The sequence below is a fragment of the Paroedura picta genome, chromosome 12 (assembly GCF_049243985.1).
Source record: "Paroedura picta isolate Pp20150507F chromosome 12, Ppicta_v3.0, whole genome shotgun sequence".
NCBI lineage: Eukaryota > Metazoa > Chordata > Lepidosauria > Squamata > Gekkonidae > Paroedura > Paroedura picta.
The window spans coordinates 1,048,035-1,584,916 of NC_135380.1; the positions used below are offsets into that span (position 1 = coordinate 1,048,035).

Consider the following 536,882-nt stretch of genomic DNA (forward strand, 5'->3'; position numbering starts at 1 on the left):
GGCACCAAGGAGGGGGGAGGCCTTCCTCCCCAGAGTGACTTGTCCTACATCTGTGCTTTTGAGTGCTTTTTGGGATCCTGGGAAGTTTGACTGCTTATTGATGTTTCTGTTTGTTTATCTGTTTGTTACTGCTGATTCTAGTAGTTATTTAGATGGTAATTGCTGTTTTTGACTATTGGTGCTGAATTCTCTGCTGTGTTGATTTTTTAAATTTTATCAATGTAAGTATTTGTTGTATTCATTGTTATTACTGTCAGCTGCCTTGTAAACTGTTGCAATCAACTGTCAGGGGATGAATATTACAAATGAAACCAGTAATAAGTAGCATAAGAAAGGAGTGAGACCTGCTAGCACATCCCACAGAAATGAAGGAAAGGCGGTTAAGAACTGAAGAAAGATGCAGAGAAACTGGAGCATGTCCAGAGGAGGGCAAAAAAGATGGTGAGGGGTTTGCAGACCAAGTTGTATGAGGAAAGGCTGAGGGAGCTTGTTCTGTTTAGCCTGGAGAGGAGACGACTAAGAGGTGATAGGATAACCGTCTTCATTTCTTGAAGGGCTGTCATAGAGAAGACGGAGCTGAGTTTTCTGTCCCCCCCCCCCCCCCCAGGGTTGGACCAGAACCAATTGGATGAAATTAATTCAAAAGAATTGGCTGCACATCCAGAAGAACCTCCTGACCAGTTGGGACTTACTGCATCACTGAGCCCTTTAAGGAACAAAGGGGAGCAAACTCTTCTAGGCAGTAGGATTCGGGGGGGGGGGGCTTCAGCGGCAGGGTGCGAGGAGGGCTGGCAGCCATGTGGGACCCCTTTGCTTCATGCAAATGCTGAAGGGTCAGCTGCCACAGGGGGCCTGCTTAGGGGTATTCCCGGACTCCCAAGATGGGGAGATGCTTTATCTGCAAACAATTAGTTTTTTTTTTTTAGTGAAAAGGCAGCAGCAGCTGCTTAAATGCATTGACTTGTTGGAAGCCATCAAGATTTGGATACAAATGCAATTGAGTGGTATCACTTAGGTGTCTCAGCCCATCTGCGCCGAGCGGCTATTGATTCGAGCTGATATGCATTGATTCCAAGAAAACTGCTCTGCTTTGAAAATGAACTTCCAGTAATTTCAGCAGGGAAAAAAAAATGCAGCGTTTTGCCTTCTCTTGTTTTGTTAAACGTGTCTGGTGTGTTTGAAATACAAAAGCAAACCCAAACAAAACAGCTCAGTGGGAATTAAAATGCATTGATTCTCAGGGTGGGGAGAATAGCCTCAGCTAAGAGCTCTTGCAAATTCCCACAGAAGTTGCCCACAGCCTCCCCCCCCCAACATGAAAGCACTGGGCATTTCACCTGCATGCTTTCCTTGCACACTGGCCCATGGGCAGGAGCCATGACTTGGTGGCAGAGCCTCTGCTTAGCGCGCAGAAAGCCCCAGGTTCAGATCCTGGCAATTCCAGTTAAAAGGATCAGGCCAGAGTGATGGGAAAGCCGGAGACCCTGGAGAGCCATTGTCAGCCTCGGCAGGCAGCACTGACCTCCACAGACCAGGAGCCTGAGCCAAAGGTGGCTTCCTGGGTTCACGTCCTGAAACTACCCATCATTCCACAAAGGTACTTTCAGAGGAGAGCTCTGTAAATTTGCAGAAGAACACCTGGGGTCAAGACCAGGAACACCTGAGAGGCCAACATGATTTTCCAGGTGTAAATGTTTAAATTAACACTTATTTCTGATGAAGGGAGCTCTGACCATCAAAGGCTTCCACCCCTGCAATCTTGTTGGTCCCTCAGGGGCCCCAGACTAGCACCTCATGGCCCCACATTTGCCAAGAGAACAAGAGGAAAGCTGCTCTCCTGCTGTGGCTCAGGTTCCTGATTAAGAGTGGCTGTTCCCATGGAAGGGAGTGTTGGGCGTGTTTCATTCCAGGTTCTTGGAAGGCCTCCACTGGTTTTGGGGCTTCCGTGGTTTCAGCCGCCTGAGATTCCAGAAAACAGTGTGGCCAGCAGCCTCCAGAAGGTCATCACAGGGCCTTGCTTCCGCCACCCTTGTTGCTCGCCTGTGATCCCTGAACCTGTTTCCAGACACGTGGCCCTTTTGGCGTCCTTTGTTTCCCTTCCCTGCTGCTTGTGCTGTTACTCCCCCCCCAGACCCCCCTCAGGGTGGACGCGCCCTCGCCCTCCCCAGCAGTCCTTGAAATCTCTCTTCTCCGGGGTCAAGTCCCTGGTGCCTGTTCACAGAGTAATTGTGAAATTATTATGGCTGGTGATTTTAATTTAAATTGGATGGAGAAATGTTGTACCACGGCTGACTCATTTGCTATGGATTTTCACTTAACCAAATTGATTAGTCAACCAACTAGACTTTACTTGAAAGTTGTAATCATTCATTATTAGATCTAATTTTCATGTCTCTCCCAGACTATGTTGAGGAATTAAACTGGAAAAAAGCCCTCTTATGAAGTCACACCACAGGGAATCAGGGGAGAGGCTGCAGAAGCTGAAGATCCCTTTTCTCCAAACGCTGCCTCTTTTGTGGCAGCGTGTGTGTGTGGGGGGGGGGGGGTCAAACACCTTCCATCCATTCCAGGGGGGCATTTTGGCACAAACTATTGATTTGCATACTGCATAGAATCATAGAATCATAGAGTTGGAAGGGGCCACACAGGCCATCTAGTCCAACCCCCTGCTCAATGCAGGATCAGCCCTAAGCATCCTAAAGCATCCAAGAAAAGTGTGTATCCAACCTTTGCTTGAAGACTGCCAGTGAAACACTGGACTTCCACAGTACAGCATTGAAGCATATTAATTGCAAATTCGAGTCTCATTTAAACAATAAATACATACTTGAAAATGTGTGGCACATGTCAGCCTTGTACACAGAATTTGTGGTTTACTAGTTCTGCAAGTTGTCCTTCATAAAAACCTTTACGGAACACATTCTAAGTGAATAACAGTTTGTCATTCAAAGCATTTCACTCATTCCAAAAGAGCTGTTTCTCCAGTTCTCTCCAAAATTCCTCAGATGAAGCAAGTCCCCGGCAGCCTCCCCGCCTCTTCTTTTCCCCAGGTAAAAAGTAGCCCATGGGGTGTAGCACCAGCAGCAGCACCAGCACCATTCCTGCTTTGTGCCCTGCATGGGACAGAGTGTGTGTGTGTGTGTGTGGGGGGGAGGTCAAGGCTAATGTCCGGTGGTGGCAGCAGCAGAAGGCAAAGGGCCTCCCCCTCCCCCTCCCCCTCCCCCTCCCCCTCCCCTTCCGCTTCTGAAGGTGCTCTTTGTCGCCTCTTTTCCTTCTTGCACTACTTAGCCCTACCCTGGACATTCCTTTAATGTGATTTAAATGTAGCCCTCATCCATTTATCTCAATTTGGGAAGAAACTAGGTTTGCACTTGAATTAATCCTCCGGCTTCCATCACTTGTCTCTGGGGCCAGGTCCCTTGCGAGAGCCAGGCTAGCCTAGCCGGTCAGAGCATTTTGAAAGCGCCGCTGCAAACCTCAGAGGTTGCCTGCCATAGCAGAGGTTGGGAAGAGCAGTCTAGACAGACAATTAAAAGAGTCTGCACATGCAAATGGCCTTGTCTGCAGCAAAGCTTAGCTGGCTCCTTTGCCAAGAAGCATCATGAAGTAAAAAACAACAATAAAAATTACTGGATCGGTTTTCTGCCTCTCGCTTTAACACTAAAGGGCACCAAACAGCCACGCCGAACTCCATCTCCCGTCTCCTGCCTCCTGTGGCACCTTCTCCTTTATCCTCAGCCCTGCCACGTTCTCCTGGACAGAGAAGGGTTTCAAGTGCCCATGACTTCCAAACAGTCAACTCTGTGCGTGTGTGTGTGTGCGTGCGTGCTTGGGATCCATTCCTTCCTTTGGAAAAACTCTGTAAGACCCGAGGGTGTGAATTAAGAGCAGCCATCAAAACAAGCACAGGTGTGGCTGGTTTCTTGCTCTGCCCACCCACACCTGGCAGCCCTCCCAGGCCTGTGACTCTGCCTCCCCCAAGGAGATTCTAGCCTCTTCTGGCCGCTCTTCCCAGTGCAGAGCCCCGGCTAGAATGTCAGACTTGAGGGCCTTGCTGAGTGACTGGGTGTCAATCATTCTCCATCAAGCCAACCTACCTCAATGGGTTGTTGTGAGGAGAAAATGGTGGAGGTGAAAATGGTGAATGCCACTCTGAGCCCTCAGAAATGCCAGGACATGACAGATCTGCAGTGTGCATAACTGAGAAGAATAGAAAGGGTGTCCTGAAGGGGGCACTGGCGGAGATGTATATTTAGCATACCTAGGATAGGAACTCCCTGAAGATTTTCAAATTTTCTCCTTAGTGTCCTGGTTGGCTCAGCAGGAGACTTCTTGCTTTTTATGCACACTTCCTCCCTGCTTGCCTCCAGAACAGCAGTTGAACAGAAGAATGACTGCGGCTAGCTGGACAATTAGGTCTCTCCTCTCCTCTTTCTATAGTTGTTTCTATTCATGAATAAAAACTATTTTATTCTTTAAGCAGCCCGGTGCCCGCTCTCTCTGCATATTCAAACTCTGCCAACAAGAAAAAGAATGGAAAACAATTTGATCGACAGGCAGCCAAAGTGCTCTAAAGGTTCAGCAAAACCGGCCTGCCTGTCCTTTCAACTCGTTGCTTGTGGGCCTTTCTGGGGTGCCCTGTCATCTTCCAGGCACAACACTTGTCTCAAAGACCCTTCTCTGCATGCTTTAATATCCTTCCAATAAATCCAGCCAGCCAGAACCCCTCAGTTCCCGAGGAGAGCAGAACATTCGTAATAACAACATGGGAAGAGAGATGTCCTGTGGATCAATTTGTAATTTTTCCCTTCTGTTTTTTGTATGGTGATGGCAGGTGCATCGATGATGAGAGCTTTAAATCCCCAGAACGTTGTCCCTGCAGTGTGCTTTCACGGATTGATTTTTAAAATTTGTTGCATGGCTACCCACTGACAAAAAGCAGAAACATAATGCTCCATGGCCAAGAATTCAGGGACGCCGGCCCAGCCCAAAGACGTGTGTTTCTCGCTGGGGCCTCCTTCCGTGTTGGGAAGGGGATGCTGACACCCCCCCCCCACTAAGTCTGTCACTCCAAAGTCCTCCACCCATTTCCGGCCCTGCCTGTCCTCTCCGCGTCATCCGTTTTCCCCACACTGGTAGAGCCTGTGGCTCCCTGCCAGAAGGAGTCCTTGACCTGCTGAAGGTACCAGCACTGGCAGGGGCTTATGGGAACTGTAGTCCATGAACATCTGGAGAGTGACCGTTAGGCTACCCCTGAATGAAGGGAAGGCTGAACTTTAAATGATGGCCCCTCTAGGTAAAGCTAGCCTGTTGTAATTGAGTGCGGGGAAAGGGGTCTGCATGGCATTTTCACCTTTTCTTTGCTGCCTTGCTCAGCTTGAGTGCTTGCACTTGTGTCATATTTTTGTTCAGTTATTAAGCTCCCTTATGTTTTGGACGTGTCCGTAGCTGAGGAGCCCTAACAGGGAGGTGCAGTGGGCCAGCCCCGGAGCACAGCAAGCAGGCGGGAGAGAGTCACGTGACTCTGTTCAGCAGGAGAGACTTTCAAGGGCGAATGGCCCGGCCTGAGGGGAAGGTGTGGCGGGACCTGGCTGAGACCTGAGACAGCCTGCAAGGTGTTCCAGCCTCCTGGGGACGAGCCCGAAGGAGCAGGGATGCCTCTGGGAGTCCCTCTTGGGACTCCTTGAAGTTTCAGGTTGCCCAGCTGTTCCCCTGCCCTTTGCTCTTCCCAAAATATGCCCGTTAACTTGATGAATTTGTGGGAGGGCTTCCGAGGCTGGATACCTAAATCCTCCCAGAAGCCTCCAGAGGTTCACCAAAATGGAAGGAAAATTTTCCATTGCGACAAACTCAGTGGAAACAAACGAAACTTAAAACCATCACCCATTAATCTCTCTCTCTAGCATCTACAAAAATGGTCTTTTCTCCAGCTGACTAAGGAGAGCCGCCGTTTGATGTCGGGATCAGACACCAAAAGAGGCGCCTGCCCGTTGGCTCCCCCAACATGGGCTTTGGTCTGCCCGTTCACCTTTGATGGGCAGGCGACATAATGCATTCCCCCTTTTTGCTATAGATGCATTCTGAGAAGAGCCAGAGATCCCAACAGGTCTTGAGAGAAGAGAGGCAGAGGGTCTTCTGCCCTCAAGGCTCCTTCCACACCGCCTGGAAGCAACAGGGAACCAGGGCAGGCAGCCGGCTCTCCCACAGCCCTCCCGTTCCCCCCCCCCCCCCCGAGACCTCATCCTTTACGAGGAGGACAGCAGACCCGGGGAACTTCATCCCACCTTCCTGTTCCCACTTGCAATAACGTCCCCAAATGCATTGTAGGACTTGGGACAGAACTCCTGGTCAGGAAAAGAGGCCAGGGTGTGGGAAGGGACCATAAAGAGACCGTCATTTAAATACAGCAAAGTCCAGGACTAACCCAGCAATCTCCGACAGGGTCCCTGTGAAGAGGAAGAGCTGTTTTTTTTTTTTTTTTAATATTCCGCTTTTCACTACCAAAAGGAGTCCCAAAGTGGCTTCCAGTCCAATTGCCTTCCCTGCTTCTCCGCTCAAGAGACACCCTCTGAGGCAGGCGAGGCTGGGAGAGCTCTGAAAGCTGCTCTGTGAGAACAGCGTCTGACAGGGCTGTGACTAGCCTGAGGTCCCCCAGCTGGCTGCAGGTGGAGGAAGAGAGGGGAATCAAACCCGGCCGGCCAGATCGGACTCCACCCTCTTTAACCAGGCCCTCTTCATGGGGAGTGCCTTGGGGCCCACTAATATACTTCTGGAGCCCACCAAGCGGGTGTGGCCAGGAGGTTCTTTTCCCCAGTAAGGACAGGTGTGCTGACCCAAGGACTAAACAAGCTGGGTGGCTGCAACCGAGGGGGGGATGAGGCTCCGCAGTCTACCTGCAAAGGTGTGGAAGCAGCCCGTGCAAGGGGAGCGTCAGGCCACCTGTAGACAAGCTCACCCCCCTCCCTGGTCAAGGGACCTCACCTGCCCCGAGAGCGAGAGAGGCGAGTTTTGTTCAGGATTTGTCCAGGAACACCTGCGGCTGCCTTCTACAGAATCAGGTCCTGAGTCCACCAAAGGCACATTGCCTACGCAGACTGGCAGCCGCTCTCCAGGGTCTTGGGCCGAGGCCTTTCACATCACCTTCTCCTGGGTCCTTTGAACCCGAAATGTCGGGGACTGAGCCCGGGACCTTCCACGTGCCGAGATGTCCTGCCACTGAGCCACAGAATGAAGAGCCATCGGCTGGCAAATCCCACCCCCCCAAAAAAAACTCCATCAATCCCTCATATCTTCAGGTTTTGCTGTCTTCTGTTTTCAGTGAGTAGTCAGAAGAGACGGGGATGGGGTGGCTCCAAAGTGAGGGGAAGGCTCCTGCATCTGCAAGGCAGTCAGATCTCTGCCACATTTCCTTTTGGTGGTTCACCCTCCAAGCCTTTGCTCAGGACGAAGGGTTGTTTTTTTTGACTTGCAGTTTCCCTCCCAGCTCTGACAGCCCTCAGCTGCCCTCACGGTGTGCCTCGCGGCTGGACCGGACAGGGGTCCGCAAGGCCCAGAGGCAGCAGCGATGGCAGCCCCTTCCCCCTCCTCCTTCTGCGCCAGGCGCCCCTGGGCGGTCCATCCTGGCTCTCCCTCCCGCCTTCCCTGTGCTAACAGGCAGGGCTCAAGCAGAGTCACACGCCGCTTGGGCTGGAGCGCCAGAAGCTGCATTAGGAATGCAAGGTGGCGGGAAGGCAAAATTATTAAGCTCGCAGATAGCAATGGTGGCGCCTTTGTGAGCCATGGAGATGGGAAATTATGCTGGCGCATTGCCTTGCAAATCACCCCCTGGCTGGGAGGGGAAGGGCCTTTTATTCGGCCTGTCCTCCTGCTCCCTGGGTTGGTTGGTATGCAGAGGCATGGCTGGTGGGCAGAAAGAGAAGCCAGCAATTTTCAACCCTGATTGGCAGGCTGTCCGGCACCAATAAAGATATTTGTTGGGTCCCCCCCCCCTTCTTTTATAGAAGTGCTCATGGACTGAAATCTCGATCTTGCATTTTCCATTACAGAAGAAAATGAAACTTGGAATGCTTCTCCCCATTAAGGCCCCTTCGCCTCCACATAAACGGGAGTGCTCGAGAGCAACTTGAAGGCAGAAATGCCGAGGCAGGCGGCAAGACCCGAATGGAGGCCCAGCGGGAGCCCCTCCACACTCTGCCTGAGAGGTGGGGGCTGTTCCTCAGCAGCACGAGTCAACTCGCACCGCACAGCAGAGGGTGGCCCTTGGGCCCTTTTCAGGCTGCCGGCCGGCCAGCCAGCCAGCCAGCCACCCGCTGGGGCCCAACTAATCCTGCTCCCAGTCCTTCCGACCCCCAGAGAAGGAGGGTCCGGGGAAGAGGACAGCCAGCCTCCTGGCAGAGGCCACGTAGACCAGAGGCGGAGCACAATTGGGGTGCCAACTCCTGGTTGGGGAATGCCTGGAGATGAGCTCATGGGCCTGCCAGCCTCCAGGGGCCCTGATGAAGAGTGCTGGAGAGCAGGGCCCAGGGCCTCCTCCCATGCAGCCTGCCTCCAACCCAAGGGCCTGAGGATACGCAATCGCTGGAGACTGTTAGGGCAGACTGGAAGCCCTGCTTTGGATAGTCTTCTTCATGGAGATTGAGAAATGTAAAGCTGCTGGGGAAGAATTTTCCCTTTGGAAATGCGTATTGTACGGGAACTCCTTCCGGCTTAACTTTGGGGTTCAAGAAGAGTCACATCACTGGTAGCCCCTGCGTGAGCTTCTTTCCCCTTTCCTGGAATCACAGCTGCTCTCCAGATGCCAGAGCTTGAATCGTGGGCTCAGTAAGGCGGCCAATGCCTCAGTTCTTCACTAACCACACTCAACTGGATTGGACTGGACTGGACTGGACTCAGCCGCTCACCACCGGAACTTATATGCCATGGAGGGTTCCTGCCCAAACCTGTGATTGGCCCGGTGCCAGTCCCCCCCCCCCCCCGTTCATACTGAGTAGACCAAGTGATCCATTGGCAGGACTGATCCTGCACTCCGGCCCATACAATTACGAGTTCCCGAGTCTGAATCGTGGTCTCCGCTCTGCAGTTCCGCCGTGCTGCATCCACAAGGGCAGAGATCTTTCCACTGGAGAAAGCAGATGCCTTGGAGGGTGGGGCCAGTGACGTTTGACCCTGCTGAGGTCTCACCCCTTCCTAACGCCCCCCCCCAAAGAGGGTGGTTCCTGCTCTTGCTACCCACTCAAGCCTCTCTCCCCAAGGCAGCTGAGGGGCAACCATGCCCATGGGGCGTTCACTGGGGGAGCCCCTGAAGCTGCCACTTGGCACGGAGGTGTGCTTGGCCTGCCCAGACCCCCAGTGACCCCTGGGACCCTTTGCCGCCAGGGCCCCCTGAGGGGTGCAGGCAGCCTGCCCACCTGCCAACGACGTTCTTGCAGTCAAGCAAAGGTAGGCCGGTGGGCAGGCTGGCTTTATCCTTCAGGCTGGCCTTGATGCATTATTCTTTTCACATCTATATATTTTGAGACGTGTCCTTCCCCCCTCCCCTGCTGAATGGGAAGACTCGTGAGGTAATGCACTGGAGATGTGAACTTTAGCAGAATGGCTGCATAATGCTGACAATAACGCTTATCCAGTTGCTCAAATGTCTTAACAGCCCAGCTAATGCCATCAGAAGAGCGCCTGTCTCTTAAGTGCACTTCATCACATGGGCCTGACCGACTGGCCAGCCCTCTGCGGAGACACAACCAGTCCAACAGGCAGGCTCCCCATTCTCCGGCCAGAGGGCCGCAGGGGCGGTGCGAGGCCAGAGCCTGCCTGACCGCCCAGGCAATCAGCTCCCAAGTCCAAGCGGTCCCTGGTTCTGCAGGGGCGGGGGACTGAGAAGGCGAGGGGTACTCAGAGTGAGGAGAAGGGGGGCAAAAGATGAATGGACAGGCACTGTAAACGCCGTCTCAGAGGGCAGCATTTTGGTCTGCAGGAGAAGCGCCGGATTCTGCAGGAGAAGCACCACACTGCGTCTGGTGAACCGCAGAGCATCCTGTGAGGTGATGATGTCACGGTTGTGACCTTGTGGCATTGTGGGATGCCACAACGGCCTGCCTGCGTTTCCTCTGCTGCCCTGTCACGTGGCAGCACTGAAGTGAGCGGGAGGCTGTGGGGCTGCCTGCCCCAATGGACAGCACAAAGGAGGTGATCGGAAGCAAGGCCAGAGCAGGGACTCATGCAGAGATGCAACAGGGGTGGGTTGGTGCCCTGAAATTACAGGAGCAGTTCTTTCGCAGAACACCACTCAGAACGGCTGGCTTATCTCCCAACACTTTTCTGCCTTGGTGAAATGAAGCCAAGGCCCCCGGGGCCCAATTCTGACCCCCTTTAGGCCAATGGAGCCCAGGTGCGGGGGAAGAGCCTCCTTGAAGCCTCCCCCGCCCCCATATTGGTCTGGCCTGATCTCCCCGAGTTCTTTTTTTCTGTCCTCCTGATAAAACGTGAAATTAAGAGACAGCTTGTCGCTTTGTGAGCAGAGATTCTTTTCCAATATGGGAGAGTTCCAAATTAAACCTTATCTCTTGCTCGCCGCAAATTGAATCATGGGTGTGAAGATCAGATGCAGGGACAAACATAACCCAGTTTGTCAGGGCAACTTTGAAGGACTAACTTTTGTGGCATGTCGTGTCCAAAGATGTCTCTGGGGAATGGAGCAAAGGGAAAGGCGTCCTTCTGCGGCTCCCCCTCCCCACACCTCAAAGCAGCCCCCTCTCACCGCCAAAGGAGGACTCTTTGCAAGGAAGTGGGCTCTGCAATGTCCGGTGGCCTCTCTTTTGTTGGCTGGCTTATTTTAATTCTGATTGGCCACTTTGGGTCCACTTGGAGACACCTGTGCCATGTTGTTTACCGTTCAGAAGAACCGGCTGGTCACTGCATGAGACAGGATGCTGGACCAGTGGCCTTCTGATGTTCTTACCAGGGGAAAGCCTAAGATGCTCTGCTCTGTTGGAGGGCCTCCAGAGAGTTTGGCTGGCCACTGCTGAGAGACAAGATGCTGGACTAGATGGACCAGTGGTCTGATGCTACGGGGTGAAGAATACAGAGCATCAGGGCCTCAGACTTAAGAGGATAAGAGAAGCCATGTGGGATCAGGCCAATGGCCCATCCAGCCTGACATTCTGTGTCACAGAGTGGCCCCAAACCAGGGGCCATCCGGAGGTCCGCCAGTGAAGCCCTCCCACTGTTGTTCCCCAAGCACCACATATGCGGGGCAGAGTGTAGACCCAGCCAGAGTATTCCATCTATAAATTGTGGCTAACAGCCATTGATCAGCCTTTGCTCCAGATGTTTCTCCAATACCCACTGGAAGTGGTCTGTGCTTGTTTCTACCACCACATCCTGCAGCACCAAATTCCACGTGTTCATTCCTCTTTCGGCGAAGATGAAGACGGACGTCCTTTCCTCTGTTTTCAGCCTCCTGCTCATTCATTTCATGGAGTGTCTGCGAGTTCTTGTATTGGGAGAAGGGGGAAAGGACTTCTTTCTCTACCTTCTCTGTCCCAGGCAGAATTCTGTAAAGCTCTCTCCTGTTACCCTTCAGATGTCATTTCTCCAAGCCAAAGAGCCCCCTCCTCTTTCCCTTTTCTTCTCGGGGAAGGTTTCTGTCCCCTTACTTATTTCAGTTGCCCCTTTCTGCCCCTTTTCCAAGGCGACCGAGTCTGCGTTGATCAGTACTGTACACAGGATCCCAAAAAGTTTATATCGGGGCCTTATGATGCTGGCATTTGCCTTTCTTCTTGCTGTTCTGCAGAGTACTTTAGCCAGGTTTGCAGAGCATAGTGACCCCCTGCGGAAGAGTGCTTGCTGCAGCTGGCAGAGCACCGGGGCTGGTCTCCTTGGGCCCAGGATTTTTGGTTTTTGAAAAATCCAGTCACTGCAAAGCAGCCCAAGTCTCTGCCCCCCTTCCCCTCCCCTTCTTTCTGTCCCCCTTGTCTGGGTCATGTGACCATGGCCATTCAATAGGGAGGTCTTGCTCTTCTCATTAAGACCAGTCTGGCTTCTCATCCGGGCTCTCGCCTGTCAGAGACCCTCTGCTCTCCTGGAGGAATTCTGCTTGACTTACTTGAGGCTGGCGGCAACACCTATTTATAGACAGCTGGCCCAGAGTGATCGGCCTGAATTAAAATGCTAAAGGAAGGGGACGAGATGGTCTGTAACGAAGAAAGCATTCCGACAGTGACAGGCGACGCCTTTCCTTTCCTCCGGTGACAAAATTAGGAGAGACCTCCTTCAAGCCATGAGCTGGCTGGCGGAGCAAAATCTCAGCCCCCCTCCGCTGACGTGAGCAGCCTGCTCTGGATCGTGCAGCTGTTGGCCTCGGCTGAGACGCAGGGAGGCCTTGCTGGAACCGTCTGTGCAGGGGGTGGGCTTCCTCCCATCCTGGTCTTGAAGGCAAGGGGAGACCACCGGTCCCACAGGCAGCTTTGGCATCTACACAGATGAGGCCTCCGCCTGGATAGTTCCAAAACAATTCAGTCATGACTTGCAGTAGGCGTGGAAACCAGGAGATGCTCCCAGGGCCTAACTACGCATTGCGCTTTCCCCACCGCCCCCCTGGGCGCTGCTGGTGATCTGGCTTGCCTAGCAAACCCCATTCTCCCCCAACCTCACTTTCTGGGCACACGAGGACCCCCTCAGAGCACAGCAGTGCGGCTTCAGGAGAGGGGATCTGAGCATCTCCCTCCCACCTTTCTGGCCTGAAACGCTGCCCAGGGAGCCAGCATGCACCCCTCTGCCAAAGCTGCAGGGACCAAGGCTTGCCACGCAGAAGGTCCCAGGTTCAATCCCTGTTCAATCCCTCCAAGTCTGAAATCCTGGCCCCGTTGTGTTGCTTACTTAGACATCTCAGGCTGGAGCCCCAGAGAGGAAGGGGCAGACTTTGAGGCCACAAACACACATTTGGCCACGGCCCCCTTTCCACCCCCACTGGCCAGGGGCAAAGGAACTGAACGCAAAGGCCTCAGGAGGCCCAGCTGGCCTCTGGCAACCGGCTCCCCTCCCCTCCCCTCCCCTCCCTGCAGCGTTTCCCTTTGCACCCCCTCCCCCAGTTTTGAGCCAGGAACGATTTTAATGCCAGCCTTCATGGTTTGATGGAGGATTTTACACTAATGCAAGGCATTACCTAGTTCATTTGGCTAGAAGAGGGTATAATTTGCACGGTCAAAGTCCTTGCTATTTGAGCTAAAGGTTCCATTATGCGGCCCCACCCAGCCAGCTTTTCTGAGCCAGGAGACATCAGTAGCACTTCCTCATTAATGGGTGTCTTGGGGGGCTTTTTCAAAGGGTCCTTAGTGGTGGGAGAGGACACAGAGCCCAGAGAGGTTTGGGCGTCTCAGTGGCTTCCAGAGAGAAAGCCAGCTGGGGCCATCCCCACCCCCAGCAACTTTCCCCAAGTTTGCTGGACACATCAGCTTCCCTCAGTAGCAGCACTGGAAAAGGGAGAAATGGGACCGGCTACGAAGGACAGAACAGGAGGGTCTCAAGGTCGAGAGGAGGAGCCTTGCTCCCAAGTCACTGGCAATAAAAGGCTATTGCGAGATATTTTTTAAAAAGGGCTGCCTTCTTAGCTTCCCAGGTGGGGCACCTCCAGACAGCAGAGCCATCCCTGGAGGAAATGGGCCCTTGGGAGGGTGGGGGCTAGAAGAGGGGCAGGATCGGGGCTGCCACCCCAGGATTGGTTATGCCTGGAGATCTGGGAGGGGGAGCTTGGGGCGGGGGGGGGGCACCTCTGCCCTTCCCATTCCCCCTTTATTCCTGGAGGGACAGAGGCCCTCGGAAACCCCAGAGGAACCATGGCTGCCAACTCCAGCTGCGGACTGACACGCCCGGGCTACGCAAGAGGCTCTGGCCCCACACACAGCACCGGGCCCGTCCAGCAGAATCCGGCCCCTGTCGGCCCCCGCCGGCTGCACGGCCCGAGCTGGGACTCCGGAGGAGGCATTTGGAGCCCTTCCAGATGCTTCGGCAAACAAGCCTGCCGCCGCTCCAAACAGCTGGTGTGTCTAATCCTTCTTCCAAGCACAGTATCAAAATATGTAATTATGAGTTCTGCAGAGCGGGAGAAGGCGAGCAGGCCGCTCGGCTTGTTTATGGCTCCACGTTGCGCACGATGCCCACTCAGGCCCTGCCTGCCAAGCTGAGGACACGAAGAGGATCCATGCGCAGAAGCCTCAGGGGTCCTGATGATGCTTTCCCCCTCATCAGGTTGAGCCATTATGCCCCTCCCCAGATTCCACATCATTAAGCCGCAAGAAGGAAGACCTCTCCCGCCCCTGGCCAGGGCTCTTCCAGGGACCCTTCTGAGGCGCCCCCTGTTGGCGGGCCGTGGGCCTGGGGGAGGAGCCTGGGGCTGTCTGGGGCTGCCGGTGCTCGCTCACCCCCTTGCTTTGGCTGTGGCCCAGGAGGGAAAACAGCAGCCGAGTCAGCAGGGCCGGCCCGGCCCACAATTTTCTGCACAGGCCTCTTTCAGGAGCCCCCATCCAGGGAAGCTCGGAGGGGGCGGTGGAGGGGGGGGGAGTCTGTGCAGGCCCCTTCAGCAGCAGCAGGCAGCGGTGGCAGCAACAGAGGACGTGCTGACAAGTGGTGTGTGTTTTCCATGCCCATTAACTCCCTTGCTCAATAAAAAATGCACCGTTCCTGCAGCTCCGTCCTGTCAGAGCCTCATGCGGCACTTAAGCTGCCTTGGAGACAAGGCGAAGACGCTCTCCCACCCGACAGCAACAGCCTTGCTGGGAAATGGGGGAGGGGTGGGGGGGCTGCGTGATCCATGAGGTTTCCTGGTCTCCCTGTCTCCTTGGGCTGTAGGCTCCCTTCCAACTCAATGAATGGGTGGGTGGGTGGGTGGGAAGGGAGGCATGAGGTGGTGGGCAGAGTTGGGGAGTGGGCTGCTGGATACCTTCTGCCCTGACCCCCCCCCCGAACCTGGAACCAGCCCTGCCCACCAGTACCTGTTGAGTTTCCCCAGTGAAGCCAACAGGAACTGCACCAGGCTGTTTCTAGCTGGGAGGATGGCACTGAAGCCCCTCTCCCCAGGTGCTGTACCCACCCAAACTCCCAGACCATGACCCTCACCTTACCCGTGGGGGTGGGAGGATCCATGACACGTACAGTGTATAGCTAACCCCCCCCCCCAAACACACATTGTTAAGCTGGTTGTGTGACTGCCCTGTGTCAGGACGGTGGGGCAGAAGCTCTTTCCCTCCTTGTCTGAGTGAATCTTGGCCTCCAGCTGTGCCAGGTTTGCTTTCCCCCTTCCTGTCAGTGCTGTCTGCCTCTGCCTCTTTGTGCCAAGCATTTGCCGGTTAAGATGCTTATTTGCAGTGCACAGAAATCCCTGATTCTTCCTGAATGCCTCTGAATGAACAGTCCGCTCACCTCTCTGCTGTGTGGCACATTGCAGTATGCCCCCACCCCCCGAATGGCACCAGTCACTGGGATTCTGGTCCTGTTTCCCCCACAAGTGCTCCCACTGCCCCCCTGGAGGGTGCCAGGCCCGGCTGGATCAAAGCTTTGCCATGCCTTTTTTTTTGGGGGGGGGAGTACCCTTAAGCCTCTCCCAGCACTGCAGTCTTGCCCATCTTTCTTGGGGCATCCAAAGGCCAGCCCCACTCCCTCTGGCTTGGCCGTCTGCAGCTTGCCTGGGGTGCCCAATGTGGGTTCTGCAACAGAGAAACGCAGTTGCCTCTTTCCTGCCTGAAACTGGGCAGGGAGGAGCCCTCGAGGGAGGGGCAGAATCCCTGGAAATGTCATCCATCTTGGATAGAAAACAAAGGCATCATGGCCAGAAATGCTTCCCACTTGAGGCCAAGGAACAAACAGAAGTAACAAAACACGTGTGTGTGTGTGTGTGTGTGTGTGTGTGTGAAACTATAAACAGAAACAGGAAATGAAGCAAAACAAAAGTGAGAAGTAAGACAAATTGCTCCCGCCTCTGTTCAGGGGTGCCATCTCCAGCTCAGGAAATTCCTGGTGATTTCCCCAGGAGCCTCCTTCTCCTGGATGGGCTGGGTGCTGCCTCCCCTTGGCTGCTCACTGCCCTTCTGCCTCTGGGCTGGCCTCCCCCCCCCCCCCCCCGTGGGGAGGGAATGTCCCTCTGGCTAAAACGGCCCATAGAACCCTGAGGGGAAGAAGAGCTGGTCTTTTGTACTCTTTGCTATCTGAAGGAGACCCCCAAAGGCTTATGAACACCTTCCCTTCCCCTCCCCACAAGAGGCACAATCTGTCTGCAGGTGGGGAAGGAGTGGGACTTAAGGGGTTGAAATGGGCGGTTGAAGATTTTCCTAGCCTGGAGGAAATACTCCCCCCACTTGATCAATGGCATCCCACTCAGCCTCTGCTCAAGGGCCAGGACATTTTTCTCCAGGCCTTTTGGAGACCCTAAAGCAAAGACAGGGGAGTTTCTTTCTTTCTTTCTTTCTTTCTTTCTTTCTTTCTTTCTTTCTTTCTTTCTTTCTTTCTTTCTTTCTTTCTTTCTTTCTTTCTTTCTTTCTTTCTTTCTTTCTCTCTCTCTCCCCCCCCCCAAAAAAAACACCCCACAATCCATGTTAGAAACGTTCCCCTCCGTGGCGCATAGGGTTCTCCCCTGTTCCATGTAGTATTTATTATGTCTAGTTAACGATCATTAGAGCCGTTGTTAGCTGGGCTGAGTGACAAGGCAGTGGATTAATATTAGGAGGCCCCGTCAGAAGTGGTGAAAAGGCAGGATTGATTTGGGAGGGAGTCGAGTTGGAGCAGCATTCAAAGCCTTTGGGCGCTACCCTGGAGTAAATCAATCCTCTACATTAGCAAGTCCCTCTGGGAACCCTCCGCATCAGAGTTGATTATAACGGCCGCCGTGCGCCAGAGGCTGCGCACGTGACCTTCTTGCCCCCTCCCCATTCCCTTCCACTGGTTCAGTGCCTGATGCCTGCAGCTGTGGAAAAGGCACTCTCCATGCTCCTTCGATCCGGAGCCCCTTGTCTTTCCTTCTCCGGATGGGAGGCAGGACTCTCCTTGGGGTAGGTTGAGGGCACCGTTCCCTGGAAACTGTGAAAGAATCCTGATGCTTGTTGCACAAGAGAGGTGTTCTGGCATAGCACCACAGGCATCTTGCACAGGTCTTCTCCATGGGGATTGGAAAAGGGATGGGTGACTTGCACAGGTTGCAGGACAGAGGCCCAGATCCTGGCCCTGGGAGATGCTAGGCGGGGATTTTAGTTGGGCAGCCTCTCCACTCAGCCCTGGTCAGTAGAGGGAATGACAGGCAGCTTCTCAGCAGTAATAGGCCAGAACAAGTCATGTGATACCCTCTGGCCCCTCTGAGCTGCCAGGTCAGGCTTGCTGGTTTGGATTCTAGTGGCAAAGGATTTCTTGTGCTCCGCCCTGTTGCTGCATCCACTTCTGCTTTGACACAATGTGATGTGTGGGGCAGGGATGCTGTATGAGTGGTTGTGTTTCTCCCCAGTCCTCAGGCCTGGGCCATCAACACCTGGAAAGCCTCTCCAAAATTCCCCAAAGAACAGTCCCTTGCCCCTGGCCACGTGAGTCCTGGCGGGCAAAAACTGGGGACCCACTGAACACCACTTCTGCTCTGCTTGGGCTCACCTCCGGTTTGAGGGGATTGCTACATTCTGAACCAGTTCAGAGCCCCCTCTTTATTCTGGGCACAAGAGAGACCCAGGGGTAGGGGAGGAGGATGAACTGCAAGACAAACAGGAGCGCTGCAAGAGGGCCCCCTGAGGAGCTGACCGAAGGTGCTCTTTTCCTGGCCCCTTCCTTTTAAGCTCCAGATTCACTTTTAAGAGCTGATTCTGTTTGGTGTTCAAATCTTCATTGTTCGGAATAAAAATGACGAACCATCTCGAGCTCTGCGATGGCCAAGGAACCAGAATGCAACGACTGTCTTGGGATTTTGTAGTGGGAGGTCAACCAGCCTCCAGCGTGTCCTGGCCTTTCAGCCTCCGGCCAGGTGAGCTGGAAAGGCGCCAAGGAGCCAGTCTGCTTGCTGAGCACGAGGGCTTGGGAGGGATGGTGGGCGCTGGAGGACGCTGCTTGCCTCCATCTGGCGACTCCCCAGGCCTCTCTTTCCTCCCCAGACGCTGCACTGGGGTTTGTTTTTCATGTTTCCGTTTTATGCCTCCAGAAACCCCCTTCTCCACTCGCAGGCTCTGAGGGCCTTTTCTGCCTCTAAGGTTGAAAGGGGAGGGGAGGAGCTCCGCCTCTGCCGCTGCTCAAGCCTCGGCTTCCCTGCCACGCGGCATCAGTGGACTCTCTCTGCCGCTGCCTTCCACATGGCTGAGCAAACACAGACCGTTGTGCGGGTGAAGCCCCTTGACAGACGTCCCCAATCCCCATCCCTCTCCAGCGTGCCGGAGCTCGCATTGGATGTCTCCTACTAAGAGCTGCAATTTGGGAAAGGGCAGCTTGTCATGTTCTTTTCCTCTCCGGGTGCAAATCGGGCCCCGGGGGCTTGCATTGCCTGCCTGCGCCTCGGAACATTGCAATAGTTCCTCCCGGTAGCTGCAGACGGGATATGTAAAGTATGGCCTCCCTCCTCACGGGGAAGGAGAAGAAGCCATAACAGACGGCTGCTCAGAGGGCAGGAGGCAGCAGGCCCAGCCCCCCCCCCCAAGCCATGGCTCTGCTGGATTCCCCAGCACATACAAGGGGGCAAGCCTTCTGCTACCGCCCTTGGGCCTGGCCTGGAGCCCAGCAGGGCTTGGACTGCCTCTCCCAGCCCACCTTCCATGCCACCGTGCAGGGGGGGGCAGGAACTTAGGCGCTAAGCAGGGCCAGCACTGGTTAGTCCTGGGGGGAGGGGGGCTACCAGGGGAGTGGCAGACCACTGATGAACCTTTCCTGATTTGAAAGCCCCGTGGGTCAGCGTAAGCCGGCCCTGAGCTGATGGCTCTTTCAACGGCCACTTGCATTTTCAAAGCTTTTTGAACATCTGAAACGGTTTAATGTCTTCCACCTTAGGGACTCTGAATGGGGTGGAAAGGCAGCACAGAACTCTTTTAAGTAAGGAAAGAAATGAATAAATAAATAATTCCGGCCTGGGCACTTTCTAGCCCTCTGCTTTGCAATGGCCTCCTCCCAGCGAGGGCTTAGGGTGCTTATGGCAACAAACATTAGTGAGAAACATTAAAACAAGTTTCTAAAAACAACAATTAAACAGACAACAGACACAGAGGAAGGAGGGTCAGAAAAAGCAGAGGTGTCTGGTGGGAGACATGGATAGAGAGGGGGTTCCAGTATTTGGGTGGCACAACCAGGAAGGCCCGTTCTCAAGATGTTGTCTCGTGTGGCAGGGGCCCTGGACGAAGGTCTCCCAAAGGCAACCTCACTGGTTGAGCAGGTTCCCCGAGGACTAGCTGCTCCCTGAGGTGTGTTGGTGCCAAGCCATATAGGACTTGAAAGGTCAATCTCAGCACCTTGGACAGGCCCCAGAAGCTAAGTGGACTCAGAGCACCGCCTTTATTTTTCCAACTCTTGCTCTGTAATTTGAATGTAAAACTGATGTTCCTTGGACATCGACGTAAAGATATCTCTCTGGCTGGATGGCAGGTTGGAAGACATGGCTCTCCGATATCCTTTAGGCCCTGGGGTCAGGCGAGAAAGGCAAGTAGGGGTGCTCGATCCCTGCCAGCCCCATTCACCAGCGCTGGCCAGTTTCCCTTGAAGATGCTGCTGTCTCCCAGACTGCCTTAGGGCCAGGAAATTGTGCAGGATGAGGAGGGGAAATCCAAAGCCCAGCCGATGTCCTCCTTGCGCAGTGCAGAGAGCGGAAGCACGGCTTCTTCCCCCTACGTCTTGGAGCAGGAGAAACAAGCTCTCTGTGGTCTCTGCTTGCAGCTACTTTACTGGGGTGTGGATCAGAAAGGGATTGCCCTCCTCCACCAGCCATGGAGTTGGCTGCTGGCCAACCAGCAGTGCAAAATAGTTCATCAGCTGCCAGAGCGGCTTGATGCAATCCAGACATCTCCCTGATCAGCTCACAGTCGGATCGTGAGTTGTTAGACATGGTAAATCCAACCGCTGAGCAGGCTGGCTGAGCAGGACTTTCTCCCCCTAGAAATAATGGCCAGGCCGTATACTTTGCTGCTATTTCTGGATTTTGTAGCACTCGTCCCTTCCTCCACAGCAGCGTGGAAGTTGCAATTTCTAGACCCTTGCCTTCTTCCAGAATGATCCTTTCCAGGAAAGGGACAACAAAGGTGAGCAGGAAATGGCTACCCCCATTGTGTGGTTATAGGATGGCGGTGGAGGGAAAGGCCAGTGCAAAGTGTTGTTGCTAGTGTGTGTGAGCATGGAGGGGCACTGGGCTTTATCCATCCAGGAGGCAGTTTTCCTCCTCCTTCAATTAATGTGTGGAGCTGTTAATGTTTAGCAAGAGAGTGCAGGCGAGATTAGCAGGCAAGAAGAAAGAGACTCCCATTGTTGACTGTAGCTTTGAGCTATTCCCAAGTTTCTCTGGGGTGTGTTTAAAGGAACACACCCAGCTAAGCTTGGGGGAAAACAAATGGCCAGAAGGCAGAGGCTGCCCAGATAAAACAGTGATGTTTTCTAATAAAGATATTTAGCAGCAAAATATTTATTTCTAGTCTCTCATCTGCAGCAAGAGCTTCCAGGCCCAGCCAATTAGTCTCCCTGGAGCCTCAGATGACTCTGGATTAAACCTGGAGGGTGGACAAGAAAGAGGAAGCCGGGGAGGGGGGAGGGGGAGGGGGAGGGAGGCTGGGCATTGCCCCCCCCATTTCCATTTCCAGATGGGAAGACAGAAACACAGGGCTCCAGCAGACCACTGTGTGGAAACAAAGGAGAAGGACTGATGGACTGATCCTGGCTGCGGTCATCTGTGATGGCCAGCAGACAGCCCTGCCAGGCTGGCCCCCATTCCAGATATCAGAAGGGGTCTGGTGCAGCCAGCCTGGGGCCAGGGTAGCGGTGCCCAGACAGTGGGGAGAAGCAGGCACAGGAAGAGAGGGCTCCTCACGACAGCGGGCCTGGCCTTGACCAAGGCGACAGACAGCCTGCGGGATCACATCAAGGGGCTTCTCTGCAGTGTTTCTGCTTTACATCCAAGGGGGCAGAGCAAGCAAATAGGGAAGGCATTGGGGCTGTGGGAAACTGCACAGGGACAGAGATATGATTCAGGGATTTTTAAGTTCAGAACATTCAGTACAAAATCCAGAAATAAAAATGAGAACCCTTGGCTGCCTCATGCACTGGAGAACAAAAGACCACATCATTTGGACCTCTGAAATCTAGGGTCAAATTCCACGGAGGAGAATTTCAGACTTGCCCCCAGCCAGTCAGCTGACCAGCTGCTGGGGTTGCCAAGCTCCAGGTGGGACGACCACGACTGGGTCGAGGCTTCCAAGTCAGCTGGGATGAGAAAAACAACAGCTGAAAACTGCACCAGCTGAATTGGGTTTTCTGTAAACCTCCTCAGCAGCCAGAGCCTGTATTGGATATATAACATGGAGTATGTGTCAAAGACACCCCAAACAAATTGCATTCTGGTATTACATATTTAGGTAGCCTAAAGAAAACTTTCTATGAAAAGCTACAAAAGCAGGGTTTCACTCCAGGTGGGGTCTGGGAATTATGGCCGCCACAAAGATCAGTTCTCCTGCTTCTTTGAAAAGTGATCTCTTATAGCTTGCTGAGGTCACTTCCTCCCCAAGGTCTACCCCCCCTCCCCCAACCTCCATGCATTTTCCAACCTCGAGTTGGCAACCTTCTGCAGTTCGGGAGAGCTCTTCTGGATCTGGACTTGGGGGACTTTCAGAGAACTGGTGGCTGGTCCAGCCTAGTGGACGGAGTCCAGCCACGTTGCCAAGGAGAGGCCGTTTGGTCGGCTTTTCACACCTCAGGCCCTGCCACAGAAGGATGGGAGCCTCTGCCTGGCTCCCTGGTGGTCATTCACCCCCTTCTAGCTCTAGTTTCTGGTCTGCCTTTCTCACCCGGACTCAAGGCGGATTAAGCCTAGAAAGTCCCTTCCATCAGTCAAGGACCCCGGTGTGAGGACTTTGGAAGTCAGAGGGGCAGCAGAGGGATTCACAGGACTTCATCCATCCAAGGCTTCTCCCCAGAATGAAACTTTGCCGGCTGTAAAGGTACCCCTGGCCCCAGACTTCAAGTCCATTAAGGCAGTCCAGAAATGGCATAAATACTATCCTGCTCACAATAATCCCTGATTATTTATCCAAGCAGGTTTGTGAAACCATTTCCTGCAGGGCAGCCCTCGTGTACAGTGCAAGCGGACCGGCTGCCACCCGTTTGGTCCCTCCCGTGATCTCACTCCCCCCTTCCGTCTGTCTCCAAGACATGCCCCCTTCCTGCAGGCCCCCATCCTGGCACTTCGGCAGGGCTACCCACAAACCCTCAGCATTGGCTGGGCTGCCCCCCAAGCTCCCTTTCCTGGATTCCCCACGGAGGAGACTCCCCTGAACTCTCGGAGGGAAGCGGCAGGGATCAAGCCGAGGCCACCGAAAGCCAAGCTGCGGCTGAACAAGGAGCCTCTCTGCTCAGCCCTTTCCCCCCCTGCGGCCACTCCGATGAGCCCGGTGCTCTTGGGGCTGTTGCTTTGGGCCCCCTCCGTTGGCATTCTGCTCAGGCTCTGGCTTCTCGTCCGGTCCACACGCGTCCAAGGAGGGAGACGGGCTCCATGGGGGCCGAGGCACTGATGGCGCAGCAGGGGGCCGCAGCCTCGCTTCTCTCCACCCCGGCTCTGTGGGAACCGCCGGCGTCAGGGATGCAAAGCAGCTGCCCGCCCAGGCCGGGCAAAGTCACTCGACAACGGGGCCGATGGCAGCTGGGGAGTCCGCTCCTGCTGAACAGTTTGCTCGGCTTCTTGACCAAGGTTGTGCCAGGTGTTCTGTGGGGTTGCCACGCTCCAGCCGGGAGACTGCCCAGAATTGCCGTGGATTTCCAGCCTACACAGATGAGTTCCCTTGGCTAAAATAGCTCTCCTGGAGGATGGGTTCTGTGTTCTCATTCCCCACTGAACTCCCTCCCCAGGCTCCAGCCCCTGGTTGGCAGGCCTGTGGAGTTAGAAATCCTATCCTTGGGAGAGGTGTGCTTTGGCTTCAGGGGGAAACATTCCCATTTTGTCACACCCTGCGAGAATCATTGTCCTGGCCTTGCCTTCTTGTGCCTGCCCGTCTGTGCTGCTGGGGGATGACTGCCAATGCGACCCCGGGCAGACTTGGACCCTTCTAAGGTAACGGAAATCCAGGAGACGTGGGAAGAGTCTGCCTTTTCTTGAGAGCACCCTGGGGGCCATCGTGACCCATTCGGGGCAAGGATCTGCCTCTGGGAGAAGCGGTCTGTGAGCCCCCCTTTGGGCTGCCTCCTTTGCCTTAGGGGTGTCCTCAGGATAGCGACTCGTGGAGGCCTGGCTCTGAGCCTTCCTCTTCTGGACACAAGGTCAAAGGAAGGTTTTGTCAGCTGGAAGAGGGAAGCGCGGCCCGAGTTTTAATTCAAAAAGAAAGAAAATGTCTCTCCTCTCTCAGGAGTTGCAGCACCGGGCTAGAACCTGAGCCACTTCTTCTGACTCTTATTCCAATCAACTGAAATATTTACTTGATTTCTAAAAATAAGCCACGGCATCCCCCACCCCCGCCACTGGCACTGCATGTATAAATACACATCCTTTTCGGATCAATCCCATCCCTTTTGCGTTGTCTCTTCTCTTGGCTGTCACTTGATTACCATTTTTATCTTCCGCACTGAAATTCCTTCCTCCCCCCCCTCTCACTAATGCTCTTCACTTTCAAATGCTAATAATCTCCAGCAGTAAAAAGCTTAGAAGTGGTTCTAGATTGTTTGATCTTTGGCCTGTGATCTACTTTCATCTTTTTGGCTTTCAAATGTAGCTTTAGATTTACTTTAACCTATTAACATGCTTGGTATTCAGACGCGTGAGCTCTGCGCTGGGCTGGCCTCAAACAGGCGCCCGGAATAATGAGGCCTGCAGAGGGGCAGCTCTCCTCCTCGTGGGTCTCAAGCAACAAGAGCGCTTGGGGTGGAGAAGGTGTCCGGGTACATGCTGGCCACCTCATGCCTTTCCTCATGACCCAAGCGCACACGCTTTTGAGGTCTCCATGGACAACGACGCTGCCTTGCCCTGAATCAGGCCCTCGGCACCTCAGGGTCAGGCTGGTGGGTGGTCTGCTCTGGCTGGCAGTGGCTCTCTGGGGGCTCAGGCCAAGGAAGGTCTTTCCCATCCCCTCCTGCCTGGCCCTTTGAGCAGGAGATGCTGCCGAGGATTGAACCGGTGACCTTCTGCTTGCCTCTCCTCCAAGTCTCCAACAGGAACAGCATATGGAGTGATAGCAGTGTGTGTGTGTGTGTGTGTGTGTGTGCGTGTGTGAGTGTGTGTGTGTGAAGGATGGGGTTGGTACAGTGAAGCCTGGTGGGGGCTGGGGGAGGGTTTGGGTTTTAAGATTTTACTTTGTTTTTATTGTCTTTTAATCTATTGTTGTGAGTTGCTGTGAGTTGCTGGCAGGTTTAGTAGCAGCAGCATGCAAAGGTAACTATGAACCAACCCACCAGCCAACAGAAGTGGGTTCTCCCTCTTTGACCCCAGCCCCCCCCCCCCCCCCTAGAACAAGGGGCACTCGTGAAGCTTCCTTGTTCTGAACCAGACCTTCGGTCCATCACGGCCAGTATGGCCTACTCAGATTGGCAGCTGCTCTCCAGGGTCTTTCCCATCCCCTCCTGCTTTGCCCTTTTTAAAATGGAGATGCTGCCGGGGATTGAGCCTGGGGCCTTCCAAGCAGAAGCGCCACCACTGACCCTCGTCCCCTCTTCATCAAGCTGTGTGTGTGTGTGTGTGTGTGTGTCATCATGGCCATTCACTTAAATTGCCCTAAGAGGGGCTTAGACCTATTCCTGGGGGTCAGATCCAGCAGTGTGTCTGAACCATGAGGGCAAAACAGAAACTCTATCCAGAAGCTGCAGGGGGGAAAGCCCTGTCAGGAGTGGGGTAGGGAGAGCAGGGGGGTTGGGCTGTCTCCATGACCGGCTGTTGGCTTTCTGCAGGATCCGGCTGTCTGATGCCGGAAGCAGGAGGCTAGACTGGACAGCCCGTTGGCATGGTGCAGGCACAAAACCATCCCAATTTGCAAGCAGCAACAGCTTTCAGAGTGGACCGAATACACTTCTGGAGCCACGGGCGGGAGAGGGAACTTTGTCTGGGGCAGGGAAGCTTTGTATTTGTGGTGCTTGGGGGGGGCAAGAGTGGGAGGGCTCCTGGAGGACCTCCTGAGGGCCCCTGGGTTTTGGCCCCTGTGTGGCACAGAGTGTTGGTCTGGCCCAACCCGGCTTCTTATGTTTTCTGACAACCTCATTCTTCATCTTGCCCGGCTGTTGTGAAGTTGGGTCAGCTGAGACTGGAGGCAACGGAAGGCAGAGCTGAGCCTGGAAGGTTCTGGGGCTCCGAGCGGATGAGGTCAGCCTTCTTTGGTGTGTTTTTAAAGAAAACATCTGCCGGGCCACTCTCGCATTGATCCGTGTGCATGTCTGCAATAGGGCCAGAGCGGCGAGGAGAGGCTTATCGCTGCATGTCTGCGGGAGGGAAAGCAGGTGGAGGGTCTTTGCGCGGCAGCCTCCGAAAGAGCAAATGTAAATTGCATGCAGAAAGCAATCCCCCGCTTGCAGGACGGCCCTTCCTGGGGGCTCACTTTAAGTTAAACCTCTCCTCCTCCGCCTCCTCCTCCTCCTCCTGGGGACTGACATTTTCCCGGGTCCAGGCAACAGCTGTGCCTCGCTGAGCCGCAGGAACGGTTTCGGGATAGGTCAGCAGCTTACAGGCTGAGCCGGGCAGAGGCTCCTCCGCAGAGGGGCTGGAGCTCCTCAAAGCCTCTGCAAACAAGAGGGGCCCACAGCTCCAGCACTCAGGCATGGCGAGGTGGGAAGGGGCAGAGGGACCCATGGACCCACATGCACATCGACTAGGGAAGCCCCCTGCCCAGGCCTGTGCCTCTGGACTCATGGCCACTGCCTCAGCCAAACCGGGCCTCAGGTGGAAGGGGGGAGGGAGGGAGGGAAAAGAAGCTGTTTTGGAGACTCAGGGCCATGTGTGGCCCAGCCCCCACCTCCCACTCCCTGACAGCCATTGCCCCGAGGTTCCCTCAGAGTCTCGGTCCTCCGTCTCTCCCGAGGCTGCCAGACCAGAGTGAACCATGGCTCTGTCTGAATTGGGGGCAGGCATTCCGTCACACGTCAGGGCCCTGTTTGGACACGGAAGTGCATTTTGTGGTCACGCTACGCTGTGAGCCCTCCTGGCTGCCTCCTCACTAATGCCCATGGGCAAACCGGAGGAAGCTGCTTTCACTTTTGGGCAGAAAACAAGTTCTTTAATATTTAAACTCAGACAGGCAGGAGACAAGCTGCTTTTTTGTTTATTATTTATTCTTTTAATTAAACACCAATTAGAAAGGAAGAGTGAGAAAAGGCATTGAGACGCCTGTTCACAGAGAGAGAGAGAGAGAGGGAGAGACTCTCTCTGCCATGCAGGGCTCCAATGAGGTTCTGGCAGCCTAATTGGGTACTTAAGAGATCCTCTAAGAGTCCTGCTCAAACAATATAGATTTCCCAGATTGATAGCCGCACCTTGATTGCTCACAAGGAGGAGAATTGATACTACATCTTCTTTATTTGTTTGGAATTTATTCAAGATCCCTTCTCTTCTCCCACACGAAGTCAAAGCAGCAAAGGGAATGTCCTGTGTGGCTTTGTGATGGCAGCGCAGGCGCATCACGTGAGGCCAGCTGCTCTGAGCATGTGCAGACTACCTTTCTCTTCTCTCTGGGTAGTTGCGGCCGCCTCTCCGCCTTTCTCTCCTGGGCCAGTTCTGCACACATAGGATAATGTACTTTCAGTGTGGTCTTGCATCTGGATTTTCCTGTGCGGAACAGGAAAATCTACTTCGAAAGTGCATTATCTGTTGTGTGCAGAATACAGCCTGGAGGGCCAGGGAGGCTGTTGGGCTCCTGAGCCTTTTCCTGCATCCTGTCGGCATCCTTTCTGGGCTCAGAAGGCGCAAAGCAAAGCAGGCGCGGAGGGAGGCCTTGTGCAGGAGGCGGCTCTAAAGCAGCAATGCGCTCCGGGGAAGGTGGCGGCTGGGCTTCCTTGCACCTTCGCTGGTGCTTCCTTGCCACTTGGGTGGCAGTGGCCACCCCCGGGTCGCTTGTTTCCTCCTGCCAAAGACAGCCGCAGCCCTCGCACACACTACAAGGACGGAGTGGCTCTTCCCACGGCAGCAGCTCAGGCCGCGGGGCAGCTCGCTCGCTTGTGGAGGGCTGACGACATCCCTCACGGGAAGCAGCTGCAAGCATGAGTTGCCATCTGGGATTGGTGCCATCAGCCCCCCAGCAGTCACCCATGGGGAATGGGGGGGGGGTAGGGGTGCTAGATCAGGCTGGGAAACCTCTGGAGACTCAGAGAGGGAGCTTGGGAGGACCTCAGGGGGGGGGGGGTAGAGTCAGTGCTCTGGGGGCCACCCTCCAAAGCATCCATTTCCTGCGGGGGAACCGATCTCTGGAGATGAGCTCTAATTCCGGGGGATCTCTGGGTCCCTCCTGGAGGCTGGCATCCCTGTCCGGGAGGATCCAGTCAAAAGTTAGCCTCTGCCTTTGGCAAGCCATTCTTGCCGAAGGAGCCCCTGTCTGCTGTACGGGGAGAACTACTTGGCTGGTAGAACTTTGCAGCTCTGCCCTGGATGGCCCAGGCTCCCCCAATCTCGAGCAGGGTCAGCCCCGGCAAGGACTCCGAGGAGACGCCGCCAGCCAACGGCCCCTCAATGACTCTGGCCTGGAGAGCCTGGATGCGTCCCTGTAAGTCTGCTGCAGCTTGGTGGCTCCCCCCCCCCCAACACACACTGTGCAGCGCAGCAGAAAATGGAACTCTAATAACTGGGCAACCTCTGCTTTTTCAGGGAGAATTTACTGAAATAAAGCATAGAAATATATTTAGTACATAATTTTAAAAAGCTGAAAAAATACAGGACAATTTCACAGCACATGTACAGAGAGGAATTCATAATTAGCTGTTAATGTTTAGAAAACTTAAGGAGCATCAACATATAGTACAATTTCACAGAGCATAGACAGAGTACAATTCATCATTAGTTGTTTATATTGAGACAACTGAAAATGCATGGGTATCTATTACAGATGCAGGCTCAGTTTCTTCCTCCATCTTTTGCCTTGGTGTGGTCCCCTTTTCTCTCCAAGGACAATCCACCAGGACTCCCCCCCCCAATAGCCTTGTGCAGCCGCTGGAAGCAGAGAGGTTCTCTCTGCTCCCCCTCCCTCCATACTGGTGTGGTCTTGCAAGGTAAACGCAGAAGTTCATGCAGAGGTTTGTGCCAGCTCAGAAAATGGGTGGGTTATAGATGTTCACGGTGTAGCTTTATGGGCATGCTTTCTTATGGAACCAGAAATGACCAAGATTAGATTGAATTAATATGTACCTTTTTAATATAAAGATTTCCAGCACCAGCATTTCATTAAAATGCAAATCTCAGCTGGGATTTATAATTAGTGCAGAATCTGTGCAGAGCCAACAAATTATCAGCAAAGTCAACCTCTGGGCACACGGCGGCACAGCCTGGCGTATGACTGGCAGCGTTCCTGGCTGGCCACGCTGGTTGGGGGGCAACCTCCCTTGCACCATTGGGGCAGCATCCCATGCCTCAGTCCCTGTTCTGCAGGGCAGAAAATGCAGACCTTGCTTGTGCATGTTTGCACACATGCATACAAGAGGGATGCCAACAGCCAGGTGAGGCCTGGAGATCCCCAGAGTTCCTGCGCATCTCCAGAGTGCAGAGATCAGCCCCCCTGGGGAGCATGGCTGCTGGGAGGTGGGGTGCTATGGCACTGCACCCCACTGAGGTGGTCCCTGTCCTCCCGAGGAGTCCCCAGCACTACATGGGCTTGCCAACTCCAGTTTGGGGCATTTTCTGGGAGGGTGTGGCTGAGGGAAGGAAGGGGCTTCAGCAACGTATAGTGTCCCGGAGTTGACCCTCCAGAACAGCCCTTCCCTCCAGGGGAGCAAATCTCCGTCATAGCGAGACCAGCTGCAATTCTGGGATGTCTCCAGGCCCCCTCTGAACGCCAAAGTAAGGATGGGGAACTGGGGCAGGACGGGGCAGAGGAGCCCTGACGGCTGCTGCAGCTCAGACAGGGAGGGGTGGGGGAGGGGACCGAGCAGCAGCTTCCTGAGTGGGCACCTGAGACCCCAGTGGAGCTAATCGGGGGGGGGGGGCAGAAGCCAGGAGAAAATGGGGCTGGGAAGGGCCCCAAGGTGCTCTCCTCTGGCAAGCCACTTGAAACGTAGACCCCCAAGGAGGGGCTGGGTCCACTTGGACACTGAGCCACAGCTCCCCACTGAAACGCCCCCCCCCCAAAGCAGTCCTTTTCTCTAGGCAAACTGATTCAAATAGTTTGGAGATCAGCTGTACTTCTGGGAGCTTCCCAGGACCTGCCTGGCAGTTGGCAAGCCTATGCACAGTGGAGAGGCAAATCCAGCTAAGAAAGCCAACATCAAACTGGGGAGGGACGCAGCCCCCTTCAGAGTCTTGGCACTTCTGCTATTCCGGGTGGCCCTCCTGAGTGCTGCTGTGAGCCTTGGAAGGGAGGAAATAGAAGTCTGGCATTTCTCCTGCCCCCCCCCGCCCCGCCCCGCCCCGCTTTCCAGGGGCTGCTGCTGTTGCTTAGTGGGACCATCCAGCGCTGAAGACCACCATGGCCCGAACTGGGCTGAGACTTCAGTGTATAGAATACCCCTCCCCCCCGCACCCACAAGCAGTGGGGGCCAGTCCATGGGTGAGGGAGGCAGGCTCCTGCCAGCTGCGTTCCCATCCTGCTCAGCAGCACTGCCCAGGCTACGAGCGAGTCAACAAGCCGTCTGTCCACAGACCACTGGTGTGTCTCCAAAGAGCCACTGGAAGGCACCTGGGCTGGCCAAAGAGGGATGAGCCAGGAGTTCGAGGCTGGTTTTCCTCTAGGGAGAAAGAAGGAGGAGGAGGAGGAGCCCTGATATTCCTGCTTGGTCAGAGTAGCTCTACTACTCTGAGCTCAAGGCCACCAGCTTGATGCGTGGGGGGGAGCAGGGAATCAAACTCAGCTGGTCAGAATAGAAGCTGCTGCTCTTCCCTGCTACACAAGGCTGAGGGATCAGGAGATGACTTCCAGCTGTGGGCTTGTGCTGCAAGAAAAAGATTTTAAAAACAGGTTTTTTCACCTCTCCTGTTTGCAAGGCATTGCTGGGGGGGGGGGCACACCGCTCCCACCCTCCTTTCTGCAGTGCAGGGGTCAGGTACAATCTCGGCTGAACAGGTGTGCTGAGGAATCCTCGTTATCCCCACCCTCTGCACACCTGCTAAAGAGGTTGCAGGAAGGGTCTGCTGTGTTCTTGGAATGAAAAAATGGCATGCCTGGGCAGGGACCAGCTGGGGGGTCAGGTCGAGTTAAAAGTCTGTGAGCTCTGGGCCGGTTTAAACTCCACCTGAAGTTTGCTCATGGACTGAGGCACGGATCCAGAGCCCAAAGCTTGCCAGCACAAGAGGGGCATCCCACAAAATGACTGACGTGACCCACATTAGCCAGAATAAACATAATTTGGGGAGTTTCAGCCTGAAGCTAATTGGAGAGGTGGGGAGCCCTCCTCTCTTAGGAAGGTGGAAGCGGTGCACAGGTGCTGGGCAAGGCAGGGCAATGGGGCAAGATGTGCCCCCCCTGCCCCTTGACTGTGGCCAGCTCCCCCCCCCCCGCCTGCCACCCTGCAGCAGCCAATTATTCTTCCCAGCGACTTGAGTGCTGCTCTTTTGCACGCCGCTTCCCGCAAGGTGCCAGGCCCCTCCAAGAGCCTCATTAACCTTGTGGTTGAAGGAGGAGGGGGTTTGTTTGTTTGTTTGACTCTGGTTGAAGATTACTGTAAAATTTTAATTAAGTTATGGAAATGAGTTCCCCACTTAAGGATGATAATAAGGTGTCTGGCAGTTGCCTGGCTTATGTGTGTGCGCACATGCATGTCAGGGCCTGCCCCTCTCGTGGCCCTTGGGTGAGGCACCCCCCCTCCCCCACCGCACTGCAGGGTGCGCACCGCAAAGCCAGCTCGGCCGCAACTTGGACTAGCAAGTTGCTCGGACTGGCGGGGGGGGGGCAACATGCCCTCAGGTCACCAGGAGTTTCCTCAAGGGGGGGCATCTCGGCAGGCAGGTGGATGGGTGGGCCAGGTCTGCACCCAGCGATTGCTTAGCTTGGCCTTCCACTGCAGCAGACAGCTCAGCTCAGCTCAGCTCAGTTCAGCTCAGCTCACGTGCTTGAGACCTCCCTCTGGCGCTTGCGGATGGAGATTATTTGCTGGCTTTCTTCTGGTGGGGGGCAGCCTGCGGTCCCCTCAACAGCATAAACTGGTGGGATACAGTGGAGGGGCGGGGAGGCTGTCCCCTTTTGCTTTGGGTCCCTGTGATGGAGAAAGTGGGGTATAAAGGCCGTGAGTAGCTGTATTTATTGGCCCAGGACCTGGAGACTGCCTCCAGCAGAAATGGCTTTTAACAAAGTCTGCCTTCCCATCTCCTACTCACTGATTCCATCCCTGGAGGGACACCCAGCAGTTGTTCTGCACAAGCCACATTTGTCCATGTCCCGAGAGAGCGTTCCCCTGGCAGTCAGAGGAAAGGAACGGCCGAGGTGGGGCTTGGGGATTTCCCTGGGGGCATCTTGTGGGGTGCCGCTGGACTTGGCGGATTTGGTGACAAGATTTGGGGCCTGGCCACGCCTGGAGGCGCCTGCCACTTAGAAGGCATATGGGTGGGGGAGGAGCCTCCCTGCCTGGATCTCTGCAGAAGTGGCCTGAGGTTTCTCCAAAGAGCACGGCTGCCCTCTGGTGTTGAACCCCGAGAAAGTGCTCTCCACCCCACCTTTGTGCGTTCCAGCGGTTCCCTCCCAGCTTGCGGAAATCATTCTAAGGGAGCCCAGACTTGGGAGCTCTGCATCCTTTATTGCCAGGAACGGCACACGGTGACCTAGTGGTGCCTTGCCCCATGTGCTTCACCACCCCAGGTCCCCCCTGCTTAGTAAGGAGTAGCCGGGGCACCTGGAGTGGGCACCGTCCGTCTCTCAGAAGCAAGGGGCTGGGTGTGGCTGAGGAGTGCCTTGTGCAGTCCAGTCTAGTGGCAGATGAACTCTCTGGGCCAGAGGAGGCTGGTCTCAGCAGGCCAGCTCACCTCTCCCCTCCCCCAGGCCAAGCTCCAGGGGGCTTGCTGGGTCCCTCCGGTACACTGTGGCTTTAAAAGAAAAAAAGGGCAAGGAGTTATTTTATTCCTGCACAAAACTATCCTCTTTAAATACCCTTTTTATTACATTATCTGCATAGTAATACTAATAATAGATCTTGCTGACAGTTCTAATGACGCTGGAGAATATAAGGTTTCCAATAAAGTTAATTGTTGCCTTTAATATTCTCCTACATTTATACATGGTAAATCTTTAAAGGAAAAAAACACTCATTTCTCTGCTATTAAAGATTCAGGAGCAGCCCTGTGACACTGAGGGTCCTGCAGGAAGGGAGCAGCTGTGCCAGGCCAGGCCACCCCACACGGGCAGAGACGCCAGCGGCTTCCGCACAGCCTGGGCTAAGGAGCATCCTGCAGAGGGGAAGGAAAGAGAGAAGACTTGGGCATCTGGTAGGACTGGATCTTTTCTATGGTTATTTAAAAAAAAATAAATTCATATTTCTTTAACTGATGTGAGAAATGTTAATATTTGGAGAATGACCAGCCAAAATTTTCCTCTGCACAAGTCCTCTGCTTGTGTGTGGGATCTACATAAAAGCATTAATAACAAAACTGGCACTTGGTGGCAGCTCTGGGGATGGCAAACAACCGAGTCAGGACAGGGAACAGGGAATCGTCCTTTACTCAGTGAGCAATTAAGAAGTAGATTCCTTGCTGGGGGACGGGTGCATGGCCACTAGAAGAGGCAGCTTTCAACCGGGGTCAGTGGAGGAGAGGCCCGTTCATGGCTGGGGGGCAATAATGACGAGAAAGAACCTCCATATTCAGAGGCAAATAAACCTCTGAACACCGTTGCTAGGAGACGACGTCAGGGGAATGCCTTGGCCTTCATGCCTTGGTTTTGGTCCAGACCACTGGCCTGATCCCGCAGGGCCCCTCTCATCTCATTGTGCTAGGGTTTAGGGATGTGAGTTCCTTTTTCCACACACCCCCCCCCCCCCCGAATGGGAGATGGAATTGCAGATTGGTGCTGTCGTTTGCTTTAACTAAAGTTTAATCAAATTAAGATTTTGTATTATTCATTCTATTATGTACTGGAGTGCATTTTAATCCGCCGTGAGCCATCCTTAGCCTAGAGCAGGGGTAGTCAAACTGCGGCCCTCCAGATGTTCATGGACTACAATTCCCATGAGCCCCCCTGGCAGGGGGCTCATGGGAATTGTAGTCCATGAACATCTGGAGGGCCGCAGTTTGACTACCCCTGGGCTAGAGGGAAGGGCAGCATATGCATACAAAGGTCAGTAAGTAACTAAAGAAAACTGAGCCAAAAATATGCCTGAACAATACCTGATAAGTGTTCTTAGATATATTTGGCTCCCCCGGGCATATCCAGGATTTTGGGGGATATAAAAAGTATTCAGGATTCGCGGGGAATTTCAGGAGCCAGCATGTGCATGCTTCCGGGACTGCTCCCCGGGGGATGGGTGTCAGGTTGCCAGGCTGCTCTAGGCAGGTGGCTGTCCTTGCCATGTGGTTGGCCACGAGGAGAGATGGCTTTCAAAAGGGATTAGGTAGCCTCCTGCCCGAAACAGCTCCAGTCACATATGATGCTGCCATATGTCTCTCGGAGTCTCACCACCTGCGCTCCAGAAGCTCTTAAATGTCCCCATGACTTGTCCTGAATCTGTGGTTTGTCATTTTCATGGGCTGCCTGCCACCAAGTGCCAGTTTTGTGGTATTCTAATGTTAATTCTTTTATGTAGATCCCACTTTTATGTAGATCCCACTTTTATGTAGATCCCAGTCCGAACAGGACTGGCACAGAGAAAAACTTTGGTTAGTCATTCTCCGAGTATTAACATTTCTCATACCAAGTAAACTGGTGCCTGAGGATCAGATGTTATTCCTGAAGATCCCCAGCCCCACACCTGGGGGTTGGTAACCCATCTAGCTGCACACGGAGGTGGAGCGGGGAATCAAACCTGGCCCTTGCTGTTAGAGTCCTTGCAAAAGGAGAACTTGGGGTCTTCCGTGGTGGACACACCCCAGTGGGCTTTGTAGCGCCTTCCATCTTGGTTGCTCAAGGCCCTGATGAAGGGCGTGGAAGTCAGGCTACTCCTTATTAGAGGAGCAGATTCTGAACCAGCCAATGGAAGGCCATCCTGTTGCTGTTATGCCTCCCCCCCCCTAGAGTTAATTTGCTCTGGAAGCCCTTGATTGGCTGTGCCTGGATTCATAATGGGGACTCAGATAATTAAGCGTGCTTTATGCAGACAGACTGTTTTCCCTGGTGTAATTGCTGATTCCCTATAAATAATGCAGGGGGACTATTACACCCTGGACAGGATGCGCCTCTTTGTAATTTGCTTAACGGAAACCAGCCCCTCCATCACTTGTGCTGATTTTCCTTAAGGTAGGTTGTGCCACAGCTCTTTAGGGGCTGGCAAACCAGTAAAGATTATTGTGAAGAATTTAATTAAACTGTTTGGCTTGTTTGTGGTTGTGGGCGAGGCCATTCCCGAGCCAATCAGGAGCCTGTGCTTGGCCGGAGGGAGGCATTGAGATGGGGGGAAGGGGCCGCTTGGAAGGCCTGAGCTGTGATTAATATTGTGAATAATAATTAGCCCAGCCACGTTGCGTGCTTTGTGCAGGGCTTGACACCTTGGAAGTGGTCCCGGCGCTCTCTAGAGCTATGCATAGTCATCTGGGTGGCTGTCACCAAACATCTATCTTGGTTTCTGACGCACAGGAGATACACTCTCAGCACAGAATTATGTAATAGCGAAGAGTGGAGAGCCTAGGCAGATGCCACAGGAGGTGGCCTCCAAAAAGCCTAAAATTTTCATATATTGGTTGGAGCCATAATTTACAGATCCCATTCAACCACCCAGCTACACTTTATAATGAGTTTAGATGTTTTATATAATTGTCACAATTCTGACCACTGAGGAAGACCCAGTAGGGTGGAAACGCATTTGGTCTTATGTGCTGTTAGTTCTGTATAGTTTTTATGTAGTTTTTATTCTGTTTTAAATGTGCACTATAATAAATAATTAACATTTTTACACTATTTTATTGTACAGCTCAACTTCTGAGTTCCTACCTGTAAAGGTTGGGTTGTGTTCCTTTTTTGGTTTTGGCTTTGCATTCCATGGGAGGTGAACCTTCTCTGGATGTCCTGCTTTATAGGGGAGGTTTTTTAGTGAAGGAGGGTGAGGGGGGGATCAATTAATTAATTAATTAAAACATTTACTAGCTGCCTTTCCCCTTTGCAGAACTCAAGGTGGCTTACAATAGAAAGAAAGCATTATAAAACCAAGCAACAAAACAAGTATTAGGAACCTCATAAAGCCCACAGTTCAAAAACTCCAATGAGGACAACCAAGAGTAAACCTAAGTGTGCCAAAATACCTGCCTAGATAAAAGTGCCTTCAAGTGCTGGCTGAAACTGGACAACGGGGGGGCCAGGCACAGGGAAGCCCCCCCCCCCCACTGAATGAAAGAAGGATGGGTGGGAGGGATGCCAACTCTGTGCCGGGGACTTCCTGGAGGCTGGGGCTGGAGGCTGGGGAGGGTGGAGTGTGAAGGAACAGGAGGAGGTGTTGCCATCCAGCCCCCTTCCCTGAGCCAGTGTGGCATCGTCATGTCTGTACGTTGCTTTGGGACTCCTTTGGTAGTGAAAAGGAGGGTATTAAAAAAACGTTTCTTCTCCTCCTCCTCCTCCTCCTCCCCCCCCCCCCCCAAAGCAGCCATTTCCTCCAGGGCCTCTGTCCTTTGGAGACTGGCGGTGGCTCGTTCTGCTGACCCTCGCTCACTCCATTAAGTGCCCAGGGGGTGTGGCGGGCCTTGTTTTACTGCTGGAGAAGCAAGTGGACGTAGCTTCAGGAAAGCCCTCCCTTCCAGCAGAGTCTAGCCTGCCAGCTGGCCTTGGCCCTGACCCAGCTGATCCGGCCCCCTGGATCTGCACCAGGGAAACCAGGCTACTGTAACATGTGATCTGAATGTCCACCCTTGAAGTCTGTTTGGAGACGGCACTTGGCGGAAGTGCCACAGCCCAGCTGTTCTGCTTGTTCTCATGGGGAAGGGGCATCTCACACCTGCCCTGCAGTCGCTCCAGGGTCTGCGCATCAAGTACCACCCTTAGTTTAAAATAGGGGCTGCCACATGCAGAGCCCAGCATGGCCTTGGACCCTCCTGTCTGCAGGACTGCCTCTCCTCGCATCCTTCACCACGACAGCTTCACTCAGGGCCACCCTTCACATGGGCAAAACCAACAGCTCTCCGGACATGAGCATTTTCTGTCGTGCCCCCCACCCCTTCTGAAGCGGCCTGCCTGGGGAGGGCGGGAAGGTTCTGGTATGTCCGTCTTCCCACAGAATCTGGAAAACAGAAATGCTCAGGAGGGCATTGGGTCAAGGCAATGGGGCTTCGTTATAACAGAACGGTTCAGGAAGGTGCTTCATCGAGGGAACTGGAATGCAGAGGATTCTGTTGCACTTAGTATGCGTTATCTGTTTGCTGTATCTGTTCTCCTGCTCTCACCGCATTGTCTTCTGCTTACATAACACCATTTTCTGCACTGTTTAACATGTCGTGTCTAATACTTTTTGCTTGGTCTTGAATTTCTGTGACCCTCTGCCAACTTCATTGCATATTAGATGTCACATCCTGTTGATTGCACTGACTTACGCTAATCCGCCCCAAGTCACGAAGTAGTGTAAAGCCACGACTGCAGGTCCTCTCCTCTGCTGCCCACAGGGACCGTTCCCTGCCGTCCTCCAAGGGACAACCGTTCAGTTCCTCCAAGAGAGCCCTCCTGTCCCCCCTCCCCCTCCCCTTCTCCAGGCTGCTCATTCCCAGGCCCCTCAGCCTGTCCTCACAGCGCTTGGTCCCCTGGAGGCCCCGGATCATCCTTGTTGCTTAGACCCCCATTTCCCAGTCCTCAGAATCACCTATTAGCTTTTTAATTATCCCAACATAACATTTAAAGCTTGATAAAGAGGAACAGAGACAATTCTATTTTTCTCTGTACCAAGACACGGCTCTCGTGTTACAGCTCCTGCCAAATTCCTTTCCCCCGGGGGCTGCATTCCCAGCAGATGCTCCTGTCTTTAAGCATTTTGTTCCACCTGAGCAGGGCAGGACATCAATTCAAGTGGCAGGCCAATGGAAACATGGGGGACAACTTTCAGTATCAGGGTGACGTTGCTTCCAGAATAACCCATAATGACCCTCTAGGAATTTCCAGAAACTCTATGGTAAAGCCAGTTCAGAAACTCTATGGTGAAGCAATTCCTAGAGGTGTTACATCACTTTTGAGCTTTCCCTGGATGTGGCACCATGCCATTGGCTTGACAGACATTTTTAAGCTTTTTCTGCTGCCACTGCTTCAGGCGGGGATGAAGAACAGGGGCTGGGGATGGGGAAATTACCTGTGCCAACCTGGGAATCAGCAATCTGAATTTCATTTGACAAACCACTTCTTAGAACTGCATAATTTAAGTTTGGTGGGGGTGAATTCAAGACATTTCCCGGAATATTAAATCCCTGTTTCCCTGCTAGGAGTTTACGGAGCATGTCTCTAAACCTGCAATCAATTGGTTTAATTTGCAATATTAGTCCATATTAAGGCTTCCAAACCCAACATCTCTCTCAGCCATTTCTTAGGGGATTGTCGCTTGCCCTGGTGCCAGGACCCACCCGCAGACTTGCCTCTGGTTTTGCCACCAAATTCCAGGGGCAGCAGAGAGTGAGATCCGTCGTCCGAGAGGATTAATGGGAGTGGCTATTTGGCACGACTTTCTTCTCTTCCATCTAGTTGGTTCCTCCCCCCCCCCTTTTAACATTATTTATATTTTTAATGTGCACATAATATAAATAAAGCACCAGTATAAAAATGTCAGGGAAAGTTCAAGCCTATTCATTATCCATTTCACACAGATTAAAATTTCGCTCTCGCTTCCTGGTTGTGACTCCAGTCGCCTTCCTGGTAATGAGCTTTGATAGAGGAGGAAGCGGATGCTAATTCGCCCGGGCCTCTCTCGTGCCGGGCGTGGCTTTCGCTATATAAAGCGCCAGGGTCGCATTCTGAGGGAATCGTCTTTTTACCAAAGGTGCCATAATAATAATGAAGAAGCAATTTGTTTCAGCAAACTGCCTACAGTAATGAAGCTTAATTATAACCGTGTTATTAATACTGCTGCTTAAGGTAATTCGCTTCTGAGCAGGGTGCAGAGCGGTAAACTATAATTTAAACAAGAATCGAGGCCTAATTTAAATCATCTGATCTACTACGGAGAAAAGCAAACAGAATGACTGTAATCTCATGTGGTGCGCGGCTCTTCCCTTTGGAACAGCTGTCCGGGAAAGGGAGCCAGGGGTGCTGGGACAGGGCTCGTCTTTCCCATGATGGCTTCCTGCTCATTGAGTCAAGTGGAACGGGTTCGCTGAGGTGGGGCGGGGGGGGGGGTCATTTGCAAAAGGGGCTGCATTGGACAAGTTATGAAATTAATCCATGTACAGCATTTCTACCTCACTTTTTGAAACATGGCTTTCCAGGCTGGTGTTTTGGCTGGTTTAAATGGAAAATCTCACATCTCTTCAAGAAAATGAGTTCTGGAGCAGATGCCAGGCCATTCCAGTGGAGAGACCAGCGGATATGATCCGGCAGATATGATTCTTCTGAGATCTGACGAGATCAGGCCACGCCATGCCACCCATGTACGGGCAATGACAGAATTGTGGAGGTGGATTAGTTGCAACTAAATGAATTCTACCCCAGTGAAACTCCTCCCCTTCTCAGCCCTCCCACTCAGGCTCCACCCCCAAAATCTCCAGCTGTTTCCCGGTCCTTAGCTGATAATCCAAGTTTAGCTGGAGACCCTGGGAACTGAACCAGGCCCTTCGGTACACCAAGCAGATGCTCTTCCACTGAGCCACGGCCCATCCCTTCGTGGCATTCTGGAGATCACCTGTAGCATGAAGACCACTCGCCATTCTGAGAGATCTCCTGGATCCACCTGGAAGTTGGCAACTCTGTCTGTAGGGCCCCTTGTCTATCTCCTGGACCAGTTGGTCTGAGTCAGCATCTGCGCTCATTGGGGAAGACGGGGAAATGTCAGCCTCTGCTTGAAACTATAAATGCCTAAAAATGTTCAAGCATTTCATGGAACACCGGAGTCTCTGAAGAGGCCAGGAGGGATGTGCGGATGGTGCCCCCCTAGCCAGGAGTCCATAGGAGTCACACCGGCCCCTGGCTCCCAGGGGTGAGGCCTTTCTGCAGCTGGGCAGAGCCCTGTCCGACCCCTGCTTGAGCCCACCGTTCCTGCCTGGGTGCCACACAAGACTGGGGGGGCGAGGGTTTAATTAAGGGCAGCCTCATGGTGGGCTTCCAGGCTCTCCCATGGCATATTCACAGTGAATGGGAAGGCAGACCTGAGAAAAGGGAATACAGGTTTTACATATGTCACTTAAAAATTGCTGTGGGCATTAGGACTTGCAGCTGCAAAGCATCTTCCCTGGGCCTGTTAGAGAGTAAATTGATTCAACCTGCCGCTCCCCCCCCTCCCCCCCCCCCCCCCCCGCAGCTCCCAATGTTGGATGTGGAACGGCATCAGGAGAGCAAAAGGGACAAAGCTATTACAGTAATTAAGTTACTGCACATCAAAGCAGGGCCTCTAAGCAGGTGCCTGCTGTGGCGAGGAACATTTTTTGTCTAAAAATCCAGGGATCCAAAACACGCATTCCAGTCTGCTGGAAAAAGCCAGTTCCACCTCTTCCTTCTTCTGGTGCTCTTCTGGGAAGGCTGAGACTGAGAAACCCTCTCCTGGTTTCTCTCTGCAAAGAACCTATTTTGGAGCCCCTCCCCAGATGCCTGGAATGTCACCCGAGGATGCACCTGGGAGTGGGGGGGGGGAGTCTTCTTACTTCCCCTGCCAGGTCAAAAAGCCAAGGTGGGTAGAAGGAGCCGTAGGGAGCCCTGGCAGACCTCTGTGCAGGAGGCCATCGAATTTGAAGCGATGCCCCACAGGCCGTGCAAGACAAGGGCTAGCGCCACTGACCTACCTGCTCCCCGGTGGCTTCCACCCAGGAGGAGCTGAGGGCTGGCGCAGCTGCTGGACAGACCTTCTGCATGGCCAGTTTCCGCCCTCCAAGCAGCTGGGCGGGATCCGGGCCCCAGAGCTGAGGCAGGGGGCAGGGACTGGCCTTTGCCAGTGAGGCCGATCTGCACAGCCCCTGCAGTGCTGGCCCCCTGGCTTGAACCTGGGCTGTGGCGATGCCAACAAGGGACATGAGATCACTCAGTAGCATCTGTGGTTGCCAACAGCCTGAAGAGAGCATGTCCTGTCTCTTTAACAGTGGCTGAACAACGGCCCAGGAAAACAGGGAGGACTTTCCCCCCTCTGCTGGCTGTTGGTCACTCTGGCACCACATGCCAGGCTGTGCTTTTGGCCCTCAGTTGCCCAACCCTTGCAGTTCACTGTGAGAAGGGAGGCAGATGGCAGCAACTCCGTTCCTAAGAAGGAATTTGGGTGCTCTGCAGCCGTAAACAAAAGGGAGACTGCAGAAGCATTAAAGAAAGAAGGGAAGTGTGTGTGTGTGTGTGTGTGTGTGTTTTAATTGGGCTTTTCTATTAGTTAATCAGGAAGCCATCTCATGACAAGGAGGCCGAGGCCTCTGGCCTTATCTGCCGGCCACCATCCATCACGAGCTGACCGGCGCCTGCAAAGTGGTATTTATGAGCTTCCAACTGGCAAGGAAACCGTCCGCTCCGAGGAAGGTGAGGCCCAAACTATTGACCAAGGGGGAAGGCCTGTCAGAGATGATGGATGGCCGGGAGCCGCCAGGACCAGCTGTTTGCCGGGGCCAGCGGGCTGCAGACAAATGTTGCCTCTGTGTCAGCAAACGCAGACTCTCCTGTGTCGAGAGGACGGAGACAAGGCCTGTCTGCCTAGACTGGGGGGGGGGAGGCCCGGGGCAGAATGGCTTTCCTCCTGGGCTCAGGGGAGAGATGGGCCACAGCCCTCAAGCAAGGGATGCCAGGTGGCACCTGGGGACCCCCCGGAATCGTAGCTCATCCCCCCTGGAGAAAACGGGAGCTGTGGGGGGTAGACTCTGTGGCCTTGGACCCCACTCCTCAGGCCCCACCCCCAAATCTCCTGGGGTTTCCCAGCCGGTGGCTGTGGGGTGGGGTGGGGGCAGCTACCCTGCCTCAAACATAGGAATTTGCCCAGGGAAGCAACGGGGGCCCTCATGCAGAACAGGAAGGGAGCATTACTGAGGGCATGGGGCTGAGCACCTATGGTTGCCAACTCTGACCTGGGAAAGAACTGGAGAATGACCCATTGCCGGTGGAGGGGGGAGGAATCTGGGGAGGAATTTCACCAGTGGGTCTGTGGTGGACCATCCCGCTTGCCATGTGACCAGCTGCCGTCCTCCCCAGGGGAACTGATCTCTTCTGCCGGGAGATCTCCAAGCCTCACCCAGCTTCTGAACCACCGTTTTCAAGCAACTCACTTGACTTCACAGGTTGCCACCATTGGGTAGAGAATTCCTGGAGATTGTTGGGGTGGAACATGAAGGAGCTGGAGTTTGAGGAAAGGAAAAGTCCTCCCTCCAAAGCAGCTGTTTTCTCCAGGGCAGCTGTTCCGTGAAGTTTATTTACCAGTTATGATTCCAGGAGAGCTCCAGGCCCCCATTGGAAGTTGGCAACTGTGGCTGCTCTACTGCAGGCAGTGGCCCCCAGTCCGCCCCCCCTGTCAGTGTGCCCGTGGGCCCCCAGGCCTGCAGACGCGGCGGCCGGAGGATGGATGCCCCTGCCTCCCAGAAGGTCACGGGAAGCCGCCAGGGCCTTTTGTTCTCTCCCTGGAAGCCGGAAACGGGCCCACAAAGCTGCTCTGGGCACTTTGAAATGGCCTCTCTTGAAAGGGACCACAGAGCAGCGCTAATTGGAGGCCTGATTAAGAATTCCATCCTTGCTTGTCTGCCCTGCTTGCCGCAGGGGAAACGGGTCAGGGGTCAGGGGAGGACGCTGCAATTACCAGGCCCTGGGAGCGAAGCGCCCTTCCAAATCGGCCAGAGTTGCTTTTGTCCTGTGGGGCGGGGGAGAGGCCCAGGGTCCAATGAATGGGAAGCATTTGCAAGCAGAATCCAATGAGCTGCCCTCCCTGGGCCAGGCAGGAAAGGCACGCAAGCAAGCAGGGCATTTGGGGGCCCTGGCTGAGCAATGAGGGCCAGAGGGAAGATTAAGCCCACACAGGTCGGGGGAGGGTCCAGGAGGGGGCCGGGGCTGGATGCCCCCCCCTTTTCCGCTGGCTCCGTTCCTTCTTCTCAGGCTGTTCTCAACCCAATAATGGTTCCTCGGCAAATGTTTTGAGAGGTCAGAGAAGCCTTCAGCTCTGGTGGTTTTAATTAACCGCCACAAAAGCTACTTGGTGGCGGAATCTATTGAACTACCAGGGCCTTTGGATGGACGCAGCCCTTTGTGGGGTTAAGTGGTAATTAGTTCTAATTAGGAGCTGAATTAATGTCTGAAATGGGGGCGGCTACCAAGAGTGGCCAACAGGAGCCAGGGGAGCGGCAAAGGGGGAAAACGGTTCCCGGGCTTTTTGCCATGTGGCTCATTCCAGGAGCCCCTCTCCAGTACCAGCACCTTGGGAGACCTGTTGAGCCGGGGGGCCGGGTGTCTTGCTCCTGCAAGCAAGGCTGGAGGCCGGTTCAGGCTGGGCCCTCGGGAATGGGGCTCCCAGGAGGCCAAAGCAGACACCACCCTCTGGGTGGGGAAGAAGAAGAGCCGCCAGCTGCTGGAGGCAAAATGTTTCTAGTTGCTCCCCTTAGTACTACTGGAGCCAAAGGTCCTTTGGATACTTTCAAGCTGGATACTTGGTGTGCCCAGTGGGGAACTAGAAGCATTTTGGAGCCACTGCGGAAGAGAGATGCTCTTGAAATTGAGTTGTCAACCAGTCCTCGTTGGGGCCATGGTTTCTCAGAATAAAGCAGATCGTTTGTTGTGTTGTGTCCAGTTTGTCAGCTTCTTTGCTCTTGTTAGCCTCCAGGTGGGACCTGGGGACCCCCATAATTGCAGCTTCCTAGTTACGGGGAGTTTCCCCTCTTGTCTCCTGCGGGAGGTTGGGGGTGGGAGGGAGGAGAGAGGGAGGATTTTGGGCCTGGATCTGAAGGATCAGCCCAGGAAGAGGCACAGCAATTCTATTGAGCTCAGTCTGCGTTTGTTTCAGCTTGTTTCTTTGTTTTTCTATTAGGGCCGCTATTCCATTCGTTCCTGGGGGTCTCTAGAAGAAAGAGGCTGCTGCCTCCAACCAGCTTCCCCCCCCCCTCTGTCAAGGGATCTACCCTATAGAGACCCAGCTTTAAGTCCTGTAGCTCCTTGGAGACCCACAAGATTTTGGGAGCCAAAGTTTTCAAGAATCAAAGATCCCTTCAGCAGATGTCTGATGGTTGGAGCTTTGATTCTTGAACTCCCCTAGCTTGAAAACCTTGTGGGTCTCTCAGGGGCTCCTGGACTTGAATGTGGCTCCTTTACTGCAGACCACATGGCAGAAATGATTTCCCATAGAGGGAAAAAGGGCCCCAATTTCATAGGCAAGTTATATTCTCAGTTGCTGAGCAGGTAGATGGAGTTGGCAATGTGTCAGAAGTGGTCAACTTTGCCATGTATTCCTTCATTTATCTACCTGCCATGCCCTCTTTTATGCCCCCTTCCCTTTGAGATGCATCAAGCCTGTTGTACCCAGCCAGTTGACACTCTTTGATCTGGCCTGGGACCGGCCTCCATTTGTCCTGGTAAGTGTTACTGGTGGACAGCTGGGGGTGGTGCAGGCTGGGCTTGGTGTCCTTCTCTGTCTCTCTCGCTCTCTCTCCTTTTGTTTTGCTTCCCAACAAGTTCTGTCTTTCATCTTGCAGAGCCTGTTTCCTGCCAAAAACTGGAACTAAGTGGAGCGGGCGTGGGGTAACTGATATAAGAAGAGTTGGTTCTTATATGCCGCTTTTCTCTACCAGAAGGGGTCTCAAAGCAGCTTACATTCGCCTTTCCTCTCCCAGAGTTGCAATGTTGCTATTGTTCTTTAGTCTTGGCAATGTATTGATCAGGTCTACTTGCTTTCCTTTCAATAAATCGATCTTTGCACCAAGTCAAGGTCTGTTATTGTCGCAATTGGTAGAAACCTCACGCAGTGCTGATGTGAGTGAGTTATTTTTCTTCTCCTGAATCGCTATGTGTGTGTGTGTGTGTGGGGGGGGGGCAAGGGGTCTTAAAAAAACAAGGTGACCCTCTTGCGTTTTATTCTTGGTGCATGCAACAAAGTCTAATTCTGGATATAAGCTTTTATCTGCATGCACAGAGTTAAACTTTGTTTGTCTTAAAGGTGCCCCCGGACTCAAATGTTGTTCTAAACTCCAGGGTGCTACTAATATGAATGAAATATTATAAAGGCTGGATACGCACTTTTCTTGGATGCTTTAGGATGCTTTGGGCTGATCCTGCGTTGAGCAGGGGGTTGGACTAGATGGCCTGTATGGCCCCTTCCAACTCTATGATTCTATGATTCTATGAAATGGCTTACTGGAAGGAATTATTGTAAAATACACCACCGAAGCAGTTGACACCAGTGCTGGATGCAAGAGTACAATCATATTTGAAATCGAAATCTATGACAACAGTAAAGTACAGTGAATGATAAGGGATACATAAACAGGCAGTAAACAGGCAAATAATGTAAACGGGAGGGCAGAATTTGGAGTATGGTGGGGGGGGGATTTCCATTATTCTCCTGCCAAAGCTGCCTTTTCCTCTGGGGAACTGGTCTCTGTATTCCTGAGATAATCCGGAAGTATGTAAGAGGTGCTGACCCGCCTGGAGGTTGGCAACCCAGATGATGAAAGCAAGGATCGGTTTCACGGTGCCTTCCTTTGGTTGCATAGTTCATTCCCACCTGGTTTCCCCCCTCCTGCATTTCCCCCTTCTGCTTTCTGAGAGGATGTCCTTTGTTTTTTCCCCTTCTGCTTTTCTACTCTTCAGTGTAGACCCAGCAGAGTTGCACACCCATGTAGGGATGGGGGCCTTGAGTTGCGGCTGCCCAGTGGACAAAAGGTTTTCTCTTTTTAAGAGGCACCTTCCAGGCACTTACAACGGTTTGTAGTGCCCTGTGGAAGGCAAAAGAGCAGGCTGGGGGAGACACAGCAAAAGTCACTATTTCTGACTGAAAGTCGAAGGGCCAGGCTGGCTCTCCCTTGGTGCTGCACGTGTGGCTTCCCCTCCCGCCAGACCCCTGGACATTCCTGCACAGCTCTCTGTCTGGGGTCACCCGCCTCCCACCCCACCTAAGACAGTACAGCAATAATAATAATAATAATAAAAAAACCCAGAGTAATGAGCCACCAGTGGCCGACTTCTCCCCACGCCATTCAAAATCAATAGAGGGGGTCACCTAATTGGATGCTACACACCGAGAGGCCATTACAATGAGAAACTCGATCAAAGCACTGCAGACAGGCTGTGAAATCATAAATCACATTTGGAGCCCAGCTAGCCTTTCTCTCCATCTGAATGCTGCAGGGACTCTCCTCTGTGTGGCCGAATAGCCATCCTCATGAGAAGCCCCCAGGACTGCTGAGAGAGCACCCGGAGGGATGCCTGGCCCAAGGCTCTGTGTTCCGCTGGAGGCCTCCTCAAGAGCCCTGGGGTCACGAAGGGCCCATGGGACCCCCAGGCTGCCTCTCTCCCACAACTGAGCCTCCTTCTCATTGTGTCCTGCTGGGGAAGAGGAATTCAGGTGTGCCAGGTGTGGTTTTGGATCGTCCAGCTGCTGACCCAGTGCAAGGAACTGCAAGCCCCCAGGGAGGCTGGTGGGAAATGTTTCTGAGCGGGGTGCGACATTTAAAAGGCATCCTGTTCAACACCGCTTCCCCCTGAAACATTGTGGTGTTGCTGTTATGAGTTTGCTGCCTGCCATTCTGGGTTGGCTCTGCCTCTGGTGGGCGCCATTTTATGGTTTCAGCCTGTGCCAGACTTTCAAAGGTTCTCACAGGCTCAAAAGGGTTGGGAAGCCGAGGGTTAGGATCTTGATGGTCTCCAGTATTCCAAAATGTTGTCTATACCTGTATGTATGGACTGGTGATTCCCGTCCCGTGGCATCTGAAGATGTGTGCAGGCACCTGAAAGCTTGTCCCCTGAAGAACACTTGCTGGTCTCAAAGGTGCCCCTGGGCTCCAGAGAACTTTTGGAGGTGGCTCACAAAACCTATGACAAGGAGAGTGGCAAAGGGCGTGTGGGAGTTTCCTTGGGCCTGGATTCTGTGCTCTGCTTTTCATCCCTAATACTTGTAAAGCATCTGTTGCTGTTTAATAAGAAAGCCCCGATCCATGTCTGGCAGTGGCTTTGAGACCAACAGCCCTTTCCTGAGCATCTGCTTCCAGGGCCCAAAGCTTGGATTAGTTTCTGGGAGGCTGAGGCTCGAATGCCCAGTGGGTGACCCTGGGCCACTCACTCTCAGCCTCACCTACCTCGCAGGGCTGTTGTGAAGATAAAATGGGGGAATGACGTGAGTCTCCTTTGGGGAGAAGGTGGGCCGTAAATAAATAAAACATGCGTGAGCTTTTGGTACAGCTCACATTCTGGATACTGGTACAGCCACACATCCTGGATCTGAGGATCCTTTGACTAGGGAAAGAAGATGGATTCACCAGGCTGCTAAAATGCTTTTGTGGTAGACGGAGCCTTCCAAACAAGCCTTCCCAGGAAGTCAGGAGGGATCAGAAGGAATCAGAATACACCTGCTTGCATGCTCATTAATTGAATACATTGGCTTTCTTTCGCAGGACTGATGGTGTCCTTGATCCTAAAATAGCTAAATGGCAGAGTCTTAGATGAAAGGATGAGCAATTCTGGAAGTACAACATTAAAGGAGAGCTTTCAGGGTTAGACTTTCATTATGGAATTTGAGGGTTTTTCAATGTCTTGTGGAAATTACTCCTCATTTCCCCACCCGACCATTAGGGCAGGTGACAATGATAAACTGGTACACCACACTTTTGGAATATACTTTGCCATCTTATTCATTACCATCCTACTGTTTTTATTCACCTTGAGAGAGGACATTGTCCGTGATGGGAAAGACCTCCCCTGTGGCCCTGGGGACCCAGTCTGGGCAGGCAACACTGACCATGATGGAGTTTCATCCGTTTCATCCGTCTAAATCATTGACAGCAATGAGTTCAGAAATAGAAGAATGGAATCCCCAGGACTTAACAGGGATATTGGTTTCTTATTTCACTACATATGCTAACCTCATTCAGCCCTTACATCCGTATTATCACCAATCCCCCAGAAGGGTCATATGTCCTCTTTTCTTTTCTTTTTTGGAATAAGAGATTAGAACAGTAGATTGTAATGTAACATGACTAGTAGAATGTAATGCCATTTTATATAGTAGATATTTCTTGGTTCTGGGAACAGGGGAGATAACTCTATACAGCCAACTGTCCTACTTCAAAGAAGAAGATGCTGCAAGGTTACATCCATGTTTGAAGGGAAGTGGCTGGAGAATCACCCCCGTTGCTCAGGGGAAGAGTGTCTGCTTGGCACAATGAAGGGCCCAGGTCCAATCCTTGGCCCCTCCAGCTGCAAGGACCAGGCAGCAGGTGATGAGAAAGACCTCCCCCCGAGGCCCTGGGGACCCAGTCTGGGCAGGCAACACTGAACATGATGGACCAAGGATCTGACGCAGTAGAAGGCAGATTCATGTGTGAATGCAGTCCAATATTCACTTGTAAGGCCTGGGGTGGGCGTGTTTGTGTCCATCAAGTTATTTTTATAGAGTCTTGGCTTTACAGTCCCAGTCTTGGTGACCCTGGCTCTGGAGACATTAAGAAGAAGAAGAAGAAGAAGGAGAGTTGGTTTTTATGCTTACCATCACCTTCCCTTCCTCCCCCCACAACAAATGCCCTATGAGGGCGGTAAGGCTGAGGGAGCTGTGAGAGATCTGTGAGTGGCCTAATGTCACCCAGCTGGCTGCATCTGAAGTGGGGAATCACACCTGGCTCACCAGATTAGAAGTCGGCGCTTTTAACCACTACAAGGGCCCGTGAAGTTGAGTCCTGGCAGGTGACCGGAACCATCTCCCCCCTTCTGGCCTTCCTGTTTCCTCAGCTGCTCCCCCCTTGATAGCATAAATGCTGAAAGGTTGAATCCAGCAATACGATGGCACTCCGCACCAAAATCAATGCCTCCTTCCTTCCGGAAACCTTCTCAGCCTCTTGCTTTAATCGACAGAAGTGTGATGTTTTATCAATCAAGTCTGTTTAAGAGTCTGTTTCGTTTGGGGATCAAAACTTTCAGATTCTGTGTTTTTTCCTTTTCCACCCCATACTGAAATACGACGTCCTTGAATTGGGGAGAACCTTGTGCATTAAACACACTTGAAACATAAAAACAACATGTGCGCATTGCAGAGCTGTGTCCCCGGGGAGGTCCTGTGAAATCCCAGTGTTTGTGGAACAGCAAAGGGAAGAGGCCTCCCTTGAAGGAGATCATCTGAGGGGCAGGGACGTGGCTGGGGAGAGAGGGAGGGGACAAAGGTGCTAGTGGGGCGGTGTGTGTGGAGGCAGCCGGAGCTGAGGCACCGAGGGTGGGGCAGGGCTTTGCTCAGGGGGACAAAGGAAGAGGCCTCCTGCTGAATCACACCTTTGGCCCATCAAGGCTGGCCTTGTCTGCTCAGACCGGCAGCCACTCACCAGGGTCTCAGGCAGAGATAGACCTTTCCGCTGGAGATGCTGGCGATGGAACCGGGGACCTTTTTCCAGGGAGCCTCAGCCCCTCCCAGGAAAGGAGCAAGGCCACCTGGGCCATGCAGACTTTGGACACACCTCTCTGGCCGTGAAGAACCTCTAATGCTACCCTTTGAGAGTCTGCCCATCGTCCACCTAGCCCAGGATCACCCACAGGGGTTTGTAGTGGCTCTCTGGAATCCCTGCAGGAGCCAAGGGTAGTTCTTCATCAGCGGCCCCTTGGCTCCAGCCTGGGGCCTTCATCACACCCTTACTGTCTGCAGCTGCTTTTCCAGAGCAGCCACTCCTCTGGGCAATGTTAGTCATGGGCCTCACCTGAGGGTGTGATGGCTGAAGCCCAGCTTTACCTGCAGCTGCAACCAATGGGTCTCCTGGAGGAAAAAATTATCTTTTTTTTTTCTTTTTGTAAGAGATGTCTTTTAAAATTCCCCCCCCAGTAGCTGCTACCTTCAGATGACCCTCTTCTGGAAAGAGAAGTTGCTGCGCTGAGCCACAACTGAGGCCTGAGATGCTTAAGCTGATGGCTCTGAAGTGCAGACAGGAAATCTCCTGGCTCTGTGCTCATGCTGACAGCTCAGTTTTTCTTTTTAAATGCCTATTGCTTTCAAGAGATTTGTAATTAGCCCTCCCTGCAGTGGCCAAACACCCCCCCTCTTGCATCTCCCCTGACCTTGGCTCTTTGGACTTGGCTTGCATCAAGCGCTTTGCTCCAGAGGGAGGGGCTCAGGTTGGGAAAGGGGCAATCTCTGATGTCTCCCCTGAGCAAGTCTTGCCATGACTGCCCCAGACAACTGGCAACAGGCGGCCGGGGAACTGGCGTGGTTGGGGTGCTAACAAGAGCCTTTGGCCGTGAGCCCAGCTGGAGCATGCCCTTCTGTACTAGGTTGGGCCGGGCCGGGCCGGGCCAGGCCAGGCCAGGCCACGGAGGAGCCTCCAGCACCCCTGATCCTCGGCCACAGGGTGTCGTCCAGCTGGGACTGGTGGGGAAAGAGGGAAAACGGGACCCCGTGGACTGTGTGCTGGTGAAATGCACCGGCTCCTCTAGGCGAGAAGAAGAGCCTGGAGATTGGAGGGGAGGCCTGCGGATTTGGGGAGGGGAAGGCCCACAGTGGGGTGTCCCGCCACAATGTCCACTGCCCAAAGCAACCGCTTTCTCCAGGAGAACTGATCTCTGGAATTTGGAGAGCAGCAGAGGCCAGGCCACCACCCAAAGGCCTGAAATGGCTCCTGGCCCTGGGTCAGCATTTGGACCCCACAGTCTTATTCCCTTGGAAGGAAAACAATTTGCTCCTGGCCAGCCTTGAACTTAAGACTTCCTGAAAGATGTAAATTGCCCCTCATTGGGCAGCACAAAAAAATGACGCATTTAAAAAAAGTCTGCTGGTTCCTATCACATTTTCTCTGTGCTGCTGGGAAGAACGTCCTCTCTCTCTCTCTCTCTCTCTCTCTCCCCCTCCCTCCCTCCCCCCCTTCTATTTCCGAGGCTTGCAGAGACTGGATGGGTAATGAAACACTTCCAGACCTCCACATTCATGACAAGTGGCACATTGGAAGCCTGGACGAGAGGCTCTGGAGTGAGCGTTGCCAGGGGCATACGTGCCAGCCACAAAACGGGGTCCTGATCAGCCCCAGCCCCGGCCCCGGGAAGAAGAGCCCCTCGGCAGTCCTCATTGCCCCCTTCCCCCCCCCCACAGGCCACTGAGCCACAGATGAGACCCACCCCGTTCTGGCCTCCAGCGTCTCCCACCAGCTCCCCAGACCGTGGCTGTCCCCAGCGCTTGGCTGCCCTTCCTGCCTGCTTCCCCACCTTCCCCCTTGTCTGATTAGAGCCTCGCTGCTCCTTTTCACCACTCCGAAAGAGGCCGGGCATTTGTTCTCTGACCTCTGCGCATGCCCCCCCCCCTTGGCGTGCGAGGGGCTCTCAAAGCGGCCGGCCCCTTTCATGGCACCAGGAGCCCGTCTGATTTGCTGCCTCTGAGTATTGTTGCTGCCTCCAGTTTAAAAAGCTCCACAATTTTCAACCTTCAATCCTTTTAAAAAGAGAGGGATTCAAATGAGTAGCCGTGTTGGTCTGAAGTAGCACAATAAAATCAGAGTCCAGCAGGGGCACCTTTAAGACCAACAAAGATTTATTCAGGGCAGGAGCTTTTGAGTGCAGGCACTCTTCTGGACTCTCCTTTTAAAAAGAGTTCATTAAAAACCAAGAATGAAACACTTTCCCCCAATCCCTTTATATAGAGTTAATATTAATAGCAGCAAACGGTGGTGTTTTGTTTTTGCGTCTTTGCTTTATCACCCCCAATCCCGGAGGCCGGGGGGGGGGGGCGGCATGGCTTCTGTGGGCCATGCACCGACTAGCAACATACAATGTCCAGTTGATGTGATTAAGTTATGACACACCATAAAAGAGAGACCCTGACAATCTGGTTGATCTCCAAGGTGCTGCTGAACTCGAACCCACCTCTGTCCCAAATCATGTGTCACGGTGATGCGTCCTTCAGCTGTGCCAAACGGTATCTGTCCCTCGGCCATGTGCCAGCCTCTTGCCAGGGAGGCAGCAAACGGAGAGGGAGGGAGGGACATTCCCTGCAGCCCTCCCCCCCTCATGTGTGAACTCCCTGGAAAAGTCTCACTGAATTCTGGGGGACAGGGAGGGCTGGATGGTGGTCTTCCTCAGGACCCTGGAGGGCAAGGCTAGGTTAGGACTAAGCTATTTGCTGGGGGCAGCAGGCAAGCTCCTCCCCTCACCCTGGGCAACTCGAGCAGCAAGGAGGCAAACTGGGGGGTGGCAGTGATATGGATGGCAGAGTGCTAGAAACACCATAGAGGTTGAGGGGATTCCTAGAATGGTACCTGGGAGTGAAGTCATATCCATCAACTCCCTACCCAGAAGTGATATCATGTCCTCCATGCCACTCTAGGAATTACTTCCATCTCTATAGACCAGACTTTCTCAACTTTTTTACCATTGAGAATCCCCTGAAACCTTCTTCAGGCTTCGAGAAACCCCAGAAGTGGCCAATCGTCCAGAATATGGCTGGAATATGGCAGAGCTGTGGCCACGCCCACCTGGGCCCCTCCCCTTCCCACCCCCTCTGGGCCCATCAGTGGGAAAATATTTAGAGCCTCCCCCAGAGGTAATATCATGTCTCTTCTCCCCAAATGCCCCAGGGCAGCCGTGGAACACAGAAAGGGTTTCAGCCAGTGTGGCCAGAGCAACCCGGGGCAGCAGCCTGGCCCTTAAACTTACTGGACCGCTGCCTTGCAGAGCCACCAGCAGCCTGGCAGGAACCACCCGCTCAGTCCCAGGCCAGGATGGCTGTGAGGAGGAGGAGGAGGACAAGCCCAGCTGTCCCTTCAGCAGCAGAGCCCCGATTGGCCCCTGTCCAGGGAGAGGCGCCTCTTCCTTCCTTTGGCCCTGCTCCTTAGCCTAGGCCTGTTTGCATTTGGTAAGTTAGAAGCTGCAGAGCTGCAGCCGACGGGGACGGAGAGCTGTACAGTTTGGCGGCAGAATCCCTGCGCCCGGAAGGCCACTTGGTCCCGCATCCCTGGCAAGTCGCAGGCAGCCGGTAGTTGCTCGGTTCTCCTTCCCTCCCCCCTTGTTACGCATCAAAGCGGCTCTCTTCCCGACTGCTGTGCGCGACCCAGTTTTGTATCCAAAGCACCTACTGTTGTGTGAAAGCTCGTAACGCTGCTATAATCCCAGATGATCAAAGAGTCTCCCCTCTCCACCTGCAGGTACGATAATATATATATAAAAATTCTGAACAAGGTAAGATAAGAAGAGGTGCTTTGGGGTGAGAAGTGGTATATTGAATTCCTCTTTCAAGCAAGGCAGAATCTATTGGCTTGATCCGTTTCCTTTGTCGTCCTCCCGTTTTCTTAAGATGGAGAATTGCCTGCTTCTCCTCTCCCCTCCCCTCCCCTCTTTGGCACCCCATTTCCCTGGAAGAACCTTGCCTGTGCCATGAAGCCATGACACACAGAAGCCTGGAGAAAGCCACATGGATGCAAAAGGTGCCCAGTTCCCCCCTCCCCCTAGTAGGGACGTGAGAGCAAAGGGACTGTGGCTCTCCAGGGGGTCTGGCAGGGTCTGTTGTTCCTCAGTATGAAGAAGAAACAGGCAATTTTATTCTGAGGGAGGAAGACAATGAGGGCGAGGGAGGCTTTCCCTCTGGAAATTGTCCTTGGCAGAAGCCGGAACGAGAGCAGACCTTCCCCAGGTTTTTTGTACTATGACCGACAAGTTCAAATTTACTTAGGATGGCGACCCATCCGCATGTGGCACAAGGTTTTCGGGTGCTCTCAGCAGACCCTACGACCAGCAAGTGACAGCTTGTCCCTGGAATTACACTCCGTGGGTCTTCAAGGCTCCCCTGGACTCAAACTGTGTTCTGTTGCTTCGGACCAACCTGGCCACCCGTATGAGTCTAGGCCAGGGGTAGTCAAACTGCGGCCCTCCAGATGTCCATGGACTGAAATTCCCAGAAGCCCCTGCCAGCGAATGCTGGCAGGAGCTTCTGGGAATTGTAGTTCATGGACATCTGGAGGGCCGCAGTTTGACTACCCCTGGTCTAGGCAAACCATGACCTGGTGACCCACTAAGTTCAGCTTCCCAGTTCTGCAGGGGCTGACCAGGAGTTTTTAAGAAAGCAACAAAGGATGCAGATGTCTCCGCCATGACTCCTAAGCACGGGCCTTCTGCCACAGGCAGTCCTCGCCCAGGGAGGCGACATCCCAGCCCCCATCACTCCGACCAGTCCCAGGAACCCACTTCAGAAACCCTCGGGACACGTTTGACCTCATCACCATGGACATGCAGGGAAGAAAAAGGACTAACTAAAGTGTGACCATTTAATTTCAGTTTAAAGCTCATTGTTATTGAAAGTTTTTAATTAGTGTTGTTATGGCTACATGTTGTACTCTGCCCTGAGCCAGTTCACTGGGAGGGCTGGATATAAATTAAATAAACAATAGGAATAATAATAAGGGACTGCTTCCAGGGTCAGATCTTGGTCCCCAAATACAAAGGAGAGCAACCGATAGGGAGAGCAGCTGTTAGGCTTGATACCTGCTTGCAGAAGATTTGGGATGCCCTTTTGGATCCTGAACTGCAGGCTGGGAAAGACGGACCTCCAGGGCTCAGCCTGGGGCAGGTGAGTGTCCCTCCTGCACCTGTTGCTCTCAGGTGTCCTCTGTTTGCTCCCAGCCAGGGCTCCTGTCAAGCAGCTCCCAACAGCTGGACAGGTTTGCGGCTGGAGCCCAATGACCCCTCCCCTGGCAAAAGAGCTCAGCCCTGCCACAAATGACCGCAGCCCTGGGCCAACCTCATGCCTGGATTCAGTGGAGCCTGGAGATTTCCTGGAATGACAACCAATTTTCTATCAACAGAGATCCATTTCCTGCCTACTTTGGAAGGTAGACTATGGAGCATTGCCTGTTGCCCTCCGCAAAATCCCCAGGAATTTTCCACCCTGAAATTGGCAAGCTTATCCACAGGGCGTTTTGCGGAGCGGTGCAAACAAGTGGAGGGACCTTTCCTTTCCCCTCCGTAACATGGATTTGCTTCCACCTTAAAAAGCTCTGGTGTTACATTATCACATTATGCAAACCAAATATCACGAAAAAGGCAGGTAGTTAACAAACAGACTCCCAGATTAGGCCTTGCCTCTGGGACCTGCCTAATCAGCTTGTCTGCTTATCTGCTTCTGATCAGGGCAACATATCTTTATAATTCTGTAGAGTGAAGCAACTTCCAGTCCCACTGGAGCCCAGAGCAGTTCGGTTACATCTCTCTCCCTCTCCCTCCCTCCCTCTCCCTCTCCTAACCCTTATCTGAAGCCACCAAGACAAATAGGTGTTAATTGCAGGGGGGATGGCAGGAGAGCACTTAGGGGAAGAACAACTCCCCTGTGAGGCTGGGGAGACCCAATTTGGCGCCAGGACAGAGTCCAGGGGCCTTTTTATGGAGGGAAGGATCCATTGCCCAGCTGATGGCCTGTTTTTAAGCCGGCTCCACGGGGAGCCTTGATAGATGCAGATGTTGGGAGCAGCTGTGACTGACTGACAGGATCTCATTGGTGCTGCTGGGGAAGGTGAGGCCACCTGGTTGGTCAATGGATCCAGAATCTTTCTAAAGCCCCCGGGCAGGGGGTTGTGCCAAAGCCCCTTCTTCCAAACCTGTCATGGTTGGGCTGCTCTGCCCTCTGCCACACTTTGGGGGTAATGGAGACGAAGCCCCAGAAAGACCGGCTTCTTCGTGGCACTACCTGTCCGGGGGGGGGGGAGGGGGGATGCTACATAGAATCATAGAATCATAGAGTTGGAAGGGGCCATACAGGCCATCTAGTCCAACCCCCTGCTCAACGCAGGATTAGCCCTAAGCATCCTAAAGCATCCAAGAAAAGTGTGTATCCAACCTTTGCTTGAAGACTGCCAGTGAGGGGGAGCTTACCACCTCCTTAGGCAGCCTATTCCACTGCTGAACGACTCTGACTGAGAAAAACTTTTTCCTGATATCTAGCCTATATCGTTGTACTTGAAGTTTAAAGCCATTACTACGTGTCCTTTCCTCTGCAGCCAACGGAAGCAGCTTCCTGCCCTCCTCCAAGTGACAACCTTTCAAATACTTAAAGAGGGCTATCATGTCCCCTCTCAACCTCCTTTTCTCCAGGCTGAACATTCCCAAGTCCCTCAACCTATCTTCATAGGGCTTGGTCCCTTGGCCCCAGATCATGGCTGCAGCCTGGCTGCAGCCTGGCGCCTGGGATATCCCCGGGAGCCACTGGCCCATGCCCTCTGGTGCCAGGGCATTTTATGACCCCCAGTGTGAGAGTGGATACTGGACCAGATGGACCCTCACTGGTCTGACCAGCAGGGCTCCCCTGATGTTCTTATGAAGGCCTCTGTGCCATGTTGTAAGCCCTCCAGAAGAACTAGTTGGCCCTTGTATGAGACAGGAAGCTGAACTAGATGAACACTCACTGGTCCTACCCAGCAGGGCTCTTGTTATGTCCATTCATTCCACTTATGCTTCCCTGGGTTAGTTTCTGTGGCAAGGTGTGTCCATAGTAGTGAGCTGCCGTGCACCACTGATGCAACCTCGGCATGCCTGCCATTTCATGTGTGGTGAAAACAGGCACCTCCCCTCCCTCTGTGCATCTGGCTGCCGGTGGGGGTGGGGGTGGGCCCAATGTGGGCCACAAGGGGTGCTCCTGGCTGTGCCTTCCTGCTGTGCACCCAGAACATGCGGATGGGGAGATGCTCCCCTTGACTCTGGAGAGGCAATTAGGCCAGATCTGGGCCTGGTAATTGCGGCCTGATAAGATCCTTTCTGCTGATAGTGCCAAACAGATAAGGGGCTGGGAACCGATCAGCGCTCAGCACCTCTCCAGCGGGAGTCCGGGGAAAGCAAAGAGAGACACGGGGAGCTGCAGAGGTTGTCCAAGCGAAGAAGCAAGAGACAAGCCTCTTCTGCGAGGCCGGGAGGCAGCTACACTCCCCATTAAAGGACTCTGGGAACTTAAAGGAGTCTGGGTCTTAGGGGAGAGTGTTAGAAAAGCTAAAGCTCAGTAGGAGCTGAGGCTAGAGAGAAATGCTAAAAACAACAAGAAAGAGTTCTTTAGTTATATTTAAAGACAGACAAAGGATAGTGACATGGTGGGACCATTGCGGGGACAAGAAAATGATAGTGTGACAGGTGATGAAGGGAGGGCTGAACTGCTCAATTCCTACTTCACAGTCTCCTCTTGTGAGGCGAAACGTGCTCAACATGTTAAAATCATTTCACAAGATGAGGGATGGGAGTTGTGCCCTAGGGTCATTGAAGGGGTAGTCCATAAGCACCTAGTTTCTTTAAATTAGACCAAATCCTCTGGGCCGGATGAATTGCATCCAAGGGCACTAAAAGAACTAGTAATTTCTGAGCCTCTGTCCATTATTTTTGACAAATCTTGGAGAACAGGTGAAGTGCTAGAAGAGATGGGCAAATGCTGTTCCCATCTTCAAGAAGGGGAAAAGGAGGATCCAGGTAACTACCAACCGGTCAGATTGATGTCTATAGCTGGCAAAATTTAGAACGAATCATCAGTCAGTCAGTCCTTGAGCAGCTAGAGCGGATGGCTGTAATTATTAAGAGTCAGCATGCCTTTCTCAAGAACAAGTCATGTCAGACTAAACTTATCTCTTTTTTTTCAGAAAGTTACTACCTTGCTAGATAAGGAGAATTTCAGTAAGGCTTTTGATAAGGTTCCACATTAAATTCTTATTGATAGGTTGGTAAAATGCGGTATGGATCCTATTACTGTTAGGTGGATTGAGAACTGGTTGACAGATCACACAGGCCGGGCTAGATTCTGGAGATTTTTGGTGAAGGGATCATTTGGGCATGAAATTGGGGTCACTGGGGGGAGGCAGGTAGTTGTGAGTGTCCTGCAATGTGCAGGGGGTTGGACTACATGACCTTGGAGGACCTTCCGACTCTATGATTCTAAGTGAACATTCAAATGGGATGCTTCACAACTGTCCGGAGAACATTTCCAAAATGCAAAGGCCTCTGTTCTCAGGCAGATCATTAAAGAGGCCGGCCCCTGAAGGGCAACTTCTGTTTGCCTGTGGGCAAGAACCCAGATGGGTGCTGGGTAGTGCCCGGGGGAAGGGACTCTGCATGCTGGGCTTGCTTGGGTGGGGAGCGGGAGCCCAGTGCAAGAGCGGCCTGGTGTGGGGCTGAGGGTGTGGCCTGGAGCTTTGCTTTCTGAGGTGACCCCCCCCTGCCAAATCCCAGCTTTCCAGTGCTTCGGACTGACTCTCCCTGAGCCAAGGGGAAGCCACAGACCGGCTCAAGAGGGCTTACAAAAGGACTCCCCCAGGCTGAAATCAAATGGTGTGGGTGATTCTCTCCGCATTGCAGCCAGGAGATTCTCCGGGTGTCTGGCTGCCAGGCAAGAGATGCCGGGCGGTGGTTGGCCATTGCCCGCCCCACATCACAACCCCTCGTGTTCCTCGGAGGTCGCCCTTCCGAGTGCTGGCTGGGGCTGGCCCTACTTACGGCAGCTTCCCGGATGTGTTGGGACCGGGCCGGCCTGGGCTGGCCCCCGAGTGCTGAGAGTGCCCCAGTCCAGCTGCCTCAGGCCCTGAGCTTCTGCACAGGGCCTGGCCGTCAACACCCGCTCATGGCTTAATTACATCACCGGTCCCATTAAATGAAGCCGTTAAGAAAGCAGGATTTAATGAATACGGTGGGAAAATAAATAAATGGAAGTTGGAGTGCAGCTCTCATCCTTTCGGAAAGCGGCAGAACGGGGAGCCCGGCTCCTCTCTGCAGAGGGGCGGGAGAGGAGGGCAGAAGGCGCCATAGCAACAGATTGGCATGGAATTAAAGGAGAGCAGCCCAGCGGCACTTACGGGGAAGGGGAGAGCTGCGCTTGCCAGGGGCGAGGCGGGAGAGGACGCTGCTCCCTGTGGTCACCCTCAGAAAAGCTGCCAATTCCTGGAAAATGATCAGAGCAAACCCGGCCCTGACAGGCGGTTGCCGTGGAAAGCACCACTCGGCACCTCTGCAAGCCCTCCTCCAGTCGGGGCACCCGAATCACAGCCAGCCACGATGGAAGGAGCCTCAGGAAGCAGAGCGGCCAGCATGGGGATCTGAGACGTTGTCGCTTAATTGCGGCTTTCCCTCTCGCACAGGGCAAATGTGAACAGGCCAGCTGGTCTTCTCCTTGGTTGGTTTGGTTGGGTTGGCAGAGTTTGAAGATGCAGAGAGGGCGGAGCACCAGGAGGCTCAAAGAATAAAATAGTTCCTATTCAGAAGAGAGACAACGATGTATAGAATGCGAGAGACAGAGGCCTAATGATCCGGCTAGCCTTTGCCTGCAGTCTTTCTTCTGCTGTTCAACAGCTGTTCTGGAGGCAAGCAGGAAGGAAGGGTGGTCAAACAAGCAGGCGGTCTCTTGCTGAGCCAATCAGGACCCTGGGGGAGATTGTGTGAAAATCATGGGGAAATTCCTACCCTACCTATGCTGAATCTCTCTCTCTCCTGCAGGGCACTCTGCAGATTCTGCTCAGCCATGTATGCTGAAGAACTTGCATATTCCCACTGTTTGCCAAGTGCTGAACAACCCCACATACAAGACCCCCTTGTGCTGGGTCAAGCCACTCGTCTGTCCAGCTCAGCCCTCCCTACGCAGATGGACAGTCTGCAAACACCTTGAACTCGAGCTGCCCTGGCAGAGGACCCCATGGAGGGCCAGTGGACTGAGTGCAGGCAAAAGATGTATTGACTATTTGCAGAACTTGTCTCTTTGCCCTCACCGTGGCCACCAAGGTGGCTGACAATTGAAGCCATACACGATGAAATCACATTGGTGGCAGGGAAGGAGCTTTCATGAGTCCCTGCTCACTTCTGCAGGTAGATCCAGCGGGGCGGCTGTGTGAGTCTGCCTGTAGAAGGAGAAAAGAGGCCTGAAAGACTCATGACTTATATTTATATATTATATTTATATAATATATTTATGTTTCGTGGCCGGGGAGGAGCTTTTGGGAGTCAGTGCTCTAAAGAAGTGAGCAGGGAGTCATGAAAGCTCATCTCCTGCCACCAATGCTGGTAGTCTTTAAGGTGCTCCTGGATTCTGCCTCTTTTTCACAACTGATAGAAGAAGAAGAAGACATTTAAACTTGGAGCATGTTGGAAGGATCCTTGCAAGACCAAGAGAAGGTCTTGCAATGACTGTTGGGGTGAGAGGTGTTTGGCTCCCTTTCCCAGTGCATCGACTCCTTGCTAAATATCCTTGACTTGTGCCCTGCCCTGCAAAGGAAGAGGGTATAGGGTTGGGTGTAGGATGTTTCTCCACAGTCAGAGCCTACGAGGCTGCAGAGGTTCAGCAGACTGCCTGGGAAGAAGTGCTGGGGGCGGGGGTAGGGCAAAGCACTGGCATCATCTTGGTGCCCAGGGAAGGGAAGGGTTCTTCTCTCCTTCTTCTAAAATTATGCTTTCTCTAACTGCTGTTTCAGGAGGCAGAAGTTCCCAAGCATTTCTTCTGATTGTGGGTTTAATTGATGAGAAGGTTGACTGAAGTTTAATGTTGAGAACAGCCATTCTGTCTGGAAGAACAGCTGAGCAATGGGACATGCTGTCAAAAACAGCTGTGAAATTTCAGCACACCAAGCATTAAAAGGCTGGGTATAAATACCGAATAAAATCATACTCCCTTCCCTCTTCTACAGGCAGAGTTGTGGTCTAGTCATTCAGAATCATGCATTAGCTTGTGACACTGTATCAAGTAGATATTTTATTATTAATGGATGTTTTAAATAATTTGATGGGATTGTGGATAAATGTGACTCCGTTGTACAGTGCAGGATTTCTTTGACAAGGGTTTGTATCTGTGCAATATTTTCTCTTATTTGCCACCAGCAAGTCGCCCGGCAGAATGAGCCAGCCTTCGGTGTGAAAAATAGTACCGGAGTCCAGGAAACAATGCCAAAGGAGTGCAGCTCCCAACCGGAGCTGTTCTTTCACTGAATGTTAATGATCCTGGCTCACTGTTCCATGACAAACTCATTCATTCCGATGCTCCATTTCTGTGAATAATCTTTCATTGTGAAAAACACGTGTGTGTCACTGCGGAAGGAGAAAAACATAGATAAGGTGATGTATTTTTGTCGTGCCAGCATCGAAAAGAAATTGGTCATTGCCAAACCAGGAGATGGCGGTGGAAGGAGGACCGGCTGCTGAGTGCCATTCCTGACGCTTTCTCAGGTGTCGGTTTCGGGCATTTGAAGCCCCGGAATACTCCCTGGCCAGGGACTCTTTGTGCTACCTGAGCGGTTTTGCAGCATTCAGGAAAAATAAAGGTGTTTTTTTTTAAGAAAAGGATTTTGCTGCTACTTCCTCTTATGGATGAGGGGCAGCCACCATCAAAGAAAACACCAGAGAATTGTGAAAACAGCTATTAAATCCTATTTGGTGCATTCAGGAGAAGACTTTGATTGTGGGAGAGCAGCAACAATGAGCCTCATCTGTCAAGGCAGGGAGACCGATAGGTTTTAATATCTCCAGTCATCCACCGCAAAGAGCTGTGTGGCCCAATATTATAGGGTTGGCTAACAGAACTGTGGCAGTCATTCCAGAAACAGGGGGTTGGCCCTGCAGCCATGCACTCAAGCAGGAGGGGAAGGGCTAAAACAGCCCACCAGTTTGAAGAAAGGTGTACAGTCGGTGGGGTGTGGAGTGGAGACCGAGGAGAGAGACCAGAGGGGTCCTCCATCCAGAGACCAAGTCTAAGAGGGAGACTGTTTCCCTTTTATTTACCAGAACACTACTCTTTGGGACCTGATGTTTCCTAGCCTCATCTGTGTAGGCATCTTTTGAATAAAATTCATATAAACTCCTTTGCTTGAAAGGCACATTTGAGGCTGTGTGCCCCCTTGCCCCATTTGCCTGGCTGCCTGGTTGAGTGGCACGTGTCTCCTTTCTGGGGGGCTTCAAGACCGAGGGGGGCTTCAGGGGAACTGACCGCTCCTGACTTTGACTTCCCCAAAGCCTCGGAAGGAGTTGGGGGCAGAACGGGAAGGGGCCTCGTGGCGTCCGGAGCTCTGCTGGGAGACTGTGGCACTGCCATGCTTATTTAAGGAAGGAGTAGGCAGGTAGGAGAGTCCGTGCAGGAAAATATCTGCACACATTGTTTTGCCAACTTAGATTTAAGTGCTCCCCCAACTAGTGAATTTATTAGGGGTGTTTGCAAATTAAAAAAGTGACTATAGATCAAGGCAAGTGGGATAATAGAATATGCCAGCAGGATAAAATATGTCAACAGGTTCAGGTGGGAAGCCATGTCGGTCTGGAGCAGCCGGACACTGTTTGACTGCAGGGGCACTTTGGAGACCCACAGAGTCTGACTGCAGGTAGCAGCCTCTGTGCTTGTGTGCATCTTCCTTTAGATACGTTAAATCAGGAGTCAGCCGCCTCACCCTCTCCATGGTAACGTCTGTTTCAGTGCATCTGAGGATGTGTGCAGCCACACAAAAGCTTATTCCTTGGATGAAATGAATGGAAGGGCTGCTGGACTCTGAATCTGTCACTGCCTCGGAGCTGGTGGAGCACGACAGGCTTGCCAGGCCAAACTGGGCAACCAACACCAGGGAAGAAGCTGCATCATTCCTGGGAGCACCCGGAAGGGCCACTGGATCAAGATGGCTACCTGAGAACTGGGAGATGAGCTGCCATGCTGAGTGGGCAAGACTGACTTGGTAGACCAAAGGGCAGATTCAATAGAAGGCAGCTTCATGTGTGATCCTGGGGAGGAGCTTTGAATGCAGAAAGTGCCCGGTTCAGTCCCTGGCATCTCCATATAAGACATGACCTGAAAGGTCCCAGGTGGCCCTTATTGGAATCACCAGAGACCCCATGATATCACCGTAGAGTTTCTAGTGATTCCTAGAGCAACCTATGCGGCCAACTGAAAAGAGCAAGAAGCGGCACCGGCCAGTTCTCAGGGAGTCAAAGAAGACTGGCCAGCTCAGGACCTGCAACAAACCACAGGCACGGACAGCCTCAGCAGCAGCCTGGGCCGGTCCAGAGCGGCGTGTCTGTGGGCAGGATGTTCCAGCTGCATTATGTAAAAGCTGGCGGCTCTGAGCGTGCCGTCAATCATGTGGCTCCCTAAGCCACAGACCTTGAATTCTGTTCCAGGAAAACAAGACGCATGTCCTGTTCCCCACTGCCCCCCACTGCCGTCTCTCCCTCCCTCCCTCCCTCCCTCCCTCCCTCCCTCCCTCCCTCCCTCCCTCCAGGGCTGAGAGAGGGTGTGTTTGTGCGCTGGGCTTTTCTGTGGAGGAAGCCTCGCTTCCAGCCCCGCCTGGGAGGCCCAGACAGCGCAGCCCACCCACTCTACCCTTCCTTTATTACATAATACTTTTCTTCGAATGTATCCCTATAATAAGCCGGAGTTGCAGCCAGCAAACCGCAGTGACCGATGCGTGGGGCTGATTGCCGGCGTGGAGCTGCTAAAAAGGGGTCGTGCTCTTCTAAGTGCTCGTCAGAGTGAGGGATGACAAGCGGAGACAATGAGACCGTCCCTGGCGCTTGGCCACCGCTGCCGGAGGAGCTGTTGCTGGGAGCCCCCTTTCCGGCAGTGCTGCTTCCTCCCTGCCCCTTAGATTTCCCCCGGGTGGACCTCTGGAGGCTTCAGGCCAGACTGGGGGGAGTGGTGGGAATCAAGAGGGTTGCTTCTCGTGTTCCTCTGCAAAGCTGAAGAAATATACTCGGCAAATATTCTCTGGGGATGACAGGAGTAACCTCAGCAGCACATCACCAGATGCCCTACAAGTTGAGAGTCAATTAATTCAGGTTAGCCTGAATTGGAGCAACACAAAACTGCCCACGCACACCTGAAGCTGCCCTCTATGGAAGCAGCCCACCCCTATCCCCTGCTGATGGCCAGGGACACCGGCCCCTCCATGCCCCCCCCCCGGCTTCCTTTATTCCGCGTATAGCTGAAAATGTGCCTTTGCTGGAGTCCCTCAGACAGACGAGCATGAACTAGTCACAGCCCAAAGATGGGGTGGCCAATGGCAAAATGGAGGCTGAGCAGTCCTGGTGACGGAGCCTGCTTCTGCACCCACCGCAGGGCAGATCTACACCCCCCCCCGTGGACCCCCAGCACAGACACCCTTGCGATGCCGTTTCTCCCTTCCTCCTGCCTTTGCACCGCAGTCTCCGCTCACATCCAGAAACACCCTTTCCCTCCTGATCCCAGGGCAGGGAGTTGTTTTTAAACCTGCTGCAGTCGCTCAGCACGTGGGGATACAGAGTCCGAGATGTGACATTTTCTGTAAAAAGTACCTGCAATGAAACAAGATTTTGGGGAGCTGCATTTCTGAGTCACCCAAATGTGTACTGGAGCCTGTAAACATGGATAGCTTTCTAAAGTCCCAGTCCAGGTGGATTTGGGCATTGGCTCTGTTTCAGGTTTTCGCTCGGGCTGATTTGATTGTTTGTCATTTCTTTTTCAGGAGAAAAAAAAGTCTTTTTCAGGAGATGCTGAAATATTTCTCAATCTCTCTCCCCCCCCTTCTCTTTGGCACCTTCTCACTGCCATTGTTTCTGCAACTCTCTCCTGCTGAGCTCCCCTCTTTGCCTTCCGCTTGGGAGGAATCAAATTGTGAATCCCAATTAGGGAGAAGGGAATGTTATAACACTGGGCAGGCAATAGAAGGAGGAGGAGGAGGAGGAGGAGGAGGAGGAGGAGAGCTGGTTCTTAGATGCCGCTTTTCTCTACCCGAAGGAGGCTCAAAGCAGCTTACAGTCGCCTTCCCTTTCCTCTCCCCACAACAGACACCCTGTGAGGTGGGTGAGGCCCAAGGTCACCCAGCTGGCTGCCTGTGGGGAAGTGCAGAATCAAACCCAGCATGCCAGATTCGAAGTCCGCACTCCTAACCACGACACCAAGCTGGCTGCGCACTACAACCACTTGCAGTGTCATTCTGGGGGGTGGGAATTCTCCAGGACATTTTCCAGGCATTTCCCAACCTAGAGCTTGCAACCCTTTCCTAGAATCTTCTAAAAGAGGGAAAAGGGAAAGGAAGACCTGGCTTACCAGACGGGTCAGCCTTCCCCTGCTAGTGATTCTCCAGAGAGGCACTGCTGCTTCCTGCTGACTCCGCCTTCTGCAGGTGGCCTCAGTTGAACCGACCTGGCCCCTGGCAGCCAGAGATGGGGGGTGCCTTCCTGCTTGGGGGCTGAGGGAGGCTCCGGAGCCTTCACTGAGCCACAGGCGACACCTTTGTGTGTCTCTGGATGCCTTCGTAAAACCTTGTGCAATTTCCAAGAGACCTGTGAATGCACTTCAAGCCTCACAAAATGAGGGGCAGTGACAGCCTGCAGCTGGGAACCTGAGCTCCAGCCCAGCAGATCTTCTCGGGCTTCCGGGCCTGAGGGACTCCGCTGCTGCTGCTGCTGCTGCTGAGCAAAGGAACGGCCTGAGAGCCAGTGGCTGGGCGGGGTGTCTGGGATCATTTCAGGGGGTTCATTTCAGCTCTTTCATGTGACCCCAAGAACTGAAAGCGAACCCAACCGAACTGGCAAACCCCCTCCAACAGCCCCAACATATATACAACACAGAAAAACCAAACTTCCCGCATTGCGAGCTATTGGTCAGTTTCCCTTTAATCTGACTGGATCCGGCAGTCGGGATCTAGCTGCCCATTGGCTGATTCCAATGCAGGAATACGATCCTGCCTCGGACCTCAAGCTCAGTCCGGCACCACCGTACGTGGCAGCTCCCTGAGCAGACGGGATGGGGAGCCACGGACAGGCCTCTCGCCCAAGCCCTCCGCAGCTCATGGCCGTCACTCCGCTCCAGACCCTGAAGGAAACAGCTGCTGCAGGAGGCGGCAGAGAGGGCATCATGCCCCACGGAGGGAGGCCTCTCCCCTCCCCTCCCCTCCCCAGTCCTCGCCCCCTGATGCCTCTGCCCCTGAGCGCCAGGAATTCCCCAGACTAACTGGCAACCCCAGGAGGAAGGCAGCAGTCAGAGGGGCCGGCCGTCCTGCTCGTCCACAGGAAGCACACGCCTGGCTGTTTTGGCACTGGTCTTTTAAGGGGGCCACTTGGGGGGGCTTATTTCACCGAATGGGCTTGCCAATGCCCAAGTGGCGGCTGGAGATTACACCTGATCTTCAGGTGACCAAGATAATCTCATCTGGAGAAGATGACCACTGGGAAACTGGACTCTGTGGCTTTATTCCCCACTGAAGTCCCGCCCTCCTCTAGCCCCACCCACTGAATCTTCCGGCGGTTCCCAACCCGGAGGCAGCAACCCTATGAAAAGCCTATTAGGAGCCAATAAATCAAAAGCCCCCCATAGATGTCTCCTTCCCTTCCCTCCAGGCCCCTGGCGATGCTTCTTTCAGCCAAGCCGACCTCTTGCTGGCTTCCCAGAATCAACAGGGCAGGTTCTGTTGCTGCTGACACATTTGCCTGAGAATGTGGAGTGATTATGCACATTCCGTGCTGTCTGGACATCCCTGACACCCATCATGGTACAGCCCTGAGTCCAGTGTGAGTTTTCTAAGAGATAAGAAGCAAGAAGGTCAAAGAAATGCAGACAAACCCAGAACTGTGCATAGAGCCATAAAAGGCATTCGAAAACTTTGTCTTACCCAGAAGTCTCAGGGTCTCAGCCCCCCCCCCCCCGCTGCCTCCTTTACAGAAATCAGCTTTGTTTGGCATTGAAGGTCTTATTCTGGTGACACTTGTGATGGGGGGGGACAGGGGGGGGACGGGGACGGGCACCATTTCCCCTCCGTCTCAGGGTGACGTGAAAGCCAGATTTTTATGCAGTGTTGTGAGTGCCTTTTGCTAGCACAATAGCAGGTTCTTTCACAATGTCATGTGTCTATTCAAAACAACCCGCGTGTCACTCACAGGCCCACACACGCTTGTGCAGCGCCTTGTTCTCCGTAGCGATAAGGCATGTTTGAGTTCCCTCCCCCCCACCTCCTTTTTATTGCAGAAATAATTCTGCTCCTTTTGAAGTGCCTGGCTTTCCTGATTTCTTTCCCCTCTTTCTTCTCCCCAAACAATGGGGCCTGTCCCCCTCTTTGATTTGTTACGTGATCTCATGTCGGAAGACAGGGGGGGAATGGGGAGGGGGAGGAGACCGGGCCTCTGGGGCTCGGGGGGGGGGGCAGAACCACCACGGTGGGCTGCAGCCCCTCAGCCACACCTTTCCGGAGCAGTCAGGGGGAAGAGCAGGCTGGGGTGGCCAACCTCCAGGGGAGCCTGGAAATCTCATCTTTTTATAGCCGATCTCTAGATGACAGAAACAGAACTCCCCTCCCCCCAGTCTCCAGGTCCAGAGCTGGGATCCTTGGGCCCAGGGCGCCTTGTTCACAGGGGCTGGAATTCCTTCTTGACCTTGGGCGGCAGGACTGAGCTGGGCAGTTTGCTTTTTCCCTTTGCTTTGGCAGGGGTGTGGCGTGGAAGCAATGAATCACAGGTGGGGGCCTGGAGATCTCACAGAATTACAACTTGTCTCCACACTGACACAATCAGCTTCTATGCTTGGCCTGGAAAGTGGTAGATTTGTCCTCTTGGCATCCTCTTGGCATCAGCTTGTCCTGCCAATTATGATACTTCTAAATTTAAACAAGCAATTGAATTTGCAAGCTTGTCAAACTGCAGGTGTGGCCTTGAGATCTCCTGGAATTACCACTGATTTCCAGGTTATAGGGGTCACTCTGCCAAGAGGAGAGGGTGGGTTTGGGGGTAACCTGGATGGTATAACTAGGGTTCCAACTACTCAGAGGAGTGTAGAGACCTCCCATGACTGCAATTGGTCTTCAGACGGCAGAGATCAATTCTCCTGGAGAAAATGCCTGCCTTGAAGAATGTACGCTGTGGTGTTATACTCTGTTCTCAAGCCCCAGGGATACCCCCAGATTCTCGGGAATTTTCCAGCACAGAGTTGGCAACCCAATGGACTTGTGGGTTTCCCCATACATTCAGCTACCCAGATGTGGCCCCTGTAAAGGATTGGCACAGGTGGAGCGCCAACAGCTGGCCAGGTCTAATGCCCGTCCAATCACCGTATTATAAGGACTGTCTTGCTGGCAGAGGGGTCTGGAAGAAGAGAGCCCTGGAATCTGCCACTGTACATGCACTCCAATCTCTGAGCAGAGTCTGGTTCTTATGTAGTAAATAGCAATGAACCAAATCAACCACCACTTTATTTTCTATTAAAGGGGCACATGCTTGAAGAATTGCATGTACTTCTGATGCTGGCATGAGCACAGAACACACGGGCCAAGAGTAAGCAGATGCTAATAAGTTACACAGAGAATTGACAGTTTGGGCTCCTTGGACTTTCAAATGAGTTAAAATATGCCAGTCTCTCTCCCTTTTGTCTTTTTATTTGGGGATGGGGGGAGTACAGTTTGACACAAAGACTCTGGCATGGAGGGATGCAGATCGATGTGTCCGACCGGGGAATCGTAAACGTTCTCCAAAGGAACATGCTTTTAACTGGGAAAAGAGTCACGTAGCTTTCTAAAGGAACGTTTCCAGGACACAGGCAGCTGGCTAGTGAGGAGGGATTCTCTAGCAATGCCCATCTTGGCAATCGGTTTTCTGTGTGTATCTATTAAGATGACTTGGCTTGGGTGAAGAGCCAGCTTCCCGTCAGTCTGTCTGTCTGTCTCTCTCTTATTGGCAAGAATCCAGATCAGATTATAGGGCAGTAAACCAAGGTGAGAAGAAGGAACAGGCAGGAAATCAAGGCTCAATATTTAACTTTGTGGTTCCTCCGTAACCCAGTGAATCATGGAGCACGTTGGGTGGGTGGGTGGGGGGAAATCTCTCTTTTTGTTCCTTTAAATAAAGCACTTCAGAGTGACACATTTATTGCAGGCAAAGAATTACTCAAACAAAAGATACTGTCAGCTATTTATTTTAAAAGCTTTAAAAAATCCATACCCTCTTTAGCCCTTTTCCATACTCCCTCTGAGACTTCAAAATAAGAAAGTCTTTTGTTCCGTTGAGCATTGTTCCCGTGGTTTGTGGGGACTTTTGCCTCGTCTGACCTGGAGGTGGGGCCTCTTTCTTGAAGAGCTCCAGGTCAGGACTTTACCCACAGAACATCTGCCTGACCTCCGTCTCTTCAAGGAAGCCCAGCTATCTCCCGGGGTGCAAGACGGCCGGCTGCCTTCTGGCATTGTTAGAAGCAGCTCTGCCTATCGGACTGCAAACCGCTCAGCCGTGGAGCTGCCTGGTTTGTCCTTTCTCCAGCAAACGGAGGAATATTCAGAATGGCCGCTTGCAAGGAGGGAGTGACGTCAGGCCTCCCTGGCGGGGTGGCGGGGCCCTTTGGGGCATCCAGAGTGGTTGGTGGTTCAGGCCTTTCTTGCAACAAAGGAATCAAATCAAGAGCCAGCAGGCTGTTCCCAGTTCTTTTGCGTCTCCAGGAGCAGAGCTCCAGGCAAAATACTCCTCTCTGAACACAAAAGGAATTAAACTGATGCCGCCCGGCAGGAACCATTGATCTGGCCTTGTTGCCTTCCCAGCAGCCTACGGGTACCAGCTCTGGGGTGGGAAGCATCCGAGCTTTTGGGGGTGGAACCTGGGGAGGGTGGGGTTTGGGGAGGGGAGGGGAGGAACCTTAGCCAGGCAGCCCTCCCTCCAAAGCAACCATTTCCTCCAGGGCAGGGGGAGTCAAACCACAGTTCGACTACCCCTGCTGCAGGGGAACTGATCTAGGTCATCTGAAGGTCAGCTGCCATAGTGGGTGAGGTCCAGGTGTCACCTGGAGGTGGGAAACCCCCATCAGCTGCTGTGGAGAGCTTCATGTATTTGGGGGTGTCTCCACACTGGGTGAGGTTTTTAAACCTTGTTAAAGGCATTAAAGGGGCTAAAAGCTGTCCAGTCACGAGAGAGCCCCTCACAGCTCAGCCTGCCTTCAGGAAGGGGGCAGGGGTGCCATCCCATGTGCCTGCGAGGGCATGGAGCTTTTCCAAGGTGGCACGGCTTCATTTCTTTGCAGCTCTGTGTCACCCAGGTGCCTCAAAAATAAAAATAATTAGAAAGCCATGCAAACAGAACTGGTGGGCAGAGAATCCTGAGGGTTATGTGAGAAGAACACATGAGGGGGGGGGGACCAACATACATCAAGCATGAAAGGGAAGCCACCCCTAAAAACAGAGAGAAAACAGACACACACAGCCCTGGATCACCCCAAATCACCTCCGTAATGACACTACTGCAGAAAATCCCCCCCACCCCCCCACCTGCATGGAAGCCGCTCTGATGCAAAGGACATCAGCAGGCCTAGAAATAGGCACGGACAACGGAGTGGAGCGGGCAGGGGGGATATTTCCTGCTTATTTTTGGTGCGAATGTTTCCAAAGCCCAGGTGCTGCTAAGCCGATATGTGGGTCACTCCTGCCCGGCTGTTCCTGGCCTGTTTGCTTCACCTCCTTAGGTGGCTGACCTGCCTGGCCAGGAAAAGCTGACTCACCCAGCCAAAGGACCGGACTCTGGAGAAGGAGGAGAGGGATGGAGAAGAAGACTGCTCTCCCTCCCACCCGGATTGCCTGTGTGGGCAGAGCCTTGACTGCAAACCTCGTGGAGGGGGGGGGGCAGCTCCCACGAGGCCAGGCAGATGACGCTGTTCCTTGGGGTAGTCAGTGGCTGCCAGCTAAGTCGGGTTTTCGTTTTGGTGTCAAGTCACAAGCCACTTATGGCAACCTCATTCTGAGGCAAGAGGGATTCAGAGCTGTTTTGCCATGGCCAAGCCTAAGTTTGATGCTGAGGACCAGGCCCTTGAGTTGCCTTTTTAAAGTACAAATCTTAGTTCATTTCTTCCTGTTGGTTTTAAGATACAACAGGAAAAATATCTGAAACAACTCTCTCTCTCTCTCTCTCTCTCTCTGTCTCTCTCTCTCTCTCGTACACCAGATGGGAGTAGCTCTAGACATTTTTCAGACATGAAGAAATACTTTAATTAGTACCAGCTAATAAAGTCCTTGGCTAATTAAGGGAACATTTGTCCTGCTTGTGTTTTTTTTTAGTCTTCTTTGCAAGAATTAAAAGGAAAATAATTACACCAAAGGCTTCAAGAGTTACTTAGTGTTGAGATTTTTAAGATACCCAGTATCAAGCACTGATGACAGAGATAAGGGAGGGGGACAAAACAAGTCTAATCTATTTTTTTGAAGTTCCCCCTCCGTTTTCCTATAGGAACAGACTGAGAACACTGTTCCCGTACTCTGGCGGGGGGGGGGGAGGAGCACGCACAAGGTCTGTCCCTGCGGGGAGCCCAGGAGGGGCCCTTGGGGGTTTCACTGCTGTCGACAGGTGATCCCGGCCAGACCCTGCTTGTTGCCTGGGTTCAGCTGCAAACTGAGCAGGCAGGGATCAGCTTTCAATTCCAGCTCCGGGACTTGTCACTCAGCCTCAAATCAGCATTTAAAATCTATCCCAGCCAAATGGCTCACCTTTGACAGCTGCTCTGGGTGACAGCTTCTCTGGAGCGCATGCGGCAGGACACTCAACAGCTTCTTGTTCCAGCTGCCAGCAGATCTGGTATCAAGATGATTCGTCTGTCTTCCCTCAACCTGCCTCAGCTATATGGCTCCAGCAGGATGTGCAAAGTTTTTTTTTATATATATATAAAGATGTTTCAGAGTAATTTTGGTATGGAGCTGGGGACTGGATGTAGCAGCTCAGATGTGTTCAAAAGCTTCCCTGTTTGTGACATTGTTAGAAGTCAGTTACCAGAGAAGTGCATCAGGATTTGATCCGAATATGCCCATTCATAAGTGTGTATAGATATACATCTGACAGGGCAGTTATCCATTCAGGACAGTTAGCTGGTCTTCCCACCCAACAGGATCCTCTTGGATTGCACTTCTGTCTGCGGAGCCTCCACCTTCTCCCAGTCCTTGCACCACCTCTCTGGCTTGGGGAGGCCTTCTTGATCCTCTGGAAGCCTGGAAGCTGAGTGGTCTGAGGTTATGTCATTTCTAGGCAGGCAGATGCAAGGGCCGAGCCCCCACCCTTCACTTCCTCACTCTCTGCCCTTCCCCCCGATATCTGCCACCCTCCCCCCGATATCTGGAGCTGGCAACCCTACCTGAGTGTGCTCAGTGTATAAGTGAACATTTTTATTGGTGTGTTGGCCGGGGGTACTTTGTTCTTCCTCCCTGAGTTTCAAGCAGGGGTCCCTTGTGAGCATTACCTGGGAAGTGGTTGCCAATCTCCAGACTCCAGAGATAAGTCCCCTTGGAGGAAATGGCTGCTTTGGAGGGTGGGCTTTGTGTTCCACTGAGGCCCACCCCGGTTCCACCACTCCTGTCTCCTGGAGCTTTCAAGCTCAGAGCTGGCCACCCTCCTGAAAAGGCGTGGGGGAGGGAGCTACACTTGGACATTTGCAGAGCTAGCTGTGTGGGTCTGGGGTAGAGCAGGTAGATTCAGGTCTTGACATCTGACACGCTGAACATTTTGTTGAGCTCTGAGGCACTGCCAGGCTCGACTCTAACTTGGAAGCCAGCGAAGATGCCTTTTGGATTGATGTCTTCATGCACACTGCTTCCCATCGTCAAGAAGTTTTTAAAAATGACACTAAACTGGATCTGGGCTGCAGAAGCTAAAAAGACAAGCTAGTTCTCTACAGAGCAAAGAAGATGTCAGCGAGGCCAAGCCCAGGTGAGCCCCGGAGCCAGGATGGAGAAGGCCAGATCACCCACCGGTTGTCGAGGCTCCCCCAGGAAAGGCTCCGGAGGGCGGCAAGTTGGCCATAAAGAGTCTTTTTATTATCACCCTTTCATTTTTATATACCCATCAAGCTTTCATATTTAATCTCCTACATCACAAGAGCCAATCATTTTTAACATTTGACATTGATGAAGTGGCTGCTGCTATTATTCTGACATCCTATAAAACATTACGCTCATTTGCAAGAGAGAAAAGGCCCCGAATCGATACTCTGCCCCATTTTCCACCTTGGCAGTAAATCATGGTGCCTAACAAATTGTTTTAAATACAAGCACCTTCAGAACCAATAAAGTTCCTAACTAATCCATGTCCATTGTCAGACCTGTCAGCCAGGTTTCTTGGCTTTTTAATCGCCTACCTCCCCCTGGATCCCCCCCGGGGGATTCTCAGTTTCTGGGACAGAACACTGGATCCCAGTGGATTCAAGGATCTTGGTTTCCCTACCACACCGGTCACTGTTTTTTCTAAAATTAAAATGTACTTTGGCTGCTCTTGGCAGGAAATGCTGAGGGTACGTCACAACCGTCCAGAGCTGCAAAGAAATGGGCAGTATAGAAATCTAAATAAATAAATAAACATCAAAAAATTGTCATGAACTCCCATAACTAGGAACCATGAAATCATTATATAAACACGAAGAAAAGCCAAAGATCATCATGACAAATAAAAACAGCAGTAAAACCATAAAAGCAGCATGTCAAAACAAGGGAGAAAAACCTGAGAAACAAGCTCCAGAAAACACCCTCAAATTAGGATGGTTCGTTTCTATTTGTGGTGTACCTGGTTTGTGAGCCAAAAACTGTCATGGGACTTTTGGGCACCAAACAAGCTGGTTGAGTTTCATGAGGTTTGTGATGGAGTAGAATGACTCCCAGGGTGCGAGAGACACCAAACTTGCACGAGATCTCCAGCTGACTCGCCTCTAGTTGGCTTGCCTCCAAGTCTGGGGACAAGATTTTGGAGGCTGACTTACCCCCCCCCCCCAGAAGGTGCCCCCAGGTAAGTGGAAATGACAGGAGCTGATTCAGCAGTATATAGAATGACCCCTGTGCAAGCTAGAGACCTCAGATTCACTGGGGACCTCCCTCTGATGCTCCTCTACAGGCCCTACAAGTTATGTGCAGATCGGACTTAGGTGCAGGTTATGACAGGACAGAGATAGAGATCACCCGGAAGTCCTGCTTTGGAAGGTGGCCCTTCTTGTGGCCCTTCCTTGCAGACCCAGGGAATTGCTGATGGCCGCTGTGGGATGGGAGGTGAATTCCCTCCAGGCCAGGCTGGATTCTGAAGATTTTTGGTAGGGGAGGGATCACTTGTGCATCAAACTGGGGTCATTGTGGGTAGGCAGGCAGTTGTGAGGGTGGCCACTTGGCATCAGGCAGGAAACGGAGGGTGGGGTAGGAGCGCTGTCATGACGAGGGTGTGGCGTCATTCTCTGGGCCTGCCACAGAGTTTCTGGCAAATGCCAGTCCATTGCCTTGGCAGTGTGACTTCACCTCTAGGTTCACCTCAGCAATGATGGTGTGCAGACACTGCCACAGTGAATTTTGGCTAATCCCCCCCCCCCGCATACCAAGTGGCGGCAGGGATGTGGCAGGTGAGGATACCAGGCCTGCCACAAGGGGGAGGGGGGAGGGACTTCTTAGAAGCCACTTCCTCTTTTGAAACAGGAAACAACATCACAGCCCTCTAGGCATTTCAAAACCTCTATGGCAACCTCCCATCTATATAAACTCAAAATAGCGGGAAGCAGAAGAGAAATGCAAGCAATAATAAGAGCACAGCCTCACCTGCAAAGAAGCTCCAGGTGTTCTCGCTACATCTTCACCTGATCAGGGCCTGCTTTTTCCGAGAAAGAGCCCAGGGGCGGGCGGGGGGCCGGGGGGGGGCCTCTGCATCTCTCACCTGGTGCTTGGAAGCCTCCACATTCCTTTGGCTGTCCTGAGGCTCCAGGCACTGATCACTGTGAGTCCTTGGCAGAACCTGTGTAAAACAAGCCGATATCAGCAATACAAAGCGGTGCGTTGTGTTGAACAAGACGTGATGCATCACGGCACTCGGTGGTGCATACGTTTAAGGTGGCGTTTTGAGACGCCGCTGCCGGGAAGCGGCTTCCAAATAACAGCCGTTTACCTGCAGCGATTGATTTATAGGGATCCAGCGTGTGGGCCCACAGATGACAATCTAAATCACATCGCCTTTTTATTTATAAGGAATTAAATGATTGTGTTTTGACAAGATTGATCCGTCGGAGGGAGAGGCTGCTTCTTCCCGCGGCTCCCCTCCCAGGTTCCTCCGACTGCCTGAAGACGGCAGGTCCTGTCTCCTGTTAAAAAGGTGGGCCTGACTCCAGCCACAGAGGGGAGGAGACCAGGAGGCCCCGGGGGGGGGGAGGGGGGGTCTTCTCCACACAGCATCTCCCAAGGGGGCTGCTTTGAGCACTGGGATGGCAGCACCCTCCTGGAGGGCGAGAGTCTCTCGCCCACCTCTCTTCCTTTTGAAAAATGCTACCGAAAGCCTGTTCAGAGTTAGAGGGAAGAAAATTAAAAACGTTTCATATCAATCAGTTCCAGTCTGCTATGCAGTGAGATTTTATTATTGTCAACAGTAATACCAGAAAAAGATGAATATCATTCAATCCAAATAACAAATAATTTAACGAAGAGACGGCGCCTACGGGAAAGCTACACCCACGAGGGATCCTCCTCTCAAATGGAATCAGGCGGAGGGCAAATCCAATTGATTTGTGCGCCGTAATAAACCTGGAGACCCAGAGCCAGGTGGGGAGGCTCCGCTGCCCCAGCCGGGCCTCTGCTCTGCCGCCCCTTCCAGAGAGACACGGGAACCCAGGAGAGCTGCAGGCCTTCCTCCAACAGTTGCCAGGACCTCGGCTCCAGTCTGGGGGCTGGGGGAAACTCCTGGGGATTTGGGATGGAGCCTGGTGGGGAGGGCAGGGATCTCAGCATGCTCTGGATGTTGCACCGGCTGAGCACTACCAGGAGGGGCACCACACTGCAGCTGGGCTGGCCAGAAGGCCCAAAGTGCCCCAGGACGGAATCGCTCCTGCTGTGGGTTGGCGGTCTGGACCGGGGAAGAGAGACTGGGGAAGATGGTTTAAAAGCTGCAGTGAAACATGAGATGTTTCCCCTCCCTCCCTCCCTCCCTCCCATCTCTCAAGCATTTAGCTTCCGGCCTATTTCATACTTGAACTCAGGAGGGCTAGTCAGCAAAAGCAGTGGCTTTTCAACCTGTGGTGCATTTGCAGGACCCCCCCCCCCTTGACTATGAGCCAGCAGTCTGCAAGGCGACCTCCAGTTCTCAGGTGCTTTGGCATTTGAGCCTCCTCAGAAGCAGACGGGAGCCCCCCTGCAAAGTGCCACCAAAAGGAGAGGCTTGGGGAGCCGAGATGCTCAGATTCCCTTCAGATATTGTGTAGGGCAGAAGCCAACTAAGACTCCAGCCTGCCAGGGAAGCAGGGAGGGCGGGAGAGAGCGAGAGAGCCGTCCATGGAACTCCTGAACCCAGTCCTTTCCCCAAACTTGCCTCAGTCTTTTCATTCCAGGAGCTTTGAGGGAGGGGCAAGGGTGAAGGGCAGCCGGTGTGGGTTGATACTGAACACTGGAGAGAAAACAGCCCACCTGATACCCCCGGCTTGGCCCTCTGCTTCCAGCCACCCGAGAGACATTCATGCTCCATTCCGCCCTGGCAGGGAAGGCCCCCCGTGTGGGTGTCCGTGAGAGATCTGTCCTGAAAGAAGCCCATCTGCTCACCTCTGCCCACAACCAAGGACCAGGCTTCGGGCTGACTGTTCAAAGAGAAGCGGACGTCAGCAGCTTCAACTTCTCACTTTAAGCCTGAAAAACTGTTCCCGCAATTTTACCGGAGAGATGTGAGGAGGAAAGCCTGGATTTTGAAATGGGGCTCTTTTCATCAAAAGTTCACTCCCCAATCAATCCCAGGCTAATCTTCCTCTCCTGCATGTGGCGTCACCCAAAGCGCTCTTCCTTGGGAGCCTCTCTCTGGCAGTTGCCCTGATAATCTCTGCAGACCGCGGAGACACAAATCACCTTGTTTTCTGCCGATCCCGCCAGACGGCCGGCCCTTCCCTCCCTTCTCCTCAGCTGACAGGGCCAAGCCCGCAAATCGTCCCTGAAAGCTTATCTGCAGCCAAAATGTGCCCTTCCCTCACCCTGCTGTGCAGAGCTGTGCTCCGGATGCCAACTAAATTTATAGTTATCGAAAGATTTTTGCAAAGCTGGTTCAGTATCAATTTCTCTCACCTGACCTGTGCTTCTCAGGATGAGTAAGTCAAGACAATACATTATATCAACCAGTGGTAAGTTGCCAAACCAGGAAGGGATGGAGGGGGGGTCTCCCTCGCTGTTGGCATGGGGGGACAGCGTGAGGATTCTTCTTCACACGCACAACATGCAGGCGGGGTCTTCTAGGGACTAGCCTGGAAGCTGGAGCCTCAGCCGCAGAGGAAGAAGGAAAACGTGGGGCTGATGCCATAATCCAGACCTCCAGCCAAGAGTGGGGCCAGAACAAGCAAGTACCGAGTTTTATATGGCCAGGAAGATCTTTATGGCAGCTGTTGTGTAGTTTGCCCAATAAAATAGCTATGGAATAAGGAGAACATCCATGAACTCCTTTGCATTCTGCTGAATGCTGTTTCTTCTGGAAACACTCGTTAAAAAGAGGCAAAGGGGTTATCTGCTGCTGAGGGAGATTTCCTGGCCTCCTTGAGCCAGTTTGGTGGAGTGGTTAGGAGTGCGGGCATCTAATCTGGCGAGCCGGGTTCGATTCTGCACTCCCCCCCCCATGCAGCCAGCTGGGTGACCTTGGGCTTGCCACGGCACTGATAAAACTGTTCTGACCGGGCAGTGATATCAGTGCTCTCTCAGCCTCACCCACCCCACAGGGTGTCTGTTGTGGGGAGAGGAATGGGAAGGTGACTGTAAGCCGCTTTGAGCCTCCTTCGGGTAGAGAAAAGCAGCATATAAGAACCAACTCTTCTTCTTCTTCTCCAGTAATATCAGGGCTCTGTCAGCCTCCCCTCCCTCACAGGGTGTCTGTTGTGGGGAGAGGAAAGGGAAGGCGACTGTAAGCCGCTTTGAGCCTCCTACTGGTAGAGAAAAGCAGCATCTAAGAACCAACTCTTCTTCTTTAGATTATTTGTTATTATTATTATTTTATTTATTAGTTTGATTTCTAGGCCACCATTCCTAGCCATCTAGTGAGTGGCAGCTAACAACATCCATTAAGATACAATACAGAAAATTTAATAACACATTTATACCCCTACAGTTAGCCTGACTTCAAATATCCCAGGAAGCTGGGGGCAGTTCTGGGGCTTCCCGCAAAGTAATTCTGCTCCTCTCTCCTTACAGTGCTGAACAGTCACCTCCTGGCTTTTTCAACTGGAGACAGCCGGGATTGAACCTGGCACCTCCTGCATGCCAAACACAGAGTGAGCGCTTGGAGAGCTTGCACCCGGGATGCTTATCCCCTGGAAATGGGGTTGGGCTTTAAGGCGCTACCAGACTCAAGCCTACTTTTTGTGCTGCGGACCACTGTGGCTAACCACCTGATGCACCCCCCTCCCTCCCTACAGGGTCTCCTGGATCCAGTGCATTGGCAGAGGCAGCACCCGGGTGTCGTTCCTGCCGCGATGCATTAGACGCGCAGGCTGGGTGGCATGGCTCGGCAGATGCATCGCAAATCAATTAGCCCCCGCTCTGTTCTCCAGGAGTGATTTCCAGTTTGTTGAGGAAATGCATATTAATGATTGGATTTGGGAGCAGAGCAGGGGCACAGCCCCGCCCCCCTCTTGGCTTTTGTCTCTGCTTAGGTGATTTAGTGAATGTACAATGTGGAAAGCCCCCCCCCCCCATACACACACTTTAGCTTGCCCTTCTGAGAAATCCTGCTGTTCTCCTCACCTGCAGGCCTGGTGGTGGGATCATGGGGGGGGGGGCAGTGGGGGGAGGGCAGCTAGTTAGGGTCCGGGTGGGCTCTGAATACAAGATGCTCCTGCAGAACTCTGCAATGGCCTCTTAGGAACAACTGGAGAGTAATCATGATCACTCTCCCCTGGTCACTTGTGGTGGATTTATTAGGTAACATGACTATATATGGTCATGTCGACCTACCCACCCCCTCCCCAAATGGCCAACGATGGGCCTGGAGGGGGTGGGAAGGGGAGGGGCCCTTTTCTCTGGGAGCAGCTATAATGTGCAGGCAATTGATCCAGAAATGTACTGAGTTCACAGCTTTCTTTTACAGTGGGGTGTCACAAAGACTAATGATCTGATAGATCATTACCAGAATAGATGGCAAACTTAGAACTGAAAATGTTTATGGAAAGAAATCTCATCTGACTGTTCTGCAGGAAACGGGATTCTGGCAGTGTTATTCTCAAGTGTGTGTGTGTGTGTGAGAGGGACAATGAGAACCTGTGCTGAGGGACACCTCTTCTTCGGTGGTGCTCTCCTGCCCCCAGGTGAAGCTGTGCTTTCTGCATCTCAGGCCTTGTGGAGAAGCCTCTCGCAGGGAAGATTGTCCCAGGCAGGCCCAGCTGTCAGGTCCTCAAGAAAGGAGGGGAGTAAAGTGAAAATTACCTGAGAGAGTGAAATTAACAAAGCCTAAATGAAATTAACATGCTCTCTGACAAGCTGACAACCCAACAAGCTGATTAACGCATCCCAGTAGTAATTAACACATAGCAGAAGCTCACAGCTACCTAAAACCAGCTAAGTAACTTGGGGGGGCACCTTAAAAAGCAGCGGCATGGAGGGAAGAAGGCAGAGCACATTGAGGTGGTGATCAATTAAGTGTGTAAGCCGTGGTGTGCACACCGAGAACCAGAGTGGAATGGAATTAATTTAGCGCCTCTTTTTCTCCTTACAACCACTGGCAAATTCATGCCACCCAAGCTGCATAGCTGGCAAGGGAACCAGATTCTTGGCCTGCTGGTTGGTTAAGTGGGCAATGGTAGATGGAAATGGCACCTTGAACACTGAACATTGATACCTCACATTTCACGTTCACACAGGAATGTGCACACTGTCCAACTCTTCTGCAGGCAAACCCTGCTATCTGCCATGGGAATCTCCCAATGATCCCTTGTATCTTGAATGGCCTGATTAATTCCAGTTACTGTGAGCCCTCGAGGTGTCTCTTTCCCCACCCAGCTAAGAAAATCCAGGCAAGGAATTCACTCCCAGCTTCATCGTGGAGTTGTGGCAAGCACACAGTTAAAAGGAGGGCCATCACAGTGAGAACTGATCTTGTTAACAGCTTCCAGAGCCCTTGCAAAAATTATGCAGTGGGAGGATATGTTGCCTAAAGCGCCTCCTCCCAAACCAATCTTGGTGCAAATCTGGTCAACCCCATTCTCAGCTGAATACCGTTGAAGCCCTGGGCTCAGTTCCTGCTCTGTCCATCACTGGCAGTCCTCACTTGGAAAACGGTGGGCACTTCTGAGTGACCCAGTCCCAGACAGATGCTGAGAAGATGAGAATGAGAAGAGTCTCTGGTGGAACCAGATATAATCCCACGCCCCCCCCCCCCCACATTTGGTGGCTTCTTTCCCTACTTAGGTCATACAGAAAACACCTTTGTAATTGGCTGCTGCTCAGGGCTTAGAAAATGAGGCCCCAAGTGCTGGAACAGCAGCAGCAGTGAGTTGTCTGATGTTCTTATAGGCAGGGGTAATCAACCTGTGGTCCTCCAGATGTTCATGGACTACAATTCCCATGAGCCCCTGCCAGCAAGTGCTGCTTATAGGGAAAGGGAAGAGAACCCACTGGCTGGCTGGCTTTCAAAGAGAGTAGTGCGCTTGCTCGCCAGCTCTGGCTCCTTAGCCACGACCCTTTTGCATATCCATATGTGTGAGCTTCCAGCTTGCCTGCCTAGAGGCAAGGCTCAGGATTGTTCCAACAGCACGTCAGCACCATGGACAGGGGCAATCAGCCTCCCTTCCTCAGCCTCATTCTGAAGAACATGGAATGTTTACTGGGCAGGAAGATTACCCTTGTGCAGTGGGGGCAGTGGGTCTTGACCTGGCCCCTTTTGCAATGGGCAGTGCATCATTTGTATGTGTAGCCTCATGGGGGCCTCCATCTCCTGCTGCTGCCAGGGGTTGATTCAGATGAGGTGCGATTTGGCCATAGAAAGTTTCCTGTCCCTTGGCATCCATTCTCTGTCTAGCAGGTAGAATTTTGGAATTGACATCAACGGCTCATGGAAACATGCTGTCAACTGAACATGGAAACTTGCTTTCAGAAAGGATGGCACAAACAAGAAAAAAAAACCATGCAGTTCAATAAATCCTGTAAGTTTCCCAAAAAATTGTTTCCATTGTCATAATATCCTTATCCATTGTTGTTCCTCTATATATTTATGAAACAGCCTAGAGGGTGGGATGTGTCCAAGTTGGAATAGGGCCAATCAGGGTGCAGCCAGCTTTGCCCTGGTTGGCCCTGCCCCTGCAGCTCCCGCCCGCCAACCCTGGACTCCAGCCTCTTTGCTCTCAGACGCCTCAGTGCCTGGAGCCAGCAGCAGGTAAGGGGAGAGGCCCGTGGTGGAGGGCCTCCTCACGAGGGCCTCTTGGCCTGCTACGCGGGGCCTAGATCAGGACGGGAGATTCTTGTCATTTCCAAACTTCATTGGGCAGCCTCCAACATTTCCCTAGCTCCTCTCTGAGACTAATGGAGACGAAGAGGGAAGAGAGCGCAGATGAAAACTCTCCTTCTCTCTGAGAGAGGATCTGAGCTCATGTGTGGGAGCTCCCTGTGAATGTGCTGCCAGCTCTTTTGGCAGGGCTCCAGGGCCGTCAACAGTGGCTGGGCAGGCTGAATTTCTCTCTGTCGGGCAGCTGTCAGAAACACAGCCCAGGACCTTGGGCAGAGAGAAAAGCTCAGAACACTCAACCTGTTTCTCTCTTTTCCTAAGTCTCAAGCTGCTGCTTTATCATTCTGTGGCATAATTGGCAAACATTATTAAATTAAGTTTCGGCAGACAAAAAGGGGAAGATTTAGATGACAACTTACCATTTCATCAAGAATCCAAGAATGAGTTGAGCAGGTAGGAAGCACAAGAGGCTCCACCACGAAGGAAGGCAGCTGAGAACAGAGAGAGAGAGGAGGGAACATTTTATGACTTACATTTGCCAAGGAGATCCTTTAATAACGTTGTTCATCTTCTCTGTCAAATACGTCATATTAATGTACTGAAGGAGGACAGGGAGGAGATGAATTAAGGCTTAAATATGCTAAAATGACTTAAAGAATATTTAAATACAATGCAATTTATTCTTATGGATTCGCTTTCAATGCAAAGTTCACTCTGATTTTCCACATGAAGGCTCAGCATTTGCCAGGCGGTTTGCAGCTGTGTCCAAATTGTCCTCAGCTCACAGGGCATGCGACCCCAGTCTGTGGAGACCCCCTTCCCACCAAGCAAGGAAATGCAGGGGTGCAGCCCCAGTGCCTCAGAGCCTCTCTCTCCTACCCCCATCAGCAGGAGGGATGGTGCACTGACTCATAAGCTGATAGTGCTCAGCTGGGTACGTCGGTGTCTCCTGCACAGTGGAAATGAGTTTGGGTTTTATACAAATGTGATCCGCATCTCTAACAAGATGCCCAAATTCCGTGCCATGCACTGGGGGAAGGCGATGGAATGCTGCTGCATTTGGGGATGCATGCTGGGCAATCTGCAGCACCTGCTGAAGCAGCCTGACAAACATGCAGGGCACGTTTCTTGCCCAATGCTGAAGAATGCAGGGCTGAACAACCCAACAGACTGGGGACTGTGTCTGTGTCGTGGTTAAGAAGGGCAGCCCCTAATCTGGAGATCCAGGGTTGATCCCCCACTGCTGTTCCAGGGGCAGCCAGCTGGGTCACCTTGGGCTGGCCCCAGTTCTCTTGGAGCGGTTCTCTCAGCCCCACCTACCTTGCAGGGTATCTGTTGTGGGAGAGAAAGGGAAAGGGGTTTGTAGGCAGTGAAAAGCAGGGTATCAAAATCCAGTGCTGCTGCTGCTGCTGCTGCATCAGTTGCAGCTGGCTACATTGCTATGGGGGACTTTGTCTGAAGAAAGGAACCTCAGAATAGAGGCATGTCTCACCTGACTCACCTTTCCCATGCTGGGGAGGAAGCCTACGGTGAGGCTGATGGAATGGAAGAGCATTTCGGCAGCATCACCTTTAGGCAGGAACCAGCCAGTTACCAGGAGTGGACTTCCAGATCTGTCCTCTGTGATTCTTGCTGTTTTTCAGGGGTCCTTCTGGGGGCCCAAAGCATTAGCCCAGGACTTCTCAGATTCAAGGCCTATTTTTGCCCTGGACTGCAAGTTCCCCAGAGTGATGCATTCAGCAGGGCAAGGAGAGAAGGGCATATTTTGAGTGAGAGTTTCCTGCATTCTGCAAGGGGTTGGACTAGATGACCCCAGAGGTACCTTCCAACTCCAAGATTCGATGATTCTAAGATGGGACTCCTACTGTTGCCACTTCAGGATCTCTGCCTTCCACACACAGCTAGCACAGCGTTGTTGTTGTGACTGGTGGGAAGTATCAGACTGGTGAGGAAGTGGCTGTCCGTGTTGATCCAGGGCGCCTTTTCCACAACCCTGTTATTCTGCTGCCGGGAGCACCTTGGATCCCCGCACACTGCCCCCCCTCCCAGAATGGCAGGAGCCGAGGATTCCGTTGCCTAAGTGACCAAAGGCTTCCATCCATCTTTCCTTTGGCATCTGGAAATCTTTCCAGACCGAGCAGCCATGGATTGTCGTTAATAAGGACTGTTATTTAAATTGACAGCAGAAATATGTCCAGGATCTAAAGGTCTCTGGGCACATGTGTGCCTAATTAACATATGCCCAATTAACACATTCTGCAAAGTACAAGAGTTCCTAAAAAGCCAAACCCACCGAGTGCTCTGCACAGAGGCTGGGGGCAAACCAGCAGTTGTGCAAAGCAAACAATGGGATTATTTGATTGATTTGAATCCTTTTTACGCCGCCTTTCCACCCAGTCAGGGTCCCTGTGGTAGCAAACATGGAAATATCTGAACTATTAAGAACGGTAGAAATGACAAAACCGTTCAGCAAGAGCCCACAGGCACACGGAGCAGCCGTGATCAGGACTGCGTGGAAGAGGCTTCCTTCAAGAGGAGCATCCACGGATGGGGGATCGTCCCCGTGCACCAGAGCTCCTTGCTATCCCGGCGCGGCAACTAAGGGCCCAGCTGCTCCCTCCGTGCTCAGCGGTGGGGCAGGTGGTCTGTGGTGGGGAGGCTTCCTGAGGCAGTCACGGTGGGCCAGGAGGCAAGGCCAGGGTCCATGCAGGGATGCAGGAGTCTGTTCCCCCAGCACCCTCTCAGGCCTCTTGGCTATTGCTCGCCCCGCATGTTTGCCACCGTCTGGGTCACTTGGAGGGTTTGGGCAGAATGGGACAGGCTCAGTGTTGACTCTCCCTTCTGCAGGCAGGCAGGCAGGCAGGCCCAGCCTCCTCCAGCTGAACTGATGGCCTGGCTCAGAGGAGACCAGGAGGACCCAGCCCCTTGGCCCTTGAGCAATCCACCAGGACACAGGCTCTCTTCTAGGGATGGGCATTTGGGTTAGGTAAGACTCAGGTCGTTTTCAGACTTATTCAAGCTGAACCACACATCCTATCAGTTTTAATCAGCCAAATCAGAGAAGCCGGAATCTATTCAAGTTTGATTCAGCTGATTGGAGATTAGGCTGGAGAGCTGATCTCTCACGCCACCATTCCCTGGCAGTGCTGGCCAGCTCTGTGCTGCTCAGGAGGAGGCCGGGGAAAGGAAGGGCGTGCCAAACAGCTGAGCCTCCAGCACAGCTGTTTGGCAGGCTCTTGAAATTTCCCCTGCTCCCCTTCCCTGGCAGCACAGAGCTGATCTCTTCAGTAAGAAAGGGCTGACTTCACGTGGGAAACAGGGGGGGGGGAGTTGCACAGAACTACCTGTGTGGGAAATGAGGTGTAGGAAAGGATTTCTGATTTGCAGGACAAGGCAAAAGGTTAAAATTGCCTAGTCCCCTGTGTAAACTGGTCCCCTGACTTAAGGGCTACCGGTTTTTCAGAGATACTGAGCCAGACTAACCTGACATGGGCATGCCCTGCATGAGCACTCTTCTCTTGTTGGCTCCAGGGAAAGACATCAGGTGGTGAGCTCCCCCTCACTGGCAGACTCCAAGGAGCGGCTGGACAAACACTTGAGCACAGTTTGAGTCCAGGGGCAACTTTAAGACCAACACAGTTTCATCCAAGGTATGAGCTGCCCACTTTGGCAGGTGCTGGTCAGCAGGGATGATTTCAGCACATCCTGCCTTGCGCCTGCAACAGATGGCCTCCGCGGCCCCTTCCAGCCCTTTGCTTCCGTTCAGCATTCACGGCAAAGGAAAGTTGCCCTCAAACTCCATAACACTCACTGTTGATTTCAAAAGAGGGAATTTTAGAAGACTGAAAGGACCAGTCAAAGACAATTGAGGGAGCAAAATTCCCGGCGGGCGCTTGGAATCCATTTTAAGCCTCACTAACGGAGGCCCACATAGAATGCAGGCCTTGTGCATTGCCAGAGTGACCCATCAGCTCTAAAAGAAGTCGGCATTCTTAGTGACCCAAGTAAAGGGTGACAAGCCCTGTAAAAGAAATGGAAGGTTTTCCTAAATGAGGTGAACAAAAAGGGCCACAGGTTTTGGAAAAGCAGGTCTAAGATGCAATAAGGTGAGGAAGAAGGGAATTGAGGCGAGGACTCCTGCAAACATCAAGGCAGCGTTTCCTCAGATCTGTCAGGAGCAGAGCAGGACATGGGGGGCCATAGGGGTTTTGGATGATGAAGGAACGACAAGATCGCCTAAGGAAGAGGGAGAAATGGCAGACAGGCTGCCTAAATCTTGGCAGTTGTTTTCTCTGAGAAACACGTGGGCCATGTAACTACAGCAGAGCCCCTGTTTGGGTCAGGGTGTCTGAAGAACTGGGTGAAATAGCGGGGGTGAGAGATGAAGCTGAAAGCAAATAGGTCTTAAGGGACTCCCGGATGCAGAAGAAAGAGGAGGTTTGGTTTATATTTGAAAATATACTTTGTTGTGTGTTGCCTTGTATGGATGAAGGAACAGTTGTTGTTGAGGAATAAAAGCTGATTAGAATTAGAAGGACATGCCATGAGATTTGGGTGGCATGATATGAAAACGATAACATGGGTTTTAAAAATCATTACATTAGACATGCGATTCTGAGGATATGGAATAAGTAGAAACCCAGATTATGTCCAAAAACACCGTTGTGGCTCCCATGTCATTTTAAAGACATGAAAAGTTAATTAAAGATACATGGTTGACTTATAGAGACATACTGAACTTATCTCAAGGGGAGTGTAAAATGAAATCAAGAGAAGATTTAATAAAAGAAGGATATAATTATCAATGAAAAGATTTAAAACAGATTAAAATGTATGCTTTTGAAGAAATTAAGACTGTATTTGAGAGGGAATTATGTACAAATGATGAAAATGTTATAACCAAAATGTCTAAACTTTTCTTGAAATAGGAAACAGAAGAGGGACTGGTGAAAGAATGTATGGGGGAAAGGGTGAAAATACAAACAGACCAATGGGGAAAATGTAATTGAAGGGTCTTAAACTTACATTAAACTCTAATCTTAGAGAAAATTTCTATAAAATGATGTTTCATTGGTATATGATTCCAGATAAATTAGGTAAAATGTATGAGAAAATTTAAAAAACTGTTGGAAATGTGAAGAACATGAAGGGACATTTTATAATATGTGGTGGACTTCTAATAAAGCTAAATTTTATGGATACAAATACATTTGTTAATGCAGAGGATTTTAAAGATTAATTTGCAGATGAAACTGTAAGCCTTCCTTTTTGGGGTTGATGGGCAGACCGCTTGAAACTAACCAGGGAATTTTGCTTTTATAGATGGTAACTTCACCGAGATGAGTCCATCCTGAGATCTGGAAAATATTGAGAAAACCCGCAGGAGAGGACTGGTTGTTGAAGATGCTGGAAAGGGCTGAGATGGCTAAATCTTCTTTGATTAGAGAAAACATAATGATCAAATTTATTCCTAAATGGAAAACCCTTTTTGACTTTTTACATATAAAGTAAAAAAATGAACTGATGATTTGTGGTTCTGAGGACTAAGAAGGATTTTTTTTTTGTAGAGAATAAGAAAGATTTTTTGTATTAATTTTGTAGAAATTATAGTTAATTTTGTTACAATTTGGGTTAAATTGGTAATTATATAGTTTCATTCCAGAGAGACTCAAAAATTATATCGATATCTTTGTCTTTCTGTTTTGTTTCTTTTCTTTTCTTCTCTTTTTTCCTTTTCTGAACTTTGATCTTTTTGTTTACATTTTTTAATAAAAATATCTTCAAGAACAGAAAAAATCATTAATGCTCAGCATGGTCAGTGGCAAAAGGAAACATGCCACCAAAGGATCCACTGGCTCAACACGATCAAAGCCAGTACAGGGATGACTATGAACCAACTAAAAGAGGCAGTCAGAGACAGGGGCACATGGCAAAGACTTTCCTATAGAATCACCGAGGGTCGGACATGACTGAACGGATGACATCATCATCTTTAAGAAGAAAGAAAATTAAGAGGCCTGTAGGCTCATATGGCACACAACTGAGAGTTTTATTTATTTGTTTGTTTATTCGTTTATTTATTTTTCAATTTGTATACTGCTGCTCCTCCAATGGTCTCATGGTGGTTCACAAGAATAAAACATTCAAATATAATAAAACCCTATAAAATCCTCCCTAACAACAAAGGCAGGAAGTGGTCAGATACCCTTCGAATTACACCTGATCCTATCCCTCCTCGTTCAGCTGGAGGCCTTAAATAACTCAAATATAAAATTGTCAGTTTACTAGACAGTACAGTAACTGATGATCTGAGCAATTATAGGCCAGTTAGCTTAACATTTTTTCCAGTTATTAAGCACTTTGAAGAACAAGACCTGCGGAAGAAAAATCAGCATGGTCTCTGCAAAAAGTAGTCCTGCCTCATAAAATGTTTGGATTTCTTTCAGACAGTGAACAAGCATATGGAACTCAGTGATCTTATATGTTAGGTCTTCCCAAACACTTTGGACAATGTACCTCACCAAAGACTGCTCAGCAAGTTTAGCAGTCGTAAATATAGGATGGCAGGATTAATAGAGGATTTGTCCAGCAGGTGCTGCTAACTCTAGAAACTCCATATTCAGAGGCCCAGCTTCCAAAACTCAGAGCTAGGAAGCAACATCAGAGGAAGAACATGGCCTATATGCCCTGTTTGTTGGCCCTCCAGCACACCTGCTTGACTTCTGGGTCAAACAGGATGGCATGTAAGGACCCAGGTGGCTGGTTCTGAGAGCCACCACACGGATCAGCAGCTGAAATCCTGCCTCTTTCCCAGAACTTTGGAGCTATTCCTATGGACCATAGGAATTCCTATGGATCCATCTAATCTTGGCCTTTTTGACACTTACAAAGTGCTGTTTCTCTTGCAATAGACAGACCAGTAATTGCCCAACAAGCAAGCAGGGAAAAGACAGAGAAAGGATCCCAGGTTTTCCATCTTCAATCTTCAGACCAGCAGATTGGAGACAAGGAGCCTCCTTCCCTCTCTGCTGCTCGGGGCCCCCTACTCTTTCTCCTCACTCCTAATAGGTTCTATAGAGAACCCAGCTGTCCTTCATCAGTGTGAGTCAGCAAAGATTTCCTTTGAGTTTTTCTTTTCGGAGACAACTTGGAGACAAAAGAGAGGGCAGGGGCCGAAGATGAGGCACCGCAGCTTTTGTTTGTTCCTCTATTTATTTATTTATTTCTCTGCCAGAGTCCCGGTCGATTTGGAGATCGTTTCTCCTTCTCCACCTAAGTGCTTTACCTAAGACAAACCTCAAAAATAGAGAGCAAGTCATCCAACTCCTAAAGGAAAGGAGCAACAGAAAAATATAACCCAGTCACGAAGCCCGGTCAATGCAAGGAACACTCTGCCGACAAATTGAACTTTCCCTGCCTTGCAGTGGTCTTTGAAAGCATTCAATTATCTGCCTGCACCCATATAAAAATGTTGGAATTGCTTCCTAAGGCCTTTAAAAGGGTCCGCTTGTGAAAAGGCATGCAGGCCTGCCGGCACCAGGAGTGGGAGGGAAACAATAGCTCTGGTGGGATTTCCCTTTGGAAATAAAAGGTGTGGGGGGGGGGAGGAGAAGGATTCAGTGCAAGAACAGCTCCTTTGCAGGGTGCAATCCCTGGCATCCTGCCCCACTGAGGCCCCTGTCCTCTGCAGGCTCTACCCCCAAATCTCCAGCCATTTCCCCAGACAGAGTTGGCACCCCTCCTGGTTGGAGGGGTGCTGTGCTGACATTGAATGGATGCAACTCAGACTGGGGCCCAGAGGAAGGCCTCGGAAGAAGCGAAGGCAGCCTCTCTCTGTATGTCCGCCATTTGTTCTGCATGAGACTCATGGAGGGAGGGGACTCTCACTGAGCTCACAATTTTCAGCTCTTGCTCGTTTTCATAGTCCCAATTCACACTCCTGCCTGGTTAGCTTCATTGGCCTCCATGGATCCCACGTAGCTTGGTCCGATCCGCCTGGCATCAGCGGGCTCACTCTGGGGTCCCTGATTGGCTGCAAGGACCCAGGAAAGAGGAAGAAGCCCCAGGCAGAACACGATGCTCCAGCTCCACTGGCCCCTGGGTGGAAGACGGGGACCAGCCGGGGGATCATTCTCTCCTTTGGGAGTGGAGGGGAGGCGAGGGAGGGAGGGAGGGAGGGAGGATTTCTGCTTCCCTACAAGCCCCTCTCCCTGAAAACTCGATTTCCTTCCCAGCATCCTTCAAAGGGCCCAGAGGCATTGGGATTTCGATTCAAAGCAAGACAATGAAATGTCAAGATGGCCGCTCTCTCTCTCCTTCTCGCCGTCAGAAAACGCTCCTCTTCTCTGGCGAGCTTCTCCTCGCCGCCAGCTCAGCTCGGAAGAGAGGCTTTGCAGTTGTCCAGATAATGCTCAGAGGGCAAACTGGTTTCCCAAGAGCACAATTCTCCATCCATGAACCCGCAGGTCCTGCACAGCCGCTTCCCCAGAGCTGGCTATCACCATGCACACGCATTATTGTCCTGTGCTCAAAAATGAAATCAAGGAGGGGGGAAATTCCTTGGCGCTGTTTTGTTGGTGGTCCCTGGCTCCAAAGATATCCGCCTGACCTTGACCAGTTTGGCCCTGGTGGAATGAGCTGCCCCCTGGACAAGGCCCTGACAGAGCCATGACCTTTCCGCAGGGCCTGCCCGGCCAGGGCAGTGGTTGCAAGGACCTGCCACTGATCCCCATCGTTCCTCCCCACACTCTTCATGGCCCCTGCCGTGGAGGGACTGGCCACATCCCTCAGGCAGAACAGGAAATCACGGCAAGTGCATGGGACGGGGGTTAGGTCAATTAGTATTTAGTTATTAGGGAGGAAGGGATATTTTTAATGATATACATTTTAAATGTATATGAATGAATAAAATATGCATGTACTTTAACAAGTTGTGAACCGCCTTGAGCCCCAATGAGGGAAAGGCAGTCAAGAAATCCAACAACAACAACAGCAACAACAACAATGGTGGGATGCCCTGGACCCCCACGTATTTTCCTTCTTGTGTCCCTGTCGAGTGGAGGGAAAGGGCGCTGAGCTGCCGAGATATGCTTGTGCCTTGTCCCATTTATTTCAGTTCTCCTTTGCCAAACAGAAGTTCCTTGGGAGTTGTTCCCACTGATCATTATCTAAGCAGGCACCGATAGTCCCTATATATTCAAGTTTTTTTTTTTTTTGCAGAATCTTCCAGGAAAACAACATCTGTATGCTGCTGTCCTTGATGGTTTTGTTCTCCATCCCTTTCTGAATAATCCTTAAGACAGATGTTGCCTAAACTTACTACCCCAGAGGTGCCTTTCCTTTCAGACAAACTGTTGCAGCTGAGTCCAACAGGAGAAGCTGCCCTGCAGGTCTTTGGGGCCAAGACCATGAGGGGCGTTGCAGGTGAGAACCAGAGATTTGAAATGAAGTCAGTTGTGGACCAGAAAACAACGGAGGGTCTGTGGATGTTCCACGCAGAGCTCAACAGGAACTGGGATGTGGAGCTCTGTCCCACTGGCAGATCCCGTGTCGTGTTGCAGCAGAACCTTGCAGCCGCCTTGGGGGGCCCCAGCCTGCCCGTGGAGGAGCCAGTCTTCCGGGGCCCAGAGAGAGAGGTTGTGATCGCCAGCTGCACCAGCCAGACTCACACCTCTGGTCACTGTTATGGCTGGGGGAACACAAACATCTCTTACACATGGAGGGGGAGAAAGGTGTGTTGCGCGTTCTCTGGGGGCGTGTGTGTGCACAGTGGCTGCCATTTGCATCTGTGGGTGTTTGCGATGGATTTTGCCTCTGTCCGTCTTTTCCGGTTTTCTTGGTAAACATTTGCCTCCAATGTCTTTGCAAACCTTCGCGCTGCAGAGAGGAGGAAGGCCCGTCCATTTGGGCAGGCGCCGCTAAAGATTTTCTATAAAATGCCTGCATTTCCAGGACAGAATAATGGATTTCATGGCAGGAAAAAAATGTCAGGACAGAAAAGTGCAGTGGAGGGAAATGCATTGTGTGCGGCAATGATTGATAAGCACACAAAACGGGCCACCGCCTGTCTGTAAGGGGCCAAGCACACAACAAAAGTTGTTGTTTGAATGGGGCACTAATGTGTGGATTCATTTGAAAATCTGAGCTGCATTTGTACATTATTTATCAGGACTGTGGTTTAGTGCGCCTTACTGCCAAATGCTAAGGGGGCCGGGGAATCAGGGACAGGAGCCGTCTCCCTGTTGTTTGAGGGCAGCAAATCCTTCCCTTTGGGGGACAGCTGAGCTGGCAGGGGGGGGGCTCCACCTTTATCCTGCTAGGAGGGTCTCCAAAGGATGGGCCAGTTGGAAGCAGGGGTGGGGGAGCATTTGGGACCCAGGGCTGGAAAAGTAGGAAGACTAGACGGGAGCAGGTCTGCTGATGGCAGAGTGATGCCGATTTCTTTTTAAAAAAGAAAAAAGAGAATGTGTGTGCAAAAGCGACGTGCTTCTGTTTACGATGATAATAGTGTGTTTCTCTTGCACATACAGTAATCTTGGCTGGGTTCCTTTTGATTTTCTGGGATGTTTTGCCCAAGCAGGCCTTTTGAGTTTGTTTCGAAATATTGCCTTCAATAACATTTGATGGCAACTATTTTTGAGCCAGCGATGGCTTTGGACACGTTTGAGGGAGAATATTTGTTTATTATTTCTTAACATTATTTGTCTCCCATGTCTCGAAAATGAATTATTTAAAGCTGCGTGCATCCAATTAAAACATACTATAAAAATCAATAAAACAAATTAAACTAACCCAGCAACAGAAGAAAGATAAAAGCGGAAGATAATTACAGCTAGTAAGTCACAATATGGCAGTTGAAGTCCAGCCCCAGATTAACCCACTCAAGACCTTACAAAAACACCCGTTAGCTGCTGAATCCTTGCCTGGTCCTAAGTGTCACGAAGGAAGGCTCTGGGCAGGCCGCCCAAGACAGATGTTCTGCCACTGCCGGGGCCCCGCTGTGGCTCCCTCTCAGGGAAGGGCTTCCACACCTGGGGGAGGGGCTCCTCACCGAAAATCCCCCAGACCAGTGAAGGCTTTGCAGGTCAACACACTGCCGCTTTGCATTGCCCTGCTAGCACATGAGGAACGAAGACAGACCACCTAACAGGAAAACAGCCTGGCCGTGGCAGTGTGGCCCCTATCAATGTTCCTGCTGCAGCAGTTCCGGAGCTGTCATTACAGCAATCTGTCCTTGACAGACTTTAGCAAGGTCATTTGCTAAACTACACCACACTGGCATTGAAACGCCTCAGAATCCAAAAACACACAGATCTAAAAGCAACCTAAAGCTGGGTTCGGGGTTGGGTTTAACCCCGTTTTGGGTTTTAAAAACACCCAAACCAGACCAGACTGTGCCTGGTCTGGATTCTGCTTTTCAAGCAAACCTCTTCCCTCCTTCAGGGACATCTCCCCCCCCCCCCAACAGATGGTGAATAGGAGAATGCTCCCTGTGGATCCTGATGGAATCTCATCCCAGATCCCCAGGTCCCCTTGGAAAGCTCTGGGGAGTCATTCGGGAAGGGCAGAGCAATGAGCCAGAAGCCCCTGATTCCACCCTCGCAATATTCGCCCGCTTTGAGCTCCTCTTGCAAAGAGTTTCTGGGCCATGAAGTAGCAAGAGGCAGGGCTCATCTTACCTGGCATTCCTCCCAGACCTTAAGCTTCCTCCTCCCAAATGGAAAGCAGAATCTTTCCTGGCAGCACCATCAAACTCGCCATGAAGAAGGGGGGGGGGATGTCAACACTTATTTTGTGGCCTATCCGGATAGCAGCAAAGAGCAGGAGTCAGGCTGACTTACAGCAGAAATGCAAAGTGTTGATGCTAAACCAATCGACGGAGGCCATTTCCCGCAGAGCGCCTGTGATCGGAGCACGGAATAACAGGCACTGAGCTGTTAATAAAGAGAGGCAAGGGCATCCTTCATCCTCTGACACAGAGGGAGAGCCGGCCGGATTCGCAGCAGTGCTCCATCACCCCCCCCCCCCCAGCAGGAATTTTTATGCAGAGCCAGGCCAGGGGCAGTGTCTTTTTGGGGGGTGGGGGTGGGAGGGGGGTCCTTGGCTAAAAGAAAGAGACTCGCATTTCCAAAGGTGCAAGCCCTGAAGTGACGAGGGGGGTGGGTGGGATTCTTGCTTATTGTGTGCAAATGTTACAGACGTTCTCCCGATATAGTTTCATTATTCCCAACTGATTGATGATCTGTAGGGGGAGCTGGCTGCACGGTCGCCCCCTCCCAACCTGTCATCATGGTGCTCTGCTTGGTAGTCATCAATCATCCATCTTTTAAATAAAAAGTGAGGCAATTCAGCCACTCAGGCAGTGATTGGAAGGGAACACAACACAGCAGCCGCAGCCGTAGCCGAGACGCCACAGCCCCTCCAAGACAGGACTCGGATTCCACTGCACAGCGCCAGGAGAGCCCAGGCTGGCCCGGCCAGCAGTCCTCCTGCAAGCACTGTGGCACCTCTGCCTCGGAAACTCGTCTCCATCGACCAGACCAGAACCGGTCCATTGTCAGTTCTTCCCAAGGCCTTGAAGGACCACCAGAGTGGGGCTCTTGCATCTCTTTCCCCTTGGAGGTGGAGGCAGTTTCCACTTGCAAGCCGGGCATCACACTGGATCAAGAAATGGACCCCGAACATATGTCCCTCCAGGGAGGCCCAGAGTTGCTAGAGCGCCCCTTCCTGATAGGGGAAGTTAACATCCCCTTCCTCTGGGGGTCCCTTCCGAGTCACCTGCTTCCTGGCAAGCCACTCTGCACCTCCTCCTGCAATGAGGCATTGTCCATCCCCTCGGTCTATCTGGGGGACCTCTTTGAGCTCAGAAAGGCAGCATGGACCCTCTTCAGCGGAGGAGCCCTGATGTTTCCCTTAATGAATGCATCGAGCTGCATTTGCATGCCTGTCTCAGTCCTCCCCTGCGTGGGGCTCTGGGCATTTTTGGCTATACAGCGAGTGAAATTTCCCCCACCTTCTTCCTCCAAAATGACTGTCATCGTCATGGCCTCGTAAGGTCGGTGGGCTGTAATGGAAATCGAAAACCAAGCTGCATATCCACTGTATGCTTCTGAATGCCACATCTTTCCAGCCCTGGCGACCAGCAAGAGACCCAGACGGGCCTTTTTGCTCTTGCCGGCCGGTTGCCTGTCTGGGGCATCTTCCTCCGGAATTGCAAAGGAGGCATCAAGGAGCCCGGCTGGGAAAGTGACACCTGAGATTGCGAGTGGCTGTGATATTTGCCGCCTGCTGCCCTCCCGGCCGGCTGCTGTGTTTGCTGAGCCTTCCCCTCTCTCCTCGTGGCTGTTCCAACATTCTGTTTGGAGCCTTGGCAGTGCTCTCCGGGTCACGACCCGCTCTGCTTTTAGTGTCTGCCTCGGGTTTATGAATCATCTGTTTACAGCCTTGGAAGGCCTCTCTCCCTCTCCCTCTCCCTCTCTCTCTGGGTAGCTCGCTGGCAGGAGAGGAATGAGAAAGATGCTGCCATATGCCGGCCAGTGATCTGTGGCAGGCACAGGATGAGCATACGGAACACATGCATCTGAGCAAGCCCACAGCAGACGAGAGAAGTGGGGCAACCCCAGAGAGCACATAATGTCCTCTGGCAAGAGACAGTGGCCACAGTCCTTAGGAGCACGTGCAGCGGATCAGAGCAGAGGTCCACCCAGCCAAACATTCGGTCCCTGCTCTGGCTGAGACAGGCCTGATGTCCCCGAGCTTTTTTCACAAGCGGGGCATGAAACTCCCGGCCACTCCCGCCCGCGCCTGACTCTGATTCCGAATGTGGCGCCCTTGCCCATCCTTGGACTGAGGCTTGCCCCTGCCAGGCCCCCATGTGAGAGAGCACTGGCTGCCTCTCAGACGGCCACAGTTGAAGGCGCGGCATGTCAGCTTGGGAGCAGGGCCTGGAGGGATCACCGCCTGCTTTTATATCAGCAAGTACATAAAGAAGTCGCGGTGCCCATTTGCTTCAGGGGACGGATATGTTTTCTGCCCGTAAATCCCCCTCCCCCCAACTGGAATGAAGCCCTCTTGGACAGCAGGGGGATCTCCCTCCCAAATGGCAGGGGAGAGGCTGGACGCTGCAGGGAAGCAGCACAAAAAAGGATCTGCCCAGAGACATTTGCAGGGCCGCTTTGAGTCTTCCGTGGGAGGCAAGCTTTGCTCGAGTGCTCAGGGCACCACCGGGAAGTCTTCGTGAAATGGTTCTTTGGAGCAAGCACACCGGGGCTGCTGGGCGTTTCTGTCTGGAGAAGCTGATCCGTGTCCTTTTATTCTCTTCCGTGGAGACGGTCGAGCTGAGCCCGGGTGGACGGCAGAAGGGAATCCTGGGCTGACTTCACGCTCCGTGTGGCCTTGTGGGGGGTGGTTTGATCCCTTCTCTCCGTCAGGTTGCTGACTGTGGTTGAATCCCTAGCAGGTGTGGCTGTTGAGTTAAACTCATGTGTCGAACATGTCATTTGGACTCATAGTAAACATGTTCGCAAACATGCATCTCATGTGGGAAAGCAGGCAAGATGGGGGGGGGGGGCGACTCCTCCAACCCCCTTTCTCAGTGGCAAAGGAGGGGCAGCCCCTTGGGAAGGATGGATGTGCCCTCAGTCCCAGGTTGCGCCAAACATGAGCCAATCTCCTTGTCCATCTGTGGATTACAAAGGGCAAGTCAATATAATCTCAAGGTGGGACAGCCAAGAGTCTGGACTGCGGAAATCATCTGGAATGAGCCAGATCTCTGTAGTGGAGCTGAAACGGAACATAATTATTCATGTGATGTGACCAGGAGAGCCCCAGACTGTCCGGCAGCCAGGCAAGAGATGTTTGGAGGTGGTTTGCCATGTCTCATCATAACCCCCCTGGTGTTCCTTCAAGGTCACCCTTTCAGGGGCCAGCCAGGGCCTGCCCTGCCCTGCCCATTTTATTTTAGTTGGGTAGCAAAGGGCACAAAAATCTCGCTGACACAAATGGAGGATTCCTAACTGATGGGTTCTACTTTGGAGACAATACGAGGCATTCTGGAGCTCCATAGTCCACCAAGATATCCCCCAGTATCTTGGGATCCCTTGGTGAACTGGACTGATGGGCCCCACATCATGTGCCCTGTAGACATTTCCAGATGGGCTGGTAGGGGAGGCAGTTTGGTGACCTTCTAAGCTGGTATGGCACCATTTCTGCTCCATGGCTCTGGACTCTTTTTTTTGGGGGGGAGGCCAAGACTGCTCATTCATTTGAGCCCCCTCCCTTTATTCTTGCTGCATCCTGAGCCATCTTGGAAGTGCTGCTTGATCCTCCTCCTTCTAGCGACTTTGACCAGGGTGGCTCTGCTCTTCTGCATCTCTCTGGAACTTTCCTAGGCTGGCTTTGCAGAAGTGCCGAGGGAGACTCATTTTCTTCGGAACTGGTCCAAAGAAGTGTGAGACCAGGAGGAGGCAAATTACCGTGTGTGTGTGTGTGTGTGTGTGTAGTAAATTCCCCCCAAAGTCTCTGGTTTCTCTCAGCCCGTTGTAGGGGATCAACAGTCGTGAAGATGGTTTTGGGTGATGTCACCTCATTCGCTGATTCATAGGTCAAGAAGCTTTCCAATGGGCCAAAAGCAGCCACTTGAAGCACAATTAAAAGCCGGGCAGGCTATTGTCAAAGATCCCCCAAACACTCTCCCCCAAGGCGCCGTGAGGGGGGCGGCAGCGTCTGAAGAGCGGGAGGCGAGAGAGAGGCCTTTGAACGTTCCCTCTCTCCACTCGGCCTCCGCGATCATTAACTCGGTGGACTCCAGATTCCTAAAGGTCACCACACAATGCACATTGTTGCCGCCTTTAATGGATTTTCCCCAGATGTGATTATCTTTTGACTCAAGGCTCTGCAGCTGATAATACTAAGGTAGACAGAGCAAACCCCCATTGGCCTCCTCATGTCGAGCTCAGGGGCTTGAGAAAACCCAGCCGTCAGTCACAAGGATTTTGGCAGCTTAGTGAAGTTCATATTTTTGCGTCTGCAGCTGACTCTCAGTGCCGGGCCTGGTTGGAGACCTAGGTGGCTGAGCTCAGAGACCTTCCCTCGGGTCCACCACTGACACGGTCAGGAAAGGGTCTGGGGTCCTTGTGCCAAGAGCAGCTGCCTCTCCCTCTTCACACAGGGATCCTCGAAGGAGAGGACCTGCCGGTTTCAGTGGCCCATCCCTTGGAATCCCCTGGCCACCTGCTGCCTGCCTGACCCGGGGCCTGGAGGACAGCTCCTGACAGAAAGTGGCATTCTTCCCTGCTCAGCAACCACGGTGGGCCATTCTAGCAAGGATGGGAAGAAAAAAATGTCATTCCAGATTTGCCTGAATCTCCATTTTTCTTTTGGTGTTGGATGCCAAGGGAGAGCGTGAAAACCCTTGCTCCCCTTTTCTTCCAAGTGGAGCCTGGCCATTTTGCGGAAGGGCTGCTTCAAGTCATTGTCCATTGTCTGCTGACCAAAGGGAAGGCCGCAGCAGGAAATACAGGCTGACCCAGAGGAGCCTGTTGGCCGTGTGCCCAGCTGCAAACCAGAACCCGGGACTCTGCGGGGAGCTAATGGCTGTTAGTATCTTCAAAGGAAGTGCGAAGAGGCCAGCTATGTAATTACCATGTATGCGTAATGCTAACTGGCCCTTGAGACTCCCCTGCCTCTGAGAGGACTGGGGACTTTTCACCTTCGTCATGCAGTCAGGGGACCCGTCTCTAAAATGTGTGCCACAATTCAAGAAACAAACATTCCTTAATGAGCAGGTTTAACAAAGAATGTGGCTGTTAGCAGCAAAGGATCCGACGTGAAGGCGCCTTCTAATTTTCCACCTGTGGAGAGGAGGCGCCTGGAAGCAGAGCAGCCACAGTCCATTGCAGCATCTTTCCAGCATCAGAAGGACACGAGAAGAGCCCTGCTGGGCCAGCCCAATACCTTGGTCCAGCAGATGATTGAAATGCTTCAGAATTAAATCCTGATGCAGCTTTGGGCTATATCCACAGAGGCATCACATCGAAATCACAAGATGCCACAGTCCCACTGAATACCACCATGGTCAGACCCCACCTGGAAGTCCCCTGTGGCAGTCCTGGAGGCCTCACTTCAAAAAGGAGGTGGACAAAATGCAGAGGGGGCAGAGGAGAGCGAGGAGGAGGGACCAAGCCCTGTGAGGGAAGGTGGAGGGACCTGGGAATGTTCAGCCTGGGGAAGAGGATCCTCTCTCTTGAAGTACTTGAAAGGTTGTCACTTGGTGGCTCCTGTTGGCAGCAGAGGACCGGACTCGTAATCATGGGTTTAAGCTATAGGATGGAAATGGACCAGCTGGACATTAGGATTTTGTTTTACAGTGAGAGTAGTTAGGAGTGAAATGGGCTGCCTGGGGAGGCTGTGACTTCAAGCAACTGCTGGACGAAGAATGCTTGTCAGGGATTCTCTGGATGGACCCTGCACTGAGCAAGGAGTTGGCTAGGCGACCCATCTGGCTCCTTCCAGCTCTAGGATTCTCTGGCACTGCATTTTTGCACATGATCTGGTGAAGCTACAGGACAATGTCTGAGCCCAGAGGCACCTTCCAGACCAATGAAGCTCTATTTGCCCTTGGGAGGGAGGCGGGCACCCAGCGACCATTCCCCAGTTGGTTTTCACCCTGCCCCTGGCAATGCCCCTCTGGCTATGACTCTCCTCGGGACTCCTGGCCCCCATGTCTGCCGGTCAACTTTGAACCAGGATTCTGTGACCATCCTGGGAGAGTCGGCACAAGCCACTCTCTTGCTGTCTGCCAATTATTTTTAGTCCACCTCTCTGCAAATAGCTGCAGGAAAGCGGCATTAATTTCTGGGTGAGGGTGACGGTATTTCTGTCGAGCCAGGGTTTGGAACACGGAGTTCATCAAATGAGTACGTTAATAAAATGAACATCTGTGAACATCTGTTACATATGGGAATTGTAGCCAGAAAAGAGGGAGCGAGAGAAATTGAGATTCATGAATTCACGTCTTAATCCATCAATGACCATTACAGATGTCCTGTGATCTCTATCTAAGTAGCAACTGGAGGTGGCCACAGAAATGGAGGGCTGAGCGCCAGGTGTGAGAGGGATGGGGAGACTGCAGACCCTGGTGTGGATTTAATTAAGTAAATGCCTAATGAGGTTAAACTTGGCCAGATTCAACAGGCAACGGGAGAAGCAGAAACATCTCTCCATCCTATATGGGAATAGTTTTTAATCGCCATCATTGTGACTGAGTCATTGTTTATGGGTTTTAATGGGGAATTTTAATGGTTTTAATGTACTGATTTGTATTGAAACATTGTGAACGGCTGCGTGCCAGCTTCCGAGGGTGGCGGTCATACAAATCAAATAATAATAATAATAATAATAATAATAATAATAATAATAATAATAATAATAATAATAATAATAATAATAATAATAATAATAATGGGGAAACAAGGGGCACTAACTAGAATGAGTTGAAAAACAAGCAGGATGCAGGGAAGCTGAGCGTCAGAGATCGGCCTTTCCCCTCCAGCCCCTCCCCCGCGCACCTTGGCCCAAAAAGACATAGTAGAAAAGAGGCGGAGGGAGCCGTGCATGCGGGCCGTGTTGCTCGGCGCTGTCCAGATGATGCGCCCGCGTGGTGCATGCATACTCATGAGGATTGCTGCTCCGGATGGCGTGGCGAGGAATGGATTAAGCGTGTTCATTTCTCCCTGCCCGCTTTGACTGGCAGCTTGGGGAAGGAAGAGCCCAATTTGCCCACTCCCAGGGGCCTGGAGACGGACTCATTACAGGCCGCCTGCCAGTAGCCAGCCGTTCTGCTTTGTGAGCTGTGAAACGAATGTTTATCCACCACTCAGCTAGACTCAGTGCCGTTTACGGAGCAGAGGGTATTAAATGGGAGGGACGGAGAAACCAGGGTCCCCGTGAGCCTTGGCAACCAAGCCGGAGCCTGGCGGCCGCTTTGCTCCTCCAAGTCGAGTTGACAGGGAGCACGCTGGGATGCGTCGAGGGTGGAGGAGCGGGACCATGCAGTCAGGCGGCCTGTGGAGCCGGCAGAGCTGAGGGACCCATGCTCTGGCAAAGCCTGCCCCCATGTCAGGGACTGGCCCTGATCCAGCCAGGGGGTCCCTGCAATGCATCCGGCACCATGCAGGCCACCTGTCTCATCTCACTCATGGCCACGTGCCCCCCCCCCCGCCCGGCAGTGGCATGCAGGGAACTGTCCTGCTACGCTCGAGGGCTGATCCGCCCTTGTGGGGGCTCGGCTGGCAGCCCGCAAAGGGAGGGTCTGCCCTTGTGCTTGGGGAGCTTTTGAGGAGACCCCAAGCCCTCTTTCTCCCCACTGGAGACCCAAAGTGGCTCCCAACATCCCCCTCCTCTCTTGTCCTGGATCCTCACAACAATCCTGTGAGGTGGGTTAGGTGGAGAGCGGGTGATTGGCCCTAGGTCTCCTGCAAACTCTCCTCGCTTGAGTCTCCAGCTCTTGCTTGAGGATGGCTGGCCTCCGGTTGGGCCCTGGGCCTTGTATATTTCCTGGAAGCAGGATCAATGGTTTTCTCTTAGCCTAACCTGCCTCACAGGGCTGTTGTGAGGAAATCAGAAGAGGGCAGAACCACAGACATCACTCGGATGCTTTGAGGAAGGGTGAGATAAAATGATAGCTATGGAGAAAGGAACGTGTGAAGGATTGGTCTCTCTTCCCACACCCGGTTCCTCTTTCTCCTGCAAAGCTAGCCCTGATCCGCAAACTTCCTCTCCAGCCGGCCCCTCCTGCTGCCCCTTCCCAAACCCTGCTTTGTCCAGCTAAAATGTCTAGGCATGTGGAGAGTCACACCAGGCAGCCTCTTCAACATCTGGCACATTGGTGGCCTTCAGTGACATTTCTGCCGCCTCTGCTGCAGCATTCTGGATTTCCATTTGTGACACTGATGACTTCTTTGTCGCATTTTTAGTCATCCCATAATATGCGTTGTCTGGGATCTCCTGTCAATAGTAATGTATCCCAATAACTGGCTGTCTGTGGGTATCTGAAGGAGCCGTGTGCAATGCGCATGCCCTTTGGGCACAAGTGCATAGCCAAGAGAGGGGAAGCCAGCGTGGCTGTCTCTCAGCCTTGCCTGCCTCTTGCTCACAGCCCCCTACCCTCATGCCCTCTCCCGCTAAGATCGCAGGCCATGGAAGGGACGGACTGGGCTCCATTTCTGTTTTCTGCCCCCCCCAAAACGCCGCCCTCCCTCCCTCCCTCCCTCCCTCCCTCCCTCCCTCCCTCCCTCCCAGAGGCCCAGATCTTCCTGCAGATACAACCTCCCTTTGCAACAAAGGTTGTGGAAGCAGCTGGGGAACGGGGGGGGGGGGGCTGCTGCTGGCCTCCCCACGATGCCATGCGTCTGTGCGCTTGCAGTGCTGAGTAAACTGTATGTCTTCATAATTTGATTGTGCCTTAATCCCAGAGGCCCCTTGTGGCGCTATTGAACACCGATGGAGTTATTTCAAAACATAAATAATATTATCAAAGAGGGTCCATCGGGTAAACAGAGTCAATGTATAAATTGTCGCGGCACACTATCGATTGTTCTTTGCTGACTAATGAATTATTCTGTTTAGAAGCCTACAGAAATGGTGCTCCGTGGGTCCAAGGCAAGGGGCCTTTGGAAGAATTCCCCCCTGGACTCCTTCTCTTGCTGGAGGGCTGGCCACGGGGACCAGGGTGCATTCTCCCTTGGAACCGCACCAGTGGCAACTGCAAACGGAACAGGTGAATCCGTGGCTGGGGGCAGCCTGTGTGTGTCTGTGCGGGTGTGGGTGTGCGGTGGGGGGGGGGGAGGTTGGTACACAGAATAAGATTTATGAAAGATGGCAGCTTGTCTTGGGGAATTTGCAGAACGTTTTCCTAACCTTTGATCCTCCGAGATTTGTCATTTCCTCTTCATTTTTCATTGCCAAAGCCTTTGATTTTCCTGTTTCCATTTTTGCAAAAAGGCTGCCTCAGCATCCTGCGCATAGATATGCCCCCCCCCCTCATAGCAATGAGATTGTTGAGGAAGCTGCTGGGCTGACTGAGAGCCTGCAAAGGGTTAATGGGATCAGCTCCCTGGCTGCTGACCAGCCAACCCCAACTGATGGGGGTCGCCTCCACCCGACTCCAGTTCTCCAGGGCTGATGGGGGTCAGCAGGAGCAGAGGGAAGCCGGCCGCTGACCCTGCCACAGACTGGAGCCTTTAAGACTGGGGAGAAAGGAGGAGGGAAGAGTCCAGTGTGTGCGCATGGGTGAGCTCACACAACCATGATAAACTGAAAGGCAGTCACAGGGGGATGGGGAGTCCTTTCCCTTTGGCCAGGCATCTCCTTCAGTCTCTGTGGCCCAGAGAGGGTCCTTGGGCAGCCACCTTTTGACTCTCCCACCACTCAGGGTGGCTGGGGCCTTTCCCCATCATGGTTCCCATTCTATGCAATGGGCTCCCTGAAGAGTTGAGAGAGGTTTGCCAGGGCTCTGCTGTTCAGTTTGTTTCTTTGCTTCATTCATACCCCTCCATTCTCCCCAGGAGGGACCCCAAGTGCTCTGCATCCTTCTTTTGTCCATTTTATGCTCCCAACAGCCTTGTGAGGTAGGTTAGACTGATCGTTCATAACTGACCCAAGGTGACCTTCCATGGCAGAAATGGGGATTCAAACCCAGGTCTCCCAGATCCTGGTCCAGAATTCTGATTAATCACACCTGAATGGTTGCGGTTTGAGAGGCATCTATTAAGGGTGGGGAGAAGAAAGAAGCACTGTTTAGGGGCTGTTATTTTATTTTTTGGTTTTAGTCGGGAATATTATTGTAAGCCACCTTGAACTACAAGGAAAAGGGTTAATAAACAAGTAAATTATTATTGTTGTTTTTGTTGTTCTTTCCATTTCTAAACTGCCCTTCCTAAGCCTGGCCTTTTACCTAGGCTCAGACACCCCTCACCCCTTCCTTGCAAAGTAGCATAAAAACCTTTGTGTTCCTTTGCTTTTTTAGGGTCAGGTGGGCTCCGTGGCCTTGAGAAGAGCACAGATCTAGATTATAGTGTGCTTGGTGGGATTGCGGGAACGGAAACCCCAGAAACTAGGTTTTTTGTTTTTGGATGAAGTCTGACATTCTCCCAAGGTCGCCCAGCCAACATGAACATCTCTGAAACCCATAAAAAACAGAGGTGCATCTCTGCTGGATCTGGCCAAGGGACCATCTAACTCACATCCTGCTTCACTTAGAGCAGGTATGGCCAAAGTGTGGCTCTCCAGATGCCCATGGACTATGATTCCCATGAGCCCCTGACCACACCTGACAGAGTCATCCAGAATACTGGCCAATGGGACATAAAGGCCAACATTTCCTTCAGCTGCTGTCCCCACAACACCGGCATTCAGAAGGTTACTGCCTTTGAACATGGCTGCTTTACTGAGTCCCTGATAGGCCCGTCCTCCTTGAATTTGTCCAAAGAGAAATTCAGTTAGCGAGTTGTCATGGCTACCTCCCAGTGCCAGCGAATTCCCTGGCTGTGCAGGACTTTTGCTTTTGATCTCTGCATTGCAAAACTGCGGACAGAAAGAGCTCATTTCTCTTCTCTTTCTTCCAAGCAAGGCGGGAATTGAAGCGACGCTTTGAATGTCGCATTCTGAAAGGGAGCCGGGGAAGAGCTTGTTTCTCTGCAGTCCCTGAGGACAGCTCGGGGTGAGGATAAGAGCCGTGACAGAGGCTGGGCTGCCAATGCCTCCTTCCTCCACCCTGACTCTGAGCAGCCGCAGTTTCCAGAACGGGAGACCCACAGAACTGGCCTTCCAGATTTCCCTAGGCTGGTCAGAAGCCAGTCCCTTGTCGGCCGGGGGTGGGCTTCCAGTGGCTGCCAGGAACCCAGTGCCCACACACAGACTATAAACAGCCGGGTGGCATGCAGGATCGCCCCTGGCAGACAGGCAGGAAGCGAGCCGTGCTGGTGTCGGGGCCTGCAGCCAAGGAAGTCCTTTGAGACGAGGTCCTGCTAGACTCCAGCCGAGGCCTTATCCCCATGGCTAAAGGTGTTTGGGAGGAGCCCCACGGAGCCTGGCCCCAGAGAGTCTCCTGCCTGCGCAGAGGGTCTGAGTCCTTGCCCTGCCCAAGCCAGCTTCTCCAGCAGTGGCTCTGTGCCTGGTGACCACTGAGAAACCCCGCCCCGCTGGCCACAGCACCTCCCGGACAAGGGCGGCCTTGTTCCTCCAAGCTTCTGCACTTTGGTGCAGTGGTCAGGAATGCGGACTTCTAATTTGGCACACCGGGTTCAATTCTGCACTCCCCCACAGGCAGCCAGCTGGGTGACCTTGGGCTTGCCATGGAACTGATAAAACTGCTCTGACCAAGCGGGAATCTCAGGGCTCTCTCATCCTCGCCCACCTCACAGGGTGTCTGTTGTGGGGAGAGGAAAGGGAAGGCGAATGTAAGCTGTTTTGAGACTCCTTCGGGTAGAGAAAAGCGGCATCTAAGAACCAACTCTTCTTCTTCTTCTTCTTCTGATTGGCCCTAAGTCTCCTGCAAACTCTCCTCGCTTGAGCCTGACCAAGAAGGGTAGAAGAACAAAAGAACTTGTGGAGGGGGGGGAGAGAAGGCCAGTGGTTGCTTGAAAGCCAAGGGAGTTTGGGGCAGTGCCTGGATGGGTGCGGGAGGAATACTGTGCTGCCCTGAAGACAGGGGGGTGGGGGGGGCTGCCTACTGCCGTGGCCCCTCCCGTCCCTGCAAAGGAGGCCCAGCCAAGCTGCTCTGCTGCTTGTTTGGGGAGGATCCCACAGAACCTTCTCAGAGAAGAATGCGGCAGGAAAGTGATTAGAGGAGAATTGTGAGCCCTTTTCTGGAATCCTTTCCTTGTGCAGTATTAAAACCTTTATTGCCTCAAGGGGGACACTTTTCTTCCCAATAATTAATACCGACTTTACCATAATATCTTTAAAAAAATAAAATATGCATCATCAAGTTTCCCCATGACCTTAGGCCGTGAAATAAGTGGGCCAGTTGCCTCCTTCGAGTGACTCACTGGGGTCCTTGTCAGCCCCTTGGGCTATGCGCTTGGCTGCCGATGCGCTGGGCCACAAAGCTTAGTCTCTGATCCACCAGCTAGCTTTCCAGAGCAAGGGGGCTTGAGTGGCAGGGTTGCCAACTTCCAGGGAGGGCCTGGGGATCTTCCGGAATTTCAGTGCCTCTCCAGTTGAAGAGCAAGAAGAGTCAGCCCTGTGGGGGCCACAAACACTGCAGCAATGTTATTTTAAACTGCACAGCCAATCAGATCTCCAGTGACCAATCAGAACAGCTACTGATTAGACCCTCCCTTGGTCCCACCCACTTTCTAAAGAGTCTCATCGGGTTCTAGGAAAGGTGTCGGGAAACCCCCCGGTGCACACACGTTGGGGCAACACGTTGGGGACCCTGCTCTGTATCTCGGGAGACGGACGGTCCTGTGCATTGGTCGACCCCTGGAGCCCTTTGGGATGTGAACTTCTAGGCTGCCGCCACGCCCTCCGTTCAGGGCTGCTTTCCCAACCCCTTCCCTGGAGCATCGGGGGCAACTGGGGAGTCTCCTGCTGAGCTGGTCTCCTGGGTCTGCACACAAACTCATTTACGGCTGGCGCCCTCCGGCAAGGGTCTGCCTTCACCTCCCTCCCAGGGGGTCCTTAGAGAGAGACCTGGTGGAATCCAGGCTGGAGGGATTCTCCCAAGTGTGACCGGCCTGGCCAGGAGAGAAGCAAATGTGAATGTGGAGCTCTGGAGTGGGCAGAAAAGGAGTGAGGGTTTGCCCAAAGTCCAGCACAATCCTTCCTCTTTAACGGACGCCTCACCTGGTGTTGTTCTCTCCCGTCTTCCCCTCCTAGGTGGAAGTGGAGTGGTTCCTTCCCCGCCTGCTGCCTTTCATGTCTTCCGCTTTTTCAGTAACCTCATCAAAGGATGAGCTCGGATTCAGATAAGCTTTGCAAGGCAGAAGTCAGGAGTATAATTTTCAGAGACTTCTGAATGTCACCTCCAATTTTCAGCTCTTCAATTGGAATGCCAGTTCTTGGAAGCTGCACAGCCTCAGATATTGAAATTATTGACCTTTGAACTTGGCCCTTCTCAATTCCTGGTCATCTTAAGCCTGGCAGATCCTGGAGTTGAAAGTGTCGGAGATTTCTGACTTTATAATAACACAGTTTCTCAGAAGTGCAAATTACACAGGAATTGGTGCTAAACTCCCCATTAACTAGAGAGTCCAAGAAATCTTTAGTGTACCAAATTACCTGTCACTTTCTCTGTAATGCATCGTAATTCTGTCGCTAAAAAATGGCCGCAATTTGAAATTTCAGTGAAATTTCTAATTGAATCTACACTTGACTATGCTGGCTGGATATTTCCCCTTTGCAGCTATTGGCCCGGCTGCATCCAGCATTCCAGTGACAAGGGTTGTCCCGCTTTAGATTCTGCCGGATTCGTGGTCGGCTCCAGCACAGGCGAGCCCAGCTAATGGGAGCCGAGCCCTGCCGGCTGGGGCACGATTCCAAGTGGCAGCTCATCAGAAGAGGTTCGAGGGGGTCAGGCATTCTCCAAAAGTCACTTATAAATATGGAGATCCAGCTTTTCAGAAAACACCGCATTCCTCACCAGGCCTTTCCACGCTGGACATTTTTTTTAACCAAGCAAAATTCTTCTTTGAGTCTGTTCCTGAAATGCAGCAAGGACTGATCACTGGTGCTAACCTGGCAGATGTAAATACAACTGGGGGGAAACAATTATATACTCTACACCTTTGGAAATTAGGGGTGAAAAATGAGCAAAAGGTTGGACAAAAACCTGGGAGAAAAGGGAAGAAAACCCTGAAATGCAGAGAATAAAAGTGGATCATAGGAGAAGGTACATGAGAACAGAAGAGGAGCCATGAGGGTCAGGCCAGTGGTCCATCCAGTCCAATATGCTGTGTCACTCAGTGGCCAAAACTCAGGGACCATCAGGAGGTCCATCAGCAGGGCCAGAACTTCGGAAGTCCTCCCATAGTTGCCCCCCACCCCCCAAGCACCATGAGTACAGAGTATTACTGCCCCAGATATAAGAAGATAAGAGCAGCCATGTTGGGTCAATGCTAGTAGCCCCTCCAGCCCAGCACTTTGTGTCACACAGTGGCCAAAGCCCAGGGGCCACCAGGAGGAGTCCTAGGTGTGGCAGAACTACAGAAGCCCTCCTACTGTTGCCTCACAAGCACCAGGATTACAAAGCATCCCTGCCCCAGTCATAAGAACATAAGAGGCGCCATGGTGGATCAGAACAATGGCCCATCCGGTCCAACACTTGGTGTCACACTGTGGCCAGATCCCAGGGTCCACCAGGAGGTCAACCCGTGGCCACTCGCTGAAGGACCACATTGACTGGCCAGACACGAAGGGGGAAGTATTGAGGGGCCAGGGGCCACTGTGAAGAACAAACAGCTGCTGTGAAGGCTCTGGCCTTTTCACCAGTGAAGCACTCATGCCTGCCAAAGGTCCCTGCAAAATGCTGTCCCTGGGGGACAGGAGACCACAGCACAGCAGAAAGAGAAATCGCATGCCGGCCATGGGAGGGGCGATTGGTGGAAATCAGCCCCTCCCTTTCATCAGATTACAGGCTCTGCAGAAACCCCCCCCCCCCCCATGTACTTTTGGTAAGCCTATTCGTTGAGGCAGAACCACGCAGAATTAAAGCTGGCGGTGAAGGGAAGTGCCACCAAGGTGCACCTCAGTTCTGGTGACCCCTTCCAGGGTTCTCAAGGCAAGAGAGGAGCAGAGGTGGGTTTGCCACAGCCTGCCCCTGTGCAGCAGCCCCCGTCTCCCACCCAAGCACTAGGCAGGGTGGAGCAGCTAAGCCTTGGAGATCGGATGAGATGGAGCTAGCCTGGGTGGGCCAGCCGAGACGGAGCACATTAAAACTGCCCCTCCCCCCAAATGTTAGATAGCAAGAACCGTCTGAGCCCAGGAGCCAGCTGGCCACGGAGTGACAACTCTGGCCTCATGCCCCTTCTAGAACCCCTCCCCTCTTGGCCTGAGAGCTGCTCAAATGTGTCCTCTTTGTCTTGTTTCTATCTTTGATTCTGTGCTTTTTGCAGTTGATTCATATGGTGTGGGCACTCTGACACAATTTGCACAGCTTTTAAATGTGCAATGCACATCGTTTATAGGTATAAGAGGCGCCTAATGTATAATTCCAGAGGGAAGCCGTATGACTCTGTTGCAGCCAAACCAAACCGCAAGGCACCTTAACAACAAACAGTCCTTATTCCACTGTGCTTTTGTGAGTCAGAGCTTGCTTGAAGGGAGCTCTGACTCAAGTAGGCTGAGGTCTTGAAGGTGCCACCAGACCTCGGATGTGATGCACGGGGCAGATTGATGGATGCACAAATAGCCTAGAAAATGCATATATTTTACAGGACACATTTTGCTTAAAGGAAACAGAAAACAACATGAAAATGAAGAAATGAAGGCTTTTGGCTCGCGCAAGGGAGAAAGGAAAGGGTCTGTGGAATGTATTCGTCGTTTGGAGGAAATCAAAGTTAGGCACATCTGGTGTCAGTTCCTTGATCATAGCTGAGAATCCCTCCGTGTGACCCATTACTTTGACCTGTATCTCTTAGGGTGAATGGGCAGCTTCTAGGCTGGGTTGTGTCTCAGGATCCAGCCCAAATCAATAGGCGTTGCCTTTGGGCTCATCCCTGGAAGAGGGTTGCCAACCCCCCTGTAGATGTCCTGGAATGTTCACTGGTCCCCAGATGACAGAGCTCAGTTCCCAGGGTCCAAACGGCTTCTCTGGAAGGTGGTCTGCTTGGCATGACAGCCTCTGCCTTCCCTCCTCAAACCCACCTGCCCCAGGAATTTCCCTTCCCCTTCCCTTCCCTCCTAAAATCCACCCCTCCAAATCTCCAGGAATCCCCCAACACAAAGCTGGCAACCCTAGAGCTCTCCTCCACCCAAATGTTTGCTTTCGGGAGCAAACCCTCATTTTATGCTTCCTTGATTCCCCAAATCTTGGCAGAAGCCACTGCCTTTTTCTTAGTTACCCTCCCGGCCTCTCTTGGCCATCCCTGGCTTTCCAAGGCAGACAAATGCTTTTCTCCATCCTGCCAGGGACTGAACCAAAGAACCAAGTGGCTGATCTTCTGCCACCAAGCAGGAGTATTCCAGAGCTGAATTGTCCCATCCCAGGTTTGGACTAAAGCTACCGTCTCCTTCAAGAAGAGAGTCCCTTAATTCCCTCATTGAATTCTGCCCAACCACACAAGCCCAGTGGCTCTTCCGCCTCCCCCCACCCATCGTCCAAAGACACCCCTCTCGTAGGCCTTAGAAATGTTGCAGAACGGACGAGCCTCTGTGGGGTGGGGAGGCACGAGGTCTACTGAAAGCAGAACCCCCCTGGGCGAGTGAGCTCCCACAATGGGCAACACTGGAATCACATGGCTTCCCTCTGGAATTGCACACCAGGGGCCAAGCGCTCCAGCTGGTAACTTCACTGTACCTCATTAGCAGAGGGCGGCTCTGACGTTTCTCCAGCTTTTGTTTTCCTATCAAACAGGGTGGGGTGGAAGGAGTCTCCCAACCTCCTCCTCACCTTGGCACGTCTCTGGCACGTATGCTGCGGATGCAGACTTCTGCTTCCTACAATCTGTCCATGTGAAGCCAGGCAGACGAGCGAGCTCTGCCCAGTGCTGCCCCATAGCAACCAGCAAGATTTGGGGACATGAGCTGTTGAGCGCTCCCTTCATCAGATCCAAGCAGGCATGGCGATCTCTGAGTCCTTCTACCCCAGTCAGAATGTGGGAGGAGAGTTGCAAGAAGGAACTCAGGAGGCAGAGGTGCCAAACCCCGTGCAACCAGCTAAACTGTCCACAGAGGAGGGGTCAGATGTTGGGGGGGAGAAGATAATCCCATAAGAATCCAATCATGGCGGCATCCATTGTCCTGAACTTGTGAATAAACACAAGCTGAGCTAGCTTCCCCTGCAGTCTCCCCTTGAGGACAGAGAGCTTCGAAAGTTGTCAACTGGAGTGCCACATAGAATCACAGAATCATAGAGTTGGAAGGGGCCACACAGGCCATCTAGTCCAGCCCCCTGCTCAACGCAGGATCAGCCCAAAGCATCCTAAAGCATCCAAGAAAAGTGTGTATCCAACCTTTGCTTGAAGACTGCCAGTGAGGGGGAGCTCACCACCTCCTTAGGCAGCCTATTCCACTGCTGTCCCCCTCTGAGGACATGGAAGGGTGCTGGTTGGGAATCTTGTGCCTTCTCTTAGGCTAGTCATGTGGATTTACTTGGGCCAGCCGTGTATTCCGTTTGTGGGCCCAGTTCCTTGCAGGGCTGGTCCAGCCTCCTGCCTTTGCATTCAACACCACTCCAGTCTTTCCTGCCAAGGCAAATGGTGTCTAGTTCCCTTGGAAGGGAAGGCCAAGAAGCCCTTGTCAGATGGAAGATATATGGGACCGTGATGTATTGGCTCTCTTCCTCTGTCAAACGATGTCCCCTGAACCCATTATCTCCTTGGCTAATAGAGAAGGAAGCCAGCCGGCGTTCCCAGCCCGCTCGGAAATGTCCTCTGCTCTCCTCCTCGGGGGACACTTTAGTCCCAGAGCTGGCCCATAAAGAGCAGAAACGGCCACACAGGGATTGCGCAAGTTACATTGGGCTTTAATTAGGGCTGCATAAAAGGGGCAGTTTAACTTCAGATGGACATAAAATATACAAAAACCAGCAAGCAGAAGGAATCTTTCACATGTCTCTGTGCCCAGCTGTTTCGAGCGCCATAGGCTGGCCTCGTGGCACCTGCTGCCCGGTGGGAGCCCTGCACAGCAGTGCCAGCAGACAGCCGGCGTGCAACCAGCCAGGGTCATTTGGGTGGCTGTGGCTTACACGGGGGGTGTTGCTTGCCATCATTACAGGTGTCTCTGTTTGGTCAGGCAGCGATTCTGCAGAGAGGGGGCTTGGGAGGAGGCAGGAGGGTAATGCAAGAGGGTGGATGTCTGGGGGGTCCATTTGCTTGGCGTCCCCCTCATTCCCCTGGTGCAAGCCCAGCAGAGAGCAGACCAGCAGCCCGGGGGCTGTCCTGGCAGTGGGGGGACCCCCAGGACTGGGCTGCTCGTGATCTAAGAAAAGAGAAAAGAAGCCATGGAATAAATAGCTGGCTCCTTTCAAAGTATGGGCATCTCAGAATGTGGACTGCCACAAACCAGTCTGCCGCTGGTGAATCTGACAGGGACAGTGGTGTCAACCTGGCAAACCATACGCTGATCACACCTATGAGGCTGTGCAACACAAGAGATCTGGGCTTCTAGTTCACATGCTCACACTGCCCGAGACAGAGGGGCACAAACATTTCAAAAGCTAATATTTATCTCTAGCCTTGAAAATTAGCTTACAACTGAAAAATTCAGGTGATCAAATGTTGAAATGCATGTTTTGAATTATATTTTGAACTGGTGCTGCCAGAGGGATTTTTAAATGGGTGTTTTAATAGGATCATATTGTATGTTTTTACTGGGGTTATGCTTGTGACCTGCCACGAGCCAGTTTGCAGGGAGCGGTGGGATATAAATTGAAAAATAAAATTAAAATACAGATATCCGTATTATGCTTTCACATGAAAATTCATAGGTGGAGATATTTCACTCTAAATTCTCTTCACCTTTAGCAATAACTTGTTTTGGGAAATCCAGGCCGCACTCCTAGGGGCACTGTCCTGGGAGGAAGCCCATTGAGTAACATGGGACTTATTTCCAAATAGACCTGGTTAAGATCGCTCCTCCAGCCAGCAGAATTATTGCTTAGGAGCTCAGTTCTCCTGCCTGTTTTTAGAAATCTTTGATCTACAATTTTCCCCTGCAGTTGGGACTCCAGCTAAATTGCTCCACCTGTGAGATATTCCGCCTTGTGTGAGTATATAAATCCTGTACATATGTACTTGAAAATTCCCTCCTGCCAAAGCAAACAGCACTGCTCCAAGATCTAATTGCTCTCCGTGGTGTTAACTTGTCATTGATTTCCTATTTTCCTTTGCTTCCCCCTTCTTTCCAAGTGCTCCCCTTCTAATGCCACAAGCATGGGCATAGTTTGATAGCTGCTCTCCTTCTAGGAGGGAATTCTTCATGCTCCCAGGAGCGAAATAACGTCCTGGTGGGTGGACCCATGGGGGCCGGGCACGGGATGAGAAACAGGGGGAGGGATGTTGGTTCCTTGGCCTAGGCAAGGCTAACTAGTGCATGTTGTGAAGCTTTCAAAACCACATTCATGGTTTGTGCATCGTCAGCATGGTCAAGCCCCCCCCCCCCGCGCAGAAATTGCCTCCCTCAAGCCGTATGTGGTAGAAAGGAAGTGGGAGAAGGGAAGTGGCCAAGCAAGGTTACAGATTTCTGCTCAAGGTTACAGCCTCCAAAGACACTTCTCAGTTTCAGGAGCATCTTGGGACAAATGAGAATGCTTCTCTGGCTGTTTCTTATCTACCTCCCTCTTCAAGGAGGCCCGAAAAGGAGGGAAAGGAACTTCAGAAATTTGCCCTGTCCGTGTTAACAGCAATGACAATCTGCCCCACCCTTCCCTCGTTGGCTTGGCTGGAACCCTTGGCTCTGGCTTTTGGATCTAGTCTCGTAGTTCCCAATTAGGTCAATGGCCCAGTTCTCCTCAAAGCTCCCCCACACTCTTATGGGGTAATTGCCTGAAGTTCACTCCAAGCTGGGTCTGTCTGAGCGTGTGTGTTTACAAATGCTATCAGTCAAGAGCAAGCATCCCTCAACCTTTCTGTCTTAAATCACCTTCTGCCTCTTATAAATCAGGGCCCAGAAATGCTTATCAATCACACTAGATTGTAAATCAGCCCGGCCTTTTTATGGCAGAGAAATGGGAGTAAAACTGGAAACAAGCAAAGGATTTCTGTCTGACGGGGGACAGATGTGCAGTTAGGCACAATGGGAAGAAGGGCATTCACTCCTAATTTATGGGCCTCCTTTTCGTCTTTTATTTTATTTTGGGGGGGAAAGGGTCTTTTACGGCACTTTCAACTGACACCAAGGGCCAGACAGACACAAAAGGCTAGAGTGAGGAAAGAAATCAGGTGAGGAAAGACTGAAGTCTCTGGGACTCGGGCGGGGAGGGGAAGGGAGAGAGAATCATAGAATCATTGAATAATTGAGTTGGAAGGGACCTCCTGGGTCATCTAGTCCAACCCCCTGCACTATGCAGGACACTCACAACCCTATCACTCATCCACGGTAACCTGCCACCCCCTTAAAGCTTCACAGAATCAGCCTCTCCGTCAGATGGTCTATCCAGACTCTGCTTTAAAATCTCCAAAGACGGAGAACCCACTACCTCCCAAGGAAGCCTGTTCCACTGAGAAACCGCTCTGACTGTCAGGAACTTCTTCTGGAGGCTTAGACAGAATTACCTTTGAATTAATTTCATCCCATTGGTTCTGGTCCGTCCCTCCGGGGCAAGAGAGAACAATTCTGCCAGAGCAGAGTAAAGTGGTACCATCACCTCCCATGATCTGGACATGATACTCCGTTTGATACAGCCCAAAATCCCATTTGCCTTTTTAGCCACTGAGTCACACTGCTGACTCATGTTCAATGCATGGTCTACTAAGACTCCTAGATCCTTTTCGCACATGCTACTGCCAAGACAAGTCTCCCCCATCCTATATTGCTGTCTATGTTTTTTCTACATAAATGCAGAACTTTACATTTGTCTCTATTGAATTTCATTTTATTCAGTTTAGCTCACTTCTCGAGCCTATCAAGATCATCCTGAATTCTGATTCTGTCTTTTGTTGTGTTTGCTACCCCTCCCAGTTTAGTATCGTCTGCAAATTTAATACGTATTCCCTCTAAACCCTCATCCAAATCATTTATGTTGGACAACACAGGCCCCAGGACAGATGCCTGGGGAACTCCACTTGTCTCTCTTCTCCAAGAGGAAGCTGAACCACTAACAAGCACCCTTTGGGTATGATCTGTCAACCAGTTATCGATCCACTGAGGTATCTCAAATTATGCCCAAGGTGGAGAGAGTTGACAAAGCTATTTTTTTTCTCCCCCTCCCAAAATACTAGAACTTGAGGACGTACAATGAAGCTGATGAGATGGACAAAAGGAAATACGACTTTACACAAAGAGTTACAATACGGGATACACTGCAGAGGACGTAGAGTGGGAGCCAAAAGCCAAGGCAGCCTGAAAAGGGGAGCAGAGACATTTATGGAGAAGAGGTCTCAAAAGATCAATGCTTCTGTATTTGTGGAGCTTTAGTCCTGGAGGATCTCCCACATTACATTCTCACTTGCCCATTGTATACAGATCCTAGGGCCAAATTTCTAGCTGGCCTACTAGATGGGCTAAATGATAAATCCGACCAGGAAAAACGTGTGTTTTTGTTAGCGAATACTAATTCATTTGTTTCTAACAAAATGTCATTATTTGCCCTTGCAGCAAAGAAAATAAGGGCCAGAGTGGTGCTGCAGAGAGCAAGTACCCAGAGGAGCTTTAGGATAGGTGGACATACGTAGTCTGGAAATGTTTTTATGATGTTAAGTGATTGTTGTCTGAGATTGCACATTCTTTTTATTACTGATTTGAAATGTTTTAAATCCTTTTATATTTCCCTTTTGTGTTATAATGGCCTATGGCTACATGCAATAGAATCTGACTTGACTTGACTTGAGAAGATGTCTGCCGGTGGCTACAGGCATGTGCATTTGGCATGGCAACCAGAAAAAAAATATTGACAAAAAATTTTACTGGTATTTTTTTCAGTATTTCTAAGCCAAAAGCACTCCCTGATCTGCTTCAGCTACTGGTTTGGCTGACCCCAATAAAAGCCAAATTATATCAACTTTTTTCGGGCATATTCAGCAACTAGACTACTGAAATGGCTGCTGGCCATTTAAACATAATAGCTTGACTGGTCTGCCAATCAGCTGTTAAGCTTAAAAGCTTATGTTTCTTTAATGTTTTTGTCCACCCTCCCCCCCCCCCAATCGCTCTCCTGCCAGGGGCTGGGCAGTGCCTGGGAAACATTGTTGAGTTGGCCAAACTGTATGGGGGGGAGGGGGCTGGACTGGCAGGTGCTTCCTCCCCCCCTTCTTTTAGGAGGCAGGGTCAGCGTGGGTTGATGGGCTCTTTCTCTCCCCGCCCCCATCCTGCCCAGAGTCTCCTCCGATCACTGGCGCCCCCTGTGGCTCTTGCACAGCAAATGTTACAGTCACAGGGGGACTTGCTATGAGGCATCTAGAGAAAAGCCAACATCCCCCAAAGTCAACTCACCTCTGTCTGAGACGGCCGGGCAGCCACTACCTCTCCTTTCCACAACATGGCAGGAGGTTTAAGTATTTATTATTTATCCTGCTTATGCACATTCCAATCAAGATATCTTTTACTGAGCTTGCTGTAGTTAATTAAAACTTAAATTAGAAGCTTTACTAAAAACTTGAGCAGCTCACAGTGCAATCCAAGCAGAGCTACATCCTTTTAAGCCTACTGACTTCCATGGACTTTGAAAGAGGGAAATCTGCTTAGGACCACAATACAGCTCATGCAGACCTGGAGGGATTCTGTTGCCAGCCATTCCGTCTCCCTTGCAGAGGACGGCGGTTCAGGCTTAGCAAAATTGCCTCACCTGCTGCCATGCAAATGAATCTCTTGGCTTCTGAAGGTTGCAACAGGAGCGGTCTCTATTTGTTCTGCTTGGCCCAAGCAGCTTCAGCTCTGTAGGCACGGGGTGGGCTGGGTTTGCTGCAGCCTCAGGCTCCCCCAGCTGAAAGATCAGAGGAAATGTTTTAGAGAACTTCCAAAACAGGGATTCCGAACCAACCCTGACACCCCCCCCCCCCGGACAGGACTGTGACCAGCATAACATCTAAATCACCTCTCACATGGTTAGCAAAACAAATCTGATCTCTTAAGAATAATCTTGACATTCTCTGGGAATATCCATTGAACGAAAGGAGGGGCAGGAAGGGAAGAGGGAGTGAATGAGTGCCGGACGGGTAGGGCTGCCTCCCTGGGCGGGAAGTCCCTGGACATTTTGGGGCCTGGAGAGGGCAAGATTTGGGGCAGGGAGGGGCCTGAGTGGAGGATAGTGCTCTGGAGCCCCCCTTTCCCAGCAGCCCTCTTTTCCAGGGGAACGGATCTCTCTAGACTATGATCCCGGGGGATCCCCAGGTCCCTCCTGGGGCCTGGCATCCCCACATGGGGGCGGGGACTTCCCAAGGAGCTGGCAGAGATTCCTGACCAAAAGGTTCCCCCTGTGGGCATTTCTGTGCGGAGAGTATTGTCACTCCTGCAGGACTCCAGCTGGCAGGAGAAAGCCCTTCTCCATCCTCAGAGGCAGGGTGGCACAGGGGTTAGCGTTCTGGTCTGGGAGCTGCGAGACCCAAGTTCAAATCTCCACTCTGCCATGGAAGTTGGCCCGGGGGCCTTGGGCCAGTCACATGTGCTTATTCTGATTTAACTGATAGCATGGTCGTGAGGATCCAAGAGTGGAGGGGGGAACACTGCACTCAGCCTCACGGGGTCCCCACGGGCAGAAATGAATCCGTGGCATAACGTGGATGAGCAGGCAGGGCCCCCGTCACCCTCGGCGTTCTGTTCTCCCCACTGAGGCCCCACCTGCATGAGGGCAAGAGGCACAGGATGGCATGCTCTGAGGCAGGGGCTGCAGTCTGGGGGTGAAGGCTGCAGGGGACCATGGAAAATGTCTCGCTTGTGCAGACTGTGCTGCAGAGAGAGGTCAAAGCTTCCTCCTGTGTTAGGCAGCCTCAGTGCAGCTAATGCTTTCGTCAGTTGAGCCACTTATATTGTCCCCTCAGTCCCAAGATGGCATCTGTTAGGCCTGCCAGCTCCAAGCTGGGAAATTCTTGGTTGAATCAGGGGTGGATCCTGGGGAGAGGGAGGGGGGAGTGTGTGTGCGTGTGGGGGGGGGGGGGAGAGAATGGTACCTGGAGATCAGTTTTGATCCCAGGTGATCTCCTGGTCGATCCTATTTGACCTACAACGTATCTTCATGTTGAAAGGACCCAAAACACTGCAGTCCAAGTTACAGAATGTTTGAAATGCAGAGGTTAGGAACACTCCGAATTAAAAAGAATGCAGCCAGACCTGCGGTCCAAGGAGCTGACCCAGCTGGATGGGCTGGAGTTGTGGACGGAGGGCATTCCTCGGAAGGGCCAGCCAGAAATAGGAGCGATTTGTGCTGAGCGTGTCTCTCTCTCTCTCTCTCTCTCTCTCTCTCTCTCTCTCTCTCTCTCTCTCTCTCTCTCTCTCTCTCTCTCTCTCTCTCTCCATGAGAGAACATTGAAGATCACATTTCTGGCATCTCTCAACATCCTTAAGATGTAAATAAAGGGGCGGTCTATTTTTTTAACTGAAACCAGGAAATACAAGTGATGGGGGGGGAGCAACCTGCCTCTTCCCTTGTGTTCTTCCCCTGTCTTTTTGCTTCATTGTACTTCCAATATTGACAGTCAGAAGCAGTGATCAGAGAACAATGCTGAAATCAACTGAGAGGAAGGGGAGGAAGGCAGACTTTCCTTCCCCTTGTTCATGAACTCTGATTTTGTTTGGAAATAGATCCCTGACATCCTCCACTTGAGAGCTCCAGGGAGGGGGGACCATCTCTCTCATGTGCTCGGGCTAATTCAGGTGGGCAGCCCTGTCGGTCTGTTGAAATAGCCCAAGAAGTGCACAAGCATATGGAAGCTCATACCTCAATTAAATCTTAAAGCTGCCACTGGGCTCAAACTCTGTATATGTTCTAAGGTTGTCAGAGTAGTTCAGCAGTGGAACAGGCTGCCTAAGGAGGTGGTGAGCTCCCCTCACTGGCAGTCTTCAAGCAAAGGTTGGATACACACTTTTCTTGGATGCTTTAGGATGCTTAGGGCCGATCCTGCGTTGAGCAGGGGGTTGGACTAGATGGCCTCTGTGGCCCCTTCCAACTCTATGATTCTGTGATTCTAGCCGCCTTCTTCCAGTCAGCCAAAGATGCCAGGTTGTACCTCAGGGGAGCCACACTGGTAGCTCCCAGAAGCCCCAATTCCAGGCCCCCTACCACTCCCACAAAAGAACTCTGGAAGGGTATTCAGGAGAGTCGAACCCATGAGGCTCCGTGAGCAGACCATTCTGGCTGTGCCCCACTGGAGGGGAATGGCCTTGAGGGAGTAGTGGTCAGAGCAGGGCTTAGGCTGAACCTCCAGCCCCTCCCGAAGATTAAATCTAAGGCATGTCCTTTCGTAGGCATGGTGGCCCCATAAGCAGGGAGAGACTAAGAGCAGCCAAAGCAGCTGTGAAATCCTGACTTGGCCCAGACAAGATCTTAGCAGCAGCAATGCTGGAATCACCCAGAACAATCACTCTCCTGCCACAAACCTAAGAATTCCTCCACCAGGTCATACTGGGTGCCCAGTGGGTCACACAGCAGCCAGTAAATCAATCGGTGCCCAATCTATCCTCAGCAGAACAGAGAATCACCATAAATTTTACACCCACATTTCCCTGGGGTGGGGGGAGGGGCGGTGATGGTCAAGGGCCAGTGGCCGAGAACCTGTCTGTCACCAGGGGGCACATCCCCCCTCCCCTCCCTAATCCCCTCCACCCAATGGGGAGTTCAAAGGGCTAGGAGCCAGCCCCAAAAGAGAATGCCAAGTCCCCGGTTCCTCCAAGGGGATTTTGCAACACAAAAGAATGCCAATATTCATTGCCTTTTGTGAAACCACTCAAGTTCATCAGTTTTGTAAAGAAGAGAAATTAAATCAAGATTTAATTGGGAGAGAGATGTTTTATTCATGGGGCTATCCACAGGAGAAACCAGCCCACTGAAAGTAAAGGCCAAAACCCCCAACAGCCACCTTTTGAAAAGTTGTTTCCCTCTGATTAAACTGAGTTTCCACTTCAAAGTTGGTGCACCTTTAATGTATTTTATATGCTCAGACAGCTGGCTTTGATGTTTGGGTGGAGGCAAAGGATGTCTCCCCCCTCCCCCCCAACTGTCAGTGTCCCTCCAGGCAGAGCTGTTCTCTTGGGGTCTCTCCCCTGCCACAGTGAGGGGTCATCTGCTGGGCCAGCAAGACCTTGGGAAGTGGGCAGGGAACTTGAGGCACACGGCTAAGGGACCCAAGGAGCAGAGTGTCCTGATCCTACCTGCCAGGCCTGTGGCTGACCTGGAGACCTCCTGGGATCACGGCAGATCTCCAGATGGCAGAGATCTGATCTGCTGGCAGAAATGGCAGCTTGGAGGAGGGGGGGGGGCTGCATGGCATTAGACTCCACTGAGGTCTCTCCCTCCCCAACCTGCACCTCCCCCAGGCTCCACCTCCCAAATCTCCAGGGATTGCCCAGCCCAGAGGTGGCACCCCTAGCAGCACACCACCTGACAGTGCAGGGAGAGCAGCTCACCCACAGGCCTGAGTCCCATTAGCTGGGAGGCCCTAGATCAGGGGTAGTCAAACTGCGGCCCTCCAGATGTCCATTCCCAGGAGACCCTGCCAGCATTCGCAAGACCGAGAGAAGGCTTTGAGATTTGGCTTTGAGAATTTGCCCTCCTCTTCCAAAAGTGAAGGGGCAGCTAATCCCTTCTAACGCTGCAGCTCATGCGGCTGGGCCAGAGGCAGGAGGGGGGGCTGCGGGGCTCCCGCCAGGCCTGGGGGGGACTGGAGGAGAAAGGGGCTATTGTTTTCCCTGCCCCCTCCGCGCCTGGCACAGGAACACAAAGGAGGCTCCCTCTGGCTGAGGCTGGTGCCCTTCCGAAGCTGAATCCACACGTTCTCTGGAGGTGACGCTGCACCTGCCTTGGGGATCTCACATCTTTGTTGCTAGAAGGACACACAAAAAGAAACATGCGTTCTGCTGAGGCTCATTATTCAAACAAACCCAGGCCTGGCATATGCATGGCGGTGACTTTGGAAGAAGAACAATCTTATCTCCTGGGTGAAAAGAGCCATTTGTTGTTTACTGTCCAAGAGAGAGAGCTTACAGGGAGAGCAGGGGAACTTGGAGGGTAGCTCCGGGTAAGCTGATGGATGAGTTTAGAAAGCAAAGCCGGTCTGCTTCCAAGAGGGCCGTAAGCAGCCGTACTTTGGGCCCCAGAGGAGCGCGGCCACGCTCTGCCCTGAGCTAGGCTTGCCAGCCTCCAGGTGGGGCCTGGACGTCTTCTGGAATTGCATGTGGTTTCTAGACGTCAGAGGTCAGCTTGCCTGGAGGAAATGGCTGAGTTGGGGGCTGCACTCTAGGGCATTATGCCCTGCTGAGGACCCCACTTCCCAAAGCCCTCCTTCCCCTGACTCCACCTCCCCCCAAATTTCACTGGAATTCCCCAAGCCAGAGCTGGCAGGCTGAGGCACCACCTGGCTCCGCTTGCTTCCAGCTGGCAACTGGCACCCCCTTCCCCTGGGCCCATGCTGGTGCTGGCCAGCAGGAAGCCTCCCAGTGGCACTGAGAGCAGGAGCTGGGTTCCAATTCTGCACCGGCCAGGAGGGGAGGGAGGACAAAATACCCTGAATCAGCCCAGGGGGTGTGAGGCTGGAACTTGGGGCCCCTGTTCACGCAGATTCGGGGATCAACCCCTCGGAAAACCACAAAGAGCCCGATCTGACATTCATCTCCGGCACGGCTGGATCCAGAGAGGGCCTGTTTGCGGTCTGACTTCCTCCTTTTGCTCCTGAGCAGCATCTATTAATGACAGAAGTCCCCGTGGTTTATAATTAACAGTTTGACAAGTTCACGAGTTCTCTGTTAATTATCATAATTAGCTTTTGCAGATGCTGGAGTCAAGCCGCAGTCCTAACGGTGGCAGAAGGATGCCAGCGAATCGGCTGCAAAGGGGCAGCAGGGCCCACAAAGCGGCAGCCGGGCCGCTCGCTCCTCTCTGGCCGCGCCTGGTCAGTGGCTTGCGGGAGGCCTGCTTGGCGAGCTGCAGGGAAGCCTGGCACCGGGTACCGATTGCAAGCGCTGGGCAGATGCAGCCGTCGACTCATAGCAAGTTGGCCACAGCTGCCTCTGGGAAAGCTGGCTTTGGTTGCCAGATGGGGCAGGAGACGGACTGCCAGTTCCCAGACCAGAAGGTTGTCCTGAAATCACACTGGGGGTGTCTCACCTCAAGGAGAAAGAGAGACAGAGAGACAGAGAGAGAGACAGACAGACAGACAGACAGACAGAGAGACAGAGAGAGAGAGAGAGAGAGAGAGAGAGAGAGAGAGAGAGAGAGAGAGAGAGAGAGAGAGAGAGAGAGAGAGAGAGAGAGAGGTCACCGGAGTGGGCAGCCCAAATAGTCAGGGACTTCCCCTCCGAGGAAAGGCCAGGGCACCTGGGGCATTTCAGCTCAGTGGGGAGAGATAGAGGATCACGAGGTGGGCACAGAGAACTTTTCCTCCTGTGCCCATCATGCCAGAGCTCGGGCACTAGTTGGAAGATCCAGGACAATCTTCATACCACAGCCCCTTAGCTGATGGGGAAGCTTTGGGGCCTGGCTGAGCCCCTGTTCGGTATGCCGAAGGCCCCCGTTTCAATCCCCAGCCTCTTCAGTGAAAGGATCAGGCAGGAGGCGGATGGGAAAGACCTCTGCCAGAATCCCTGGAGAGCGGCTGCCACTCTGAGTGGACTGGACTGACCATGGTGGACCAGGGATCTGAGTCAGTATATGGCAGCTTCATGTGCACGACCAGGAACTAAACTGGGGCCCTGGCTCAATGGAAGAGCATCTGCTTGACAAGCAGAAAGTTCCAGGTGCAGGAGACCTGTGGCATCTCCAGCTGAAAAGGACCAGGCAGCTGGGGGGTGTAAAAGACAACTGCTCTCTCTCTCTGGAGAGAGTTTGCCAGTCTGACCTTAATGGATCCAGGGCCTGATTCCATTTCCAGACACAGATTAGCTCTCCTGTAGCAAACAATTGTTTTGGGGGTGGGGTGGATCCTATGACATTATAGCTCACTGAAGTCCCCTCTTCAAACTCTGCCATATCTGGGTCCCACCCCCGAATCTCCAGACCTTCCCCGGGCTGACTAGGCAATCCCCAGCACCTGATCCTTCTGGAGAGGGGGCCGTGCAGAGACTGGTTCTCTTGAAGCTGTTTTGACCTGAACTGAAAGCAACGCCCCTCAGGAGGACAAAGCAGCCTGTAGGGATGCCAACTGGGAAATTCCTGGGAATTTGGAGATGGGGCCTGGGGAGGGGCTGCAGTGGGGATCTAAGGCCCTCGAGATCCCCAGGAGATCTCCAGGCCCCACCTGGAGGCTGGCAGTCCTGCTTGGGGAAGCAAAGTCCAGACCCATCAGAAATGGATCCCTCTTTTCACTCCTGAGATTTAAGGAGCGACGGGGGATTTCAGAGCCGCTTCTGCTGCCTTTCCACTTATTTTCCAAGTTCAAACATGCACCAAATATTTATCTGCAATCCAGAGGCACACACTGAGGCAAGCTGTGCAAATAATTAGTTATCTTAAAGCTGTTTCACACCTGAATCAGGCGGGTCTTGGCTGGATTTCATTGTTACTATTTTAATCACATCTTTGTGGAGCCTCCGTAATGACTAAGCAGCTTGTGGGGGGACAGTTTGCCCAGATCAATATTATCAGCAGAAAATGCCTCCTGACACCCATGTAAATTTGCCGTCGATCAGAAAACTGAAATAAGAGGGAAACGCCGCTTCAGAGAGAAGTGCTGGGATGAAAGCGCGGTCCTGGGGGTCGCTGCCGACCGAAGCAACCTGCCCCCCCTTGCTTGCTGTGGACTGAAGCAGGAGAACCCAGCCGGTGGCTTCCAAAGGCGATCTGCACTGCAGCGGCCCCTCCCTGGCCTCCAAGCCTGGCTCAGGGCTTCAACAACCTGACTGGGACCGGCTGGAAGGGTGAGGGATTAGAGCTGAGTGTCATCAGCATATTGGGGGCAACCGAGCCCACATCTCCAGAGGATGTCAGCCACTGGTTTTGTGGATATGATGAAGACCCCAAGAGACAAGATGAAGCCTTGTGGGACCCCACAGGCCAATGGCCAAGGGGCTGGGCAGCAGTCCCCCAGCGCCATCGACCCTCACTGGAAGACCGTGCCTCCCGGCCTGGAAAAGCTCTCCCATGACCGACGGTATTGATTCCCTGGAGAATGACCAGCGCTGTGCCCCCTCCATGGTGTGAGCGATCCACCCGGGCACCTTGGACTGTTCTGGAGGGGCTCTGCATTGCTTAGCAGCTCACTAGCCATGAGAGTTTGCAAAGTAGTCCTGGCTGGAGATGCTTTTATTGGCTCAGGGTCTGGAAACAGAGTTGCAGGAAATCTTGTTCTCCTCTAACAAATAAATCCAATGCTGGGATGTTGGGCTAAACCCCTCCTTCCCCCACAAAGCCTTCTGGGAAAACCTCTTTGAACATCTGCAACTTGAGAGCAGAGGCACGGTAATTTGTTAAACATATCTGGCTTTATTATTTCTTTAAAAGGGGGATCCAACCTCTTTCCTCCCAGTGGAACCAAGCTGGGGATGGAGGTGGAAGACACCACTGATAATGAGCAGGAGATGGGGAGGGGGGGGGCACAGCATCTAATTATTGGTGCACAGACTGAACATTCAAGCAGAGATGTGCTCTTCTTCTGTCTCCTAAATATTTCATTCTAGACTAATGCACAAACCAAATGGAAATTTTCAAGCAAAATCCAGCTACTTAGAATATGCTTAATTATTGATTTGGCCAGTGTCGCAGGAGGAGGAAGAAGAAGGCCCATTGAGTTGGCTGCAGAAAAGAGCAAGAGGCCAACAACCTCTTAAAGACCAACAAACTGTGCGGCGGGGAGGAGCTTTCGGGAGCCACAATCACGGTCTTCTTGAGTTAGCTGCTTACAAGGACCTGCTAGGTCCTGATGAGCAACGCCCCAGGAGGGGATCCCCCAAATTTACTTTGGGAACTAGGGATAGCTTAGGCACTTTGCTTGTTCACCAGGTGCCTAGTGCCCCAGAGTGCACTCACTCAGCTTTGGCAGGGGTACTCTCAGTTGTGGTGCTGGAGACACCTGGGGGAGGGGGGCTTCCACAGTCATGCCAAGGGTCCCTCCCAGGGCTAGCTCAGGACTTGGACCTCATCTTTTGCACTGACCCATTGAGGAGAGGCCTTGTGTCAGGGCTGGAGATAGAGCCAGAGTCCAGGGGAGGCCCTACCTGAAACGGTCCACTCACACGGGCTCAGGGAAGCCGCACAAAGGCTCTAGGGGATTTATGGTTCCAACCGCTGGCCTGTGGAGGCTGTGGTGGAAATTTGGAACATGAAGCTCCTCACTGCCCAAAAGCTGCCCCCCCCCCGGTTTTCGGCAGAGCTAGGTGACCGAAAGAGGCCAAGTAGAAAGACTCTGAGGGGACACTTGTCCTCACTGCAACTGGGTGTGCTACGAGCCCCACCGGGAGGCCTGCGAAGGGGTGAGGAAGGCGGCAAAGGACTGTGGCTTCTCTGTGACCAGGGAGCTCATCCCACGGCTTGGGGCACCTCAGCAGAGCGTTTGTCCTTTCAGGAGCATATCATTAGCTACAGTACTTTGGCAAAGATCTGTATTGCAGGCTAGGCAGAAGGAGGCCTCAGACTTCACCGGGGCGGCCTGGGGACCATTTTCACCCAGTGACCCTGAGGGGTGTTGACAGGATCCTGGTCAAATCACAGACGAGCCTATGAAGGGGCCGCTGGTGCCTCACAGAATCCAGGCCTGAGCCCAGGGCCCCTTTCTCTGCCCACTACCTAATTCCTTTATTCTGGGCAGAGCGATTGGAAGGTCTCACTGAACTGGGCCTCCTTTGGCCGTCGCTTCCCTGCACATCTCTCCAGGGACGAAATGCCGCTCTGCTCTGCTCTGCTCTGCTCTGCGCTCCTCTGGATGGGCCCTCAGGGCATTGCCTGGCAAGCCACCTGGTGTCAGCCAAGGGAACGAACCCCCCTCGCCCATGAATCGTTGCACAAGGAGGAAAAGTATAAAGTGGTTTTACCTGCTCTGCTGGATAATTAAAAGGTGCCCGGAGCACACAGAACCGTTTTTCATTACCTTATAAACCTTGGAAGAATTAACTATGGCACATTACCAGATATTAGAGAAATGTATTAATAGCAAAAGCAAGGGAGGGAAGGAAAGGGAGGGATTTCCAGTGTCTTCATTCAACTGCCTCCCCCTGGCCTGGTGGCTGCTGCTGGGTCTGGGGAAGGCGCTGGCTGGCAGGCGACTCCTGGGATTCCACCCCGAACAGAAGGACTGAGATGAGCTCTCTGTGCAAAAGAGGTGTCCCAGGACGGGGTGTGGCGTGGCTGGCCACATTGTGGTTCTGCTAGCAGGGGCTTATGGGAATTGTAGTCCGTTTGGTCACTCCTGATCTATTGCATTGTGAAAGAACAGAGATTTTTGTTTGCCTGTGTGAGGGGAAAGGATTTCTAGGCTAGATTGGATGGGGCATAGATATAAGTAGGGCTGCTTCTGTGGTGGGAGGCCTCTGGCTGGCTTTGCCTCTCTGAATGCTTTGCCTCTCTGTTGGCTGCATAGCTAAGTAACTTCGGTGGAAAACTGGAAGTGATGTGAGGTAACTCTAGGAATTCTTCAGAAACTCTATGGTAAAACCATATCATTTTTGGCAGCCCCTAGGGCTACCTTATATCACTATCAGGTGTTTCCCCAGAAGTTACTGACAGAGCAGTGGAAGAGAAAGAAGAGTTGGGTTTTTATATCCTGCTTTTCATTACCTGGAGGAGTGCCAAAGCACCTCTCCCTTCCTCTTCCCACAGATGACTTCCGGTGAACTGGTGGTGTGGCTGAGACCCCCGAGAGAACTGCTCTAGGAGAACAGCTCTAAGAGATGGGGAATCAAACTCATATCTCCAGATTAGAGGCTGCTACCCCCATACCATGCCTGCAGTTGGAATTCTGGGAGATCTCCAAGCCCCACCTGGAGGTTGGCAGCCTACATACCTAGTGTGCAAAAAGCCTCTCCCCTGCTCAGGAGCTGTTTTTGTGTCTTTTTTTGGGGGGGGGATCTGCCTCAGTTTCTGCTTGAAAATTTTTTCCAGTTGACAGTCTGACAGTCCTAAATTCTCCCTTGGACCAGATGTAAAGGTGTTTTTTTAAGAGTTGTAACCTTCAGTCTACAACAACATTTTCATTACACAAAAAGTCCTTAACATTAGAGTCTTTATTGTATTCTTTTCAAAGGGAAGTGAGGGGTCGGATGGAAATAGAATGCGGCCTGTTTACTGAGCCCTAATTGAGAATATTTCTGCAAAACTCTGAGAATGGCATTAACATTCCAATCTGAATGACAAGCAGTGGGAAATAGCAAAACTTATTTCATTTGGTGAAAAGGGCTTTTCAGAAGGCAAAAGGCGACTGAGCTGATAGAATCCCCGATAACAAAGCACCGGCCGGGAGCTGGAGCAGGAGTCCTCTCCGTTTCACAAGGTCTCATCTGCTTGGCTTCCTTTATCATCTCCCTGACACTCTAAACTCTGTTTGTGTTTATGTAAACTGTGGCTGATCAGATCTTTGCATTCCCAGATTCATCTCCAGCACCGCTGAAATTAAAAAAACAGACAAGATTTGCTAAGGGGGATGGCAGAGAGGAAACTTTTCCTTGACTACTCCTCTTGCTGGTAGACGCAAGCAGTCATTTGGCACAGGTATTTTCTCAACTAACCTTTAAATCTGTGTGCAAATGATGGTAAAACACTGAGGATGGGGTTAATTAGAAAATGCCCCTCTGAGGGCAGAGCTCATGGGCGGGTGCGGAGTGGGGGGTTAATTCCTCTCAGAGGGCTCTCACACCGTGTGGGCAGAGAGCTGACGCAAGCCACACAGAGGAATCCGAGTTACCTGGCAGGCTGCACTTGTAGTTTCTGTTCCTTTCTCTCAGGCACTGCTTGGACGGGGCTGGAAAATGGGCTCTCCTGACACTCCGGTTTGGATCTTTGGTGTCACCACAGAGTCAAATCTGAAGGGCTTCAAGGTGTCATGATGGCAGCGCATTGGTGCCTGACTGGCTTGAATTTGGCATCTCATTAGCCAATGAGATCCCTGATTGGCTAGCAAGAAGAGCGCTCTTCAAAATGCTCCCAAAGCAGCTTCCAAGGAGGGCTTCATGACTGAGCCAAACAGTGGTGGAATGTGAGATTGGAGGGGAACATTTGGGAAAGGGGTTGCGCTTGTTCATGCCCAACATTTCCGCTCAGGCCAAAGGAAAAGATATTTCCTTCTCAAGACAGATTAGGGAGAAGGAAATTGCTGAAACTACCTTGAGGGTCATTCATTCACAAGAAACTCTAGAAAGTGAATGGATTTTCTTTTTAGGGGGAAGATAAAAGTCTCCAGCAGAAAGTTCTCAGCAAACTGCAGTGCTCCAGATTTTTTTTTGGGGGGGGGAAGCTTTAACAGTGGAATTGGTGGGAAACCAATATAGCCTCGTTTTGTACTCTTCGTGGTACATTAGGTGGCGAGTGGAGAAAATCCCGTTGAATCCTTCATCAGGGGATGGCTTGGAAATTCTCTTCTGCTTTGGAGTTCTGAGCTGGTTTTCAGTGTGGACTTGCTGCAGTAGTTTTGGCGGTCCTCCATTGTTCCATTTTTATTCCCAAGTTTTCCCTGAGCACTATGTGTGCAGTTTGCCCCGGGCTAAAATTCACCATGCATTTCCCCACTCTGCTTCACCAATTTCCATGTGCAAATAGACAAATCATTTCAGAAGAGCAACGTTGATGTGATTGCATCAAAATTCTGCTCGTGTGCCATTACCCAACGCCCAAGAGTGCTAGCGTGTATTGCTGAAACATCCCACAAAAGATTCTCTGCAATCATACAGACAATTGCTTCCCGTTTGCTTTTCTGAAATCTTTTCCCAGTGTGTGCATGCCACATATTGGTAATGTTTTTTGAGAGGGGAGAGCTACAAAGAAGGTGAACAGGAAAAGTGTCCATACACTAGCTCCAGAATTGACTGTGGAAATTCTCCTAGTTACGCTAGCACTGAGGTAGAGTGGAGTGCAGAGCACAATGAAATTCTGGGACAGAACAAGGCCAAGATCATGAAGAAGGGCTGGTGGATGGCTGGCGCAAGAGGAGGTGGGCAGAGGAGATGTCTCTGCTGCACAAGCACTTCCCCCATGAGCACGACACATAGAATAGCAGCAGGACAAAACAGCCCCATTTAGCTCACTGGGTGCTGAAGTCCACTGCAGTCAATCCCGCCCCCCAGGCAATTCTTAAGGTGAGTCCCTAGTCTGACGTCTCATGCATTGAGCCCCCCAGCCTGCCCTCCTAAGGTTGCCAGGGATCTGGTATTGACTTTCTTGGTCTCAGCATCTGGCCACCCTACCCACTCATAGAATCATAGAATCATAGAATCACAGAATCATAGAATCATAGAATCATAGAATCATAGAATCATGGAAGGGGCCATACAGGCCATCTAGTCCAACCCCCTGCTCAACGCAGGATCAGCCCAGAGGCAGGAAGTGCCTGTCTGTCTTCTTCTGGGAATCCCCAATGGGTTGGTGTGGCTCCAACCCATCTAATGCTCAGGGAGACAGACGTTGCCACCCTGCAGTGTGGAGACTTCATGTCACATGGAAGTTGATCTATGGCACATGAGGGCCTGGTCCAAACCTTGCCTCTTCCGGAAATACCAGGGCAGTCTTGAGGGAGCAACTAGCCTCAGCGCCTCTCCCATCTGCCCACTGTGCCTCGTGCTGGTGGTCCACCTACAGTGGGTCAGTATGTGATTAGGAGAAAGAGACTGGGTGTCCAGATACTCTCAGAGACTGTGCCAAGGAGTTCTGGCCCTGCTGGGGACCTCCTGAGGGCACCTGGGTTTTGGGCACTGCATAGCTGGCCTGATCTAACATGGCTTCTCTTCTGCTCTTACCGTGTAAAGACTACTGAGCGAAGCCCTTTGGACACCCCTGAATACAAACTATTAATGAAGCATGAAGCAATTCTAAACCATCAACCACTGGCTTGTCTTAATTTATTGTTTTAAAAGCTGGCAACCTATTTGATTCTTTGGAGACAGGATGGGCCAAGCATCTTAATGGAGAGCTTTGACTTCTAAGCAAGGTTTCGTACAAGCCATAAGCAGAGAAAAATCCGCTGCCCAGAGCCCGGCCAAGGCCCGGGGAAACTCCTCTAGCACTGCTTTGCAGAAAGGGGCTGTAAGTGGGGGAAAGAATAAACTGTGGGCAAGTTGGCCAACGCATCTGGGCTGCACTGTGCCGAGGTCAGTCATGCCAAAAGCTGGCAGAGGGACCTGGGGCACATTTCATTGGGGCTTCTTCCTCTTAATTCTCACCAGTTCATTAAAATTTGACCTTCTTGGTTCTCTGTGGCAACAGCCAATGTCCAGAGAGGGAAAGCATTCCACTTGAAAGGCTGTGAAAGTGTCCGGTGATATTTTAGCCTCTTTTTATATATTTAATAGGAAAACATCAATCACCCCACAAGAAACCTTCAACAGAAGGAACAGCAGGCAGGAGAAGCAAGGAGAATGGCCAGATTCCATTTTCCGGGTGCTGAGAAAAGGTCAGGTGAGCGTCTGAGCAATTATCTCATTGTGTTTATTGATAAATCATTGGAGGTTTCATAGCTGTCAGTGTTTGACTTGAGACAAACAGATATTTAATTAAACGCCACAAAAGGAACAAGGAGGAGAGATGTGTTAGGCAGCAATTCTGACGAGGCAGCTGGTCTCAAAGGCAAGCCATGGCTTGGCTCAGATGGTCGCCAGCCCGGTAGTGTGCCCATCTGATCTGTAAGGAGAACTGGGCGGCGAGAGGGTGAGGGACGAGGCCAGCTGGCGTGAGCAGCTCTCTGCCACACAATGGACACCTCTCCCACCGTCCCTCCCTCCCTCCCTCCCACCACCAGTCCTGCCACCCAATCTTCTCTTCAAAAGGCTCACATTTTTGTGATCAGAAACCTCAGGATCTGTGACTAGCAACCTGGACAAAAATTACCTTCTTGCAGAATTTGAAAGTGTATAACCTAGAGCCTCTTGTGGCGCAGAGTGGTAAGGCAGCAGACATGCAGTCTGAAAGCTCTGCCCATGGGGCTGGGAGTTCGATCCCAGCAGCCGGCTCAAGGTTGACTCAGCCTTCCATCCTTCCGAGGTCGGTAAAATGAGTACCCATCTTGCTGGGGGGTAAATGGTCATGACTGGGGAAGGCCCTGGCAAACCACCCCGTATTGAGTCTGCCATGAAAACGCTGGAGGGCGTCACCCCAAGAGTCAGACATGACCCGGTGCTTGCACAGGGGATACCTTTACCTTTACCTTTAACCAGAGACGGTGCAATGGGACTGGGAGAAGGAAGCCAACTGGGGGCCATCCCATGCAGCAAAGAACCAAGAGGACCAAAGAGGTAAGACCAGAAACATCCAAGAACTGCACCCTCCAAAACACACACACACACAAACACTTTCACACACAAACACTTTCCTGTACCACCTTGTTCTGGCCACTAATCGGAAGAGCAATGGGGGTGATATAGGAGTGAATGGGATGCCGATTTTGAGAGAATTTATAGAGTTGTTTTTCACTATGTTGATTTGATTTGACGTACACCACCTTGAGACAGCTGGGCCAATCGCACACCTCCAATTATAAATGAAGAAATGAACCCTGTCCTTCCTTGGGGGTCTCCCACCCAAGGACTATCCAGAGACAACCCTCTTGAGCTTCTGAGATTGGGCCATACAGGTCAGAGGTCAGAATATTTGGCTCTATGTAAAAAGTCCCTGGAAGGAAGGTGGGAGGCCAGCCTGGCTGGTTACTTGGGCGAGAGACCCCTCAGGGGGACAGAGCCAAGAAGAGCAACCTCGGCTTCCCACTGGCCTTGAAAGCCTCTTGCTGGGGCAAAGTCATCTGTGACCTAATGACACTTGTATGCGGTTCATTCTCTTTTAATTAAATTTTTAGCCCGCCATTCTCCAGAGACGCATAGTGGGGTGCAATATATAAAGTTCCCATAAAACATGATAAAGCCCCACCCCAAAGACTAAACAGAACAGGCAAACACGAGCTAGGGTAAGACAAAGAAGATTGGTGGTATAACCCCCCCCCCCATCCCAGGAGCCGTCCCCCCCCCCCAGGTGGGGTATGCTAGATTTTGTTGCATAGCCCAAGGAGGGGCCCCGTTGTTCCTAGCCCTGGCCTTCAGCAAAGACCTGGTGGAAGAGTTCCATTCTGCAGGCCCTGCGGAACTGCGACAGCTCCGTCAGGTCCCCCAGCTCTCCTGGGAGCTCATTCCACCAGGTGGGGGCCAAGACCAAAAAGGCCCAGGCCCTGGTCGAGGCCAGGCGTGCTTCTTTCAGGCCAGGGACTCCGTTATTACTCTCAGTCCCAGATATTATTCTCATTGCACACATGAGTTGCTGAAGACCACCTAGGGGGTCCCTTCGTCATGCTTTGGTCTTTTTAGCGGAAAAGAAATAAAGAGGAAGGGAGGCCCTCTGGGTCTTGCTGCCTGTTTTCCCCCTCTTCCCTAGAGTGACCCCAAGGAGCCCACACCAATCAGGGGCGACACAGAAAGCTTCCAGAGCAGAAAACCAGAACAGATTCCAGGGTGGATGTCGGGCTTGAAACCAGCTCCCCATCCAACTTGCTACAGGCACATGTCAAATATCTTACCTGCGAAGCCACCCACAGGCCCCAGGATGGTCTCCCAAAGCGCTGGGGTGAGGAATGAGCCACTAGCCACACATAGTTCCGTGAGTGCCCTATTTCTCACACCTCCCATCTCGCCCTCCGTCTCAAACAGGGATGCTCACCTGAAGGATTGTAGATGAAAGAGAATCTGGCAGCAGCTACATCTTTCTGTCTGCGTAGAATCACAAATAAAGGAGTTTCTTGACAATTTCTGATTCAGTGTTTCTGATTGAGATGATGTGCTACAGCAATGGTTTAAAAAGAGAGAAAGAAGCCTCTGTCGCCTAGCATGAAAGGCTCTCTGAGAAAAACACCCTGATGGTTACCCCAGAATGATTCATTTCAGGTCACAGATACCAGAGGCAGAGTCTCTTTCCTCCCCATCTCGGCCCCTTCCATTTGCATAGGTAATGGCCAGATTGTTAACAGCCCATTAGGACTGCCTCTAGATAGCAGGACCATGTGCTGACAACAACAACAACCAACCCAGCCCCAGCTCAGACTCCGTGGTCTGGAGAACAGCAGGGCCCTCCTCCTGCCAGCTGCCAGGAGGGCCAGAATCAGAGGTAAGGAGGGCCAGGGGGTGCACAGCCAGGACCTATTCTATTTTGCTGGCTTTTACCCCACCTTTCTCATTGAGTCTTGAGGAAGATGACAGAAACAGGAGCAAGGGGCAAAAAGACCAGGAAGCCATGAGCGTAACTGACCGGAAATTATGCTTTCAACATGAAGAAAAGATGTCAAATAAGCAGCAAGTTTCCCCTTCCCCATTTGAAGCCATATAATGCCTCAGCTGAGCCAGGAGACGGACCATCACATGTGTCTTCAAGCCAGCCAAAGGGCAGGATGCAAATGAGACCCCAGGAAATGTTTGCTTATGGCCAGGTGGGGCCAGAGGGCACTAAGAAGGATGGAGGCTTCCTGGAGACACCCTGCTGGGTGGGAAGCTGTTGCTCCACTTCCTGCTGCAGCCGCTTCAGGCTATTGGTCGATCCTGTATCCTTCAAGTGATCCCAACCAGTCAGGCTTACCCAGAGAATGAGATGCTATCACAATGCAGCAAAGCTAGTCAGGGTTGGCCATATGATGATATTACAGAGAACTGAGATTCAGAGCGACACTACCCCTGCATGGGGCCCATTCTGCCTGGACTGAGTGGCCCTTCCTTCTGCTCATCTTTAGGGTCGAGGTCTGCTAGGATTACAAGAGATCACCAGAGGTCACGGATCAGTTCCCCTGGTGAAAATGGCCACTTGGCATTATACGCCATTGAAGCCCCACCCCTCCAAATCTCCAGGTGCTCCCCAACCCAGAGCTGGTAAGCCCCCTCATCTCCAGCACAGCCCCCACAGTCCCTAATGGGGTCCTCTCCCTTCCCATTCATGCAGTTCTCTCTCCCCCCCCACACCATACTTTCTGTTGAAAAGGTGAACAAATCTGAACAGCAGAAAGTTGTCTGAAGAAAAGTTCCCTGCAGGAAAGGCAGAGGGGGGGGGGAGGTCTCATGCCGCCCACCAGCTTCTCTCTCTTGCCGTGACAGCTTGCCAGGCACTCAAGATGGCTCTTTTGATTACATTTAATAGGGCATGGGAATAATGTCGTCATAATGACACCGGATCACTCAAGGGGGAGGAGAGGAAAAGGCTATCAGGTTCTGGATGGGAATGAATTATGACTTTTGACAATGGACATCCTTATCACCTGCAGATGTGCAGCTTCTCAAATTCCCATACAAGATTAGGAGGGCATAAGAATGTAATGGTGAGAGCAGTCAATAATTCAAGGGTTATTGATTGAAGTCTGCGCCATTCTTCTTTTTTAATTTATATTTTATCCCTTTTTTCCCTCCATGTGTTTTATTTTTTTATTCATCTGAGGCCTTGAGAGCTTTCTCCCCAGACAAAGGCGCCTGCTGGAGAAGATTGAATCCTATTCAACTTATTATTTTTTTCCCTTTTTCTTTAAATTGCTGGAGTAATTTATATGGTAGTTATGAAGGTGGAGGCGGCATAGAGTAGAAGGAAAACAGGCGTGGATAGAAGCTGCAGCTCCTTAAATCTGGGCCCTTCTGCTTTCAGTGCAATCCCAGGTAGACACTGGAAAACCTCTCCTGCAAGCCCCGTGGGGAGCTGGGCAAGAGTTTTGCCATGCTTTCTCAAGAGGACCTTCGGAGGAATGTTGGCTCAAGCTCGCTCTGTCACTGACTGATTGTGGGCCACTGACTGGGTCAGACCACCAGTCCGTCCAAGTCAGTCTGGCCTACTCCGATAGGCAGCTGCTCTCCAGGGTCTTTCCCGTCACCTGTTACCTGATCCTTGAACTGGAGATGCTCCCAGGGATCGACCTGGGACCTTCTTAGAGTTGGGTTGGGAAATACCCAGAGACTTTGGATGTAGAGCCAAGAGTAGGTGGGATTTGGGTTGGGGAATGACCCCATTGGAGTACAGTGCTATGGAGTCCACCCTCCAAAACATACGTTTTTTGCAGGGAATCTGATCTCTGTAGTCTGGAGATGAGCTGTCACTCTGGAGCTGGCATCCCAGAACCCCAGTGGGGCAAAATGCCACAAAGCATCCCTCTTCTCCAGGGGAACTCTGTTTTTTTACCACACATTTCCCAGTGATTCCTAGAAAGGGCTGATATCATTTCTGGACTGCTGCTATTTCCCAGGCTGGGCCCTGCAACCTTTGGAGCCAGCAGTCTGATCACAACACTGGCCATTCTTGCAGACCCCCTAATGAGGAATGCGGAAAAGAAGGTCCAGTGCATTCTCCCTTTGATGTCTTGGGTTCAGCACAACCTCAGACAGACCCTTGATTGTCATGGCAGCCATGAATGCGGAAGCTTGGCACGACAGGGCAGTCTCACCGTGTCTGCTGAAATCCCTAAGAATGACCATTCTCAAGGTCCACAGCACCAGATCTAGGACCACTTCCATCAGCTCAGCCGGTGATCCTACTAAGCAGATGGCATGCCAGCAGGAATCAGCCCCTGGTACCCAACACAGCACCTGTGAGCAAAGTCAGCTTCTGGCTGCACCTACTGATGGAGAAAGACTCACAGAAAGAGATGACGCTTCACCCGCCTGTCCTCCAGTTCGAAGTTGGTGATGGATTCACTACCCAGGGCCGGCTGGGGCAAGCTGACCAGATTCCTCAGGCCAAGTCTCAGATAAGCCATCTGTGTCTACCAGTTCATCACACAGCAAGTCCGATATTACAGAGATCTTGTTTTTCGCAGCCCTGGTAAAGAAGAACACCAAGGCTGAAATGTAGCCACCTGAGGGAGGCCCCTACACACTTCCCTGGCTGAGATGGAGATTAGGCCTGCTGGGAGCCTCATGGGAACATGGGGAGGGGCAAGGATGTTGCTCCAGCAGAGGGGGCGGGGGGCCCTGCCTCCCACAAAGACCTGGAGGTTTTCTGGTGAAGCTACTGCACCCTCTCATACATCCACAGTTCAATCTCACAATCCTATCTTGTCACACAGATTTTGCAAAATATCTTTGACAAGAGGTAATGATGGACACCCAGCCAAAGGAGCGTTTGTGTCGATGGGTAGCAGATGTATCCTTCTGCTTTGCTATTTTTAAAATGGTCTCCTGCATGCAGCTGGCACTGCCAAGTGGACGGAGGAACAGAAGCTCTTCCTCTGCTGACCCCTGTGGAAGCTGCCGGGTAAACTGCCTGGCTTCTGCTCCCCACCCTGCCCCAGGCCCCAGAGCTCTCTCATCCTTGGCCTCTTGCAGGAAGGACAGGAGCACAAACCTGCATGCGTTCTCGAGAGCGAGAGGTCCAAATAGGGAAGAAAAGGTCTGCTGCTTTTTATTATGAAAATTTACAGCCAAGAATTATTTTCCATGGCAATATTGTCCAACGCTTTTAAGAGCTGCAATTACAAAGCATTTGGTATCCAGGAAAACAACTGGCTGGAGATGAAATTCCCGGAGTGTATCATTCAGAGCAGCAAATACTGGAGGTAATAAATACTGCTGTTCATTAAAGGTAAAATCCAAAGGAAGAATGGAGTTTTGCCAGGAACTGGATGTCATTTTCTGAAAGGCAATCTTTGAAAAAGATTAGGGGATGCCTCTCCCTTCCTTGCTTAATGATCAATGCAAAAAACAAAACAAGAACCAAACAGCACTGTATTTTGCTCCCAAAGTCCAGCTGAGGGCTTTTGATCTAATAACCATGAGTTGTGCCTTAAAGCCATGAGAGATGTTGGAGGGTGCATTGCTAATTGGTGGAGCACGCAGGCAGACTGTAAGCGCAGTAAACAAAGAATTGTGCTGCCTGCAGAAGGGACCGGCTTCAGTCAAGGGCTACTCAGAATGCAGCCAGTTTGGTTCACGTTTTGCTTGCCATTCATCTGCAGGGAGCCAGTTTTCTGGCAGGGTGTTTGGCAGTCCACAAGAAGCCAGAGCCTGTTCAGTTTTATGTATGCAAATGGGACAGTGCAAGGCAATCCACAGTATCCTGTGAATGTCTGTTCTTGCACTACCCAAAGGGAAGGGCCCTCTTTCACCCATCACTACCGCCAACCATATAAACAATCAGCCAATTAATCTGTCAGCCAGTGCTTATAAATTCAAATAGCATTTTTGAAGAAAAATCTAGCTGTTTGGTGCTTGTTGAAGTGAGTGTTAGCACTGAAGTTATTTCACAGAAACAAATTTTTGCCTAGACTTATGGGAGTCATAGTATCTCCTCCCCACATCTCATTTGATGACATCATTTGAGCCCCCCATGACCATGAGGGAGAATTGATTGCACTTACTGTACAGGTGCACAAAGTAGAAGGGAGTTGGCAAAGCAGAAGGGAGTGGACCAGGAGCTCCATGGCTATGCTGCAGAAGAAAAGGGACTCTAGTGTGTGTGTGTGGGGGGGGGAGGATTTGAGGATATCCAAGGCTTGCATGCAAGGGATTGTGTACCCTACATACAACATGTACCCTCGTGTTGGTCCACCATGTTTTATTCCCACAGAAATCCTGAGCAATCAGCTGCCCTGCTTCTTCACTGGAAAGCTCAAGCAGAAGCATGCCCTAGTCCCATGCCTGATTGGTACCTCCCCTGGGGGGGGGGAGAGGGATTGGATCAGTTGTTCTGCAATGGAGTTTCCTGCCCCTCCCTTTGGCACTTAGCTGGTGACGGGTAAAATATATCCGTAATGCTGCTAACTTCCTTTAAAGAGGGGGGAAAGGCGAGCGAATTCCCATTCGGTGAAATAATGCAAGGCCGTAGCTCTTTCGGCAAATCAAGATATTATTGTCCAAATGCAATATTAATGACGGAGGCTGCAACCATTTGTAATCTGGTCATCACAGAAGCAGCTGTTCCCATTTACATGTTGGTCTCCCCGAGTACATTATTAAGGCAATATTTTATCGTGAATTCTACCAGCTCAGGGGCTGCTTTCCTAACACACGGCATGAGCATTTCTCCTTTTTATAACTAATCATTCTTTTCCTTTCTTGGCAGGCGCTATAACCACCAGGCGCAGGGGGCTGTGAAACCATCCAACGCAAATTTGTGTGCGTGTCCATTATGAATGAAAAATAAAGTCCTGGAGAGGAAAACTTGGTGCCTCCTGCCAGCCTGGCCTCCTCCTCTCCAGGTTTGCATTTAAAAGCCAGCTCAGTCAATGCGCCCCGGATGCCGGTCGGCCCCGTGCTTAGACATCAGAAAGGAAATTCTGTGGAGGTAAAAAATACAAATTAGGCCAAAGTCCTATCAAGGGAGTTCGGGTTTAGCCGAGAAGGGGTGTTATACGGGGGCCTCTTTTTCTGCAATCCACATTTGGAGAATTGTCAAAACCTGAACAAGTCTTGTTAAGGATAGGACGTTTTGGAGGACATTTGTTCATAGGGGCTACGTAAGTTGTAAGTAACTTGACAGTGTTTCACACAAGTACACACACGCATGCATGGGCTTCTGAAGAAACCAGAAAGATATTCTCTGGCCACACTGTGTCTTCTTGTGCACAGAGCCAGCTTATCCTTTCGTTCTTAACTGCAGCTGGAGAGATTTGGGGGAAGGTAGGACAGGGGAAAGAACCCACTTTGGAGCTCATCCTCACATGAGCCTTCTGACTGAATCACACCAAGGACTCAGACAGGGCTGAGGGCAGACCGGCCAGTTTGCCCCCTCGAAAGGGAGCCCACAAAAACATGCCATCTATGGAAAGGAGGAGGAAGTGGTTTCTACAAGACTTGGCCGGACTCACAGGGGAGAGAATGCCAGTGGTCAGCCCACCACCCTAGGCCAGCTCTGCCAGTCCTGGGGCTGGGGCTGTTTCGGGGTTGCCTAGAGCAGCGATCCAGCCTGGCTTCTCTGGGCTTCTCCTGAAAGTGCTTTTTGGTTCTTAACTGGCAGTCATCTGCAGCAGTCAGAATCCTGCCTCTGTAAATTAATCTCCCAGGATTTACGCTTGGCGTCTCCCACCACACTTTTCAGCAGGTTCATACTATTAATAATAAACAACGACGAGTTGTGACAACTTTTAGAAATAAGAGTAACACAGGGGAACCGGGCATTGAGTGGAGTTGATGGTGGCACGAGGTGGGCTGTCAGGTTGGACAAGGTCACCCCCCTCCCCCAGTCCACTCCCTGTTGTGGGTGAAGCCAAGAGGCTGTTGACAGTGTCTGTAGTGTGCTTCATGCAGGCCCTTGGGCAGTAAACAATTGCAGTGACAGAGGAATGTGGCAGGCCCAGGGTGGTGTCTGCACTCTCAGTGTTCACATGAAAGGATCAAGGAACAGCCCATCTGTCCGCGGCTCCTGTGCAAGATCTGAAGGCCGTCCTCTCCACGCCATTTGAGCCTCTGCTCCTCAGAGGTTCCCAGGCCTTTGGAAAAGGACCCTGTCTCCCTGTAACAGGGGAAAAAACCTTAATACTGCAACTTGTATTAATTATGCAAATTAAGACAACTGGTACCCTTTCTGCTTGCATAATTTATCCTGCCATTTGTATTACTTTGCATAATTTATGCCAGTTTCCTGCTAGCCACAGGAAGCAGCACCAAAACACAGGATTTCCCAAGAGCTAGCACAAACCCCAGAGAAAGATTTACTCTGAGCTCCATCCATACTGTAGTCAGAGTTTGAATATGCAAACAGAGCCAAGCACCAGGCTGCTGACAGAATAAAATACTCTTATTTATTAAGAGAAACAACTATGTATAGATTCAACCATCTATAGAAAGACACACACACACAGGCCTAATTATCTAGCTAGTTGTTGTCTGTAGACATGATTCTGTTCAACTGCTGTTCTGGAGGCAAGTGGGGAGGAAATGTGCTCAAAGAAGCAGGAAGTCTCCTCTTGAGCCAATCAGGACACTGGAGGAGATAATCCCAAAAAAATCAGGAAGTGCCTATCCTGTCTATGCTAAATATACATAACCTCTGATGCCCCATGCAGGACACCCCTTATATGCTGCTCAGTTATGCACACTGCAGGTCTTGCATATTCCATCAAACACAACACTGTCCTGAGTTGCTGTCATGAGTTGTCAGGGTCTACATTCTTTCAGGGCCCCAGCATGAATCACAGGTGACTTTATACTAGACTTACTCTCATTCTGCTTCTGCATTGCAATGCAATTTTAAACCTGTTTCTATGAGTGTGTCTGAGAGAGGGAGAGGGGGGAACAAGAAGCCCCTGAGCAGGTATGTGTTCCACATATCTTGTGAGAGTCGGGCTGTCACTGATTTTTCTTACTGTTGAGAACCCCCTGAAACATTCTGCAGACTTCGATAAATCCCAAAAATGGCACAACCATGCAGAATATGGATGGGAAACAAAGCTGTATACATGTCCACCCAGGGCCCCTTCCCTTCCCATCCCCTCCAGGCCCATAAATCATTGGCCATTTTGGAGGGGGCATTGACATGACCCTATATGGTCATAAAGGTAAAGGTATCTCCTGTGCAAGCACCGGGTCATGTCTGACCCTTGGGGTGACGCCCTCTAGAGTTTTCATGGCAGACTCAATACGGGGTGGTTTGCCAGTGCCTTCCCTGGTCATTTATGGTCATATATGGTCATAGACCCCAGTAAATGTTTAACAAATTCTTCCATGGCCATCAATAAACCCCAATGTTTCACCAACCCCTGATTGAGAAAGCCTGTTCTAGCCACTGTCAATATACATTCAAATATCTCTTCTAAAACTTTGGATTATTTATTAGGTAATATTCCTAAGAGCATATGCTTAGCTTTCTTAGGGAATTTATTCCTTTGATCCTCTTGTCTTGTCTAATCATTACTGTGATGAAGATTTTGTAATCCAAATTCAGTAAATATATAGATCTGTATGACTGTGGTAATGTTGCATCACTTCTTTATATTTTAACATTATAAACATCTTTTGCCACATTGGAGGTATTGTCTTTCCTTCCTTTATCTCATACTTTTTTTTTTTGTAATAGTATCATTAAGACTTCTTCAAAATGTCTGCAATATTTTGCTGTCAGTATGACCAGACCTAGTGCTTTGATTTTTTTTTTGTATTTTTTATTCCCTGGGACATTTCTTGAATTGTTATTGTTTGATGTAAAATTCTATACTCTGATTTAAAGTTCTTAATCAGGATATCATTTAAATATTTTTATTCTTTTTTCTGAAGCAGACTTATTTTTAGAGTCCTGAGAAAGCATTGGTAAATTGTTCCTGTATTTCTTTTTCTTGATCTTCTTTCTTTATATTAGTCTATTACTCTTTTTCTTTCTCCTTCCTAAGACAGTACATCAAATTCCTGCCAGTTTAATTGCATGTTCAAAATGCCCTTGCTTTTAAAAATATTATTTTTCCAGTACCTCTTCCATTTCTAACACATCTGATTTTTAATTGACTGATTTCTATTGGTATATTTATTGGAATTTTTAAAAATAGTCTCACTCCATTTAAAAAATACTAGTATCTTGGTTTGTTCTGTTTTTTTTCTTTCCTTTTTCTTCTTGGTAGCAGCTACTAGTAAGATTCTTCTGATGAAAGCTTTGCTTGTTTCCCAAATTGTAGTTGAGGACATTCCTGCTGAATTGTTTATTTTAAACAGTTCTTCTAGATCTTCTTCTATGCTTGTTTATAACATCATCTTGTAGTAAAAGCATCACGTAATCTCCCTCTCCCTCTAGGTTTTCTGTTCCATTGCCAAACTACCTCTAGAGGGTTATGATTCATTGTTAGATTTTTTAAAAAATATCCAACACATGTCTATTCTTGAATACATTTGATGTCTATCAGGGAAAAAGGTGAAATCTCTAGCTTTTGGATGTTTGATCCTGCAGATGTCTTCAAATTTCAGCATTTCCAGATATTGGAATGTATTTTACAGTAATTTCCCACATGTAGATCAATCTTTCTTTGGATCTAAAACTACATTCATGTCTCCAAAGACCATTATATCTTAATCTTGAAATGTTAGTATTGGTTGAAAAAAGAATCTAAATTTTTTTTGGCATTGTTTATTTTTGCTAGCATATATACCTTGCCTTCCAGAAATCTCATCTTTAAAATGAAATATCTTCCCTCTGGATCTCTTAATTCTTCTAATTATGGGTTGTTTATATAAATAACTACTCCACACATTTTCTTTAGGGCAGAAGCAAGATTTAATTTACATAATTTTATATTATTTAAAGTATATTCATATTTCTTCTTTATGTGGGTTTCTTGTAGGCATAAGATATCTGCATTTTGTTTTTTAAATCGATTTGAAATGTTTCTACTTTTTGTAGGACAATTCTGACCATTGATATTTACTGATACTGTTTTAGATTTATTGATTTCATCCCTATGTTGCTGCCACGGCCATTTCTTCTCTTGAGCTCTTACAGGAACTTTGCTTTGTGTTGCTTGAAAATTTCCCTTCACTTCCTCTATGTGGAGCCTCCATTTGTACCTCTGTTTTAATCACTGTCCTTCTTTTGGGTAAATATAGACAAATTGGGCACAGTTCATTAGTTTATCCCTTCACTGTCATAAGTCTCTTGTTAATTATTTCCCTCAACTTTATATTTTTTTAGTCCACAAATTTTCAAAAATTCTTTTACCAGTGAAGTTAGTCACTCCTGGAAATCTGCCAGCCTTCCTAGATAAATTATAATTCCAAGACAAATCTGAAGAAAACAAGCCCCAAAGTTATACATTTATTAAAAAATAATGTAAAAGAAAAAAAAACAAATTATACATAGAAGGGAGGGTGTCCATCTTTGTCAGCAAAATCCTCCTTATTCTGCATTGACTTTGGAGTCATCAGGACCCAAGTGGAGTCTTAACACATCAGCCCCTTCCCCTTGGATTCTCCTATTAGTTGGATCTCCCCAGCAAAACAAGCCTGGGTCTTTTAGAAATGCTTTTGTTCATGTTGCCAACTCCCTGGAACTCTCCCATGTATCAATTTCTTTATTTATGTTCCACCTTTTTCACTGGGACTGGAGAAAGTGGATTGCCCAGCATGAAACAATGCTTCCAAGATCTCTTGCATTTGGGCTATCCTGAGCAAAGGAAAAGGCAGAGGCAGTTTGCTGGTGCCTGTCCCTATGTAGCAACCTTGGACTTGGCTGATGGTCTCCCATCCGGATACTGACCAGGACTGACCTCCAACAAGATCGGGCTAGTCTCAGCCTTCTCATTCAGGGCGCCCAATGCAACTTAGAGCACAAAATTAGAAATAATACAAAGAGTATCCCATGTCACAGCAAGTAAAACACGGAACTGGAGAAGTAGAAAACAATGCAGTAAGAGCCTCAGAATCATTGGAATTCTGGGCGGCAAGCTGGGAATTTGTGCCACTGGCCGGCCGTGTCAGAAGGTTGACTTAAGCTGATCTAAAACAATCAAGCTCTTCCATGCATTGCTAATGATAAACAGACATTTCTCCTCCCGGCACACGAAAAGGTCATCAGGGACCTTACAAAATAATTATTAAATAATTTCACCATTTGTTCAGGATCAGAGGCCACCTGGTTATAAAGATCAAGCAAGGATATCTTAGTGGTTCGGGCCCAGACACAAGACAGGAAGGAGGGCTGTTAAAATATGGTGGTCCTTCCCTGTTGCTTTGCTTTGGTTCCTGCAAAGGGAAGAAAGACTTAAATTAACCCAGTTCTTATTTCCCAAGCGTTGGTCTTTTTTTATACATAAACTAGATTGTGGGGGCCTTGTAGCGTTATGAACAAGAAAATCATTATAAGTTTGAAAATAGCCAGAAGCTGTAAAAAGAAATGTGGCAGGCTCACCGTGCAGAGGGCTAAACACAGTCCAAAAGGAAAGCCCTGCAGATGCTAGCAGGGAGGAGATGAGCCCAGCCTTGTTGCCAGAGAGGGCGTGGCCAGGCAGAAGGCCAGCAGGGGGGAAGAACGGTCCACGTCCTCCTCATTGGGCTGAGTCCTACTCAAAGAGCTGTGGGTGGGTGGGTGGGTGGGGGCTTCAGCTCTCTCTGCTGTGCACAGTTGGCAGATCTGAAAGGATGTCCCAGATCAGATTCCCCCCACAGAGACTTGAGGGCCATTCCTACCACACCACCAATTCTCAACAAAGCACAGGGCCCAACTGCTGCCCCATGGTCCTTTGCAAAACTGTGCATACCCCCCCGCACCCCTCCCCCACTGAACCCCACATTACAGCAGCTATAATCAGAAATCATGAACAGGAACTGCATAAAAGTAGTACCTATTTTAAAACCGATTCAATTTCCTACATCTAAATTTGGTCACAGAGCAAAGAAGTATGCCTGCACAGTAGCACCACCGGCCTGTCAGAGATGACGTGAAAGCCGTCTCTCTGTGTGTGAGCAGGTGTGCATCGCTGTGTGACCACTCAGCACACGCCAGCAACTGGGTCAACAAACACGGACCAATTGATGGCAGAACCACAGCTGGCAAACAGGATGCCAGGCCAACCTGCGGGGGTTCAAGCAAGAGCCAGGAAGGCAGGGAAAGGGAGACTGGGCGGCAGAGGGCAATCTCAGGAGGGATGCGCCACGCCAGCCGCTCAGCACAGCGGAGAGGGACAGCCTGTTCTTAGGCTGAGGGCCATATTTTTGAGGACTCCAAGTTGGACATCAGTGCAGGGAACAAGAGGAGCCAGCATGCAATCCAAACCAGGCGGAGACCCAGATGTGGCTCTTTTTAAAAACACCATTTTGCCTAATGGCTTGGAGCAGCCCTTGGCTTTCGAGCTCTGAACAGTTTTCCAGAAGCCCGTTTGGCAAGGCTGCAGTCAGGCCTAACCAGGCAACTGGCCAATGCTGGCTACTTTAGAGCTGGCTCCCATGATGGACAAGGCCTTCCGGGCCTCAGGCTGCCCTCTTCTAGAGTAGAATGTCCCTCTGTTAGTCAGCACAGTGAACTTGCTGCGGCCACCTTTCTGGGGAGGGGGATTTGAACCCTCAAGGGCCAGCGAGATGTGTGGATCAGAGCCCCTCCCTCTGGACTGCTGGGAGCCTCCCCTCCCCTCCCCTCCCCACCTGATCCCCCAGCCTTGAGGGATGGGACTGGCTTTCTTCTTGTTGCCAAAGTCCAGGATGGAGTTCAAGGGTTCAGCATCAGGCCCAGGCACCACAAGCGCCCGAATTCTCCAGAGTCCCGGTTCGTGGCTCCTCCTCTGCCCTGATTTCCACAGACCCCCCTCCCTGCTTTGTGCCATCTTGCATCCTCCCCTCCCCAGCCCCTCCCCTGGAATCCTGGTGCCTGCGTGAGATGAGCACGGCATTGCCCATAATAAGATTGGCGACATGAGCCATTCGTCATGTGCTCTGTCCTTCAGCTTTATTGGGCTGGAAATTCAATTGGCTGCTGATGTGATGAAGACCTAATCTCTTCCCCTCTCTCCCTCTGCGAGCTGCCTGCCGGGTTGATTCCTTCAGGGATTTTGAACTCTGGCCACAGATTTCTTTGTGGACTCCCAACAGGCCCCAGAAAACCATCTCCTACAGGCCTGAATTCAAGGATTGCTGCGGCTGCCAGCTGGTAATTGTCCACTTGTCCCCAGGTGGGCTTCTGTCCTCGCTGGATGGAGCAGCGGTCAGTACCCGGTCAGCGTCTGGCCTTGCTAGAGCAGTCACACTTGCCCCAGTCTGGGCCAGGTGGCCACCTGGACATCTGCACAATACCTGGCCAGTGGAGAAGCCCGGTGGGGAGACTCGCCCTCGTCAGGAACAGAAGCCCCTGGCGGGAGGGAGCTCTGCCCGCTGCGTCTGTGCGGAGGCCTTTCGGACTTGTGGCTCTTCCCAAACACAGACCTTTCCGGAACAACCGCTAGACAGGCATGGGTGAGCTTCCGCTTGGCTGCTCCCTGGCAAAGCTTCTCTGCTCCCATCACCTTTGTCACTTGAGCTGCCGGCAGTGGCTTGGGGCAGGGACTCCAGAGGAAGAGGCGGTCAGCTGGCCGGCTGGAGACATTTGCCATTCATGCTTGCACCGGCACAGGCAGAAGCCCCCTTGACCAGCCACCCTCAGATGAACGCCCGGGAGGGGCCGAGGCTCACCAGAAGAGCCCTGCTTGGCACGCAGGCAGCCCCAGGCTCAGCCCTCGCAGGCGGCCCCTCCAGCGGGAAGGACCAGGCAGTTGGGGGTATGTGTGCGAAAGATCTCTGCCCGAAAACCCGGAGAGAGTGAACAATACTTGCCCTGAGGGATCAACCGTCCGATCCTGTCTCCACCCATCCTTTGCCTTTCCATCGCCAGCAGGGTCTGCTTGAAATGCACTGGGTGGAAGGGATGGCTAGACCAGGTGGAGTAGCAAGCAGATGCTGAGAAACTCAAGAGGAAGCCTCAAGTCAAACTTCGGAAACACCCCCCCCCACCCCCCATTTTACTACATGCCTTTTGAGAAATGGGAGGCTGGCCGGGGTGGAGGTGGAGAGAAAGTCTAATCATGTGGGAAACGGTGCAGTCTTGCCCATGGACACGTCCCAAATGACGCCGTCCCACCGGAACAGCTCCATGAACAATCGACTCCCTGCTCATAACCCCGGAGAGGCCGTGATCCGAGCTGGCGGGTGCCCAGGCCTGCCGGCTCCTGGCTGCCAGATCATTGCTTTGCTGCTCAGAGGGAAAAAAACGCTAAGAGGCTTTGTGGAGAAAAGCCTTGATTTCTCCCTTAGCAATCTGAGCAATATCGTTTCGTGCTGGAACTGATTGCTCCGAGAGCCCTCCGTCGGAACCAGAAAAACAATCTCAGGAGTTGCCCCAGAGAAGGACAGGCTCGTTCTGGTCGAGACACCTCCAGTGCCCGTCGATCGCTTTGGGGAGCGCCCCCCCCCAGACCCAACACCAGCTGCAAGGAGCCCACTAGCATTGGGGGGAGCCTGCCCAGGACTCCGTGAGGGACTCCCAGTCTTTGCAAGTGCACGGGAAATCTGTTCTGGGTGGGAAGAGGCCCACTAGGACCCAGCGTGCAGAAGGAGGGTGACTGTTTGGTGGCCCCATGACCATTTTGCCTGAGGAGGTGGGGAGCTCCCCCTCACTGGGCGTCTTCAAGCAGCGGCTGGACAGATCCTTCTCCTGGATGCTGGAGGCTGATCCTGCACTGAGCAGGAGGTGGGACTAGATGGCCTGCATGACTCCTTCCCACTCTAGGATTCTATGGGTCTAGTTCAGCAGTGGTATGGGCTGCCTAAGGAGGTGGGGAGCTCCCCCTCACAGGCTGGACAGATCCTTCTCCTGGATGCTTGAGGCTGATCCTGCACTGAGCAGGGAGGTTTCTTCAGTGGTATCTGCAGTTCTGAGATCCCTTCCGTTCTTCTCCGGGCTCCATGCCCTGCCCATCTCCAGGACTGTTGCATCCCAGAGCTGGCAACCAGAGCTGGCTTCTGGCTCTTTCCCCATGTCAGTGACTCTGAACGTTTTATCTGCCAAGTTGTTTGAGTTGCAGAGCTGGGGTGGGGGGTGGGGAGAGATTTGTTAACACGCAGCTTCAGAACCACCAGTGAAATCTCTATCGATTTATTGCCGCAACAGGAAGCAAAGAAACCTGCTGATTATTTTGGGTTTTCAACTCTCTCCCCTCTCCTCCCTCCCCCCCAGCAGCTGAGGCTGGAGAAGGGGAGGGGGGGGAAAGGGCCGGGAGAGCCGCCTGGCTGGAGTTCTCATTTAAATAAGCGCAGAATCACATTCGACTCCATTGATTGCATTTTTTTTCTGACTGTTGTGACATTTTCAGGAAGGCTAATTTATTCAAGCATGGAAATCTTTAAAAACTTAATTAAGTTATTTCTGAGATTTTTCATGCCTTTATTGTTTTGAGCTCACATTTAAACTTTAATTCTAGCTAATAGTCAGGAAATGGAAGGAAGAAGATCGCTCCCTCCCTCCCTGTTCCTTGCTCGGAGACTCCATCTCATCTCTGCTCCGGGCGGCCCGCCGGTCCCAGAGAGAGAGGTGAGGTGGGCCGGAGGGGGGGCACTCTAGGAAATGGTCTGGATCCAGAGCATAGAGCAGCCTTCCTGAACTGGGCCAAAGGTCCCTCCAGTCCAGCATAAGCAAAGCGGAAGAGCCCCTCTGGGTCAGATCACGGAGGGTCCACCCAGTCCAGCCTTCTGCCTCACACAGCAGCCAAACTGTTGCTGAGAGAGTTGACACATGAACACGCATGAAACTGCCTCAGACTGAGTCAGACTTTCATGGCTGATGTTGCCTACACAGACTGGCAGCATCTCTTCAGGGTCTCAGGGCTGAGGTCTTTCACGTCCTTTCTTCCTGGTCCTTTTAACTGGAGATGCCAGGGATTGAACCTGGGACCTTCTGTGTGGTAAGCTGAGGATCTGCCAATGAGCCACAGCCCCTCAAAGAGCTTCTGACTTCCAGCTCAGGAAGGGTTGCCAGCTCTGGGTTGGGGAACACCTGGAGACTTTGGGGATCAAGCCAGCCGTGGGCAGGATTGGGGGCAGGAAAGGACCTCAGTGGAGTAGAAGGCCATGGGTCCACCCTCCAGAGCAGCAGTTTTCTCCAGGGGAACTGATCTCTGTCACCTGGAGATGAGCTGTATAACTCCTGGGGACTGTCATCCCTAGGCCTAGGCCTGCACCATGGAAGGCAGTGTGTCTCAGTGGTTAAAGGACTGGACGAAGCCTGGGGAGGCCCAATCTGCATTCCTACTCCACTAGGAAGGTGACCTGAGAGGGTGACCTTGATGAGTGACCTTGGCTACTCCCTCTCCCTCCGTCTGGTGCATTGCCTGAGGCAGCTGGAGCAAGCGTCACTCGGCAGAAAATGCTGACCAAGGTATACGGCAGCTTCCCTTGTGCAATTTCGATAGGTTTGTGTGGCTAGCAGACTGGGTGGGCAGCAACCGCTGCAACAAAGGTGTGTCGCACCACATGCATGCTCAGAAGATTGGTGATTAAAGTCAGAATGGGCTTGAATGTTTGAAGAAGGCGCACCACGAGGGCTCGGGGCTGCGGCTCACACTCGGTGGTTGGAACAGACCAGCTTCCCTCCATGATTAGAGCATCCCTTGCCACGCCATATTATTGGCAGAGGGCACCATGCGTCACCCCCATTGTCCTACCACATGGAGAGGATAATTATTGCGCTGTGAGGGCACATCTCAGTGTCCCATGCCTTCACTGAGGTTGCAACAGGCACTCTTCCCCCACCCCACCCCACCCCCCACGCTAGGAATATGCATCTGCTTATTTATTTATGGGCTGAAAATGGAACAACAGAGAATGAGGTGGCTGGATGGAGTCACTGAAGCAGTCGGGGCGAGCATAAATGGACTCCGGGGAATGGCAGAGGACAGGAAGGCCTGGAGGATCATTGTCCATGGGGTCGCAATGGGTCGGACACGACTTCGCACCTAACAACGACAACAAAAGTGGAACAATAAAAGCTTCCCCAAATAGTTCATCACATCATATTTAGGTCAAAATAATTTAGATAACAACAGCGGCAGAAAGGTCCAGAGTGGAGAGCAAGAAGACAGGGAGGTCTTCACTCACCCTCTGGCACACTCAGAGGAATTGGGGTGCAGCAAGGCTCGTCCCATATGAAAAGACCCTGCAACGCACGGAGGCCGACCAGCCTGGCCTCCAGGAGGGTGTGTGAAGCGAGGCCTCTGGCTGGTCGTACTTCACAGAAGGACCCCTGTAGAGATCTTGGCCGGCGGGCAGGCAGGTAGGAAAGGCATTCTGCAGAGCCCACAGCTAGTGCCTGACCAAGGAGTGTCCAGAGGGCTGGCCAGTCATTTTTGGGGCAGTCATGAGAAATATGGCCAATGGTGCAAAATGGGTAAGGATATTGTATTACTCTGTTTTTAAAAGTCTTTTCAAAAACCTCCTATGCATTTCACGCCCCAGAAGAGGCTTCTTCAGGAACATCTGTTCATCTTCAGTGATTCATCAAAAAACAGCCAAAGGTGAATCACTGAAAGATGGCCCTGTTGCCCTGGAGAAGCTTTTTGTTGAGAAAACGAGTAGGGAATTTTGAAAGAACTGCGTAATAAAATACTTTTACCTATTTAGCACCTTTGGCCTGGGCCTTTTCCCCCAAAGCCGAGGAGTGGCAGAGTCTCCACTCTTTCAGAAGTCTGGCCACTGCACTGCAACAACTGATGCTTCCAAGTGACATTGCAGGGCAGCCCCCATAAAGCATATTGTGGAGGTGGCCACCAGCCCAGTGGGGCAGGAGAGAAATAAGAGTGCGCTATGTGGGGGGGCCATGGCGAAGGGCAAGAGCATCCGCTTGGCAGGCGGAAGGCCCCGGGTTCAATCCCCAGCGGCATCTCCAGGTAAAAGCGTTGAGTGTTCGGTGATGTGGAAGACCCTGCAGAGTCCCTGCCGGTCTGAGTAGACAGCATCGACCTTGGTAGGCCAATGATCTGATTTGGTCTAAGGCAGCTTCATGCACACATACAAAAACAAATCCGCAAGAGCAGGAAGTTCTTGATAAAAGCACCCAACTGCCGGGGGGGGGATATGTGCGAACCCCCCCTAATAAAGAAACCAAAACAAACTGTCCCAGTCAGCCCAGACCTCCACGTCTGCTAAACGGTCTCTCAGGCAGCATTTAAGGGCCACTGGAGAGATGGGGGAAAGCCCCTTGATGCCCACCCTGAGCCAAGCATTAAGCTAATTTCCCCAGGGCCACTGAGCAAGACAATTTGTATTCCTCCTACATTTGTGCATATTATTTTTAAGTCATTAGTCTCTGCCTCATATTGTGAGTCAAGAAGTTTAATAAGAGGAATTTATGGCCTGTCTCCTCCAATCAACACAATAATCCGTGGTCCTGTTGAATGCTCTGAGCTAATGGATATTGCCTCCAGCTGGGCTTCCTTCAGCGCTCTCTTCCCCCCCCCGACCCCCTCCCCCACTGCCCCTTTTTCCTGATCTAGTACCAGATTCCTTGGGCTCCTCTTCTTTGGGTGAGAGTGGCATGAGAAACCCGGTGCTGGTTTAGGTTTCATCTAGGGCGGGGGGGGGGGAGGAGGCCAAACCCCCCCCCCCATGACAGTTCTCCAGCCAGGCCTCGGCATCGAATGAGCCTTGGGAGGGTCTACCCCGGGAGCCCCACAGAGTGTCCCTTCCTGGGAGATGCATTTCCCAAGAATTCTGAAATCCTCTTTGAACTTTCAAAATGTTCAAAGCAAGGATCAGTTCCGAGGTGCTGCCCCCACCTGTCAGAGAAGGGTCATCCTCCCCTCTCACGGGCAAGAAGGGCTCTGGGGAAATGTAGACATCGATGTGGGGTTGCCAACCCCCAGGTGGGGGAGGCGGATTCCCTGGGACGATGCCGGATGTGCAGGTTGCCTATTATATCCGTTTACCATTTTGCTGACCGGGGCCTGCCACTCTCCCTGCTTTGGAAGGCAGGCTGCCTCTCGTTACTCCCCCTCCATAGCGCCTTCTCCGCAGGCCCTGCCCTCCAATCTCCTGCCCTTGTTGGGCTCTGCCCCAGGGGCAACAGCAAAGACAGAAGGCCCCGTTTGGCCGAGCCAAGGGTGGGCACAATCCTGCACACACCTGAAGATGCCTCTGTGGGCTAAGAGGCCCAGGCCACAGTAGCTCACTGGGTAGGCCAGCAAAACGAATAGGCAGGAGCCGCAGGGAGGGGGGGGGTCTGGTGCTGATGGCCGGCAGGGCTCCTCCCCCCTCCCGCCCCACGCAGGCTGTGCCCCTGGGATGCTAGACAACGGACGGCAGCAGGCTCTGGGCTGGCAGGAAGAACCAGACCGAGCGACAACTTGTCAGAAGTGGAGCTGCATGAAGGAGCAAACAGATGGGCTTTCTGGCCACACACCCCCCTTCCCAAGTGGCCCCCAAACTGCAGCTCTGCCGACATCTGTGTGCCTTGGTCCAAAGCTGTGCTGTGCATACGGAAAGCATTTGCTCCGAGTCCTGGCCATTCATGTTCTCATCTCTGTTCAGTGTCAGGAGTTTCCGATTAGGGCCAGGCAAAGCAAAGAGAGCTCGACTTTCATGCTTCCGTTCCTTTCCAGATACCCATTGGAGGAGATGATAGGATCAGAGCTCTGCCTGGAGGGAGCGGAGGAAGAAATGTCACTGCAAGGCAGTCTGTAAACCTTGGTTTGGGTGTCGGATAACAAGACCCAGAGCTCTGCATGACTGACCCACGTCCATAAGCTGCACGTGGAAGATGATGGAGACGGCTGGGAGGAGAGGCATGACCGGAGAGAAAATGTACTCGCCCCACAAAGCGATAACACAATGATACGGAATCCACTGCTCCAAGAGGCAGTCGTGGCAGCTGCTTAGGTGGAGGCGTCAGAAACATGCCTGAAGAACAGATCCATCCGTGCTGGGGGGGGGGGAGGGGGGTGCCTTCCGAAATGGCTGCTCTGGAAAATCTTGAAAAGATTTGGCTCTCTTGGGTCCACTGGGTAATCTTTTCCAAACTTGCGATTCTTTTTGAGGAGAGGCACCAGCAGCCATGCTGCAAATTTGGTGCTTCTACCTCAAAATCCAGCCCTCCCCAGAGCCCCAGGGACCCAGGCCACATCTCCCTGAGAGCCCTTGGGGACCATTGGCTATAATAGTCCCCAAAGGCCACAACACAGCTGAAAAAGTCAGCATCCCCTAATATTTGGAATGATTAGGAAATACTGAATGGATTGCCTTTTGTTCAATATACCCGAAGCCCCCAAATACTGGGACTGGTGGGCGTTGCACATCAGTGCTTATCATCTGTGACAACTACATCACACATTGTAACTCTGAATGTAAAAGGGTCCAGGAGAGAAAGGGTTAAGAGAGTTCTCGCACTCAGGGATGCACAGTAGTTCCGAATCCTCCTTTCATCCATTAGAGGCTGAGCTCCTCTGGCCCTTGCTGGCGTCCTGCTCAATCTCTTCGGTCTCTTCCAACAAGTGGAATGAACCTACATGAACATGTCAGGTAAAAAGTGCTTCTATTTCTGTAAGTAAAATTTCTTTCTCTTATTACCACTGGAGTCGGATCACCTTTGTAATTTGTTTGAACCGCATTTCCCACATAACCAGAAAATGTGAAAGACTGGGGATACAGTGTATAGGTTCTACACGTCCAATACGTTGTTCTGGGTTTTTTACATTTAACTTAATAAACGGAAGGGAACCTCTGTGTTCAATGGCTGTCTACTAGCAGTTGGATGCAAACGGTGTGTGTGTGTGTCTTTTTTATGACCCCCCCCCCATGGGTTTTGGTGGCAGCGGATGAAAACAGGGCCAGATCTATCTTTTGCATTTTGCTCCCTGGGCTGTTCAGGGGTCCTGAAATCCTGTCCTCCAGGTTGTTTCTGCTGAGTGGCCAGTGGGATCTCCTGACCCCACACCCTGGTGACCCTTCCCTGTTCCTGCTTCCTTCAATCCCCTAAGCTCCTCCCCCCCCCTCCTCCCAGCTCACCTGTTGCTCCGTTTCTGGCCTTCCTTGCTCCTGGCTGGCATTTGAATTCCACCCCCCCCTCCCACAGCTGCAGCCACATTAACTCTTTTCCTGTGTCTCTCAGAGCAGCCCCAGCAAGAGGGAGCATCAGTGTTTTTCCCCACTCTGCACATGGCTCCGGAAGAGTCTTTGACAACAACAGCAATAAAAGAGAAGCGACTTAAACAACTGGTTTGGCTGCAGAACTGGCAGCTAAAGCCGAGCAGTTCCCTTCCCTTCCTCAGAGTACAGCACCGGGTTCTCTCTTGGCACAACCCAAATCTTGGAGTATTTCCCCCCTTCCCCACCACACATCTCTTTCCTCCCTGGGCCCAAATTAACTGGAAAGATTCACTTTTCACAGCAGAGTATTAGTCAAGATGTACCGCGAGATGTCTGAGCAGAAATAGCAGCAGTTCAAAGAATTTGGAAAGCAAGAAGCAAACACGTTATGCTGAGTGGGTCACCGGTTCACTGTCCAAGGTGGAAATGTTTGTTCCGCAGATGAAAATAATTGGATGGCCCCCACGTCTCCCTGAAAAGTGCTGGGGAAGGTTTCCTGCCAGGCAAGAGTCCCACATGATGACCTTTTGTCATGATTCAGAACAGGAGCTAATTTTTGAAATGTCAAGGTGTCCTCTGGGGCAAAAATCCAGTTATTGGAGTTGTGAGGACCCGGAATGTATTGAATTGCCTTTCCAAAGCTTTGCCTCCTCGGCACTTGGCTCTGTTTGGGATTCACGCCCAAACTTTCTGCCTTAACGCTTGATAGCAGAATACAAATAGAAGTATATTGCACTTTATCAGAACAAGAGCATTGCAAAGACACAGTCGGGCAGCAACAGCCAACTCCCCGTTTCTCCAAGAGCTGAGCTTCTGAAATATAATTAAGCCATAATGTTTGGAAGCGAGCAAAGAAGAACCAATAAGTAACTGCCAAGGCAGGTAAACACCTTGGCGAAAACAAAACTGTTTACAGGAGTTGAAAGGCCGTTATTGAGTGTCTGCTTTGGGCTCCCAAGGCTTATTGCATTATGCCATGCGCCGTCATCGGAATATGAAGCGCGGCGATGTGGAGGAGCCGCTCGGCCTGTGCAGGGGATGCTGCTGCTGCCCCTTCTGCAGAGGAGCCAGGAGCCTCGGTGAATAATGGATCGGGGAAGGAGGAGGGATTTCAAAGCGAATGACAGATCAAAGGGCCTGCGACCGGCCAGCCTGAGGAGGGCAGGAGCGATTTTCTATTCTGGACATTGATTGGTCCTGCCCGCCCGGGAGACGGAAGGATCATTAGCCGTGTGCTTTCGTGCTGGGGCTCATCCCAGCCGGGGCGGGAGTGCAGAGGGTCACGACGAGGGCAGCTTTGGTGCCTGGGTGCTGGGGGACGCCCAGGGGACCCCCTCCCAAAAGAGAGCCTTGGAGCACCATGGGAATTCATCATCACAGCTGTTGTCTGCCACGGAAGTTCCCACCACCTATTTCCCCCCCCCACAGCAACCAGGGTTGCCAACTCTGGGTCAGGCCATTCCTGGAGGGCTGGGGGAGGAGCCTGGGTTTAGGGGGGAGAGGGACTTTGGCTGGGTATTCTGCCCCAGAGTCCATTCTCCAAGGGAACTGATCTCTGTGAACTGGAGAGCAATGATTCCAGGAGATCTCCAGGCCCCACCTGGAGGCTGCAGCCCTGGCCACCACCTGGGGAGGTGGCTTAGGGTAAACCATGGTGGCTGACCCATCATCTCCCAGCCAGCTTTGCAGCCGAGCAAGGATTTGAGCCTGGGTGTCCGCGGTCCATGTCAGCGGCTCTAGACACAGATCCCACAGCCTCACGATGGACGGACCCCAGGGCCCTTGTCTCCCAGGCACACGGAGCACTCTCATCGGCTGCCCAGCCCGGATGGCCTGCGAGAAGACCGGCCAGTTGTGAATGCTCTGGAACTTTGCCTGATCAGCGGAGCAGCCTGCTGCTGCTCATATCCAGCGTCCTTCCCCGTGTCTTGTAGGGGCCAGATGGACACTGTAAAACTGAGCAGGCTAACGTTTTAATTGAAATAGATAAAAGTCATTCACGTGGGCATCTGCAGAGCTACAGGCTGCCACTCAGAAGACGGCATGTTCAGAGCATTCTTTTAACAGCCCCTCCTGGCTCCGCTTTGTGTGACTTTGTGCCAAGGCCTCACCTCTGAAGTTCCGGAACATCTTGGGCCTGAAGGGGGCCCCTGGGGAACCCACCGTCCACCAAGCACGCCAACTAATGTGTCTCCTGACGGCCCCCTCAGCCCCGAGGCTCCCTTCTTCCCCCAGTCCGTGCTTGCAGGTCTTCTGCAGTGACCTTCCTCTAGCAGCAAGCGCTGAAGGGCTGCACTAAGGAACAAGAGGAGTCCCAAATGTCTAGGAGTCCGGCTACCAGACCCCGTCCCACCCCACCCGCACCAGGGGCACCCCCGGGGCCAGCACCCCTGTCGGATGGAACATTTGCTTCTGCTGCTGAGTAGCACCTCCTTGGCACGCGGCAGAGTGGGCATCCTGGGCCCGGAGCAACCCCACTAGAGGTCTGTCTCACCTGCGATGCTTGGAAGCGCACCTCCTGGCCCCCAAGGGCTTCTGGCCCCCAAGGGAAAGGGGCTGGCTCTGCGTGCCGGGAAAGAGGGAGAGGAGTTCTGATGTTTGGCTTTGCAGCTGCATTTCCCGTAATCAGTTCATTATGAGGAGTCACGGATCGATGGAAACAGGCTGTATTGATCAGGGATTCATATGTTTAGATGGGGCTGCTCGGGCAAGTTCATTTCTCTGGCCAATCTACACTGCTCCCCCTCTGCAGCAGCAGCAGCAGCAACTGATCCCCCACCCCGTGCTGGCATCCTTGGAAGACCACCCTCCAATGCTCTCTGTCAAAGGACCCCCCTTGGAAGGGCGGTGAGGGAGGGGCTTGGGCCACCTTTTCAACCGGAGAGGCAGAAGGGGAGGGAGAGGTATGCCCTGGCTCATTCGCCTTCCCAACCTATTGCCAGCACTGTCCCTTGTCAGCACACAGTGGGAGGGCAGTGCTGGTCCGGGGCTCAGGGGGCTCAGGCAGACTGTCCCTGGCCCCTCCTGGACGCCCTCTCCCCAGCAGCCTTGGCCAGGGTGTGCCGCTGGGTGTGCAGCTGTTCTTGGTCCTCGGACAGAGCCCCCCCCCCCCCCGCCTTGGAATGGCCGACCAGACTCAGGCAGGTTCCATTTGATGGGCTGTCCAGGCCAGGCCAGGCCGGCCAGGGGCTTCCCTTGAGCCTCTGCTGCAAGGCAGGAGCATTCCACAAGCAGGGCCGAGGGATCAGGGCTGCAAGACCAACCATAAACCTGAAGCAAGCATAAGTATCGAGGTGACGCCTTAAACGATGCAAAAATACACGGTACACAGCAAGCTCTGTATGACGGCACAGGCCACAGTCCCTAATCATTCGCCCAGGTGTCTCGGTGGGTGCTGGTCTCTCCCTCTCGCTCTTTGGCTGCTACCTGGTGAGCTATGTTCTTTCCCTACAAAGGGGGAAGCTGGCTTGCTTTCCTTTTACTGGCACAGGGCTGGGCATCACCTTCTAGCAGACAGACGCTTGAAAGAAGTAAAAGGTCATTTCTAATGCACCAGTGACCACCACATCGATTTGCATGAGTGCTGAACGACCAGCTCCCGCCAGCATGGAGAAAGCAGAACACAGGAGATTGGGGGGCCTTTGTGCGTCAGTGTGTGTGTGTGTGTGTGTGAGAGAGAGAGAGAGAGAGAGAGAGAGAGAGAAGAGCTGTGTTTCGGCAGCTCTGCCGTTGTTCTGAGAGCGACAAGGACAGACGCAGCCTTCTGAGTTAATCTGACTTCCCGGGTTCCCTCCTTCCTGCTCAGCCATGACAGGAAGCAGGAAGCACAGAGCAAGGAGGAGCCCTGCCAAACGGACCAGCGTCCCAGGCGGCTGCCAGGCCTGGAGGGATGAAGTCCGGGGAGGGCAGGGGTGACCTCCGCCATGCTGAGCAGCAGCTTCTCCCTCTCCCCAAGCGCTCCCAGCTCTGGGTCCGGAAATGCCTGGATAATTGGGGGGGGGGATCTCGGGGGGGAGGGGAAAGACCTCAGAAGGGCATCATGCTGCAGACCCCGCCCTCCGAAGCAGCCATTTTCTCCCAGGCAACTTATGGGTGGTCTCATGATCGGCTGCAAGGCCTTGAGATGTCCGGGACCCACCTGGGGGCCTCCTGGGGGCCTTCTCAGTGGTGACTCCAGCCTCAAGGGCCACGGGGGATTCACTCTGCCTGAGAGGAACATTTTATGCCAGCAAAACTGTAGTCTGAGCAGACGGGTCTTCCGGCAAATGCCCTGTGCTCTTCCCAGAGGCTTAGCGTTGGCTTTCTATAGCTCTGTGGATTCCTCCTTGACATCTCTTAAAATGTCTTTTTGGTGGTTTTTCTTCCTTTTTAAGATTCTCTCTCTCTCTCTCTCTCTCTCTGATGTACAAACCCACTGGATGTCTTTCTCTCCTGGCCAGTAAAACAAGGGTTTCTGGGTGCCCCCCCTTGCTTGTGGCTCCCTGAAGACACCCTCCCCCCCGGGCGGGCGGGTGGGCTGGGGGGGGTCTCACCATTGAATGCTGTGGGGTTTGTTACCCCCGAAGGCCGCGTGGCCTGCAGCTCTCGTGAGCGTGGACCAGCATGCCAACGTGGCAGGAGCACTTCCAACCCCGTCGGGGCGAGAAGAGAGGCCGGCGAGTGATGGAGGCCTTTAAAGCCCTTCCTTCACAGCAGGGGCAAAGCTCTTTCATTATACCTTGTGGCTTTCCTATGAATGTTCCCATTGGGGGGAAAAACACTCTCAAGAATAAATACCAATGTGAATCATTTATGAACTAGAATGTGTTGATGGGCTCCCTTTCCAATGCGGGGGAGGGGGGCTGCCCAGTGCCTTGCTTGGGCGGGGGGGGGGAGCCTGTCTGAGAAGCCTCCTCCACACCCCCTGTCCATGGGAGTCCCGGGGCTGCTTGCCTCACTCTGTGCGGGCTCAGAGGATCCCCCCCCCCCCCATCCCCGGTTCCAGACAAGAAGACACAACACAAGCTGTGAGGAGCTAGCCGGGCCTTTCCCTCTCCAGCCCCCCCCCCCCCCCAATCACTTGGCTGTCTTGAAGAAGGAGAAGGAGAAGGAGAAGGAGAAGGAGAAGGAGAAGGAGAAGGAGAAGGAGAAGGAGAAGGAGAAGGAGAAGGAGAAGGAGAAGGAGAAGGAGGAGGAGGAGGAGGAGGAGAGAGCTGTCTTTGATACCACACTTTCCCCTACCTGAAGGAGTCCCAAAGCAGCTTACAAACAACTACTTGATGGGCGCATGGCAGAGAGGGAAGCAAACAGAGAGGGTAGAGTTGGCGTATAGTAAAGCTGATTCTGACATTTCAGTGCTGATCTCCCTGATTTGCTGGTAGGCCAGAGTCACAACAACCCTGCGGAAGAAGGATTGTTGGTGGCCAGGAAAGCACCCTGGCTCTTGGGCTCAGCTGTATTTTGCATGAGACTGTCCTGGAAGACAGTTCAGAAATGTTAACTATTTAGAGTTGCCAGCTGTGACTTGGAGATTTGGGGAGTGGAGCTGAGGGAAGGCGAAGGCTGAGGAAGAGGAAGACACCCTCAAGTCCATCCTCCCAAGCAGCCATTTTCTCCAGGGAACTCATCTCTGGAGATCTGTCCTAATTGTGGGAGCTCTGGAGGCCCCCCCTGGAGAGAGAAAACCCACCCAGTCCAGGGTTGGCGATCTCTGGCAGCAGGCAACTCCGGTCTCTCATGAGCTCCAGCACTGGTGCCCCTTCACCCATGGGGCCAATCTGCCGGCTCAGCCTAGACAGCTCCAGATGGCCTTGAAGAAGGTCCCTGCGCTTCTTTTGTGGGTGGGGAGGCCATAGCAGGTGGTCTTGCCCCAGGGGACAAGATCCTTCTCAGGACACCCCATACACGCATGCACACACGCACACACACACACGGGATTCTGGGTCCAAGGAGACGTTGTGTGTGTGTGTGTGTGTGTGTGTGTGTGTTTTTCAGGACGTTTCTGTCCTGAGTGAAGCTCACATTTTCTGAGGCTTTGCAGTCAGAAGTGAAAATCCTTTTCTTCTTGCGACTTAATTGGATGCTGTAATTTTTCACTTGTTCCAAGCTGCTGGTTTTGAAACGAAATGTTTTAAATGTGCGTGTTGTATGTTGATGATATTGAACTTCCTATTGCAACCCTCTCTGAGCAGCTGTCATGTGGGAAAGAAGTATAAATAGAAGAACAGCAAGCTAGATCAGGACAAATGAGAAGGAAAAAATGATTTATTTATCCAGGCACATTTTTATCCTACCTGTTTCTTAAGGAGCCCAGAAGTGTACCCCATTCTCCCCTCCCCTCTTCCCAACAAACCTGTGAGGTAGGTGAGGCTGGGAGAGAGTATATGGCTCAAGGTCACCCATATGGACGCCTGCCTTCAGAGGAGAACTGGAGAGCTCTCAGCATTAGAGCTCATCTCCAGACTACAAAGGTCAGTTCTCCTGAAGAAAAGGGATGCTCTGGAGGGGATTCTAAGGCATTGTACCTCACTGAGATCTCACCTCTCTCCAGCCTCCATCTGCCGATTTCCAGGAGTTGGCAAGCCACCCCCACCCCCTGCCCGTGCCAGGGGGGATCTGGCAACCCTTCATCACCCAGCAAGCTCCCATGACAAAGTGTGTGTGTGTGTGTGGGGGGGGGGGTGTTGGATTTGGGCCTCCCAACACCTTGCCTGACACCCCAGCCACTGCACCGCTCTGCCGTCATGCATCGGATGGACTCAGCCAGAATAAGTTTTGGGCTTTGGGAAGCCGAAGACCATCAGCTGGGTGCCACTGCATTCCCCTGGGCCCCACAGAAACACGTGGGGAGGTTGTGGGGGTGGCTGGGGACAGGCATTCAAAGCAAAAAGCCCATCAGTAGCTCAGTGCCTGACTGAATTGTTCATCAGTGGTTTAGAGACGCCTCTAAATCCTACCTGCTACCAAAGGGGCTTCTAAGCCTCATTTCCCACCCTGGCTGGGCTGAGGTGTGCTCAAGACCCCCCCAGTCTGCAGCAGGAGCGCATGATTCCGGCCCTCCACATCGAGTGACACCTTGCAAATGACTCGCCTGGATTCCCCGCATCCCTGCGTGTTCGAGCCTCCTTCTCCCAGGTCATCCTTCTTTGAGCAGTCAGGGCTGCGGGAGATTTGAGCCCAAGAAGCAAACAGGCTGTCCATAGAGCAGGGAGCCGATTAACAAGATTACGAGTTGCTTCTCTTTCTAAATGAGTGCAGCAGAAGATGCCCCACGCGAGTTAATTCAATCTTAGCAATGACACCAAAGTTCAAAAAGAACTGGCTCGGAACAAAACAAACTTCAAGTCCGAGGGCACCTTTAAGACCAGCAAAGTTTTATTCAAGGTGTGGCTTTTTGTGTACATGCAGAGAGTAGCTCACATCTCGAATAAAACTTTGTTGGTCTTAAAGGTGCTGTCGGACTCCACTCCCCCCTGCTGCTTCAGACCACGTGAATCTGGCTTGGAACAAACAATTTCCCCAGCTGGCAGCACTTGCTACGGGCTGCTCCGAAATCCTTCTGCCATGAGGCTGCCGGTCTCTGTGCCGCAGGAGCAGCTCCTGGTGCATGGTGGGAAGAGGCTCCCTTCAGAGCCCCCCTCTCGAGGAAACGGCCTGGGCTGCTAGTATTTTTAGAGGGGAAGGTAGTTTACGAAGGAATACGCCTCCTGGGTACCAAATGCAGCAATCAAGTTGGCCATGAAATTTCAAGGTGGTGTTTTTTTTTTAAGCATTATGTTCAGCTGTAGAATGAATGCCGCTGTTCCAGCGGGGACTTTTGTCTGAGCCGTCCTAAGATGGTGCCTGCAGCCGGCAACCCTGTTACCAGCTGAGCCGAAAGGAGTTTGAACACCCGTGCAAAACATCCGTGGACACAGCGCACAAGCTCACTCCCGCCTCCTCTTCAAAATGCCCTGAGAACCGCATCCCAATTCAGCAAGTGCTACTGCTGAGTAACCCGCCTGGCTTTCAATGGGGCTTACGCAGAGAGGAAACCTGGAGAAATGCCATGGAAAGGAAAGCTGCTCTGCAGCTGGGGTCTGCTGCCCATCCCCTCGCTCTGCCTCCTGTGTGGTTGTTGTTGTGTCCTTGTTTGCTTCCACACAGGAGGGAGGCAGCCTCAATTGTTGCAGGAAGAATTTTATTTCTCAAATGTCATTTGGCCGATCCCCACTGCAGGAGCCCGGCAGCTGCAGGAGCAACCGCAAACAATGCACAGGGCTATAATTACACACACACACACACACACACACACACACACCTCTCTCTCTCTTCGGGGTATTACAGAGACACTTATGTTATTTTCTGGACTGCCTGGCTAAATATAGGCCTGCTAGTACTGTTTGGACTTTGCAGTGGAATTTGGAGTGCCGTTTCCTACCCCAGGTGAGCCAAGGGAGGAACCGATCAAGCTGCCCTCTGCGGGCAGGATTCAAAGGTGCAAAGAGGAAGGCAGCATCAGGCTGCTTATAAGAACAAAATAGTTTTATTTTGAAGAGAAACAAACTTTGTGCAGAAAGAGGAGAGACAGAGAGTCCTAGCTGCCTGTCTGAACGGTTGTTCTGCGTTCATTCAGTCCGTTCATTCTGGAGGCAAGCAGGGAGGAGGCATGTCCCGTGGAGTAGGCAGTCTCCAAGGAGCCAATCAGGGCACGGGACGAGAGGGTGTGAAAAGTGTCAGGAGATTCCCAATCCTACTATGCTAAATGCACACCTCCTCCTCCTCCTCCTCCTCCTCCGACGCCGCTGCAGGACACTTTCCGCACACGCCACAGATCTTGCCTGTCCCAGCATCATCTGCAGGGTCAGCCCACTGGCCCAGCTCATGCAGTATTGTCTGCTCTGACTGGCAGCAGATGTTTCCAGCTGTGACTTTGGAGGCTGGACTCAGTCTAGATCCCGCCCCCTTCCCCAGCCTTCCAGCAAGGAGAAGACAAGGAAACAGCAGCCCCCAGCTGCAACTAGCCAAACAGTGGGCTTTGCAATCACGGATTCATTTGCAAATGTGCCGTCAGAGCCCAGCAGAGATAAATCACCTCCTTCAGCAGACGGTGGAGCTGCCAGCCATGCATCAGGGAAGCGAATCCTGCAGCCACGAAGCCATGCCCCAGCCACAGACAGGGCCCTCCCCCACCCCATCCCCACCCCCACCCCCACCCCCACTGCTTTCTTCACTCATCTCAACAGGCTCCGTCCTGCTTAGGAAGCGTTTTGTGCCCTTGCAGGGATTTGCTCCTGGTTTTCGTGGACAGTGAGCAGGCAATTAGCCTGCCAAGGAGGGTCTCGTAGCAGCCCCCCCCCACCTTGGCACTTAGCCCCAGTCCCTGTGCCAGGCAGCGGGAAGGCAGAGGCCCCAATAGCAAGCCCAACCGAGGCAATGTGGTAGGGAGCGGGGAGCACAAGGCCCACTCTGGCCCACTGCCTGTTTATTTATAGCAGGGGTAGTCAAAGTGCGGCCCTCCAGATGTCCGTGGACTACAATTCCCAGGAGCCCTTGGGACATCTGGAGGGCCACAGTTTGACTACCCCTGATTTATAGGCTGGCCTAGCTCTAGGATGGACATTCCTGGGAGGCTTTGAAGGTAGAGTCTGAGGGGGGTGGGCTTGGGGGGGCCAAAGGGGCTCCAGTGGGGCATAAGGCCAGGGAGCCCCCCCTCCAAGGCAGCCATTGGCCTCCAGGGAACTGACCTCAGACTCCTGAAAATCTGTTGGAACCCCAGGAGATCTCCAGCCACAACCTGGAGGTTGGCAACCCTAGCACATTGAGGTCCAAGTGCGGCCACAGACAAAGCAGTGGCATGCCCCACAGCCATGTGGCCATATTGCCAGGCCCTGCAATGGCCACCGTGGCATGCTGAAGGCTTCCCCTTCCAGCCACAAGGAAGCAGGGCGCACCCCCTGGCTACTGTGCCAATATGAGGCAGAAGGCCCTCAAGCACCACAGCAAATGCTCCAGGGCATGCAGGGGCCCCGTGAAACCCTAACCCTAACCCTAACCCTAACCCTAACCCTTCTGGCCTCCTTTTGGAGTTCAGCATAGACTGAACTTAGGCAGACGGCGAGTGGGTGGGCAGGAAGGGATGTGCCAGGGCTTGTCCCTTGTGGCCCTTCCTTGCAGACCCAGGGAATTGCTGATAGCCACTGTGGGATGGGAGGTGGATTCCCTCCAGGCCAGGCTGGATTCTGGAGGTTTTTGGTGGGGGGATCAGTTGGGCATGAAACTGGGGTTGTTGTGGGTGTGCAGGTAGTTGTGACTTCCTGCAGTGTGCATGACCTCCCTTCCAAGGGAAGGACCTCCCTTCCAACTCTGTGATTCTAAGACTCCTAACAGCTGGCCCCCAATGGCAGCAGAGCCATTCCCACTTTATGGAGGAGCACAAAGTTCTTGGCTTCTGTCGGCAGAGCCCAAGAGGCAGAGCATCGCGCCCCATCCCTCTGCTTCCAGGCAGCCACAACGCACAGTGCCCTCCGGAGCCAGGCCCTGGGACCACTGAGCTCACAGGACACTCCCCCCGGCTTCTCTTCAGGGGCCTGGCTGGTGCCCACCCCTGCCTCTGGGGCGAGGGGGTCTTCAGAGAGAGACGTCCCAGTTCCAGACCCCCCTTGTTTGGAGCCAGGCCTGGTCAGTTTTAGCGGCTCGGAGGAACGTTCATTTTTCTTCCCAGCCTTGGCTTTCTGGTCATTTCCAGGAGCCTGGCGGCTTTTACAACCTGTTTCGATGCTCTTCTGTTTGGTTCTGATGCTGCAATTATTTTACCCCCGGCTCTTGTTTGGGGCTGTTTTTTATGTCCAAATATTGCCGGTTTAGTGCTTCATCCAACTCTGGAAGTCACCTCAGGAGTATTTTTGATCAAGGAATAAATCCATCGGCTGTTCCAGACGGGGCGGGTGGTCGTGGTCTGCTAAGGAGCGAAGTCTCTGCCAGGCCTGGTTCTGCAGCCGCAGATTTGAGGAGCAGACAACGTTCGTGCCATGTGGGGGTTGGATCATCTTCGGCGCAGAGAGAGCCTGGCATTGCCAGCTGGATCCCAGCCAGGCCCCCGGGCAACATGCTAGGGCTGACAAGCGAAGCTGATATCTTCCTGGAAGCCAGTGGAGATGCCGGGGTGCTCGGAACAGCCCTTTAAGCCGCCTCCTGTTTTCTGCAGGCTGGCTGGGAGAGGGTCCCAGCCCCTGACTCAAAGGGGCTCTCTCTTGCTTCTTGCTTCTTACTCATTTTACAGGTTTGCAGCAAAGGAGAAACTCCTCGTTTTGGGAAGGCTGCAAGACGCTGTTTTGTGCCCGCAAGAGAGACTTTACGAGACAAATGTCCAGGCTCAGAGAACAGGCCCAATTTGTGCTCCAGTCGTTCCACTGCCCCTCCCCCCTCATTTTAGCTTCCTCATCCCACCCTTAAAGCACCTCCAGCCTCACGATCTCCCCCCCCCTTCCCGTTCTCCAATATTCAATCTGTTGTCCTTCAGGTGGTAAATTATTGTTGCTTTCTATTTTGAACAAGCTGTGATTCTGATGGAAGGACAGGAAACCAACTTGCCAAATACAATATCTGCCAGGCAGGGCAGTCCGTTGTTCCTGGTGGGCCTCTTATGTCTCACAGCCAAACAACTCGGCACCTGCTCATCCCTCCGAACCAGAAATGGCCCTCAACTATTCAGCTGCTAATTCGGAAGCTTCATCCCTCCAAAACAGGACTGCAAATGCAGAGGCCTCCTCGGCCCAAGTCCCCCGCCCTGCAGGACTCCCTCCTTTCCTACTGTGCCATGGTGGTCCCCCCCCCCCAGACACACAAAGCCTCACAGCTCCCAGTTCCACATCTCTTCTTGGAGGGGCAGAATTGGGTGGGACAGGGCAGCCCTCCATGCGTCTCACTGCAGCCTGCTCGCTGCAAACAAAAGAGCAGCGTCATTATTCAGGGAGTGACCTCCAGGTCTTCTCCACAGCTATTTATACACTGGCTTCTCCAGGTTGGCAGGTCACCAAGCCATTGCTGTGCTCCGGCAGGCAAGCGCCCAATCATCCGTCTTTGAGCCGGCCATGGCGAGGTTGCAGGAGCAGGGACACGGACTGCGGCAGCATGGTGGGCTTGGCTCGTTTCCTCCAGGACCTGCTTTGTCCTAAAGGGCCAAGAGTGGCCTCTTTGTCTCCTCACCACAGTCTCTCTCAGCTCTCTAGCTCAGCTTCTGGGAGAGCAAGAGATGCCTGCTTACTCTCCTAGCTCATGAATAAAAAGAGCAGAGGAGTTGACAGGGGCCCTGCAGAAACCCAGTCCTCGGAAATCTGAAAGCTGTGCCTTACTATCCCCCAAAACAGCCAAACTAGGTGGGAGGGCATCCAGCGATGATGACCCCATTTTAAAACTGGACACTGTCCATTTAGAAATGCCACCCACCCCAGGGTGTCTCCAGGGATGGTCACGTAGAGGGCGGAGAAAACAAAAGGAGAAATGAGGAGGGTCGGAGGGCAGCTGCCAGGTTAAGGCCAAGTGAGTCATCTGTCAGGTCCCGCCAGTGGCAACCCCATGGGATTCTGAGGAAGAAGCAGTGTGGAGGGTTCTGCCAGGACCAAGCCCTACCAGCAGACTGAGGACTGGGCAGAATTGCATCTGGCCCTTCTCCTTTGCCGTCTCATCCCTAACGCAGGCTTGCTCATGTTGATCGAGCACTCTCTGCTGGATCACAAACATTTGGTGCATTCTCACACTGCCGCCTGGGAACTGTAGGTCAATCCGGTAAGTTCTCAACTTACACTGACATGTGGCATGTCACTGGCTGATGTATGCACACCCAAAAGCCAAGGTAGGCCATGCGTACAAAGCGTTGCTGATTTTCAAATGATGCATGACATGCCCATAATGCCCTGTCCAAAGAAGACAGAAAGTTGTGAGCACATAGCAATAACAGCTATCACAGCACAGATGGGAAACAGCTTGAAATGCTCCTCAGTTAGGTCCACATGAGGCGGTGCTCTCCTTAGGAGACAACGGGCATTGTTAAACACGCAAGTTCTGTGGTCCCATGTCCTCTCTGTAAAAAAGAGAAGCATCCCTGGTTCCCCAGCAGTGAAGGAAAGTCCTTCTGCACATGCTCCGGATGATGCTGGCACGTTCTGTCTTGCAGGGTCGCTGGAGGAAGCTGACCATCCATGGCCAGCATCCAGGGGGCCATTTGTGGGCTGCTCCACAGCCAGAAAAATGCCCATCAATTGGGAGATGAGGTTTCTAGACTTTACATTCTGAACCAAAAAACTGGAAAGTTTTAAAGTTATTTTAGTTTAGTCTCACGTCTCTGGGCATAGCATCAGAACCATGTAAGAAAAATTAGCATCCATTTCACGCTTCTTGTATCAGGTTACCAACATCTACATCAGTGATTGTGAGCACTGCAAAGCTCTTGCTGGTGGTCTCAAGGACCAAGCTGTCTCTGATGTGGGCTGCTTGCATGATGGAAGCACAACCGTCTCTATGCTCCTGCTCACCATTTAGCCTTCCCTGTACATCGAGCTCTATGCCAAGGAAGGTTTTCTGAATTCGGATCAGGATCACCTACATCCGTTGTCAGCTGCAGGGCCCCGAGAAATGTTTCCGTGTGTTCAGTGAGCAGCAGCGCTCTGCCTGTCCCCGACTGGGGTGGAAGGGCTCACAGTTCTCCATTCCAGCTGGGGCCTGAGGCAGGGAGCTTTGAGTCGTGAAATCTGACTGCTGTGGACCATCCCTTGTTCCCAAAGGGGCCAGCTGTTCTGCTGCCAAAAGGGCTGAGCTCAGAACCCCCTCTCTGCACTTTCACCCGCACCAAATAATGCACTTCCCATGCACATTGCAACTGCATTTTCCTGGGTGAAATGGCAGGATCCAGCTGGAAGCAGTCCCTGAAGTAGGCTGAACATGCTTTATTTCCCACGTATGAAAGGGCTTGCGTCTCTGCTGGGTACAAAAGGATCCAGCTTCGGGTGGGGGTGCAACATACAGCAAATGGAGAGAGACAGTTTTCATTATGAAACAACTTGCCATATAATGAGAAACGCCATCAGCAATGCCCTCATCCCCACAAACTGGGCATTGAGCCTTACCATAGATTGCCCTCCAGTGACCTTTGGCCTTTGATCCTTTGGTGGACTGCAACACTCCCCTTCCCTTCCCTATGCCAGTCATTTGTGGAATGTGTGGACCCTGCCTGGAGACCGCATTCCGGCAATGGGTGGGACCCGCAGAAAAGGCTGCTGGGCAAAGAGGGCCTAAAAACCTATGGCGGAAAAGGAAGATATCTGACTGCGTTACAACCAGAAGCAGCACTGAAGAAGCCCCATTTGTTAGGAAGCAAGTACAAATACTTGTTAATACTTGTCTGTTGTGGGGAGAGGAAAGGGAAGGTGACTGTAAGCCACTTTCAGCCTCCTTCGGGTAGGGGAAAGCGGCTTATAAGAACCAACTCTTCTTCTTCTTCTTCTTCTTCTTCTTCTTCTTCTTCTTCAAGCTGGATGCAGAAGCAGACCAGGTTGCGACTCGTATGATGAGACGCATGCAGATCTTTGAGGAAGAGAGAACTCTGCTGTATGGGAACGACTTTGGCCTAAAAACATGAAACTAGCCAAGTGTCAGCTACTGAGGAAACATCGGTACAAGGTGTTTTAGAGATGGTACTTAACCCCTAAAGATATACGCAAAATGTCAGGTCAATTTGATGGGAGATGCAGGTGATCCAAAGAGTTTATTGGCTCTTTTGACCACATGTGGTGACCAGGTGGGTGGGATAAAAATCCATGAGAAACTTGAGAGGGTACTTGGTATCAAGTTCCCATTGAATCCAGAATGTACGTTGTTGGGTATCTTCCCTGAGAATTAGCCTGTGCTTGCCGTGGAATTCTTCTACGTGACGATGCCCGCCAGATTCCTGGTTGCCACCAAATGCAAACAACAAGAGCTGCCTAACATAGAATCATAGAATCATAGAGTTGGAAGGGGCCATGCAGGCCATCTAGTCCAACCCCCTGCTCAACGCAGGATCAGCCCTAAGCATCCTAAGGCATCCAAGAAAAGTGTGTATCCAACCTTTGCTTGAAGAATGCCAGTGAGGCGGAGCTCACCACCTCCTGAGGCAGCCTATTCCACTGCTGAACTACTCTGACTGTAACGCTGACTCTTGGTTACAGGACGTCAGAGGCTATGCTGTGGGGGCTAAACTCTCCAATTTCGTGAACAGGAGACCACCTGAAGAATTTTGTGACCGCTGGGATTTCTTCTTAAAATATGCTGGAACCGGGTTTGTCTGAATAGATGCTGGATTTCTGTTAAATGAGTATAATGTATAAGAATCTGGGAAAAAGAAGGAAAAGGCCTCAGAGCTCCAGGATGGCGCTGCTCAGAAAGGACTTCTGAGCTACCGAACAGGACGCAGGACCCCAAGTGGCCGGGGAGGACTTGTTGGGGCCAACCAATAAAGCCGATCTAGCAGGCAAGTGAGCAACAAGAGGCTATCCAAGGTGTGTGTTGCCTCCTGGAAAGGCCTCCTCATGCCCAGACCTGCAAGGAGCCTGCTGGGCTCGAACCCCCTCCCCTCTGCAGCTCATGGCCAAGCTCAGATCCTGCACAGCGCACAGATCTTGTGGAGCTGGCGACAGATGATGTGCATACAGATTGGCCAGATCAATCAAACCAGCAAGTGCCTAAAATTTCTGCAGCATGCCAATGAACCGAGTGACATCCATGTGACAATTTTTGACTTTTAATCTTTTTTTTTTCAGATCCTGACAGTAGTCCTGTGAAAGTTTGGCAGATTGTCCCAATTTTCATTTTTTAAATAACCTTTTGGATCCTGATCACAGTCCTGTGAAAGGCTGGCCTGTTTTCATGATATTTGTTTGTGTCTCTGTTTGTTTATATGCTGCTGCTCTCAAAGACTTGAAGCAGTTTACAATAAAATAATAAAAACAACACAACCCTTAAAATCCCCTACACATTAAAAGATGGCTATTTGTTGGAGTTAACTTCCCATCTGCCCCGCCCCTGTCCAGCTAGCAGTCCGGAGCTCTTTCCTGAGGAGTGAGGGACCTGATCTCACCGGCTCTAGGGGACCCCCTGATGGTAGCTCTGGGGCCTCAACCATACGCCTGGCCGAAGAGCTCCGTCTTACAGGCCCTGCAGGAAGCTGAAAACTCTGGCAGGGCCCTCAGCTCTTCCGGGAGCTCATTCCAGCAGGCTGGGGCCAGGGCCAAAAAAGCCCTGGCCCTAGTTGAGGCCAGGCAAATGTCCTGGCAGCCTGGGAAACATCAGCAGATTCATACCTGCAGAGTGCCCTGCGGGGGGCATGGGCAGACAAGCGGTCCCGCCAATATGCAGGGCCCAAGCCTCATATAGCCTTGAAGGTTAAAACCAAAACCTTAAACTTGATCCAGAAGCAGACTGGTAACCAGTGCAGATGACGTAACACTGTCTGGATGTGGGCCCGCCAAGGAGTACCAGTGAGGACCCTTGCAGCCGCATTTTGTACCGGCTGTAATTTCTGGGTCAAGGCTAAGGTTAATCCCGTGTAGAGCGAGTTACAGTAGTCTAACCTGGAAGTGACCGTTGCATGGATCACTGTGGCCAGGTGTTCAGAGGACAGGTTGGGCGCTAGGAGCCGGGCTTGGCGCAGATGAAAAAAATGCTCTTCGGGCTACCTTTGTGACCTGAGCCTCCATGGAGAGGGAGGCATCAAAGATCACCCCCCAAATTCCTGGCGGTTGGTGCAGGTGTCAATTGCACCCACATCCAGGCATGGGAGACGCACTTCCTGATCTTTGGAGGGACTCTTTTGATCTTTGGGGGGACTCTTTGGATCCTTACTGCAGTCCTGTTAAAGTCTGGCCAAAAACAGCAGCAAGAAGAGTAGGAATTAGTAGTAGCAATCATTTTTAAGTAGCTGGTCTCCATGTGACAAACTGAAGCAGGTCTGCGGAGGGGGGGGTGCCCGGTGGCTTCGAGCTTCTATCCCATGGGGAGGCCACGGGCGTTTTAACATTCCCCCCTCAAAAATGAACAACATTTAAGAAGAAAAACAACAACAAGGGGACTTGGAGCTTCCATTTGGGATTTAAATACCTGCACGGTTGTGTCTGGGATTAAATGTTCCATCCTGCGGTTAGAAATCTCACCGAGAGAAGAGCGAGGAATTAGTGACTGGAACACACCAGTCCCCTTAAACACGTCCCTCTCCATGAAAACTCCAAGGAGGAAAGCCCCGAGTGACTGGCAAGGGTCTGCAGCAGAAGGCCCCAAAACTGGGGAAGTGGCAGAAGCAGGAGGAAAAGCAATTAAAGAGAAATGAATTGAGGGGAGGGGGGGGAGGGAGATTTTTTAAAAACTTGCCTGAAACATTAAATGGGCTTATTTCTTCAGCTGTGATAAATATTTAATTATCTAAAGTAATTGTGTTAGGGGATTTCAGAGGGAGGCACTTTGGAGTCTTTCATTTCATTTGAATTTTAGACAAAAGGGGATGTGTGTGTGTGTGTGCGTGCGTGCGTGCGTGTGTTTATGCAAGCCAGTTTTTATCCTTACAACTGGCAAACTCATGTGGCATCTTCTGACTGACTTCCCCCTGTAATTAGCAAGAATTGTCTTTTCATACCACTAATCTGAACGGGCTAATTGCTCAACAAATATTTAGTGTTTTCCATAGGAAAACATGAATCCGGATGCAGCCGTTCTGGAAGGCTTGATTCTGAACCGAATGGCGCCCTTTCATGGGCACAGGGGGGAACTGGCCGGCTGGTGGCCCATGACTTTGCTCCGGACCAGAAGCCCTTGATTCCTCTCAGTCGAATGGGCAGGTCCAGTCTGTACTGACGGTGCTTCTGCACCTCACCTGTTCTGACAATGAGCACATTAGAAGGACCTTGTGTGATCAGACTGGGGGGTCGCCACCTGAGCTCCTGCTCCAATTGCTTTCCCGCCGGTGCCCCTGACTTCCCACCGCCCACTGGGGGGCGCTGCCAGCAGCATTTGCACAGTGCCATGCTGAGGGGGGGCCCAGCCATGGCGGCCGCTGGAGAGCACCAAAGGTGAGCTGGCAGCAGAGTGGCAGGGCAGCCCCCGAGGCAGCAGCCAGGAAGGAGGACGAGGAGGAGCCGCGGGCCGGTACCAACTGACCCACGGACCGGTAGCCCTTTCATCGCCTTCCTTGCCTCGTCTGTGTTTTAGCCAGCTCGGCAATCTCCGCCCTCCCCAATGCAAGGGGTCCCGCTGGAGTCCACATTTTGGATTCCCTGGGGACCAACACGGCCCCAGCCCCCCGGGCTTTGCGGCAGCAGGCCCCTTGCGCTGCAGCTGAGACGCTGGCCGAGGCCTTTAGAAACTGCCGCGCTTCCCTTCTTCGGTTGAATAAACTCGAGTGCCACAAAAAATGATTCTGACTTAAACAGCCATTGTGCTAGTCGGGGGGAAAGGGTTCCCTCTGAGACTGATTCCAAAATGAAATTCTAAGTTCCTCTGACATCCTTCTTCCCTTCCATGGCAACATTCATAAAACAAACTGTATTGTTATATTAATTCCTGGGTTCCTCTAACAATGTCATAATTCTTGCTTCCCGAGGGATCTTTAGTAAAACAAACTGTGCTTTTTTATTTATTCCTCTCTCCGTTGATAATTTCTGGTAGTCTTTTGTTAAGCTACCTCGGGCCTTTTGTGCTCTCTGCCTCCTTATGAGTATTTTTCTTTGCAGAAGCACAAGGCTAGGAACCAGGATCTTTCTGAACATGCAACCTGCCAAGGTAATTCCTTCCAGATATTTCCTTGCTCACGTGAATCATCCTAGAATGCCCTTCAGACTTCCGCTCATTTTTGTAATTAGAAATGAAACGCCTTGGCCTACGATGCTGTGGGGAAGCGTCAGCTCCAGTTCCTTCCGGTGCCAAACTCAGAAGCCCGTTGGTGCGTGCAAAAGCACAATGCCCTCAAAGGGCACCTGATGCCAGGCCAGAGGTTGTGCGGGCCCCGGCCTTCTCCCCCTGCCCTCCCTTCACCCGTGCTCATGGCCTTTGGGTCAACAGGCAGCTCTGGAACAGCACAACACTTTTGGATTTTGTGTTTGCTCCCATTGAGGCGTACAGAAAGTCAGCTTGCAGGCAAGGCCTTGTCTTGTTCTAAAGCATTAGTTCTAGCTGGATTCCCAGACATAAAGACACCAAATGATGCTTCACAATGGGACAGCCGGTTTCTGTCTGTATTGCAAAAAGGGGAGTCCTCTCCCTGCCCCACTCAGGTGGCCGTGGAGAGGGAGGACCGATGTCTACGTTAACCCTCCTGCTGGATCCCTGGGCAAATTTCCCCTGGCGTAGATTGTAGGTGCCTGACGGTGTGGACTAAGGATAGGATAGGCCACTGCTGGTCTGCCAGCTGCTGAATTCCTCAGCAGGCCCCTTGACTGCATTGCTATTCTTTCAGACCACCCTTTTCTCTCCAGTGGGATCCTGGAGCAGCTCTCGTGGCTCCCTTCTCAATCATAGGATAGAATCATAGAATTGGAAGGTACCCCCAGGGCCATCTAGTCCAACCCCTCTTCCAGTTTACCCTCACAACAAACCTGTGAGGAAGTGCCCAGGGAAGATGAGTCCCTTGCCAAGGTCTCCCAGCACGCTTCCATGGCGGAGTGGGGATTCGAACTTGGCCCTCTCGGCTCCTAGTCCGACACTTTAACCACTACACCAAAGCCCAGGATTGATGCAGAGGACTTAATAGATCCGGGTCCTGAGGGAGCCAGCACAGTTCTGCAAGACCTGCCAGAGGGAGCTCTTCCGCCAGCATTAAGGTTGGGGCCAGTGAATTGCTGACACCTACCTCCCCCCCCCCCACTAAAGGGGCCCCCTGACCGTAGTCCGGCTCCGGGAGATCTGATGAGGTCCCAACCTGGGACTGCTGGTGTCGGTGCTCTTGTGGACACTAACTGAGACGGTTGCTTCAATTTAATTGTAAAATGTTAAATATGTCAGTTTTATAGAATTTTTCATTAATTGTTAAACATTTTACGTTGTTATTACGCCATTTTAAAAATGATGCCCACTGCCCTGAGGCAGCTTGCTGGGAGGGCACTCTAGAAATGCAACAAACAAACAAACAAACAAATAATCCACTAGGAATAACTGTTTCGTTGACTACCTCCGTGGGGTTCCCCTGACCTTCCCTGGCTTGGTCAAGAGCTTAGGGCCATACGGGAGAAGCCAGTGATGGCAGTTTCAAAAATGCTCCCCACCCTCTTCGATCCAGGTGGGTCACCAGGTTGGTCTGAAGAAGCAGAATGAAACTTCCGGGTGCCCCTCGTCTCAGACTTGGTCCTTATGTCCATTTAATTTGCTTGGAAGAGGCCCCCTGCCCTGGCTCAGCCCACCTGTCCTCCTGGATCTACACCTCCAAGACCACACAGGGCCGGTGGGTGGGGATGCCACATGCCGCGCTGCCCCATTCTGCAGGCTCTCCATCGGCTGCCCATCCGTTCCCGGGTCCGGCCACATCTCCCTCGTGGTCTGGGGCCCTCGTGTCTCTCCCCCTCTGCTCCCCCAGGGCAGCTTCCCCTCCCTGAGCAGAGCAGAGCCTTCTGCAGGTGCCCATTCTGCAGACAGGCAAGATCCGCTCCTGCACGTTCTCTCTTACGGCCCCCACCTCACGGCATGTTGAGGTCAGGAGCATTCCTGCTCTCCTGGCATTTCACCCTCTCTGGGAAGCTGAATTATTCAGGAGGCCATTTTGACAAAGCTAGGAGGGCTGTATTGTAACAGAGTGGTTCAGGGGGACTGTTTTAATAAAGCAAAAGAGAGTGTGCACTGCACTGCTGCAGCGGCAGAAAGAGCAAGAGCCTTAAAGGCTAACAGAGTCTGTGGGAGGGGAGGAGCAGGGACTCCGGAGAGACACCCATTTTGCCAGCCTTTAAGGTGCTCCCGGATTCTTGCGTTTTTCTGCCTCTACAGACAAACTAACATGGCAACCCATCTTGATCTATGCCCACTATATGACCCACTGTGTTTAGCACCTATCATCAATCACTGTATGTATTATCCCATTATGTAATTTCTGCATCAACTAGTATGCCATGTTAAAACTGATTCTTTGTTCCAGGTTTGCTCCGTATTTCTGCTCACATTTCTTGAGTCCTAGCCCTATTGCACTGCTTACTGGATATCGCATCCTACTGACGGTCTCGACTTTCCCTGGGCAAATTGCCTTGAGTATCCAGGAGGCAGGAAGACTATAAATAATGTCTCCAATCCAGAGAGGCAGTTGGAGGCTCATCTCACATTCCTGCTTTTCTGCCCAAGACCACTGATAAAGAGGCAGACTATGATCGGAGGTCCTTTGACTGACCCCCAAATAACTTGTTTTCTCCCATCAGAATCTGAGTTTTCTCTCTAGTAGCCAGCTCCACGTTGAGTTGGGGGGGGGGGAGTTTGCCTTTCCGCGCCAAAAGCTGCCTGACGGGGGACAGGGATGCTGCATGCTCTAGCCTGATCTCACCGGATCTCGGAAGCTAAGCAGGGACACTTTCCTGGGGTCACCAGAAGTTGGAGGCTAAGCAAGGCTGGCACTTGAATGAGAGACCACCAAGCAAGGCTCTGCAGGGGAAGGCCAGGCCAGCCACCCCTGCTTCTCCCTGGCCTGGAAAGCCCGTGGCTGGGGCCGCCAGAGGTCGGCTGTGACTTGATGGCACTTTACATACCTATAGAGGACCAGAGAGCCATCTGACTCGCCTGAAGTTGTCAAGAGAGATATGGGTGAGGAAAGAGCCGTCATTCCAAAAGCCCTGCCCTTCTTTCCTTCTGCCCCCTCCCCCGTGGTTCGTTCTTGCACAAGCCTTTTCTGTCCCCACAAGGGGCCCCCAAACTAACCCCCACCCCCTCGCCCGCTCCCAAGGATGTGACCTGAATGTCCTCTCCGAGGCAGCTGCCCAGGTCTCCTCCCCGCCTTTCAGACATGACATCTTCAGGAGATAATGGGATGCTGGAAGGGAGTGCTGGAGCAGGTGCATGCTAATGAGGAGATCAATTTTAATTATGATTTTAATTAAACACCCAATCCGGTAGGAAATATGACAAGCAGGCAAGAAATGCCGAATTTGCCAGGGGAAGAAGGAAGGGGAGGGGGAGGAAACCATGGAAATGGGAAAGCAGAGCTGCAGGGGAGCTGGAGCCACAGGCCTTGCCGGGTCCTGGGCAGAAACCTCTTCCTCCTCCAGGGTGGGAGCTGGGGCAGACGGAGGCACAGCCGGAGCAGTACCCCTCTGATGGGGAAGCCCCCTTCCCTTTGCATTACAGGCCGGGTCACAACAGTCCTGGGAAGGCGGGGATACAACTAAAAATAAACACACCCAGCAATGAAACACACCATGGCTCTCTGCTATGCTTCAGGTGGCCGGCTGGCCTGGCTTCTCCCACACCACATGCTCATTTCCCCCCAAGAGAATTATTTATCCCTTAAAGGGAGATGGGGCTGGGGGGCCACAGGGATGGACGCCATCCTCCAGGTGAGACCTGGGGATCCCCTGGAATTAAGAACTCATCTCTGGACTATCGAGGTTGGTTCCCCCGGAGGACATGGATGTTTTGGAGGAGGGACTCTCGGGCACGGGGCCCCACGGAGGTCCTTGTCCTCCCCAGGCTTCATCCTCAAGACTCCAGGCATTTCCTAAACCAGATCTGTCCTCCCTCCCCTCCCCTCCCCTCCCAGTGGGGGGGGGGCAGTCCTCTTCTCAGGAAATTCTGGGGAGCTGCTGAAGGCGGCAAAGCAAAGCACAAGAGTCCCTTCCTTGAGTCTTTTCAGCCAGCTCCTCCCCGCCTGAGTCGTCCTGGGAACTGTCCTCCTCGTAGGCAACCCCCAGCCCAGACTTCCCTGCCCTGCGAGGCCCAGGCCAGCCGGACCATGGAAGCTAAGCAGGGTCGGCCCCGGCGGGCGCTTAGATGGAGCCCCCCCCCCACCCAGGAAGTCCAGCTTGGCCGTGCAGAACCTCCCCTCTTGGCCTCTCGCCTTGCCCACCCTCCAGGCAGCCGCCCCCTCCTCACTTCCCGGCCACCCGAGCTGAGGACTGGGAACGCGCCTTGGGATATACGAGCTGCTCAGCCTCCCATTAGGGGCCCTTTGGGAACAGCTTTAGTCTTAGTTAATATATAAAATGGAAATTAGTTTTAAATTGATTGTGTTTTCACCGTGGATGTCTAGTTTTATATGCTGGCAACTGCCCTGAGGTTGTGACTAGAGAGGGGTGGTCTACAAATCAGATGCCCCCATTTGGGGGCTATTGTTGGATGAGCAGCCCCTCCCCTCCCACCAGACCCCCATAAAATACATCTCAGTCGATCTGCCGGGCTCACTGGTCTGCTTGTCTCGTCTAATGGGTAGTGAATCAATAGCATTTTAAGAATTCGTTTTTTAATTGAATTTTAGTGTTCTTCTTATTTTATACCTTGTACCCTTTTACTGTTATATACCACCCATGGACTGTTTTTTGGAAAGCTGTGATCTATAAATCTCCGAATGAATGAATTAATGAATTAATGAATGAATGAATGAAACAAAAACACAAAGTTGGCTGGGACTTGGTGACATCTTCCACCCATTCCTTTGGAGAGGAGCCTCAGGATCCACGCCAGCTAATCCAGTGGTGCATCTGGCCAGCTCTGCAGTAAAAGGTGTCCTGGCTCACCAAGCTTTGCTGTGGCTTGCAGGGTTCAAAGCTCTCCCCCCACCCCCAGGAACATCTCTCAGGAGTCAGTGGGCCTTGCGTTTGTGAAGCTCTGGGGAAGCCCAGGGTGCTAGCAAGGCAGAGCCCCCCCCCCCATCAGATGCCGAAGGAAGGCTCCAGTGGGAGCCACAAAGGGGTCCCTCTGCGTAGGCCTTCTCCGCTGCCTTGGGGCGCAGGGGTCTCGAGCATCAAAGCGTGGGCCCTCCTTCGTCATTCCCAGCAGGGGACGCAGGGAGGGCAGAAGAGGAAAGCAGGTGTCCAGCACAGACGGGAGAAGGAAGGCCCTGGAGCCAGAGAGGAGAGGGCCTGGGTCACACCTCTGAGGAGAGCTGCTTGTTAGCGCCCAGAGCGGAGCCGGGATGTGGGGAGCAATTTGTCTGCGCCAGAGACTGACAAGGACTCTTCCCCCTGCACAGTTGCTGCTCACCCAGAAATAAAAAGGACTCCTGCTTACATGAAAGGCGGGGAGGACTTGTACTTTCTCTCTAAGGTCTCTCCTAGTCTGGGGTTTGCCAGCAATTTGTAGAAATGACAGTTTCCTGCCAAAGAGAAAAAGGTGAAGCAAGTGAGAAATATTTCGGCAGCCACTCCCTCCATCCTGCTCAATCAGGCCCCTTTTGTCTCCGGAGCGCCAACTAATTGGTGGGGATGCCCCAAAGGGGGCTTTTCCGTCTCAGGGTCGGGCAGATCTCCCAGGGTGGGGGTCTTCTCGAGAAGCTGGGCTCCTTCCTAAAAAGGTGAGGAAAGCTCTCCGGTAAATAGGGTCTCGAGCTCCTCCATCGGTTTTCTCCTTCATTCCAGCATCTCCTGCCTGGCCTTAAGTTAAAGCCCAAAGAGTGGGGAGGGGGGGGGAGATGACTAGGATCTAGGGCCGCCAACCTCCATGTGGTGGCTGGAGATCTCCTGCTATTAGAATTGACCTCTAAGCAACAGAGATCAGTTCCCCTGGAGAACCTGGTCACCCTGGCAGGTGGGCTCTGTGGCCCTTTCCCCCCTGGAAGTCCCTCCCCTCCCCTCCTCAAAGACTCCTTCCCTCAGGGGTTTCTCAGTCCACAATTGGAAACCCTCCTCGGACCCCTTCCTTGACCCAAGAGGAGATGTGTCCTGGTGCCCCTCACATAAGAAGATTCCTGAGGGTGGGGGGCAATGCTGCTGGTCAGTGCTGAGCTAACGATGGTCTCCTAGAGGGGAGGGACTGTCTGGAAAAGGGGTCCCCTCAATGACCTTCCTTCTGGAGGCTTCTGGGAACACAGAGGGGAGCTGCTGCCCAGGGTGGCCACAAGGCCTCTCTTCTGAGCTGGTGGGGAAAAGGGAAGGATTGTGACCCCCTCTCAGTCCTGCCACATGGTCTCCTCGGGAAGAGAAGTTCTAATAAAAAAGGAACTCCTCTCCTGCATTTATTTTAAACACACCTCCTGAAACGCTGGCTGTAATAAAGGGTTTCTTGCGAGGTTTTTCTCCCTGGGCGCCTCCTAAGCCGCTTCAAGAGCTCCCCTCTCCATTTTGCCTCATCAAGGGATTAGCACCTGGGGTGGGCGACTCTGCCTGGACTGCCCTTGTGATGATTTCCCCTGGATCACACCAACGGTCGCCCGCCAGCGGGGAGGGGGAAGGAGGCTGCCCCACACCAAGGAGTGCTGGTGGGCTTCAGAGGAACATGAAGGGGGGGGGCTTAGTGTAAGCTTGATGGGTTGCCAACCTCCAGGCAGGAAGCTCCCCGAATCACAGTGGATCTCCAGAGGACAGAGATCAGTTCCCCTGGAGGGAGTGGCCGCTTCGGAGAAGGTATTCAGTGGCATCACATCCCTGCGGAGTTTCTTCTAGGGAGAAGGCTAGGGAGTCGCACCCAAAGAGGAGTTGTCGGTGGTATTTCAGCAGATTGGAGGGAGGGGACCAAGCAGACAGTGAGGAGCGTGGCTGGCCAAGGCAGCCTCAGGGGCTCTCCTGGAGATGCAGGCCCCGTGTTCCTTTGCCAGGCACCCCAAGATTACTGCCACGGCTTCCCCTGTTTCTTGAGGGCCCAGGCTGAGTGAACAAGATGAAGGTCATCAGTGCCTTGCGCACATGGGAATTCGATGTGGGAAACCGAAATGGGATTTTGCAGCCGAGAGCATATGATGGATGCAAACAATGGGGACAAATGCACAATCTATGCTTCTGTTGTTCCGTCTGCAGACCACTGAGTAGCCAGAGGCTGAGCTCCAGGGGGGGAGGGGGGGAGAGGAGACCTCCTTGGGATTGGAGAGGGGAGGGGGGAGTTGATAGCAAACACAAGCCCAGCCTCCCCCTGGCCTGCCAGCTTGGCTCAAGGAAGGGCTTCCTGCTGTGCTTGTGCGGGCAGGGAGGGCTGCCTGGGGGGAGATGGTGCTCCAGCTGTTACTGCCTTTGTCAGGATGCGCAGTCCGTGAGCAGTGGGGTGTTGAGGGGGGGATGGTGCGCCCTACAGGCAGCTCCAGCAGTTTAGCATCAGGAGCCCGGCTGGTCTCCGCTGCTCACAACACAGGGCAAGTCAGGCCCTCCCAGTCGGGCCCTGTCAAGGTGCAGAATAGGGGACCACCCATCAGATCTTCCAGGGGAAGGTGGGGGGGGGGAGCACAGAGGTAGCCAAACCAGGCCTGCTGGCTTCTCTCCAAGATCGGAGCCCTGAGGCGGGGGTGGGGAGGAAGTGTGAGCAATGCATCTGGAGACAGAAACCCCCGTCCAATTCCCCTGTGGCCCACTGGGGGTGATTTCCCTCTGGAAATGCAAGCAGGAATTGAGGGACACTCTAGCCTTGCCTGCACAGAGTTGGGAAAGCCACTTCCCCCCTGCGCTGGACACCGCCTCTCCCCTTCTGCCTGCCTGCACAGGCTGTGGCCCTAGAACTGTCAGCGGTGGGGTGGGAAATATCTGGAGATTGGGGGGCGGAGTGGAGCCTGGGGAGGGGAGGGGAGACTCCCCCCTCCAAAGAAGCCATTTTAACCAGTTGTGATTCCAGGAGATCTCCAGCTCCCACCTGGAGGCTGGCAACCTTGTGTTCCAGCACAGACAGCCTAAGAGCTGGGCAGGTCACATTTCAAACTGAATCCAGCCCCAAACAGTCTTCAGAGATGGACCCATGCGGAGGCTGTTGTAGCCATCTAAGCTGAACAATGACAGGAGTGTGGATAATGGGCCAGATCGGGCTTAATGAGGTAGACAAAGGAACAAATCAAAGGAGAAGTAGAGGTGGGCTCTATATCACACGGCACGGGTCACCCATCCAGCTACAGACTCTGGGCTGGAGCTGTCCAGCTGAGAGCCAAGGCATGCGAAGAAGAATTGGTTTGTACACTCTGCTTTTCTCGACCCAAAGGAGTCTCAAAGCAGCTGTGGCATTCTGCATTGGCCTGAGCAGGTGTCCCCACTGTGGTGCCCACGGGCCTCCTGGCACCCCCCCCCCAACCCTTTTCCTGGCCCATGCCAAGTGAGTGGGCCCAGCCAGGCTCCATCTAGCACCGGCTGCCCACGGGAAGTCGGTGGTCATTCTTCTGACTCCTCAGGGGACTGCCCCATGCCAGTGGCGACCCAGTTCTCTACACCTGCCGCCGCTAAGGGACCCTGGCCTGGCTCAGAAAGAGGGGATTTCCATCTGCAGAAAGTCCAGCAAGGCTGTTGGCGTCAGGAAGAGCTGCAGGAAACCCGGGGTCTGTCCCGACCCACCTGCTGCCGCTTGGCAGATCTCTGATTTCTTCCGGCCACGGTTCAGGCAGGGGGAGGCACCGTGGTCTGGGAAATGCACCTTAAGTGGCCTTCTTCGTGCCTCTTCCCTTTATGTCTGCTCTGCGGGCATTTTAATACTCCTAGTTATGTTAAGTCATAACATTTTGGAACCTAAAGCACTCCAGCATTTCTACCCTCCAAGGCAGGGGTAGTCAACCTGTGGTCCTCCAGATGTTCACGGACTACAATTCCCATGAGCCCCTGCCAGCAAATGCTGGCAGGGGCTCATGGGAATTGTAGTCCGTGAACATCTGGAGGACCACAGGTTGACTACTCCTGCTCTAAGGCATTGGGTTGTTCTGCATTTGGGGGGAATTAATATTTTACTTCCAGAAACTTTTCTGACTGGTGTATTTAATTTTTAACTGCAAGTGTGGGCAGGTCGGTGGAGAATGCAAGGATTGTGCAATGGTGTCCTCTCTCTAGCCATCCAGTCCTGCCCCCTCCACAGGCAGCAAACCTCTGCATCCCAGAGCCAGGAGGCGACATGAGGGAAGGCCTCAGCCTCCGTGGCCTGTGGCTGGACCTCCAGAGGTACTCTTGAGCACGATGTGCAATGCAGGATGGACTGGAGGGCCCCTCACTGGCTGACCCAGCAGAGCTCTTCTGAGCTTCTCATGTTCCCTTCCATTGGCTTTTCCAGAGCCTGTTTAATTCAGGCAGGCAGAGAAAGGAAGAGGCCCCCCCACACACACTGTCACCCCACTCGATTCCCTTCAGTCGGGAATTTATTTTTTGGTTCAGAGCTCTGCTTTTTTTTAACTCCTTCAAATCTCCGTTATTCGCTTCTACTTGCCCTGTCTTCTTGGATGCTTTTAAACCATTAACCCCTTTGGCAATTGGGGGATTATGTTCCCCCCCTCCCTTGCTATCCTCTTTGGGCCCATGCCCCCCCCACCCCATGCCAAGAACCCGCTGCCTCTCCTCCATTGTGCTTCTGAGGGCACAAAGCGCCCTGCACACCATCCCGTTCCTCACACAGCCTTTGAGGCTCAAGAGGCGGAGAGAGACTTTCTCCCCAGGGCCACCCTGTGAGCTTTCCTTTCCCCGTGGCTTTCGAAGCCATTTCACGTGTTAGTTGAAAGTTCTTTCCAGTTGCTTTTAAAAATCAAAGGCCTGAGAGAGAGAGAGAGAGAGCAATGAGTGTTTTCTGCCAAACTGCTTATCCCTTTCTAAGGCTCCAACTGCACCTTGCAGGGAGCTGCTGCAATTCTGTCCTGTGTAATTTTTAAAAAAACAAAACAAAACCAGTCCAGGCGGGCAGGAATAGAAGAGATGGAATCCATTTTCCTGCAGCCATTTTATTACCCAGCCCAGTCATCCTCCTCTGGCTGCTTATTTTATCACACACACACACCCGTTTCCCTTCACCCTCCATCTCCCAGGAACAGCCTGGCGGAGCAGAACTGTTTGGCTGACCACAGAGGGAGGAAGGACTGTCCATCCTGAGTTGGGAAATATCTGGAGACTTCAGTGGGGTGTAATGCCCCGGAGCCCCCCTCCAGAGCAGCCCCTTTTCTCCTGGGGAATGGATACCTATAGCCTGGAGATCAAGAGTGAGATCTCCAGCTACCATCGGGAAGTTGGCAACCCACTCCCAGGATCCCTTCCTATATAGAGCACGGCTGCCGGCCCCACAGGCTCATGCTTCCTCAGCTCAGCAGTGTCTAAGGCCCCAGCGGCCCCCTCCAGAGCCTCCGTTTTCTCCAGAGAAAGGAGTTGTCATTCTGGATCTCCAGGGCCCACCTGGCGATTGGCACCTCTTGGGAGAGCATTGACCATTTCTTGGGCTTCAGGGCCCAAATAAAGGGCAGCAAACCATAAGCTATTCGGTTGACTCTTCTCTTCTGGCCTTCAGGGCTCCAGGGAAGGGAGGAGACTCTTCAGCCTCACATCCCCAAATAGGCCAGGCTGGGGGGAGCCGGAAATGGAGGCCAGCCCTAGGGCTGCCAGCCCCGGTGGAGAAGCACCTGGAGATTGGTGGGAGTGGGGTAGGGGGACTTCAGTGGGGCCCAACGCCATACACCTTCTCCAAGGGGACCCATCTCTGTTGGCTGGGATCGGTCATCATCCCAGGAGATCTCCATCCACCCCTGCCCCTCAGGAATGGAGAGCCACCGTGAGTCTCTGCAACGGGGCCATGGGGTGCTAGGTGGCTGATCCTGGAGAAAGCAGCAGAGGGCGGTCTGGCGGGGGGCGGGGGGGGGTCAGAGAGGCCCCAATGGCCTCGGCTGTTCTCAAAGGAAGCCCCCCTCCCGTCACCCTCCCTCCTTTCTCATCTGCGAGAGGCTTTGCATTTCACATTCATGGGAAGTGACATATGGCATGATTTTTTTTAGGACGTTCTTGTGGCTCCCTCGGCAGCTTTGACGTGGTTATTAATACTAACATAATTTCGTGATGATTAGAGAACACAATTAAGGGCTATTAATAATGACACAAATAATGGCATTTTAAGGCCTCATTTTAATCTGGAGTAATATTCTGTCTGGTGGTATCTGAGCAGCCCTGTCTGGCACCATTAGGGGAGTGCCAAGGTGCCAGCACCCTGATCGCACCGTCCATCACCACCCTGTCCCTTCCAGCGAGAGTCCCTGGAGGGTGTAAGGGGACAAGAAGTCCGTGGGCAGGACCCACAGCATGGAGGGTGGTCTAGGAGGAAGAAGACATCCCTCCCACTCCAGTTGCAAAAACAAAAGCTCTAATGCTGCCAAACTGTGCTGGCAGAAGAGGGGGCGGCGGCCCACGGAGGCTGAACAAGGAAGGGGTTAAGGATCCCCCCCCCCCCAGCGCAATTGGCATGGCCTCTGTCCCTTGCCCCAGGAGGGCCGCAGTCGCCAGGCCCAGCCGAAGGGGTTGAGCTTCTAGCTCTTGGCAGGGAAAGGCGCGGATGCAGCTCCGTTGGGTGGTGGGCACAGACGTGTTGCCTTAATCCCTCCTGCTGAGTCCTCCTCCGCTGCAGCATCCCCCGGCAGAGGCTGGTCAGGGCTAGCAGGAAATTGCAGGGAAAGACCCAGGAGGGGGTCGGCTGGGTTTTCCCTCCTGGCCACTTGGCAAACCTCTGGAGCTACCACCTTTCCCACAGGTCAGGGCCAGGACCAAAGGGGCGTCTGTCCCCCCTGAGGAAGCAGCGAAGACCCTTCTGCCACCAGGCTCAGACAACACGTCGTGGACATGGAGTGGGCGAGGCAGGTTGGGCTTCTGCCAGTGGGGCTTCTGTTTGGCCACTTGAGGCCGGACTGCCTGCAGCGACTGGAAGGATGTTGCCTGGGTAGCCACTGTCCCCACTGCTGGGTCTATTGAAAGAAAGGGCTCTGCTTGTCCTCTGCTTTCTGCTCCCAGACAGCTGACTGGCGGGGAGCTCTCCAGGTTGAGCTGCTTTTCATGAAGAGCAGAAAGCAGGGGTTTAAGCCACATGCCACCATGAGCTGCATACCACCATGAGCTGTATTTGTGATGGTTTGTTGTAGTTCTTCAGCTTGTGAACATTGCTTCATGAACCACAAGCCACCCTAAATTCATGACAAACTTCAGTTTATGAGCTGGTTCATGGGATGGAAGCCATAGCCTGGGGAAAGCGGCCACTGTGGTCCCCCTCTTGCTGGTGGAACCAAGGAAGGACTCCATGGAATCCTCGTGGGACTGGTTGAACTGGGCCTCTTCATCCCGCCCCATGGTCCAGTGGTCCTGTGGACCTGACTTGGCCCCAGCGCTGCCTCCTTCTTCCTGGGGCAGAGCTGGAAAGCCTTGCATGGCTGCCCTCCCTGCCAGCGCCAGAGCAGCCGCCGGGGCTTTGGAGTCGGTGAGCAGTGCAGGCATTCCTGGCGCGGAGACGGCCCCGGGCTCCCCGCCCCACCACTCAGGATGCAAGCCGTGTCGCCTCCCAAGCCTTGCAGCTGCGTGGAGCAATTCAGAAATTGCCTTGTTGGACGACAACGTGCCAATTTCTCAAATCTGAAGCCATTTCCAGTATTACAGGCTGTGCTGGCGAGCCAGGAGGGGCTTCTTTGTGGAGCTGAAATTGGATCGGAGGTGGCCATTAACCCACATTAGCACAGCACGGGCCCTTCCAGAGCACTTTGCCGAATGGGAGCGCGATCCGAAGGGCTGGGCTGGGACCAGCAGGGCTGGGAACGGGAGGGGCTGATGCTGCAGAACTGCAGGAAGAGCCTCCCTCTCGGAGGCTGGAGAGCTGGAGACGTCTTGCATTCAGAGAGTCCCTTTGCACTGCCTCCTCGGCTGAAGCCCAACACATCCATGCGCCTGCAGACTCCTCTTCCTCCTCCATGCCACGCCCATAAGCCACGAAGGCGCTGTGAGCAGGAGTCGGACGGACAGAGCTGCTCCTGGGCCCTGCCTTGGAACAGGGGTGCCAACTCCAGGATTGGAAATTCCTAGAGATTTGGAGGTGGCACCCAGAGAGGCTAGAGTGTGGGGAGGGGATAGGCTCCAGCAGGGTACACTGAATATCCCCCCCCTCCAAACCAGCTGTGTTCTTCTGGCGAACTGATCTCTGTTGCAATTCTGGGGGAGCTCCAGACCCCACCTGGAAATTGGCATCCCTTCTTGGAGATGCTTCCCGTTTCATGTAGCCACCATATTCTGCATATGGTGCCATGTCATGAGGAGATATTTGCGTTGGAGGGGGTGGGGAGCCCTTAAGGCAGGCACAGGGGAGCTGGATGGCTGGAAGCCGAAGGTCCTTGGAGGCCAGGCACTCAGGCACGCCAGTCATTGAAGGTCATGGAAGGTGGGGAAGGCCTCTGGCCAGATCCTTGTTGCTTGGGAGCCCAGGAAGAAAGCCAGACTGCTTCACACAAGTGATGCTGCAGCCCGTCAGGACTGTGTGCTCACAAGGCATTGTGATGCATGGCATGCACAATGCATCAGATAGTTGCCTCGGCAACACATTGCCTCATCCCCCCCCCCCCACTGCAATTCCAAGCCCCAGTGCAAGACCCCAGAGGAGGCACCAAGGGTGGGCTTTCCAGCAGGAAACACTCGGGACCTCAGGGCTTTCCTGCTCCAACAAGTCTCAGGTGTGGCCGGGCAAAATGCCAAGTGCCCAGCCAAGATGCTCAGCAGGTAAGCCGGGTGGCTTTCTGTGAGTGAGCAGAATGGGAAGCCAAGCAACATTCAAGAAGCAAAAAAGGCCCCCTTGTGAATATCCCCAGCACAGGGAAGCTTCCGCCTGCCCGGGGGCCTTCTTGGACACACATACCATAATGCCCAGGCTACAAGGCTGGAGGACGCATGGGTCAAGGGCTGGACCAACCTGAGGGCGGTTTGCCCCACATTGCCCTCTGGTGAGCTTTTCTGCATCCATCGACTCCACTGGTGAGTTGATGGGTGGGTCACCCAGCCGTCTCTGCAGAGGCCCCCGGACCTGGTCCCCAGGGCGTGCCGATGCCTGTGCCCCCGGCCGGTGCAGAGGTCCCAGTTTTGGTGGTCATTCTGTGCATTTACATGCTCTTAATAAAACTCCTTAATGGGCCCTAATGCTGGCAAAAAGCAAGATGCTAAAAAGACAGGCCTATTACCACCAGCCCAGCAATTAGGACACGGAGAGGGAGATGGGCTCTGTCATGTGTTAAACTCCTCCGAGGCTAATAAGCTTCTGCAACATTGAAGGAAATTAGGCTTGAGGAGTCATGGCAGTTCTGGGGGTGGGGGTGGGGGTGGGGGGGACCCATCAGCACCCATGGCAGAGTCCAGTGGCTGCCTTCTTCACCAGCCCCGGGCATTAGCAGACCCACCCTTCAGGTTGACATTTACAGGGCAGGAGGGCCCTGTAAGACAGGGGTAGTCAACCTGTGGTCCTCCAGATGTCCATGGACTACAATTCCCATGAGCCCCTGCCAGCATTTGCCACAGGTTGACTACCCCTGCTGTAAGGGACGGAGTTCTTGCGCCCCTCCCCACGAGGCCTGGCACTGAGGATGGGCCTACTGGTGAGTCAGAGGAGCTGCCCAGTAAGATCCAGAGCAGCTTTGCCAGGGAGATGCTTAGCCAGGTAGCCAGAGGCAGAAAAACCCAGAGCTGCCCAGAAAGAGGGCCTTTGGCAGCCCGTTGTGGGCAGCAGGGAAAGGCCTTGTAGCTGCCCCTTCATGGAGTCTTGGTTGGGCTGGTCATACCGGGCTACAAGGCCTTCCCCCCAAAGTGATGCGGAGACAAGGAAGGCCTTGAGGCTGGGCGAATCGAGGTCTTTAACTCCTGGGTCTCCTCTTGTGCCAGGGGCTCCAAGCTGGGGCACAGTTCCTGTACCTGGAGGTGGGCTGAATCATGCAGTGGGGGGGGGGCTCTGGCCCGAGAGATGCAGGAGAGGCTCTTAGGGCAGTGACTTGGACAGGTCTCTCCACAGCATCTTCTAGAGCAGGGGTAGTCAAACTGCGGCCCTCCAGATGTCCATGGACTCCTGGGAATTGGAGTCCATGGACATCTGGAGGGCCGCAGTTTGACAACCCCTGTTCTAGAGGTTTTGGCTCAGCCCAGCCCCAACAACACGTGGGAGTTGAAGAGAGACAACATTTCCTAGGATGATGGAGGCTCCATGGTCATGGTCAGGCATCCTCTAGGATGCATGTGCTGCTTTGGCCTCTGCACAGGGGGTGCATTCATCATGTGGCGGATGAATGCTCAGAACTTACTTGATTGGACTACAGTTCCCAGGTGGCAGTGGGATCACAGGCGTTTGCAGGCCAGTTGAGAGCACTCAGTGGACACCGGTGGACACCAGAAGGCTGGAGAAGCAGCCCACTTCCCAGGGGAGTCTGGTAGATCACGGGGGCGGGAGACAGAGAAAAGGTGGAAATACAGAAGCACAAGACATTAGCAACGCAATCTGGAATGGTTTTATATACTCAACAAGAAGTTAAGGGGTCCCCGATGCAGTTAGGCATCGTTACCATTCAAGCAAAGGAGTCTTCGGCCATCTCTGATTTTCAGTCTACGAAGGAGGTAGACAGGGAGGGTGTGGATGCACCTTGTCCCACACCCACATGTGCTGCACTTTCTGCCCCACAAGCAGCCTTGGGGCCTTCAGTCCTGTGCCCCAGCTTGGAGTCCCTTCTCTATTCCAACTCCCCACCCCATGGCGGGAGAAGCAAAACCCAGAAGCAGCCTCGTATAATCGGTTTGGGGTGATATTCTACAATTCATCATGAGAGAAAAGAAAACATGCCAAGCAAGAAGAGACACATTGAAAAGGCAAAAACAAAAAAAACATTCCTCACCTGATTCATATTTATTTTCATTTTAAAATCTGATAAACGTAATCACTTAATTGCACAGCTGCCTTAAGCATTGTGTGTGTGTGGGGGGGTGGGGGTGCGGGGGTGGGGGGGGATCTTCTCATCCCCCAATGCTGCCTGACAAATTACCTTAAGTTATGCAAATAGGGTCTTAAAGAGGAGATTGCTCTTTTCCCTCCTGTTTTTGAGGATTAGTTTTCCAAATGCCTCCGAAGTACCTGGGGAGGCTGGAAAATGCCCTGCTTGAGGGGAAAGGTGTATTCAGGTTCTCTTCTGAAGTTTCTGCTGGGCTGTTATTGGGGGGCGGGGGCTGCTCTCCGTCAGCCTGTCCCAAGGGCCAGATTAACAGCGGGCCAATTGTCACCTGCAGCCCTGAAGGGGGCAGCTTTTCCGAGGGTCCCTTCAGCAGAAGATAAGTCCACTGATATGGACCATGCCCCCTCTCAGCAGGAGGGCGGGAGGCAGCACAGAAGCAGGCCCCCCTCTTCCCCACGTGCCACCAGGTGATGGGGCACAGGGGGCTGTGGTGGGGCAGCAACGGTCCAGGGCACAAACCCACCACTGGCAAGCCTTGCCATGGCTGCAGTCTGGAGAGACACCGTAATGCCTGGGGATCCCCAGGCCCTGCCTGGAGGCTGGCAACCATGCCCACTTCCCTCCCTCTGCTCAGGCCCCGCTCCCTTCTGCGTCCTTCTCCAGGAAAAGAGCTGCTGCTCCTGCTCGGTCCCCGTCCAGAGAGCCTCTTTTCTTCCTAATCACTTCTGATCTGCCTGAGGTTCCAGCTTCATTTCCACCCAGCAGGAAAAATCGATCATGTTTAAATTATTCAATTAAAAAGGGAGTGCTGGCTGGCAGCTCCTCTTCCTCCGCTAAGCAGGCAGGCGCCTTGGACAGGAAAAGGGGGCACAGGGAGAAAGGCTCTCAGACTGGGCCAGCTGTTGCCAGCCTCCTGACCTTGCCAACCTCCTGGAGCTCTCCTGGGATTATAGCTGCTCTCCAGAAAACTAATATCAGTTTCCATGAAGGATCGAATCAGAGAGGGGGAAGGGGCCACAAAGACCATCTAGTCCAGCCCCCTGCTCAGTGCAGGATCGGCCTCAAGCATCCAGGAGAAGGATCTGTCAGGCCACTGCTTGAAGACGGCCAGTGAGGGGGAGCTCCCCACCTCCTTAGGCAGCCTATTCCACTGCTGAACTAGACCCATAGAATCCTAGAGTGGGAAGGGGCCATGCAGACCACCTAGTCCCACCCCTGCTCAATGCAGGATCAGCCTCCAGCATCCAGGAGAAAGATCAGTCCAGCCGCTGCTTGAAGGCCCCCAGTGACGGGGAGCTCTCCACCTCCTCAGGCAGCCCATCCCACTGTGGAACTATTCTGACCGTAATTTTCCTCCCCTGCTATCTAACCAATATAGTTCTACACCTGGTGTAAGCCCATGCCTGCGGGTCCTCTCCTCTGCTGCCAACAGAAACTGCTCTCTGCCCTCCTCCAAGTTGCAACCTTTCCAGTACTTCAAGACAGCTAGAGAATGGCTGCTTTGAACGGTAGAGCTTGGGTCTGGGGCAGGGAAGGACCTCAGTGAAGTCTCATGCTGTGGAGCCCACCCTCCGAAGCAGCCATTTTCTCCAGGGGAACGGATCTGTTTAGTCTGGAGATAAGCTATATTCCCAGGAGATCCCCAGGTCCCACCTGGAGGTTGGCAACGCTCTCACCAAGGTGTCCTGGAATTCATTGACCAGTCCTTCAAGAAGAACGAGGCATTCCTGGCTCTGGCTTTCTGCTGGGAAAAACAAACCACAGAACCCCTCAGGCTCCTGGGAGGAGATCCCTGTCAGATCTACTCATGGGCCGGGTGGGCCCTTGGCAGGCCCTTCAGAAGACGAGCAGTCGAGGTCTCCCGGTTGCTTCCGCCCTCCCCCCTCCCCACCGCCTTCTTCTCCAAAGGACCATGTTGCAGTTGGAGGAATGTCACCTTGAAGCGGCTGGCCAGCGAGGCTCATTTTAGGATCTGCCGTTGCGGCTTCTGCCACTCCATCCCGGGTGTGTGGTGCCAGCCAGCTTGCCTGATTAGGAGAACACTGAAAATTAATGGGATCAAAGCAAACTGGGAAATCAGCCGCCCGGCCCCCACTTAATGATCCCGTTGTTCACACAGCACAGAAATACCGTCCTTACGGGGAGTGAGAGAGGCAACGGTAAAACCTTCTGGATGCTGTCAGAATGCCCCCATAATCTTTATGGGAGGACTGTTGACCCACCATCTGCCTCCAGGAACCTGGCAAATGAAGAGCTGCTGAGCTCTGGCTTCTCCTGGCATCTAACTGGGGGGTCAAAAGGGACCCTGCAGGGCCTCTCCAGGTTAATGACCATTTCTGGTACAAATTTGTCCAGGTGACATCCCCAAGGTCCTGGGACATCCCTCCCCCTCCATCCCCCGGATTCTGAACTCCCTTCCCCATCCTGTCCTTCACCTCCTGCTACTTTATTCCCTCCACACTCTGCGTAATTCAGCCGTGGGATGGGCTGCCTAAGGAGGTGGGGAGCTCCCCTTCAAAGGCAGTCCCCAAGCAGTGGCTGGACAGATCCTTCTCCTGGATGCTTGAGGCTGATCCTGCACTGAGCAGGGGGTGGGACTAGAGTCTGGCTGAGGCCTGTGGGATGTGTCCTGCCCTGCCGGGTGGTTGTTGCCAGGTAGCTCACCCCATGCATGCCAGTCAAGGAGCACACAAGGCTGCTTTCCTTCCAGCCCCCCCCCCCAGGCTGCCTGGGCATCAAAGGGAACAGAGCGGAAAATTCAAGCAAAGGCACATCACATTTGAATGGCCTTGCCCCCCCCCCAAACTCACCACCTTTGATGCGCTATCAATTAAGAGAAGTAATAATTACAAATGAAAAACGGCAGACCTTGGAGTGCTTAATGTGTTTCCATTAGATTAAGCAGTCATAGGAAATTTTAAAAAGTAAGACCTATATTTCGGATAATTAAAGCCCCTCGCCATCTGATTAGGATGAGCTGCAGCACCATGGGGAAGAACAACACCGGTGGGGTGTGGAAGCCAAACCCCTGCAGTTGGGCGCATTCATTGGATATTCCTCCTCGCAGGGGGATGAAACGATCTCTGCAGAAGTTAACAAAGATAATAAGCCCGGGTGGTTGAGAGCAGCAGGAGCAGGCAGGCGTGGGCATCGTCGGCAGCTCCCATTCGTCGTGTGCCGGGAAAAGGGCCAATGGGCAGGAATCCCCCTCCCCCCCTGCCAGCTGTGAATCGGGGCCAGAAGCAGAGCCCGCCAGTCCGCTCCTGCAGGCCAGCCTCTGAAGGTGCCCCCCCCGCCCGTGGGGGCAAGGGCAAAGCAGAGGGAGAGAGACTGTCGGATGGACGGACGGGGGGGGGCGGGGAGGCAGGTCAGCCGGGGCCCTGTGCTGCAGCCCCTGCAGGATTTTGGCCTTGCTGAGCCAGCCGAGGCTCTGCACTGGTGAGATCTGCTATGGATCAGCTGTGAGCCCCACTGATCCCTACGCCGGGCCAAAAATCGATCACAAGCCAGGGGAAGCCATGCAGGACGGCAGACAAATGGGCAGTTCGAGGGCCCAAGAGCCGTGCCTGCTGAGCCCCCCACTCGAAGCCCAGCTGAGAGGGGGGGAGAAGGGCCCAGCCAAGCAAATGGCGGGGGGAGAGCCAGCACCTCCTGGATTACAAGGCCCAGCACTGAGCCCCACTTGCTGCCCCTCTTCCATGGCTGGTCCCACCATCAGGACTGTGGGGCTGGCCTCTTGAAGACGGGTGGTGGCAGCACAGCGAGTGGAGCTCAGCTCCAGGCCTTGTCAGCAGGTGCAACGCCCATTCCTCCTGCGGCCATGGAAGACGGGTGGTGGGTCCAAGTGGGAAGGGGAGGCAGACTTGTGGTAGCCAAGACCCTGAACACTTCAATGACCCAGTGACTCATTTCAGGAGGACAGTCCGAGGACATTGTTCCCATGTGATGGGCTTCAGTTAGTTGTTGACTGATCCAAGTGCTGTTCAAGAGCAGGCTCTGGTTGGAGGATCCAGGCCACACAGAGAGGTGTGGTTTTGTTTTGTTTTTTTCTTTTTGCAAGTCTGCATGAAAAACGATCACTTGTGATCCTGATAGCAGTTCAGCCATTAACTCCCCAGGGATGTTCTGTCGGGCTTCTGGAAGAGCCACAATGGATCTGTTCAGCATGGACCCGGGCCATGGCCATGAGGGCCAAGAGTGAGGGGTTGCCCTGCTGTGTCCTGGGTCTCCCTGGAGCTGCCCTGCTGGGCTTGGTTTGCCCCAGGGCTCCTTGGACCCCCTGGTCTGGCTGCCTGGATAGGGAAGCAAGGCGTTCTGTAACTGAAGGACATCTACAAATGAAGCAACAACAGCGCAGGAGGGAGGGAGAGAGCGAGCCAAAGATGAATACATTAAGCAAAATTTGGCATTATTCACCCAAATGCTAATCTCTGGGTTTGGGCTGTTACTGTGGAAACACAAGCATATAAAAAGCCAACGAGTCATTAATTAAAGGAATTAAAAACTGATACAAAAGTGTGGAGGCACAAACGTGATAGGTTGCTCTCGTATTTAACCCACTCGGTCATTAGGAGCCTTGCATTTGACATTCTCCATTCCAAGTGGGGAGAGGCAGGGCAGGGTCTGTCTGCCTTGGCCAGGAAGGGAAAGCATTTGCTCGTCAACACTGGCTAGGAACTGCTGCAAATGAAACGCTTGGGTTGCCAGGTTCCCCCCCCCCCCCCAACACACACTTCCCGGCCAACAGCATAGACTGGGGGGGGGGGTGGAGGGTGGGGGGGGGGGTGGGATAGGGTTGCCAGATCCAGGTTGGAAAACTCCTGGAGATTTGGGGATGGAGCCTGGGCAGCAGAGGGGTCTCAGTGGGGGACAATGCTGCAAAGCTTACCTTCCCAAGCAGCCCTTTGCTCCAGGGGGACTTCTCTGTCGTCTGGAGAGCAGCTGTAGTTCCAGCGGCTGGCATGAAAACCTCTGGAATGGGAGGGTAGCCCTGCGGGTGAACGAGCACCGGAGGTCAGCGAGATCCAGCCACCAAGGGGATGGACAGGAAGCCCTGCAGCCAGCTCTGGGGACCCTAGGCCTTCCCTCCCAAAATCCAGATTCAAGAGCTTCCTTAAACATTTTTCACGCTTATTCTCAAAATCACTGAGATGAGATAACGCGGAACTTCTGGAGTTAATTTGCCGTCTCTTACCCTGGAAAGCCCACCGGTGGTTGTCGGAGTGGGCTGGGATGTGGCCGCACCGTCCAACGTCATCACACCCAAAATGGGGCAGGTGACTTCTGATGCCCAAGCAGGAAGGTCATCTCAGTGGAAATAAACAGGCCTGCTGCCCCTGGTCCGTTGCAGCAGTTGCATGTCTGATCTGGAAACCGGCTGCCAACAGGGTCCCCTCCAGTGCCCAGAACTAGGGGGCTGGCCAGAAGTACCCATGCTTCCGATGTGCAGAAATGTGGGGCTGGGCAACTGCTGGGATCCCGATCTGCTCAGGCATTGTGATTTCCAGGCCTCCGGCAGCCCCCCTGCTTCTGGGTTGAACGATTAAAGGGTTACACTTGGAAGGGGTCCAGGAGGCCGGGATGCAGAAGAGCCGAAGAGCCCCCCTCCCCCTCCCCATCTTCCATGGACTGGGCTGCTCCCTTCCCTCCGACTGCAGCCTGCAGCCTGCACATTCCGGTCGGTCCTTCAGCCTCCGCGTTGAGTGGCTGGGAGGAGATGACCTGACTTCCCCACAATGCAGTATTTATTGCACAAATAATCAGGAAGGCCAAGAGCTTAGTCTGGTTGCCAGCAGGATTAAAGGGAAGCTGAAATCAATCCAGAACCAATAACCAGCTTTGGGGACCTCAACGAATTAGCAAATGATGGAGTAATTAATAGGGCATTAATGATCGCCGAACTTTTTGGGGAAAGGGTGGGAAGTGCTAACCCTCTGGCGTGTCTAAATGGCCATTTCTGCAAACAAGACATCCTCCCATGATTCACGGGTATTTTGAAGAAAGCTTTCATGTCTTTATGAACAAGGACACATTTGCGCACCTTATGGGAGCGGGAGGGGGGAGACCTGCAAACACACACACTCATTGCAGCCCCCGCCCTGCCACAAATCTGGTTCGTCCTGAAGGTGCTGCTGGACTGTGGCTCTTTTCTCCTGCCGCAGACAGACTCACTCAGGCCCCCCACCTGATCTACGCACACACATTGTGCCACCAAATAACGCAAGTCCTTAGTCTGATTTATTCCCCTATCAGGATTGGGGGGCGTGAAATGCTCTGGATCTGACGGTGGCCTTTCCCCCTCCTCTGCCACCCCCGGAAAGCGGGCATCTCCGCTCCGGCCGCCAGAGAGAACCTGCATCTTTGCCCTGCGGGGACTGCCCAGGTCTCCCTCGCCTGTCTGCTCTGCTTAGCTGGACGCTGCCCGGCCCGGCAGTCGGTCGGGAAGGTGCCTGGCCTGGAGGCACAGGGGGAACCTCTGTGGCTGGCCTGTCTGGGAGTTCAAGGCCCACCAAAGAGCTGGTTCTGCAAACAGGCTGACGGTTTTCCCCGCTGCTTGCAGCTGCGCCCAGGAAGGGTGAGAAAGCAGGGCACCAGGTGAAAGCAAACTGCTTGTGCCCAGCCTGCAGGAGTGTGAAGGCAGCACTGCCTCCTGCCCGCCTTTTGCAGGGTGAGGGATCCGATAATGGGTGCTAAGCAAACACACAAATAACATGCACCGGGGCTGGCACGGAGCAGCCAGGTGTAAGAAAGGCAATTTGAAGAGCTCTGAGGAAATGCCGGCGTCGCATGAGGTTCAGGGCTCCTTGGGAGGCTGCCCCTGGCCTTGCCGGAAGGAGCTGCGGCTGGGCTTATGAAAGGGGCACCAATCCCCAGCGGGGAGAAACCACAGCATTGGTACAGCTCCAGAGTAGACCCAGCTGCAGGGCAAGCGGGGGGGGGGGAATGCCTCCCGGTGACAGCTGACTTTGGGTGGGCCTGTAGGCGAGAAATGGACCGAAATGGCATGCCATCTGCGTGGCCCCCGTGCCCTCCTTGCCGGCTTCCCATCCCGGCCAACCCTGCTTAGCTCCTGAGGTGTGGGGAGAGCGAGCTGGCTGGGGCCATGGAAGGCCTGTCAGGTGTCTCCTGGGACTCCCGTTTTGTTTCCCTTTCGGTGTCTGTCTGCCCACTACAAGTTTCTTCCCCGTCTCAAATGGCAGCCGATTCCCCTGCCAAGCCCAGCTGCTCAACGGCTTCCTCACCGTCTCCCAAACTCTTGGCCAAGGCAGTCCCGTTCCTTGAGTGGAAACGGCCCTCCTCTCTTGGTCGAAGGGGCAATGTCTCGGTGGTGAGCGAAAACCATCTTTCCATTTGTGCCACAATAATGGACTGGGGGAGGAAGGGAGTCTAGAGCGTGAGCAGACTCAGCCGGCAGCCACTGGGGCAGAGCTGCTGAGTCAGAAGGAACTGGATAATGCCCCAAAGGGTCTGCCGCCCCCTGTATGCACAGCGCACAGCTGGGCAATTAAAAAAGGCACGGCAGCGTCCCAAACCTTGCAGAGATGCAGCAGGCAGCCCCCTGTGGGGAGGGGTCCCTGGAGGTCATTGATGAAGCCATTAAAGGCTTTTTGTAAGGGGGGTTCTGCCGTCATCGCAGACGACCCCCACTCAAGCAGGCTGGATTCTGCCGCTCCCCTTTTCACCAGCCTCTGCTCTTTCCTGCAAGGTGAGATGGGAACGGGCAGGACGAAGGAAGCAGCAGTGACCGGGCTGGGTGCAGCTCAAGGCTGCCAGAGAGCCCTCCCTCCGGTCTCAGAGCTGCAGAAGGGTCGCACGGGAGCCCCTCCCATCAGCACTGACAACTCTGGCTCTGGCCCAGCGTCAGGAGAGCTTGCAATGGGCACCTGCTGAGGCTACTTGCGTGTCGTAGCCAAGAGTGGTGGACTCTAATTTGGGCAGCCAGGTAAACCCTCCCTCTCCTCCTCCACAGGCAGTCAGCAGGGGGACCTTGGGCCCATCACAGTTCTCTCAGAGCTCTCTCAACCTCCCCTCCTTCACAGGGTGTCTGTTGTGGGGAGAGGAAGGGAAGGCGACTGGAAGCCGCTTGGAGACTCCTTCGGGTAGTAAAAAGAGTGATACCGAAAATCTCCTCCTACTTCTCCTCTTTCCCACTTCTGCTTCGTCCCCAGAGTCACAGAAGGGCAGGGAAATGAGGAAAGTGGGGCTGGACAGGGGCTGGGGCAGTGGGTCAGGAGGAGACAGGCAGGTAGGCTGGCGGGTTCAAGTCGAGGCTCTCAGGGCCCCCTAAATCTCGGAACTGGCCTTGCCCGGTCCCTGCCATTTGCTAGCAAAGGGCTTGTCCGCTTGGCGGAACTGACATCTGCCTCTTTTTATGATGTCTGTTTACACTGGGAAATTTTCCAGGGAAGCTCTTTATTGAGAAAATAAAAACGCCCATTAGGAGAGGCTGGGGACCTGAGCAGACGTCTCTGCTTATTGTTTAGAGCTCACAGAACTTCCAGCTCTAATGGATGGCTCTCCTGCAGCCGCCGTGGGCATTTCCCGGCACCATCAGGGGGGTGCTCATTGCCCCTCTCCCTCTGCCAGGGGCCTAAAATGCTTCAGGGGGGGGGGCGGGGAGGCTGCCCCAGTGGGGCTGGCTGGGTGGGAGCTGCGGCCTCTTCACCGTCCTCCTCACGCCAAGGCCCACTCCAAACCCTTTTAGCGACTGCAAATGCCCTCATCCTGCCAGCCCATTTCACAGGGACAACCTGCAGAATGACCAGTCTAGCGCAGCTTGGCCTCGCCCTGGCCCAGGGCACACCCAGAGGCTGACCGGACATCCATTTCTGCAAACTGGGCTCAGCCCTGGGCAGGGTGGCCAGGAGAGCCACTGGCAGGGGCCACGTTCATGTGCGGAGCAGGCAGGCGGCCTCCTCCTGCTCCTCCTCCTCCTGCTCCTCCCCCTCCTCGGCACCCGGCTGCTTGCAGGGGAAGGGCGGCCTCGGCGTCAGCGGAAGGGAACCTTCTCCTGAACTTGCTCAGCTGCCACCCAAACACCAAAAGGGTCTTTTGGAGGGTCTCCGAATTGGGGGGGGGGGAGGAACGGTTGAAAGAAGAGATTAAAGGCTCAGCAGACGAAGATGAACATGGAATATTTTAGCTAACAGAAAGGGATTTTTTTTTTTGGTCCATAGACGGACGATGAAAGGGAGACAGCGAGGAATTATTAGGACAGGAGATAAGGAAACAGTGGAGATAGGAAATAATTATTTTGTATCTGTCTTTATAAATGAAAATGAAGGGCATTAACTTAAATAGGATTTAGATATTTTTCAGGGACAGGAGGGAATGAATTAGGGAGCATTTTGATAAGGCAGGAAAACGGTTATTAAAAGGTTGGGGGGCCTTTGAAATGAACAAGGCACCCAAGAGCCGAGGGAGCCTTTGGGGGAAGTGTTATTACAAGCCGCTTGATGGCTTTGGGTTGTGGGCGCTTCCCAAACATGTGTGCGGGGGACAACCGACTGGGGGGCGCAGAAGGTGGAGGAGAACCAGGCCACGCCGCACCTGGGCGGAGGAACGCCAGTCCCACGTCAAAACGCGAGAGAAGGTGGCCGCCCATCAATCCCAAGCCGCGGAGGGAAAGAGAGGCCGGGCCTGGCCCCCGCCCAGGGAGGAAAGTGTGAGTGCCTCCTTTCCCGTCTCTCCCACGTCTACCCAGAGCCACTTACAGAAGACGGAGGAGAGGCCTGCGGGCACGAGGGAGACCACGGAAGAGTGTGAAGGGCCAGGCGGGCCCGGCCTGATCTCATCACATCTTGGAAACGAAGCTGGGTCAGCTTCACACTCAGGGTTGCCAACTTCAGTCCGGGAAAGCCCTGGAGATTTGGGGAGTGAATCGAGGGAAGGGTGGGGTCTTGGCAGAACAGAGTGCCACTGAGTCATCCTCCGAAGTAGCCGTTTCCTCCGAGGGAGCTGATGCCTTGTCTGGAGATCAGTTGTCATTCCAGGAGATCTCCAGGTTCCACCTGGAGGCTGACAACCTGCTTAGTATTTGGATGCGAGACCACCGAGGAAATCCACTACAGGGTCTTCTGCATCACTTGGCTCCGGTTGACCCGTGGCAGTTTCCTGGCGCCCACCTCCCTCTGCACGAGGCCAAGCCCCTTCTCTTTCAAGCCCATTTTAGCGACGCCCTCCTCCGCCACGCTCCACCCCAGGAGCTCAGTTCACCCGCACGGAGCCCTCCACAGGTGCCACCTGGCAAATGGGTCATATTGCCAGGGCCCCTTCAGGCACGGTCCCTGCCATGGCTCGAGGAGGACTTCCTCAGAAAGGGCCCAAGAGAAATGCTCCAGGGGGGGGACCATTAGGAGGGATTAGAACGGAACAATTCGAGGGAACAGAATTCTGTTCTCTTAAATGCTGCTTGTCAGTCTCGCCTGGCTTTCACACCAATGTCTTCTACATTTGTAATCCACTTTCTGCCTTGCAGATGGTATAATCCTGCTCCAGACTGCTGTTTGCCTGATTCCCTGACTCTGTCGCCCCCGCCCAGCCCACTGGATGCTTCACGTCGTCTGATGGGTCTGTTTTCATGCCCTGAGTCTAAGTGAGGACGATGCGTTATAAATAAAGCCAATCGATACATTGGCTTTGTTCTGTTTTCATTGTGAGCTGCCCCCAAGAAGGCCGGAGAGGCAGCATGAAAATGTCCTGAATCCATCAATATAATCCAGATTGTTGCCGGTGAATACGTTTCCAGACGTGGGCTTGGTGGGGAGGGAACTGTGGCCGCCAGGGGGCTGGCGCTTGTGGCCACCCCCTTACTTCCGGGGTCCCTGCCAGGGATGGGGGGCACATGGGGGTCCCTCTAAAGGGGGCATTCCTTCCCCGGAGTCTCCATCCCCTTCAGTTCTACAGGAGGCAAGGGCCACGCCTGGCTGCCCCTACCCTGCTCTGAGGGCTGAAACCAGGAAAGGCACACCGTAGCCACCTTCACACTCACACTCACACTCACAAACTGTGCTCCCCTTCGAGTTGCCAACCTCCCCTGGAGGAAAGGGCTCCTTTGGAAGGTGGATCCTACGGCCCCGTGCTCCACTGAGGTCCCTTCCTGCTCCAAATCCATCCCCAAAGCCTCCAGGTGTTCCCCAACCCACAGCTGGCAACCTTGTTGTGGAGCAGAGACTTATATTCTTTCTCTTGGTGGTGACTGGCCTTCTCTCTCTGTCCAATTGCTCCCCAGTCCAATCACAAGGCTCACAAAGTGACTGGAAATCACAGACCTTGAGGGGAAATCCCAGCCAGGGCCCAAGCTCCACACTCCACATCTCCAGAGGTTTCCCAGCCTGGGATTGGCAACCCTGCCAGGCCTGGAAGCCCCAACCTGGCAGCCACACAAATAGGGCCCTTTCTGGGGCCTCCTTTGGGGCCACTCTGGCAGCTGCCCCTCCCTTGCCGGGAAAGGAGGCCGCCTGGGAAGGAGGGCTTGCCCGCTCCCCTCGGAAAGGGCCCGGATGGGAGGGCAGAAGCCAGCCTCAAGAAGCCTCTTCAGAGACCGCTGAGCCCCCCCCCCTGCCAGCCGCCTTTTCAAGAGCCTAATCCCTGCTTAGTACCTGTTTGTGTGCCGTCGCCCTGGCTAAGCGCTTGGCGTTTGTCTCCACGTGGAGAGCAGGAGGCTGTCTTGGGGTAATCCTCCACTTAATGCGCAGACAGGCAATGGGAGACACACTCCAGATGGCTGGATTCTTGTCCGGAGGCACCGCAGAGACCAGCAAGCTATTTGGGGCAGATGCTTTCGTGGGCCCCACGCCCCCCCCTCCATGGCTGCTGCCTTCCCGGTGATGGGATCAGCCCCTGGATGGGCAGACTGCGGCAGTCAACCTCTGGATCCCAGAGCAGAAGGCCTCGGCCTCTCCCTCTTCCAAAGGAACTGGTCGGCCACTGTGTGAGGCAGGAGGCTGGACTGGTCTGACCCAGCAGGGCCCTTCCTATGTCCTTATGCTCTTCCGTTCTCTGCTGTGGCCGTGCTGCCTCTGGAACCGTTTCCCGCTTGGGGGATTGGGGAGGGTGTCACTCCACAGCTGTGCAAGGCGCTGTGACCCAAGCACTCTTCTGTGATGTTCACCGTGTAGACATGCCCTTGGCTGCAGATAAAGGATTTAAGAGGCTGAAGGCTCAGGGGACCAAAGTAAGCTACCGGTAATTGTAGAAATCCTACACCGTCTTCATCCTTTTCCTGCTAACAGGATTACTGAACGCAGGCACAACACGAACCACGGCAGGCGGCTCGGAAAGCAGCCACAGCTCTGGTCCAGGCCGTGACAAGCCCCGAGAGGCACGGAGTCCCGGGTGTGGGGGCTCTCAGCCCTGGAGCCTGCCCTGGGGAGGGTGCCCCTACCCGCCAGATGGTGCTTCTAGTCACAGTATGATTGTCTCATGTCACCCAAAGGAAGGGATGCCATTTGAAAGACCATCTTTAGGGTGTCCCAGGCTGCACTCGCAGGTGTGGGATGCCAGGCAATTACTCGACACAAACTCAACCGTCAGTGAAACTTAAACTGGATTTCATTATAAAAATTTAAAAACTGAACACCCTACATGGAACATTTGCTGCTTTTCATGCAGCTTGGTTCTTTTTCTTTCTTTCCCTGCATCTAACCACTTGCTACAGAAGGAAGCTCCATACATGCAGGATGCAGGAACGGGTGTCTCCACAAGTACGGAGAAGAGAGATCTGTCCCAGTCGCCTGGCTGCGCTTCTCAAACAAGGAAAACCACGAGTGGAGTGAAGCCCTTTTGAAGGAGACCAGACCCAGCTGGCCGGATTAGAAGCTGCCGCTCTTAACCACAACATCATACAATGATTACCATAATGCCGCCAGCCACAGAGAGCAGGTCACTCAGGCTAACCTGGAAGATGGTCCCTGCCTCTGGCCACCTGAATCCACTCCTTGGTAGCACTGAGACTAGACTCCTGCATTTCATCTACACAGGCCCCCCCCCCCCTCAAGGTCGGCTTGGAACGCTGCAGGTCACTTCCTTTCTGCAGTCCCCCAGTTGTCCGATTTCCTTCATGCATCTGCCTAATCTTTTGTTAAGGCAGGGGCCACCGTTGGGTTCTCCTGGAACGACCTCCAGGTTGGAAAATGCAAGATCTGCAGTGTGCATGCTTTAGCAGGATAAAGAGAATATCCTGCAGGGGGCATCGGTGGAGATGTATACTTAGCATTATTGGGTCAAGAACTTCCTGCTTTGTGCCTCTTTTGCATATTTAAACTCTACCAATGCTCAGACTAGAGATCAGTTCCCCTGGAGAAAACAGCAGCTGCAGAGGGTATAGCATAGATTCTAGGTGAAATGCTCCCCAGATCTCCTCTAGGACAGAAGCTGGCTGGGATCGCCAAGCCATGGCTGGGAGGAGGGCACTGAGGTGTGTGTGTGGGGGGGGAGGGGTGGCTTGCCAGAGTTTTGCCCAAATCCTAGAAGGCTTCCTCAACACCAAAGCCAACTTGTTTAGATGTCGCCAGTGGTGAGAGAGGGAGAGACCAGTCCTTAAACAGGGTCTGGGCTGACCCCTATTAAAAAGCAGCTCCGGTCCAAGCCCAGCCTGGGAGCAGCAGTGCCACGTGACAGCCACCACAAGAGTTCAGCATCTCAAAAATGGTGGGGGAGGGGGTTGGGGGGGGAGGAGTTGCTTCTGGCTCCCTGAGCGTTCCCCATTTTAGTGACCTTATACCTGATTTGAGAGCACAGTGGAAAAGCTAAATATCATTTCAAAGTGGCGAGACAATAAAAGTTGACATTATTCATAGGATGTCAAGGGTTTTTGTTCCCAGCTGCTGAGCACCGAAGGGGAGCCTGTGTGTCTCTGATGTTAAACGCACTTCATTGCTCTGCAAAAGAGGATAGGATTTTGCGGCTGCGGAAGCTCGGCGGAGAGGCCTGGTCCTGGGGGGCTGGGGGCTGGGGGCCTTTCATGGTGTTGCCAGGGGACCTGGCGCTATCAAATGGCCGCTTGGGCTCCAGGGATTCCATCATAGCAAGCGGGTGTGCATGAAAATGCATCTATGAATTATTTAATCCTCTTAAATATATTCCTGGAGGGAAATGCTCCTGCTGCCCCTCACAAGGCTTCCTTCCAGTTGGGCCGCCGCATCCACGGTCTGCAAGGAGCTCTCCTCGCAGGGAGTTTGTTTCTGTCACCTTTCCTGCCTTCTCGATCTGCCAGCAGAGTTTCACCGAAAGCTAAATCCATTTGGATGTTCTGCCCCTCTGATCCTGCTGGTAGCCCTCAAAGCCAGGAAGAGGGGGGATCCAGTGGATTCATTGAGCTCAGCCACTAGAAGGGTCAACTATGGGTTGGGGAATTCCAGGAGACTCTGTGGCTGGATCCTGGGGAGGGCGAGAAGCACAGCAAGTCGTGGAGGGAGACTGGGAGGGTCTAAGGCCATCCAGCCCACCCTCCAAAGCAACTGTGGTCTCCAGGGGAACTGCTGTTTAGCTGCAACCCAAGAGATCTCCAGGCCTCACCTGGAGGCTGAACAATAAAGCCTTTTATTACAAAGTCTCTTTCTTCCAGTTTCCTTTCTTTAGTGTGATTTCACATAACGATACAGAAATGGAGATGGCCAGAATGAGGTCCCAGATCTAACTCTTTTCAGTGTTAAGAACTTTTGTCAGGGGCACTCCTCAAAAAACACTATATTCTCATAATTAAGCTTATTTTATTTTCTCAGAGTATAGTCTTCCCTCCCTCCCTCCCTCCTTCTCCTTCCATCCTTCCATCCTTCCATCCTTCCTTCCTTCCTTCCTTCCTCCCTCCCTCCCTCCCTTCTCTGGGCTAGGTCTCAAAAGGCTTTGCTCCATAATTTTGCTTTCTGTATTGTCGCCCTCCACTCTCTTCTGAATCTCGGCAAGCTAACAGGCTGGGTCTCCTTTCTACTCTTTGCTTGCTTGCTCAATTCATTGATGGTCCTGCCGTTCCTGGGGAGACTCAAGGCTGATTTCACAATCAAGACAAAAGCCAGAGTGAAAACAATGCAATGAAACAGGGCTACAACAAAGACACCATGACACGTACAATCAAGAGCCAGTCATTCTCATCCTGAAAACATCAGGAGCTGGTGGGGCCTGTCCGGTGCCTCCAGTCAGTGTGGGTGGGGAGGCCACCTGGGTTCACTCTGGACGGGTGAGTTGGGAGGGGGGCTGTAGGAGGGCTTTATGTTGCCAAGGGACTGTTTTTCTGGGTTTCACTGTAAACCACCACGAGCCACCTTGGCCCAGGAGTGGCAGTCAAGAAATCAAATAAATAAATAAGCTGCAATTAAAATTGTCAGACGTGGACCCCACAATTCTATTCCATTTTTAAAAGATGCCCTCCGGAACAATTAACTGTGCACGACACATTCTGTGAATTGATAAAAGGGTGAGCGGGGGGAGGGGGCACCCCAGTCTCCTCCAGCACTCACACCTGATCCGTTTCACCTGCCATTCAGGTGGGGGGCGGGAGGCAGGCAGCCCTGCTTCCTCTTGGCTTGTCCCTTTGATGTCTTAATCAAGGACCTGATAAGAGGCTGGATGCAGACGGGTGTCTGGTTGCCTCCTTCCTTCCAGACAGACATCCTCAGATCAGCATTCTCACATATGAGAGAGAGAGAGAGAGAGAGAGAGAGAGCACAAAAATGAGATGCAGAGAGAGTTTTGTACCCGCAAGCCTTCGCCACTGGAGTTCAAAAGACCAATCTTTACAGAAAAATAAATTTAAAGGAGAATTTTTGATGTATATTACAGTCTCTTGAGGGCAACCAGCGTAGCTGCTGGCGGAATCTGCCGTTATGCAAAGGCAGACCGGATGACTTAAAAGTGGCTACGGCCCTTTGATTGAGCAGTGTGTATTTTAGTGTTTCTGGATGACACAATCACAGACCCACACTGAAAGTATCTTGCCAGGATTTTTCCTGGAGAGTGTAACTAGATCCCTCTTTCAAAAGAGAGAGAGTTCTTTTATACGGCACCGTCTGCATATTAAACGCATAATTTAAAACACTACATACAATTGGGATGCTGAACCACCAATCAGGAACGTTCTTGGGTTTTTGTCCTCTTGCAGGAGAGGACTGCACGTCAAGCCAGCCAGTTCAGCTTATGATTCACCAAAATGGAGATCTTCCCCCAGCCCCAGCTGGATGCCTGAATGGGCTCTGCCTCCAAACACATCCGTTTTGTCTCTTCGCATGCTGAGTGTAGGGGAAGCTGCAGGCAGTTGTGTAGCCCAAAAGTTGTGCAAAGGTTGCAGGGTTGAATCAGCACAGCCTGGACCTCCCCTTTCAGATCTCCAAGAATCTCCCAGCCCAGAGTGGGCAGCCCCATGCCCCCAGTGGCAGGGGCCGTGGACAGTCCAGGCGGCAGCAGCTGGGCACCCACTCCATGGCCAGGGCTAAGCCCAGGGGCTCCTTGCAGCTCAGGCTCTCGGGGTGGGCTGGGGGCTGACGGTGCGCAGGACTCCTTGCCTGTGGCCGCGGCAGACGGGCCCCTCCGGAATGTGACACCAAGGAGAGCAACGCATGTTTCCAATTACAGGAATCACATTCCTGGAAGGCCGAAATGGAGAAAAAGAAGTGCCGTCTCAGCTTTCAGGCCTGAGAGAGATCCATGCTAATGCTGAGACAACAACAAGGAGGAGAAGGAGGAGGAGAGTTGATTCTTATATGCCGCTTTTCTCTCCCTGAAGGAGTCTCAAAGACACTCTCTGCCCTAATATAGTTTGGATTTGCCTTTTTAAAGAGCAAACCTTTTGCCCATTTCCTCACTAACCCCCCCCCTTTCCAGCTGCAGAACTGAATCACCCTCTCACTTACTGCATGGTTAAGGAATTCCTGGTTTCAGCGATTGCATTTTTCAAGGTGGAATCTAATTTAGGGCTGCCCAATGGAGAAATACTTTTATTTGGGTTTTTCCTCCTTCCACCACTTTGTCGTTTGTGCCCATCCCCCCTTCCTCATCAGCATCCTCCCTCCCCTCCCCTCCCCTTCCTCCATCCCAAGAATTCTGATTTTTTTAAAGGCATTATTGCACTTCAGTACTGTCTCTAAATCTAAAAAGTAGAGGCAGGCTTGTTCTTTATGCTGCTGCAGTTCTGTAGTGAGATAACTTACTTAAAAAAAAATCATACCGAGTGTCCTTTGGAGGCAACTGAGGATGGAGTTAGGAGCAAGCAAGCGCCAGGTTGCAAAACATTTTGGAAAAGAGGAAGGGAGCAAAGCATGATGGGAGGCTGCCTCAGATTCGGAAAACATTTGGTGTAATTTCAGCCTGGGAAACAAGGGGAGGAAAGTCCAGATGTGGAAAGCCCAGCATCAGCTCACAGCATCCAAAGGAAATCTAAGCAAGGCTAAAACAAGGCAAGTCTCAAATGTGGAAAGGGTCAATGGGGTGACAATCTCTTCCTCTTCCTCCTCCTACAACAGCCACCCTGGGAGTCGGTGGGGCTGAGAGAGCTCTGAGAGCTCATGACGATCCAGCTGTCAACACAGACTGAGGGGGGGGGGTCTCCCAGTGGGACCCCTGCCAATCAGGCCCCACAGCAGCATCACTGCAGCTGGTTCAGGGGTTACCAGGAGATACAATGGGGCATGGGGGGCCACGGAGGCTGCAGCCAGCCCTGTGAGACTTCTGGCTTGAGGGAAGGCCAAGGTTCTCTTCAAAGGTCCCTGCCCACTAGGAACATCCATGCACACTTGAACACAAGTAGCACTGCCTTATCAGAGCCTCAGTCCATCATGTCTGGCATTGTCGAATCAGGCCGACAGCAGCTCCCTGTGGGCCTTTCACGTCTCCTCCTACACCAGCAGTTCCCCGCCTTCCTAATGCCGCGACCCTTAGTTTAGTACAGTCCCTCAAGTTGTGGTGACCCCAACCCTAAAACGATGCAAAGGTTCTTTCACAGAAATTAAACCAAAACTGACCCATGGCGTGAAGATCCTTTGTTCTTGATTGAATATAAATTGTTTTTCCCTCCGGGGTTTCTCACTTCGGTTCTGCCTCTTGTCCTGCCAAGCTGCACCGCAATCTGGCGAGGGGCCAGCCAGCTGGTGTATCACGAATGGGTAATAATACCCCCAGCTACCCTTGGACAGCTTTCTTGCTCCTGCGAGGCTGACAGCGCTAGCAGCTTCCCATTGCCAGTTGACGAGGCAGCTCTGACTGGGCAGGCAGGGATGAGCCCGACCAAGGGAGGCTGATTACTCTTGTGTAGAACTGTTCAGGTAGGAAGCGGCCAGCTCCACAGGGATTGCTTTCCCTATATCTATATCTCTAGGAACTAGACGCAGGGGTAGTCAAACTGCGGCCCTCCAGATGTCCGTGGACTACAACTCCCATGAGCCCCTGCCAGCGAATGCTGGCAGGGGCTCATGGGAGTTGTAGTCCACGGACATCTGGAGGGCCGCAGTTTGACTACCCCTGGACTAGAGATGGACCCTCACAGGACTGATCCAGCAGGGTGCTTCTGATGTTCTCATGGCCTAGGAGGACCCAGTCTCTTCAGAAACCTGCATTTGTCAGGATTATTTTCCAAAAGAAATCAAGCCCTGAACAACATGCAGTTTACCTCCCGCTGGAAAAAGGTAGGACAATAAACTCTCTGACCTCTTACATGCTGCCCTTCAGACTCACTCAGCAGTATTGTCAGTCTTTCACATCACGCAGCCTAGCCGGGGAAACGGCTCTTTCACAACAGCTGTCCTCCTGCCCTGCCAAATCCACACGGAATATCTGGCTTTGTGGTAACTTGGTAGCCCGTTTCCACCGCCAGCCGCTGAGACGTTGCTTCTGCAGGCCCATTGCAGGAGGCCCCGAGGAGCAGACTCTGTGTGCTAAGCATGCCGGGCTGCAAACTATGGCCCAGTCAGCAATGGCCATGCGCCCGCAGGAGAGAAAAGGAGGATTCGGTGTGTTACCATGCCACGTTGGATTTGTACACCGAAGGCTGTTATCATCGCGCTGAAGCTAACGTTTTGCCCAGGCAGAAAGGGATGCTGGCCAACCTTGGGAACAATTCTGATGTCAAATCAAGGGAGCTGACGGGAGGGGGTGGGTGTCATCGTGGGTGTTTGGACTACATTTAGGAGGCTGAGGCCAGTCTCTGGGTCCCCGTGACACCAAGAGCCAGAGTATTTTTGGGATAAGACTGGGACTCTAATCTGGAGAATGGGGTTTGATGCCCCCCCCTACTCCTCCTCTCCTTCACAAAGCCTGTTGGGAAGCCTTCAGCCAGTCCCCGTTCTTCCAGAGCTCTCTCAGCCTCACCTCCCTAACGGGGTGTCTGTTGTGGGGAGAGGAAGGGAAAGGGGATAGTAGGCCACTTTGAGACTCCTTTGGGTAGAGAATAGTTGGGAATAAAATCCTAATCACCTTTTTCTTCTGCAAAGCACTAGCCATGCCAGTTCCTTGATTGAGCTGCACCACAGAATTCCCAGCAGATACCATTTTGCCCAGTATGGGTGTTGAGTCTCTGTGTACAAATGTCTCCCACAAAGATGGTCAGAAACCGGTTCCCTTCTAATGCAACAGCAGACCTTGAGGCCAAACTCTGCCACTTTACTGCAACTGTTTGTACTCAAACAGGACATCAAATCAGGCCCCCCCTCTCTCCTGTGCCCTTCCCCACCAGGGGAATGTTGGAGCTGAAAAACTGAACCAGCCCACTAATGTATTTATGGGATCACCGCTCTTAATACCAGAATTACTGCTTTCTGAATTGTTTCGATCTTTTTTGTTTTTATGTTTTTAACTGATGTTAGGTGCCCATAGCCTGCTGTGCAGGGAGGGTCAGACTAAAAAAATCTTATGAATTAATTAAATTAATCCTGCATAAGAGCTGTCAACATCTGGAAATCAAGATATTCCACAAGGACTTCAACCACTTTTCTCCTGCCACCCCCCTGGACAGGAATCAGTCGTAGAGCAGGTACATTTTCTGGACCGTCCTATATCAAGAAACCCTTCCTGCCTCTTATATCCACTCAGAACATGCTGAACAGTCTATTGATTCCAGTTAACTGCATAAATGTGCACAAGCCCCTTGGAGGAGGCTCGCCCAAATACTCTACGGCACACGTTCTTGGGATTATATACAACACCCACCCAATAAAATAAAGAAACAGACCGACAAAACGAAAAATTGTACTTTGCAACAGCCAAGTTGACCCAGCCATTGTGCAAGTGTTTGTGCTCATCAGAGCTCTTCACCAGGCTGGATATAGTGTCTGTCTGTGTGTATTGTTAAGTGCAAGAAGAAACCTTGTCCATTGTTGTTTACTAGCAATAAAGCACATTGTACAAAAAAATACACTGGGCTCTAGTCCACCCATGCCCCCTTTCAGTACTCCTCCCCCCCCCACACACACACACAGCCTGCCAAGGGAAGGGGAGTATTGAAAGGGATTGTGGGCCACCTAACAGCTGATCATGTCAGCTGCATGGCTGTCATGATCAGCTGTAATGTGGGGGACGGACCCTTTAAATGCTCCTGGCCTTGGCCAGAATTGTTTAAAGGCAGCCATTTCCCCCCTAATTTACACATCATCAGAAACACCCACACTTAATTCTATAATAAGATTTTAATTGTGTGAATTTTGCACCCGCAGCCATGCCTGGCTCTGCTTCTGCACTCCAGCATAGACGCGTCATTAGATATGCTGAAGGACGTGGAGGTAGCACCTGTGTGCCAGTTTTACATCGATGACGCCTGATGTCTACATCCCGGGCAGAACCATCTCCCAGAGAGGCAAGCACCATTTTAAAAGAGTTTCCAGGACAATTATAATGGTTGCTCCTGGCCTGTGCGAACGTTTCCCCTGCAATGCCCAGCCCTCTTTGCCTTTTAGCGCTCCACTCCAAACCTTGATAAAGCAATTGATATTTGCACGCTATGACATGTTATTATTTTCCCTTCTAAATGACAGTGATCTCCAAAATTGGCGGCTGAAGACATTTTTGTTGAACTTTTTAAAATGACATGATATTTTCCATTTGTGTTAAACGGAAGCAGAACTGGAGGCAGATGAGCGGGAAGACATGCCGGTGACATGCCGGAATGATTGATAGTTTGAAAGCAGGTAAAAATATCTCTGAGAGATTATTTTTCCCCAAAGTCTTCAGATTGTATTAATATTGTAAAACTCTGAAACAGAGTGATGGGCCAGCCGGAGACTGGAGCGTTTGTGGCAACAAAGGATGGTGAGGAACCACCTGCTCCTCCAGGTATGCCTCTTGCCTCAGCCCCACAGACGTCCAAGAGCTTCTCCTGTGGAAGAACTCAAAGGAACAAAGAGAAGTTGCACCAGAGCCCAAACAGATGGTGGAGGAGAAGTCAGGTGCCTCTATTAGTCACTTGATGACGGTGATTACCTCAGGATCCCTTGAAGCAGCTGCTAATCCATCAATTAGATCACGGCACAAGTGGGTATTTATGTCATGTATTTATGTTTCTCTCCTGCCCGATCTCCCTGGACTCAAGGGGGCAGTTTCTTCCTGTGAAGCTTTCCTCCAATGTTTATTGACCGCTCTGCTCTCTTTGTACTGGGAGTTGACCAAGCAGTTTGTATGAAGTCTGTCTGTCAGTTTTATCTTGCCCTTCCTCCAAGCACTGCAGAGGGGCTGACATGATCTCTCTCTCTATTTTATTCTCCTGACAACCACCCCAAGGTCACCCCATGAGTTTTCTGGCAGAACTGGACTTGGAAGCCACCTCTCCCCTCCACCACACTGCCTGTCCAAGGCATGATGAGCTACACAAGAAAGACACGTGGCAGAAGCAATCTGGCAGTTGCCCACAGAAGCCACTGCACACCCAGGGCATTTGTGATGTGCCCGTGAGTTCCGTTTCGACATCCCAAGATGGGAGGAATATTGAGCAGCCTTCTAAATCTGCCTGATGGGTGGTGAGCTGGGTTCAAGATCCAGCTGATCCATGGGACCAATGAACACACACGAGAGCAAATTCATGAACCTGCTTTATATTGAGATGCCGAGGATCAAACCCGGGACCTTCTGCATGCCAGGCAGAGGCTCCACCCCTGAGCCACGACTCCTCCCTTCATGGATGAAGGCCGGCCGTTCCCCCAACTACACTATGGGCATCCAGTTAACCAGTTTGCTGAGTTATGATATTTTGCTTTTGCAAATGTGAACAGGCATGTGCATAACATATAATTGCTTTATTTAAAGCTGTGACAAAACATTTGCATGTTTGGAGAGTGCAAATTGTGTGTGTGTGTTTTCTCCCCTTGCAAAAGGGGCCCCTTCAATTCCTTTTCCTACGCTGGTGGTGGAAACGTTACACAGCACAAATCAAAACAACCTCAAACAGATTTTCTCCCTAGCAATCCCAATTCTGCGATGGATGTATTTGTATGATACGCACCTTTGGTATTTGCACATTTCCCAGTTTCAGGTGTACATTCGGGCAAAGCATAGGTGGGCAGTGAAAAATGGAATGCGTAGAACTGCATCAAGAGAGTCTTGTTTTACTCAGAGGAGACACCAAAGTTTTAATCCACAGTCCATTGGAAATCGATGCCCAGACTCCCGTGGGCCTCCGTCAGCCCTGGGACACAGTGGCGGGCGGCTTGAGATGAGGAAGGAGGGATGAAAATGGAGTTACATTATTCAGTCAATAACCATTTTTCCTTCTTACATTACAATTTTGAGGCAGGTAAACAGTGAGCTGTCAATACTGGGCTCTTTTCCTCCACTGTGCAGAGTACGGTTTTCGCAAGCATCCCATTTCTGCCACTTCTCTGTCTGAGTGACGCCCAAAAAAGTGCCCAGTCATGATTTTGAACCTCACTCTAGTCTGTTGTGTGTCTCCACCCTCTCCACACCCGGCTCCACATTTGAAGCAGGGCCACCCATGGGTCATGGAGACCCCTCAGAAAGTAGAGCAGAAGCCAAGTTCCAGAGCTAGATTAGATTGCTGCTTCCCTGCTTAGATTGGGGCTTCCCTTGAAGGTCCAGTCTTGTTCCACCAACCCTGGCCTCTAGCTCCTTCCCAGGGTCAATTCAAGGTGCTGCTGGCATCGATCTTTACAGCCCTCTGCAGCATAACGGCCCTCTCCCATGGGAACCTACCTGCTCACCTGGGCCAGCCTCACCATTCTCCTCTGCACAGGGTAGGCCTCACTTGGAACATTGGGTCCAGTTCTGGGTGCCACAGGGCTTGAAGGATATTGACCAAGGGAGAAGGGCAGTGAGGACAGCTGAGGGGCCGGACTCCAAGCCTCACTTAGCGAGGGCGGGGGAGAGTTGGGTCTGTGTCGCTTGGGGAAGAGGAGGGCAGCGGGGACAGGACAGCTGGGTCCAACTATGTCAGAGGCAGACGTGCTGAAGAGGGGCCAACCTGTTTCCTGCAGCTGCAGCTGAGACAAGGACTAGGAGCCATGGGTTCAAATTACAGGGAACGTTTTAGAGGGGGGAGTGGTTTTTAAATAGTATTTTATCACATAGGTTTGAAATTGATAACTGCCTCGGTGGCTCTTGTGAGGGCAGAAAGAAGGGATAAAAAGAAATAAATTAATCCGTTTAGAGGGAAGGAGAACCCCTTCCTGTCCCTCATGAGGAACTGCTAAAACGATGCGAGAAACGCAGCAAAAAGGCATTCTTTGTCAGTGTTTTACTCTCTCCCCCCAGCGAGGTTCAGGTTTTCGGTGAAAGACAGGCCCCGAGGAAGGGTCGGCAGCTCTGAGTCCGCGAGGGGTTAGCGAGGCCCCGGCCAGCCGGTAAAACAAAGCCATGCCTTTAACTACTTCTGTAACCGATCCGAACCACGATAAATATCTGTTGCAATTAATAGCCAATTGGTGTTTAATTAATGAAGAGATAACATCAGAGGTACAGGACATTGTCACCAGATAATGGTCTCCAGCAGCCCTTACGGCCGAGCTGTCTCCCTAAATCAGAATTAAGTGCAGCTGCAGCGTTATGTATATTTGGAGCGCTTCGGATGTAAAGCGTCGTCCTCCCGGCTGCCGGGCACTCGCTGGCCCATTGCCCACCCGGTTGGCGAGGTGTTCCGAGGACACGTCGTTCGGCTGCACGTAGGCGGCCCAGCCGCTCTGGCCCAAGGGAGCCGCAGGCAGGCCCCTTCCCGGGTGTCCTCTGGCCAGCCCTCCCAGCGGCCCTCCACCGGCTGGAGGTGGAAAACGGACCCCTCCGCTTTGCGGTTGTCTCCCCTGAGGGCGACCCGGCGGGCGTGGAGGAGAAGAGCTCCACTGCAGCCGAGGAACACCCTAAGTCCGACATCATGATGGGCTCTTAACCATGCTGCAAACTGCCTCGAGCCCCCTGGGAGAGAGTGGCGGTATCAAAACCCAGATGATGTTGTTGTTGTTGATGATGATGATGATAGAGGCCAAGAAGGTGCTGGGGGAGATGAGCGCTTGAAAGTCAAAACTCCCTTTGGCAGGTATCTTATCCCCTTCCTCCCAACCTGGTTGGTCTCTGTGATACTATAGGACTTGAATTGACTGTCCACCTGCAAAGGGTTCACCTGGGTATCTGGAGCTCCTAGACGTGTTTCTTAGTAATTAAAATAACCAGTAATTTTAAAAATCCCTAAATTGCAATTGAAACTCATCAAACTTATATCGAAATGCCACAAAGAGCTAGGGTTGCCAACTCAGGGTTTCCACCACAGCTGCCCTGCCCTCCAGGGGAACTGACCCCGGCAGTGCGGAAATGAACTGCTATTCAGGGAGTTCTCTAAGCCTCACCTGGAGGTGCCAACTCTATACCCCATGCCCGCCAGCTGGACTTGCATGCATTCATGTTCTGCTCTTTTCCCCAGCTGGGATTCCAAGCAGCTCAGAACAGCCTTCACCCCACCTTCCATTCATTCACAACGACCCCATGAGGTAGGCCTGTGCTGTCCCCTGGCCCCAACTTCAGCCACCTCGCCAAGCAGAGCAGCCCCTGCCTCCCCTGCATGGCCAAGCAAAGACAGAGAAGGAGCCTCATGAACAGCCCTGTCCAGCCAGGGAAGAAGGGCCACGAAGCCCTGACATCTCTAGAGCCAAAAAGTACTCATGGGGGGCTGCTGCAGAGCGCCCGGCTCCTTCCCGGGAGGGCTGTGCAGCACGTCCACAGGATCGGGCCCGACCCCTTTTGCCAGGAATTCAGACGTGGGGATGGGGTCCCTCCAGCTCCCTCGCCTACCAGCTGTAAACCATAATGCAGTTATGCATTATGTATGCAATAAATAATTCATGCCAGAAGGGTAAGAAATACTTTTTGAAAAATAAACATTTAAAAACTGCCAAAAGCTAAAACCACTGCAATCCAACCCAGTCACTTAATGCCGGAATAGGTCGGCCCAAAGGGAGGGGCTTGCAGTCTCTCCTCAAGGGCTTCGGGTCAGGATTCTGGAGCACCTCAAGAGGCCCGCAGCCCTGGCGCCTCCCACTAGCCCAGAGTGGGCCACCCCGAATCACAGGATGGGCCCAACCCCCCCACCCCCACCCCCCGCAGCACATGCTGCAGTTGCCTCTCTTGGACAGCACCAGGAGTGTGTGGGGGGGGAAACCTCCACTCTTTCCCATTAACCGGGGAGGGGGGACCCCGATCGAGAGGGCGCCTATGAACAGCACACGGGGCAGCCCGTGCGGCCTTGCGGAGGGGGAGGGGTCCCTCCGAAGAGCCCTTTCCTCCCCTGCAAGCGAGAAGGGGACCGCCTCCCACCCTCCAGACGCAGGCCTTCATTACACTCCCCAGCAGTTCCTCTCCTAATAAGTAATCATGAGGCAGGGGTCCGTGCGTGCCGGTGCGATTCTGTTTGGCCAGGGAAATGCATTGCTTCCCCGCCCCCTCCTTTCCCCAGTAAAATGCTTCCTGAGATTTATTTGCAAGCCTGTAAATACAGAGTAAATAGCTTTAATTTAATTTACTGGGCTACTGTCGGAGTCTGCATCTGCAGAAGGCAAATCCCATCAGCCGCCAGAAAACTGAAAGGGGGGGGGGTCATGTCCTCACTCTCCGGATGCCACGGAGTCCTGTCTGGTGGCACGCTGCTTCCCCTCCCTCCCAGGGGTGGGTGGGGGGAAATACCTGTTTTTCACCCTTCGTTCCCTGCAGGACCAGGAAATGCAACAAATGGAGCACAAAGGGACAGTCTTGCTGGGCGGAGGGGCTGTGACCCACTGATACAGCCAGGTTCGGCCTGCACAAGGCCCCAGGTTCCATCCCCAGCACCCCCAGTTAAACAGGACCAGGGAGGAGCTGGTAAGCCTGACCTCCGTGTGTGACCACAGCCAGCCGGTGCCAATCTAAGCAGATAACGCTGCCCCCCATGACTCAGTGCCGGAGCCTGTCCCCGGCATAACTCCAAGCAGGCAGTAGCTCTCAAGACCTCCACCTGAGACCCCGGGATAACACTGATCTGATCTATGTAGCAGAAGGTACCCCAGGGCTGGTTCTCTGGCCAAGCCCCTCAAGGGACAGCTTGAGGCAGCATGAGGAGGACAAGTCCAGGGGACCACGGAGGGTCAACCAGCAAGCCAGAAGCCGAGGGGCACCCTCTCCCTGGCCAGGCCCAAGCAAGGCCCCTGCACAGGGCAGAAGGCACCATCCCTGGCCAGAGCTCCAGACACGGGAGATGGACCTTGGACCAACCCTGATGGGAACTGCACAGCTTGTAGCCACCAGAGCTGGACACAGACTCCACCGAGCCTCAAGAGAGCCTGAAGGGAGCTCCTGCCAGTTCCGGTTTGGGTTTGCTCCCCATCAAGAATTGCAAAAGGAGGAGGTGTGGCTAAAGATGTCGTCCTGAGAGGGTGGCAGGGCATCTGCTCTGCTATCTCTGAAGCCTGACAGGGGTCAATTGTGCAAGCAATTGGCAGAAAAGAGGAGGGGTACGCAAACCTCACCTCACCTTTCTACCCAGGAAGTTCTTGGGGCCGTCTCCAATCCTTTAGGGAGTATATCTCCCTGGATTATAGGCTGTCAGCGTTCCAGGTCCAGAGGACGACTGCCATTTTCTACCTCGGACTTTCTTTTCTTTCTTTAATCTTAAAGTATCTGCTTCAACCCTACATGATGATTTACCACAAATGAACGCTTTGAACTGAGGGGAGGACTTCGGCTGAGTTCCAAAACATCATTTACTGCAAGTATCTCTCGCTTTTTTTTTTCTCCGTCTCTCTTCCTGCATCAAAGCCCTTTGTTTCCCCCCTCCTCTTACTCTGCTCTGCCTGAAGCCACCTCGTTAAGAGGCAGGCTAATTCTCCTAACTAAGCAGAAGAAGGATTCAAATCAACTCGAATTAATTGGCAAAAGCTCTTATTGTAATTGTTTTGGTTTTCGGAGATAGAGATAAGAGCAGTGAATGTGAAAATCTCACGAGAACTTTGTGCCAGTACGAGAATCCCTGCCTTAACCGGCTTCAATACGTCACATGCCTGTGCCGGAACATTAGAGGATAAAACAGAGGACCTCTACTGGCCACTTGTAAAATTGTTTGGGGCCGGGTTTTTTTAAAGTCAAAATCATGTCTATGTTAAAAAGATTGGCTCATCTAATAGAGATACAAACCCAAGATTACAAAGTATTCTTAGATGGATTGATCAAAAATATCTCCAAGGAGATCCAAGATGGCAAGGAAGAAGTCTTCAATAGGAATGATGGATCAATAACAGTGACTGATGACAGCTTTAAACAAGGTGGAAAACCAACAGCAGAAGAGAAATCTGAAATTCATATCTTCAAGGAGATCCAAGATGCCAAGGAAGACGTCTTTAACAGGAATAATGGATCAATAACAGTGGCTGATGACAGCTCTAAACAAGGTGGAAAACCAACAGTAGAAGAGAAATCTGAAATTCTGGAGACGGAAAATGGGATGCCGGAGTTCTGCAGCCCAGATAAGGACACCCTTTTTAAAAAGACATACAGCCATCTCAAAGCAAGAGTGTACAAAAATCAATCAAAAGAAATATGGATCTGCAGTGAAAGTAACCGATTTAAAGGATCTCTCTGGGGAAAAAATTGTATTGATACTGGAGTCCAGGAGGTGCAACGGCCTCAAGATTTATCGATGCATATTTTGCGGGAAAGAGTACAACTGCACTTTCTACGCCAAAGGCCAATGGGACAGAATATAATTTTACGGGAACGACAAGATGTAGCAAGCCTCGAGATGAGACCCCCTTAAGAAGACCGAAAGCTCATATTGTTTTATGTTTAATGTTATACCGTATTCTATATTTCCATTTTTATGAAAAAGGGGAAGCAGTGTCTCTTTCGCTCTTGTTTTTTTTTTTGTGTCTCTTTTCTTTTATAGGCATATAGGTAATATAATCATTAGTGCTGAAAATGTAAAATGGGGTTCTCCCCCCTTATTTTTTCTTTCTTCTATTAGTGAATTGTCCTAGGACTAAAGCCTACACTGAGGATGGTTCTTAGAATGGGTCAAGCAAAAATTGTTTTGTAGATGTATTAGAACCAAGGATAAGGAGAAGCTATAGAAGACTGAAAGCTTATATTGTTCTATGTTTAATGTTAAGCATTTAATCTAAACCTGGAAATCTTATTATTCTCTGTATTAACAACATATACTGTATCCTATATTGCTATTTTTATGAAAAAGGGGAAGCAGTGCCTTTTTTCTCTCTTGTTTCTTTTTCTTAGTAGGCATATAGGTAATATAATCGTTAGCGTTGGAAATATAAAATGGGGCTTTCCCCTCTTATTATTTTTTTTATTGGTGTATTGTTATAGGGCCAAAGCTCATATTGATCTGTAGAAAATGCAAAGCTCTCAACTTATACCTGTCAGGATGGCTCTTAGAATGGGCCAAGTATAAATGGTTTGTAGATGTATCTGTATTAAGGATAAGGAGAAATTATGAAATCCCTTTGTAATTTTTTTTCTTTGTACATCTTTAAGGCAAAGCCCTACTTTCCTCTCCCTTTATCAGGGTATTGATACAGGGCCAAAACTAATACTGTGCTATAAGAAATGTTTAATGTTAAGCATCTAACTCAAACCTAGAAATATCTGCTAGGATAGCTCTCAGATTGTATCAAGCAGTTAATGTGAGGTCTACGATCTCTCAAGTAAGTTGATTAATAATAACTTTTCTTTTGTATATCTAAACAGGCTTTTTTTTTTTTTTAATGTAGTGGAAATGTGGATGGCTCTTAGACTCATGGCTCTTAGAGTTTTGGGCAAAAGTTTATATCACTGTGGAGTCAATGTGGGGTCGTATATTCTCAAATGATGACTATATTTCTATCTTTATGAAAATAAAAAAAATCATTATAAAAAAAAAAAAAAAGAATTGCAAAAGGAGAGCTGTCAATCTCCTTCCAGCCTTCATTTGGGCAGTCCTGGGCTGCTGGATGAATTCCTCACCTTGGCAGGCAGTTGTTGTCATCTGTTTTCTCCAAGGAGAGCTGCCTCCTTGCACCAGCAGAGTCAGAAGCCAGGAAAAGCACATCTAACAAGTCCCTTGAGGACCTTCTGGGGAGAGACTCAGAAGAGAGGACTGGCAGTCCAGTGGCAAGCCCTCTGCTCTCCACCAAGGCAGCCTGCGCCAGGGGCACCAAGGCACACTGCCCATGTGTGGTGGAGGCGTGGCCAGAGTGGTCCACTATATGTACATGCCCTGGGTCACACAGAAGTCATGGGGGGCTTGGCATGATTTTGACACTTGCGAGGGGGGGCCTGTCTCTTGTCCCCCCACTGATCCTTTTGTTCTCCCCAACTCCATGGCCCCCTGGCCTGGGTCACCCAGGTCAACCTCCTCAGACCTGGGAAGCTAAGCAGGGTCAGCCTTGGTTGGTCCTTGGATGGGAGGCTGCCAAGGAGGTCCATGGCTGCTACACCCAAGTGGCAAGGGCAAACCACCTCTGAAAACCTATTGCCCTGAAAACCCCAGGAGGGGTTGGCAGGAGTTAATTGTGACTTTCAGTATTTCCCAGCAACAACTTCTTGCCCTTTTCCCTCCAGTTAAGAAGAAGAAAACATTAGAAGAGTCCTGCTGGGTCAGACCAGTGGGGTAAAGAACAGGGCAGAGGGCTTCATAAGAACATCAGGGGAGCCCTGCTGGGTCAGACCAGGGAGGGTCCATCTAGTCCAGCCTCCTGTCTCACACAGTGTCCAGCCAGTCCCTTTGGAGGGCCAACAACAGGGCAGAGAGTCCAAGGTCTTCCTAATAACATCGTAAGAGTCCAGCTGGATCAGTCCAGGGAGGGTCCATCTAGACCAGACCCCTGCCCCCCCCCCCGTGGCCAACCAGTTCCCCTGGAGGGCCAGCCACAGGGCATGGAGGCCAAGGCCTTCTCTTGATCTTGGCTCCTGGCTCTGGGGTGCAGAGGATCGATGCTGCTGAATGTGGAGCTTCCCTTTCTGCTTACCAAGCAGATACTTTACTACTCACTCACCACCCTTCCCCCTCACCAATTATTAAAGATGCACAATTTATAAGAGAGCAAACACTATAAAATGAATATATGTATTATTTAAGCTGGCTTCAAAACACGCCCAGTGCATTAAGGAAGGTATACAAGGAATATCTGGATGGGGAAGCCCTGCTGTAAACAATGTTCCCTGCAAAGACCAGGATTTGGGAAATGTCACATTTAAATACTTGGTAAGAAAATGGAGAAATTTACCGCTCCGTGGCTGATAAGTTATTAAAGTCTGGATTTGTCAGTGGGGGTGGAGGAAAGGGAAAATTCCCTTCGTGCATTTGACAGCTTACTTTGAACAAGACGGGGCTTGGAGGTAGGATTTGCAAACAAATAATCCCTCCGCACACAACGTGTCACGGCGGAGAAGGCTCCGGAGCCCAAGAACCCCCAGAGGGTCTCAAGCAATGCTCCCTGGAGCGACTGCCTGCCGACCAGCGTTTTGTCCTCATGGGTGACCCTGCATAAAAGGCTCTGGGCGGGGCCTGGCTCTGGGCTGCCCCCACTGCCCTGCCACAAACCGGCGCTCCCTCCGTGCTTGGCGGCGTGGCGAAGGCCTGCAGTTCCCCGGTCTGGGCAAGAAGCTGCAGTCTGGGAGAGGCTCGGCTTGGGCTTGGGCACCTCTCAGCTGCCAGCGAATCTCTGGCTCTGTCCCCTTCTCGGCTTTTAGCAAACATCTTCCCTCGGGAGAGCCAAAGAAACCGCGGGTTGCTCTTTCTCCTCCTTTGTCAGCAGCGGATTGGGGACTGGTGCACTCGCCTTCCCTGTTCCCCAGGTCCCAGCCCGGATAACTGGACCCTCAATTACCTTTTTGCAGCCACAGTCTGGTGTCGTGTGTGTGTGTGTGTGGGGGGGGGGGGGAGCTGCAGAAGAAGAAGAAGGAGGAGGAGGAGGAGGAGGAGAAGAAGATCATCAACAGCAGAAAAGGCCTTTATGTTGGCTCTTCAGCCTCCACAGGTGGAGTTTAAGGGATGTCCCTGGCTGTTTTCGCGACTTAAGGAGAGGCAGCAGGAGGCCCTCCGGCTTTATTGTGGGAGAAGAAACGTGGGTGCAGAGTTGCCACTTACTCCCTCTGAAGGGTGCCCCGAGAGGGAAGATGTCAAGCCCCCTGCTCCAAATGGCATGACCCCCCCCTCCACCCACTGCCGGCAAAGACCCTCTGGGTGCTGCCGAACAAGACTGACAGAGCCACTCCACAAAAAGTCTTCCAGCTTGGGCGCAGCCAGGCCACCATTTTTCCTAATTAGACGTGACGCTGTGCCTATCACAGGAATAAATAGCAAACGTCCCCCAAGGGTGCGAGATGAGAAGGGCTATTTATCGCTGCTCTCAGAGGGAGCCTGACAACCTGGCAGGTGGAATAGCAGGAATAATTAAGAAGAATACGGCCTCTTGCCTTCTTCCCCACTGCCAGCCCCCGGGGTGCACCTTCGGCTGGGGCCGCACTCAGAATCAAATGGGCGCCGGGTGGGCAGCCCGAGGGTGTGGCTTGCTGGGACTGTCGAGGGGAGCAGACGAGGAGCCGGCAGAGATTTTGGAGCTCCTGAAAAAGGGGCTCCAGCTCCACATTTGGGGGCAGGGTCTGGGGCGTCTGCTGCCAGCCAGCCAGCCAGCCAGCCAGCCTGTGCAGTGCTGCCACCAGGCCTGGGTGTGAGCTGGGGGCTGGCAGGGAGGTGAGCCTGGCAGAGAACAGATGCCCTCTGCTTGGGGCAGCCAAATGCCTCGACTTGGCCCTGCTCCTGGCCCTGCTGTGCTGAGGGCTCCTCGGAGAGCAGCAATGACAACCAGCCCGGTTTATCACTCGTGCAGGCAGAGAAGCCTGTTGCCCACAAGGGCGGAAATGTGACGGAGGCCGCCAGAAACACTGAATAGCCAGAAAATGTTCACTGCTGGAGGTGACTAGATGAAGAGTGGAAATGAGCAGTATATTTGGAACACTGGAAACTCAAATGCCCCGTTCTTGCCAAGGAAAACATCAGAGTCCGGATGCTGTTCTTGGAGTCTTCTTTATTGCAGGGAAACCCTGCAGTGCAGGCCTTCAGTTACTCCTGGCTGCAGTCTTCATGAGGCAGCAAGGCTTCCGAATCTTCATGTTTATGTAACAAAAAGTTGACTTGTACCTGCTGCTTTCTGGAGTATTTATGGCCTGAGAGTTGGGCACAAAACCAGGATCTTATGCGAGGGCTACAAGATGGACTAATTTGTTTACTTTTGGAGCTTGCCATTTGGGGGGGGGGGTGTTTTGAGGAGATGATGGGCTGCAGCCTTCTGCCAACTGTAGTCCATGGCAGCAGAGGCCTCAAGCCCAGGCTAGTCCCACGCTGGCTCCAGTAGCACCCTTTCGGAGCCTCACCAGTCGGCGGCAGGCTCAAATCACAGCGGGCTCCTGCATGAGGGTGGCCCCCTTAAAACTGAATGTCTCTCACTTCAGGCTGAGCACCTCGAGGCCCGTACTGGCACCCATGCGGCTGGGGGTTGGGGGTGGAGGACCCCGACCGGCCGCCTGACGAGTGATCGGCCGAGCAGGTCATCTGACCAGCCTGAGTCCTTCTCGAGGACACGAAGCTGGTCTGCTAACGCGTGCGATGGGGGCACGTTGGCTGGGGAGGAGCAGCATTTCCTGACAGGGGCATCTCTGTGCTTCTCCTCGTTTCCCTCCCACCCAGCCTCGGATCGTTACCACGGGCACTTCCAAGGCCAGGGAAGAAACGATTTGCCCTAATGAGCTGGGCCAACTGTCAGCTGTTTTGTAAGCATTAGTGTATAATAAGGAGAAATAACTGCATTAGCCCAGCATCGGCGTTGCAATCTGTCATAGAACAAGGGAAGTATTGGCACATGGTTATGTTTCAGACAACACTGCTAATCAATGCCCCTTTAGAGGGGGGAAAATCAAATGTGCCCAGAGGCAGTCGACCAGCCCAGCTAGCGCTGGAGGAGGGCGGTGGCCCTGCACGGGGAGGGGGCGGCAGGAACCGGCGTTCCAGGCCCCCGTGCCAATTGACAGCACCAGCCGTCCTGGTTGCCCCCGTTCTTCCGGAACCGCAGTACGTTTGGGGGCTTCTTTTTAACACGCTAGTGTTGGGTAGGCTAGACCGACTGCTTGGCCTGCTTTTGGCCCTCACACGGCCAGTGGCCTCTATTCCAGAAAACATCTCAGCAGTGAGTCTCAACTTAAAAAATCCCAAGACTGAATTTTTTCCTCTTTTTAAAAATTCTGGGCCTTTTAAAACTGGAGGCAAATACCCCTGCTGCAAGGAGAAAGCCATTCAGTTGTGCGAGAAACGTCAGGCAAAGCCTCGCACCGTGTTTTGTGAACAGTCATCCCAGTGTCGTCCTGGCAAGAGCGGCAGCCTCTAATCAGGAGGGCCGAGTTCGATTCCCTGCTCCTCCCCCACATGCAGCTGGCTGGGGGGGGACCCTGGGCCTGCCCCAGTTCTCTCGTCCCCACCTGCCTCCCAAGATGCCTGTTGTGGAGAGAGGAAGGGGAGGAGATTGAAAGCAGCTCTGAGTCTCCTTCGGGGAGAGAAAAGCAGAATACAGAAATCTCCTCCTCTTCTTTGGGTACTTCTGGACAGCTTGTCAAACTATCACTTCTCTAGCATGACCCCCAATTAGGCTGTCAGCCAGGCCAGCAGGTGTTTGAGCATAATTACTGCAACGCCCTCCTGGACGAGACGGACAGGGATCCATCTACCCCGCACCCTGCCCCCCAGAGGGGTCACCCCTGGGAATCCCCCCAGCAGCCCCCCATGCAGTCTGCTAACAACAGGCATCAAGAGGGGCACAACTTCTACAGGAGAAGACAGAGGGGGGAGAGGGAGGTTTCCCTCCTTTAGAAGTGGTGCAGTTCTGAATGCTAGCAGTGCAGCTCTTTGCACATTCCCCAGCTGCCACAAAGTGGGTGGCAAACTTAGATATTAGTATTTAGGGGGATGGCCCAATTTGTCTGCATATAACTGTTGCGTCCACTTGATTACTTATTTTCTGTTATTATTCGCTTCTTGTGTGTAACTCTTCCATAGGATAAGCAATAAACTCAACGAGGGAGGGCTGTTTAGCTATTTTGCCTAATGGTTTGTGCTAGCACTGTCCTCATCGACTTGTCTGTCCCCTTTAAAAGGTCTCTTTGTTGGGGGCTGAGTGACTCACTGACCGGAGCCCATCAGGATGCGGACCCCCACATGCCTCGAGAAGAAGCAAGACCCATGTCCGGAGCACTGAGGTCCCAATTCCCACTCGGCCCCAGTTGCCCCCGGATCCTGCCGCCTTCCTTCGGTGTTTCCCTTGGCCTCTTCTGGCGTGCAATTTCCAGCCTCCCTCAGAAGCCCTCGGAGGCGCTGTCTGTGCAAAACCCTATTAATAAAGGCGCCCCTTTTGCTCCCTGGCCACACAAGCGTGCCTGCGGTGCCCGCACAGAAAAGGGGAATTGCCTTTTCCCCGAGTTTCATTACTGTGTTGTCAACCGACAGGTTTGCAATATGAGATGACAAAAGTGTTCTTCACCAGGGGTTGTGATCCCTGCACAGAAAACAAACAGAACAACACAAGGCAAAGAGTCTGGAGCACAGCAGTAGCTGTTATCCCAGCGTGCGCCGATCGGAGCTTATGCCAATAGAAGAGCTGCGGTCATATTGAAAAGGCAGCTGCCACACTCAGACAACGGGAGAAGCCTGAATGGGGCAAGCAGAGACGGACACAGAGCCCTCGCGCAATTCCCGGCAACCCCACCCCCACCCCCACCCCCCGGTTATGAATCCAGCTCGGTCAGCCCCACCACCGGGATGGGTCCATATCCCCTAAGGGTTTCACGGCCCCTTGGCATCCCTTAACAGAGGGTCAGATTTACAGAGAGGGGCTTGAAGAAGAAGAAGCACAGAACCATAGATTTGGAAGTGATCTCAGAGGCCATCTAGTCCACCCCCTGTTCAACGCAGGGTCAGCCTAAAGCACCCAGGAGAAGGATCTGTCCAGCCGCTGCTTGAAGACCTCCTTAGGCAGCCCATTCCCCTGCTGAACTAGAATCCAAGAATGGGAAGGCACCTGCAGGCCATCTAGTCCACCCCCTACTCAACGCAGGATCAGCCTCAAGCATCCAGGATGTCTGTCCAGGGCTGAATTTGATCAACTGAGGCCTTCAAAAATTTGTTGACAGCCCCAATGGGAATTTTAAAATTGTGACCTTTTATGTGGTTTTATAATTGCTGTTTTATTTCTGTTGTTTTGATTTTATAAAATAATAATGTTATTTGTATTGTCAATTGCCTCGTTCCTCAGAGGAGAAAAGCAGCTAATAAATGTTTCAGGCCTGCAAACAACAGTCCGGGTGAGATGGCGGGCGGGGGGGCTGGCTGGCTGGGGGCCCCATCACTGCGCTCTCCTCGTTCCCTGGGGAGAGAAGTGTTTGGCGTCCGTGGAAACGGGCTCTTGAGGGCTTAGATTTCAGCCCGAAATAGCAAAGAGGGGTGGGTAGATATATGTGGAATCACTTAGCTGAGTCTAAGAAGTCTGAACGTTCCCTTCAGGTTCCCCAGAGTTGCGGAAATCAGGAGGGCAAAGGAGGCTCCGTCTCCCGCAAGCTTCTGTCCCCAAGATGACCCCCCTCGGCTTGGATCCTCCCCCCGCCCCCCCCCCCCGTCTTGCGCCCTGGTCCTCTTGACAAGCGGCAGCTATGCCTCCGTTGTTAATGGGCAAGGCCAGAGCATTGATGTATGGCCGGCGATGGGTTGCGTTGGGTTTCCGGAGAGCCGAGGAGACCAATGGCACTTCCTAATCCCTGACGCATGGACACATTGATCTTCCTGACTTGCGGAATACAGTTTAATGAACCCCTGCTAACACATCATTTTTATCCCACCACACCTCGCTAATATCTAATGATTCCACCTTCCGCCGAGATGTGCTGTAATTGCATGGGAGTTCCCGGATCCGTTCCGTGATGCTCGGGGAGTGCTAACTAGCTGTGTTTTGGCTCTGCGGCTACTGGCATGTTGAGACTGCAGCTTAAGCAAGCCAGTTATTAAGAACCAATGTCGGTTTTCCAAAAAGGGAGAAGGAATGGCTTTGCGACTCCGATCCTGCCTCCCTCCCTCCTGATAGAGAATAGTTAAACACATGCGCAGACCTCGAGCCAGCTGAGTGTTAGAAAGACCCTCCAAAACAGGTGCCCAGGCATTGGGAGCGCTGGACCACGTCCATCCAATTGGCATACGGAAAATGAACAAGCAATGTAGATTATGCTGATTTTTCCCCCTGTAGCATTCCATCTGGCAGTTTTCAAATCCCAATAACAATTATGAGTATTTTTTGTCCAAAACTCATATCCCTGCCGGAGCTCCTTCTGCCCGAATGAAATAGCATTCTGTTGAATGCTCTGGTGAGTCATGATGCCCCCACCCCACCCCACCCAACATGAGCAGAAGAGTCCCTAATCTCTGCTGAAACTCTGGAGCCCAACCTGGTCTTTTCCAGGCGTCAAGTCCTTTGTTTGCCTTGCCAACAACCTGGACAAAATATCCCTGGCCCCACGAGCAGAGGGGGAATGAGCGGTTGGAGCTTTTCCTGGCAAAGAGGTAAATAATGTCTCCCCCTGGCACATAACGTTCAAAGAGCAGGGCCTTTTCTCTCCCCGGTTGGTCCAGAGCAAGCCAAGGGATGCTGGTCCAACGCCTTGGAGCATGCTGCTGGTGCCAACTTGGTGCAGCAAGAGAGCAGTGGCTGGAGCATCACCCGGGGGCAGGGGGCAGGGCTGCAGCCTACCATTTGAAGAGCCACTTGTGCCATGCTGGTGGGCGAGGGTGTGTGGCTAAGACATGGGGAGCATGAGGTTGTCAGCCCTATGACTCCACCTCAGGCACACCCGTTTTTAAGGACAAGCACCTCGGGGGAGGGGTGGCATTGCTTAACTAGTTTTCCTGTGGGACATTTGTTGTTGTTGTTTTGATTTGCATCCTGCCCCTCACTCAATGTTTCGGGGCATCTAACAAACCGTCACAATACAACAGAGGGTATATTAAAGACCATTCTAAAACCATAAGATGATACTAGGAAGCCATGCACAATCCATAATACCAGAAGCCCTCCGGCAACCAAATGCCATCGGCTCCACGGCAGCAAAGACATAAGGCAGCTGAAAAGAAAGCAAAAGGTGGCAAGGACAATCAACACAGCAGCCAACTGGGGCTCCCCCCCCCCCCCGTGAAAAGAGGGCGGGGTGCGGGTTACAAATGCAGCTGCAGCATATCCCCCTGAATATTCAGCTCAGCCCTACTCATCTGGGTAAGTGAGGTCTACTCTGCTCCTCCCAGTAAGCACAATCCAGCCTGCTGGTATGAAATCATAGAATCCTAGAGTTGGAAGGGACCTCCAGGACCATCTAGTCCAACCCCTGGCACAAGGCAGGAACTCACAACTAACTGCCTGCCGACCCCCCAGACTAGATTCCTGAAGACGCGGACATACTGGGAAGGACATCTGATGGGGAAAACAGCAGCCAGTGTCACTCCTGGCTTCTCGGGGTTTAGCTCCAGATGCCTAAGGGTTGGGGGTTGGCCAAACCGTCCATGAAGCACCCACCTCACCTATCTCCTTGGATTGTTGGGTAATCCAGAGATATTGGGGCTGGGGGACGTGGCGATACCCACCTCTCTGTGGCAGCCTCTCTCAACTTTTTGACCATTGAGAAACCCCTGAAACATTTTTCAGGCTTCAAGAAACCCTAGAACTGGCGTGACTCTGCAAAATATGGATGGGCTGCATAGTTGTGCATATGCCCACCTGGGGCATATCCCCCTGCTCTGTGGAGTGAACCTACAGACAACTGCTGCTCATTTCCATCCCATGGGGTGTATGGGGGGGGGCATGTGGCACTTGTCTTCTCCTCCCTACTGCCTGATGACCGGGACCGCATCCTACCAAGGGTACACAGATGTCTGTGGCACCCCATCTTTAGTTAGCCATATTTCCTACCAATGGAGCAGGGCTGGCAGAGACCACTGAGACTGTTAAAAGCTGGGTGAGATGAGATGCAGCAGAGACCAAGACTGGATTATAGCCCCCCAACCCCCCCCCCCATACACACACACGCACAGGGATGCATACTCACAAGAATTCTGCCTTGCATTAAAGTGTGCATGCTTTGGATCCCTCTCTCTTTTTTTGCAGAAAAAATGTAAACTATACTCCAATCTCTGGGATTCTGGGAGCATTTTGCTCACCAAGGGAGACGGCTGCGCCTGAGGAAGGGTCAAAAGGAAGGGAGCCTTCTGCTCCTCTCCGGGGGGGGGGGCGTGGGGTAGGCACAACAGAAGGCGATGGGACCTGGAAGCCTGTCAGTCTGGAAGCCTCTCCCCTTTCTGGCCAGCAAGGGCCTCCTCCTACCTTCTCAGACTTCTTCTGAGCACTCCACTCCCCCCCCCCCCCCGACTAATCTTCTTGACTTGACTTGCAGTGACACTTTTTCTTTCACACGAGTGTTAGATGCATTTAAAAATACTTAAATGCTAATTCAGAGCCTTGAAAAGGGTTGTCAGACAGAAGAGAGAGACACGAGGTCTCCACCGAAGGATTTGACCTCAGCCATCTAATTTGCTTTAAATTTAAAATGATACTTTATTCTCTTATTATAAGGCACGGTGCCATTGGCTCATAAAGACAACCATCTCGGGGCTTCCCAGTTGCGATAAATCCCATTCAAGCACCCTCTTGATTTCAAATCCGTCACAACACCCCGCGGAGGGCACGGCTCCGTGGGCAGGTTTTATGGCGAGGGGCAGGAGGAGAGAGGCGAGGCGAGGCAGGGGGGCGCCTGGGCCTTCTCACCACTTCTCCTGCCGAGCTGTGAAAATAACACTATATCTAAATTATAGCTTATTCCTCATTATCTGGCCGTAAAAAGGTTGTGCTGGCAGGGAGCCAGGCTGGCTAGAGTTACGTGTTTCATCTTTGCTCTCGGGAACAGTTTGGTTCCTTCAAAACCATTGGAAAATATTTCATCTCCTTCTGTCAGGCTCGGCAATCTGACCTCCGTGATCCAACGGCCGGTCAGCAGCTTGCTGCCTGGTAGAAGCAGCGTGCCAAGGGAAGAATGTCCCTGCAGTCTGTGGGGCACCTCTCTGCCCTTCCCCCCAAAAGGCAGGTGGGAGTTTCAGGTGCCCCAAAGTTCTGAAGAAGCGGCCTTCTTTTTGGAAACACACCACCTGCGTGTAAGATGGGAGGGGACCACGCTTGAAATCTGTCTGCTCTGCCTTGGTGTGTCAAACAGTGGCCACTGTGACTGTCCCGTGCTAAGATGCCAGCTGTCCTGGGGAAGCCCTCGGGGCACCGCTTGAGCACCTCATTTGTCACAACATTGCTGTTTCCACATGCCAGAGGTCAGGCCTGGTGACTCCCAGCACCCTCTTGGGGAAACCGGCCATCTGTTAGTTCCGTCCTAGGAGAAGACGACAGCCCTGGGTCAGGTGTGTGTGAGGGGGGGAGGGTCTCGGGCTAATCATTCACTAAGGGCTGCTTAAGGCTGCCCACCTGAGTTGCAAGACTGCAGACTGCAAGGTCACATACAGATGACATGGGGAACCTCAGTGTTTGGGATGCCAATCTCCAGGTGAGGTCTGGATATATCCTAGAATTGCAATTGCTCTCCAGACTACATAAAACACATATTCATTTATTATGTATGGATTTTAAACATTTATTCCAGTTTTCCCAGAGAAAATGGCTGTCTGGAATAATCCACCCCCAAAGTTGCCCCTCTCTTCCCCCTCCCCCAGGCTTCCCCCTTAAGTCACACACTATTTCTGAACCCAGGAGGGGCCGCAGGGCAGGGGACTATTGCCCCTCAAGGCCTGAGGAATGTACAACAATGGGCCTTATTATTTCTCCCTTCCACCCCCTCTTTCTTTACTCATGGACATCCATCTCCCAAATTTTTGGCTAGGCAAAGAACCTCATTGGTGTGGTATTTTTTATTATTATTACGGAGATTAAAAGCAGGCATTCATTCACAGGAACTGCTGACATTAAAAGTCAAAGTCCACAGCATTCTAAAATATTTGCTGGCTGGGGACTTTCTGTTTATTTCAAAAAATCCCTTTATCATTGTGTTGAAAGAGCCACGGTCTTTGTAAAGCCCTGCCAGTTATTTTATTTGGGGGGGGGGATCAGATAATGAAGACTGACACCCTGCCTGCTGACGGCAGCCCTCCAGCCTCTCCAGAGGTTCTCACCTAAATCAAAAGATTCTCTTTCATTATCATTCTGGCAATTTGTTTCTTTTAAAAAACAAGCTACAAAAAAGTGTCTCTCTTATCAGCTCTCCTAACAAGAGAAGGGCAGGGGCACAACAACAGACGGGGACCACTTGGGAGCCTTTTGTAAATAAGGTAAAAGAAGAAGCGGGTGGGCCTTGGTCTCAGACCCTGGTCCGGAAAGGCAAGGCCTGGAGCTGAGTTGTCACCCCCTGGGCTCTGTACTTCCTGTCCACAGGAGCAGGATCATAGCAAGAATCCTCCTGTCCATGCACAAGATTGGGGGTCTCTGACGTCAGAAGAGGCAGGTTCTGGGAGCTGTGGTCCAAAAATCTGAAAATAAATAAATGTTAGCAAATGAGGCTCTCTGCCTGTCCTGTTTCCTCTCGCTTTCACACCTCACCCTGCCCCCCATCCCCGTCTGGCTCTGGGAAAGGGACGTCTCGACCGTGGGTTGCCTGCCCTCAGGGCTGTTGTGCTTCATGGGTTCTCACGGGAGGGGGAGTTGGCCGAGGGGTTACGCGCTGAGCCTGTTTTGTTGAACTTCAGTTCTGACAAAGTCTTGTTTGGGTTAACTGTCTTGCTCTCATTAAAATCGATCTTTTGCTCCAAGTCAAGGATTCATTTTTGAGGCAATCTGCAGAAACTGGACATCTTCCCTGGAGAGAACCAGATGCCACAGTCTGGTGGGAAAGGGAAGAGAGCCCACCCCCACCCCCCCATGTTGACTGGCTAGCCATTACGAGGGATGCTTTGGTTGGACAATCCCCGCCCAAGGTAATCAGGCTGCTTTTCTGCTGGGCCTCCCCCCCCCACGCCAGGCCCTAATGTGCTCCTCCCCAGGGATTTCCCCTGAGCCATGTAGCTGGCCCGAGACGCTCACGCCAGGAGCTTCTTTGCCCACCCCCATCTTAATCTACCCATCTGCAGGTTCTCATTTGAGGCCCCCTGCAATGAAGAGAGGGTGGACGGGGTCAAACGCTACTTTCGGCATCTTTCTCAGCAGACCCCAAGAGTGGTGCCAGACTCCTTTGAAAGTGCCGCATATTCTCCTTTAATGCACATCCAATTTTGAAACCCAGCATCTTCTAAAAATACCATTTAAATTTGGAACAAATGCGTTACTCATCCCAGAAAAACAACCCCAAGATAAATAATATATATACACCGAGATATTTTTGCCATGTAACTCAAGCCCTCAATCCATACTGGAGGGGAGCGTGCCAGATGACGGTTTTGTCAGAGCAGAGGAAAGAGCCAGAGTTGAGTTCTGCCTCCCTTCGGGCTGACCTCCAAGCAGCAGGCACCTTTGCCTGTCATTTGGGGCCTAGAGGATGGTGACTGGGGGAGCATGTGGAGGATCCATCGAGCTTCCAGATTTATCCAGCTGATCGTGTTAAACCAGAAATGTTTCAGGCTGCTTATTCCTTCTCTGGACTCGTCTGGCTGGGGCTGTGAGCTTGTCAAAGAGCCTTACACCAGGGGTAGTCAACCTGTGGTCCCTCCAGATGTCCATGGACTACAATTCCCATGAGCCCCTGCCAGCGAATGCCTTACACGACATAGCCAAACACTTTTTTTGTCTGGCTTCATCACAACAGAAGGCTTTGGAGATGCCGGGTTGGCACTTTGGCCTGGTGGTCAGCTGATTCATTTCACCTGGCAGAATTTACAGGTGCGAACAAAAACTCTGATGCACAAGGGAATCGACATCAAAATCTTCCTGTACATTGGCAAGTCAATTCTTCTGGAAAAGCAGGGACCAGTCCTTGGAGGACTCTGGTGTTTTCCACACAGGGAAAAACTAATTTTGTTGCCCAGTTGAGGCTGTGGCTGGTGATGCAGTGCAGTAGTCATGGAGGTCCACAGGCCGGATTTCCCCCATGGCTTCTGCACTTGTTCCTACCCCAGGAAAAGTCTATTCTACCCCTACCTTCTGCCAATGATTTTAAAAATTGGCAATTTAATGTCATGTTATCATTCTGGCAACCCTATTTAAGCCAAGTAGCCTCTCCTCTGAAGAGGAGCAGCTCTCTGGGGGCTGAGGCAGAGAAGAGAGGGGTCTTCTGCAGCTCCACTACTTGAGACTCTTCTAGCCATAGATGCTGGGCACAGCTGGTGCCTCCCCTCTCTGCTGCAGGCCTTTGTTGAACTAGACATTTACATCAGCTCAGCAGCTCGGCACAGCTGAAGGTCCAGAACAAAAATTGAGAGCTTCAGAACTTGCTTTCAAAAAGCCCAACTTTACTCAACCCAGTTGGCGACCTCCCTTGAACTTCTGTGGTTCCTTCAGCTGGAGGAATGGATCTGTCTTTAATGGGTCAGTTTTAGCTCCTACCCCACCAGAATCATCTTTTTGTAGGGTTGTCAGCCCCAGGTTTGGAAGTGCCTGGAGATCTAGGGGTTAAGCCTGGAGAGGGAGGAACCCGTGGAGGGGGCGGAGCTCTGCAGGGTAATGATACCGAAGAGCCCACCTCCCTAAACTGCACCGTTTCCACATGAGGAATATGCTCCTGGACAGCCTCTGGGTGTTGGCGGCTTTCAGAGCCTGCTTCACTTGACGTCACCAACATCCAATTCCTCAGGCTTTCCAGTAGACAGGTCGAGATTCGGCATTTTAAAATCATGATGCAGTAAATCCAGGAAAGTGGATTTACCATCCTCTAGCGTGCGTTCCATTAGTGAGTAACTAGTGAGCAACCAGAGGTAAGACCGTACGGAGGGGGAAACGCACAATCGTCTCTTTAGCATTGTCCTGCCCTCACACCCATCCTCCCCTCTCCATTTCCTGCTTTGAGAAAAATAAATGTTTTTAATGGTGCCGTACGCAGAGCAAAGAATATGTGCCTCTGTGTATAGAAGAAACAGCAGGGCACAGGCTTTTCTTCTGCTGGGAGCGGGCTGCAGCAATCTGTTTTTCTTTTTTAAAACACCTGAGTGGGTCTGGATGGGGATTTTAGGTGGGTGACCTCTCACCCAGTGTCTGCGTTTTGAATTTTTTTTTTGGTACAGTTATTTCTGTGGGAACTCACACGCATTGCCACATGCAAGTTTCAGGGTTTTTAAAAAATAATTTTTGCACACCGTACTCCCCACCCCCTCAGCTGAGTGGCAGAGCCCCAGCTGCCTTTTCTGGGCATCCCTGTGAGACACAAAGCGCTGCAGCCCACCCTCCAAAGCCTCCATTTCCCCCAGGAAAACTGATCTGTGGAGTCTGTAGACAGAAAGTAATTCCAGGGGCTCTCCAGGTCCCACCTGGAGGCTGGCAGCCCTAGACAGAGCCGTTTGCAATGCTTGAGAGCCCAAATCGAAAGAGGCTCACCAGTGAGACCCCCAGAGGTCTTGCTCCCAAGCTGTCTGGGCAGCTCTGGCAGTGTGAAAATGAGCCAAGGGACCGTCCCTTTCAACCTGCTGCATGACCCCTGGGCTCCTCCTTGGCCAAGGTTAACGACGACATCATACCTGGAGAGAATTCAAAAGGCCTGGGCTGTTGCAGCAGACGCCCTGAGATAGCAGGAGCTTAAAAAAAAAATCTGCATTTCAAGCAGTGACATTTTAGATGTAAAAAACCGATCCCATCAAAAGGGTGGGGAAGCCGGTAGAATGTGGAGGGGCAGAATGTGCCGGAGGTAAATTAAAATCCGGGGCCTGAACAGCTCTAGCATCCTCCGAAGCCCGAGAGTTCCATTCTGCTGACCTGTTAGAAATAAAATGGGTAGATTAAAGAGCCTTTAAAAGGTCCTTGTATACTAACAAAACTAATCACTGAACAAACAGAGAAACGATTTATTATCAGCATGTGCAAACAATATATATTATGTATTTGTTCCCTGAGATTTACAGGCCAACCTATCCTGCAGATTCAGGGTGAGTAAAAATGTCGCCTGAGAGGAATACATGCTTCCAGATCTTGGGGATGCGACATGCACATCGAAAATGGGGTTTACACCAGAGTCAGCTGAGCTCCATGAGCGGGAGAAAGAGATGCCAAAACCAGCTCCTGCACGCATTCCTCAGCACCAGCCAGCCTAGACGGGTGCATGCTCCCCCCCCCCCCATGAGGTGCAACGGAGCCCTGTGGCTGCATGCAACATCGCACTCCTTCCGCCATTGTCTGGACCATTCCCATATCTATTGCTGGGGTGCAGATCTGTGGGGCTTCCTCATTCACACAGAGCCTGACATTTTATTGGTACCATTTTCCCGTCCTTCCCCCCTCTCAAAGCACCCTACGTATCCGTCAAGCACAATAACGCAAATGTCTCCTCTGATAGCAACTCTTATTAAAGCACATTTGTTTCTTTCTTGTTTTCTGTTTGTGTCCCACAATTAAAAAAATAAAATAAAAATTGGATGTATTATTCATAGGGTACCCTCCATAAGCACAGCGCATGAGCCCAGGAGGCAAGTCCCTGCCCCAAGGAGGTTACAGCCCATGGAGGAGGAAGTGGCAGAAGGAAGGTGGGACAGGGAGAGGCACTGTGGCCCCAACCAGCGCACGGGGAGTGGGGGGTGGGGGGCAGGCTTCATTCTGGCTGAAGAAGGCGACTGAGAAGTTCCTCCAGAAGTGAGCTTTGGGGAAGCAGGAAGGGGCTCCTCGTGGGTGTCTTGGGAGTTCTGGGGCAGGGAGGGAGATGCCCACGGTCTTCAGGCCTTGTGGGGGCAGTGGGTCAGGCATTGTGTCCCAGCCGGTGTCAGGGGCCGAGGAAAGCTGCTACGATGGCTGAGATCACAGCGGAAAAGGCGGGCCTCTTGAGGAGGGGGCCAGCTTTTCGACTTTAGAGAGCAGGCCCAGGAGCCAGGGGTCCAACTGTTACTTAATCTTAGGGAGCATTTTCTGACGGGAAGAGCAGTTTGTAGGTGGGATATGCGGCCTGGGAGGGTGGGGGGGGGGTTCTCCTTTATTGGGAGTGTTTACGAGGAGACTGGATGAGCACCTGCCAGCAGTATGCGATTTTTAAGCCCCTGAGAAGGTGGGGGCTGGACCGGATGCCCCCTGGGGTCTCTTCCAGCTCTGTTGGATTCTGCTGCTGCCTGAGGAACTGGTGTGCTGCTGCCAGTCTGAGCGGGCAATGTGGAGCTAGTGGGGCCAAGGGGCATCCAGGCAGGGCTGTGTCATCCCCTGAAGAAAGTCCGGTCCTCCTCCAAGCGGTTTTCAGCCCTCCCCCCCCCCCATTCCAATTTGCACCAAAGAGTCCTTTTAAACTGCTGAAACCTTCCCTTGACGGGAAACTTCAGAGGAAGAGGATCACATTCACGCAGCCCACTGAGCTCCAGGCATTTATAATATCATTCAGTCAAGAGAACAAAGAGATCTCAGATGTTTTGTTTTCCTTTTTCCCTCTTTCTTGTGCATCTCACAAACATACAAGCGAACATTTTGGCAATCTATTAGGCAGGTAAGCATAATGGCTGCTGACTGTTTTTGGAACCAATGAGGTAGTGCCCAGGATTAAAATATCCATCTCACTAATGGCTGCAGACACTCAGTAGGGCTGCCAACCATGGGTTGGGGGACTCCTGGAGATTTGGGGCGGAGATTAGGGAGGGAGCACAGTAGATGGGGGGCAGGGAGGGAGCTCAACGGAGTTGTGATGCCGTGAAGCCCTCGGTCCAAACCAGCCGTTTCTCTGCAGTCTGGAAGCCAGTTGCAGTTCTGGGAGAACTCCAGCCCTCACCTGGAGATTGGCAATCCTAGTAGACCATCAGGAGTTCTGTTCCTTTTGGGGGTGTTTTATTCACCTACTAGTTATTGCAAGGAACAAGCAAACTAGAAGTCCTTTCCCAGGTCAGAACTACGCTCTTTCTGGATCACTGATTTGGGGCTTCATCTGCAATCCTTGTCAAGCCACCTAGCTGCCCAGATCTGGGCCACCCAGATGGCACTGCCAGCCTTCACAGAAGCACCTGGCCCTATTTGCCTGCTGTATCTTTAATTGTTTTTAAACACACCTAAATTGCATGCGAAGACACAGCTTCTAGCTGCTTCGAACCATCCTCCAAACCTTTGCGATGGGGACTGCCCGCCCACCTGCGCTCCTCCCCTCCCCTCCCCTCCCCTCCGGCTGCTCTTTGCCCCCTCAGATGGGAAGCCCCCAGGCAAGGGGGAAGGCTGCCAGCCGCTCCTTTGCCCTCCGACCCCCGTGGCACCTGCAGCCCTGAAGAGCCAACCGACGGAATGAGAGCACACATCGCGGCCAGAGAGATGTTTTCTCATGTGCGGATTGAACATTAAAAAGCAGCTCCAGCAAACATTGATTATCAGTTATAAACGGCAAAAACACCATCTGGCTCTTGAAGCTAGTTAAGCTAAAATATAAAGATATTAACAACTGCCTATTTGAAGAGTGTTCACTCGTGGCATTTGGGGGCTGGGGGAGGGAGACGAAGGGGGGTTACTGTCGGCAGCTCCTTGTTCTGGTAACTTTCTTTTTCATTAAGTAGCTATGGCAACTTGGCACACAACCCGCACGTCGCATGCTGCGGCAGACTCCTGCCAGCCCGGGAAATGCCCTGCCTCTCGTGCTCCCACTTCAGGGTGCTGCTGCATAGGAAATGCCGGCCGGGCGCCAGGCTGCCACAACCTGCCTTGGCACGGAGTTTGGTCGTGGCCGTCACCACCTTCTGCTCAGAGCCTCCCCGCCTCCCAGGGCACCCCACCGGCGGGCACCTTTTCGGAGCCTCCCGTGACCATGTCGGAGCACCCTGTGGCTCTCGCGAGTGGACATCCAAAGGGACGGGGAGGAGCCCCAGGGATGCTTAGCGCTGCACTGCGCCTTGTGGTGCTGAGGGTCTCCTTCAAAGCCCGTAGGTATTGTTATGCCCAAATGAAATGCAATCTTTCAAAAAACTATACCTCACCCCTCTTGGCATGTGGTTTACTGGTGCAAAATTTCAGAGGGGCCGAGATTTATTTATTCATTTATTTACCGCCCTCCCCTGTGGCTGATTTCAGGAGGGGCTGGCTAGATGCATGAGCAAGATCTGCGTGCTGCCTTGGTGTGGGATAGGGACCACCCGCAGAGTAGCTCATAGTTGGTCTGAGAGATAAATGCAGAGGTTGGCTAAGAGGCTGGGGCTGTGGTTCAGTGGCAGAGCCACCGCTTGGTCTGCAGAAGCTTCCAGGTTCAATCCCCACCTGACATTTCCACCGAAAAGGTTCCAGGTGGTGGGTGACGCAAAAGACATCTCACTCGGGCCCCCGGGCAGACGCTGCCGGCGAGAGTAGACCGTGAGGGCCTTGATCCACTCAGGAGGAGGCGCTTCAAGTGTTCATGCATCAGAACCATGATAACGAAAACGTCTCTGAGCACGGAGCGTCCTTCTAGTCCAGCCTCCCGCCTCACACAGTGGCCAGCCAGTCCCTCTGGGGGTCCAACAAGAAGGCTTAGAGATCGAGGCCTTCCCCTCACATTTCCTCCTGGCCCCGGGATTCAGAGGCCGGCTGCCTTGAGCCACTAGGGCTAGCAGTGGCCGCTGATAAATGTCTCCTCCGTGGATCTATGAAATCCTTTAGAGCTGTCTGTGGCCATCGCTGCTTCCTCTGGCAGGGAACTCTCCATTCCAATCACCTGGTGGGTGAAGACGCATTTCTGAACTTGCTGCCCATCAGCTTCACTGGAGCCCCCCCCCCCCCGAGTTCTCCTGAGTCAGGAAGGAGGAAAAGGCCCATCTACCCCAGAGCTCTCTGCCCTCAAGGCTGACAGGAGCTCCTCGGTCTTGCTGCCCTCCTTCCATGGGGGATGCCAGAGGGGGACTGCTTGGCTGGCCTTCTTCCCGGAGGGTCTCTCCTCAGCGGTGCCTCTCCCACCTGAACATGTTTGGGGGGGTTCATCATGACTGCCAAGAGGAGGAAACATTCCCTTGTGGGAAGCCAGCCGTGGACCGTTAACAAAACTCTCCGTAATAGTCCAGGTCAACCTTCACGAGACCTTCCCTCTCCTTATGAGCCAAGCTGCTCGTTCCAGTCGCAGGAAACGGGAGCTCTGGCAGAGCAGTTAGGAGTTTTCAATCACTGTCAGCCAGGAGACGGCCTTCGAGATCCGAACTGCAAAATGCTCAGCCACAAAGACGTCACTGGCGGAGCCAGCCGGGGGCTGTTCTTCTCCAGGGGAAAATGGGGGGCTCTTGGCAGAACTGCAGCCGGGGCAGGTGTCCCTTCTTGGCGTTTCCAGCAATGCTCCTTCCTGGATTAATTGGGTGGGAGGGAGGGTGGGAGGGAGGAAGGGGCATCAGAGGAAAGTTCTCCTCAAGTTCAGACATTGCAATTTGCATTCCCTAATCTCCTGGTCATTTAGCGGCAGATAATTTGTCATGGTTTGCTTTAGCAGTTGCAATATTGATATTTATTATGCAAATTGTATTCCCCTACATCTTATTGTTCTGCATCCTATGAATACTTAAATTATTATAAACCTTTATCCTTAATGTGAGTCGTCCTTCAATTTGATGCTTGAACGGTGTTGGGTCGTAACATACGGCAACGTGTGGAAGGGAATAAAGTAAGTAATTAAAACAAGGCTGACAAGCGGGCCAGGGCCTCTGCCTTCCCACCAGGCAGAGCGGAGGGGCAGAGGCTGGAGATCCCACCTTGCTGCCCGGCTTCTGAAGAGGGGAAAGAGGGGAGTCCTCTCTTCTAGGCCCGGCTCAAACAGACCTCATTCGGCCAGTCATGGTCCAAAGTGGGGCATTTCTTGTGCTGCCAATGGCAGGTTCAAGAGCCAATGGATCAAACAGGTAGGGCAAAAATTAGGCCATGGATCTGAGACGGGCAAGGCTGGGGAGGCCAGTGGAAGAAGAGGGGGACTCCCACCTGAGGACTGTCTGAGGATGCACACAGTAGAGGTGGGGGCTGCCAAGGGGAAAGCCAGTGTGCTGCAGAGGTTAAGAGTGGAGAACTGGGGCTGATTCCTCCCTCCTCCTTCACATGCAGCAGCTGGGCTCATCCCAGCCCTGATAGAGCTGTTCTGACTGAGCAGTTCTCTTAGAGCTCTCTCAGCTTCACCTCCCTCACAGGGTCTCTGTTGTGGAAAGAGGAAGGTGCTTGTATGCTGCTCTGGGACTCCTCCAGGTAGCAAAAAGCAGAGTATCAAAAACCAGCTCTCCGCCTTCTTCTGGAGCAACTTACTGTAGGGAACACAAGGCCCTTTGAGGGGAGGGATTGGGGAGGGGGCTTCTTCTGAAATCTGCAGCCTGATTCCACATTTGCTGCCAGCAGTTTTAATCTCACTCAGTCCCAGAAGATGGGGGGGGGACCCAAGGTGACCCCCCCCGGCATGGCCCAATAAAAAGGCTGGCAATGCTCTTGAGTGAGGCCTCCAGAACTGCACATGGGGCTCCAGGTGGGGTCCAGGAAGCGTTTAGGCTTCATTTGACGCAGAGCCCAATTTCTTGGCCTTTTGGGCAGTCCACCGAACCCGCAAAGCTCTCCTCCAACATGACAAGGCAAAGGAATCTGCTTTCCAGCTTTTGCCCTGGTCCAAATTTCACATCCAAGCACAGCCAAGGGGAAAACCCTGGCTGAAATTCTCTGGCGACACCACCTGAGCGTCAAGAGACTTTTTTAGCACCACAAAGGCCGACAAGCTTTTGAAAGTTCCCTTCCTCAGGAACCTCCTAATATTGGTGTCTCTCAGGTAGTGCAGGCCTCGGCTGAGCTCCTCTTCGGCAGGCAAGGCTCGCTTCTGAACTGGCGACATGAACGGCCAAGGTTGCTGGCGCCTGGGCTCCTGGCCCTCCTCCTTCCAGAGGGAGCTCTCTTGGCTTGTGGGGAGAGGGGCTCAGCGCAGGTCTCCCCAGGCCTCCCCAGCTCAGGAGCAACAGCAGCAACCTCGCGTTTGGGCTCGGCTCTGACTACTCGAGCCCAGCAGTCCAACGATTTCCTTGTGAATAACTGAGCATTTAAAAGCAGGCCCAGGGAGACTGTGCTGGGTCTAGGAGTCTCTGGCAGCGATTACTCATGAAACCTGGCAGGCAGCGAGAGAAGCTGGCAGCTTGGCTGAAATCTTGAGAATCTCGGCTTGCATGCGAAAGAAAAAGAACAAGTCCCCCACCTGTCGTGGTGAGGAGAATAGAGCATGCTGGAGGGAGGCGAGGGAGGACGCGGCCCTCCTTTTGTGACTTGTGGGCCGGGACATTCTCCGGCAGGAGCCCCACTGAAATGGACCCAGCAGAACCCCAGTCACTGTGCCCTTAAGCCTCGAGAGTTTTAAAATGGCCCAGGATGTCATTGCTGGACTCAGAAGAGTGGGAAGAGGGCATACGTACAGCTATTTGGTCACCCAAAATAAGCACTCTGTGGCCTGAACTGTGCTCTTCCTTACAATGTTCCTGCAAGGTAGGCCAGCACCAATCATTAGTTTGAGGGATTCTTCATGACCCTACAAAGGGCCAACCCGGGTGTGTTGCCCTGAGGAGGTGAGTGGCACTCCCCTCGGTGGGACTTGTTCTGGAGAGGCGTGTCCCGATAGGCATGGCCTCCAGTGCTTCTTTTCCAGAAGCTTCCCAAAATTGTCTCTTGGGCTGTCGCCCTGCAAAATGGACCTGGATGGTCACTGAACAATCAGGATCCAAGAAACCGGAAGCCAGATTATGTATTTGGTTTCCTTTGCTCATAGCCCACCTTCCCCCCTGACACTCCAGATACTTTAAAAATATCTCTCAGACAACAAAGGCCGCCAAGAACTGCAGTGGATCTAGCCCCACAGCTCTGCACAACTACACAGGCTGGGTGTCAGCCTTATGCTTAGTCTATATCCTGCTTTCCCTCCAATTAGGACCCCAAGAAATTGGAAACCAAGAACCTGCCCCCGTCCTGAGTTAGACCTTTGGACCAGCAAAGTCAGGACTGTCCACTCAGGCCAGCTGGGGCTCTCCAGGGTCTCAGGCAGAGGTCATGCACACCTGGACATGCTGGGGATCGAACCAGGGACCTTCTGCAGGCCAAGCAGATTCTCTGCCACTGAGCCCCAGACCTTCCCAAGAGCTTATCCTACAGAACTCCCTTCCCCCAATTTACCCTCGCAACAAGGACACTCCAGGATGCGCCAGGCCCAGGCTGACATCCTCCACAGCACAGAAGGTTCTGAGTCTAGTTGCCCAACGAGGTTTGCCTGCCCCTCCGACCTCCTGTGCCCCACCAGCCCTTACCCGTTCATGTAAACCCACTCAGCCTTGTTCGAGAGACAACTCCCTCCCCAACCGTCTCTCATGTTCTATGTAACCTCCCCCCCCCCGACTCTCAGGGGAGGGCAGCATATAAATAAATAAATAGATACACAAATGAATCCGGAGCAGAAGAGCAAAGTCCACAAGAGTGAGAACAAAGCCAGAGAATGACCCCCCACCCAGTCATTTTAAGGTCCCGATGCAGTCGGCCTTGGTTCCACATAAGCCGTTTCCACGGGAGGTGCTCTTTGAAGCAGCTTGCTTGGAAAGAGCGGTCCATGGCAAAACCACGAAGGGTGCCTCTGGATGCTAATCAACAGGCTGTTAAATATGACTGCTGGGCTATCTCACAGAGGGCAAAGATTGCAAAGCTACCTGCAACACTTCTCAACAGTCTCAATTAGGCAAGCCAACAGTGTCCCTTCTTGGGGCCCCCTGTATTAAATCAAACACACACACACACACACCTTACAGACTTACCTGGGGTCCACCAAACCTCTGCTTCTCCCTTGCCCATCGCCAGGTCCCCTGCATTATCACTAAACATTATAAAGTTGAAGTTGTGTGCAGCCAACTGACTTCCAACCTAATGGGCCTTTCCTGGGGATGTGCTGCCAATAAGGAGAGCACTGCCAATAAGGGCCAATCAGTTCAAATTGCACTCTCCCAATAAGGGCCAATCAGTTCAAATAGCAATCTGCCAATGAGGGCCAATCAGTTCAAATTACAGACAGCTCTCTCCTTGCATGATTGACCCTCCCTGGGGGTATGCTGCTAATAGGGAAAGAGCAGACTTCCAATGAGGGCCAATCATGGGGCTTATTTGTCCTTTTCTTCCACCCTGCTTGCTGGGTAGAAGAGGCGCTGAAAGACTCTGCTGATGGTTTCTCCAGCCTCAGGTTGTATCTCTTTGCTGGAAGGAAGCACAGACAAGCTGCAAGGCAGGCAGCAATAATCATTGTGTTAGAAACAGAATGCCAAGGGACAGCCAGAATGCTATGAATGTCTTAACTCAGTCCAGGGAGTCAAAGGTTCCTCCAAGCAGTCCAAGGGAATCAGCAGAAGGAGAAGATCACAGTTGTGTTCATTCATTCACATTTATAACTCAGTATAGGCTGTCAATAGCCTCTCAATTCTCACAGTCTTCTGCAGTCAGCAACTGTCTTGCTTACAAGGTGGGGTGCCTTTTAGATTGGTGTGCTCTTCCAGCACACAGCTGGCATTGCTTAATTGGCTCAGGTGAGCCAGGTGGGCTAACAAGGCAGGGAGGCTAGGCTAACAAGCTGCAGCTGGAGGCTAGGCAGAGGAAGGAGGAGCTCCTGCAAGAACTTTGGAATCTAAGCCCTGGTTTGTCTGCAGCTCCATTCCCTCCTGCTGGTTAGTGCTCTCTGCCTGTTGAACATCTGACTGGGCTAAGCTCTCATCCAGCTGAGGTTCAGGTGAAGCTGGGAGCTCCTGGCAAGGCTTTTCCTCTGAGGAGTCCTTCCTAACTGGATCTGGGCTCACAAAACCTGCCCTTGGCCCTGCAGCTGGTGAGTGGAGCACTCTTGGCTTTCTTCCACCCTCTTTCTCCAGCAGCCTTCCCCACACAGCCTGGCCCTTGGGAGATGTGAGGAGGTGGGAAGGAGACAGCAACCCCCCCCCAGTCTTCCATTCCTGGCATGCCCTTTGGGAAATTGGGATGGGTGGGAAGGAGGCAGCCCATCCCCTATGGCCTTCCCTGAGAAGACTGGCCTTTGGGAGAGGTGGGGGTGGGTGGGTGGGAAAGAGGCCTTCCTCCCCCACCTTGCCTTTGGGTGATGGGTGGGAACACAGCAGCTCCCCTGCAGCCTTCCCCTCCTGGACCAGCCTTCGGGAAATGTGGGGTGGGGGCAAGAAAGTGGCAGCCCACCCCTCCATGGTGATTCCATCAGGCTTGTTCTTTTTGTTCACAAGAGACTATCTGGGCTGGATTGTTGCCACAAGCTCAAAGTATTATTCTTTGTCATGAGTCCCAAGTATTCCTGTCTGAAAACGGGGACATGCTGGGAAGACCCCACTGCTCCCTGCAAAGACCACCGCATCTCGGAGTTCACTTCTGAAGGCTCAAGCCTGCCCTGTTGTTTTTCTACTGTGCTGCAACATCACTCCAAGAAGAAAATGACCTTATCCTATAATAGCAGATGAACGGTTCCAATATGCACCACAGGGGCTGCGGAGTGCAAGATGGCAGGCTGCGTGTTGTGTAGCCACTAAGTGCTCACTCACGGCAGTGCCCTCAGAGACAAGATGCAGGGAGGCCTCACGGCCCTGGGCAGGGGGCTGGGCACAGAAGGCAGAGGACCACCTGGGTCCATGGCATGGCATGGCAACAGTGAGACTAGACTACTGTAACAAACTCTACGTAGGTCTCCCCTTAGCTCTAGGGACGGGAAAATCTGGTTCGTATCAGTTTGTGTTCTGCCTGATTCATGAGCCAGGAACTGTCAAGAACTTTTATGTACCAAAGAAACCAGTTGAGTTTGTGAAGTTTGTGACAAAGTAGACCAGCCCGATGGTTCCAACCTTGCAGGGGGTCTCTTCCCCACCTGCCCTCCAAGTATGATGAGGACTGGATGGATCTGCAAGGTCTGAATTATGCCCCCCCCCCCCCCAAGAAGGGAAGTGCTTTCTGGGGAAATGACAGGGGCAGATTCAGCAGTGGACAAGCACGCGGGGCTGCGGAGGCCTTTGGGCTGCTGCTTCCCGCGTGCTTCCCAGCGGAGAGCCCCGGGGGCCCCAGCCGCCTCATTCCGCGGTGCGAATCTGCTGGGGTTCACGCCACCTATGGAGCGGCAAACCCGGGGGACGAGGGGCGCCTCGCGTGGCCAAAGGCTCTCGGGCCAATTGTGCCCAGGTTCGCCTCCCCAAAGGCGCGGCGTGTCGGGTGCGGGGGGGCCAGCCTGTTGGGCGATGCCCGAGGGAAGGGCGCGCGCAAGGGAGCGGGGGCAGCCTCGGGGGCCGGGGGGGGGTGGGCAAGGCCCATCTCGGGAGGGTCCCGCGGGCGCGCGTGAAGGCCCGGCGGCAGGAGGGGGGGGCGGCGGGGCTGGCCGGCCTGGAGTCCTCCTCCGCGCGCGGGGCCCGGCTCTGCTCCGCCACGCCGAGCCGGTCCGCCCTGCGGAGGGCGCGGGTTGGTCTCGCCGGCCGGCCTTTCCTTTCCTTGCCCGCCGCCCCGGCAGCCCTGGCGGGGAGGGGGCGTCCCTCCTCCTCCTCCTCCTCCTCCTGCAGCCGCGGGGGGCGGGAGGGGGCGGTGGCCAAGCGCAGCCCCGCCCCTCGCGCCCCCCCCCCCGTGCCGAGGAGCTGGGGAGGCGGGGGCGGGCGGGGGTCGCCCATTGGTGGGGCGCGGGGCGGGGGCGTGGCGGCGTCCTCCTCCTCCTCCCGGGCGGCCCCTCCCGCGGCCGTGACGCGCGCATCTCATTAGGCGGCCGGCTGGCTGGCGCTGGAGCTTCGGGCGCCGCTGCCAGAGCCGAGCAGGTGCGCGAAGATGGTCCGCCGGAGCCGGAGCCCCAGCCGGACGGCCCCGCGCGCCCCCCCCCCCCGCCGCCGCCGCCCCCCCGGCGCCCCCCGCCCACGCCGCCGCCTCCCCCCTCGCCCTCCTCCTCCTGGCCGCCGCCGCCGCCGCGCTGCTCCCCACAGGTAAGAGGGAGGGAAGGAAGGAGGGAGGGGAGCCCCCCCACGAACGCCCCCCGCCCCCGCCCCCCCGCAGGGCCCCCGCGACTAAGGCGGCCGCCGCCTCCGCCCCCCCCCCCCCGCGCCCGGCAACAAGTCACTGGGGGGGTCCAGCGAGGGCGCCCCTCGGGGCTGGCGCGCCGACCTTGCGGCCCGGCCCGCGCCTCCTGCGCCTCCCCGCCTGCCTGCCTCGGTCCGCTCCCCCGGGTCCGGCGGCGCTCCGCAAGGGCAGCCCTGCGCCCGGCCGCCATGGAAGCTGCTCCCGCTCCCGGGCCGGCGACGGGGGGGGGGGTCCTCGCTTTCTCCCCCGCGGGGGCGGCTGCCTGGAGGGGGCCCCGGGCTCTCTGCGGCGGAGGGACGAGGCCTCCCGGAGGGGCCGCCGCGCTTTGCCGCCCGCCGGCCGCGAACAAGGGCGCCATTGAGGCGCCGCCGCCGCATCCCGCGCCTCGCAAAATGGGGAGCGGAGCGGAGGGGAGCGGGGAGGACCAAAGTGCGGCGGCGCTCCCGAACAAAGAGCGGCATTCACCGGGGGGGGGGGGCGCTCGAGCAAGTTCGCCCCTCGCGGGCGGAGGGGGGAGGTCAAGCCGCGACAAAGGGGGGCGGCGGGCGAGTCCCGCCGGGGTGGGGGTGGGTTGGCGGAGGAGCCCTCCCCGTCGGCCCTGATCCTCAGCAGAGCGGGAGGGGGAGGCCACGAGCCCGGGGGGGGGTAGAGGGGGGGCTTCCAGATGTGGCCCTCGGGGGGCCGGTCCCGCGACCCTTGGCTCCTGAGGCCCCCTTCTGGCTCCCTCCCCGGGCCGGGGGTGCTCAGGGGAGCCTGGCTGCCTTCGGGGCTTGTGGCGGGGCCCCTCCTGGCCGGCCGAATCCCGCAGAGCAGCGGGGGGGGGGGCGCATGGCTGAGCGGCACCCGCCTCCGGTCCAGCGGGGCTCCTGCTTAGTGGGGCGCCCTGCTCTTCCAGTCCGCCGGGCCCTTGGGCTGCAGGCTGCGCCTTCCGGGGCCTTCTGGTCACCCGCAGCCGCCCCAGAGTCGCCGTAGGGACGTGAGCTGAAGCCGGCGTGGCGATGCAGGGGATGGGACGCCCGCCGTCCCCCTCGCTCAGCCGGAGCCCCAGGAGGGCGCAGGCTCTCTCTCTCTCTCTCTCTCTCCCCTTCGGGCCCCGCGGGAGAGGGGCGCCTGGGCGGGGCCCTCACGTGGAAGGAGGCTCCCGGCAGACCCCCGACCGTTGCTGTAGCGGGAGATTCGGGGGCTGAAAGGGAGGAGGAGCCTGGAGAGAGTCTCCTGCCGCTTCCCCCTCTGTCCCTTTCTGCGCCTTCTGCCGCCAGAGGAATCGCTGCCGCCGCTGGTCTTTTTCTCGAGGTCGTTGCTCTTGGATGGAGAAGCCAGTTTCCTTGTAGCTCTCAGCAAAGCAGCCCCAGTTTTTTTCTAGACGAAGGTGGAAATCTTGGGGGTGCCAGCGGCCAGGTGGCTTCCTGGGCCTCCTCCTCCTCCTCCTCCTCTCCACTTCGTGGGGCCTCGGATGTCCTCCTGCCGCAGGAGAATTCTGTGTAGCTCAGGCTTTTCTCATAAGCTCTTGAAATACTGCCATAATCAGGAGTGTTCTTTGGAGCATGTAGTAATTGCAGTAGAGAAATGATTCAGGCATGGGTAATTGTAATGGGGATAGGTAATGTTAAGGCTTGGTTTAAAATAAGCTGGTAACTTTAATCTATGCGTTTCTGTCGCGCTTTCATCGGAAGATCTTTCTGCTTTACAGTTAATTAAGCTTCACCACACTCCTCTGAGCCCAGGAAAGGAAAAGGCTCAAAGTGGCAGGGAGACGTGGGGGCCGCTGGGCTGGAACGCGGCTGCTGTTTAACCGTGCGGGAAGGGATGCCTCCTAGGTGGACGTGCAAGAGGACCCTGCGTGGGACTGGCTTTTAGTGACAGTCGTGGTGGTGCTTGTGGCGGTGCACGGCCATGCCGGGGCGTATGTTGAGTCGAGAGAGTCTGTAGTGGTGGAATGGTGGCCGTATTAGACTCCTTGGCAGCCTTCTCCTTCCGGTCACGCAGATCTGGCTTTCTGACAAGCTCTGCGGAAGACACATGTGCCGGCACATTGTTATGCTTATCAGGAGGTTAATCTGACAAGGTGGCACAAAGCCACGGACTGTTTGCGTTTGCCGGGCTGAGCAAATGCGGCATCTTTGTACGGACTTGATGGGTGGGCTTCTTTGAAGCTCCAGGTTTTCCCGAGGCCTGGCCAGCTTTTGGGATCTGGGAAGACTACAGAGGTAACCAACCGACCAGGCAGAGGAGCCTTGTGAGGCTTAATTACCTGTAAATACCTCCCAGTATTGCACAGTTAAGGATGCAGCTGCCCACCAACCTCCACATTTGACATACATTTCCTACCCGACGGAAGGAACCCAAGCAAATGGTAACCATATAAATTGAGCTTGTTATTCCTCTCTCGTCCTTGAATCTGTTAAACATCTCCACTATGTTGTATTGTAACTTACTTCTTGTGTTCTGCCTATATTTATGGATGGGTCATTTCCATTGTGCATGCACACAAATGCTTATACCGGGACTGCAACTCTGCTGGTCTTAAGGGAGCGGCTTTGCTTGAACATGGTTGTCAGAGGAGTGCGCAGGGATCTGTCTGGTTCCTGTCCTCTTGGAGGCTGGCAGCTCCGGAAATGAATTTCTACAAGGGGAGGGATGCTCGTAACGGTGCCGTGGCATCCCAGGCGAGGTTTGCATTGCCCCGTGGCCTCCCTTGCTGGTTTTGCCGGTTGCCGTTTCATTCGGAGCCTCTCTTTTGTCGCTTAAGTAGCGGGTGGACTCCTGGCCTTGCTCCCGTTGGGCAGGACCGCTCAATGATACGTTCTGCTGCCTGCAGCCGCGGCCCCGGCCCTGTTTCTAAATGACAGGGCTGCGAGTGAGAGGGACGCAGCCTCTAGCCCAGTGTGGGCCTGTGGTCAGAGTTAATAAAATGGATTTTGCCTTGGATCAGGCATGCTGTTTCATTCCACATCAAAGACTGCCTATTTAAATGCTATTACCATCCTGTTTGTGTACCTCAGAAATGACTTACCTAGTAATTTCCTCTGTGTTATGCATATACTGTGTGCACTTTGTTGATGGGGTTTGGGCTGACTCGTCTGGGAAAACACAATAATTTTACCTCTCTGAAGTGCCTTTACGTTTCTTTGGCTGCATCTTGCATTTTGACCAAATACGCTGGAAGCAACAGTGCCTGCTTCCAGGGGCTTGAAAACACAGGCCTCCCCCCACCCCCCTCTCTTGTGCGTGTGTGCTTGGAATATTTAAATTCCATTTGGAAGGTTTTGTCCCTCCTCGGGGTGGCCGGGTTCCGGCTGCAGAAATCTGTACATGGAATGGCCAGTTGGGTGCTTGGATTGTTGTGTTTTTAGAGACCTCTGGGAAGGGGAGACGCCAAAGCAGACCAGGGTTGAAGGGGCTGGTTCGGTACAGACGTTGGTTTGAAGTTCAGCAGGTTCAGCTGCTTAAGGTTTGGGATGCTTGTGAGATGGTTTGTTGTGCCGTTTTCAGCAGATGTGACGTAGACAAGTTCTCCTTGTTCTCAAGTTACGCTGCTCTTCCTGGTCGGGGGACCCAGATTTAAATCTCCACGCTGCCATGGAAGCTCCCTCGGTGACCTTGGGCCGGCCATATTTTCAACCTGGTCTATTAACTTTCTTTCTTTAATTTAATAATGATACTTATTAGCTGCCTGTCTCCCTCATGTAAACAAAGCAATTACAGAAACGCATAATATAAATAAAGCCGCAATGATAAAAACCACACGCAAGGTCTGAGGGTGGTTTGGAAAAGTTGGATAGGAGAATGATGTGAGCCATGTACTGTCCGTTGAGAGTAAAGAGGGCCGTAAATGTGGCAAAATGTTTTACAAATGATTATTTTAATACATGCGTTGAGTACTTCTCATTTTCATTGCATGTACTGCTGAGTGTACGGTACCCATCCCATGTTTATCCTGGTATCTCTGCCTTCAGTTGTCAAGCAAACCCATGTTGTTAGCTCTTTCTTACAAACGGATGTGTGTCCATATGGGCAGGATGCTTGTGTGTCCATTGTCATATGTGTGGAGGGACCTCGGTGGTCAGAGCTGAGGGGAACGTGTTTAGGAGAGAGGAGAGAGGTTTCTGTAGCAGTCTGAAATGTGCCAGCGTTGATGCTCGTGGCAGCAGCCGGTTTCATCATCTGCAATGGAGAGCTGGCGAACACCTCCATGCGCATGGATTCTGATGTCTACCAAGATCTGGGGTGTGTGTGTGGTGGATTGTCGAAGCTGCTAGAGCTGCCTGTTGACAAGAGGAGACAGGCATGCAGGATGCATGTGTGTGCGCGGGTGCCCTTTTAATGCCAGCAACATTTCAAAGCGGCAGTCTAACGTGATGGATTTTTATTGTGTTCTGAACCAGCTGTTCTGCGTTGAGAGCCCAGTTGGAGGAGCTCATCAATTGCGCACTGCCTATGATGTTTAGCTCCGTTCCTGCCAGTGCTCTGAGGCGCAGCGGCCACGGGACCACGTGTGCCGAAGGGCAGAGGTCTTGTGTTGTGCCGCATGAATGTATATACATTTTGTCACTGAAACAATAAAGCAGCAAATAATGCCTGTTGGAGGGTGAGATTGCCCCGCTTGCCTTATGAATCTCTGTTGAGCAAGTTCCTACCTTTTTGTGCAAGATTTATTTCCATTGTCTCCGACTTGCCCTAGAGCTTCTCTCCTCCTGCCTGTCTGCTTCACTCTGTGGGTTTTTCAAGGGGGGAAAATCTCTAGCTAAAATCTGCACACTTCCTTGCCCACATTGCCAGGCAATTTGATTTTTGTCAGTTTCATCCTGTCTTTTTGGATACACGGGAGATATTTTATTTATTTAATTTATTGTTGTATTTCTGAGGCTGGAGGCTGTGGACTGAGGGGTTGGAGACTGGGTGGGGGGAGGAGGGAGGGAAGGACAGAGAACATCCCTACCTTAGTTTTCAAGCATGTGAGAAAAGGTTTTCCAGTGGGAAAAAAATTGCAAAAATTTGGGAATTATTGAAAAAAACTATTATGAAATGCTTTTTAGAAGAATGAGTGAAATGCTTCTTAAGATGTTTTACTCACTGCTGATTTGTATCGTGAAAAAAAAATCTGAGGAATATGCCTGGTTTTTCAAGTGGAAAAATGGAGAAAGTGTAGTGAACACGAAAAAAACACCTTCAAATCAATCCTGTGAGGTTTCTTGGGAGGAGAGGGGTAAAGATATATATATTTTTTAAGACTTAGATTTTTATATCTAGCATCAAGTTCTCAGGTTTTGTCCCTGCCTCTCAGGTGCTGAGTGCTTGCTGCTTTCTTAAAGAAACCCAATGAATTTATACTTTCAAATTCTATAAGTCTGCCAAGCAGTACCATTTTATATGGGAAAATGACAAAGGATGCACTTTATGTTAAGGAAAAGGTAAAGGTATCCCCTGTGCAAGCACCGAGTCATGTCTGACCCTTGGGGTGATGCCCTCTAGCGTTTTCATGGCAGACTCAATACGGGGTGGTTTGCCAGTGCCTTCCCCAGTCATTACCGTTTACCCCCCAGCAAGCAAGCTGGGTACTCATTTTACCGACCTCGGAAGGATGGAAGGCTGAGTCAACCTTGAGCCGGCTGCTGGGATCGAACTCCCAGCCTCATGGTCAGAGCTTCAGACTGCATATCTGCTGCCTTACCACTCTGCGCCACAAGAGGCTCCGCACTTTATGTTAGTCCCTCAGTAAAATTCATGCTTGATAGGAAAAGAAATTCTTTTCCTGTGGCTTCAAAATTTCCTGAAATGTTACATCTCTGCCAGAGGCACAGGAAGATGGTGGAGGGATGCCCGGGAGTTGGCTTTTTTTTCTTCCATGAACCGAGTAATCCCCTTTTAGCTTCTAATGCTTCTTTTTCCTTGTGGAAATCCTGGTCCCCAAAAAGTATGTTTCAGATCTCCAAACGTCTCTCCACATTGCTTTAATCTGTTGCTTCCATTTCTTTTATTGTTTGAGGCTCATGATAAGATGAGCTTTCTCCTGGTCCTGAAGTGCCTCTGTTTTGTTCCTGCCTTGTGAACATCCAGTATCCTGCAGTTGAGACGGGAGCTCTCTGGAAGGCCCACTTGGCACTTGTGCCTAAAACTGGCAGCTGCTCCGTAACCTTGCGTAGGGACAGGAGAACACCGTGCCAAGATCCCTCGAAGGACCCGGGCTTCCTCCTGTCTGGGTTTTAGTGTGCACCTTCAGCAGTGTGATTTCTTCTGGCTCAGTTTTCCTCCTGGCCCCCGCACTTCGAAGCGGCAGAGCATCTTTGGAGTCCAGGATTCTTTGTCAGGCCAAAAAATCAGCCTCGCAGAGTTTGTTATCATCAAGTGGAATAAAACCCTTCAAAATGAGAAAGGATGTGAGCAGTTAATGGGGGACGGAGTCTAGTGGGGGACGGAGGCTTGGCCTCTTTCCTGTGAGCGCCGCCTGCAGGGAGGCCTCTTGGTCCTCACCCCTGTGGGATGCCGGGAATCTTCTGCAGCAGGGAGCAAATACAGCCATAACTTGACTTAGACAGCAAGCCCAGACTTTCACATCTCTTAGTCATGAGCGGAAGTTCCAACAAATTCCACATACTGTAGAGCTGGGTTTTATTTTTAGCGCATTGACTGGCTGTTGGCTCCTGGCTCCTATCAGTCTTGGCATCCAGACTCCACTTGGGACACAAGTGGGGAGCATCAGAGAGACAGCTGAGGGTCTCAGTGTGACTGGTGTGCACCCCCCTCCGCTTCTCCTCAGCCTGAGTATCCCCCTGAGTATTCTGAGGCCTGCAGCCCCCGGGTATCCGAGGCCTGGGGACAGCCTGGTCCTCCTCAAGCCCACACCAGCAGCCTGCATAGAGACGCTGCTAAGGGGCTGGCGTGCTTCTGTTTGGCCGGGTCAAGGCCCAGCGTGGTGTCGTGGTTCAGACTGGGAGACCCGGATTCGAATCCCCTGCGTCATGGAAGCTGGCTTGGTGACCTTGAGCCGGTTACCCCCCCCCCCCACTATTCCATGGGGTGCTTGTGAGGATAAACTGAAGGAGGGAGGCAACACTGTAAGCTTCTGGGGCTCCTCGTGGGGAGGGGTTTGGGTATAAATGAAGCATATCAATATTTATTTATTTATGCTCAGACTTTTACAGTGCCCCTCACGACAAAGCGTCTCGGGGCGGTTTACACATAAAAACCAACCAATACAGCATCAAGACCCCAATTATAGAAAAGCTAAAAATGAGTGCTGCTGTTGTTTTTTGTCGCCGCGTGTGGCTGGTTGTTGCCCCAGCTCTGGGCATGGTTGCTCCCTGTGCCAGAGAGTCAGCCTGTGTCCCCGTGAGGGAGGGTGGGCAAGGAAAGGGCCTGATGGGGCCCCTAGAAGGGCTTGCAGGGCAGGAGCCCTCAAGAGGCGGCTGGCCCCGGCCTTCCCCTGCAGAGCCACCACGTCCTGGCCAGGGCTGACCTTTCTGTGCTCCTGGAGTCCACAGCTCGGGAGTGAGGGCTGAGATTGTGCTGGGAAGCCTTCTGCATTTATCTCCTGAAGAACTGACTTGGGGGCTGTGAATAATGCTCTTGGGACTGACCACAAGCGGCAGGACCTGCTCCCCCCAAGCTGAAAATCGACTCTCTTTCTTTGTTTACTATTATTGAGGGCAGAAGATTTCTCTGCCTGCCCCTGGTCTTACTGGATGCTTCCACTGATCCTTCTTGTGCAGGGGAGGGGGCTTGCTGTGGTGTCTCCCCTGGTGTGTGTGTGTGTGGGGGGGAGGGGGCTTGTGCTCTGCTCAGGGTGGGGGCGTCCTGGCCAGGCTCCCAGACTTTCTCCCCCCTCAGTGGTGACCATTTCCTTCATTCCTAGAGGCATTCAGTGCCAGAAGCCGGGTGTGACTCTTACCTTTATACACAGGTGCCTTTTAAAGAACATCATGGGATAGTAGGGTGGCCAACCTCCAGGTGGGACCTGCAGATCCTCCCACAATTAACCTCTCATCTGCCGACTACAGAGACCAGTTCTAAGAGGACATCTGCAGAGCTTTTGGCCAAGGCTTTGCTTGAGGTTTTGTTTCTTAAACATGCAAAGACACATTCCCACCCACCCACCCCCCCCCCCCCCCCGTCCCCCAAAGGGACTTCAGTGGTCAATTCAAAATGCTCCAGAATAAGTTTGTTAGAATAGCTCAAATGTTGTTAATATGTATTTTTTTTTAAATGGTTTTAGGGGAAAGCTGAGGGATACTGAGGTGAGGCTGCTCCTGGCCTGGCTCTCTGAGCAGAGCAGGGTGTTCACAGCATCCGTACCCGTGGCTCCTTCCGTGGTTTACTCTCACCTTGTCAGAGCCTTTAAAACACACACACACACCCTTCTGAGCATGTGCATAGTTCCCTCCAGGAATAGCTTGGGACTTGAAGCTTCCCGTCCTTTGGATCTGCATGTTTGTTATTGCGCAGCTCCCTCCCCTGCATGAACAAGCTTCCCCCTGTCGAGTTCGCCATATTGGCCAGGAGACTGGGGCGGATCCCCCCCCCGTATGTGACTTAATCACTCCACAGGGACATGCATGCAAAACTGATTTTTAAAAAATGCCCATGGTTGAGTAACCGTGCAATCCTACTAGTGCTAAACAATCAAATAATATTTTCTTTTAAAATCCTCTAATGGAGAGATGGAGAGAGAGATGGAAATCCTGGTCATTGGGTTGCCAAGCTCCATGAGGTGGCTGGGTATCTCCTGGAACGACAATTGATCTCCAGTCAACAAGTCAGTTCCCCAGGAGAAAATGGTGCCCTTGGGTGGTAGACCCTGCCCGCCCAAGGCTCCGGCCCTCCCCCAAATCTCCAGGCATTTCTCAAACTGGAGGTGGCAGTGCCAGTCGCACCCTTCATTTGAAAGAGAAGGCTGCCCTCATTGGCATAACCTTGCCAAGGTTCCTTAGCAGAGAACGGGGGGGGGGGGCTCTAAAATGGTGCCCTTTTGTGATTGCTTTTACTCAAACAAGTGCCACTTGTGGGGCAAGGACTTGTCATGTGTGGGGATGAAATGAGCATGAGATCATTGTGTCTGAACTTAGTTATCCCCTTTTGCCAGGGCTATGCCAGTGTAGACTGATCGTAAGGATTTCAAGACAAATATAAAATGGAGCTCTTCTGCCAAGCGGTTGGTTGAGGCCAATGAAACAGACAGGACCCCCTTTGACCAGTATCCAAGGTTATGGACAAAAGGATAAAGCAAATATTAAATGTTCTATGTCATGGATGCTACTGGTGTTCAGTTGATGCAGTGACCATGTTGTGGATGGATTACAGGTTTCACCTTCCTTGTGAACTGCCCTGAGCTGCAAGGGAGGGCAGTATAAAGATGTAAGAAAATAAATTAAATAAGCAAACAAACGTCTATACTTGTTTTCTTTTTGTACAATTTTTATTGGAGTTGTGCAGCTAAACACATTGCAAAGGCATGTGTAATGTGTAAGGACAGGTTTTGGGTTCCATGTTGCCACGCAAAAGTTTTGACCTGAATGCAGATTTGTTGAAGGGTTTTGACAAAATTTAAACAAAACCAACTCCTATGGAATACTCGCTTTTACAATACTTGATGTGCTTTTTTAAAGATGAGGTTTTAGTCAAGATAGAGGGTGCAGATCCTTTAAATCTGCAACATTAGATGATTTCTATATATCTCAATATTTCAATCTGATACTTGTTTTCTTGACTACATTTTTTCCTGTTTTCAACTTCTAGTTTTCCTTATCTCTCCCATGCAGAATGGAGATGAAAGTAGCAGTGGGTACAGCAAGTGGCAGATCTTTCCCCCTGTTAGCGAGTATTTATACTTTTAAATGTCACATGATGCCCACAAAGATAGTACAGTTTTGAATCCTGAGTTATAAGTGTTGCATTTTATGTGGAAGTGGAAAGATAGTTTGGTTGGCTGTGAAAGGAAGGGGTGTATGTATTTAAATCCTCTCCTCGCTTCAGAATTTCTGGACATTTTTGCATCTGTAGTGCAGAGTGGGGTGACACGGGAACATCCACCTTTCTCTATGTTGTGTATTCGTGGTAAGGCAATGAATATTCTGGGTCATCGTCTGGATGAGAACCTGCAAATTGAGTCAAAGTACCAGAAGGCCAAATTGATGTTGGGAAATTCATTGGATTGGTTGGCTGGGGAAACATCTGTTCTGGGTGTGGTTGCTGGCCGCTTGAAGCTCCCGGTTGGGAGTTTGGGATGGGGGGAGGGCTTCTGACTGTCGCTAGAACTCTAGATGGCTTCCAAGGCAAGGATAACTGTCTAGTTCATCCTGCCCCCCTTGCACTATTTGGGGTTGAAAAACATCACGGGGGATGATAGGAGCCCCCCTCCCTACATTCCATGGTGGTCCAGACCAAAATCTGGCCCTGAAGTGCCGTTAAAAGGAGTTTCACGATGGGCAGGCAACTCACTGCTTCAGAAAGGTGGGGCCTCCTGTGGAATGCCCATACCCTCTGCTCTCCAGCCTCCCCCAGGATGCCCCACTGTCATTTGTGGTGTATCAGACTGTTCCTGAAGGCAGGCTTGGCAAATCCAGTTGATCCAAAATGCTGCCAGTCATCTACTGGCAAGTCTGAACAAGGAGGAGCGTGTTCGGCCGATACTCACAAGACTTGCTGGCTGAACCTTTGAAGCAGACACTCTCTGGGGCCAGGGTGGGAAAGGAGCCTGGCTGCCTTGCTTGCCTTCTGGCTTCTGGAGAGCCCCGGCATCCCCAGGTTGGGCTGGGTTGCTGGCTGGAAGAGGCAGGGCCCTTCAGGGCACACCTGAACTGATCGGGGTTTCTTTCCTGCACATCTGGAAGAGATGTGCAAGGCTTTCTTTCCTGTTGCTCTGAAGACAAGTTTTAACGTTGGCTCTTGGAAGCTGGCTTTCAGATTACATCTTGTCTGTGGGCTTTATGGGGTTTTATTGTCTTCTGCTGCTGCTGCTCCAGAACTTGTTCCCATCGATCCCTTAAGTGGAATTTTAAAAATGTGCTTTGCTGCTCTGGCACCGGAGTCACATTATATACCCCAAAGTAAGTCGTAGCTATAAATAAAACTGGTGTGTGTGTTGGGGAGGGAGGGGCTCATGGAGCAGGCCACCAGCTGCAATGGGGAAAAATCCATAGTTCATTAAGCATGTCCCTTTGGCACTCCACAAATAGAACAGTTACAAAGACATCAGCGAGTAAAATTTAGGGGAATGTTTTTGTCAATTTCACCCCCCCCATTTGCCAATTTCCATTTCTCTCTCTGTGCCCAGCTTCCTTTAGTTCTTTGCAAAATGTGGAAAGGGGGCATGAAGCACCCCATTCATTTGTGGTTGGAGAATCTGCAGAAGTCGGAGCCCCACTAAGTGTTTGGGACTTTCCTCCAGGAATGAACTCCTCCTCCCTGCTGAACTCCTCCTCCCTGGTGGCCTAACTAATATCCCAATTTGGATCCTTCACGTTGAACCCCCCCCCCCCCCGAATCTCTGCTTCTCACCCTCTGGGGGTTTCTCTGAGCTGCATTTCCCCTGTGAAACGGACACATTTTAATACAGTGTAGGAACGGGACATTTCCGTGGTTTGTCTCAAAAAAGTTGTTGAGAAAGGTACAGAAGAGCACAGTCCAAGTTGATTCAGGGGTTGGAGCACTTTTCGCATGACGGCAAGGTAAACAGCCCGGCGTTTTCCAGTGTAGAGGAGTCATGACTGGGGCAGGGCAGGAAAGTGAGTGGAGAATTTCTTCTGCCTCTTCTCTAATCCTGGACTGAGTGGTACACCCAAAGAGTTGATGGGCAGTAGATCCCAAAAGGACAAAATGAGTAGTTATAGCATAGGATGCAACCCTAGGGGAGACAAAAGAAGAGGAGTTGGTTTTTATAGAGAGCTGGGTTTTACACGCCGCTTTTCTCTACCCGAAGGAGTCTCCAAGTGGCTTCCAATTGCCTTCCCTTTCCTCTCCCCATGACAGCTCTTCTTCAGCTTGGCCGCCGTGTGAGGCAGGATGCTGGGCTGCAGGGGCCACGGGTCGGACCCAGCACGGCTCCTCTTATGGAACAAAAAGGCTCCTAAAGCTGAGCCGTGGGGGAGGGGGAGGCAAAGGGCCTGCTGTCCGTTCCCCATTCATTTGCTTGGGCTTGCACCGTGCAGGAGATGTTCTGGGGGAATCCCTCGTTGCCAGGGCAGGCAGGGAAGAATTCTACACCCCCACAGTTGGGGGGAACAGTCAGCGTGCCCTGCCAAGCCGGACTGAAGCAGCACAAACTCAGTTTCTGCCCACTGCAGTCGCTTGCGGTGTAGGTGCAGCCTCGACTTGGAAGGAACACGTTTTCAGCATTTGCTTGGAAGGTGCTTGGGTACTCATATGTGACAAAGTGATTACCCCCTTTGGTTGCAAGCCCTAATGTGCCCGTGCCTAGGGGGAGCCTGGGAGAAATTCAAAAAATGCAGGACTTAGAGATGGCAGCTTATCCCTGCTCAGAAATAGAAACAGGAGCCAGAGTCGACAGCCTCAAAAGATACATTGGAGAGATCGGATTAAGCATGAGAAAATGCTCCTCGCTGCATTTCTGCCTTGTAGAGGAGCTTATGGGACAGACCCTCTTGGGGTGTGCAAAGGCAGCTAAAATGTTTGCGCTGTTAAAGGTTCTGGGGTTCCTTCTTTCTTTTAAAAATCTTTGGCTAGAAATTGGCATGACTAGCAAGTTGTCTTCCAGCAGTCTCCGGTGGATTTTTCATGTTTCTAAGGTGAGTCAATTATATGCTGCGGCTGCTGTGAGGGATCTATTGCATCAGCCCCCCCTGCCCCCCCTCGGTGTGCAGCCCCAGATCTGAGGTCAGTGCGGTTTGTGGAAGACGTTTGTATTGCGACACCGTTCAGGCATGTCCTGCGCAGGTGGGGGACTTTGTTGAAAGGGGGAGGCCTTGGCAACTGGCTGCTGCCCTTGACGCCCGATCTCCACCCCAGCCGCTCCGCCTTCTGCCTCTCTGCCCTCCATCCCTCCACACCTGAAGCCCGGGGAGGCAGAGCAGAATACTTTGTTCTTTCTTCCATTCTATCCTCCCAGCGAGGTAGGCTCGGCATGGAGAAAACAGTTGGCTGAAGTTCAGTCCTTGAGCTTTATGGCCAAGCGGGGACTCAAATGTATTGATGTATTTTATTTAACATATATTTATTAGCCACCTTTCCCTCTCATGGAACTTAAGGCAGCTTACGGTATAAATAAAGCAGTTATAAAAATGATAGAAATAATTATAATTATTAAAAAGCATACAAGATCACGTGTTAAACACTCCAGTCAGTCAAAAACAGTCCCAAATAAGATGATCTTTAGCTGCATGCTGAAGAGTGCACACCTGGGGGGGGGCACACCTGGCTCTTCCCCATTTCACTGCAGAGCTTCCTTGCTTGTTTTATTTGTGCTCAACTTACTGAGCTGAGGTGGTGGTTGCCCCATTGATGATGTAGTCACCAAGCGTAGAGTACATACCGCTTCATATTCTCTGTAAACCACCCAGAGCCACAAGGGAGGGCAGTCTATAAATGCAAGAAATAAAATAATAAACAAATAAATAACACAGTTTTCTCACAGAAATTCAAGATGGAGGTTCTCTTGGCTTTGATCAGCGACTTCACAGGTCTTCTGAAATGATGCTTCTCCCCCCCCCCCCCTTCCTGCACAGCCACCTACATGGCATATCTGCCAATAGTAACTAGGCTTAGTGCTGAATATTATAGGATGCCAAGAACATGCAAAAGTACCAATACGGTGTACAGATCAGTGTGCACTCTGATGCCCACGTAGGTTGACCTTCCGGGGCAAGAATGAGCACCTGGATCTCCATCGGAATGAAGATGTGATTTGAGCACAAATCCAGACTTTGTGCTTCGTCTCCTTTGCCCGAAACAAGAGAAGAGAATAGCTTCTCTTGCAATGACCACAGGGCAAACAAAATCCTACAGGGTGTGACTGACGCAAGGCTGGGCTGCCGTGGCTGACCCGGGCATGGATTATAGCGATGAGTTTCTTGGGTCTGACTGGGCAGAGTAGTTGGAGCTAATGCATAACTGCAGAAAGAGAACTAGAAAAAGAAGAGCCGCTTTTTTGTACCCTGCTTTTTCTACCTGAAGGAGACCCAAAGTGACTTATAATCACTTTCCCTTCTTCTCCCTGCAGTGGATGCCCTGTGAGGTAGGTGGGGTGGAGAGAGCTCTGAGAGAACTGGCCCCAAAAGGCAAAAGGCATGACCAAACTGTGGCTCTCCACATATCCATGGACTACAATTCCCATGAGTGCTTGCTGGCAGAGGTTTGTGGGAATTGTAGTACATGGATATGTGGAGAGCCACGGTTTGGCCATCCCGGGGCCCAAGGTCACCTGCCTGGCTGCATGTGAAAGAGGAGGGGGGGCTCAAAGGCAGCTCTCCAGTGTTGAGGCTGCTGCTCTTAACGGGGGGGGGGCGTCTTTTACTACCTACACTACCTGCAACCATGGCAGGAAAGGGCTAATCAGCAGCTCCTGGATTTTTTGGCTCTTGGTTTTCTGCGAGCTGTCATGGTTCTGCTCCTTGGAATGTCTTCCATGCTAGAGGCACGTAGACCTTAGCCTGGCTTTACTCTGAGCAGCTCCCCCCATCACCCAGAGTCCTCTCTGTGCTTCCCTTTCCCTGCATAGCTGTAATGTTTCTGGCTCCATGGCTGTGTTTGCGAAAGCATTAAGGGCAGATTAACTGATCTCACCTGGTTGGGTTTTTCAGAAAAATTGCAAATGCTTTCATAGTTTCCGTGAAGCGTTAAGGTGCTGTTGCCGATGGAGCCGTGGTTGTGCAGGTTGCCTCAAAGGCTTGCCTGCCGGCATGGCAACACACAAGCATTCATTTGCAAAACATGCTGCAGCAAAATAAGCTGGATGCGTTGAGTTAAAATGCTGTATTAATGAGCAGGGCAAAATGGCTTCTTCTGCAGTTTCATGGCCAGGCTGGAAATCAGTGAGGAGTCAAGAGCATCGCTGGTTTACTCTCCCTCCAGCCTCCCCTCCACCCTCTGGCTGCAGGCTTTCTCAACGGCCCCGGAAGGATTTCCCAAATGGCTGGGAGTTAATTTTGTGTATGTTTTAAAATTTGGCTGTGGGGGTGCAAAGCGCGTCTCCCATGCCTGGACGGGGTGCAATTAACACCTGCACTGGTCGCCAGGAATTTGGGAGTGACCTTTGATTCCTCCTTATTAATGGAGGCTCAGGTGACAAAAGTAGCCCAGAAGGCATTTTTCCACCTGCGCCAGGCTCGGCTACTAGCACCCTACCTGCCCTCCGAATGCTTGGCCACAGTGATCCCTGCAACAGTCACTTCCAGACTAGATTTCTGTAACTTGCTTTATGTGGGCCTGCCCTTGTCTTTGACCCAGACATTGCCATGGAGATGCTCGCCCCATATCCGGCCCGTAGATTGGCACTTATGCCTGATAATTTTAGAGGGATGGGGATGGGGAAAGGACGGGGAAATCGATTGCGAAATAAGCACCTCTCGCAATTCAGCCCAAAAGGGCTCTGTTTCCGTGGTCTTCGTTGCGTCTCGCAAGACCAGTCTGTCTCCCCCCCCCCCCCCACCGTTCTTCCGGTTGCTTTGGTGGGAGTGAGCATGGATGCCGGCTGCCTCTTTCCTCCTGTGTCAGCATATCTCCGAGACGCTCCGTGTTTGTGCCCGTATCTTTGCCTGTTGTTAATTAAAATAGAAAGGAACGGGGGAGGGGGGGGAAGGGAGGTAGGGAGTCTTCAGAAATTTTGTCGTGCTACTTGCTATTGATATACTGTACCAGTGTCATTCTGTATAATTATCACATCCTGGGAACCGTCTAATTAGAATTCTTGGGGTTACAAAGTTAAGTAGGAAGCTTATCCACAAACATCAAAGCTGTTAATGTTTGGGTGAATGTCAGCTCTGTCAGGCTGCCAAATTGCTTGGGGAGCTCTTGGGCTAGAGCTGCTTGTGGAGTCGGCCCTTGTGCTTGGGGGGAGAGCAGGCCTGCAGCACCGGGAGGAATCTGGGTCACGCGAGCTCCATCGCTGGTTCTGCAGGCGGGCGGATTTTCTCTGTGCCCCCTTCGTTTGCAAGCAAGCGGGGCTGAATCCACCAGAACCACGTGTGGTTCTTCTAGCACAGCCTTTCCAAGCCTGGGGTCCTGGCCCAGGAGTCGGTTGGGAGGCCTGGGGAAGGCTGCAGCAGTTTCTCTGGGCTGGGCTGCCTCTTCTTTGTTGGTGTTTGAGTGTGTCCCATACTCGGTGGCGCTGGACGCGTGGGCCGCAATCCCCAAAACACCAGGAACAGTTGTCCTGGCACCTGCTATTCGGCTGCGTGTGTTATTGCGGGGGAGGGGCTGCGGAGTTAAAGGAATGTATTCGAGAGAGTTTTGATTTGCAGTGTGGGATTGTCAGAGTCTTAAGCTTAGCAGGGTTGGTGTGTATTTGGATTGGGACCATCAAGGAAGGTCCAGGGTTGCTGTGCAGAGGCAGGCCGGGTAGACCATCTCTGAGCAATTCCCGCCTTGACCCTGGCTGGCCCTGATCAGCCCGAACTTGTCAGATGGCAGAAAAAAAGCAGGGCCAGGCCTGGTGAGGGGTTGGTTGGTGGGAGACACCAAGGAAGTCTGGCCTTGCTGCCCAGGAACATTGCTGCCCCTTCTGCGCCATCTTTGCTGAGGGAGTTGATTGGCCATTGGCCTTCCTGCGTTGTGCAAACTACCTTGGTTGGAATCCATTCAGCTCACTCTTGCCATTGAGTTCCCAAAGAGAAGGGGAATCCTTCCAGCTTCACGGTGGAGAAGAGGGCAAATATTCTTCCCTCGCCCTCGTTGTTAATGGAGCTCCTTGATGGTTTCAGGATGACTCTCCATTTGCTACCCCCCACCCCCAAAGAGCTTCCTCCTCCTCTTGGGGTTTGAGGGGAACCGAATGTCGGAGGGAGATAATTCATTTGAAATGGTTCGGACTGCCAGGCGAATGTCACCCCTAAGCTGGTCCTCCTGAGCTGGGCCCACCGGAAACGCTTTCAGGCTGATTTAAAGTTCTTAACTGCCCTGGATGGCTCCTTATAATCTCCTGAAATAGCACGCCGGCATTTAATTCAGTGTTCGTTTAAAGAAAAGAAAAGCCCCACACCTGCCAGACGGGCCCCTTGGTAGGCTGCCCAGAGGGAGGTGGCAAGAGAAGCGGAGGGTGCTGGAGCACAGCTGTCCTGGATCACGCCCGAGAGGTCTTCTGGCCCTTGCGCCTAGGAGAAGCGAGTGCCTCTTGTGGGGGGGCATTTAGCATGGTTAGGTCAGGAATTAGGGTCCGAATCGGCCGTTCCAGGCTGATGCAGCCATCGCCACAGCACAGGGGACTCTGCTCCTCCGAGCATACCTCCTGCCTCTTTCCCTCCTGAACATTAGTCAGTTAGACAGTTGGGTCTCTCTCACCCCTCTTACTTACACAGTTTCTCTTCATAATAAAATCATTTTATTCTTTAAGTGCTTGTACCCCTTTGCATATTTAAACTCTTAATGCCTTCTTACAAAATTTATAGGTTCCAGGAGGCACACATATATTCCATATATAAATCTTGGATCTGTTATATCATTGGCTGGTGGTGGTGGTGGGGAGAGCAAATCTGTGCGCCAGCCCGAGAGGGGCAGAGGTGTCTCCAGAGCTTGCGCTGACGGCCTTTCTCCACTGTAATAGTTGAAAGAAGTCATGCCTTCTAAAGCCCTGCTTTTTACGCAAGGAATCTGGAGGGAGACGAGTCGCCAATCCCCAGGTGGGGCCTGGAGGCCTTCTACAATGACACTGGACCTTGAGAGATCAGAGGTCACTTCCCCTGGAGAAAAGGGCTGCTTTGCAGGGTGGACTGTATGACATCTTGCCATGCTGAGATCCTTGTCCTCTCCAAACCTCACCCTCCAAAGGCTCAATCCCCCAAATTTCCCCACCGAGCTGGCAACCCTAGCTGAAACTGAACCCTGACATGAAACTTTTCTCACATTCGCTGATGGTTTAACCTTAATCTCAATCTCTCTGCTATTCTGTAGTTCAATCCTGTACCAGAGGTGGCAAAAACAATGTTTCTAATGATGGTTTAGAGGAAATCAGTTCATTCCAGAAACGTAGATCTGATGGGATCCTCTGCAGAAGCGGCTGGAACTGCCTGGGTTGACAAGACCTCTGTCTCCCTGTTGACTCACAGCTGTACAGTATCTGGAATAAAGAGCTATTTCGAGAGATGACTATTGCCTCACCCCTGTGAATTGGTGAATACATGTGGAAACTATTCGTCACTGGTCGTGGGGTGATGGGACCTTTGGGTGCTTACCTGTACATGCAGGTCATCTTAGGGAAAAAGCAAAAGTCCAGTAGCTTCTTAAAGATGAACAACATTCGTGATATGTGAAGAAGAGAGCCGTGACTCATGAAAGGTCCCCATGACCCATCTTGCTCTGCATGCACGTCGTATGCTTGCATTGTGAAGGTATGTCTGGTTGCAGCCAATCGATGCATGCACACACTGAAGTAGAAGTTTGTCATGCACACAATCTGCAAGTAGGTTTCGTATTGTTTTCTTTTAAAAACAAAGCTCCTTCCTTTGAGGAAATCTGCTGCATCTGCAACAATTCCAAGGCTGGGGGAAGTGATCTCTCGCACGGAGGGCTTCTCTTGCCCCTTTGGGATGCCAGGGGCATCTTCAACTTTCCGGGGGCCAGTTTAACTAGCTGACCTGGCCTGCCTGACAGCTCACTCCTCCTAGAATTGCCAGGCTTCCGATTTTGGTGCAGAACTGCACTTGGCTCCTTCCCTTGACCTAGTCTTGCTGATATGGGCTAGTTATGGCTTGGGCCCAGACCGCCACATAATTTGAATGCCCAGATCCCAGCAGGTCCTCAAGGTCTATGGGGGTTCTCCGTTCCCGTTCCTCCCCTTGCAAAGGGACCGCCCATCGGCAAGCTCCTTGCAGCTCTTCTGAGCAGCTGCCGTCAAGGGGTGATGCCGCTAAGCCACAGCGAGATGAATGGTCATGACTGGTGCAACGAGACGAAGTTGAAATTTGAAAGCCGCTTCAATGTTGGGGAGATGAGGCTGACAAATCCTTGCCGGAGACTCATTTATTGTAACGGAGAAATATGGTTTGAGTCTAATAAAACGGAGGGTTTATTGCTGAACCAATGATGCAGCTTTTAAATCACCCCAGGAGAGTTCTGAATGCGCAATTGCATAATGATCTCCCATCCGTGTTCCTTCTTGTGTAAATGGAATCTTATTAAGTTTAAGCCTGTCAATGCCACGTGATGCGTGCACCCCAAGGAGCCCTGCAGAGGGAGCCGTCTAGAGAAGCCGGTTCCTTCCAGGTGGGTCAGCAGCCGGTCTGTTACCTGCTCTCAGAGGAAGGTGCGCCTCATGTTTGATGCAGAGGGAAGGTCTGAGTCTTGTGGTCCCTCTCCAGTGTGGATCTTTAGTGTGTGAGCCACGTGTAGCGATGTGGCAGACAGCCTAGTAGAACCCACCGTTTGAGTTAAGGAGGCTTGGATTAGATGGGGGTGAAAGTCCAGGTGGTTCATGCTCTGCCCTGTGGCAGGAGACTGCAGGCATGCTAGGAACTTGTGCAGCCGTAGGAACTGCAAGGCCACAAGGACCGGCCTAGACGCCCCCCCCCGCCCCCGTTGCAGGCCAGGTGCCACCTCCTCTTTCTCCCAGCGAGCGAAAACTCACAGGTTCCCCATTCTGATGCCCAACTGCCTCCTGTTTGCCCTGCTTTTCTCTCTCTGGCTCTCTGCAGCTACCTTGTCCGCACAGAACTGCTTCCCCTGGATTTGGACCAAGTCTGGCCTCTGCTTCCCTCCTCCATATGTTAAGTTCTGCCCTCGCTTGGGCAGGTCTCTCGCCCTGCATGCTTTGTGTGAGGCTGCGCATGCTGCTCATTATGCACCGTATATTTCTGGCTTGTTTCTCAGTTGTATGTTTGAAGAAGGGGAGGGAGGGGGGGGAAACACATTTGCGTTGAAGTCTGTCCCCCAGTGAAGCCTCTCAGGGCTTCTAATATTTTGTCTCTACTGTGTATTTTTAGAACAGCAGGAAGCATCTACAGAAATGCTGGTGGAGGATGAGGCCTTTCCTCTGATTTGAAAGCGCTTTTTAAAACAGTCTGTGGAGTGTTGTGGCTGATTAAAATACAGCCGTCGCTCACTGCAATTCATGCTTGAGGGTGTTTGAAGAAGAAGGGAGAGATCCCTGGAGGGCAGGAGCATCTGCTTGGGAAATGCGGACGGAGCCGTTCCTGAGCAAGGCCACTGAGGCACCTGCTCTGGCAGGACTCTGGGTGATCTTTCCTGCCCCACTCAGTTGTCGTGTCTGCAGTGATGGCTGTTCTGGTCCACTGGGAGGGTGCCCGTTGGCTGGGGCTGTCTTGGTGGTTCTGGGGCCTCGGACAAAAGGCGAGGAGCCGCTTTATTGCCCCCCAGCTCACGGGTTTTGTGTGTGGAACAAACGGAGAAGACAGAGGGCAGGGAGGCATCCTCAGCCACTCTGCACGCCCATCGGAGAGAAAATGGGGATATAAAGGAAGGAAATATTAAAGCCACTAAAACCTGGAAGCCAAAACAATCCCACCAACAGCCATTCCTCTCGGCCGATGTGCTTCTGCGGGAGGTGGGCAGACCGACACTGCAGCCCACCAAGCTGAATGTCACCCTCTGACCTCCAAGGGTGGGATCTATAGAAAGAGCGGAGGCGGAAGACACCTTTGTGTAGAAGAATCCCGCGATGTTTATAAAGACACGCTTGTGGTCTAGTGCCCCCCCCCCCTCTGCCATGGATGAGCGAACAGTTCTGGCCCACACCTGGCAATTGGTCCTGCCTTTGTCCTGCCGGCTGGGCTGCCCCCTGCCCCTAGGGCCCTGGGGCTGTAGTGCTCTGTCTTGCCATTCCACATGCCGCCTGGGGATGTTCATGCCATTCCAGGGGATTACGTGGCAGCCTGAGGGCAAAGGTGGAGAAGACAAGGGTTAGGGTTCAGAGGCTGAGTAAGCCCAGGGAGAGAGAGAGAGAGAGAGAGCATTGGAATGACTCTTCCCGAAATTGTCTTCCGTTTTAACAGGTTGCACACCTGAAAATAGGATGTTGATAAAGCACCGTGGCACTTCCCAAATACAATTTGTACAAATGACAATTAGGCATAGGCCTGTCAAGGGCTCCAGATGTTCTGCATTAAGGGCACCAGGGAGAGGGGTGGGGATGTGACGGACTCCTCTGTTTCTCAAGGAAATGCTGAGTGTCGCAGGAAGGAGGCGTGTTGGTTCTTGCGTGCTCGTTTTAACCTCCTGCTGAAGAAGAAGGTAGTCATCCTGTGCGCGGTCTCAGTCTTGCAGGTCAGGGCACATTTCGAGCATTGCGAGTAGCGCCCTCTGAGGTGCTCATTTCCACCGTGTTGCAGTTTTTGTCTTGTATATCTGGATAGTGATGATGATTTAGCTGTTGGTTGTGGGTTTTTAAAATCAACATGGAAATGAGAAACAGATTTTAATCTATGTGGTGCAGCTGTTAATGTGATGGTTGTGCAGGCTGTGAGTTCGAATGATGCCCATTTTGAAGAGGAAGATATTGAAGTGGGCGGAATTCAAAAGTTTAGTTTCTGCCTGTTGCTTGGTGAACTCCGCAGCAGAAGTCTGGGAGCCCCGACATGTTCATGAACAGAATGCAGGCCAGGCAATGCACGGTGGGACTTGGAGAAGTTCCTCCTGCCCTAGACAGGTAGTTGGCTTGGCCATACTCAAGTGCTTCTCCGTTTGGTGACCTCCAGCTTCCTGGGGAGATGTGGCCTCTGCTTTCCCGCCATGCTCTGGAGCGCTTCTGTCACATTTTATCTGCCACTCTCTCCTCAAAGCACGTTGCCTAAACAAACCCCACATTGTGCCTCGGCTCTCTTTCTTCGCTGAATTCCAAAGCGCCCTGATGCCATCAGGGATCCAGCACTATATTTGGGGGGAAACGCCAGTGGAGAATGTACAGCGTGGCCAGGAGGATAAGGAAGGCTTTCTTGATTTCGGCTTTGTGGATATCGGTTTTGTGGATAAAGGCTTTGTGGATATTGGTGGCTCCCAAACTGGTTTGTTGTCTTTTTAGAGAGAGGTTGGTGTGAATTAATTCCTAGCAAAGAAAGGGCCGCAGTTCACTGGATTCTTAATGATCTCATTGTCTTGGAATGATGTCTAAATCCTCCCTGCACTTTCAGCTGAGCACAGGAAGGGAGAAGTTTGATACTTGAGACGATGGGGAGGCGGGAAGGAGGGGGGGGGGTCCTCCTGTGAAGTCACACATCCAGATGGATTACATAAGGAACTTGACATCTTGTTTAAAAACAAATCATTCATTATGCAGTGATGAATAATCAAGCATTACAGTTTCATCTCTGGAGATCCCTTTTTTGGTTGGGATTTTGATAGTTCTGTAATTAAAAGCTGAAAGCTATTACACCGTCTACATGCTGATCAATTGGTAATTAAAAAGTTGATGATAGATATGGCATTTCATGGGACTGCCTGGCTTATGGACAGATTTCTGTATTCTCCTGAAATTTGCCATTTTCGTGTGTGTTCAGGCCTGGTGAGTGATTTGATTTGAGTCTTATAAATACCATTGAATTATCAAAATTTGCATGCTATAATTTCAGATGCTAATAGATCGCCTTATTTCAGCGCAATTCAGTTTGAAAGGTTACATTTCTTTCTTTGTTCCGGATATGTAAAATACCATTTTTAATAGCTTTTAATTAGATCTGGCTGTCCTATCAGCAATTGGATCTTGTGGCTTCCTTAATCAGTAGAATTTTAATACCAAACCGGAGGAGAAACAGCAAAACATACCTGTCTGCCAAGTGGGCAGAGCAGTGGCATGGAAGCTTCAGGCGAAGGACCCTGGGCAGTGTCTTCGGCTGGGCAAAGGTGACAAAAGCTCCCTCCCTCCCCTGGCCCTGTTGATTAGCTCCCAACTGCCTTCTGGGCATGCTTGTGAAGGTGAATGTCTTGAAGGCCGAAGAGCAGCGTCTGTCTCAGGAGGATTTCTCCGGCAAGGCGGCTCCTCTGAGAACCTCTCTTGAAGCTGCTCTGTGCATTCTCAGCAGCAGGGCAGGGGTGGGGCCGGGTGCCTGATGCAGAAACCAGCGCCCAAGGACTGGGGCTTCAAGGGTTGTTTGAAGGTCACTTGGAATCTTCCCTTTGTCGAGATGGGGAAGCAGCAGCCGTCCCACGGAATCCCAGGTGTGATGCTCATAGAATCCTAGAGTAGGAAGGGACCTCCTGGGCCATGTAGTCCAACCCCCTGCACTATGCAGGACACTCGCATCCCTGTCACTCATCCACTGTCACCTGCCACCCCCTTGAGCCTTCACAGAATCCGCCTCATGGGTGGCATGGTGCCTGCCAACTCCTTTCCTGGTGTCAGCCAAGCATTGTTAGAAAGTGGATGGGGCTATGAGGGATCCCAACATGTGCAGAGGAGAGATTGCTCAGTCTTTCCTTCCACCCTGAGTTCACACTTGGAACAGAAGCCCTGTGAACGTTGAGGTGGGTTTGCTTCCTCTGCACCCACCACAAGCCTTTCTGGACCTCCTGTTGCCCGGAGGTTGTAGGTCTGTGCGAGCATGAAAACACCGTCTCTTGCATCACACTTAGAGGGGTCCGCTTGAATGTGGTGCGGTATTGTGTCACCAGATCAAGTTTTGTTAGCCAACCCTGACCTACTGAAATGTGATTGCCTAGTCAACAGATGTGTGATCTGAAGCAAGAAGTGTGTCCACTGTGCTTAAAGGAATGGATTCAGGGCTGTTATGAAAAAGGTAATGAATATCTAATCCTCCAGGCTTATTTTAGCCTCTTGAGGTTTTTGCGCAGACTTAGATTCCACCCTTTTCTCCTTTGAATTAAAGTATGTTGCCAGACTGCTCCCTGGTTTTGAGCAGATGTGTGCAGCTTTTCATCTTGGTTGTGTGGTTATTTTTATAACGGAGAATTATGCAGTGAGTACCTTTAATGCGCAGTGTGCGTGTCCATTGGAATTGTTGTATATCCCACCTTTGGAGTGTCCTTTCTTGCAAGGCAGGCAATATGACTGGAGTTTTTTTGTGTGTGTGTGAATGGTGTTGGGAAAGCAGATGCCCCAGCAGTGACATGCATGTTTTGACATTGTGGAGAACACCTACTTGATATTCGTAGAAGACTTTGGCCTCTTCCCTTTCAAGGTCTTCAAGCTGCCTGTGCTAGACTGGTGGTGGAACGTAGGGATAGAAAAACCTTTGCATAGAAAAACCTTTGGAACTTTTAGGATTTGGGTTGAATCCGAATTACTTGAATCACTGGTTTGGATTTGAAGATTCAGATTTAGCGATTCAAGTTCAATCAAATTTTTGCCTTTTCATCTATTCTGTGATCTTTTTTTGGGGGGGGGGGTTGAGCCAGAGGCACTAAATTTGCAGTGTTGCTGGGAACCTCTCCTCAAAAGAACCCCCAAGTTTCAAAACTCTGAAGCGAAGGTGTGACTTAAGGGGCTTCTGGTGATCCCAGAGTTTGCTTGATTTGAGAGTTCAAGTTCTCTTCTTGTGGCATTTGGATATTCTAAGCAGAGAATGGAAAGACCAGCCAAGTCAAGCAGTGTGGATTTGGGAATGACCCGTGGCTTCTGCCGATGAGCCAGTTAGACCAGCCACATCTGGCTGCGTTTGCTGGACAGTTTGGTGGTTTGAGAAGCTCTTGTGCATTACTAGGGGTTGTTGTTGGAGCCGTCTCTGGATGAGTAAATGTTTTGGCCACGTTGACAGGCCACTTGCTTTAGGCACAGGCTTTTTGCAGTCTGATGCTGCAGAAGCAGGAGTTGACTCCCTAGCTTGAAGCTTAATTTGGCAGTTTCTGCTGAGGAATTAAACATGCCGGCACTAGTCGAGCCGGGCGGATGATAAATGCAGGCGCTGTGGGGAGAAGACCTTCACAACCGTCTTTCATAATCTGAAAGCATCCTTAAAAAAAAATCCCCAGAATGCCTTCCAATGCAATTTATTCATAACCGGTGCATTAAAGTGGAGAAAAAAATACTGAATAGGTCTTAAGTAGCAGACTGCAGTTGAAATATTTCCTTATTTAAGTAGCGGAATTTCTCTAACTGATTTGTGCAGACATCAGTAATACTTGTAATTGATCTACTTGACAAGAGAAGTGAGGTGAGGGTCTGAGGGTCCTACCTAAACCTCTCCCTGAGTGCTCTTACTGCCCATGGGGTGCCGGAACAGTCTGCACAGTCACCCTCTACGCGAGGAAGAATTGCACAGATCGCTCTCCTCTCCTGTTCAGTGAAACTTGCCAAACAAAGAAATACTGAGCTGGAAGGGACTCTGGGGTCATAGAATCACAGAATCATAGAATCATGGAGTTGGAAGGGGCCATACAGGCCATCTAGTCCAACCCCTTGTTCAACGCAGGATCAGCCCTAAGCATCCTAAAGCATCCAAGAAAAGTGTGTATCCAACCTTTGCTTGAAGACTGCTAGTGAGGGGGAGTACACCACCTGCTTAGGCAGCCTATTCCACTGCTGAACTACTCTGACTGTGAAAAAATTTGTCCTGATATCTAGCCTATATCCTTATACTTGAAGTTTAAACCCATTACTGCGTGTCCTTTCCTCTGCAGCCAATGGAAACAGCATCCTGCCCTCCTCCAAGTGACAACCTTTCAAATACTTAAAGAGGGCTATCATGCCCCCTCTCAACCTCCTTTTCTCCAGGCTGAACATTCCCAGGCTCAACCTATCTTCATAGGGGGTCGTCTAGTCCAACCCCCTGCACAGTGTGAACCCCAAAGTGGCAACATTTCCAGGGGTGCCTCAAGAGGCATCCTTTCCTGCTGTTCCCCTGACAATCCCCCTAAATTCTCAGAATCAGTGTTGCTGTCCGATGGCCATCTAGCTCCTGCTTAAAAACTTCCGGAGGAGAGCCTGTTCCACTGGGAAGTGCTCTGACTGCCAGGAAGTTGTTCCGAATGTTTAGCTCGGCCTTTCTCAACATTTTACCACCGAGAAACCCCTGAAACATCCTTCAGGCTTCAAGGAACCCTGGCGGTGGACCGATTGTGCAGAAAACAGCTGGAAAGCAGAGCTGCGGACATGGCCACTGGGGGCCCCTCCCCATCCCACCCCTCCAGGCTCATCACTGGCCATTTGAAGGGGGGGGTCGACATGACCATCTATGGCAGGGGTAGTCAAACTCTGCGGCCCTCCAGATGTCCATGGACTACAATTCCCAGAAGAAGGGGCTTCTGGGAATTGTAGTCCATGGACATCTGGAGGGCCGCAGAGTTTGACTACCCCTGATCTATGGTCATATCACCTGATGGCTGAGGAAGCCTGGTATAGCCGTCCCCTTAAGGATGAGCTGAATGCTGGGCCCAGTCATGACTTGCGCCTGCTTTAGGCCCGTGCCAGAAACCTGGAGCTGGTAGGAAGCCCTGAAAGTTTAGTCTTTTGCTTGCTAATGTTCCAGGATTGGCTTTCCTTGCATGCGTGTGTCTGTTGGAGAGCACTGGTCTTGTCCTCTGCTAGTATTTGGAAGTGTGAGGTTGCCCTAAGATTACGCCGCTCTAACGCACCCCGATGTTGAGCACCGCCTTCTCGTCCAGCCTCCTGAGTGTCCTGCTGCAGCCCCGGGGACCGCTGCAGAGGACAGAAGGCCTGGCGGTGGAAGGGAGGCGGCTGAAACCAAGGCCGATGTCTCCTCCGGAAGATTATTGGTGTTGCCGAGGGTGTTCTTGCTCTTCTCCTCCCCCTTGACAGAAAGCTGCTCTCAAGATTTACCGGATGGGAAGAGGACTCTGTTTTGTTTTTCTAAACATAATCTTTAAAGTCCCTAAATCTTAATAAGAATCTGTCATTGCACACCTTCCCGCTGCAGAAATGGAATCTCGAACAGCTTTAATGTGCTGAATTTCCCAGGCTCTTGTCTGGTGCTTAGGTTGAGCTAATGATTTAAATATTCTTGCAACTGCTACTCATTACCTTGTACATCAATACCGACGAGGTGGCTGCTTAGAGGGAGCGAGAGAGAGAGATAAAGCAGCCTGCACTTCAAAATATTAATCAACTCAACCACGGCTAGATGTTGGAGCTTTCCAGGAGGAAGAGAAGGGGGTTTGAGCGCTCGGCACCCTTAGATGTGGTGCGGTATGACAGCTGGCTCCAGCCATTTGATTTTATGGGGCAGTTTGTTGCGAATGAGTGGCACGTTGAATATTTTACCACCATTTCAGATTATCTGAAGGATATTTTCCGGTTTACTAATTGGTAGCTAATGTTGAGTACATTGATGTTGACATGAGCAAATGGATTTAAAATGATTTTGAAGTGAGCTTCATTAGAAGATGCTCTAATTCAGATTCCACAGGAAATGTCAGCCATTATGCCTGTGCGTGGCACGCCCAGACCCAAACGTGGCAATACGCGAATTTTTCACAAATCTTGGCAAATTGAGTGAGAAGATTGCGTATCTACCTGGCATCTTCTTTCCAAATGGGTTGCAGGCTCTGGGCTTTGCGGTGGGTTGTACAATCATGGTATGAGGGAAAGGCACAGGAGATCTGCCATGGACGGCCCGGGACTGAAGGTGGCTCTTCTCAGGGTGCCCGACAATACCTTGTTCTCTTGGTCTGCAATCCTTTACACCTGGGGACCGGCTTCTGCAGGCCTTGTTTCCAAAGGCGGATTCCGGACAGTGGTGACCCAACCTTGACCTTCACAAATGTTCTTGGGCCGTGGGACTTAGCCACAAACTTTAGGGGCCAGACTTCTCTGTAGCAAATACAGTATTTTCATCATCCGTAACAAATACAAGGTAGTTTCAGGAGGACAGCTTAGACATAGTAGGACAAAATTTGAGTCTCAGGGTCTGTTGAAGCTGAAATGGGGAAACTGCCTACAGCAGCCTTTCTTAATTTTTTTACCATAGAGGAGGCTTCGAGAAACCCTAGAAGTGGTGTGACCAGGCAAAATATGGATGGAAGCAGAGCTGTATACATGCCCACCTGGGGCCCCCCTCCCCTTTCCACCTCCTCCAGGCCCATCATTGGCCATTTTTTTTTGGAGGGGGGGGATGAGTCAACATGGTCATATTACCTGAAAAATGTTTAACCAATTTAGAAAATAAAAAATTAATTAACTCCCGCCCATTCTGGAAACCCTTACAGGGCTGTCAAGAAACCCCAGGCTTTCACGAAACCTTGGTTGAGAAAGACTCACCTAGAGAAAGACTCATTTAAATAGTGATAGTCTTTTAAAACATGGGTGAAGTCCTTTCAGACCCGCAGTAACTCGAAGGTGTCCTTGTCACAGCATTCACGTGCTCCTGGTGTTTTTATCCCCTGTGTCCTCCATGAAGCTCAGGGTGCCATGAAGAGGCCTCCTCTGTTCAGTCCTCACAAGGGAGGTTGGGGTGGAAGAGCTCCTGGCCCAGGGAGCTTCGTTGCCAAGTGACTCCTGGATCCTGGGGGTCTCTCACAGTCTGCACTGCTCCGGCCCTCTTTCTCTCCCAAGGCTTGTGCTTCCAGATTCTGCGCAATCCCCTCTTTCTGCTTTGGAGGTAAAGAGATGGAATTGGGGGGCTGGCTTGACCACAGGGCAGGGGCTGAGCGGAATGGCTGGTAGCACCTTGGCTGAGCTCTTCCAAGGACTTCAGACCTTGGAAACTGGCTGCGTCCTGATTGCAGACACACAGCAGGCAGCCAGAGGTAGGTTTTAGCCATCAGGGCTGGTCAAAAGACCATTCCAGAGTTCAGATACCAGTTAGGCAACACTCGCAGACTCAAGTCCGAGGGGAAATCCAGCACAGACCAAGGTCAGAGACGAGGAAGTCAGTCCAGAAGATAGGCTGCAAGGCTAGTTACTAGCAGACACGTTGCTCTTCCTTGTTTGTGGCTTAGGACATCAGCCTAAACACCTGCCAGCCCCCTCAGTTCTGCTCCTGGCAAACACTCACCTTGGTTGCTGCGGTTCAGCCTCTGCTGGGCTGCCCATCTGCCGCTGCACCTTCTGTCTTGCAGGTCCCTCCTCGGCTGTTTCTGAGGCTCAGGTGATGGGGAGGGGAACTGGACCAGCGATGGCCCTCCGTTGCTACCTCAGGGCGTCTGCTCAGAGACAGCCTCCTCCTGCAGTGTCTCTGCTACAGGCTGTTGCTCTGGGTCAGGTCTGCCAACTCCTCTTCCTCAGAGGAGCCCTCTGCATCACTGGGTTCTGCTGGTCCACCGTGGGCTGCTGTAGCACAACATGTCCACGATGCTTTTTGGGTACGGATGCGGGCGGCAGCTGTTTAGTTGTTGCATGAATAAGCAGAAGCCAAAACCTTGTTTGGAACGTGTTCAGCACGAGTCAAATTCCTCATACATCCTAAATTGCAAGGAAGTTGGGCAGGAGCGTTGATCCTGTGACCACTGCTGGGGGTCTCCAAAGGGTCCAGCATATTCTATTCAGCTTGCTTAGGGCCTTCAGGCTTCCAATGGTGCATTATTTTATTTATTTAGTTATTACGTGTGTATGCCACCCTCCCCTAAGGCTCAGGGTGGTTGGCGTAGAATGTAAACAGAACAAGACATCAAACTCAGTGACTATAATGAATGAAAGGTAACAGTAATAATAACAACAAGAGAAAATAACATTCTAACATAGTAAGCAATCTAACAGGCCCATGGTTGGTCAGTTCAGGCATGTGGGTTCAAGGGAGGGAGGATCGGGACCCAGTCGATGTTGTTTTGCTTCAGTCAACCTCAGCCAAATGCCCGGGGGAGGAGCTCCCTTTTGCAGGCCCTGCGGAACTGTTCCAAGGTGTGTCAGGGTCCTGATCTCCTCTGGGGTCTCATTCCACCAGGTGGAGAGAAGGTTGAGGTCAAGTGGACTCCCCTGAGGCATTGCTGCTCTGAGCTAAATGATGTCAGGCCAAAGCAGCTTCCACTGGCAAAATATTCTCAAGCTCTTCCCTCAGAGAAGGTTGTTGCTGGCTGTACTCTTGACAAACCCTGCCCTGGATGGGCCAGGCTAGCCCAGCGTCACTGGATCTTGGGACCTAAGCAGGGTTGGCCGAGGTTAGGCCTTGGATGGGAGACCACCGGGGCAGGCCAGGGCAAACTGCCTCTGCATAGCTCGTGCCTTGAAAACCTGAAGGGTCTGCCATGGGTCAGTTGTGACTTGATGGCAAAAAAGGAAAAGAAAATAATAATTCTATATAATGTTAGCAGCACTCCTGACCCGGTAATGTTGGGGCATATAAGGGTGCCGGTTGGGATGGGAGGGGGGCATCGTTTCCCCCTCTGGCTTGCGAGAGAGATTCGGACCTCTACGGAAAGCCCTGTGCCCCCAGCCAAGAAGGCGGTTCTGGCTTCATCCGCTGCCCAGCCCAGACTCTGCTCGTCCTTCAGCCTGCTTGTCTTTGTGCTGTGGGCCGGGTGCAGCCTTGTGGCTAGGCTCAGCTGCCGGTCTCTGGCGTCTGTGGATCCCTTTCTTGCAGCTGACGGATGCCTTTTCAATGCAGACTTGATCATCAATCCATCTCCTCCCTGTGTTTGGTGCTGGTGATGCAGCCGCACGGAGGTGCTTGCGTCCTCCTTAGCTTTGTCCCCTCCTCTTCTGGCAAAATCAGCCAACAAGGGCCATTTCCGACGGTCCTTGGGAACGTGCTTCTGGGATGGCGTGTGGGGTTCCACAAGCGCTCTGCTGCTCAACTCTGGGCAGCTTCTCTGGAGGTTCAGGGCCTGTCAGGAGGGAAGAGCAAACGCAGCCGGTGCTTTTGCCCACAAGCCCTGACTTGCGCCTCTTGTGCTTGTTGACGTGTTCCTCGTGAACGAAGCGCTCGGTTTGTCCCCACTCACTCTGCATTTGCCTCACTTCTGGTCCATTTCCTGCCTTGCACTTACTTTGCCCCAGCCGGGCTGGAAGATGTTCTGCGCGGAGGGATAAGGCTAATGTGCTAAATATTTAACTCTGCTAATTGATTCAACAAGCAGGCAGAGATTGCCCAGAGCTGTGGTCAGCACACTTCCTTACGTAAGCCTTGTCGATCCGCAGAGGACTGCCGGTGACCCCAGCGAGGGGCTTTCCAGGCAAGGGGGAGGAGCGGGGGTCTGCAGTTGCCCCCCTCCGCAGCATCTGCCTAGGTGGTTTCCTTCTTGAATCGAGGTGTGTTTGTGTCTGAGGCTGTGGGACGCAGCTCTGCTGGCCAGGCTCCTGGACTCCTTCTGGGGCCACAGATTTTAGTGATTTTTGTGCTGTAGAACTCATTATTATTTTTATTATTGACATATTTATTTTTTATTTATTTAAATGTAAATACCGCCCTTCCCAACAACGGGCTCAGGGTGGCTCACAAGATCATCCATCCACAACACAATTTGCAATTTAAAACGTCCGCTGAAGAAGCAGGATGGCCTCTCCCGTGTCAAGGGTCTAAATATTCCAGGCAGGACGTGCAGAGCAAGGGGGACGCATTGCAGCCCCAGCCCCACACTTTCCAAGGAAGCTGGCGGTGGAATTCGAAATGCCGCCCTCTTCCAGAAAGAAGACCCCTTCGCTGTTGGGGTGGGGCAGCCACTGCAGGGGCAGAGGTAAAATGGGTGGCCGGCGTGTCATTGGTGCATGAGGACATTAGTGTGCTCTAGGGGTGAGGAGGGCAGGACTAGGAGCTGAGAAACCCAGGTTCAAATCCCCCTCCCACCATGGGAGCTTGCTGGGGTCCCCCACACCACGCCTTGAATCAATCTTTGTTGGCCTTAAAGGTGCCTGGCTGGACTCTGGTTTTGTTCCGTTGTGCTCACTTGACTTCCTCACGGGGTCACTGTGAGGTTCAAGTGGAGGGGAGGAGAAGGTGTTCTGGGGGATATACAAATAATAAATAAAGATACAAGGAGGGTCTTTGGCGATGGAGCCCCCCATGGTGGTCACTTGGTGGCCAAACTGTTGGATTGTTGACCTGCAGGATTCCATGCCAGGGAACCCAGGGAAGGGCCAGAGATGAGAATGCGTCGTGATTTAGTCCTCTCCTTGCCTCAGTGCTGTGAAAGTGGGCCCTGCATCTCCGCATCCCCAGCGCAGGTGTGGGGCGGGTGTGGCTGTTTGATGAGCCTGGGGTCTCCAGAGTGGCTGCAGCCTGTATGCGCAGCCATTTAGGTTAATCTTCCCCGCCTTGTGTTTGCAGGAAGGTGGAGGACTGAGCCGCAGGCGTAATTGTTGCTTCAAGGTCGGCTGTGAAGCCAAGGAAGTGAATGGGCTGCCGCTAAAAGCGCACGCTCTCTCCATCTCTCTGTGCATGTCGAAGTTGTTTCGAAGGCCACAAATCTGCTTTTATGTGAGGACAGTTTCGACAGAGGTAGCTGTGTTTGCTTATTGCAGTGAAATCAACAGTCTTCTGGTGCCCTAAAGACAAATTTATTGTGGCGTAAACATCCGTGGCCTAGAGCTACTTTATCAGCGGCCTGCAGTGGTTGCGGGGTGGGTATTATAGGCTGTTTTTACCGCTCTGGCCATGTTTGTCTCTCAAATACTTATTGTTTTCCAGGGCAGGAAGTTATAGTTAGAGGGTCCATTGAGTCGCAGCTGGAATTCTTCTTTTCAGACAGCAGCAGTGATCGAAAAATACTTCCCTCAGCCCAGGTTTTGGGGTACAGGAAATTGCTAACCCTGAACTTGCATGCCTTAGTCTCCACATTATTTGTTTAATTGCTCACACCAAGTAATTTCTGCTCTCTAAGTGGCTAATTTGTACACAGGAGCATACATGGTGGATGTCCTCAGGATGACCTTCTAGTACGGATGGTCTCAACTGTTGTCACAACTTAGAGTCAAAACGCTCCCGGACGGTTCCCTCTCTTCCTTGTAGTCCAGGTGTTCAAGCAAAGGTGTTACGGCAGAGCCTCCCTTATAGAATCGTTTTCTTAATTTAAAAATTTGCATGTTGGGGGAAGGCTGACTTCTAGTGCCCTTTGGAAAACAGGCCACAGCAGCATTGTAATTTTATTAAAATAACCCACTGCATAAAAGGTGTTGTGAAATTACTTGGAGAACTTATTGGGAATTGTGTGTATTTGCTGCGAGGTTGGATCATGTTGTGTATTTTTGTATCATTTAATGGGTCACGTTAAAAATTATGCTTTGTTCCAGTCCTGTGGTTAGCCTTCTGGTTGGTTCTGCAACCCGGATCCTATTTCATTGTGATTGAATGGCCCTTCTGGCTGGTTGTATTGATTCACCCTGGGTAATTCGCCTTGAGTCCAAGCGAGAAAGGTGGACTGTAGATAATGCTGCATAACAGAAATACATTACCAATTAAACAGGTAAAAACCAGGCAGTCTTGCCCATTTTGCTTGCATTGGCTGTAACTCAGTTACGGTGCATGTCCAAGATGCGCTCTCTTTGTGGGTGATGATGCAGCCCTCCCCCCTCCTGTATCCCCATGGACCAAGGTTTTGCTTCTTTAGATGATGTGGACTTCGAAATGCATTTTAATATTTATCCTTCACAAATTTCATTCGTGGAAAGTCAGTCGAGGGGTTAATAGAAGCTGGGAACTTCTATGTTTAGAAATATTCTGGCTAAACTGTGGAGCGCCCAGGGGAGCCTGCCATGCTGTGGTACCGTGCCAGGAAATAATTTATTTTAAACAACTTATTGGACCCAGTGATGCATAAGCCAGCCGAAGGATAAGAGGAAGCAGAGGCACCACTGGGTAGAAGAATGAAATTCTTCAGATTCTCAGTGATTCCTTGAACGCCACGCAAAACTATCTTGAATTAACTTTTTTTGTTACCTTTCCAATTTAATTTCTTCGGGTTGACCGGTTGCAGAGAAGCAACTGTTCAGAAGCTCCTTGGGCCTGCCGGCGGGAGGAACTGAGGGACCAGACTTCCTGCCAGTCAAGGGGGCATGCTGAGTTTCTTTGGTTGACAAAGAAAATCATAGAGCAGCAAGGAACTTTTCTCTAAATGCTTAAGCCACGCTAAAATCTCATTAATGCTCCAGGTTAATTGAGTACATGTGGAACATTGTGCCTCTGCTGCAGAACTCCTTGAACGCAGAACGTGTGGGCGCAGTTCGAGGATGCTTAACTTACTGCGTTACCTGGTTTGGGGAAGATTTCCGATTACCCTTTTGAAAGTAATCTGCGGAAAGATCTGATATGAAGGCATAAAAAATGTCAGTTAGAGGCTGGCAGGAACTAAAGCTTCGAACTGAATAGCAAAATGGCCTTGTGCAAGCAATAATGCTCTTTGCTATTCATTACTGCAATTATAATGATGAAACCCAAAGTATTTAATTGGTGTAGCATCCTCTTCACACTGAATAGATCTCATTGTTTCCTTTGGGGAAACCGCCACCCCTCTCCTGCATCACAAACACACTGAGCACAGCTCTCAAGAGGCTCTTTGTTTACATGATAAGTGATTAATGGAATCATGATTCTTGCAAGGTAGCTTGGCCGTGAAGGTCAAATAATAATAATAATAAAAGCTTTGTCCAGACCCCACATTTCTGTGAGCCTGAATTGTTAAAAGACTAGATCAGGGGTAGTCAAACTGCGGCCCTCCAGATGTCCATGGACTACAATTCCCAGGAGCCCCCTGCCAGCAAATGCTGGCAGGGGGCTCCTGGGAATTGTAGTCCACGGACATCTGGAGGGCCGCAGTTTGACTACCCCTGGACTAGATCTATTCTCATGGTTCTGTGAGCTTAGAAAGACAATGGAAGAACAGGAAGTCCTACTTTAACTTGGGGCTCCAGATACTTGGAGTTCATAGATTCAGGTGGGCAGCAGGGCTGCTCTGAAACAGGAGAACAAAATCTGAGTCCTGCTGCCCCTTTAAGACCAACAAAGTTTCATTCAAGGTATAAGTGTGTGCTAGATGGGAGTCAAATTTCCTTCAGGCCAGACTGGCCAGGGATTTTGGAGGTTTTTTTGGGGGGGGGGGGAGAATCATCTGGGCGTGGAACTTGGGACACTGTGGGTGGGCAGGTAGTTGTGAATTTCCTGCATTCTGCAGGGGGTTGGACTAGATGACCCTGGAGGCCCCTTCCAGCTCTTAGGATTCTATGAGCCATCAGAAGAGATGTATGTGAAATTAAGCTGTTTACTGTTTATTCTATGATGATGTGAAAACATGATCAGGGACTAGAAGGAAGCTGATGATGGAATATAACACACATTGTGTGTGTCTTGCTGCTGGGAGCCTGTGGCCTCATACTGTGTCAGGGAGCTGTTGCCAAGACCATCAGTGAAATCAGGGTCCTCCTGGGGGCCCCTGGGTTTTGGCCACTGTGTGACACAGAGTATAGGATTGGATGGGCCATTGGCCTGACCCAACATGGCTTCTCTTATGTTCTTAGGAAATAGTTTGACCGTTGTGTGCTCTGAGGTTTGGTAAGCTGCCTCCATTTTGGCCCACCTTGATTAATTTTATCTCAGTTTTTTAGCAGGTCAAGATACTGAAAATGAATCCATGATCTAGTTAGTCAGCTGATGGTTTGAGAACCCCCCACCCCCCATCAGTGAATGGTAAATGGCAGAGTGTTGTCAGTCCCTAACTTCTGGACTCCAGGAGTTCCTAAGCAGGGTTGGGCACTTCGGCATCCGAAGCAGCCAGCCCTCTCCCCAAGTTCTGTTCCTAACAGCTACTGTGCAGTGGCCAGCAGAACTTGTGTTCTGAGTCCCATTCTGATTCATCTGACGTTTGTTTGAATTGAGCAGTATCTCTTTTATTTTCAGAAGTCAGGTTTGCACTCGGGTGAGCTTTTGTGCAGGGAAGGACAAGGCGACTGGCTGCCTGGCCCATCCGTCTTGGATTCAAAGGGCCACGGGGCTGTCTGCAGTCTTAGGGAAGATCGTCACCAAAATAGGCCTGAGTCCGGCCATATTTGTGGATATCTGACAACTGTAAGCCATTTTTATATGAGATTTCAATTTTGACATTTCAGGATTCAATGCTGGCATTTTTGCAGCAGGTATTATGGTGGCTTTAGGTGATACTTTCTTGGCGGTCTTCCATGATGGCAAAATAAACAACAGCAAAACTGGGCAGGATTATAGATTTTGTAAACAGGATCTGAATGGTTATGCATTGCTCTCCTGGGCTGGGTCAGACATCAGCATTTTAAAAGGGCTTTTACGAGATGGTGTCTTTGGAGCAGTTGACATTCCATGTGAAAGTACCCATGGAGAGAGACCTGCCTGTGAGTGTTGTAGGGAGAGCGCTTCAGTAATTCTTCCGCTTTAATATGTCACTGGGCAGCTGACGACACAATTCGGACCCTGTTCTCAACGCATCATGGCATTAATGGAAAAGACTTCACACTGGATACAGACCGAGAGGGAGAGAGAGGCTGACCTTGACTATCCCTGGTTTCTTCTCTTAGAAGCAAAGCCGGCTGGCCATGGTCAGTGTCTTTTGAATAGGAGGCCTCGGAGGAAAGAGGCTTGCTTGGAGCCTATCTGGGGCACCAGACTTGGTCAAGTCACAGTCCAAGAGTAAGCCTTTTCCGTAGCTCAGCGCGCGAGGAAGCTTGCCTGCTTTTGGAGGCAGCCAGGTCCTGGTTCAATTTCTTGCTGGAATGACTTCCTCACAAATATGGATAATCCTTCCTTTGATGTTTACTCACTTGGATACCTCTCTGTATTCTTCACTGTCCACATCAGCTTGGGCATTTAAAAAATTTTTTTACCCTTGCTGCAGCATGCCCATTCCTTAGTTTTTGTTTTTTATCATTAGAGTTATGGTTGAGCTGATCGTTTCATTCCCGTTCTCCTTTCTCAGAGGCATGCCACCTTCTGAAGCAGTTGTGCTTGTGAGTGCTGGGAAGCGCTAGTTTTGGTTGCGTGTATTGTGGTTGCTGAGTGTTTATGCCGAAAGGAACACTGTGGAGTATTGAAAGACCACAAAGACCGGCAGGGAGAAGGGGGAGGAATACGCATCTCCTCCTTCCCCTGGTAGCTAATGCAGTGCTTCTGATGAACCTGACATTTGTGGGAACTGAGCAGCATCTGTACAATGACAATTGCATAGTCCCTTTTATTTCCAGCAGTCAGGTTTGTATTTCTAGCACTGTGCGATGGACGTCTGCAAAATTTGTGGTGGTTCTGGACGTCTTTGCCAGCCCGGCTTCAATCTATGGCCACTTTGTCTCTCGAGCAGACTTTTCTTTGGGGCGGGGGCAGGGGCATCCCATGGGCTTCCTTTGTTGTTCAGCTCCCTCCTTGTAATCCTCAAAACGACCTGGTGTAGCCTTTGTGAAATTGCTCATTGCCCTTGGAGTGCCATGCTAGATGCCACAGCTTTCGGTATGGAGAACAGGCTTCCCCGTCTCAAAGCCTCTTTGGGCCCCAAAGCTCCGCTGGGTCTCTCTTTTAGCAGGCCAGCATCAAAACAGAAATCTCTCTCTGTGTCTCTCTTAAAAAGTGTGTCGCCGTTTTGGTCTGAAGCAGCAGAACAAAATGTGAGTCCAATCGGACACCTTGAAAGCCAACAAAGTTTTATTCTAGGTGTGAGCTCTCATGTGCATGCGCACTTCCTCAGACAATGGAACAGGGATCATTACTGTACAGATATAAGGGCAGTAAAAATTAGCAGGAAGTTAGTAAACGGCGTCCCACAAAGACGCAGCATAATATCTAGTTAGAGCAACAGTTATCAGGCCTTCAGGTTCAATTGCCATTCACAAAAACACAAGGGGAATAAAAATATTAAGCTTAGTGATTAATGGCAGATGCTTTCCCTGTTGTGAACAGAAGTAATTAAGAGACCTGTTGCCAGCCCCATCCGTCTCCTGCAGTCTGTTTTCATCTTGCCCTTCCCTTAAGGAATCCAGAGAGGCACATCTGGTCCTCCCCTTCTCCTTGCCCATTGCACAGCCAGCTCCGTGTGTGGGGTGGACTAGACGGAGGAGTGGGTGAGTTTGGCACAAGGTCACTCGGTGGCCTCCCTGGCCAAGTGCGGATTGGGAACTGTTGACATTTGTTTCACTTGGATTGCCTCCTTTTGTAGCATGTTGGCCGCTTCCTACATGCTTTGCGGCTGGTACATGAATGTCATCCTTTCAGCAGTGCTTCGGTTGATTTATTTCGTTTGTGGTATTTATTGTCCATCTTCCACCCGGGGACTCGAGTTGGACTGCACATGGTGAGCCAATACAGTCGAGACAACGGCACTCAGCAGCTGAAGCATCAGGGCTTCAGAGTGCTGGAACTGCCAGAGAGAACAGAAGCACGAGTTGGTGAATTTCACGGAGCTGCAAAAGTGGGGGGTCCCTACTGTGGTGCCCTAGTCACTCTAACACCCCCCCTGACCCCTCTTCTGGTGCACTCCAAGCGTTTGTTGAAAGTAGGCGGGGTCCAGTGGGGCTTTTGCCCAGGAAGGCCTCTCATTGGTCTTAGAAGATTTGACTGGCAGTTGCTTAGGCAGCCCTTGCGACCAAGCACAAGGATCGTCATTGTGGGACTGAAGGGCAGCTGTGGCAGCCATTTTGAAGCTGGCTCTTCCTCTTGCAGCAGTACTCCTTGCCAGCAGTTTTGTGGCCACCGTGCCGGGTCAGAATTCCAAAGGTGCCCACGGGCTCCAAATTGTTTGGGCCCCTAAACTACAGGACTTGAACAGGTTGCAGGGCGGTTATCTCCCTGTTGCCGTGTGCTGGGGCTTCCTTGTATTCCTTGCACCGCTCATCAGTGGTGGCTCAACGGGTCCCACGTTCAGTCCCCTGCATCAGCAGTTGGAGAGGACCAGGCAGGGGCTGGTGGGGAAGACTGCTCTCTGCCTGAGGCCCTGGAGAGCCGCTGCCAGTTTGGGGAGACTGTGATGGACTGAGGGGGGTCTGATTCGGTACCTGTGTTCATTAAGGAAGTTGTTTCTCGCCATGGTCTCCGTTAAATCTGGAAGCAGGATGTAAGGGATGAACCAGATGAGTGAAGATGCTATGCTCATTCTCCTCTCATCCATTTCCCCCTCACAACAACCTCACCTCATTCTCCTCTCATCCATTTCCCCCTCACAACAACCTCACCTCATTCTCCTCTCATCCATTTCCCCCTCACAACAACCTTGCGAGGTTGGTTAGGTAGAGCAGGGATCCCCAATATTTTGGCACATGTGGGCCACATTAGCATGCCTGTGCCTAAAGAGGGCCACATCTTAAACCAAAATATAACAGAATTATTAACCTGCTTATTTAGATCAAAAATAAACATTCAGACATGCAAAGGTAAATGAAGAAATGGTAACTTTAATGCAGTTGTTCCATTTTGGAATAATATTTTACTGTGGAATCCTAGTCAGTGTGATTTTTGTGGCTGTTTTTTGTTAGTCAAGGCATTGATGTCCAAGTCAAGGTTTGTGCCAGGCACTCTTAAAATGTCATGTAAATCCTCACCTGTAAGCCTTGACCTACACTTCAATTTCACAATTTTCATCCTGGAAAAGGTTTGTTTACAGATGTATGTGCTGCCAAAGACAGTGAGCATGCCTGCAGCAAATTTCTTTAGGTTGATAAATATATCATGTAGACCAGAATAGAAATCTAACCGACTATTTTCTTTGAGACTATTTTTTCAGAGACTATCATCTCTGAGATGATCACTGGCTTGCAAATCAATTAGTTCCATCTGAAAAAAGTTACTTGCATCTTCTGGCGCTCCTTCAAATGGATTCTGAAACATCTTTATTTCCTTTCCAAGCTTATGACAATCAGTTCTGAAATCCCACCTGCAAGAGGTTCAGTGCTTTGATGTGCCTTTCAAGATTGAATTGTAAATTCCCATCCTTCTCAAATTTTAGTCCAAGAGAAGTTTGAAAAGTTACCTTCACTAACTTGCTTCACAAAAATGTTTAGTTTCGATTCAAAAGCTTTCGATTAAGTATACATGTCACACACAAGCTCTCCTTTCCCCTGCAACCTTAGATTCAATGTGTTTAGATGCTCTGTGATATCCGTGAAGAAAGCCAAAACAAAAATCCATTCAGGGTCAGAAAGTGCTTCATGACCTTTCCTTTTCTCTTTAAGAAAGACATCAATTTCATGAAGACTGAAAAACCCTTTGTGGATTTTGCCCCTGCTAAGCCACCTGACTCCTCCATAGTCTGCATCTATCTTTGAGAGAAAGTTTTGAAACTGACGCTGAGCGAGGCCATGATGCCTGATGTAATTAATGCTGGATACAACAGTACGCATCACTTTTCCCCACTGAAGAACCTTGGGACTCAACGCTTGCTGATGGATGAGGCAGTGAAATTGCACGGGAAGCATACTGTTTAATTTCAATATCTCTTCATTGATTTTGCAACTACACTAGTTTTACTTCCCACCATATTTCTTGCATCATCAGTTGTGATGCTTTTTGATTTATCCCAACTCAAACTAAGATTTTCTACTGATTTTACACACCTTCAAGAATATGTTTTCTGCAACTGTAGTGCCTTTCAATAGAGCCTCTTGTGGTGCAGGGTGGTAAGGCAGCCGACATGCTGTCTGAAGCTCTGACCATGAGGCCGGGAGTTCGATCCCAGCAGCCGGCTCAAGGTTGACTCAGCCTTCCATCCTTCCGAGGTCGGTAAAATGAGGACCCAGCTTGCTGGGGGGGTAAACGGTAATGACTGGGGAAGGCACTGGCAAACCACCCCATATTGAGTCTGCCTTGAAAACGCTGGAGGGCGTCACCCCAAGGGTCAGACATGACTTGGTGCTTGCACAGAGGATATCTTTACCTTGACCTTTTAGTGCCTTTCAAACACTGCGGTGACACAACTAAATTATATGCCTGGTCCACCTACACATCACTGTTTGCCAGTCAAGCCTCAATCCTGAGAAGTGAAATGGCAGCCAGAGGGAGGGCAACTTGGCTGGAGGAAGATGTGAGAAGGGGAATGTCATAAGCTTCCCTGCTGAGAGAGTTCTCAAGGGGCCGCTCACCGGCTCCTGCAATCACAGATGTATAAGAAGACTCCTTGCTGGAGTGAGTGAGGAAGGGAGCAAGCAAGGCCAGAAGGCAGAGCCACCAGCTCTTGTTGTGGAAGGAAGAATGCTTTTGCTTGCTACAGCAACCTCACCAATAACTTTGGAAGCCACTTGCTTTGGTGGGTGGAGCCTCTAGAAATATTCAGTATGCAAAGCACTTTGTATCGTTTTTTCCCCCCCCCAAAAAATCCCAGGCCTTATTGTCCTTATTCTGCCTATTTTTGCAAAAGCAGACCTGACATCTCCTGAACCCAATTCACACAGCGACTACCTTATACATATATAGCTTCAACATGGTAATTCATGGAGAGGGGGAGTTAAAACGTTGAATGCTTTCGGAATGGCCAAAATGCAAAATGGAGGATAAGAACAAGAGGGGGCTGGCAGGAGGAACCAAATAATGTTGCTGTTGTCTTTTTCGCACGAAAGGGCCAGGATGAGCAGCAGTAGATGGTGCCCTTGGAGGCAGGAAGGTCTTGAGGGAAAAGGCCCTGAGGGGGGGAGAGCAGCAGAGAAGCAGGTTGGAGGGCTGCACAGAAAGAGGCTGGGGGCTGCACCCAAAGTCTCCCAGGGAGCTTCCGTGGCACAATCTAGGATTCGAATCTGGTTCTTCCAGATCCTGGTCCATCACTCTTAACCACTACTCTGCACTGGCTCCAGCATCTTTCCCTCCAGACTCAAGGACTCCATCCGCGCCTTTTTGAGAACCCCACATGTCTTGGAGCTCCTCCCTTGGGCCAAGCTACCGCACAGTCCCCTGTGTCCGTGTTTACCACATGACAGCCCTGAAGATGGTGACTGTTCCTCTTCCAGGATACCCATTGAGCTTAGAATCAAGTGGAAGTTAATGGAGGGCATGGCTGTAAAACTTAAGGGAATCTGTCAGATGATTTTTCCATCTTGATAGGCTTCAGGTCCTATCGGAGTGTTTTTGCTCTTGTGTTTTGGGAGAGATAGGAGAGCTGGCATTATAAAAGGCTGTGATTTCTTCCATTACGGCTGTGCCAAAGGTCCTGGTTCACCAGGGACTCTCCCTGTTATTTGGTGCCCACCCAGATAAACCACTTTCTGCATTGTCCTTGTTGTTGCCTTTAGGAGTGAATCTGGGTTTGTGTTTTAGTGTGAGCTGCTAGAAATGACACTTCTGGGGTTGCTCCTGCATCTCTGCGGTCTCTACAATTTGAACCTTGGAAGGAGAGTCCTTTGGGCATGCATCTCGACTTGGGTTCATTTGAGCCTTCGCGGAGGGCGGTATATAAATCCTTATCCATTGTTCCTCTTAATATTTGTGAAAAAGCCTGGGAGGGGGGGCTGGAACGTGTCTGGGGTGACCAAGTTGGAACAGGGCCAATCAGGGTGCGGCCTGCAAAGCTGGCTGCACCCTGATTGGCCCTGCACCTACAGCTCTGCCCTTCCTCCCTGGATGCTAGCCACTTTGCTCTCAGATGCCTGAGAGAGAGACAGAGAGCCCTGCCAAGCCACAAACGACCCCTGATTACCCACTATGGCTCCTGCTGCCGGGGAGAGAAAGAGAGACTGAAAGAGACAAACTACAAACGAGCCCCAAATTGAAGAGGAGCCTTGATTCGCTGCTACAAATGCGCTCTGATTGCCTCTTATGGCTCCTCCTTTGTGTGAAAGAGATCTGCACCTGGCGGTGTCCCCTGGGTCCTAGTGTCCATTTCATTCCTGGTCGCAATGGGCTTTCTTGCTAGTACAATAATAATACATGATAAATACAATTAATGTTCCTGGACACCAAGGACTGGTTGTCACTTACCACCCCATAGCTCTTGGGACATGTGTGGATTTTTGATTGCCAATTATTTTTCTAGCTTGCATTTAACAAAAACAACACTACCCCTCCTTGATTCTGAGCTACAACTTTTCTGAGTAAGTTAATACAACAGGTACAGTTCACCGCTTTCAACATTGAGCAGTGGCTGGTTGGTTACTGACCCATGGTATGAGGACTTGGTTCTTAAAAGCATATCCTTTTTTCAAAGTCCTGAAAAGCTATAGAAGAGGAGGAGGAGGAAAAAGAAGGATTGGTTTTTATACCCCCTCTTTTCACTGCCCAGTAGAGTCTCCAAGTGGCTTCCAATTGCCTTCCCTTCCTCTCCCTACAATGGACACCCTGTGAGGCGGGTGGGGCTGAGAGAGTTCTGCCAGGACTGCTCGGTCTATCAGGGCTGTGATGAGCCCAAGGTCACCCAGCTGTCTGCCTTTGGGGAGAGATGGGGAATCAAACGTGGTTAGATTAGAAGCTGCTGCTCTTAACCAGGATGCCACGCGAGCCCCCTTGTGCGGTTAGAGCCCCCTGCCAATCCGTGCGGGTCCCTCCCTCGCTTTCTCTGCCTCCGTCCTCCCCTGCTCTGCTTCCGCCGCTGATTCTCCAGTTGGTTACTCTTCTCTGCAGAGGGAACCTGATAGGCCGCTATGTTGTGTGTAACAGTTGGCAGCGGGGCCTGGATTTGGATTGCAAGCTGCTATCCTAGCAAGCAAGCCCAAATGGTGTTTTTTATAGCTTATCTCTCTTCATCTCTGTTCTGCGGGCCTCGCTTGCCAAGTGTTAATGGAAACAGTTTTGGAGGCTTCAGTCCACTTGCTTCCTTGACACCCACGCCTCTTTTGCATTTGTGTGTGTGTAAACAAGTAGATCATAACGTCAGAAATCCAGCTCCTGTATCATGGTTTTCCACAGTGGCACAAAAGGCAGAATTTCCCACCCCCCAACAAAATATTTAGCATGGGAGAAGAAGGCCGTGTGGTGTGAGGTCCTTCCTTCCTTCCTTCCTTCCTTCCTTCCTTCCTTCCTTCCTTCCTTCCTTCCTTCCTTCCTTCCTTCCTTCCTTCCTTCCTTCCTTCCTTCCTTCCTTCCTTCCTTCCTTCCTTCCTTCCGCCGGGGATGAGTGAATGCCGGCCTGTTTGCACCAAGCGGCACGTACTCTCACTGGTGTGGTATTTGTCTTTGAAAACCTGCCTTCCATATCAACAGATTGTTATATTTCACAGAATGCTCATTAAGGTTTTTTTTAAAAAAATGTGTGGATGTGGGGGAGATAACAAATGCCTAAAACAAAGGAACTGTAAAGAAACAGAATGGAATTCTGAAGAGAAAAGCTTTACCCTTTAATCTTAGTGGTTTTGGGGAGGGGGGCACCGAATTTTAACCCACGTTGCTTCAGACAGTTGCACCTTCTTAGATGGCTGCTTTGGTATGATGCTGCTTCAACGTTCTCCCAATGGAAATGCGGCCAGTCCCGCACGGTGGGTGCACGGTGGGTGCGGGTGTGAGAGGAGCAGGGAGGGGCAGAGCTCCCTGCACGAGACAGGGAGGGACGCAGCTTGGTGGCCTGGGGTTGAGGTGCTGAGGCTGGAGCATCCCCTATTGATGGGAGGGCTGTGCCCGCAGCTGCTTGAAATCTCCCCCCCCCCCCGGTTGAACGCAGACGTCCCACTCCAGGACCCGGCAGCATCTCACTTTGGGCCGCTTGGGTGCCAAATTCTTACGTCAGGCTTCCAGCCGGCCATCTCACACAGCGGCCGAAGGGAGGAGCGACTTGGTCCTCCTTCCCGCCATTGCAGGTGTTGGAGTGCTGGGTGGGGGGGGGCTCTTGGCAGCGTTTTGGCACCAGACATCTAATAATTAACCTGTCCAGATGTTGACAAGTGGCCTGGCTTCTTGGACCGGGTCTGGTTTCCTGCAGCTGGATTCAAAGGAGGGAGATGCAGAAATCAATTAGCAGGGCTGAGAACCGTGCGTGTCTGGTGCTGGCTAGTCGCTTTTGACTTATGGCGACCCGGGAATGAGTGATCTCCCCAAAGTGTTGTCCTGACAGCCTTGCTCAGGTCTTGCAAAGGGAGGCCTGTGCCCTCCTCGACTGGGTCAAGCCAGCTCAGGTTGGGTCCTCTTCAAGTTGCTCTTTTGCCTCTTCCTGTGGCTCTTCTCATAAAGAGGCAAAGTGACCTGAGAGTCTCCGTTTGGTCATTCTGGCTTTTAAGGGGAGTCCAGACTTGATTTGATCTAGGCAAGTATGCAAATTCTAACTGCATTCGCTGTGATGCTGTTTTATAGGGCCAGCTGCCACCTGCTTGTAGCGCCAGCAATAATCTACCAAGTAAAAGCCTGAAAATTATTATATCTTGTCTTGCTGTGAGTCTCCTCGAGCAAGAGAGGATGGCTGTCCGCTGCCCTTGGAAGGCCCCTTAAAAGCTTCTTGCTCTGAGTAACAATGAGTAACAGGGTCAAGCAGTAAGCGCTCAGCTTCCCGGAGTTTTATAGCTGGCCCTATAAAACAGCTTCAGCCGCGAGACCAGGAAAACTTTGTTGTCCGGCACTTGATTATCCAGAAAGGTCCATAAACTGGCATTTCCCCGAAGGCTGGCTCCTTCTGCTTAGCAGGGCTGACCCTGACTCGTATTTGGACAGGAGGCCTCCAGGATTTAGATGGTTCCTCCAAAGGGTCGTGAGGCGGAGGCAGGCCTTGGCACACCCCCTCTGAAGGTCCTCTGCCTGGGTGCCGGACGATCCTCGGATCTGTAGGCTGCACGACACACACCATGCCATCCGCCCGGCAGCCGCACGGGGAGCTTATTGCAACAATCAAGTCTGGCATGGTTTTGTGCCCCAGTCGCCTTCCCTTCCTCTCCCCACAATCTTCACCCTGTGAGGCAGGTGGGGCGGAGCGAGCTCCGAGAGAACTGGCCCTGGCCCAGGGTCACCCAGCTGGCTGCATGTGGAGGAGGAGGGGTGAGGAATCATGCCCGGCTTTCCAGATAAGAGAGAGGAGGCCACTGCTCTTAGCCACCACACCAGGCGGGCCTGAGGGCGAGGGGCTGGCTGTTCTTGCAGAGGGCACAGCTGGCAACAGCCGAAGGCTCTGGGCAAGGCCTAAAACGCTTCCCTTCCTGGCGGGGCCTGGCTGTGTCCGGGGTGGCTCTTCCCCTCTCGGCCGTTCTGCCCGATCCCTCACGGTCACATCCGGCCAGTTCTCAAGCCCCACAAGCCGCTAATCCCAGAGAGTCAGCAAATGCTGCCTTGGACCAAGGGATCCAAATATTCAATAACTCGAGCTCTTCAAAATGCCTCCGCTCATTCCGTCAGGGTTTCTGGATTTTCCTTGAGGCAGCCGTGCTCCTTCTGCCTGAAGCACAAATATTATTGGGGATGGGGGGGGGACCCCCTCCATTAATTACCTGTGCGGGAAAGGGGACTGAGGTTACTTGCAGTGATGTTGTAACTATGGAAACTCTTTCCCAGGATGCAGATCGGATTTAAAATCCCATTTTTTAAGTTCACGCTTCATGTTTGGTTCATTGAATTAATCTGTTAATCTCAACAAGTTATTCAATTAAAGCTTCCAGTTCAGTTCTTCTGCACAAGCAGCCCTTTGCTTCTGGGTCATTTGGAGAACAGGTAATCTGAGCCCAGCCCTGCCTGATGGGCAGTGGCCCAGCCCCACACGACAGGGGTGGGGGGCAGACGGCTTCCCGGAGTGGAGGAGACGTTGCCGAGAGGCGAACAGGGAGTCTCCCAGCCCATAATTCTTTAAGCGTAGTGCTGTGGCACCTCAGTAAATGGAGCCGCCTGGAAACTTCTGTATGTGGTTGTCTTTCTTTTAATGGTGTGTCAGACAAATAGTTCCTTTTGCAGCAACGGCAGGGATGGGAAGGGAATTGGCTCTGGGTGCGGAGAGGCTTCTGTTAATGGACTTGATCAGGCGGAGAGGCTGCTGGCAGAGGAAAATGAGCACCGCTTCTAATTTCTGGAGCCTTCGCCTCCCCCCCCCCACCCCTCTCTAGGTCAATTAAGGATACTGCAGAGTGAATTCTCTAAACGGCGGCCGGATGACTAAGGGAACCAGAAACCGCTCCTTCTAACAAGCACTTGGCAGGGCTGAGCCGGGGATTTTAATGCAAGGCTGGGCAACGCTTGGGCACGGCCCGAACCGGCTTTATTTTTAAGTCTCGAGCACTGGCAAGGGGACGCGGATTTGGGAGTGGGGGGCGAAGAAAGCTGCCCCCGTGGTCCTCCCCTGCAGCCACGCGAGAGAGGGAGCCTCGTTTTTTGGCTAGGTGGGTGGTGAGACATCTCCCTTTCAGCATTGCGGGAAGATAGCTAAGCTTTTTTCGCCTCCTGTCCCTCCCAGCAGGAACGTCCCTCAAAGCAGCTTACGAAGCGTCCAGAATGCAATTTAAATATGCAAAATACAATTTCGATAGAAAAATATGTCAAATTCCTGCTTCGGAAAGGGCAGGGGGCAGGCTGGATCCTCAAGACCGTTCTCCCCAAAGAAGTAAGGGTCGGGCGGAGGGGAGGGGGGGGGGTTGCTGCTCGGCCACAGGTCCTGGTCCAAGGGCGGAGTGCTCTTGTTGCGCTCCCTCTCCTCTGAAAAAGGCCTCCCTGGTTATGGAATTCCCCATCAGTCCATTGAGGCTGTTCAGGTGGGGGGTTCTTAGGTGGCTGTTTTCCAGCAGGGACATTCAGGGCGTATATTAAGGCTGCCACGGGTGTCACTGAGCCTGGTTTGACTCCTGTGACCTGCTGCATCAGACCAACATGGTGACTCACCTCAATCTATCAATATGGATGCAATTATTTATTTATTTTATTTATTTATACTTATATACCGCTGCTTTCGAATGTCTTGTGGTGGTTTACAAAATCAATAAAATACAATAAAATCCCCTAAAACAGCCCATTCAAACATACCTGGAACAAGAACATGATACCAAGATGGCGGACAATAAAATACAAACCCCTCCCCCGTTCTGCATGGGTTAGTTGCTCATAATCTACCTGGGAGCGAGCAGCCTAGATCAGGCGTAGTCAACCTGTGGTCCTCCGGATGCTCATGGACTACAATTCCCATGAGCCCCTGCCAGCATTTGCTGGCAGGGGCTCATGGGAATTGTAGTCCATGAGCATCCGGAGGACCACAGGTTGACTACCCCTGGCCTAGATGACTTCCACTTAGAGATTTGTGGGTTCTTTTCAGCGTCTTGAAAGCCAGCGTCCTCCTGCCTCTCACAGAGACGGGAAGTTGAAGGAGCGGCAGCTGGCTCTGGGCCTCCCTCGCTGTAGCCTGGCTGCCAGATGTTTGGGAGCGGGCGAGGCTCGCTCTGTGCCACCCAGCCAGTGTGGCATCCATCCATCCTGTCCAAAGGTAAACCCTGGGGCCCCACGCACTCTCCACAGCTCTATGAAAAATATAACTGATCAGCTTTCATGCTGACAAATGGAAACTGTCATTTCATTTTTATCCCCAATTATACAGCTCCGGGACCAATTTTTCAGGTGGGATGTTGGAGCCATTAAAAAGAAATAAGTAAACTATACTGCATTCCATCATTTTCCTGGCAGCTGCCCAATGGTCTGTAGCCTTATTACATGTACGTTTTTATAGAGATATTTTTCTTTTGGCTTCCTGTTTTTTAACTCTCTCCTGTCGTCCTCCGTGGGAGGTGGTGCCACATGCAAGCAAGTTGCTCAGAAGTTTGAGGCTGGGGGAGGGGAGGTGTGCCCATGGGAGAGCCTTCACTTTGGCTCGTATGCCTGTGTTCTTGCATCAACTTCAGATGGCCATGGTGGACATTTCTCATTTCTGTCTGTACCAAGCAAGGTTGTGTTTGCCTGTGCCTGATCTGGGAAGAGCCCTTTGAATCTGGACTCCTGTTTGCTAGCCTTCTTCTTCCGCTGCAACATCGGGACCTGAAAGCTGAATTGTTCTTTTTTTTGGGGGGGAGAACTACTTTTGGCAGTTGCAGAAATATCCCCCACTGATATCTTCGTTTCATCCCCTTTGAATGGCCTTACGCTGTGCTTCTGTTCTCTTCTTTGTTCCTCTCTGGATTATTGGCTAGAAGTAGGAGCGTTGAGTGCCAGTCTGTCTTGTCCTACACGGGGATTCTGGGGAGGCTAGTTAGATGCTTGCACAGTTTCTTCCCACCCTGGAAGCCTGCGGGCTGAAACGTATCATCAAGGCTGGGGCTAGAAATATTTTTGGCAAGTCTTCCTTGAAGTGCGTACAAAATGGAGCCTCTTTCTTAGCAGAGGTGAGCCCTGAGGGAACTGGAGACAACTTAGCTTGGAATAGATTGGGAGAGATGAGCTTGCTTTGCAAGGAGTGAAAACGGAAGAGAGGGGAAGAGCACCAGTCGGCTATCAGAACAAATGCCGCTTCTGCAAAAGTTAAAGCGCTTTCAACAGTTTTCCAAAAGTAAAAGCGGCCATTATTGAACTTGTCCACTTCTCAAGGGCAAATGCAGCTCCCGACCACGTCCCGCTGCCACTGTTAATGCTTACCATTTATCAGCACAAGAGCCTAAAATAATCTCACATCCATTATTTTTCCCATCTTATGTTTCATGTTCTTGTTGCTGTTTGCCGTTTAAAGAGGAGAGTTTGGCATTTTTATGTTGTATCCTATTACAAACTGCTAAGCGACAAAGCTGAAATGCTTTTTGGCCGAAATCCCTTAACTTTAAAGATCTTTTGGGTTAGAGCTTTATATAGACGTGACCCTTTGGAACTCATCCTGTGGTGGCGAGCATGTATTGCAGAAAGTAAAATGAAACCTGACCTGGTAGGAGGATGGAAACAGCGTAGACTTGGTTCTTAAGGAGAAGTGAAGAGCAACTGCTGTAGGGAATGTAGGCTTCATTTTTAGGGGTCTTTTTTAGGAAGACTCAGACAGGTTGTTTCCTTTTTGAGATAAGACTGAGGTCCTGCTAGTGGGAGGGGCCTCTCACGGTGCTTGTGTTGACATCATTCAGCTCAAGATCTGGTTCATATTTTAAAGGTTTTGGGTTGAATCTCAGGCATGTGAGTTAAAAGCATTTAAGTTTTCCAGATGGGAGTCGATGGTCTGAGAGATCTCAGCCAAGACCCAGGAGAGCGGCTGCCGGTCTGAGTTGACAAAACTGACCTTGAGGGATTGGTGGTCTCTCTTGGCAGAAGTCAACTTCAGCTGTTCAATGCAGTCCACTTGGCGGAAATAATTTCTGCAAAGGCAAACATCCGAGATTAGGATGCTTAATTATGGGAGCTGCTCTCTACTTTTGTTTGTTTACTTATTTTTCAAATTTATATGTCGCTGTTCCCCAAGAGCTCATGCATCATAAAAACAGAGATTAATTTTTTTAAAACATGTTAGACTGACCCCATGAAAGGCTGCAAGCTTTTAAAAGATGGACTATTTTGATGTGGCTCCCTGGTCATCACACTTCCAGGATAGGTGCTTGATGGGCAGTAAGTCCGGATGGACAAAAGGGAATACTGCTTTACACAGAGAGTGGTCAAGCTGTGGAATTTGCCGCCAGAGGAGGTTGTGATGGCCATAGGCTTTAAAGCGGAATTAGACAGATGAATGGAGGGTAACTCTGTCAGCAGCTTCTAGCCATGGTGACAGAGGAACCTCCAAATTCAGAAGCACTAACCTTCTGGATCCCAGGGCCAGGAGGAGGCAACAGCAGGGGAGCCCAAGGTCACCCAGCTGGCTGCGTGTGGAGGAGGAGCGCGGAATCAAGCCCAGCTCGCCAGTTTAGGAGTCCAAGCCCCTAACCACGACACCATGCAAAAGGTTCCAGGTTTAATGCCCAGCATCCCCAGTTAAAAAGGTAAGGTAGGAGGTGATGGGAAAGATCTCTCTGCCCAAGACCCTGGAGAGCGGCTGCCATTCTCAGTAGGCAAGACTGACCTTGGTGGATCTGGGGTCTGAGCCAGCAGGAGGCAGTTTTACGTGTTTCTTCCACACATGCTCCACCGTGGAAAAGGTGGTCGCCCTCAGCTTCCTCTGCTCCGTTCGGTTACATATAATTAGTATCGTCGGTAAAACATGGGCGCGAGAAGCCTGAATTCTGCCTGGGGTCAGCATTCCTGCTTGTAGTCTAGCATGTACCTATTCTGCATCATTACCATCCAGTGCAAAAAAAGCACCAGTCAGTTCTGGAAGCATCAATTCCCTGGTTTTAGTGAGCAGTGTGCTTGTTACGGGGCTTCTAAATTTATTTTTGTGACATGATTATCGGGGTTTTTTTTGGGGGGGGTGTATATCTAGGTATGCTGTCAACAAAAGTTGCAAGCGGAATGTATAATTGAAGGGGTTTGGAAGCGCATGTCTAAACTGTTGTTAATCTTTCCAATGGGAATTTAGCTGTTTGCTTGTCTTCCACATCCCTGGTGAGAATGTTTTTAAAGACTTTATAATAGTCCAATGCGGAGTATACTGTTAATAACTGGCTTCTTCTCACTGTGTGCTCAGGTTAATTATAGCTTGCCTGCTCTTGGGGAGTCACACCCTCACCCTCCTGAAGCTGTACCCCTCCCCTAGCATAAAGGCTTCCTTCCTTCACTTCCAAGTGTTCCTAGGTCTTTGCATGTGCTGTTGCATTGTAAGGAATCAAGCAGCCATTGGTGTTTTGTGTACATTAAGAAATAGTGGATTTCAAAGGCTGCTGGTGTCAGAGGTAAGGCCTGGTTTGTGATTCCAGTCTCTCGTAGTCGTTTGACTGCCCGGAAGCAGATCTCAAAAGCTAAGCAGGGCAGGCCTTGGTATTTGCATGGGACGCCTCCAAGGAACACCAGGGGTCGGGACATGGAAGCGGCCAGTGGCAAACCCCCTCTGAACATCTCTTGCCTGGCTGATGGACGGGCCTACAACCAGGGGGTCTCCAGGCTACACGACACACACATCGCATGATGCATAAATCAGCGACCCCCCCCCTGCTCCCAAGCCGGGTTTAGAGAAGTATTTCATGCTTGATTCCATTTGCATTGTTGTGTGTTGTGGTTGTGTGTGTGTGTGCCTCACATGGCGTACTAACTTGAAGCGGCAGAATGCAGGATCCAGCCCTTCATCAGCTGCTCATGGCAGTGCAAACAGCATGGAACTGCTCTACCAGGAGCTGTGTAATATCTGTTTGGTGTTGGCTTTTGTGGGGAAAGGACCATCTTTCTCGAAAGGGACACGCCCTTTGTAACGGGTCTGGAACGCAGGCATGAGCCTGCCCCAGAACTGCCTGCCTCTTGACTCTCTGCATCCAGTTGCCTGTAAAGCTTTCATCCAGTGTCACCCGAGTGCATAATTACTGCTCAGTCATCTGCAAGGATCAAGAGAACTTGCCTTCTGGCATTTACAATACCTAGGCCCGAGTGCGGTGGGGTGGGCGGATTGCAGAAGGCGTGGGTGTGTAACGAGGTAGGGCAGCTGGAGGCCGGAGAGGAGAGGACTGCGTTAGCAAGGGCAGGCTGGAGAGGAGGAGGGGCTCACATTTCGGGGCTAAAGGTTTGCGCAAGAGCCTGCAAGGACGCCTTAGGCCTTCAGTGCCCTGCTCCTCTTTTCCCCTTGCTCTGAGTAGTGGACAGGGCGCCTGCCAGCATGTCATTCTGTCTATATGAGGAATGCTAACAAAATCTCCTGGTTTTTTATTTTTGGGAGGGGAGGAGGATTGGAATCCACTACAAGAAGAATTAGAATTGCCAGCCCTGGGCTGGGAAATTCCTGAACATTTATTGGGGGAGTCTGGGGAGGGAGGGAGGGATTTGGGGAGGGGAGTGATCTCAGCAGAGCAGAATGCCATAGACTCCCCCCTCCCGAGCTGCCCTTTTCTCCAGGGGATCTGATCTTGGTTGTCTGGACATGAGTCCTAATAGCCGCCTGGGGGTAGTTCCCCATTGCAGGATTGGCGATTGACATCCCCTTCCCCTAATGGCAGGTTAAGGGATGAGTTGGCCTCTCCCACAGCCTAGTAGAGGGATCACCTGCTTGGAATTTTGCTTTCTTCCATGTTTAACCCCAGGGCTTAAGAGCATTATCCAACGGCATGGTTTTGCTTTGTTTCTTCCGAGAAAGAATTATTTCAAGCTTGGTGCTTCGAAAAAAGTTGCTCCTCCCCCCCCCCCCCCAGTCCCCTTGACTAAGACATTCAATGTCGAGAGACAAGTCAGCTCATGGGCAGCTCTTCGTTTTCTGAAATGAGGTCCCTTGTTTTATTGGAAGCTCCCTGAAGATCAATAGTAATTCTGTTATAGGCTAAATGTCAAAGAATGGGAATCTGCTTTCCAATCCCTTTGACTTGCTATGACAAGGAGAATGTGGAAAGACATTAGCTTGGCAGTCACCGGCAATAATGGTGGGTTTTTCCAGGGCCCACCTGTTCGGGGGAAGGTTTTAATTACCTTTTTGGTCACAGGCCAGCATGATAATACCTGTACATGCTCCTAATTCTCCCACTGGCCCTCTTGTCTTTGACACACTGGAGCACTGAATCACCTCTCAGCTGGAGCAAATGAGGTACTTAGAAGGTGCTGTGGCCCCATCACGGGCCAGGATGGATCTCAAAAGGAAAGGGAAGTGGAGGTGGTAGACAGCTGTTGTCACCAGTGGATGGCAGAGTGAATCCTTTTTTTGTTTGCCCGCATGGCTTCATTGTGTCTTCTTGTTCAAAAGATCCATCATCTTCAGAACATGGAAGCTCAGCTGAATTGAGTTGGTGCTTTGCTAATGATAGAGGACTGGATCGAGGTTATATCTTGGTGTCCAGTCTCATCTGACTTGCGGGGTTTTCCAGGCAAGAAGCATCCAGAGGTGGTTTGCCATGGCCTGCTTCTGTGTAGCATCCCTTGTGGACTCCTATCCAAGTACTCAAAAGGGCTGGTGAGATCTGATGAGATCAGGCTAGCTTTGCCCACCAGGTCAGGGCAGAAGACATACATAGGTGGTTGTTCCTTGCCCTCCTCTGCCTAGCAACCGGGGCTTTCCTTGATGGTCTCCCAGCCAAGTTCTAATGAGGGTTGACCCTGCTTAGCTCCCATCAGGACAGGAAGTGCCACCAAGTCACAACCAACTTCTGGTGACCCTGTAGTGCAGGGGCCCCAGGGGCTCATGGGAATTGTAGTCATGGACATCTGGAGAGCTACAGTTTGGCTGCCCCTGCCGTAGGGCTTTCAAGGCAAGTGGCGTCAAGAGGTAGCTTGCCATTGTTGTCTCTGTTGACGAACCCTCAACTTCCCATTCAAAGCCCATCCTGCTTGGCAGCTGAGATCTGATGCAAGCAGGCTACTCTGGACTACCCAAGCAGGGCCTAGGGGACACAAGGGTGGGGATAGGTTCTCCATGACCAGAAGGGTTTTTCTTACCACAGAAGCTTTCAAGGCAGCTTTAGAAATATATGCTAAGATAGATAACCTTCACTGCAGTGTAGAAATCAGGGCCACGTGTTTCTGAAATGTATGTTTCTGATTAACATGGAAACTCAAATGAATATTTTTATCACTGTTTGGGAATCATTTTCCCCCTAGATATGTATACTTAGTGTAAGAAACTTGTAATTATCCAATAAAAAAATAAATGCTAGAATGTTAGGAACTGGTTTCTTTTCAGAGTAAACTTTAATTTTTTGGAGTATGGTTTTTGAAACGTTGCCTATACCCAAGAGATTTACAACAATACCCACCACGCTCAACGTGTTATTGGAGACAATGACGCTGATTTAAGGCAGTTCTGAAAACGCATTTAAAAATCTTTATACACATCATAGATTTAAACTTTCACATATCTTGAGAAGCATGCTTATCAAAATCAAGGAGTGAATCAAGGCTTCTAAATATGAATTCTTTATGCAGTGTGAAAAAAAGATCATATTCTAGTCAGACACAGTCAGGTTAGTTTGAAAATTTATGTCTCCTTTGTAAGCCCCTAAGTAGTTCAGAGTGCAGAATAAAGCAGCATAAAAGCAGAACATTTAACCGGAGCACAATAAGGGTAGAGAAGCTAACAGAACCAGACCCTCCCCCCAAATGCTATACAGCGTTCGCTGGCAGGGGCTCATGGGAACTGTAGTCCATGGACATTTGGAGGGCCGCAGGTTGACTACCCCTGCTCTCGAGAGCCTTTCCCAGAGCTGTCCTGACGTTGCCAACTTTTCCAGTTTAAAGTTGCCACATTGTTGGCTCCTTTGAAAAAATCTTTTATTTGAGTCCGACTAACGCAAACATTAATCTGGTGTTCTGGTATTTGATAGCGATGCTTAGCTTTACTGTTTTTTAGCGCTTTAGAACATTTTGCTTTGGTCTCTGCATTTTTAGTGCCGCTTTTATGTTGTTGTGTTTGCCCTCAAAATACATGAGTTGAGAGCATCGCTAAAATCTTTATGCCACCTGGCTGCTGCTGCTGCTGCTGCTGCTGCATTCCTGCCCCCGTGCAGCTGTCGATTCTGCCACAGCTGATACTGCAAGCGTCTAGCGATCTCCTCCCCCTGAGCCTCTCTGATGAGGTCGAGATCTCTTTCAGGCTAGAAACTATCTTCATCCTCCCCCCCCCCCTTAAGTGGAGGGGGACCCATTTTGGGTCGACTTCGCGCTGTGATTGTCTCCATCTTGTCTGGTCAAGCTTCCATGAATCCCCCCCCCCCTTTATTACTGCCTCCAGTGCATCTTTCAAGGAGAACACGGCCTCATCCGAGTCTGGGAGAGGGGAGAGATTGAGCTGGGTCTTCTGACATGTTGGTGTCAGCCTAATCCAGCCCTCTGGGAAGCACTTTTCGGCAGATTTATGGCAGGGCAGAAAAGCATCAGATAGTGGGATTGGGGCCCAAGGGGACCAGGAGGACTGCTCCCTTCCCCACCGCCTGTGGAAGAAGTGGGACGAGCCCTCTTGCTTTAGAAGACAGCTGGGGCTAGTGTGGTACCAGAAGCAGTGGAGAGGCCTTGAATGAATCAGACGGTTACATTTAGATGTAATACTTTCTGAAAATTTGCAGATTTGGGAGGAAAGTGGAAATATGGGGGGACGGGACTGAAATCTATGCAGTACATGCTGATTGCCTATCAAATGTAGACATTGCATCATGAGTGATGCTTATTGTATAAAACTGCTCTAATTGGCATGTGTGTGGAATTTAAAATCTAAATGCATTAGGTATTTAAAACATCAGTGCCTTAAGTCACACATTTAGTGAGCTGCAAACCGCCAAACCATATGCTGCCTCAGCACACATGTCTCAGTTCCTGCAGTCCAATAGGTAGGGGAAACAAGTTGAAATTAGAACACAAATTTGATAGTAAACAAAAGAATATTATTGCCTAGTCTCAGATGGTCACAGCAGGTAGAACAGCCCACACAATGCCATATCAAATTAACCTTTGTAATGCTGAAAACACAAAATTCCTTAATTTAAGATAATTAAAGACATCGTAGCCCATTAATTGTTGCTAAATTGGTTCATATTTAAATGATAACCATCATAATGGAAATGCATTATATGTCCACATCATACATAGGAATTGTCATCGAATTCTGAAAGTTCTCTTAATAGAATTTCATTGCATTTTGAGAGGGTAAACCTTGAGTTACCATGCAGACCCTTGACCTAGGTGGTCCGGGTTAGCCCAGTTTCCTCTGGCCTTGGAAGCCAAGCGGGGTCACCCTTCTGGGTGTCTCTTGCCCTGGAAGCCCCACAAGGTCATCATAAGTTGGCTGCAGCTGGACGGCACTTTCCACAACCACCAACCCTCACCTTAAGAAGCTCATCCCCAAAGTATGTGGTGCTGGCCTGTGTCTGGGCGGGGGGAGGGAGGAGGAAAGTGCTCCGTTTGATAAACGGGGAGGGGGGAATCCTTGAGGAAAACTGAAAAGCTCCCCCTCATTTGTGTCCAAGGAGGGGTTGGGTCACACCTCTAGTTGCTCTCCCATTGAATGATCCCCTCCCCGGTCATGAAGGCGTTTCCTGGCTCAGCGATCAGATCTCTAGGCGCCACCTGGAGGTTGGCAAGCCTATTGTTTTGGCCTGGGACTCCCCCATGCAGGGGCTTGTGCATGTTCCCAGGACACCCCACTGAAGTGGCAGTGACCCCCCCCATATCAGTTGCAAGATGCCCTCTTGCCCAGATGTGTCTACACCTGTATACAGATGTGGTTTGCTGTCCTGTTAGTTAACACTGGATTGTGAAACTTGCATGCACATGAACTTGGTGGGTCAACCCACCTGGACCTGTCAAGATAATGGAGTGAAAGTAAGGAGTGTTTCTGGATTTGGAACTCCTTCGCTTGCAGGCCGCACCTGGGGAGCTGTGTCAAAAGTCTGCAAGCTGACACCCCCTTGGGAGGTCCTGTCACTGGAGGCGCTCTGAAGCCACAGAACTCTGTGAAAAAGGAGGATATCACCCCCACGCCATTTGTTGTCGTTGGCCAGTTGTGCAAACAAAGGGTGTGTTGTCACAGGTGCCAAATGCCTTGGTTCCCAGGAAGGCTCTTGTGATCTGTGGCAAGGGGGCTTTCTCTTTGACCTCCCTCTCCGTCACGCCCAGCTTCTTGCCTTGTTAGGGGGAGGTTTTGATCCTGTGGGCCGCCATAGAGGCAGATGAGCGGGTTCATTCCCTAGAAACTCAAATGGCCAAACGGAGGGTATCAAAATTTGAGTCCAGGGGCCCCTTAAAGAGCAACCAAGATTTACTGCAGGTGTTGAGCTTTCACGTGCATCACCCTTCCTCTGGCCAAATTGAGGGCATTATACTTTGCTCCCAGGATGAGAGGATGGGGGTGAGCAGAAGTGACCCAACGGGAGACGGAGGGGCAACATCCGGGATGACCAGCAAGGCTGTTGAGGATCGGCTGGCCATAAGTTGGCAGCGATGGCTTCCCCTGGGCTGCTCACGGGGCCAGGAGTGTGGCTGAGCGCGTGACCCTGTGCCTGGGCAGGAGGGCGAGGCTGCCGTCCATCCCTGTTGGGCTGCGGAGGAGGAGAGGAGACGGGGGCGGCTTGGCTAAAACCCGCGCTTTGGATTGCTTCCTGCTCCCCTCGAGGGGGGCTCGTTTTGTGCTTAAACTCCGGGCTTTTAAAAATCCGCCTAAAGAAAGACTCTGTGTGTGTGTGTGTGTGTGTGTGAAGGGAGAGGAGAGGGACTGCTGTGGTGGCGTTCAGGCTTTTAAGGAAATGGTTGCGTTGAGTGGGGGGGTGTGTTCAAAAGGGAGAGTTGCAGCACCTGAGGAGACGCTGGATCCACAAAGGCCCCTGGCAGCCTCCATTTTGAGGCCGGGGGTGGCACTCTCTCCTTCAGGGACGAATGGCTCGAGAGCTGAAACGCCTCATCCTGCTTGCCCCCCCCACCCCCCGTTTGGGCTCTCTTGGCTTTACGATGCTCCTCCGTTCTCCGTGAAGCGGCAAGAAGTGGCACGCGGGTGATTGCAACGGCTTTGCCCTTGGAGCGATTTAGTCCCGCTGGCTGATAAGCTGAGCGGTCCGATTGAGCCGGAGCTCCTTTGGGGCCGAATCCAGAATGCGGTGCCGCTTCGGCAGCACCTGTGAGACCCGGGCTCTGAATGGAGCTACTGAGAGAACAATTTTGGTTATTGGCATTTTTCCTAATGCATCTTGTATGTCGCAGTACCACTGGGAGAAACGTACGCTTATTTTTGAAATATTGTCGGCGTGGCTTTTTGGGAGATGAAGAAAAGCCACTTTGCTGCTGCCGTGTGTGTGGAGTGCTGCGTGCAGATAATGGCTGGCTTTTTGCGAGGGAAAAGGTGGCTTGTTAGGCCCCTGTTCAGAAGGGGCGACTGGGCCCGGGGGAGGCCCCTCCCAACCAGAAGTGGCCGTTTGAAATGCACACCGGCTGCTTTGGTGCCGCTTCGTGCTGCTCGCCACGCAGGAGTCAGGAAAGCGGGTGGCGGTGGGGGGGGGAGTGACCGGCCGCCTGCCCCCCTCAGAGTGACCAGAGAGGAGTGCTTCTCATTGCTGCCCCCCCCAATGCACACGGTCAAAAGCGGAGGAGGGGTCCTGGCGGGAGGCTAGAGGACATCGAAAGGACAGGGAGGGGCTGGTGGCTGCGAATGGGGGGTGGGTGGGGTGGGGGTGGGCAGGCGGGAGACGCCTGTGACTTGGCAGTGGGTGAAGCTTGCCTGTCCATCAATGAGTTGGCATTTATTGACCTTGGGAAGGCCTGCTAAACTGCTTGTGTTCTTAAGTTTTTAAAAAAAAATAAATCTGTATTGGTCTCTTAGCCTTTGCCCTTGAGACCCCCCAGCAGTAATCTGGCATCTGTCATTTAAAAATAAAATACAAATAAATGTAGAGGTACCATTAAAATAGTATGGTAAGGCCTAGCATAAAAATCAGCTGCAACGTAATAATAATAACACTTTTATAAGAAGCAGGACGGGCAGGTAAAGATCAGGGGAGGGGAAGGACCCACAGGAAGCCCAGAGAGAACGAAGAACCAGCAGGGCCTGGCTCCTGGGCAGCGACTGCAGCGAACGGACGTCTGTGGAAATAGAGTTAGAGGGGGGGGGGCCGTGTTGGCCAGAAGCGGCAGGACAAAGTTTGCATCCGGGACCCCTGGAAGACCAGCAAGTTTTTATTCAGGGGATGAGCTTTGGTACACAAACACACTTCTCCAGAGACGGTCAACCATTCCATACAGGCGGAGAGGAGGCGGTGTTGTGTGTGTGTGTGTGTGTGTGTGTGTGTGAATTGCTGCGAAGGTCTAGCTGGAGTTCAGATGCAGAACCGACTGGCCAAGTATTGCGGAGGAAGGCTGGCACTGGGCCATCACCACTAAGTTTATTTATTCGTGTGTTTACAAATGAGGGGCACATTTGCAATTGCTGCCGCTTCAGGTGTTCATGTGAAGAGGGGCACGAAGGAAGGGGAGGCTTCAGGAGCCCAGCCTCCGATCTGTTCGCAGGAATGCCTGGTGCCTGGCTTCCTACATTCCTGATGCCAGGTTGGAACCAGGTAAATAAAGCGGGAGACTCTCATTGAAATTAACAACCCATGACTACGGTTGGACGTGAACCAGAAAAAAGTGGGTTGTGTTGGTTTGTGGCCAAACCACCAACCAAGGCAGGATGTTTGTTCTTCACCCAGACTGGTTTGGGGCCCCGCAAGCACCATTGAAAGGGACTGCAGGCCTTTAAACAAGGTTTGCAGAAATCCCGGGAAACAGCTGAGCCACAGGAGCACCCTGCTCCCTGCCCCGCATCTGTTTCAGGCTGCCTGGTGGAAACTTTGAAGGGACTGCACAAGACAGCCTGTAAACAAACGGAGGTGGTCTTTCTCCTGCCCCAGCCCCAAGTCATGGAGAGCCTTAAAGTCAAGAAGCAAAAGGACAGTCAGTTCAGGCCTTCCAGCGCAGGGGCGATGGTCTGTTTGGACAGAACGGAAAGGCTGGCCTGCACAGCCTTTAATATTTTTAATATTTTAACACCTCACGGCCATTTCCCTTAATATTTCAACATGCTTCTATTTTCCCATAGTTGTATCACCAGCATAGCCTTTCGTTGTGGGTTGTGAGCTTCTTGGGAGGTTCTGTTTCCTGCTGTTCTTCGGAGGTTGGGATGCCCACTTATGCTTTCAGATCGGGGTTCTGTTGGGGCTGGGCGAGCTGCCTCGGGACGCGTTGATTGAGAGCGTGGGCTATAAAATGTGTTGAATTGTAGGTTTTTGAGATTGCTGTCAACAATTAAGGATTGTCAGATTTGTACATTCATCTGCTGCAGAATGTGTGTGGTTTAGTTTGCCAATTGCCACTACCTCTGCTACTGCCAAACACTTGATAATGTGAGGACCGATGCGAGAGGCATCAAGGAGAAGGCAGCCGGGTTCCTCGCTCTTGCCTGTGTGCCTGCTTCGTGGTCCTTTGTGGGTGTGCGCGAGGGATAAAGCACTTGCAGAGGGATGGGCTGGGAATTAATGCAGGACCAGGGCAAGTTACCCGGGGGTGGGGGTGGGGGGTGGGAGTTCTGCTTTTCTTCCCCCTTTTCTGCCTTCTAGTAAAGCAGCCAAGTCTCACAAGTGCGGCATCTGCTTTGTAGTTGGTGGTTCTTCTTTTTTTAAAGCAATTATTTACTACTTGTGGTTGCTAGGCAAACAGCATAAAATCACTGAAGGAAACTCGAGAGCAAAACAGCAAATCTGGCTTGGCAGCTCTGGAGCCCTGTATCTTGTTTACTCAGCTTCCCGCGCCCTTTCTCCTTGCTCGGAAGATGGAGTTTCGTTTCTAATCACCGTAATTGTGGGCAGGGAAGTTCTCATGGGCAGATTGGCGGCTAGAAATGCCAAGGAAAGAGGGGCTGTGCCAGGAGGGCGGGTGGAGTCGGGAGAGGGGGCTGGGCTGCCGTCGCCTGGGAAGCGGCCGTGCAGTGCGGATTTGCAGACCACATCCCCGTTTGTTCCCCAGCATGCAGATGCCGGTTTTAATTGCTCCTTCCTTTAATGTGTGAGTGCGAGGCTGGGCTTTGCCATAATCGCAAAGTCATAATAATTTATTTTATCTTGGGACCATTAAATTAGCTGTCAGCTCTGCTACACAGGTGAACAGTGACTTTTGAATGAAATTACCCAATTGCTGTTCCAGTGACATTTGTCATCACTTTTCATCTCCTCTAAGATTACAAAGGGGGAAAGGGGGGGGGATGTATGAAACATTTAGATAGTGGTAATATAATTCAAGAATAAAAGAAAGGAAGGAAGAAAAAAGAAAAGGTGCTTGAACATGGATTGTGTTTTCCTGTATTAATTACAGAAATTTGATAACCCTTCTGGTTTCCTTTAGGCGAGATCGGCAGCAGTTAGCAGAGCTCTAAACTGGGGTGTCTGAGTGGGGGAGAGCAGGGCGGGGGAGGGTGGCTTGCTGGCGCCCGGCAGGCTAATTTCCTAAGTGGCCGAGCTCTCCCTGTTCTCCTTGGCGACATGGTCACTCACACATTTTGCAGATTGCACTGTGCACATGCCACAAAGAGCAATAAAAAAGCTTTTAAAATGGTAAAGCTCTGAAACAGGGATGCTGAATGATATGCTCTAGCCATACCCCTAGGGTTGCCAGCCTCCAGATGGGGCCTGGAGCTCTCGGGCTGTTACAGCTAGCCATCCATTCCCCTGGAGCAAAGAGCTGCTTGTGGACTCTGAAGCCCTCATGAGATACCACTCCAACCGGGGAGCAAAAGCTTGATGCAGGAAAGGGGATCCAGCAAGACTCAGTATGCAGAAAAGGTGCCACAGTGGCTGGGCAGGCAAGAAAGATGCCATGGGAGTAGAACTCTCCCTCCCTGGATTAGTCTCAGTTCTCTTAGAGCTCTCTCAGCCCCACCCACCTCCCAAGGAGCCTGTTGTGGGGAGAGGAGGGGAAAGGCATTTATAAGTTGCTTTGGGGCTCCTCCAGGCGGTGAAAAGTGGGGTAACCCCCCCCAGCTCTTCAATGTCATTAAAAGCATTGCTGTCTCTGCTGGGATGCCAGGCTAACAGCTGGCACCACCAGAAGCTTGCTGGGGAGGCTGATTGGCACCCAAGACATCTGGCAATGCATATTGCTACGGAGCTCTTAGGGCTGTCCAACAGTTCTCCTGATGCACTTCCATCACACCTGGGTGTTCAGTGGGTGGTATTTCTAGCCCAGTCCTTTGCGGGGAGGCCCCCGGCCCCAAGCAGGCAGCTGATCTCCCTGGTCGCCACCCACCTTCGAGGGGCAGGATGAGAAAGTAGATCATTCTCTTTTCCTTCGTGCACCTTCATTGTGCAGGAGTTTTGCTGAGGGGGCGGGGAGAGCAGAATCCAACTCACTGGCAGTCTTCAAGCAAAGGCTGGATACGCACTTTTCTTGGATGCTTTAGGATGCTCTGGGCTGATCCTGCGTTGAGCAGGGAGTTGGACTAGATGGCCTGTAGGGCCCCTTCCAACTCTATGATTCCATGATTCTAACTCCCAGCTGATCCCTGATTGGCTCACAGTCTTACTGTGTCAGACAAGGGGCGTTTGTTTGCTGGAGGGGCCTCTGAGGATTTCTGGACATCGCTGATCTCTGTAATTTGAGATTTCTTGAGTAATGCCGTAGTCAATTGCCCCGATGGTCATCTTCGGGGAGACAAATAGCTAATTAGGGTGATCTCGGGTGGGGAACAAGGCCTGGGGAAATCCACTTGTAACCCAGAGAATGAAGGTTTTGGCCTGTTGCAGTCGTAATGGAACACAGCCCTGCTTCCTTGCCCCAGTTTGGCATCCCTCAATTAAGCCGTGAGCAGGAAATGCTTGAATTGCACTTGACATTTTAACGTTCTCCTGCAAAGGAGGATGGAAGATGAGAGATCTGGGTCAAGCGGCATGGGACTTTCCTCGCAGGGGCGTGTGCAGCCTCGCTCCCTGCTGTTTGTGCTGGCTTGGCATTGGTGCTGCTGCTGCCCGGAGGGCTTCTTTTGAACTGTGGCTAATCACGAGGGGGGCATAAAATGTTACAAAAGACAACTACATTTGTGCCTTGCAATGACACCATTTCGCTGGGACAGATTAGTCTCCCAAGGACTCATTCGGCTCTTTCCCCAGAATTCCCGGGCTCTCTGGGGCAGAGCCAGAGCCAAAAGCACCGAGGTTTGCAGAGCTTGCCTGAAGGAGGGAGAGCACAAAGGCTGCGGGGGAGCCAGTGGCTAAAAGCGGAGCCCCTTGGGATGCAGAAAGACTTGTTCCCCCTCTGCACCATGTCACCCTATGGCTGTCTCTGAAGTCATCCAGTGCAGGGTGCTCACCCACACCTTCCCTGGTGTCATTGGAAAGTGGGGAGGACGAGGTGGGGCGTTTGCCTGGCTCACGTAAAGTGAATAGCCGGCTTCAGGAGCCCGAGAAAAAAAGACAGATACTACCATGAGCACAGTAAGTTTGCTTACTCTGTGTATATGCACAGAAATGCTTGTAAACAATATGTTCCTTTGAAAAATCATGACGTTGGAGAGTCCATCTGAAATGTTGAAGCTTTGTAGCCACGCTGTGCACAAGCTCACTGCCTAACATTTTGTGCTTGGCCCAACCTCCTGCTGTAGCCCTGTTGGGGTTGCAGGAATTCTTAAAGTGCTGAAGACTCAAACAGGTTGGGGACCCCTGAATTAGGAAATGGTTGCTGTGTAGTAATAAAAACCCTCCATTGTAAGGGAGTTGCGGGAAGGGATTGCCTGTTTTGCATTGGTGAATTCTAGATCCGTTAAAGGTTGATGTGTCTGCAGGAGCCTCTGTTTGCCTTTCTTTTTCAGAGTGAGAGTATCCTGGGTGTGTTCCTAATATCAAGGGAAATTTAGGAAGCCAATCAGAAGTTTGCGTGCACTAATCTTTATGTAATTTAAACTGATACGATTAATCAACCTGTGATAAGTTTTAAAAGTGCACGGATATAAATGCCAAAACTTTCAGCGCAACCCCCAATGCCACCCAGGGGAAAAATAAACGGCAGTTCTGCCTTTGTGCATCATCGGAATAATTATACATGTTCAAACTGTAAACAGTTACTGAATAAAATCTTAAACATGCATCAAATAACTTAGATCGAATTTCTTGGCCATTAATATTTCTCTTGAGGAAATGTTAACAGCCAGTGGTTTGCTAGGTAGAAGGCTAGAGCCATGGCATCTTGGCCCACGGTAATGAGGCATTGCCTTTCTCCCCAAATTCTAGCCAGGTTATCCCAAATTCTAGCACGCTTGGATTGCCTTGCACGTGCCTGGGGTGGGGGTTCTTGTTCTGGAACAGCCTGTCCTGGAACCACAGTCAATCCATTCCAAGTGTTGCCATCCCGGAGAATTAGTTAAACGGTCTAAGATCCCTGTTTTTGGAGATCCTCTTGGATTGCTTTCAGGCGAGGTCTGGAGGATGGGGAGCCTCTCCCAGCAGATCTGGCTCCTCAACCACGTAGCAGCCTGGCCAGATGGCCCGCAGTGTATGGTGGTTGTTTTCTCTTCCAGCCCTGCTAGTGACTCTTAACACACCTTGTTCACAACCACGTTGACACAATAGAGCAGGGGTAGTCAAACTGCGGCGCTCCAGATGTCCATGGACCACAATTCCCATGAGCCCCTGGGGCTCATGGGAATTGTAGTCCATGGACATCTGGAGCGCCGCAGTTTGACTACCCCTGCAATAGAGGCTTCTGCCCAGCTGCTCTGGAGTTGGTAGCTGCTGTTCCTCTCCCCAGATGCTACTGGAGCCATTTATTGCCTGATGCACTTATTTGCTTGGCTTGCCCTTCACCTCATGCGCCAGGATCCGAATCTACTCCATTGAACTTGGCCTGGCTTCCATTAGAATCGGCTCTTTTTTCCTCTGGTCTCATCTGTAGAAATCGCATGTCCAGACTCCTAGCCTGTGTTTTCATTGTGTTTGATATTCTCAGTATTTGCTTCATTCGTAAGCAATATTCCCTTCCAGCCCCTTCTGCTCAACTATCAAGTCCCGCGCTGAGCCTGTTGGTTATGATACAGGAGGCAGGAGAGTTGCTGAGACCTTCGTGAAGCTCTTGCTCACGGGGCACTCACCTCTGCCCTTAATTTAACACCTGTCTAGGTCACTTTTCTCCTAGACCGCCGGATTCAGTCAGCCAAATATCAAAGAGATAAACATCTTAGATGAGTGTGATCAGTTAAAATTCTAATAATGAAAACACATCTTGCTCTTACCTCATTACACAAAAATTCAAAAAGGGAGGGGAAAAACTGGACCTGCAAGGAAACTCCCACCGAGAAAACCAAAACACCCCCCCCCACCCCTGTGAAACACAACCCTATGAAACCCAGGAAGCAAAATACAGAAAACACATCAGCCTTCATCCCAATGACTTGTGCATAGCTGATCTGAGAGAAACTTGATCTAAAATGCATTCCAGAACTGTCGTGCATGAAAGTATTGTCTGGTTTGTTTCATTTTAAAGTAAATTTATCTACCATAACAACTCAGAGGTTTGCAGGTCACAATAAACAAGAAAACAATTAAAAACCTCACAGTAAATAAATACAGTATCTAAAATAGTAAAAGCAGTCTTTAAAGACAGTATAAAATCACTAAAGGGCACATGGCATCAAAATTAACCATAAATGTTCATGTTCTTCCAGGTCTTTTCTGTAAAATGGTTTTATGGTTTTATTTCTACTTTAAATATTCTCACCTCTGTTTAAACCCCTGGTCCAAAACAGATGTTCCTTCGCTCGCCTTCTAGCAACTTAGAAATATGACGTCCTATCTGACCCAGAGACCTTCACTCTGGATGCTTTCTGTCCTAGAGGGTGCTGGAAACGTTTCCCAGTCTTTACTGTGTGGATTCTTCCAAGCAGAACACAGATGGCTCAACCAATATTTTCATTTTAAAATGGCCATCAGTTGAGTTAAAATTTTAAAATGGCCATCAGTTAAAGGAGAAGGCGGCTCAGAGGGCCGTTTGGAAGATGGCCTTGATTCTGATTTCTCTTTCCCTCTGGTTACTTTGCAGTTAAGTATCAGGTTTTTCAGCATGCTGGGCAAGCTTCCAAATAGGATCCTACTTCCCCCGCCTTCTGTGCAGGGTCTCTTGGGTGGTTCAGTCCGCATGCGGGGAAGCCGGTTTACTGTGCTGGAGAATTTCGATTTAAAACACTCTGGTATTTTTGGGGTATGTTTTGGCATCCCACATGTTTCTGGGTTTTCACAGGAAAACCAGAAAAAATCTTGAGAAATGAGATCTGAAAACAGGCGAGAGGTGGCAGCATATGGTTCCCAACTCTCAGCTGTATGTCGGGCTTTGATTTCAGTCCCTTTAAAGTTTAAAGGGACTGCAGAAGACAGCAGGAGGATCGGGAGGATCAGCTGTGCCTGGACGGGGGGCAGACTGTTCCCATCAGCTCTGCTTGGAGTTGGCATCTTGTGCCACCCAGTTTAAACCTTGCTTCAGGAGAACGCAAGCCAACCCCAGGACTGGACGGCCTTAAGAAAAATAGTATTTTTCTTCTCTGGTCTACTGGACACCCCCCCCCCCTAAAAAAAGAAAACCCAAAACATTGGGATTTCTGAAAAATCCTGAATTTGAACACTGTACTGGTATTTGGAAATGGTATTTCCAACTGGTATTTTTTTTAATACTGATTTTTTTTTTGGGGGGGGGGTCCAATAGACCCAGACTAAAAAATACTGATTAAAAAAATGTTCACCCCAAATTGAAGTGCTGCCACTATGACTAAACATTATAAAGTTGATGTTGCATGCAGCCAACTCACTTCCTGCCTGATTAGCCCTCCCTTGTGATATGCCTCTGATAGGAGAGAACACTATGCCAATGAAGGCAAATTAATTCAAATTGCATGCAGACAACTGACTCCCAGCTTGATTGGCCCTCCCTAGGGATGTGCTGCCAATAGGAAGAGAGCACTCTGGCAGTGGAGGCCAATCAGCTCAAATTGTACTCTGCCAATGAGTGCCAATCAGTTTAAATTGCACACTACCAATGAGGGCCAACCAGTTCAAATTGCACTCTGCCAAGGAGGGGCCAACCAGTTTAAATTGCGATCTGCCAAGGACGGCCAACCAAATTGCATGGAGACAAGTCATTCCCTACCCCATTGGTCCTCCCTGGGGGTGTGCCATCAATAGGGAGAGACTCCCATTTTTGACCCTGTGGGCACTTCTGGAATTCTGGGTGCCAGGGGAGTTGTACGTAGGGCACCACATTCCACACTGGTGCTGTATGGGGAGGAGGCAATAGTGGGGAGCGTGGCCTGCAGATAGGAAGGAACGGCCAGGCACTTGCGTGCAAAGAAAATCCTCTGCTCGTGACCCGCGGCGGCCGAGCACTTCAGGGGAGCGGCAGCGTTGGTGCGTAATAGCTTGAACTGCCAAAGCCGCATTTGTAGTTACCTAGCAACAGGTGGGTGCATAATGAGAGGCAAGAGGTGCTTGTCTCCTCGAAGGAGGTGAGATGCAGCATGTTGCGTTGCCTCCCTCACTTACGGATGTTGCACTGACACCCCCCCCCCTCACGCCACCACATCAAGATGAATCTGGAGTTCAGCCTGGTGTTTAGTCATTTGCGAGGTTTTTAAAAGTAATCCGGGGAAGTCATCCTTCGTTGCATGCAAGCAAATCCCCCCCCCCCCCCCCGTAAATCCAAAGGCATTAATGTGGAATGATGCTCACCATTCATGGCAAAAAGGAGCAGTGTGGCAGGATGTATTACGGGGCTTCTAAATGGGTTCAAGCCTGTTTACATAAATGGTCTGGCTGGAACATCTGCCAGGGGCACTTCCTGCAGCCCCTATTTACATACCTCAAGCGGTTTAATCGCCATTTCAAGCCCCTTTCAGAGCCGGCAGCCTGCAGAGCCCACCACTGACCGTTCTGCTACAGGCCTCTTCTGCCCAGCGCTGTTGGCACGTCGTGGGGAGTTGATCCCAGGCTGCGGACCTCCTGACTGAGCTTGAGACGCTGCCCGCTTCCTTCCCAGATTCCGAGACAATCTTCCAGGCGTCTGTGGAGGGCCGGCCAGGCCTGGCGGTCTCTGTTTTGGAAGGCTGGGTTTTTTTTTTTTAAAAACAAGCCCAATTTTCAGCACTTCTCTAACAGCCGGGAATGTGGCTCCTGACACAGAAGGGTGAAGACGACTAGAGCAGAACATTTGGAAACAAAGTCCAGGCTGCGTTTGGCTTGTTGGTTTGTGTAGCACTTCTTGGCTCTTTTCAGACTTGCTTTGGTGTTGGCAATTTAGAATCCCAGAGTGGGAAGGGGCCATCCTGGCCATCCAGTCCCACCCCCTGCTCAGTGCAGGATTGGCCTAAAGCAGGGGTAGTCAAACTGCGGCCCTCCAGATGTCCATGGACTACAATTCCCAGGAGCCCCTGCCAGCGAATGCTGGCAGGGGCTCCTGGGAATTGTAGTCCATGGACATCTGGAGGGCCGCAGTTTGACTACCCCTGGCCTAAAGCATCCAGGAGAAGATCTGTCCCGCTGGTGCTTGAAGACCGCCAGTGAGGGGGAAGCTCCCCACCTCCTTAGGTGGCCCATTCCACTGCTGAAGTACTCTGTGAAAATTTCCCCCCTGATATCTAGCCAGTGTCGTTCTGCACGTAGTTAGCTTAAAGCTGTGACTGGGATCCTATCCTGAGCTGCCAACAGGAGCCGCTCCCTGCCCTCCTCCAAGTGACAACCGCTCAGATACCTAAAGGGAGCCATCCTATCGCTTCCCAACCTCCTTTTCTCCAGGCTGAACATTCCCAGGTCCCTCTGCCTTTCCTTGCAGGGCTTGGTCCCCAGGGAATGGCCAAAGCAACCTCAGGGTGAGAACAATGGTTGTGAAAGCCATTCCCTTTCTTCGTGGGCCAAGGCACCCACGTTTCTTTGCCATTGAGATTCAATCACCATTCCCCCCCAGTTGATATTTTCACAGCACTCTTGTCTATGCAGGTGTGGTTGCCGGGAAGTCTTGTACGTGAGTCTCTCTCGCACACACCATCACTGGCACCTGAATGAGAGCAGACTGCCGGTGGTTGTTTTATGTTGTTTTTATTCACGTATTTGCTTTATTTATAGTCCTTCTTTCTTGCTCAGATTCAAGGTGGATTACATCGAATGAGTCTTCGGCAGGGTGGAACATTTCAGTGAACAATGCAGTAAGAATTAGGGTAGAGCAACCAACCCGAAATCTAAAAACAGAACTGATGAAAAGCAAAGGTATTGCAATGACACATTAAGTGATGCCAAAACGACACAGTAGAATTCAGGGTGGGTAGCCCTGTTGGTCTGAAGCTGCAGGCCAGGGTGAGTCCAGGGGCACCTTGAGGACCAGCTACATTTTATTCAGGGTCTAAGCTTCCATGTGCGTGAACATGTGTCCCTGTCAGTACAGTCCTAGTTTCCATGAGCTGCACATGTAGTCTAGGCCAGGGGTAGTCAACCTGTGGTCCTCCAGATGTTCATGGACTACAGCATTCGCTGGCAGGGGCTCATAGGAATTGTAGTCCATGAACATCTGGAGGACCACAGGTTGACTACCCCTGGTCTAGACCAGTCCCTAATAATCCATCCAAACATTTAGTACCGTCTAGCTCTGTTCCTGCGTAGAAAAGATACCCGATTGTGTTGTCTGATCAAAAGTATCTCCTACAGATTCTGTCTGTGTGAAGAAGTCGAGCATGAAGTTCAGGGTGTGCAACTCGTTAAACCGAGAAGAGAAGCCGTTAGAAGATCCAGGCGGCCCCATTGTTCCCTGGACAGATCCAAGAACAAAGGCTGTAAAATGCCTTTTATTGAGACGGAAGTACCACAACACCTTGAGCAAGCTTTTGAATTCTCCAGAATTCTGTATCAGGATGGATGTTCAGAAGCAAGAAAAGGAAAGGGAAGACCTTTCAGGTCAGGGGTTTAAGGTCTCTCTGGCTGCAGCTCACGTAGAATTGCTAGCTGAATTCTCTGGATGTGACTGGTATCACCTTGCAGCCCTGGCATCCAGGGAAAGGGGGACAAGAATGGAAGGTCCATTCCCCAAAGATCTTGGCTTAGGAACCCCCCCCCCCCCCCCGCCACACACACACACACACACACACACTTGTGTTTGTGCAGGCCAGCCTTTCTCCACTGCTTTACCATTGATAACCCCCTGAAACATTCCTCAGGCTTTGAGAAATCCCAGAAATGGCATGATTGTGCAGAATATGGTTGGGAAACAGAGCTGCGGAGCCTGATGCCGCATAGTCCCCCTCCAGGGGAAGGGACCCCTCTTGTCTGGCACTCAGTTATCATTCTGGGAGATCTCCAGCTACAGTGTGGGTGCTGGCAAGCAACGTGGGGAGACCTTGATATCTGATTCTCCTGTGGAAATGGAGGCAGGCATGTCAGATAAGAAAACAAGCCCTCCAGGAGTTATTCCCATTTGTGGCCTAAGAGAGAGACCCACAGAAGGGAGCCTGGACTCTGGAAAGCTTAGGACAAGACAGGTGTGCTTTGGTGAGCTTCCACTTGGGTGCTTAGGCCTCCTTCCTGTGTATGTCTAAGTGTAGACTTCACCTGGCTCCATAGGCACCTCTCGGGCTGTACATTCTTGCTCTCTGCAGAAGGGCTTTTCTTATCCAGTCACCTTAAGCTACTGGAGAGGACGTCCACTTTGCTACTCTGGTTGCAGTTTGGGGTTCATCGAGAGTCCCTAACAGGAATTCTGGGTTTGGCAGGCACACTGAGGTTTCCGTCGGCCGTATCCCGAGCTGGCTGGTGGGCCCTGCAGACTCGCCTGTATAGCAGATGGAGCTATTAGCCAGCCGTGGTATCTTGAAGAATTGCTTTCCCAGGTAATCAGCCCCGCTCATTTAGGTTGTCGTTTGCCCACCTCGATATGTCAGCTCAGAAAGCGGGAATGATTAATCGCTGCAGCCTGGGTACTGCACTAGGATAACCATGGCGTGTGTGTGTGTGTGTGTGTGTGTGTGTTTGGGGGGGGGGGGGAGGGAGTCTGGAATCATCCCGTAGAGAGCCAGCCCTCAGGGGAGTTTCAAGAGCTCTGATGCAAAGCAAGCAAGAAGGAAGGAATTAGATGCCTTTTGACTGCCGGGCACCAGCATGCAAGAGTTTCTGTGGCAACCGGGTATTTGCAATTCATAGGAAGAATAGGGAGGCCCACAGTCCTTAAAGGCTGCTTTTAATATCATTGGCCATGCTGAACGGGCACCGGCAACATCTGGCAGCCTTCCCCCCCCCCATCCCCAAGCTACTGTCATGCTTTGAGGAATACATCACATGGAAGATTAATATGTAGGCTGAACCCACTGTTAAATATGTATGCCACCCGCATTTGAAATGAGCTGCAGCTTAAAAGTTCTCCCTTTTTACTAAAATCAATATAGGTGAACGGTGTTCCAAGTTGCTGGTTTTTATCTGAGAATCTCCACGGCTGCTGGGTAGCCAAACAAGGAAAACTGGTTTTCTCTCTCTCTGAATGTTCTCTTCTCCGTGTGGATAGGAAGGCCAGCCCCAAGCAGCGCCTTCTCTCTCCAAAGGAGACCATGATCTTGCCGCTGGCAAGTTGTCTGCCGATGTTTACATTCCAAAGGCACGTTGAGAGTTTCAAGGGTTTTTAATGTATTTATTTATAATTATATATTTATGTAGATATAGATGCCACTTCTCCTGTCCTCTACCTGCTCATGGCTGTTCACACCATTAAAACCGATGACACAATATATTTTTAACAATTTAAGAACAAGTTAAAATACATTGACGTGGATCAGCTAAAAACGATTAGTTTCTATATCCCCCACATTCCTGGGTTGGGCTGGCCTGGGGGTGGGTGGGTGGGGGAGTGGGTGGGACGGTGTCGCTTTGTTCCCAAACAAGGTCTGAAGGTTTGATTTTGGTGGCGAAGGCAGCTGGGTGTCTCTTGGAAATCCAGGCATTTCACACGTAATGGGGGAAAAAAAGAAGTAGCAAAATAGGCCAATTATGGATTAGACACATGCGAAGGTACCAGCGACAGTGCTGAGGTTCAGGCAAATTAAAAAACGGGCGATGGCGAGGTTTAATGGCTATGCAGAATGGAGGCTGCGATAATCCTTTCCTCCAGCATTATGTTCAGATTTATTAGCATGCAGGAAGTCGTAAAATCCATGCCAGTGGATGGGGGGGGGGGGACACTTTGCTTTCTCTAGTTTAGGGGGGGAAGGGAAGCTGTTAATTTTCACGTTTTCGTGAAGTAGAAGCCCTTGCCGTTTCCAGCATAAAGTTTTGACACGCAGGACTGAAGTGTCCATTAATAAAGATGCTAAATACTTGGGCCCCTTGTCTCAACTCCCCGTTTGGTTTGATTTATAGCCTCTGCAAGGTTTGGAGCTTGTACCACTGCTTAAGACTAGCCAAGCAGACCTTTCCCGGTTCCACGCCAGCCCTGGTGAAAGGACCGTTGTGGGCAGCAGCCATCGCCTGGCAGCTCTTTGTGTTAAAAAGCACCACACTTGGAGGGCCCCAGAGAGGGGCTCTGCCCTGCCTTGGATGGCCCAGGCCCACTTGAGCTCCTCGGATCTCAGAAGCTAAGCAGGGTCGGACGAGGTTGGGAGTTGGAGGAAGGCAGGTCAGGGCCAGCCACCTCTCTCCATCTGTGCCTTGACCTGGAGGGCCCAGGCTAGCTCAGTCTCGGAACTTGGAAGCTAAACAGGGCCGTCTCGTGTGAAGTACTCTAGGTTTGACCACTCTTTGGAGTAAGCAGGCTGCGAAGCTCACGGGTAGCCTTACCAAGCGTCCTCTAATTGAAAAGGAGCAGCAGCCCCTCCCCCTCCCACCAAGTACCTTTTTTGAAGGATGCAGAATTGGCTTCTGAACCGTTACGGGGATGACTGCCAGCTGCAGCAGACACCTTGCGATGGGGAGGGGGTGGAGCCTGAGGGGGGCTGGGTGCAGGGAGGGGGTGGAGCCACCTTCCCAAGCAGCGTTCTCTCCAGGGAACCGCTCTCTGTCACCTGGAGATCAGGTGTAATAGCAGCAGATCTCCAGCTACTGGCTGGAGGCTGGCAACCGTAGTTGCAGCTAGAGCATTGCTCTGCTGTGCTCAGAAGCATAAGCCACCTGGAGCCTGGGGAAGCTTTCACCAAATAAACATTCCTCCCCTCCAAGCATTCTACTGGGCGTCTCCCTCTAAGTGGTACATTGGGGGTCCCCAGCCAGTGGGAGCCCAAGGGCACCTTTGAATGTTGATATGGAGTGGGGAGTGCAGCCCTAAAATGGCTGCCAGAGGAGGAGGTGGAGCCAGCTGCCAAATATCGGGGAGCGGCGTTGCTGATCGACATTTCAGCGGGAAGCTTTTGATGTGGGCCTCCTGTTCCGAAATGCTCTCTTGCAGTCATGCAGCAGGGCAGCAGCTGCTCCCAAGGCAGTTCTTTAAAGCCCCTCCCATGGCCAATCAGGAGCCCTGCTGGACAAAGCTCTCCCTCGCTGCGCCCACGTTTTACGGCCACTGGCCGGCCACCAGGAAAGGTGCTGAAAGGATGCCGGGAGCAAAGAAGCAAATGGCTGGGGATTGGATTTAGGTTTATTTAGTCAACTTGATCTGTATAGAGCAGATGGGTGAGCAAAGGCAAAAGGGTCAGCCAGTGACCTGTTGGATTGCTGTCTGCCATTGGGGAAAAAAGCGACCAGTGTGATGAGAGGCTGGCTGGTCCCTTCCATGCCCAAGGAACAGAGCAGGAGGAAGAAAACTCAACGAATGGGATTGGGCAGACCACAAGGGAGGTCCTTCCTGAAAATCTCCACCATCCCATGAATGATGGGTGGGAGGAGAAGAGAAACTCTTATCGTTCTTATTTATTCGCTTCATTGAGACCTCTTTTGTCTCTCCAAGGGGGGGCCCCAGGCAACTGACCTTATTCCCCCCCCCCCCATTTTCTCCTTCCAAAACCCCTGTGCGGCTGAGAGTGTGTGGTTGGCCCCAGGTCACCCCGTAAGCTTCCATGGAAGAGGTATGGATTCGCACCTGCATCTCCGAATGGTAGCCTGACACTCTTAACTGCTGCACCGCAGTTGACCTTGACCTTGTAGCAAGCATCAGATGGCTCTCATGATCACTCTAGAGCCAAACGGTGGCTCTCCAGATGCCCATAGACTACAATTCCCACGAACCCATGCCAAATGGCCATGTTGGCAGTGGCTCATGATAATGGTAGTCCATGGCCACCTGGAGAGCCACTGTTTGGCCGCCATGGCCGAGTGGTGTAAGATGCTGTACGGAAAGGGTGAACAGGTCATTGTTCCCTGGAATTTTAGGTAATTGCAACAAGGAATTAAGAGGCTCTCTTTTGTGGCCAGGCCGCTTACCCGGTTTGTGAACTGTGTAAATGCGTGGGTCACGGAGCTAAGCCAGATAAGGACATCTTGGCGGGGGAGGGGGAGGGGGGCTTCCAGCTTTGCTTTTATTTGGGGAGCAGCTAATGCCTGTAGCAAGATTTTGAAGCTTAATTGCCCAGATGTCGTCGGCAAGGAAGATGAAGCGTTACACGAAGGCAGCTGTAGATGAATGGATTGAGCGGACAACCTCCGGGCATCTGCCTGTGAGCAGATTGTATAAAGGCATTAATTCTGAACTCCTGACATCAAATATTTTGTATAGGAGTGTTTAAGTGGTTTTTGATCATGGTGAATCACAAGACCTTTCTTTGGTTACGGGGGCTGCCGCAATGAAGCCTCCTTTCAGCGACCTCTGGGGCTGTCGCGCACGGTTGGAGCCAACAGTGGCTGATGGAAACCCGCACCAGGGTCAGGCAGCACCTCCGAACGGCGGGCTGTTCCTGGCCTCTTCCCACCTGCCCGGACTTGAAGCCTCTCTTGCATCTGTGGGAGACTTCACCTTCTGTGCCTGCCTGTGTTGTGTTCCTGCCTCAGCACTCGAGCTGCCTGGGGTTCGAAGGTGTGCTGAGTCGGAGATGGTGTGTTGCCTCCTGCTTACATTTCATTTTCAGTTGGACGTATTGATGCCGCACCTTTCCTTGTGGCTGACGCTTGTAAAGTGGGGAGCCCCAGGGGAAGGGGAGAACAAGCTCATTCTGTGACCCTGGGCGGCTTTCACCACCAGCCCATCCTGTCAGTTCCGAGCTTTCGTAGGTGGAGGGTAGACACCTGCCAGGTGGGCTGGTTACGAGAGTCTGAGGCTCCCAGCGCATTAAAGAAATGGTACGCCCTGCTGAGAGCAGGCGCCCTAAGTGTTGCAGCCAGGCTGAGTTCTGGGGATTGCTGGTTCCTGGTCTCCTAAGCCAGGGAGAGCCCTGCCCTTATGAAGAGTGTCAACAAAGCAATCCTATTTGAGCCTCTAGGCTCCCTTTGGGATTCTCAAACAGCAGGATGATGCAACCACAAAATGGCTGCTGCAAGAGGAGGAGCCTGCCACAAGATGGCTGCCACAGCATACCTTCAGGCACACCCTGGAGAGCCTTCTGTTGTAGTAGCATTTGCTGCCAACACAGTCTTTTAAAAAACCTTCACAGCCAATCAAATCTCCAGTCACCCCAACTGGCCCAGCCGGCTTCTGGGTGGGTGCCGGGAAAGGTGTCCGAAGGTGCCATGGCACTCGCAGGCACCCCGTAGAGAGCCCTGGTGTTAGGTGTTCAGTTTCATGTTTCATTGCAGAACCTACCTTACAGGGTTGTTGTGAGGCTAATATGGAGAAGGGGGAAATGATACAAGGAGAGAGAAAAATGGGTGCACATGAAATAAAGACATGCATGAAAAGAAAATCTCCTGAACTGGTTCTCGTAGAGGAGGAGGGAGCAAAAACAGTTTTGCTTTCTAGAAGTCTCTGCCTTGGGAGGCGTTACTAAAACGGAAAAGAAGCCCATGGAGGCAGGCCTGCTCATGAGCCGGACGGTGGTGGAACGAGAGTGGACAGACGGGAGCCAGCCTCCTACGTAATTATGACACGAGCTTTGGAGAGGGTCGACAGTCTCTCTTGGCTTCCACAGCTGTTGTGAAAAATGTCAAAAGTTGCCACGGAAATCTCCGGCGGGAGCTTTGTTTAAATGGGGTTTTGTGCATCTAGGTCGGTCAGAGAAATCTTGCAGGCTTATGCTGGAGTGCTTCTCCCCCCCCCCCCCCACGAAAGCCGTTTACTGTGCGGAGGACTGGAAAATGTGATGCTGTCCCTGCAGTCCCTGGCCAGGTCTGACCTGTCCTCGCATCGGCCACCAAGGGAGGGTTAAGCCTCTTGGAGCATCCTGTTCCTCTGACACGGCCGGTCTTTACCGGAGTCGCCTTTGACCTCTTCAGGCCTTTCCGTCCCGGAGAGCGGAGTCTTCGCTTGAATAGACGGCCTTTTTGGCACAGCTTCTTGGAGAAAGGATCTGTCACCGCTGGATGAATTTTTCTCTTGGCAATTACATTCTGTGATTCTGGAAAACCTTCTTACTGAATGCAGCTATCCCTTCAAAGATTAGATAGAAAGCAAGCAAATCCCTTTATTCGGTCAATTTATGTTGGTGTAGGAATGAGGCAGGCTTTGATTTCCACAGCTCTTATCGAGGGAAGAGTTCTGTGAAATTCGGAAGCTTGCCTCAAGTGGTCCCAATCAATGATAGCAGCCTGCGTGTGGCGGTTGGCCCCAGAGACTGGCTGCCATGACAACCAACCGTCTACGGGGACCTGCACAAATTGGCCTCTTTAGTTCTGTCGCCCCCCTCCCCCCAACCAAACATTTTTGTGTTCATTCAGATGGCTTTATTAATTATGCTGATTTTCAGAGCATAATTGCTTCTTTTTTTCATCTCTCCCTCTTTTGAAACTCTGATTCCAGAAGTCTTTTGTAGATTGACATTTTTTTGAGCTTGCAGAGATATTGCATTTAGAGCTGCCTCTCTTTCCAGAAAATATCACGTTTGAGCAATTTCTGTTTCTGTCTTTGTTCTAGCTAAGCCATAATCTTCCAGGCTCCATTGTCAGGGTCTCTCTTGGCTTGGATTTAAGGCACATAATGCTCAATTGGATGCTTAACTGTAGAGTTCCTAATTAATTTTTGGGTAGCTGATAAACTTTGGCATTTGGTCCGCACAATCTTTTTGACATTAATATGTATAAATCCTGCAATGAATTGGAGATCAACTTAGAACTAGCTCAGTGACTGCCATTTGCAGCGTGGCTTTCACGGAGCAGAGGGCGGCCGAGAGAGCTTTTCCAGTTGAGAGCGGGCTGAAGACAGCATGAAACGGGGGTCTCTCTGACACCCGGAAGAAGCACTGCTTCGTCTCCGGTTTCCCCTTCCTCTCCCGTACATATCCTGGAGGCTGGAGTGATTTCCCCTGCGAGTAACCCCTGGGTTGGGAGAGGTGGCTGCTGCTGTTCTGTGGGTAGCAGAACCAGTTAAGCATTTGTTTGCCTTCATTTGCACTTTGGAGCTGTGTACTTATACTCTGCCTACAGATTTATACCTCGCTTTCCCCCCCAGTGAGGATCCAAAGCAGTTTCTCTCATCCTTCTTTTTATCCTTACAACCACCCTGCAAGGAGGGTTAGCTTGAGAGGGTGTGATTGGCTCAAGGACACTTGATAAGCCTCCATGGCAGAGTGGAGTGGGGATTTGAACTGGCCTCTTGGGTCCCAGTCTGACACACTAACCGGGGGGGACGGGGGGGGGAGCATACTGTGGCTCTTCAGATGTCTGTGGACTTGCCAGGATCCCCTGCTGCTCTAACTGCTGCTCCACACTGGCTCTTTTGCCCAGATGGCATTTTTAATCTGGATTATCCAACTGTGTAGCAGGCAGCACCTGACCCCCCCCCACACACACACATCTGGCCCTTTCTTCTTTTTTGGGGGGTGGTCGGGTCAGAAGGAACAGCATCATGAACGCATTAGTCCGATCTTTTATAAATAAATAAATGAAGTAATCAAATGTCCCACTGGAACCATTTCACCTCCTGAACATCTGTGTAGCCTTTCATTATCTTCTTAAATATGTATTGCAGCGCGTAGAAGAATATTTATTTCTGGTGTGCGGGGGGGGGGGGGGATCCATGGAAGCCACCCTGAGGCACACACAGACCTGGAACAGCCTGGTGCTCTGATTTTGCAGGGGTCGTTGGCTGAGGAGGCCAGATGCTATGAGGCATTTTTAAAGTGTAGCAGCCCTCCTTTCAGTGCCGTTCTTGAGCTCGGTGGCCAGAGATGATCTCTGTGCCCTGTGCCAGTATTCCCCTGACCACCGCCAGAACTTCCTTTCTGGGAAACAGAGCAGAGATGCATTTTGCTGCCTGCAGCCACTCTCCGCCTCGTGGACCATGTGGTACTAGGTCATGGGTGTCTGCCACAATGCCGAGATGCTCAGCTTTGGGGTTGCTGCAGAATACAGTGCTTTGGTGGGGCTCAGCAGCCCCCATGCCCTCAAACTTGATGCCCCACTCAGTACAACACTGAGAACCATCAGCGGGTGTATGAACCCCCCCCCGACCCCCGCATTGTGCCACTTCGCTCCCTGCTTCCCCGAAGGCAAGAGGATCTTCTTTGCGAATACAGAAAGATCACGGAAAACAGAGAGAGACGCCCATCCCCAAAGACACGGCTGGGAGTATCCAGGTGAGGGTCCCAACCCCTGGCAGTGAGATCTGCACAAATCCTGCCGTCACAGCATCTTGCGCTAAGGAATGAGCGGCCGCAGTTCCACCTGATTCCCCTAACCCAGGGGTAGTCAAACTGCAGCCCTCCAGATGTCCATGGACTACAATTCCCAGGAGCAAACGCTGGCAGGGAGTGGGTCACCCTCTCGGGCTCCCAAACCAGAAGGACGATTGTGCTGCTCGAAGGACGGGAACCACAAGGAACTAGCACAGTCCGTTCTTTCTTAAACCCCCCTCGCCAACTGAGTTCAGCCATGCAGGCATTTCAGGGTGTCCTTTAAGCCTAATAACAGCAGTTTTTTAAGAACGTGCAGGAGGCTCTGCAGTCACGCTGTGTTCTCAACCGGTGGTAAATGGTGCTGAAAGAACCTTCATGGGAGAAAATCGCTCCCTGACGCCAAACGGATCGGTCAGGGCTGGAGCTCCTGTCCGTGGCTTATTAGCAAAATGAGACTTGCGTTTCGTGCAGGTATCTTTGCCTCCCTTGATTGACGCTCGCAGAATGAGCTGCGCTTTGTACACGTGTGTGAGGAAGCGGCTTTTGATATTAACGAGTGGCAATTAAAAGTGTAATTAATAAGCATAACCTTAAAAAGGGGTTATCGCGGTCTGTTTTCCTCCTTGATTTATGATCTCTCCTCAAAGAAGTTGTTGTTCTTCTTTGACTGGCTATAAATCTTCATATCTGGCATGCCGGCAAGAGATGCGCTCGGCCTGTGAAGTGCCCGGTCAGACCCTCACACAGCCTGGCAGGGGTTTGCGTCTCGTGTAGCTAAGTCAGTAATCGGCATCGGATTCAAAGGCATACCTGTAGAGCCCCCATCAGATGATATGGGGAGGACTCAAATACAATGTTTACAGAGATTTCTGCTCCGTTTTTTCTACTGCCACTAGCTTGCAGAAAGATTAGACCTAAAGTTCCATGCAAAACAGCTTGAAACACATCCAAATGATATCTCAAGCGCTCCAGAGATGGAGCATAAAGTATTGCTAATTAACTTGATGAAGTTTTCCATGATCTTCGCTGAAGCGGAAGTGTGTGACTTATATACAGCCCAGCATCGAAGTGAATAGCCCCCCACCCCCCGGTAGCCCCCTCCCTCGATTTCAGGGGATGTTCCAGAAGATTCTGTCAGATGGGGCGTGAGCAAATGAGGAGGAGGAAGAGGAGGAGGAGGAATTTGTTTGCTGTCGTTGACATCCATAATCCCCCATTCTGGATTTCAGCAGCAGGAGTCCTGCCCGCCCCAGATGACGTCAGAGTTGGGGCTTTTATGGGGAGGCCAGCTCAATGCAGCAGCATTAGGGCCTCAGACACAGGCCTGGTGGAACCGCTCCGTTCAGCATGCCCTGCTGAGCCCTTCAGGGCTTGGGGTTTCTTGATGGGGAAGGGAAGCCCTTTGGGCTACATAGGGCCACAAGTGGCCTCCCTCTCAGATTAATGTTAATTAATCTCCAGTGATGCTGGCCTAGCCGGCTCCCCTGAGTGCTCGGAAGCTAATTGAGGTCAGCTCTGTGTGGTACTTGGATTGGAGACCACCGAGGAAATTCAGTGGAAGGCAAAGGCACCTCCGTCCATCCCTTGCCTGGAAACCCCCCTGGGTGGGTGGGTTGGGGCGCTGCTTAAGTCAGTTGCGACATGACAACACTTTTGGCCCCACGTGTGTTTGCATGAGGATGGCTCCTCTGGTTCTTGGCCTTCTTAAGAGATCCCCCTCCTGGACATGCTTGGTGCCAGGCATGTGGGATGAGCAATAGGCTCTCAGGCTTGTAGTGCGACAGTTTTGGGTGTTGTGCGGCTTGTCCTCAGCATGCCAGTTGGACCACGGGCAAAAGAGACACGCCTCATGGCCTTTTAAGTCAGCAAAACATTTGATGAAGGATGCAGAGGAGGACTTCTCCAGTTTAGGGTGCCCCCCCCCCCTTTGTCCTTTAACAGCCAGAACAAAAAAGAAGTCTTTGAGAATTCAGAAATTCTCTCCCTCGTGTTGTGTTGCTGTGATTGTTCTTAATAAGAGGTATGAGACGGCTTTTGTTGTAGAGCTGTCCAAAGTCTTTGCTCTGATGTCTGTGAAAAGTACACTAATATAATAAGCCCTATTTTATGCCAGTAAAAGGTGACTGACTGACTGACTAACACTAATAAAAAAACAGGGAACAAAGTTTGCGACTTCTGATTCGGACCCCTGTTGCCGCCCACCGCCCAAGCGGCACGGAGGAATGGCCCACATCTTGGGTGTTTGTCTTTATTAGCTTCTGGGAATTTAATGAGGCCCATCCATTACGAAGCGCACGGCACCCGAGATGGGACCTGAAAGAATGAAAGTAATGTGAACTGTGCCCGGAGACTCCATTAAAACCTCTCAGCACTGCCTAGTTATTATCTAGAGCTGAACATTTTCATCCTCTGTTTCGTCTGGCCTCAAAGGTTGATATCACATTTTACAGTAACGGCTCTTCCCTTCTGAGCCCCCCCCCCCTTCGGTAAGTAAACAATGTTCTGATGTGTCTGTTGGTCATTCGTGTTCTGCAATCTTCAGCCACGGTGTAGAAATGCAGTTCAGTGGGCGAAAGATACTCTCTTGGCGAGTGTATAAGAAGTGACATGTGCAACAAGGGTCTGGTCCTGCAATCCAGCATTTCGGATTCTCCTGAAGTTCAGACTTCCCTGTCTTTGAACGCACCTGTGTTTCGAGCAACCCCTCCAGGTGCGCAGCTGCGCAGTGGCACAGATCCCTTCCCAGCGTCCTTCCTGAACATCTTGCCTGCGCCACATTCGGCGTGTTGCTGTTGAGGTTCTGTGGCAGGCCCAAGGTGGGGCCATGCATCCCTGGGGACTGATGATTGCTGCGCATGAAACAGGATGCCTTCTTTGAGGACAGGGGCGATGTGCACATGGAAAATGGGCTCCGGTCACTGAAGTTGGGTAAAGGCCTGTGGCTGCATACAAATAAGTATCACTCACTGACTGAAGTTGGCACTTTTTTTGGTCAGCTACCCTTGAATCATGTCTGTTAATCTCCTTTGCTAATTTCCACCAACAGTGTAGGTCAGGAGTCCCCAGTGTGGCTCTCAAAGGGGCCTGCTGGCTCCTCTCCTGGTACCTGCCCGTCATTTTTGAGATGGGGGGGGGGGCGTTTGTCTGGCAGGGCCAGTGGTTGGTAGTGCAGGGTTTTTTTGTTTGGCAGCAGCTGTTACCATAGTGCTCTGTGTAAGCTGTATGCATGAAAATATTTACAATGGGATATTTGGGTTTTTTTAATCCTCTTAAGCAGAGCTTCTACCCGTCATATTGAAGAATTACTACTAGGTTCAAATATAAGTTGGCTTCTTGACATTCTGTGGTTAGCTCCGCCCCCCGTGGCTGCCATTTTGTAGCTGGGTGCACCACCCTGTGTCAAAATTCTTCTTCAGGAAGACCTGTGTGCATAGGCAAGTTGACTCCCCCCCCCCCATTGCCACAAGCTTAAATGTAAATATTCACTTTCCTTGAGACAGCCGGCCCAGAATGGATTGCCAGCCAGACTGCGCAAAGCCTCCCTGTGTAGCTTGGAAGGAGACGGCCAGACAGGATATGAGCTGCTCCAAGGGATTGTTTTCTGCCATAATGGACGGGTGGCAAAGAGTTTGAACTGACTTAGCGGCACGAAGGATGCCTGGATGGCGGCCCCATGCGCTGGGACTGCAGTGCAAATAGCAGTTCACGGAGAGTTTGCACAAAGATTTTGTGTGCATACAGGATCAGGGTCGACTTCTGATATTGAGCTGCCTTCAGACTTAATTCACGGAAGGTGCCAACGGGAAGATACGGGGAGGGGCGTTGGGGGTAGTGGAGCGGAACGGTCTTATTCTAGGTTGGGGCTCTATTATAAACGTGTTTATCCCCAGGGAATATTTGCAAACGACATCCTCATTAGCCGCAGGGCCGTCCTCGTGTGGAACAGCAGCATATTTTGAAGTTTGGAACCAGAACCCCTGCGAAGCCTCCAGACAGCCTTGTTCTTCCTGCTCGGTGGGTAGGGCTGGGCAGGGGGGCCGCCCCTGTGTTTCTCTGGGCGTCATCCGAGTAAATTAAGAACAGCTTCCATATTGTTCCTGATGAGAGATCTAATGGGCTTATTTGTCATCTCTTTGCCACTTCGCCTTGATGCGCCTGGTGGCGGCCTGTGCCGCTGCCATCCCCATGGTAACCGACTAATGTCTGAAGTGGAGGATTATTAAACAAAGAAAATGCATTAAAATAATGCTCCAGTTGGCAGGGGCTCCCCACCCCACCCCACCCCAACTTCTGTCCGCAGCTTCTTATCCTGCAGTTGTCCGAGTGCCTGAATCGATCACTGCCTCCCCAAATGAAGCCTCCATCCTTTGTAGTGTCTTCTGGAGTCCTTGGTCTGTTGCCATGGAAACCGAGCTCAGGGAGGCATCGTGACCTCATCCTGCTCCAGGACTGGGTGTGTCTGCCAAGGAGAAGGTTCAAAGAAGGAATCAAAGGCTATTCCAAGCTTTTAAGAAATTGCAGGGCTTCCCAACCCGAGCACGGCAAACCCGTGAATGTAAGTGGGTGTGATGGATTTTGTCCTTAAGTGCATGGGATGCAGGCACGGGTATGTTCCAGGAGGCCTCCTGTCCTCTCCTGCTCCTGGTGCTGTGGTCCAAAACCCGAGAAGGTGGAGCAGCAGCTGGTTTTATGTGGGGGGCCTTTGGGGAAGGGGTGGGCCGTGGCATCAGCCGTATCCCTTGGTGGGCTGCCCTAAAAGGTGTGCTGTTTGCAGTGTCTCAAGCATTTTCGCCCTGCACAAGTTTCTTGCCGAGTTGTATATGCGATGCAACAGCGATTGAGAGCTTGGATCTTAACAGTAGCATCAGAGATGTGTAAATACCATTGGCCAGCTTGCAGGATCCCGCCTGCCCTACAGGGTTTCCGATTGGCCATTGCTGATCTGATTGGCTGTGCAGATTTATTCTATGCGTCTCTTTCCTCGGGCTTCCAGGGTATATGTGCCGTTTTGGTGGCCATTTTGTGGCTGTGCCCCCTACCCTTTATCAGTGACCTAAAAGAGTCAGTAGGCTCCAAAAGTCTAGGGAGCCCAGGGTCAGACAAGAGAGAGTCCATCTCGTCCAGCCTCCCGTCTCACAGGGGCCAGCCAGTTCCTTTGGAGGGACAACTATAGGGCAGAGAGGCCGAGGCCTTCTGAGAAGACCCTCAGAAGAGTCGTGCTGGGACAGGCCAGGGAGGGTCCCTCCAGTCCAGCCTCCCGTCTCACTCAGGGGCCAGCCAGTTCCTCTGCAGGGCCAGCCACAGGGCAGAGAGGCCGAGGCCTCCCCCTGAGAAGACCCTCAGAAGAGCCCTGCTGGGACAGGCCAGGGAGGGTCCCTCCAGTCCAGCCTCTCGGCTCACACAGTGGCCAGCCAGTTCCCTTGGAGGTCCAACAATAGGGCAGAGAACCTGAGGCCTTCCTCTGATGTTTCTGGCTCTGGGATTCAAAGACTTAGTGCCTCTGAGTGTGGAATTCCCCCTCAGTCCCCATGGCTAGGAGCCACTGATGGACCTCTCTGTCATGAATCTGTCTGATCATCTTTTACAGTCATCCGTGTCCTTGAAATAGGGTGTGCAGTTTGGTAAGAAGACAACGGTCAAGTGAGCCAAATGAGCAGGGATGTCGTGCACCTTTGCTTTGCCCTTTCGTTTTGAAAACTCGTTTTCAGTGTACTGCATCTGTGAGATGTTTTGAAAAGTCCTTTTGCTCTCGGTGGTTGTGTGGGTGGCAGCAATTGAAACGGCTTTCTCTTTCCTCCTGATACAGGTTTGTTCTTCATCTGTGCTGTTGGTGTTCGGAGAGGTTAGGACTTGAAATTCTAAATCAGAGTCCGAGTTCACCTTTAAGTGAAAAAGTTGTAGAGTTACTGTTAAACTCAGATTAGTGGCGAACATACAATAAGCTTTTTATGAGGGAAGCCAGAGAAAATGAAATGTGAACATGGAAGCAATGAATATTTTTATGGGGACTTTAACTTATGTTTCATTAAAAAAAAGCCTTGTTCAGGGGTGTGCGGAGACAACGAGGGCTTTAAAAGAGATGTGATATATCTCCCTTAAAGTAAAAAGCTCCAAATAGTTAAGTTCATACACAGTGAAAGGGAAAGGGCAGCTATTTTTAAGACGCTGCTATAAATTGGGGTTGGATCTCTTCAGTCATTCTGTGGTACAAGCTAACATTTGGGGATGCTCAGGCAAGGCCAGGACAGGGGCGGAGGAGGGGGGGGGGGAGAGCAAACCTGGATCAGCTATAAGTGCTTGGTATAATATGGGAAGTTGTAGTAGCCGGTCTGATGAAGGGGCATTTGACTCTGAAAGGCTTCTTCCCTGAAAATCTTGTGGGTCTCTAAGGTCCTACAGGAATCGAATCTAGTTGAAATATGAAATTGTGAGCGAGGGATGTCGTCCTCTTCAGTCAGCCTGGACGGAAGGATGTTATAAAAATGCAAAGTGGAGTCAACATGGTATTGACTTAAATGCAAGACTAGGGCACTTTCTAAAGTGTTGATTTTGACGGACTGTTTTCACCGCATCGGATTCTAAATGTCAACTCTGAATTTGCACCTGTTCTTCTGCATCTGTGGTTTCCTTCTGCCACTGTGGTTTCCTTCTGCCACTGTTTTCTGTTTTCGATGGGAGAATGGGCGGTCCCACCTCCCGTCATGCCTCTTCTTTATTTTTTTGGGTGTGTGGGGGATGTGCGATAACACAGTCAGGCCGTAACACAATTAACAATGTCAGCCACAGCAGGTTGTGAGCCCCATGCTTAAAGCACAATTTTGTGTTTTAGTTGCTTATTGTTCCCTTCCTGTGTGAGGGAAGACTTATCATCCCCCTTCATCCCTCGATTACCAAGGCACGCTGAGCATCCAAGCAAGGTGTGTGTGTGTCTTGGGTTGATGTGAGCTCAGTCACTACACATGCATGAAGACAAAGCATGTCAGCTGCCATTACACATTATCAGCATGAAAGTTACAAAGTGCCCCGTTGTGCCTTAAACCATGAAAGTGCATTTAGATGATGGGGAGAAAGAATGTGGAGTCTTAGTTCTTGATAGCCTTACAACGCCAAACAACTGCCAACATCAATGGCAGTCTTCAAGCAAAGGTTGGAGACACACTTTTCTTGGATTCTTTAGGATGCTTAGGGCTGACCCTGCGTAGAGCAGGGGGTTGGACTAAATGGCCTGTATGGCCCCTTCCAACTCTATGATTCTAGGTTCTCTCTTGAAGGAACCTTCTCATATTAATATCAGGCAGAAAACATCACTGCATAGGTTAACTTTCTGGAGCGGGTGCTAGTGTTATTGCAAATTCACATTCTAATGTGATCATGCTTAAAATTTAAAGAAAAAACCCAGAGGGAAGAGAGGTGGATAATAGGCGGAGTTGATACATATCTATGATGACACCACTAGAGGCGGGAATGGAGGAGGGAGGACGCAGAATTGTTTTCCGACCTTCCTCATTGGATTATCACGAATTGCCTTCCAAGGGGAGGGGGGGAAATCTCAGATTCTGAAGATTCTCAAACCACAGGACAAACTGGGGCCGCATTTGCCTCTGTTCTTTAAGAGCCAGAGCTTTGTGTAAAACATTTGTTACTCCAAGGGATTTCAGGAAGGCTGGAGCAGCATTTTTTGTGACTTCAAGATCAGTGTAGGTTCCTCTTTCCTCTGGCGTTCCACCCAAAAATGGTGGTGTTGTATATTTGCATACATATGACAGTTATGTCCAGTAACTACAAGTATATAAATACAAACATTTTTAGAGGGATTTGTCTTGTATTCAGGGTCATTGAGCAAGTGTGATCCAGGTGGGTAGCTGTGTTGGTCTGAAGCAACAGAAAAAAGTTTTAATCCAGTGGCACCTTGAAGGCCAACAAAGTTTAATCCTGGATATAAGCTTTCGTGTATCTGAAGAAGCATGTAATCTTGGGATTATTGCTTTCCTAATGCTGGAGGGCCTTGAGGAACTGTGACAAAAAAAAATTGTGCCTCTCCAGTCTATCTCTAAAATGGTAAACATTTGTATAAAATCAAGAACTGGCCCTCTGCTGTGGTCTTTGGTTATGGAGGAGAAGCAGCTGAAGGGGTGAGGCGGTGTGGGTCACGGTGAGCTCCATCGCATTCAGGAACCACATATGGTTAAGATCAGCTGCCCTGCCTACGGAGGCCAGGCTGAAAGACTTATCTTTCAGAGGTTGTACTAACCTGAAACTGTTTTGCATTGAGTATGTTTTGTGCAGGGACACATGCCCTCCCTCCTACCTCACTGCATGTTCTGACTTTGGCGGCACTAGAGGGACTGAGGGTAGGGGGAGCTACTGTGCAGGAGCACATGTTCCCTCAGTGGGAAGAAGCTTCTGTCCCTGGTGCTCAGCACCACCGAGGCTTCAGTCTGTAAAGACCTATCCAGTGCGAGGCCTGCTCAGGTGCAGTCCCTGTGTGGGACTGCTCAGAAGGTACTCAGTGAACAATAGTTACAGGTAAGTATAACTTTGTTGTCTCCATTTCCACTTTAAGTCAGCTTAAAAGGGAAAGTCCCATGAGCCATACTCAAAAGGGAGGTGTTGTTGTGCACAAGCTCCTGGATAAAGTGGTGTGTCCATGCCCTGTGTGCCACCTGGGGGGAAATCTCCATGTGGAAAGAGCCCATGTCAGAGTGAACGGTGTGCGGGCACATCGTGGGGAGCAGGATGGGATTTGAGGATAGGGTTTACCGAGGCAGAGGAGAAGGAGGCTTTCAAGGGCACTGTTGTGAGCTGCAGTTGCCTTTAAAAGGTGCAAAGGTGAAATTCGTGGTTCCAGTGGAGGGTGCTGAATTGTCGCGCTGCTTTGTGGCTGCAGGGACCCGTGGGCTTCTTTGGGTGCTGCAGGGCTTGAAGCCATTAACTGGCTGCCTTTGTTTGGAACCCAAATGCCACGTTGCTCTTGCGTGTGACTGATGTTCGGAGTGTTCCTATTTCAGAAGGAAGGCTGCTGTGTTTCGCATGCACTGCTTAACTCAGAGTCCTTTGTCATCAGTTTGCTGATAAAGAAGGATTCCAGTAAAGAAAAGGGTGAAAAACTGGCCTGCAGAAAAAGCCCTCCCCGTCCCCCTTGAAAAGGAGCGTGATTAAAATGGGGGGGGGGGAGTTTTTTATTTTTGTTCATTCATTTTGATGAATTGCCTAAATTGTATATCTAATTGTACTCGATTACTACAGTCTGTTGCAGATAGGTTAATAGTTTCTAGGCAGCCAGTGTGCACGAATTCTCTTTTGCTAGAGCTTTGAAACAGTTGTCAATTCATGAAGTTGAACTTTGTGTGAATGTCAATTGCAGCGTGCCATTGTGTGTGGGTAATGGGTTCTTGCTGGGGATATTTTGGGAGGGGGGAGGGAGACGGATTTGGTATGAAGCCCAAACGACTGGCTGGCATGTTCCATGCACTTGATGGACGTTGTTTGATCCTTTCCTTTCAAAGTGAACAAGGCAAAGCAACTTAATGGTTCTACAGAATGAGGAGAGGTAGGTAGGTATAATGTGAGCTGTTAAAGGCCAACCAGGCCGGCGCGTGCCTTGACAAGGCTGTAGGCTGATACGGCATTTGTGTGGCTGTCGTGAGGACTCCGGATTAGCCCTGCCTCTCCAGTGCATACTTGAGGCCATCATCTGATTGCAGAGGCCACAGAGTAGGGGATCCAGCCTGACCTGGTTGACTTGGCTTGAACCAGCCACCTGCAAAAGGGCTGTGGCATTCTTCTGAGCTGCTCAGGAAGATATTGGACTTTTACAGGGCTCTGGCACGGGATTCTCAGGAGGCTGCGGTGCTGTGGGTTTACGTGTCCCTTTGTTTGGTGAAATCACTGCTACAGCTCCAAAGAGGTGGAAACCTCATGGGTTAATGGAGTGGGGGTGTAAAAGTGTCTTCTGCTTAAAATTTAAAAATATATACATTTGGGGATTGCTATCGCACCCTCTCCTTCCCTGCCCCCCCTGTGGAAGTGACGTGTCCCTCGCCTCCATGCCGCTTCTGAAGTCACGCAGGAGCTGCCGAGTGTCCTTGCAAGGGGGGAGGCGGCCAGAACAAGCCTGGGGGGAGACCTTCTGGGCTGGGCCTTCTGTGGGCAGGCGTGGTTCGGATGGAATTCACGCAGCGGCACAGAGAGGAGCAGTCCCTCCAGAGCGCCTTCTTGAAGCTGTGCTCTCTGCTTAGATCGGGGCGTGTAAAGGGAGATGGATGGCCAGTGCCCTTTCTGCTGCATTGCTCCTCAAATGCAGACTGAAATCTAAACTCTCTCTAAGAAGGTTTCAATTATGGTAGCAAACAGCTTGATCAAGGAGTGGATCAAAGGAGGCTGCACTGCTGAGGCTGGGTTGTTGCTGATGGATAGGGTTTGAAATGAAGACATAATTAATCCGCCAGCCCCAGAAGCTGGCCGGCGGGACCAATTGAGCTTGCTCACGGAAGGGCTCTCCGCTCGCCGTCCTGAGGTGGGATGGAGCTGTGCTCAAGCCCTGTTGCCTTCTGTTGTGCCGAAGCGTCTTCAGGCCATCGCTCTCCTTTTCTTCTTCATCTGTCGGCAGCTTCTTGCACGCATTTTTATTTTACTTTACATATTTTATACTGCCTATCAGGGTCCATAAGATGGTCAATATAGGAAACCCACACATTCAAACATTTGAGCAATTAACCCCCCTCAATAAATTATAAAATAATTCAGTTAAAAACACAGAACTCTAGAAGGAGGACAAAAAAAGGTCACTGAGGGGATGCCAAACAAAGAAGAATTTATACCTTCTGGCCGCATCAAGAAGGCCCCCATCTAGACCCAGAGATAGAGGGGGCATCCAGAGTCGGGCCCCCAGGGATGACCAGAGTGGATGGGGAGTCCTTTAGGTATGCTGGTTCCGGGGGGTCAAGAGCTCTGAAGGTCAACATGGACACCTTGGATGGAGGCCAGACGCAAGGTGGGGCGAGGCAGGAGTGACAGATGGTCCCTCAAGGCAACACTCCCCTGCCCAGGGGGAGAGGCCCCCATGATGTGCTAACTAGGCATGTGCGATTCGGTTCAGATAGTCTGAAAAGGACAGGAATCAATGTTGATTCAGACACTTTTGGGACTAATCCATTCTGAATCGACCTCCCCCTGAAGTGAAACTGCCTGGATCAGCCTTGTCTGAATTGCTGAACTGCAATTCAGGTGTGATTCGGCCGTGGTGAATTCGGCCAGTTCAAAGGGACCAACATTTTTCCTTGCTGTCTATTTCGTGGTTGGGGGTGGGGACGATGTGGAGGCACCAAATTTGCAGAGTGGCTGCAGGAGCCTCTCCTCAAAAGGACCCCCAAGTTTCAAAAAGGTTGGGCCAGGGTGACCTTCAACGGTGAGACCAGGACAGAGAATCTTTTTTGCTCTTCGCGGTCTGGAAAATGGGAGCTGAGCTGATTCTTTTGTGGGACATGCCTTTGTGCATGCACATGTGCTTCATTATGTGCCTTCAGGGTTGGGCTCTCGTGCAAGCAGCACCGGTAGCGGATGCTGTTTTGTTTAGGCTTTTTTGGTTTACCGTGTTTCGCATTTGGAATGAAAGGAGAGAAGGAGACACATACAGAGGCACTAAACCTCTTTAATCCCAGAGCCAGGAGGCAACATTAGGGAAGGCCTCAGCCTCTCTGCCCTGTGGTTGGCCCTCCCGAGGAACTGGTTGGCCCCTGTGTGGGAAAGGACCAGATGGGCCACTGGTCTGATCCAGCAGGGCTCTTCTGATGTTTTTACAGAGGCTGCAGTCTCTTTGTCCTGTTGCTGGCCATCCAGAGGAACTGCTTGGCCCCTGTGGGAGACGGGAGGCTGGACTAGATGGACTCCTGGTCTGATGCAGCAGGGCTCTTCTTAATGAAGGCCTCGGCCTCCCTGCCCTGTTGTTGGCCCTCCAGAGGAACTGTTTGGCCCCTGTGTGAGACGGGAGGCTGGACCAGATGAGCCACTGGTGTGATCCAGCCAGGCTCTTCTGATGTTCTTTTGTTCACTTGAGATGTTTTCTCTTTTGATTATTTATTTATTGGATTTATATCCTGCCATATTCAGAGACCAGCTCGCGGCGGGTTACAGAAAACAATCCAGACAATAAAACCCCAGAAAATACCTATTAAAACCCCAATAATTACAGTTACAAAAGCCCAAGATGGCAAAAACAACCCTCTTAACTGGAAGGGCCTTGCGAGGGTGGCATGGGGGAAAACCAAGCTGTGCCAAGCTGTCTGCCTCAAAATGCCCATACCTTTGCCCCAGCGCTGGCCCTGACCTTAGACCTGGTGGAAGGGCTCCGTTTTGCAGGCCCCACAGAAAGCTGAAAGGGGGCAGTGGGTCAGCAGTTCCGGAGTTTGATTCAAGTTCAATACATCTTTGAAAGCAACAAGATTTGGGGGATATGAACTTTCAAGCGTCATCGAATAGAAGGAAAGACGAAGGGGAGCTGTGGCATTCAGAAACCTGTTCCCCCCAGATCTTGCTGGTCCTTAAAATGTTGCTGGGCTGAAATCCAGCTGCTCTGCAGCAGACCACTCTGGCTCCCCTTTGAAGCAGCCCCCCAGGAATGCAATGGCTGCTTGGTATGGAAGCAACTCCCTGGGGCAAACTGAGCTGAGGATGGAGCCCTCCGGAGAGCTATGCGCAGAACTGAGTCAGAGGTCGCCAGCTGCTTGATTCTCGTGGCCGAGGGAATGGCCGCTTACAGCCCATGGCTGACCATGGCTCCTTGTGTTTGTTTGTTGTGCTGGCTGAAGACACCTGCTTGTTTTTGGGGGGACGGGGAAACTTCACTTGCAGTGGGTTGTCTTTATCTTGAATGGCATAATTTAGATTATTACACCTTTGTTGCAAGCTGGAAAGCAGTAATTGTTAGTGAGGGGAGAGAATTGTGTCTTGCTAAGATCTTGCTCTTTGTTTCATTACCAAACGTGCATGTTAATTAAGCACTAATGTAAGCTGGGGTGGGCTGTGCTTTGAAACGCTGTGCAGGATTGCTGTTTGTTTGCAGGGCTTGAGAAATCAATGATGTACCAGCAGCCAAAATTAATGTCAATATGACAGTGATTCAGTGGTACTCTAAAGCTTTCTTCTTTCTGCCTTCCAGCGGATGCGGGAGCCTTGTTAGCATTAAGTTGCTTCTCACTTTGCAGCACTGTGTAGAGCAGAGCATATTGTTACCCGTTCTGCTGCCTCAGAATTTGACCTCTTGGAAATCCACTCTGCTGCCTCGTATTCTGCTTTCGTTGCCAGGTCCGTGTCGTCCGCGTTCCCTGACTTGTCTGCGGTGTGTGAGTGTGTCTGTATCTCAGTAAAGGAAATGATGATGAAATGGAGGAAAGTTGGGCATTGTGTGGGCCGTATTGGCGGGTGCCTTCGAAGCTGCCAGGGGGGGGCCGTGGCTCAGTGGGAGACCATCCGCTTTGCATGCAGAAGGTCCTGCATTGTGTTTTCCCACTCTGGCTGGGTTGGGGGGGATGTAAATAGATGGAGGCGGCTTGTCCTAAAGAGAGCCTCCTTCTTCTCCAGGCTCAGTTGAGCCCATCGGTGTGCACTGAGGAAATAATAATGTCTTGAAAAACATTTTCCCCATTTCAAAAGAGTGAATGGTTCACGCAGGTGTCTCCCCCACCAGTTGCTCCCCCAAATGCTCCCATTTTTTTTGTCAAGAACATTGAGAAGTCAATAATGGAGACAAAAACAAGTTTCGCAGCATCATTATTTCTGGATAATCCATGCAAACCAGGCAGCCCGCATGCCGCAGGAAGAGGCTTCCTCCGCAGGGTCCCTGCTGCTCTGAGTGGGTGTGAAGAAACAAGCAGATGTCTTCAGCCAGCACGACAGAGGCAGCCCTCGGCCTGCTGCTAAGGGGAACGGAAGCCACCCGCACAGCACCTCGTGGCAGGCCTTTTGCCTTAGAGAAGTTCTTGGCGGCTGGGGATTGATGTGTTCTCAGCCACTGAAATCCTCTCGACAGCCGGGCCGGCCTTATCTGGTTTGCATTCCTTGTTCTCGGGGATCTGCACAGCAACAAACCTTCACGTTCCCCCCGCTGCGTTATCCATTTCTAAAGAACGAACTCTTCTTTTGAGCATCCCAGGCCTGAATGGGAGATTAATCTTGCCGGCGCAAAAAAAGAATGTAGGATATTGCACTTCTATCAGCCAGATAATATTTTAATTATGCTTTGCATGCTGCCTTCCACAAATGCTTTAAGGGTTTGGCTTCTCATGAGTACCTGCATTTGGGGGGGGGGTGAGGAGGGGGTCCCTCTTCTCCATCTCTTTTGCTGTAATCCTTCAGTTTTCTCCTGGCTATATGTGTGTGTGTGTCTGTGTGTCTGTGTGTGTTGTGTCTTTGCCCATGTATGGTAAGGAGTGAACTTGGGTTTTTACCTCCAACTTGGGATACTGTTGGGAGAAATTGGAGGTGGACCTTGGGGAGGGGAAGGAGCCCATCAGGGTGCAATGCCATAGAGTCCGCCCCCAAAAGCCGCCATTTTCTCTGAGGGACTCCTTGCTGATGTCTGGAGATCAGTTGTAATTCAGGGAGATCTCCAGTCCCCAGCTGGAGGCTGGCAACCCTAGGTGGAACATGGCTCTGTTCCTCTTGTGTCTTGGCTCGTTGCCTTATGAAAGGCCAAGGGGACGTAATTGGACCAAACGAACGAACCAAAGTGTTTGGGTGCTGGCACCTGGGTGAATGGTGTCCTGACCTGGGCAGCTGCCTTGAACAATGAGGAAAAGTGGGGTATAAATGTTTTACTTGTGCTGTTTATCTGTTTTCTTAAAGCCCCTCCTTGCCCAAGACGTGAGTGCCACAGGTTAGTTTGGGCTAAGGGGGTGTGCCGCTTGCCAAAGGGGCTCAGAGGTGTGTTTGGCACCGGAATAGCCTCTGTCAGTGGCTGTGTTTAGGGGCAGGGTTTTCTGGTCCTGAACACCCTTGCGGAGGGGTCTCTGGCAGTTGCTTCTTAATGTTTTATCATGGAGTTTCTCGTGAGTCTCACTGTGTTCCTCTAAAGCAGGGGTAGTCAAACTGCGGCCCTCCAGATGTCCATGGACTACAATTCCCAGGAGCCCCTGCCAGCATTCGCTGGCAGGGGCTCCTGGGAATTGTAGTCCATGGACATCTGGAGGGCCGCAGTTTGACTACCCCTGCTCTAAAGACTGGTGTCTTACTCTTCCTCCTGCTTCTGCAAAAGCATGACCAGAGTGGCACAAGGCGTTGGCCAGGTGTGCCGGCTGCCTCTCCGGCAGGCTCCCGTCCCCTTCAGGGCTTGGAAAGGGCTTCTTAATGGGGGGGGGGGCAGGACAGGTGGGAGTGAGGCAGGCGCCCCGTTGAATTCCTAAGGGAGGGGCCCGGGGAGCTCTCCTCTCCTCTCCCTCTGAAAGTTCAGCTTGCTAATAAATCCTCTAACACTTTGTCACCTGACATTATGAATTGCCTTCCCTTATAAATATAAAATTGCTCGTTTAAGCGATTTGCGCGTGCCATCAGCATTGCTGGCGGAGCTGGACACGCTCCTAAGTCTTTCTCATCTGTATTTTTCTTTTTTAATCAAGGTGGGATGCGGCAGGTCATGGGCATTCCCATCCTTCTTCTGCCACCTGCTTTTTTTGTGGGGGCGGGGGTTGAAACTTGTACAGACGCAGTGGGGGGGGGGAAGATATAACAGAAAGCGATTGCTGGGGGAGGGTAAGAACTCCACACGCATGCCCCACAGGGAAGGGGGAGTGTTCTCTGTTCCAGCCCCCCTGCCTCAGCTGCGGCTCCATCCCTGCCATTTTTGTTTGCATCTTCCTCTCCACCTGCCTCAGGTGTGGTAGACAGCTTCCGGAAGGTGCAGCTCAGGGGGAATGGCGGCGTATCGAGGTTGCCAGAGGCCTCAGCCCCGGGTGGCTGAACCCAGCAGGCTGCGGCTCTCGGTTCTGCAGCTTCGTAGAGAGGAGGGAAGAGAGGAGGGTGGTTGGCGGGCAGCCTCTTTGCCCTGACCCCAGCGGTGCACTGCAGTGTGAGGCTGCACACCTTGTCTCGGGCGGCTGGCCCTTTGGGGAGGCCTTAACGAATGGCTCTCTTGCCTCCCTTGCTGTTGTTGCCCTGAGTTTCTGCCCTCTGTGCACACTGGAGGGGTCGCTTCAAGCATGTGGAAAAGGGGCCTCAGGCAAAAGGTTGCCACCCTAAATGGGGAGGCCTTTAGATTCTGTGGCTGTGTGGGAGAGGGTACATTGCCGTGCTCCTCCCTTTTTGATTTATGCTGAATGTATTTAAAAGATTTTAATGCCACCTCCCCACCTGATCAGGGACCCCCAAGGCAGCACATATAAAGACATTAAAATGTCTGTACAATTAAAGCAGCATTGAAAAGTATAAAGCAATTCAATAAAAACGTGAAAAAGCGCTACTAGAATCAAGGGGGAGGGGGCCAATAATGGTTATTGGGGGTTCACCAAATCTAATGGAAGTCTTCTGTCACTAGCAAAAGGCACTGATGCTTCTCCATCCCTGGGCTGTCTGGAGAACTGTTAGAAAGAATGAAAGAAAGGAAGGAAGAGAAAGAAAGAAAGAAAGAAAGAAAGAAAGAAAGAAAGAATGTGGTGCTCAGAATTATTTAGACAAATGCAGAAGCATCATGCTCTGTTCCCCGCCCCATCCTGCATTCAGTATGCGCACAGAATCACACACGTGGGGTCCTTTTCACCAATGTCATATTTGCATGACTACTCCAAATGTAGCCGCGCTGCCTGGCAGGCATGTGATGCTTCATGAAAATCCCCTCTCCCCAATATCGTTCCCGTGCGGCCCCTTCCCCGATTGTGCTCCGTCTTCCGCAGCGTGCCTGCTGGTCCTTTGGGCTGCCACACAAAAGTTCTGTAGGTCAGCTGGCATTATGCTTGCAAAAAGGAAAAGAATTAAAATTGACTTTAAAGGACAACTCTGACACGGTCAATTAATAATTAAAACAGTTTTTTAATGAGCTGTGCAATTACCTGTATGTCCCCGGAGAGGGTGGTTTATGGGGCTGTAGCAGAGGTGTCCTTTCTTTCGTCATGGCGTGCGACATCTGTAATTTAGAACAGGCTCGGCATTAAAGTGACAGAACTTTCATTAACCTTGTCTCAAGTTTGCTAGTGACAAATGCCTCTCAAAAGCACTATTGTCAAAACACACTGAGTTAAATTGAAAAGGGAGGCTTGGTGCTGGGGGGGGGGGAGGGTTCTTTCTCCCCTTGACAAATGTGCATGAACAGCTCTGCTTAGCGTTGAGTGATGCCTCCCTCATGTGGAGTGTGACCTGGCGCAGACAACTCGTGCCAGGCTGGGCTGCGAGGATTTGAAACCGAGCCAGTTAGCTAAGCTCTCTTCATGGGGTGGCCTCCCTGTGACTACCATGGGACAGACGTCTCAGCTGCTGCCTGCTGATTCCAAGAGCATGTCTGAGTTCATGGGATCTGCGCTCTCTTCCTCCTCAGATCCTTAGATGCCCTTAGCGTGCCCTCATTCATTCATTCATTCATTCATTCATTCATTCATTCATTCATTCATTCATTCATTCATTCATTCATTCATTCATTCATTCATTCATTCTGCACAACTAGGGAGCCCCCTCCCCCCCCCAGGGTGTGTGATCTGGTGTTCCTGCTTCCACCATTGGCCAGCAATGTGGATGAGTGGCAGGTTGCCTTGCATTTTTTTGACTGAAAAATTTGGAGGGGATAGATGTGGATGGCTTAGACTGCAAACGTGCTCTTCTTCTGTGCGTTGTCCCAAATAGCATTTGGGGACCTCATTTCCCCCCCCCCCCCTAAAGAATGCGGATTGATCCTTTCCTGCGGCCACTGCGTATTCCTTACGGAGCCTTGAATGGCTTTAAGCTCAGTGAAGTGAGTCGTCTTCTTTCAGTGCCCCCCTGGATCTGCCTGAGGACTCGCCATGCAGGCCGTTCGGCAGGAGAAGGTGTGCTGTACTGATAGGGGCTCTCCCCTTGTGGACTTCCGCCTGCCCATCAGGCTGCTCTGATCCCAATTCTCTTTCTTGGCATTCAGCTGGCCCTTTCCAAGGAGGCCATTAATGTGCTGCTTGCAGTTAATTGCCAAGTTTGGAACTGGGGTGTGTGTGTGTGTGGGGGGGGGGGATCTGTGGGGATCAGGTGGTTCCATTCATGTTTATCTCAGGCAGCACATGTCTTTCTCAGGTTGGGCTCAGTGCAAGTATTTTGTTGAATTGGTGCCTTCAGACGAATACCACTCTTTGCAAACACGGGCCTTCTTTTGGAAGTGTGAGCAATTGCAGGCACCACCGGAGTCCCCAGGCTGTTCAGCGACTTGATTGTGGCCCTTCGTTTTTCCCTTTAAGGCTGGATCAGGTGCAGAGATTCCTGACATTCCGCTCCAGTTGCTTCCCCGTCCGTCTCCTGGATCAGTTTGGTCGAGTGATTTCGGCTGCATCTTGACTCTTGCGGTGACACAGACACTGTACCCCGAGCCCTGCCTTCAAAACCCCACCCAGCCTTTTCGCTTCGGATTTCGCACTGCAGGCTGAACATCTGCCTACTTGAGTGACTGATCTGCTTTGTAAAATGCAGTGCATTAAAGAGCAGACAGACACTTCAAACTAAAAAAAATATAAAATAAAATCATAAGTGGAGGCAGGATACGGGAAAGAGAACAGATTGAAGAGAGAATGTTAACGTGCTGAACTTAAAAGCAACGTGGGGGAAAGATCCACACACGCTTCCACACGCCTGGCATAAAACCCTCCAATCCCACGCCCAGGAGCCGTAGCTTTTCTGAACAGGGGGGTGTGGTAGGAGTCAGGGGGGCACCTCTGTGCTTTCCGAGAAGCAGGTGAGTTGCAGTGGTTCTCTCTCCCCGCATGGAGAGCAAGAGGTCTGGTCAGCTGAACCTGGGGCAGGTGGGGGCTGGCAGCTTTCTTTGGGTCAGGGCATCTGGTCCTAGCATGACAGCCAGCCAAGCAGGAGGCTTTGAAAGGCAATCCAGGGCCCTGCCTGCCCAGCTGTGGGTCCAAGGACCTCCCTCTCCACACCTCAGCAAGGGAAACATTCATGCGACCTAGAACGTGTGTTCCTGCTTGCCTCCACCCATGGCCATTTGCGGTGAGCAGCACTTGTTTTCAGGCGGCAGAGGTCATGTGGGGTGGCAACATTCCCAAAGCATGCCCTTAATGCCCATGTGATTAGGCAAACAAGCATCTAAGGTGAACTGGCACCCACCAGCCTCAGGCATGCGGGTCTCCTGGCCCTTCCTGGTGCTCTTCTGCACATGGTCACCTGGGGGTTGCTCCACGGGGGTGTGGGGGGGGGGTTGTAGGAGAGGGGAGCAGCAGGGCGGATCTTCTCCGGCAGTTCCCCCAATTTATGTTAATGGAGGCCATTATTTTTGGCTTTAAAAGTTTGCTGCTTGTTTGAAAATGCAAGGAGTTTCTTTGATAATGTCAGTGTGTACCATTAATAATTGAAAAATTATGCTGTAGTGTAATAAACACCCACTCAGGAAGACAGTTGTGCTGATGTGTGTGTAAATGCAACATAGATCAAGCGGGCTCCGTTTTCATCCATAATGGCTGGCTTTGAAGCCGCTGGGCGTCCCCGGGTGTTGCTTGTAGACAATTCCGGCTGCACACTCAGACCCACAAGTATCTGCTTTCTGTCTGTGTGTTTTTTGGCAGTGCACAAATAGTCGAAGTAATGGAGGGAGCTTGCTGGTTGTGAGGAAAGCACGGCCGTGTTGCTCATGAGCAGAAACAATTCCCTGGGGGCTACTGCTGGGAAGGCATATTGGCCAGGCAGGGCTGCCTCCCCCCCCCCCCCCGGGTGTTCTGTGGGCTGCGACAGAATCACACAGCCGTTTACAAGGATGCTAATGTGCGAGCTTCTCATGCCAATTGTGTTCGGCTCATTTTGCATGCCGAAGCAGTGGTGCTGTGGGCGGGGACCCACCCAGCATTGAGCTTCCAGTCTGCCTTCACACAGGTAGCATTTCTTTCTTCCAGGTAGGTGCCTGGTCTTAGGACAGGACACTTTCATAGATGTGGTGCTTCAAGTCGCCCAGCATCTATGCCAGGGCAGGGCCTTCTGCAGTGAAATCACTTCTGACCTGCAGACCTTTTTGAAGGTCTCTGCTGAGGAAGATTCTGATGTCTCTTCAAGTCATTAATTTGCAGCTCCAGGTTTGGACTGTGAAGATTTACCTTCAAGGGAACATGATGCATGGAACACCAAGGACCATGGATGTGTGGGCAATCAAGGACGGCCTGGGGGGAGTGTTGCCTGTTGGAGGAATTACAGGCGCTTATCCAGATATTGGCATTTCTCCTCGTCTCCAGATGTTAGCATGCAGTGTATCAGAGGCCAAATGTGTTTAGCTTCATTGCTTCCTGCTAAAATTGCTTCCAGTCAAGAAAGCATGTCCTAAAGCATGTCAGGATACTAGGTATGTCATGCTACCAGTTGTGATTCATTCACCAAGTTGTAGATGATGCTGCTGATGATTTGCTACTGGTGTATGCAAATGCGTTGCTGATGTCCATGGTATCTGCACCTTGGAAAGAAGTTCCCCATGGTTTCTCACGCTGCATCCCCTCTACTGTTGGTTGCTTGTAGGTGTTAACTTGCCTCCCTTTGGAAGCCTCCAGGACTTTTTGTTGGCCTGTGTGCAAGCCAATTGACGAGTTAAGGCCCCATTGTTCTCTTTCTACTTGCGGCTGGATGAACAGTTCAGCTTGCATGTTGAGGGAGAACAAAATAAGGAATAATTGGTTTTTAAAGACAGGTGAGCAGTGGCTGTCTAACTTCTGATTATTGGAGCAGCTTGAAGCTTTTCATAACTGCAAAAACATTAAATACTGGACTTCCAAGACTTATTGGGGAAAATAGCAGGAGAAAAAAGGTTAACTAGAATCTCGCCCCTTTTGCTGTGCATATCATTACTCATTGCTAGCAGAAGCCTGGACCGTCTGCTCCGCAGGGAGGGTTTCTGTGCAACGTGTGTTTGTGTATTAGGCCTCGCAACCCCTTCCCTTCGGCCAAGTGTTTGTTTGGCTCTGGCTCTGCCATGCCAGTCCTGGAGCCCAGGCCGTTCTCTGGCGTGGGCAAGAGGAAAGCCGCTCCAAATGCTACCGCCAGAGAAGGCCAAGGTTTGCAGAGGAGACCGGTGGCCGAGTGGGGGCCGGATCTTGTCTTGCAGCAGCACGAGGGAGGCATCTCTCTCCCAACCGTGCTCTTCGTGTTCGCCTTATCAAAACCCGCTGGCCTTTATGGCCGAGTCTGAAAGGAACGGGGCGATCTTGAAAATGCAGCTTCAGAACTGGGAATATTTCGGTGTCCCCTGCCTCCGGTAACGGCTGTGTGCCAGTGGAGCAGAGACACGAAGGCTGGGGGAAATGAAGGGGGGGGGGCAGAAAAAAGGGGAGATGGAAACAGGGAAGGTTTGCAGTGGAAAATGTGGATAACTTTGGGTAGCGCTGAAACAAACACAAACACACATCTTTGGGACTCCATCGAGCAGTGAAAAGCCGGGGATAAAGAAACAGCTCTTCTATTCTGGATGGGGTTGTGCTCCCCCTGAAAAAGCTGCTTCATATTATTACTACTACTACTACTACTACTACTACTACTACTACTACTACTACTACTACTACTACTACTACTACTACTACTACTACTACTACTACTACTATGTTTTCTATAAGAAAAGACTGTATTTTGCATTGCTTTATTGGGGTAGCTTTTATATGCTGTTATGTGCCCTGAACAGGACCCAGGAGGCTTCCCTTGTTCTCCTCTCCTCCGTTTTATTCCCACAACATCCCTGCAAGGTAGATTAGGCTGAGAGAGTGAGACTGGCCCAGGGCTACCCAGTGAGCATCTCTTGCATGAGGGCTCCCAGAGAGGAGCTTGGCACTTTTAACCACTGTGCCACGTGGCTTCTCAGTTATACCTTTAAATAACATAAATATGCCAAATAGTCCAATTTTATGTGGTAACGGAGTTTTAAATGATGCATTTTATGTACTACCATTTAGGGTTTGATAGGAAAGTAAGTATTGCATATATTTCCGTTCCATCCACATACCCCCTTTCATATTTTTTGTGGGGGAAAAACGTTTCCTCGACATGGCTTTAAAACTTCTAGAAATGTTACATCTCTCTGGAAAACGTAATAAAGGGACAGTGTATGCTGGCATTCTGGGAAAGACATGATCTGGCCATAAACATTGAGTCACAGCCCTGATCCATCACGGCTGGTCTTGTCTCCTCAGACTGGCTGCTGCTCTCCTGGGTCTGTGGCAGAGAAAGGTCTTCCCCAGCCCCTCCTGCCTGGTCCCTGGGTTAACTGGAGATGCTGCCTGGGATTGAACCAGGGTCTTCTGTGGGCCAAGCAGATGGTCTCTCTCTGCCCCCCCCCCCCCCGCCCCATGGTAATCCATGTTCTCCTTCCTCCAGCGGCTAGGCTGGTGTGGGGGGTTGAGGTGGGGGCCTGTTGCCTTTGCCGGCCTCTAGTCTGTGTCTGGCGACTGTTCAAGGCTCTGTGGCCTGCTTTGGAAGCTGGGCATGGCTTGGGACCGGGCGCCTGTGCCACCCTTCCTGCCTGCCCACTGAGATTATAATCCCGTGAGCCCCATGTAGGGTGTGGGTGCTGTTTCACCAGTGGCTCTGGGTTTGTGAAACTCTCTCCTCTGGTGCATATGCCTCTGATTCATTCATTGATTAATTGATTGGTGCTGAGTCCAGCCCTTTCCCCGTTGGTTCTTTGGCTGCAGATGATTCTGGGTTGTTTCTGGATGGGCCTTATTGCTTTCTGCTGTTGGATTCTGCCTTGGTTTGTTGAGCGTTCTGCTGCAGAGTCTGTAGTCCTTTGTTGTGCGTTGCTCCCAGTTGTTTGCAGCTTGCTAATTCCTCTGGTCCAGCATCCTGCTTCCCTCCATGCCAGGTAGATGCTACTGGGGACTCCCCGGGACAGGGCCCACACTCTACTGCTCTCCCCTGCTGATGGCCTTATAGCTGGCCACTGCCTGCCCTCCATGCCGATCAGGGGACTCATTTGATTGTGGGTTTTGTGGGTAGCCGTGTTGGCTTCCTCTGACAAAGGCCGCACGTCCTCTCAGACGCTTATGCACCCCCAATTTTGTTGCCCTCTAAGGTGCCACGGGGCTTGGATTGAGCTGAGCATTAACTGACTGCCCTTGGTCAAGATGGGCCTGCCAGCCCCGTCAAGCACCTTGGTCCAGGAGAGGAAGCAAGGAGGGCACTGAAAGGGGAATGCAGAGCTCCCCGGGCCTTCTCCCCGCCCTGCAACAGGCACTGTCCCAAAGCGCCTGAGCCTTTTGCCTTAAGACCACCTGGCATTTCTGGACACTCCTAGAGGGACCGGAGAGCCTTGGCCCTCCTGCCGCTGAAGCTGACCAAGCAGGAGGGGAGGCTGGACTTAGACTCGGTCTCCCCCCCACCCCCCCCCCACCCCAAAAGGGTCTGCTAGGAAGGTGGCTGCGGGGAGAGGGGCTGTCAGGAAGGGGGGGGAAGGGGGGTGTTCATCTGGCTGCTCCCCGGGAGGCTTGCGTGAAGGATGGGGAGGGCTTGCCCTGTAATCCTTCCTTCCTTCCTCCGAGCCCCTCCTTTGCTGGGAAAGCATTTTAGGAGAAAAGCCTTCCTGGCGGGATTGAGGCCATCAGTCCTCCTCTCTAAAAGATCCGGGGAATGGCCTATCAGGCACCCGACTGGCTCTGGCGGGCGAGGGGCCGCTCAGTCAAGGGGTTCTGCTGACAGCGAAAAGCGTCCGAGGACCCTTTGGTTTGTGAGCATCAGCAGAAACGGAGATTGAAGAGCTGCCGCAGCCTCCGTAACTCAGCGCTGGCCTGCAAGGAACCGGCCTCCACGGGGGAGGAGGGGTTGAAGGATCCCCTCTCCGTGCCCCCTTTTGACCTCGGCGTGCTGCTTTCGCCCAGGAGTTCATGATGCTTCTCCACCCCCCGCCCCACCCTACCCCACCCACAGTGCAGCTGTTCCCCAGTCAGTAAGACGCTGCTGAGCAACTACAGCCTCTTTGCTTGGGCTCTGCCCTTGGCCGCGGAAGTGGTACTTCGGGACCCAATCCCTGGTCGCTCCTCAGGACCCCGGAGGTGATATTGCGGAACACCCAAGAAAGCTGCACCCGGGACGCGTCTTTTTCTTGCCCGCCTGTGCCTCGGACGCTTATCTGCCTGCTAAGCCAGCCAGCAGCCGCACGTTAAGCCCAGTGACGTATGGCCTGAGAGATTTGTAAAACATGCCCTAAAATGTTGTGAGTTGTGCATGTACTTTGTGACAGACAGTTTAAAGACAAGGAGGGGGGCGGGGGGCGGCAGTGGAGTGTTTACATGCGAGGAGTGGAGTGGCTTTGAGTGGCAGGAGGAGAGAGAGAGAGCACTGCAAAGAGAAAGGGGGAGCACAGGGAAGGCGAAGGAGAAGACGGTCTTGTGGGGAGGTAAAGCGAGGTGGTCGGGAGGGGGGTCTTGCTCAGAAGCCGGGAAGGGTCAGGTTGGTGGTCTTGTGTCTTGTCAGGTCCCTTTAACTGATTTGTGTTAAGAGAAGCCACCGAATGAATAGTCTCGACTCTGGAGGATCCTTAAAATAGTTTCGGGATAGAGCCTGGTTGGTCTCCAGTAGAACAGCTGGATTGGAATCCAGGAGACGGGGGGGGGGGGGCAGATTTCGACCGCTGAGGCCCCAGTGCTGCTCTCCAAGGTCCTGCTGCATTTGAACCAGCGACTAAAGCCTTTTGCTTTTATGCGTTTCATTTTCTTGGGGCCTCAGCAGACCTTTTCCAAAGATTAATGGTTTTAGGAGTAACACTCAAAAGAAGAAAAAGAAGAAGAGTTGGTTCTTCTATGCTGCTTTTCTCTACCCGAAGGAGGCTCAAAGCAGCTTAATGTCCCCTTTCCTCTCCCCACAACAGACCCCCTGAGAGGTGGGTGAGGCTGAGAGAGCCCTGGTATTCCTGCTCAGTCAGAACAGCTTTATCAGTGCTGTGAGGAGCCCAAGACCACCCAACTAGCTGCATGGGGAGGAGGAGTACAGAATTAATCCCAGCTCACCAGATTAGAAGTTGGTGTTCTTAACCAGCACACCAAACTGAGGAAGGGGGTCTTTGTTACCAAACAGGGTCCCCGAGGCTGGTGGTCCTGAGGGAGCCTGTCCCTCTGGCCCAAGAGCTCTGAGAAGCCCCCGAGGAAAAGGGATTGCAGATCTGGAGTGATCCGTAGAAGGGGGGGGGGAAGAAGCTGAGACGGCAGAGGAGCCCAGCAGCATCCTTGGGCCTGTGTAGCCGCCCGGCACCTCCCTCCCCTGATTCCCGACAGGAGAAGCCAAACCGGTGGAGTCCCGTGCAGGAGAGAGAGGCCTCTCCTTTGGGCCCTTTTGCCTCCTTTGGGACAGGGCTGGTCAGAGGTTGGAGACTTGGTGCAGTTGGGCCCCCGTTAGGCTTGTTCAGCGGTGTGTGTGTGTGTGTGACCCAGCCGGTCCGCTTGTCCCTGCAGAAAGGGAGGCAACGGATGAGGCCGCGGGAGAAGCCACATCTGGGCTGGGGCAGGAAGATCTCTTCTGTTTAACAAGGATATTAAAAATAGATTATTAGAGCAGATGAAAAGCGATAATAGATTTCTTCCTTTGCTGACTATGAAAGGCTGGGGCGGTTTCACTTCATAGCGCTTATTTACAAAATATTATGGTGGCAAAGAAGTTTTAATAGGACCAGGGAAGGGATTGCTCACCTTGCCATCTGCATCCAATCTGTATCGGTAATACGTGCCTCCGAGCTGTATATTGGGCCGCTCAGCTGGAAAATTGTCATCCTGACGTGGAAATTCTATTTTAGTTCAGAGGAACATCTGTAGAACACCGTCTTTTTCAGAGTTCGGCCGTCTTTTGACATGTAAGGCAGATGCGACTCTATCTTTGTTGCAAGCGGAGAAACCTTTCAGGCTGGTTCTTTAACTGCAGATGACTATTCTTGGATTTGGGGGGGGGGGGGGTTTGCCTGCAACAAGGTGCGCTGATGCTCAGGTTGCCCCATCTATAAAACAAGGAGGGTCTGTGACCCTTCCTCAGGGAATGGATGGGCCAAGGGATGCACAAAACACACACACACAGCCCCAGCCTCGATCCACAATAGAGATTCCTGGAGGAATTTGTTGCGTGCTTTACAGGTCCTCTTGCAGCCCCAGGAGCTGTGACTCCTTTTCTGCTGGTGCCCCCAAGGAAAGCGACACAAACGTGGTCAAGGGTGGTGCTGGCATGGGCTGCACACCCCTTTCCTCCCTGCCGGGCTGTTTTCTGTAAGGAACATGTTGTGAGGCGGCCCTGAGACATCTTGGGAGCGTTCCTCTGCTGTAGTGCCCCTGTTCTCCAAGGGCACACGGGAATGGCTGGCTTTTTGAACTGCAATTGTGCAGTCCTGACGCCTCGACTGAAAACCTTGGCCATTTCCTGACGAAGGCCCCGCTTTCACGGCAGGCCTTGTGGGGGACAGCGGTTGAATACCTCCCCGTCCCATTTTCTTTCCCGCTTTTGAAAGTGGGTGTATTTATGGAGGCAGAGGCGGTATTGCTTTGTGAAACAGAGAACAATATTTACTTCACGTTGCACCAGCCCATGCAGCAGAAGACCAGGGAGGAATCGCTCCTGTGCCCTCCGGCTTTAATTCCAAGGCTCTGTAATTTCTGGGGAAACGCAGCGCACAGGAACACCCTGCTGGCGCATAATGCGGCTTGCGTGGGAGTCGGCTTGGTTGCTGAGGTGATACGCAGGTGAGGTGCTGCAGAGTCAGAGCGGGGCCTTGACTTGAGCGCTGGGATTCTTCTCTTTTTTGGCTGCCGTGCTGCAGGAAGAACAGGTAGCTTTTGTCTTGGGGCACTTAAGCTTGTTTAAATAGCTCTGACTATAATTTGCCATTGTGTTAATATGCTAATGTTACATTAAGGATTTCTCAGGAGTCGGCTGTAGCACTTCATTACATCTCTCGTTGAAGTTGCTGGAACGTGCCGGCGCGTTTGAGGAGATGGTGGTTTGTCGTCAGAGTGCTGCCCCCCACCCCCCCTCCCGGTGTCACCCACTCAGTGCGTTTTATTTCGGGGACTTCTGTGCTGTTTCTGTGGCCAGAGGTGGCAAAAGAAGTTGAGAATTCATCCCTCCCAGCTCTGGCACAATGCTGCCCAGTGGGCTGGGGGCAGGCAGCACCGTCTTCAAGCCCGGCTGCCCACGGGTTGGCTTTGGCAGGCTTGATAGAAGCACAGTGGCCCTGAGGGGCTGCCCCTCCAAATACGCCCCACAGGGAGCATCACGCTCCGCCCAAGGGAAGCCTGCCTGACCTTCTCGGCCCACGCTCCCGTAGGGTGGAATGAGCTCCCCGGGGAGACGTGGGCCCTGTCCAGATTGATTGCATTCCGCAGGGCCTCCATGCACAGCCCTTCCACGGAGCATTTGGTAGAAGCCAGGCTGCATGGGATAGCTGGAAATAACCCCCCACCTCCCCCAACGCCCCTCACAGCACCCTGATACAGGCCAGGATAGTAAGAGGATGCTGATAGCTGTCTGTAAAAGTTAGGTTAGTTACTGTGGTTTTATTGTATTACTGGCTTTATCTTTTTGTGCGCCACCGTGAGATGAGTGTGCTGAGAGGGGCAGTTTATACTCAGTAAATCAAATAAGGGGTAGCAGGTTACAATAGATGAGCGATTGGGCTGTGAGTGTCCTGCATAGTGCAGGGGGTTGGACTAGATGATCCATGAGGTCCCTTCCAACTCTATGATTCTATAATTCTATGATTCTATGAAATATAGAATTGTAAGGGGCCATCCAATCTACCCCCTGCTCAGTGCTGCTTAAAGAACCAGACTCCTAGAGTGGGAAGGGGCTCCCCACCTCCTGAGGCAGCTCATTCCCCTGCTGAACTTAGACTCCTAGAATCCCAGAGTGGGAAGGGGCCATGCAGGCCATCTAGTCCCATCCCATTTCATAGCCCATGCCACTGCTGAACTACTCCAACTGTGAAAAAACTATTCTTGATATCTAGCTGGTACTGTTCTCCATTTAGTTTAAACCCATTACTTTGGCTCCTCTCCTCTGCTGCCCACAGGATCCTTTCCCTGCCCTCTTCCAAGTGACAACCTTTCAGATGCTTAAAGAGAGCCCTCCTGCCCCCTCTCCACCTCCTCTTCTGCAGGCTGAACATTCAGCCTGTCCTCATAGGACTTGGTCTCCAGGCCCTGGATCATCCTTAAGTCAGTGTAGACAACACTAGCCAGGATGGACCAGTAGTACAAGACCATGCAGGCCCGATTGGCTAAATTTCCTCCCCTGTAACCCCCAAAAGAAAAAGGAGACCGTTCCCAATGCCGTAAACCATCAATAAATAGGTTTTCAAACAAACAATGTCCTTTCTGTCCTTTATTTTATTTGTTCCACCAGGACCTCTGCCGGAACGGTTTCCTGACAGGCCCCGTTTTCAATAGCCAATCCTTCTTCAGTGGCAAGTCCTCTGTTTTTCATTAATTTTTGTAATAATTGCCAAGCAGCTTCAAATTTTCAAAAGCTCAGTCCAAGTCAAAGTATACCTTGGCCAACTGGCTCTATCTGTACGGAGATCCAAGTCCTTACTGGTGAAAGCAGGGAATGGTTGCTGGCCTTTCTGGGGGGGGGGGGGGGTGAAAGAACAGCCCACAGCATGATCAGTCCTGAGTGGGGGGACTCGACCAACAGGAGAAAGGCCGTCCGGTTTCATCAGTGGATTCCAGGTAGGTCTCTCGGACCGCCTTTTTCCTATTGGTCAGACACCCACCCACCCAGGGCCAATCGCCTTCTGTTTTAAGATGTGTGTTGTTGGGGCCACAAGCCACATTTTATTAGGTGGAAAGACCAGCTTGTGATGCACGCATGCTCCTTCAGATGCTGTCTGCACACAAAAGCTCCTAGCTGGAATAACACTTGGTCGGTTTAAAAGTGCCCTTGGACTTGAATTTTTCTCTGTGGCTTCAGGCCAACACTGGAATCTGTGTAGACGTTTTAAGGGGTGCTTGGCTGCCGCACCCTTCCACTGGTAAAGCAGGTATGGGAGGCTGGAGGAGGCCATTTTGCTGCTCTTTTTTTTGGGGGGGGGGGGATGACTAAATTCAAATGTCTGCACCTGTGTGACCTCCTAACTCCACGCCTGCTGTATCCCAGCCCTCTTTTGTTCCTTATCATAGAATCACAGAATCATAGAGTTGGAAGGGGCCATATAGGCCATCTAGTCCAACCCCTGCTCTACGCAGGATCAGCCCTAAGCATCCTAAAGTGTTTTGTGTTTTGTGTTTATCAGTGTTTTGTGATCATTCACAGCACTGGCCTTCTCCTCCCCTGCCCTCCAGTTACTTCTAGCTCCTCCACAGCCCCTTCACTTCCTTCAAATCCCATAAAACAAATATATAAAGAAAGAAAAGAAAACACCAATAAAATAAAGAGCTGGCCTGGCAACGGAGCACAGCCCGCAAGCCTCCTCGTAACTCAGCGGCTGTTACTTTTCAGCTCCCTCCCAAGACCAACTCGTCGTGCGGATGGGTGGAGGGCGAGCTGAGGAGGGACCTCCGGTGCTAAAGCAGCAGGCAAGACCTACCAGGAGCTGCCGCCTCAGTCCCAGGGCATTTGTTGCTTCCGAAGAATGCGGGGGAACTCTAGTCATGCCTGAGCCCCCCAAGCGCCGGCATAGGATCAGGTCCAAGCGCCATCTTCCTCTTCTGCCAGAGGGTCCAAAGATGGAGCCTGTGGAAGGTTGGAGAGGTGGGAAGCCAGGCAGCTGATGGAGCAGCCGTGGAGCAGTTCTGACTGCAAACTCTTCTGCAGGACCCCCCTCCACGAGGAAGCACATGGGGCAGTTTTAATAACTGATATTTAATGTTTAAATTAGCGTTTTAATGCTTAATTTAAAGTTTATTCAGTATTTATGAAATTTATACGCATTTTACATTACTGTAATCTGCTCTGGGTTTTTGAGAATAGGGCAGACTATAAATTCCTAGATAAATAAATAAATAAAATGACCAAGGCCTTCCATTTATTAAGTCCTGGGTTTTTTTTAAGCACCCTGTTTATTCTGTTTCTTTGCTTGAAACCATGTCTATCTGCCAACCTTTCTGAAATGTCATGATGTAATTATTTTAACAGGCAGTGTGTGTTCCTTTATTTGGGAGATATTAACCTTTGTAAACAAAGGAAGCGTTAATATCCACTGGAGACACAACTAATAGGATTTCATTTTTTCTTGTTAGGCGAGAGACATGAATTCTTTTTTAAAAATATATTGCGGGAGAATGCAGAGAGAGAGGAATAATTGCCTTAAGCTAATCCATGATAGCAATTTTAAATGTGAATATCCAGATCATTTTTGTGTATGGATTGGAAAGAAGAATGCGCTTCCCTTGTTTGTGTTTGCTTTGGCTAAACAATGTTGAAGGATGGCATAAATTCATTGAGTTCAGAACAAAGAGGATGCTAATTAATGCGATGGCTCTCTCCCCACCACCCTTCTTTTTTCTGTGCTATAAAACCAAGTGTTTAATTTGCAAAGACTGTTCTGGCCTATTTTAGCTGCTGCCGCTGCCTGCTGGGTGTGGGGCTTTGAGGCCTTCTATTCCGAGAGGATGCCCTCTCCTTTCGTGCATGGGCCTGTGGGACTGTAATATCCAGTGTCTTCCGTAGCCTCATGAAGGTCCATGCCCCTTTTAGGGCTCTGAATGACAGGGGAGAGGCTGGAGAGGTTTCTGTGCAGGTGTGTCTCGCTCTTTCGGGGCTCCCAGAGCAACCTTTTGCTTTCCAACACAAGTCAGCCTTCCAGGTGTGGAGATGCTTCTGCGGGGTGGGGGACTGTGAGTCCTGAGAGGAGCAGTGGGGCTTTCCGAGGGGTCAGCGCAGAGCCTTTCCAGGGCCTGGCTTTGCAGGATCACTTTCGGCCTGTGTCTCTAGCCCTGAGCGACTGGAAGCCACAGGAACTCTGGAAGAGCTGCATCCCCAGCAGCTCAGCTATAGCCTGGGCCTGTAGAGAAGGGCCTTTTGAGCCCGGCTGTCCTCACAGCCCGATAGGAGGGAGGAGCTGGCCGCGTGAGCTTCCGGGGCAGGAAGCATGGCTGGGGCTTTGGCCTGTGCATGGGAAGAGGCTCGGTCCCTCTGCCTGGGTTGGTCCTCTGGCCAGGGGGGCTGCAGCTCTTGTAGTGGAGAAAAGCAAGAGTGTGGGAGCACCTTTGATGGAGGCACAGGGCCAGGGTAGCTCAGCTGGTGATTCACCATCGATGCCAAGTGAGGCTACTAGCCGGGCCCCATAGCCGTGGTGATCCATGCAACAGTCCTCTCCAGGCTAGACTTCTGTAACTTGCTGTATGCCGGGCTGCCCTTGTCCCTGACCTGGACATTGCAACGGGTGCAGAATGTGGCTCCTTGTTGATCTTTCACTAGCAAGCATTTCTTATAAAAGCAAGCTTTTATGCTGATGGGCAGCTGCTTAACTTGGCAGAGGGAACTTTGATGCTCAAAGGTTCACCCCCCCCCCCCCAAATCTTTCTGGCTTCTGAAGGTGCTCCCAGACTTGAATCCAGCTCCTCTACTGCAGACCAGCACGGTTGGCCACCTGAAACTGGGAGAACAAGTCAGAGCCCCTCATCCTGCTAACTGATCCTGAAAAAAAATTAATCTGGTGCTTGATGCAGAAACAGGATGAGTGGGAAACTAGGTTGACCATATGTCTGAGAGACTGTGTGCTTGATTTATGCCCTAATTTTGAGCACGGAGGTTCTTTTAGTACTGGGAAAATGTCACATTAGCATCTCCCTTTTTTCACCTAATAGAGTCCCAATGAAAACATACACTTGTGTTGCGCCTGTAGTGCCAACGGCCTCAATCCACCACCCTTTTAACTTCTTATCCCTCTTACACGGAAAGGGTCAGAAAGTCAAGCCTCCCATTTTTAGCTCATCTGCACGTGGGTTGGGAGCCTAGGTTAGAAGCCAGTGCCAGGTCCTTCAAACGGTGTGTGCTATTTGGGAGCAGGGGTGCAAACCGCGGACGTGGCACATGGAATTTAGAAAAGTTGTGTATGCCAGAGTTACTTATTTAGACATTTTAAATTCCAGATCTCCAGAGAAGAGGGGGTTGGGCTGTGGCTCAGGGGTAGAGCCTCTGCTTGGCATGCACAAAGTCCTGCGTTCCATCTCCAGCATCTCCTGCTAGAAGGACCAGGCAGGAGGCAATGTGGAAGACCTCGGTCTAGGACCATGGAGAGCTCCTGCCAGCCGGAGCAGACAAGACTGGTTCCGTAGGGGGCAGCTTCATAACCTGCTGGAGAAGGGCCTTTGAGGTTGTGGCCCCATTTTTAATCACGCTATTTTAAAAAAATAGAGTTTGAGTCAGACTTGAAGGCTGCTCTGGGTTCCTGCCGGGATAGTAAGTGGGGCATAAATGAAGCTAAATAAAATATGACATGGCTTCGTGCTGTTTACAGTATTAAGATTTTTAGCTTGAAGTATTTTGCTGTGTAACTTAATTCAAACACATTCCAGAGGGTTTCTTAGACACACGATTAAAAATTAATCCAGATGTTTCTTTGGGGCTCACACACTTCTAGCCCTGCTGACGGTTGGGGGAGGCTAGCCTCTGTGGCTTCCAGAGGGTCCCTGAGTTAGGACTCTGCAGCTCTCATCCTTAGTGGAATTAGACGTTCAGAACTAATTATGATTTACAGAAATTGATAATTTGTCTCATGCAGCAAAGAAAATACGTATTGCATTTGATTAGCAAATGACAGGTTTCAGCCAGTAATTTACAGCTTTCATTAACAAAGTTGTAAAATGTATTGATAATGCTAGAAGCCCTTTCACTTGATCGACTGTATTGAAGTGTTATCCTTTCTGTGAAGTGGAGACGGGCATTTTCTTCCCTCCCCTCCCCGTTTCCAAATACTGCAGTTTTTTCTTTATCATTTCCTGCTTAGGAAGGGGGTTTTGCAGTACAGTTTGCTCGAATTTCTGCACAGCTTGTTCAAGTTTGGCACTGAGCGTTTTCAGCTTGCTTGCAATTCAAATCACAGTCTGTTATTTTCCTTTGTGAGGGACGGCCACCAGAATTCTGCCTTAATGGGAATTAAGCTCTGTTTGTGGGATATACATTATTTATCAAACCAGGCGGACACAGCGGCTGTGACTTATCTGCATGCGGGGAAGCCACTCCGCAGAGAAGAGCTGAGCTGGGCATATTTGGGTCCCTCATGTCAGCAAAGTTCAGTTTCCTAAATGTGGCAGTCTTTTCTCCTAAAACACAGTTCTTTGCTGCACTGGTTGCTGAGAGCCACCTACATTCTGGGTTGAAAGAGAGCCCCATAGTAGTAGTAGTAGTAGTAGTAGTAGTAGTAGCCGCCATCACACAAACAGCTCTTTAGCATTCCTCGGTGTCTGAAACAGGGTCTCTGCGGTCCAGGCTAGTCCAGCGCTGGCATGTCTCATAAATGAATGCTAATGCCTGGGCGGGAGACTCTGAACCAGGGTTGGGCATCAACCAGTTCCCCAGCCCAAATTCAGCTTGGTTCAGAGCCCCCAAACCGAAGCTGAGAGAAGGCACCTTCCCTGAGCATCGGCTGCATTTTTCTTCGATTCAGGTTGGCTGTTTGAGCCGTTTAAGCCTAATTGCTGAGCACCCGGATCTGCCCTTGACCTGAGAGCTGAACTGATGGCGAGCTGTTTCCCCGGTCGGTTTTGCTTCCCCCTGCTTGGAAGCCGGTGCAGAGGCAGGTCCTGGCAAATCTCCTACGAATGTCCCTGGCCTTGAACCCCTGCGGGGCTGGCTGAAGTCGGCAGTTCCCACCACCACACCAGCAGCTCCCCAAAGAAGCTCCACTAGCAGAGCGCTTTTCTAGCCCCATGGCGGTGGCTTGTCCATAAATCCTGAGTTTTCACTGTGTCTCTGTCTGTGTGCTGGGAGGGGGGGGGGTGATTTGCCATCCAGCCTGAGAAGCATCATCCCTGTTTCGGCGGGGGGGGGGGGGGGTTGGCTTTGTTTTCCGGAGCTCTGTGAGCAACGCGTCGTACGTTTGGCCCTTCTCCGTGGCTGGCGGCAGGACCGGTTTGCTAAGTAGGAGCTGTGAACTTCTGAATGGCTTTCAAGGTCCATAAATCTGGAACTGCAGCAGCGTTGCGGAAATCCGTGACAGGCTGTGATGCTGGAGGTTGCCCTCTGGCGCGCAGCGGGCAGGGCGGGTTTCTCTGCACCCATCCGGGAGGAAGGAGCATATTGATGCGCCGCCCTCTTTGGGAAGCAGGACCGGGAGGGGCTGCAGGAGCGGCTTTCCCAAATGTCAGATTTGCATAACCGTTCTTAGCAAACTCATTTTGACTAATGCTGCCGAACTGTCTCCCATATGCTAACTTGCACGGTCCAGACGCCATACAATTCTGCTACCGTTAAAAAGAAGGATCACCCCCTCCTGTTTCTAGGGTGACCAACCCCCAGGTGGTGGCTGGAGATCTGGGATGGCCACTGATTTTCAAGTGCCAAGGATCAGTCCTCCGGTAGGAAAATGGCCGCCTTGAAAAGTATATACTGATATGGAAAAGAAGTAGTTTTAATGTTCTTATATTCCCCCCCCCCCCGGTGATTTTTAGGAAGTCTGAAGGCCTGCCTCTTCCCCAGCCCTGCCTGTACATTTTCACAGTAGCCCTAAAGCCAATGTGGAAATAATGTTTAAAAACAGCACAATATTTTTTTGCTTATCTTTTGTTGTGTTTTGAACTTTTTGGGCTGCTGCAGAGCACCACAGGTTATGAAGCCCCCCCCCCCCATATTCCCTGCCCTCTGGCCTCTGTGCCCAGCAGCTCGCTTGAGCAGTCCCAGGGGGTCGTTTTTAGGCCATCATCACGGTGGACACGTGGCCAAGGCTCTCCCTTTTCAGGCAAGGAAAAACAGCATGGGGTGGGGGACCGAGAAGGCCAAAAACGATGGCTTCTCAGTCCTGGGACATCCCTGCACTTGTACAAGCCCCCATGAACCAGCAGGAACAGTGCTGTGTGCTCCTCCTGAGCTGTGGGACGTTAAGTGGAGAGGCTGCTATCAAGAGAAGAATCAGGCATGCACCCCCCCCCCCGTGAGGAGGCAACTTGTGGCTTGCAGGAGACCTCAGGGGCGGGCAGAGGGAGGGAATGCTTCGGCTTAGGGGCCCGGTGGGGAGGGGGTCTGGACTGTGGCTATGCACCCCAGGTGGGAATGGGGCTGCTGTGTGAAGACCAGCAGATTCTGAAGTAGAAGCTGCATCAGCTGGAATGCTTTGTGTCCTGGAGACAGAGCTGCGCTGGATGCCCTTGGGGGCCCTTCTTCACGGGAGGGCTGGGCCCTGCATCTGTCTGCCATCTCCCTTGATTCCCCCCTCCCCCCGTGGTGGAATTGCTGCTTCCCTGAATGTTCCCTCCTGGCTTTATCATTCGAGTGTCTCCTCTCGGATCAGTAGCATCTGGCCCTCCTCCCAGGGAGTTGCTCGCCTCCTCCAGGCCTTTCTGCTGCTCTCTTTGACCCCTGGTAACTTGGCCTGTGATCTCCTTGCTCTCCGTCTAGACAAACTGGGCCTTTTCCCAAGTTCTGTGGTAATTTTCCTTCCGCAGAATTGGCTCAGGGGAATCTAGATGAGATTTGAGAGATCTCCCCAAATCACAGCTCATCTCCAGGTCACCGAAACCAGTCCCTCTGGAGGTGGTCTCTACAGTATTGTCCCCCCCCCCAAACTCCGCACTCCCTTGACTCTGGGACTTTACACATCTGGAGTCCCTTATATTGTGCCATAGAAACTGCAGGCACAGAACTGCTTTCGTGTTGCCAAGGTTCTTAAGGTAAGTTGGAGGTATTTCGATGGTTACTTATCTAGGGAGTGACAATCATGACGAATGGCTGGCATAATTCTTTTGCCTTAGCAGATTGGCATAAGAATGAAGCTCTTTCTGGAATTCATCAAATGTTAGTTTGAGTTACATTGAATTAGATACTGGAGCGTTTAACTTGACAAAGCCTGCAGTAAATTGCATTCAGGTCTAGTTTGTTGTTCTAATGCAAAATTCAATTTTAGAAACGGTGTGTTGGTAACTTTTCATTGCCGTATTAGTTAAGTTGCATGGAAGGACTGACAGTTATTTGATGTCTAGTTGTGACACAAACTCCCAGAGAACGAATATTGTTGGGTTTTTCTTTAACAGGGCGGCCCCTCCTCCCCTCCCGCAGCCGAGACACATCGATCCAGGCAGGGGCCCAGGGAGCAGCAAGGGGCTCTGCAGCTGCGTTAATCTGCCCAGCTTCTGGATCCCACCATCAGTGTGTGTGTGTGTTTGTGTGTGTGCGGTTTCTGAGCAGAAATGTTACCCAAGGCGCCACGTGGATGCTTGCCTGCGGGATTTGGCTGCATCCAAATGGCAGCTTCCCTTCCCAGCTGCATGAACGGACGCTTCCAGGGCCTCTTGCTAAGCAATGCCTAGAAAGGGAGGCTTTGAATGGCAAATGTTGGCATGGGGTGTGTTTGCCATCCACAGCCTACTCCTCCGAAACCCAGGTGTTGGGTCATTTGGGGTCAGCGCTTCTGCCCCTATGGGCTCTTCTCTTGGGAAATTGGACAGAAGAGCCCTGCGCCTTTCCCCGCTAAAGGGATGGAGCCCCATTGGATTTTGAGAGGTCTTACCTGGTGGTGGGAAGCGCCATCCAGTCACAGCTGATTTACAGTAACTCTTCATGGGTTGGCCTGGCAAGACTTCCTGGGGGTGTGTGGGTGTCTCCCATCCAAGTTCTAACCAGGGTTCAGGAATTAAACTGGGGGGGGGGGGGGAGATTGTTAGAGAGCCGGGAACTACAGATCCTGGGGAGGCCTCAAATAGCCCTTGGAAAGATAGCCAAGATGACACAGGGAGGAACCTGGGGCAGCTTTGTGATTGCATTTACTTATTCTGTTACTTGGTCAGCTATAGCAAGGTTGTCCAGTCCGTTGACTGAGGAGTTCTCCCTGAGGTCAGGAGCGTTGTTGCCTGCCTCCGATCCCCTTGAGCATCCAGGCCCAGACCTGTGTTTCTGAACCGGAGCCCACAGTGCATTCTGGCTCACAAACACTTGTTCTGTAATAAAAGGTAGCAGTTTTGCAATAAAAGGTAGCAGCTGCAGGTGGTTAAGAAGTCTGCCACTCAGAATTCTCCGGTATGGAGACCAGCTTGAAATGTGCAATGGGAGCCATCCTGGCAGAATGCAGAGTGGAGTCTGAAGTGGGGCCTGTTTCCTGGCACCCGTCCGGTGTTTTTCAGAAAGTGGGTGGGGCCAACAGGGCTTCTGATTGCCCGTTGGTGATCTGATTGGTTATGCAGATTAAAACGACATGTCGGTGATGATCCCCTTCTGTGTTGGCTTTATTCTCCCTCGGACTCCTCTTTCGTGTTGTATTTTAAAAATGCGTGGCTGGCGCTGTCTCTCCCGGAGACCACGTGGTGGCCCAGATCCCAGCCTCTGAATCCCAAAGGTCAAGAAAGCTGGCGGCTTCTCTGTGGAGATTTTGGCGGCAGGAATGGGCGTCTTTCCCAGAGGGAGGTGATAGGATTTGGTTTCTTGTCATTGGAAATCTTCCTGGAACGGAGCCCCTGCCGCCTGAATGGCTCCACTCCACTCCCTGGCCGGATTGTAGACAGGCCGGAGGATCCAAATTACATCTCCCCCAGCCGCTTCTCACGGGACCCCCCCCACCCCCCAGTCTCTCTGCCTGCCTCCAAATATTGCTCACTTTTGATCTGCTCCTCGGCTTTCAGCAATGCGGATCCATTTCTGTCCAAGGTTCTGGATGAAAGGATGACGTCAAAAAAACCGACATTCATCTCCAGAGAAACAAAAGGGCCTGCGATAACACATGCAAAGGAAGCAGAGCTCTCCGAGAGGCGGGTGGTAGGAAAGGAGACGGAAGAGGCCGGCGGTAGAGTTGAGACTTGCAGGACGGCATTTGAAATTAGACTGAGACGGGCAAACAAGCGCACTTGGGTATTAATCAATATATATATTTTTGACAGCTGCTGATTTTTTCCAAAAAACCCCGTCCAGCCTTAACTGCCCCGTTGCTGCTGAGGATCCATGTGGGGAGTTTTTTTTTGGGGGGGGGGCTGATGTTGTGCAGGTCAGCTGCTACTGCATGTCCTCCCTCTGACCTTCAGCACTCAAAGGCTGTGCATGTTCAGGGCCCTGCTCGTGCTGTCGAAATGTGTCCTTCTGAAGTGGTGCTGAGTGGCTGAAAACATGACGTGGGGCACAGGTGCCATGCTGATAATCTGGGAGTGTGTGGGGTGGGGGGGAGGGGGTTTCTTCCTCATTGGGAGCCTTCGGTCTGAGGCTAGGCAGCCATTGGTCAGGGGCAGTTTAGCTGTGAGTTCGTGCTGCAGGCTGCAATTGCACAGCCCTCACCCTGAGCAGAATCAACCAGCGGGGCTTCAGCTACTGTTGGGTAGATTTTGCTTGAACATTAGAAGGAGGTTCACGTGGCAGGAGCAAGTCAATGATGGAACCAGTTTGCGGGGAGTTTGTTCTTGCTTGCTTGGAGGTTTTAATCTGACAAGAATCCTCTAGCTTGGGATTTTCTGTGACAGACAGGGTTTGTTTGTTTATTATATTTATTGTTATTTATTATATTCATGTACCGCCCTCCCTTGTGTCTCAGGATGGTTTACATTGAACATGTTCATAGAAACAGTACAGTGAAATAGGCATCTTGAATTGAATAGACAACATTTTTAACAATAGGGACTTGTGTCCAATAACCGTTTACAGATTCACATTCAGCAGTGGAACGAACGAACGAACTTGGTTTTGCTGCATTCAGGTGCTTCAGATTTTTCTTCTGAAGGTGGGAGGGACCTCTGGGCTCAGGTTGCTGGTTGGTTCACTTGTCTTGACCAGAAGCCCTGGGGAAGCTCCCTTTTGCAGGCCCCGCGGAACTGTTTTAACTCTGGCAGGGCCCTGATGTTGCCTGGGAGCTCCTTCCCCCCAGGAAGCCCTGGCTCCGGTCGAGGACAGATGACCCTCCCTGGGTTGGGCTAGATGGCCTCTAAGGCTCATCTCATGTTCTGTGGAGTGGAATGGGGAAACGGCTGCTGCTGATTCGTATGCCAGATACATGTCTTGAATTAGCTGGAGATTTTTTTGGAGATTTTAAATGCCAAGTGCATCAGAGATGGATTTGATATAAATATTAATGAGGCTTTAAAAGATATTTAGTGAAATATTTGTGTAATTCAATTTTGCTCATAATCTGGTCTGGAACTTGTGCAGAGACCGACTGCTGGGCCCAGAGGCTAAGAGGAGGGCTAGTCTGGGGGTGGGGGGATGACTTGTCTTGCAGCTATAGATGTACTTGCCTGTTTGAATGGATTAATCTCTGTTCTTTGCTGGAATCCATCTCGATTCAGGGCCCCTTTCACAACCACTGCCTGGGCATCAGCACTTTATGCCACTTTATGCCACGGGGATCAGAATGAATCAAGACAGTCCTAAATCCACCACCCTGGCTAGCTGGCTCTGACCCGCAGGTCGCCCAAAGGCAGCCTGAAAGTCCTCCCCTAGGCTGGCTGCAGGGTCATGCTTGATGTTGGCCATTTCTGATGCTCTGCTTTGTACCTCGCTTTATGACTTGATTGGGCCGCATAGTAACACTAAATGCCCCCTGGAATGTTTTGTCTTTGATGCTCCAAGTCAGGGGTAGTCAAACCGCGGCCCTCCAGATGTCCATGGACTACAATTCCCATGAGCCCCTGCCAGCGAATCTCTTCCTGTGCTCCTAAGCCCCTTGTCAGGACGCCATCTGCTTTCCTTGAGACTGGAGTGTCTGTTCAGCAACAATTCCCTTTCCTGTCCAAAGGGCTGGGTCCGGGGAGGGGCTGGGCACGCCTGGCTAAGAAAGGGGTACCTGCCCGAGGACCTCAGCCTTGGCAAGGAGCCCGTGAGGAGCCAGTCATCTCTCTTCAGCAGACGACTCCCTTCTCCTAAATGAAGTCTGGTTATTGAGAATGATGATGGGAGATGGTCGCAGGAGGCCCGTTTAGCATTTGGGAAAATGGGTGCTACATTTTAGCATAAATGAAATGGATGCCATTTTGTGCTCTGTTTTTCTCCCCCCCCCCCAATCTGAACTCTGAATCCCCCCAATTTTGCAATGGAATATCACTTGTTGAGGTTCTGAAGAAGGATCCAGATGTGCTGAATCGAAATGGATCCAGATGTGCCGCTCCTGCCTCCTGGTCACTGCCCGGCTTGAACTGCATCTCATTCTCAGCCTCCGGCCCAGTTCAAGGCTTGTCCTGCGGGGAAGGGGAGAGGATTGCCTTTAAACCCTCTGACAGAACCTGGAGGCACTAGAGGTCAGGGGTCAGGTAGGGTTAACTGCCCCTCTGACTTGGTTGGAGGAATTTGTGAGCCACGCGGTTATTGGAAGGGCTGTGCGGCAGAGTCCTGCTCCCAAATCATCCAGAAATGCAACTTTGCAGTGGGAGTAGCTAGCTGGACAGAGCCCCACAGGGGTTTATCTGATATCCTCTCATTGTATTCTCTGTGAAATAGCATCTCCGTGCAAATATTCAGCAGGGAGTCTGCGCCATTTAATGCAAAGTGCCGAATGTGGTGCAGAGCTGGGAGTGTTCATGTGTTCCTGCTCCCCCCCTTCCCGCCAGGCTCTCCTTGGACTAATCAGCACCACTGGCTGTACCGCCGCTTGTCAGACGGCGCCAGGTGCAGGAGGCACGGAGTACCGAACCGATGCGTCGTTTATACCGTAAGAATACTTGTGTGCAGATCTTAATATACAGGAAGCCCTCGCTGCGCCCACCTTGCAGTTGAAATGTTTTCAAACTTTCCATGCTAGAGGGCGAAAGGAAGGACCTGGCAACGTAATCCCCCCCCCCCCAATTTATATTTCAGCCTGAAGTCTCTCGGGAGCAGCTGACAGCAGAGTAGAATATAATAAATATTAAGACCAAGCCCTCTTTCTCTGGAAAGCCTGAGCAATTCAGCCGTAGTGAAAACAAGTCAGTCCAATTTAAGACTACCCCTTCTCGCCAAACAGCATATTCAGCATATAATTTAACGCAAGAGGAATATCAAAACAAGAAATCAACTCAGCCAAGGTAATTGATGTGTTTAATGAACCAGCCCAGAGATGAACCAACAAATAAACTGTGAGCCAACGAGGTAGCCCAAAGACAAGCTGAAAAACCCTTTTACATGGTGGCGGAAGCTGGCCCAGGGGCTCCAGCCAGGTTTCCGTGGTCTTCCCTCCCAAGAGCGGGAGTTTCCTTTGACTCTTGAAAGCTCACACTCGGAGAACCGCGTTGGCCTCCAGGGTGCAACTGAACTCAAATCAAGCCCTGCTACTGCAGTGCAGCACGGCTGTCTTCCGAAATTAGCCCAGGAACGCAACAGGAGGTCAATATACAACAGTTAGGGGGCCATGCTTGGTAAGGCCCTGCTGCTTCTAGTGGTTAGCTTTGCTTCTGTTATTGGTGGGGGGAAAAGCAAGACATGACAGATCTCTTATGCTGGCAGAGGAGTCGTGGAAAAGCAGAATTTCATATACTGCTTTGAAAATTCCCACAGAAATCCTGGGCAGTGGGTTTCTAGGATGCTTCTACAAGCGAGATTTATCCCTGCTGTCTTTTTGAATTTTGTCCAATTGCACAAGGGGCCTTCCTACGTATTCCAGACAGAAGACTTTGGAGAAATGCAGGGAGCATTCTGGGTTGCCCCAGTCTTTGCACCTGGAGGGGGTCAGAGGGGATCGTGGATGTTGGATCCCTGGGTCAAGGGACACGAAGGCACTGGAATATTTCAGCTCATTATTAGGGATCAGCTCATGGCACAAAATGACCCCCCCCCCCCAAATATATACAATTTGGACACAAAAGGATCTACCCACGATTGCAGGCGAATGGTTAACAGCTTGATTTAAAGAGATTTGGTCTCTAGCTGGCTCCTGCATGGAGACCAGCCGGCACGAACCAATCAGTGTCTTGGAATTACAATCCTGCCTCGGACCTCAGTCTCTGTCCTGAGCAGGTACACGTACACAAAAGTTGTGTGCAGCAAGGACAGCAGGCACCTGTGCCCTCTCTGCCCCTGTGTGCATCTGTGTGTTTGTGGACTCCCCTTCCTGTCTCACCCAGGGAGGGGCAGGGAGCCTTGGCCCTCATCCCCTGATTCTGGATATTGGCTTCTGCCACAGAAGTGAAGTCAGCCTCTCCTAAAATTCCGGCTTGGCAGACAGGCATGCAAATCTGTCATAATGGACCGTAATGGCTTTGTTGGGTGAAACGGTGTTTTATAATCCCATGTAATGGGCCCCTAAAACTTAATCTCCTGTTTACGGGGCTGATAAAACGATAACATCCTTGCCGCTTGCCTTTGAGTGTGTGTTTGCGGGGTGGGCCTTTGGGAGGGGCTGTGCGATGGCTCTGCGGGCAGCCAGAAGAAGGGAGCGCATCCCTGCCGGAGCGGCGTCCGTTCAGTGCTCTGGGCCGTGGCTGTCTCCTTCCCCGAGACGGTCCTGCTTCAGCCAGGCATTTGCTTCCACCTACAGGAAGCAGGAGGCAAAAGCAAAGTGGTCGCCGCAGTCCGGTGTTGAAGCCAGCCCAGGAAGCGATCTGTGGCAAAGGCTCTGGCCTGGCAGGCCCTCGGGGTATGTGCTTGACCCCTTCTGCTCAGCCTCGCTCCCGGGTGTGCCGTGCAAAGGGACAAGGGCTGCAAGGCGCAAAAGGACACGTGGAGTCCTGCCTTCTTTCTTTCTTTCTTTCTTTCTTTCTTTCTTTCTTTCTTTCTTTCTTTCTTTCTTTCTTTCTTTCTTTCTTTCTTTCTTTCTTTCTTTCTTTCTTTCTTTCTTTCTTTCTTTCTTTCTTTCTTTAAATATTTGTTCCCCACCCATCTTTGGGTTTGAAGGTGATGCACAAGTCATAGTTGAAAACCTTGCGATGTAAAACAAACCGAATGAAAACCCCAAATACCCCCCCCCCAGATTCCTTTTTATCCAATAAAATCTCTGTGCTATATGGATCTTGAGCAGTGGATAGTCATGAGTCCCTCTAAGAGGCAAAAGGAGGTATCTGCAATATGCACCCCACTAAAAGCCCACCAAACACCTGATGCCCACGTTGCCATTTAAACCACACACTCTCCGGGGGCAGGGGGGGGATTGCATGGGTTGTCCAGGATGGACACATGGGCAGAGGAATCCCCTGCCTACAAAATGTACAGCAACAGGATTTCCTCTCCCCCACAAGCCCCGACAAGCCCCCTTCATGCCTGGGTAGCCAAGCAGTGATGCCTGGCAGACAGTAAACTCCTGGGCGGCCATCTCTGTGCCTCTGAGTTCGACAGGAGGAGGCAGGAGGTCTCTGGGTAGGCATTGGCTGTGGGGTCAGGATTCAGCATTTGCAGCATGCAAGCGGCCAGCCATGACTCAGGGGGTGGCATCGGTCCAGCGGTCCTGACTAGATGGCTGCTGTCACTTCCAAAGTCCCTTTTCCAACGGCGAGCCAGGAGGGGACAGCCACAACCTTAGCCCAGCTTGAGGGCCATGGCCCCCTCCCCCAATAGAGTGGCAAATTTTGGTAGCCTTTGCCTGCTCCCATCCTGTGCCTGAGTGATCTGGCGCATGCTCGCTGTAGCTCTTTTTCCTGTGGGATTTGTGCGGCAGACACAGCCACACCGCCCTGGCCAGTGGGCTCTCTTGTTATAAGGCTGCAGAAGTGGTGCAAAACGGTGCAGAAGAGCTTCTGAAAGAGACTTGCGCTCCCGGGGGGGCTGGGGAGGCCTGCAAGGGGCTGGCCACCCGTTCTGGGTGCTGCTGCTGGATCCGATGATTAGAGAAATCTCTAATGAACCGCAGGATGCAGGGACATTTCCCTTTACTCCGAGGATGGAGGATCCTCTCTGTACGAGGGGAATGAGCTGCAGTCAAACTGTTCAGGGAGAAGGAGGAGGAGGGGAGAAACAGTGGGCTGGCAATTTCCAAAAACACAACGGTGATAACCATTTTAGTGCATCTCTGAAGGAGGGAGAGAGAGTGTGTGTGTGTGTGTGTGTGTGTTTTAAGCCTCTGCTGTTTTGTGTGTAATCATACCTGGCTATTAAGGATACTTTAGAATATGACTTGCATACTTTAAATATGGGGGGGGGGGGAACAGTCAGTAAGAAAATGCCGTATTTATGGTGGAGTGTCTTACGATGTTTGTTTTGCTCTGACTGCGGAGAGCCCTGTGAATGTTCACAATAGGCGTTTTTTCGAACTACTGTCTGCTTACAGCTAACGCATTTGCTCAGGAGAATGGTAAAAACCTACAGGCTTGGAAATGGTGCTGAATAATCTGGGCAGCCTTCCCAGCCCCCCCCCCCTCCCTCCCCTGTCAGGGAGAGAACTGGGCGGCCAGAACACAATTTGGGAGGTTGGCTTAGATGAGGAGTGGCCAAGCCAGAATTCCAAGGACTACAATTGTCACGAGGCCACGATGCTGGCAGGGGCTCATGGGAATTGTAGTCCATGGAGAGCCACAGCTCGGCCGCCCCTGGCTTAGATCAGCAGGCCCGCTTGCGTGGGGACCTAGTATTGAAAAAGCGCTTGCCGATGTTGGATCATTGATGAATCTGCCTTAATTTTTTCTCATTAATGCGGCATTTGAAATCATCAAAATGAAATACGTTCGCTTGCTGGCTCTCGTGTTGATCTATGAGAAGATTTTAATCTAGCTGCAGTTTCTCTGCATAAAAGGGCCTCATTTGTCTCAGCTGATGGCTCAGTGTCTGAAATCTGGGGTTCAGTGTGAGATCTGAACTGCAGAAGAAATAATATTGAAACAAATGTACTTTAAATTTCATTCTGGGACTGGTTGTGGCTCTCAGATTTAATTTTACTGCAGTTAGGAGTGGAAAAATGTGTCTTGCAAGGTTTTGACTGCCTGGAGACTAAGCCAATTCTGTACATTATTTTTTATTCCTCCCCCTGATGAGTAGAGGAGGCCCCTTTAGGCTTATCCGTCCGTATAGATGCCCTGGAGGGCAGTAAGAGCCTTGGGGGGTGTGGCTTCCTTTATTTGCACAGCGGTCATAATGTTCACCATTGGAACTCACTGTCTCAGGATGTAACAATGGAAGAAAGACACTGAGAAGACTGAGTATCAGTTGGCTTTCACTAGGATGTTTTATGTTAGGGATGTTATTGAACATGAACAGGTGGTTGCACTTTGGATCCCCCGTCCTCCCCCCCCCACTGCTGCCTGAACCAGTAAAAGGAATTGGGGTTATTTCCATTGAAATAGACACCCGTATACAAGCAGTAACAACTGCATCTGCCCTTCTGTTTATCCTGCCTTTCCTTTAAGGAGCTCAGGCAGCAAACACCGTTCCCCTCCATCTTTGTTTTATCCTGGCAGCCCCCTTGTGAGGCAGGTAAGGCTGTGGGAGTGGGGTGACCAAAGGTTACCAAGTGAATTTGGATTTGAACCTGTAGCATCTTGTTTCCACTCAGCTCATCCAGCAGGACTCTTCTGATGGTCTTCTCAGGGGAAGGCCTCGGCCTCTATGCCCTCTTGTTGGCTCTCCAGAGGAACTGGCTGGCCCCTGGGTGAGGCAGGAGGCCGGTCTGGATGGACCCTCCCTGGTCTGACCCAGCAGGGCTCTTCTGATGTGCTTGTGGAGGCCTTGGCCTCTGACCCTATTGTTGGCTTTCCAAAGGAACTCATTGGTCACTGGATGAGACAGGATGCTGGACTAGATGGACCCTCAGTGGTCTGGCCCAGCAAGACTCTTCTGATGTGCTTGTGGAGGCCTTGGTTCCCCCCCCCCCCCCCGCTTTTTAGTTAGTGGTGGAGGTGACCTTGCACATGTGTTCTGGGAGCCATTTCCAGTCAGGAAGGACAGTGGGGTTGGTGGAGACTTTAGGGAGAGCAGAAGAAATGCGTACCAGCTATTACACTAGGGTTAAGCTTGGAGGATCATGGCTGGGTGGGCCTGAGGTTGCCAGCCTCCAGGTGGTGGCTGCAGGACTTCTGGTATTACAGCTGATCTCCAGGCCACAGAGCTCAGCTCCCCTGGAGAAAATGGCTGCTTTGGGAGGGGCTGTGCCTGGCGAAACACCCCACTAAGATCGTTCCCCTTCCCAGGCTCCACCCTACAGATTTCCAGGGATTTCCTAAGCCAGAGGTGGCAACCCCAAGTGGGTGAATGTCACTCAGTGAACTTGACGGTGGGGCCCCAAACTGCCTCGCTGGGTAGGAAATACTGTCCGAGATGGATGTTCTGCCTCATCTGTCTGTCCGTGGAGTGGCATAAACCGTGTGGGAAGGAAGCCTCTGAGATGGAGGAATAGGCTGCCTCAGGAGGTGGTGAGCTCCCCTCACTGGCAGTCTTCAAGCAAAGGTTGGATACCCACTTTTCTTGGGTGCTTTAGGATGCTTTGGGCTGATGCTGCGTTGAGCAGGGGGTTGGACTAGATGGCATGTGTGGCCCCTTCCAACTCTATGATTCTATGAGTCTAGTTCAGCAGTGGAATAGGCTGCCTCAGGAGGTGGTGAGCTCCCCCTCACTGGCAGTCTTCAAGCAAAGGTTGGATACACACTTTTCTTGGATGTTTTAGGATGCTTAGGGCTGATCCTGCGTTGAGCAGGGGGTTCGACTAGATGGCCTGTATGGCCCTTCCAACTCTAGGATTCTATGATTCTATGAATTGCTGCCGTCAGAGAGGGTCGCTCCAGGCTGCCCCTGGCCGGGGGAGAATCTCGTGTGACAGAGAATAAAGATGTGGCGCATGAGCGTGTGCCTTTTCTGAGGGAAGTTTGTGGCAAGGGTGGTCTCCTTGCATCTTCGGAGTGGGGCCATTTACAGCCCACCATTGCTCGTTGGGGATCTGGCGCTGGGCCCCCTTCGTAGGCAGCCTCCTACTTTGAATTGTTGGGATTGGGCTGAGAAAAATAATTGCTACTATGAAATAATTTTGCAATTACCTCTGTAATTAAGGGCAGTTTGTTAATGAAAGTGCTTGGTGGATAATGACTCCAGGGCACTCCATCTTGCCGCTGCCTGCCGCGCCGTTGGTTGGTGTGGCGGCCGCGGTTGGGGAATTAGTGACATGGCTGTCATGGAAACGGGATGGATGTAAATGTGGAGGGCTGTCGATGATGGAGAGCCGTCATTAGCTTCCTGCCCGGTGGGGAATGGTCAGGCGAGCAAAAATAAACTTCACATATGACAGTGGGAGCTCTCCTGCATGTCTCTCCTGAAGGCAAGCCTTTAACAAGTCCAGGCAGAACCAGGCCCTGGGCGTGAGGAATGAGTGTGTGTCCAGGTGTGTGTGTGCAAATTTATGTCGAAACACAGGAGGACATTTTGTTTGCTTTTGGAGCTTGTCCTTGCTGTGGCTGGACCCTGCTGGGACTTGCGCAGAACGTGAGGAAACCACGTGGAGGCAGGTGGAGGACAAAAGGACAGTCCAGTTGGGGGGCAGTCAAAGCCTGCTGCAAGCAAAACGGCATCATCAATTGTGGGGCAAAACTGCGTTTTTTGTTGGTTGAAATCTATGAGAGAGTAGGAAGATCGTGGCGTCCTTTAAAATGCCCCTTCCCAGCCGGTGGGTCAGGACCCCAAAGTGCACCAGGAAGCCACCGGAAGTGGGTTGTGGGCCAGCCCTCCCTAACAGCTCCCCTCTTCCATTGCTCTCCTTCGTATTTCTGGAACCAAGATTTGACCCTGGAAACTGTCCCTTCCCTCTCATATGCTCGTGGGCATTTTTCCTTCACTGTCTCACCTGTTGATCAAAATGAGTCCTGATGGTTATCGGGGTGGGTTTCCTAGAGACGTAAGGAGGGGATCGGAGGGAGTCGGAGGGGGTGGTCGAAGGATGCGGCTTCCCTGGGCAGAGGGAATGCCCCCCTCCTGGAGTTCGTCATGGGGGCCGCTGTAGAAAATGGAATGCCGAACTAGACTGAGGCCAAGGTCGTCATTTGGCTGGGACCCCAGAAAAACCTTGGGCTAATTCTGGATGGGTCACCCTCCCAAGCAATTCTGGATTTGTCGGTCGCCATCCCAAAAAGATTGGGAACTGTTGCTTTAAAGGATGTGCGGGGGTTGGAGCAAGAAAGGGATCTGGAACTTCTCTTACTCAAGAGTTGGCCAACCAGCAGAAGGTGCAGAGTGTAGCTTGGCAGGCCACTGTCCATTGGGTATTCCAGCTCAGCATCTAGTGGGGAAATCTGGGTGGACCCCTCTTGTTGAGCCTCATTTTAGAGAATATCCTTGAATTTTTGCTGCTTATGATCGACTGCCTTCTTTTGTAGAAACAGGACACTAATTGGCTTTTTCTCTACTTCTCTTTTTTAGGTAAGAAATAAGGACAACTCTCCCCTTCCTGGTTCTCCTCTCAAGCCTTAAAACCTGTTGGATGCCAGTAGTTGGTGTGAGTCCTGCCACCCGAAGGATTATAGATCACGTGTGACCGGTTGCCAGCTGCACCCTGGTTTTGAGCCGACTTAAAGCTGCTGGTGTTCCCAGGCTTCCCGGCCGTCCCTCCTCGCAGTAAGAAGGTTCTTAAATGCGGAGAGATCCCAGTAAAGACCTTAGAATTGAGGCTGCCCTGCTGGAGCCTAGAAGCGTGTCTCTGTTGCGTTTGCTAGATGCTAAAGATCTCCCTGTTCCGATCCCTTCCCTCCACCCGACAGTGGCGTGTAAGTCATGATACGAGGGCCACAGCAGGGATCCTGAGAGTGCCTTTGGATCTAGGCCGGAGGAAATGTTCCGGTGTGGCTTCATTTGTTTGTTGTTGGTCTCAGGTTGTTGGATATGAATATTTAAAGTGTTCGGGAGCTTCAGATTTCAGACAACAGGTAACTGGATGCTTGAGATTTCTCCCCAGCCCTAATCAGTGTCTGTATTGATCAATATTTATTAGCATCATGGGACACGTCACTGAATGTTTGGTCTCCTTGCGGGTCGTCTTGCCTGCCCCCCCACAATATAAGACTTGCCAAGTCATGCTGGAGTGCCCTTGGTCTCGCAGGGTGATGTTTCAGATGTGCCACCATTTGGGCAGCTACCGGCAAGGAATGTCTCCGTTGCTTCCGGGTGAGTCAGGTGGTGTGGAGGCCCAAGGATCGCCCTGGCTGTTGGCTTTGGCATCTGTTGGGTTGTGGGCAGGGCTAGAAGATCGGGTGGCAGCTGAGAGGGGAAATGCAGAGAGCGAATGCTGCCCATTAGGCGCTAATGCCATGCAGTAGGATGAATAATTGACTCGTTCCATGGACAGCTTGGATTTGCATGCGGAAATGTTGACGTCCAGCATACTTGGATCTACTTCAAGGGAAGTGAAGTAAGGAGGGGGCTGGTCTGCTCTGCTCATCAGGAGGGGATCTGTGCAGGGTGGGTGGACTTCAGTGGCCTTTGTGGCGGATAAACGACTTTCAGGTAGGATTTGGATTTAGGCTTGCATCAGCCACATGTCTCCACAAAAAGGGTGGCCAGATGAAGTGCTACCCTGATGGATGTAGATGGTTCCCGGGTGGCCCTCGAGTGGTTTCCTTTTGACGTTCATGGCTGTTGCTCTTCTTAAGGCCTCACCCTGTCTTGTGGAATGGTGAGATTCTCTCTCTCTTTTTCTTTCTCTCTCTCTCTCTCGTCTTAAGTGCTGCCAAGTCGCATCTGACTTATGGCCGCCCTATGAAGTAATGTTCTCCAGAAGGTTTTGCTCAGGCCTTGCAAACGGAGGGCTGTGCCCAACGATCCCTCTAACTTTGTTTCCCCTGCTGAGCGGAGCAGGTCGTGTCCTGAGCACAACAGAGCTGCCCTAATTTTAAAACGGGTGGGGGACGACACAAGACGCTGCGTGGCTCCTGCATGCTGCCAAGCGGGACTTCCTGTGCCAACAAGAGGCTCCGTAGCTGAGTCCTCCCATCTCACATTGGCTCTTCTGCTTCTTCTTCTTTTCCGGCTGCCTTCAGCTTTCCCGGGCCTTATTGTCTTTCCCAGTCCTGTCCTCCTGTAGAATTCTCCTCCGCTATCCTTGGCTACCAAGTGGCCATAATTCTAGCTTAGAGTGCAGGCGGGGGCGAACTCAGGCCAAATCCAGCCCCTCACTTGATGTCCCAATCAGTGGCAGAGGTAGTGATGATGGGATATTTGGCTACAGTGTAGTGGCACCTGGCAGAGCAGTCACTGTCTCTAACGCAGGGGTAGTCAACCTGTGGTCCTCCAGATGTTCATGGACTACAATTCCCATGAGCCCCTGTCCGCAAATGCTCTGCTCATCAGCATTTGCTGGCAGGGGCTCATGGGAATTGTAGTCCACGAACATCTGGAGGACCACAGGTTGACTACCCCTGCTCTAAAGGACTTCCTTTTGCAGTACAAACTTGGCCCCCAGTGGAGAGAATCTTCTGAGAACCACTCTGCGTCTTTCTCCTTCAGAAGCTGAGCAGGGGGCAACCAGGATGCGGGACCCTTACGTCGAGGTGCCCTGTTTATGGAGCTGTTATTGCAGAGGCCTGGAGGATCATTGTCCATGGGATCGCAATGGGTTGGACACGACTTCGCACATAACAACAACATTGCAGAGTGCTGAGTCATCTGCGGCTCTACTGGCTTTTAGGCACCATGAAAACAGTATTATCAGAAGCATTTGAAGAGTTGGCATCCATATTTTCTGCCACTTTTGACGATTTCAGCCTGGAAGACATTTAAAGAGTGCCTGTGCACAACTGTTCTACTTAAGCATGTCCCTGTGCAAGGAAAGGGGTTTGGGTGGAGGGAAGCAGCACTCTCCGGTGTTCGGTAATCTCTCTGGTTCACTAACCCTGGCTGTGCGTTTGTAGACAAATAGGTGATTCAACATCGCTCTGTAAAGATTAAGTGCATTCCCTTACAGCTGTCGCCTTTAATATGCTGGACTCTTTTTTTGGTCCTGTTTTAATTGGATTGCCAAACAAATTGAACTGGGATGATTTAGTGGGGCTGCTCAACTGAGCCCAGCAGGTTGTTTGGAGTTAGGAGAGTTCTTGTGCAACTTCCTGCACTTCCTTTTGGCTTTCATTCAAGTCTTCAGCCATTGACTGGCTCCCTCCCAGCGTAGCTTGCAGTGTTTACCCATAAGGGTGGAGGTCTTCTAGGAGAAGGCTTTCAGCTGAGGGGGGGGGGGGCTTGGCTTGGTCTGGCAGGTTCATACCTGGGGGGGGGGGGGTCTGTGCCACAGCCTGGGGAAGTTGGACCCCTACTCAGAGAGCACTTCCTGGGCAGGCAAAAAAGAGGCACCTCTGTGCCCAGGGCCTACCAGTCCAGACTGCAGGGGCTTACAGAGATTGGGGCCAGTTTCACCAACAGTCAAAGGGGCACAACTAATGCCATAAGCCACAAAGATCCCACCCCCTTCGCTTGGGGGAACTCCAGATTATGAAGTTGCCTTATACCAAAACAGGCCATTCATGGAATCCTAGAGGGGGAAGGGGCCACACAGGCCATTCAGTCCCACCCTCCTGCTCAATACAGGATCAGCATCCAGCATCCAGGGGAAGGATCTGTCCAGCCGCTGCTGGAAGACTGCCAGTGAGGGGGAACTCCCCAACTCCTGAGGCAGCCCATCCCACTGTTCTGACTGTGAATTTCTTTTTCCTGATATCTAGTTGGTAGCGTTCTCCATGTAGTTTAAACCCATTATTGTGAGTCCTCTCCTCTGCTGCCAACAGGGACCTATTCAAAACCTTCAAGAGAGCCCTCCTGTCCCCTTTCCACCCCCTCCTCTCCAGATTGAACATGCCAAAGTCCCTCTGCCTTTCCTCCCCAGGCCCCGGATCATCCTGGCCACTCTCCTCTGCCCCCTCCTCATTTTGTCCACACCCTTTTTGAAGTGAGGCCTTCAGAACTGCACCTGAAACCCCAGGAGAGATCTGGCCATTAGCCCATCAAGGTTAACATTGTCTTCTCAGACTGGCAGCAGCTCTCCAGGGTCTGCAGTGGGGGTCTTTCCCATCACCTTTTTCCTGGTCCTTACCTGCTGATGCTGGGGATTGAACCTGGGACCTTCTGCCTGCCAAGCAGAGGCCAGAGCCGCTTTCTGTTTTTCACGTCTCAGTGCAACGGGTGAGGTCAGGAGTGCTCTGCATCCCCTTTTCCCTCAGTGGCTTTAGGAGCCTGCTTAGTAAGAGGAATTGATTTTGGTGCCACAGAGAACAACTCGGCGTGTTTGTGAGCGCCACAGTTATTGGAGGCGCCGTCCGGATGCAAAGTGCCAGGAGTTCCGGCCAAACTTTGTTCCTGTGGCAGGTCAGGATGAGGACGCAGCCCTGCATGGGAGTCGCGAGGTTGACGTTTCCTTTTGGGTAAATCGTTTTAATTTGCTAAAGCAGGTCTCTCCCTTGGCAGCCGCTTTGCAGGGGCAGAGCTTGGCATGCCGGTCACGTTTTGATGCTATCTGTCAAAACAGGCTTGGCATTATGGAGTGTTTGTCTATGAAATGAATCCACTCCTGGCTCTCTGTGCCGCCACCTCCGGAGCGCCTGGTGCTCCATCAACCCGCGACGTAATCCTGCTCCAAATGAACTTTGCAAGAGGGTGCCAGGGGTGAGCGGAATGCAGATCTGGGCTTTAGCGGAGGCACTTCAATGCCGCCCGGCCGCCCTGGTGTGCGGAGGCATCCCGGAGCCAGCTTACTCTTTTTAATAGCGGCATCTTTTAAATTCCTTTCATCTGAGCAGGGTGGAATCGGCTGCAGGGAGGGGAGAGGCCCTTGCTGACAACTTGGATTATATGCGGCCTGCCAGAGAGAGCAGGCTCCCCGGAGCTGCAAAGCCCTCAGCACAAGAGGGATCCCATGGCAGTGATGCCCCAGGAGGCTCTGATAGATCTGCGCTGCTCCTACAACGGCAGGCTTGGGCATCAGCAGTTCAGCATCAGAGACACAATGAGACTAATAGCAGCTAATGACGAAGACAATAGCTGCTGGTGGCAACTCGCGCATCAATTTGTCCAGATCCAGATAGATTCACGAAGGACAGCCGGTCGGTGGCTGCTGTCTGTGGGGGCGGAAGGGAGCCTCCATGTTCAGAGGCAGCCAGCCTCTGAACCCAGAGCCAAAGAGGCAACATTGGGGGAAGGCCTCGAACTCTGTGCCCCGTTGCTAGCCCTCCAGAGGAATTGGTTGGCTGCTGGGCGACACAGGAGGCTGACCGAGACGGACCCTCCCTTGTCTTATCCAGCAGGGTGGGTACATATGCATGCCTATGTTTGTTTGTTTATTTATCTGTGGCTTAAAGTTCTGGCAATTCCCTTCAAGGCCTTTTGCGGTCTGGGCCCAGTGTGCCTGAGGCCTTTAGCCTGTGCCCCTCATAGAGCTCTGCCACCTCTCTCAGCCTGGGCTGGAGCCTTCTCTGTCCTGGCCCACCTGGAGGGACAAGGTCTCGGAGGAGATCAGGGGCCTGATGGAGCTCAAACAGCTCTGCAGGGCCTCCAAAAGGGAGCTAAACAACATTGACTGGGTCCCGATCCTCCCTCCCTTGAACCCACATGCCTGAACTGACCAATCCTGGGTCTGCTAGATTGTTTACTGTTCACTGTTAGAATGTTATTTCTCTGTTTATTGCTATTATTATTACTGTTGCCTCTATTTGATATAGTCACGGAGTTCGGTGTACTATTCTTTGTTTTCGTTCCTTGTGAACTGCCCTGAGCCAGACGGGAGGGCAGCACACAAATGAAACAAACAAACAAACAAACAAGCCAGCCAGCCAGCAAACTGCCTCTCTCCGGAGGGGTCTTGGGTGGCATACATTAAAATATAAAAACAAATCAGATGCAACTTTATATGAAATAAAAAGATATGCTAAAATCAAGCCCAGTAATTTCTTCTGTAGTCACTGAAGTACTCTGACTGCAGCCCCCCCCCCCCCCCGCAATCCGGCACCCTTCAACTTCTTCTTCGGGAGCATTTTGGAAGATCCTCCCCCCCCCCCCCCCGGTCATCGTAGTGCAGGAAGATCACTGGAGCAGGTGGTGCCGCCTCGTTCTGTGCTTCGTGCTTCCTTGCAGTTTGCGCTGCAGGTCAGAGAGGCGCGGCCTCTGGAGGAGCTGCAGGAGCCAGGGCTGCATGCCACCAGCTTAAGCAGGGCTGGCTCAGGCCCTGGCACAGCGTCCCCTTGGGCCTTCCGCAGCCGCCTTCTTGGCTGCTCTCCCTGCCTTTGGACGCCAAGAACAATCTCCTGTTATTTTGTCATGTGCAGCCTTTTCGGTTTGTGTGCTCATGAGTCCCCTGCCCCCCCCCCCCCCCAATCTTATCCTTGAATCATCCACACACTTAATGGCTCTGGGAAAAGTGCAAAGAAGAGGAGCCAGAGGGTTATGGGATTTGGGGTCACCTTCCCTAGGAGGAAAAGATGAAGAGGGCTGGAAAAGAGAAGACCAAAGGGGGTGGGGCAGGAGAAGGGTTTGTAAAATTAGGCAGATGGTGGAGGGAGCTCACAAAGAGGCCTTCCTCTCCCTCCCCCAAAGTACTTGAGGTCATTCGATGAAGCTGGTGGGAAGTAGAATCATCAGGATGGATAAAAGGAAGGGCTACTTTACAGAGAGTGTGATTAGAATGTGGGGTGTAGCTTGGTGTACCAGGTAACCACAGCAGTTCCTAATCTGGCGAGCTGGGTTTGATTCCCCACTCCTCCACATGCAGTCAGCTGGATGACCGTGGCTTTGTCACAGCCTTGATAGAGCTGTTCTGACTGAGCAGGAATCTCAGGGCTCTCTGAGCCCCAACCTCCCTCTCAGGGTGTCTGTTGTGGGGAGAGGAAGGGAAGGCGATTGGAAGCCGCTTGGAGACTCCTTTGAGTAGAGCAAAGTACCCAAAGGATGATACTACTACTACTACTACTACTACTACTACTACTACTACTACTACTACTACTACTACTACTACTACTACTACTTCTTCTTCTTCTTCTTCTTCGCCTTTCAAGCAGCATTTTTTGAAGTTGGTTTAAATTGTGAAGCCCAAAGAACAATATACTTTCCAAAACAACAGTCAAACAAACAATAAAAAAATCCAATCCCCATCAGACGATGTCCAAAGCTGGGCCTCCCTGGCAGAATTTGGCAGAAGATATGTGTGTGTGTGTGTCTGTGGGGGGGGGGGGTGTTGTTTGTTTAAAATATATTTTTTATTTTGCTCCCTCTATGGAAAGGCTCCAGAGGTGTATTTCAAGAGACCCAGTCCTGCAATAACCATCAAGCTTCTCAGACAGTAATAGACTGAGACACTTACTAAAAGCGAGCAGCATTTCATAAAGCAATTAAAGCAGTAAAAATTAAAACCCACCAGTAATATATTTAGGAAGCTGGTTAACAGACTTGGGTCGGAGAGCATTAATCTCTGCATTAAGGAGGGAGAGGACATCTTGGGGAAAGGGCTGGGGGGTGGGGGGACGGCAGGTCTTGGCACAATCAGTCTGGAGTAGGCTGCCATTCCTGAGCAGGGCCTTCCTCAGTGGGGAACGGTCTCCCCTTGTGGTCATCCATTTAAGCTCTCAATGGGTAGGTGACTAGATGAGGGCAGTACCAAAGCCGGAAAAGCCATTTAGGGCTTTACTGGGACATGACCAACAAGAAGTATCGGTGTGGACCATCAACCAGGGTGATTTTCTCTAAACTGATGTCAGGCATTCCTACGATGACACCCCCCCCCCCCCCCCCACACACACACAGTTGCATTTTGAACCAATTGCAGCATCTGAATAGTTGTCCAAGGCAGGCGTCTTCTAGAACATGACAGTCATTCCACCTGGACAACTGCGGCTGGACAACTTTAGCCAAGAAAGAGCTCCTGCCATCTCAGCAGCTGGGAATGGCTGACGTTGCCAGGTGCCAGAGAGAGATCTTGCACTGCTACTTCTAGGCTTGCACCCAAGGAGGTGCAGAAGTGCTCTGGATGTCCCGAATCACGATTGCTTGGCGCTGTAGGAACCTGGCTTGGGTGTAGGAACATATTGGCAGCCCAACTCTGTGCAACAGCTAGAAGGTGAGAAGGTTTTCAAGGAATGATGCACGGAGGTAGGGCACCGGCCACTCACTCCCCGTCCTCAGTGTGTGCCCTGAAATTCTCTAGTCACACCTGCCATGATGTCCTTTCCCACATCTAGCCGTCTTTGGTCTTGCATTGGCATTCTGGGCCAGCCCAACTTTCTGAGCATTTCTCCAAAGAGCCCCACGCAGAGATCAGAGACGCAGGTTTCCATAGTGACCAGGTCGGCTTCCTCCCAGCCAGAAGGTGGCTGGGTCAGCCTTCGTGCTGAAGAGGATGATGGAGAAGAAGAGCAGTGGGGAGCGGTGGAGGCCGTGCCCCCAAGAGCATGCAGCTCCCCAGCATCAAATCAGGACAGCTGGTGCCCGTCAACGTTGCATTCAGTGGCGGCCCAGCAAAGGGCATGGGGAGGGGGCGGGCAAGGGGGTGGGGGTTACCGGGTGTTACGTAAACCCCTTCTGCCTGGAGCCTTCAGTGAAGGTGGCAAAGCATTTCCTGGGCTGTTGCTTCTGTTCAATTCGTCAAGAGATGGGTTGGGGTTTAAGTTGGGCAAGACACTCCAGCGTCTGACTCAGAAGGCCCTGGCCATCAGACCGGGAAAGTCCAGACAGCGTTCCTGGCTCTTTAGACGAGCTGCACTCCCCTCAGGGTAGAAAGGGGAGGGGGGCCTGCCCCTCTCCTTTGCCTCAAAGAGCCGTCTCTTCCAACTGCACCAACCCTAACCCTTGGCATTGCTCTGGGGAAGACCTGCGGCTGGGTGGCAAGTGCGGATGGGGCCCTCAGGAATGTCTTTCTCTTGTCTTAATGTAGGGGTTAGGAGCACAGACTTCTGATCTGGCGAGCTGGGTTTGATTCTGCGCTTCCCTACATGCAACCAGCTGGGTGACCTTGGGCTAGTCACAGTCCTGATAGAGGTGTTCTCACAGAGCAGTCCTCTCAGAGCTCTCTCAGCCTCACCCTCTTCACAGAGTGTCTGTTGTGGGGAGAGGAAAGGGAAGGCAACTAACTGTAAGCCGCTTTGAGTCTCTTTCTGGTACAGAAAAGCAGCCTATAAGAACCAACTCCTCCTCCTCCTTCTCCAAATTTACAAAAGCTGGACTCTGGGAATGGGGGAGAAGCATTTCAGCTGGCAGATCCCTGGGCTCTGATGCAGCCTCTCAACTTGGAGCACGGGCGGCGGCTACGAAATAATTAGCTACTAAATACTTTGCTGCCCCAGCGTTGAAGCTGTGAGCTGCTACACCCCCTGTTGTCAGCAGGCTTTCTGCAGAGCTTCCCGGGTGCCTTTTGCGTGGAACCTTCAAGGCAGCCAAGGGGACCCGCTTTCTTTCTGCCACGCTGGACATTCATCCCCCGGACGTCTGCTTTGCCATCCCGGCCGGCCTTGGCCACCGTGGCTCTTCTGTGCAGTAGTTCCTGGTGGAATCGGCCGTGTGTGGCGGAAGCAGCTGCTGTTCCTTTCCTGAAATCAAACAGTAGTTAAGATCATGTGGGCGTGCTGGTGGGGGGGGGGTGCCATCACCTTGCAGATATGGTGGGGGCACCCCAGGTGAAGAGAGGGTCCCCCCAGTGGGTTTGGGTGTATGTCCCCCCCCCCCATGTACCAAAACTAGTCAAGAGTCAGGATGGCCTGGGAAAAAGGTTTTGCGCATGCAGCAAACAGCAAATGCCGGCCTCCCAATCTGCATGTGCCTGCACCAATCAATAGGGAGAGAGAATGTCGAGTGTGTTGAAATGGCTTTGATTGTCTTGCTTAATATATACCCTTTAAGTCTTTCTAATGCAACAGCATGATGCTAACTTCCTTTGACATTCTAACTGTGCATTACGCACTACATCAATCGATCACAGCTCTGCCCTGCATGGAGTATTGATGGACAACTTAAATACTTCACGTTTTTTTTTAAAAAGTGAAGTCTGGGTAATTAAGCCATGCGCTCCGCAAGTTGGAGGCTGTGTGTCTTTCATGGAGGACCAATAATGAATAAAAAGTGCATTAACTAAATTAAACTCATGCATGCCGCTAGCTCTCTAACGATAGGCTTAGCTTTATGAATTTCATTAAGGAGAGGACGGAGCTGTTCATCAGAGGGCCGGGGCAGGGAATGTCTCTGCATCTGAAGAGGCTGCTCCGGCTGACAGCCGATGCCGGAGAGGGAGCCCGGAATTCTAGCGGGGCCAGGCGGAGCCACTCAGCTAATGGCCTGTCTCTCCTCTGGCCTGTGTAAACAGAGACATAGATTTTCCAGATACATTAAATCGCCAAGAAGAAGAAAATCTGTGGCATTTGTGGGGGGGGGAGGCTGAGGGTGGCAGGAAAAGCTGGAGAAAAATAGTTTCAGAGGGTCGCCTTGCTGGTCTACAGTAGAAGAGCTGAGTTTGAGGCTAGGAGCTCCCGAGAGACCAGCAAGATATTCAAGGGATGAAACCTTAAGAGCAATTTTGAAGCAAACTGTATATTAGTGGGGCATTTAAAAGAGATCTGTTGGGTGTGTTTCTGAATTTCTGAGCTACAAATCCCTTAGCTCTGTTTGAATGTGCGTGGAATATCGTGCTCCAAGGCATTTAAGTGTTTTCAACCAGTTGGGAAATGGGAACGTGAGGGGAATACAATGAGGGCCGAGCATAGAAACCATCCATGCTGGAGTCACCCCAGGTGTGTTTTATGACTTAGGTTTAGGCAGCCTGTAGCCCTCCGGGTGCCCTGCCCGGGGTGGCCCAGCCCAGCCTGACCTCGTCACATCTCGGAAGCTAAGCAGGGTCAGCCCTGGTGAGTGCCTGGATGGGAGACCGCCAAGGAAGGCCAGCCCAGGGCTACTATGCAGGGACAGGCAATGGCCGGCCACCTCTGAACATCTCGATCTGTGAGTCCACGGCACTTTCTCTCACCAGACTCCCCGGGGGGGGGGGGGAGACGACTGTTTAAAAAAGCCAATATTCCAGAACTAGGCCGTGATATTCCCCAGCATGCCCAGGAAGGGCTGCCAGGTCTAGTGGTCTGGGCAGGGGTCCCCCACTTCCCAGGTGTACCTCACCTCCCTGACCTCCCCCTAAACTCTCCCCTACCCAGAAAAGTGTTCCTTTTTAAAGCGACATGTTGGGATGGTCGGAGGAGTGACACTCTGGTTTTTGGGCAAGACTCAATGATTTGAAGCACGTTCTACTGCTCCAGAGCCAGTGTGCCCCCCTGGCATCAGTGCCTTGGAGAGCTCCCCCCCCCCTCAGCAGTGCCAGTGCACCTGGTGACCCTGTGGGTGACGCCAGTGTCCTTGAGGGGATCTCAGCGACATGAACTCCTTGGGTGCTTCACCCTTGGCTTTCGTCTTTTTATCTTTGTCTTGTGCCCTTGCTCTTCCTGCAAGGGTCTGGAGCAACCTCGTGAGTTGGGTTAGGCTCCTTTGATGGGGCCAAGTTCACCCCTGAGTGGGACTTAACTGCGGTTTCCCCACCCAACTTGGGCATTTTGGTCACTGTGATTTCTTTTCTTTGCTGTCTTCGCTGAGATTCAGGGTGGAGGACGCTGCAGCGTACTTGCTCTCACTTAGATCTTAAAATGCATTAAAAGGCAAACACCGAAGCTCCTCCCCGGACCCAACTTTTCACACTGGCGTCCAGCATGGTGTTTTCTTCTCTCTCCTGGGTCGGTCTAATGAGGACGGCGACAGAGAGCAGCTGTAGGGTCTTCAGAAGAGCCACCTTCGAGTCCAGGAGCTGGTTGTTGAAGTTAAGTGGAGGCCCTTAATGGTTGCAGCCTCTTGGGCGGTTTTGCCTTCCCCAGGTCTGACCGGGCACCTCTTGGTATCTCCAGAGTGCACCGTTGTCCTTCCGGACTGGTGAGCGGCCCTTGTCCGGCCCCGAGAGTGGCTTCCCACCACCCGGCCCAGGCTCCCACCGCCCTCCTGGCTGAGGCTCCGCTGCTGCCAGACGACACGGCCGGGCGCCGTTTGGGCGCACCCAGGCGAGCGCTTTGCCAAAGAGCCCCACTGCCCAGTGGGCGTTTCCATTGCCCCTCTCCGTCAGAGCATTTTGATCCTTGTTTCTGCAAGATAAGCCTAAGAAGTTCTCACTCGGAGAATAGGAGGCTGTGATGGATTTAATTCATAAAGAGGAGCCGGCGGGAGGAATGTCAATGTCGGCGTCGGATAAGGCAGGGCTTCCGAGTTGCTATGGTAACCTGTGGGTCAGGAGGCTGCGGGGACAGAGCGGGCCTAAGGCAGGGGAGATGGTTATGAAATTTCACTGTCATTCTTCATTTAGAGTTGATGGCAAACATTATTTACTTACGTTTGTCTGCCGGCAAGCAACGATCCTGTCGTTTGCGGGCCTCGGATCCCCGAGTTGGACATGCCTGACACGACGGGGGCCCGGCCTGCTTTATTCCAGCCCCGGCTGTTCCGGCGGTGTCTCCCCGGAGACTTGGTCCCTTCCGTGTAAAAACCAGCAGCTTCGTCTCATGAGCCCTTGAGGAAAGCCCACGTGGCACTCAGGCGCCACGTCACGCTGCTTCCCCCCCCGCCGTGCATCGTGGGGGGGAGACACGCTTACCACGACATTCTGCAGCTCTCCTCTCTCACTGGAGCTCTGTCCAAGCCAGAGAAGGAAGAAATTTGCAGGGCTAATAATTGTGTTGCTCACGTGTAAAGCTTTACTTCCTTGAGAAGGTGGGGAGTGGGGTGGCTCTCAGGGGCAGGACTGTCCCATCAAGGTCTGTGTTGACTCCCCAGGCCTGCAGCAGCTCTGCGGGGCTTCCGTATTCTCCTCCACTCAATCCTTTTAATTAGGGGGTGCCCGGGATTGAACCTTCTGCGTGGCAAGCAGATTCTCTGCCATTGAGGCAGCAGCACCCCCCCCCCCCCCCGTTCCCTTGGCTGTGATGGTTTTACTTCAGCAAGCAGGCTCCTCTTGCACAGCCAGATCCAGCCAGTGAGCTCTCAGTGCTGTGAGCCGCCCCACAGCACAGCTCCCTGCTACGGATGAGCAAGTTTGAGCCACGTGGTCATGGAGTTGCACTCAGGGCCTCCCCTCGTGGGTCCAAGTCTGATCCCAGCCGGGCTCCCATTCTGTGCGCTGAAGCACGAGTAGCCATGCAAGTTCTTCCTTTGCCCAGCCTGCGCTGTTTAAATGCTTTAAATGCTCTAGCTTACGTAGTGCATCCCCCCCCCCCCCGATTTTTTTGGGGCTGAGTCAGGCTCATGAAGTTGTGTTTGCTGACATACAATCTGGAAAGGTTTTAAGGGAAGCAGCTGGTGCAGTCCAGGAGCCTCAGGTGAGGATTGGGGAGGCCAAGTTCACACGGCAGCTCTGCTGTGAAAGACTCTGCAGGACTTTGGGCCAATTAGACATGAACTCATGAAGCTTCCTCGTACGGAGTCAGGCGGACGATCCCTCAGGTCCACACTGTCCACGCCAACTGCCAGCAGGCTCTCCAGGAAGAAGGCGGAGGATTTGAACCCCACCCACCGTGAAGTCCCCAGGTCAGAACATCAAGTGGAGAGGAAATGCCACCTATGATGGTAACTTACAGAGCCAGCCAAGAGGCTTCCCCTCCCTCCCACCCACCCCCTCCCCATCCCCACCACCGGCTGATATTCAGACTGACCAGTGTGCCACTTCGCAACACCAATGGCAGAACGAAGGCAGCAAAAATTCAGAGCGCGTTGCCAGCCTAAGGCTCCCAAAACAGCCTGTAAGAGGAGAAGGGGGTGAAGGGAGATTCAGAATAAATGAATATTAAAGCCCCGAGATGTCACGCCCCGTAATCACTACTTATGTTTTGTCTCGGAAGCTTGAGTGGCTGGAGACGGAACTGTCCGTGCGTCTCCCTCCCAAGCTGCGTCTTTTGGCAATTCAGGATCTCGCTCGGACACGCTTCTGCAGCTTGACCCGCTTCTTCCGTGGGTCGGACCGCCCTGCGTGCGGAGGCAAGTGCAAGATGGCAGCAGGAAATCTCGCTAACCCTTCCAATCAGTCTCCCTAATCGAGGCGGGCAAGAGTGGCCAAGAGGCCAGCTGACCCTTCCTCCAGCCTGGACTCTCATTCATATGGAGATGGGCCCAGAAGTCCGCTGCCTTGATTTGGAAATGTTTTACCGACCATGGAAGGAAATAACATTTGGCTTAATATTTAAACACTTAGGGAGCGCAGTCAGGGAAACGAAATCAGACAGAAAGGAGACATGTCAGGGAGAAATGTGCTCTATAAAACCCGTCATAATTCCCCTCTGATTGAAAACGGGGATTTCAGATTAGCTCGTTTAAGAGCATTTTTGCGGGCAAATGTAACAGTTTTCATTTTCCCCAACTTAAATGCAAACTATAAATAGAGGAACATGCCGGATGATTTAAATAGGCAACCCCCCCACCCCCCACCCCCTCGCGCATACTTTGGGTGCTTATTGCAGGCAGCAAGTCTCATCCCTGGGGTTTTTCCTAGCAGTCAGCCGAGGCTCTGCTCATCCCCTCTCCCCAGAGAGCTGACATGGCTTGGCGTTGCAAGCTTCTGCACTGAAATTATACAGACCTAAACAAAACGTGGGTGTTAAGTGCCATCAAACGGCTTCCAGCTTATGGTGACACTGTGCATTAGTGACCTTGCACATTGAGGGACACAACTTCCGTGACTGAGTCAACCCATCGCATGCCGGGTCTTCCTCTTTCTGCAGGATTTCTCAGTGGCTTCTACCCAAAGGAGTCTCAAAGTGTCTTACAATCGCCTTCCCTTTCCACTCCCCACACCCTGTGAGGGAGGTGGGACTGAGAGAGCCCTGATATTACTGAAGAAGAAGAGTTGGTTCTTATATTCCTCTTTTCTCTACCCGAAGGAGTCTCAAAGCAGCTTACAATCCCCTTCCCTTCCTCTCCCCGCGACAGACACCCTGTGAGGTGGGTGAGGCTGAGAGAGCCCTGATGTTTCTGAAGAAGAAAAGCTGGTTCTTATATGTCGCTTTTCCCTACCCGAAGGAGGCTCCAAGCGGCTTACAGTCGCCTTCCCTTTCCTATCCCCACAACAGACCCTCTGTGAGGGAGGTGGGGCTGAGGGAACTCTGATATTCCAGCTCTGTCAGGAAAGCTCTATCAGTGCCGTGGGGAGCCCAAGGTCACCCAGCTGGCTGCATGTGGGGGAGAAGCAAGGAATCAAACACGGCTCACCAGATTAGAAGTCCTCACTCCTAACCACTGCACAAAGGAGGAAGGGATGGTGGTGAACAGACAAGCAAAATGGTGGAGTTTTGATGACTGAATATCATCCCATCATGGATGTGCTTGAACATAAGAATGTAAGAGGAGCCATTGTGGATCAAGTCCGTGGCCCCATCCCAGGTGCCATCAGGAGGTCCACCAGTTGGGTCAGCACTCCCATCAAGCGCCCGGAGCATCCCTGCCCTGCTCCCCGTGGACCTTGTGGCTCGTAGCTATTGATGGTGCTCTGCTTCCCTGTTGCCTGTCAAGTGTCAGGGGCCAGGTGAAAACTTAAAGCAGCAACAACCACACCCACACCCACACACTTCTATTGTGTTGTCACATTGGCATCGCCTTCTCTGTTGCTTTTACTGACAGCTGCTAAATTAATTTTAAAATAGGTTTGCGTTAATGAACATCATGAATGCACCTCCATGACTGTGAAGTTCAAATCAAGGCCAAAGTGAACAGTCATATTGGTGTGTCTCCTCTCATACGGCAGAAGGAGGATTCGAACCACAAGCCTGATCCTGAACTCACAAGGCAGGCAGGGGTGGAGGGGCCCGTCGGACCCCCCCCAAAGAGGGTTAAATGTTGTTGAAATAGGACCTCCGCATCCGCAAGGGAGTGGCGGGGAATAAATGATAATAATAATAAAAATAAATAATAATAATAATAATAATCCCTGCTTCTTTGTGGTGTGTTGTGTGCCAGTGGCTTCCTGTATGAGGAATGTGCAGGCTAAATATCTTTAAATGCTGATAACTTTTATTCCGATAGTAAAAACAGCTTCTACATAAAGCTTTGAACTCGTCTGAATAAGATATTTAAACCTCACTCCCTTTTTGGCAGCCATCAGATCATTCAGCGCAAGTCTTTGTTGTTATCTGGCCATAAAATTATCGTGGGTTACTTTCAAAAAATGCTAAATCAGATGCAGCTGTATCTAGGCCATTGATTCTGGTTCTTCTAGAAGCTCCTGCGCATCAGTGGGCCCGGCCTGGAGAGCTGCTTTGTCTCCCTTCAAAGCCCTGAAGGGCCTGGCGGCCGGGAGGCTCCGGGTCTGTGATGATTGGAGTGCCTTTTGAACCCTCCGCGTCCGCGATTCCAGGCAGCTCTGAATTGCTCAGATTTGATGAAGTCGGATCCGTGGCCACTCCTGGCGGAATAAAGATGCCAGTTTGGAACAAAATTGTGTGCAGGTTTGGTTAATGTTGAGAGGACAAGAGAGAAAAGGCCGCCTTTTCCGTAAAGGCACCAAGATGAGCCTTTGAGCTAATTAAATTATGGTGCGGGGGAGGCTGGCATTCCTCATTAACCTTCTTCGAATGAGAGCCGTGGGGGCCCCGGCCATGTCTGCTCTGCGCTCAGCATTCGGAGGGAGTCTGCCCCGACAGCAATTGAGGGGGGGTCTGGAGAGCTCCAGCCCTGGGCCCTCACACGTGCCTGCAAATCCAGGCCAGGCACAGCAACTCTCTCCCGACACACACACACACACACACACACACACACACACACACACACACACACACGTACGTGCAGCGGGGCCTGGCCAGGAGACCTGGCGCCTGCCATGTGCTGTAGGACATCAAAACAATCAGCATGCAACCCCAGCCCCCCCCCCCCCAAAGAAAACCAAACAAACCCAAGCTTCAGGTGCGGAGCCTGAGATGTGTGGTCAAGTGAGGAAACCCTGGAGCCAGCACTCAAGGCCAGACTGGGGGTTTTTGTTGGAGTGGGTTTTGTCCGTGGTGCTGTTTGCAAACCGATGTGTAACCGGGATCCAGAGTGCCGAAGCGAAGGATCTCCTTGGCCTCTGCCGCCAGCCGTGCCCATCCATTATGCATCAGCAGATGGAGCTGAATTTGCTCACAGAAAGAGGCAACTTGTTGACTCCAGAAGGAAAGTTTGGGGGGGCAAGACGGTCCCATCTGTCCGGGAGACAGTAATTAACCGAGGCAGTCACCTTTTGCCCAGAGCACGGAGGCAGATGGGGGGCGGGCAGGTGGAGCAGAGAGACCCCCGGTAAGCCTGCTGCCCTCTTTCAAGAGCACGTGGGTGCCCTTGGCAAGGTGACTCCACTGTTGGTGCAACGTTTGTCGTCTTCCCCTGGTAGACTAGCAGCTGTTTTGGGGAGGGGTGTTTGGGTCTTCCTGGCATGGAGGGAAGTTTTGGGCAGCACCTCTAAACAGGGTGCGTTGCAAATGTTGGGGGCTTCCAGAGATTGTGAGGAGGTACAGAGACGCAGGGGCTTGGAGCCAGGTGGGAGCCCGGCTGCTCCCTTTCTCTGTGGTTGTCATGCTGTGCAGCACCCTTCCCTCTTGGCCTCCCTGGACTTTCCAGCTTTCCCTAGTGTGGGAGGAGGAGTGGGGAGTCTGGAGGAGATGGGTGCGCCTGAGCAACCCCTGGGTTGTGTATTCTGGCACTCCAAGGGATGGGCCTAGATGATGGTTCCCCTGGTGGTGTGAGTCTGTCTCCAGTCTTGTGGCTCTTTCCATGCTGAAGAGTAGGGGGTTGGGCTAGATGGCCTCTATGGCCCCTTCTGACTCTGTGATTATAATGGCGGGAAGGGTCATGCAGTTGCTATTTACTGGCAGTGACTCCGTGGGGTTTCCAAGGCGAGAGATGGACCGTGGTGGTTGGCCTTGCCTGCCTCGGCATGGTCTCCCGTCCAAGTACCAGCCAGGGCTGGCCCTGCTTCGCTTCTGAGATCTGAGAAGATCAGGCCAACCGGGGCTCTCCAGGCCAGGACCCCAAGGCTGGCAAAGGGCTTGCAAACAGGGTAGGTGGGTTGCCCTTGCTTGCCTCCGTGTGGCAACCGCGGACTTCTTTGGTGGTCTTCCGGGCGGGCTGGGCTTACCTCTTGGATGTGGCAGAGGTTAGGCTAGCCTGGGTGAGCCCTTCTGGGTGCAAACGTCTGCCGCATCCTATCCGTGAACTTTCAAGAAACCATAAGACTTGCCACGCCAGGCTCCCCCCCCCCCCCGCAGGAAGAAGAAATGTATGGACATTTCTATGGACTATGTTTGGCAAGGGTGCTGTGATGGTATTAAGCCTGCCTTTAATTGGGGGGGGGGGGGCTGCCATGAGAGAGAGAGAGAGAAATCTGTTCTCTTTGTAAGTGAAAGGTCACGTTACTGAGCGCTTCAGGGAGCCTTTCTGAGCAGTGAGCTCCCGTTTGCTGGGAATTAGAATGAGTCTATCTGATTTTCTTTTACTCGTGACCTTTAAAGATGCCGCTTTTAGATTGATAAGCAGGTTGATGCTTTTAGTAACCCAATCTAAAATTTGTTTCGTATATTAGTCCTTTTTCCCCTCCATCTTTCAAGCTCAGCTGATACGGCTTCTACAAAAGACTTTGCTGTCAGGGCTCTGGAGGAAAGAATGCAATGATTGTATCTTATCTGTGGCACAAAAGGAAAATTTTGGAGTTACTTTAAGTTAAATTAGGGGTGTGGAGAATGCACATAGATCATTGTGCCACATGTAAGCTCTCTTTCTTGGGAAGTTTTTCTCCACTGCTGGCTCTTCAGGTGTTAGCTTGCTCTTTCTTTCTTTCTTTCTTTCTTTCTTTCTTTCTTTCTTTCTTTCTTTCTTTCTTTCTTTCTTTCTTTCTTTCTTTCTTTCTTTCTTTCTTTCTTTCTTTCTTTCTTCCTTCCTTCCTTCCTTCCTTCCTTCCTTCCTTCCTTCCTTCCTTCCTTCCTTCCTTCCCTCCCTCCCTCCCTCCCTCCCTCCCTCCCGTTTGCACCACCAAGTTATTACTACCCAACAGGGTCAACTGAATTAGTTGGAGCAGGAAACTGGACACATGTGGATCCCAAAGTGTGCCTTGCTCAGCCTTTTAGTCGCCAGGTTCTTTGTCGCTCGTGGGCCGATGTCCGCCCCGTGTGAGCAGCTGGTGTTCCTCGGCCAGAGAGGCGGGCATCCCAAGGTGCTGCTTCCTGCTGGAAGGGTGGGGTCTGGCAGGCCCTCCAGAGTGACGTAAGATCCTGGAAGGCCCCGATCTCTTCAGGCACGGCCGGCCGTCCATCAGGCCTGCTCAGCATCAAGCAGTCTTCATGCTCTGTTGGTGGGGGAGGGGTGTAGGGGAGAGGAAGGCCTGAGGATCTACTTCCCTCAGGGATCCCCCCTCTTTTTTTTGGCCTTTTGACACACTTGGAAAAGGGTTTGCAATGACAAAATGGCTGCCCCAGGAAGCGGAATGTTTGCCACGGCTTAACTGTGGAAACTCCATGCAGAGCTCCGGGTTGTGGCTGCAGCTGCTGCCAGAGCGTTTTAAAAATGTGCACAGCCAGTCCGCTCTCCAGTGCGTGTGGAGCTTAGCTGGGCTGGCTGCCTCCCCTTCCTAGAGTGGGTGCCACAGAAGGCGTGGCACCATGTTAGGGACCTGTGGCCGGGCCACGTGTCCACTCCCCACTTCCTCCTCCTCGGAGGCTCCTTGGTCCCAACTGGCCTTCCACAGCCGGAGTGAAGAGGCTCGTTGCAGAGTTGAAAATTACGGAGGAGGCACAGTTTTTTTTGTACGGATTCCGTGTTGGAGATTGAGGAAAGATTCCGCATCATGTGTCACCGTCCTTCCCGGCAGCTTTTCCGCCAAGGGCACTGAGCAATATTCAAGAGCTTCCTTTATGCCTGGGATGTTTTCCTTTCGGGTTTGATCTTTTTCTCCACTTACGTGTCCGGCAGTCGGCGGGGAAGTTGCTCCCAGGCTCCCTTCCGTCCATCTTGCCCTTGCTGTTCTTTTTCAAGCCCATTTTAAAAAACATCTCTAAATTGCATATCCCACAATCCCCCCTGTTGTTGTTTTTTCCCTAAGTGGCTTCATCATGCAAGACACTGTTTGTGTAACTGCATTATTGCAAAGGCCAATTTGCCTTCCGTGCCTCTTTATTGAAAGGGAGCCTGTTCTGATTTGTTGCTCCAGTCGGGGACTTGATTATATTAAGTGGCTCCTGGCAGTTTGCAGATGTGATGAGTGACAACTTTAATTCTGTACATTGTGTCGCAGCCCCTTCCCTTTTGTCTTGCCCCACCCCCTTACGGGTCCCTGGGCATATTTGGCTGATCTCATTATCCTCAGGACCCCCTCCCCGCAGGCTCTGTAGTCTGCGCACGCAACGCCTGCGCAAGACGTTCGGCTCTCTGGCTAGCTTCGCGAGGAGCAGTGTGGGATTCTGGCGGGCGTGTGAGAAGAAATTATAAGAACCGGCAGAACCATAAAATCCTATGATTCATGGTTGCCTTTGTTTTAATAATGCAACCTAAACTAAAAAGCCATTCATCACAGCCATAAAAGCTGTTTATGGGTAACTTAGTGTAGAGTGCCAGAGATAACTCTTTCCCAACTCAGAGGGGCGAGAGGGATCCTCCCACATACTCCTGATTGATCCCTTTCCAGACAAGCACTCAAATCTCCTTGGCAGGGCTGCATCGGGAGAGCACCAGCGCATGGAAATGTGCTCATGGCACGAGCAGAAATGTCGTCCGGGAAATGTACAGTGCGCACACCTTAACCTGATGGCTGGAGCCGGCCGGATTGCATCAGATTGCATGAGCTAAGCAGGGTCGGCCATGATCAGTATTTGGATGGGGAACCTCCAAGGAACAGTCGGCCGTGAGGCTCTGACCGTCTCTTGCCTTGAAACCCCCCCCAGGGCCTCAGCCACACAGAACGTTGCTTCTGGATCCCAGCACCCCCCCCCCAGGCCTTCCGCCCACCCATTGGTCCGTCTAGTTCCGTATGGCCTGTTCTGCTTTTCAGCCCGTCTCCAGAGCGAGGTTTCCCTGGCATCTGCTCTTCTGGACCTGAGCTGCAGGCCTTTCAGCACGGACCGCTTGGAGCTGCGGCCTCTTCCCAAAAGCAGGTCTTCAGTGCTCGGGGCCTGGGGTCTGGTGCTGGATGCCCAAAGATGTAGCCGTGAAGCTTCTGTGGCCACGGAGCAGCCGCCCTCCCTGCCAAGGACATTGGGGAAATCTGCTTACCTGTCCCAGAAGGACGGAGCAGTGCAATCGCTTCATCTCGAGCGCAAGCTGGATGTGACACGTGCGCATGCAAATGGCAAGCGGTGATTTTGTTGCCGCTTCTGCAAAATCGCTGCAGAGAATTTCTGTCTGCCTGTGTAGATATCTAAGAAATCAGGGGATGTCAAAGCACTCTGAGTGGTGATCACAACCTTGAGAAGGACGCTGCGTGTTGTGACAGCTCCTCCATTTGCCCTGGCCAGTCCATCGCTCCGCTTTCCGTTCCCTCCCCCAGTTCATGTCCCACTTTATGCCTTCGGGGGCCTCAATTATTGGTCCCTCTGCCTAATCCTCACCTTGGTTAATGGTGTAGAAGGGGTTGTTTTGAATGTGCTGTTACTGTGTTCAAAGGATGTTGGAATGTGGTGTTACAGATCCTGTGGACTGCCAAACAGACAAATAAGAAGAAGAGTTGGTTCTTAGATGCTGCTTTTCTCTACCCGAGGGAGTCTCAAAGCGGCTTCCAACCACCTTCCCTTTCCTCTCCCCACAACAGACACCCAGTGAGGGAGCGGAGGCTGAGAGAGCCCTGATATTATTGAAGAAGAAGAAGAAGAGTTGGTTCTTAGATGCCGCTTTTCTCTACCCAAAGTTCAGGAAGGGCCCTGATCCCTCCATGGGTTCAGCTGCCTTCTACTGCACCAGGACCAGTGTTTTCGACTCAGACGGGCAGTCACTCCTAGGAGGAGGTCTTTCACACCTCATCAGTTTCCTGGAGACGCTGCCGGGGACTGAACCCGGGACCTTCTGCATGCCAAGCAGAGGCTCTCCCACTCAGCCACAGCCCCTCCGCCCAAGGCGAGCCAGTCACTGCGAGGGTGCTGTCCTGGATTAGGCGAGCGAGTCCCAATGCACCTTGCTTCCCAGGGCTCTAGCAGTGCTCGGTGTGCCTGCTGCCTCTGCCTCTGCAGGATGGAGCATTCCGCTCACTGCAGATCTCAGACCTGTAAGAGGAAATTAACATTTCAGTCAAGGAGATGAGAACGCGAAAGGCAAAGCCTCTTTTTTAAATGTGATTGTGCCTTGCAGCGGGCTTTCTCAAAGACAGCATGTGTCCCCCCCTCCCTTCTCTCTCTCTCCTCCTGGAGGCAGCGTTTTGATAAATGTTGATGAGTTTATAACTGTAAAACCAAATGACATTTCTAGCGTGGTGCATGTTTTACCCATTGCATAATTGTGTCTAATGGTGGGGCCTGCAAAAAAAGGCAGATACCATTTACTTTGGTTTACAGTAGCAATTTAAAGCTTCAAGCTCACATACTTTTTTTTTTTGGGGGGGGGTCCAAGGCTTAATTTAAAAAGTAGATATAGTTTGGTGTTGCACCAACTTTACAATAGGCAACTTCTGTTTCCTTTTTACGATGCACAAATGAGGGTGCCGAGTACTAAATGAGGCGTCTTTGGGGTTGTCTCCTGTCCCGGGCGCAGCTTCCGTTGGGGACTTGGTGCTTTTCCCTCCTCCCAGGCATTTTCCCTCCCCTTTGAGCCTTGTCTGGCCAGATCTCCCAGGAGGGAAAGCCCCTAACCTCAGCACGTCCAGCAAGAGGCTTGCAGTTTCCTTGCCCACAGGAGTTCGTCCACTTCCGCTGGGTGTTCTGCACGGGGGAAATTATTTCCTTTTGTTGTTGTTGTTGTTGTTGTTGTTTTCTGCTCTGTGCTGAGGAGTCTGGCACCAGTGAGACCAGCGCAATGCTGTTCCTGGAAGCTCTGAATGATTGGCACTAGACTAGTCACAGCCTGACAGTTGGCCCCTAGCTATTGATTTGCTGCAAATTTTACTCTTTCAAATGTTGGTTTTCCTTCCCTCGCAAGCCGTCTTTCCATGTTTGATAACTTGTACTTGGAGTGTCTGTAAGGCTTTCGTTTTCTAGAGCTGTTAATCAGACAGCTGGAAGCTGAGGGCTACGATCCGGGGAAACCCGACTGCCTAGACTGCGGCAGGAACGAGGCGATTGGGGCTTCCTCCGGGCTGCGTCTCATGGCTTGTCGTTTGCGGCTTAGGGCAGACCAGCATGTGCTGCATTTGCCTTGGCTGATTGATTGATTTCCTGCTTATCTCCCCTTTGGGCTCAAGATGGATTTTGGAACCTCTTTCTTCCTTGCTCCATTTTCTTACAACAGAAACCCACAGACGGGGGCCGGGTGAGAGGTTATGATGGGCCAAGGTTGCAGCTCATGAGCAAATTTAGTTAGACATGAGGTAAGGCTTGCTGAGAAAGTAAATCTTGCAAACTGGCGTGGTTTTGCCTCCCACTCCGGGCATTATGTGACCTGCACTGAGCAAGGTCCGCCAGGCACCGTGAACAGGCTCTGCAGTCTGCCAGAGGCATCGTTCTCTGCTCAGACTGGCAGCTCCTCCCCAGGTCCGTCCACCTTCTCCTTCCCACTGGAGGTTGAACCTGGGACCTTCTGCGGGCCAAAAGCAGATGCTGTTCCACTGGGCCACAGGCCTTCCCCTAAATCAGGGGCTTCTGCACAAACATCCATGGCGCTGCCTGATCCTGAATCGGAACCTCAGTCCCGCAAGGTCAGTCTTGTCCACTCAGAGTGGCCGAGGGCCTCCAGGGCCCCAGGCAGAGAAGGGTCTCGCTCCCCTCCCCTCCCGCCTGCTCCTCCCAAGTGAGCCACGGCCCCTCCTGCGGTGGATCGTGCCCCGTGGTGGAAGCGGCTGGCAGTGGCCTCCGCCTGCTGCTCGGGGCCCTGGAAGTGGAGCCAGGGAAAGGGAGTCGTGCAATGTGCAGGGAACAGATTAATATGTAAAGGCGCCAGCATTGATCTCTCCCCAACATTTATAACTCCAGCAGTGGCAGATGGAGGACTAAATCAACATTTTCCCGTCCTCTGTAAAATAATAAATATGGCAAAGTAGCTTTCTGTAGCCTTTATCAGGGGGATAAATCAGGACAGTTTGTGTCGCAACCAACGCTTAAAACTTATAAATGTGTTGGCCTTTAGGCTGCTGTTCATCATTGCCCTGCCTGATACGGCATCAGGGCGAGGGGGAGCCTTTTGTTGCTTGTTTGTAGGTACCTGTTTTATCCCTGCTGGGAGGGCGGGCGGGCAGAGGGGGGCAGAGGGGGGCTGCCATCGCTTTCCTCCGGAGGGGACTGCAGAGCTGCTGTTGAACCGCATCCCTGCGCTGGCAGAGAACTGGGCGCCTGGTGGTTGGCATTACGGCTCCCGAACCGTTCTGGCTTATCTGATCCGGCCTGGCTCACCGCCTGCCTCTGCAGCCTTACAGTTAATAATTTCACATCTGGCACCCTCCTCCCTGGTGTTGCGTTCGGCTGCTGTCAGGACCCTGGAAGGCCGGCCTCCCCACGCACAGCAGGGGCTGCTTGGCTAACTGCGGAAGAGAGGGTAGAGGACAGCCTCTTCGGGACCACCGTTCCTCCCCCCAAACGCGGGCCTTCTGAGGGCCTCTGTCTGCTCTGTTCAAAAAGCAGGCCGATGAAAAGAGGGATGGTCATTTCCGAGATTGTCTTTGGCACCCAAAGGACGTCCTATCGGTGCTCCTAATAAAATCCCAGTTGGGCTTGCTGGCTTTATTCGCCCTACCTGCTCCTCGTGGTGAGCGGGGGCTGGGCCACCCGGAGGCTGCGTGCCCAGGGAGGCGGGATGCCTAGTTTGGGCAGGAGGCTCCATCTGCATCCCGGGGAACTTGGCTGGCCTCGCCCAGAGGTGCCAGCAGCATGCTAATGCCTTTCCGTTCATCTAGAGCAAGAGGTCCTGTTGTGCGCACTTCATGTGCAGCTCATTAGAAATTAAAATTGGTCCAGGGCAGTGGCTCCAGCCTTTGCACCGTCATGCAGGAGAGCTCCCAGTGAGGCTCTCTTGCACCCTAGCAAAGCCATCCTATCGTCTGCTTGTGTGATTGTAAGGGGGTGTGTGCAGCTGCTGGAAGTAAAATCCCCCATTTGTATGCCTTCTTGTTGGGCAATGCAGAGTGCTTTCGGAGCATGCTTCCTCTTGCCATGCAAAGACTCAGGGCTGCTGGGGGACCCTTCGGTGTCCTGAGGGAAGTGAGCATGGCCAATTGTCCGCCCGTCTCTTGGGACGATGGCAGAATGGGACCTCTGCAGACACAGGAGCCGGATGCTGGAGGAGGAGGAGGGCCCATGTAATGCTCTTCACACACACACACAACAGCTCCTTTCTTCAAGTTATCATGTGGAGCCATAGTACTTCGCAAATGGGGAGGGGAAAGGAATACTTTCTGTAAACATCTTCCACAGACGGTTAAGGATGGATCACCCATTTTTTGTTTATTACAGGCAGCGATTTCATGTTTTATCAGTGTTCCATCTTGTATTGTCTTCTTTCTTTTTTCTTTTTTAATGAAGATATTTGGGCTGTGAAAGATGGCAAAGCTTCAAGAAAATGTACCGTCAGTAATATCTGTCAAAGTTATGAATGACAAAGAAGCGTTCCGGAAGCGTCTTGTATTTGTGAATGCGCAAATTAGTTTTTTAACAGCCTGGAGTGTAAATGGGTTTGATTCCAGACCGTGACCGAGGAGAGAGAGAGAGAGAGAGGCCTCACCTGCTGGAGAAGTGCTGCAGGAAGCTGCTCGGGGGGCCCGGAGAGTCAGTGCCCTGATACTGCTGCTAGGCCAGGCCAGAGAGCTGAGAGGATGAACAAGCCCACAGGTGACCGGCCGGCCCCTGGGCAGATGGTGCTGCCTGCAGGACACGCTCTTGGCCCGTCCCTGTCTGGGCCTGCCGTTGGTTTTGCCCGAGTGGCCCAGACACCACTTGGGTCTCTTGGTTGGCTCCTTCCCGAGGAATGGGGACAGCTGCCTTGGATTTCTTCCTTTTTAAGGCAGCTGTGTGATTTTTGGAAAGATATTCTGTGGGTGCAGGTTGGAAGCAGAGGCACAGTTGGTATCAGTCGCAAGCATTTCAGTTCAAAGAGACTAAAAAATAGGCGCCTTTCTCCTCCGTGGCAGCGGGCAGACTAAGCAATGTCAACGCTCCAGCGATGGTTATGTCATACCCCCCCCCCAATATCTCTATAGGGGAAGGGAGGGGGCAGTGAGGCAGCTCCCCACCTTCTAGAGACACAGAGTGGCACAATGTCAGGGGCAGCTGTGTTGGTCTTCAGTGGAACGGGACCATCCGGCTCCTGTAGCCCCCCCCCCCCCGAGACCAGAATCCAAGCCACACAGGGCGGGAAGAGACCCTGGAGGCCATCCAGTCCAGCCCCTACTTCTGGGAGACTTAGAAAACATCCTCTCCTGACAGGTGCTCATTCATTCATTCATTCATTCATTCATTCATTCATTCATTCATTCATTCATATGCCACCCTCCCCTGAGGTTCCCCCCCCCCACAAGGTAGCCTATTTCAGCTATGAGCTGCCCACACCAGCCTAATATTTATGTAGAGCCACCTCCTTTCCCGTCATTTGAGCCCATTGGGCAGAGGATTTGTAAACAAGATCTGGGGGGTTTCTGGAGCCAGGGCAGGGGTAAGGCCCGGGGAGCAGGGACTCTTGAACGCGCCTGCCCCGAAGTCCTGCTGGGCTCTCAGGTGTTCCTGGACTCCTGCAGACCCCCCCCCCCGGCTACCCCCTCTGGGAATGCTTTCAGGGCACGAGTTTTTGGGAGCCCAAGAGGCGCTCGAGAGGGATCCGACCGAGGGAGCGCTGACTCTGGAAGGCTCATCTCTCTTGGGCCCGCGTGTGGCAGCCATGAGGGCAGCATGGGGGGTGGGGGGGAGGCGCCTTCTTGTTCAGAGGCATTCCCTGCAAGTGCGTGGGAGGAAAAGGCACATTAGACCTGCAAGCCCCCCCCCCCCCGCCGGGGAGCTCACTTTCCACTCCCCCCCCCCATCCATCCAGCACGTCTGCGGCAGCATTTTCTTGCTGTGACAAATATGGAAATGAATACAGTGCCTGGGATGTGCTATTAAGCCAATTTGTTCTAATAATGTAAACACGCTGCATGCGCTTATTGTCTGTCTGCACAAATGGAAGAGCTCCCACCACCCTTCACCTGCGGGAGCCTTGCGCAAAACAGCCGCTGGTGGCCGGCAAAGCCAAGCTGGGACTGGCGGCCGGGGCTGGGCGTGCCCGTGGGCCTCTGCCGCTCCCCGTGCTTGAGGACTCCCGGCTTAGGGCCTGAGCCAGGTTGTGAAGGACCGAGCTGCCTTAGGGCGGAGGCAGGAGAGAGGCCTGCCCGTCAGCTGGGTGCCCCTCCGCGGGGGGGGGGGGGCTGAGCCCGTTCCAGCCGGCTTCCTGCTCTGGCCTCTTCTCCAGGCTCCTGCCCCCGCAGAGGCCTTCTGCTTTGGTGGTGGGCTGCTCAGGGCGGCCTTCGTCGGGCAGACAGGGGTAGATGAGGCTGCTGCTGGTGGTGCCGCCGCAGAGGTTCTTCCTGAGGCTCCCGTTCTGCTTCTCCCCAGGACTCAAGCCAGATCACGCAGAGCGAGCCCAGTGAAAACAGATCAGCCAGACATCTGCAGACACAGAACTGGAGTGAAGCATGAATATTAATAGGACACAGTAAAGTAAACTAATATGACACATTAAATATTGCCAAAACGACACAGTAGGATCCAACCCACAGCAAGTGGGTAGAAGAGGGGAAAAGTTGGGTTTTATACCCCCCTTTCCTCTACCCAAAGGAGTCTCAAAGCAGTGTACAATTGCCTGCCCTTCCTCTCCCCACAACAGGAGCCCTGTGAGAGAGGTGAAACAGAGAGCTCTGAGAGAACTGGGGCTGGCCCAAGGTCACCCAGCTGGCTGCATGTGGAGGAGGCGGAGTGGGGAATCCAACCGCGGTTCCTCAGATTAGGGACTGCCGCTCTTAACCCCAACACCAGCCTGGCTCTACACACTGCAGTCCCAAATAATATATCCAAATAACATTTGATAGGCCTTTTGTAACGCTGCTGCCCCTCTGGAATAATTCGTTTTTTTCTGGAGTTTGCGGAAAGCCAGGAGCACGGGTCTGGCCATCCCACGAGGATTTCTGTGCTCCGCATAGAGGGCCTTACCCACAAGGAGGCCCATAATGGTCCCAGGGAGACAGTCCGAGGGTTGGGAGGGGGGGGCAACCTTCTGTGTTGGATGGAATCTCTGCGGTGTGGGGATCGGGGCCTGCCCCCCCCCCCGGGCATCCTTGAAAAGGAGCGGCCCCCTCCCTCGGCCTCCGTGCCTGGGAGCATCCTTCGGCTGATGCGCTGTGTGGGCATGTTGTGGCAGGCCTCCTGCGAAAGGGAATCGCTGCCGTCCTCCCTCTGCTAGCTCTTCCGTGTGCCAGGCTCTTCCGTGGCCTGGAGCCAGCTCTGCTGGGGCCGTGTTTGGCTAGCAATGTGCTTCAGCCTGGTCAAGCCTATTTGCTGATTTTAAAACTTGGTTTCTTATGCTGCCCTCCTGCCCTGCGTAGACAGCAAGCATTCCAAACCATTCAAACGAGCCTTTAGAAGTGGAATTTACAGTTAGAACAAAAGAGGGCCAGGGAAAGAGCCCCACACAAAACGGAGGCATCTGGCCCTGCCGGCAGAAGGCCACGTCTGATGGGAAAGAGGGAATCGGCATCCTTTGGTGCCACAAGTGAGCAGGCCCTTTCTCAGGTGCCCCCGTTGAGCCTCGCGTGGGGAGGGACCCCGAAGAAGGGCCCCTGGAGGGCGGCCGCCATGCACGGGGAGGCCCCTGCGGGAGCAGGCAGCACTTAACGGCATGCAGGTCCTGAGCGGCACAGAGGTTTAAAGGCCAGTGCCAGCTCTCTGAATTGCACCCAGCAGGGGATGGGGAGGCAACGGAGGGGGTGCTAGAATGGGCTTATGTCCCCCACCCCTGCGTGGCCCACTTCTGCTGCATCTTCCTGTACCAGCTGGAGCTTCCGGACACTCTTCAAGGGCTGCTCCACATAAAATACATTGGGGTAATCTAATACAGAACGTTGCTAGACTCTTGGGCAATGGCAAGACCTCTTTTGCCCAGGAGAGGCCTCGGCTGGGGAGAGGAACCTGCCGCCTCCTGCTTCTGGAACAGGCTGCCCAGGTCTAGCAGGGCCCTGCTTCTTGAGGGGGAGTGTGGCCCCCTCCGGAAGAGGAGACACCTCAATGCCATGGTCCCCTCACAGTCATGTTGCCTGCTCAGACTGGCAGCCGCTCTCCAGGGCCTTTCGCATCAGCTACCGGATCCTCCAATTGGAGACTTCAGGGCTTCTGCGTGTCAAGCAGATCCTTTGCCCCTGAGCCCTGAGCCCTTCCTCCTCCCCCCCCCCAGCAGCTTGAGTTTTGCTTCTCCTGGGTGTGTGGTGTGTGTGTGTATTTGTGTTCTTTGGCAGGTCCTTCCTGGGCAAGGGATGGGGGTCTGACCCATGGCTCAAAGCTGCACCCCACAGGCAATCCCTGCCACCACTGCTTTTCCTCCCTGCAAGGAGGCAGCTTAGCTCCGTGCCGTTTTTTAAGGGAAGTCTTTCCCAGCAGCAGAAGGGAGAGTGATGCAGAGCTGGGGGCAGGAATATCGTCTTCCCCTCCTGCCCTTTCCTCCTGCACCACGCGTGCAAAATGAAAGGAGAAATGAGTTCTGAAATGGGAGATCTCTCTCCTGCTTCCTCTTAACGCTCATTCACCCGTCTGCAGGACCTGTTCTAACCTTGGAAATAATGCAGCAGTTATGACTAGAAGGTTAAAATTCAGACCACTTATGCTTTTAATGCCGGCAAAGGACACAAGTTTGTCAGCTCGTATAAAATGTGCCACTTCTCTTCCAGCTGGAGGCTAAAATGTGGCTAGGCAGTGCAGCATGTTCCCAGCGCAACTGCCACGTTGCTCAGACGCCTGTTTTCCTCCCTCCGCCAAACTGCTCCCGCTTGGCCTGCCTGCCTGCCTGCCTGCCTGCCTGGCTGCCTTGTGAATCTTGTTTGCTGTGTTTTTCTGGTGGTTTGTGACAGATAAGATCCATATTGATTTGGAACATCTACTGGCTGTAACCTTTGAAAGGGCAGACGATGCATCGCCACAGAGTATTATCTATCAATATCAGAGGCACAGAAAGACAGGGATGGCACCTAATCACAACACGGCTGACGCATCATAAATCTGAACTTGATACGGCTTGATATTGGTAATGGACAATTGTGGTGGGAAAAGGGTAGGTGGATTAATGCTGATGTCCTGGGCCAGGCTTATGCAGAGTAAAGCAGGCTGGGGAGGAGGAAGACGGCCAGGGATGGGGAGGAGGCCATGCAAGGCGTGCTCATTCAGTCTGCTGACGACACTCAGCAGTTTGGGGTCTCTGGAGGACAGAACTAAGATGCAGCTTGACTTGGCTAGGGTGGAGAATTAGGCCCAGGCAAGCATCAAGGATGGAACAGATCCCTGCACCTGCCACTGCCAGCTCTCCAGATTTGCAGTAAATGCACTCAACACTGTTTTCTTTTGGAGGGACCTTGAATAAACTTCTTCTGTAAATATTACAACTTCCCCCCAAGTTTGCAGGAAACTCTGAGTGTCAGTGTGGCCCTGATCTGAAGGTTTAGGCATCCACAGATGGCTGAAACCTGACTGAGTAGTACCACCTGTGAAAAAGATTTGGGGTCACTAATGAACCCTAAACAGAATATAAGCCAGTAGTGGGATGCAGCAATAAAATTGGTTAATGTGATTGAAGGCTACATCAGCAAAAGAAGTGTCAGAGTCCCGATGGGCTCGATGGCCCTGGCGATCTCTTCTAACCCTGAGATTGTTACTAAATAAAGTAATGGATGAATAGGCGTGAGCCATCAGAATTGGGGCAGGCACGCCCAGTCCTGCACCCCTCTTTTGACGAAGCAGACCCCGCTGCTCCCGGGCACGCTCCTGTGCCTGATGCCCCAGCCCTGCCCCCATGTCGCAAAAGCCAAGATCTCCCCCTTCACCTTGCCTCCTGGCAAACCTATCCAGGGGAGGTACACCTGCGAGGTGGCACGCTGCAGTTTTTTGGGGGGTGGGGTGGAATTAGCCTCTCCAAAGTGTCACAGGTGTCATGTGAGAATGGGGTTTGCCTGGCTGTCCTCCCAGGCCGGTAGCAGCCTCCACGTGTGTGTTAAGTGCCAGCCAGTTGCTTCCAACGTACGACAGCCCTGCGAGGTCACGGCTCCAAAGTGCCCCGTCCTTAACGGGGCCGGGCTCTGGGCTTGCCGACGGAGGCCCTTGGCTGAGCCAGTCCCCTCCTGTCTTCCTGCCGCCTGCCCGCCCACACTCAGGCAGCTCCAGGGCACTAGTTTTCCCCTCCAGCCGTCTCCGTAACCAGAATCGGCCGCCGCGTGTCGTTGGCCCGGCTTAAAGTAGGGTGTGTAGGAAACTCACAATTAAGGGGAAGCGGGGCTTTTAACGTGAACTTGCTTTTAGCTGGCAGGGATCAGACTTGAGCTCCGTTCGCAAGCAAAGCAACTGACAGGGAAATAAGGGCCCTTTTGTCACATTAATTTCCTTTAAAATTAGATCTTTGTGGGGGAGTTAGGGATGAGTAGTACCCATTAAGTGGAAAGTACAAATGTTGGCACAGGGTGAACTTTGCTATATCTGCTTTCTGGGTCGCCTTCAGTAGTGAAGTCGGGAGAGTCGTGGGGGGGGTGCCTCCTTGCACAGTGCTCCCTCCCTCCCCCCCCCCGTTATGATCGAGTCTGCTTTAGTGGGCGTTGGTCAGGCTTCCTGCAGCTGCAGAGCCTGCCCAGTCCAGCCAAGGTGTGCTGACCCACAGCCTCACGTCAGCTGAGCTTTCTTGCCCTGTGTTGCTTGATTGCCCGGTTCTCTTCTTCCTTCCTTGACCAGTGTTTGCACACCTCTGGAGCACAGCATTGTGAGGCTCAGTGGTGGTGGAAGAAGCTCTTGGCCCAGCTGGAAATGCTGTGAGCGTCATGCCACAATCCAGAATTCTGGGCGCTGCCCCTGTGTGCATGGGGGCTCTTCCCACGGATGGAGCAGGAGAAGAGTAGGGTTGCATAGCCTGCTTTTCAGTAGCCAGCGGAGCCTCAGAGCGGCTTCTCCTCCTCTCCCCACCACAGACGCCTTGTGAAGTAGGTGGCCAGGAAGGGCGTCAGCAGTTAGGACCCAGGACTAGCAGCTTAGGAACCAGGCGCCAGAGGATTCCAGACGGACACATGACCTTGGGATGGACTTCACACGTCAGTTGACGAGGCTGAATTCTGGAGAATTTGGTGGGCGGGGGTCACTGGGGCATGAAATTGGGGTCACTGTGGGTGGGCAGGTAGTTGTGAGACTAGATGACTCTGGAGGTCCCTTCCAACTCTGTGATTCTAAGCGGCTACAGATCACTTTGTAGGCTGCCTTAAGGGGGGGGGGACCCTGACCTGGATAGTCCAGAGAAGGCCAAGCCCATCAGATCTTGGAAGCTAAGCAGGGCCAACCTGGCTAGCAGTTGGATGGGAGACTCCAAGGATCTGGGTGGTAGTTCCTCCGAGGAACACCAGGGGGCATGACATGGAGGAAGGCAATGGCAAACCACCTTTGAGCATCCCTTGCCTGGCTGCCAGATGATCACCTGGATGGATGGATGGGTGGATGGGTGGAGTGGGTGGAAAGTGCCATCAAGGCCAGGCAGCAGAGATGGCTTGTCCTTAGAGGTCTCCCACCCAAGGGCTAGCCTGGGCACCCGGGTCCAGGCTGTCAAGTCACAGTGGTAGCCCCGTAGGGCTTTCAAGGCAAGAGGTGGTGGTTGGCCAGGGCCTGCCTTTGCATCACAGTCCTGGTGATCCTTGGGGGTCTCCCATCCAAATACCAACCCAGGCTCACCCTGCTTGGCTTACAAGTCCACACTAGCCAGGGCCACCCAGATCTCCACATGCCTCCGTATGCAAAAAAATGAATTGGCTGATCTGTGCACATCACAGAGAAATTTGAACCCACAGGGACCCAAATGAGCACCCAGCTAGGGCCAGGAGAGGTTAGCCGATCTTCCTTTGGACAGAATTTAGGGTGTGGGGGGTACATCTGTATCAGCCCCCTGGCCTCCCACTGCTTGACTGTTGCCTTGGGCCTATGGAAGCTCTCTGGCCCCCCACTCCCCAACTCTGGTGCCTGCTCTTGGCCCTCAGAGAGATGCAGCTGGTTGGCTCTGAGGAGGGGGGAAAAACAAACAAACGTGAGACCGCCTGGCCTTCCTATTAGCAGTTCCCTCGTTAGCTGAATGGCAGCTGCTGGAATGAGTCAGGCATCAAGTCAGACATGCAGATCTGAGCCAAGGAAACCTAATTTTCAGGTAAGAAATTGCCCCTTCACATCATAATCCAGACCCACTTGGCTTCTTCATGAGAAATCCGAGTAATTTGCACCTTGCAGCATTATTCGGCATGATGATTACCATCTCTTTGCAATGTCTGGTGAGCGATGGGCATTCTCTTCCACCCCCCTCGGCGCACTCCTGTGTGCTCCCCCCTCTGCAAACAGTGCAGGAAGCCTTTACCGAGTATCTTTCCTCCCCTCTCCTCCCCCCTCCATTTCTCCAGTAACATCTATAGATGGTGACACCCTCTCTAAGAGCCTCGCGGAAGTGTTCCAACACAGATCCGTCCTGCTCGTCATGTCGGATCTGAGCTTCCATTTGGAAGCCTCTCAGCATCTCCCATTGGCAGGAGAGATGCAAAGAGACTCCTCTTGCAGCCAAATCTCAGGCAGGCTGGCAGCCCCAACGAATGCCCTTGAAGCAGCATGGCGCACCTTGGCGGCTGGAATCCTGCAGCTTCCCCAAGGGAGGGGGTGGCCAGGAGGCAGCGGCTGCACCAGGCTCCCTGGAGTCCTTGATATTCCCACCCGGACACAGCTGGAATGTTCTGTGGATCCCGTTGCAGAGTGAGAGAGACGATGGTCAGGGGAGGCATGACCTGTGGTTGGCGCAGGAGGGGCTACCTTCAGTGGCCATAGTTGGTGCAGGAGTTTCTGGGTGGTCTTCGAGGACAGCCCAGTGTCAAGCTTATTACAGTAGTCCAACTGCGAGGTTACAAAAGTGTGGGCCAGCGGAGGCGGATCACCTGGTCCTAAGAAGCTGACCAATCAGATTCAGCTGATGGCCGCTGGTACCAACTTGAGACCCCTGCTTTTCAAGCCGCAGGGCTTGATCCGTGAGCAGCACAAAGCTTTTAGCCTGTTCTGCAGATGAGGAGCCCCTGTCTCCAGCCCTGTTAGCAGAGTCTGGCCGGCCAGGTTCGCCTGCACCCTCTGGATTCAGCCTGCCCTTGGATTCAGCTTTCGCTGCCGGAGATCACCCTGAGGGGCCCGGTTCAGAGCCCGAAGGGATGGCTTTTGTGGAATGTGGCTCAGGAATATCGTGCTGCGAGGGATTGTCGGCTGACAACCACTCTGGGGCCCAGTTGTGCCAGGGGCCATCAAGATACTCTGGGAATAAGCTTTCAAGCCCAGTAGCCCCTTAGACACTGTCTTAGAGAGCAGCCATGTTGGCTTGCAGGAGAACAGCTGGAGGTCGAGGCCAATAACAACTTAAGAGACCTAGAAGATTTTGGGGGGTATACCTGTTTGAAAGTCAAAGCTCTGACAAAGGGAGTTTTGACTCTCGAAGGCTGATGTCCCCCAAATCCTGTGGGTCTCTTAATCCAGCTGTTCTACTGCAAATCAACATGGCCGCCCTCTGAAGCGAGGCTTCTGGGGACCCTCCTGGGTTCGGCTGGCTTTGCTTTGTGGGTAACTTCTCTTTACTGGCTGAGCTTATTCCCCCAATCATCATGCAAATATCCTGGGGAAAGATATTTGAGAGCTAAAGAAGTTGCAGGTGGTCCCAGCTTCAGAAAACAAAATTGATCCCGGCTCCTGGGAAATGCTTCATTCTGACTGCTGGAACAGGGCTTGTTGCTAAGGAGTGGGGTGTGATTTGTATAAATTAATTACTTAAACATATTTGGCTTCAACATGCGGTCTGAGAAAGTTTTTAATTGAAAAAATGTGCCTGTTTTCTGATAAACAGAGAATAAGTTGATTTGGAAGCAGGCCGGGAGAGGGATGCAGGGCGAGGTCGTCCTCCAGAAGAGGGTTGTGGCTTATCTTTTCTGACCTTTTCAGAATCGCAGCTCGACACCTCAAGAGGGGAGGGAGACGGTTATACTTAGATAAGTGAAGAGCGCCATGGCCAAGTGCCCTGAGTCACAAAAGGACCTTTTAATACACGGTCGAGGATCCACGTCAGGAGGTTTAGAGGAGCCAAATTCTCAGCCATTTGCCTTCTGCAGGAAGATAATGGCAACACTGCAGTGACTGGGATGTAATGCCATGCTGTCTTCCGGGTCCAGCTGACAGGTGAGAAATATACCTGCCATAGAGCGCAGACTCCGGAAAGCATAGGGATGAGTCAGAGTAGCACTCCTTCACGGCCTTTGGGGATTAGGCTTCTGTGCTCAAGGGCGTGCCTGTGGGTGCCGTGATGCCCGCCAGCACCTTTCCTGGTGCCTGCAGAAAGTGGGTGAGGCCAAATGGGGCTTTTGCCTGGCAAGGCTTCTGATTGGCCACTGGAGAATTGATTGACTGTGGTGGTGGCAGCCATTTTGTGACTTGACTCCACCTCCTGCGGCAGCCATTTTGTAGCGGCCATTTTGTGACTGATCCCCTCCTGCCATGTTAGACTTCTAAGGGCTCCTGCAGGCTGACAAAGTTTCAGAGATTTTTCATTCCAGAGATTTTGCTCCTCCTTCCTCCGCTCGCCCCCGTTTCTCACATGGCTCTTCCTTCTGAGTTTCACTCCAGCAGCTGACCCAAATTGTCCCTTCTGTCAAAAAGAGGCAGGTACCGAGGGGGAGGCGCTGGCTTAATTGTGCCACCGAGCCTGGAGTTTGGCTCTGGTTTTGCGCAGTGCTTCTGCGTTGTGCGCGTGTGAAGCCTGCAGCGTGGCCGGTGGCTTTGTTCCCGTCCCCTGGGCCGTGGGTCCGGAAGAGGCGCCTCAGAACCAGGCGGTGTGAAACGGTTTCTTGCTGACAGCTTCGTCTTAAATAGTCCCTCTTATTGTCGTGGCCGCGAACAGATGTCACTAAATTAACTCCATTGAACGGAAACGCCGAACATTGTCAGCACAATTAGCATGCATTGTCCATTCTTCTCAAAAGTTCCATCATCTTCCCTCTCTTTTTTAATTGGGCAGCTTTTTAAAAAAAATAGTCTCACAATTTCCCATCCAGCTGGAGGGCGGCCTAGCGTAGCGCGACACGCGGAAGTCTTTGCAAAGTGCTCCCACCCGCTCGGGAGTAGAGCGGGCCTGGCCTGGGTCTGCAGGCGAAGCCACCCTTCCCTTCCCTTCCCTTCGCTTTTCTCTTGAGGTCCGTCAGAGCCGCCCCGTCTGGGGGCCACGAAAACGACGCTCTTGACTTGAGCGGGTTCCTGGCAGAGGGAGAGGAGCTGAGGAGTTGGGGGGGGGGGGGAGATGCGGATCCCAGCCGGGGGATTTCTCCTGCCTGGTCTCAAGTGGGGACGGGGGCCACCCCGAACAGCTGAGCAGGCGTGGGTGGGCATACTGCCCGTCATGGGTGGGCTTTTCGTTGCTTCCCCGTGGCCTCACGGTGCTTCCACGCACCCGCTGGCGCTTCCACAGGTTTTCTGCAACCTTTTCCAAACCTGCTTTGGGCCACAGTTCTCGGAAAGGCTGCAGCTAAGCCTGGATGGCTGCCGGGGGGGGGTAGGACTTTTCGGGTTTGACAGGCCCTACCTGGCAGCCTTTTCCCTGTGACAACCATCTATTCTTCCTAACACTGACTTTTGTCTTTTTTTTTTAATTGGTGACAGAATGATGATGTACCATTATACCAATATGTGTACCACGTTCCCTCCCTCCCTCCCTCCCCGAGACCACTTTTCTTTATGTCAACGGTGGCACTTTGGTGGCCAGTGTCCTGCAGTGGTTGAGAGTGTCCAATCAGTATCTGGGGGAAAGAGGTTCGAATTGCCACTCATGCTGTGGAAGTCCACTGGATGGCCTTGAGTCAAGTACACTCTTTCAGCCTAGCTTACCTCGCAGGGTTGTTGTGAGCATAAAATAGAGAACAATGTGAAATGCTTTGAGTCCCCCTTGGGCAGAGAGGTGGGGTTCAAATGAATTAATTATTAAAATTAAATAATTCAGAGAACCGGTCACATATGTTGCTATGCTGAGATTATGTTCTTCAGGCCCCACTTTGAAACCAACAAACTAGGAGGGGGGGGGGTTGGGGAAACCTGCTGTGTGCAAACCCTGCGGAGGGGACACAAGCCTCCCCCGTGTGAGAAACGCCCTGGCTGTGAAAAGTGCCCCCCCCATTAGCTGCCTCTTGCTTGTGTGTCCTGACCTGTTGTCCTCCTGCTTCCAAAATAAGCCTTGGGGTCAGCATGGTCCTGGGGAGAGGACAGCACGACTGTTTGATTTCATGGAGGCCTATTTGGATGTCCTCTGGAGGGCATCGTGCATCTGGGCCGGCCATCCCAGGCCTGGGGCCGTCCCACAGAGAAGACCCCCTTTTCCTTGGAGGAAGCAGCGGGTCAGGTGGCTTCTGTTGCAAGCTGACCGAGGGGAGCCGTTTTGAGCTGGAATTCAGTTTAAGAGCAGTTTTCCTCGTCCTTTCCCCTTGTCGATGGGTGAGGTGTTTCAGGGAGACTCAGGGATGTGACTTCATTTCTTCTATGATGCTGCTGAAGGATTCATGAAGTTCCCCTCCCCTTCAAACCCACATTGGCCCCACTGCATTGTCTCTGAGGAAGTGGGCGTGCCCACGAAAGCTCATAGCTGGAAGGAAACTTTGTTGGTCCTCAAGGTGCCCCTGCCGGAGTCTAAATTTGCCCATTTGCCCCACTGGCTAAGATTCGGCTTTTATTGTTTTGCCTCACTTTGTTTTGGGGGTGTGTGTGGAGAACTGAGCCAGGCCCAAACTAAAATTAATCTGGTTTTTAGGATGGCATCTTGCCAAAGAAATGTAAGGTGCTCCCTCAAGCCCCTTGCCACCCCCTGCCGGTAGCTTGCTGAACTGCTTCTCCCTCCCCCCCCCCCCCAAGCCCCAAAGTGGGTCGGCGGTCTCAGCTCTCCATCTGGCTGCGGCTGCAGAGAAACGGAAGCTGCGTCGGGACAAGCAGGAGCTGTGCAGGGGCTGTACGGGCTTCTCCGCGTGGTGTGGGGCAAGGGGCTGCTCATAGAATCATAGAGTTGGAAGGGGCCATACAGGCCATCTAGTCCAACCCCCTGCTCAACGCAGGATCAACCCAAAGCATCCTAAAGCAATGGCTCCCTCTTTCCCAGTTTCTCAAACGAGTCCAGCTCGCCGTCTCTCCCAGGCGCAATAGGCCCAGCAGGAGGAGGGGATGGGTTTGTAGAAACGGAGCCACTCTATTATATTAGGTTGATTTACATTAATTCATTTCACTTAATGATTAGTGCTTTCTGGAATGTCGACGGCCTCGCCTAACCGAGCAGTGCCTCAGGACACACAGGGCTGTGTTTTTCGGAAGCGAATGGCATTCGATTGGAATGGGATTCCTGAGGCTCAAAGGCGCGTAGAAGGAATACGTACAAAGTGTTCAGTGCTCTGCCATTCAGCATTTGATGGGGTAATTAAACATATAAACGTGTCCTCGCCGTTTTCCGTGGCGCTAAAAATACCTTTTTTATGTTGAAATTGAAACGTCTCTCAGTAAAACGGCATAAAATAGACTTAAATATGGGAGCCATCTGCCAAATAAGTCCTTGTTTTCCTGTGCGATGCTTGCCGGTTAGGTGCAGGCGCAGGAGTTCTGGCAAAAATAAACAGACAAATGGATCTTTTAAGCTTGAAGCCTTTCCTGCCATGGGACATTGGGGTGCCACTCCCAAAAACACCGGGCCAGGAAGAGCATCCCGTGCCTGGTGCTGCAGTGCTTCTTGGCAGGTCTTTGCTATCTGATCGAATGGTGTCTTGTATTTTATAATATTTTATAATCCACCGAGAGTCAGTGAGAAAGGCGAGCTTAAAAACACACTAAAACGGGTAAAGCAAAACAATCTTGGCTGTCGGTGAAGCTGAATTCCGTCTATGCCATGGAGAGGCAGGCATGGGGAATGGGGTCCGTCAGAATGCCAGGTTCCAAGACAATTAGCTGTGCCGCAAACTCCTCCTGCCAGCGGGTGGCAAAGGAAAGAATCGGGACCCTGCAGAGGGCCTTGCAGTGGGATGTGCCCACACAACAGGGGGTGCGTAAGAGGAAGAACAGAGAATGGCAAATGGCGCTTCAGCAGCTCTGAATTTCCCCTCGTCCCAGCATTTATTTCAACATCTTGCATTTTGTATTATTTTGTTGCCTTTGTTTCCTGCACCAAATCAAGCAAGAGAATTCCGGCGCCAATAAATTGAGACAATAGCCCTTAATTGTTGTCAAGGAGATATTATTATGATCTATATGTAAGTGCCCATTTAGCAGATAGAATGCAAAGTATCCACTTGTTACAAAGCTATCATCGGAGGGTGTATTTAAACTATTGTCATGGCTGCATCGTATTTACTATGTGTTCTAATGATTCCAAAGGAGCGATTATGCTCTATTATGTGGCTTACATATTTAAACTGCATAGTTAAAAAGCTTTTGGAATTTAAAACTAATCAGAAAGCCCATATAGTGGATATCTAAGCTTGAGAGATAGGGTGCTAACTTAACATTAGACATCACAATAGCATGTTATTAATAAAAAAAGAAAGAAGCAGTAGCACACAGATTATTATGTGTTCCATTTGTGGGTAATTAACTTTAATTGAGGAAAAATCTGTGCATCGTGAATATCAATCAGAAACATTTCAGTCCTCCCCCTCCCTGATTTACTTCTTTTACAAGTTTGTCATGATTCTCTAGAGATCCCTAATTCACCGAGCAAGTCTTCTGCTGCTTGCACATGTGTTGGCTGCATGCGGTCAGAGTTTGCAGGTTTGGACTAATACAAATCTTAAGGGCATTCCAGTATTGTGGCAGTATCGGGTAGTGGCCAAGGTCACCAAGCAGCTCTCCCAGTGGCACTGGTTCGAGATTGAAGACCGAATCAGGTTTAAGGTTTTGGTCCTGTGAAACAAAGCTGTTTCCAGTGGCCTATGGTTGAGGCCTACAAATATTACCAGTAAGTTGGCCTCCTGACATAAACCACAAACATGTGTACACCCACTCAGTTTTCTAAGCACTTTACCACCCCCTCCCTCCTAGGAGCGAGAAGGCGAGAATTTCCTTTCTTTTAAATGCAAACTTGATTATTTTAAGATGTTTTAATCATGTATTGTAAACCACCCTGAGCATATACATTTGAGGGGGGGGGGAGAGTCGGTCAGCAAATTTAATCTTGTAGGCGATCTGCAGACCAGAGGAGTTTTTTGTCCCTCTGGACCAGGGGTCCTCAACGTGGAGCTTGTCAGTACCTCTTCTGGGGCCTGCAGGCTTTAAAAGATTGGGAATCCCTCTGAGGCCAGGATTGTTTATTTATTTTACATGTATATACCGCCTTCTCCTGAGGCTCAGGGTGGTTTACATAAAACTTAGCAGAACGTGAACAGTACAGAAAAATCAGTGGCTATAGATAAAATTAGGTCTGCGTTGGGAAAGCCCCTGAAGATTTGGGAGTAGAGCCTGGGGAGGAAAGGAAGCTCAGAAGGGTTCAATGCCATTGGGTTAAGCTTCCAAAGCAGCCCTTTCCTCAAGGGGAACTGGTCTCTGTAGTCTGGAGAGGAGCTGTAAAACCAGGGGATCCCCAAATCCCACCTGGAGGCTGGCATCCCTTTGGGGGAGCATGTTCTAAACGCTTGACAATTTGTTAGGAGCATCACACTGCCAAGGGACAGGATCCGCTAGCATGTATTTTTGTCTGAACTAACCCACTTACAGAAATTGGACCCAAAGGAGAAGTCTCTGGATGTCAGGAGGCAGAGGGGGTTCGGCTGTGATCACACCACAGGGATGGCAAAGGAAGTGAGGAAATTTGCAGTCCCTTTTGTGTTTGGGTCTTTTGTTTTTGGCTTGTTCAGCAGGAATCTTGAGCATTTGCTGCAGATTTGGAGCCATTGCCAAAGACCAGTTCTTTGGCCTGGTGGTCAGTATCTGTTCAAATCCCCCAACATGTGATCTTCAGGCCTCAGAAAAGACGTTTCCTGCCCCTCTTTGTAGCTTTTGTTCCTGTTGCATTATATGGCAGTATTGTCCATTTAGGTAGAGATTTAACCCCAATGACAATATTATCTACTGCCATTTAAACATTTTCTTAAGATGGTCTAATAGACCTTAAGGCAGGGGTAGTCAAACTGCGGCCCTCCAGACGTCCATGGACTACAATTCCCAAGAGCCCCCTGCCAGCATTCGCTGGCAGGGGCTCCTGGGAATTGTAGTCCATGGACATCTGGAGGGCCGCAGTTTGACTACCCCTGACTTTGCCTCACGTAATTCAGTTCTCCCCCCAACCTCCCGTTTTTGTCATGAAACTCTTGGGAATTCTAACACAAGAGGACGGGTGTGATATTCTGACATTCTGCCCTCCAGGGGTTCATGTGGCTGCATTATGGGAAATCTGTTAACAAAACCCTGGAAAACTCTTTGCCCACATGCCAACATTGAGTGTGTTGTGATCGAAATCTCTTTTTGCCCGGCTCTTAAAGAAATATTCTGGATAGTTTTAATGGTAACTCTGTTTTATAATCAAAAGCTTCAGTGGTTTGAACTTCAGATCATTTATTTCTAAATTACTTTCCCCATAATTCTTATTAATTCAAATAGGATTTTGATTTGATATAAAACTTGGTAAATGGGAGAATGAGCTTAATGAATTGAAAGATAGGATTGTCTTAAAGTAAATGTTCAAAAGAATATGCTGATAATTGCTGAGATGGAAATAAAACCTTAACGACTTTGTTAATTTGTCGTGAGAGTTGTGTTTATGGAAAAATAGGGGAAATATTTCCTGCAGGCTTGTGCTTGCAGTAGATGGTTTGTTCCCATAATCCCTTCTCCAAATCTTCATCTGCAGGGAACAAGTAATCTTTCCTGACCATCATCCACCATCTCCAAATTCCCTTTCCACCCTTTGTGTCCTGTCTGTTGCATCCCCATGTTCTCTTAGGGATGCCAGCCTCCAGGTGGGACCTGAGGATCTCCTGGAATCATAGCTCATCTCCAGACCAAAAAGATCAGGTTCCCTGGAGAAAAGGGCTGCTTTAGAGGGTGGGCTCCACACCATTATACTCCGCTGAGGCCCCTTCCCACCCCAAACCCCACCTACTTCACCCAAAAGTCTCGAGGTCATTCCCAACCCAGAGTTGGCAACTCTGAACTCCCTGAACTTGAACACACAGACCCTGCCATGTGAAGCCATCCCTGCTGCTGACCTGAGGCCCTTCCCTTGCTAGTCATGCGCTCTGAGTCCTGTAGCACTGAGCTCCACTGGCCGAGAAAAGGAGGGTGCCCACTGGGGTAGACCAGTCGTGCATGAGTGGCTTTGTTTTCACACCAGCCCGATGAGGTGGGCGAGGCAGAGCAAGTGAGACTGGCCCAAGGTCACTCAGAGAGCTTTGTGGCTGCGTGGAGACTTGAACTGCAGTTTCCCAACCCGCTTATGCCATGCTCGTTACCCACTTTGTCCCCGGCTCCTGCAAAGGCCGGCAAGACTTACTGCTTGGTTCCCCATTTTGTCCTGAGCAGCAGGAACTCATTGGCGTCCTGGGCAGTTCCCTCTGCCTGCCGGGCCTTGGTGCAGTTGGCCTTGGGGACACAAAAGGTGATATGACAAGAGGTGATGGGATGGACATCTTCAGGTATTTTAAGGGCTGTCACGAAGAGGGTGGAGCAGAGTTGTTGTCTCTTGCCCCGGAGGGATGGACCAGAACCAGTGGGTTGAAATTAATTCAAAGAATTTTCAGCCAAACATCCGGTAAAAGTTCCTGACAGTCAGAGCGGTTTCTCAGTGGATCAGGCTTCCTCGGGAGGTGGTGGGTTCTCCTTCTTTGGAAGTCTTTAAGCAGAGGCTAGAGAGCCATCTGACAGAAATGCTGATTTTATGAACTTAGGCAGATCGTAAGTGGGTGGGATTGTGTCCATGCTTGGCCATTCCCTGCATTCTGCGGGGGGTTGGACTAGATGACCCTGGAGGTACCTTCCAACCTTCCAACTCTATGATTCGATGATCTTTGTCCACTACTTTCCATCCTGCACCAATTCCACCATCTCCGTGAACTCACAAATCCATTCCCCATCCCGGTTGCATAAATCATCTCAAGTAAAAAAATTCTTCTTGGTGTCTTTGGAGCCCGTACAGATGTTGCATAGAGGTTAGAAGCACCAGCTGCTGCCATGCTGCACACAGACCGTCGGCTGCTTCTCCGTCTTCTCCTCCCTCCCCCCACCCCCTCCGGCGCCTGTGGTGCTTAACCTAGATAATGCTGCTGACACACGGGCTTCAGTTGGTTCAGAGGGGCAGGAGGGGTGATTGGGGGACGTCTGACTGTTCACTGTTCCCTGGCTCACAGAGGGGAACGGAATGGGAAACTTCCTTTTGTTCTGGGCCTTTGGATGTTCACAGCATCATCTGCTGATTTCAATGCAGTCCAGAGAATGCAGGCGCAGAAAATCTCTGCCATCGGATCAGGCTTGCGGGAGGATGAGAACGATGTTCTTCCGGGCAAAATGCCTTTGTAAACACCGGGGCTTTGTGCTATCTTCCTCACTGCCTGCCTGCCTGCCTGCCTGCCTGCCTTGGGTGGTGTTAATTCCCGCTCCCTGTCCCTGAGAATTGTGCTTTGTTTTGATGCCAGTGGCTTGCCGGGTGATCCTCACTAACCGGGCTCCATCTGGGGCAGGGACCCCAAAGCCACAGGCTGCGAGAAGGTCTGGGCTGCACCTGGAGGAAGGAAGCAGCCCGGTTGGCTCCCCCTCCCCATGCCTGCCCCGTCCTGTGTCGCGCTCTCCCCTCTCCCAGTAAGAGCTGAGCAGCCGGCGTCATCTGGGGAGTGGGCTGTACAAATGCAGGGGAGCAGCCGATGCTCAGAGGAGAAGTGCTGAGGGATTCCGGGAGCCACAAAGCACGGCTCCTTCCCGTGCCCCCTTGACAGGACGCTGGGCACGCGGAGACTCTTGAAGGCCTGCTGCCACGCAAAACGGTCGGCATGTGGGCCTGGCACAGCGTCTGGATGGGGCCTTCTTGCTAAGAGGGGCCGTGACTCTCCCCCTCCCATTTGATCTCCACAGCAGTCGAGCGGATGACTCATCAAAGGTCACAGCAAAAGGGAGCCTACAATGTTCTATGTAGTCCCCACGACATGTCGTGTAAACCGCGCTGAGCGCAGGGGAGGGCGGCATAAAATCTAAGAAAAATAAAATAAATAAATAAATAAAAACAGTCCCTCCCCTTTAAATTGGGCCGATCAGTTGCCGGCACGGAAAAGCCTGTCAGCTGCAGACCCTCCTTTGCCCGAAGCTCTGTGGGGAAGGGGCCCAGGGAGTAAAGGTGGTGGAAGCCACGTCACCAAGTGGCCTCACGCGTGGGGCTGGGGGGGGGGGCACATGTGCCAAACAGCCTAAAAATGTTGAGCTCTCAGTTCTGTCCCCAATCTTCTCTCCCTTTGCCTCGGTGACGTTTTGCTGCAGTTCTGGCAATTTGTGATGAAACTCCTGGTTTGAGTGTTGCCGGATGTGTCCCTGTGCTCGGGGATGCTTCTTTTAGCTTCTAGGATTGAGGAAGAATTTGTCCCCCCCCTCCCCCCAACACATACACTCTTGCTTTGGAATTGTGGGATTTTTGTAGCCTGATGGAATTACCTTTCAGCTGCTTACAAAGCTGCCCTTGTCTGCAGAAACAGCGTCTCCTATTTTTAGCAAAATGGTTTGTGGGGGGGAGGGCACCTTGCTTCCTTTTCGCCTCCACTCAGCTTCTCTAATTATGTTGTCGTCTCCGGCGAAAGTGTTGCTTCTGGCCTTCGGAGTGTGTGGTTGTGTGTGTGTGCAGGCTTGTGTGTGCCCCTTGCTGTAACATGATGGGCGCTGCGTTCCAGGGCTGTGTGCCTGTCATCTGGGTTTGAGCAGAACTGTTCTGCCCAAAAACACCCCACGTTGCTCTTGTGAAGGCAGAGCCGTCGCTGCCTTACCCTTCTCAAACCTGAACTGCTGTTGTGCGCTGGTTGCCCAGGCCAAGTAGATCACGTGTGTAGATGCATGCGTGTCCCTAGGCCAGCACTGCACGTGCCTGATCTTTGGCTTGTTACAAGTAAGGCTTCTTCATTGGGGGTCTTCCGCCTGCTGGAACTTGGTTTGTAAGTTACAAAAGGAGCATCTTGAACAAGGGACGGCCTGTCTGCTCACCCTGGTGCCTGCTGATTTTGGGTGCATCCCCCCACCCCATGCCCCACTCATCTTCAGGGTGGGGCTCCCTTCCTGACCCTGCATTTGGGGAGGGGACAGAAAGACTTCTGTTGCTTGCATGGATCTCAGTTCATGCTGCTCTGGATCCAAGTCAATGAATGTGCCTCCTTTGGCAAGAAACGTGCCACGGTCACTGATTTCTGGGGGGGGGGCACGGGGTGACTAGCTGAAGCCGCGGAGAAAGCTGTTGACGCCAGTGGCTTTTGGAAGTGTTGTGCTGGGTGTATTCCGTTGCAGATCTTCAAATTTAATTAGGTTTTGATTCAGTGACAGCCCCCAGCTCAGCATGATGTTTGGAGGGACTGTGGTGGGCAGCTTTGCATGGGGTGGCTGTCGTGGCAGCTGGACACATGAAGGGTCACAGGTCAGACGTGGATGATGAAGAGGCCGGCGGGAACAGGAGCTGTGGGCACCCTCTGGCCTTTTCCCCAGGTCAGCTGAGCTTAGGTGGCTGCAGTGCCCATGGAGGGGGGCGGAGGCCTCAGCTAGTCTGGAACATGACATTTCCTAGCCTCAGAAACTTGGCTTTTCTGGGACCGCCAGATTGGCTGGTTTCTGGGTTCCTGGTTCCTGGTGCTGTTTGGGCCCTCGAAGCCTGATAACAGCTCCAGCCACCTGCAGAAGGAAGAGCGATTGGCCTCCCCGGGCATCATCCAGAAGAGTGTGCAGGAGGATGGTGCTCCTGCAGAGGAACTTGGGCCGAGCGGCTCTCACCTGCCTGTAGAGGCCGTAGAGGGAATGGTTTTGTGGTCCCAGGTGGTGTATTTTCATGATTTGGTATTTTATAGTTTAGGCATGGATGATTATGCCTTTCGTTTTAATTGTGCTTAGCTGTGTCCCAGGAACTATCTCGAGTCCACTTTTCATGGAGACAGGCCACACGTTCATGTTTAAGAGTCAACAAACATACTTGGGGAAATTCATATCTGGGGCATGCTGGGCCTTGCATAAGGGCGGGGCAGCAGGTGCTTTCACCTGTCTCTTTGGGAGGCGCTCTCTTGCTCCTCAGCCCAGCTAGGGAGTAAACGGAAGTCCATACCTGTGCCCGTGTCCTTTCCAAAAGGGGTCTGCAGCGCTGGGTGCAGGGCCCTTCCTGGGTCTGAACTGCCAGGCTTCCTACGCGGGTGCTCTTCCGGGATTCATAAGGTATCCGTCTTATGCAGTATCTCCCAAAACAAAGTTGAGTATGACCCAAAAAAGGAGGGGGGACACAACGCTGCATGAGAAAGATAATCAAAACCTGGAAAGAAAGTAATTATATTTTGTTGTTGCTCCAGTTTTATGTCCTCCTTCTTTGTTCCAACCTTTTGGGTGACTTTCCTCAGGCAGGGTTCTGTTTTCCTCTCCTTTTGTTGTTGTTGTTGTTGCACTCATTGATGTTCTGCACTCCGGGGCGCATAGAAGACTCCCCTCTTGCGTGGTCCTGAATGATGTAATGCGGGCGCTTGCTGCAGACTGACTCGTGTGTCTCTTTCTCCGTTCCTCTGAAGGGGATGGCCAGAACTTGTTTACAGAAGACGTGACCGTCGTGGAGGGCGACGTGGCCACCATCAGCTGCAGAGTCAAAAACAGCGATGATTCCGTGATTCAGCTATTGAATCCTAACAGACAGACGATTTATTTCAGAGACTTCAGACGTGAGTTCCCAGCTCTGTGTTGTCTGGGTGGCCAGTGGTGGAAGGTTGCCAAAGCTTCCCACTTTGCATGTAAAGCTAGACTCTTCAAGGGTTTGGTTAGTTCTCCTATGAGAAGGTAGATTGTAGCACTTAGGATTACTCCCCTGAGTACACCACGCTCCCTTGGTGTGCTGCAGGGATGCACACTGAGTTGCACGCAAGGGCCAACCATTTTAGCTGACACAGACAAATTTGGAAGGGAGAGCCAGCCAAGTTCAGCGGTGGAGGGTGAAAGGTCCATGGCTACCCTTGCTTAATTCCGCAGCAAAAACTCCAGCAATCCAAGGCACGAAGGGGTCTTCTTAACCATTTTGTGGCTGACTCTGCCTCCTGCAGCAGCCATTTTGTGCTCAAATTCCAGAGGCGCCTGCAGGCTCGAATAACTCTTGGGGACCCCTGAGCTAGAGTAAGAGGATGCCAAGGGAAGGCCAGGGGTGGCCTCTCAGTCTCCGGGGTCAGCATGTGCCGGGAAAGAGGATCTCTTTGCTTTGTCCCTAACTTTTTCTTTGTTTCACAGCTTTGAAGGACAGCAGGTTTCAGTTGGTGAATTTCTCCAACAGCGAGCTGAGAGTGTCCCTGACAAATGTGTCTATTTCGGACGAAGGACGATACTTCTGTCAACTCTACACGGATCCCCCCCAGGAGATCTACATGACGATTACGGTGCTCGGTAAGGGCCGGCCCAGGACGTCTCTCTTTTGTGTCCGGAAGGAAAAAGGAGCTTCAGCAACCGGCTGACGGGCTGGACCCAATCCCTCTTTCTGGAGGCCGTTGCTCACCTGGTTTCAGTGCATATGTCTGTACCTTAGCATTGGAGGATAATATACCCTAGGGGCCATGATCCACAGAAGAAGAAGAAGAAGAAGAAGAGTTGGTTCTTATATGCTGCTTTTCCCTACCCGAAGGAGGCTCAAAGCGGCTTCCGTTTGCCTTCCCTTTCCTCTCCCCACAACAGACACCCTGTGGGGTGGGTGAGGCTGAGAGAGCCCTGATATCACTGCCCGGTCAGAACAGTTTTATCAGTGTCGTGGTGAGCCCAAGGTCACCCAGCTGGTTGCATGTGGGGGAGTGCAGAATCGAACCCGGCATGCCAGATTAGAAGTCCGCACTCCTAACCACTACACCAAACTGGCTCTCTGGTGTGTTAGGGGAAGCGTACGTGAACTCACAAGGCCTTCCCCAAATATCACCCCCTCCATGTGGTGCTTTCCCAGCATCCTTTCCAAAGCCCTTTGTAAGGAAGATTCCCACCCTGCTCTCGCCATGAAGGCGCTCTGTGAATTGGGAGCTTTTGGCAGCTTTTCTTCCACCCCTGAAATGGGGATTTATTCATTGTATCGGCTTCATTTGTGCCCCATGTTTCTCCCTCGTGGGGAGCTCAAGCAGCACAAACCATCCACCCCCCTCCTCATCCACTTCATCCTCAGAACAGCAGCCCTGCATGGCTGGTTAAGCACCCAGGCAGACCACTTCCCCAGGGCAGAATGTGAGGATTCGAACCTGAGATTCCCTTTCCCAGTCGAACGCCCTGACCATCAATTCCACCCTGTTTCTCTCTCCCTGAAACTGGGGTGCAGAGAAGTCAGAGCTCAGAGCCCGGCGGCTTCTGTACCTTGCCCATCCCCCAAATAAGACTCTCGGCCCTTCGGAAGCCAAACGTCTATCAAATGGCATTATGCATGCTAAATATATTTGCTGGTTCAGGTATGAATATTCAGTGGCCAGGCATAAAGCAGTCTCCCTTGGCCGTCCTTGCCGCTTTATTCTGAAAGCCTCTGTTTATCTTAGGAGTTTTGAGACAGTGTAATAAAGGGTCTGATGGGTAATATATTAGCCTCTTTGTTGCCGTCTCTGGTGCTGTTTTAAACTCAAGTGTTAAGCACATACAGAGCCGTTCTGCCTCTTGACACACGGAAGATTCAGCCGGGGAGCTCTCTCCCGATCTCTGCATGCTCCGTTGTCCCGGGCAGTCGCCAAAACCTTGGCCAGAATCATCGCACAGCGTCAAACAGGGGAGGCAGAAGGGCTCATGGTTACCTTCGCTGCCGGTCCCAGTTTCTGTCATGCCGGGTGGAATGCACTCTTGGGTCCCTCCTCTGTGGTTCTCTGCATTCAGTCTTTACACTTTGCTGAGCAGTTTTAGATGTTACACTGGCCTCTCCGCAGAACTGTTTGCGCTCACCTTGCTTTGCCACTGGAAGGAAAAGGAGATGCCCGCCCATCAAGAGGGGAAAACCTTAACATCGGAACGCCCAGCTTGGTGTGGTGGTTAAGAGCAGCAGCCTCCCATCTGGAGAACTGGCTTTGGTTCTCCACTCCTCCTCCACACGCAGCCAGCTGGGTGACCTTGGGCCAGTCACAGTTCTCTTCAGCAGTTCTGTTAGAGCGCTCGCTTCCTCCGTTTCTCGCTCACAGGATGTCTGTGGTGGGGAGAGGGAAGGGTGCTTGTAAGCTGCTTTGGGATTCATTGGGGTAGTGAAAAGTGGGGTATAACCCCCCCCCAGCTCTTTCTCTTCTTCTTCTTCTTCGTTGTCACAGCCAGTATCACTGTGGGCAGCTCCACTGCTTGTGCCGAGAGCTTTCCTGGCGCAGGCCGAGCGTTTTTAGAAAGTGGGGTGGCCAGATTTGGCTCCTGTCCTGCAGGCTTCTGATTGGCCACTGGAAATCTGATTGGCTGTGCAGGTTAAAATAACGTTTCCAACTACAGCTGCTGCCACACTATTAGTTTTCTTTGCTCTCTCCGTTCCCAGTATATTTTTTAAATCCCCCCCCCCCAAATTCCTCTCTGCATTATGGGCTTCTTTGGTGTCTCCGCCTCCTGCAGCAGCCATTTTGGGGTTGTGTCCCCCACCCTGTGTCCAAAAGCGCCCTTGGCCTGAAAAAGAAACGGGAGACTCTTGTATCTTTTAAGGACTGTGCCTCTTCCTTGGCGTGTGGAATTGCCCCCCAGCGGTGGCTTGCCCCCCAGCCTTTGGGAGAAGGGGCAGAGGGGGCTGGAGGCCGCTGGGGCCTCACTCAGTGTATCTGGGCGGGGACACCTCTGCAAGCACCACTCCGAGGTCTCTTCCGTTTAGCCATCTAAGGCTGTTTAACTGGCAGGGCTGCGAGGAAGACGAAGGCCAGGCCTCTTCTGTGTCTTCATCCGCTGTGCCTTGGCCGCTCCCAGGCAAAGGATTGGGGCCTCTCAGTAGTGAAGAGCGGGAGCAGCTTCCTGCCGCCCCCTCAGAGGGGCTTGGCCTGCCAATCTCTTCCTCTTCCCTGCAGCTTCTGCTGCTCACATGATGTTCAAAGGGTGCCAAGTATGCTCCTGGGGCCGAATTAACAGCTGCCTAATTCAAAGTGCTAAAGCCCAGGGACCCAGTTTTGTCACAAGAGCACTTGGAATCAGGGATGCTCAACCTGTGGTCCTCCAGATGTCCACGGACTACAATTCCCATGAGCCCCTGCCAGCAAATGCTGGCAGGGGCTCATGGGAATTGTAGTCCGTGAACATCTGGAGGACCACAGGTTGAGGATCCCTGCTTGAAATGACCACACCCCCTCCCCCACGTCCTGATTCTGTGCCAGGATTCTCCCCTCCTCTCCCCACCCCCTGATTTAATGGGATTCTGTTCCATCTCCACATGTTAATATTTGTTGGGGAAAGTGTTTAAAATTAGCCTTAGCATGAATTCTGCTGCCTGTCTTCACCTTTTGGGAGTTATTTCTCAGCGCTGCTAAGTGTGATCCCTTATTTTCTGTTGTCTCAACTGATATATGTGCTTTAATCAGGTGTGCGTTCCTTGCTGAAGAGGGGCTTGGGTGGGAGCTGCTAACATTGCTCAGCCTCCACCCCCCGCTGGCTGGAAGGCTTGGCTCTCTGGGGGGGGGGGAGGAATGATGCGGAAGTGTGTGCATGAGCACTCCCCCCTCTGTTGGGGAGGGAAAACTGGAGCCCACTGGGGAGAATCAGCATAGTGGGGCTGCCCTTTCTGCATCTCGGTGACCTGTGACCCTTAGTGGGGTGGGCTGGGGCTCAGGGGCCTGCAGAACGTCCCGCGTTCAGTCCTTGGCACCTGCGGGTAGGATGGGGTTGTAGGCAATTGGAAGAACCTCAGCCTGAGGCTCCGAATCCGAGGAGACAGCACTGACTTTGGTGGATCCGATTCAGCATAAGGGGCCTTCATGTGTTCGTGTGTCCTGCCTAGCTAATTCAAGTCATGCATCCTCCCCTCCCCTCGCCCGTGAGACCATGGGCAAGGCTGCATATGCGCACCCGGTTTGGGGATATGTGGTGTTGAGCTCATCCACACCGTAGTGTGAAATGTGGCATCTGATTTCCTTGATTGTATGCCTGATACATTTTGCATGCATTTGTTCATCAGCTGGGGGGGGGGGGGGGGACGACACCAAAGCGTTATTCATATTTGAGTCACCCAACTGAACAATTGAAGCCCCTCCCCCCCTCCCAAAAAAATTGCCACTTTTGCAAATCCCAATTTATGTTTGAAAATTCATATGAAGTGTGATACCACCAGACATCTGTTAACGCTGTGATAATAACTAAATATAAAAGGGGAAACGTGCTCTCCTTCCTACCCCATTTCTTTTCCCTTGTATGGGGGGGGAGGGCAGGAAGGGGAGGACAGAATGGAAGGGAGTTTGCAAATGTTTTCTTGGCCTTGTGATCCTGTTGTTATGCCTCCATCTCTGTCCTTGCTGACCAGACACCACTGGGTTATTTTCACTGATCAGCCCTCCTCCTTGAGATGTGGATTTCACAGAAGCACCATTGGTCTGCCACAGGATGCATGCCCTAGAAGGAGCAAAGCCACGATCATTGCTCTCTGACATAAGAGCCTGGCCTTTGCGTCAAACGTCTCTCTCAGCTTACTCAGTTCTGTTTTCTCAGGAAACATTAATGTTGAGAGAATGGTCTTTGCTTCCCCTTGGTTTGACCTCCTGAATATCTTTTTAAAAATTTTAAGCTTTGAGAACTGGTTTTGAAATAGTGATTGAAGCCCCAAAGGAGGGAAAGGGCACGGTTCAGATTGATACCTGCGTTGTTACCTAAGGAGGCAGGCTCCTAATTAGTTGGGGGAAATTAGCTTTAAAGGAAACAAAGCGAGGGGGGGGGACTGGGATTCCCCACCAGGGTTTTTCCCTCAAGAGAATTCTTGGAATAAATCAGGCAAAGTTTACAGCAGGGGTAGTCCATTCGCTGGCAGGGGCTTCTGGGAATTGTGGTCCATGGACATCTGGAGGGCCGCAGTTGGACTACCCCTGAGGGCAGCAAGTGGCTTGGGGGAAGGCCAGTAATAAAGAGTCCAAGCCAGCAGTAGCAAAACAACCAGTGTTTTACGCTTTCTGCCTGAGACTCTGGAGAGCAGCTGGCAGTCTGAGCAGACAGTTCTGACCTTGATGGACCAAGAGTCTGAATCAGTAGAAGGCAGCTTCACATGTGTTCAGGGGAGGGTCCGTGGCTCAGTGGTAGAGTGTTTGCTTGGCATCCAGAAGGTCCCAGGTTCAATCCCTGACCTCTCCAGTTAAAAGGGCCAGGTGTTGTGGAAGATCTCTTCCTGAGACTCTGAGAAGCCATTGCCAGTCTGAGTAGACACTACTGACTGTAGACTGATTCATATCTTCATGTGTGTCCCTGTGATGACAACAAAATTGGCTCCTTATTAGTCCCTGAGGAGTATAATTCTGCAAATGGGGTGCTGACCTTGATAGACCGGGCAGCGGGCTCAACATAAGGTGGCTTCTAGTGTCCACGGGGGGTGGGGGGCATGACCCAAGACAGGTTCCTCCGGCAGTTCTCCAAGTTGTGAAGTTCTTTGTACTTAGGGCCAAACTTCATAGCATGCTGAGGCTTGTCTCATGCTTCATTTCAGTCCCTCCCCGTAACTTGGTGCTGGACATCCAGAAGGACACGGTGGTGGAAGGAGAAGAGATCGAGCTGAACTGCACAGCGATGGCCAGCAGACCAGCCACAACGATCAAGTGGTACAAAGGCAGCAAGGAGCTAACCGGTAGCCCACTCCTCCTCCGCCCGCTTCATGGTGTGGCTGTGGTTTCTTGAGATGATAGAATTTTGCTTGTGTTTAAATTATTTGTTTTCTCCTCCTCCAGTTCAAAGCCATGGTGTCAGCTTTCAGCCATTTAAACAAAACTATGAAAGACATCCCGGGATCCAAATGGACCTTGAAAGATCAGTTGAAGCAGCTGCCCAATAAGCCGCAGAATAAAATCGCCTTAAGCATGTGACTTCTGCCTGAGACCCTGGAGAGGGTCTAAGGAGACAGTTCTGACTTTGGGGGACCCACGGTCTGACTCGGGAGAAGGGAGCTTCACGTGTGCCTGTGTGTTCATGTGATGACAACTGGCCCCATATTAGTCCCCGGAGAGTAGAATTCCACTGAGAAGGCCCCGTATGCGGGTGCTGCTGGCATTGGGGCTTCCTCAAAATACCTTAAGAGCCAGTCAGCTTCACAGGGGACCTGACTGTCCTTCAGAGCTCCTGCTCCCAGATAAATGAGCACTTGACAGGTCAAGACCAGCATGTTGCCTTGACCCTGGGAAACAGCTGGCAGCCAGTAAGCTAAGAGCACAACGTACTTTATTAGCCTGACAGCTGTGCCAGGGATCTGTGGAACCCTTCCTTCAGAGACATCTCCACATGCAAGGCGCTGCAGGAATCTAATCTGGGTGTTTCCAGAACGTGGATCTCTGTGACCTCCTTGCTGTTTCTCCAGAGCTGTTGCCCCAACCTGAGCTTGTAAAGGGTCTCTTTTGCTGGAGATGGCATCAAGGTGCCTGCGCTGAAGTCCCCTGCAGTGTCCCCATACTGTGACCGCTGGTGAAGTGAAGAAGCCTCCTGAGCCGACAATTGGTTTCTGGGCCTTCCGTGTCCTTTGGCTCCAGGGCACCATGACTGTAGCCCTGAGTGGGCAGGCACCTCAGCCCCACCTCCCTCACAAGGCGCCTGTTGTGGGGAGAGGCAGGGAAGGCAATTGGAAGCCCCTTTGAGACTCCTTCGGGTAGTGAAAAGCGGGATACCCAAACTCGGCCCTTTTACTTCAGTACAGAGCTGGGAAATCTTTGCTGTTAGTCAAAACCTGGCTGCCTTTTGTCATAGTTTGCACTTCTTGGGCAGTTTGGTAAAGGCCTGCAGAAGGGCCCTTCCTGTCTTACAGATAGTGCCATGAATTGCTGGCCTGTCCCTAAATAATGGAGCTGCACTTGGTGCTTGAGAAAGGGGAGTTGGCTGCAGAGGCCTTGGCTTTGTCCTGCAGAGCTACAACCATGCCCATGGCTCTTTCCCTCCCCACTGCATCTGTTTGCAGGAGCATCACAGTGAACTGCCCCCTCCTGCATTGCCCTAAAATGCACGGCCTGAACTGTCATGGCTTCTGCTGCCGGTGTCCCTGGGTCTCTTGTTCAGCTGCCGCAGAGAACGCGTGGTCAGTCCACAGGCCATATCCGGGGCCCTGTCTCTGCTGGCTGCGTCTTAGAGCTGGTTGCTCCGAGTTGCACGCATCCTGCTCCAGTTCAGACTCAGCAGCAGGTTCCTTCCAGACATGGCCCCCTGTGCCAATTGCTGAGGCTCTCCCAACACGAAGGGAATCCTCGGTCGACCTCCCACTCTCCACCTCCCACCGGCTTCTGCTTCTGCCCGCTGTGCTGTTTTTTGCCGGGTCTTCAGTGGTACCACCGTTTAAATATTTTAATTGCTCCTTTTAATTATGTAAATCCATGGAGTCAGTTTTCCTCTCAATTATTGATGATGGCTTTTGGAGGAAGAGGGTGGAGGGTTTGGAGCTCCACTGACGGAAGTGTTTGGAAGACGTCCTGGGACCCCTGACCCTCCCGACTGATGAGGGCTGTGAGAAAAGCCTCGCCCTCCGAATTTGGCAGCCCAAGACGGGTGGCGCCCTCTCCGGCAGGCCGGGGGCAAGGTCTGCCAGTTGCTGGTGCCACACCAAGGCAGGACAGGGGGGCTCTCCTCCCTCGCCAAAAATCCCCGCTGGGTTCATTATACAGAACCAGGTTTCTCACCAGCTGCCTGGATTGTCCAGAAGAGTCTTTTGCAAATGAGTTCTTGCTTTGTTTCTAAGGTTGGGAATCTCGTTTTGCTTTTCATGTTGCCCATGTGCCCTGAATGCTTACAGCAGGACATGTGTGGGTGGGCAGGCGGGCCAACACCTGGTGTTTCTGGGGCCCTGACAGGCAGGGAGCAGCTGGATTCAACTCCAAGAGCACCTTAGGGGCCAGCACTGATTTCAGGGTAGAAGCCTTGAGAGTCAAAGCTCCTTCTGTTCAAACTGGTGTCAAATTGCTTCTGATTTATGGTGGCCCAGTGAGTTAATGTCCCCCAAATGTCGGTCCTAGCCTCCCTGGGCTCTTGCCAGCTGACAGAGTCCTCCCTTCCTACTGGGGGCACGCCTCTCCTGTTGGAACTTGGCTTCTCCTAAGGTGGCCAAATTACGACGGCCTCACTAACTTCTAGGGGGAGTTCAGGCATGAATTTAGGGTATGCCCCAGTCTCAAAGGTGCTGCTGGGCTTAAAGCCAGCTGTGCCACTGCAGGTCGACGTGACTCCCCTCTGTAACGAACTCACCTGGGCGCGCGGTGCAATGGGGACACGGATGAGGTCTCAGTCAAGTCCAAAGAGGGGGGAATCTGGAGAAATCCACGGCTCCCAAAGGAGCAGCATTGCGCTCTGTGCATTGGCCCTTGAAGGGACACTCCGATTGCATGAACTGCATGGGGAAGCGGGGAGGGGGGGATAATTCTGCAGGGGGGATTATCAGGCGGCCGACGCCTCTGGTGTCCTCCGGCGGGGTTAGTCTTTTCAGTAGCTGAGAGCGAGGATGCCGGCCCGGTGATTTGCCCCTGACCCGGCCTGTCCCTTCTCTCCCCCCTCCCCCCTTCTCTCTGCACCAGGGAAGTCGGATGTGGAGCAGTGGTCAGACATGTACACGGTGACCAGCCAGATTTCTTTGACAGTCAAGCGGGAGGACGACGGGGTCCCTGTCGTCTGTGAGGTGGATCACCCTGCCGTCAAAGATCTGCAGACCAAACACTACCTAGATGTAATGTGTGAGTACCAGACACCCTGTGGAGCTGCTGAAGTAAAAACAGCTACCAGTAGTTAATTGCAAAGCGAAGGTAAAGGTTTGAAAGCTTTTCCAGCCAGCTTTGCACATGTTTTGGACTCTCTCCAATGGAGCTCCATCTCAGTCGGCCTTCAGTGATAATCAGGAAAGGAACCGGTTTCTTTAACATTTGTCTGTCGCCGAAAGAGGGGGCGTATGATCGTGTCTAAGGGCTGCAGGTTTCCTCCACTTCCCCCACTTACTCCCATGGTGCATGGTAAGCACAGCTGGACCTGATCAAACCCCAGACCGTGCTGCCGCAGCCTGGAGAAGGGTTTGGGGAAAGGTCGAACCTCCAAACCATGACGTGGGCCCTTGAAGGTGGGACCTGCCTGCTTGGTCGGTTATTTCATCTCTGCTCCCTTTATGGTCCACTTTTCTCAGTGAGGCTCAAGGTGGAGTACGGAGCGGGGGTCCTTGTGTGCTTTTAAAGGGGCAGGTCATGGCACCCCCCAAGGAGTGTCAAGGCAAGAGGTTTGCCCTTGCCTGCCTCCACATAGCAACCCTGCGCTTCCCCCACCCAAGCATGAATGAAGGCCAGCCCTGCTTATCTTCCGCGGCCTGATTATTATTATTATTATTATTATTATTATTATTATTATTATTATTAGATTTATTTCCCGCCTTTCCCTATAAGCTCGAGGCGGGTGATGAGATGGGGCAAGGCCTTGGCCGTCCATTCCATGGGTGTCAGTACGTGGGAAGAGACTTCTCAGTGCACAAGGCCTAGGATGAAAGAAAGCTGAAGCCCACGCAGAGTAATAGACGTGGGACAGAAGGCACATAAAGCACCAAAAAGTGGCATTAATCAGCCTGTGTTCCAATCTCAAATGTCACCTTGGCCACGAACTCACAGGGTGGCTTTTGTGGAATCCTTCTTCTTGCATTCTTCTTCTCACTGGCTGTCTTCAAGCAGCGGCTGGGCAGGTCCTTCTCCTGGATGCCTTAAGCTGATCCTGCATTGAGCAGGGGGTGGGACTAGATGGCCTGGAGGGCCCTCTCCAGCTCTGTGGATCTAAGCACACTCTGATTAGCCCCCAAATCTGACTTGAGTGGGAGGACAGAGAGAGCTCAGTGGTCCTGAACGTCACTTGTCTGGTTCTGTTGGAGGTGGTCTTGGACCCTCTCATATGGATGGCGTGGAGGCCAATGAATGCAGTGTACATGATGCACATGCTTCTTTGCAATATATCTGTACTTTCTAGAAGACAGTTGCCCTGAGATCCTGATCACGAAACTGCTATCCTTGGCATTAAGCCACGTCTTTTAGTTCCACTCAGGGCCGGGGAACGGTCCCAAGAGCCTCTTGCCCAGAAATGATGCCCAACCCGGTGGCCTTCTGAGCAGCCAGGGCCTCCCCAGGGCTGTGCGGGGATCCTGCCAGCGGGACGTCATTCAGCTGTTCTCTGGTGAAACCAGGAGAAGGAAGGAGATCAGGGCTCTCCAGGCCCCTGCAGCCTCGGCAGGGAGAAGCCCGGAGGGCCACAGTGCCTCTTGTCGAGGCAGCTCAACTTAACGCAACCACATCCACATCACACTTGTGCTAATTTATTCCTTCGACTTCATTATGCTGTTCCCATTATGAGCATTCTGCTTACAATTTTCATATCACCGAAAGTATTGGAGAAGTAATGTCCCTATAATGGGAAAACAAACAAGAAAAAAAGAATCTGATACTGCCTAAATTGGCGGATTGGGGCTGTCTTGCGCGTGTGCTAATGTGCAATTCATTTATGCAAACTTAATGTCCATTAACATTTCTTGTAGAGCTCCATTAGCTTCAATAATACATTAGCACCTTTGTTAGGTCTGACCAAAAAAGCTTATCCCCGTGTGCAGGCAGACAGATGGAAAAGGCCACCGCAACAGGAAGCCGGCCATGGCGGGGTTGTGTGCTCTTTTGCGAGGCAGCCTGCTGTTTACAAGGGGGGGGAGGGGGCCGCTGCACGTACAGGCAGGCCCCAAGGCGTGGCAGCTGTGTCATCGGGGCCCATTGGATCAGGCCCGCCATGCAGACTGGAGCCCAGGGGGAATTGCCACTGCTTGGCTCTTCCTTGCATGCCCAGGGAAAGGCCAGTCGCCACTTTGGGCTCAGGAGGCAGATTGATTCCAGGCCAGAATGGCCAGGATTCTGGGGTTTTTTTTAGGGGTGGGGGGTGATAACCTGGGCATGGAATCGGGATCACTGGGTAGTTGTGAGTTTCTTGCATTCTGCAGGGGTTGGACTAGATGACCCTGGAGGCCCCTTCCAATACTATGAATGATCCTTTGCAGTGTTAATACAGACAGGAAGTGCTGTCTTCACAATATGTGTATTGCTTGGAAAAGTGTTGCTGTGATGACACATCCCAGGCCTGGGAGCCTCCTCCTCCTCCTCCTCCTGCACGGAAAATGTGATTCGAATGCTGAGCACTCCGCTTCCTCCCTGTGGGGCAGCAGCCCTGAACCGGCTCCCTCCCCCCTCCGGCAGTCCCAGCACAAGAGATGGCAGAAGTACGTGATGTCCACTTCTCCGCTCCCTGATGTCCAGATTGCTGCGGTGTTTGATTCCTGGCTGGCCTTTCAGAGGAACGCTACTTGTAAAATCAGGCGTGATTGTGGCATTCTCCAGAGGGTTCTGAGGACCTGCGACTTGCAATCAGAGCCGAGTGGAGCTCCCAATGACTGTTCCCCCTCTGCCCCCTGACTCCCGCGCTGCCGTTAGGCTACTTGCAAGCTTGGGGAACAATTAGTTTTGGGATCCCGCCACTTAAGCAAAGGACACAGTCCCAGATTTGCCCCCGTGGGGGGGGGCAGGGGAGCAGCACTTGAGGCGGACGGGGGCATTAAGGGATCCCTGCATCCTCTGCCCTCTATGGCCTGTGCTCAGCCCAGCTGACCCCTTCCCCAGCACCTTCCTCTGATCACAGGGGCCCTGCCAATGAATGCACAGTCACAGCGAGCGGCTTTCGCACCTTGGTATGCTTAGTACGAGATGGAATCCTGCAGGAAGTGGCTTGTAATAAAAGCGGAGGTATTAGCAGTCAAAATTCAAATTATCCACGGAGCATTTTTAAGGCAGCGCAGTAATTATTGTTTGCTCAAAGAAGGTGCAGGGAAATCTGTGCAAGAACAAGGGAACAAGAGCTGGATGGGGGAAGGAGAACCTGGGCTGGGCTGGACAGTCATGCTCTTGGTGATGACTGGGTGCAATGGGTGCCCATCAGGCTTAGAAAAGTATATTGGAAAACTTGGTCTGTTTAGCCTGGAGAGAAGATGACCAAGAGGTGAGATGATAACCTTCTTCAAATACTTGAAGGGCTGTCATAGAGAAGATGGAGCAGAGTTGTTTTCTGTTGCCCCAGAGGGTTGGAGCAGAACCAATGGTCAAGAATTTTTGGCCAAACATCCGGAAGAAGTTCCTGACAGTTAGAGCGGTTCCTCAGTGGAACAGGCTTCCTCAGGAGGTGGTGAGTCCTCCTTTGGAAGTTTTTAAGCAGAGGCTAGATAGCCATCTGACAGAAATGCTGATTTTATGAACGTAGGCAGAGTGTGAATCGGTAGGCAGGAAGGGATGTGCCAGTGCTTGTTTCTTGTGCCCCTTCCTTGGATATCCAGGGAACCGCTGGTCACTACTGTGGGATGGTAGGTGAACTTCCTCCAGGTCAGGCTAGATTCTGGAGATTTTTGGTGAAGGGGCCATTTGGGTATGAAATTGCAGGTAGTTGTGAGTTCCTGCATTGTGCAGGGGCTTGGACTAGATCAGGGGTAGTCAGCCTGTGGTCCTCCAGATGTCCATGGACTACAATTCCCATGAGCCCCTGCTAGCAAACACTGGCAGGGGCTCATGGGGATTGTAGTCCATGGACATCTGGAAGACCACAGGTTGACTACCCCTGGACTAGATGACCCTTGATATCCCTTCCAACTGTGTGATTCTATGGAGGTTTCATTTGGTCATCATGAGCAGCCATGGCTTGGCAGTGGAACCTCTTCCTTGCATGCGGGAAGTCCCAGGTTCAGGCCCCCCAACTCCAGTTCCAAAGACGAAATTCCAGTGAAAGACATCTGCAAAGGACCCTGAGGAGGTCTCTCTGATCAACGAAGACAATGATGTCTCGATGGAGATGGAAGGTTTGGCCCAATCCAGCTTGGTGTGCTCAGTAGCCCCTGATGGTCTTCTCTGTCAGGCCAACTAAACCCTTTGCTCAGATTATGGTTCAGATTAACGAATAAGGATGTGGGAGCGGGAGGAAAGGAAGTTCTCTAATGGCCTCAGCTCCTTTGATTAGGCTTCCCTTCCATTCTAGCACCTAAAGGTGGGGCCGGGTTCATTGATTTTTCAAGCCAGAAGAGAAGGTACCAGAACCCGTGAGGATCAGTAGGGAATCAGGATTTAGATTTGTACCATTGAGCTTCCTGTGCTTAACTCTGCATCTGACAGAGCCCCATGAATATGCTAATGGCAGTTTTTGGAAGGAGAGGTTTTGTCCTCCTCCCTGCTGTCCCTATTGTTCTAGACCTGTGGGTGGTTCCATTAGAGGGAGCAGCCTCCTGCCGAATGCCTGCTCTTTGCTGGAAGTAAGCAGGAAGGATCTCCGTCTGACGCTTTCAACCTATTTAACGAAGGTGTTGCAAACAGTTCATTTGAACGTCCCTTTTTGTGCCACAACTCTCCTCTCCTCTCCTCTCCTCTCCTCTCCTCTCCTCTCCTCTCCTCTCCTCTCCTCTCCTCTCCTCTCCTCTCCTCTCCTCTCCTCTCCTCTCCTCTCCTCTCCTCTCTCTCTTTTCCTTTTTTGTTTCTCTTCATTCATCCTGAGAACTTTAAATAATTTGTTAGGCAGAGACTGGGGCCTCATTGCACTGCAATGCCACAGAATCCACCCTGCAAAATACCCACTTTCTCCTGGAGAAATGCCAGCCTCCACCTGGGATCTGGGGATCCCCTGGAATTACAGCTCATCTCCAGGAGAAAGTGGGCATTTTGGAGTGCTGCTCTGCAATGCAAGGAAATGTTCAGACTGTTCCAAGAGGCCAAAATCTCCTTTAGAATGCTTTTACTACCTTGCATGTGCCCAGTTTCAGGAAAGAGATGCTGGAGTTGCCACCAGGCTTGGCTACTGATGGGTCTTTTTTTACTGTGAGCAGCTTCCGATGATGCGCAAGGGCCAGGGAGAATATCCCACACCTCCCATCATGGTCAGGCTCCCCCACAAGTCTCCTGAAATAGTCTAGGGACAGCTGAGGGGGACACAGGCTCCTCTTCACTTGACCTCACTGGGTGTGGGGGGGGTGGGGTGGAGTTTGCGATCTTTGAAAGCCCCAAACTTGACCTTCTGTATCTATTCCTACATTGGGACACTTTGACAAAGCTTCTGGGGATAAGATGGCACTTTCCCATGAAGGAGCCCCATTCTTGGGTGGGTGGATCAGGGGCTCTGCACCCCAAAAATCACCAAAGGTGTGCCAAGCGACCGCTGCCCAGAAGAATGCCCTAGTGCTGTTTTTTCAGAAGCATGGCTGTGGTTGCCAGAGGCCTGCTTCAATTGCAGGGTGCAAGAGAAAGGGTCTGTCCCTGCACGGTGACCCCAGCCCCGCCATGGCCTCCTGGGGCTGAATCAGAGCGGATCCTGGGGGGCAAGAAAGGCGCACCGCTTGGCACCTGGCCTCTGCGCTGGAGCATCTTCCCTTGGCAGCTGAGAAGAAGGCTGTGTGTAAATATCATTTTTAAAAGGAAATGGAGCGTCAAAATACATTAAAGCATCATTAAGGGCCCGGGCTAAACGAGGGAGGGGAAAATCCGGCCCGGAATATTTCCAGTCCTGGGGGCTTCCTCTTCCTCCTGCCTTTTGTTGCATAATGCTGGCGAGGAAGAGAAGCAGAGCTCCAAGCCGCAGGAGAAGGACTGCAGAGTTCAGTCATAATTAATGGAACACAGATATCTGTAATGTCTACATGCGTGCTTGTAAGGAATATAAGCCCAAGGAAAGTGCTGTAACCTCTATTTGTTGTTTATACCCGGAGAATTCCCTGTGCCCAATTATGTTTGACAAAAAAAAGAGAGAGAGAGAAAAGAAAGAAAAGAAAAACAGAGCCGAATGCAAGTTCCTCGTGCCTTAATAATGTGCGTGTTCCTAGCAAGCGCAAAATATTAATTGCAATAGTATGCAGTGAAGTGATTAACATCAATATGATCTATCATCTGGAGATTTCTGGAACATAAATAAATGAGTTGTTTTGTTCAGCGAGGTGTTGACCCTTTCAGAATATGTGATTTAAAGGGGCTTTATGTTATTATGCCTATTATTGGAAATATGAAAGGCGCCACGATCAGCGGAGTGTTCAGTTATTTGATTTTCTGGAGCATTAGCCGCTCTTGTTTGTGACATTTCCCAGTTGGGTGCTCGTTTGCGAGCTCATTAATAAGGCTTTCTCCAAGGAATGTGGCTGCAGATGAGGAACGGTAGAGCCAGCCCAACACAGCTCCTGGCCACAGCAAGGAGGCGTTAAATGGGTTAAAATGGAAAATAATAGCACACAAACACACACACACACACACACACACACACATGGGCCTGAGCCTCTGTTCTTGCTTGCAAGGGGAAAGGGAAGCTTTGTGCTCTGGAATAAAACGAAGACCGCTTTGGAGGCCCAGGCCTCCGTTCCTGATGGCCGCCCTTCCTGTGGCGAGACCCGTTTGGCTTTGCTTTCTATCTCGGGAACGTCTCTTTGGGTGTGGCCCTGGTGTGGGTGGGATGGCCAGCCACAAGGAGAGCGGGCTGCTCTGCTCTGAGGAGCATTCAGGCCACTGCTGAGGGATGGGTCCCGGCTGGGGCGCTGCGTGGTTCCCTGGCTCCAAATGGCTGGCTGGCTGGCTGGCTGGCTGGGGTGGGGTGGGCCATTCCTCTGAAGCTCAGCCAGGGAGAACGGCCGCCTTCCCGGGGGGTTCAGGCTTCCTAGAAACCAGCGAGGCTTCTGGGCATCACTGGGCTCTGCCGCTTCCACTGGGCTTGCTGGGGGTGGGCCATGAGCAGCACAGCCAGAGTGGGGAATGGGGCTATTTCGGAACCTGTGCATAAGAGTGGGCTCATTAGTCGGGTCAAGAAAGGTCCTTGGTGGAGCTTCCTGACCAGCCAGGGCTGCCTGGCCCCAGCGGCCGTCGGCTCTCACAGTCACGGCACCTGCTAGTTGAGCGGGAGATGAGAGAGCAGCAGCCAGACTGGGCTCGAGGGGGGGAGTGGGTGTGCGTGAGAGAGGGGGGGCTGTCTTCTTGCCCAAAGTGCCCCTTGATTTGAAGTCCCCCCCCCGAGAAAAAAGACAAAGTGTGATCTTCACCCTTCAGAATCCCATTGTGCTGCCTCCTCCTTTTCTGGCTCCATTCCTTTCTTTCAGCATCCATTCCTTTTCTGACTTTCTTCTCCGCAAAGGCAGACCCTCGCCTGCCAAGTGGGGTCCTCTCCCCTTTGGTCCCTGATTCTTTGGTCTGTCTGTCATTGCTGCCTTTCCCCCTTCCCAGTGTTGGTACTTTGAGCTCCCCCCCCCACTTGCTTGCCTTTGTGCTTCTTTTCAATTCTGCCTGCCCCCCTCCCCACGCCAAACCCCCCTTAGGGGACCTGTTCTTTCCTCCTCTCCCAGAGCCTGAGTTTGGTCTTGCTCCTCCTTCCCTTCGGTAGAAGCCAGCCATTCTTTGCTGTTTGTTGGTGTGTTTGTGAGTCCTTGCCTGATTTGTGCTGAGTGCCCTTTGGATTAGAAATCTGCCCTAATTTCTCAGTGGTTTAAAACTTGCTCTTGATTCCTTGTCTGCTAACTTTTTTCCAGCTTCCACATTGCTCAGAGGAGCTGTTCTCCAGTGTTTGGGTTTCATTTTATCTAGCTCTTTTTATTCCTTAACCTGTTTGATTCTGGTGCTTTCAGTTCAACAGAAGGTGTTTTCTGTTCCTTGACCTAATCCCCCCCCTCTTTAGTTTCTCGCTTCTTGACCTGTAAACCGCCCAGAGCTGTAAAGAATGGGCGGTATAAAAATCCAAATAAATAAATAAATTGCTTTCCACGTGGCAGATGAATCTCTTCACTAATGCACGACTTCCATTTCTATGCTGTTCCTCTACCATATGTTTCCTCTTGTTTTCCTTCTACCTGTATTTAGGCCACCTCTGTTAACGCCCCCCCCCCCCACCAAGGCTCCTTTAGCTTTCCTCAGCCAAAGTCCCCCGGGGGCCCTGCTTGGCTTTTGTTCCTCTGCATTCCTCCTTCAGGTTTTCCTCTTCAGCCTTCTAATATGAACTGTCTTGTCCCTCCTGCTGGTGATTCTTCTTTTTTCCCCTCACCTGTGTAACTTTTTCCCCCTCTCACCTTCCCACCTTGCAATTTCGTACTGGCTCAGGGTTCTGTGAAAAACTGTTTTCCAGTGAATAGTTATTTTTGGTCTGAAGTTTTATTCTTCCTGCTTTTCTCCCTTGTTGATTGATGATGTTTATGTCCTTTTCTCTCAAGCAAACATCATTGGCCAGTCCTGTCCTCTCTCTGGCTGTCAAACTTTGCCCAAACTTGATCTTTTGGTTTGTTTGTTTTCTGTTGATGCAGCCCCTGGTCTGATTTGTTGGGGGGGAATTGCTTATTGAAAAATTCTTTTTCCTACCTTGTTTCTGCAGCTCAAATATTGTCAAAACAAATTCCTGGTTTAGCAGACCTCTCTCCTCAGTGGCCTCTCTTTTTGTTTCCTCCTTTGATTCTTGCTAAATACCGTTTTCTCCCCTTCTCTTTTGCATCTTTGTGCTTTTTCCTCGTATGACTCTTTATTTGCAGAACTCTGCGCTAGCTGCTGCTGCTGCTGCTTGACCGCTTGGCACGCTGCCTCTTTAACGGGGACACACCTGTCTTCTTTCAGCCTCCTCCAGCTGTGGACGTGTGCGGCCATCTCTTCTTGTTGCAAACTGGAATACCGAGTTCCTGGAGCTGGGCCTGCCTAGAAATTCGTGGGTCTTGCACAGTGCTGTTTTTGGATTGGGGCATGGCAATATTCCTGCGCCCCCCCCCCCCAGCGCCTGTTCTTTCCATTATCCTTGGGTTATGATTGTCTGTGTGCAGCAGCTCTGAGACTTCACAGTGGCCTTCCAGTTGAAGGGGAAAGTGGCTTGGGAAATCCTGACCTCCGATGTTTCTGAGGGGCAGGAGGCTTGGCTCCCGGACAAGTGGCCGGAGAATTCGCCTTTCTAAGAAAAAGTTTTCATCAGATTGCAAGGGGGTCCCCTAATTTTCCATTCCTCAGCCTTCTCAGCGGAAATAGATGTGGGTTTGTGAAAGTACCTTCTGAGGAGGCTTCCTAATGTGTTTCTTCCATGATCTCGTGACATCCTTTCTGTCCTGTGGCATCCCCAAGAGGGAGTCATGGTGTTCCTCTCCCCCATTTTTTCCTCACAGCAACAATAGCGCCTGGCTCTGACAAGCCAAGCCACCGTGGCAAAACGGGGATCCTTCTGGGAATTAGGGATCCACTTCTGGTGTCCGTGGCTTTGGTGGGGGTGGCTGACACAGACCATCATGCTCGTTCGCACGGGGCAGAGTCGACAGATCCCCGGCTCCTGTTCCTTTCCAGACGAATCTCCCGGCAAGGGCTTGTCTTCGGCTGCACTGCTGTCCGGAGCAGCGGTGGAAATACTCGGCAACTGGAGCTCTGCTTGGTGGCTGCTTGTGGATTGGCAGTTTTCAGTTTTGTTTAGGGAGCGATTCTTGCACCTGTGCCTTGCCCCAAAACGTCTGTCCTTGGTGTCTGTTTTTTTCCTCCCTAATCTTCTTGCATTGGAGAATGGGAAGCAGTTTTAATTTCTGCAGAGGGGGAATTTTACAAATCGGAGACATTTTTAAAAGGGGCACCTCCTTCAGGAGCACAGAAACGGGGCTGGATATAAACCGAAAAGGATCTGCAGCGCTCCGGGTGTTTCTTGCTGCTGGGGCTTCAGTGGGATGGCCGGTCAGTGTGCGTGGCTGTCGAAGGCAACCACATCCTTCGTCATTGTGGGGTTCGGCTTTTGTTCCTGCCAGGTCTTTCCACCGGCTCTTGAGCTCCCTTCCTGAGCATAAAGCTCATTAATCCCTCCAGGTGTTTGCGCTTGGAGATGTGCACGCCTCGTCTTTGCCCGCAGAAGCCTTGCCTTGTCCAAACAAAAGCCGAGATCTGGGATTTCGTCCCTTTATGCTCTTTGAATGCAAGCACACCCGTAGCACCCCAGGTTATTCATGTGCTACAGCGCAAAGGATGCCTGCCCGTAAAATACAATACATGATAAAATGTATCAATTCTGAGTGCCCAAAATGTGCCGGCTCACCTTGGCAGGAAGGCAAAGGCCTTCCCTTTTCTTCAAGTGAGTTCAATGAGAAATTCCAACTTAATGACATTTCATTCTGCCAGGCTGCCCGTGGTGTGTGACTTCCAAATCTATTTCTTAGGATTTGGAGTTCACCAGTCAGCTTCATTGGACAAAATGCCAGTCTAAAGTGCTCCTGTCCGGGGATGCAATGGATGGGAAGGGGAGAGGCCAGCAGCGTGAGCCGTCCCAGCCCCAGGCTTTCCGAGGAGAGCCCGTTTCAAGAGTCTCTTTCAGTGGGGATGTGATTTAGCAGACCAGCAGTCGCTGCGTAGCTATCCAGGATACAATATTTGTCCTCTCTGTCTCATGCAGATAAGCCTCAAATCCGGGTGTCGCAGATTTTACCAACGACTGGGCCAACAAGGGAAGGAGACCTGCTGGACCTTCTGTGCCAAGTTGAAGGGAAGCCAGAGTAAGTGAACAGGCTGAGTCAGTCGGATGCAAGGAATTTACGTCCTGTGACCAGAAGTGGCAAAGGGTCTTCATTTGTTGTCCAGGTGCCTCCAACTTATGGCAACCTCGTAGGGTTTCCACGGCAAACGACAGACAGACAGAGATGGCTTGCCATTGCTGGCCTCTGGATTTCCTGAGCTGGCTCCTGTCCAAGGACTAGCCAGGACCTACCCTGCAGAGCTTCCAAGATCAGGCCAGCATGATCCTTCCAAGGCTCCTTCAGGCAGTTATAAGCGGGGTACCCTCCCCCCCCCAAAAAAGCTCTTCATCTATGAAGCAATGGGGGGGGGGGTTGGAAAGTGTCACTGAGTCCCTCCGAGATTCATGGTGATCCCATCGTGTTCCCAAGGCGAGAGATGCCCTGAGGGGACTGGGCCTGGCCTCCCTCTGCACAGCAAACCGGGACTTCCTTGGAGGCCTCCCATCCACATTCTAACCAGGACAGGCCCTGCTTAGCTTCTGAGATCTGACAGGATCGGGCTAGCCTGGGCCATCCAGGTGGGGGCAGCCACACTCTGGAGATGTGTGAATGTCTTTAACCTTCCAGGTGGCCGAGGTCTGACGTGTCCCCCTGTGCTGGGAGGGCTGTCCTTGAATATCCGCAGCCCATTCCGGCTCTTCCCGTTGTCTCTACAACATCCTGTGATGTTGTTGGCCCCATTCCGCAGGCTACGGGATCCGTTTGCATGGCTGCTGGACAACCGGGCAGCCCAAGGGAATCTGCCACGAGACGGGCATGCCAGGGCATCTCCGGCATAATGAGGCTGCCGCTGGGGGAGGCCTCCTGCCAGATAGCGCAAGGCTAGAGGTGTGAGGAATCGCCAGTACATTCTCCCGCTTGGATTCCTCAGCTGGCCCGGCTAAAAGCTTTTCTCTCCTGGGTTGCCCTTCCCTGAAGGGTTTCCTGAACAGCATCCTTCACCTCTGGCCAGCAAGTGCTTCTCCCAGGGTGGCCTCTGCTTTTGCCCTGACCTGGTTGGGCCGGCTAGACCAAGCTAAGCAGCAGCAGCAGCAGCAGCAGAAGGGTTGGTTCTTCTGCCCCATGTTTCCCTCCCCGAAGGAGTCTCAAAGCCGCTCCCAATCGCCTTCCCTTCCTCTCCCTGCAACAGACACCCTGTGAGGTCTTTGGGGCTCAGAGAGCCCTGACAGAGTTGCACTGTGAGAACAGCTCTGGCAGGACTGTGACGAGCCTGAGTTCACCCAGCTAGCTGCATGTGGAGGAGCAGGGAATCAAGCCCAGCTCTCCAGATCACAGGCCACTGCTCTTAGCCAGGCCACCAAGCTGGCAGGGCTGACCGTGGTTAGTATTTTGATGGGAGGCCGCCAGGAGGAGAGTCCAGGGTTGCTACAGGCAATGAGTGTCTTTTGCCTTGAAACCCTGCCCATAATTTGACCATGACCTGAAGGGACTTTCTGCCACCTTGGTGAATGCGGCATAGTGCCCCGTTTCGACCCCATGTCCGGATTCTAGATCTTGGGCCACAGCAGCTGCAGTTGGATGACTTCTTCCCTTGCGTGTCTGGTCAGCTGGAAATGACCTCCGCCTTCCCTGCTTCCCCCCGTTATCTTCTTGCCCACCAGTTTTCAGAACAAATTCAGTTGCAGATTTCCCAAAGACGACAGCGTTTGCGTGGTGTGTCCAGTCCCTGCCCTTCTGTGCCTCCCTCTGATTCCACTGGGGCTCTTGCAAGGCAACTTCTGATGTGCATTGATGTCCCATCTCACAAGAGGGTCCCCTGTGTGTGTGTGTGTGTGTGAAGTGCTATCAAATGACTTGGAACTCATGGTGGCCCTCCGGATAAATGGCCTCCAAAACTCCCTGTCATAAGCAGCCCTACTCAGGTCTTGCAGACCAAGGCCTGTGGCCTCCTCGGTTGGGCCACCCCTCTCCTGTTGGGTCTTCTGCTTCCCCCAGCACTGATATCCCTTCCAGTGGTGGTCTTCTCAAGTCTTCTCAAGACTACCAAAGCGCCATCGCCTCAGTTGAGCCACTGGAGCTTCTCGGGAGAGTTCAGCACTAGCCAGAGCAAGGTGCCTCCAGGTCCGGTCTCAGCCCCGCCCCGCCCCCAAAGGCTCAGCACAGAGACCTGAATAGGTCTGAAGAGCAACGACCCAGTTCTACTCCCCAAGCGAGCACCTTTGGCCAAGCTGGGACCCACTGGGAGGGGGAGGTACCAGCTGGCGCCGAATCCTTCATGCCGAATCCTTCAGCCACTGATTTCTGCAAGGATTCGCTTGGTTTGTAATTCGCTGGTGTTAGAACACAAGCACACGCGGAGGTCTTGGGGCTGCAGTCCATTGTGAAAATCTTCCAAAGTCCTGCCGTAGAACAAGCACGTGCCACATAGAGTTCTCGCTGGAGCCCCCCCCCCTTCCTTTTCCCTTTTTGCTCTGTCTGCCACATGCGAAGGCCGTTGGATCAATTTCGCGTTGGGAAGTGAGCTGTGTGCAGAGTGAAAACTTGTCTGAGCTCTTCCCTTCCTTTGCCTGCAGAGGTAATGGCCATCCGCTTGGCAGTTGTGTTCAGTGGAGCAGGTTCAGCGACGGGGGGAGGCACACGGCAGCTGCGTCTTCTGGCCTCGTTAGACCCCTGGCTGCTTTCGGAGGCTCTGGGCTGATCCTGCGTTGAGCAGGGGGTTGGACTAGATGGCCTGTGTGGCCCCTTCCCACTCTAGGATTCTGTGATTCTGTGATTCTGCGACCGGACCCTGGGGAAGGCCTGCGGGTTGCCTCTTGCGGCCCCAGCTTCCGCGTTGGCTCAGGAGCCCTGGCTGCGCTTGGGTGTCGCTGGCCTCCCCAAGGGTCTAGCAGTGCGGTCTCGCTTCTCCTCTCCAGGCCGACGGACACGGCGTGGTTCCGGCTCGAGGACGAGATGCCTGCGCACATCCTGGTGTCGGGCTCCAGCCTTCACATCGGCAGCCTCAACAAGAGTGACAACGGCACGTACCGCTGCGAGGCCTCCAACGAAGTGGGGAAGTCCTTTGTTGACTACGTGCTCTATGTCTACGGTACGTAAGAGCAGCCCGGCCTTCCCCAGGTGCAGCCAGCCGCCCAGGTGGGGGTGAGGGGGGGGGGTTGCACGGCCTGAGGGATGGTGTCCGAATGCCTTTGTGTTACAGGAATGGATGGTGTGTTCACTTCTCTTTCCTTCCTCACCTGACTCTGACTCACCTTTCCTCCCACATCTTCTAGCACCGCCCTGGGGGCTCTCTGAAGAGCAGCAGCTACTGGTGGGGAAGGGGAGCCCTGTGTCCTGCGGGGGGGGGGGGTTGTCAACCTCTAGGAGACTCCAGGGCTGCGTCAGTCTTTCCCCCCCCTCCCCATCCCAACTGAGCCTGCCAAGCGTAGAGACTTTCCAGTCTCTCAGGCCGTCTCTAGCAGCGAGCGGAACAAGGCGCCTGTGTTGTCAGCACAGTAGAGGAACCGGAGAAACTGGCCTCATTCTGCCTCCTTTTGAATGTCACAGCTCCTCGACATTGTCGCACGTTGGGTTTCTTAAATCACTGCTGACGCTGCTTTTCGGTGTTCTGGAGGATTTCAATCCCTTGCCGAGGTAGTGACCTAAATGCTGGAGGGTGGCGGGAGATGGCTGCCCCTCGGGGGGGGGGAGGACCTGGGTGGGTCCTCCGTGGGAAGAACACGCTGCCACCTGTAGGCTCCAGAGCAGGCTGAGTGGCGGGAGGGAGGCCGACCGTTTTTGGGGACGTTACCTGCTTACGCCCTCCTAGTCTGGGGATGGCTCTCCCGAGGGAACCTCCAGCCCACGATGCTTCCTGATCCAGGTTGCAGCTGATGTTTAGGTGATTCATTTACGTAGCTGTCTGTCTGATAGTTGACACAGACTTGGAATGCGAAGTTGGCCCCAATCAGGAGTTCCCCCAAAACTCTCCTCTCCGCTCCCCACACGGACATTTTATGCCCTGCGGGACAGATTACGGCTGTTCCGCATTTGGTCGTGGCTGCTGGTCATGGAGGCCGGATCTGGACAGACTATTTGGCAGCAAGGTCTCCAGCTCTCTATTTGCGGGGCCCCTCTCTGACCGGGTTTTAGCAGCTGCCTTGTCTCTCCATACAGGGAGGTTCAGGCACATGCATGAAGCTGCTTTCTGCTGATTTAGAGCCGGGGTCTCCTCAGGAGCAGGATTAACTACTCTGACCGGCAGCAGCTCTCCAGGGTCTCAGGTCTTTTGCATCACCTGCCGTCTGAGCGGTGCTAGGGGTTGAACCTGGACCACCTGCATGCCAAGCAGATTCTTTCCCCTGAGTTAGATGGCTGAAAGCATGGAGAACAGAGACCGTGACCGCTACAAGTGCCTCTCTCGAAATGAAGGATCGCAAAAATCTACACTTACATGCACCGCCCTGGTAACTGCGTCCTTTACTCCATGCCTGTCTGTCTGCCTACATTGCCTGCCTGCGTACACAGATGGGATGCCTCAAAAAGACAGGCCTTTGATAATGTAGATTAAGGATTCTCTTTAAAGTAGCAGCAGTGGATTTGTAGGAAGCGCACCAGAAATCAGGGGACCCCAATTGCAATGAGGGCTGCAAAGGGCACCTGCAATAGCCAGAGGGTCTTGGAGGAATCCCAGCCAAGCCCCCAGTAGCCATGCCTGAGGTGGTTGTGTCTGACATCCTCCCCGAGGTCAATCCCAAGAAGGTTTAAAAAAACAAAGTCTTCCAGTGTGTTTGACTTCCTTCTCTGCACAAGAATCTTAAGAGCTGCCATTGAGAGATTGACCTTGGGCTCTCTTTGAGGGTACAGAAAGATTACCCGGGGGGGGGGGGGGGACATAGAAGCCAATCGTGGAAGTGAGTTGCTAATTAATTTTTTTTAGGAAATATATATGCCGCCTCTCCAGAAGAATTACTCAAGCGTTTTTTAACAAGCTAGTAAAACACCCAAGCCAAACTTTGTTAAAAATAAAAACACACACACACAGACAGCATGGAACATTTGCCACCTGGGAGTGGTCCTCAAAGAACCGTCCTCTGGCTCAGAAGTAGACTGTGGAAGCCATTCTAAAAGATCTTTCCCTCAAATTAAAGGAATGCAAGGCCAAATGGGAGGCGGCAGGTAGAGAGGGAACTCCGCCTGCAATGGACAAACGCCGTCAAGGAAGCCAGGAGGGCCCTCCGCGGGCAAGACCTGAGCCAGGCTAAGTCAACAGCAGGAGCTTTTGGAGGTCATGAGCCCATGGGGTCGCCAGGAGTTGAGAGCACTTCAAACACACACACACACATGCGCAGGCAAGGCCCGGATGCCACCTTTTCTGGGAAAGGCCTCTGGGTGTCCTTGGCCCATCGTTTTACCTTCCCAGGTGAGGCTGTCCCCAGGTGAGGCTGTCCTGTCTCCCGAGAACGTTGTGCCAGGCACAATGAAGGTGAAGCACATAATTAAAGTTGGGATGTATTAATTAGGAAACCTGAGAGCTCCCTCATAGATAAAAGAGGAGCAGATGTATCGGTGATGAGCAGCCTGACATGCTGGAGATAAAATTTCAAATCAAAAGCCTCCGAACCGTTTCATGCTCTATTATGCCAGATTCATTGCTCAGTTCAAAGTCAGGGGCTCTGCTTTACACATGCAGTTTGATCATCCGGGCCCTGATCCCGGCAGGCACGTGTCGCCTCCCTTCCCCTCGCTCTTCCCCTTCTTTCTCCCTTCACCCCCCAAACTTTTCATGGCGTGGTGGCACTGCCTGTTCTGAATAAATATTTGATGTTCCCGGAGGGGCTTTCCCAGCTGGCCTTTGCCGGTCAAGTGTTGTCTGTGCAGAGTGTTTAGTTTGGGGTGCTCTAATTAAAGGGAAAAGGGCCAGAGCCAAGGCGTTTTCCTCCATCTCTCCATGTCGGGTTGGACCATTAGAGGCTGTGCAGTTTGGGGGGGGCTGGCGGGGGGGGGGCAGGCGCGAGTGCAGAACGTTAATATTTATAAGTCGCAAAGACATCGGCTTTATTTTAAAGGAAATCTCACTAAAATCTTCCGTGCATCCAACTTGATATTTAGTCGTGACATTCTCATTCCCTTTTGTGTTTATTACTGGCTTGGAAGTAGTTTTATATCCTGCTGGGATGGGATGTATTGATGGAGGAGGCATAATGGAGTTGAACCGCTCTGGAGAGAGGCAGGGCCCTTCTCCTTGGCTGCCGGTATTTAGTCTGTTAAGCGCAGCGGGAGACCCCCCTTCCCCTCCCCCAGCCCCTAATTTCAGATATATATAAAATATGTATTTTAAGGGTAGAAATGGACAAAGCTCCATTCTCCTCTTTGTGCAAACTGTCCTCCTTGGCTTAGAAAACATGTAGCCTGTTTACTCTGGTCGATTCTCCCCTTCTTCTTCTTCTTCTTCTTCTTCTTCTTCTTCTTCTTCTTCTTCTTCTTCTTCTTCTTCTTCTTCTTCTTCTTCTTCTTCTTCTTCTTCTCTGCTGCCTCTTTCGTGTCGTAAGGCTGCTTCATGTCGTCCCTCCCCTCCCTCGTCTGCATCAGTGACTCATTCGTTGTTGGCTTCTCTGCTCTCATCCTGATCCTGGCCGGAGGGCAGAGGGGGGCCGCTGGACCTGGTCGTCTCAGCCTAGCCCGGCTGGCTGCCAAGTTCACATTGCCCCCCCCCTCCCACCACATCCAGATGGGAAAAGGCTTTGTCTCAGCCTCCCTCCATTTTCTAGTTTATTGATCCATTTTGTGTTATGCTTATTCTTTTTAATTTGCTTCTCCCCCCTGTTTTCCTTTTTTTATATTTTTATCTAGATCCCCTCACCACTCTCCCTCCACCCACAACAACCTCCATCATCCCTGTCACCACCACAGGTATGGTACCTTCACAACCATTGGGGAAGAGTGACCTTGTGCGTGTGCGTGTGCTTCTGTGCGTGTGCGCACGTGTGGCTTGTTTTCGGCCAGAGGGCGGAGTGGGGGGCACCCCAGGCTTCTGCTGGTTCTTGACTGATTAACTTATTTCCTTTTGCCATATCTTGGAGCTAGGAGGGGTCAGGAGTGCTGGCGCTGGGTAGCTACAGGGGCCAATCAGTGAAACTGAAGGGCCAGCAACAGGGCCCAGAAGCTGAGGCCTTCATAAGAACTATAAGAGCCCTGCTGGGTCAGGCCAGGGAGGGTCCCTCCAGTCCAGCCTCCCGTCTCACCCAGGGGCCAGTCGGTGAAACTGAAGGGCCAGCCACAGGGCAGAGAGGCCGAGGCCTTCCCCTGAGGTTGACTGCCATTGATCGTGGAGGGTCAGAGCTTGTGGAAGCACTGGCATTCTGAATTCCTAAGTCTTTAAGGTGCCACAAGACTTGCTGTTTGGCCTCCTCGTATGGAATCAATCTCTCCGGCAGGGTTTAAACCGCTCATGTCCACCTGAGGGAGACCAAAGTGCAGCCTCCCCCCCCTTGGTCAGGTTCCACCTTGATGGTTTATCTTTTGAAGCATAGTGATGACTCCTTTTAAACGTTGCTGTCAGCAATATAACTTTTTGTCACGGTAGACATTTTTATTTTCAAGTCTCACAATCGCCCTCCATACGCAGCTGCTGCAGGTTTATCTAGTCAGGGATGTGGCGTGGTTCTTCTGGGGTGCTTCCTAACTCCCACCCCCTTTTGGAAGTATAAGTGGTCACCTCACTGTCCCATCTGCCATCCATCCCATATAATCGACCCTGGCCTACCATTGCCTTCCGGAAACCCTTCCCCCCCCCCCCCCCCCGACCCCTCCCTCTGTCCACCACAATGTCCGTCTTCCACGGTTCCCCCCATCCTCCGGATTCTTTTGTTGCAGCTTTCTCTCACTCTTGGGGATGGAAGTGCCCAGCCCAGCCCAGCCCAGCCCAGTAAGGAAGGTGAGATCGCGCCGCTTCTCTTTGCAAGCACCCGGAGATGCCGTGACGGTTTCCTCTTGGCCGAAACCCTTCACCTTTCCAGCTGCCGCTGTGCCTTCTTCTCCCTGGGCGCTCCTGCCCGAGGTCACACGCTTTGCTTTCCCTGAGACTCAGAGGCACCCATGTGTGTGTGTGTGTGTGTGTGTGTGCGTGCGTGCTTGGTGAGTGTGTGACAATAATAGGACTTTCTTTTCCAGCGTGCCTTAGCCATCGTTTGCTGTTGTGTCGTCCAGCTTTTTGCCTTGTTACATTTTTCTCCTTTCAGGATCTTGAGCATCACACACAGCTGCCTGTTCTCCTGGGGGGGGGGGCGTTCTTCTGCAGGGCTCTGCCACCCCTAGTAGCCAGCAACTGCTTCATGCATCTTCTGGTGGCCCTGAGCTGGTCCCTGGCAGAGGCCTAGACAGCGGGAAGGAGTCTAAATGGATCAGCCTCCCCAAAGAGAAGTCCAGCCCTGGGGCAATGGGGTGGGGGACGAGGCTTGAGGGCTCCTGGGGTTGGCCGGCTGCCCGCTCATTCAAGTCATGCCACTGCTGGTCACGGAATGGCTTCCTGACCCAGGACCATCATGGTGAGCTTTCTTGAGTTAGAACAAAGGATGCGGTTCCGATGTGAGGAATGCGTAGCTTGCCAACTCCTGTCATCTATCGAGATGGACGATGGCAACGTTTAATGTTTCCCTCGGGTCACTCCTTAAAGCGCTCCCCCTGTGGGCTCTTTGGCCAGTACCAGGAGGTTGGCACAGTGAGATCTTTCCCATCAGGGGTGCCCATTGGGATTGTGCTCTCTGGTGCGGTTCGGCCGCTTTGGCGATCCGCCTCGGGCTTTGATGATCACCAAAGTGGCCGAACCGCACCGGAGCGTACAACCCTGGTGCCCATGGGTGCTATGTCACCCACTTTTTCTGGTGCCTGCCAGCTGTTTTTACAAAGTGAGCAGGGCCAGCTGGGGTGTTTTCCAGCCAGGCTTCTGATGTGGCCTTGAAGATGTTTAAAAAAAAACATTGATTTGGGCAGCAGCTGCCACCACAGCACAAGGCGTTTCACTGTGGGTCTGAAGGGGAGCTGGGGTGGCCATTTTGTGGCTGGTGACACTTCCTGCAGCAGCCATTTTGTGGCTGAACTTACCACTCTGTATTGGATACACATCCAGGATATTTTCACGCTCCTTTCTTATGCGTAGTTAAGGTGAGGCTGTAGCTCTTAATGGACCAGCTAATTTTGAAGATGCTGGAGTTGCTTCCCTTCCACTTGAATGGATGTTCACAGTGAAGTATGTATGCCTTTAGCAGCCGTGCCCTGGCTGGCCAGTCTGATGGAGTGCCCTTTCAAGTAGGAACAGTACATTTTAATAGTAATTTTGCTGGTGTTGACAGATATTTTGGTCTTCGAGTGGAGAGCCTGAGTCATGCACGTGGCGAAAGGAGGTGCTACCACTAAGCTTCAGGGGGAAACTTTGACCAGCTACATGGCAGGATCCTACTGTGAAGGACACCCCCACCCCCCCCTGCGTAATCCGCAGGAGGCGACATGGACAGGTCCTGGTGAGCTTTTCAGCAGCTCCAGTGAGCCACACACACCCTGGGTCCCTTGAGGGCAAGCTTATTTATTTATTTATTTATTAGACTTTTATACCGCCGTTCCCTTAGGCTCACGGAGGTTTACAAGATAAAAATTGCAATAAAACCCATAGTTAAAACCATTAAAACCAATGCCGATTGCGATAATATTCCCTCCGCTTTGAACAGTGAAGTTAGGCTGGGTTGAACACGGGCAGTTTTACCAAGAACGGACTCCTTCCCCCCTTGGTGCCGCAGCTGTGGTCTTCTCCACTCCTGGCTCTTGTTATGGGCTGTAGGATGCATCTGAATTCTCCAGGGCTCCCTCAGGATCCTTCTAACTTGGCTTTTGTTCTGTTTAAGCTTTTTCCTGTTTGAAGCTCACCTTGACCCGTTGGTCGATTGAAGGCTTTCTCAACCAAGTTTTCGTGAAACCTGACAGTCCTGCAAGGGTTTTCTGAATGGGTGAAAGTCAATTAATTATTAATATATTTTTTAATTTGTTAAACATTTATCAGGTGATATGACCATGTATCGTCATGTTGACCCTTCCCCCCCCCCCCCCCACACACACATAAACACACCGAAATGTAGCTTAACTTGACTGCAGGAACTGCTGCTGGATTCTCTCTTCCTTGTTTCTCCTCCCGCATCAGCCGTGGCCTTAATCAGGACCCAGGCAGGCTTTTAGGGGGCAGATTTGGGTCCTCAGTCTAACCCTACTGCCTTCAGTTCAATCAGCCCATTCATTTACCAGCACATTTTCAACGTACAAGTATTAAAAAAGCACATTCTGCAGAAGTGAGCAAAGACCTAAATCATACAAAAAATTATATAATCTAATCACTTAAATGTTGAACATTGTGTATTGCGCATAGGCCAGCTTCAGCAGCACATGTCCTAAAGTGCGGCCTTCCAAAGTCTCCCAGGGGAGATGGCTGTGTGCATACCTATACTTTGCTTGCACAGGGACACAAAGAGAGAGAGAACACTTCAAGGAATTCTGAAGTGGCAGGGTTCTTTTTCCTGGGGAAAAACTTGAAATTTTGGGGGAGAAATTGAATCATAGACAATACTTTCCCATCATACCTAAACTTATTTTATTGGTTGAATAAAGTAAAATGCATCATTTATAAATTAGCTTATAAAACTGAGCCAATTATTATATTGATGGGATATGTCATAATTTCTATAAGGAAAACAGCAAATATACCCAGCACCTGAGAAGGAATTATTCAACCTGTTGCACCATATGCTGCCTTAGTAGAAGTAGCTTAATTTTTGTTATCTGAGAAGTAGAAGAAAAAATGGAGGTAGACAACAAAGTTCGTAGTAAACAAAGTGTGTTATTTGTCCCAAATACTCTAATACATTCACAATATGTAGGACTACCAGCATATTTGGATGTCAAGTTTAATAATGAAAACACTAAACTCCATAACAGTCTGTTATCAGTAGACATAAATTGCAAATTACTGTTGCCAGAATTGTTCACACCAAACAAATTGTTGCACATACGTTGCAGATCTTTGCAGTATACATAGGAACGATCCTGTGAATAATTCTGAACTGTGACCTCAACTGTGACCTGATCCTCCGGGGAGGGCAGTATATAATAAATATAATAAACAAACACACAAACATGCAGACCATGACATTCACACACGGGAGTCAGGTACAAGGCAGAGTCAGTTTGCACAAAAATAAGAAAAAAATATTTTATTAAAAATTGAAATGTTACAGTGGTGGAAGTAACGGATGCCATTTTCAGGAATTGTCTTCCCTTCATGGGGTCATCCCCCTGCTTGAAAGGAATGCAGTGGGCCCCCCATCTCCCCCCCCCCCACTGTGCCCAGCAGCAGTGGGCGACCAGTCAGCAAGCGAAATAGAGAATCCAAGTAGCCCCCCAGTGCTGGACTGCAGCAGGGCACTGCCTTCTGCAGCAGCTGGTGAAAACCTCCCTGTGCAGCTGCTGCATTCACATGTTGCATTTGAGCAGGGCTCTTTCAGGGTCAGCCTCTCGGCTGCTGGTTTGCTTTGGCACAGATATTGTCTTACGTAATCCCCCCCTCCCTCCCTCCCTCCCCCCGCCCACCATCTTCCTGTAGGCTCCATTAATAGGTGTCAATCTGATTCTTTCGGGGGTCACCCCAGCCCCCTCGCTTTAATAGAGGCATCCCACCCGCCCTTGTCTTGCCGCTCCACGGCGGTGGCAGCCTCTTCCCTCTGCACAAAATGCCCTTGTGGTAACAAACGATCCGGCACTGAGGCGTAGTTAAGCTGAGATTGCTACTCGAACAACTTTGTCAAATCCCTGTTTTTGATGGATGGGATCTTGCTGGGTTGCTGTGTCTTAGCAGACAAGCAGTGTATGTATTTATCTTATCCGGAAGGCTTGCTGCCTGCACGGGTGGAATTTAACTTGGGCTCCTTTCTCCAAACAGATTAAAGGTTAGAGAATGGAATGGCTCCCTTTCCCCGCTGCTCGAGAGAGGGCTGCTGCCTTAAATTTACCTTGTGTATTATGACCTGACAAATGGGTAGAGAAATGAATTTCCTTTCTTCCGCCCCCCCCCGCCCCCCAGTTCTGTAGTGCTTTAGAGCCACCCATTAGCTTTAAAAGCTTCAGCAGCCAAACGCCAATGATTAAGCGCCAGTATAAAGCCCGGGGAATGTATTTTCTTCCCCCTGTGCTAAAGGTTTGTGTAACTGAAAACCATTCTCCAAATGAAATTAGCATAATTACCAGCATTTTATGCAGTCGTCTCAGGGAGGAAAAACTGCTTTCCTAAAAGCCTCGAGAGGGACCAGATCATTTCGGTTGCTGTCCTCGCCCCTTCCCGCTCTCTGGGGGTAGACAGCTGCTGGCAGGCCAAGGATGCCTCAAAGCGCTGCTGCTCTCTTCTCCCCAAAAGCTCCGGAGGCCCCATTCCAGATGGGAGCCCCAAATTAAGGCTTCTGCCACCTTCTGCCGCCTCCCTGGGTGGCCTGCGATGAGGAGCAGCTCTTTCGGTGGAGAGGAGCAGGGGCGGGGGCTGTCAAGGAAGGGGCTGCTGCCTCCCCAACTGCCAGCTGCAGCACCTCGCCCCAGGTCCTTCTCCGGATGGGCCCCACCGGCTCAGAGCACTGCCCTTTGCAAGAAGCCCCCCCCCTCCATTGCCGCTCCTGCGTGGACACAAAGAAAACGCCTCCCCCCACCCACTTGCGGCTGCTGCTCGGCCTGGACCCTGCCGGGGATTCAAACTTCGTTTTGCACTTTGCATTTGTTGAGGCAGCTCACCGACTCCGAGATCGTCCCTCTGGAGTACTCGAGCCTAAAATGCTTCTCTCCCCTCCATTGGTGCGCCAGCCGCCTTCCTTCTTTCTTCCGAGCTGCATTGCTGACAAGTGCCCCCCCCTCCCCGAAAAAAGCCCAGCCCTTTTATATCCTTTCAAAACGTCCTTGTGGCTTTATTCATTAAGATGTACAGGACGATATGGCAGAACAAGCCGCATAATTTAAATGGCCCCCGGAGTCCTCCCTTGAAACACTCCATTTGGACAGCTGTTATTTCCTGCGAGATAATTAAATGTTTTAAATATTTTTTAAAAAGAGAGAAGGGTTTATTTTTAAAATTCGGGGGGGGGGGTGTGCGCACACAGACACACACACACACACAGATGTACACATTCGGTTTATCCCCCCCCCCCCCCGTGGATCTATTTCCTTCCCTCCCAAGAATGCCTCTAATTATTTGTGCCGGTCCAGGCTTGCCGCCGTCCCTGCGGCTGGATCTTGTTTGTCTCCTGGCTTCCGTGCTAATAGGATGAGGGACGTCCTCCGCCTCCTTCCACGGCGGCCCTCATGGTGGAGCGGGTGTGTTTGATCACGCCTGGGTTGGAGAGGCCATTATGGTTCCAGCAGGGAGGCGGGGGCAATCAGAAGCAGCACCCCCCCCCCCGGCTCCTCGCCTCGTGCCCTGGGCCTGTTTCCTCCTCCTCCTCCCCAACAGGACACCCTCTTTAAAAAGAACGGCACGGTGGGCTTTGTGTGCGCGTATGTCTGTGCAGGCCATGGCAGCAAGGAGGTCACAAAACATCACTGGCCTCCGTCTCTAAGGACGGCAGGTCCTTGGGAAGGGGGCCTGGGCATATTTCACGGGAGGCCCCAAAGCAGCCGCTGGAATTTTCTGAAATCCGGTCAGCCCAGACCAAGTAGGACATATGGCTTGGCTCAACAGGGCCTCTTCTGTTGTTAGTTCCAGGTAGCCGGCTGTGCTTCTGGCATTCCGCAGGGCCTGCAAAACGGAGCTCTTCTGCCAGGATTATGGTTGAGGCCGGAGAGCGGGCGGGCTCCCTAGGAAGACGTGATGTCAGGCCGGGTCCAGCATGGGCGGCACTAGTTGTTGTGCCTTCTGTCACCCTGGCCGGGAGCCCTTCCAGGTTGGGAGGGCTCGTATTCCCTGCCACCTGGTTGTGCTGTGTGTTTTTAATTTGTATAACGGGAATTCTAATGGAGTTTTAATTGGGGATAGTTATGTTTTAACCTGCCACGAGCCTGCTTCCTGGGTGTGGTGGGGGACGATGATGATGATGATGATGATGATGATGATGATGATGATGATGATGATGATGATGATGATGATGATGGTCTGCAGCAGAAGAGCTGTATTCGAGTCCAGGGGCACATGAGATTTCCAGAGTGTGAGCTCTGGATTTGATAAGGGGGGCTTTGACTCTCAAAAGCACAGACCCCCAAAATACAGGTGGCCTCAAGAGCTGCTGGACTCTCACCTAGCGGGCTGTCGCATCTTCTCTGTCACGTCAGCATCTGGGGAAGGCCTGCCGGAGACTAAAGCATGTTAGTGTTGCTGTGAGAGACGTGCTTAGATTTCGCCTTTTCTCTGTCGTGACATCTGGGGCAACGAATCCCATCAGCAGAACAGAATTTGAGCCCAGCGGCCCCTTTAAGACCAGCAGAGTTCTGCTGCTTCAGCCCAGCATGGCTACGCACCTTAATCCCTTTCGTGTAAACGGTAGATGGCTTCCTTGATGCCATCTGTTGAGCGCATGATCCTTGTTCTCCACAAACCCTAAATGGGCATAATTCTCCTTGGTCTGCTCCCACCGTCCCTCAGGTTTGAAAACTGGGGTGGGGGGGGTGGGGGGGACCAGACTGAAGTGAAACTCCATGGATATTTCCTCCTCTGGACTTCCTAAGAGCGGCTGGGGTGTTAGGGTTGTGCCGTCAGCCTTCAGCCCTGTGGCACAGCGCTGGCTGCGTTAGCCTGGAATGGCCGATTCGGGCACCGCCGTGCACAAGCCTGTGTGCACCCCCCCGTCCAGTGGTTGGGTGCCTGCAGGGAGCCCTAGATTTGCTGCAGATCTGTCCTGGGCGTCGGCCTCCGCCCATGCACACCTCTCATTGTGTCATCCTGGCTTTCTGTAGAAGCTGCTTTGTGTCCCTGGTAAAATGTCAAGTTAATTTGGAGTTGATGTTTTGATCTCCTGACATTTCCATCCACTGTGTGACTACATTAAAAGGGAATGGGGGGAGGGAAAGGGGGAGCACGTGCTTGCACAGGCTCCTGAGAAGAAAACAGCAAAGCCAAGTTTGGTTGTGTTCCCCAGTCAATCCCGATCAAGAGGGTTGGTTTGGTTTGGTTTGGTTTGGTTTGTAGTGCTTTTGCTGGCCTCTTTGTTCAGCAGGCAGGTCTGCCCTGAAGGGACCGTTTTCGCTTCAGTACCTGAAGGAAAATTCTGCCTGCTGCACAGAAGAGAAAAAATGCCAAAATGTCTGTTAGTGACCCTTACCAAGTTACTGGGCGGGGACGTGGACGGGAACGACGCCAGACTTTCCCTGCTTTGTTCTTCTCGGGAGGAGCATGGCACATGGGGGAAGCTCCTGCCATTGCCGCTGTTTGCCCCGATGTCTCCAGGAACCTCAGGTTCTCTGCTGGATCGAGTGGGGTGTCGACCCGTCCCTGTGGCTGGGACTTCTGTCGCTGACACTGAAGAATAGGAATCCCAAGATGGTGCCCGTGGTGATAAGGTAGTCGCAGAGAGGCCCCTTTTCTGGCACCTGCAAAGTCTTTTTTGAAAGTGGCCGGGATTGGGTGGGGCTTTCTGGTTCTCCGTTAGAAGACGTTTGGACCGTCACTTCAGCAATAGCTGCCACCAGAGCACAGGGAGCTTCCCTGGGGGGCTCGGGAGAAGGAAAGATTTTAGCATAATGGTTTTAAAAGGCATCCCGTGAAAGAGAATTTCAGCCTGAAATGGCCAAGAGTAATTGTGAAAGTTCTGCTTGACTTTAACCCTGGACACTTTGCGGTTGGCTCTTCCTCTTGAGGAGCCATGTGGTGGTTGAGCCCCCATCAAGGGCCAGGATCTCTGGAAGGAAGCCCTTCGTTCAAGAGCACCATAAGTCTTGGTGGCCGAAGCAAGATTGTGCCGCTTCTGTTCCCCGCCTGGTGGGCTGCGTGGCCTTCCGGGGGCTTCGGCCCGACTTTGGTCATGGAGCTTCAGGGCCGGCCCCGTTTCACTGGACAGGAGGCCTGAGTGAGGCCTGGACATGGAGCCGTGTGGAACGAAGCGTTAAATTTCAGCACAATATGCAGCGCCACGCTTCAAGCAGTCATTTTCCATGCTACACAAAACGCCTAAACGGATCCTGATTGTTTTTGTGAAACATCTGGTCTGCAAATGAAGCTATCTCCTGAGTGTCATACAAGCAGGACGCCCCGCAAGAAGCTTCCAGTGGCCGTTGACGTTGCTCTTCTGCACAGAAGGCCATTCTTGAGGCCTTTTGCCAACCCCTCGGGGCAGAGCAGATCTGAGGCCAAGAAGGGCCCCACACACACACACACACACACACACACACCATCTCTGTGCCCTCTTTGTCGGGCAAGCCGAGCAGCTGAAGTGAAACCTATTTGGTGGGAGGTCATCAGAAATGAGCGGGAGGCGCTGGGCATGTTCTGCCTTTGAAGCACAGCCTGTCTCCCCACTGCTCTGCCGGCGCCTCTGGCTGGGCTCCCCCTGTGGCCCTTAGGGACCCAGAGCGTGGAAGATGGGCCTGGGATGGCCCGATCCTGCCCCCTTACACTCAGGACCATTGCTGCCTCAGGTAGGTGCTGATTCTGCCTCCGGTTCTTGCGTTGTTTGAAAACATCCTTTTTAAGCACTGAATTCCCCTCGTTCTACATGGGGACTGCCAGACTTCAAATTTGTTCTCCTTTTATTTATTTAGCGCCCGCGTGATGGAGTGGCAGACTCTCATCCGGTTTGTAAGCCGCTTTGAGACTCCTTCGGGCAGTGAAAAGCGGGATATGAAAAGCCAGCTCTTTTTCTTTTTCTATTTATTTTAGAACTGTCCTTGGATTTCCATTTTTGTTTACGGAGCCCGTTCTGTTGGACGTTGTGGAATAATTCTGTGGATTAGTTGTAATAACCCCGCCCGGTCTGTGGCACTCAGTGAGTGTGGGAGCAGAGCCATCGCAGTGGACCCGAAAGTGCCGCGGAGGAGACCTTCCGGTCCCCGTGGAATATCGCCTGTGCAGGGGAGGGCCGCGTCCTTTTTGTCACCCTCTCTTTTTCGGCAGCTTAGTTATCTAGGATGGAGGCCGTCGATGGTGCCCGTGTATTCCCACTTTGCTTTGCTGCTCAAGGCAGAGGCGTGGGGAAAGGCAGTGGGGGCCGGTGGCTGGTGACTCTGCAGGCCGTGTGAGGCCAGAGAGGTCTGGAGGAGGAGTGCCACAGCCTGCTCCCCTGTAGGAGCCCCGGATTTCCTCGGGGTCTCCCAGCTGGGTGCTAAGCAAGGCCTCGGAACCTGACAAGGTGGGGCCGTCCAGGCCGGGGCAAGCAGGGCAATGAATACTGAGGTTTGGGCAGACCATTTCCCCCTCTGGCGTCAGGTGTCAGGGTTGTGAGAAAGCCCTGGGTTTCGGGGGTGGGAGCAGAAGTTGCCATCACCATGAGCAGAGAATTCTCCCCTTGGCCCCCTCCTGGGTGCTTGGAAAGGGAGGGTGCTTCTCCGGCCATGAGCAAACACGCTTCTTCTTGTACTTTTGTCATTTCCGGGAACACAACGTGCCGTAGAGTCCCCTTCTCGGTGTTGCTTACCAAAGAGGCTGACGCGCGAGGACCTTCCGTTTTCAGAATTTGGGGGGGGGGGGAGAGGAATGGGTCTTGCTTTTCAAACTTGAAGCCATTCTTTTCAGGACGCTCCCTGCAGAATGCCTTACGAATGCTAAGGGCCCCCGTGCCCCGCCGCTTAGCAGTGGGAAGGCTGCCATTCCCCTCGGCCGGAGATCTAGCCAGCGCACCTCTAACCATTAACTGCTTTGTTTCCTGCTGCGATCATCCAGCCCATCTGCTAATCATGACTTTGCCATTCCAGCTGCAGTCAACATGATGTGGTTTGACTTGGGATCTTTGTTCGCCTTTAACTGCTTGACAACTTTTGTGTTTCATTTTTGTGTGTCCTTGTCCTGCTGATCTCTGTCCCCGGACAGGAAAAGCGAGCTGCACTGTGCCTGGAAACCCCGGACTAATCATCTTTTTCTAGCGCGTGGACAGCAGTCCCGGCCCCCCTGCGGTTTCCTTTAAGCCCTGCTCCCAGGAAAGCCCGTAAATTGAGTCTCTGGGGAGACCATGATCTGTCCAGTGAGCTCTCAGCTCTGCCAGTCCTTTCCCTTCGCTCCCTCTGCCCCCCCCCCCTGGGAGTGCATGCGGCTAGAGTACTGCTTGCGGGGGGTGGGGGGTGGCTAAGTGGGGCAGGCCTCCTTTCTGCCCTCCCTGCAGAGCAGGGCTGCCCTCCCGGTTGTGCTCCCAGTGCTGGAGCCAGCATGGGCCGAGGGGATCGAGCTGCCGGTTGCCCAGAATTCCCAGCTGCGGCCCGTCTGTGCTGTCCAAACTAGCCCACGTAGGCAAATTACTGCCGTGCAGCCCTTGGTGAAGTGTCTTACTCCAATTGCGCAGGGTTTTCTTTTTGGCTTCAGTGTTTTAAGCGGTGCCATTCATAAGTATTGTGTGATTTTTCCCCCATGCGGGTTATGTACATGTCTCTCTCCTTTCTATTATTTTTTTCCTCGTCTTGCCCTCTTCCCTCTGGAGGAATTTCGTGCACGTCGTCCTTGCCCTAATTGCAGAAAGGGAGAACTGGGCTTGCTGGGCCCCTTTCGGCTTCCGTGGGCAGCCAGTGGATTGTGGAGCGATACCTCCATGAGCTGGTCTTCTTTCAGAATAGGAAGCTCAAGTCCCCGAATGGCACAGGAACCACTGCTTGGTCTTGAGTGGCCTTTTTGCTGGAAGGACTCCTCCCCCTCCCTCCCCCCCCCCCCATTGAAACATTGCCTGGGCTGAACCCAAAAGATCTGCTGTGGGGTTTATGGCCCCATGTGGGCAGCACCTTAGGTCTTCCCTGCATCTTCCAAACTCCAGCAGAACCACCCTGTGTCCGCCCCGGTTAAACTAGGTGGCTTGATTGGCAAACTCTGGAACAGCTAGCTTCAAGACCAGCAAGATTTTGGGGGTCTGAGCTTTCGAGGATCAAAACTCCCTTCTTCAGATCCGTGTTGCTCCCAAAAATGGAAAAATCTTGTAGGCATGGGCTGGAGAGAGTTGACAAAGAGAATTCTTTCTCCCTCTCCCAAAATACTAGAATGTGAGTGCCTCCTGTGAAGTTGATGGGTTATGGGTTCAGGATCGACAGAACGAAATACTATTTTATACAGAGAGTGATTCAAATGTGGAATCCTCTTCCAGGGGATGCCGTGATGGTCAGTGGAACGACACGGCTTTGAAAGAGGATGAAAGAGGTCCACAGAGATTAATTCTATCAATGGCATCCAAGACAAGGGTGTATCCAACCTTTGCTTGAACACGCTGTTCTTGGAAGCTTTAGGATGCTTTGGGCTGATCCTGCGTTGAGCAGGGGGTGGGACTAGATGGCCTCTGTGGCCCCTTCCAACTCTACGATTCTGTGAATGGCTACTAGCCAAGCTGGCTGATGGGAACCTTTCCTCTGACTCTCAGAGCCTGGAAGCACTATCTGGGTAAGGCCCTGTGCCTGGCCCTGCAGAGGAACTGGCTGGCCCCTGGGTGAGACGGGAGGCTGGACTGGAGGGACCCTCCCTGGCCTGACCCAGCAGGGCTCTCCTGATGTTCTTAGGAAGGCCTCGGCCTCCCTGCCCTGTGGCTGGCCCTGCAGAGGAACTGGCTGGCCCCTGGGTGAGACTGGAGGCTGGACTGGAGGGACCCTCCCTGGCCTGACCCAGCAGGGCTCTCCTGATGTTCTTAGGAAGGCCTCGGCCTCCCTGCCCTGTGGCTGGCCCTGCAGAGGAACTGGCTGGCCCCTGGGTGAGACTGGAGGCTGGACTGGAGGGACCCTCCCTGGCCTGACCCAGCAGGGCTCTTCTGAGGGTCGGCCTCTCTGCCCTGTGGCTGGCCCTCCAGAGGAACTGGCTGGCCCCTGTGTGAGAAGGGAGGCTGGACTGGAGGGACGCCCCAGGTCTGACCCAGCAGGGCTCTTCTTATGTTCTTATGATTCTCAACTGCAGAAAGATCTGGCTACCCTCCTGCAACTAAGCTCTGGAATGAAGCCCATTGTTTGAGCCTGCTGAGTTAGAGAGGGTTTAGCTGCTCTGTGGCCTAGGTCTTGGAGGCCTGGCTGAACAGCAGGTGCTGCTTTGGAGTGGGGCTCTATGTCATTGTGCCCCGCTGATCTCCCCTTCCCAGGCTCCATCCCCAAGTCCTCCAGGTGGATCCAAACCCTTAATCAGAGCGGGTTTCATAGGCCAGGGAGGGCCTTGGCAGCTCAGTGAACTGAGTGTGTTGAATCACCGGGTGCCTTTATTTTTTAAAATTTACCATTCAATTTGCATAGTGGCTGTTCCCAGAAAAGCAGTCAAGCAATGTGGTCAAAACAAAAAACCTTCTAACTAGAGGTGAGCATCTCTCCTCCTTGCCTGCCCCCTCAGGAAGGCCCTACAATGCAGTACCAAACAATACCATACGCAAGGGAGGGGGGCGGTATAGAAATCTATCTAAATAAATGCAGCCTCCCTTCAGGCTTTGCAGAGCTGGGCTTCTTCGCTGGCTCATGGCTTCTCCCCTGCCCAGTTCCTGGCTTGACGGAGACGAGGCCACTCTCCTTTCCCCTCCGGGACGAAGGCGCGTCATGCTTTAGGCTCCTGGGTGTGGAGGGGAGGAGGGACCGGAGGCATCCCCGCTGTTATTCCCCCGAGGCACATGGATGCAGAATGTGGTGCGCCATCCATGGTTGTCCTCTGCATGCAACGCCGGGGAAGGTGGAGACCCAGGCTGTGCTTGGCCTTGGCCTGGCAGCTGGGATGGGGGCAGGGCGTGTTTTGCAAAGGCCATGTTTGAATGGGTGGCCCTACTGACCCCTCTGCGGTCGGGAGCCCCTGCTCTCTCGGATGGGACGGGGCTGTGGCGTTCCTCCCCATCTTGCACGTCTCCCCCAACGCCTGACCACCAGAAAGGATCACAGCTGCCAATGCAAGCAAGACTTTTTGGATTGTGTCCCTCCGGCTCACAGCTTTTAAGCTTCAAGGCATGTCTTTAAAAAAGAGAAACAGTGCAACTCACTTCAAATGCTTTTTGCCTTTCATTTTATTATGGCTTGTCACGCAATGTTCTTTGAAAGCTTGCTCATATATTATCTGTTCCATTTTTTTCCATCTCCCTTCTTTTGCATGCCGTTCCTCCTGTTTCCTCCCTTCCTCCAATCCTCTGTTCCCGCGTGTAGACACAACGGCGACGACAGACCCGGCAGTTCACGGTTGGTATTGCATTCCTGTTTCTCTTCTCTCTCAGCAGGGCTGAGCAGCAAGGCAAGCGTGGGAAGCGGGGGGGCAGGGGGGGCCGGGGGGGGCCAAGCCTGCCCATGAGCTCGCATTTCGAGTGGACGGATCTCATAAATATGCCACGCTTTGGCAGGCTGGATACAAGGCCTGGCCTCGGCCCTTCTGATTTGAATTTCGCATTCCCTTGCGGCCAGCCCCAGCCCCCAGCAATTCCCCACATCCGGCAGACACCGCAGGGCCGGGCGGGGGAGCAGGCCGTAGTATTGCTCTTCAGAGCAAGCATTGCAGTGGCGCCAGGCTTTGAAAACTGGGGGTCTCCGTTTTTGAAGCGAAGGCCATAAATAGGCAAGGGAGGCAGGAGAGGGTAATATTCTGAGGACAACACGAGTCATGCGCTCTCATGTCACAGGGATCGCAAGGGAGGCTCCGGAGCGCATGTTGCCCCTGCGGGTGGCACGAACACTTGCGCAAACTAATTCTGCTCACCAAAAGACCCCCACCCCACCCGCTCCTCTAACGGGGACAGTCTAACTTCAGTTCAGGCTAATAAGTGAGCTGGCAAAATATGGGCCGGAAAGACTTCAATGGACAAACATCAGAAACGTGGCAAGGGTCATGCTGAGACCGGCAGCCCAGGCCTGAAAACGCACTCCTGGCCCAGCCTGTCCAAGAGAGACGGAGTGGGACGTGGGCTGCCGCTTCCTGGGAGGAACGCCCGGACTGAAAGGGGGTCGTATGGAGTGTGTCACACAGCCAGGAGACCCAGGGTTGTCTTCTTGCCAGGCAGGAGACGCTCAGGGGTGTTTTGCTGTCTCCTGCCCCTGTGTCACGGCCCGTAATGTTCCTTGGCAGCCGCCCTTGCAAGTGCCAGCCATGGCCCACCCAACTTAGCTTCCCCCATCTGATGGGATCGGGCTGGCCTGGCCTCTCCAGGTCCTGGTTGCCTCTGGGTGCTCCTGCTGGGCAATGCTACCTCCCCAAATATCAAGCACATGGCGCAGGGGTCTGGCTGCACCCTTCCCCTTGGGCAACGGGCCCCCTGGCCAGTTCTGACTCCTGGCGACCTCCCATTGCCAGGAAGAACGAAGAGTAGAGATTCCTAATGCTCAGCGCCTCGCGTGTTGAATCATCACATGCGCAGATGTGGTGCAGCCTGCAGGCTTGGCATTTTAAAGGAATTTTCCTGTGCCTTATCAGAGATTTCTCAAACCTCTTTGCCTCTCAGAGCATCAGAGCTCTGGCAGCTCCCTCATTTCAGACTAAGTGCAGCAGCTGCAACATACAGTGGTAGGAGACCCATTTTAAATTCGGCACTGGCCTTGTGGAACGGAAAGGCACGATCCGTTTCTTCGTCCGGCTCCTGTTGTCGTCTTTGTGCAGGCAGAGTTGGACTGGGATCAGGAAGGGCTCCGTCAGGACCTTTCGGCATTGGTGATTTGGGGCAGGCCCCTCCTGCTCAGCGTGGCTGTGGGCGGCTCAGTTTAGATGAGCTGAAAAATACCCGAATCAAAGCTGATTCGGGTTCTTTTGGGATGCACCAAGCTGAAGCGTCTGCCCCTGTTTTTAAATTGGCCAGTTTAAATTTCTCCCCCCCCCAGAAAGGACTTGTGGGGGGAGGGGGGGGCACCCACCAAACAGCTAATGAAGGCAGGCAGAGTGCACCCCTTAAATGCCTCCTCGGGGCTTCACGGGCAAAGCTGCTTGCAATGACTTGGGGAGACATTCAAAGGTTGCGGCGCCCCAAACAGCTCCTCATGACGGATGTGCCGTCTGGCAGGTGCTCCTTATCCCCTTCGCAGGCAGCAGGAGCTTTCCACCACCTGGGAGGAGGGGGGGGGGAATCGGGAAGAAAGAAACCCCAATACTTTTTGGAGGAGGCCAAATCTGCAAAAGTGAGGGGTCGTTTGTGTGATTCGGATTTGGCCTGAATCAGTTTGGACCAAATCTGAAATGGCCCGAATTTTGTGTGTGTGCGCACAGGCCTAGTTTAGAGCCAGCCAGGCGGACCAGGAAGGCCTCTTCCTCTCGGATTCCTGCCCAGAGACGGGCCTAAGCCTCGTTGTCTGTTCGGACGGCCTGCATCGGCCGATCTAAACGAATGTTCTGATTTAGCAAAAGGTGTCTGCTCGTAGCCACCTGCTGCATAGCCCTTGCAATCTAATCAGAAAAGTTTTTTAGGCTGGTGATGAGAGGACTCCATTCAGCTTGCACTGATTATGCTGGCTTGTTGAAAGCTTTTACTGTGAGCTTTCAGAAAAAGGAAATCAGGTTTTTGTGAATTCTCACATAGAAGCCTGCAAAGAATTGTAAAGCCATGTCATGACAGCCCCTACAGTGTGAGGTGAGAGAGGAACCCCTGGGGCGTGTGGTTCTTCGTGGCTCTGATGCCAGCTGGAGCAGGGGGTGGGGGAAGGGGAATCTAAGCCAGAGGCCCCCAGACTTTTGGAGCCTATGGGCCCATTTGGAATGTTGACGTACGGTCCTAAAATGGCCTCCCCACTCCCAAAATGGCCACTGTGGGAGGCGGAGTCACAGGGAGAGAAAGAGGAGAAGAAACTCCAGTGTGTAGGACAAGAGGAGTAGAGGAGCAATTTCTGTTTCAAACAGTGTCATTTTGATCTGCACAGTCAATGAGAGATTCAGTGGCCCATCAGGATGCCTGCCCCCTCCCTAAGGACCCCTGTCAGGCATCAGGAAAAGTGGTGGTGGGTGCCCCGCAGGGTCTTCTGATCCAGAGCAGTGGGCAGGTGACCTTCTGGCCCTCTGCAGCGTGAGGGCAGGCACAGAGTCCACAAAGTCTTTGCTTGCGTGGAACTAGGAGGGCTTCGTCCAAGCTGGATATCTGAGCAGGCGTTTGCTCACGCAGGTGATCAGTTCCTGTATGCAAAAGCGGTAGACGAGGAATTGTAGCTTCTGCCTTCCAGAGAGGAGAGGGGAGTTCAGTTTGTGCTTACAGAGCAGGTCATTTGGGTGCAAACATCCCAGCCCCTAACCATGGGGGGGGCCTGTGCGCTGAAGCCCTCCCCCCACAATGGCCCAAGACTCCCTTGGAAGCGCCTGTGGCCGATTTCATGTGACTCCCTCTAGCCAGCCTTCATTTGAGGGCCGTGCATATTAGAAAAGGACTGGGGAGATAATCATGGTTCCTTGGAGAAACAGACCATTAACATATTTTTTGCTCCTCTTAAGGAGACACACAAGTCAAAACAACATGGGGGTATAGAACAAAAAAGACTCAAAATCAAATCAAAAGCATATTTCTGAGACAGTCCAAATCGGTGGACAGAACTGATAAACAAGAAATGCTGAGTTTTGCTTTGAAAGAATCTGCCCTGTGTCTCAAAAAAGGGGGCAACCACTAGGCCCGCTGGCACCCTATAACTCTGTGCCAGAGCTGAAGGAGGCCTTTGACCATTGACACAATTGGCCCAGGGAGTAAATTTCATCTCCAAGATGCTTTCTCTCACTTCAAGGATGATCCTGGCCCCTGCGGAGCTGCTTCAGTCCAAGGCAGCTCCGCGTCCGTTTTCCCAAGGCCAGGGGTCTTCCCAAGCTTGCGTTGCTGGAGGGTGTGTGAAGCGTGCTGATGTGTGCATGTTGGCCATTTGTTTTGAACAATGTCCAACTGGAGTCAGCATGTCCGTGGACTATGAGGAATGCATGAGGGGCATGGAGACTGTGAAACCAGATGGATTTTCTCCAAAAAAAACCCCAAACAAACAAAAACCGCAAAACAAAATTTAAAAACTCCAAACCCAACTAATTTCGGATTATTTAAACTGCTGCCCTCACCATTGTGGCGGGACAGTGAAAGCCACACGGGTGGAAGGCCGAGAGGCTGTTGAAGCACCCGGTGCAAAAACTTTTGGAGTGTATCCTACCGGAGTGAAAAGGAGAGGCATTTGTGCGTGCATGCCCAAGAAGTTGCAACCCCTCCTCCAAGTCATTCTCTCCTTGCAGGTAGCATGGACAGCTGCTGTGCATGGGAGGCATTAAAGCATTCTTAACTCTTCCACTGTGCAAAGCCAAGATCTTCCACTTGCCAGTTTCCATGTCTGCTCTCCCCTCGTCTGCATTCATCATCCGAAATTGAATAACCGCATGTTTTGTGGCTGGGGCCCTGGCTTTGGCTGCACTGCAGTGATGTTGTGCAGAGTCCCCTTCCCCTGCCTTTTGGGAGGCTCTGTGCCCCAAGTGAGCAAGAGGAGAAGCGGGGGCAGCTGCATGTGCGGGAGAGGTAGGCCGGTGCCAGTCGCCAAGCTCCCCGCCCCCCCCCCCCCAGCTTTAGAGGGTCGATTTCTTCTCGAAAATCAAACCATTTAAGTTTCCCCGAGAATCTGTCCGCTGATGAAGCCGGCCTGAAAGCCACTTTTTGCAAATGGGAATTCACAGTGATGCCCTTTTGAACGCTGCTGGTGGGCGGGTGTGAATGAGAGAGAGAGAGAGAAGAGCCGGTTCCAAATCAAATGTTCCTTTGGGGGATACATTTTACAGGCACAGGAATGCACAGTGCAGGCCCAAAACGCCTCCTCATGTGGTACCAGGAAAGCTGCCCCTGGGTAAGATCAGTGGGTTGTATTGAGCCCCGGGCTACCACCGGATCCACTGCCGGATGTGCTCAGGGCCTTTTGAAATCTCTTGTGAAGCCAAAGGAGAGGCTGTTGGCATTCACCGCAGAACAACACAGACGCATTCCCCGCTGCCTTCCCTAGCGCAGAACCCACACAGGCACATGAGACATTCTGCAGGGTGCAATGTGGCAAAGCACACGTGTGCTTTAATCTCTTGCCGGCACACCTTCCATCAAACCATTGCCATGAGCATCAGGTTTAGGGATGCCTCAGGTCAATCTGGAGATGGGATGGCTGCAATTCTGTTTAAATTGGGAGCAACCTCTAATTTATTGGGGAGGGGCCGTAAAGAAGGCTGCCCCACGTGCTGGGTGGGAAAACCACTCTCAGTATCAAACCTGACCAAGCTGAAGTGAGCACGGGTGGGGGAGGGAACGGAAGGAAAAGGGCACCCTTGGCGATGCCCACCCAGCTCGCTTGCCCAGCTCTTTCTTAAGCCCTCTTCTCTGCAAGGAGCATGCCAAGTAGACGGCAGCCAACCAGCCCAGGATAACCCTTCCAGCAAGCCAGGTCTCCATGCAAGATGTTAGAGTGCATGGCGGACTGCAGCTGCATCAAGGGAAGGAGCAGCATCAAGGGCCAAGCAAGACCCAGTCTGGACCTGCCTGCCAGGGGGGAAAACCCGCATGGCTTTCTTGACCCAGCCTTTTTGCATGGCTGCTGTTAGGAGTCGTCTTTCCGGCCCTTTTTTCCCCAAGAGTGTCACGAGCATCTTCATCGAGCAAGGGGGCTGGCCAACAGCGTCCCATGTAAGAAACCCCAATTCAAAATGGCGGGTCAGGCAGAGGCCAGGTCCCTTAACAGAAATTAGCCAGAATGGCTGCATGGAAAACTCTCTGGCAGGGAGGCCAAATGCAGTTGGGCCCTCGATGTCAAGCTCCCAGTCCACCTACCTGCCTGGCACACGGCCGAGGGTGCTGGGCCGGAGGGACCTTCAGTCTGATCCACCAGGCACACTCTGACATTTTCCATCATCTCATCATTGTCTTGTCTTGGAGGTTTTGAGTTTAAACAGCTGACTTATAGCAACTCTGGTGAGGGAGAAGCAGAGAGGGTTGGCCATTACCTTCCTCTGCAAATTCTCCCTTGATGACGTCCCCCCCCCCAAGTACAGACCCTGTTTAGCTACCAGTTTATGGCAACCCCTCCAAGGGGGGTATTTATTTATTTATTTATAATTATATAATTCAGTTTATTTCTTCAAGGCAAGGAAGAAGCAGAGGGGATTTGTTTGTTTGTGTATTACTTAGATTTATATACCGCCGTGAGCCAGCTTGCTGGCTCACAGTGGTTCACAATAAAACATCATATAAAACATCAATTTAAAAACATCCCAATATAGTCATTAATACCCTAAAATGTACAATTAAGATAGCAATAATACAACATAAAATTCTTCCCCCAACAACTCATTGCCATGGTGCCCAGCATGGTTGCAAACATTATGCTCTTGGTAGAAAACCAGGGACAGATTACCCTGAGAAGTAAGCAAGCTGAGATAGAACTGCTCAGGTGAGTTTTGGAGAAATATTTCCCATGCTCAATTCTAGTTTTGTAAAAGAGATGAGTTGCTGTTCTAGAAATCTCTTTGTGAACGATGCCGTCAGGTGTGCTGCAGGTCCCTCTGTGGCATAGTCAGGGAGGGGTCTGTCTTGGGATTGTTTCTGATCAGACCCGGGAGATTTCTGCTTTTTATTTCCCTGCGATGGAGCAGCTGGACACTGCGGGGATGTCCGTGTTCTCCTTATCCACAAAAAAGCACAACAGAGGAAGCCTCCTAATTAAGGCATGCAAGGAGCAGTGGAGCCTCAAGGCACAATTGGTGGCCTGAAAAGAGACCTCTGGACAGTCTCCGATTCACGTCAGCGGCCTCTCCTGCCTGTCACTTGCTCAGGGAATCAGAAATAGTGGCCTCTTAAATTGCCTTTGGGGGAGAAACCAAAAGATTCTTCGCACCCCAAAAAGAACGTGCAAAACTGCCCTTTTTACTTTTAAGAAGACAAATGCTTCCTTCCGTGAACAAGGAAAGCCCCATGAAAAAACGCCATTTGGGAGTCTAAAAATAGGATGCTTGTGGAAACTGTCTCTGTGCTTCAGTCCTGCAAGTGACCAACAGCTCCTGAGGCTGCTCTGGTGGCCTTCCACGTGCCATTTGAGCAGAAGCTCTCCCTTGGCCGAGGGGCAATGGGCCAGGGGCATTGCAAGCCAGCAGGAGAAGCTGAGTCACACCATGATGCAAGACTGCAGCACCATCGAAGTCACAGTGGGCAACTTCCAGTGGGGTCTTCAAGGCAAGAGCCAAGCAGGGGCGGTGGAACATGGCCTCCCTCTGCATGGCAACCTGGGCTTCCTTGGCAACCTGGGCTTCCCAGAGAGGTGGCCAAACTGGCTTTCCAGATGTCCATGGACAACAATTCCCATGAGTCCCTGCCAGTACCATCCTAGCAGTGACTCCTGGGAAATGTAGTCCGTGGATATCGGGAGAGCTGCAACTTGGCCACCCCACTAAGGTATTATTATTATTTATTTATTTATTATTATTATTATTATTATTATTATTATTTAATTTTTAGACCGCCCTTCTCCCAATAGGTCTCAGGGCGGTTTACAACATAAATAGTTAAAAACACAATAAAATCCCCATAAAACCCCCAATTAACATCAACAACAAATTACACATAACATATAAGCGGCGGTGGTCACAATTCTGATCTTATATGCCTCAACCATATGCCTGGCGGAAGAGCTCCGTCTTTTCAAGGCATGAGATGTTCAGAGGTGGTTGGCCCTTGCCTGCCTCTGCGTAGAAGCCTGGGGCTTCCTTGATGGTCTCTCATCCAAACTCTCACCAGGGCCGACCCTGCTTAGCTTCTGAGATCTGATGGGATTGGGTTAATCTGGGTCAGGCAGGCTAGGGCGTGCACTGGGATACAGAATGCCCAACTGTCTTCCGGTCTGCTGATGGGGGGATATTCCCCATCCCACCCAGAAGCCATGTCATGTTCATTGAATTGGGGCTTGCACACAAGGGATGCCCATGCCTGACCTTCTAGTTTATGCTCAGAATTAACCTGTGTTGGTGCTTAAAGGGCCACTCTGTATTACTTCAGACCAACACAACAACTCACCCAAATCAATGTATCTGAAGACGTGTGCGTGCACATGGAAGCTTCTGCCCAGAATTAAACTTTGCTTGTCTTCAAGGTGCTCCTGGACTCAAAGTGTGTCCTGTTGTGTCAGACCAACATGGTGACCGACCAGAGGCAATAAAAGTGTAAGCCAAATTTCAAGGAGTACAAACACTGCCACAGCAGTTGTACATCTGGGTAACTCCTCCTGAATTCCCTGTGAGCACCATCAGTAGCACCCTGCAGGTGGCCTGCCTGCGTGGGGAGGGAGGGAGAGAGAGCATAAGCCATGCCTCTGCACATAGCAAATGAGCAGAGTGGATTGCCCACGTGCGCCCGGCCCCTCCCCATGGTCAGCAGGGCAACTGATCACAGGAAGGAGGCCCACCTGCAGGCACTTCCTCCACATGTTTGCAGGTGACTCAACAGTTGTGTGGGTCAGAGCCCATGTGCTCTTGCCTTCTGTCCCGCACTATGCAGATGGGCTGCCTGCACAGAGGGCGCAGGGACCGGCCTTCCTTGGGTTCTGCACCTCAAATGGACATTCGGCCCCCATGGATCTCCTCTGCTCCTCTCGGAATGAGCCTGCTTTCTAGGTAGTGGCCTACTTCTAACAAAAAGAAGCAGCATCCATCTGGGTAAAAGGAACAGTGGATGGGGTTGAGGAACCCTTCCCCCTGACCCTTCCAGGCTGCTTTTCTTCTTGTGGGGGCACAACCGTGCAGCCACTGGGTCTCTTTTAGCCTTTGCAAGAAAGGGAGGTGCCATTTGAGCAACAACCTGCACCTCGTCCCTCGACCGCCCTCAGCTGCAGCCTCAGATGGGCTTTGAGATGAACGTCCAGATGTGGAATTTGGCCCTGTCTTGCTTGGCCCTAGATGCTCTCTGAGTCCCAAGGTGCTGGATCCCCTTCTGGTCTTTGGCAAGAAGAAAGTTCCAGAGCAAGGAGGGGACACAACACCTTTCCTTTGACAAGCGAGTTTTGTTTTTGTTTTTAATTGAGGTTTCAGGAAGAGGCTTTATCAGCTTTGAGGTGACTTTCCCAAAAACAGATTGCTTTGGGGATTTTTCTAAGACCTTCCCTATCAGATTATTTTTTCCCCCTCTGTGAAAATGCAACACCCAATCTCCATGTATTGTTCCTGTAGTTTTGAAAAGTGCAATCCAATCTCTCTCTGCGCTGATAACGGGCAATCGTAGCTGGCATTGCCCGGGGATTTAAATGCACACTGAAACCTACAGCACCATTTCGCTCCTTTGGCTGTGTTCCCTCTACAAAGGAATGTTCCCTGGGGAGATGCACTGCCCTCTCTTGGTGTTTCTAACAATAAATGGGTTTTTTTGGTGGGGAGGGGGTTTGCATGCCGCTCTGAATGAGTGATTTTGAACATTCTCCCTGTTTGATGTGTGTTCCGGGGGGGGGGGGCAGACCAAGAGGTCCTGGGCAGCTAACTAGCCATTTCAAAAGAGGCCAAATCTCTCTCTATATATACCTGCCTTGATTGGGGAGCCTCTTCTGCAAGCTCATCTGAGTGCAATCTCTGCCAGACGGCCAGCGGTTGGTTCTTTTTCCCGGAGACATTTCCTCTCATTTCTTAAGTGTTTTGTTTTCTTGTCCCTTGAGGAGCGCAAAGAAAAACGAGTTTGTTTTTTGCTTGTAAGGCTTTACTCAGTTGCCCAATTCCGCCGAGGAGCTGGACTATGGGGACCTCTCAGGTAAGGGCCGGTCTTTAGGCTAAGCTGATTTGGCAGCTCAATCTGTGGGTTGGCTTTCCACCTTGTTTGCGTCCTGGCTGTGTGTCTGTGTGCCTTTGTGTCTTTCTCTACGTTGCACAACTACTCCGTGGCATCAGAGAAGGGGATCAGCTGCAAGGGCCAATAGCTGGGAGCCTCTCCCCTCCCCCCCCATGGGCTTCCCTTATTCCATCTCATCCTAATCACTTGGGCTGGTGGGGGGTAGATGGGGGCCGAGCCCCGTGAGTGTTCCTCGTGGGCTGCCCAGCAGCTGCTAGAAGTAATAGTTTGCATCCTTTTCAGGAAATGGGTCTGATAACATTTGTGTCGTGGGCATAAACCACAGGAGGATGCCCGGTTTGCTTGGCAGAAGGGCCGTTTGGCTGGGACCCCGGCTGCCCGTGTTTGGCGTGGCAAGGCCGTGGCTTTCTCACACTCAAACCCTTCCATCCCGCCCCAGAGGATTGAACATGTGACACACAAGGAGCTGCACCTCCCATGTTCACCTTCCTGTGGTCATCCCTTTCTGCACCCTATTTTTTTGCACCCATGTGGCACTCCTCCCCCTCCAGATATTGAAGTTTGTGTTCCTTATCTTGCTGTGGGAGGGAGGGCAGTGCTGTGGCTGAGGAGGAAGGCCTGGAGGGGATTGGGACCCCGGCTGCCCAAGTCTTTTAATGTTATTTCTAAAAAATTGCTGTCAAAGCTTCTGGCAACTCAGCAGGGTTTCCAGGGTGAGAGACGTCCAGAGGTGGTTTGGGATTGCTTGCCTCTGTGCATGACCCTGCCCTCCCTTGGTGGTCTTTGGCCGAGTCCTGGCCAGGACTGACCCTGCTTAGCTTCCCACCAGGACCTGCGAAGATCAGGCCAGCCGCAGCCACCCAGGGTAGGGTAAACCAAGCCCGGCCCTTTTTGATTTAAGTAAACCCGGTTAGGGTTTGGGCCTTTTAGGGTTGGTTTGTTTTTTAAGCTTCTACCCTCTGTCATTGGTGGAGGAAAGGGCAGTCCAGCTGGCCCCCTCCTCCTCTGCAGAGCACAGGGCCTTCCCGTCCCAGAACTAGCCAGGGCCGACCCTGCGTAGCTCCCGAGGCCTGTCCTCTGCCATTCCCAAGATCAGGCAGCGGCTGACGAGAGAAACCTCTGCCCGAGATGTTGGAGAGCCGCTGCCGGTCTGAGGGGACAATGTTGAGCCTGAGGAGGCAAAGGTCAGATCCGGCACCAGGCGTCTTCCTGGGTTTGTGTGAATGTGCATCACATGACACCAGACGACGCATCCAGTTTCTGGTAGGCTGGGCAGTGGCTGTGACATATTTTCTGTGTCCTGCCACAGATACCTCTGATGCCCCTCCCGCTATGCTCACCTGCCTTCCCCGCAGGCAAACCGGAGCCTCTTTTGGGCTCCGTGTCAGTTTCCTGCTCTTTGGTTCAGCCCTGAGCTGGTCTCCCCACTAGGCTTGCCCTCACATTGGAGTTTTTGCCCTTCCTGCTAGCTCCCGTGCAGGGGGCAGGGCTTGTGTGCAGGGGTGCCCATGCCCTTGCACACTGCCTGCGCCTTTCCATTGGAGTTGCGTAGTTGGGTGGATTGAGACACTGATGGCCTTTGTGAACTCTTCAGCGTCGTCCCTGAGCTTTGGATGGGGGGCAGCCCAGGGCGGTGGGTGGGCCGTGTCTCTCTCTCTCTCTCCCCCGGCCTGCCTGCCTTTGCCCAGCAGCGGTGCAGAGATCCCCATCTGGGCCCAGCTGAAACAGTTCAGTCGCCTTTATCCCTTGCAGGCACATCCCACCGCTAAGATTTTGCTCCAGATACAAATGTTGTTGAACACGGTGCAATCAAAAGAGACCTGTGTAGCCTTTCCGTGTAGTTTGATTAACTAATCAAAAACTGATTAGCACCTTTGTTCATGGGGGATGCTGATTAATCAATTACTATTGATTGTAAGCCTAGCTTTGTTCTCGGGCAAAGAGATGTCTGCAGAAGCAGCCAATAAAAATTGAGCACCTGTCATAGTGATTAAATTTATTAAAACAAAATACATTATTTTTTATGAAGCTATCTCGAAATGGGTCACTGAAGGGGAACATATTGATTGAGGAAGGATGAACTCCTTGAATTTCACCCGCTTAAATTAGAGACCAAATTCAATTATAATACAAGACAAACAGGTTAACACCGGCTTTAAAGAGCCCATCAATAAATTAGAATAGGGTGTAGCACACTTAATGCAGGGCTGGGGGAAGGAATAATATTACCTGTTCCCGGCACTTCCGGTCCCACCTCGGCCCTCCAGGTGGTCGTGATAAACAGCCTGCGTTCCATAGGAGAGGCCGGCCCCCTGGGGTGGCCCCCTGGGGTGGCTTCTCGGTGGCTTGCAGCGGCAGACTGTCCTGGCTTCACACCCGAGGGGATCCCCTGTGCAAGGTCTCGTCTTGGCCGGTGGGACTCTTGAGCGATTCCCATCCCAAGAGGATCTGCCACTTGGCATCGTCCGTTCACGTCACAAGTGATTGCTGCAGGTTCCCCGGAAAGCCTTTCCAAAGATGAATCTGGAAGGGAGCTTTTGGGGATGATTGAGTGCAGATGCAGTCCCATGGCCTCTCCTGCGGGGGGGGGGGCTTTCTCCTCATTCCCCCTCCCCTGCATGGGCCTTCCGGGGCACTGGTGCGAGAGCAGCACCCAAAGGCATGAAAGGAGCCCAGCCAGGGGGACGCCCAAGCATGAGGTGCTGGTAGAGCTCTCTGCTTTGGGTGCACATCGAGATATTTCACTGCTTGCCGCAGACAGTGGGAAGAGACTACTGCCGATGACAGCAGCATTTCTGGCCGCCTGAAAATGCCAGATTGCCTTGATCAGCTCACACCCAAAACAGAGTCTTGGTTTCCTCTGTGCAGGTGGTTCTGTTTGGGAATTATCTGGGAGGGGGTGTTTTTTGTCTGAGTTCAGGATCTATTTACAGTTTGTAAAACCAGCTGTGTTAAACCGAAACTGGCCCTTTGGGACCCAGCATATTGGAGTGGCTAAAGAGCGGAGGACTCTAATCTGGAGAACTGGGTTGGATTCCCCATTCCTCCACATGGGCCAGTCCCAGTTCTCTTAGAGCTGTTCTCAGAGCTCTCTCAGCCACACTGACCTCCCAGGGTGTCTTCTGGGGGGAGAGGAAAGGAGGGGGATTTTAAGCCGCTTTGAGACTCCTAGTAGAGAAAAGTGGCATATAAAAACCAGCTCTTCTAAAGAGAAGCAGAGTTTGGGATAAAGCGTTCCCTTCCTCTCCGTTTGTGGCGACAGGCTAATTCTGTTTCGACAGAGCCATCGATATTTGTTGCCCTCCCTCCGGAAAGGAATAGCTTTGGGCCAGAGGAGGACCTCCTTCCAGCTCCTGAGATCCACCCTCAGGCTTGCAGAGTTTCAGAATTCATAGCAACACAACTGTGGCCTCTCATTACATCTCACATGAAAATTTGATGCCACGGAAAGGAAACTATCATTGTTTTAAAAATGCCTCTCCTTTTGGAAATAGGAGAGCCATTAAACTTGGGAGCTTTGAATCTGAATGGGTGTGAAAATTAACAGCCGGGCTGGGCCTGCTCAAGAAATATCCACCAGACCTTTGCTTTTATGGCACAAATGCGCAGAGGAGAAACGTCAAATCTATCAGAATGCCCCCCTCCTTCTCCAAACAGAGTGTTTTAATACCTTGCTCTACATTACTGAGCAAAAAATAGTTAAACAAGGAAGAGGGAAACAAGGCCCTGCGGAGCAGGAGTGTTAAATCATTGCAATAAACCACCCGTGCCTGGCGGTGCTCCTTAAGTACTTTGCTTCTATGGGGCCCCAGGTATCGGCTGTGCGGTTCTGAGCACCGTGCTGCGGCAGGGCTGTGAGGAGCGTGCTTTCGGAAACCGAAGGAAGGAGGCTGAGCACTGTTGCCCAACATGGACAATTCCCTGTCCTCGTGGAACTGCCAAGGCCAAAACAGCCAGCCCCCCCCCCTCCCGCCTGTCCAGCATGCTAATATTTGACCGTCTGGCTTCTCTTGCAGCTGGTTCTTATACCCCGCTTTTTACTACCCAAAGGGGTCTCAGGATGGCTTACAAATGCCTCCCTCTGTGAGCTGTGAGGCACCGGGATCGGCCCAAGGTCCCCCGGCCGGCTGCATGTGGGGGTGGCGTGAGGAATCGAACCCGGCTCTCCGGATTAGAGGCTGCCACTCCTAACCACTGCACCAAGCTGCCCCCAGGAGGCACAAATGCAAGAGGCATGAAGAGCCCCATGGTAGAGGCCCAGCTTGATGCAGTGGTTAAGGGCAGTGGCTTATAATCCGATTCCTCCTGGGTGACGTTGGGCCCGTGCCAGAGCTGTTCTCTCGGGGTGTCTGTCTGCTGTGGGGAGAGGAGGGGAGGCGATCGCAAGCCACACGGAGACTGCTTTGGGTAGTGAAAAGCGGCCTATAAGAGCCAACCTTCCTTCTTCTGGCTCCTCTCTGCCTCACCTTGGCTCTCATTTGGCCAGTACGTTTATTGATTTGCTTTACTTAATTCATAGCCTGCCTTTCTCACTGAGGCTCCAATAGATTACAGAGTGTAAATCAATGCAATCATTGGGATGGAATCACGAGGAGAGCCAGGCCGGATCAGACTGGGCTGCCTCCATCCCCTCCGGTCTCAGAAGCCAAGCCGGGGGGATGGGGGGTCAATCCCGGTTAGTCCTTGAATGGGAAACCTTTAAAGGAGACTAGAGCTGCTGAGCAGAGGCCGGCCATGGGCAGCCCCCTCTGGTCATCTCTTGCCTTGGACCCCCCTCCCCCCCCCCCCGGGCTGGGACTTGACGGCCCTTCCCACCGCACTTCCAGAGCTGAGCTGGCCGAGACGTGAGGCCCATCCGGTCAAGCCCTCTGCCCAGGGCCAAGCCACCTCCCTCTTAACTGCCAGGCAGGGTGACTGGAGCAGCGCCCTCCCCATCAACGGCTACCTGCAATGCAAGAGGATAAAACGGCAGGCGACGGGCAGGAGGGGGATTGCAGCCATCTGGTTATGCGTGGGCATGTCGGAAGGGGAAGGAGAGCTGGTTCTTAGATGCCGCTTTTCTCTACCCGAAGGAGTCTCAAAGTGGCTTCCAATCCCCTTCCCCTCCCCACAACAGACACCCTGTGAGGTGGGTGAGGCTGAGAGAGCCCTGAGATTCCTGCTCAGGCAGCATAGCTTTATCAATGCTGTGACTAGTCCAAGGTCACCCAGCTGGCTGCATGTGGGGGAGCGCAGAATCAAACCCGGCTCGCCAGATCAGATTAGAAGCCGCTGCTCCTAACCATGACACCAAGCTGTAGAGCACCAACACAGCTGACTCATGGCGAGCCCAGGAAGAGGGAGAGCAGCAGGGTGGTTGCCCGTTGCCTTCCGTGCCTCCCTTCCAATGACGGACCCTGCTTAGCTTCCAGATTAGGGTGACCCCAGCCAGGGGCTTTCCGGGCCCGGGAGGAGCCGGGGTCATTGGCCCTTGCCTTCCTCTGCAGAGACTTCCTTGGAGGTCTCCCTTCCAAATCGTGCCCCTGCTTAGCTGTCAAGAACGGACAGGAGCGGGCAACAGTGCTTGGCCTGCCCATCCGAAGAGGATACTAGCTCCGTAGAGTGGCCCTGAATGCCTGTTTCTAAGGGTGGCACAGATGTTAGATTTGGGAGCAGCACAATCCTGGAGGGTGGCTGATTTGGTCCATCCACAGTAGCCCTCCCAGCCTGCCCACTAAAGTCTCAACACAGTGAAGGATTTGACCCTCTTCCAGATGGCTGCAGAGTCCGAGGCACTTCAGTCCAGATGGAGGAATACCGTTCCATCCGTACTTTCCTTGTGGCTAAAGGTTTTCTGCACCAACATCCTCCAGCTTGGCCCATTCCCCACTGTTCTTTCCTCTTTCCATTCAGTTACCCCCCCCCCCACCCCACACACACACCTGTACTAGGACACTGGTGCAAAAGGTTGGGGGGAAGGAAATTGGTTTCTTCCAAGGAAACCAGAATTTGCTTTCTGCTCCATAGCTGTGGGAGGATGTTTTTTCTGCTCCTGTGCCTCAGCAGGATAAAAGAAGAGGGGAAAGGGGGTTCATTGTGTTATTTGTGTAGATAGCGAAAGAATTCTATACGCACACGCACAGAGATGTTCACCCCTCCCCCCAAGAGAAATGGCTTTTCTTCCAGTGCATCTTTTCCCCTCTGTGCTCCAGCAAAGTCCAAACTATTTTTAAAACGAAAGCTACGACCTTGCTTCTGTGGTTAAAAAGAGGAAACCATCTTCCTTTGACCATTTCCTTCCTCTGTGGCTACAACTTAGTGTAATGATATTTTTCTCCCACCTGTTGGGGTTCTGTTGTCACTTACAGCAAGGGTAGTCAACCTGCGGTCCTCCAGATGTCCATGGACTACAATTCTCATGAGCCCCTGCCAGCAAATGCTGGCAGGGGCTCGTGGGAATTGTAGTCCATGGACATCTGGAGGACCACAGGTTGACTACCCCTGACTTACAGCACAGATCCTAAAAGGACTCTGAATCCCTGCAGTTGGATAAAAACTTGCAAAGGAAGGTTTTCTGACAATTCCTGCTAGTGTTCTTCAGTTTGGGTACATTGAACCCCCAAAAGAGCAGCACTTCCCGATATTCCCAGATCCCAATATCTGTATGGTATTCAGGTTCGATAGATATTTTGGCTCCATTATAGCCCATGGGGATCATTCTAGTCAGTGATCTCCATAGGGTATAATGTTGGTTTGTTTGTGTTTGTTTGTGTATTTGATGTATAGCCCACCACTCTGAGCCACACTGGCTAATGGTGGGTTACATTTTTAAAATCCCAGTAAAATAGTAGATAGTAGATTCCTGCCTGGTGGTGAAAATAGACTCCTTCCCCATCTACTCCGCAATTTCCCCCCCCCTGCAAAAAAAAACCCTGCCTCAGAGGATAGATGGTAAACAGATGGTAAATAGAGAATAGCAAACTGATTCGGGGGGGGGGGGGGGTCTAATTGCCCTGGCCTTGCCCAAAGACCTGGCAGAAGAGCTCCGTCTGGCAGGCCCAACAGAACTGGAAAAGCACCATCAGGGCCCTCAGCTCTCCTCGGAGCTCTTCCACCAGGTCGGGGCCAGCACTGAGGAGGCCCCGGCCTGGGTCAAGGCCAGGCATACCTTCCATGGGCCAGGGATCATCAACAAGTTTTCACCTGCAGAGCAAAGACCCCTGCGAGGGGCATAGGAGGGTGGGTGATCCCGTGGATATGTGGGGCCCAGTACCAGAACCTTCAACCAGATTTGGGCTTCCAGGATTTGACTGGACGGTCTTAATTTTTGGGGCCCCCAAAGAAGATGCTCACATCCTCCTTTGTTCTCAATGAAAGAGGCAAAGGGGCATTTAAATTTTAAAGAGACTGCAGTCCCTTTAGGTTTAAATGCCTTTTGTAAGCCATGGCCAACAGCACAAAAGAACTCCAGAGGCATTTAAAGGGACTGAGATCCCTTTAAATGCACCTTAACTGTGATTATCTGGGACTTTTTTGGCTTGGCCATTTCAGATAATAGCAAAAGATATATCTGGCTGAATTAACACCCCAAAATACCAATAAGGTATTTTGGAGATTTGTTTTGGCTTGGATTATTTAAATGCACATTACTAATTCTTATTCAGTAGTTGCAGGTTCTTGATGTTGAGTCTCTCACTTGAGTGGCCCTGGATTGGCAAACCTGCTTTTGCATGTCAGGGCTGTGCCTCACGTGTTGTCAGGCTACACTGTTTTCTTTATTTGCCTTCTGCGTTTCTGCCCGTGGCGGTTCCAGACTTCTGCAGTGAGGCCTTGCGTGTCCCATTTGGTTGACGCTCCTCACTCATTCTGCGTTATCCTCCTCGCGAGAAAGGCAGATGACAAATAGTGTACATGAGACTTCTTTAAAAAATAAAGAAACATGGCAGCTCCCATTGATGGAAGGTAGATTCCGATGGCATATTTGAGCCAAGAGTTGCAAACTTTATTACGAGCCAAGCTCAGTAAAGCCATATCCCTGCCTCTCAAACCACCACCAATAAATAAAAGCTAACGTTTTCTGGGCATAGTTTCACAGGGCAGCTGTGTAGGTGTGCAGTCAAACAGCTAGATTTGATTTCTGTAGCACCTTAGAGACCCACCAGTTTTGGGAGGTGATCAGCTTTCGTGAGTCCAAGGCACCTGATGGCGCTTTGAATGGGGCTTTGACTCTGAAGCCCGTGTCCTGACATTTTTGTTCTCTAAGGGGCAGCTGGACTCAAATACAGGCGGTGTGAGCCACTGCCAGCGTCAAGTCTGTTCCTGACATGGTGGTACAGATGTGCTCTCCTCAGCTGCTACCGTTCACTCAAAAGTCCCTCTGGGAGCCCCCCGTGGCTTGGCCCTCCACTTTCCCCACCCTTCCCCACCCTTCAGGAGACTCCCTGGAGAGCCGGCTGGCTTGCTCCAGCGTACATTAACATCTTAATGGGAAAGTGGTGCATGTATATATGTTTACTGCTCTCTCTGACAAGAGGGAATTAAATGTCAGAAGGATTTGTAGCATCTGTAATTGAATTGGTGCTGAGAAAAGCAAATTGTAGGAAAGAATAGCCCGGGGATTAGCAACGAACGTGGGGTTTTCAGCTGATCCCTGTTTTTAAGGTCAGATATTGTTTTCTAAACCGACGTATGGCACAGTCCTCATGACCCCCGGAAGGGCCTTGGATTGGCCCCCATCTTGGGAGAGTCACCGCCTTGCCCTTCGATGTGATGCCCGGAGAGGTCTCGGAGTTGGTCTTTGCAGTCCGCTCTCTCTGATGGAGGATGGGTCCACGTGGCCCAGTTGAGCCTCTATAATTGAACTGGTGCTGAGAAAAGCAGATCTTAAGGGGAAATCAAACCTGAACTCCTCCAGAAGCTGAAATGACCCAACTGAGACGGTCGTCCTTTGGGCCCGTTACGAGAAGACTGGAGCGTAGGAGAGTCACTGGAGAAGGCAATACTGCTAAGAGAAGGGGAAGGCCGCGAGGAAAGAGGCAGACCCAGCCAGAGGTGCATTGGCTCGATTGAGGAAGCTGCAGGATGCGAGCAAGGCTGTCAACAGCAGCCTGTTTTGCAGGTCCTTAGTCCGTAGGGTCAGGAGCACCCTGACAGCCCTTGATGGGCACAGGCCCACCCAAACTCATTTTGTACTCTTTGTGTGCCCAAAGTGTGTGTGTGCTGAGGAGGCGTAGAGCAAGGAAGCCTCTTCTCCTGTGGTGCTCAGATGGGCCTTAGCCCTGGTCTGTGGAGGGGCTTATTCAGCTGGGCAGCTCTGAAACGGCCCACCCCAAGAAGAAAGAGAATCTGCAGGGCAGCTGAGGAGGCATTTGTTTTATTTTATATTTTGCATTTGCAGGACTTCAGAAGGAAAAGAGTTACGTAAGGAGGTGGAAAAGCCTGATCTAATACCTTGTGACACTTTCAGATTAGAAAAAAAATTGATTTGCTTCCTCAGCAGCTAAAAATAGAAAGGCTGTTTCCAAAATTGCACCCCAGCCAGAGGCCACCAGCTGGTCCCGTGCTGGTTGTTTCTTTAACTGTTGGGAAACCACTCGAGAATAAGGAGTCAGAACCAATCCTGCCGTTTTCCCATTTAAGCACGAAACAAGCCATCGAAATGGCAGGCATAAAATCTCGCTTCTGCTTGCCATTTCCTTTGAAAAAGGGGTCTCAGCCAAAGGCCCCTGGAGACGGTCAAGAGGGAGGGAAGACGGGCAGGGGGGGGGGGGCTGGTAGGCGAAGGCAGAGTGGCCCATCGGGGGTCTGGGGTCCCATTTCCCTGTGTCCCGGGGGCAGGGGGGGAGGGATTGGCCAGTACCTGGAAGTGGGTGATGTCTCCCTTCCGAACAGCTGCAGGGGACATGAGCGGTGAGTGCTGAGCCCTCCCCTCGTGTCGCTCCAGGCTGAGATGGGAGCAAGTCTGAGTAGGAGACGCTCTGTTGGGCTTCCAAGTGTTGTTATCCACTAAATTAAATACAGCTTGGAACAAGGTTTTTGCTTCGGTGTGATTGCTAGGGAGGCTTCCAAAATTCTCCTCCTCTGAAGTTCTCCATGCGTTTTGGAGTTCAAAACTATTTAATCTTGTTTCCAAAGAAGCCATTAAAAATCCTACATGGTTCCAGGTTTTCCTCTCCAAATTGTGTACACACCGTCGTGTTTGCCACAATGTTCTGTTTGTTTGCATCTCTTCTCCTCTGTTTCTGGTGTGCTGGCAGGCAGTGGGGAAACGCGGCCAAGGAGCATGTTTGATATACAGAGGGCTGTTTCAGGAGGGGCTTGTTTTAAATATGGAGAAGGGAGCTTTTTTAAGAGTCCGAAGTGCGTGCTGGTGGAATCATACCAGAATCTCAATACAGCAATGCAGGTGGTTGCATTGGGGGGGGGCTTTCTGCAACTTCTGAAGAGGAAATTGGAGGGGAGGGGATAAGCTGTACTCCCACCCAGGACGGCAGTGATCTGGAGAGTGGAAGAAAATCTGGGGGTTCCCATTTTGACGGCCTCTAATTCTCACAAACAAGCAACAAGAGGTGACTCACTGCCTCTCTGTTCCTCCATGAATGCAAGGGGAAAAAATGTTTTGCAAGTATTCTTTCTTATTAAAACATTTATTATACCCCGCCTTCCTTCGTGGTTCCAGCCAGCTAGCAAAAATAATTTTTGAAGACCGTCTTCAGTTAAAACCAAGAAAAAACCAGGAAACCTGAAATCTCTCTCCACCACGGAGAAGATGCCTGCCGTTGAAGCAGGTTCCGCAGCCCCTCCAGGAGATCTCCAAGGAGGGGGCCTCGCCTTCACCTCTTCAGGGAGCCCCTTCCACAAGGACAGTCTCCCGGCAATGCCAGAGCGGCCACCCTGAGATGGCTGCTTGAGTCCAGATGGGAGGAAATGGGCCTCCAAATCTGGAGGTGGCATTTAGGGAGGTGTAAGCCATGGGGCTTCCGGGGCATGGGGCTTCCGGGGCATGGGGCTTCCGGGGCATGGGGCTTCCAGGGCATGGTGTCCTCTGTACTTCCCAGGGCCCAGGACTCAAGAGGCACTGAGGTCCCAAAGGAGAGGTGGATTTCCAAGACGGTCTAGTAGACATTGATCCACAGGATGCCGCGCAGAAATGAGAGGCTCAAGTTGTCGCAGGATGCGGATGAAGATGTTGGCGTTCCTGCTGAGCATGAGCAGCCTGGCCCCCAGAGGGGCCGCAGTTCTCCTCATGCGGCCGATCCAGTGGAACCATCTGCGTCTTGCCCATTAAGGCGGCCGGGGGGGGGGGGAGCTTGCTCTTGACTGGCTCAGCGGATGCTGCGTTCATCGGTTGGTGAGCACGGAGCATCTTCTGCGTGTTGTAGTTAATATTTTTTAATTAGCATGTGCAGCGCAAAGACAGGATACTTAGCCTTGCACAGAATAAAATAAACTCTGAGCACGCCCCCTGCAAAGCGTCTGTTTCCCCAGAAATAATTAAGAAGAAAGATGTGGGAAGATCCCAGTGGAAGGAGTCACAGTTAATAGATGCCGCCGGCCCACACGGGAAGACGGGCGGTGGCTGGAAAGGAGCAGTCCTTCCCTCCTGAGGAGCGGAGCAGAGCTGGGCTTGTGAGCAGCCAGACCAGCCTGCCAGCTCCTGGGTTGTGGGCCAGCTCCTCAGCCGGTGAAACGCCAGCAGCGGTCACCAAGTATGTGTCCGTGGCCCACCCTTTCGGCCCTCTCTGGGTCCACCTGTGGCCGGCCACCCTGGTGGGAAACCAGGCTGTCTGTCCAGGCGACTTTGGGGGCAGGGATGGGAAGGAGGCGCAGCTCTCAGGGACGGATCCGTTTCCTTCCTTCAGGCATTTTCTTTCTGAGGCCAGCCTCGCTTGCTTCCTTCGGGTCAGATCCAATCCCGAGCAAGAGAGAACTGGAGACTTCACTTTCAAATGGCGACCATGCAGCCAGATGATGGCTGGAAACCTGCAGTGACACGTGGGCAAGAGCCGTTGAGAGGTGGCTTGCCGTTTCCTGGTTGGATTTCCTCCTGGTCTCCCTTCCAAGTAGAAGCCAGAAGTGGCCCTTCTTAGCTTCCGAGAGCTGAAGAGGTCAGGCCACACTGGCCATCCAGGGCTCCCAGCCAACCTACGACCCCCCCTCCCTTGTGGTTCTCCAGGCAAGGGGGGATCCAAGGGGGTTTCCTACCGACTGCCTTTGCATTACGATCCTGCGGTTCCTTGGAGATCTTAACCGGGGCCCACCCTGCTTGGCTTCTGAGGTCTGGAAAGACCAGGCTGGCCTGGCCCACGTGGCCTGCCTGCTGTTTCTCAGGAAATGGTTTCCACTCCGCCATCTTCCTCCTCAAGGAGATGCTTTATCAGCCCTCCCCACAGCAGGCATTTGTGCATGTCTTCCGGGGGGCGGGGGGGGGGGTCACAGTGCAGAGCTGGACTCGAGGGTGGCTGGCCAGAGAAGGTTTTTGCCTCTGCTTGCCTTGTGGGGCCTGTGATCCTCCCAGCCCTTGTTTCTTCGCTTTGTGGGCCCAGGCTACTTCTGTGGATCCCGCAAAGACATCAGGAAGATTTTGGGGCAGCCTTTGGGGAGGTGTGTCTGTGTGTGTGTGTGGGGGGGGGGAGCTTTCAGCTGTAGATGGCCCTGTGCTTTGTCCTGTTACAAACCTGGGTTTTGCTCTCTCTCTCTCTCTCTCTCTCTCTCTCTCTCTCTCTCTCTCTCTCTCTTTATTTTTTTAAAGGTGGCCATAGAGGAGGAGGAGGAGGAGGAGGAGGAGGGAGGTGGGGATGCCACCGAAAGACTCTTCGCCTAATTGAAACTGTTTTTTAATTAAACTGCATTTTACAGTCCTCTTGGTCACGAGTTATTTACTTGCATCCTTTGGTGCTTAATCTTGCCACAGAATTGGAAATATCAATAGGAAGCATAAATCCGGAACACAGGCTGAAAAGAGCCCCGTTCCGTTCAGCCGTCACGGCCCTGCACGCTTGATCGATAAACTTCAAATATTATTAGAGGTGGAGGCTTCGGAGATTGGCTCTGTTCTTGGGAGAGGGATGGAGATAAATCTTTTTTAAAAATTGACTGGAATTTGCACACTTGCTCTTCCTGGTGAAACGCATTTCTCTTAGGTGTCTGGGTAGTGGAGGGGTTGGGGGGGCAGATTTATTGGCCGTGTGCTTCTTGTAGGGAAAGATTTAAATGGTAAATCCTTCACATATGACTTCACAAATCATGTAAAGTTAAAAGAATTTTACCGTTTCTGTTGCTGCTGTGCTTAAATTGTAAGGGATGGCCAGTAAATCATTTTAATGGAGGTGTCACGCTTGGACTCAATTTAAAAGGGGGGGGGGGGAGAGAATAGCGACAATGGTTTAGCTTCCATTCCAAAATGTTAATATATTAATCAACGAGAGAATAATTGTTTTTTACTACCTTATAAATCTTGGTTGCCGTGAGAATTGCAGTGAGGCTCCAGTGTAGCTGCATGCTTAAATTAAAATTGTTTACATTGCTGTACGTTAATTTTACACAGCCATTGCTCATTCTGGGTTTGCTTTGGAATAGGCCAGAAGAGTCGTTCTTCTCTATTCTGAAGGCACCCCGAAGAGGAGGGAAACTGCATGGGGCGCTTAGAAAGGCAAATAAGCAGAGACAAGTTGCAGGGAGCTGCAGGGAACAATCCTTGCCTTTGGGTCGTGGGGAGGGAGGGGCAGCATTGCCGAATGTTGGACAAATGGGCTAGCTGTCTAGTGACGGTTCTATAATGAGAAGGGGTCCCTCAGCAACTTGGGAGTTCTGTGTGTCCCATTTCTGTGATCCTCTGACGTTATCGGAAGCAAACGGGGTGAGGGTTTCATTGTGTCTTCATTTTAGCGTTCCATCCTGGGGGTGTTCCCCTTCCAAACAGTTCGGCCTCCTGACTTCCATATGCCCCCCCCATACCACGCACTCACACCCCAGTCCTGGTGCCCCCCCCCCCAGTGCATCGGGTAGCATCCCAACAGGTAGAGGTGACTAGCTTGGCTGCTATCTTGCCTGAACTGCCTTGCCTGGCGGGGCCACCCGTTCACCTGTTTCTCCCAGGGGGGGGCACCGGGGGCCGTGGCCGACCGGAGGGGCAGGGAGTGACGTTGCCTTGCTCTCTTCCGTGCAGATTCTCGGGCGGGGGAGGAGAACGCGATCACCGCCGTGGACCATGCCGTGATCGGGGGAGTCGTGGCCGTGGTGGTCTTTGCGATGCTCTGTCTGCTTATCATTTTGGGACGATACTTTGCAAGACACAAAGGTGAGTCTGTAAAGGAAGACAAAAAGTTGGGCTTTATGCCCCACTTTTTACTACCCAAAGGAGTCCCGAAGCAGCTTACAATCACCTTTCCCTTCCTCACCCTGTGAGGAGAGGCTGAAAGAGTTGGGCAAGAACCGACCCAAGGTCACCCAGCTGGCTGCAGGTGGAGGAGTGGGGAACTGAACCTGCTTCTCCAGGCGGGAGTCTGCTGCTCTTCGCCCAAACACCACACCAGAGAGTTTGGCTGTGCTGAACGTTTGACCCCAAGCAGCCCCTCCCTGTCCCCTTTTGGTTTTTTTTTTGGGCGGGGGCAAGCTTCTACTAGTTGGTTGTGGCTTCTTTTCATCCTTTGCCGCTTCAGAACCATGAACCCAGAAAGACCTCTTTGAGCACTGGACTATTTCAGGGAGACCAAGGTCCAAATCCCCACTCTGCCACTAAGCTCACTTGAGGCTTTCAAGCCAGTCTTCTCCTGTCAGTCTAATTAGCCTACCTTGCAGGCCTGTTGTGAGGATAAGATGGAGGCCAAGGAGAAAGTAGACAAGACGTTGATTGCAGTAAGAGGGAAAATCTAACACAGGCCAGAAGTCCAAATTGTCTGGCACAAGCAGTCCTCTTTTATCCCTCTGGAGGAATAATTTATTCATGATTACATATGCGTACATCACATAATTCTCAGCATTGCTCTATGTCAGGGTTAGCCAGGCTAGATTTATGGTCGCTTGCAGCTGATCAGGGCATCAGCATCCACCACCGATACTTCGCCAGAGGGTCTACGTCTGTCCCGTTGGGTAAACCTTTTAGTTATTTTTGTGAAAATATTTCCTGCTTTTCTTACTGATTGGACTCCAGGCCGCTTTCCCCATGGTTTTTCCATTTAACCAGCAGCCTTGCAAAGATATGTTAGACAGAGATTGGGATGGTCCCCAATTCAGCCTTCCGTAGCAGAATGCAGGATTTGAACCTGGTTCTCCCAGGTCTTCATGTGACAGTGTAGCCAGCTTGCATGAGCTGATGCCTGCTAGGGTAACTGTTGGCTCCCCAGAGCCACTGCAAATGTGAAAAGCCACTCGGGAGGGAAGTCCTCAGCCACCTGTTCCCTACACACACCAAGGTCCGTCTAAACTGGGCCATTGGATGCGTGGGGAGGAAATTCCCAGCCTGCACTGACCCGCAACCCATGCTTCCACCAGGTGGGCTTTCTGATGTGAGACCAAATGTCCCCCGGAGCCCGAGAGGGCACCCTGCCTTTGAAGATGGGCATTTGGGTATTTCTGGCTTTGAGCCCTGAGGGCAGGGATTCTAGCTGCATGCCACTTTTCCTGCAAGGTGGGCTACCTTGGGCTCCTCACATTTATCCTCGTGACAGAAAGACCGTGACTCACCCAGCACCCTCAGCAGGAGTCTGAACCCTAGCTTCTTCCCTCATCCGCTCCGACGCCCTTGCCCATGAGAGCTAGTGTGGTGTTGTGGCTAAGAGCGGAGACCTGGGGAGCTGGGTTTGAGTCTCCCCTCCTCCACATGCAGCCAGCTGGGTGACCTTGCACTAGTCCCAGTTCTCTTAGAGCTGTCTCAACCGCACCTACCTCCCAGGGTGGGGAGAGGAAAGGAAAGGTGTTTGTAAGCCACTTTGAGCCTTCTTGGGGCAGTGGAAGGCAGGGTGTGAAAAACCAGCTTGGCAACTGAGCCCCTGGAGCTGCAGTGGATGAGCCCCGGTGCCCTGCCCTGCCCTGCCCTGCCCTGCCCTCCCGCTGCCAGCCCCCGGCTGCCCTGCTCCTGGCCTCCTTTGGGGGATGGCCCACTGTGGGCTCTGTGCCGGGCCTCACCGCCCGTCCGTGCCGCTCTCTTCCCAGGCACGTACTTCACTCACGAAGCCAAAGGAGCTGACGATGCGGCCGACGCGGACACAGCCATCATCAACGCCGAGGGCGGCCAGAACAACTCGGAAGAGAAGAAGGAGTACTTCATCTAGGCCCCCCTTGGTGTCCATGAGGTGTCCGACTGTGGACAGTCACTGGCTCTGTGCGTAGAAGATCAAGACAGTGATGTTGGAAGTTGCTACCAGCTTACGGCATTTTGCTTTGTCTCTGTCTTTTCCTTTCTTTCCGTTCCCTTCCAGTGCTGTTTTATTTCTAAATGGATGTATGCGTGGGTGGGTGGGTGGATGGGTGGATGGAAGGATGGATGGAAGGATGGATGGATGGAGCCGTGTGTAGGCTGAGTGTAAGTCCGGAATTTCCTATGTGAAAGTGTTCTTTGTAAAGTACACTCTGCTGTTCGACACCTCAATTTGTTTGGTCTTTTTTGTTTTAATTCTCTGGCCGAGTACAGCTTGGATTTAGTTTATTTCCATCATTTGCAGAAAATTCTGTGCCTTGTTTTATTTCTTGTTTCATGGGGAGGGGGGAGCAGGGGGGTCCTCTTGATTCTTTTTTTTTTTCCTTTCTTCCTAGCCTCTCTTGGAATTGCCTGCTGGGATCCCTTGCGAATAGGTTTTTTCTTTTCCCTTCGTTTTTTTAAAAGGAAAAAAAAAAAAACTCCTGGGTTGTTTTTATGTTGTTGTTGCTGTTTGGAATTGTTGTCATCCAAGGAGAACCAGCACACCTTAGAGTTCATCGTTTGGAATTCAGTGTGTTCATCATCCATCCGACTCCCTTGTCATAAAGGCTTGGACCAACAGACTGGCTAAGGAGAGTGGTTTGCGGCTGCCGGCACGTCCATCCCAGCACAGACGAGAGCAGAGGCTGCACAGTGGAGAGGGTGGGCTCTGCTGCCCGCCCAGAGATGCAGCCAGCCAAGGTGGCCTGCAAGCAAAGTGCCCCCCATGGAGATGGAGCGTGTCCGGCCTTGTGTGGGCAAACCCTGGTTCTGCAGCGCTCCTCTCCGCCTCTCTGGGCAGGAGCGGGACTGGACGGGATCTTCCTGGGCTGGTCCTGAACAGCCCTGACAGATGAGGGCTGCTCCTTTCATGCGAAGAGGCAAATTTGAATCCTCCCCGGAGGGGTGGGGAACGCTGACGTTCTGCTCTAATTATTCCTGTTCCAAACGATCCCGTCAATGGCTCCCGATTGGCCTTGCATCTCTGAAATTTCTTGGAAACGGGGGGGGGGGGGGGGGGAGAGACCTTTGTGATGTGAACAGACTGTGAATGAGCCAGATTCTCCATTTTGTTCCTGCTTTCGCCTTTCTTCTCCGTTGTTATTTTCCTGAAGAGGGGGAGGTGTGGCGATCGCTGCCTGCAAGTTCGGTGCATAGCAGGCATTGCTCATGCTGAGCTTCCGGCCAGAGACTGTGCAAAATGTTTTTCTTCTTTGCGGTTTGGCTAGACAAAAGGCAGGAGGGGGAGGGGGGGCTGTTTTCATGCCAGGCAGCCCTGCGTCTTCCTCCTGGAAAGGTCAGCGCAGAGGTGAGGAAGTCGGCAGGGAGGCTCTTTCCTTCTCTGATCCAAATTCTCTCTCATGGTTGGGCATCTGAGTCTTTCCTTCTCCTGCATGTCCACTTCCTGCACATCAGCCATGACCTCCTTTCTGCCGCCGGCTTCCTGGCACGAAGCGGTCAGGCCGAAGAGAGACTGACCACCAGCTTGCCTTGGGAACATGCCAGCTTCCGCTTGGCGTTCCTTCCTGAGAAGGCGTTCCTTCCCTCACTCCCAAAGCGCATGGGGTGGTGAGGGGTGTGCCAGTCCCAAACTCTGAAAAGGAGCAGAGCTAGGAAGAGGCTGGCTTCCGTGGGGAAGATGGCACCACACAGGGAATTGTGTTGAGGAGCAACGGAGGATGCGGATGGATTTTTACGACCGTCATGTTGCATACTTGCAAAGATTTATTTAAGGGAGGGATGTATCTAAATGTCAGCATTTTATTTTTGTTTTGTTTTGTTTTTTAAGGCTTTCGAAGAATTGTTTTCATTTTAATGGCCGAACCATGTAGGCGCTACCTTTTTAGTGAACTGTCTGGTACGCAAATCAGTTGTGTGTTTTGTACAGCATTTTGCTTTCCCCCCCTCTACACACACACGCGTAAACACATGAAGCTGCCTTATACCGAATCAGGCCCTTGGTTCGTCAAGGTCAGTATTGTCTACTCAACCGGCAGCGGCTGTCCAGGGTCATGGGGTAGCTGTCTTTCCACCTCCTCCTGCCTGACCCTTTTAACTGGAGATGCTGGGGACTGAACCCTGGACCTTTCGTGTACTCAAGCAGATGCTCTGCCACTGTGTATCTCTCCCAGCTCCTCTGGCCCTGAAAAGCATCGCGAATAATGCTAGCTGCCCCCTTTTGCTCTGCTCCAACAGAGTTTAGTCCCACGCAGCCTTGTTCCTCACCGTTCCACAACACTCAAGACAGCAGACCAGTCACCCCAGAGGGTAAGGAGAACTACAGAAAGATTGAGAGGAGGGGGGGGGGCTCTTTTTCTCCGCCTTGACCACAGAAGTGGCATCCTGTGTTCTGAACTACTCATCTTTGTTTTGGAAGTGTACAATAGTGCCGTGTTCCCAATGTAACTTAATAATGTTGACATGTCTCAGGTTCATGTGTTTTGATTGGTGTTTTCCGTCTCAGGTAGATCGCAAAACTTTTCGGTCCCACGTGTGGAAAGAGAACACAAACAAGCAACCACAACAGGAAATTTAAGGATTTTAGTTGTATATCAAGTTTAAAAGGCATTTTTTTTTTGTTTCTGCAAGTATACGGTGCGCTGTTTGAAATGTATTGTTAAGTATTGATGATTTGTACAGGTTTAGACGCAAGGCTTTTGTTAGGAGTGGAGAAAGAACAAACTTGTTTCTTGTGGGTTTTGTGGTTTGGGTTTAAAAAAAAAATAGCAAAAGAAAAGAATGTTGGCAAGAAAAATGAAGGATGCATAACTGATGCCAAATAAGCTTGTTCTTTACTCACCGGTGACCTTTTTAATTTTTGCCCCCTTAGATCGGTTCTGTTTAAGGTGTCCATGGATGACGTTGCCGTGTAAGAAAACTGCATATCCATATCTTCCCATTCACATTTTGTATTGGTTCATGTATACCATTTTTACAAAGAAAAAGAAGTACTATAAGGTATCTGTCTTCTTAATAAAAACAAATTAATGTTACAAAACTATTTCCCAGTCTTGAGCAATGTTTCAAACGTGGTGACTTGTAGAAAGGGGTTGAGATAGAAAACCTGGGCCCTCCAGAAGGGACCCTGAAAACTATTTGCTGAGACCCAGAGGGCATAGATCCCCCCCACACACACACACACGCAGAACCCCCCCTCTCCTACACAGCATGTGCAAATGAGGGGTCGGGTTATGTAAGCCCACTAGGCTGTGTCTTGGTCCATGTCCTCCCTGTGGCAATCCATTGGTCTTTCACAGATGAAAGCCACCTGCCCTTGAGGACTAGCTGGATATTATTTGTCTATCTAAAGCATTTCGATATCTCCCATCCAGCATTGATCAAACACAACCAAAACTAGTATCCTAGGTAAAGACTAGTTTGGTTGGACTTACTCAGTTGTATAGTTCTTGCTGGAAATTACAGAAACTAATATATCATCTATATATTATAGACAATTGAAATGAATTCTTCAGGATTAACTGAACCACACAGTTTTTTTCAAATTTGCGCATATCCTCCCATATGTATTTGTTACTCTGATGCCAACCTGAAGTTTGGCAATCCTGGGCGAATCTGGCCAAAGGCTAAACATAAAAGGAATAAAATGGCTGTGAACTTGCTATTTCCAATTCCATTGCTGGTTTGTGATTTACCTTGGTGCAGATAGGGAGTTCCAAGATGTTGGCACCACAACCAAGAAAGCCCTTTCTTGAGTCAGGTGGCAACTGAAGCGGGACCTCTGAAGAGGACCGGAGGGCACCTACAGGTTCACATGGGAGAAGGTGGTCCTTAAGAGACGGCAGTCCCAGGTTCAACGGGGCTGTCACAATCCAGACCAGCACTTTGAGTAGTCCGGTGCAAAGCCCAGCATCTTAATGTCAAAGGAGCTGGGTCATGCTTCCCTAAAAACGTCTTCCTTTCTGAACAGCCACAGCTGCCCCTGCCCCCTTGATCCCCCCAGCCCTTTTTCAATGAGTGGCAGAAAGGAGGCTTCTCTCCTGGATGGATGGCCGGCTCCGGCAACTGAGGAAGCGTGGCTGATTTCCAGGCCTGCTGGGTGGTGGCATTTGCTCTTCCCTGCAGAGTGTGTGTGGAGTGTTTTTAAAGCTTACTCTCCCACTAAGTTATTTGTGAAGAAAGGCACTAAAGCCCTCCCCCTCCCCCCGCTGAAGCCCTGGCAGTTTTCATGCCTTATTTGGAAAGAAGATAAAAGGAGACCTGTTTGCTCAAGGGCAAGTGCTGGCGTTATTAGTTTTTCACTATTGTTTGGGCTGATGACATTTCCCAGTGCTTCGGCGGGTGGCCCGAAGGTGAGATGTGGACTCTAATTGGTGCCATCGCTCACCGTCCCATCGAAGGCAGAAAAAAGCCATCCTGACTCCATGGCAGAGGCTCAGCCCCTTGGAGAAATCTTGTGCTTGGCCTGGCCACCTGGAAAATGCCTCCTCTGCAGCGCTGGGGTGCTTCTCCGCATCTGATTCTCATTTTAAAGAAAGGCTCCTTTTCCGCTTCCAGGCTCAGGCAGAAGGGGCCACCTGGGCTCTCATCCCTGGGGGGAGACGTGGCTGAGGCTCCTCGGGGATTGCAGCTCCCAGAGACACGCCAGGATGTCTGTTTCATGCTTCCAGACACGCCCTCGTTGGGATTGGCCGGCGTGCCTGTGGTGAGACCTTTTCCCCTACAGAGCCCAAATAGGTGCCCCCCCCGACCTTTCTTGCACCCAAGTCCTGGAACTGCTGTCAGCTTTGAAGCCATTCTGCTCTGACTTGCCTTGTAAAGCCAGGCGTGAGAGAGGGGGGCATGAGAGGCCAACCCATCTGTGGTCAGATTCCTGGGGCTCCAGGGGCCACAGCCCCTGCCCCTGACCTGGAGAGAGCCCAGGCCAGCCCGATCCTGTCGGATCTCAGAAGCTCTGCCGGGTGGGCCTGGCTGCCATTTGCTGACAGTCGTGATGAGGGGACAGGCAATGGCGAGCCGCTACCAAACATATCTTGCCTGGCTGCCAGACACCCCTAGGAGCCCTGCCAGTCCTCACTTGGCAGACTGGGGGGGGGGGCATGCCAGCAGCAAGACAGTTTGCCCATGTTCAGAGTGTAAACGGAAGCCCCATCAAGAAGAGGGCGGAGAGCGTTCACAGCAGGAACAATCAGAGATCACGCAATTTCCCTCGTTGGACTAAGCTAAATTAGAAATTGTTAATCTTGGGAAAATACACTCACTTGGGTTGGGCGCTTTGCCGTCCTAAGCAGCCATTCGCGCCCGAAGCAGCCAGCCCCACGGCACGAGCCAGCCCAACCCCTCTAGAGAGCCAGTTTGGTGCAGTGGTGAGGAGGGCGGACTTCTAATCTGGCAAGCCGGGTTCGATTCTGCGCTCCCCCACATGCAGCCAGTTGGGTGACCTTGGGCTAGTCACAGCACTGAGAAAGCTGTTCTGACCGAGCAGTGATATCAGGCCTCAGCCTCACCCACCTCACAGGGTGTCTGTTGTGGGGAGAGGAAAGGGAAGGCGCTTTGAGCCTCCTTCGGGTAGGAAAAAAGCGGCATATAAGAACCAACTCTTCTTCTTCTTCTTCTAGACGGTGGCCTCTTCCTGCAGCCCTCTCCAAAACGTCCCTTTCCGTTGCGGGGGTTGGCCCACACCAAAGCGATATCAGAGCCTGGATTCATTTTTAAAAGATTTCTCATCCATCCTAGTCCCGGCCCAGAATTACTTGGAGAGCCTGTGGTTTACAACGATTTAGCTATGAAAGGAGAATTCCCCTCGTTTCTGAATCCGTAAAAGCCCTGTGAAATCATTGCGGGGCGAAAGAAGGGCCTTCACCACTGGGGAAGAATCGACGCTTTTTGCTCCTTCCCCGAACTCTCCTGCTGCCTCTTTAGCATGCCGGGTGCTCCCTTGCCTCGTATTCCCAACCTGATAGCCTTAAATCTTCCTTAAGTGATATCTTCTCAGGTTAATTAATCTCTGGGCTTAAACTTGCTGGGAGCAGCAGGCGGTCCGTCCTAAAGTCAGCAATGTTACGATTGCAGCGGCTGATACTGTTTATCCTGCATTAGGGTTTACTTAAGGAGAAAATTGATCTGTAATTGATATTTCAATCTTCCAGAGCTGATGGGAGAGGCTCAAAGGCAGCAAGGGAAAAAATATTCAAATCCAACCGTCAGGCGTGGAATATTTACATGTACGTTTCCTCTCCCCTCCCCTCCCCCAATGGACTCATACACGTACTTTTTAACTCTCTCCCCCTCGTGCTTGTATCCTCCTGGGGAATCCGCAGAAAGACGGATCCTAGGTCAGAATTACGTGCTCACAGATCCCCGACTTGGTTCCAAAGTGTGGCTCTAGGAAAGGAACTTTTCCCACGTGAATAACTCCCTCCTTTTCCCTGGAGATCTCGCAAACTTTTCTCTGCCCCTCCTGTGCCTCCTGCATGGGGTGGGGAAGCAGAGACCATTTGCAGTTAGAGGGGCCACAGAAATAAAGGGATAGGGCGGGTTTGGGGGAGGAGGAGTGTCCCCCCATGAGAATGAAGTGGTTCTCCATGACCCCATCTAGCCCCATCCCAGCAGATCTCAGAAGCTAAGTGGGGTCAGCCTCGGCTGGTACTTGGATGGGAGACCCCCGCCCGAGGAAGTCCTGGGTCTCCGTGCAGAGGCTGGGGAGGCATGAAGGCCCCAGACCATTTAGGGCTTTAAAGGGAATCATCCCCACCTGGCCTGTGACCTGGAGCTCAGCGAATCCCTCCAGGAGAGGCTCTCGGCCATTTGGCTGCTGCCCTCTGGGGTGCCTGCAGTGTCCAGAGCGCCTGCAACATATATGCACATCTAGGAAGCTGCCTCCTACTGCATCAGGCCCTCCGTCCTTGAGGGTCACTATTGTCCACTCGGACTGCTCTCCACGGTCTCGGGCAGAGAAGGGTCCTTCCCATCCCTCACCGCCTTGTCTTTCAACTGGGGATGCTGTCTGGAGTTGACCATGGACCTTCTGCAGGCCAAGCGGAGGCCCCAGCCTCTCCCCGAATGGAGTAAATCAATAAACCTGTGTACTCCATAAAGGCTTAGCCCCCCCCCCCCTTTCTATGGGCTTCCAAATGGAATTCCAAGTAGCTCAGCCGGCTGAGCAGAGCATATATGCGGTTCAAGTTTTTTAACACCTGGTGCATCAGCTCAACAATGCCCTCCCCGTGCGCATGCTTATCTCTTCCTTTGGCATCGGCCCAAGCCTGGCCTGGCACCCAGCCCAGAGTTTCCTTCCTCACAGGGCCCCCTCCCCAGGACTTGCTGGCCAGAAAGCAACCTGAGGGTGCTGGAATTTCTTCCTCCTGACTCCTCTGTCATTCCACGTTAGCCCCACGTTGCCCAGCCTGATTATAATAGCTACAGATGAGGAATCACAGGGTCCAGCCCTGCAAGATAAACAGGAGGGGAGGGGGAGTATGGAGCTGGGGGCAAAGAGAGACAATCGACCAGGTCCTCGTGCTGGGAACACAGGGAAGGGGGAAGGCTGGCTCCAAGCTGCTTTTTGGCTTGGAAGCTTTGTCGCGCTTGGCCTGGGACCCACATGCAGGAGATTTGGCTCCTGAAGCCACAGGAGTGGGAGTGTCTGAGGCCACTGCTCGTCCAGTCTGGTCTCCGAGCAGGGAGGCAACCCAATAGCTTTACTCTGAAATACTTGAATTCTGCAGCTGCCAGGAGAAAACCAACAAAGCCTTTTCTGGCATCTCTCCTTCCTGCCAGAGATCTCTCCTGGAGGGTCTCCAGCATGGCCCCTCAAAGATCCTCATGGCAGGCATCACGCTGGCGGAGGAAAGTCCTACTTCAGGGTTTGATGGCACTCAGAAGAAGTCTCTTGCCCAGGGACACGAGATCAGCCGCTTGAGACTATTCAGGGATTCTCTGTAGGCTCCCGGCCCACCCTGACCTTCCCCAGCTTGAGCACGCTGGGGGGCTCCGGGATGGGGCCAGGAGTCCCACTGGGACCTGCAGCAAGCTTACCCCCTTTACTTACTTCATTCATGCTTCTCTCACAGGGACCCCATTAAGAACGATGCCATCAGAGCCATCCAGGGTACGCAACAAAACAAGATTCAGACATTAGAGCAGCACATTAAAAGCAGCAGCAGACTGCAGAGATCAGCACCATTGAGTCCCTGCTAATTTCTGTTGACCCCATGAATTCAAGGCCTCCTGAGCGCCCTGCTGTTGACAGCCATGTGCCAGTCCTGCCAGCTGAGGGGCATCCTTGAGAGGCTCGATCCCTCTCCTTTTGGGTCTTCCTCTTTTCCTGCTGCCTTCCATTTTTCCCAGTGTGGAGAGAACTGGCCCGGCTAAACAGTGCTGCTGTGGGAAACCATCCTGCCTCCTGCTTCTGACCACAGGCATTCAGGACACCAGAAGCAGGCCCAGCTGGAGGTATTTGGTTGCAGGGTCACCTGACCTGCCAGAGTCCAGGAGAATGTTCAAGAGCTCCAAGCTGAGATGAGCGCAGAATTTCGATTCCTGCTGAATTGAAGCAGTATCTCTTTCATCCGCATCCTGATCACATCTGTTCCTGCAGTCTGCACCTGGGAAGCATTTCTTCCCCTCCCCCTTTACCTTCCCTCCCCACTCCTGCCCCTTCTGCGGTGTGAGGCACAGGCAAGCTGGAAGAAGGGAGGAGGAAGCAGCTCAAGGTGAGGAGGGCGGGTCTTTCCTTCTGATCACCTCTCTTAAGGGGGCTGAGAAAGCTGCATAACATGAAGGAAGCACCAAAATGGGACCGCTGGGGGTCCAAGGGGCTCTTCCTGCAGGGACCTCTGCACCACATCTGTGCTGGAGGGGTGGCGGGGGGGGAGCCTGAAAGAGGCAGGACATCTGCGCCCAGAGAGAGTGTGGTGGGCCCACATATTTTGATGAAGTGGAGAAAATCCACTCTTGAATATGCCAGCCAATAATTAGTGTGGCTGCAGAGTCAATCCCCAGCTGTGCAGACTGGAGAAAGAGCCGGCATCAGAGTGGAGACTGGGGTCAGGTGCAGGTGGCTTTTGTTTAAGGGAAGCCAACCAGCTTCAAAGCCCCAGGTTGCCCCACTTGCCTCTCACACAAGGCCAGCTCTGGGGCTGGGGAGGAAAGGGCTTGTGGCTTCAGAAGGAGATTTGAGAGATTCATGGGGGAGATCAGTGGCACCCCCTGAGTCCCAGAGCCAGGAGGCAACCTCAGGGGAAGGCCTCAGCCTCTCTGCCCTGCTGGCCGGCCACTGAGTGGGAGGGAAGCTGGGCCGGCCGGACCACGGGTCTGATCCTGCAGGGCTCCTCTCTCACTCTCCACCGTTTCCCCATCAGCTGCCAGGCTTGGTCCGGCTTGGCCACCGGAGCCGCCCCCAGCGGTCGACCTGCAAGGCCCCTTTTTGGCATCGGAGGATGCTTTGGCCAGGCCTGCAGCTGGACCGGCCACCCCTCCGCCTCATTAACACCAAGCGTCTGATCTTTGATCTAAAACACATTGTTTGCAGTAAGTTGAGCACTTCTAGAAGAATGAGTAATTTGCTCCTAATTGTGCAATTATTTTATTATGCTAGTAATAGAATCCAAGGAATCTTAAACTGTGTCTGGTGTGGAATTACTTTAATTTACTAAATGATTTTGCCTCACATAATTACTGCCTTGACTTTTCGGCAAACTTGATATTGCTAAAAGTCAAGGCTTCCATCTCTGGTGCCACGTCAAGTAATTGTGCAATTAGGGATGAGCACAGCTTGGACACGTGTGGCGTCAAGCGAGGGGAAGCAGACCCCCGTTCGAGCGTGGAGGGGAGCAAGGAGGAGGCCTCGGCCCGGGGTGATTGGCCGGCTGCTGGCAGGAAGGAGGGGCTTGGGGGGGGGCTTGGCCATCTCTCGTGTGGCTGCAGTGATCTGACTGTGCCTGAGGGGGAAAGCTGGCATCAGCGTCCTCTGAAGTGGGCCATCTGCCAGGCCCAGGGCTTCTGGAGGGCCCACTTCTGTGGGTCTGCCCGCACTCGCTTCTTGGATCGTGCCCCATCATGTTCCCAGCGACCGGGCCCTGCAGCTCTTTTCCCAGGGGCGCGGGGTGCAGGACAGCAGGCATGGGCAGCAGGAGGGCTCCCACATGGCCTGGGGAAGGACATGCAGGGGGCTGGGAGGGAAGAACAAATGTGGGGCAAGGGGGGGGAGAGGGAAGGGGGGCATTGGGAAGTGTGAGGAACGCTGGCAGTTGGGTGTGACACATCGCACAGGCTTGCTCCGTCCAGACTCAGAATCAGCAGCCATGATCCTATTGGCCGCGCCCATCCTACCCACCCGTTCGGAGATGGCTCTCCTGCAGTCTCCGTTTCTGGCTTGGCTTGTGCTTCCCCCCTCTAATGGTCAACACCTTCCTGCAGATTCCAGCTGCAGGTTTTTATGCCGGATAGAAGCCGGTATAATATCTAGCCAATCACTGCTGGACAGAACTCCCTCCTCCCCGAAGAAACAGGAATTCACAAGCAAGGAAAATGCGGTTGCAGAAAAGGCCGGAAGGAACGTGAAGAGTTTTAGGACGCTACTTCCTTATTGGTCGTTTGGCGTCTGTCGTGTCGTCAGGAGACCCGAGGGTTTCCTAGCAGCCAGGCAAGGGAGGCTCAGAGGTGGTTTGCCATGGCCTCCTTCCCTGCTGTGCCTCCTAGCGTTCCTTGGAAATCTGCCACCCAAATCCTTCACGGTCTCCCAGGCAGCTACTAGCCAGGGTCAGTGCTGCTTAGCTTCCCACTGGCCTGGGCTGTCCTGGCCTGCATACTCTGAGGGTCTGCGTGGGCTGAGCTTCCAGAAAGCGGCATCCAGGACACCTGAGGAGGCGGGCCTTGCCTCCAAGGCGCTTCCAGGGGGCTGGGTGGGTGAAGGGACTGCAGTGAAGGGAGGCATAAAACAGTCGTGAAGCTGTTGTGATCTTAGGAATACGGTCGGGGGCTGAGGGTGACATTAGAGATTCGGGATTTAGCCTGGGCTGATTAAGCCACCCTGAAGAGTGTTTCCTGGCCTGACCCCGTTCCCTGCTTGTGCAGGCACAGGGCCTTGGCTTCAGGCACTTGGCTTTCCCTTGATACGGCCGAAAGCCTGAAAATGAACCTCTCAAATCCCCTTTTATAGACGATTGTTCCTGGGGCCATCACTACATCCTCTGGCAGCGAATCCCACATTTTAAGCACTCTCTGTGTCAAGTAGCCACGCCCAAGTATCCATCCCTAACCCTGACATCACCCGCCTGGTGTGGGCACCACCCTTCTCCTCCTTTCCTCCCCAGGACCTGGCCATGCCCCAGAGCCCCGGCAAATGGGCCTTCCTGGGGCAACAGGTGCCCATGGGGCTGCAGGTCTGGCACGAGCCGTTTGGGGCGGTCCAATTTACCAGCAGCGGACCAAAGAATTCTTCCTCATGCGGAATGTTATCCTTTCCTAATCTGCTTCTAATGAAAATTGTCTCTTCCTGGAGGTTGAGTCCCTGCTGACAGGGGAGAGGCAGTGCTGTTCCCTTGAACGCAGCACTTCAATTAATGTTTTAACATCTGAATCAGCGGAGAGTAAATCGTCGGAGTGTAGAGCTAAAGGTGAGCTTAGAGCACCTTGCCACCGAGAAAGCAATATTGCCAGTCACGGGAGAGACGGGCTTGATGCAGTCGGAGCCAGGCAAACGTGAAACAAATTCCGTCCGCGCTTGGCTGCCTCTTCTCCGCATTTCCCCTTCGCCTTTTGCAGGACCTGAAGGGTTTTCTGTTTGTTTGTTTGTTTGTTTGTTTGTTTGTCTCTCTCAAACGGACGGCTGGTTTTGCCCCACTGGTGATGGGATTTTGGTCTGAGAAAGAAATTGCTTTCAAGAGCACTGGGGCATTTTTTTAAAACCGGAAGATGCTCTTAAAATTATATTATGAATTACATTTTGGCTATTTGTCTGTATGAACCTCACCATATATTGACCTCCTGGGGAAACTCTTGCTTGGAGCTCTCTGTGGCTGCAGACCACAGAGCCATTGGCCTCCCCGGCCTTTGCCCCCCCCCCCCACACACACACCCAGCGTCACTGGGGAAGGGCAGGTGGGTGGTGGGACAGATGCCAAAGCAGTTGGGGCTATGCAGTTGGTGAGGAGGGTAGAGGAAGGGACCCTTGATCGGGCCCTGGGGAAGGTAGGTGCGTTGGCCAAGAGGAGTGCCTTTGCTGGCTGCTTCCGGCAGTGGGGGGCCTTTCTCCCAAGCTCAGCAGCAGCTTAGCCCCTGCAGTCAGAGGCAGAGAGCCCACTTTGCACACTAGCAGTGTGAGGTCTTGTGTGGTCCCTCACAGGTTGCCCACCTGGGGGCTTTCAAGTCAGCAGTGGGTTAGGAAACTATGTTTTTTTAAATGCACCTCATTGTTAGCAGGATCAGGCTCCTCTGTGCCCAGAAAGAGGCCTTTAAGGGCACAGGAACATCCAGGCCTGGAGGTGTCACCCGTGCTCCCTTTGCTGCCTCCCACCCCCCATCCGCAACCAGATGGTGCTTCCGGACCCCCAGATGCTCAGAGGCCCACTTAAGTCTCCGAGAGTACAAAACAGGCAAAGGGGGCATTGGAAAGCTGCTGGTGGCAAAAGGAATATTTGATCACAAGCTCTCCATCTCCTCCGCCCCCCTCCCCCCCCCCCCGAGTCCCCTGGGAGGCCGTGTTTCTCCATGCAAGGCCTGCCGGGCTCTTCTCATCTGTGCTCCGAAAACGGCTTTGGCAGGAGCTGCCTGAGATGGCAGCAGAGCAGACTGGAAGAGCAACCAGCCCCAGGGGCCGGCCAACAGGCCCTCTTCTCCCCAACCAGCGGGGCAGCACTGTCCCACCTTGCCCTCCCCGTCTCCAGAGACGTCCACCGGTCTCTCCTCGGCCAGCTCCGGACTCCAGCAGACTGCGGCATGCCCCCCAGGGTGGAGGGTGGCCAGCTCTGGGTGGGGGAATTTCCAGAGATTCGGGGGTAGAATCGGGGGGGGGGGTTATGGAGGGGAGACACCTCAGGAGGGTACAGCGCCACAGAGTCGCCCCCCCCCCAAAAGCAGCCCTTCTCTCCAGGGGGATGGAGTTCTCTTCCTGATGGAAAGCCTAGGAGGCAGCAACCAAGAGCAACCGTGCTCAGTGCATTGCCTGCCTTGCATCCCGCACACTTATTTAGATTAATTATGCCATTGACAACTCCCAGGAGTTAGTGCCTGGACGTTAGAGATCTGGCATTTAGCAGTGACGGTTTTGCATGCTTCTTTGCAGACAAAAATCTCTCAGATCCATCCTGAGCCTGACAGTGAGTTAATCAGTAGATGTGTGGCAGAGAAATCGGTAGCGCCATCTCATTGCTGCTGCCTGGACCCGTTCAGTCGGGCTTCATTGGTGGGAGGTGACAAGGCGGTGGGAGACTGCAGACCCACGTCCTTCCTGACCTGGGCCCTTCCATTCGGGGGCTGAGAATGCCGTTCTCGTGGGGGGGGGGCTGCCCCCAGAGCACACCGTTGGGAGACCATTCATTACGAAGGCGCCATCTGGGCCTTTTCTTTCGGGGAAAGGCTATGGACACGAAATGGTGGGACAACTCCACAAACACATGCCTAAGGCATCTGCCCTGGGCCCGGGCCAGGCGAACTTCAGACGTGGGTCTCAGACCCAGGCCGCTTTAGTGGGACTTGTGGGCACCCTCAGGCCTCCGGTGGAGTGGCCCACTTTGGATGCAACGGGCCTGGAAGATGAAGTGGATCTCGGGGGAGGAGAACCAAGGAGCTTCCAGGCGTTCCTGTCCGAATGCTCACAAACGTTTGTGGCGAGAGATGCTGAATCTGCCCCTTTGCAGCTGGCAGGGAGGGGAGGTCCCCACAAGGCTCTGTGGTCTCCCCCCTGGGGCTTAATACTTATGCCGAGCAGAGTTCTGGAGAAGGTTGTCATCAGTATGGTTGGAGCAGTGGTTGTTTCTAGTCCAGGATCTGAACGGGGAGCCGGTGGCTGAGAGGAGACTAACTGAACCTGGATGCAGAGGAGACGGAGGGGATGCTGGCAGGACGCATAGCATGCCTCCAAAGCGGCTGGAGCTTCCCACCATCCATGGCGTGCAACTTTCACTGCAAGGCTGTGTTCAGATGGGGGGGGGGGGTCTTCCTGGCCCCTGGCCTCCTGTTGGACCCAAACAGGGGTCCCTTTTCCAGCCATGTCAAGGGGAAGCTGGCTTCCCCTGTTTGGAAGTGCCTGATCTGGCCAGGCTGATCCACGCTTGAGTAGCCTCAAATCTCAATTGGCACACCCCCCCCCCCACACACACACACACTGGGCTGCCCTTGAGGACAAGCCGGCCACTGCCGTTAATGCAAAATAGCCACAAAGGAATAAATTGACCTTCCTGGATCTGAGGTGCTGCAGTCTTTGGACTGGCCGAAGGGACCCTTTCTGAGCCTCCCATCCAAGAAGCAAAACTTCCAGCCCTGGGCTGCGACTTGTGCCTGACCTGCCGAGTGCGTGTCAATTCGGGGAGTGGGTTGGGCTGCCAGACCCCAGGCACAGCCGGGAAGTCCCTGGACTTACAACAGCCGGTTTCCAGGCTGCAGCGATCCCTTCCTCTGCTTCGGACATGCCGTGGAGCTCCCCCCTCCCCAGGCTCCAGCCCCCCACCAGGGCAGGCAGCCCCAAGGGCCAGCCAGGACATAGCAGGGCCCATTCTGCAGGCTCCCCCTCGCCCAGCCTGCCGGGGAGGTGCTGTCTTGTCTGGCTGGCAACCCACTTTGCAGGGGAGCACAAAAGAGCAAAGCGAAAGAAATCTCGGCCGGGGAAATAAAAATTAAATCTTAGTCCTGGTCTGACAAGTACGGATTCCAGCTGGCTGAGCCGCCGGGGTGCCTGAGCAAACAGCGGCACAATAACAGGGAGGGAAATGAGGAGCCGGCCGGGAACGGCTGTGGACACGCCGTTCTTTGCTTATTCAACAGACCCGTCTTACGTGTTCATTACCGAGGTCGGCTGCTCTCCCTCCCGGGGCCGCCTGGCTGGGAAGGGAAATGGCTCAAGTGGTGCCAGTCAGCGAGCTTGAAGGGCCGGCTGGTGGAACGCGGCAGCAGGAGAGGCCTTCCTTTCCAGTGGGCTCCTGTCCCCAGAACGAGGGGGCCATTCGGGCTTCGTCAGCAAGGCTTGGAGTGGGCCTGGGCTGTGACCAACTCCTGGGAGAGAGCTGCTTTTGGCTTTTGCATCCCACTTTCACCATGCAAAGGAGTCTCCAAGGGGCTGCCCGTCGCCTTCCCTTCCTCTCCCTGCGAGGCAGGTGGGGCTCCCTTCCTTGGGTTTCTCAGGCCATCTTGAGATAAATGCCAGAGGCTTCTGAGCCAAACTTTTTCCGCACATTGGAGGCCAATTCTCTTGCTTTCCAACCCTCCTGCGGAGAGAGAGAGAGAGCGAGGGCTTTCCTCCCGCTAGTTTGCCATGATTCCTACAATATTTAATCTGTTTCAGAAACTGTGAACCTTGTATTTGCTTCACGGGTCACTTGTTTGTCCCTCCTCCCCTCCCCTCCCTAGACGATGCTTTTGGCAGGGGAGGGGGGTGTGGAAAGGAGGGGGGAGGCTTCTGCCCATCCACCTCCCTCCGAGTGACAGTCAAGCAAATCAGCACTCCAGAGTGTCGTCGCAGGAAGATGAATCCGGCAGGGTCTAAATGGCTGCAAGAAAGGGACATCCGCAAAAGCCCCTCCTGTATCTTCGGAGGACAAGAAGATTGCACTCCAGGGTGGTGGGGTCAGGGGAGAGTGCCGTCCATTTGCATAATTCTGCCTGTCATGGAGAAAGGGAGCGGAGAGTGGAAGCCTGAATCCTAAATGCCTCTGGGAGGCTGAACGGAGGAGCGGAGCCGCAGGGAACGGTTGGCTCAGCATGGGCCCAAGCCCAGACTACGGAGCTTCTGGCTTTGGAGAAATGGCCGAGAGTGACGGGAATCAGATAACAAACAGCAGGTGACGCCAGCAGGCCCAAGGCTTCGAGGACCAAGCACAGCCCCTGGGGAGCACGGATGTTTTTCTGACAAAATTTGGAGTCCAACCAAGCTGCTGCATATGGAGCAGGCTTGGTGACTTCTCACCTCCTGTCCCTTGCAGGATTCCGGCTTGCCATGTTGCGATCCACCATCCTGGGGTGGCCTCTGCTTTCTCCGCACTGAGCCACAGAAAGTCAAAGCAGAAGCCAGCCCGAAGGATCCGCAAGGCCAGAAAGGAGAAACACGCAGGTTGGAATCAGACGCAAAGAAGATCGCAAGGGAGGCGTCCAGGGCTTGGAGCACAGGGTTGCCCGTGCCGGACAGCAAGTCCTGATGCTGGAGAAGTAGCCAGTACGTTGTCTGGGGGGTGGAGAGGCGTCAGGCCCCCCTCCTTTCTGTCCTCTTCTGGGCCACCTGGAGAGGCTCACCTCAGCAGTCAACAGCCCTCAGGCCAGGAGGGACACCCATGGGAGCCAACCCACAAAGCTGCCTTCTGCAGGCTCAGGCCCTTGGCCCTTCAAGAGCAGGCTGGTTGTGGCTCCCCAGGGTCTCAGGCAGAGGTCTTTCCTGCCCCCTGCATGCCAGAGATTGACCCAGGGCCCTTCTGCGTGCCAAGTGAAAGCTCTTCTGCAGAGAGAGCCCAGAGGGACTAGGCTGTGCTGACCAGAAGCAGCTCCTGGCTTCCTCCTGGTGGACTTGCCCTTGAATGAGGGGTCTCTCCGTAGCTCAGCAGGGTTCAAATGCCCTGGTGTCTCCAGGTCTTCCCATATGCTTCTGGCATCTCTGCCTGGGCCTGTGATGGGATGGCACATGCATGCAAGGATGCTCAAGTCAAGCGCATGGGTGTGTGGGGGAGGGGGAGCCCCTGCGACAGGAAGGTGCTTTCTCCAGCATCAGGATTCCTCTGTAAGGCATCGCGCTTCTTGAAATGGTACTTTTTACAAACTTTTGGAGCTGTGCCCCTCTGGGAGTGTGGCGGAGGTAGATTTCTTGGAGGCAGCGCTGCAGCTAATGAATATTTCATGTCTTTCGGTGTAATCGTATCTTCGGAGGCGCGGGGGGTGGGATGGGGGTGTTCTCTGTGTGTCTTTCCAGAGTCGGGAAAATCAGTCAAAACATTTATCAGAAATCTGTATAAACGGGCTAAGCACTGCCGAGAGCTAATCTGTGCAGAGCTAATAAGACTCAACAACGTCACCGTGGACTTGCCAGGGGCGTCTCCGATAAGGATTTGTCATAGGAATTGCAGGGGAGGCCTGAACCGCCTGAAGAAGCGGGGGGGGGGGTGCAAATGCGCCAGTTTAAGACCCTCAGACTGTGAGGAGCACCGTGGATGGCCTGGAAGGAGGAGGGGCAGGGGGGCCTCGGTCAAGCACAGCTCCTGGATGCGTGGGGGAGGGGGGATGCGGAAAGGTCGGCCTCTGAGTCATGCCTGAACAGAAGCAGGCTATTTTGACACGGCAGAAGCAAAGAGTGAGTGTGTGTGTGTGTGTGTGTGTGTGTGTGTGTGTGTGAAGAAGGAGGCAGCTCTGGAGCAAAGGCTTTGGTACCCACTCGACAGGGGCAGGATACAACCCGAAGGATCCAAAGAGCACGGGTGCAGAGTCTGTTGTGGGGCACCATAGATACGTCTGGTTCTGCGGGGGCCTCTCCTGCAGCCCTTGGCTTCTCTGGTTTAGGAAAGGTTCTCCGTCTGAGGCACTAACTGCTAGGCCAGATGGACCAGTGATTTGCATGCTGCATAAGTGTGAGATGTGCATTTCAGAAGGTTAAAGAGACTCCATCCCTGGGTCATCTTGAGCCCCTGCACACTCCCTACAGAAAAGCAAGGTTATTTCAAAAAGATTTACATAACTGCGGGCTAAGAATAATCCCTCCTCTGAATGCCAAGACTACATAAACTTTGTACATGTGCAGAGAGCTTTCTCCTTACTACATACTACCACACACGCACCCCTTCCTAATTGCTGTCCAGAGATAATTTCTGGGAGGGGGTGATTTACATGCCGGAATAACTCTGGAGCCTCCCCTTGAATAGCCAGAGCTCTTTGGCCCCTCCCTAAGTCTTTCCCACCTTCAAATTCTGCTCTGCAATCTCAGAGCTCCCAACGTCTCTCTCTCTCTCTCTCTCTCTCTCAAGAAGACGAAGACGATCGTCATCCTAGTCAAGTCACCCCAGGAATCTTGGTGTGATTCTAAGCAAGGCACAGGCCTCTGTGGTGTGCAGATCTGTGGCTTCCTTGTGCACTTTGGTGCGGTTCAGCCACATCTGTAATCACCGAAGCCCAAGGTGGCACATGGGAGGCCAGCACCATGGAGGGGAGGGGCGGCAGCAGTGCGCCAGCCAGCAGCTGCACAGAGGCGCAGAGCTCTGGGTTTGCTGGCTGCTGCCGGCTGGGGTGCCGACACTCTGTGGCGCTGGCCGCCTCGGGCTTCGGTGATTGCCGAAGTGCGCCACCCTATGTCAGGCTGCATCCTTTGTCCCCTCCCCTTGGCAGAGCTCCCTGGGAACAATAGCTGCAGCTCTCCTGCATGTCCGTGGTGAAGGCCAGCGCCAAGCGCTCCCTTTGCCTCCCCAATCGTTCCCCCGGTCCGGGCGCCCTGGAGCCAAGCCGGAGGCCACCGGAGTGCGTTTCGTTTTGTAACTGAATGAATCCCGCTCACACAGTACCTGCTGGAGTGTTGTCTGGAGATACAGAGAGGAGACAACATTTAAAACCTCATTTAAGGGAACACAAAGAGAGGGCTCTAGGGTGGAAGGAGAATTAATTAATCTCACTCTGATGCAGATACTTTTAATTAAATGTAAGTCTACGTTCTTCTAAAAAGTAGCTTTAAAAAAAAACGCACACCCAGAACCTGGGCCTTTTGTGTAACTTGGTTGGGTGCTGAGATACAGAGTTAGGGAAATTATGGGGGGAATGAAAACCCATTAAAGTGAGATGGGAATAGTTCAAAACAGCACAGATTGGTTTTGCATTCATGGATGGGGGGGGGGGGGATCAGCAGTCCATAGGACAGCTTCCACTTTCTAAAGGTGCTCCGGCCAGGTGGGCTGCTTGGGTTTGTGGGGGCTGCTTAGGGAATGCCATGACCTGCATGGCCCAGAGGAGCTGGAACTCGTCAGTTCTGCAGCCAATGGCAAACTAGCTCTGTTAAACATTTATTCTCTGCCTTTTTTCCTTACGGAGCTCAAGGTGGCTTACGACGTAATAAAACACCTAAAATTTAGTGCATCATCAAAATACATAAAAAGCAAAATTGAGAATCACAGTTTAGGACTGCTTTATTCCAATGAAGTCCTAAATAGAACTCACTTCAGCAGCCACTTGACGACCAAATGCACAGGGGGCTAGGTGCACTCGCCAGGGGAGGGTGTTGCATAATTGTGGGGCTGCCCCCCAAAAGGCCCTCTCTCCTGTACCCCCCAAATCCTCTTGATTCCCAGGCAGGAGCATTGAGGAGAGGCAGGTCCTCCAGCCAACCTCCTCTCAATCCATAGAGGTTTCCTTCTGTGACTCCATCTTCTCTCTAGAGCCCCGTGGCACATGGAAGCAGCAATTCACATGACCTTTCCTGCAATCACAGGCACTGCTCGGGCAGAAGCCAGTGCGAAACACGGCTCACGGCAGCAGGAGGGTGGGAGCGTGGCCCATCCCCGCAAGAGCCCCCCCCCCCCCTGCACCGCTCCGTCCCCTGGAGGTCTCACACTTTCTGCATCGATTCTCTGTGTCGCTGTCTTTGCCGCCTTCTTCAAGAATCAGCTCCTATAATTTGAGCTGTGAAAATGCACTCAGCAGATCGAAGCTGCGGCTGGGGCAGCGTCCTCCGGCTCCCCGCCTGGGCGGCCCATTGCCGACTGGGAACAGGTTCTGCCTACGAGTTTGGGCAAGCAGCTGCAGCAGGGCTCCCTGACAGAGAGGGAGAGAGGAAACAGCGAGGGGAGGAGAATTTTCATCTCAGCGGCTGCCGCTGCCTACTCGGGAGAGGCCCTGTGCGGCTCCATTTCCAAAGCCCCTGAGTCCTCCCCTCCCCTCCCTCGTCCACACTGCCGGCCAGAGACTTGTGGCTGTGACATTCGCCCAGGGGGTGCGGCAGGAGGGCCGATGGCCAGACCCTTCTCTGAACAGGCTCGGTCCCAAAGTCTGCAGTTGATTCCACCTCATGGGTTTTCAGTTTCTTTCTTGCAAGGAAGGTGCCAGGACTGGCCAGTTGGGGAATGAGGGCCTGTACTGTAATGGGGGCATTTTCAACTTTTTCAGCCAGAGTTTATTCCATCAAGGAGTCTCCGGTCCCTCCTGACCAATGGCAAGGGACAGGGTGGGGGGGAAGGGTTGCCAGCTCCAGGTCGGGAAACTCCTGGAGACTTGGGGATGGGACCTGGGGGGAGGACAGGGGCTGCCGTGAAGGACAAGGCCACTGAGTCCACCCTTCGAGGCTTCCATTTTCTTCAGACGCAACTGATTTGTGTAGTCCAGAAATGAGCTCTAATTCTGGAGGCTTCCCAGGTCCTGCCTGGAGGCTGGCATCCCTGCGTCCCTCTCTCCCATGCCCCGGCCTCACTGGTTGCCCTATGGAAGAGCTCGCTGCTGTCTGGCTAGCTGCACTCCGAGGACAGGTTTTGCACATTATCTGGTGCTGCTGGAGACGTGATGAAGTGATTCCAGCCCTGTGCCTCAAATCCACGGAATGTAACCAGCCGTCTTCTCACACTTGAAGGTGAGATCTTGAAAAACAGCACAAACGCCGTTGCTGCTGCTTCTGCCTCTGCCCGTTCCATTTTAAACTGGAGGAGATGTGAGATCTGAATTCATTCCATTCGGGGTTCCGCATGCAGTTATTTTTGTCTTTGCAGGGCAATCGTGGAGACTCACCGGGACATCCACACCAATGGGCTCAGAGCGACCCCGCGCTGCGTAGGAAGGCACGGTAAGCAGCTGACTCTTCCACCATGGTGGGCCTCCTGAACTCAGGATCTGCTTTTGGGCATTTGCTAATCAAAGTGCAAACCAAAAATATCTCCCGTATCATTATAACCAATCCAAACTGACAAATTAAAGGCAGTCAGCAATCAGAAAAGGTCATTTGCTGTTCTGGCATCCTGGCACTGACAGGTCAAGGGCAAAAAGAGCACGCCAGCAACGAAGGGAACTGACAGGGGTGGTGTTGCTGTTGTCGTTGTACCGCCCTTGCCCCAGAAGAGGTCTGGTCGGTGGCATTCTGTGCTGAGCATTTTTGCCTTTGGCTGCACAAACGATGGCTTGAAGGTGGCTTTTTGGATCCTACAGAAGCACGGCAAGGGGACAACTTCAACTGAGCACTCCCGGAGCTGGCTTCCCTATGAACTGGCTGCTTGACAGATGGACCAAAGGGGAGGTCCCATTGGCTGCTCCACACCCCACTGAATGGCTCAGGGTGGGAAAGGACACAGCCATGCTCATGGGAGGGCTGGCTGGCTCCCAGACTTGCCTGCGAGGGCTTCTGAGAACCTTCATCTGTTCCTCCGCCTCTCTTTGGGGGAACAGGGCCGGGGCCCTCTGTTGGCAACAGCAAACAAGGGGCCAATGCAGCTCCGGAGAAAAGTGACCGTTCCGCCTGCAGCACAAAGCTGGGTCATCTCTTGCTTCTGCAGTCTTCTTAGACCTCCCTCTGCCCCGAATAGAAATGTGCATTTTAGACTCTCTGATTGAGTTAATCACTTGGACGGGGCCCTTCCCTCATGGGCTGGGTCTCCCTGCAGGTGATGAGCCGGAAAATGAGATGCTGACACCGGTGTCCCTTTTGAGCCTGTTTTAATGCATTGCAAGCAGGTGGATGGTTCCCTTTGTTAGTCCGGGGGCCGGCTTGGCTGGAAAGCTGCAGCTTCAACTTGAAACTCTGAATTTTCGGCATCCAGACTTAGCTAGTGTGGAGCCAGTCAGGCCCTCAAGCCCTGGAGCTGAGCGGGGCATTCTCGCCCATCAGGGCCCCCAGCTTAACACAGGCAAGAACCAAGAACCAAACCAAGAAAACTTCATCGCTTCGAGTTAATGCTGTTACTTTCACACCAGGTCGTCCACAGAGCTAATAAAAAGCACCCCAAAGGACACAGTTGCATTAAAATCTATAACAGGCCCCTCCTTCTTATAGTGGAAGGGTTGATACGGGTCCTCCAACTCTGATGTGAATTTAGCTCATGTTTTGAACATGGCAGGCAGGGCTTAGGTACCCCTTTAGGCCCAGCTGTAGGCCTGGCAGAACAGGTCTGTCTTGCAAGCCCAGCAGTACTGTGCGAGGTCTCTCAGGGCCCTGATCAGAAGGCTGCCCTTGGGAAGTTTTCAGAAATTGCAGTTTATGTTAATGCTGCCTCCAGGAGTGGCTCCCAGGGGCCACACCGCTCTGGTCTTGGCCCACTGACACTGGCTTGCAATTTGTTTCTAGGCACAAATCAAGGTGCTGAGGCTGACCTCTAAAGGCTTATCTCAGGGGTGGCCAAACGGTGGCTCTCCAGAGGCCCATGGACTACAGTTCTCATAAGCCCCTGCTGCTGTGTTTACATTTCCTTGTGTGCCTCTGTCCGCTGTCCCCTTGTTGACTGTTGAATTAGATCTGGACTTTGTCTAACCCTCTCGGCTCTGCCTCTTTTTCTTTGTAAATAAATGTTGTTGCCCGCAATCAGAATAATTTGCTGCTTCAGGCTACTCGAGCTCTCTGTGCATGCCTTGGAAGTCCTTCAGCACGGACACTTCAGGGGAGGAAGGAAGGCGTTCAGTGTCCGTCACAGCCCGGTTGGGCTTGACTTGGCCTGAAGTAGCAGGCAGGCTGCTGTCCAGGGTCCTGAATGAGGCTCAACACCCCTTTGCGTAAATAATCCCACAAATAGTGGCAGCTGAACTGCCACTATCCTGATCCTTCACAGTTTTCCCCAGCCCCCTTCCCCCCACACCTGATCCTCCCTTAGGTCACCTCAGATTTGCTCAGCAGTTCTATACCCGGCTCTCTCTGTCCCTTCTTGTCCTTCTCCTTGGGATATAGTTCATGTCAGCCGAAGGGCAGTGGTCAGACACAAATCACCGCTGACTGCAGGAATGCTGGATGTCCAGGGCAGGATCCAAGGCGGGGTGCCCTGAAGATGCCAGAGCTTATTTTCCCAAGCCCTGTTGAAGTTTCCGAGAGGCAAAGATCACATTAGCTCCACCCTGTATCCTGATGTGCGCGTTTGCCACTCTTTTCAGGCAAATGTCGCAAACATATTGACACAGAGCCTGGCATGACAGCCTCTTTCTTGGTGTCATCTGTCTGGGATGAAAATAGAAAATTTCCCAAGGTAGCGGGATGTTGCGAGCTGGCAGCAACTGTCCAACCATCACCTTTCAGGATGTGTTGAATTAACCAGGGCTGCATCCGAACGCCCACGCAGGTTTGCACTGGGAGTCTTCAGCACAATTACTTGTTCGTCATTTGTACAAGTAACCAGGTTCTGCAGTGAAGTAAGAACCTGTCAAGGCCATTAGCTTATGGTGGAGGAGCCAGGAAGACAGAAGAGTCAGACAAGCAGGAGACCTGCCTTGCTTTGGATGCCCTCTGGGAACTTCCGTGCTTCTTACCTGGGATGCATTCTCATTAATCATCCACTCTGGAGACACTGCAAATATTTCTACATATGTAAGAGCCATCAAGTCTCAGTTGACTTGTGGTGATCCCAGCAAGGGGATGCCAAGGAAAATGAGAAGCAGAGGTGGTCTGCCGTTGGCTTCCTTGGGAGGGGAGCCTCCCATCCCCTGCTTAGCTTCTGCGATCGGATGAGGTCAGGCTGTGCCATGCTGCCTGCCCACAAATAATTCTAGTGAAGGGCAAAACATACTGTTTCCTTATCCACAAGCCAAAGCAGTGGATATTCTTTGGAATTAGACTCTTGGTCCATCAGTGTCAATGTTGTCTGCTCAGACTCTCCACGGTCTTCACATCTCCTCCTATCTGTTCCTTCTAACTGGAGATGCTGAGGATTGAACCAGGAACCCAGGTCAAGGTCTTTCTCATCACCTCCTGGTTGGTCCTTTTAACTAGAGTTGCTGGGAATTGAACCTAAGATGCTCAGCCACCGAGGCATGGTCCCTCCCTGATGCCATGTTTTATCTAGGCCCCGAAGGGTGTGAGTTATCCCTCATGCACTCCGAATTTTGTTGTGGTTAAAGAGTGTTGGCTGTCCAGAGGAACTGGTTGGGTCCTGTGTGAGACTAGATGCTGGACGAGGTGGATCGCTCTCGGCGATTTGGCTGAGCGTGTGGCTCGGACAGGCATGGCAGCGGGACACATTTGGGAATGGAAAGAATTCGATTCTTTCGATGCTTAATTACTGGCAGGCAGGACGAGGGCACAGAGTGACCGCCCGGCAACTCAAAAATGCTGCCTGTGTTGCTATGGCAACCGTGTCTTTTGCGGAGGAGCGGAGCGGAGGGCCTGCTGAGGCGGACACCGTAGGGCTTAGGCAGCTGCTCCCCGAGAGCCTTTTGTTACCGATTTATTAGCCATTTCTTGACCTTTCCCCACTTCTGGGATGGCCTTTCGCCCACCCCCACCCACCGGCCACGGGGAGGGAGGGAGGGAGAAATTAACCATTTGCATGCTTGGCTGTAAAGCGCTCGCCCCACGCAAAGCCATTCTTCTGCAGAAAGCGGGGCCTGCTCAGGGGCGTGTTCCCCCTGCCCTTGGAGCGGGGGTGGGGGGTGGGGGGGCACTCGGGTATCAGCCCAAACACCAGCCAGGATCCAGTGGAACAGGGAGGGTTACCTGAACAGGGCAGGGCACAACGTGCTCCCCATTAAAAAATCGCACCTTGATCGGGTACGCAGAATGTCGGACACCGTTTCCTGCGACTGCGACTTGCCGGTTCTTCTGAGCCTCCAGGTCAAGATCTCAAGATCTCTTGGGATTTCAACTTCTCTTGAGGCAACTCCGGGTTCCCCTGGAGAAAATGCCCGCTTTGAAGGAGGACCCTGGGGCGTTATGCCCCCTGGAGTCCTTCCCCCTCCCCAAATCCCACCCTCTTCAGGCTCTGCCCCCAAACTCTCCAGGGGTTTTCCAACCTGGAGCTGCCACCCTGGTCAAGGGTTTCCCTCCCAGCCAGACTTTAAGGAGAGGAATGACAAATGCATGGCTGTGCCCTGGACAGCTGGACACATCTGCACGGGGCATTTATTTCTGCGTGTCTAAAGGAGGCACCAGGTCAGGCTGCCCGCCTCGGCTCCTGTCAATCCCCCTCCTGCCCCCAGCCTCCCATTGTGGCAATGAGCTCAGAGGGTCAGAGGGCCCAGAGGCAGTTTCTTTGCCTGTGTGGGCATGCGTTTGTGTGCACATGTGTGCGCAGGTCCCTCACCCCTTCAAAAGCTGCCAGTCAAACAGGCTGTGCAAAAGAGCCCCTGCAGTGCTTTGGTATCTTCCTCTGGGCCAGAGGACCAGGCCCCTCCACTGCTCCTGCTCCTGCTGTATTTTCTTACCTGCTATAAATTGGGAAGCCAGCCCTGGATTAGATTGGGCGATTCTGTGATCCTTCCTTCCCCATCACACACGCATGTACTGCATCCCCAACGCACTGTGCTCCAGACCATTAAAAAGAAACCCTCCTTGAGTGTGTGAAAGAGGAGGGCTCTCTTGGCACTTTGGGGGCACCTCTGAGACACGTCTGTGTCCTGCATCAGCCCTGGATTCTCACCCTGGATGCCGGAGTCTCTCCCTTCCCCAAGGAACAGCGATCAGGCAGTTCCCTCGAACCTGTGCCAGGCCCGGCCCCATTGGGTATGGCCAGAGAGTGACCAGAGAGTGCCTGGGAAAGGCACAGGGTGGCCAGTCGCTCCTTTTTGAAAAGTGTTGTTGTTTGGCTTTTGGAATCACATTTCTCGGATAATGGCATTCTACAAAGAGACGGGGAAACGGAGACATTCGCAGAGGTCAAAGGAATAAATTACTTCCATTCCGTTTTTTAAAGGCTTTTGCGGATTCCTCCCTCTCCTCTTCTGTTGTCTCCCCCCCCTTATTTTTTAAAGTCAGCCTAATCAAATGTGGATTGGCTACAATCACATCTCCTGCTAACCTTCACCTGGAGGCAATTAATATGCATGGCGTTCATTAGGGGCCTGTTTAATTTTTATTTATGGAAACGAGAATCTGATAACTGGCACCGAGAAAGATGCACTTCAAAGGCGAGCCAGAGAGGTCTGCTGTTTCTCCTGCCGCATCTTCAGGCGTCTTCAGGGTAGCCCTGGCCTCCAGGCAGAGTTGGTCTGATCTTCAGAGTGGCGCTGGAGGACCCTGAGTAGCCTACAGCTACTGAAGCTTCTCTTGCGGGTGGGGCTGAGAGGGACAGCAGGTGGCTGCCCCCCCCCCCCCGCTCTTGCTCCAACAATCCTTCAGAAGCTCACAAAACCTGTAGCCTTTTCCGTCTGCAGCACATATGGATGGGCTTGGCTGCCGGCCAGTGTAGAACCATCCTGAGGGGGAAGGTCTCAGAAGTGGGTTTGCCTTGCAGTCTAGCTTCTGTGGAGCTCCACATCCAGGCCTGGGGACCACAAAAGGATGTCCGGTTAGAACTGGTTCAGGGGAGGGCTGAGGAGGAGGAGGAGGAGGACTGTTTTTTTGTATCCCGCTTTTTACTATCCAAAGATGTCCCAAAGCAGCCTACAAGTGCCTACCCTCCCTCTTCCACAACAGGCACCCTGTGACACAGGTAGGGTAGAGAGAGCTCTGAGAGAACTGGGACTGGCCAAAGGTCACCCAGCTAGCTGCATGTGGAGGGGGAGTGGGGAGTCAAACCTGGTTCTCCAGATTAGAGGCCACTGCTCTTAACACAACACCACACTGGTGTTGCTACAAACTGGCTTGCTACACCAGCCATCTAGGCCAAGATGGTTAAGGGTGTAGGAAGCTGGTCCTTTTAGAAAAGGTTGAAGGTTTTAACACAGGAGCAGGAAAAACTGGGTCGTGGTCATTCCAGTTCTGGAAGGGCTGTTGCACAGAAGTGGTCAGAGACTTGTTCTCTGCTCCAAAGAGCAAGGCTGGATGGGATGGACTTCCGTCAGCTGAATATTAGGTGAAATTTCCCACTGGCCCAGCTGCTTGGGTTGGGTGCCGAAACCAGTGACTGAGAGAATGACCAGCTGCGTCTTGGGGAATGCTCCATCTTCGGGTTTCCTGTCCGAGCAGGTGGCCGGGCCTCATGGCCAGCAAGTCCCTTCCAACAATCTCTGAATGGTTTGCGATTCATTCCTTTGTTTACAGATTTGAAACCCCACCTTTCTGCTCTCATCCGGGCCACAAAGGGAGGTAACAAGTTAAAACCATCCAGAATAAAAAGGCATTCTTAAAAACCATTCAAAACAAAGTAAGCCAAAAGAAACATTAACATTATTTTTAAAAGCTTAAATTCAGGAAATGGTTACCCTCTGGTGGGAGGTTGAGACGGAAGGGGACAGGCAAGGCTGCCTGGGGAGAGCGCTGAGTCCATGTCCAAGAAGCCCCTCTCCTGGGCAGCCCCCGGGAGCCTCGAGGCAGGCCTTCCCGAGGCAACCAGCGTGGCCGGGCCATTCTCCTTGCCAGGGGCCCTTCCGGGGACCGTGACACCTGCATGCCTCTTACAGAGAGAAGCGTCAGAAGGTGCTTGAGAAGAAAATTGGTCTCCGCCTCTCGAGAGCCTTCGGGATGAAAGGTGCTGATGGGAATGGGGGAAATGTTATAAAAATATCATGCGTTCCCCAGTGATTGTGCTGGTATTTGAAAGCAGAGTGCTGAATTAAACATCCTTGCTTTCCCCCAAGACTTTTTCTCCCCATATTTTCCAAAGTTCAGCCGCGCCACTCGCCTCCCCTTCCGCCCGCTTCGGCTTGCCTTTCTCGTCCCATCGCTCCTGTGCTCGTTATCTGTCACCCTCCCATCTCCCCGTCTAGCTCTGTCCCGCCTTCCCTCCTGCTGGACAGAAAGAGGAGAACAGAAAAATAAAGACTGCCCGATTAGTGAGGCAGTTTGAGTGGATTCCCCCTCTCTTTTGTCTGTCCGCAGTATTAAGCACTGCCTGAAGTGTCCATGGAGAACTTGAGACAGGGTCCTTCTTGGAAAGGTTGCCAGGAGGTTGTGTGCGGTTTGTTTTTCTGAGTGGGGGGGGGGCGGTTGCAAAAAGAGTGAAGCGATCAATAAAAAGTACAAATAGTTGTTTCTCCCCTCCCACCATTCCAGATGTTTCCCACGATGATGAAAAGAAGGACAACCGATGACCCTATCCTGTGTCTTGCATGTCCCGGAACCCTGTTTCTAAACTGTGCTCCAGAAGCATCCTTGCAGGGGGAGTTGACTGGCTTTGTAATGCCATTTCATCTTGTGTGGGTCAAATTGTAGGCAGCCCTAGTAAGGACAGAAAGGTGGGATATACATTTTTGTGAAGAATAGTGAGCAGGAGGGAGGGGAGGGGAAACTTCCTAGGAGGGGAGGTCTGTTGGGGGGAAACCCCTTTCCCAGCATCGCTGTGCCCTCCCCAGGCAAAATGTCCCCCCTAACTTGCGCAAGAGGGTCAGCAAGGCTTCCTCCAGCCGCTGTGCCCCCAGACGTTTACAGGGATTGACTGCTGGGAGGGGGCAGTCCCTGTCTGGTGCCCCTGGAGGGGCAGTCTCAGCCTGGGCGAAGGAGGGGCACGCGGGCCGAGTGGCAGAGGGGGCAGCTGCAGCCCCTGTGGCCACTCAATGGACCTCTCAGAGTCATGGTTTTGCTTTGTGGTTTCAAGTTCTCAGTTTGGCGGGCTGCTTGCTCTTTAAATCGGCACAAGCCTGCCCAGATGCCTCCCCACCAATCTCTTAGCTCCATATTAAATCTAGCTTCCCTGCAGCCTTCCATTCCAAAAGGGACTGGGCTTGGATTCAGCACTTCTCCTTGGAAGCAGAGCAGGGCTCCCCAACAGCTGGCAGGCTCTCCGAAATGCGCCACTCTCGGCCGGTCCGGCTCTGGTTGTTCTTTCCAAGCCAGTTATGAGCACATTGCGGCACCATTATGCAGGCGGTGCTCAAGGACTTTGGGCCAAGCCAACCACAGTGAGGTCGCTGGATCCTGAGAGGACTTTCCCAGCCAGACTTATTCAAAGTTTATTCCTCAGGGGACTTGGCCTTAACGTGTGCCTGCACAGGACAGCTGTGGAGGAAGGGGGGAAAAATGAGATCAGGGATCCCATAAAACAATTCTTTTACTTTCATAATTCAGGGGTCCCCGACATGGTGCCCTTAGGGCCAGTGGATGCTCTTTCTGGCAGCCACTGAGTGCTTTTAGGAAGTAGGCGGAGCCAGGTAGGGCTTCTGCCCAGCTAGGCTTCTGATTGGCTGTTGGAGATCTGATTGGCAGTGCAGTTCTTATGCTGCTTTGACAGCAGCTGCCACAGCAACACGAGGATACTGCGGGAGTGAAGCAAACTGCCGTGGCCATTTCGTGGCGGTCTTTTGTCACTGCGCCCACAATGATGTGTCTCTTCCAAAGGTGCCCATAGGCTCAACATAAGTTCAGGGACCCCTGGCGTAATGCATGTGTGACCCTTACAGCTAACCAGTGGCCAGGAAAGGCAGCCAAAAATGACCTGGGCAGATCTGGACAACTTTCAACTTTGAGGATGGAACACAGATTTCACAATGACGTTCCTCCTGACCGTTTTGCACATTCTGATAAAGCGCAGGCACAATTTCAGCACAGTCTTCCCCTCCGCTTTTCCGAAAGTTCTGTGCCAGTAATAAGCACCATTAGGGGCACGGGGCCTCCTGCCCTCCCTGCACCTCGCAAGGCCTTCTTGTCTTCCTCGCCGGATCACACAAAACTGCTGCAGAGGCAAGAAGACCGTCTCCGGGAGATTAGAAGGGCAGCAAAGGAGGTGCAGCTCACTGTGCAGCGATCCCAGCCTCGGGGTCAGCCGTGTCTTGTTAATGACCCCCTCTGATGCTGGATCCACTGCCTGGCGAGAGACCACAGGGAATCCCAAATGCCTTCCAAACACGCCCCCCCCCCAGTCGCTTTCATCCTTCGCCTGGCAGCTGCCAGTCTCCCTGTGTGTGACGGCAGAGCCTTCTGCTTCCTTCTGCCGCATTGCCCTGCGTCTGCCCTTGGTGGGCCGGCCACACCTGATGCCCCCAAAGCCATCTCATCCTTCGTGCACCAGAAATAAAACAGAAACTGCCAGCCCTTCTCTGTTCCTTCAAGTTGACCCTGGGGGGGGGGGGGTAATTTGTTTACCTAATTCATTTATTCCCTGCCTTTCTTCTCACTGGGGATCCCAAGTGACTTGCCTCATTCTCCTCTTTATCTGCACAACAACCCTGCGGGGGACATCAGGTTAAGACAATCAGTTACTGCGGTATCCTGTAATTTACCCCCAACTAATGCATCAGGCCAAGGGGGGGGTCAAAAGTTTTGGAGCACATCTTACTTCACTTTCTAGTTGAGAACGAGCATTCCCGGTGGCTTGTCTTGGCCTGACCGCAGGCCTGGTGGATTAGCTTGGTTTTACCAGCTCTCTGGAACTGGTTGAGGTCCCCCAGGGCCCTGATCTCTTTGGGCTGAGTGTCCCACCAGGCTGGGCCAGGGCCAACAAAGCCCCCGCCCTGGTTGAGGCCAGTCTGACCTCCTTTAGAGCAGGGAACCTGAGCAGTTGTGGATCTCGTGATCTTAATGCTCTTTGGGGGGTTTAAGGAGAAAGTGGGGGTTTAGAGGGAAGTCAGCCTTCTCTCCAATGACTGGCAGAGGCTCCCCAGAGCCTGAGAATCTTCCACTTCACCCGCTACCTGGTCCTCTTAACTGGAGATGCCGAGGATTGAACTGGAGACCTTCTGCATGCCAAGCAGAGGCTCTGCCACTGAGCCACACTTGTCCCCAGGCTGAAGATGAGCATGTGAAGCTGCCTTATACTGGGCCTATCAGACCCCCCTTGGTCCCTCAAAGCCGGTGTGGTCCTTTCAGACTAGCAGCCATGCTCCAAGGTCGAAGGAAGAGGCCTTCCACATCACCCGCTAACTGGAGATGACGGGGATTGAACCTGAGACCTTCTGTGGTCCAGACAGGTGCTCTGCCATGGAGCCAGAGACTCCATCCTTGAGAGGCTGGCAAGAATTCAAGCCAAGGCAGGTGACTTTTTGCCATCAGCCACTCCTTGAGCACTTTGGCCACCACTGGGGGCCAGCCCTCTTGCCCACTTGCAGGCTGTGCCTCCCCGGCCCTTTTGGAGTCTGCTGCAGCCTGGAACGCAGCCTCTCCCGGGTGCCCCCCCCCACCCTCACCTGCTCTGCTCAGGGCTGGGGACAGCTCCATCCCCACCCCCACCCTGCACCTGTGGGATGGGCAGATCCATGGAAACGGAGGCAGAATTAATCACCCCTAATCCCCACCGGGAAGCACAAAAGATGTGCAGGGGAAGCTGTGGAGCTGCTCCCCCCCCCCCCCCCGCCCGCAGCAATTGTGTGTCAGGAATGAACTTGCACAAATGCAGGCAGCCCTGCTCAGGCCCGGCTCTTCAGCAGCGCTGTAACTTAGCAACCTGGCTCTTATCGGGCCGGAGACTGCTGGCCGGAGCTGCCTGGCAAAAGTGGGGGCTGCCGGGTGAGTGTTTAGTTTGTTGTGTCCCCCCCCCCCCCCCCGCTCATGGTCTGCACATGACTTCCTGTTTCTCTTCCTGTTCCAAGCATGGCTGAGAGGCTCTAAGTGCCCCCCCCCCTCCCCATAGGATCTTCTTTCCCCGTGTATCTTAAGTGGGTGGAAGAGGAGGGATCCGTTCCACACGTGTCTCAGGGCTTATGCACATGCTGAGTTTGCCTTGCTGTGTCCTGCACCTTGTTCTTGTTCTGCAAAGATCAGCCAATGAGATGGGTGGGCAGAGATGGGCGGATGACAGGCTGGCCAGCTTGACCTGCCTCCTGAGGGGGGCATGAGGAGTATTCCTTGGTGGACCCTAAACACAATATCCAGCAAGGAACTGGGGTTTCCAATGGTCCCCATTCCTTCCTGTTCACATAGGAAGCCGCCCCCCCCCACTGAAGTCACCTGTCAGTCCATCCAGTTCCATCTTCCCTCCTCCGGCTCCAGGACCCCTGGCAGTCCCAGCCCTTTTTCAGCCCTGGGAGCTCTTAGAAGAAACTGAGTCTGCATGTTAAAAGTCATCTACTTCATTTACAGCCAGCTGCAAACCATGACGTCGAGCGGTTGCATGCTGAAGCCATGACTATTCCTGCAAGACAGAAATATGGGCAGGGACCCAAGAAGCCTGTCTGGATGAACAGAGAACTTCAGGAGGAACTCAGGAAGAAAAAAGAAATGCTCAAGAAGGGGAAGGGAGGGCGGACTTCTCAAGAAGAGCGTCTGCAGGTTACCAGGCACTGCCGGTCAGAGCGGCCAAAGCTGGCTGCTTTGGAGGACGGGCTTGAGGGCTCTGTGCCCAACAGAGGAGGCCCTTCCCTTTTCCTATCGCCCCCCTGCAAGCTCTGACACCAGACCTCCAGAATTTCCCCACCTGGAGTTGGCACCCCTGTCAGGGGCCACAGGTGAGTGGGAGGTTGGTGGCTCTGTGCCAGAGCCTCTGCTTGCCATTCGGAAGGTGCTGGGTTCAACCCCTGGCACTTCTCACTAGGTGAAGAGCCACTGCTGGCCAGAGCAGACAAAACCAACCCCAATGGACCGAGGGCCTGACTTACTACCAGGCCACGGAGCTGCAAGATGGCCAGAGGGCCCCCCTGGGCCAGGGCAGCTCTCCTCTGCTGGAGCCCTCTCAAATGCCCAGCCCCACACCCTCCGGGGTGGGCTTCCACACGCCCTGCTCTTTGTTGGCATCTGGGGCTGACCCTGCGCTTGGCCTCCTTCCACTTTCTGGGGGCTGCCCCAGAGGAGAAGGTTGGGTGGCTGACCACCAGTTCTGCAGCAGCTCAAGGGGTCTGTTGATCATTCGAATCCCCAAATAATTGGGGGTGGGGGGAGGTGTCTGCAGCCGCCAGATAAACGGTTCCCTCCAGGGGAGAGTGGGGCTCTCTTAATTAGCGGCGGTTTTCTAGGAGGGAGAAGGCCAGCTGGCCCATTAATTGCCTCCCAGAAACACGCTCCTTGGGGCAGCCTCAAGGCGTCCATCCCAGGCAGGCTCTTTCATGTTTGGAGGAAGCATCTCCGAAGCCGCAGCAGCCCTGCAGGGCCCGGCCATGGGTCACAGGCCCAGAGCCAGTCCTCGGGCTCTTGCCGCCTCATTTGCCGAGCTCATTAAAGGTTATCAAAGGGGACGGCTGGTGGCCAGCCCTGGATGGGGCAATGGATTCCTTGTCAATATTTGCATGGTCTTTCATATTCTTTTTTTAAAACCTCCTTTGAGGAGTCAGTGGGTGGTGTGACGGCCTGGCGCTGTACTCCCCCCCCCCCCGCCAATACCCGATAAATGTTATCCTCGCCCTGCAGCCGCCGATAGAGATGCACGTGATCCAAAGCGCCTTCTTCCTCTCGGTCCCCAAAGCCGTCTCCTGGATACGCTGGGCCCAGTCACCCCCTGGCAGGTATGACTTTGCCTCCAGGACGGACGGACGGACAGACGCTCTCCTAACCCTGGAGGAGGAGGAGGAGGAGGAGGGCCTGTGCTGGCGGAGGGGGACGGGGTGCGCATTCCTGTTCCCCGTGATTAAAGACAGCTCTCTTTGGCTGAGCAACACGGAATACCAACTGGCGTCATGACAACTCTGTGATCTGATGGAAGAGAGAGAGGCCTGGAAGAAGGGGCTCGTATTTTCCCCTGATGTAATATAATGGTCACATTCTTCTTTCACAATGGCTTTTCAGAGATAAAGAACAAATTAAACTGATTTTGATTGCTACTTAGAAATACTTAAAATTGGAAAAGGCAGCAGGTGGGCCTAGCTGGGAGGGATGCTTATTTTAGCATAACAGATGCATGCATAAAACATCGCAGAGCCTTGTTTGCCCCCCCCCCCTAAAAATGCCTTTCCTTCCAAAGGGCCAAAGCCTCACAGGCACTGACTGACCTGGGGGGGGGGGCTGAGAGGGGAGTGCCCCAGCGGGGCATCAAGGAGAATTGCACTCCTGGGTCCCAAGCCTTCTCTCGGGGGGGGGGGGGGCAGGCTGTGCAGTAGAGCCAGAAGAGCAGCTGCAGTTGATGCACACCGGGCCTTAAGGGCCTCTTGTCCCCTCCAAATGTCAGCTGACATTCAGAGGCAAGGGTGGGATCCTTCTCTCTCTCTCTCTCTCTCTCTCTCTCTCTCTCTCTCTCTCTCTCTCTCTCTCTCTCTCTTTCTGTGCACAACCCTGACTTTGGCAGAAGTCCGAAGGAGGGCCAGGTTTTGCATTTGGGGGGAGAGATAAAGCCAGCCATGCCGCACTCTGATCTAGAAGGGGAAGGGGCCCCCCAGGCCATCCAGTTCAGCCTGAAGATGGCCTCTGAATACGCTGATCCCTCGTGCCAGCACTGAGCACCCACTGGGAAGGAAAACTCTCCCTCCTTGTGGCACAAGGGCAACTGTGGCATTGTGCCTGGGAATGTGTGGCTTTTTGCTGCTTCAGTGTTGGGGGTGCCAGCCTCCAGGTGGGGCCTGGAGTTCGCCTGGAATTAAACAGATTTCCAGATGGCAGAGAGCAGTTCTCCCGGAGACACTGGCTGCTTGGAGGCTGGACTCAGTGGCCCTGAAGCCGGCAGCTGCCCACCTCCCAGTCTGCCAGGATTTCCCAGCCTGGCGTTGGCAGCCCCACGAGGCAGCGTGCCAGCCACTGCCGGAGTGAGCCCTTGACGGCAGAGTCTGGGCAGCTCTCCTCCGCCTGGGCTGCCTCCTTCCTTGTGGTGTTCCATCAGGCTGTGACTTCTTGGCAGGATTCAAGCTGATTTCCTAGTGAGAAATAATTTCACCTATAAATCATAACTTATCTCTGCATTCGAAGCAGGGCGCTCTCGGTGTGTGCATTATGTTTTGTCAAAGAACCAGGCTACCCTTCTTGCTTTTCTTTTTTTTCACCGCTTTGTCAAAGTAAAAAAAAAAATGAATTCCATTGGAACAGAATATCTCATTGTCCCTCTGCAAGAGCGATCGTGGCCACATTTAATTATTTATACACTTTAATATATTTTTATAAAGGCCAGCTTGACTCAGTAAACAGATCATTGGGTTCCAGGTCTGTCCCTCCAGCATCCGGCAGTGAAGCAGCCGATCTGTCCAAGGAGCTCTCCAGCCCAGGTGTTTATGCTACAGATTCGCAGTTGAGATGTTATTTATCAAGATCAATCATTAACCAACTATCTCTGAGCAGAATCCTTTCGGTCATTTGGGACTGGTCAGAATCTTTTGCATCACAGTTATTCTGGAGCATTTTATTTTCCTGGGTTGCTGCAGGGGCAAGGAAGATGCAGCGGGCACACACGAATGTCCTCTGGGACATTTTATGAAAATTCACTGATCATGTGCCTGACAGGGAGGCTATCCAACCAGAACAGTTAACCGATCTTCATGCCCTGCAGGATGGTCTTAAATACCTTGGGGGGGCATTCTCCACTCTAGCCCATGCTTTGAGGAATGCCTACGAGGGCAGGGCAGGAAGGCCCCCAGACCTTTGTCATTCTGCAAACAATGTAAAGCAGAATTGTTCAGGAAGGAATTTTTAATAAGACAATAGGGCTATCCTATAACAGAACGGTTCAGAAATATGCTTCAATAAATAGAAAGGCACTGCGTACATACTACTGTGTACAGCAGGGGTAGTCAAACTGCGGCCCTCCAGATGTCCATGGACTACAATTCCCAGAAGCCCCTGCCAGCATTCGCTGGCAGGGGCTTCTGGGAATTGTAGTCCATGGACATCTGGAGGGCCGCAGTTTGACTACCCCTGCTGTACAGTATATATATTATATGCTGTGTGTATTATCTTGCTTTCACGGCAGTGTTTTCTACTTACGTAACACAAAGGCGTTTCTAGCATGCCTAATATATATGCCGTTTTCGGGTTTTGTAATCCTAAGCCCATTACATTGCTTACTAAATGAGTCCTATAGATTGCCTCGATGTGGACCTTGAATGATCCCTTGAGTTTCACTCAGAAGGACAAACTATAAATAAATAATATGACAATTGTTGCTTCTGCAACACCGCCTGGCATTGCACTGTCTGCCTCGTTGAGGAAGGAAACCTCCAGGGCTGTGGGGTGGGGTGCCGGAGGCAGCCTGCAGGTTGGAACTGGGGATTCCAGGGAGCCAAGGCTCATTTTCAGGCTAGAGGTCATTTCCTGTGGAGCCAGTGGATGCTTGGGGGGGGGCAGTCCCTATGGCACTGTGCCCCACTGAGGACCTGTCCTCCCCAAATGCCAAATCTCCAGAATTGCCCAACCTAGGTGGCAACCCAACTTCTCTTCCCCCACTGGAGGCCAAGGGGGAACTGGAAACCCTAAAATGTTGGAACCTTAATGCCATAATGTCTCCCCTCCCCCAAATGGCTGTTTCCTCCAAGGAAAAGGAGTCCGGAGAAGAGTTATCATTCCAGGGGCTCTCCAGCCCCCCACCCCCCTCGCTGGAGGTCAGGAAAAATACCTCTGAAGTCAGCTTTACTGGCAGAAAGCACCGCTGCCTAGGCAGGGGCAAGTTCTGGCAGCCCCTCATCTCCCCCAATTAATTCCCTGCATTTTAAACACTGTCACATCACCCCCGCAAGAAGGACTTTTCCAGGACCCCGGGAGGGACCGTTTCCCTCGAGCGCAGAAACTTAAATTTTAATAAACAAAAGCCACCCGCATTGCTGGGAGCAGAGCTGCCTTTAATATATTCTTTTCATCAGAACGGGGACTGTGACTCCTTCCTTATTACAGAACACAGCCGACGCCAAAATAGATTCAGAAAATAATCAAGTTCAAGACCCTTCAGTATGGGAGAAACTCCAAGTTTAAAAGATGCTATTGACTGTGATGGATTTCAGCCGCGCGACTGAACTTCAGCTGCTTCTGGGCCTGCGGCAGCCGAGCTGCTCTGCAAATCGATGCTGCCGCCTGCCCTTTAATTCTCGACCGTGCTCCTCCGTCCCCTCTTTATGGTTGGAGCGGCTCCCCTAAAAGCTGCACCCCCATATTACCAGTTTGGATTCAAGCCGAGGTATGGCTGGTCCCTGAGATGGCTTGCAGCCCTTAACGACAATCCCAATAAAATAAAATAAAGATGGTTGAAAGTTTTAAAAGATAACATTTCAGCGCCAGCAGTCAGGGAAGCTAGCTGTGACTTAAAGTTCCCATGAGCAAGGCAGAGTTGGCTTGGCACCCATCCCAGGTGAATACCCTTAGGGAGGGAGTTCCAAAGATCTTCATTTGGGGCAGGCTCTTAAGAGAGGAGGCAGCCCCGTCACCACAGGCATTAAGAGGTCTGCACCAGCCCTGGATCTTGTGCCCAGAAAAGAGCTGGAAGCTAATGAAGATCTTCTGGAATTGGAGCAACTTATCTCTGTGGGGCACCTCTGTTAGCCACCTGCTTGCTGCAGCCTGGAATGCATTTGGCTTCCAAGAACTGCTCAAAGATAGCCCTCAAAATGACACCTGGCAGGGAAGCCTGGAAGAGTCTTTGCACGGCATCTCCCCACCGAGGAGACTGCAGCTGGTGCAGCAGCAATAACTGTAAAAGGTAACGGTCCGTTGAATGACGCTTCAGCATTCTCACTGAAGGCGGGCGATCTGGCCTGGCCAACTCCAGGTGGGAGACTCCTAGAAGTTTGGGGGCCCAGCCAGGAGAGGGCAGGGTGTGGAGAGCAGGAGGGCCTGAGCAGGAGAGGGTGCCACCACCAAGCTCCGTTCCCTGTCCTCTGGAGGTCAGAAGTAATTCTGGGAGATCTCCAGGCCCCCCCTGGAGGTGGGCAACCCAGTACAACTATGACCTTGGTAGCGTGCACCTCTCCCAAACAACCTGACTACAAACCCTCTGCTGCAGTGAGACTGCGAGTGACATGCCCTCCATTTCAGCTAGAATGCACTTGGTTTTCTTAGTGCACATTGATTTATTTTCAATAATTGATTCCTTCTGAGGATTCCTCCAGCCCAGTGGCAAGGGTCCATCCTGGTTCACAGCAGGGACGGTCCAGGGGGCGGAGCTGATGGAGATACCCCACCCCAATAGCCTGGCCCCCTCCCACAGCAGCAGCAGAAGAGGCAGCTTTCTTTCTTTCTTTCTTTCTTTCTTTCTTTCTTTCTTTCTTTCTTTCTTTCTTTCTTTCTTTCTTTCTTTCTTTCTTTCTTTCTTTCTTTCTTTCTTTCTTTCTTTCTTTCTTTCTTTCTTTCTTTCTTTCTATGCAGGTTGTTTCTGGCAATCTCCAGGAATATTAGGTTTCCAGATGACAGGGGTCAGTTCTTCTGGAGAAAGTGGCTACTCCGGATACCCCACTCCTCCTCCCCCACATGCAGCCAGTGGGAGGGCCTTGGGCCAGTCACAGTTCTCTCAGAGCTCTCTCAGCCCCACCTACCTCACAGGATCCTCCAGGCAGTGAAAAGTGCTCTTCTTCTTGGCTCCTCTTCATCCCTTGGAGCCAATCCTACTCATGTAGGATTTTTAATTCACACCCATAAAAGCAGCCCAAGGACGGCTTCCCACCCGTCTCGCTCCAGAGCGTCCCTCCATTTCATCCAGATGTCTGAGATTTTGGACCTGGATTCCTGCCCCTCCATGAAGCACAAATGAATGTTCTGTCAAGTGCCAGCACACCCCAGCCTCCCCCTGCCAAGTGGCGAGGGGACCAGAGGTCTAAGTGATGGGGGAAAGATGGACATGTGCCCTACAAGACCGAACATTTGGGGGCCTTTGAGACGGCGTGTTTTACAGCGCTGCACGGTAAGATTGGCACTCAGCTCGGAGGTGACAAGCCCCCCCCCCCCCCGCAATGTGCACCAGGGAGCTAATTTTAGCTCTTTGTTCTCGCTTTTTTTGCTTTTGCAAAACCCTCAGCCGATCCTGCCGCATTCTCTGGGCCTCCGATGAAAGTGTGGATTTGTCTGGCATTTTGTGTTTAATCCCAAATCTGTCAGGGCTTGTTAAATTTGATGGGGCCTGAAAGGTCTGGTGTTAAGCAAATACGCAGTGACCAGAGCCTTTGATGAGAATCAAACCGAACTCTAATCCTGTGGTAATGGCTTTCGCCGTAAGCCGGCAAGGCCCCGGGATAAACAAGGGGAGGGCAGGCCCGGGAGCTGCAGAGAGGGCGTCCCTCGGAGTCAAGGGGGGACCTCACAGCTTTATTGCCGATTCTGAAAAGAACAAAACCAAGCGCTCTCCTCGGGATGGCCTTTAAAGTGGCAGGATTTGTGCATCTTCCCTGCTCCTGTGCCCCTGTGGGAGGCAGCCAGCGCTGGTTCTGGCCCCTTCGCTGACCCTGGACACGTCTGGCTTTTCTCTCTGGAAAGCGGGGAGCGAAAGAAGCCAGGCAGGCCAACCTGCAGGGGGGGGGGGGGGACTTCTGCCAGCACCCCGGGACAGCTGAGAGCGAGCGCTGGAGGCAGAGGCTCGGATGAAATTCCCCCTGGCAGCAGCTGAAAAGGGAGGGGGGGAGAGCCTCATGGGACCGCTGAGGGAGGAGGGTCCTCTGCTTGGCCTGCAGAAGGTGCCAGGTTCCATCCCCAGTGGCATCTCCACCTTAAAGGACCAAGCCGCAGGTGGTGGGAAAGACCCTTCTCTGCCAGAGACCTGGGAGGGCTACTGCCAGTCTGAGCACACAAGCCAGACCTAGATGGGCTGACTCAGTAGAGGGCAGCTCACACTGGAATGTGTGGGGAAGTCATTTTAATGCTACTTTTCAGCCTCCGTGGGGGGCAGGGGCTGTGGCTCAGTGGCAGGCAGATAGACCAGCAGGTGCAGTCCCTGGCATCTCCAGGAAGGACATGGAAAACCTCTGCCTGAGACCCCGCGGAGTCACTGTCAGTCTGAGTAGAGAAGACTGGCCTTGAGGGACCCAGAGGATGACTTAGGGTAAGGCAGCTTCATGTGTCCCTTGCTGTGTGGTGTGGGGTTAAGAGCGGCAGCCACTAATCTGGAGAACTGGGTTTGATTCTCCATTCCTCCTCCTCCACATGCAGCCTTCTGGAAGGCCTTGGTCAGTCTCAGTTCTCTCAGAGCTCTCTCAGCCCCACCTCCCTCACAGGGTGTCTGTTGTGGGGAGCAGAAGGGAAGGGGATTGTAAACCACTTTGAGACTCGTTCGAATAGTGAAAAGTGGGGTATAAAAGCTGGCTACTTCTTCTCTGTCAAGCTGCATTTTGAGAAAATCTGAAAACTGTCCTGCTGGAATGCTGGCTGGGGAGGAGGGAAAATCCTACGGCACAACTTTATTGGGTAGGGATCGGCTTGGGTTTTGTGCCTCCAGCTAGGCGTAGATGGGCCAAGGCTGCTTGGGCCTCCCATCTCTCACCCCTGTTTTCTCCCTGGCCCACCACCACACAGCAGCAGACTCGTGGTGCACAGACGAGGCCTCGGCCGCCTGCAGAAAACCCCAGGGCCAGAAGTGCCTCTTGCACTGGGGGAGAAGGCTGCCGGGAGGGACCTTAGGGGTCAGCAGCAACAGGGTGAGGGACACGCAGGGAAACCAGAAAGCCCTGGCTGGAGCCTTCAAGTCCCAACCGGCAGCAGCAAGCAAGAAGCAGCAGTGGGGTGCGACTGCCTTCTTCGGCAGAACTTCCCATGGGGGGGGGGACTCCCATCCCCGGACTGGCCCTGCTGACCCTCCCAGCTACACCTGGCTGACATTCTTCCCCAAAGACCTTCAGCCGCCTTAATTTCTAACAACAAAGGAAAGAGATGAGGAGCTTTCTAGGAAGCCACGTTTTATGCGCTAAAAACTGCTCTAGTACAGATTCCAAATATGCTGACCGCTTTGCTGGAACACATGATGTTTAATGGAACATCACGTAGCGCTGTGAGCCTTTAGGATAATCCCAGAATAAGAAGCGATCTTCAGACTGCGAAGATGAGTTCACTTGGAGAAAGCAGCTGCTTTGGAGGGTGAACTCTCTGGCCCCCATTGAGGTCTCCCCCAAATTTGACCTCCCCGGAGCCAACCCCCAAATCTCCAGGAACTGTCTGACCCACAGTGGGCAATCCTAGGCACCAAACATATTATGTAATGAAAGGGTCAGAGGCCAGGATCCGATACCCACGTTCAGGGATTGTTGCACAAATAGCAGAGCCTTTGCAGAATATCTGCAGACTAAACACAAGCATTTGCAGTGGAAAACCAGGCAGAACCAGATTTGTTCCAGCTCAGACGGTGAGCCCCAAGGGTTTTGTCTCCCTGCATTGCCATCACCCGGCACGCTCACCCGGCCCGCCACACCCAAGACCCACTGATGGCTGCCTGCTAGTTCACTGCTTGCCCTCTGCCTGGACGCGTGGACCAGCCTCTTCCCTGTCTTGGTGGCTGAAGAACTCCATGTGCACACAACACCTGATATATCGGGAATAAAACTACGTGGGTCTTGAGGGGCCAGTGGACTGCGAGGCTGATCTGATGAGACATTCATGCAAAAGATAGGAACGCTTTGCAAAGAGGTACTTGAGCAATCAAACGCTGGGGGGGGGGGTAGTTGACTGCCTGCTAACCTCAGGGACTGGGGGGGGGGCAGACATGAAAGCCTTGCGCCTCTCCGGTCCCTCGGCTGCATTCACACATTCAAGAGCCATCCCCAGCGGCCCTTTTGCCACCAGAAGGCGGCCCAAATTGGACTCATTTGCTCATCTTGTTTTTTCCTTCTTGCTCTAGAGGGTTTTTTTTAAAATGAGGTTTCAAGTCATGCTTAATGGGAGGTGTGAAGGAGGCCCACTCACCACATCCTGGAGGAACCACTCACCACATTTTGGAGGAGGAACCCAAGGATGGAGGGGTTTGGGGCATAATGCCATCCCACCCCCCACCCCCCGCATCATGTTCTGGACTCCTGGTAGAGAACATTTTCTGGCAGAAGAATGTAGGGTGTTTTTTTTTAATCTAATGGTTTATTGGGTTGTTTGCATGTTGCAGTTTCCGCTTTTACTGATTCTCTCTGGTTCTGCTTTTGAATCAGCCTCCACTGCTTTAGGAAGTTATCCTGAGAGATAATGTAAAATCTGTTAAATAAATAAAATATTTCAGCAAACCAAGTTTGATATCCCAGTTTGCAAAGCAGGATAACTTTAACTGGAGGAAACAGAAAGGCGGGGGGGGGGGGGATGAATTGTCCTTCCTCAGGACATATTTACAAATCAATGTAACCAAGCCAGTGCCTTAAAAAACATAGCCCTTTGTTTCCATAAAATCGGAAGATTAATTTTAAAATCCGAGTGCCATTTTTGGAGAAATGACCCGGACCTTCAGTTAAATGGGCTAGCAAACACTTTCCCTCTCCACACAGAAGCCAGGCGCTTGAGACTCCAGGATCGGGGGTTGAACTAATTTGGGAGGCTTGTCCTTATCTGGGTGTGTCAAATCCCCATATTACAATGCAGCAGAATACAGTAATAGCCACCTAGCTAGGCCACCTGAGGCCTCGGCAGCCGATTGGTCAAACAGAGCCACAAAAAACGCAGTGCGGAGATAAGGCAGATGCTGCTTAATACGGCCTGGCCAGGAGTGTAAACTTTACGGGCTGGCCGACCATTTGGGCTGGACACACGCCCATCCCTGCCTCTCAGAGATTTGTGCAATAAGCAGTCAAGCACTTACCGGACAACACCCCCCACTTGGGACATAACTGTGCCTCAGGAAAGGTGATGAAGAAGGAGAATCGGTTTGTAGGCCCCATTCTTCTCGACCCTAAGGAATCTGAACATCGACAAGTATGGGGACCTCCCTGCCCCCCTCAGGCAGACCATTCCACAGGTTGGGAACCACGGCCCAGAGTCCCCGTGAATGGGCAGTGGCCAGGCTCACCGAGTTCGAGGGTGGGGAGTTTCTTTCAGATGAGCAAAGTTGTTGCAGTGGCCCATCGCAGGAGAGAGTCCTGCCAGCACGTGGGGCCACAGTCATTAAAGGCTGCATGGGTGATAACCAGGACATGGGGCCAATGGAGTGTCTGAAGAATGAGTGTCATAGGCACGTTCCACCAAGCGCCTGGTTCTGTACCACCTAGAGTTGCTAAGTCATCTTCAAGGGCAGAACCAGGTGGACTGCATTTCAGTAGACTAGCCTGAAAGCAGGGGTCCATATGGCCAGATCCCTCAAGTCAGATTAGGCCAAAGGAAGATAGAAGAGACCTTAACAGAAGTCATCCAGGCGGTAGTTGTCATAGTGAAAAAGAACAGGCCTTCTTCTTAAAGGTCATTCCAAAGGACGTTGGAGAAGAACGGTCAGACAGCCTGAAGCACGTCGCTGTTCCAAAGAGCTTCCAGAGAGGGTTCAGGTAGTTCTGAGGTAGTTCTTCAAGGAAGCAAGCCCCAGGCCTGCAGGGCTCCCACGTTCACGACCAGCACCTTGAACTGGACTTAGAGGCCAATAGACAATCAGTTAAGCTATCTGGTGTTTCCTCACCCGAGTAAACCTCCCTGTTCTGTTGTTGCCAGAGCAACATTTTGTGGCTTGGGGGAGGCTGGAGGGGGCTGGTTTTGGTGTGGGGGTTGGGGGGGCATTCCTCAAAGCTCCCCACCCCTTGAGATGAATGTTTTTGAGTCAGGGTTGGGATGGAGAGCCCTTGTCATGGGAGAGGAGGTGTGCAGGGGTGCATGGCCATGGCTTGGCACAGCGAGGCTGCCCTGGTGGTCTGACCAGGGTCAGGGCTGCGTAGCTTCCAGGCCAGGGAAGTTCCTGTCTGCACCGTTAGAAACCATTTGAGCTGAGCTTCCTCATCCCTGCATGGCAAGGCCTGCTCTGACAAGTGAGCTGTCCTCCCCACGCACTGCGGCTGGGCCTCAGCGGCCGGGTCTTCGCTGCAAAGGCATTTGGGAGGTGGGGCAAACCCACAATCTCGTGTGATTATGATCATCCCTTTGCCCCGTGTTTTTAAAAACCGCCCGATTATTGGTCCGGGAGATGGATCGTGCCCTTCCAGCTGCATCCACGAAGGCCATCCGTCATGCTGATCATGCCCGGAGGGGAGGGACTGATTGGAGGGTTGAGCGCGGAGCCCTTATTTGCTCTGGGCTGTTGACAAAAGAGGCTAATTCAGAAATAAGAGTGGAAATGAAGATGTATCTCTCTCCCAACCTCGGCTAAAATAGTTTTCTTTGTAAATTAAAGTAATTCATTGTGCATTTCAAGAAAAGTTATGCGCCTTGCGGATTCTCGTTAATGTGGTTTGTACTTTTAATTTGCTTTCCCCCCTCCCCACACAGCTAATTACCTGTCAGCTAAAGAGTGATCTACACTTTCATAGGCTTTGAATACATGTGTGGATCTCTGTTGGGGGGGCTGATTGCAAAGGAGTGGCAGAGAGAGAGGGCTGCCTAGCAATTTGGCATGCATTCGACCGGGGGGCGGGGGGGGGGGGGCGGAGGAGGGGGCGGGAGTGATATTGGTGTAAATTAAATATGCAAGAAAGTGAAGCCTCAAGCTGCTTAAAAGAATAAAATCATTTTATTTAGAAGAGAAGACAGCTTTGGATGGGATGAGGAGAGAGAGAGAGAGTCTGTTCTGGTGTCAAGCGGGGAGGAAGTAAGTTCAAAGGGAGAGGAAAGGGAAGGCACTTTGAGACTCCTTTGCGTAGAGAAAAGTGGCATCTAAGAACCAACTCCTCCTCCTCCTCCTCCTCCTCCTCCTCCTCCTCCTCCTCCTCCTCTTCTTCTTCTTCTTCTTCTTCTTCTTCTTCTTCTTCTTCTTCTTCTTCTTCTTCTTCTTCTTCTTCTTCTTCTTCTTCTTCTTCTTCTTCTTGCCCCCTAATTTCACAAATCACTGGTGTATCTGAGTAGCCCTTTGCAATGGGAGGTTCTGATTGACACTGTTAATTCTGATGATGCGTTTAAGGTCAGGAACGTGCCTTGGAGGGGATTAGCTGCGCGCACTGAATGTGGCCCCATCCTGCAGCACAGCAGGGCTCCTGAGCCCCTCCCCTCCCCTCCTCTGCGTGGGATTCATCTCACACTCACATTCAACAGCACCCTTGAATGTTGTTTATAGTGTAGCAGTCGAGGCTGAACGTTTTCCGTGAGGTGGGAAGAACAATTCTGTGTGTGGGGGGGGGGGGGCAAGGTGTGTCCAGAGCATCCTTCATGAATTAGGGAGGGGAACACACGCAGCCATGAGGCTGCCCAGGGAGCTACAACAGACCTTGAGCTGATGACTACTCTGTAGAACAGGGGTAGTCAAACTGCAGCCCTCCAGATGTCCATGGACTACAATTCCCAAGAGCCCCCTGCCAGCATTTGCTGGCAGGGGGCTCTTGGGAATTGTAGTCCATGGACATCTGGAGGGCCGCAGTTTGACTACCCCTGCTGTAGAACTTCATAACCTCTTAAGGTATCAGAGCCTGCCTTAGTGGAGGCACAGAGGATCTGTGTGTTTTTTCCGCAATTCCTTTGGAAGTCTCTTGCTGAAATCTTTGTAGCACTAAAAGTATGCTTGAAAACATTTCATTTTAAATATAAATCTCTTACAGTTTTGGATCCTGGTAGTGGTTCTCTGTTCCGCATTGGCCCTGCCATCTCAGAAATGCTATTCCAAAGAGGAGCCCCAGGGAAGGGCGGAGGGTGGCCAAGTAGCCATCCCTCCAGGGGTGCGTTTAGCCGTTGCACCCAGCAGTAACTTGTCTGCATGGAGACCACATGCTGGGCCATGGGAGACACAGAGGTGAGACCTCGGAATTGGGAAGGGAAGTAGGAAGGCCTGATCCTCTCAACTGCCTTCCCAGTACAAAGATGAGGAGGTGGCAGAGATACGAGAAAGGGAGAAGCAGAGAGAGGAAAGCCCCTCCAGAAGAGTGGGCAAGGTGGAAGAGGGTCTTGCCGATGGGAAGAGGGCCCGAAACAGAGAGCAAGCCCTGCCGCTCATCGGTACTTGTAATTATTGTTCCGGTGCAGAGGTGGTAAAGTGTTTGTGGCTATTTCAAACGATTACGACAAGTGTAGAAAGCGGAAGATAAATATATTGATAAACGAATGCAACAGACTGACCAGTTTCGTGTAACAAAACCAGCATCCTCCAAGTTCTTTCAGGCTGTGGCAATCAACTATTCGTTTCAGTATTTCCATTTTCTGTTTTTTCCCTTGGATTCCATGAATGGTTCCATTACTGATAAACGTTTATGTACCGTTTGCTGGGGGAAACAACTTGGAACCCTGTCTCTGGAGACGGCGAGCTTTCTGCTGTCTTCTGTAGAATAACGTAATTCTTCATATTTTATTAAGCATAATAACCCAAAGCCTCTAAGCACCAGTAAATCCATATTGAGACCTCCCCTCCCCCCCCCCCCCGAATGTCTAACTCTTCGCTTTTGGAACGAAACTGTCAGAAAACACATTTGAGCTCAGTTTGGCAGTTCGGCACAGAACGGTGCCTCTCCCAGCACATTAAACATAAGCGGAGGTGCAATAAAGCACACCCGGGCTGGGATGCAAATGCCGCTCTCCTCCCGCGAAAGGAGATGAGCCCGGCACATTCCCGCCCGCCCGCCCGCCCCCTTTATTTGAGTTTATCACAATTCGCCACGGCCCAATAAATCTCCCTCAGCCCCCAGCGGTGGCCGTGCTGGAAAAGGGCTGGGAAGGTTTGAGCCCCTTCCTCTTCGTTTGTGAAAACCGGCATCCTGTTCTCTTGCTTTCTATTTTAATGGGCGATAAATTCGATGGACTCGTTAAGCCACGGATGCCTTTATAGAATATTAGTTGGGTCCGGATTGATTCTGGGCCCTCCCCAGTTTTTCTGTCAAGCAGGTACCTGGTGACAGTGAGTGACGAATGTGCACGTTAAGTTATGGCGCTTTTAACGGTGCATTAGAAGAGAGATCTGCTCTCTGGCTTGCTACCCCCAAACCGCATTAGTTGTGTTATGTTATTTTCCTAAAAACACATTTCAGAGGAATAACTCCAATCTGTGTTGCATTTTATGGAGGGGAATAATTGAATGGCGGCTGTTTGTAATTTTAGCAATCTCTTAACCTTAATCATGTTTAATGGCTTTGCACTTCAGGCTACCAGGAGGGGGAAAATCTCCCTGCTCCGCTCGGTGCTGCTGGCACTTCGGCAGGCCTGCCGCCATTCCCTGGCAGCCACGCTGAATTCCTCATCTCTCAATTGTTGGTTCAGGACGATCATTCAGGAGGGAATTACTTTCTCATCTATGAAATAAATGAGATGTTAAACTAGTTTTCTGCTTCCTGTGGTAGAGATGTGGCAGCATGCACAGCCCCACGGAAGAAGCGAGGAGACACCGTCCCTATGATGTCCGGGGGGGGGGCAGCAAGCATCGGAGGGGAGGCAGTCGGAGGGAGGACAGCCCAGCTCCACAGCCCCAAAGAAGAAGCAGCCGGGCCAGGGCCAGGGCCAGGCGCAAACACAGACCCAGCTGCCTCGAACGGAATCCGGCCCTCAGACCGCCAGAGTCCGTCTCGTCTAATCTGACTGCCAGCAGCTCTCTGGAGCCTCACCTGCTTCCCAGTCCCTAAGGGAGTGAACCTGGGACCTCCCGTGTGCCAAGCAGAGGCTCTGCCACTGAGCTGCAGCCCTCCCTAAAAGCTCAACGTGAATCAGGCCAGCGGTCGACCTCCTCAGAGGGGCAGCTGGTGTCCAGCCTCTCGGGGGGAGCTTTTGCCATCACCAGCCGCCTGATCCTTCTAGCTGAAGATGTCGGGGATTGAACCTGGGCCTTCCTGCGTGCCAAGCAGAGGCTCTTCCCTTGAGCCAAGGCCCCTCCTCTCTGCGAGGCATGCAGGGAAAGAGCCTGCCTCTCCCCCCAAAAGGGACACACCCAACAACCAAGAGTTTCTGCCCAGAAATGCCCCCCGCCCCGCCACAGCCTCTCCAGAATGTGCGTCTGAAGCCATTTAGATGAGTCAACTGGCCATGGCAGGTTTTTCTTACTTAAGGAGGGTTAATAAGATGTTTGTTTAGTCTCTGATTAGATGCAGAGTAGAGCAGGCAGAGCGGGTGTAGTTCCAAAGCATGTGGCAACAAGCAACTTTGTGAATTAAGGTTGCCCCCCCCCCCCAGCCCCTGTCAGAGGATGGGAGAGAACTGGGTTGCCAGATCTCCTGGAGATTCGGGGATGGAGCCGGGGGGGGCTCAGTGGGGGCGCAATGGCATAGAGCCCACCCTCCAAATCATCCATTTCTCCTGGGAGGGGTCTGGAGATGAACCAGGTCTGACCTGGTGCTACAATTGAGAAGGACCTCTTTTGGGTTGCCTCTTGCCTTCTCAGAAGGGGGGGCATCCAGAGCAGGCCCCCCAAACATGACCATAGGGGTTGGACAGCTGCTCCAAGCTAGGCTAAATTGGAGATCTCCAGCTGCTACCTGGAGTTTGGCAACTGTGAGGGTACCTACTTCTGGGCCTGGATTCAAGAATTTCGGGCCCTCCCCCCAAGTCACAGCAGCCTCCCGGTCACCAATTACAGTTAAGTATTGACAGGAACTCCTTTGGGGTTAATAACCAAAGTTTTTCAGGAGAGAGACTCTGATGCCAACAGAATGCCAGGGCCCTGCAACTCCTATTTTATTGGGTCATTCCACAGGATTATTTTGTTTAATTTACAAAGTAATCTTTCCCTGCAGAAATATTTACTCCTCCCCACCCTGTGGAGCAGGCTGGGCCGAGGAAGGTGATTGCTGTTGAAACGGTTCCAGGCACTTTGGCTGAGGTCCCCGGCGGCCGCCGTGTGTCGTTTTGAACTATTCGAGGCATAAAAATTCGAGAACATCCACCGACCCCCCTCCCCACCAGGCCTGACAGCTGTGGGAACAAGACCCTTATTAGTTTGGAAGTCAACCTGAATGCGACAATTAGGAAGGACATCTCAGACAGCCTCCCCGTGCATCAGTCACGCGGAACACCCACGATGCGCCTTTTCAGAGGAAGGAGCTTCCATGTGCCTGCTGGCTCCAAGACTTGAGCCCAAGAACGTAGGGATGGCCTTGCCGGATTGGGCCAAGATCTGGCTAGTTCTGCCCCCGCTTGTGCCGAACAAACGCCTCTCAACATCTCCTGAGCACCATGTACTCCTGACAGCCTGAGCCGACACTATTGCCCTTGACAGGCCGGGGATCATGAGTCAGTCTAAGGCAGCTCCGTGTGTCCGTGGACTTGGCTCATGTGCCCCCCTTGCAGACATTGGGGCCATTTTGAGGCGGGGGGAGAATGCCAGCAGCCAGCAGGAGACATCAGCCCTTGGCAGAAGCCCAGGCAGGGCTGGCTCCTGGACTGGCCCAGAGGCTTTTGGGGAAGTGACCAGGCAAACCTTGGGAAGCAGTAAAACCACAGCAGCAAACATGTCATTCATCACTTTGATGCTTATTCTAATTACAAAGCTAATTAGTTATTGCAAAGCAAATTAACTTTAGAGGAAAGTGTAATGAATTGTTATATCTTTGAACAATGTTCTGTAAGGTTTCTGCCAATGTGAACAATTTGCTGCCTATAGATTCAGCTGGGTCTTTGTGTGGGTCTGAAGCAGCAGAACCGCATTTGAGTCCGGGGGCACCTGGGAGAGGCAGCCAAGGGCAGCAGCGGCTCTGGACGTTCCTGTTGTTTCTGCTGAAGGGCCAAGGAGGCCGGACGGCTGCGGGGCCACCGCACAGAAGGGCCCTGGCACAAAGCCCTTGCAACGGCACAGTCCTGGACAGGCCCGGGGGGGGGGGGGGGAGGAGGGAAAGGGAGATGGGGTGGCAGTTCTGAGAGCACCTGAACAAAGGTAGTTCTTACCAGAAGGTGAGGGTGACAGTACTTTTCATGTATCCCTGCCCGCTGTTGCAGGGAGTGGAAGGTCGGCAAGAGGATCTGGACCTTGCCCTCATTTGACACCTCCAACAGCCCTGCTTCCCCCCACAATCCAGTCTGGATACTAAAAGGAGGAGGCCGGCATGGAATGTCTGGGGAGACGGGGCTGGGGAGGGGCCGGGGCTCAGTGGGAGAGCCTCTGCTTGGCACACAGAAGGTCCCCGGTTCATCTCCGGCTAAAAGGACCAGGCAGGAGGGGATGGACTCTGCCAGTCTGAGCAGACAGCCCTGACCTTGAGGGCCCCAGGGTCCAGTCCAGGATGAGGCCGCCGCTTCCTGCACGAGCTTTGAAGGTCCCACATCAGCATGGCCTCTGAGACTTCCTCCCTTGCCACGGCAAGCATGAACGGGGATAAATATCTTTTCTGCCATCACATCTAGCAATCATTTAAATTTCTGTTTTTGTTAACAGACTGTCACAATCCATGCATCAAACCAAGTGGACCCTGGCTCATGGAAACGTCTGCCAGGATCAATTTGTTTGCTTTTTTGAAAAGATGCCCCAAGACGCTTCGTCATCTGGGCTGTGGTGGGCCAGCACGGCCGCCCCGCTGGAATCCGTTTTATTACGCACGTGATGGAAATAACTGTGGGCTGGTGCCAATATATATGACAATATGTCGAGTCTTTCAGAGACGGCGCTACGCAGGAGGCGGTGGGAGCGGAGGCTTCTTCGGGAAATTTCCTGGGCTTTTTGCAATTCAAGCTAGAATATTAACGCCTTTTTAAAAGCACTCTTTTACATTCCACCTGTATTGCGACTCTTAGAATGAAAAATACAATGGTCATAAAAGAGAATTAAGGCCCTTCATCCCCCCCCCCTTTGGCACTCCGGCCTGCCCCTCCTCCATCCCCATCCTCAGGCCACTAACAGGCCCTTTGATATAATGTCCCCAAAAGCCCCTGAAGGGATCCATGGCGGGAGGAGTCAATCCAGCCAGCAGACAGAATGCATCAAAAATGTCAGGCAAACCTGGGACAGGGCAATAAGGATGCAAAGTGGAAGAATTTGTGCACATTTGTGCCCATTTGTGCACAGAAACAAATTCCAAATGCGAAAGCAAAGCAATGGCTCCCCTTGGCTTTTCCTAGTTGCCATGGCCTTGGGAGCGGCTGGAAGGTTCAAAGCCATCTCCAGACCAAGGGCTTGGCTCCCTGCCCTCTGGAAGGTGCAGCAGGGGCACCGCTGTCCTCTCGGCATGGCTGTCAAAGTAAGTCGTGCTGCCTCTGAGCAGACTGGGAAGTCTAGTTAGGGTGCCCCCCCCCAAAAAAGAAGCAGAGCAGGTGGAGACAATATAGGGTGGGGACAAAGAAGGGCCACCAAATTTGGGGCGGATAGGTTCCAGTCTCTAGGAGCACCTGAGGGACCAACAAGCGTATCAGGGTTTACATTTTCCAGGCCCCAATCCCCCTTCCTCAAATGCAGACCCAGTTTCTCAAGCTTACTGGACAAACAAGAAGCCCAATTTTGCTTCTCCCACGTTTGACCTGAATATTTTATTTATATTTTAATTGTCATGCCATTTCCTTAGAATAGTTTTTCCCTGCTGAAGATACACTTTTTTTTAACCTTTCTTCCTGCCTTGGTCACTCGTTGATATATATGATTCATTTATTTCTAATTTGAACTTGCTTGCAAATGATTTTGACTTTGCAGCTTTCCTAGTAGCAGAACTCGATGGTGGGGGGGTGGGGGTGGGGGTGGGGGGTGGGGGGTGGGGCTTTGAGAGGGGCCCCAGAGGGTGACACTAGGGGGCGTTTGAGGTTGGTCTGGGGGAAAGCCCCTGGGCAAACCTGGGGGGGCAGGCCTCGAGCGGCTGCTGAGCCATGCCCAGCTGCACACACGTACCCAAAGCGAACCCAAAGCATGACGCCTCAGGAGCGGCTTCCCTGTGAATGGTTCAGCCTTCCTCTGACAGGCGGCCCGGGGTGCGAGGAAGCGGCGAGAGCAGACGGTGTGGTCGGAGAGGGCTGTGCGTCATGCTGCCCCCGTCCAGCCGCTGTTCCCCTCCCCTCCCCTCCCCTCCCGCTGGGTCTTTAACGTGTGGCGGCATCTGAGGCTGAGCTGAAGGAAGGCGGTAATTGCCTTTTATTCATGTTGATAGCATCATGAAACATTAAAATCGGCTCTGATGGGTCACATGGGAGCATCCTTCATCAGTGACTCGGCAGGCGCGCCAAGTGTGAGGCTGTGAGCGTGAGAAGGCTCCGGTCTCCCCCCCCACCCCCCCACCCCCCACCACTGGCAGGACGCATTATTAAAAGAAACTAATCATTTCCCCCCAAAAAAGTACAAATAAGCTAGTTATCTGTTGCGCCTAATGGCCTGATTTTTTCCATTCTGCCGCGTAATGAGTGTCGTCTGAGCTGCTTGAATCCGTCTCTCCAAGAGTCTAATTGTTTTTAAATGTCTTTCCTAACCACTTCACATTGAGACCATAAATCTGGTTTTCGGGTAACTGAGAGCCCACCGTTTGGCGCTCCCATTTTATGATGACACATTTTGATGTTAATTAAAAAATACACTTTGGAAGCGGACAATCCTCCTGCCTTCTGATGCCGAAACCTCGGCTGTTCCAGGGCGAGTGGCCGTCTCTTCTTCCCTCGGGGCCGGGGCTCAAGCAAGGGCAGCCCCAGCCAGGCCCCAGAGACCGGCTTTGCCCCCCAGTGCAGGTTTGGCTTGCCACGGACAGCCACTGTCCGCACCCCTGGAATTTAATGGGCCTCTGTGGCCCGACTCCAGAGTAAGCATCACCAAGACCAAGTGTTTACTTTAGAGACTGCTACCGGGGTTAAAGTCAGAGTAGTTCAGCAGTGGAATAGGCTGCCTAAGGAGGTGGGGAGCTCCCCCTCACTGGCGGTCTTCAAGCAGTGGCTGGACAGATCCCTCCCCTGGATGC

At 52.3% G+C, this 536,882-nt stretch overlaps 2 protein-coding genes and 2 long non-coding RNA genes across 5 annotated transcripts; 2 read left to right on the forward strand and 2 right to left on the reverse strand.

Moving 5' to 3' along the window:
- The first annotated feature begins 128,412 nt into the window (after positions 1-128,412).
- LOC143822097 (uncharacterized) lies at positions 128,413-131,832 on the forward strand. Of its 2 annotated transcripts, none has more exons than XM_077306767.1 (4): positions 128,413-128,706; positions 129,414-129,519; positions 130,275-130,352; positions 131,751-131,832. In XM_077306767.1, exons 1-4 carry the CDS (start codon positions 128,563-128,565, stop codon positions 131,762-131,764), a joined length of 342 nt encoding a protein of 113 aa, XP_077162882.1. In that variant the 5' UTR covers positions 128,413-128,562; the 3' UTR covers positions 131,765-131,832. The 2 variants fall into 2 exon arrangements, with proteins under 2 accessions (XP_077162882.1, XP_077162883.1); XM_077306768.1 differs by lacking the exon at positions 131,751-131,832 and adding an exon at positions 131,479-131,579.
- A 58,020-nt stretch (positions 131,833-189,852) lies between these two features.
- LOC143821849 (uncharacterized) lies at positions 189,853-193,330 on the reverse strand. The gene is made up of 3 exons (XR_013225936.1): positions 192,506-193,330; positions 192,200-192,301; positions 189,853-191,603 (listed from the first exon to the last, which is right to left on the reverse strand). It is a non-coding gene; the product is annotated as an uncharacterized LOC143821849 (long non-coding RNA).
- A 34,216-nt stretch (positions 193,331-227,546) lies between these two features.
- LOC143821900 (uncharacterized) lies at positions 227,547-239,814 on the reverse strand. Its single transcript, XR_013225959.1, has 3 exons — positions 239,651-239,814; positions 231,467-231,701; positions 227,547-228,337 (listed from the first exon to the last, which is right to left on the reverse strand). It is a non-coding gene; the product is annotated as an uncharacterized LOC143821900 (long non-coding RNA).
- A 2,014-nt stretch (positions 239,815-241,828) lies between these two features.
- On the forward strand, positions 241,829-487,149 carry CADM1 (cell adhesion molecule 1). The gene is made up of 13 exons (XM_077306582.1): positions 241,829-242,045; positions 242,600-242,824; positions 416,899-417,045; positions 417,602-417,754; positions 422,958-423,095; positions 426,010-426,165; positions 436,880-436,979; positions 439,856-440,028; positions 443,772-443,831; positions 458,202-458,234; positions 467,681-467,734; positions 481,920-482,051; positions 483,905-487,149. The coding sequence occupies exons 1-13, from the start codon at positions 241,829-241,831 to the stop codon at positions 484,021-484,023; spliced, it is 1,707 nt and encodes a 568-aa protein (XP_077162697.1). The 3' UTR covers positions 484,024-487,149.
- Positions 487,150-536,882: the final 49,733 nt, after the last annotated feature.

Coding starts and splice junctions, on each gene's coding strand:
- LOC143822097 (XM_077306767.1), top strand. CDS start 128,563: ATGGAAGTTGATCTATGGCACATGAGGGCCTGGTCCAAACCTTGCCTC. Junction 128,707..129,413: donor TGGTGGTCCACCTACAGTGG/GTCAGTATGTGA, acceptor TATATTTAATAG/GAAAACATCAATCACCCCAC. Junction 129,520..130,274: donor GGGTGCTGAGAAAAGGTCAG/GTGAGCGTCTGA, acceptor ACCTTTAACCAG/AGACGGTGCAATGGGACTGG.
- CADM1 (XM_077306582.1), top strand. CDS start 241,829: ATGACAGGGGCAGATTCAGCAGTGGACAAGCACGCGGGGCTGCGGAGG. Junction 426,166..436,879: donor ACACTACCTAGATGTAATGT/GTGAGTACCAGA, acceptor TGTCTCATGCAG/ATAAGCCTCAAATCCGGGTG. Junction 440,029..443,771: donor CTACGTGCTCTATGTCTACG/GTACGTAAGAGC, acceptor ATTTTTATCTAG/ATCCCCTCACCACTCTCCCT.